At 46.3% G+C, this 532068-nt stretch overlaps 5 protein-coding genes across 9 annotated transcripts; 2 read left to right on the plus strand and 3 right to left on the minus strand.

The window, feature by feature from the left end:
* Positions 1-45232: 45232 nt before the first annotated feature.
* LOC149339397 (BOS complex subunit TMEM147) lies at positions 45233-55724 on the minus strand. 2 transcript variants are annotated; one of them, XM_089548175.1, is made up of 6 exons: positions 55417-55724; positions 54865-55003; positions 52432-52452; positions 50220-50441; positions 48430-48551; positions 45233-45458 (listed from the first exon to the last, which is right to left on the minus strand). In XM_089548175.1, exons 1-6 carry the CDS (start codon positions 55491-55493, stop codon positions 45329-45331), a joined length of 711 nt encoding a protein of 236 aa, XP_089404301.1. In that variant the 5' UTR covers positions 55494-55724; the 3' UTR covers positions 45233-45328. The 2 variants fall into 2 exon arrangements, with proteins under 2 accessions (XP_089404301.1, XP_089404302.1); XM_089548176.1 differs by lacking the exon at positions 52432-52452 and having other exon boundaries at positions 55417-55714.
* A 1561-nt stretch (positions 55725-57285) lies between these two features.
* Positions 57286-101263, minus strand: LOC149339398 (DDB1- and CUL4-associated factor 8). Of its 4 annotated transcripts, none has more exons than XM_089548172.1 (14): positions 101127-101263; positions 99535-99900; positions 94749-94972; positions 90554-90904; positions 80062-80202; positions 75508-75602; positions 73228-73335; positions 73019-73085; positions 71354-71411; positions 69459-69566; positions 65325-65455; positions 63780-63899; positions 60193-60312; positions 57286-58016 (listed from the first exon to the last, which is right to left on the minus strand). In XM_089548172.1, the coding sequence occupies exons 2-14, from the start codon at positions 99851-99853 to the stop codon at positions 57909-57911; spliced, it is 1950 nt and encodes a 649-aa protein (XP_089404298.1). In that variant the 5' UTR covers positions 99854-99900; positions 101127-101263; the 3' UTR covers positions 57286-57908. The 4 variants fall into 4 exon arrangements, with proteins under 4 accessions (XP_089404298.1, XP_089404297.1, XP_089404299.1 ...); XM_089548171.1 differs by having other exon boundaries at positions 101017-101257; XM_089548173.1 differs by lacking the exon at positions 101127-101263 and adding an exon at positions 100688-100866.
* Positions 101264-101338: 75 nt separating this feature from the next.
* Positions 101339-118470, plus strand: Hsl (hormone-sensitive lipase). Its single transcript, XM_089548179.1, has 8 exons — positions 101339-102348; positions 102799-103035; positions 107891-108073; positions 109129-109239; positions 110957-111101; positions 111906-112124; positions 112635-113305; positions 117673-118470. The coding sequence occupies exons 1-8, from the start codon at positions 101842-101844 to the stop codon at positions 117874-117876; spliced, it is 2277 nt and encodes a 758-aa protein (XP_089404305.1). The 5' UTR covers positions 101339-101841; the 3' UTR covers positions 117877-118470.
* Positions 118471-118607: 137 nt separating this feature from the next.
* Positions 118608-140210, plus strand: LOC149339400 (hormone-sensitive lipase-like). The gene is made up of 8 exons (XM_089548177.1): positions 118608-122622; positions 124036-124272; positions 124787-124972; positions 125456-125572; positions 126822-126966; positions 132870-133088; positions 135539-136113; positions 137440-140210. Exons 1-8 carry the CDS (start codon positions 122017-122019, stop codon positions 137650-137652), a joined length of 2298 nt encoding a protein of 765 aa, XP_089404303.1. The 5' UTR covers positions 118608-122016; the 3' UTR covers positions 137653-140210.
* LOC149339401 (cell adhesion molecule Dscam1-like) lies at positions 139425-412225 on the minus strand. Its single transcript, XM_089548180.1, has 37 exons — positions 411690-412225; positions 267934-268257; positions 262344-262502; positions 254384-254530; positions 253517-253634; positions 249771-249961; positions 242809-243084; positions 240026-240192; positions 237669-237918; positions 230647-230805; positions 219123-219407; positions 209603-209722; positions 191252-191425; positions 190002-190143; positions 187318-187472; positions 185788-185919; positions 183593-183775; positions 182913-182983; positions 181885-182137; positions 180445-180594; positions 178784-178972; positions 176995-177137; positions 170244-170412; positions 168823-168937; positions 160089-160243; positions 159276-159293; positions 157908-158018; positions 151681-151956; positions 150646-150957; positions 149808-149972; positions 148197-148382; positions 147501-147589; positions 147334-147400; positions 145552-145707; positions 144656-144755; positions 143057-143109; positions 139425-140340 (listed from the first exon to the last, which is right to left on the minus strand). The coding sequence occupies exons 1-37, from the start codon at positions 411820-411822 to the stop codon at positions 140273-140275; spliced, it is 5961 nt and encodes a 1986-aa protein (XP_089404306.1). The 5' UTR covers positions 411823-412225; the 3' UTR covers positions 139425-140272.
* Between the last annotated feature and the right edge of the window lie 119843 nt (positions 412226-532068).

A 532068-nucleotide genomic window follows, 5' to 3' on the forward strand; every position in this document is an offset into this window, starting at 1 on the left:
GGCTGGTGTGGCCCTTCCCCCGTCGATGATATGCCGATGGGGCTCTCAAAAAGATGCAGAGCTCAGTACAGGACCAAAGTGTTTCACGCCGGCCGCTGAGGTGGATCTTCGTCACCTTTTGTGGACTTGCACAGGAATGCAGGACTCAAGAAGAAGACGATTACTGGAAGTTGGACTTAAGTTACGGCTGCACCTTGCCTCCCAATTCTTGGCCGATCCCGCAATGTGGGTATGTGCCATCTTTTGATAGGCTAACAACAACAAGGGGGGAACGCCTGTCACTGTGGTTAACGCATCGCTAAGTGCCAGCGCCTGCCAAGGTTTCTTGAAGAGAACAGGCTCCACAATCTAGATTAGCTTATTGTCGGCCTGTTTTTATGCCGCATGGAAAGTCTTCGAATAAAAAGAAAGAAAAAACGTCAGACCAATTGCTGGGTGACCACCGAGACATTGTTTCGAACATCACCAGCGGGCCTTTTCTCATTAGTCTTAAGAAGAAAAAAACCTACCTATGCTAATCTTCAATCAAGCGCGCCTTTGTGAGAAGACAAGGAGCACCTCTATAACCAGCGATACGTTGCGATGAGTTCAGACATCAGCCAGAAAGAGCACCGGAAATAAAGCGACTTTGCCAGACGACGACGCCGAAGAACAACATGTCAAGGGTAGAACCTTTCTGTGCACCCCTGTGTTGCTTGCTCGCAGTCCTGCTGCTGTGTCCTTCGCTGTGCTCTGGCGGCGGTGATCGCGAGACCGGTCCTGCAAGCTGCGACCCGCGTCGCTGCGAGAAGGGGTGTGTCCGGGATGGTGCTGACGATGGGGAGTGCTACGACACAGCCTGCGTTTGCGTCCTCGACAGATCCCCCGAGGACACACTCTTCCCCTACAAGGACTTCATGCCCACCGACCACGAGCTGGGTGGCGACCGCTGGTAGCGGCTGTACGGCAACAATGCATGCACCTTCTATATGCACACGCAACCAACCGCATGGGAGCTTGGCGTATGCTGCGACCGCCTACCACCGACGACAGTGTTCTGATATGTGAAGTCAGCTGAACTCACAAGTCTGTCGCTCTGTGGTACCTGCGTTGCCAGAACGCTTACTTCGGGCCTTCTCGCAGAGACATCTGCAGCTAGACGTAGTACCGAAACATTCGTGCAATTCCTCGCTATTCACAAGTTAGTTTCTCGTCTATGCACTGGCCTAACAGCATTTTGAAGGCCAAATGACGACCATCGCCCCGGAGAGTTCGTACAGCTAACGTAAACTATCGCTTTAATGTGCTTGTTGAGAGCGTTCGGCTAGCTTTCGCTATCAGAGGTGCCACATCAAAAACTTTGCTCTTAATTTTGTTTTTTGTTACTACTGGCGTCTTTTAGAGAAGATGGTCGCCGATAAGAGTCGGTATCGACGAATCTCTTGGAAACTCGGCAAAGTTTGACCATTACGCGCTGCGACGGATGACGCAAGAAGGCAGCCAGCAGCGCACCGCGAGGCGCGAAGAGAGCCAGGAAAACAAAAGCGAGCCGGCGCACTCCCGCCCCTCCACGACAGCGGAGAGCGAAGCGATCTATCACGTCAGTCCCATCTCCACGAGGGAGAGAACCACGCGCCCCGTAATAGGCGTGCCTGTCTTTCTCGTACCTGCGAGCTCATTGTCTCAGAGCTTCCCTTGTACATCTTTTTCTTTACATCTCTTCGGCTGTTCGCTTATCGTACCAGAAACTTCGTTTGTGAGATGATCTTCCGAGGAAATTCTCTCTGTCCATTTTTTTTTCTTTTGCCGAGTGATCTCGTTCTGCTACAGCGGGTGAGCGTATGGAGCCTCTCTGGGTGCGACCAGGTGTGAGTGGCTGCAAAAAAGACAGAGCGCGTTTGCTCCGTGGAACAAAAGACGTTGCCCGCCGCCAGTCGTATAGGCGTCGCTGCCTCTGCTCGCTTGTCTATCTGTGTTCGCTTGATTAATCTTCTCCCCCTCTCGCCGACCGTGGGGCCCCCTTTGTTTCGGCGCACGATTCGCCATGGTTCCTCGCAGGATCGTCGCGTCGGGCGAGGCCGACCGGCTTGCCAACGCTGGCGGCTCGTTTGATTGGAGATGAATGGGGAAGAGCACACCCCTTTCGCCAGAACTTTGCGGCAAACTTTCGCCGAACGACTCATGCGTACACCATTTTCTGCGAAGAGCATCGCGGCTCGCGTGCGCGGTTGGACATCCACTTGTTTGCCGTCGCCGTGCGGACGCTACCGCCCCCACTCGGGAAAAGGAATTGTGCGACGCAGTTCGCACGCCTGTGCGTGCAGCGCCACCGAGGTCTCGTGAGACATGTCCTAGAGGTGCAAATTGGTCCCGCTCTTGTACAAGGAGCGGGATACTTGTCAATGCCACCTTTGGTCTACAGGACAGAAGTCCTCGGTAGAATAAAAACGAAAAAGCATGGGAGAGACGAAGTTTGCCAGCGGCCGATAATAAATCTCGTCGGCAGTTCCTCTTGGAGGCCGTCCTGCAAGCTGATTGTACTGGCACTAGCGCACTTTGTCCGGGAAATTGGCAACGCATTTCTCCGCGCGACATGCGGACTCATGACAGCAGCGCGCAATATTGGTTATTTTCTCGACCATAAGGGGGCGCCTCAATTTATACAAAATGGCGGCGCTACGGAGGCCTGGGTCAGCCTATGTGGAATCGCGCTTGTTTTAAAACTTCACGACAAAATCGCGCTTGTTTACCGACAGAAGCAACCTCATGTGAGTCAGAGAGTGTCTGTTCTCAATGGCGTAAAGGAACAAACGAGAAACAACGAAGAAATGTATGTCTGACGTTTGAAGGCGGCAACGCGAAGGTGGAGCGGTGGACCGCCGAGCTGCGCTTTAAAGGGAATTTAAAATCCTTGACGTCGACGATGAAGACTTGTTGCACAGTGAGTGAATGACGAAGCCAGGAGATCAGGTAAGCAAGGCCCAGCGACTGTCAATTTGCCATATTGCTTCACGAAAAACGAGCAAGAAAAGTTTTGTCAGTCATTTTAGCTTGTGTGTGAACTGATAAAGCTGCGGACTTTCGCGTTCTTTCATGCCCATGAATTTGATTTACCATGTACTACATTACCTTGGTATCGGTTTTTAATCCTAGGTATACAAGTGGAAAGCGAGACCAATGAGATTACCTGTTTCAGCGCACTGTCGTCTCGAAGATATTAACCGTGCCTAGTGCCCTCAGTTTGTTTGTATGCAGTGGATGGAAGGCATGAAATCAATGTAGGGCTGGTATGACACAACTAATTTCCACTTCTATTCGATACTTGTCATACGTCCGTCTGTCTCACTGATTCCTGCGAACGCAAGTGCATGTGCAATTGAAGTGTGAAAATAATCAGAATAATATATTAAATCACCCCCCTCGGTGGATAAGAAAGCCCCATGTCACCATGTACGCATGCCGCAATAAGGCCTTTAGTTAAAGAATCACGTGCAAAACTATTCGCGCTTGAAATTTTCCCGTTAATCTTGCGTGTTCAGCGCTTTTTTTTTTACGTACAGGTTCTCGAATCTGCGTAGGCCCTTTTAGTCCATATAAATTTTCATTGCCTGGAGGCCTGAACTGTGCTGCCATGATCGTGCGAGAATTTCACTGAAGCGTGGAAACCTGTTCGCGTGCTTTCTCTGCATTGCTGGCACCAGAAAAATCGCGCAGTGACACTTAGCAGACATGCATGTAACAGCGCTCTCTAGAAATATTTTTACAGCAACATACTGACAACTTCTGAATGCGCTGGCAAACAATTCAGGCAACGCAGGAAACGATGCAGTTCGGCGCACCAGTTCTTTTCAGACTACGGGGAGTACTCTTTGGTGGTGGTGAAAAAAACTTTTAATGCTCAGAAAGAGAGTGTGGGCGTCAGAAGACACCGCTACATGGTCGGTATCCTTAGTCCGGGACACCGCACGATGAGGCCCCGTCTCGCGCCCTCCTTACCCCGGGACACTGGGGTAAGGCGGGGTAAGCCCTTTGGGGCTCCGCTACGGAGCACTTGAGGAGGGCGCAGTCTCCCATGCCTCCCGGTTAGGAGTAGGGGAAGGTGAAGATTCTGGGAACATGTCCACACCATGTGAAATATATCGCAGATCTCTCCACAGTGCGCGCAACGCTCATCTATGTTGGGGTCAAGTGTTTGTGCAACCTGACTCACGGGAGGTTTCGTCCCGGGCGCGCAATGGCGGAGACAGGCCTGGAACCCATTCTGGGACAAGCTCCTGTCAGGGGTATTTGCACCGTCTCATACTCCTGGGAACTTACTATTTGGAAGTCCAGTTGGTTCATGATCAAAGTTATGGCGACGCGATAAGACACGGACGTAAGGAAATAACGAACAGGACGAGATGGCGCTCGTCTTGTTCCGTTTGCTCCTCCCTTAGTCTCGTCTTCGTTGAAGCCAAAGACACCCAAAAGCATGGCCTAGCTCTGAAAAAGCTGTCTGTACCAAAGAGTGTATTTTCTCAGGCATTTTTTTCGCTGTCATGTACACTGTACAGTGCATGTTTTGCCTATGGCGCCTCAATACAGCTTTCCTTTGATAGGGTGGCGACACCTATCGTCCGATCGGGAGACGACTCATTTTGAATCACATGCATCGCACGGAACGGTTCTAAAAATGAACTTTAATTAAGACTTCGTCGTCTGGAAGCAGTATTGGACGCTATAATGTGAGGAGGATGCGAAAATACTGATTTATGCTAGAATACTTTATGCAGCTTAATGAGCCTGTGCTTCAAAATGGCGGCGATGTCACCTGCCTGCCAAAGTAAGCTGGATCTAGGTACACTAGTTTTACCAGGCATTCCCTAATTCCTGTTTCTGAGGCGTTAGTTAGTGACTATATGAGAGAGTGTCGCAAAATGCAACAAAGGGCAAAATGCGACATTTTTGTTACTTAGCGCCTTCTAACATTTAAATAAGGAAACATATTAATGATATTTAGATTATATGACCAACCACATGTTCACTACAACTGACTTTAAGATTGAAGAGATTATATTTTTTAAAGCAGAGGAAAAAATTACGAAGTTCCTATCTTTTAAAGAAGAGGAAAAAATGTGAATTGAGCCTTAGGGAATGAGACAGCACTCGAAAAGGCGCAAAATTCTGCACGCCACATTTTTCAAAAACTGTGCAGCTCAATTAACCTGGCGTCCTAGATTAACTCAAGTCTTTGGTCCTAGATTAACGCAAGTCTTTGATTATTACAACTGCGGCTCAAATGAGACTGCACTTCATATTCTCTTCGAATGTCCAGCGCACGCCAACGAACATACGCACTATGAACATTGCATGCAGTCCGTCACCCAAGTGCCACTCACAGTGGACTGACTCTATATTAGGTCCTTTAGGCTACTCCAGACAGCAGCGACGTGCAATATTATTCTTATTTGCCTAATTAGAGGCTTCGGGTGTTTTAAACAAACTCTATATTGCCGAACACTTGATCACCCCGCTGTCCATGCACAGAGCTTGACTTAGGGCTCATCTATGGAGGCGATCATGCAGAGAGCTATTGGATTGCAACCCTCTTCATGACCGCACTCTTCTCTACCACCCTTCTTCCATCTTTACTCCCCTATTCCCTCCCCTACGCAGAGTAGCATGTCAGGGAATATTCACGCCGGCTAAAATCTCTGGTGTCTATTAAAGAGCTCTCTCTTTCTTTTTTGGTTATTATAACCCGTTATTGGTCTTATCTTTCGCAAAGTTTAAGAATTTTTTCAGCTCGGTTAATTAAGAGAGAATCATTTCAGCAGCAGGCTACATGTGAGGCAATACGCGATGTTGAGATGTTCCGGAGGGCCTAAAGAAAAAAATATAATGGGTTTATTGCTTGCTCTAAAGCTCTACACGTTTTCCCACTCTTTAGGATGGTCTGTACGTACAAAAGGAAAATAGTGAATGCCCACTCGCGCAGAAGACATGAAGCAAGCTTTGTAGAGACGCAAGCAATGGCGGTGCCATCAAGCGTTTTGGTGTTCCCAAATGCGTCCGTAGATCATTGAAGAATATGAGAGAATCTGAAAGGCCGAAACTGTGTAAAAAATTAGCAGATGGTTCAGCATGGCTAAGAGCGGAGTATCGTGCAGTAACACTAGTTACGTTGGGCGCTTAAGGTCCTTACGTGCTAAAGGCATTCGACCTAAAGGCCTTTACTCTGAAGGTTTTCACCCTGAAGCCCTTCGCCCAGGTGTACCCTACATCCAGGCCTGGACGCAGGTGAAGGTCTGGCTGGCGCACACATCCAGGTTGCCCGCAACTCGGTGGCCAGGTGGGCCACCTGCCACAAACCAGGGATTCAGGGATGTGCGTACATATTTTCCGGCGTTATTTCGCATCAAAGGACAAGAGACGATGAACAAGAATTAATTAAAGTACCGCCTCTTGTCCTCTGACACGTTATAAGTCGGAAATGCATGAGCCAACAAGCCCAAGCCTCTTCGTTACTGACGTACAGTCGGCCGCAAAAGTTTGCGGCATCTGCTGACGCGTGCCAGAGCAAAGCAAAACTAAAGTAAAACTGCGCTGCTGCGCCATCTACCGTCACGGAGCGTGGTGTCGAGGCTAACTCACGGTACTGCCGCACCAGGCGTGCCGTGAGCCTCAGCACAATGCTCCGTGACGGCAGACGGCGCAGCAGCGCAGTTTTGCTTCGCTACGGCACGCTTTTGCGGCCGGCAGATGCTCGATATCGGAAAATGCGCCTAGTGGTGCTACCGCCCTAAGAATGCGAACCTCAGCGTCGTACTCTGTCCGGTGGGCATGAACCGCAATATCACAACACACTTTGTGAATGGAGCGTGCTCTTTTCGGTCTGGCCTACAATCACATACAAAACCTGATGTTCACAAGATACGAATCTAGCCAAATCACACATTCATTCAATACTGCTTAGGGAAAGAGCAACAGCTGTGACACTAAAACTGAAAATGGTTGCGACGAAGAAAGGAAATTTAGAAAGTGGTAGGGCTTCGATTTATTGTTAAACAAGGGTGACATGCGAAAGTGTGTTTAGCCTGGTTGGACCATGATTTTGCTTTGCTGGGTCGTCGGCACGCGCCTGGCGACGATATTCGTTAGATAGTAGTACGGAAGACGACGATGCGCAATGCAAAACGTGAGGGTGTGTTCCAGTTTAACACGAGGCGTGATCGGGTGCTGCGGCGATAGAGATGCTCTCGTGCAGTGGCCAGCGAAGCCGATCTGTTCGCACCGGGGCTTCGGGTCGCAGTCGCGGGAATACTTTTTATTTATTTATTTATGGACTGGTAAAGGTCACCCTCCAGGTAAAGCTTCACACAAACTTGGCGAGCCGGTTAGACCTCATGAAGTACTGCTTTCGTACTGAAAACATCGCGTAGCCAGGCTACATGCAGATCCCCTCGGTAGAACTATGGGCCATGAAACAAAACATTGCTGAGTTCGGTCCGTGCATAGTGTCCGTCATTCGAAGAGGCTCTCAAAGATTTTCTAGATGTGCACGGAGCCAACTGAATATTCATTAATAGCAAGCATGAGCACTATGTTATTTTGGAAGGCCGTCTCATTTTGTCTCATGCATTGCCTCGTTTTGTCCCACGGGGTGAAGCAAAATGTGACATTTTCAGGTTTTATATTTTACTCTATTCTTATACAGCTGTCCTTTTCATTTTTAGTGAACGTGACGCCAAGGCGATAGGGAATGATGAAGCAGTCTTTATTTATTTTTTATATATCTGTGAATAAAAATTAATGGTGACAATTTGCAAATTTGCGCCACGTTTTGTCTCATTCTCTCCTAATACTACTACGGGAGTTGGGGAAGTTTTATTTATTTATTTGATTATATTTATTTATTTTCAATACCTAAAACGCCCCTCTGAAAGGGTTTTACATGAGGGTCGAGCATTCACAATCGCAGATGATTTATTCAGCGAAACGCTTGCAGTGGCCGTGACCGTGGATGACAGCGGCCGCAGAGAGGTCATCCCTGTCCTTGGGCGTTCGCACGAAAAATGAGTAATGTTGAGCTGTCGAACGGGTTGAAGGTGAGTACACAGTATTGTCATGGCCAGGGGGGCAGGAGTGGATGGGTTTTGGGAAAGAAGCAGGGTTACGCGACTATTCATGATGGAATTTATGGCAGAGGGAGAGGAGCGAATTTGCGGCGTTATAGAAGGTTGGGGAGAGGTTACTGCTGAGTTTAGTGGCACTACACGTATATAAGTAATCATAAAAGATCAAACGCGCATCATGGTACTAGATGGATTCTAGTGAACTGATGTGGTGCATATGTATTCGAATTTAGGTCGAATGACCTAACGAGTACGTTAGTAATTTTGCGGAAGAAGAGACTAATCGAAAATTGCGGCTTAAATAGCCGAGGACGCGGTTAGCATCATTAGTCAGTATCGTTTGAAAGGTAGGGAAAATTCTTAAGCATCTGTAAGTAGTTACGCAGCTGAGGTCAGAGCCAGAAAGAGTGCATTTCTGGATCGGATGGGAATGTCTGCGATGGAAGGTAAGAAGGGAAGCCTATTACATTAGAAAAAAAAGGACATAACTGCATCAGTGATTCATCTGTGATACTTCGCCGAACTGAAATGGTTTTCTTAGATAGATTTCTGTAATCGCCTGCCTTTGGATTTCATTTGGTGTTCTCTGGTACCCACGTGCTTGTAATTCGCACAGTGGCGCTTGGGTAAAGCGAAGGTATATTAACAGTCTACGGCGAATAAAGCCTGTTGATAGTAAACGCTCGTCCCTGTCTACTTCCATGTCCGTGTCTTTTATTGCGCCCCTGTGTTCTCCTGAAAAGCTTTTTTTTTTTGTTTTCAAAACCATTGGTTCTGTATAGGCTGCATACAAAATCAACTCTTCCTTGCAAACCAAAGTTCTTGCAAACAAACAGATCATTGTAACAGCTAAATCCACTGTTCGCACCTTTATGGTCCGACTCGAGCCAACGCCATGAAAAATGCTTGTCTTGCAGATCTTCATTTACTCATACCTTGCGTCATCCATGGCCGCTCTATCGCCTAGATTTTTGTGACCTCATAGCCCAACCCAAGCAAAAAAAACACGAACGCTTGGGCGAATTGGTCTCGGACGATGGCAAAACAGCGCAACACCACACGTACAAAAAGCGAACAGCTCTGTGTTGCGTCATTTCTTCGTTCTTCGCCCCTGCGCCTTCGCGCTGTTTTATCACCATCCCTGCGACCGCACTACATTTTCCTTAACTCGTCTTGTTCGTCTAACAAACTACTGCCATGAGCATTACATTGTATCGCCATGCCGTGCTAACAACCAGGACGTAAAAGTCTGGGGTTTTTCAGAAAGCCCAGAAAAGTCCCACAGCATAGCGCTGCTGACAGTAATCACTTTTTCCTTAAGCTTCATTGAGCGTTTTTTTTTTCAGCTAGCCTTTTTTGTAGGTGCAGCTAAAAAAAAGAGGGGGGGGGGGGGGGGGGAGTAACATGGCGATCTCATCAAAAGGTCAAGGTGTGCTCATTTGTAAAAAAAAAAAGACATGAAAGGTACCCCGCGTTCGCGTATGGTTGGATGGAAGCGAGCTGCTCCTTAAAGTTTAACGAACTTTACGAAACGGGCTGAATAGCAGAGAAGCTATCAAGAACGACAATAATGAGAAGCCGCGGGATTAACTTATTCCGACGAGGCGCTCGCGCCGAAAAAATGACTTTAAATAAAAAACTAACCCCATCGCACGAGGTTCCGACGAAGACTATGCGGTGGACATCGCTTCTGTTTCATCAGCAGCGGATCGATTGATTAATCACGCCGAGAAAGCAGCTTCTTTTTTTTCTTTGGCCAGTTACGCAATCCCGCCCGCCATCTTGTCGAGAAGATTAAACCGCCTAAAACGGAGCAAACATTCAGAGCAAAGTCAACAAAGCTTTCGGCAGCTTCAAAGCGAGGACACGTGCGGCTTTCATAGCACCACAGCCATGACACGGTGAAATAACGAAAAGTGGGCGGTAGCTAGCACAGCCCGAAATACGAGCTTGCGGTGATGCACGTAGGAACAGAAGTAAAAAAAGAAAAAAAGAAAAAAGCAAGCGAGCAGCAATAACGCAAACGCGGTGTACCGAGGAAGGGAGCGCGTACGTATAAGGAAATGTAGAAGTACTGAAAAAGAAAAGAAAAGTAAGGGTAACAGAAAGTCAGAAAGATATCCAAGACATGGTCGCAACCTGGCTCGGCATCAGGACTGAAACACCTTCGCTGTGGCAAGGAGATGGGAGACACCGCGCGATACCGGAGACGGAGGAGGGGCGGGAGGGGGAAGGGGGGGCTGAGACTCGGCGTGCGCGGCGAAGCGCGCCTAGTTACGGACGAACGCTTCGCTCTTCGATTGAACACATCGGTTACCTGCGACTGACACACGCCATCCTTCTTGAGACCCGACCGACATAGCCAAAGGCTGCTGCAAGGTGGGGCAGGAGGAAGGGGGGAGAGGGGGTGGAAAGGCGCGCGTACCTATATTATAGGTTCTAAGCCTCGTGATGCGTTCTTCCCTTCCTCTCGCCCACCTTTCTTGCCAACCCTCCCTCGCAGAGTTTGGGTCCCTCTCCCTTTCCTCCTTCGGTGTTCGCGCGCTCTTTTGTGATTGCCGTCTTCATTGTAGCTCCAGACGCGAGCCCTGCAGCGACGTTACCGCGACTCCCGAGACGGAAAGCTATGTCCTTCCACGGCAGCGCGGTGCTGCGGCAACCGGCGCGCCTTTATATACGCCGCTCCGTCGCCTCTGTAGGTCGTTTCGGCGAAGTCGTGCCGCGTAGCCTCCGTGTTCGAGACCGCGTTCGAGATATGTCACTCGATTTTCCCGACGCGGAAAAGAAAATTCCCACTTCCCATTACTTCGCCGGTCTCCTCTTCTTCCTGCTTTGATTTTATTTTCTGCGGTCTCTCGAACGGGGCGCAGTAATTCTCTCTCCGCGCCGCAGCAACGGTACTTTCTCGAGACTCTCGGATTTCCGTTTTCTGTTACCTGGGGTTGAAGTACGGGCGCTTTTCGCATTATATCACGTCGCATTTCTTGCTTAAGTCCGCTGCTTGCAGAAGCCGCGCTTCCTAACTTAGCGCGGCGGTGTCGAAAATAAAGACAAATCCTGCGACGTTTAATAGCTTCGATTTCAAGTTCTTTCTCGCACTCTCTCTTTTTATACGCTTGTGTACTGCATTTTCCCGCTTCTGCATCATTACGAGGCCTCACTCCTCAAATTGAGCCCATTTGTCAAATCGCTCTTCAGTAATAACGTGTCTAAGAGTTTGGAGCGTGAGCGCCAACGTTATCGTTCCTGAACGCAAGTGATATAACTTTCTATTCGGCCTTGAAACCATCACCGCCCTGCAAAATAGCATACCAGATGCCACTTTAGAGCTCACGTCCTTCGTACGTCTTTTGTGTTCTTGTACAATCACTTATTATCACTTTATTCTCTGAAACGTACAACCGCCCCTGCGATCCGCAAGAAACTGTTCCAGTTAATTAAACCTCTAGCGAACTTGGACGAGCCAGACTCGTCATAAACCAACCGTCATTTCTGTCTCATGATGAGTCCAGCTTGATGTATGTTTTCTAGATTTCTGCGTCCGGTTTAATGCGAGTAGGGGTCGTCCAAAGCGCTTCTTTGGCTTTCCGACAGATGGCAGCCCGGATACTAAATGACCATTTTGGTACCATGTTAGAAGAAAAAAATGCCCACTAGTGAGTTAGCCGGCATCTATAAGCAGCACGACTTTGCCTGCTGGCTCTGGCATTCCGCCTTTCACTCGTGAACAGACCGAAATGCACTAAGTTTCCCCGTGGATTAAAAAGATTATGAAAGTGTGGGACCGAGGTGGACGAAAGCGGAAAAGGCAGTTTTAGTTGAGCTCGACAGCTTCCCGTCAAAACAAGCGAGACTATGTAATCGCAGCTGCCTTCCGAAAGTAGTTTGCATAATATATAGGCCGTGCACGAGCCTGTTCGTATTTAGCAACCCATGAGCTAACTGGCTCATTGCACGCTTTTGTAATCACAATGGCCACAGCAACAGGACCTCGAGGACGGGTGCAAGTTTGAAGCGAACAAAAAGGACGGCACCGGGCGCTATCTAACCATAAGAAAAAATTTCTTCGTTCTCATTTCTATTTTTTTTCTTATTCGTAAGCCGATTAATGTTGCGCGTTCCTCTTCCCTCCGGATTAGTACTTATCGATTACGACACATACTTTCTGGATATGTGAACAGAGGAGGTTGCATCTCTATAGTTCGTTCCGAAAATAAACTTTTTTTGTTGCTGATGTGCGCCGTTACTAATACGCGAAAAGCACGAGGAATAATTAAGAAAACATGAACCACTGCGCTTCTGCGTGTGGTGCATGTCTCTTATACCATGCATGCCCTTCCTGTTTTGTCAGTGGAAACAAAAAAAAAGAGTTTAAGCGACTTTTTTGTCTTGTTCGGAGTGTGCCGTCACAAGCAGAAAGCACTGCCATTCTGCAGTGTCTACTAGGACAGCAACATAACAGTAAAGTAGAAGACACTACTAACCATGTTTTTAATACCTGTTTCGTGCTTCCATAATTGCAGCGGGAGTGGTTCTCAAGACATCGTTGATTTCAACAGTCGTTTTATTTTCTTTTTTTTTTTTTTGCGCCCGCCGCTGTGAGCCATACCTCAAACCTTTCAGCATCTGGAAACTTGCAGTACCTCGCTGTCTCAAAGCGTATCCGTGTGTCCTAGTCTTAAAGAGTTTCGGGCAGATTGAAATAAATAATTGATCAATCAATTAATTAATGAATTGCATATATTCAATGGCAATGACTGACAAAAAAGTGCCCCCTTTATGCAGCAAGTGGAACATAGCAACTCATTTGAACTAAAGCTTCAAAACTCGAGCTACGAAAGGGACCTCCTTTCAATCTTAGCAGCTGCTGTGTGACAAACTTGTGCGGACTCGCACAAGATCTTACGTTTGAGAGGCAGTAAAGTTAGCCGTAGCAAATTAACCGGCTGTTGATCTCACAAACTTGGGGTCTTCTTAACGACATTCTTAAAGAAAATTCGACAGCATTTGGAAGTCGGCCTACCTCCGAACATTCCAAAGGACCTCCAAATTTCTAAAGTAGGCCCACCTCAGAAAATGGATTAAGGTGGATTAGTGGAAGGTGGCTTAGTGGGGATTTGTTGGTGATTAAGTTGGATTAGTGGAGGTTAGTGGGTAGATTAAGGGGTGTGGTTAGTATAAGCTCATATAATAATCCAACAGAAAGTAGTCGAACATGCTAGTCCTCGGATTTACAAATTTGGCGGTACTGATCACGTCACGACCCTCTCGACCAATCACGTAATTTTGTTACGGAGAATCCGGGCGGTTTTTACAAGACTACAACCTAAATGTTTTCACATTAAAAGAATACACAGACTTTACACAAGCTGTCATTTCTTTTCAAATACGATCCTTTCTGGGAAGAATAAATGGGAATCGGAAAAAACATATTTATGCTGCACGAAATTTTCTGTTCACCGGTTGCTGGAGCTTGTCCCTCTGGCTCACGTGACCTCGTTTTCAACAGCTCACTTAACTGCGGCTGTTGTGGTATTTTGGGCTTCTCAGGTACTGCATGCTCATTGGCGAGCATTGTTCACGTCCTGAAAACACGAATACCGAGATGACCGAATAAAGAAAAACAACTGAAAACGAATTTGTAAGAACGTTCCAATGAAAAGTGATGCGCTCTATACAGCGAAAATAAATTTGCTGGCGATCAGTTCAAGCTTAACCTGCCTTGATTAAAGTGTCTTTCGCAGCTCATTTGCAGCTATAAGGGAGGCAGTGTATCAGCATATATTGCCCTTCGATTCTTTCATCCTCTCCGTTTACGAGAAAAAACTAAACAAAAAAACGTCGCAATCGCGTCAGGAAATGCTTACTGGTATTAATCTCGTTAGGCCAGTGGGAAACTCCGACCACCTTCGCATCGCTTCATACCGCACACATCACTTTGTTCAGCGCAAGCAAGAGTATGGACGCGGGCATGCGTGTCCTAAGTCGCCCGTTCCTTTGAAGACTGCCGTACCTAGGTATACGCAGCTGCGTGTGAATGCCACTTATAAGAACGACTGACCCGGTCGAGTGTGGCTGTCTTACCCCTTGCGATTTTAAGGTGAACACTTTGGGGTTAACCTACTGGGATTAAACTGCTCTAACATTGCCTTACTTTCGCAAGAAGGCTGCTATAGGAATACATGATCCTAGGAATGCAGGATTCCTCTTTTCTTTCCCGCCATGTTTGTTACGGGCTAAGTGACTGTGACGCGAGGAATAATTTGTTTGTCCGTTTTAGCCGGAACGAACGTGATGACCTTCAAATCGCGCTTGACTGTACGTTCAATATGCTTCGCAAACGTAAGTCTCGAGACAGTCCACAGCACACAGGCTCTCACTACTCTGTCCGGAGCAAGGAACAAGGCAGATATAGTGAAAAGGAAAAACGCTAAAAACAAAAGTCTACAGCCAGGTCGTATAAGCCCTTAGCGTGCAAGGACAATAGGTCCCTCTGTATCGTCAGGTAGGCCGTTTAAGCGGCAGGGACGTCGTGGACGTCGACTCCGCGGCGTAGTCCGGTACGGGCTGTCGCGACGCGGCTGAGGCGCACTGCTCTCGCGATACGTATTGCACGGCGTCGTTCTCAGTGGACAGCGGATGAGGGCGCGCCTTTTACGACCTCCAGCAGAGCACGGCGCGCCACCCACACCGGAGGTAAGGGAGGACAGGTATATATATATACGCGAGCGGTAAATTTCGCACCGCGCTTCGCGCATTGTAAGCGCCGCGGGGTCCCGAGTTAATACCGGCGATTTATGACATTGGCCCGGGCCCACACGGCCGCGCCATTAATCTCGGCCGCATTAGCCTCGTTGGCAGTTTTGCGGCGTTAATTTTTAACGAGCCAACTTCGGTGCTTGCGCGCAGCTATTGCGGCCGTCCCTTCTACACTGGCCGCTCCATCTCTCTCCTCCTCTTCCTCCACATCCTCCTCCTCCTCTAGCTTACTCGGCACCTCCACCAGCGCAGGTGACAGAGTGTACAGGACGCGCGCTGATTAGAGACAACATTGCGTCACTGCAGCCTTCACGCCAGTGGCCCGCCAGGGTATGTCTGGGGTTGCGGGATCAGGACAACCTGTCCACGGTAAGAGCGCCTGTCTCAAAAACACTCGTAACAGATGTCGAAGTCAAGGGGATTGCGCAGTTTGAGCTACCCGAACAGAACTTTGGTTTGAGAAAGGGAATGGTTAGTGGGAGACCTCCAGGAAAAAAAAAAAAAAAAAAGGTGTGATGTTTCACGTATTACACTCTAACATAATCTCACGTATTGAAGCGGTGGCCTAGTAATTTGAGCATCAGCATCTTGTGCGGGAGGTTCGAGATCCGATCCCCTGTGCCGTCAGGAATCCACCGGTTTCCAACGGATACGGGCTTTCCCATGGACTGGGGCTCGGCTTATCTGGGGTGAAGTGCTTGGGAAACGGGAATTTGACGCCATTTTGTGCAGACCAAAGTACCTTCTGCCATGGCCCTCTAAGGCCAAGCCGCCCTAGCGTCATTAAAATCCATCATCCATTTATAGCCACCAGTCAGTAGATGCAAAGTTGAGCTATACGAACAGAAGCTCTTCGTGAACATGTTCTTCTTTAACGATTTTCTACTTCCTGGGCGCCGGCGAATAGCTGGCAGATATGGGCCTCCTGGGTCCCTGAGGGAAATGTGGTCACAGAGTTTCCTTATTGAACGACCACTTTTTAACACGTGCTACAAGCAACGCTGAAAGAAAATGACCTTAACGGTAAAATTTACCTAGCACACATGTAGAATTAAAAACGAAACTATGCTAACTAAATAAGAACTGGCATTTTATGTATGTGGTAGCAGGACGAAAACAACATATAGATTTTGATTAACGTTCCCAGGGAGACTTCGCCATGAGAGCGAAAAACAAACTGCCCATCAGTGCCCTGCAACAAATTCACATGCAACGGAAGACTTTGTCGTCGTTTCAAGGTCATACAAGACGCAGTTATGATTTCGAAAGCAATAAAAAAAAAGGATAAAGACAGCCACGCTTGCAAGACAAGTAATTAGCACTAATTCAAGTTTCCCAACGCACCTGGCGATCGTAGCTGCCCCGTCTAATGTTGCGCACGCAAGAATATCGACCTTCGCTCGGCTCAGCAATCCAGGCGCAGGCACGTTTGATAACTGCCTCGCTCGAGTTCTGGGGTTACAAGTGCATTGGCCGTTATAAAGATATCCTCGGCGCGGCCAAGCAAGCGAGGCTCCTTTAAAAGAGACGCCTTGCCCCTTTCCCGCTCCCGTTCTCCCCTCCACGTCAAACTTACATCGTTAGGCGCCCACAGGGAGCCGGGTTACAGCGCGCATGAATGTCGTAATGAACGTTTTATGAGTTCGAACCGCCGATGGTTATGGCGTCGTTTCCCATCGGAAACGCGCCCATGCGAGTCGGTTTGAGGGCGCCCGCGAGGGGGCGCAAGAGTAATTTGCCTCACATCGCTGGCGGTAGATGAACGTAAACACGGCCAGGCAGACCCGAGCTGACCGATGTCGATTGCGCCCAGAAACCCCGGAGCCGAGTGCGCTTTCTTAGAAACCCGTGATTCATGCGAGTGTGGTAAAGAAAACTATATAGCTCGCGTTCGCTTGCAAGCGGTTGAAACTGAACGCTGACTGCGAAAAAAAAAAAAAACGAAAGAAAAAGCCACGCCTAAGTGCACCACCGCCATTTATAAAGACATTAAAAGTTTTCAGCTCCATATTCCCCACTAAGAACTGGATTAATGCGTAGTCCGTCCTCGCTTACCGTTTTAAAATAGGCTGAAACGTGTTGCCCAAAAACAAGATTATGGTGCAAGCTGCGGGTAAGTTTGGCCGCGTGACACTTCTAATGCAAGTCATCGTCCAGCGTGTACGAAGGTTCAAAGTATTTAAAAAATAATAGTAAAGAAGGCATTGATGTGAGAAAGATTACGGCGACCGACCGACCAACCAAGGGCCGCCGCGGTGGCTCAGCGGTTATGGTGCTCGGCTGCTGACCCAAAAGACGCGGGTTCGATCCCGGCTGCGGCGGCTGGAATTTCTTTGGAGGAGAAATTCTAGAGGCCCGTGTGCTGTGCGATGTCAGTGCACGTTAAAGAACCCCAGGTGGTCGAAATTTCCGGAGCCCTCCACTATACGGCGTCTCTCATAGCCTTAGTCGCTTTGGGACGTTAAACCCCATAAACCAAACCAAACCAAACCGACCAACCAAGAAACTAGACGGTCCCTTTAGTAATTCCTTTACGTAAACACAAGGATCGCATCATATTCTCTTCGTAAGTGCCCCTTGGAGTGCTTAAACGGAATACTAAGCGGAAAGAAATGCTAAGCATATCTGATTAAGAGATTAGTGGGCACTGAATGCAGCGGAACACAAAGGGCGACGTACGTACAACGGAGAAGCTCTCTCATACAGCTGTGAAAAAAATAAAAACGAGATTTCATTCGTCTTTTCAGTATTCCTTTAGACTCAGTCTCCTGAATGAAATCTCGAACCAACGTGCCCAAACGTCCCCATCACAAACGCGACATTTCTGCCGCGAAAAGCTCTTGGATAAGCCAGAAAACTTTCTTAGACTGGAATACACATGCAACGTCCCTCGCGGAATCCAGTACCTATAATACAGCCGATCAAGGAAACTCTTCACTGACCATGATTGCTTCACCGCTTTCGCACGCAACACTACTTCGAGGAGGAGAAAGCAGTGCTGCTGAGCTAGAAAAATTCGTTGGAGGCACTTACATATCTCTGAAGTGCGGGAAGGCGAGAGCCGTTTGCGACGCATTGTATAGATTTGAATTTGTCGCGCTTGAGTTCATTTCACGACAGAGAAGAGCGTTGCGAGAGGAAGCGGTGACGTCACGCTGCGCATGCGCAACGCGTCGGAAGTCGTTGCTTGGTGGCGGATCACTGCTTCGACGTCTCCTTTCGTCTGATGTGACGTCATCATCCAGTTTTCCTCGTTTTTGAGCAATTTTTACCGAAATTATAGAACTTTCGGTGTTAAGTACTAATTAAGCTTAATTACACATTTTCAATCTAATTTGGCACAAATCCGGCGTTTTCCCGCCCCTTCTGTGATAATTTTCACTATGCTGTGACGACTTCCGGTGGGTGTGACGTCGCACCGTTTTTGTGGCTATATCGACGTTCGCGTTATACCGACGCATTTCGTTTTCGTCTTTGTTTTCTATAATTAGCTATATTTAATTAAGTATTCTCTGTAAAGTCATCAAACTTGGCGTCGGGGTTACATTTTGTCGCCACTATCTGATGCTACCATTCGTTTTCTCCTATCAGCTGCGTTCGCCGATGAGTCCACCCAGGCGTTGGTTGTAACGCCGGACGGACGGACGGGAGAATGAGCCACTAAAGACTTTCGCCTTAATAATGAGAAGCATCCCTCGTTTTGTGTGCCACAGAGTCGGCCTGCGTGAATCTGTGCAGGCCTGTGAAGCTCTCGTGCGCAGCTAGATCAGAAACGCAAGCCCAGCGTTAATTCATCAGCGCCCTTTCAGAACAGCTTCGTGAGCACCATGGTCTCGACAGAATGCAAGCGAACGGGTGGTTGACAGTATGGCGGCGCCATCTGTGGTCATGTACGCGCTATAACAAAAGGCCCGTCAGTTTGGTGGGACAAGTAACCTTGTTTTCTCGCAATTTCCCTTATTCGCCGAGATCTGACGAGGATACAAGTCATAAAACGGACGTAACACCACCGATGTTGCATGCTGTTGTGAATGGGGGAGGAAATCGAGGACTTGTGGTCTTCTCAGCAACGAAGCCACCTTTTCGCGCCAACAAGCGCTGTTTAGTGCTCAAGAAGGCTAATCTCTATCAGGGCGTAGCTTCTTTTCCCCCTTGATATTTCTCATTATTGTCCTTTAAAGGAGTTGAAATGCATGCTGCTAAAGGGGACGGATGTATCCTGATTGAAAGTGTGGCCTTTAGCTTCATATTAAAAAATTAACAGGGACACTTAATTACACTATATGTTGGCAATTCGACAGTATTAGACGCGGTTGACGCCTTTACCGGAAGTCACGTCACTTCCCTCCAGCTGATGGGCGAATATTGTGACAGACGACACATTTTTTGTTTTTTGTTGTTGTTTTTTTCCCGATAAGGCTTTTGATGTTCTCGCATTAGAAGTCCACTAAGTGGTGACAACGACACGTGTGCTCCCATCTCCCTGCTGCTTCATCAAAGCGTTCGCTCCTCTTCACACATGAAGCAAGCCCATCTGATTCACTTGATCATAGAGGGCGCAATCTGGCGAGCGTACGCTTCGCGGCCAAATAGATAACAATGCCTTTACTCCATAGGAAGTCTCTAATAAAAGTTTAGCGATAAAACAAAAATAATAACAGATTTACTTGCATGTGCGCACTGCAAGGAGTTTGCAAATGGCACAGGAAACATATGTTCTGTACACAAGAAAACAGGTAACGACATGCGTTCGCTGATGAACACGCCATTAAATGGGTGAATGCATAAGCACAAAGCAGCGCGCGGAAGTCAGTTATAAAAATGAGGGTTTATCAAATATTACCTTAATGCCACTTTCACACGCACGTACATTCGACATCAAAAGTATGCATGCAATTAATGACACAGCAAAAGCCGCAGGCACTGTGTTCCTGCCACGACAGTCATTTGCATGCCAACACACCAGCGCCCTACATACCATTGCAGTCCTGTTGTATAAGCTCGTTCATTTTGGCTTTAAGATGGAACATATGCCGCCAAGTTACTCTTTGCTATGGCCCAGCTCTAAATAAAGAAGTGGTTCACTCATATGTTTCATATGCACGAACACGGTTAGGTAGCACAGCCGAAGGGTAGCAATGCAAAAATTTTCGATTTATGATCAAAGTGTTTCTAAGAGAACTCCATCCACTCCAATCTAAAGTCAACTAACAAGCCTTTCTTTTTTTTTTTTACGTGAGTTCAATGGAAGAAGAAGCAAAATTTGCGCAGTGTTTCGAAAGTCGCTGGCGCAATTATTCAGCACACTTCGCCATTCTGCCATCCATGCCCCGAAACACTGTCTGCCCTCTCTGCTATGTCCAGACTGTCTACGTCCGCATAATAAAGTAGCCGACGTATATTTTGCAGATGTCCTACCCTTCTCTTCTGCATTTGCCGAAATTAAATTTGGGATAAATCGCTCTCCTGTATCTCACCACTCTTTCTCTCTCTCTCTCAATTTAACAAGCTGGACACAAAGATCCAGCGAGACGTGTCAACAAAGTAATGGAATTACGTCGGCTCTCGAACGGTCAGGTCAACTTGCACGCCGTGTCGACACGCGGCGCGTCTAACGACTACGCCGAGTCGCCGACTGATTAGCTAACACACTCATTTAACTGCGCTAACAGAGGCAAAGCGTAGAAGCTGACGTTCGTCGTGCTTCGCAACACTACCAAGAGTTGGTAGGACTGACAAACGACGCACTAGCTGCAGGAACGAACGCTATGACAGCAATATAAGCCCCTCAACGCTTCGAATTAGGAGTGGCACCGGCTTTAATAGAATATATTTCGGCGCGCGGTCTTATAACTGGGCTGCTTTGACATATTTGACAGTTTTGACACCTTTAGAGTTTCCATTTTCTTGTGAACGCATATGTATAATATTACAACCCTGAATAACGGTTCCCACGGCAGGCGAAGTGGGGACTTCTTCTCGAAGGCAAAGGAAAGAAGGGATAAAAAAATAAGCAAAAGAAACAAATCGGCATCAGGAAACATATTAGGGCCCCCATTAACATGCACACTTCCGGCACTTTCACAGCGCCGCGGCAGAGACTAGGTCTGCTTCATTTGTATAATTTTTTTCCCTGCCAAAACAAAGGCTTTCTTGGGCCTTAAATAAAAAAAGCGAATACAAAGGCTCGCTTTACAACTTATCAAAAGTGCGCTGTGGAAACAATAACCGCGAGAGCTCATATAAATTATTTTCTCGCTTCCCCCCCCCCCCCCAAAAAAAAAAAAAAAGTAATAAGGAACGCGGACATGCTCCCCCCCCCCCCCCAAAAAAAAAAAAAGTAATAAGGAGCGCGCGGACATGCTCCCACATTAGTTTCTGCATCCTATTTTCACGCGCACAAGGGAGTTCTTTGGAGATTTTAGTTGTTATTGTCGATCTGTGTGGCGGCGCTAAAAGATAATCAGGAGCGCGCTGCTCCTTTTAATGTTTACAAATGAGTGTCAGTGAAGGCCTTCCACATCACTTTTGATAGCAATCCATCCTGGCAGCTTGCTGACCAGTTGTGATTTATTTTAATTTTGCTCATAATGCATTACACACTGACCGGGTATCACGAAATCTCTTCCAGTGATGAAATAATAATAAAAAAAACTTTATAAATATATTTAAAAGTTGCGCAGGGTATAATATGTTTCTTAAGAAGGATTCAGTATAGAAAAACGGAATAACCAGGTCAACCTGAATAGTATATCAATACATGGGTTGGAGGGTTCTGACACGAAAGCTTACGAAGCCACTGCTTTTTACTGCTTTTTACAAAAAACATAATGAGGCTGCTACAAATGACAGCTTTCCTCTCTTCAGACGCATATACTATACGAAAAAAGTGGCTTCTTGTCAGCCATGTTTTCTGATAACTCCCAGAAATAGGTGGCCAAGGAAATTATGAACAGTTGTTATCTTGTCTCATTTAGCATTGAACGATTTTTATTGCAGTATTTTTCTGGTGAAATATCTGTACAAGCATGCAAATACTGGTCAAATGTTTTAGGGGAATCGCCCAAGGTGGAGTAGATTTGTAATAAGAGAGTAATTACTCATTGACATCCACCCAAACGCAGCCATACGGCTACAAATGAAAGCTTTTGACCAACACTGTTCCCACTTCGAGTTATTGATCAATTCGTTCTCGCCCTACCATAAGCTTACCGTCCCGGTTAGCTCAGTTGGTAGAGCGACTAGCTCTGGTGAAGCGGTGGTCCCGGTTTCGAACCCCGGACCAGGACGAATTTTTCTTTAACTATGAAGTTTCTGAGAAAACTGTATAGCTTTCCTTTGCAGCCGTATGGCTGCGTTTGGGTCGATGTGAATGAGTAATCACTCCCTTATCACGTAAATACTGAAATGTGGAGAAAATATGCCCTTCATCGCCCTATAGTTTGTAAACTCACAGTCTGCCAGCCAGCAGCTCTCATTAAAGAAGGATCGACAACTGACGAGTGTTTCGCAAACTGCAGAGCGCTGACAATTGCGGTGAACGTATTTTCAGTTCGTTTTACCTCTTTTCGTCCACCTAATTCATCACTCCCTATTAAAAAAAAACATAAAGCGTGAGAAGACCCGCCTTTCTTCTCGTTCCTTACAGCTTCTGAAACTACAGAATCAGCAAGCGTTAAAACATGATTCACGAGATAATGTCGAAAAGAGTTTCAGGAACCTCCCTTGTGCAGAGGCTATGCAAGGCATCTTAGGCACCGGCTTTCTTAACGAGAGTGCTGTGTGTAATTAATTTAAAACACGCAATGGCGACTTGGTTTCGCGACATGTACACTGGGTCCAAAAAGTGAAATTTCAATGGCTAGCTTTATTGAAGCATTTGGTTAATGGGGTTTAACGTCCCAAAGCGACTCAGGCTACGAGGGACGTCGTAGTGGAGGGCTTCGGAAACTTCGACCACCTGGGGTTTTTTAACGAGCGCTGACATCGCACAGTACACGGGCCTCTACCATTTCGCCTCCACTGAAATGCGCCCGCCGCGGTCGGGATCGAACCCACGTCTTTCAAAAGTCTAGCATCATAACCACTGCGCCACCATGGCGGCTTCTTTATTGAAAGGAGAAAATACAGTCTAAGTGATAGCAGCTGGCCTATATGAAAACGGTCTCTGTTTTTCGCAGCTATAGCCTTGCACTTCCCACTTTAGCCTATTGAGGCGAAATCCTGACGCTTCGTGAAGTCGTGAACTACCAATTTTGCTATTCAGAAAGCTCTGCTGTTTGCACACTCTCTCTTAGCTAGGAGAGAAAGTTGTTGAACGCGCAAAATGGGCAAAAACTAGTCCGCCGTTATAAGCCGCACTTGGAATCGTTCTTGAGCGTTTTATCTTTTTTTCATTCTTTCCTGTCTAATGCACTTACACAATATGACCAATACCGCATCCACTGAACGCGCCCGCAGGATTCTATCAGCATTGGCCGTGCAGGAATTCAATATGGCACGACGCGAAGCGCAAAACTCTGCAGCCGAGACAACACCTGACCAGGCATTTTCCTTGTTCGCCCGCTTGGTGCTCAAACCACCTCCGCTTCTTTAAATCCCGAGCTCATAACACGAATCACTCTAGTCAGTTGTCACAACAGCTCACGCATCCCCAAAAGCCACCCGGCAAAATCGCGAAAGAAAGTGGGCGCTCAAACTCTCTCTGACATGCGGGCGTATAAACAGAGTGACGTCTTTGAAAAGCAAACGAGCTTTCGCTGCCGCGTCCACACGAGGCTTTGGCGATGTTGCACCTTTTGCCGCCGCGTGGCGCTGCCGTTCAATCTTTCCTCCCCTCGGTGCGAGCGACGGCGGGCAGGCAGCTGTCAGTCCCGCGCCGAGCTCTTGCTGACGCCAGAAGACGCCGCCGAGGTCATATCCGCGCGGAGTGTCGCTTTCCTTACGGCCGGCGCGGTGACAGTCGTAATCCAATTTGCTTAGCCTTTTCCTTGATCTGACGGCGGACGTACGCTGTCAAAAGACGTGGTCCGCGGTGGCCGCGGTGATGCCCGTCCGGTCGCCGCAAAAGAAAGGGATTGCTCTCGCCGCCGATGTGGAAATGCACGCGTGTTCTCGCGCAATCACTTAGTGTCAACCTGCGTACTATCACTCATTGTTAGCGAATGAAAGGGGAGCCCGTAGACGCTGGCAATGGCGCGTCTTTCCTCCTCACCCCCCTTCTCTATATACGAGCTAATTAAGGACCCACGGTGGGCAATACATGGCAGGAAAAATAATCACGTGCACAGTTTGTCCACCAGAGTGGACAGTGCGAAAACTGAATGAACAGGTAGAAAATAATTATTTTTGATGTCCAAGGTGAACTGATGTCCAAGGTGATGTCCAAGGTGAATCGGCCTACTGTGCCGATTCTGCAGTGCACTGGTCCCGAATAATTAGGGATTCTCGAAATCTTTACTTCGTATACTATAGAAAACCTTGAAGTCCTCGGAGTTGTAAACAATGATTAGTAAGCAGTACCTTTAAAAAACGTTAAGGCTCCTAAGAGCATTGGTAGTTATTCCTCGGCACACCCCTCCCTCTCTTACATAGCCAGCCGCAAAATCACGGAAGGCTTATTATATATGCCTATATAAAGTGCATACAATGAATATCAAATTCAGGCAATAGCGAAAAATTGGGCTTGCAGCAGTAAATTTTGAAAATGCAGTTCTGCTGCAGGCGCGGACTGCTTGGCTGCCTTCAGCAAACCTCATCCTATAGATTTAAGGCATAATTTAGCTAGTTTAACTTCCCACCCGCTCGCGACATTGGCCGGTATTACGTTGCGTACGTTAAAGGTACTCACCAGTTCCAGAGAATTTCTCGTGACTGGACAAAGGTTGTGAATGCCTTATCTGAAAGTAAAAACAATTTAGTGGTTTAACGTACGTAAATCGAGTAGACGTTCGAAAGCAGGTGTTCATTCTTCATATTGAGGGGACACCTAAGCTCCGGTATGACGCAATATCTTTAGTGGGTCAGTGCCCATAAATGCAGCATTTTTCATTCTCTATTTAACATTCATAGATGGCGTTGAGTCCTCATACCCCTACCAGCGCAGTGGCGCAGCGGTTAAGAGATGTTCCACTGCACTGGCAGGTGGCTGTTTCTATCCCTTACACCGGTAGGGATTGTGCGACCCACGTTGCTCTTCCCCGAGCAACCTCTCGTGCAGTTGGCGCAACGCTCCTCCGAACTTACCCGAGCTTACCCGAGTTACTCCGGTAAGCTCGACTAGTAACTCGGGTTGCTAAGCAACGGCGCAAGATCGAACGAAAGTATGTACAGTCTTTGTCAAAAGTAACCGGGCTGCACGGTTTTCTTCTCAGTCGTATATTAAAGCTATTACGCCAGCCCTCAAGCTCTAAATCTCTGTACGGTAAGGAGAACTCCTGTCCTCACTTTCAAAGAACTTTCTGACCTTTAGGGAAGCCGTAAAAGCTCTACTATACGAATGAGAAGCAAACCATGCAGCCTGGTTACTCTTGGCAGAGTCTGTACGTAGTCTTTGCCAAAAGTAACCGTGCAACCGTGTTTTGTTTCTTAGCCGCGTAGTGAAGCACTTATGGTTAAGCTCTGAATCTGTGTAAAGTATAAGGTGAACCTTTGACCTCACGTTTTGACACCTTTCGGCCTGTAGGTATGTCGTAAAGGCTCCGTTATGTGGTCGAGAATAAAAACCTGTTGCTCGGTTACTTTTGGCAAAGGGAGGTACAGTCTTTGTCAAAAGTAACCAGGCTGCATGGTTTGCTTCTAGCTCGTACAGTGGGGCCCTCACAGCTTCCCTAAAGCAGAAATGGTCGTTAAAGGTAAGGACTGGGGGTCTTCTTAGCTTCCAACAACTTTTGACCTTTAGGAAAGTCACAAGAGCTCCACTATACACGCTAGAAGCAAACTATGCAGCCTGGTTACTTTTGACAAAGACGGTACGTACGGTGACAAGATTCTAGGTCGGTGTTGGCGAGAGTATGAATGCTTTCGCACTTAAATAGCTGCCCGTCAGAAATGCCATGCCACGACAAGCCTGCTTACTCTAACCTTAACCCGGCTAAGCTCGGACAAAAAGAGGACACGGCTTTCGTCACTAATCAAATTTAAACAGAACTGTAAACTACACGTGCTCGTCTGGAATTTCGTAACATTGCTTCGACCCGTAACTGTCGTCAGAAAGGTTCAAGCTCGACTTAACACGGTGCACCGGCATGTGACGAAATCGCAAGACAGAGCGAAGCGCGAGGAAGAAAACGGGGTCGAGGCTTCGTATAACTCGCGATATGAACGCGTCTCCCAGGGCAGCGAGCTCGCATTAATCTTATCTTCGCGCGGTTCTCAACGCAGCGCGCATGCTAATGCTATTTCGGCAACAGCGTAGCAGCGGCTCAAAACAGCGCAAACAAAACCGGCCCCCCTCGCATTCGGAGCAAAAAGGAACTGCAAATTGCTTACCTGCCATCCGAGCGCACTAGCTGCGCCCACGAAAGCCAAGATAGGAAACACAGGGCCCGCCGGGAGTTAATTAAGCGTGCGAAGGGTAACAAGCCGCAAAAAAAGGAATCAAGCGAAAGAGGCAGGCTTGCCCGGCTTGAAGACAGAATTGGGGCTAAAGGAACGATGAAAAGAAAACAATAACGAAGTGATTCGAGGACATAAAAAAAATGACTTCTTCACAGGGCTAAACAGTGTGCTTTCAGGCGTCCGCCAAGAACACATGGCGCATGAAACGTGCCTGCAAACATCGCCGAACCGACGGGCCGCGCTGTTGCCGTCGCCACCGAACGCGAAAGGATGCCAGCGAGCGTTCACAAGTAATCTCACTAACCTCACGCTCTCCTGTCTCTCTCCCGGCACCTGGAGACGCTAAACGAATTAAGACTGCCGCCGCTGCTTCTGGCGCTCCCGGAGCGCGCTCTGGTTTCTGCGCGCGCCCGGCTTTAGCGACAGTCAGCGCGATAAGAAACGCCTGCTCACTACGGCGAGCTTCGCTCGCGATGGAAACAGGCTTGTGCTTCTTCGCTGCAGCGTCCGACGGCAATCCAACGGCGCGCGGGACAGCTGCTGAGCCGGTTATCGTTCTCGTGAATGCAGAACTGGGTACGGTGTCGCTATCCTGTCACCGTCAAATTAGCTCCGCCACTCGATGCTTCCCCCGTACGTGCAACTCGCTTGATGCTCTCTTTTTTGCTCATGTCACTGATATCTGGGCACTTAGCTTCGTCAGTGTCGCTGTCACACGAGCAGTGACCATTACTGCTGTTGCATGGCTTTGACATAGAGAAGAAAACGCTCAAAGGCAAACGCGGCGATCTCAGATCTCAGACGGGAAGTACGCTCGCCGTTCCGGGCTTGAAGGTTTCTTGCTGAAGCATGCCACACTGCATGCGCGATGTAAAAAAGAAAAAGAAAAGCTAGCAGTAACTGAGAAAAGCTGGCAGTAACTAAGAAAAGCTAGCAGTAACTTAGTAACTAACTTAGTAACTTAGCAACTTTTTGTTTTTGCTAGTAACGTTGCGAGTACTTGCAACTAATGCATTTAGTTTGATGTGAATGTTTGTCTCCTGAAAGGAATGTATAAAATTGTTGGGCGAGCTCTAAACAGTCAGAAACTCGGCGGAGTAAGACGATAGGGAGCAGGAGCAGGAGTTCGCATTTAGGGCCTTTAATCAAAATTCCAAACAGGAAGGGCGTCAGCCAGGGAAACACTATCTCTCCACTACCATCCATCGCGTAATTATAGGCGATATACTGAAAGAATTGAATTAGGAAGAGCTTAGGATAAAAATTAATGGCGAACACATTAGTAATCTGGCTCATCTTCAATTTGCTGATGTAAGTGCTATGCTAAGAAACGCAGAGGACGAACTGCAGTACGAAGAAAACTAAAGGAATGTTTAGTAATCTCAAGAGGGCGCAATAGTTTACGATATCGAAACATTGGTGGTGGTAATGGGATATATCTACCGAAGGTAGGTGTAGTGACCGCCGATCCGAACTACGAGAGTGAGACAGCTACGAAAAAAGAATAGGATGGAACGCATTTGGCAGGCGCCCTCTTGTGATGAACAGCAGCTTACCAGTATCCCCCCAGAAGAAAGTATGCAATAGTTGCATCTTCCCAGTAATCAACTATGGGGCGGAAACTTAAAGGATAACGGAAAGGGTTCAACTTAAATCGAGAACAACGCAGCGAGTTATGGAAAGGAAAATAACACGTGCAACTGCGAAGAGACAGCGAGAGACCAGAGTCGGTTAGGGAACAAGTGCAAGTCAAGTGATATGCTGGCTGGAATCTAAAAAAATGGACTTGGGCAGGCCACGTAACATGGCGAACAGATAAACTGAACGTACTTATGGTAACGGAGTAGACAGCAAGAGAAGCCAAGCGTGGCAGGGGACGACAGAGTCAGGCGGACGGATGAGATTAAGAAGCCTGCGGGGATCAGGTGGGATCAGGTGGCCTGCACAAAACAAGGTTAATTAGCGAGATATAGGAGATTCCTTTGCTCGGCTGTTGACGTATGTTGATAAAAGCAATTTTGCCTCTGGACTCTGACCTTGTTGAGGAAGCTACATTTCAAAAGATTTAGAGTTTGCTTCCAGTAGCTACCAATTCATGTTGGAGTCGCTAGTAACACGGCGGCAGACCTTCTTGTCCAAGAAGCCCGTCTTATCCATGTGTCCCAAAGGACAATACTTTTGCAAGGCAGCTAGTGGTGAAACACTTTCCAGCGCTTTGGCTGCCACTGAACCTCCTTTGTATTACACGAGGCTTGTCGCGCGACAGAGATACTCTCTTTTATCGCCTGCGCACGAACTCTGCCTATACGCCGGTACGGATGCACAAGATTCACAGCGACACCTCACCTATGTGCGGTGTCACTATGTACATCACTATGGACATAGTGATGTTGTGAGTGATGTCGCTTCGATGTTGATTTGCCGCTTCGTTCTTGAGTGGTATCCGGCTATAGCATCGACCTTTCAGCTTGCCTGGTTTTCTTCAGTTTTCGGGATTTCAGGTAATCAGAAGGTTACCTCTAGGTCCGTTACCACAGCCGCCAGCAGTCCTTCATTTAGATGCAGTCAGTGTGAGGCATCCACATGACATTTCACTGCATCGCTGGTCTTATTGCCTCAAAGGCTTCGCTGTACACTGTCTCCTTTCGCCACCTCTCGACAGCGTTGTACAGCGGAAACTGCTTCAGCTACTCAAGTCAGCGCCTCTGGCATTCCGCTGCCGTTATGGCTAAGTCTAGTGAATTTATCAGCTATGTTTTTTTGCGACTACAGAAAACTTCTTATCGAAATGAAAGTATATATGCTCAGCTGCGGCGCCAAGAAACACCGCAAAATATTTCCAGAAAGGATTACAAAGCTTCGAAGTTGATAATAGTTCAATTAGGATATCGAGAGAAGACAGACGATATTAGTTCAATTAGTGGCCCTGACGGCCAGCAGCCCTGCTTCCTGCAAGAGAAACCGATTGCAACACTGTTGTTAGCTGAGTGACATGATTTTTTGAAATAATTTTAAGAGATGTATAAAACAGCTTTAAATGGTGCGTCAAAACCAACTGCAATAGCAAAAGATAAGTTTGCTAAAGTTTATTTCAGCGAAAATTGCCTCTCTGCATGGCGCTTGGTCAAATTCATGATATGTCCAGATCTTGTCAAAATTTTAGAGATCAAGGGTTTACCGCGACAAGGATTGAACACAGTGCGTCGCCAACACCTGTGCTGGTCTCCCTTTCTCTCTTTTTTTTTAAAGAACGAAAGTGTATTTATTTAGCATAAAACATGAAATACAAACATTTAAAGTTTAAAGTGTATATCTGTGTGAAAACTGCCAGTTATGAGCTCGTTCCTACCACTATAGTGCAAGTTTTTACACGGCATACAACACATTCTGTATTAAAGTTTGGAGAGGACTGATCTTTTCAAGAATTTCGCTGAGACAGGGTGGCCGCAGCAAGCACATGACTGCTAATTGGAGGGATATGGAAGAGGTATTTGTGCTGCAGTGGGCGTAGTCAGGCTGATGGTGGTGGTGGTGGTGATGGTGATGATGATGATGAATATATAGGCCCACTACTGCAGTCCATGGATTATTGGCCTTACACTTTTAGCAGGCCTTCATCGGCAGAATATGTGTCAGTAACGTGGGTAGACATTTATGGATTGCCATGGTCTTACGGCATTACACTTTTAGCAAGTACGTCCTGCGTTATATAGGTATGGTTGACTATATACAAAAACGCGGGTTAATGACATCCTAGACGAAACCAAGAGGAAGAAATGGGCTTGGGAAGGGCATGTAATGCGAAGGCAAGATAACCGCTGGTCCACAACGGTAACGGAGTGGATTCCAAGAGAAGGCAAGCGTAGCACAGGGCGGCAGAAAGTTAGGTGGGCGGATGAGATTAAGAAATTTGCGGGTATACGGTGGCCGCAGCTTGCAAAGGACAGGGTTAATTGGAGAGACATGGGAGAGGCCTTTGCCCTGCAATGGGCGCAGTCAGGCTTATGATGATGATGAAGATGATGATAGGCAGTCCTCAAAGTGCATCGCACATTCTTTTGGCGACTGTGTTCGACACAGCCTGCCTAGATCTGAATGAGTACAGAGCGCGCTGTATGGCTCAACGTTTCGCGCTGCACTCGTCTCCATTTGATGAAGGTTCCTCCCTTTGCGGAGGCACCTTTCTTCATTAAAAAAAAAAAATCCGTTACAGAGCCCAAAAGAGCACTGAGTAAAGGGAACAGAAAGAGTGTAACAGAAAGAAATGTACAAGTGTAACAGAAAGAAATTGTAAAATACAACGCGAAATAAAAGGCGAAAAGGAAAGTGAAAAGTGTTGTACACGGCGAAACTCAAAGGCAAAAACAATATAGAGGCAAGATACATAATGTCATAACACAGGAAATAGCATGAGTTAAAAAATGGGAAATACAAAACTAAAAAAAAAAGCAGTTTTCGTAATAGAAATGTGAATCCTTGTAAAACGCAAAAAAAAAAACTTACCATAAGCCACAGCGACGAAAAAAAAACGGAATATTACGAAAGAGAAGAACCAATATTTAAAAAGTCATGATGTAATTTGAAATAATATAGGCGCAGCTGACCTTGGAATGGCTGATAGTTGTAGATGTATGCAATGATATCGGGAAGATTATTCCGAAGAACGATGGCGCGTGGAAGCGCGGCGTGAATTGAAAGGTTGGGTTCTTCCCTGTATGCTTTTAATGCTACACTGACTATGCAAGTGGCGCGAAATGCATGAATCCGCTTCGAGAGATAAAAAAATGGTCTTGTGATGCAAAGATATTTATGAAATAAGCATAAAAGAGCAATGGGACGACGAATATCTAATGACTCGAGAGGGATACTTGCTGAAATAAAAGGAAAAGGCTCTCTCTCTTTTTTTAATGAAATTTCAGGCGTTGCACATCCCTCCAGAACAGCACAGCTGCTGAGCATATATGTCATATATGTCCACTGCAGCTTGAGAATGTTGCAGCCGTATGTTTGACCAGCCGCCATATTTGATCTGTGGAGAGCGCCTCTAGCTCTCTCGTGCTAAGCCGAACTTGATAGATATATATTACACACAATGTCTTTGTTCCGCAACCACCTACGTGATCTAGCAGAAAACGGCAGCATCACGAAGCTGGGAGGTTGTGCGTGCTATCGCACAGCCGAGAGGATATGTGGCCCAGGGTGGCTTCTCGCCATCTAAGGGTGGCGGGCCCGTGACTGCCGGTGATTCAAGCCAGGGCAGGAACCCAGCACAGTCGGTTGTGAAATCCGTAGTGGATGCGGCTGCGGGGGTGGATCTGACCCGTCGCGCCTGACAGGGTGAGGCTTTAGTGGAGGGCAGAGACAGCAATATCCCAGACGTCAGGTCGGGTTCCACACTGTCCTTGCCGTCTCAACATACGAGACAATAACTCTATTTTTTTTAATGGCAAACAGTGGTAATTTGCATGCTTTATCAATTCTTAAGCTCGAACAATCGTCAGTCAAACTATTTTTTTTCACATTCTTCAGAATTTGAAGAAGGCTATAAATGCTTCGGAGTGAAAGAAACGTAGGTCACATCAGAAGAAAATTCTAAACTCGGAAATAATTGCTCTTTGCAGCATAATCGGTTCTCAGTTTCTGTCTAAGGTATTCCTAATAAAATAGGGAAGATGATGCGTTGCGCACTACCTTCAAAAATTAATTATCTACGAAGATTAGTAGGAACACTTTTTATATGCATCGAGAAAATATTTCTTGAGGTCGAGCTGCAGAGCACTGTTTTGACGGTACTCCGTTATTGCTCTGTCTGAGGTAAGGGGACACTGGGGAGGGGAATTGATGTACAGCCTTTGTCAAAAGTTAGGAGCCCAGGGGGTTTGCTTCTGAAGCACACTGTCTGGTTCGTAATGCATCTCCAGCGCTCTAAATTTGCTGAAGGTAAGAAGATTTCCGGTCCTGCCTCCTCCAGTGGGTAGGGCTACCATGAATGTTACAGGAGTCCCACTGTGAGGCTTAGAAGCAAACCCCCTGGGCTCTAAACTTTTGACAAAGACTGTACGTCTGTATCAAGAGATCACGGAACCTTAACGACATAGAGGCTAGAGACACATAGAGACGAATAAAAGGCTAAAAAGAGCGAAAATAAAATTCGAGATCACTGGGGTAACCCGCATTGGAGTAATGCGAAAGCAATGACGCCTCCTCATTTCAAGTTGTTTTGTTTTGAATTGGTTCCTTAATTACACGTTTCATTCACAATTAATTCATTTTAATTCACCTTAGCTTACAATAAATTCGCAATTAATCCACAGTTATTTCACTTTAATTCAACATTAATGTACAGTCTTTGTCAAAAGTAACCAGGCTGCATAGTTTACTTCTAGCTCGTGCAGTGGAGCCCTTACAGCATCCCTGAAGCTGAAATGGTCGTTAAAGGGAAGTACTGGGGGCCTTCTTACCTTCCAGCACCTTTTTATCTTTAGGAAAGCCACAAGGGCTCCATTATACAAGCTAGAAGCAAACCATGCAGCCTGGTTACTTTTGACAATGACGGTACCACTAATTCACATTTAAGTCGCATTAATTTGCCTCAATCCATAATTAAATCACCTTTATTCCCAATTAATGCACCTTAATTAACCTTAATTCACTCTTGACACTTTTTATAATAATTAATTATTGATTAAATTTCGATCAAATGCACATTTCCCCTCGTTTCATTGATTGATTGTAAAACATTCTCGGTATTCATTCCGGACTTTCAAATTTGGCACCACGCGTTGGCTTCGCCCACACTTTCGGTCACGTGATCCCACACTTCCGGCATTTTTAAATTTGGCGTCACTCTTTCCCTAGCTCCACCCACTTTTTGAACATTTTTGGCTCTAATTAGGTAACTATTTATCCGATTTTGATTCTTTTTTTGGCGCAACATCCTCGCACCATCCTCTTTCGATGACAACCATTCGTTTGACGCTATCTCTTTTGAGTTGCCCACAACTGCTGCCGACACATTTTGCGGACACGACCCCGCCGACATAGCCTAGTAATGCTTTCGCATTAAAAAAATGAAACGCGGGCGTCACCTGTATTGGCGCCCAACGCTCAGAGCGGCAGGAAACTTTTAAAACTCAATACTCTCAGGGATAAATTGGTTTTCCTTGGGACTACAATATAACACACCCTCAGAGATTCATAGAATCAATTTTTATCAAAAATACGATTGTGTGGACGCTCCGAGATTGAACCAAGCGGCGGGAAACTTTTCAAATTCAGTATTCCCAATGTTGAATTGGCTTTTCTCTGGAACATAACACGCCCAAAGAGATACCGGGAATCACTTTTTATCAAGAATATTATCGGAATGCAGATCGCGTCGGTGTTCCTTGCATAACATGTAGGACGATATCCACGGTCTTCCAGTTGGATGGCTTCGCTGCATGCATACTCCCTTCAACTGGATGCACCTAATAGTTCGGTAATGAAAGATAAGTTTGGGCACTCACCCATATTTCAATACTTAAAATTCATTTGACGAGCAAAGTGCAGCAAACACATTTTACAATGACGAAAGCTGATGGCGGCACTGGTGTGCTCTTTTCCCTGAGCCACCGCTGCCGTTGCCCGTTGCCCTTCGGCGATAACCCGGCGTTGGGGGCTTTCGGTTCCTCATTCTTGCTGCAGACGGTTACGGGTTTGCATCGTGCGCGGCTGAACCAGGGAAGTACCGTTGTCAGGCTTACTACGAGACAAAAGTTACCGCAATACCCAAGCCCTATGCGAAGTTTCACCGCGAACGATGGTAGAGGCGGTAAAATATTCAAAATTCTTCACGATAAAGATGCACAATACTGTATTCACAGTATTGTACATACAGTACTGCGCATACAATGCATACGCGCATTCAATAAATGCAGTCCATATGTGGATATGTACTGTATTCAGAGTTGTGCTTCGTTAAAGCGACCTCCGTTAATATGGACGACTCGAATTATGGATAGTTTTTCTAGGGACCAAACTTTTTTGATGAATGTGCGCCTCGTTAATGTGAAAACTTTCTGTCCAGGTAATGGACAGGGGCAAAATGCACACGGCCAATTTTTGTTGCGTTATACGGAGGCGATGAAAACAGTATCTCCACTGCCCCAACGAGATTTTTCATTTTCTGCATTTTGAGTGGACACCCGATGAATGCAGCGGAAAAGTGAAAATGACTGACTCATTGCACTTTTTTCTGTATAAAGCAAAATTGTTGACACCGGAATTGGGCTGTAGTTGTTCAGATCGTTTACATGGCCCCCCTTATGCATAACAATTAAGCAAACAAGGGAAGGGGAATGAGGGGCTCGTTATAAATATGAGAGAAGCCAACAGCCACAGAAACCAAGGAGCACAGGAGATTTTTTAATTAATTTATTTTTTGTGGTGTTGATCAAGTAAGAATAATACTGAAGTGATTTTTCGCACTTGCGCAATGTTCTAGGACATCTTTCGCAACTGCGCATACTGTTACGTTGACGATGATGATAATGAATATTAATGGCGTTAGGATAGCCTGGCTAAAGAGCGCCACGGCACAAGGTGTTTGTCTACCGAAACAGGGGTAATTTTAGCCTCGAAAAGTCGAGCGCTAAGCTCATCGATAACCGATGGGTACCCGACGGCACTGAGGATTGAACTCCGCACTTCTCGCATACGCGTATTATGACCTAAAAACTACAATCTACCGGCCAGTTCAATATAGTGCAGGGCATTCGAATGTAATTGCAGAGGACCGTGGTAAATCAACACTCGCAGAGAGGTACAAGAGATCGTACGGCCCGATAGAAAGCGCTTATATTAGTGCTGAAAGCACTCGTCACGTACAAATTAAGACTGTGAACAGCGCTGAGCCCTCATAAGAGAGAAATCGAAGCACCATCGCCTTCTAATGAAAAGTTCTGGCGGTAAACGTCACATGACGCGGCCCGCTGCCTATGTCACAGAGCGGATGGCGGCAGATGGCGCTGGGGTTTGCCCTGAAATAGGGTTCAGGGAGCGAGCGCATTGAATCCTGAAACTAATATGAGCAGGAAGCGGATAGATTCTGGGTTGTTTATTCGCTACTTAAAGAGACTATTTTTTTTTATTCGAGCTGTTTGCCATCAGGCATAATGAAAAAGGAAACAGACTAGTGAACACACAACTTCGTCGACTCCAGATTGTTTTACCCTCGCACGCAGGCTGCGGGCGCGCTCCTACTCTCGACACCAGTCGCCATCTGTCGGCGCGCGCGGCCCGAGGGACTGCGGGTCGCGCCGGCGCCGCGCGTAGAACGCATGTTTACGTGTTCGCTTCGGTCGTTGTTGTGCTCCATCAGCTAACGTATGAGGGTGTGTGCTGTGCGTCACTACTCACATTTTCCCTCTTCCAGACAGTACTGCCGTTATCTTGTGCGCAGTTACTCGTTAACGTGACATTCGAGGGTAGTCGACCAGGTAGTGTACGGACTGGAAACCGGCACTTCTAAGCAGATTTCTGCGCTGTCATGTCGTTTGTTGTCGCCTTTTATGTGCGATATCTTCTATGATACTTTTATGCATCAGATTGTAGATCTATTGATTTGATTCAGTGGAGTAGTAACTGGATAGGCAAGCTGCAGACTGAAGGTTGTCCCGACGGAGCGCGTGTTTTCGATCACCGGTACGTGCTCGGCATCCTTGCGCTGAGCTTGCTCTTGTTCCCATTAAACACATTTCATGCACAGGATTGTAAGCACGACCGCTACCGATTTCAGCTGCTTTTTCCGCACGCATGTCAGAGGGATCTGGGGGGTAAAGGTTTATCTATAGTATCTTTCTGCTGTTGGTATACCTACACTAGTTTGGTTTGGTTTATTAATGTTTTACGTCCCAAAGCGACTCAGGCTATGAGGGACGCCGTAGTGAAGGGCTCCGGAAATTTCGACCACCTGGGGTTCTTTAACGTGCACTGACATCGCACAGTACACGGGCCTCTAGAATTTCGCCTCCATCGAAATTCGGCCGCCGCGGCCGGGATCGACCCCGCGTCTTTTGGGCCAGAGCCGAGAGCCGTAACCACTGAGCCACCGCAGCGGTGCGGTATCTACCTTATTCACAGGAAAATACTATGCGCGATTTCATTACATTTTCCACACTTAGCCAAACGACTACGCAACGCTCTCACAAGCGGCGAGAGCTCCTGAATAAAATAACGCGACTTCGGACGTCAGAATTAGTGAAAGCTGGATTAGCTGCTCATATCTATTCAAGCTTTGATAAATTAAGCGAAAGTACGTTTTTATGCACCAGGTTGCATAAACCATGACAAAATTTGTTTTCTGTTGGCGCTGCGACTCAGCTGAGCTCACAGCGGTAATTTGTTGATAAACTGGCGCGGCGACAAGAAAGCCCTGTTTGTGGAGGGGGGGCTTTATGGCCGGCCGGCAGGAAGGAATAAGAGTGCATGGGAATTGGAACTGCATGCTAGCCGCACACCTAATGCTTGATATTGAACAAAAAGTTTCTTTGCGGTGGAGCACTATGACGGAATTCGATATAAGCACGAGCGCGTTCTAAGCGCCGGCACAATTAACTTGAATGTCTAACTAAATGTCATTAAAACGCGTCAATGTTATCGCTTTGATAACGTAAATACTTCGTGCAACACAGCCACGCAGCGGAAGTATGCAGGCGCGGCCGCGGAACTGCCGCAGCCCCGCAGTCCCCAAAGAAACGCCCGCACCGCGGCGCGCCAGTCGGTGCAAAATGGCCGCGCCCAGGAGAGGCTCAAAATACCATAAATGGCATCACAGCAAAAGAAACTATTGTTTACATGGGGCGCCATTTTTTTTTTCTTAGGCATGTGTACGCTTGTACACGGTAATGGATGGCGCTCATTTTCATCAGCGCTGCCTCACGAATTACTTTACAGAGGCCTAAACGGCATACTGAAGAGCATGGTCGTTTGTCTCTAACGAATAATTGGCACTTCAGTAGTGGAAATTACTCGGTGCGCTTGAAATTGCACCTTGCAAGTGCTTCCGACAACACGCCACCCACTCCATCTCTACGCCTCACAGCCTCGCTCTCCAGCGAACTCAAGCGATATTGCCGGCAGTGTGCTGCTCAGATAATGCAGGCTCTTGAGGCTATCGAATGATCCGTATGGTATGCAAGTGAATAAAACAGGAAATTTGCTAGCCCCGCAGTTAGCAATTTACGGGAGCAATTAAGTGATTCTTCTTTCAGAAACGGTGCGAATGACCGTGTCAGAACCGGCCAGAAGCAGCTTATTTATGCAACCGATGCAGGCAGCAGCGTAATCAGAATTTTGACCGTTCATTAATCACGCGCGTTCCGCCTGTTGGGAAAGACTGCCTTACTCATAATAGAAACAAGTCGGCTTGAAAGCACACCGCAGCGGTGGCTTAGCGGTTTGAGCATCGGCCTAGCAAGCGGGAGGTGCAGGGTTCGATCTCCAGTGACGCCGGGTACCCACCGCTGATCGCAAAGCTCAAATTTGAATGCGTCAGCACGCCCTCTGTTTCTCTCTCGGACAGAGAGATTGCATTCAGCCCCAGTTTTATCTAGTCTTAACCTTGCTTTTATTGGCATGTTTTACATGCCCCTATTCTCCTTTCGTGTTTAGCCTTTTTAGATACCCCATCCCTTACCATCTGTTTTTCATCATTATGTTTTAGTCATGTTGCCGAGTTATTGTTGACTGTTACTTCTGTATGTTTAGTTGGTTTATTGGTTTATTGGAGTTTAATGTCCCAAAGCGACTGAGGCTATGAGAGACGCCGTAGTGAAGGGCTCCGGAAATTTCGACCACCTGGGGTTCTTTAACGTGCACTGACATCGCACAACATACGGGACTCTAGAATTTCGCCTTCAAGAAATTCAGCCGCCGCGGCCGGGATCGAACCCGCGTCTTTCGGGTCAGCAGCCGAGCGCCGTAGCCACTGAGCCACCGCGGCGGGGTTTCTGTATGTTCAGGGAATGCTCACAAGCATCGGTTTTCGAGTTCAATCACTCACGACACTTCTTCATGCCTTCATGTCACACTCAGTTTTTCATTAAAGATTTCACTGCGCCTTTGAATTTTGTTCTTCCACTTGTTGCTCCTATCATTCTCGTAAAAAAAAGAGAGAGAGGAGGTGAAAAAAAATTGTTAAAATATTCTTGCTGTGTTAGCTACTGTCCTATTATACTTTTTGATTGATTGATTGATTGATTGATTGATTGATTGATTGATTGAACAACTTTTTATTTCCATCATGAAATATGTTTATCCCTGCCCACGGCACGCAGGCCTGGGAGGCGGGGAGTTGCGCGTCCACGGTTTGAGGCGGTCTAGCAGCCCTTGACTGGTAGCGGCCTCTTCCGCCAGATGAATGGTGGTGCGCTGGATCGCAGGGTCCGGGCTTCTTAGCAGGATCTCCCAGGCTTCTCTACTGTCGATATTTTTGCCTGTCCCGGAAGAATTTGGGCACTCCCAAATGATGTGGCCGAGGGTCCCTCTCGCCCCACAGTGTGTGCATCTATCATGCGACCTCGGTCTGTGTACATGTAGTACGCCCATACCGGGTTCATAAATGTATTAGTTTGTAGCCGCCTCCACGCGATAGCTTCTTTATTATTTAATTTTGGGTCTGGTAATTTTCCACATTTTTGTTGCCTTTTCCGTAAAAGAACGTGGTTTGGCTGCTCATCATATCGGTAGATTGTTCTACTCCTCGATGTTTCGCTTTTGCCTGTGACACCTCTCTTTCGCCACGAGTTCATATTTTTTGTGACCCTGGAGGGCGTTTTGTTTGGCAATTCTCTGAATTAAAGTTGTAGTTCAGCACTTGTTTCCGTGTCTTTTTGTGCTCTGTATTTGTGCCGCTACGCGCTGCTGAAAAGATAAGCCCCTTTAATCCATCAACGAATCAACCTTCATTTTTTAGGGTGGGCCTACTTTCAAAGTTTCGGGGTCCTTTGGAATATCTGGGGGTGGGCCAACTTCGAAATGCTATCACATTTTCCTCTTTAATAATGTGGTTAAGAGGGCCCAAGGTGTTTGTAGCTGGCCGTTAGTAATAGCCATATAAGTTTTTAGAACTTTGGAAACTCGACTCTATTCGTTTCCGCGACACAGCAAATTGTGCCCCCACTGGCGCGTCAACCCGAAATCGTGTGCATGGGGAAAGCACGAGTAAAAGTGGATTCAGATGGACCACAAGCCAGTTTTCAGCCGCGGATTACGCATCACGTGACGTCCCACTTCCGGTCCACGACGTGGCCTGCCTGGTCATAATGACGAACAACATTGTTAATGAATTGTAATGAACGCATGGAGGTATTTAAACGTAGGATAGCGAAAAGCTGCGCGCGTGCCTAATCCATTTATCGCCTTTGGCAAATAAGAAAGTCGGAGCAGGTGGTGGTAAGCGGATTAAATGCGTACGGCCTTTTGCTGTGCTACCATAGGACTACATTCATGACCGCGGTCTAGACAGGGACCTCACGGACCGCGAGTGGGACGTCACGTGACATTTAATCCGCGGACGACATCCAGCAGGCTTTTTCTGAGACACACATACTCAATGAAACTTTTAAAGGGTTTTCCTTCCCGTCCTGAACATTTCCACCAAGTTTGGCAGCCATGCAGCAATTCATATCCTCGCAAATCGATTTAAAGTTCGCGGTTTCCCTGGCCTCATGATTTCTGGGCAACACTGCTTTTGCGACGCCACAAACATTGATCGCACGTTATTGCTCTCTCCCGATGTGAATAAGAAGTGTTGAGGCTTGTGCTCGGTCGTCAGGCGCTTTGAGAATGCAGTCATCATTACCAGTAGCTATTTCGGCCATTCAACTCGCGTAAGTTTTTTTTCGATAATAGGCGCCTTTAGCATACCGTGTTACCGGTACCGGAAGCTCACGCGCAGCCAATGCGCATGCGCAAATCGCCTTGACGGCGCCAGGTATCCGGTAGCTGCGAGCGCGCCTCCAGCATCGGGACCAATCAGCGCGGGCTCATCGGCGGTGGGCGGGCTTCCGGTACTTCGGTAACGGTAACACGGTATGCTAAAGGCGTAAATGTATGTGACGTCATCGCAGCGTTAACCGGAGAATCGTTCCTGACCACGAACTGAGCTTTGGATTGCTATTTTGAAATAGTTCATGTTAGTATTCTGAAGAACGGTTTTTTGTGCCGGAGACAGGATCAGCCAAGGTATGTGACACGAGCACTAAAAATGTTTGAAAAAAAAAAAATGGCAGAGGCTCAGCTTGGCTAAGCCCGGAAATTGCGAAAGTAACTTCACCCGTTTCTTCAGCCCGCCGTCGTTTCCTAGCTTGAGCGAATCGTTGCAGCCTTGCCTTGTGCATGTCGGACGACATGGCCTGGCTGAAACGCACAGCGCGGTTACGCCGGGACGACTGCGAAGAGCCGGGTCGGAGCCCGATATATCTACGTCTGGCGTGACGTCATCATAGCGAGCGCCTCCTCGCGGCAGCGCCGCGCAGCTGCTGCTCGGCGCACCGTGGTTACGCTGGGACGACCGCGACGAGACGAGTTGGGGCTCTGTCTCTCTGCGTCTGGCATGACGTCGCAGCGGAGGTCATGCTAAAGGTCAAACGTGGTTACACCGCCGGGACGACACTGAAGGGCTCAAACTGCGAGCAGTATTGCTTTCGCAATAAAACCCCCAGATTTTCCCTTTCCTGAAAATATGGTCTGGAGTTTCTCGTCCGTCCACGTCTCCGCAGACCCGGCACGGACCTCACAGACCAGAAGTGGAACGTCACGTGACACCTGGTCCGTGGGCCGAAACAGGTCCGTTGTCTGTCTGGATACAGCTTTAACCAGATGTCCGTAAGGAAACACCTCTTGGTGGGGCATGTGTCACGTGCCCCTTTCTGTCTTGTCGGGACAGATGTTCGCGGCTCCAGCCCAGGAGAACCAGCGGAGAACGCAGGGCGGCCCGCGCCAAAGCCCTGCACAAGCTGTACGGCGACAGTTCCGCAGTAGCCTAAGTGGACATGGCAGAGTACTCGTCGGGCTCCCGCATGGTACTCGCCGTCGCTAACAATCAGGCCCGATTACCGGCATCAGGCTCCATCACCACAGACTAATCAGAAATTGCAGAGGAAGCAGCCATTGCGCTCGCTCTCATCTCCACCTCTGCCACTAAAATTATCTTCGACTCAAAATCTGCCCAATCCAAATTCGACAAAGGCCTGATATCCAGCACCGCGGTACGGCTTCTAGCTTCTGGCACCCCACCCGCTCCGTAACCCATATCTGGACCCCCGCACACGCAACCTCCCGGGTAACGAGGAGGTCCACTCCCTCGCCCGATTTCTCACTTTCCGGGCTGGAGTTAGACCCCCTCCGCCACCCAGGAGCGTCTGCTTACCTTCAGAGATATCCTTACCCACTACCGAGATATCCGGCGCGTTTACGCACCACCGGCTCCCTCCCTAAACATAACCCTGGCCTCCCACTGGCGCCGACTCCAGACCCGTACTGCTCTCTACCCTATTCTTCATGCCCGCTACCTCGATCAGTTCATCTCTCCCTGTAAGCTGTGCGCGAAACCGGGAGACTTTATCCATATTCTTCTCACATGCCCTACTTTCCCACACCCTCCATCCCGAACCATGGCGGAATCATACTGGGATACTCTCATGGCCAGCTCCGGTGCTGCTGACCAGCGCCGGATAACTATCGACACCTTGAAGTGGACAGCCCTCCAAGGGCTGTCCTTTGCCCTTTAAGAGCAGCCCCCTAAGGAGTGCCTCATGTCACGTAAGGGGGGGCAGGGTTTGCACCCTCTGCATTGCTTAGCAATAAATGGTTTGATTGGTTTATTGGGTTTAACGTCCCAAAGCAACTTTGGGACGTTATGAGGCTGAGGGACGCCGTAGTGAAGGGCTCCGGAAATTTCGACCACCTGGGGTTCTTTAACGTGCACTGACATCGCACAGCACACGAGCCTCTAGAATTTCGCCTTCATCGAAATTCAGCCGCCGCGGCCGGGATCGAACCCACGTCTTTCGGGTCAGCAGCCGAGCGCCGTAACCACTGAGCCACCGCGGCGGGGCGCTTAGCAATAAATGTTTCCACCACCACCACCAGCGGGTGAACCAAGATTAGGGGACACATACGCCACCCAGTAACGTGTGCTTTCTACGTGCTTGTTTCAGCCACGTGATTTCGGTTTGATGCGCCGGGAGGGCCAGAACTAGCTGTTACGCACTGCCGAGTATGATTGCGTTTTCGACATTATAAAAGCTGATATGGATATTATTAACGGCCAGTTATAAATATTGTAAGGGAAGACTTCACGAAAGACGTTTATTCTAACCCTCTGCCAGAGACGTGTTCCAGGCAAACAGCCCCAAGCGATGACAATGATGGGAATTCACAGGCGAAAGAGAATGAAGTCGCAGCCAGAGAGGTGATGACGACAAAGGTGAATAAAGTGCTCACAATATCTAATTACAAGCGGCTAACTCGAATAGTTCAAAAGCATAGAATTCAGTTCAGCAGCTTATCGCTGACGGTAAGGCTTATCAGCATGATAACAGCTGTGGGGACTTGCTTCGTTTAGTCCCCTTTAGGGTGAGTCTCCCCGCGGTGCCCTTTATATTACCTAAACTAACAAGGGAATGCGCCGGCCTCATGGTAGAGCACCTGCCTCAGCTTCGGGAGGTGGTGGGTTTGACTCCCACCGCCACCTGGTACCCACCAGTCATCCTGAAATGGGTACAAGCCCTTCCCGACCTGGTGCTTGGCTTCTCAGGGTGCACGGTTTACATTTGTGTTTTCATGGAGCCCCAACTCCAGTATGTGTTAATGACATGTGTCGGTGTGTGTTCAAGACATGAACTTCACGTGCCTCTACTCACTGTGATGCGAGTGCCAGCCAGCCAGCGTGTGTGTGTGTGTGTGTGTGTGTGGACATCACCTATGAGACTCATTGTATTATGCCATCATCAACCTTCATACACACTTTCCCTTTCCTCCCCTTCCCTTTCCCCAGGGTGCAGTAGCAGGCCAGGGCCATGTTACCACTGGCCGAACTCTCCTCCTTTTCCTCAGATTGAAATTCCTTTCTCTCTTTCTCTAATGCTTGGGAAAGGAGCCCGCGCTTTCAAATCCAATCACTGTATGAGCGTGGAACAGGCACTTCTGCGGAGAACTTCGTCGTCAGTTGCGAGTAGTCAAAACGGGTCACAAGTGGGCTTTTGCTGCATGAGGCGGATTTAGGGTTGCTTGACGGCCGAATGAATCACTGGTCCGTCAACGCAACGGTTTTGTCCAAGACCCTTTTTTCCCAAGCAGTTCACTCCAAAAAAGCTGAGCACCAGGCCGGGGGAAATCTTGTATGTATCAAATAACTGGTGGGCACCCAGCGGCACTGTTACATAGAACCATAGGTATCGAGGTCATAGGGCACTGGGTATACAGGGTGGCTAGTTTTTCTAGGACAATCTCGCCTCCATCCTTCAACAGCTCTGCTGTTACCTGATCTTCACCAGCTGCTTTCCCCCTTTTCATTGCTCCTAAAGCTTTCTTTACTTCCTCCATCGTTACTGACGGGATGTCCCAGTGCTGTGCGCTGCTACCTCTCTCATTAATGTGCCCAAATTACATTAGTTATAGTACAGATTTGTGTAGAACTCTTTGGCTACTTTAACTATCTTAGCCACATTGCTAATGACAGTGCCCTTTTTTTCGCTGACATTGACATTTTTGTCTCTAAATGAATACATCTAGTTTTCTAGTTTTTGCCTATGACTAGCTTCATATTCACCGCTTTTAAGCTACCTCCGTTCTTTAAGAGCATGCTCAATGCTCTCCATACTAAACTTCTGTATGTCGGTGCTACCTTGCACTTACTAACTTTGACAGCTCTGCCAGCTCTATTCTGTCTGTGAGATTAGACGCCTTATTGTTTTGGAGTTTTTTTAATGAGATCTTTTGTCTCCCGAGATTACTTGCCAGTATTCTGTTGCACCAACCAACTGCCTATTTCTACTGCGCATTACGTAATGACAGCCGTGAGATTATCATTCATTGCTTGAACATTACGGTCGTTGTCCTCAGTTAAAGTCGAATATTTGTTCTAAAACAGTATCCTGAATTCCTGTACTTTCTCTCTAACTGCTAATTTGTTAATTGGCTTCCGCTTCACTAGTTTCTTCTGTTTCCTCTTCAAGTCAAGGCTAATACGACCTTACCATCCTGTGGTCGCTACAATGCACCTTTCCGAGGACCTCCATATCCTGCACGATGCCAGGGTAAGCGCATGGTATGAAGTCTATTTCATTTTTAGACTCACCATTGGGGCTTTTCCATGTCCATTTCCTGTTGTCTCGTTTGCAGAAGAAGGTAGCGCATTACAAATAACTTTTTTCAAACATACAACCAGTTGGAGACTGCCAACTGAATGAACAAATCAATGTCTTTCCCCTGCATTTTATATTGCGCAAAGGTTTGAACTATGTTTACATAGAGAAAACATTTCAATATACAATTTCTATGCACAGATGTCCCCGATGAAAATTAAAGTTAATCTGGGATCTTATTAAGGCGAACTTCTGATAACTGAAACACAAATCTCTAGCCCCTTAAGGTTTCAGTTAAGAGAGTACTGTACATCTTATCTTGACAGGAATGGAGCATCTGTTCAGTTAAGACAGAAGTTCGAACTAAGCTAACTTTAATTACCGATATTACATCATTTGTCCCAGGCTAAGTCCAGACCTATGCCCGGATATACAGTGGACCAACACAGTACAATGACAAGAGCACACCCATAAATGTAAAAATAACTTTATAAACATAAACTTTGCCTAGTCCAAAGGGTGACTATGATAATGTGGTTGTGGTCACACAGAAGAGAGGAAAGCATCTCAATATGAGTTCATGCTTTGTGTAAGGCTTAGATAGATATGCAAGGCAGACAGACCGACACTGATGGCTGCCATCAGTTTTACGGCCAACACAAGCCAGGGACCAAACGCCAAGGTCTGGACCATCAACCTGAAAAGCACAAAAAAAGAAAGTCAATTCCCATTACATATCATGTTTGCTTCCAGTGCTCACAGGAAGAGGAAAAATGGGTCAAGCTTCATGAAATCAGCGTAAAACACTTACGATGATGTGTAATTTCAGATTAGTCATGCATATCCAGTCCCTCTGACCTTATCTCACATGCAAGCATGAATCCAGCCCTACACTGAGAAAAAACTGAAGTTGGCCTCCGTTGACAGATTACTGCATTTTAATGACAAAAACATAACTTTTAAAGCTACAAAAACCTAAAAATGATGAAGAACCAGTGCCGCCACCACGGACAGATTTTGCTGGCAAACTGTGATGCGTTGACACATTTCCCATGCATCTCAGAGACAAAGCCACGCCGCAATTCACTTCAGAACGGTGATTATAAAGTCCATTTTTGGTGTAGATGTCACAAGCTTGAATTTGGTGGCGGGAAAATTTTTAAGTGGCATTTCCTCAGCAACCAATGCATTTCCTGCTGCCGATTCAACATACCCAGAAAGAGCATTGATTTTTACTAAAAAAAAAAAATGAATGGAGCCGTCCTCAGTGTCCCTTTATATCATGTACTATGCACAAACAGCACAAGTTATTGAGCATATCAAGGCAAAGTCTACTGCTATAGAAAACAAAATACACAACGTTTGTGGGGTGATGCCTGGCAATCAAACTAGCAGTCACCGCTTCGCGAAATTCTCGAAAGCAGTGTGCACGAGGAGCAAAATCAACTACCTCAGCTTACAGGGAGAAGGGACCCTACAATCTTTGGCTGAAATGAAGCCTACTATGGTCACGACCAGCGTACCTAACAACCTACCCCTGCCTTTCCAAAACGCACATGAAATGACGCTGAACTTACTATTCTCTATAAAAAGGCTTCCCTCTATCTATCAGTTTCCCTCTATTTACTGACGTTCATGTTTAAAACTCAACATCCGTTCAGAGTGCATTGGATAGCACCTGTGCACACTTTATGTGGTATCTTCCCCCTTACGTAGTACCCTCGAAAGAGGGCCTCTTTAAGGGCATTTCTGAGCAAATAAATAAATCTGTGCTAGCATCAGCGGTTTCCGACGTCGCTGAGCCATCACTAGATACATGTGCCAATTTACCAGATTGCAAAGCACACTTCTTACCCCATTTCAGCCTCCTAGCGACGTGTCCTTTACAGTCGGATACAAAACCAAAGGACCACTAGAAACAGTCCCATTTGAAACTTCAAGATGTAATTTCGACCAGCACCGATACGTGACAGCATGCATATAGGCTAAAGCTATGGAAGTCCACCTGAACAAGCCAGCAAAACATCACGTAGGAGCACGCACTCCACAGTGAGTGGCTTGCACACACTCAGCTCAGCAAGAGGCTCAAGTACCTGTACACGGATTATGTGACTGTATTGCTGGTCGTGGCATGACACTGTCCCAATTGCAATGCTCAAAAGAACTTTTAAGAAGCGTTGCAGGTTAGAGGCAACGGAGGGCATGGAGGAAGATGCTGCTGGGCATCGACGGCTGAAAAGAAGTGTCTGAGAACAATGGCCACTAAGTGTGAGTGTCACTTAGACTTTAGCACAACTTGCTGTTGTTTTAGCAAACATCCAAATCATTTGAGTATTAGAATTGCGGGTGCATTATGTTTGGGTCACGACGATGTGTTTCCCCTATGCAACATGTATCTTTGTTGAACCGTGCATCCCAGACATTTAACTTGAGTCAGTTTCGTACTTCTGTTGAGAGTGTAGCAAGTTCAGTGCTATAACTTTTGTAACTTGTTTACTTTATCTGCTCTTAATGACCATTTTACCACCAATCAGCCTTGAACTTAAAAAACAAGCAATGACTGCTGCAATTACGAGCCTCATAGACTATTTCTGTCCACGACAACTTGTTTTCACAGTCTAAAGGTACATCTAGTGTGAAGCCTGTGTAGAGTGCGCAAGCAAAGCAATGCCTAACAAAAGAAAAAAAAAAGAGGAATCCGCCTCTGCTGATAAGATCTAGAAGCAGCGCTTGTGAAAAAGTGGAGCTATGTAAGCCTACTGACAGCACTGCACAAGCATGTTATCTGAAAATAACCTTTTATTACCTAATTTTACATTCATTTTTTTGCTACACATTGCTCAAGCAGCCTACACAAGCCTGATGACAGTTGCACATGGTGACTATGATGAGGAACAAAGTCTACAGAGATACTGCTGTCACATGGGTACTTCCCGTCCTGATCGAGTCTGACTAATCGAAGCTCAGAGTGTGTTTGCAGTGTAATGTTGCTACACATTCCCACTCGATCCCAATTGACGAGTTGGCCTGCTACATACAAGAGTGTGCTGAATGCACACAAATTGCACAAACGGTAGTAATGGGTTCTAATCAAGTAAAAGTAAACAAACACTTCTGATCAAAAAACCCACTGACCTGATGCAGCTACCGCATGTTCCTTCACAGATGCACACAAAACAACATGCTACCCCCCTGTGCATACGGGTGCTGCATTTGTTGACTGCTGCCAAGGTAAGCTTTGTGGTTTTGGCAGTGTTGCAAAACTTTTGGAAATAAGGTTGCACTGAGTAAATCTAAAATGTTATTTCAAAATTTTGAAGCTTTTAAAGAAAAATAATTATGTGAACTCCATTTTTTTTTAGTTTGCTTTCGATTGTTTCCTGATCGCAAGGTAGATGCCCTCAACCGGAATCCAAAGTGCTGGTCGCATTTCACGAACCGGCTTGACGTAGAGCAGGACCAGACTCAACAGCGACTGAATTGGCTGTGTAGCAATGCTAGATCTGCACCAAGTTTGATCTCAATTGAGTCAACCATAATTGAAAGCGTGCATGTGACAGCTGTGTCAGAAGAGCGATGAAGCTTTAGCAACCACTCCTCTGCGTCTAGTCACTGCGAGGTTAGACCAGACTTTCTGATGTGCAAAAAACAAAGGACTTTGCACGTACTCTATAAGCAGTGACCGGTAGCAGGTGATGGCAAGCAGCACTGTGACCACGGGGAGGTGCACTTTCCTCAAGTCATGGCGGTTCCACAGCCAAACCAGCGTGGCCGTGCTGATGTGGTTCACCTGCGAAAAAAACCACCACAGAATACACTGTTGTTTGCATCCTGTTAGAACTTATTTCCTGAAGAACTTGTTGCTGCAGTGCTCAAAGGCACTAAAAGCAAAGTGTTTGGACAAGCTTTGCTGAGACAGCAATTTGTACAACAATTTTTCATGTTGCAAAAAAAAAAAGAGAAAAAATCTCACGGAGAAAGAAGGGTGTAAAGGAGGTACTCAAAAACAAAATTTTAACTACAATAAAAGCCTTGCTGTCATCAAAACATGCTTCACACAAGTCACTGTGCTCATTTAATGCTTTATGACAATAAGGCAGTAATCTACTGTAACTCCATTAAAAACAAAAAATAAAAAGAAAGACAGAGAAAAAGTGAGAAACAATTTCAAGCCTCCTCAAAAAATCTCTAAAACCTGCAGTTCATGTTTTTGACTGGGCGCCTTCTGAATTCAGCAGAAATGAACAGGCTATTAGGTTACACAACTTTGCCTGAAACGCAGTTATTTTTCAACTTCATAGGAGAGCACAATGAAGGAGATCACCAAAAGGCTTGCTTAATGCACATGCAAGAGGGGGACATCAAGCCAACATAGGATTTCAAAGCTTTCTGCTGGTGCTCAGCATCACATCTGACTTTATAAAACTTTCTCCATGGCCTACTCAGCCTACTGAAAGCCACGAAGGCAACGTCAATTTCCATTGTTTACTACCTCATCTTGTGAATAACGGCCCAAACATGTGGTATGGTAAGAGTTGCATCACAACTTTTCCGGGACTCTTGTTTTCACTTGTTAGCCTTGTTAGCATGTTGCAACAGGCTTGAAAACTGAAACAAGGCTCCTAGAGGCCTTAGCTGTTAGCATTGCAAATGTATTTATGGACTAAATCAGCAACTAGCACATGCATAGTGTTTTTCAACCAGACCAAGGAGTGCTCTTTTCTTGCTCAATGTAAAAACAAAGCTCCATTTCCTCAGTGAATATATACCTGCAATGTTCGATAAAGCATTATACGAAGAACAGAGCCTAGTAAATGCACAAGGATGTAGATAAAATACATTGTGAAAGACTCTTCACATTTACAGTGCTTAAAGTGTGTCCAGGCGGAACTAATAACATGCAAGGTTGCAAAATTATATGTATACCGCAATGGGGTGACTGTTACTTACGTGCAACACAACCTCTTAAAGCTCCCTCTTACGCTCTGGCATTGCCAAAGATTTGCAAAATCCAAACGTTTTTCTTTACGGACCCGCACAGATGACACGCAATCTAAACGTGTAAAAATGGGGTCTAGCAAGCGAAGAGCCACGAAACAAAGGAACGCCAAAGAGGCAACAATTGTGAAAGAGTTTTACCCCAACTGCACACAGCTCGAGTTCGCAGCAGGTGCTAACCAAAAAGAGGTGTGCGGTGTATGGGGTTTAACGTCCCAAAGCGACTCAGGCTATGAGAGACGCTGTAGTGAAGGACTCCGGAAATTTCAACCACTTGGGGTTCTTTAACGTGCACTGACATCGCGCAGTACACGGGCCTCTAGAATTTCGCCACCATCGAAATCCGACCGCCGCGGCCGGGATCGAACCCGCGTCTTTCGGGTCAGCAGCCGAGCACCATAACCATTGAGCCACCGCAGCGGCCTTACCAAAAAAGAGAATGTACCTTGCACAAACTCACCAATGAAATGTTGGAGTCAAAACTCAGCTGTACATAGCGCCAGTCAAACTCCATGCCCCGAGCGCCAACCCAGAGGGGAACAAAGCGTGTCATGAGCAGCTCTGCACTGGCCCACCCCAGACCAGCAACGAGGAATTTCGTTTCACCCTTGCCAGCCACCTTGGTCATCACCAGGTGCAGCCCAACAAGGTCGGCCAGGTCAACAGTGGCTTTGAGAAACTCCTATAGTGCAGCAGCAGAAGAAAGCACACAGCTGCACTGGTCAGTCAGTCCTCAGAGGGTCAATGAAAAAGTACAATTACACATGCCTGATACTACCAAATACACAAACAAGAACACACACACGTGCACATACCGGGTGTTTCAGCGAACACTTTCAAAAATTCTCATAAGTAGAATTTTCTTGATAAAGATATGGCTTTTGCAGCATAGTATTACCAACGTTGGCGGACACCAGAAAACCGGTAAATCATATTAGGTAGTAAACTGGTTCACTAATTTTTAATAATTAACTTTTTAACTATTGCAGTTAGGTGCCTAGTTGCAATTAGATATTTGTAGCCGGTCGTTAGTAATAGCCATATCAGTTTTTAGAATTTCGAAAATGCAATTATCCTCGGCGCTGTGGCTCGACAAAATTTGGCTTTTTCGACTAGTTACGTGCACTAGAGGGGATGCTTTGCCTGCATGCTTTCGAGAGAGCATGTATTTTTCGCACGAAACAGCCAGACTTTGTCGAGCCACAGCGGTGAGGGTAATTGCGTTTTCGAAATTCTAAAAACTGATATGGCTATTACTAAGGACCGGCTACAAATATCTAATTGTAACTAGGCGTCTAACTGTAAAAGTTAAAAAGTTAATTATTAAAAATTAGTGAACCAGTGTACTACCTAATATGATTTACCGGTTTCCTGGTGTCCGCCAACATTGATAATACTATGCTGCAAAAGCCATATCTTTACCAAGAAAATTCTACTTATGAGAATTTTTGAAAGTGTTCGCTGAAACACTCGGTATATAGATGCAAGTTCATCAAGCAAGCAAGGTTACCGTAAGAATAACGGGTCCACAAAATGACAAACACCAATATCCAGATGCACATGCCACACCACTCTCACACAAGCAATTTTCAGTATGCAACATAAGCTCAGCAGCTCTCTATCAGAACGACTGCTCACGTGTACTTCATTTAATATGCCAGGGCCTACCGTTGAGATTTGGAATCTGTAGGGTGACAAACTGCTTTTAAAGCAATCTTCCATTACTGGCGCATATACAACATAAAACACCAACTTAGTGAGTACAAAAGAGTGTGGGCGGAAGGCAGTAAAATGCCACTGCCTACAACTTCCTTCTCTGCTACACTCTATCTTTAAAGGCATAAGACATCAAACCTTAACACATGCATCAAATACCAGGTCAGTGCTGCTAGAAAGTAACAGGCTTCTCAGGAACAGCTCTTGCAACCCATTTCACTAGGAAATGCCATAGTCAAATTCTAAAAACAGCGCGGCTGAGAGCTCACTGCTTGACTGTGCACACTCAACGTGTGTGAAAGTTACACATCCATTTTTGCACAACCTTTATCGGAAACCTATTTTAGCACCCTGTGGAAAGCTGGAGAGGTTCACTGCTACCAAGCTACCACCTTCTACATATGACTGCACTCTCCTCCTGCAGTTCTTTGAGGTCATCTCCAAGAAGTTTCGCTCCAAGATTTCCCGTGCGTAAGCACTAAATTGTTGGCAACTAGTTACTGCTAGCATCATGCTAGCCTATTTGTAAGCAACCTAGCACTTATGCTTTGCATGGAATCCTCCCTCTCTGCAAAAACATTTAGAACAAGAACTTGCAATTGCAATTACAATGGCTAATTAACAGGGATCTGCGTTCATGCATCCGAAATGTGTAGCTCTGTGAACTCAACGTTTCTTATCTGCTTTGGAAACGGAGGCTGACAAACTGAATTTCCTCTGCATTTTATTTCTATCCACTCATGAAAATAAAATAATTAAAATGCACTGTGATCAACATGCATCACATGAACATCACTTGGAAACAGAAAGGGATGCACGCAGGTCATCTCTCCAACAGCAACAACAAAAACCAAATGCAGAGGGGTGTGCAAAGCTATGCTAATTCTACTGCACATTCTGCTTGCTCCTTGCAGTAGTCATGCATAATGTATACACCATTCTGATGAAGGGCTCACCACATCCATTCGAAAAGGTACCTGGTAAAAAAGAATTCAGTGCAATGGTTTCAAAAAATGCGGCCAGAAGAATTATCTGCCTGCACGTATCACATGGTCTCATAATTCAATGGTGTGAACGGATAAAAGTGACAGCATTGTGCAGCTTAATCTGCCTTTTTCATAACGTATGGCGCCCCTTGAAAGTGCGCAGGTGCCGCTGGCAAGATCTGCTTCTGGTGGTGCCAACTACACATGCGAAGTGGCAGGTATGCACTTGTGCCTGCCGGCAACACTACCTGTGCATGCGTAGTACAAGCTGGCAACCTGTACTGCAAAAATGAGAGCTCCAGTACTATCAGGCCTTGAGAATAGCCTTATATATGGCCAAATCAGGAGTGGTGGAACAGCACAGATAAACAAAACAAAGCACTGTTCGTAACTGTTGGCAATCAAGTTTTCCTGCCCCATTTCCCAAGCAAAGCACTGTTACAATAATTTTTGTGGAAATTACAACTGTGGACTACAAAATGTTCTCTATTATGTATTATGCTATCTAATGTACGTTTAGCGTTGATACAATGTTATGCACATTTGTTACTATTATTTTGCTGTAACAATGCTGTTTTCTGGGTCAGTAACTGCTGCTGTGTCAATGTTGCTGCACCCTTCGAGGAAAGAAACCAGTGAGGAAGGCATTTCCCTCCTTTTGTCCTCCTTCCACCGCACCACTCTGGGTTACACCTGTCAACCCTGCTATGATTTCATTTTTCCTGCTGTTTTTTGATACACCTATATCAATTTAATAGCATTAGAGCAGTCGTCATACCAAAACCCCTTCGCCGGATGTTCTGTAATGGGACCTGATATTCCGAAATGGGCCCAAGTTGGCCCTCCCCCAAAATTTAGGACACCAAAATTTAAGCAGGCAGGAAAGTCTGGACTATACTGGATTTTGGCAGGAAAAGTTTTGTATAACAGCAGTGTGGTGGCACAAGCGGCAGTTGCAAGCTGCTCCGTCACACCAAAGCCCCTCCATCGGATGCTGGGAAATTTCCTTCTGAAATGGAACCCAAGTTTGTCCACCCCTTAAAATTTAAGATGGTGGAAAAATCCGTACTAGACTGGATTTTGCTGGGAAAAGTTGTAAAGAACGGCAGTGCTGTGGCGTAAGTGGTAGTCGCAAGTTGCTCTTGGTCGAAAGAGGATGTGTCATAGTGTGCGCAAATCAAAGACAAGGCTCTAATGCTATGCTGTCACATTTCCTATTAAGGATTGCTTAAGTGGCCCCATAGCTTTTTATACAATTCTGAGACATTTATATCAATATTTCATTTCATCTAACTCCCTTTTCTCCTTCATCTTTACATCCCAACATCTTCCCCCAGTGGAGGGTTGCAAACCAGTTTGTGCTCCAATTTTACCTCTCTGCCCTTCCTTCTGATGAATTTTCACGCGCCAAAGAATCTGTGGCCGAAGAGTGCCAAGGCACAAGGTTTTTTCGTCTGCTCAAGGTGGTTTGGTTTGCAGGGTTTAACGTCCCAAAGCGACTCAGGCTATGAGGGACGCCGTTGTGGAGGGCTCCGGAAATTTCGACCACCTGGGGTTCTTTAACGTGCACTGACATCGCACAATACATGGGCCTCTAGCATTTCACCTCCGTCAAAATGTGACCGCTGTGGCTGGGATCAAACCTGCGTCTTTCGGGTCAGCAGCCCAGCACCATAACCACTGAGCCACTGCAGCGGCTCCCACTCAAGGTGGGGTCAAAGACCCATTTCCTAAGCATTTCTGCCCAAAGAAGCTGGGCATCAGGCCAGGAGAAACCTTGTATCTATTATATCACTGGTGGAACCTTTCCTTATTCTCCTCCTTATATTTAAAAATAAAATGGTGTAAAATGTGACGCCTCTTTTTACTTAGACAAGCAGGGAACAAGGATGTGGTAGATAACTGCCGCCTGAAAAATGCTGTTATGAAGAACAACTTTAAAACATTGCTTTTAGGCAGCAAATTCTAAGCCATTCTCATGTTCACTGATTAACTCAATGAATAAAGCAACGACACAGTTACATTAAATGAGCTCTCTGGATTACCTCATCTGGACTCCTGTGAAAACTATTATGCACAGTGTATTTTTCAAAACGTGAATCAATAGCCCACACACTGTTTCACCAAACTGCTACGCTACTCTTAAACCTTATTATGCATTGCAGCTGAGAATGTGCAGGTGCACATCCCACCAAGATTCACAACATGAGAACAACACAGGACGAACACTGTAATAGAACGCATATCACATCATAAGATAAAAGTTGTAACCATATTAAACATACACAAAAAATAGGCTCAGCGCTGCAACTCTGTCTTGAAATTTTTAGCAAACACTTGATTTTCACTGACCGACCAGGAAGGCTGGCAAATGACAACTACGGATTTCAGTCAATTACTTACTCCGAGCACATCAAAACCTCCAACTGAAGAGACGTCGCCAGGCGGAAAAAACGTCGCCAAGATCAACATTTTGCAAAGCTGCATGACAATATACATAGCTGCAGCCTGAACACATTTCCAGAATGCTCCGTACTCAGATCTATAAGAAAAAAAAAAGGGCGCAAAATAAATTTTCACAACTTCACGCGAAAAGGTGCAGCCAACAGTTCACAAGGGCGCAACGCTAGGGCAGTGTACGGCCGCTGACCCGCCACACCTATAACACAGCTATTCACATTCACGTCGCGAACTGAGCAAGCAGACCTTGCAGGCAGGCATATTTAGCGCAATGAGGAGTAAAACAACTTCGATTTTCACTTTCCGATCACTGCGGTGAGCATTTCCTAGCCTACAATTAACCAAGTCGTTCCGATATTCCACTGCTGCGAAAGAAACAAGGGGCGGCACAAGTCTGAGGACCAATGCCTTTCCTGTCACTGCCTGTATGATACGATTAAGAGCTCAGCGAATATTTTATCTAAAAAATTCGTAATAGTAGCATGCATTACTTACAATCCCGAGTACTTGTAGGTGAGGAGGTATGGCACGTATGCCAGGGCGACGCAGTTCCCGAAGTGAAACAACGTCATACTGCTGAAAGACGCTGTTAGGTGTTGTCAATAAAACGTTCCAGATGACCAAAGACCCAGGCTTGCGAGTATCTCGGCGCTGTCGAGCCGAACGCTAAATTACAGTTCTACCGAAATAATGCACTTCCTCGAGCAACTTCGGCGAGTTCAGCGACGGACAGCGCCATGTTGCAATACCGCAGTGAAGTAGAATTCCCGCAGCAGAATATTTAGAAAAAAAAAAAAAATAGGGGTTGCTGTCATAAAAGAAAACTATGGTTGTTATGGAACAAACTCGATAGCAATTTTCTTTCGTCCGCCAGCCTATTTTAGTTCTTCTTCTTCTTTTATTCGATCTCTATTCGCAATCGCTTTTTTTTTTTTTATCCTGTTCGAATTTGGTTCTATTCAATGTGGTTACTTTCACTATTCTCACTCTACTTCCATTCCGTTCATATCCTCGCCTGCATTTATTACTAAACAACTACTCGATATATACACATTACATCCACTCCTACATACATTATTACCAATCTACTGATGCACTTTGCCAACCCATTTCCTACACCTCAGTCAATCTTTCTACCCTCGAATCCCATCCTCATACAGAGTTGCAAGGCAGCGGATTTAAACGCCGGCTTTGCATTTCAATAGCTTCTCTCTCTCACCGCCGAGTGTATGTGCTTGGGTGTGCTAATTACTAAACTTAATTACTAAGCACAAACTAACTAAAACTAGACAACATTACACTTGCTTACTTCAACACCTTTCTGACCAAGGTTTCACACAGACAACACCGCATGGTTTTCTCCTTCATGGCAAAAAATGCTTCTGCACTATGGACATTTCAGAAATGAAAATTGGTTTTGAAAAAAGGAAAGATGCATTAACTGTCTCGCTTTTCGCTGGATACCTCAATGGAAAGGACGGAGGAGGTAGTGAAAAGCTTATGGTTTACAGGGGTTTAATGTCCCAAAGCGACTCTGGCTATGAGGGGCGGCTTAGTGAAGGGCTCCAGAAATTTAGACCATCTGGGGTTCTTTAACATGCACTGACATCGCACAGTACTACACGGGCCTCCAGCAGGGAGAGAGAGAAAAAGGCACCAGTTTGGAGGGCTATGAAATAATTCTCACCACCTGTGATTCTGGGGTTCTCCATCAGATGTTCCGCACATTGGACATTCTTAAGATGTATTCCAATTAGTCATCCAAAGCAAGTTTTCATGCTCGATGGAACTGAAGGGAGCGTAATGGCAGATTTGGATATGGACTCGGAGAGCCGCAATGCATCACAGTTTGGAATGTGCCATTCTTATATATCACTGTCAATCCCATAATCGCATCATGTGGGTACGTGTAGCTGCGCAGAGAAAATGTGTTGGAGGGTGTGAGAAAGGAAGAAAAAAAAAAGCACGACGAAACACAAAAACAAGCAAAAAGGTAAACAAATGCTTGAATTACCATGGATTCTTTCTGTCCTTTTTGCAAACGCCCATCAAGCAGACTCCACTGTCGGTGCTCTGTTTTCGAAAGTGGAAGCTGGTAGCAGTGTGAAAAAGCGGATGAGATAGCTGCTCATTGTTTTTTCAAAACTTATGTGGTAAAAATACTGTTCAAAACAATGAAACTTTATTGGGATGTGAACAACAGCGCTAACAGCTTAAGAGCGTGCTGAGGAGGAAACTGGTCAGCCAAGCACAAATCTACCAGTTACTAATGTTTACTTAATCCATCAATATGACAGGTGTGAACGGCAGAAATGGAAAGTAAAAGAAAACAATGCAGTGAAAACGAAAACAAACAGCCATAACTGAATCTGCAACAACCTCAAGAATCACTTTATTCAACTAACACTCCTTTACAGCAAAATACTGCACTTAATGTACTCTGCAAGATTGATAACATCGCTTTTGGTGGTTACCATGTTTCTAGAAGCCAGTTCTATGTATGCCCAGCATATTAATGTGGCAACTTTATTACATATCTGCCTTCTGTATTTTTTCTGTACCTCCTGTAATAAAATTTACGCCTCCTTCGCAAATCTAATCAAAAAGAAACACCACACGCACATTCATAAACTGTAAATGAGGCGGAGAAAGGACGCATACATAATTCGAATCTGAGCCGTTACATTTGTACAGAGACAATATATAAGTATTCACATTTTGTGCAGTGTTTCTACACTAGTACAAAAAAAAAAGAAAAAGGACAGCTGTGCAATCCTTTGATGCAAGGATCATTCCGTCTATGCACAGAGGATCACACAGCGTTCTGTGTGTTTTAATGGGTGACAAAGCAGCCGATGCTCCTCGGGAAGTGTCCATTGCACACAGTCTTTTTCCTTTTCATCACATGAAAACAATCTTCATCTGTGGTGGCTTGGGACAATGAGTCCCCCCTGCCCGCCCCCCCCTCCCCTCGCTGCTCACACACATCACGACTGCACGCACTGCACAGAGTGCTGAGTGTCCATGTCATCGTCATCGTCACTGTTGTCACTGTCGGTACTGCTGTCGGCGCCGCCACCTCTGTCGCCACGCGCCTTAAAGGTTCAAAAAGAGAATATTATGTTGCTGAAAGAGAGATGGCAAGTACAAGCGTGTAACTGCCTAGGCATGAGAACATTCCTTCCAAAACAATCTCAATGCCACACAAACAACCACTCTGCAAGAACATGGCATATACAGTATTGTGCATCTTTATCGTGAAGACTCTTTATCGTGAAGACTCCACCTCTGTACACGAGGTGGAATCTTGCCACTGGGTTACATGTTAAAGACAACCCGAACTGTCATTTTCAGAGAAGTTACCAGATACACCCAACTTTCTACTCAAAATGAAATGCATTGGAAATATCTGCACACAAAGGCACTTCCACTTTTGAGACGAAAACATTTAAAGCTGAATTAGGTAGCAGTCACTGATCCTTTCATTCTAGCCCAATTTTTCCTGTAACTGCAATCTGACAGAAAAGCTCAAAAGTACTCTGCCTGTCTAGTGATACACCTAAATCTCAGCTGACAGCACTGACACAAATAAGCTTCCCAAAGAAAAGTGCCCCTCCAATTTATGCCAAGACTGTAAGAATGCTTACCAATATGAGCAGATTGCTATACAGTTGACGACCGAAAATTCGGACATGCTTGATTATTCGGACTTTTTAGCGGCACCGCGACATGGTCCATAGAGCCAATGTATAAGAGCGCTTGAAATTTCGGACGCACCGAAACTGACCACCTGATTTTTCGGACCTCGTTCGCCCTCGCCGCCAGTACCCAAGCCGCCATATAATGAGTACAGTGGAACCTCATTAGTTCAAACTGCAGTTGAGATCGAAAACTTGATCAAACAAAACGAAATTCAAGCTTAAAAGGAGCCTCTTGCGATGCTGAAATTCTGCGCGAGTCGGCACATTGCGCTCGGGTGGTTTCGAATTCGTACTGTTCTTGAATGTCTTCCGCCGCACGAATTTGAACTGTAGTCTCAGTTCACGGAACTCATCTGTGCCGACTCTTTCGTCCTGATTACGGAATGCGAATACGATCATGGAGGCTACGCGCGTGCCATGACCTCCGCGATCGAAGCGCGCTTTTGCCGCCGGAGCAGATCGCGGCGGCCACGGCGCGCGCACAGGAGCTTCCAAGTGCCGTCCATGGATGATGCCCGAGGCCGTGATCATCATGATCAACTTTTTTCTCCGCCGCGATTTTCCGCTATCCACATCGGCATCAGTATCGCCAGCTGCAGCCTTTTGTGGCTTGTTAGCGCATCTGCCGTAATAGTTGTGGTTGTGGCTTTCGCGTGCTGCCGCTGAAAGTTGCAGTTTTAGCCCGATGGGCAAGCACCTTAATAGCTAAACGGCTGGGAGTTAGCTCTCGAACACGGCAAGTGTGCGGCGGGCGGGAAATTTGATGTGGCCGAGAAGTGCGTCCGATGATGGTGCAACCAAAAGAGAAAGCACTTTCCGAGGCAAGCCGTGCGAGTTTCCCGAACTGGAAGAGCTGCTATGTGATGGAAGTGCGGAACAATGGCTACGTGTTGACAGCGGACACGCTGCGCGGCTTCTTTTGGGATGAGCGTGCGCGAGTGACGATTTAACGTAGAATAAATGTCGCTCATTCCCTAAAAAAAAATTTTTTCCGCACATCGCGTGTATGGGCCGCACTCTGAAAATTTGCCCTCGAATCTGGAAAAAAAAAAAAAATTTCGGCCCTTATACGCGTTCGTACGGTATGTCGCGTGGCGAAGTATAGTCATGAGAAGCTTTAGAATGTGTGCAATACAACTGGCCGCTTCCTCCGGCATATTGGTAATAAGTTCATGATTTTTTCGATGAAATTTGATTTTCCGGACTGCCCGATTTTTCGGTCGTTTTCCCAGTCCCTAGAGAGTCTGAAAAATCGATCGTTGACTGTATTAAAATTTCGTGCAGTGAAACCTACATCCAACATTCTGCAACAGTGCTACAGTGCATTGACAAAAAGACTGTACAGCTAAACCTATGTATAAGGGGCTGCAACAGAGCTACTGTGTAATGACAAAAGACTGGTCTACAGTTTAATATTGAGTGCTAAAACTGATTTGCAGAATTATATGACACCAAGTCAGCAGGTGGCCAGGCAGCAAGCCTGAGGTGCTCACCTCAAATGAATCAGAAAGAAAAAAACATAAAAGGCAAAAGTGCACACACAAAATTCGGCTGGTTAAGAAAGGCTTACTCGACTCTGGGCTGATCGATGTAGCTGCTGCATGAGGTACCACAACATTTGGCTATCAATGGCTTCGTGACCCTCACGTTTCCGTTCTTCCTCCCGCTCTTTCATGTTTTTGCAAACCCTCTGCAAATGAAGAAAAGAGGGACACATGACTACATCCCTATTCCAGTAGCCTTGTTTTCATAAATAAATGCAACAGAAACCAACCAACAAAGCGGTCACGGGCTTCAATCACCACAGCAAAACTATGAAGAATACACAAAAGCAGAGTGTTAAATTTTAACACTCTTAGGAGTCGTGAAGGTTGGCTACTTTGTGGCCATGGTAACAATTTGTGAATTCCAGACATCACAAAGGAACACCACTGCTTTTTACAAGTATACCAGCAAAAGTATTCAGGAGAAATATGTGTGAAATATCTGAATTTGATCACTGCCTAGACACACAGCCTGACATTAAGGGGTGCGATATGCAAGTTACATAGAGAAGTGCCCTTTAGTGATGGAAACATTGTCCCACTGGCAGAAGATTAGCCTTTGTTGTGGCTTCAGTGCTCTGAAAACTTCTGCAAGCACCTATGCAAACAGCCTGTAAACATCAGTGTCGTGAAACTGCATGCTCAAGCCTTTCAATGGGAATCCGATCCTGTATGCAAGTTTTCAATGCATCCGCCTGAACAGAAGCTTGCTGTCTTGCACTATAACACTGCCTCCTATCTGCTACCTTCAGCTTCACTAGAGTCATTACATGAGCTTCCTGTGCTGCCTGACGGAGAAACATAATTGTCCTTTCCCCCTTCATTATCAGTGAGCTTGTGCAAGTCCCTTTCATACATGTATGCACCGAAAACGTCGTTACTATTGGCCATGGGGATTAAAAGCATAGAGAGAGAGTTGTATGCGTAACCAACTGACTGTGTTTCCCTCTTGGCCACTAAAAAGATGCTATACACTGCATGAGCCACAAGAAAGGCTGCCATATATGCAACAAAAATTACAAGAGCCTTGATGAGAGGAACCACCATTCTCTAGTGTTGAGTGGAGCCCAACTTATGACTGCAAGGGGTTAATTTAACTTTCAAAATGGAGACTCCAAACCCCAGCAGTGCTCTCTTATGGCCTTGCATATAAAAATCTAAGAGTGAAAGAAGAAATGCATCAAAAAGGAAAATTGCATTAGCAGCTGGTTCACAGAGACACTCAAAATATGTAGCTGCTTTCAAACCTGCATATGAATGAGCACAATTCAAGTTCCTAATCAGTTATGAAATCCTTCCTCGCATTTCTAGCCTGCTGCTATCATAAATGTTTTTGGCCTGAACTAAACAAATTACCTTCGTGCCAGACTTACGATTACATAAAGCATTTAACAAAAAACCCAACAGTAATCTCCCCAAGACGGTAGGAAAATGGAGGATGAAAAAAAAAAAAAAAGACCTGCGAGATTACTCAAACTAGGTGATATTTTTTTACCGCTTACCTACATATGCTCAAATGCAGAACTTTTCGGATACAGAAAACGGAAAATGTCATGAATCATTGTGCAACTTCTCAGCCTAGCACCAAGCGCACAAATTTTGATGACATGGCTACTTTAGCCATGACAGGGCTCCTGTGGCAGTCTTGATTTGCATGGCTGATTTACTGTATTTACCAAAATAACAAATACACCTGGATAATAAGCGCACCCCTACATTTTATTTTAATTTTATTTTATTTCAAAATACCCCTAAAGGCCCTTGTCAAAAGGGTATTACATAGCGGTGGTAAAAATTCTAACATTAATATACAAGAAGGAACATCTAACATGAGTAACAGAGCAAAAAAAAAAAAAAACGAGTGCAATAACTGATGGTCAGCAAGTAACAAAATGTGACAGAACAAAACGCAAAATGAACATAATTAAAAAAAAACAACAACACAACATAATAAACAAAACGAAAAACTAAACTTAAACACATTACGGTGAGCAGAACAGAACTAGAAGAAAAATTAGACATTAGAAATTAGACATTAAATTTTGGGAGACCACACTGATCTTTTTTTTTTTCTGGTTTAAATTGAAAATTCCCACTACTAGGCATGATCAAACCTTGCACACCTTAGCTTTGTCAGCATGCAGCTATAGCAGCTACCGTATTTACTCGCATAATGATCGCACTCGCGTAATGATCGCACCCCCGAATTTGGTTGGCAAAATTCAGTTTTTTTTATTCCCCGCGTAATGATCGCACCCCGAACTTGCCGCGGCAATTTGTCGACGATGTCGAGTCTAGCCGATGATGATCGTACTTGCTTATCTGTCTGACAGCTGACAGATGGCACGTGCAGATTACCATCTTGCTCTGTCAGCATTGCAGCGGCAGCCGCCTGTTGGTTGACCTGCGGTCACACGAGCTGTCTAAATGCGGTTATGCTTAACCGCAGATACCAAACTTAACTGCGGTTATCTCGAATCACGGTTCGCCATTGTCGCAAGTCTCGCCACCGTTCTGGGTTGCGGTGCAACGAACGAAGTGACGTGGTGATCCGGCTAAACTTTATTGTTCTTGTAAATAATAAGCCCTGGAATACGAGAACGTCAAAAATGAATCCTCCTTCAGGATTGCGGGCCTGTACCGAGTTGCTGGTAGGAGTAATAACTGCGATACAAGCTAGTTTTATGTTCGCAGCCGCGCAGCTGCAGCCGCCGTTGCAGCGCGAGTGACCCGATCTGCTTGGCCAGTTCCGCGGCGAAGGCATCGCTGAAATTGATCGTATATATTTCTTTTAATATGAAACAATGAGGTTGTGAGTGAGGCAGCGCCATAAGTAGAACATTCATTATAGCGTTGGTCAATTCAAAAGCGCCATCCACTGTGGCTTCGATACGAAACTAGTTAGGCCTAGCGACGACTAGGGAGTACAGAACGCCGTCGTCCGCCGCGCTCGCGGGCGGCACCATTGCGGTAAGTGCGCGGAATCCAGTGCTCCAAGCGTTGCGAATGTGTCACCTAAGTACATCAACGATGCGGCAGGGACCGGACATTTTTCGGCGTAACGGTGGTAAAATGCATAGCTTGAGCGCCGCGGGACGTTGCTGTTGTACGCTGTTGCCGCGCTATCGGACGAGATCGAAGGCCGCATAAAAGCGCTGTCACGCAGCACTATAAACACTGCCTATTTTGATGCGTTGCTCTTGGAACGTGATTTAGTGTGAAGAAAGTATGTTCTTGAAGTGGGCCAGCTCTTGCGCCTTTCGCACTCTACCTTCTCGGTTAACGACGCAAGCCGAGATCGGTTCGCGATAACCGCGAGTAGCGCGCCCATGTGATAAGGGTTGTCTGCCTGCGACTTGTTTGCAATTTAGGTGCTCAAACATTTTTTTTTTTTTAATTTACCCCGCGTAATGATCGCGCCCCTAAATTTGCGTCAATCTTTTGAAAAAAAAAAAGTACGATCATTATGCGAGTAAATACGGTATATAACAAAGCCTTCAGTCCTGCAGCTCGAAAGAGCCATGACGAAGATTTGGCTCCACCATACTGGTTCCCGAGCAGTGGCGCGTTTACGTGACCTCGCAGATTGACACGACGACATGAGTTCCCTCACCGTCTTCAGGTCAGACATGTCGGGAGGGGTCTCGCAAGAAGGCACCCATATTTTGACATCTTCATCCAGGCCGCTTGTGGCAAGAATAGGGCAGCTAGGATGAGGCTCCAAGCAGTTCACCTGGAAAAAAGTAGATAACAAGGTGTCTCCTGCTTTGTCCTAGCTCATCTATGCTCCTTTGCCTCCTGTTTTAGCCATGCTGAAAACTGCAGACAAGCCGCTCATGAACTAGTATGTACGATTTGCCAACAAGAAATTTAAAAGAAAATAAAAAATAAAATTGGTCGCTGTTAGGTATCCAACTCATTACAGATAAACTTGCAACTTCAACCATCCTTGTGCTTTAACCGGCAGCTCCGCAACATGTATCCAACACTCGCGATATTTCTTTCACCACTACCCAATCGGAAGTTGGTGCATCTGTACTGCATTCCACACAGACACTCCAAACCAAAATCAGTAGTACTGGAGCTTAACGAGTATTGTTTACAACGGCAATGTTATGCTCTGAAACATTTTAAGAGGACACTGGGATAAACCGTCAGGGGGTCCTATATGGATTTATTACTGCACTCTGATGCCGGGGTGGAACTGGGAGCAAGTTGGAAGCGCATACAACATTGCTTTTTATACCTTTAAAGCAGCTCGAGCAGAGTTTTGGAGCAGTACAGATTAGCTATGTTCACAGCATGCACAATCTCTGAAGTATGGCGATAACATGGGAGAGACCGCGACTCACCAAAGGCTCACGATGGGCACAGCACGCATTGCTACTATATTCTGCAGTGCTAGCAAACCCTATAAAGGCTGTATTACAAAGCAAAAAACACTTTCGGTCAGCACTTTTTTAACATCGCTGACAGTTCACAGCGACTGCAGGTAGTGTTTTTTACGCAAGTCACATGACCGCAAGGATTTTCTTTATTTTTTTTCGACTGCCATGCCTCCATATTTTTCTTTTTCAGTCAGTAGTTATGTCCACATGTTAACAGAAGAGAGCATATTTGACCGTGCCCTATGTCTTTACTTTATTTAAGCTGTCCCAAGGAAAAAGCCCGCTTAAATTAATTTTAAAAAGTTGCTAAGGTTTAGCTTTGGTTAAACCTGGTAGGTTGCGTAAGCATCCATAGCGTTCCATTCGGGATCATCACCGGTTGTAGACGATTCGGTTTCGATAGAGGCGCGGTGCGCCCGTCTAGCAGCGTCTTGAGCGCGCCGCTTAGCAAGGCGCTGTTCACGTTCTTCATCTGTCTCCGAAGCCCGTTGTCATTTCGTTGTCGTTTCCTGGCTTCGGCAAGCCGACGTAGCCTCCCTTTCTGTTTTTCAGGCGGCATAACGATGGAGCCGGCAAGCGAGCGAACGCATCTATACACCCCCCCCTTCGTTCTCCAGCCTCCTCTCCACATTCCGCAGCTGGCAAGAGCGCAGCGAGGGCAGCGCCTCGCGCCGCCCTTCCAAGGCCAAACGTGCCTCGCGGCCGCCCCGACGCGAAGGGCTGAAACCGGTCGTAATATTGCTTTCGCAATAAAAAAAAAAAAAGCTCACCACGCCCTCTTCGTCTCCGTGCATGGAGTGGATGATGTGCTCACTCTCCTTGTCCCACAGGTAGATGTAACCACAGTCACTGCCACTGACGACGTACTCACTACGGAGACCCATGTAGTTGACGCCCTTCACTGCAGGTAAGGAAAGCGGAGAAGACCATATATACTTCCTCGCAGCACTACACGCACAGTGGATGAGAAGAGTATGTACAAGGCTATGTGGTCCAAACAATGGCTGCATACATCATCGCACCGCGTAGGCAGCCTGGAATTTTTTTTTTAGACATCGCAGGCAGTGTTGCAACAGATGCACTTCGCTCAGTTGCGTGCAAGCAAGTGCATACGAAAAACTAAACACAATGCCTAACTTGTGTGACAACTTCAGAGCTTGGCAATGTGACAGATGAAAAATCTGGCTGCTTAACCTTTACGGAACTTAGGAGTGTAAGGAGACAGCCAGGACAACAGAAAAATAACCTTGCGGTTCACACAGGAAAACAAGCAGTGTTACTAGCAGTGCATCATGCAAGTAGCAGATCTTAGCTCTCTATTTCAGTAATAAGCAAAGATCCATTACAGTCGCCGACCAATTTTTTGGACTCAGCGGGACCCGAAAAATGGTCCAAATAATCGAACAGTCCGTGAACTTAAAAAAATGAACTTTTATGCGAAAAACCGGCTTTCAAAATCTCGAAAATCGCCGCTCTGCATGGTCCACCTGAAAGCGATAATATTAGACTTTATCTGAGTCATAGCCGTGCTTTCCTCATGCCCGTGCCCTATCACGTCATGATACCAGATACTAGTGCGATGCGGCTGCCACGAATGAATGCACTCGCTGCGCGAAGCAAGAACAGTCAGTTTGCATGGGGCAATGACGTTCACGAAGACCGAGAGGTAACCCACGGGAAGACAGGAGCGGAAGCGAGCACCTCCGAATGCAGTCCCCCCCCCACTCCCCCCGTCTACCGCGTTTGCTGCCCCGCACTGCGGGCTGTGTCGTCCAAGCCGCGACAGCCCCTGCACCTGTCCCGCTGTACCGTTTTCAATGCGATCGCGCGCCCTTTGTAGGCCATCTCGATGGCAATGAAAAGCATCTCATTATCTCGAATGGCAACGATGGAGAACAAATAGCCAAGCCTATCCAAGCCAATCCGATTGCGCCTGCCGAGCCGATACCGTTTAAATCCAAGATGGCGCCTTTCACGGTAGCGGCAAACGGATTGGTAGTGACAGCGATGCTCGCTCGTGTCTATATTAGGTCGAAATAAGAAACTTTCGGTTGAAAAACGATGCCACAATATTGTTGGTGTCTATTTTAGTCCGAAAATTAGAACTTTAGACTCCGCGAAGTCCGAAATATCGGTCGTGAATATGTACACACTCCTATTAGGTGCGTGAAGGTTCCTCAGCGAAGTCTGAAATATCGCGCTAGTCCGAATTATTGGAGTACGAAATATCGGTCGGCTACTGTATATCTTTTATAACTGAAGTGCTGTGCAAATTTCCCCTTGAATTGAAATGGCACTGAAATTGTTTTTAAATACTTGTTTGAATACAATGCCTGTTCACTAAATTATGGAGCACAACCCAGCAGGAACTCAGGCACCATGGTGGCAAAAAACAGGCGCAAGGCGCAGTGCCTAGACTGAACTTCAGCTGTCAAACACCAGGTATTTCGAAGTACTGGAACCACACAGGCAGGCAATGCGTGCTACTGGATGTGCTAACCATGTAAAGAAAGAAAAAAAAATCTCAATGTTTTGGACCTGCACTGACAAACACAACCCATTAGAACTCAGTACTGTCCAATCACATCCTGCTACAACCATGGACAAGCACGAAAGAGAATAGCAGCAACGGCATATGAACAGACTATGAAAGCCTGCAGGCATACACTGTCAAAAAGTTAAAAGCCTTGCTAAAACTGTGCAGCATTCTGGGAACTATGCATAACAGTGGCATATCGAAGGCCTAACTGAAAGAGCTGCATGCAATGTCTGGGACAGCTTGTGACTGGACAGTACACTACTTGCCATAAAGCTGGTCAGTGTATGGGCTATGGCTATCAGAGCATCTACGTTATGTGTAAGCCACTTAGTAAAAAAAAAGTCCCTGAGCACAATAAAGCTGTGACACAGAAAGAACCAAGCTAACAATATGGACATAATATGCAGGCCCTCAAGAAGAGCAAACAAAATAGAGAGTGAGAGACGTGAGGCTGATGAGCTTGGTTCTTCATGGTGGGAAATGAGCTGTGTTGTGAAAAGAATAAGCATAGGAAACAGCAGGTATGTCAATCACCAACCAGGATGATTAACTAATGAAATGCTCAGGTGCCTCCAATGTAGAGGGTACGCTACATTGGATACATTGAACAGAAGTGCAAGCAAGCTTCGGTTTCGATCTGTACCATATTTAGCCATGCACATGGCTCTAATGCGGTAGCTGACTGATTTTATAGACTGTGATAACTATAAGCGTGCAATTTCTTTGAGCTCTTGTAAGGGTACTGCGAAGCACCTTGTAGGAATGTACTAATGTGCTCAATATGACTAGCAATGTGTGAAGAGTGAGCCAACTTAGGTTAAGTTTCAGCACTTCTACAAACATACAAAACAGTTTTCTCTTCGCACTGATGGCTATATGCACACATTTTGGTAGCTGCCACCGGGACTCAGTGCTTATGGTGCTTGGCTGCTGACCCGAATTACACGAGTTTGATTCCGGCTGCAGTGGTCCTATTCTGATGAAGGCAAAATGCTACAGACCCATGTATTGTGTGGCGTCAACACATGTTAAAGGACCTCAGGTGGTCGAGATTATCCACAGCCCTCTACTACAATGTCCCTCATAGCTTGAGGTACTTTGGGATGTTAAACCCGCCAAACCAAACCAAACCAAACCAAACCCCCACTTGCACTGCTTGAAGACCTAAACTCGTTCCTCATCTCGTGTATTGCAGCTCATACTGAGCGCGACAGTACATACATATTCACAACCGATTTGTCGGACTCTAAACCTGAAAGTTAAATTTTTCAGACTAAATAAGCAGCGAGCGGGCATCTGATGCACTCTAATGCGTTTTGCCACCAAGGAATGCATCATTCTGGATTTAATGACCAGACAGACTTTAGACTGGCTTGGATACACAGTGATTTCTGTGCCTCACGGTGCCATTCGAAGCAAAGAAACACTATACTCTTCTCTTTGAGGTCCATGCACCGTGGCATCGTGCAGTGATGGCAGCGCAAGAAACAGCCTATGAAGGTAAGTGTGCGATTGCACTGGTAACACAACAGTGGGAGCACCCACCATAGACACTGCCCCCACTAGTGTAACGAGGAGCAAAGAAATGGGGAGAGTAAGAGAGACTCTCATTTACCACATGTTCCCTTTCCCAGTCTACCCAGCCACTGTTGCCCTGGGAACAGACTTTTTCCTTGCCTCACACAGTGCACGTCCGCCAAAACTACTCAGGGTATGTGCAGAGCAGTGGCAAGGGGCATACATTGCGACGCAACAGCATAGAATTGCTCGTCCATCCATGGCATGGTTCACGGCATAACCTGTAGGCCGCACAAACGTTATCAGTAATGTGCAGTGTGCCCAGCACATGTGGGGTCCGGACATCATGGAAGCGTGACTTTGGCACAAATATAAGCTAACATTATCGCATGTAGGCTGAAAGTGACAAAAGGTAAACCTTGCCATTTTCTGACAGCAGATTTTATCTCAGGCAACTTTTTGGACTGTATGATTACTTCCAACCATTTTTCAGGTTCCGGCCCGAAAATCCACCCAGTACACACAGTACGAAATTCGGTCAGCTACTGTGTTTTGCTAATGAGCCTAACTGATCAATCTATGCTCTGCACTTGTTCATATAAAATGTAAAAATCCGGTCAGGGGCCTTATAACATTCCTCATAGCACAAGACAATTACGAGAAAAACTAGCTTCTACCACTTTGTGGAATGCATCAGTTCATGAAAACTGGCCTTTCTTACGTGAGGTGGCCAGGTAGTCATTACAAAACATTTGTTCATTGTATTCAGAAACTTCTCTTGCACTGTGGGATGATGAGTCAACAAAAAGGAGAACCGACAGATAGGAAAAAGAGACAAACTGCTCACCTGTCTGACTGTTTCTGTGGCCTTTATATCTATGGACGAATTCCGCACCATCAGAATGGTTAGAGTTGAAGATGTAGATGTCTTCATCATTGTAGGAGGCCAGAATCTCTGTCATAAAAAAAAGCGAAAAAGTACACACACATCACAAACTGAAAAATGCACCTTGAAGTACGGAAAAAGCATGTGTCGGCAGTGCAATAAGCGAAGTTACAGGCAAACTTATAATTAACAAGGCTGTGTTCAGCGCAATTAGTACCATCTTTAGGCGCACACAAGTGTAGGGACAAACACATGCTGCACCCAGAGTCATACAATATTTTTCATATCTTACAGGATAACCGAACATTGTCTTATGGCATCTCCTGGTGTCTAATGCTTATGTTACCACCCTCCTGACTAGAAGGTGCTAGCAGGCAACCTTCAACTGAGCAATCTGCACGCAGGAGTGCAAGGAACTCAAATTGGCTGGCTTTCTATCACGCAAAATAAATGCAGCTGTTCAGAAAAAAAAAACAAGAAAAAACACCATATGTATTTACTCACGTAATTTTTGCACTTTTATTCTTTAAATTAAGGCTTCAAAAAAGGTTGGTTGCTTGGTTTATTGGGGATGTGCAAATTATGTGGAGATTTTGCTAACATGCTCTAAAGAACAAACTATGCAAACGTCGTAGCGCGCAATACATGCAGTGTGTTTCTGCCCGTAGGTCAACCCCTTCAACTCGCACTCTTCACTAGCAAGAAAAAAAGTTGATTTGAAATCTAGAATGCATACCCCTCCCACCCTGCCCCATGGAATGTAGTTCCCTGCGGGATGGCATGACAGAATGTGCACAGTACGAAGCAATAAACGTGCAGTGATACAATCGCAAAGCCGGCAGTCACAGGCAAATGAAAATAAAAGGCAATAAAACAGCGCCCTTGTGTGTGGTCCGGCTGACTAGTGGCAAACCAAGCAGTAAATGGTTCAGTAGTAATGGTTCAGTAAGATTCCAATGCATGCCGAAGGTTACTGGAAGCTTTCTCTCTTAAAGGTGCACTGAAGAGGAATCTGAACTCATAGCTTTACCCTTGGAACTCGATCTACACGTTCCGAGTGTTCTTAGAAACCTCGACTTATTGCCCTGTGCGGCAGATTTCCCTGATTTAAATCCGATTAAATTTCCCGGCTCTTGCCTTTTTTTTTTTTTCTGAATTCCCCGCAGATGGTGGGAGGAGTCGCCAACCTTTCAACCAGCTTTGTGTCGGCTTGCGGCTCTGCCATCGGCGGAGTAATACGTAGTGATCAATGAAAGCAAAGAGTCCATGCGCAATTTTATTTCCGTGGGCCCAATTTGCAGCTATGCACTCTTCGACTAGATCTATTTTTTCACGGAAACCTAAAAAACAAAATCAAAGCGAAAGCAAAGCCGCCAAGCGACTGCCTGAAAGGCACTTCACGAGTTGGTCGACTCCTCCCACCGTCTGCGGGGAATTAAAAAAAAAAAAGGCGGGAGCCGGAATTTAATCCGATTTAGATTAGGGAAATCGGCCGCACAGGGCAATAATTCGAAGTTTCTAAGAATGCTCGGAATATGTAGGCCGCGTTTCCACGGCAAGAAGACGAGTTTAGATTCTTCTTCAGTGCACCTTTAACTGCCCGTCCGGGAAAGTGATCGCCAGTGCGAGCGATCAGGGTAAATGGCGTGCACCTTTCACAGCTGCACACGGCGATACAACCGCACCGATCTTCTCAAGCCTGCCTTGAGTGCACTCGTGTGCACACTTGTGGTCTGGCAAAGCAGGGAGCGCAAAATGTGCGAGTAAAATTTTTTTTTCTTCAAAAACCAGGTTAATAAATTAGGGTTGTGCAAATTACGGGAGTAAACACGGCAAGTATCAAAGAGCAGGCATACCAGACCCATCGTAATTGTACACCAAGCAGGAAACGCTAGCCCGCACCTCGCAGTTCATCTGCAAAACAAAGCCAATTGAACAAATAAGCATTAACCTAACCAAAACACTGCTCATATGTTGCTTGAAAGAAGACCAAAAAGTATTAGACACATGCGATTTGCCTGAAAGATGAAATGTAGCCTCAAAGAAGCATAACAAGTACTAGTCGCAAGCGGTTCCAGGTGACAGAACCATCTCCATGTGCTAATTTCTGCATGTTAAACAGCAATGCATACACAATAAAAGCTTGTTAATTTGACCCCCGTTAATATAGAAATATGGATAATTCGAACTGCAAGCTTGGTCTCGGTCAACCCTCATGTAAATCTATGGCCTCGGATGCTCGCTAATTCAGACGCTGCGGGTCTCGCACAAAGTACCGTAAAAACCAGCGTATAATACGAGGTTTTTTCCCCATAATTAGCGTCCTAAATTTCCGCCTCGTACTATTTGCGGATCCGAACAAAAATTTTCGAAGTTGCTCGAAGTTTTGGTTTCATTTTTGCGGCGTGGCTATGGCTTGGCTTTGCTATTGGCGCATGGCTACGGCTTGGCTTCGTTACTCTCAACAAACGACGTCACGACGTCTTTCTTTGTTGATCCGTTGGGTGCGCCGGGGGGTCGCGGTGTGCCGTGCGCCTGTTGACAACGCACGTGCTCGCATGTAAGGCAAGCTTCGTGAAGTGGATATTGTTTTGGGGAGCACGATGTCAGGGTCTCGAAAACAGTACTCGGCTACTTTCAAGTGATTTTAGCTGCGGAGAACATCGGCAACGGTGCGGCCGGGAGGCAGTTTGGTGTCGTCGAAGGAAGCATTCGTGGATGGCCACAACAGAAAGAAGCCCTTTTCGCGTGCAGCAGAACGCGACGAAGCTTTCACGGCCGCTAGATGGTTGTGTAAACAAACCGTTCAAGGACGCAGTCAAGCGGTGCTATGCAGAGTGGATGCGCTCAGGTGAGCCTGCAGTGACGCCAACCGGGCGGCTGAAGCGGGCTTAAGAAGTGCGGCATCTCGAACGCCCTCGATGGCACGGAAGATGAGTACATTTGGGATGATTTGTCGGACAAAGAAATGTTCGAAGAAAGCGCTACTGAAGAAGAAAGTAATTGAAGTGAAGTGCGGGATGCGATTTGAATGAATGTCTTCTATGAGCTTGTGTTACTCGTATTATACGCGGGTGAAACTTTTTTTTCCCATTTCGCGTCTCTAAAACTTAGCCTCGTATTATATTCGGGTTCGTATTATACGCGGGTTTTTACGGTATTTCGAATGGGTGCCCCAGAGAGACCACAAATGTATAGGTATGACCAGCGCGGCAAGAAATCGTCGAAATAGCTCTACTCAAAACCTAAGCTTTAGAGTTGGCCGTGTTCCTTTGATGAGCACACGACGGCAGGCGTGACGACGAGCAAATGGCCCTGTCTCTGAGAACAGTCCGACTGTGCTTATACTTTCACTCATTGCCGCACTGTTCTCGCCTAGAAATTGGGCAACCAATGCCCAGTATTTCATCATTAAATTTACTGTGATGCAAGCAGCTCCTGAAAGTTTTTTTTGGTCCCTTGAAGTTAGAATTATAATCAGCTTTTACTAATGATTACAGAAGGCTTTGAAAACCACTGACCAAATGGTGCGGACAAAATTTCTTCACCGGGTTAGAATCTTCCCTTGTGAATCGCCGATCATAAACTCTGAAAAAAAGATTGGTTCTTCAGCAAAACGGCAACCTTTCAAAGCATATTTTGACAAAAAGTGCTGAAAGGCCAGCAAAAATATGCACTCTGGCCATGGCTATGGAGTGGCTTAGTGCCTTGTCACGAAAACCTCCCTTACCTGACATAGTGATCTCTACCTCCAACGGCAAACTCATTTGAGTTGGTAGGGTTAATAAATATTGTGTAAAGGGGAACTTTCTTTTCGTTCTCCTTCACCAAGACTAGTCTGAAAAAGAAAAGAAAGTGTGAAGGAATAAGTCAGTTCATGGGTTCAGGCGACAAAAAATTAAGTGGTGTTACTAGCACCATGAAAGAAGATCAAGCTTCCATGTAGGCTAGTTGGTTCATGACTGATAATAAAATGCTGCACGAAGGAACAAAATGCACGAAAGAACCTAGTGCCATATCCTCCGTTAGAGTGTTTACCGTATTTATTCGAATCTAGGCCGATAGTTTTTTCAAAAAAACGAGATGTAGAACTCTTATGTCGGCTTAGATTCGAGGATTTCGTTTCGAGGTTTCGTATTCGTAAAATATGAATAAATGTAGCACACAGGTGGCGCCCCCACAAAACGCCAACGAAAGACAGCACTGTAGCCGTTGCTATCCGTAGCCGTTGCTATCCGTAGCCGTTGCTATCCGTAGCCGTTGCTATCCGTAGCCGATACTGATCAAAGCACACATGAGCACTGGCTGCCATTTTGGCCTTGTTCTGTTCTCGTGCGGTGGCGTGAGCACATTCGCAGCAGTGAAGTTTTCGTGCGAGGTTTTTATCACCAACACCATGGCACCAAACAGGCGGTGCCATTATAGTGCCGCCTTCAAGCGGAAAGTTATACTCGCTGCAGAGCAGTCGTCAAATCTTCAAGCCGGGCGGGACTTCGGCGGCTGATCCCGGGCTGGCGTTGCATATGTCTCCTCGCCCAAACGCCAGCCCGGGATCAGCCTGAGCGGGTTCCTGGCAATAAATGTCGTTTGCGTGCTGTACCTCTTGTTCGCAGTTGTTTTTTCGGCCGGCCTACAATCGAGGTAAGTTTTTTTTTTTTCTGTGGCCTTCAACTTTCGGGTCTCGGCTTAGAATCGTGGCCGGCCTAGATTCGAGTAAATACGGTATTTTGTCCTGTCCTTATGCACAGCAGTTGCTTAAACCTTTTAAGGACAGCAGGAGATATGCGGCCCCACTTACTTCAAGCGCTGACAAATGGACAACGGTGCACCTATGTCCCGTATTTTTGCATGCTGAATACTGCTGAACTATTAAAGAAACCACTTGGCATGTATTAACCTTTCGACAATAGGCCTAAGGAGGCGTTCTGTGTTTCTAGAAGTGGGGGTGTACAGCTCAACACAACCCAGTTTGGTGAGGAAAATAAATTTTGAAAAACTGTTGAGCTTTTAAGCCTTCTCTTGTCAACGCCTCATAATACTTACTGACGCAATTTCAATAAGTCGAAAAGTTTGTGACATGGATATATACCACATCTGAGGCACTTTTATGAAGTCAATGGTATAAATGCCCCCTTTTTTCTATACAACTAGTGGTCAAAACAGCTTGAAAGTGATGTCATTCAATTTCCAAAGCTATTCTGAGCACAGCTTTACTATTCATATGCACGTAAGACTTGCGTACAGCTTGTGCCTTAAAAAGGGTTAACAGCAGCGACAAAAAAAATCTTACAGGTCACTCTTTTCTTCAGATGTATAATGTGCAGACCACTGAAAGCAGCATGCTTTAAAATTTCCCAAATTAGCCAAAGCATCATTTCTGTTCTGGTCTTGTTTCTATTCCCAGGAGCCAGCTGTTTGTGACATTACTCAGAGGCTATACGGCTCAGCTGATCTTAGCTAACGAAAAGATAATGACAAAAGGTATTGAACTGAACACTGAACTAAGCGTGTTATCACACAAGCAAGCTACATCGCACCACACTGCACCTAAAAGAAAGTCATTATAAAGATAATGACAAAAGGTATTGAACTGACCACTGAACTCAGCGTGTTATCACACAAGCAAGCTACATCGCACCACACTGCACCCCTAAAAGAAAGTCATTATAAAGATAATGACAAAAGGTATTGAACTGACCACTGAACTTGGCCTGTTATCACACAAGCAAGCTACATCGCACCACACTGCGCCTAAAAGAAAGTCATTATGGATGTGTTCATTTTGACGACTCCGAATGTCAGGACTGGCCCAGTTTTGCACAGCCCACACATAAAATACCTTTAAGTTACACTCTGAGCACCAAGTCCTCGCAAGCACAAGGAATAGATGCACCCACTCCAGCAAATTTTCACACACCACCTTCTCTTATAGAGAGATGTAGCATGCATTCTTCAAGGCGCACAACTAGAAGGCAAACACCGAGAAGGCACACCGAACCAAGCTCCTTACTTGTCAGGGCTGCTCTTTCGCAGATCAATGCCAAAAACGTAAGCATCCTCGCCACAGCTGAGCACTGTGTGCGGCGAGTCATTTTCAATGGCAAGCTGCAACACAAGAGAGAGAAAAAAAAGACAGTGAACTTCTATGACATTTTACAAGGACAGAAAAAGACAATGCATTGGACAGCATTGCTGCCAGTTCTCCGCACCTTAGCTACAACAAGAACTCCACCAGTGGGCGTTTCAAAAACAAAAATTCCACTAAATGACCAGGAGATGCACACATTCACCTGAAATACTGTAGTCTGGAGCTTCGTACAAAAGTCTCTGGTAGTTTACATTGTTCCTCAGCAGGGAGAGAAGGTCGACTTAAGCTGATAATTACTGCTCCAGTTGGCTTAAGTGTTTGTTTAATGTGTTGATGTTTCCACCACATAATTTTGATCCACTCCACTACATTAGCAAAACTCAAACAATGCCTCTAAGCTTTTCATGCTTAACAGTACAGTCAAACCCACTTATAACAATACCGGTTATAACAATATATCGGATATAACAATGGTCAGTTGCGGCACCGTCAGCTTTTGCATGTGTTCTATGGTATTTTCAGCACAACCCTGTTATAACAATTATTGGTTATAACAATGGTATTTCCATGGCACTTCAGTATTGTTATAAGTGGATTTGACTGCAATAGTATATTTGCAACTTAATGGCGTACTGGCAACTAAGGCCATAATGCAGCAATTCATGCCGCACTAAGCCCATGGCAAAATGGAGTGCTCTTAAGCAGTGCAACTTGACAATATACCGCAGTCAATGGGCCCTAAATCTCGCTTAACTACTTTTCTGCATGTGCACTGAAATCTCGGGCCATATTCTGTTTTGAATTTTGCCCCATTAACATGCAGCTACTTCAGCCAGGAATAAAACCTGCTGCCTGGTTCTGCACTAGAACACCTAACTGCTGATTCAACAAACATGACTAAAGCTCTGAATTTTCTGCGTTGGAAAATTTTAAATTGTGTGAAGTGAGAACAAAGAATTCGCAATATATTCCACAGGAGGCCTCCGCATGTTAATGTATTCAGCCTTTGGTGCAGAAGCGCTGCACGCTATGTGAGTGAGCTTGCTGTGGATGCTGCAGACAATGTAATTTTCGCATTTTTCGCGAATCACATAGACCTCGCGAAAAAATTTGGGCAAAGGGAGCGCTAAACAGCCTATCACCTTTGTTTCAACAAGTTTGGTACTTGTGAAATATTGTGAAATAATGACTTTACCTTCATCTGAATTTGTGAAATCTGAGCTTGTGAAAAATAAGTTGTTTACAGTTTATAGAGTTTTTGTGGGTGTCTCCAACATGAACAGCCTCGAATTCACTAAGATTTCTATTCTGTTGTTCACAGTCTCTCAAAGAACAGAGAAAAAAAAAAAGCGCTATATTCATAGTTTAGTTCCAAATACAGTAGTAATGAGAGGCATTTCCTTAGTAGATGATTCAAGGAAACAAAAACTCGCATTAATATTAGTGCAAAAAAATTATATTGGGTGCTTAATTAGGCATGTTTGCCTCTTTAGGCACTGCAAGCTTTTTCTGTGAACAATATTTAGAACATCGCATGAATATTGATCCATGTGACAGAAGAGGAGATATCACACAATGATCACAGAATGAGCTAAAACTTGTGACAACTGAATGTTTTACTCCACAGCAAGTGCAACGCGATATTCCCGATGGTATTTCTTTCTCAATGCATCTGATAAAAACCTCATAATAAACTCCTCATACGCCTCGTTTATCTCATTTCTGGTTTTCTAACAGTGCCCACAAGAACCGACACAACCATATTTTTTGAGACACTTTCATTAGGGAAATTTGTCAGACATCAACCGTGCATGTGCAAATATCAAAATTTAGGTTGCAAATTGAATTCAGGCTGATGTGCACATCCCACACAGAGAAATAAACTAGAGTTTTAGAAAGGAAAAGACACGTTGCTCTGCACTTGTCTTCACCTGTGTGCGCACTATACATACCACACACCACAGCAATTATTCCCCCAAAAAATGTATCAGGAGCCTTGAAATAAAAATACTGTAGCATTTTTATTATGCAGCAAACACTTCATGTAAATTAAGGCTGTGAATCTGGTAGATGAGCGACAGGACATGCTCTTTAGAGGCATGCCCTGTTTGGTGAACAAAACATCTTTTGATGCCTCCCAGAAATCATGCTAACTCTTTCCTTACCACGGGAAAACGACCATTTTTTCATATGTCTCAGACAAAATTTTTTTTTAGAAAAAGTGTGATAGATAAAATTATATAAAATGCATAACAATAATTGAGATAGAATGCGCTTTATAATGAAATTTATTTGAACACATATTCTGCTTGAAATGCTGTGAAAAAAAATCAGTAAACACAACAAAAAATAAAAAAGAACAAAAGTTTTGTGTTTATATGACAATAACTTTCCAAACACTTGTACTAATAAAATTCTAGAAATTACAAAACAATTCAAATTCTTTCTAAAACATGGCATTAAAGTTTGAAAATTATAACTTGAATAGTTGTCGAGCTAGAATTTTTTTTCTTTATGCCTCTTGAAAAGGCTTGTTTGAGAGTGCCCTTTATATGATTTTTACAGTCCAACAAAAAAAATATTGGAAGTGTAATGTTATGCGCCAAACGAAAGCTTGGTAAGCGTGGTTTAAAAAAATACAAATCAAAACTTATTTAACTTACATCAAAAATTGAAAAAAAAATATAAAACACAACAAAGTATAGGTGCGATATTGCGATATATAGCATGCAATAAGTATAGCTGCGATGTGGCTGCAGAATCGAAATCCGACGTTACAACATCTTAGTCCGAGTCACTGCTGCTCGGAGGATCTTGAAAATCAGCTGCAGAGGCTGAAGAATCACGTGCAGCGGGACTCTTCCGAGCGCGCGAAGCGCCCGACCTCGACGCGACGCCATCCTCACCGCGTATTATGTCGCAATAATCCTATGCTCCTAGGGCACTTCAAAAATGCCCGACCGGCGGGGAAATTACGAACTAGGCCGAAAATGGAACTAACCATCTGAACAACAAACCAGATGCGCCCGCACAAGCGGACAGGAAAAAGAAAGCGAAACTATCAGGCCAACGTTCCGGGATCAGTTTGCGCAGTTACGGCGTCTGAACCAAAATCCGACAATGCAACATCGTCACCAGAGACTCTGCTACTCGTAGTATAGATAATAATTGCAGTCAACGCAGTAGAATTGCGCGCAGCAAGGTTTATCCGAGCGCGCGCGGTCCGCGCGCCCGACACCATGCTCGGAGAGTCCGCGCCGTACCCTCCGCTTCAAGGGCGTTTCAAAAATTCGCGCGTCGTGGGAAAATTGCACTCTACGCAGAAACCGAAACTGTAGTCTCTGAAGAACAACTTAGATGGCGCCACATCACCGTAACGGCTATAATGAGGAGCTTCGGTTTGCACAAACAGACCGGAACGACGAATCTGAACGCACAGGCGAGCGTTCTGGGCTCTCGTTGCCCAGTTTGAGCTTCGAAAGAATACTTGACGATACAGCATCGTCGTCAGGGTCCGTGCTAATCGATACATCAAAAATAAGTGGTGCAAACGCAGCGGAATTGAGTGGAACGGGGTTTTTTCGAGCAAGCGCCATTTCCGATGATGACGGCGCCCGACGCCGCACACCCAACTTCAAGCGCGTCTCAAAAATTGCCGCTTTTTGGCAAAAATATAAACTAAACAGGAAGTTGAAGTTCAATGTGTGAACAACAAACCGAATGACTCAGCAAGTCCGTAGCGGCCGCGGTCGCGCTGCCGCAGCGCTTCGAGTTTTTCGATCACCGGTGATCGAAGCACAGTGGCGTGGTAACGAAAGAGCTAAGCTACCCACAGCAAGGTGTTTGATGCTTACATCTACTCTCAATAATGAAACAGGCCAGCATTTGGCAATGGCCTCAACAACCATGGCCGCTACCTATGCAAGTTGAATAGCACACCACAAGGAAAGCAACAGTAATAGAAGAGTGCATATCTCTTTCGCTGAACGTCATCTATGTCTTTTCTGACACTTCAGCATGAATCTACCAAATGCTCCAATTCTCGACTTGGGTGAAGCAAGACATTTAAGAAAAGATGCAGAGCCACACAGGATCCTGAAACAAGCGAGGCAAAAATTGCGAGGACAGTTTGGCAACTAAAGTGTTGAGAGGCGAAAGCTGAGGACATTATGCCGTGATGACTTCCGGTGGATGTGACGTCACATCGTTCCCGTGGCTATGTCGACGTCCATGTTATTTTGACGCACTTTCAACATCTTTGCCTATAATTAATTAACTAATCAATCTACAGTCATCAAAGGTGGCTTCTGGGTTCATTTTTTCCTCCTCTATCTGAAGCAACCATTGGTTTTCTTCTATCTTTTTTTAGTTCCCGAGTTAAACGCATGTGACACGCTTTCTCAACGGACAACAGCATGAGCCATTAATGGCTTTCGCCTTAATATTCCTGACACGTTCCTGGCAGCATGTTCTCACCTTGTGAGCAGTGGCACGGTGCTGAGCCAGCCTCCTGGTTGTCTTGCAGACCCCCGTGGAGGAGAGCTCCGCCAGCCGAACCAGGCCATCACGAGCACAGCTCACAATATAGCAGTCACCGGTCATGGGCACAAACTTGGCCTGGTGGGGGGCAGAACACACACAACTGAGACACCGAACACCACGGCAATCTGCAGCCGTCCTTCAGTGCTTTGAAAGCAAACGTCTGGCTTCTTGGTACATTCGCTAAGCGAACCATTGTTTGCCACTATAATCCTTTCTTATCTTCTCTTTTCTTGCAAATTGTAAACCAAACTTGTTCCCTTTTAGCTCATTCTCCTAGTCATTAAAATTTTTAAACTGCGGCCTAGCAAATAGCCCCTCTCTTTAAGCATTGGTTTTGGGCACAGCACAGCATGGCTAGGTATAATGTGGTAAGTGGTATGTCGTAATGCGGTGTTTTATGCTTAAAGCAATTAATCTTTTCCTGAATTTTTATACTGAATAGATGCTGGATTTAAAATTGAAAGGCATTTTTTCTCCATATTAATATCCAGTTCATATTTGAAAATTTCAATATTCGCACACCTTTAACCAAAAGCCAACGCGAAGACATGCTGACGCTTAAAGCTAAGAGGCCAGTGCATTGGAAAGCACAGAAACCTGGGCAGTACTTTCTTCACTCGACACTCCATGCGGTGTCACACGAATGACGGCGAGCCTTAGGGCTTGCTGCGTTGGTCAGTAGCAATGAAGTCTGCCAATCACGAGTTACCTACATCGAGGAAGATGCACGAATGTGCTGTGCGGATGCTAAAATTGCCCTAATCTGGTGACCAGAGGTAGCTCTGACCACGGCAAGTGCGCTGTAAAGTGCCAGTAATGGCTGCATATCATTTCCCTCTGTCTTTTCCAGTTTTACTTCATTTTCACACAATCCAGAGGCTAGCTTAATCTGAATATTTCTAGAAGTCCAACAGACAGCTATTCCATTTTTTGAGGACGTTTTCGCAATAATGGCCGCACGTGAGGTAGCATTCAGCTCTGAGAAGCCTCTCTGGCCTATCTGAAAGGCATGCCATTATCACTGCTCATTACCTTCATTTTGGTGTACTCTGGCATAATAATGGTAATTTTTATCACGATGGTACATGCAACCTCGTCTGGCCCAGAACAGTGCACGAGTGCAAGCAAAGCCCTTTTGTGCTCCCGTCGAAGACCCAGTCACTATTTTTGTGAATCAACCAATCAATTAATAAATGGGGTTCCCAATCCATTGCTTAAGGGGGGACATGGGTCTTGGAGCATTTTTTTATTTACAGAACAAATGCCATGAAACTCCACAGACTTATTCAGTTTTTTCTGCTGATTTCAAATATGCAGTTTGTTTATTTCTAGGCCAATTAGTTCTTGAGATATTAATATATATCATGCCATTGTCTGCTCAAAAAATAGAAAAAAAATGGGCCACCAGAAATTTAATTTTAATATGTGGGTAGATACTACAATGCGCAAGGAATGCAACGCTGGAAGCAGTTTTCAGTTTTTTGTCCGTGTGGACAAATGGGCGTAATAGTTAGTTTTCAAGTGAGTTAACCAGACATACAGTGTCAGAAAACACATGACACACATGAAACTAACTATTTAGCCCATTTGTACACACGGACAAAAAACTGAAAACTGCTTCCAGCGTTGCATTCCTCACACATTGTAGTATCTACCCACATATTGAAATTAAATTTCTGGTGGCCCATTTTTTTTCTATTGTTCGAGCAGACAATGGCATGATATACCGTATTTACCCAATTCCAACGCGCCCCCGATTCCAACGCGCACCCAATTTACGGCACCAAAAAAAAAAAAAAAATTCAAGCCCCGATTCTAACGCGCGCCCGATATTGGTAATGAAAAAAAAAAAAAAAACTACAAGCCCCGCTTCTAACGTGCATATGACTTCCACGAATGAAAATAATTTGCAACCGTTTTTATATTTTAAGGGGAGATGCGGGTGAAAAAACCGCGATTTTTTTCGATAAAGTCGATTTTGTATTTTCTTGCGTTTTGTATTCCCCCAAGCCTCTTCTTTTATGTGTAAAAAAATCAAAGCCGATAATCAATGGGAAGTTAGTAAGAAATACTATTAAAGCACTCGCGGTGGCTCGCGAAAGTGCGAATTTGACCGAATTTCGGGAACGCGGCATTTCGCTCCACGGCGTCGCCCGCTCTTGAATATTCGCGGGGAAGTAGGCCTACCCATCGTCTACGATAGGGTGTCTAGAAGGGGAGGTGTGAAAACCGGTCGGGAAAAGCTGGCCCCTTCCGCGTGACTGCCGCGCGGCGGCGCTGTTGTCAGCGGCGCCGTCAGCGCGCGCAGCGCGTCTGCTTGCGCGAGCATTGAGAAGGCTGTAGCGGAAACGCGCTTTATTGAATTTTCGATGTTTTGGCAAGCGCCAGAGTTCTTCAGACATTATAAAACTGAAGCTACGCTGCTGTTGACATAAAAACGCGGAGAAACACAGCAGTATCTTTGGGCATCTGTGCGAACTTTGCGCGAGTTTTCTGCGGGCCGAAGGCATGTATTTTATGAATCTCTGCTAAAGTCAGTGAATTTTTGTGGTGCGTATCTAGGGCGGAATGTGTTCTGCACAACTCTAAAAGCAATTTTTTTTTGCTCCTGAATGAACGCTGTAGTTTGTAGGGTCTGCTCGCGGGCAAGTCAAATCCCGCGCCGCTCGCCGCGGGTAGTCTGGAACCCTTCTTCCCGAGTGGTGGGGCGGGGGGAGAGAGGCGAGGAGAAAGCCTTTATAAGGCGAGACCGGAGAGGCTCGCGGCCTCTTGCTCTTGGACCAGCCCTGCCGAAAGGACCACCTGACCCAGCTGCCACGACGACGACCGGCCCCCCTGATGTGAGAATAAACCCTTTGTACAAAGTCCTGCCTCGAGTGACTGCCTGTGCGCCCCCGCGCAGAGGAATAGCCCACAAGTTAACGCCAGGATTACCGGATTTTTTCGGACGTTACCTTTCGCGACGGTGTTATCATGTTCGAAAACGGTTGATTCCGTTTCTAGTATCCAAAGCAGCACTAACCCATCACAAACACGGTGTTGAGAGGTTTCAGAGCCATTTCAACTACTTTTTGCTCGAAAATTCGCTGCCTGTGTTCTGGGGGGGGTCATGCAGCCTATGCAAACGAAATTAAGCGCATTACCCGTACAGCTACAATATCGGGTGTTGCAACCACGATTCGTGCATTTTGAATATGATACAATAACACAGTAAACACATCCAGTATGTTCTTGGACAAGCAAGCTTTATTGGCAGCCAGCAGATCAGTTTTGCTGCTTGGCTCACATCAGACAAGGCTTTGTTCTTTTCCTTTTTTTCATTAATTTCTTGGTCGAGGTCCTTCAAAAGAAAGTAAATCTGGCGAGGTAGAAAAACCTGACTACGTGTTTTGTGAGCTCGGAACAGTACTCCACACAATCAATTTGTGGCACGTTTGTGCTCACCTTGTAAAATATGCTGAACGCAAAAATTAGAATGCAGATGGGTTCTGAAGAATTGGTGGGTTAGCCTGCTTTCAAGAGTATGAATCAAATCGCATAGTGAGGTCGATGGGTACAGAAGCCCACCCAACTCCCACTCCTTACAGACATCAGCTCAATTCTCTTGCAGCGACTTGTCTGCTCTTGGCATGGCGCGCACCCACTTCGAGAACTTATCCGGGCAAGACGGCGTACAGAAAAGAGAGACTTTTTCCGGACATGATCGCGCCCAGGAACAAAACACCACCTCTGACTTTTTTTCTTTGACATCGGAGGCATTTCTGCCAGCACGCAGCAAGGGTATTCATCAAACAGCACACGCAGGAGTTCGCACCGAAACACACTATGACGACGGGTCAAACCACGCGCTGACAACCTTCACCCTGCCGCCTCCTCCGGAATGCTCACGGCGCCCCCGACCGCAGCGCTCGGTGTGGCCCTGGCGGCAGTAACGCGCAGGGAACCACCCCCTCTCTGGGCAGCGCGCTGCGTTCTTCACACCTCCCCTTCTAGACACCCTATCTACGAGAAGCCACTTCGGCAGCGGCGCATTCTTGATAAAAATACGAAAAAAAAAAGATCGTTTCCCGCCCGAGTCGAGCGTCGCGACTGGCCCTTCAAATCACGTGGTACGATCGGAGCCGTTCCATTGGCTACGAGCATTCCACCGCACGGTCGGGCGCAGACGCTCTTTCTTCGTTCTGCCGCCACCGAGACGTGAACCAACGCTTCTGCCCGGGTTTTTCTCCTATCTCCGCTATGGATGTGACTGAGAAACGAGATTTTCGCTCCCGCAATTTCCTGACAAAGCATCAGTATAAAGGAAGACGCCCCAAGCGCAAGCGGAGAGCTCCGGTTACGGGAGGTTCGTCTGCTGCTGGGCGTAACTGCGGCAACGGCGATGCTTCTTGCGGAGCATCCATGACTTCGTCAGTGCGTCTGAGCGAAAGATAAAGATCTTCGACTGTAAAAACGGGCGCGGGAGCGCTGTTATCTGTGAGATCGGCATGATGCACGACCTCGTCAGCGGCGCGGCGTGCCCCGCCTGCGGACGATGTAATCTCTGTCAGAGAGTCGGCCGCAAAACAGAAAGGAGTCTCATCGTTTTTGGAACTTTACCGCCGAAATGACGCGTTTCCGACAACCGTTGTTTCATCAACATATTCTTCGATCCGCGTATCTTGATCGTGCAACGGCAGTGATGAGGCGTCCGCCCGCGGCAGTGCACGGGATACCGTCGTCGTGAACGCGGTCCGTGGTCGCTGAGCACGCGACCAATGACAAGCGCCACACCGGTTGAAAACGGCTCCTGCGACGCAGAAAACGACGAGCAAACGTGCTCCCATGTTTCCAGCAGTTAGTGAGCTCCCACATCGTATAATGGCGATGACGATGGGCAGCTATGGGGCAGTTTCGGTTTGCACTCGAATCTAACGCGCATGCGATTTTGAGACGTATTTTCCCTGAAAAAAGGTGCGCGTTGGAATTGGGTAAATACGGTATATTCATATCTCAGGAACTAATTGGCCTAGAAATAAACAAATTCGATATTTCAAATCAGCAGAAAAAAACTGAATAAGTCTGTGCAGTTTCATTGCATTTGGTCGGTAAATAAAGAAAAATGCTCTAAGACCCATGTCCCCCCTTAACTGCATTTTCTGATAGAGAAGTTTGCCTCCCGTTCGCTTCAATTTAGTTACATCTGTTTCCCGAGACCTGTTGAATGCAGCTATCAAGCATGCAAAGAAACAGTCAGTTACTGTCCAGAAAAGCCACTCGTTGAAAATGGTTTGGTTTGGTTATTGGGGTTTAACGTCCCAATGCAACCCAGGCTACGACGGATGCCATAGTGAAGGGCTCCGGAAATTTCGACCACCCGGGGTTCCTTAATGTGCACTGACATCGCGCAGTACACGGGCCTCTAGGATTTCGCCTCCGTCGAAATTTGGCCGCCGCAGCCGGGATCGAACCCGCATCTTTCGGGTCAGCAGCCGAGCGCCAAAACCACTGAGCCACCGCGGCGGGGCTCACTCGTTGAAAATGAGCTGGGGTCAATATCCAAGACATAGGAAAATTCCTTCCGGTATCTGCCTTGGAAAGAAGTGCTCCCAACCAGGAATGAATGAAAAGATAAAGAGGAAGATAAGACAGCTGCCTGGACACACAACAACAGCTAATCAGTTTGAGAGCAGCAAACAGCTTTTAGCACGAGTTGCTTAGAACGAAAAACACATTAAGTATGAGCGAAAATAAAAGCTTCATAGGTTTTTTGTTCATGAAGCAAATTTTTTCGTAGCACTGACCATTGAAGTTTCCTTCACTAACTTTAGTCATACAATTTTCGTTTGCTCTTTTTGTTCCGTAAAAGTAAGAAAACTGTTGGGATGCTCTCGTCACGGGCATGCATGCACCTTTCAACAAAGAGTTGTAATAGAGTTACTCTGCTACTGCCGCAGCAAGTTGCAGCTTTCAGCAAAACTGCAGTAGCTCTACTTTATTACAACTCCTCTTTTTTCAACCCTGAGAGACAAATGACGGGTGCTGGTCATGCCGGAGAATAGCAAGGTATTATTGTAAGACAGACTGGAACAACGTAGACAGTGGCACAGGATGAAATACTAGTTCTAGGCCCACCGACAACTAAAATCATCATCTTTCCCACTGTGATCTTCAGCGGCTTGCCCCAAGTGCAACAATATAATTAAGAACAACAACCCAACTAATACAAGCTGCATAACTGCAAAAGGTATAACTGCTCAGTACTACCCCAACTATATTGGCATTTATGAAATGCCAGCTAAATAAGGCCTGCATGTAACAAACGTCTTAGAAAATTATAATTTTGTCACCATGAATATCTTGAACATACCATTATTTTTTTCCCCTTGAATAGCGTGAATAATTGTCTTGACAAAAGTATGTACAATTATGTCTATGGGCACAAAATTTAAGGATCCAGGATATAGTTTGGAAGACTTGTCATCCCTTGACGGGCACTTGAATGGTGCATTACATAGATTTAAAGGAACTATGAAACGGTTTATCAAAATTGCCAGTAAATGAGTTTAATGTACAGAACGATAGCTTTTGAGCATTTTGAATAAGTATAAGTCCCCGGAAATGGAGTCAGCGAATTGTTATTTTTAAAAAAATCCAATTAAAAAAATTTGTGCGCCTATTGATTCCTGCGTAGTGATGGTTTTTGGAACTATTTTCTACAGTGTGCCCACTATGAGTACTGGTGAAGGCATGGTGAGAGAAAGGCCACTAGGCACTGTCATTCACTGCAGCCACAACAGCCATGACATCATGGGAGCACTCCTGCTAACCGTGAAAGCCTGCTCGTGTCGCTGCATGAACCCCTCAGATGTGCACAAGGCTGGTGCATTCATGCACACGGTTCCAATTCACTGCTGCTGCGACTTTCTGTCAGTAGTCCCAGAGTCATTTGCTGAATCTTTTGCATTGGCCCGAAATGAATATGCCTTAATGTGTCGTCAGCTGCAAAGCCAGTGACTGGCGAGGCGTCAAACTCAAGCATGAGCGAGCAGGCATGAGCGAGCGAGCATTGGACTGCTGGCATTGGACACCAGGTAGAAAAAGGCAGATTGGGCGTCAACGTGTGACACATTCATAGATTGGGCGCAGTCCCAATCTGCTTTTTTTTTTCATGTCACATTGGATTGTATGAACTGATGGAGCATCATTATTTTTAATTGCCAGAATCTTCGACATATATGAAGCTAGCTCAAAAATTCTTGCAGTGGGGTGACGAGTGATGGAATATCTGCTGCTAGTCGGCTTTTCTTAACCTCAATAAATATCGTTTCACTAGTATACAGTCAAGCCCACTTATAACAATACTGGTTATAACAATATATCGGATATAACAATGGTCAGTCATGGCACCATCAGCTTTGCCATGTGTTCCATGGTAAAATAAACTGCTTATAGCAATGCTGTCAAGGCACATTATTGGTTATAACAATTAAATCTGGTAATTGAGTGTCAACCATATTAGAAAAAAAGAAGGAAATGCTACAACCACACCAGCAAAACCATGCTTACAACACAAAAGCGCGCACGTGTGGGGCCGACCAATGGACTAAGCTGGCGCAGCAACGCCACGAAAGCAAAAGAGGCAGGCGTCATTGCGTCAGGAGAGCTGCTGCATTGGCTACGCACGCCATGCGTACCCCCAATCAGTCGTTGCAGTGCACGTGCATGCAGCCAGCGCGGTTTTTCTCTCGTCACCTGTCACCGCACCCTTAGTTCTGCATGCTTCTTGAATTTCCCATAAGAATAGCTTCCAAAAAGCCGGCTTGATTCCTGTGACGTGGAGGTGCGCAAAGCTCCCGCTGGTGCAGTGATGGCGGTGCTTTGGACATCCGCACCCTTAGTTCTGCATGCTTCTTGAATTTCCCATAAGAATAGCTTCCAAAAAGCCGGCTTGATTCCTGTGACGTGGAGGTGCGCAAAGCTCCCGCTGGTGCAGTGATGGCGGTGCTTTGGACATCGGTGAACGGTGAACATTGTTCCGGTTCCCTGAAGTTCGAATTAACGAGCTTTTACAGGCATTAGAAAAATCAAACCCCTCCGGGTATTTACTGTCAATAAATGCTCTGAAGTTTGTCATCTTTTCTTTTTTTTGGCACAACCCTGTTATAACAATTATTGGTTATAACAATGGTATTTCTACGGCACTTGAATATTGTTATAAGTGGGCTTGACTGTATTCAAAATTCTCACACTTCAGACACAAACTGGCAAATGCCTGAACTTCTACTAGAAGCACACAGTGCAAACCTGCAATGAAATCTCTAAGCACACTAGGTTTGTACAAGCTGGAGTATGCCCAGCCTATAAGTCCTATTGCTACTATGAAGAAAGAAACCTAGCCAATAAGAAACTAAGTGTACTATCACATTGCAACGCACAAATACTAGTTAGGCTCTTAGCCTTATACTGTTCAAAGACATTCATAATGATACAAGCACAATATAATTCTTGCTCAGAGAAAATAAGTTTTGCGGCTGGCGACAGCACCACAAATTTTTTAAAAAATTTGCAGTTTATCAGGCCCACAAACCTGGCAAGCATTAGTTTAAATTTATTAGAAATGAGCCGATTGCAGTTACTCCCATACAAAAATGAGAGGTTAACAAATTTGTGTATAGACACACAATTATGGGAGGCCATCATTTCAATACCTATAACCTGCAGCTGTGCAGGTGTTCTTTCCGTTAAAGTGGCACACTGGAAATAAACATGCTTTTCTAGACACATCACAACTAAGAATGGGCATCAAAAGGATTAATTATCATCATAGAGTTACTGAGCCATCCAGATAAAATTCTATCAGCACAGCCATTGCTCCTTCCGTGTACACTATGAAACTTACTGTCCGATGAATGGTTACTATCAACTATCATTTTTTATGCGAAGCATATTGCTAGAGCTACCACTCACGCCGTCGCCGTGGGACCCCCACGTGACACCGTGACGTCACACCACGTGACATCGGATGAGAGAGCCGGCCTCCACCTCGCGCCATCGAACTGTGTTTCAACCAGTGCGGACAGTGGTGTATCGACTCTGGTGCAAGAGTTAAACTGTGCTTCAATCAGTGTGGACGGTAGTGAGTGTAGTAGTATGTCGACTCGTTTGGAGCGTCGGAATGCCTATAGACGACAAAGGTGCGCCATGGAATCCTCCGAAGAACGAGAGCACCGGCTGGAAGAGCGTTGTTTCTAATACAACCACTTGAATGTCCTTGTGTCTCATACTATAAAGAGAAGTTTATTGACTTCCAAACGATCAGGACAAAAATCTCTGCCTCTCCCGTAACCAAGAGTACAGTAAGCATAAAATGTTTACGGGCCTAATGTCATCTCGGTGGACACCCGAACCGCACCGTACAGGAAGGGAGGAACGCCACCACTCGTTCAGCGCGATGCCTTGCCCTTTGAACGCAGCGCTTCTGCCCCGGGCCCCTGTGCGCCTGCGCGGCTTTGCTTCGATGCGCGAAGCCCCTAAGAGATCAAGTATGACAACGAAGTGTATCGTGGCATTTATCTTTACAGATCACAAGAGTGTATCCATTGGTTTGCAAAAAATAAACGATGATGAATGACATTCTGGTGTTGTCGTGGATTAATCTAGCTACAACATAACCAAGGTAAACCAAGCTAAGCCCTAATATGCTTCGCATTCCCCAGGCTTAGCCAAGCTGAGCCTCAGCAATTTTTTTTTCAAGAGCATAATATCTTACAAATTCGGGCAAAGTAACTAAATGAGAATATTTTGCGGGCACTAAATTTTACAAAGCAGAGGTGATAGGTCCCACAGAGCTCCATTTGATCAAATTATTAGCAAGACCAATTTTCCGCAAGGCCTACGCGATTCGCGAAACAAAAATTAGGTCTGTGCAAAAATTAAATCGTTTACAGTGGTTGTTTCAGACATCAATAGTGTACACAATGGGCAGCAGTGAAACCCGAAACGTATTCAAAATTCCTTCATTTGAAGAGAAACAATGGCCAACCACATGCGCAATGAAATGAAGGCTGTTTACAGTGATGGCAGTATGAGGCGGAAAAAGGACTTTCGTACTGGACACTATGTCCTCCATTGACGGGACCTAATCTGGGAGAAGCTCATTCATAGATGACCTTAACAGCTACGGCTATGGACAATACACGCACTCACATGCTTGAATGATTTATCATAGCAAGATCTGTACTCTGGACTACATTTTAAACACTAAGAGCAAGAGGCTACATGATATATTCATATTTGTGCCACACGACACACCTGTGTGGTTCAACTGAACTTTGAAAACAGCTTGTACTTTTGTTGTCAGTTGAACCTCATACACTCCACAAACAAGCTGTAAAACGAAATCCCGTTTCCTTTGAGTTTACCATGACCGAGCTCGTCTACCCACCTGAAACACGTTGCTGCGGTGCCCACTGTCGTACTTGAGCACAGGCTCACCCGTCGCCCAGTCCCAGATGACGACGCTGAGGTCGTCTGAGCCGCTGGCCAGCCGGGTTCCCGTTGAGTTGAAGTGCAGCGCATTGACGCAGCCGTCGTGCGCGTGCATCTTGTACATGAGCTCCAGCCGCTCCAGCATGCGTCGGCTGCCATAGCAGTCCAAGCGAAACTTATCCACATGGGACACCGGCGTCTGCTGGCCGTATTCACGCTGTGTGAGCGCCCGCCAGACCAGCCACTTGTACGAGGGTGCAGGAGTGTTGGGCGTCGGGTCATAGTTGCTCTCCAGGCTCTCTGTGTCCTGCATTGAGTATGCCACAGTCACACAAGCACTTTCCATTGTGATAAAATTCATGGTCAATTGGGTAGTGATCGAGCCTAATCCTGCATGACCTCAAGCTCGCCCCTGAAGGAGCAAGACAAAGCTTTTCGGTCCTAGTCAAGGGCTGCTACCTTTGTGCTCATGAAAATATAAAAAAGAAAACTAAAAATAAAACATACAGAAAGACATCCTGCAAAAATTATAAAATTCTAAAACAGCCTTTTACTTCTTCGACGCAGCTTGATTTCCAAAACCGTGTCAACACTCTCCACATCAAGCGCCCGTTTCGACAGCAGAGAACAAATGTAGCACCCACGTGCATGTGATGATAGAACCTACTGCAGTTATGCTGAATTTGTGGTAGTTTTTGATCACAAGTGCTCCCGTTTGGTTCTACTTGACTGCAAGCTCACTTGTCTACCACCATTTGCATGAGTACACATGCATGCAGCACCAACTCATACTTAGCAGGCCAAATCGACTGGAAGTTTAACTTTGATCGGAATTGGACAAAATCAGGATTCGAAATGCCTGTATGACTCCAGTATAACATAACAGCATAACATAACATAACAGGACCACAGTAGCCTTACACAGCTAGCGCTTTGCAGTTTCAGTGTAGCTGGACGCCACAATAACGAAGGCCATGCAGCACCAACCTAGTGATGCAATACTAATTAATACACTCAAGAGTTACCAGAAGGCCGTGACACCACTGATGCATTTACACACCCTTGGCACTGAAAAGATGATGCCACAATCTCAGGTTAACAATGGGCTACATATGCAGTGGTTCATAAGCCTTGCTTACATGTGAAAAGTTTTAACACCAATGGAGTGCATCAAGCACACCTTCTAGGCACTTTGGTGCTCCTGAGATCATATCTTTGCACTGTGGCTACCACTGCTTAAAAAGTACAGAGGAGGCCAATAATACGTAATGACTTGCCAGTGCTCACTATGTGTCATATATGTAAAAAATAATTATTTTTAATTTAAAAGAAAACAAAAAAAAAACAAAGGAAAGGACACATCCAATCACAAGTGTTAAAGGAGTTTTGTTAAGTGCAAGTCTCAGGCCATGCAGAGCCACATTTTCAAACTCAAAAGTTGTGTCCCTGCCCACATTTCTTGTAATTTTGCTTCTCAATTCCACGGATGCCGGAAGTTTGTATGACAGCATGCTCCACGTTGAAATGTGGTATGCAACAGGGAAATGGAAGAAAATGCCAAGCGAAATAATAAACAAGAAGGAAAAAATTCAGAGGGCACTCAAGACTGCTTACGTGCTCTGAAGGCGAAAGCATTAGTGTGTCATGTGAGCGTTCAACCTTGACACAGGTTGCACACTGAGAAATGAAACGAAGACACTTAATTCCGGAGGCTAATTCAGCAAATGCTAAATTCCCAAAGGTACGAGTGAAACATTTGGACAATCATTTCTAACACCTGTCTCGAGCTAGCCTCCAACCTGACCAAGAGACGTACGCTATTGCAATGAGAAATCTTAATGGTGTACAACGAACTGAACCGCTCTGAGTACAACAAACAGCTGCCTCATAATTTTTAATACCAAAACTGGTTTTTGAGGAAAGGAAATGGTATAGTAACTGCCTCAAATCTCAGTGGACACCTTAAAGGGACTATGCAATAAATTAATTGAGATTACGTAAAGATAGGCAATCCATCACTTGTCACTCCAGCGCAAGAATTTTTGATCTAGCATGAATAACAACGAAGTTATAGACGATTAAAAATCACGCTCCTCCTCTCCCTCAACTCGTACGCACAGGGCAACATAAAAAAAATAAAGAAAACAGTTCCGGGACTGGGCTCCGCCCATGAATACGTCATTCGCTGACGTTCGGTTTACGACTTCCGGTTGTCGCACTCACGAGGAGCAGCGTGCGTCGGCGTCTCTCCGGTCTCTGCGCTTTCTTGGCTCCCGAACTCGCGACAGAAAGAGGCGGCAGAGGTAAATTGAAAACATATGCGTGAAGGCAATGCCCTGGCTCGCGCCTGCCCGAGGGGGTTGCGCGGCGGTTCGAGCAGACAATTTTCACCGCTACCAGAAGTGTGCCCGTGACGTCGTAGCTGCCGCGGCTCGAGCGAATGACAGCGTGTGGTGGCCTGCCGACATCATGGGACTAGTGACGTCTGTTTTCCCGATTTTGGTTCCAAAATGGCTCCCTACGAAGACACCAAACGGCCCGCGAATTTTAAAAAACACGATTTTCAAAAACTCATAATAAATTGCCGGCTCAGTTCCGAAGACTCATACTTGGTGTCAATGCTTCTGAGCATCACTTCTAACATTTACAAGCGGCTTTTAATTCTTTGCATGGTCCCTTTAACCACACCTTAAGAGAAGAGATAAAGAGTACACATAGACTAACGGACTAACACATGCCACTGGCTTTTCTCATAATGGGGCTAGTAAGGCTTTCTTGTCTTTGAAATTTTGTAGCCGTAGCGAACTCGACTGTGCAGGGCATTTAATACCAAATGCTGAACTAAACCCATAATTATTCAGACTTGTTTCTGTTGCCTGTGCTACATGCAGCAATGGCTGGGTGATACATGAACTGGTAAAAAAATTCTCAAGTGGTAGACTACAAGCAGAGTTATTTCTGAACAAGTGGAATGAGAACAAAGCCCAGATCTTTCAACAGAAGCCGAGAAATGAAAGCAGTAAGTAAAAAAGTATAATAAAAAGAGCAAGAAAGAATAATAGGCAAACGATGGTAATGGAAACGGTAGAGAGATACAGGGGAAAAAATGCTTCTAAACAAAACGATCCAATTTTTACATTTGGTTTTATAGAGTTTAACGTCCCAAAGCAACTCTGGCTACGGGGTACGCCATAGTGGAGAGGAGGGCTCTGGATAATTTCGACCACCTGGGGTTCTTTAAAGGTGCACTGAAGAGGAATCTGAACTCGTCTTTTTGCCGCGGGATCTACACGTTCTGAGCATTCTTAGAAACTTCGATTTATTGCCCTGTGTGGCTGATTTTCCTAATTAAATCGAATTAACGTCCGGCTCCCGCCTTTTTTTTTAATTTTCCCTCGCACGATGGGCGGAGTCGACCAACGCGTGGAGTGCCTTGCAGCCAGCTCCGTGGAGGCTTTGCTTTTGCTTTATTTTGTTTTTTAGGTTTCCGTGAATAAATAGTTTCATTCACAGATAATATAGCCGCAAAATAAGCCCGCAGAAATAAAAATACGCGCGGACTATTCGCTTCTACGGACTACTACGTATTACTCCGCCGATGGCAGAGCGGCAAGCCGCCACGGGACTGGCTGAAAGGCGCTCCACGCGTTGGTCGACTCCACCCACCGTACGAGGGAGAATTCAAAATAAAAGGCGGGAGCCGGACGTTAATTCGATTTAATTGGGGAAATCGGCCACACAGGGCAGTAAATCGCAGTTTCTAAGAATGCTCGGAACGTGCAGATCGAGTTCCCGTGGCAAAAAGACGAGTTCAGGTTCCTCTTCAGTGCACCTTTATGGTCCACTGACATCGCACAGTACATGGGCCACTAGCATTTCTCCTCCCCTGAAACTCAACCGCTGTGGTAGGGATCGAACCCACGTATTTCGGGTCAGCAGCCGAGCACCATAACCCCTTTGTCACCGCGGCAGCTTATGTTTTATGCCTTGAAGTTTGAAAACTAAATCACATCATTGTCCTTTGCTCTGCGCTAACTTTGGCTCACTGGAAATGTCACACTGGAATTCTACGAAACAAACTGTCAAACACAACACACTGGACTGACTTCAAATGCAAGAGGTCTAAGCAATTCAGTCACAAGAGACATCACCTCTTCTCGGTCATCTTGGCTCATGTGGAAGGTGTCGTCACTATTTAGGGAGATGTTGTCATCGGAGTCCTCAGTGAAAATGCTGCTGCTGCCACCACCCCTGGTTGTGTCACCACCACTGGTGTCCTCGGATGCTGAACCCGACCTTCGAGTCCGACCCAACAGGTTCAGCAGCCGGCGCTTTTTCTTCTCCTCCGTTTTCTGCTTTTTCTCCTCCGGAAAGCCTGAGGTGAAAAATGCAAAGAAAGCTCTATTCCCCTCCCAAACAAACCCCCAAAACAGCATCCAGAAACTATTCTTTCATACCTCTGGGACAGGTGATACATAAAGAACTAGAATAAAAGATAATTCTCAAACGTCACCTCCTACTCTGCTACCAGGGCACATGAGACTGAAAAATGGCCCACTTGATTTGTTTTCACTTTGTGAACCAATTAAAAAGATGCCATATTTAAACATTCTCATTATTAGTGTAGCACACTGTGTATATACAGGGTGTCCCAGCTAAATGTAACCAAGTTTTTAAAAAAGACGAAGTGCCCTAGCCCAGTGAGACCAACTGAGGGTTGTTGCCAGCCGCGTGTCCTAGTCTGCAGTATTTTTTTATTATGCAAACATAATTAATTAGCACAGACTAATTAGCTAACTTTTTAATTATTGCCTTCAGGAAGAAAGTGCCAATGCAGGAGTTGTAGATTCCATAGAAAAATAACCGGCTGCTGTGTTTGCAACCAAGTACCACTGATACAGCTTCTTTTATTTGCCTTAAAAGAAACGTGCGAAATACAAAAAGAACCACGTGATAGGGAAACAATTTCAGCGCTCCCAAACGACCGGTCAAGCAACGACATTCGTTTATCTTTGCAACGCTGTCCCGAACGGGGTTCGGCATTTTGCGATGACTGCGAGATATACGCCAGCACCTCTCGCATGGGCGCTAGGGCGACAGCTTCTTCAGCACGTGACGGTGCAAGTTTGGTGGCGCGGCCACATGCCTATCACTCGAGGCGAGGTTTCGCGTGAAAAAGCGCTCCATGTGAGCCGCGCTTTACCTCCTTAAAAAGCAGGGTCCGCTTACTTTCCATGACGCATAAACAGTTCCTGGCGCATATCTCGCCACCACCTCAAAACGCTGAACCCTGTTCGGGACAGCGTTGCAAACATAAGCGGATGTCGTTGCTTGGCCAGTCGTTTGAAAGCACTGAAATTGTTTCCCTATCACGTGGTTCTTTTTGTATTTCACAGGCTTTCTTTTAAGGCAAATAAAAAAGCTGTATCAGTGGTATCTGGTTGCAAACACGGCAACAGGTTATTTTTTCTAAGGGATCTACAATTCCTGCATTGAGACTTTCTTCCTGAAGGCAATAATTAAAAAGTTAGCTAATTATTCTCAACTAATTAATTACATTCGCATAATAAAAAAATACTGCAGACTAGGACACACAACTGGCAACAACCCTAAGTTGGTCTCACTGGGCTAAGGCCCTTCGTCTTTTTGAAAAGCTTGGTTACATTTAGCTGGGACACCCTGCATATGTCCAACACCTGCCCCTCAATGGTGCTTCATGGGGTGCAGCTGGTGACCCACCATGGACTTAGGGCAAAAGGTCATGTCCAGTTGCCCACAGGGGCCCTGTGAACACAGAAAGCATGAAAAGGCGGAATTTTCTCACTACCTGGAAGCGTGGAGTGACACTGAAGGTCGCACTGTGCAAGTCGCACACGTAAGTACAAAGCATACCATCCGGTTAATTGTTGCAAGTTTTGACTGCCAAGAAATTAGACTTTTTTAATCTTTCTCATGTTCTGAAAACTTCCGTGGGCACTTGTACACTGAGTAGCAGGCGACAGAGCAGCTCTGATCACAGAAAGCAGTGACAGCAACCCACAATGACTGAGTTCAGCTGCTGCAGAGCGCTCATAAACAGAGATAAAGTAGCACGCTAACAACTTAAACATCCAAAGAAGACCCCGGTCAAATGAATACATGCGTTGCATGTGATGCCACAGGTGCCATGATTGAGCATGGAGAATAGTTTCCACGGTGCAGGTCAAAGATGGTGGCGATAAGTGGATTAGAAAAATGCAAGTTTTCGCTGGGATTCTGGTCTCAAATAAGACATCCACTACGACACTGGTGCAACCTATGTATAGTAAGGTAATGGAAGCTACAGAAGTGCACTATAGGAGAGGCTATGCATGGTTCATCATCACTGCATCACTGATATCGCATGAGGGCAACCTATGCCTTAGTTTCGATAAGCGGGTGCAGCCATGTTCGTTATACCCAAGCGTCGCCTGCACCCGATGACATCTTGGGCTGGTAATCTACAGCTCTTCGGCTGCTGATGGAGCAGTGCGTGATCGTTGATAGTGTAGTCTGCCTGCTGTATTCGTGACAAACCTAGAATTTTTGCATGGGGGCTCAGTGGTTAAGGTGCTCGGCTGCTGACCCGAAAGACGCGGGTTCAATCCCCGCTATGGTGGCTGACTTTCGATGGAGGCGAAATTCTAGAGGTCTGTGCAATGTGTGATGTCAGTGCATGTTGAAGAACACCATGTGGTCGAAATTTCCGGAGCCCTTCACTATGGCCTCCCTCATAGCCTCATTCACTTCGGGATGTTAAACCCCCATGAACCATAAATCATGTCTATAGTGTAAATGTGACACAGTATTACATGGATTGAAAAGAAAAATCTGTTGAAAGTCAAAATCTGTGAGCGCAATCAAACAGCTGAGATTTAGAGGAGCATGGTTTTTCATGAATGCTCTCGCTGCTTGCTTGGCCATGGCAGGTGTGGTAATTTAGACTGCAGAGCTTATACAGAGTCACGTCGTTCACAAATTCAATATTGGAGACAACAGTGAGCTATGTGACCGAAACAAATCCACACCTGATATTTGGAATGTCTGCTTGCGGTGGCACGTGCGATGAAATTGAAATTTTGTCCCTACTGCCACTCACGCAGGGCTGTACAATGCATACAGCCCTGGCATACAGCCCAGAATGAGCGATCCAAGTCAATTCACTGAAAGCAATAGTCATTCGCGCACCTACTGTGCTTCCGCCAGCGCTCACTAGTTCACAAATACTCGTAGGTTGCCTGGGTTACAGTAGGTTAAAAAGTGATAGGCTAGTATGTTAAAGTAACGCTGTTACTGCTTACGGGGAGGCTGAATTGCCGTGCCCATGTTCAGAGTTCCAATCTCGGTTGGGGAGGGGCACAGCTCAAGGTGCCACGTTTGTTGTATGTTTGGCAAGGTTATGTATTGTCTACCTCAGGGGACCTATTTACAGCGCATTCGATGTGCTTTCACACAATGCATGCCACAGAGTTCATTGTCTAGTGCACGCCGTGCGTCATAACTTCTTTAGTTGCCGCTGGTTTATTGGTGTGCGCTTTGCAGCTGGGTAAAAAGATAGCGCCACTGCTGTCATTCATGCCATGCTATGCACATTCAATTATTTTCATACTACTGGTATGCTTTTTTTTTTCCAGGTGGCATCCGATGTTTGTGAACAAGCAGGGTGATGATACAGAGTGTGGCCAAATTTGTAAAGTCCCTGCATCGTGTAACGTTCAATTAAGACAGCTTTGCCTGAAATATCCAAATGTCCAGTCTCCTAAAATTGTGTACAGAGTAGTTGATAGGCTAAGCATTGTGCTTCGTTTGCGCCCAAAGTTAGGCATTTCTGTTTGTCCGCATTTAATTCACAAAGTGCTCTGTACATATGCCCAAGCAAGTTGTTGACTTAAGTTTTTCCTGTTCACCATCGACATCCACTGCCAATGTAACTCAGAGTTGGCGGGAAAGTGGTAAAACAAGAACACATCACAGCTGCATTCCAATCTAGGTTCTCAGGATAACAGCTACACGTACACACTGGCAGCACTTTTTTTTCTTTGACTTCACATCAGCCCGCAATAAAAAATTAAATGTCCAGAGGACACTGGAGTTGCGTACAACATTGCAGCTTTTGTTGTACCGACGCAAGCACACACTTGACTGGCAGCCACGCGGCTCGATATTGCTCCGTGTACTGGGTTAACAGCCCAGTGGAGGGTGGCAACAGTGGGGTGCTGCATTTAGCGCAGGTGCACGAAAGTATTTCGCTCTCTCCCAACTACCCCTCGTAAAATTGTGTCTATCAAGTCTCTTCGATTTGGCTGCATTCGCTGCACTAGTTCTGCGAAGTTCCGTGGCGGTGATGCCAGCATGCAGCATAATTCAGACAGTTACAAGAGCAGCTTGGCACTGGCTGCTTCCAAAATGAATGGTTGAGTGCAGACCTGGTATTACAAGCAACAGCGTGCCGCTGACATCAACAGCAGCCAAAATCCCAAACCGCATGAAGAATATTCATGCAGCAAATTGCAATGAAGTACTGCCTTGAACCAGCCCCACGAAATTGCTTCAATGAAGAAAAAAGGCTGTTGCATGTAAACGCACAGGCAATTTACGAATATGTGCTGAAATGTTCCCCATGGGGCTCGAACTGACCACTTAATTATGACACCACGAACAGTTACTCACTTCCTCCTTTCAAAAAAAATGATCATTTCATTAGGAGGCTCCTATAATATCTTTTCCGCTTCTCCAACCTACACATGGGCACCGCCACATTGCTGCCCTACAGCTGCATTTCCACTCTGGAGGGTGCAAGCCAGCTAAGAACACGTGCTGCACTGGCAAAACGAAGTGCTGCGATCCCTGAACTGGTGCAGAAAGTGCAGCCAAATCAAAGAAACCTCCGATCTCATTGATCTTTGTAAGTTTACTTACCATCACTGTCGTCCTCCGTTTCTGTTGTTGGCCTTTTCTCAGCTGTGCCAGGTGTCTCTTGACGTTCTGGCGCCCCGGCCTCAGCGCAGTCTTGGTTACCAGAGTCAGGGCTCTCCTGGCCACCGTTAGCCGGCTGGGCAGACGATGCTTCGGGCCGATCATCGGCTGGTTCAATACCAATGCCACTGTCATCCTTCCTCAGGGGCTTTCCATCCAAATCACCCTGGCTCCTGCAGTCGTTGGCTTGTTCATCTGTGCTAGCCTCCGCATTGGCAGTTGGCTCATCACAGTGACCGCTTGCTCCACTGTTGGCACTCATCTTCAAAGCTTAAAGAAGATTTTTTTCACAGCTGCGATAAGTTTCATCTGCAACAAAAGTAAGCAAAGATAACTCTGCTGCATAAAAAAAAATAGGAAAGGTATGACAGGCATAAAAACAATGGCATACTATCAAAAATGGAGTACATTTTAATATGCACTTTCTCACTGATACCTGAATTACGAGCATGATATTGCGAAAGAAGCATTGTAAAATAAAACTGCACTGGTGTGTTTGTATGTTTACAACAACAGTATTCACATTATAATAATGCAGGAGTATTAACATGAACCGTTCCAGAAGTCACACGACCTCACTGCAATCTGGCCAGGTACCACCAGAGCAGAGCTATGCACTGTCTAAGCCAATGCGCAAGGAACTGCCTAGTTACTGCATATGCTGTAATCGGTGGTACATGATGCAGGGTTTCTCATAAGCAATATGACGTACTAGTGTGATCCTTGATGCCGATTGCCGCCACACAGCCAGCGTAACAACTTATCCTATCGACTACCACCGCCTGCTTCGTCAACCTGGTTTTATACCAAATAATTAAACAGCTACAGAGGAGGAAGATGCATATTACAGCAAAAATGCATACCGCGTCCACAAAAATTAACATTCGAAAGCACGATACGCTGGCTTAAATGAACGACAGACAGATGCAACGATGCTACTCAGAACAATTTACCAGTTTCATTACTATCCTTTTTATATGTCCCGATTAAAACGATTTCTCTCACGTTTTCTGACGAACCGAGGTTAACATACTGTCGCGATGTTTTCGGAGTGCTCCATCGTACGTGAACAAAATTACGTAACTAATTCTCGCACCTTCGTCCAACACCACGTTTGCAGCACCACTGTAACAACTCCGAGATCACCGCAAGCCTTTTGTGCGAAAACGAGCTACGCTGTTCAGCCAGGAACTTGGCATGCGCATCTTTCATCCGTTCAAAACAAACGGAGGAACACGCACGACGACTGCCATTTTTTGCAAGGTTAAGCCTAGAGATGCGCAGAGCCAGACGCTATTTTGGCACCTATCCACCATGTTTATGAGTACCGCTGAAAATGATTACGCTGTTAATTGTCACTAACACACGACTCCACCAGCGCATCAACGCCAATTTTATGCGAGATGGAAAGCACGCACTACCAACCTTTCCGATATCTTTCCAGCTCGCATTGCGCTTCGCGCAGTGTTTAGAACCTACACAGCTGATGCTTGTTGTTCTGACGCGAGTGTTGTACGAGCGCCTCCTTTACATACCACTCCACATTCGCTGACACAGACCAGCTTCCTGACGAAAAGAATTTTGCAAACAATAAATCGAATACGTGTTACATCCTGAACATCAGTAAAGCCCTGCCAAAGGCAGGAGCAGCCAAATACGCCTTTAATTTCCGACACCAGAGGGCATGCACTGTTTCCGCTTTTTTTGTTACTTTTTATTGGTTTTGTTGCTTTCGTTTGCGCTTTGTTTCGAGACTTTTTTGTTTTGCTTTGCTGATGCGCTATCCGCATGCATTTGCTCTTGCGTTACCGGTGGCGGGGGCAGCCGGATCACAGAGGCCGTACGGCCAGTTCGTGTTTCGCCAGTTCGCTTTGTTTTCTATCCGGTGCGTCGGAGGTTCCGTGATGCCGTGGCCAAATCTATTTGGGTCTTGGAACGCTTGAAGACCTCGACGGTTTCCCTTCGAGATCGCATAATGTAATTCATTCGGATGTCAACATTTCTCTCCAGATTCAAGGTTCAGTCTTCGATTCTTTTTTCTCCCTCGCATGGAAGCAGGCTGTCAGTCAGTGACGGCTGGAAAGTTTGTAAAGTGCCACTGCTGAAGGGTGACTTTCGTGCTTGCAACAAGGAACATATCTCGGTTAGTTGCCTGTCGTCGAGCGCGATAAGACGTCAGTGGAGTTCCCGTGTTTCGCAATATGACGTGCGCATGATCAGCAGATCAGAAACCCATTTGCATCGACCACAATGGACGAAGAGAAGTGCGTAGAGCTTCTGTCGCTCATCGAAGACAATGTGGACTACTTTGAAACTGCACAGTCCGACATCGGACAGCGCTTCTCCAATCAATTCAGCGATCTGCACGACGCGGTCATGCAACTGCGTGAAGACTGCGCGTTGATCGCTGCCAAGGCTCACCTGTACGACTTCGATCCCGGAACACCTGGGAATGGGTACAGGACGTCGCTGATCATTGTGAACAGGTTCCTTCCCATCTGCATTAAACTCTGCCGGCACGTTATCGCCAGCAGAGACTCGATGTTCTTCAGGGCAGACTTTTACCAGAAGGAACTCGAGGCACATTTGAGCGTGGTTGCTGGAATGCAAGTGAGCGCCCAGTTTTTGCGACGAATGCTTGACGTCGGAACAGTGGGCGATTTGTTCGTCGGCGAGAAGCTGAGCATAAGAGAACTCCTGGAAGAGTATGGGTCCCTTCCACAAGTCGGCTTCTATGGGAGACTGGCTGGCTTTTATGTGAGTCAACCTTGCCCTTCTAATAATTTCTTCATTTTGAGTAGTGCTGCCTACGTGTTTTCTACCTGGTAGTTTTTATTGCACGAAAATGACGTAACTTCTTCGTATAACGTGAATTACTATAAATTAAACTGTTTGCAGCCAGCCTTTAAAACCATAGCAGGTGTGTCCGTACATATTGCTGTCGGTGGACATTATTTGCTAACTTTTGCAAATTTCATGTTGAGTGGCTTCTTTGCCATGGGTGCTTAACAGCTAGGGAGCAGGATGGTCACGTCAAATGCACAGAAGGCGTAATCTATATAATGTTGGTGCTGTTGTTACCATACTTGATTGACGTACATTCTTATATTGAAGTAAAGATGGTGTGGATATTGAAGAAAGTAAGGAATCTCTGAGGAGTACAAGCCTTGATGTATGGCATAAACAATTACTGCTGTTTCCTTTCAGTTTTGCGAGTCGATGCGGCGCATCATCACCGGACTCAACATCGTCATGGCCTCATTCAGTGACCAGTACCGCCAGTCTGGAGGAGCGCTGGCCCATGCCGCAGCCTCACTTATTAACTGTGGCAAATACACACTCAACCCGGAAGCCAGAGCCAACCACATTGTTGACGTTACTCAGAATGCATCTTTGGAGTTTCTCAAGTCTTTCTGGAGTCTCAATGAAGGAAATCTTCTCAAGGCATGTCATAGTCTTTCTTGTGCAGAACACTTACTATGCTCTGCTTGCTGACATTGTCCTTTCAACATGTGCTCAGTGGCAATGCACTCCTTTCGGGCAGTTTGGTACTTGAGGTAAAAAAAATGTCTGGTGAATTCGAGCACGCTTCCTAAAGCGGGTAAGGTGAGCAACAGTTGATGGCCACTACGGTTGCTATTTGACCTTGGATATTAATTAATCACATATATAACAGTCATGTGATATTAGCACACCTTTATTCCCTGAAACAGTGTCACTTAATTGGAGGGGGAGGATAATTAGCGCTTATGTTAGCTTAATATTGCATCCGTAAAAAGGTGCTTGTATTGGAGAGGTGTATTTTCAGATTTTTCTGGGAGTTTTCTGGCCATTTATTTGCCATCGGGATCGCTTAGAAGTCATTTGGTGCGAAGCACTTCTAACGTCAAAGAAACAAGAAGCTTCTGTCGTTTTCTTCTAGTGTAGGGAAAGCCATTCATATCACCCTGTGCTTTACGTTTCTGTCAGCCGATATGAGATATGCCTTTCACACTTTCGTTTTCTATGCAAGAGATGACTCAGGTTGTCGAGGGCAACAGTCTGATAGGGCAACAATCTGATAGTTGTAAAAGAATAAAAAATATATCAGTAAGTGCGTTGCCTAGCACAAAGATTGGGAGCACATGTTTATTTTTTGTACCTTCTAGTCATTTACGTTACGTCCTTTCTATGTTGTTTGGCTTACTGCATGAATTACATTCATCAACACTTATTTCTAAGCTCCGAGTTTTCCACTTATTCAGGCAGTTAAGGAAGCGGACGTTCTAACATCCGGTGAAGTGAATCATCATGTCCAATATGGAAGGCTTTTTCTGCATTTTTTCTCTGACTTTGGCATGTTCTCTGTACGGCAGCTAACTCCTCTAATCACAGTTTGTGTTTTCGCATGATGCTATCTCATGCTGATTGCAAACTTGGCTTCTCTGCATGTCAATATCTCACCAGCAGCAGTTTTTCTTATCACCAGAACAAACTAACCTGTGTCGCGTGCCACCTTCACCACACAAGATACATACTGCATTATCACCAGCCTTGTTCCACCCGTACATCATGTCTATTGCGTCGCATCTTGCCTCTCGTTTGAAAATAAGGGCCCCCTTGCATATATGGTGCTGTTGCCTAATGAATAACTTGCTTTATTTTTGCATTGTGATGTGCACCAAACTACAGGGAGGATTTTCCAAAAAGTTTCATTTAGAGGACTCAAATGTTGCTCATCAGCTTTTATGCACAGCTTCACTGGCTTCAGAACTAAATTTCAGGGGTTTGAGTATGCTGTCTAATATATTAGTCTCTACTTTTTTAACCATTGATGGTCGCTCGTCAGCTTTCTTGTCTTTGCATCAAAGTTGTGTGTTTATAGTCAGCCCGGTAGACACTTTATTGCTTCTGCATTCATTCACATCCATTCCAACTTTCTTTGCTCTCTCAGGCTGCTAAGTTTGGCACATTGCGCTCTGTAAGGTGCCATATATATTTTTTTTTTCATGAGTGCGATGTGCATGGACTGAAGTGCCGTTTCTTTGAGCATGGAATTTATATGCACTGGCTTTTTTGCTGTTCACAGCGATGGAAATGAGTTGCACTAATTCATTGCAGTCAAAGAATAATTCAATGATGGAGGCAGTTGCTGATTATCTTCCTCCATACGAACAAGGAAACTTTGCTTGCTTTCAGTGTCTAAGACTTTGAGGAAAAGGTTGCAGTTACGGTGACTGGCCATGAGGAAAGAAAGAGCATTGCTTGGGTCAGTGGCTGTAGAGGCAAGCACAAAGCTCATACATTTGGACATGGTTGGATAAGGGTTATGACCACGGACTCTGGAACTTTTTTTTTTAGTGGGGAGGGGTGGCAGGACTTGGAGTTTGTTTTGTAATTTGTTTATTTATTTCATGTTTTATTCACAGAATAAATTTTGTATTTTTGTTTATATTTTTCTTGTTTTGCACTGTTCAAAGGTGTATTTGTTAATGCATATAAAACTTGAATCGAAGTAGGCAGCTTGATAAGATGTGAACGCAAGGAGTGATCAACTGCACTAAAAAAGTTTGTGCCTCCTCTGTTTCAGTTCTCCTAATCGTGCTCATGAAAAGGGGTCTGCCGATCAGCGGTTTCTGTTGGGACATAACTGGTTTTTTAACGGTTTGAAAGGCTTTATGACTGGCTACCAAGCCAGTTACATACCTTGGCCCCACTGTGCTTTGCGTTAATAATGTCCTAGAACTGAAGCATTTGTCAGAAATCTGATTTGAGTGCAAAGCAGTTAGACACTGGTGGGGGGGCACTGCCGTCCCTAGAGAAATGTTGTTGGGTCCCTGGTTATGACGCTACATTTCTTTTAATAGGTTGTCGGTCTCTGCATCATTTGCTCTAAAGAGAATCACAGAGTGGCAATTTGTACCTCCGGACAAGATCTGCTACTCGGGTTGCATGCCAGTTTTAGTTTGTTTAGTTAACAGGACCATTGGCATCAAAAGTTTTGTGGTATGTCTGACCTATGGAAGGTGCAAATTCTTGTACATCCTGTAATTGATGGGTGTACTACTTGTGATGCACACTGAAGAGCTGGATGGACTTCTTATTTCCAGGGTGCTTGCTTGGGGGTGTGCGACAGTCCAGATTTTTCATTAATATTTGGCAAGTTTGAAGTTTGAAGTGCCACAACCTTAATTAATATTGATTGCCCATAGTACATTGTTGGCAAGTGAGAAATTAATGAAAGTTCATTATTTGCTTGTACTCTTAATAGGAACTAGCAAGCGGTAAAAATTCCGCTTGTAAAAAAAATTAAAGTGCAAAAATGAAAACGCTTTGCAACTCTTTGCCTAACATAATAAAATAACTGAAGTACAGGAATAAATGTTTCATGGGACATTTGTTGTTAAGAGTAGCTGTTTTTCTCACTGATTCTAATGCAAAAAATACTGCCCAGCTGTAACGACTGTGTAGTAGTATAAGTATCAGGCTGTAGACAGTAAAGAGATGAGCGTGACAGTTGTCAAATTTCTTTTCATGCACATGATCGAAATTCTCAGGATTAAAATAATAGAAGTGACAAAGCAAGTAAATGAAGATATTATTATTTATTGCAATATTTTTTTAGCCTTGAGAGGAAAAAAACAGTGTGATGTTGCCGTAAAATTCTCGAATCATTGCTGTTACTCTCACTAGATCCTTACTAAAGTGAACTTTAATTGGGATAACGATATGTTTCACTTTTTTAAATGTGCAGTTGTACTTGCAAGGGTTATCCATTCTCCTTGGCACACTGTGTAAAAGTCTTAAAATGATAACAGTTCTGTTTCTTTAAAGCATTTACTGTGAGATATATGTTAGATTATCTTACACCACTTGTCTTGAAAACATATGATAGTACCATATGATATCACTAAGTTATTGAACCCTGTGGCCATGCTGATAAAACTGCACACATCTGGAGTTGGGTGAACTCATCAAAAACACGCTTGTGCGTTTGGTTTTGTGCATTTGGGTTTATGCATATCTGGTATACATAAACGTCAACTCTTCATCCTCGTGATTCTGCAGCCCACTCAAAAAAGTGCTGCTAAAGGACGTCTATGGAAATTGTGACGCATGTTTGTTGTTTGATGCAGTCCAGGTCTATTCATAGGGCATTCATTCCACTGAGTGTGCAGTTTTGGTTGCCTCTTTGAAGTTATTGACCCTACACATGGATCTTTTATATGCCTGCCATGCAAAAAGAAAATTTTGGCTTTATGAACCGGAGAGAAAAGAGCAGACCTTAGAGGTATTATGGCAAATGCCATATGCCTCTGTTCTGTTGGATAAATTTTCCCCTAAAGATTTGCTTATCGTTTTCTAGTAAATCTAATCGAAATAAAAATTTTCAGTGGCACAAAGCTGTGAATAGAGCTATACCCACCATGCCAAAGTAAACGGCTATGAAACATTTGTCTGTGTACATAAATGCTTGCTTGAAGCCTGAGTCTAAGCAGTGCCACACTGAAAATAATTTAATATGCGTGAATTCATTGGGTTTTATCATTGCTAATGAAACCAAGTAACCTCTTCGAACATCCTGTGGGCATCTAAAACATTTATACATTAATATTTCTGTTGATTGCTCTCAACATACAGAGACCTACGATATACAGAAAGGGTATTGATCAGACATTTTTTGGCAAGAGAGAAGACCTAATGCACAGTGAAATTGGTCAGAATAATGTGCTTGATGGTTGTATTTGGTTATGTGATGTGGTTTGTGCACCTTTTAAGTTCAGATAAACCCCCTGAGAGAGCCTGACAATTTCTATATTAAATGTTTACTGTTATAAAAATATAACAGCTGTTTGATAACATGTCACTCATAGATGCGTTGCATGTGTATGTGCTCTTGCATGTGAGAGAGTTGCTTTGGCTGTTCGGTTATTTAAAGTTTACTGCTGAGAGGATACTTGATTTATGCTGTTATACTTAAAGGTACTCTTCTTTTCTGAAGAATGCAGTCTGGTTTCTGCCAAGTAACTTTGTTTTACTTTTCTTGTTCTTTACATGTTACAAAGGCAAGACAGCTATATCAGGCTCCATGTTGCTGTTTCTCTTTTTTTTTTCCTCCTTCCCCCACTGCGTTATTTCGAGATAAAAGCAGTGAAGGTCCGGCAACATTGTTGAGGTGGCAGAAAAAGTAGTTCGGGCTGTTTAAACACAGTCCGGATTGCACTTGTGCACGTGTTTTATCTCTGCTGAGCATCTGTTTTGAGGGGAGCTCTGGAGTCATGTTGTGCACATTGCAACTTGCATCTTTGTCTCCCTGCAGCGTGTACCTCAGTGGATCTGCCCTTCACTGGAGGTTTGTGAAGTGGTCAGTGTGCCAGCAAAAGTGCAGCGATTACCAAGTGAAAATGGGATGGCTTGGGTAGACATTCCTGTGCCCTCCTCACATCTGCCAAAGGCTGCAGTTCGGTGCCGTTTGCTCTCATACCGGTGGAGAAAAGGACAGGTGAGTTTAGCTCAGCATCTGACTGAATAAAGACAGTGCTGTTTTCTCAGTGGGGATGCGTATAGGTGCTTCTCTGTTTTATTAAAGATTTAATTACACACCGTGTAATGTAATTACGAAGTTTTGTGTATGCAGTAGTTGGTTATGTTGTGTGTTAGTTTTGTGCTTCTTTTCACTTGTGTGATTTTGGTGCTGAATTGGAGAGCAAAATGTGTTTTCGGGTCCTTGAAAGTTTAATCACCTTTTGAACTGTGCAAGTCTTCCAGTGGGTAGGTAGGCTGTGACATTTGTCAGCAGAGAGCTGCTTACAGACGTGCAATTCAAGAACAAATGGAGTGGAGTTTTTGAGTTTATTGAAATGGCAAAGGCAAAATTTTGTTCATTACATTTGTTTGCTCCTGTTATCTGTGTCAAAGAAATTTTGGTGGGGACGCATTGCTCCAAAAATGCCCTGCAATGTCTCATGTAGTGTCTCATGTTTTACTAAGGAGATGTCTGCCTGGCCATCTTTAAATTATCTCTGAAATGTACCCAAAAATCATAAAGCTAATCGCTTTAGAGTAGTGGTATTGGGCGTGTTGAAGGAAACTTGTGGGCACTTCGTATTTTCCACAATGTCACTGAGTCTATTTAGAAAAGTAGAAAACAATCTTCCCATACGCTTTTTTTACTAAACAGCTGTCAAAAGCATTGTTTTTGTGGTGGCTTTATTGGAAGCAACTTTCTCATTGCTATTGTTGACTGTTTCTTGGGATGCCAACAGATGTGTTCTAACGCCAGTTTAGAGGTTGAAACAAAGATGATGCATCCAGTGAATGTTGTACGTTTTTAGCAACGAGATAGCCCTGAGTAGCTGTCTCAGCTGCATGAAGCACTGCAGTAGGTGTTGAATTACTGAAAAGCTGTTGTGGTACCAAAACTGAGAAACAGTGATGTGTTTCGTAAACTCTATTTGTATTACTAAGTGGGCCTGTGCAAGCCTTAAAAAATGGTTTAAAGGCAGCGTACCATTGTTGCTTTGTTTTCACACGACCGATTGACACTCCTGTTTTTAGGAAGCTGTAACAGGAAGCCGATGGTTTTCTAGTCCAAATCCGGCATCTAAGGGTCTCCTGCTTCACTGCCATGGCGGTGGGTTTGTGTCCCAAACACCAGATTCCCATGAGGTAGGCATTTCTTGTGTTGTGAGCCTTTGCCTTGATCTTTTACATACTCTACACTCTATTTAATTAAGTGCTTTTTTTTACTTTTATTTAATTTCCTCTTTGCTTATTTTTTGTTACCATTCTGTATGGTTAAGTTGTTTGTTCTCTGTCTGTAACACAACTGTGCTCTTTTTTTGATACACTGGTATAGCATAATGCATTCAAGTCCAGTTTGTTTTTGCCTAGAATTAACCTGGTGAAAGGGAAGGATGCATGCTTTGAACATAGCCATATGGCTGATGTTAATGTGGATTAAGGTTAAAGAGAAATTCGTTCCACTCTCAGATGGTAACAAAAGGTCACTTCCGGTCAGTGAGGCAACCACATGAGTGACAAGTTAACCAAAACTAAAGCAATCCTAGGCTACCTAAGGGTAGTTGCAATTGCAGGTTTGAGTTGTGCATAAAAAGGAATCTTTTAAAAGAAGTTCTGGGTTGCCCGAGGTTAGCTCTTTTACAGAAATTATTTTTCCCCCTTAGAATGGATAGGTTAGCACAGCTTCTTGATGGAGTCTAGTTCTAACAAGTAGATTCATATTGAGTGTTGGTGAGCATAACTACAGCCGAATTGTGCAGCCAGTCTATGAATGTTAGCCTTTGTTGGGCATGAAATCTTGTAGCTCCAGCTTTTGTATTTGTATTGAGTATTGAAATGTATAGCTAAGGTAACTCGTCAGGCAACTACAAGTCATTGTACGGATATTGACTAACTAGGGGAGTCTTTATCAGAAAACATCAGCACAAGCCAGTATTAGCCCATATATGCCTTGGATCCTGCACGTGGAACACCGCTATTTTGTGCAGTAGCTGTAAAAGTTTATTGCGTAAAAGCTTGCTCCCGCCAGCGTGGGTTCAAGAGGGTCTAAACTATTGCTGTGCAAGGGTTATGTTATGTGAAAGATCCTTTGAAATTCGACCCCATCGGCTACATTGTAATTCTGCAAGAATAACAAATAATTTTTGTGCATTGTTGTAAGGAAACCACCGCAAATGATGGGAAATGTGATTTTAAAGTCGTCGACGTGAAATGTTTGAAGCTTTACCGCACGTAGCAGGTAGCAAATTGGCCTAGTATCCTACATTGCAGGATGGCTCTAAAGTCTGTGTTCAGAAAAATATTTCCACCAGTATAACAATTGAATTGTGAAGTGAAATAAGCATTTTATAATGAAAATATTTAAATTTTTTCAAGTTTCTGAAGTTTCGGCGTGTATGGGTTAAATTCACTTCGATATCAGTCCTTTTTGCTGGGGCCCAATGTGTCTTGAAGCTGCATTTTATGTTAACTTTCATGTTTTCTTGGTGGCAAATGCTTTTCATTGTTTTTAGCTAAAATGAGAAAGTTGAAAATGTGTTTTATGTAGTTTCTTCTGCCTGGTTATTCGTCTTTCAATCAGACGTAATGTTCATACTGACAAACATGTACTAAACCACTCATATGCTGTCAAGAATTAGCTAAGTTGTTTTGCAACATATTTGATTAGCAGTGTGGAGATCACTCCTAATTGTTAGTTTGTGAAACGTCAGCCTTCCCGGTACCTTTTGCTACCTTCCACTTCAGGCTTTTCTTTTTATTCTTGTGCCTGAATATTTTCCACATTTATCACTTTTCAAACATGACCATTTATTTTTTTAAATTAAGCTCTGTTTTGGTTTCTCCTTGTTGTTTGATGCTCCAGATCTACTTGAGGGACTGGGCCAAGGACCTTGACGTTCCCATCCTGACAGTGGACTACTCCCTGTCTCCAGAGGCTCCATTTCCCCGGGCCCTTGAGGAAGTGTTGCATGTTTACGCATGGGCGCTTATCAACCATGAGAAGCTTGGTAAGCTGCCAACGTTGTCAACACTTGTCAAGGGAACAATTGGGCAGACAGCTGTGATGGTGGTCATGACTGAGATGACTGCTACATAGCTAATGTCTTAGATGAGTTTTCATGCTCCTGCTTAAGTTGTGTGCAGCTCCTGAAACTTGACATGGGTTCTTGTGCTCATCCCAAATGATGAGCACTTGTCATGTGGAGATGTAAATGTGCTCGTAACTCTTTTATGACTGAGAAATGTCATAGCAAGGTCATAGCATTGGCTCACAGAGTGCATGGAAGCTGTAAGGTCGGGATGTCAGTGGGGATGGGTTTTACTCATACAAACAGTACACTGCTTCCAGAAAAAGCAAACTTGCACTGTAATAATTGCTGAAAAACTTGACACTGGGTGCAAATGCCAGGCTGCTCAGGTCAGCACAGAGCTGAGCAAGAGGGAGACATTACAGTATTTAATATTATTATGTCTAACATGTAATGGGACCGTCGAAGGGAGCAAGCAGGATGGGCTCCCTACATGGGCTGCTCGACTAGGCACCCCAGAAGGGGGATGAGGTTACATGACCACCCCCACGAACATAGCCTGTGCCCTGCATCTCATGCTTACTTTCCTAAAAAAAATGGAGCTAAGGTTACTAGAAAAGGCATGTTTGTATTAGTAGGCATTTCGCAGTTGAGCATGGCCACATGGGCCATCATGCACATCTTTTTTGTGCATGATCAATTTCGCATGCCAGCTAGCGTTGATTTTTGCATTACCAGTTATGTGATTGCAATTAATTTTTTTTTCCTTCCTTTTTTTTGCAGGCTGGACTGGTGAAAACATCTGTGTGGCTGGTGATAGTGCAGGAGGAAATCTGATGCTTGCACTTTGCTTGAAGACCATTGAACTGAACATTCGGCGCCCCAGTGGGGCGTTTGCTGCGTACACACCCGTCATGCTCAGTATGGCGCCATCACCCTCAAGGATTCTGTGTGCTGTGGACCCCTTGCTCCCTCTTGGCTTCATGCTGACCTGCCTTCATGGTAAGCCACAGCCATGATGGGGTACCGTCTTCATTTGTTTTCTTTCCAAGGCAGTCGTTCTTGTTGACTATAAGTCTACAGCTTGTCTTGATAATGATAATATGGCATGCATGTTTCTCATGTAGTAAAAAAACGTGAATGCTTTCCTCATTCTCAGTGCATGTAGGTAAGTGTAGTAAGTGTGTTTCACGTGAAATCATTGAACATATGCAAAATTTTAGACATCAGGTATGTAATATAAAGAGCTTGTAGTAGTTTGCCATTTATCATGCTGGAATTTATACAAAGTCCAGTTACAGTTTACTGTAAGTTTTCAAATCTAGCTGTAAGAGTAGAATTAAATTTATTTATACCTTTGCATTGGGTGTCATATAACTTACTGTCTTTAGCTTTTGCTTGGAGCTGGAATATATTATCACACTACGTAGCTAGCTTGTGCAGATTTACAGGGGGCTTGCCTAGTTTGAGTGCTTGCTGCATTTCTTTATGAAGCCTCTCATCTTATTGCAGCGTACATTGGCTGTGTTCCGGAGCCGGACATGAAGCCATGTCCCAAAGCACCGCCTGCGAAGTCAGTGTGTCTACAAAATGGGGTAGACAGCACATCAGAGTCTGACCACACTCCTAGAGAAACTGCTCATGTCTCAAGTGCAGAACCTACAGTAGACGATGCCACTGAGACAGACAACTCTACGGGCAACATCTCACCAACAATGAAGGCCAAGATGCCTTTGACACGGACAAAGAATGTCGTGCAGCTTGAAGTCGCGGGCGAGCTGCCAAGTCAGTATCTCTGCCGCTTTGCATCCCAGTGCGACGATACTAATGTCCTGTTCGCGGCCGAGCAGCCAGAGGATGACCACGTGGTGCTGGAGATGCCGGTGGACCTGACGTTTCCCGTACGCAACCGGTGCTGCCGGGCTGCCACCTACTGGGTGCGGGCACTGGCCACTGTGCTCAGTGCCAGCCACGTGTACCAGAGGCATGTGCTGGCCAGCTGGGAGCTGTTGTGCGGCCAGAACGGCAAGAAGAGGAAAGGCCTGGCTGTTCCGTGGTTCCGCAGGGCCTCTCGCTTTGACCGCAAGTTCCAGACCATGAAGATCCTGGCCAGCAACCCGTTCATCTCGCCATACCTTGCTCCGGGCTGGATGCTCGAGCGGATGCCGCCTTGCTACTTTGTGGTGAGAACTTGTAGCTGAGTACTTGTGGCGTGTCCTGTCAGGAACAAATGTCTCCGGGACATTCGATTATTCTTGTAATAATGCTCAAATGGCTAGACGCAGTAGTACAGTGAAAGCTCTTTAATTCGACCCCCGTTAATTCGAAAAATCGGATAATTCGACGCGCACGCGCGGTCCCTACAATTATACATAGGAGTCTATGGGGTGAAACTCTCGTTAATTCGAACAAATTTTGCCGCGCGTCGGTTAATTCGACTCCACTCCGCAGCCCGCCAAGCCGGTGCGCCGAGAGCATAAAGAAAAAAACACTGCCACGAGTGGCGCTACTACTATACGGCTGATAGGCCATCCTTATGGTCATCGTCATCAGCAGCGTGAGAGAGGGAAGTGAGGTTAGCGGCGGCCGAAGTGGCTGGCGTCTTTTTTTTGTGCTTTGTTGTGTCGCAGCAGTCGCTATGATCGCGGTTATTTACGGTACCTTTATTGGTGATTGCGCGCTTTGTCAGTGTGTTTACTGCGCTGCTTGTTGTTGCTGTTTTGATGCGACTGAGAGAAGGGTGAAAGGAAATTGCACGGGCCTGCCTACTGGCTCGAGCTGAGCCACCACCGCTGCCACGTGCAGATAGAGGAGAGTTAAAAGATCAGAGGAAAGATAAAGAGAAAAGATAAGACGGGCATCTCAGCAACAACCATGTCCTGCGCGGACGCTGGCTGAAGAAACAGATAAGCGGCCAGAGCCGCGCTCACCTCACCTCCTCCCCGCGCTGCTTTCGAGTGGGTAGCACGCAGTGCCTGCGCGCCTCGCCTTTGTGTCCTGTCAGCTGACCGAGGATGAAATAATTAAAGTGACAGGCGCTGACCATTCGTCGGAAGGTGACGATTGTGAGCAGTTGTCCCAAATGCCGAAGTGCACGGTGAAAGAAGCCGCAGAAGCCTTGTCTGTGTGGGAGGACTTCTGTGAACAAATCCCTGACGGCGCGTGTGCCGCGGAGCACCTGGCTGCTGTTAGAGCTATCGTAGTCGCTCAAATTCGCTCGAAAAAGCAGACGACGATAACAGATTTCTTTGCCAAATAAAGGTACGTCCTGTTGCGGCAAACATTGTTTTTTGTTGTTCATTCGATAATTCGACATTCGGGTAATTCGACAATTTTTCACGGTCCCGTCAGTGTCGAATTAACGAGCTTTTACTGTAGTCGCCTTCTAGCACCTGCGTCAGAGCTGTGATCCCGAACTTGTGGTTCACTGAGCTGCCACCATGGCGGGTATGGGCCAGAGGGGGCAAACATGAGTCTTCTACTCGAAGGAGTGTTTACTGCTCTTGAGCAAGTACACAAGGCAACACAACAACAACCACTGCAGTGAGGGAGCGTTCTGCATGCGTACGGAGTTGAAAAAAGAACATAAGAAGGGGAGCGCATGGGAAAGAGAAACCTTCAGCCTACCCTGTGTGACTGTATGCTTACAGCCTGAGGCAGTCAGTTGCTTACGATGGTCAGGTGATTTGGTGACGGTGGCGGTCCCTGTGGAAGATGTTTGATTCATGCGTGTGCATGGCTTCGTGTCAAGAGACAAGAACACCTCGGAAGAAGTAGGCTCATCTTAAGCAGTGGAGAGGGTGTCTTTCCAGCTTTGGGAAGGGAAAGAGAGAAGGTTGTTGCAGTGGCATCACTGCAGGGGAACCAAAGGCAGCAGAGGGTGGTTTATGCCCTCCCCACGCAAGTGTTCTGAATGGCATGCATATAACATTGCATGATAATTGTGTGTGGTTGTTGCTATGGGACAGGGAATACATGTCTGCGCCCACTACCAAACCAGTGGCTACCAAACCACCTGCTCAGTTTTGTTATTGCCCAGTAGCTTAAGACCACACTAGTGGAGGTGTAAGTCACTCATGTGCTGTCATGTATGATAGTGAAATGAGACAATCATTTGCAGGCATGGCAGCTATGCACCCGAATCACCATTCACTCGTCCCGGAGCCCGTTTTCTTACACAGTGTTCCAGGCTTGTTCTGAACACATGATTGTGTGCAATAGATAGGGGTTGGATTTCTTGGTCTAAATAAATGAAAACCGAAAAAGCATGCACCGAATTCACTTTTCGAAATTCGGGTTTTGCTGAAAAAGGTCAGTATCCTTGAGACATACGCCACATCTTGCTGGCTTTTGAGTTACAGTTGTTTACAAGGAAAATTAGAGTGAGAAAATCGGGAGAGTGGTGAGACAATTGTTGGGCTAAGTTGTACACTTTTACATTTTGAGGCGGTGCTCGGCTACTTTGGACAAGCACCAAATGCAGACTGAGTGGCTCCATCAATTCTTCGGCAAATTTCATGTACTAGAATAGCAACTTTTGCTCAGTGACTGTCATCACCCTATTAGAGGCATTGCTGGGTTAAGGGGATTTTTTCACAGCTTGTAAGGATGATAACAACATTTCTAACCATAGAAGTCACCGTCAGTGCATAACATTTACAGGTTTTTCCTAAAAGTGTCGTGTTCTGGCTTGCACAACAGTTCAGCGGCATTTTCGTCGCTGTCTTCTTCATACAGACTGCATGATTCGAGGCCGTCTGGCTTCTTTTTTGCTGCAGTCACTTCTTCTTTCTAATCTAATTTGATGCTGTGTTATGAAGAATTTGTTGCTTTCCAAGTTCTTTCCGTGAGTGAAGGAATGAGCAGTGCGCGGAATCCAGACATCCGTTTATCACAACCAGACAAAGTTATTCCAACTTGAAGGCAACTAAACAGAAAGGCCTGTTTCCACTTGCGTAAACATGGCAAGTCTATGTGTGGGTTGCTTGCCTGTTCTTGTGTATTTTGTTTTTAAGCTACATAGTTTTTAGAAATAAACTTCAATTTGCAGTTCTGGCTTGTGGCCCGATCACTTAACTTCTACACTGTTACTTTTTCTTTGGCCAGCACATTCCACGTGGCAAATCTTTTCTTATTGATTAAGCAAGGATAACCTACACTTCACTTTAACCCTACAGAGATGTTACATATACCACCAAAAAAAACACTCGTGGTTATTCCATAGGAATTAATATTCTCTGGAAAAAAAAAGGAAAATTGTGTTTTGAAATGAACAGAAAAATGTCTGCACATTTTCAAAAATAAAAACTGAAAAGTCCAACCCCTAGCTATAGAGCAAGCTAAGTAAAACTTGGTTGCAACTTGTGGGTTAAAAGTGCAGTGCTCATGGCTTGTTTTAGATTGAAGGTGTTCTATGCTAGAAAGAAAGTGCATGGAATACAGACTGTCTGTGGTTGGAATGTGTACACCTGGTGGCGGAGCTCCCATATTTGCTGTTGGTGTGGTTTCTCAGGTTAATGTAGGTGCAGTTGCTATCAGTGGTGATAAATGGTAATAGTCTTGTGCTCATTGATGGCTTTGTGCTTTTTTTGCTTTTCAACTTTCTAATTTAAACTTTTTGGCTTTCTTCATTGGCTTAAAATTTGAGTGAATAATTTCTACTAAACTGTTGGTTAGTACGCTGTAAAGCATACTTCAGCTTGCTGACTGAAGCAATCAGCATTACTGCATCAGTTTTATTCTGATGTAATGTGCCATTTTTTTAAACCTTTCGCTCGTGTTAAGTGCGACACCTGCTATACACCCCCTGTCAGTTAATTCTCAACTCAACAGCATTGACATGCAGTCAAAGTGCACAGTCATGTCTCTACCTCAGTGCTTTCCTGCAGAACACAAAGATGTGTACTCGCTCCACAGATAGGTACCTTCTTTTAAATGTTAATGCAGTGTCACTGTGCATTAGGGTACAGGAGTAAGTGACGTCATGTCCGTGATGTCATGTCATGGAGTAAGTGACGTCATGACGTCATGTTTACTTTTCATAATAAAACAGATACAAGGCAGAGGAAGATCGATTTCGGTGTTCAATATTATAGGATGTTTCATTTGAGATGCTACTTGCCATGTGCATGTGAAGTAAGAAAAACTGTTGTTGGTTGGTTAGTTTGGTTTATGGGGTTTAACGTCCCAAAGCGACTAAGGCTATGAGAGACGCCGTAGTGGAGGGCTCCGGAAATTTCGATCACCTGGGGTTCTTTAACGTGCACTGACATCGCACAGTACACGGGCCTCTAGAATTTCTCCTCCAAAGAAATTCCAGCCGCCGCGGCCGGGATCGAACCCGCGTCTTTTGGGTCAGCAGCCGAGTACCATAGCCACTGAGCCACCGCGGCGGCAAAAACTGTTGTGCAGTTGGGAAAAAGTGGGGAATTTCAGGGTACCCTGGCGTAAGAAGTGCTGTTTAGTATTGAGTATGATGGGCACGTGGCTTTCAACAGCTATAGGCAAGCATTGTTATGTCACTTATTTGCACCGATGGCTTTTCCTCCAGGGCCTTCACCTGGACCCAACTTTGGATGACCTTGTTATGCTGTCCAAGAGGCTGAGGAATGCAAACAACAGTGTGCAGCTGGAGATATTGGATAACCTTCCACATGCATTCCTTAATTTCCTGCCTTTTAGCAAAGAAGCCCACGAAGGTTCCAAGAGGTGCGTCCAGATGATCAAGCAGGCACTCAATATCCCAGTGTTATAATGTTCCCGGTGTAACTACACGCTGTCTCAGTGCCTTACAAGCTTTTTATTTTGACATTTTCTGTGAGCAGGGATATATTTACAACATTCTTTTGTGTGGCCTTACTTAAATATTACATGGCACACAAATAGGTAATTATTTTTGTAGTTTAATGTGCTGTGGTGACTTGTGTAATTTATCTTAAAACCTACCAGTGAGAACATTTGTAGATGTATCGAGCTGGCTCTTGGTACAGTTTTATTTTTATATAGCGCAGTTTAAATGGAGGTAACTAAAGCTAATGCTTTGTTTTGCTTCCTCGAACAAAATGCGAACTAAAGGGCTTTCGTGTTGCAAAATAAGAAGGCATTGTAGCTGCTGTTTAGTGGCATGTTTAAATTAAGGTGTGGTTTGTGTACTTTTTTAAAATTCACATGGCTTTTCCATTGAGGAAAATGTAGAATGTTCCTACATATTTTTTAGCATGCTGTAGTCATTTTTGATGTTGAACGGTGAATGCAGCTTGGGCATTGCTGCTTTCTTTCTACCTCATGAGCTGAACTGGCATGACTACTTTTTATTAATGACACAAGAATAAAATCATGGAACCATCAATGGTTGTTACTGTGTTTTCTTCTGGCTCCATAGTGCCTCATGATTTCAGCACTGAGCTTGGAACAGATCTTGGAGCAGCTGTACCACGTTGATACAACAAGGTGATGTTTTGTTCAACTCTCTTAACAGGTTTTGAAATGTAATGAACCAATGCTACTGTGGTGGATATTTGTTCTAAAATTTGCGTTAAAAAGATTAATGCGGGGCTGTGCTGGTCGCATTGATCTTATCGTTGTATTGTTTTTCTCTGGTTTAGTGTGTTCGCAAAAGGCTTCTTGATTTGGCTGAGGGTTTGAGATGGGCCTTTTTTTTTCTTGTATCTCCCTGATTGCATACATGGCTGTTCCATGTATGTCACTCTGTGAAAGGTTTTTAAACAGTCGCTCTGCAGTTTAATTAACCTGTAGTATGCATAGTGTTCAGCTAAAGCTAAATGAGATAGGCTATCCGACTAGTGGACAATGTGACATACTGTGGCAGGACATTGGACTGTTGTCGCATAGCATCATTTTGTGTTTTCATCTTTTGCCATTGTTATCTATGTCGGTGGCATTTTGCTAATAAGTGTGAGGAGGGTGGGGCAAGTCAATTATCGAATAGGTGTGGTGCCTCTGATTGTGCTCCTCATAAAGGAAATAATGTAATGCAAATAAAATGAACAAATCGTGGTGGCGATAGTTTCACTTACTTGCTCACCAGTGAAGAGGCCTTCCACAGGCTGCATTCTTCGGAAAAGCTGTCCTACTTTTGGGCGGGGGGTGTTGAAGAAAGTTCCCAGCAAATTTTTGGTGTCGCTCGATTGAATATTAGAGTAGTGAGCACCACCCCTTGCCTCCCCTTGGTGTTGTAACTGGAAGTAGGACATCACTCATTTGATGTTACTAATTCTGGCTGCACTGGAATCCCATTACTTCAATATTCTGCAATGGATATTGCAGAGTACTATACACAATCCTTACACATGTAAAGAGTTCATGCTTGAGAATTTACGCAAGCATTGAGGTCCACAGGCTTAAAAAAGTTGTGCAGTGCAGTAAGTGGCATTTTTTGTGCTGTTGTGCACTTTGCAAGTTCTTAATGAAGTGCTATTTCTCGTATACCAAGTGCAGCTATGTCATGGTAGGATGCAGTTGTTGAACATTCATGTAAATGTGCAGTCTTTATAAAGTGTACAGGCCACCTTGCTTAGATTGCAGTATGCCTTCTTCAGTATCGCCAGTACTTCAAATTTGTCAGGAGTGATGGGAACTACCATCCTCCTCATTCTAAAGCTTAGTGCTCCAGGAGTCTTACTATGCAAGATCTAACGCATACCTGATGGCCGAAATTTTTGTCAAGGGATATGCACTTTTAGGTTGCTGTTGTCGCCAATAGTAGTAGTGCTGACAACAAAGTAGCTAGCTCATGGATTTGTGCTGGTACCAAAAGCATTGTAACTTAATGTCACTATAACTTTGCTCCTGCAGAGCTCCGAGCAAATATTGGTATGCGTCTCTAGCACACTTGTAAAAAATAGCAGACAGCTTAGCATTGCTAAGCACGAAATATCGTGCAATAGCACTACACTTCTGGTCCTTGCGTGCTAAAGGCCTTTACCTGGAAAGCATTTGCCATAAAGGCATAAAGTTATGGAAGTTTCTGCAGGTCTTACCATTTCTGTAGCTGCAAACGCCATGGAAAAGGCGAGATGGCGTAGTGATAAATAAATTAGTTGTGATGAAGGGAAAAAGTGCCGAAACTGTCTCACTCTTGGTTTAACCACACCGTGAGGGCAGGAATATGACGGAGGAGGAGAGAAAGAGATGCCGTAGAGAGGGGCTTCTTTTGCATTTCCTACGGCTGTATCGAAACGCAAAGTATGGCCGTATGTTGTGCACATTAAACCCCAGGAGAAAGAATGGCAATGGCAGTGAGAAAAGGGGGGAATGCAAATTTTTTACCATATATTCTTTTCTGCTTCCTAGAATTGCATGATTTGTCAATACTAAAACAGAATGCGGCTGTCCACACTTTCAGCTACCCGCTGCGGGTGCTCAATCCCAGACAACACCAAATGTCCTGAGGACGTCCTCAAATGGTCAAAACGTCCTCATCCCGAACAGGACATTCTGAGTACTTTTTGAGTACATCATGGCCAAATGTCCTCATGAGGATGTCCTCAGTTCGTACTTTGCGGGACTCGAGGACGAAAATTTTTCAAATGTTCTAGAAACGTCTTATCACGGGACAATGTTGTGGCGTTGAACCGAGATAAAACCAGCTTTATCTCTCGCACTCGGCTTTCATTCCGTAAAAACTTCAGGTTTATTAAAAGATACTTGTGTACAATAGAGATGTAATGTAGGAAACCATTGTGGCTGAAAATATTATGTGCCTTCAGGAGATATCTTAAAATATTTTGGTTTTCAAACCTACTGCATGCTTCTGATGGGGTTGGAAAGTTCAGATTTTTGGAGATTTGTCGGATTGGCTTTTCCACTGAAGTGGCAGAATTCAGCTCCCGAGAGAGTTATGTAGTGATCGCTGTAGGAAAATATTGCACGCAGAATAATGCCTGTAACTGCCAACAAATATGGGGAACGAACCAGTCACTTGTCGAGCATGCGAAACATTTGCAAAATTTGCTTGCTAGAATCGAAGACAAAAGAAGCACACAGCTGTTTCACAACCCCTGTGCACACTGCCTACAATAAATAAGCAAACAGTGATCCACATCCCTTGGGATACATCGTCATCTGATGTCCTGAAAACAGACTGAGAAGGTCCACCAGAGGAAATTTCAGGATGTCCTGAGCACGTACTGAGGCCGGACAACAGGAATAAATGAGGACCTTTTGAGGATTAGAAGCAGGCGTCCTCAGGACAACACAATGTCCTCAAAAATTAATCCTCAGGACGTCCTGAGGATGTAGTTGTGTTGTCTGGGATTAACGGTCAGGGAGTTCGGCTGCCAAGTACGAGGTAGCGGGATCGAATCCCGAACGCGGTGAGCTACGTGCTGTGCGTTGTCGGCGCACCTGCGAGAACCCAAGGCGGTAGAAATTAGTATTAAGTTAGTCTGAACACCTTCACTGCGTAGGGCTCTAGAGCTACTGCGCCTGTTTTCTGTGCCTCCTTTGTTTCTTTCATTCTTCCTCTCATGGCACGATTCGCTAACGTTTTGATAACTTTGGCTCCCGGGAAAGATGCAACTCCTACTCCAATGCCTCCTGAGCACTGGGGCATCGAATCAATCAACGCGGAGAAGCAATTCCCGTTTATTTTCTCTTCATTACGCGAAACGTGCGGTGAAGCTATTTCGGTGCGAGATCGATGCGTTGACACAGCCGCCACGGCCGCGTCGGAGGCCGCGTTGAGAAGTTAGTTTCGGAAACTGCCGCAAGGTGAAGTTCGCCGCTCGCCCTTGCCCATTTTGTGTGTCTCTCTCTCTCTCGCCCTCTGCTCATCGCACGTTTTCTTTCCGTACGTTTCATTTCCCTCTGCTTTCGGTCTCCGGTTGGAGAAAACAGGATTTGGAGGTTCGTGTTGCTCGGTCATGTCAAGCAAATGTTGTGCTGCAGCAGTGATTCCGAAACCCTCGAGGACTGCAGGGAAGATCCGGAGCCAGGAAACTGCAGTCTGGTCAACATGTCACGCGTCGGGAGGCCAGGCAACGGCCTCTACGAGATGCTTAATGGAATGATCCGCGCGAACATTGAGTACTTTAGAGACGTGGAGTCCGAGACTGGAAGTAAGATTCTTGCGCACCTAAACTCGATGCAGGAACTGCTTCATTTTATCGAAGGCTCTGCCCACAGAATCCGGTGTTCTGCGCATCTGTTTGACTTTGATTCTGAGACGCCTGCTAATGGCTTTCGAAGCATCGTTACAGTCGCGGACAGGTTCATTCTGCTCACCACCAAGCTGTGTAGAGCGTTGCACATTAAACGTAGTTCACCGTTTTTCCGAGGAGAGAGCTTCGTCAAGGACTTGGGTGACCACGTCGGCGTCTTGCGCGGCATCAAGGCTGGAACGTCCATTTTGGAGCATATGATGGAGCACACGGAGAAAGGGAGTCTGTTTGTAGATGAGAGCATGAAGTTTAATGACTTGTTCAAGGAGTTTGACAGCTTCGACCCCACGAGCTTCTACGGCCGCTGCATGGGATTCTACGTAAGTAGTATATGCATGCATGTAGTGAAACCAGCGGCACCTGGCCAATGTAAACAGTTGCTTGCAAAAACATGTGCATGCTCCCGTTTTAATCTTCTAGTCCTTGGCTCGTGCTCTAAGTTCTTGTACCGTACCCTAGGGAGAAAAATGCTCGGCTGTAACTTTGTCACGTACTGAAACGTGTACGGGTGTTGCTAGGATGGTTTAATTAGCTGCTTCACAAGATCGAGTAAAGCGTCCAGTAGTTCTAAACAGGTGCGCTTTCAGTTAAAATCAATGAATCGCCGTATCTTGAAAGGCGCTGAGCGCAATTGGATTTAGCCTGAACTATTGCTATAGCATTGGTTTCATAAGTTTGATTCATGTATGTCTTTTTTTAATTTTCGGCAAGAATGAAGCCGTTGAGTGATTAACCAGAGATCACGAAGATAATTTTATTGTCATTATCTGTATTTTATGTTCAGAAACTGTCTATAGCTACTTGTGTGGTATTGCAAGAGGCTTATGCACTTGCAAAGCTCTCAACATTTGGGTTTAAAAAGAGATGGGTAGGTTTTCAGATTGTCTGCCATAGTGCGCTGTCTTAATTGTTTAAAGTTGTGATATTCTGTACTTTCTGCAGTGATTCCCATGCTCATGTTTGTGTTCCCACCCATTCCCTAGAGAAACGCTGCTATATTTCTTATCCTTTCTTGCTATCGTAGGCAGTAGCCTTTATCTCTTGTTTGCTTGCGTTGGCAAAGCAGTAACTGCTACGCTGCGACATCTGATCTGAAGTGCTAGAGCGAGCTTCATTGACGAAGTTATATTCTTGGAACACGATTTTGATAACCTCACCAAATGATTGCGCACTTCAGAGGCCTTGCACTCGATCCTGTGAACACATTGAAATTCTGTTACATTATGACTTCATAAACTCGGACTGTGTCCATAGCAGTAGTAGGGCTTGGCGCAACATGCAAGTTACATGTTGATCCAGGAATTTTTGTATTAAACTGCAGAAAGCTAAAATGAATGTAGAGTGTGGTATAATTATATCTCACTGCTTGGCTGCTCGTGTATATTTAGCATTTAGCACCTTTAGAAGTACTGTTTGTTGAACTGCCATGATGGATCAGTGGCTGTCACTTTCATCTGTTGGGCACGTGGCCGTCTTTTGATGGAGACGAAATGTAAAGATACCTTTGTACTGAGATTCTGGTGCATGCTGAAGAAAACCAGCTGGTCGAGATGAATCTGGAGTCATCCACCACTATGTGCGTTTGTGTATGTTGAATCAGCAAATCCTTCAAATCTTTTATGCCGTCAAGAATCACGTGACAAATTTTGCTTTGCGATTTTGCATTGGTGTAACTTGTATATAGACCTGTCACATGCTACACAGTGCAAACAGCCTTTTAACTTTCCTTCCAGTTTTGCGATGCCATCAGGAAAACGCTTCGCAAGGGCCATGCTGTTTTGTCAGCATACAGGGACCACTATTACCAGTCCGGCAGCACTTTTGGAAGCACCACGGCACTGATCTGGCGGTTTGGGAAGTACAGCATGGATGCCGATCTGAGAGCCAAGCAGATGCTGGAAATGCGCAAAAATGTCCACACGGATTTTCTCAAAGCCATGTGGTCACTCAACGAGCAGGTCCTTCTCAAGGTGCGTGTTTTTAGCAGCAGCAGCGATTGATTTTGACTTGTAGCACTTGCAGTTATTGATGATTTATTTTCTGGCTGCAGTGATGTCGAGGTGGAAAGAGACTCTAGTTTTGTTGCAAGCTTCCAGCAAATAATAAACAAGGTGTTGATGCAGCCTGCTCTGTTAACTCTAATTTGTACTGCAAAGCAAATGATATTGGGTATGACTGCATTATCAGTGAGGTCTTGCACTTAGAATTCTGTTTGAGCTCTTGTTTTAATCAGGATTGGCCATTGTCTATAAATGTCTCAAGTACAAGTTCATTTGTGGAAGGCACAGCAGGGTAATTCATCAGTTGAAATTGTCTCCTGCGGAAAGCAAGTACTAGAAGCACAATGTCTTTGTAATGCTGGCTCAGGTGGAATCGCTTGACGTTAGTTTGAGGAATTGTTTGTTATCCACTTGCATGAGTTTTTTTGCTCACAAAAAGGAAGTTGTCGAGCTTAACACCTTGTCTTTCATTGCTGGCTTATAGAAAGTGAACAAGCTTATCTCTGCATCGTTGCAAGTTTGCTGCGATGTGGTGGTTCCTCTGGAGCGTCTGAGCCTGCCCAAAATCGACGAGCCGTCCACTGTTGTAGAAATCCCAATTCCTTCTGCTCACGGCCCTCCCGCTCCTATACGATGCCGACTCCTATCATCTGCGGTTAGAGATGGAATGGTAAGTGGTCACTGCCTAATTATTTGCGGTGAGATGTTACCCTGTAAGCGAAATTTGTGCTACATAAGTTATGGCAGCCAGCCTATGTGGCCATTACCATTGTGTGTATGTTCTGAGTTTCTACTTGGCACTATGCTTTTGTTTATACACATGTCCAGGACCCGTGACGTCAATTCTGGATGTCAAAACCATGTTGTCAGTCAACATGCATGTTCTCTGAATGCTGTTGTGTCATTTTTTTCGGCATACACTTGGCTTATGCCACAGGCTGAATAACATTAACACCAGTAGTGTCATCAAAACATGTTGGCTTTGCTGCGGGGACATGTTTGTTTTGCAAAGAAGGTTCCGGTTCGACCAGATGTGGTGCAAGCACGAGCGCCTGTTATCCATGGCGACTTTCACCTTTAGATAGTGAACAGCGCACACTTGGCGTGAGCTGAAGGTCCGAGCTCATTTACTTCTTCCTTTGTTTGTCTTCAGCAATCACTGTTGCCGAGCAACCTTGTCAACTCCAGTGATGTCCTGCCCCCGTCTCATGGCCTCATATTGCATTTTCATGGAGGTGGCTTCATTGCACAGTCTGCCGAGTCCCACGAGGTGTGTACACAAAGTAAACCTTTCTCTACACTTTTGAATATTTCATGATCACATGTGTATTCAGATATATCAGATATTATCTCTTCAACATAAAAATGGGAAATATAAAGCTGTCAGAGGGTTTGCTGCAATATAAACTGCTGCAATATAAACGAGGTAAATGCGTAAATGCATTTGGCTCCATACCAGTAGTATTTTCTGTCTATGACAGGATTGTTAGACGTGAGCTTACTGCACCTGCACTTTTGTTTTTTTTAATGAGAGTACTATTATGTTGGGCAGTTAAGGAAAAAAAATAAAAGTTTTTTCTGGTGACCACGTCTTTCACTTGCCATCGATTTTTTGTGAGCAGGCTTTGGTTTACAGTAAAATCACGGTGCATATAAAGAAATTACAAATGACACATACATGTGTAAAGCTACATGCCAGTGTTGTATACCGGTGCCAAAAAAGGTAAAAAGAAACCTCAGCAGAGCCTTGAGTTGTAACTCAATGCAGTGGTAAGAATCTTTCATGTTTTATGAATGCTTTTTACTTGAGAAAATGTGGCGTCATAAAACCCTGACTGGTGACATTCAGCCTTGCGAGTCTTGTAATTTGTGTCCAGTTGCACAGTGAGCATGCTATAGGCATTCATGATGCCTTTGGTGTAAAGAATTTCTATTGAGAAAAGCCTGGCACTGGATTGCTTATGTTTGCTCTTCGGTTTGAGAAAATGAAAGTTCACTTTGACTTACTGAATTCGTTCTGTGCTTCCATCTTAAGTTCTGGAAAATGTGTATATTGTTTAGACTGTGGTGGTGTAGGTGAGTGAATACTACTAGAATCACTGCAGTTTTGGACACATTCACTTATTTAATTCACTTATTTAACAGGAGCTCTTTTGAGCTGTACACATTCAGTTAAGCATTTAACTGATTGTATATAACAAATTCTTGCTGGATTTTTTTTTTTGCCATAGCATTACTTCTGCAAGCCTTAGAAGTGGGAGCTGGTCATTATTAGGTGCTGCCTCATTATTTGTTGTTGACAGGATTATTATTTTATGAGAAAGAATGGAGAGGAGGCAGAGAGCAGCTTTTTTTTTTGCTCATTGAATGCAATTTGTTTGGCTCAATTATAAACTTGGTGCATGATGAAGTGCTTCTAGAAATTCAGCACCGATTACCTTGGTGAAGTGGTAACTCCATCAGTGATCAGTAGTGTTCGTTGCAGCACTCTTAGTCAGCGGTATTTTTTTCCCATTCAGATCTACCTGAAAGACTGGGCCCGACTGGTGAATGTGCCAATTCTCTCAGTTGACTACTCCCTGGCCCCCGAAAGCCCATACCCTAGAGCCTTGGAAGAAGTGGCCTTTGTGTATGGCTGGGCTCTCAACAACTGCCACAAGTTGGGTGCGGGCCTCTTGCTTATTTTTCTCCCACATGTACAGCTACCTTCATTGTTGACTGCCTGCTTTATTCAAGTTTCATAAACAAAGGAATGCTTTTTCAGTGTCAAATTACGTTTTCTCAGCCGGGGCAAAATGGGTTCTAATGAAGCATTAAAAACATTATAGCATAAGTTGAATTTTGCGTAATTTAAAGGACAAAAATTAACGAAATTGCAGTGGGCTTTGCAGGGCAGCAGGTTTGAAAACCTAAGAGAACCCCCCTCACCCAGCCACCCTTGTCTTTTTTTTTTTTGCAAAAAGAATTACCTTGGTCCCTGCCTCACCCTCACCTGAAAAAAAAAAAAAGATTGTGGATTTGTACGGGGCAGCTATGATGTAATCTAGATGAGAGATATTTTGCATCATTCCTGACGATCATTCAAAGCCATGCATCAGTCACAGCAAGCGCAATTGAATTCTGTTGTGCAGCTAATCAGTAGTGCTCAATGGCCGCCTCCCTGATTTGTTATCTTCCACGAAACATGTTTCGTGCACATGAGTGTTATCTGTGGGCAGTATATTGAGTGAATGGGGGTCACGCTGCTCTAACGAGATATCTGATGCCTTTTGTCTCATGCTGGTGTAATGTGACAGTCTATTCTCTTTTAACTGGTATATGCTTCGCCAGCTGTTTGATACCTGCAGTAGTGCTGTCACGCTCAGTACTTTGTCTTACTTACAATGTACATTCTTATGAGAGCATTTAACTGTTAAGATACACTAAAGACTTTCTGAGCAGTGACTGAGCGGAATTTATTCCCTATTCTGCCATCCTTTGCCTTCTAATTCATTATATATTACATATTGTGAAGGAGATTAAGCAGAAAACACTGCTGTTGCCTTGCTTTAATCACTTCTTTCTTGTCGTCTTTGATCCTTTGTTTTTTTTGTTTGTTTTTTCATTGTAATTGCTTCACATGGCACACTCCATTACTTTATATATTTTTACCTACTCTGTGTGGTGCTGAAAGTGAAATTTGAACGCTGGTCTCTTGGGACAAGTTCGAATTAGTGAAAATTTCTGGCTCACATATATGCTGTGTTGGGAGTCCTCAAAGCCTCATTTCTTCATGCATTTGCCAGGTTAGTATCTTAGTACTGATTATATTGTAGAGCGTGTGGTACACCTGACTTCTATGATCCTGCTTATATTGTCACATCCAGCTTTTTGCATAAATATAGCCAAAGTGTCGGAATTTATCATTTGCATTTCAAGAATGGTGGAAAAAGTTAGCTGAAATCTGCAAAAACAGATAGTAATGGTTCGTGGTAATCTGAAATGCTGTTCATAAACCTGTCTTCTTTCTTTCTTATCTCATCTGGGATAGCAAATGCAAGTAAGGAAAAAGATAGAATGCGTTTTGCTTTTTGTTCTCTCTCTTGTGCTTGCCACTTATTCTTTCCATTGTTCTGTCTCCTGAGGGATTGCTTCGTGATACCTATGGGGGGTAGGGCTTGGAGGCGTAATGAGATTTAAAGGTCTTGGTTATGAGCCTTTAGCAGAGTAATTTAGCAGACAAGGAAAGGGGAATGAGGGGCTCGTTATAAATATGAGAGAAGCCAACAGCCACAGAAACCAAGGGGCACAGGGGATTTTTAATTTATTTATTTATTTTGTGGTGTTGATAAATTTATAATATTGCTGAATATGTTATCGCTTAAAGCTAATTGATTAGAAAAGCAGAAGAAAAAACAACCACATGCCGCCGGTGGGAAGCATAAGAGGGTTCTCACACAGCTTCCACCCTTGCCGTTCGATGACGTTCTACGTCACATTAGCGGTAACTCAGGACGTGCTACGTCCGCCGCTTAAGAACGTAGGTGGCGCTGGTGAACACTCCCAAGCAAACATAAGCATAAACATAAATACCCCGGAAAGCAGAAGGTTTGACAGCCGTTGCCGTAGCTCAGTGGTAGAGCACCGGACGCGTAATTCGGAAGTCGTGGGTTCGTATCCCACCGGCGGCATGTGGTTGTTTTTTCTTCTGCTTTTCTAATCAATTAGCTTTAAGCGATAACATATTCAGTAATATTATAAATTTATCAACACCACAAAATAAATAAATAAATTAAAAATCCCCTGTGCCCCTTGGTTTCTGTGGCTGTTGGCTTCTTTAGCAGAGTAAGTTCATTAAATCTGAATCAGCATTTGCATTCAGGCACAGAAGTAAAAAATCAGGTGTGTTTGGATTGAGATTCATATTCCCAGAACAAGAAAAGCAGCAGAGGGCAGTGTCCCTTACACGCAATATATTTTGTGATAAAAACCATAGAATCAATGCCATACTGGAAGGTGCTGAAGGAGAAGCTTCAGTGTCTTTTTCTGCGCTTTGCCTTTTTACTTGAGCGCACCTGGATTTTTTTTTCTTGTTAGTTTGTTTGAGGTGTACTTTCATGGTGTTATTTATTTACTGAGCACCATTGTCCCATTTGAGTTAGTGACCTAGAAAGCTGATGAAGCTGTATGGTGCTGCATGGATAATATATTTGATAACATATATCTAGAATGTGAACATTTGTGGCCACACTGCTGCCTGCGCTTTACCTTGCTTCTTCTTGGTACTTTATCTGAGGGGTAAAGTATAGCTTTATTTTTTACTGTCATATCCTGTCTCCTTGGTATTGTGATAAGTGAACTCTGAAGTACCAGGTTTGCGTTATCAGCAGACATATTGGATGTCAGCTGCAAGCGGATGCACTTCAGTGAGGTTGTCATACAAAGGCAGAAAACTGATAAAGACGTGACAAGTCTACTAAGGAGTGGATGTGCATTGTCTGGCTGGCGCAAAATGTGGCTGGGCACATTTTTTTCCTCTCTTTGTCCGATTGGCTGATAAGCGTGATAAAAGATACGCTTAGTAAGAACCTGGAATGTGGCGTGAGTTGATTCAGTGGCGCTGTGGGTCAAAGAACTGCGAGACATGCTCACATCTCATGAATTTCTTACTCCATATCAGTGGCATGTTTTTCTGTAAAACGGGAGAATAAGGAAGACACTGCATGGAGCTGAATTTTAATGCAATGTTTATTTGCAGCTGCATTTATCTGTTTAATAGTATTTCTTTCCTTTTAAGGCAATATATTCAATTCATTGCATCCAATAGAACTTGCAGTTTTTTTTATGATTAATTTTTGTTACCTTTTCTTGCCTTGCAGGATATGAGAAATGGACTTCTTCAATTCTGTTATTTAGTTGTCTAGGGCAAATCAGTGTTGATTTCGCTCCTGTGTTGGAGATTAAATTTTACTGTAGGTGTATCGACTCTGCAGTGAAAGCTTTTGTACACTTTATGATCATTCCAATTTCAACCTTTTTGATACATATGAATTGAAGAAACAACGGAAGAAACTAGTGAAGCGGAAGCGCATTAACAAGTTAGCGGTAAGAGGGAAAGTACAGGAATTCAGGATTTCTCTACAGAACAGATATTCAGCTTTAAGTGAGGCAGAATGTGAACAAAAATCTCATGGCTGTCATTACGGAGTGTGCCGTAGAAGTAGGCAGTATAGGATGGTTCGACAGGGTACCAGCAAGCTATCTCAGGAGACGAAAGATCTGATTAAGAAATGCCAAAACATGAGGGCGTCTAACGTTACAGACAGAGTAGAATTAGCAGAGCTATCGAAGTTAATAAATAAGTGCAAGGTGGCTGATATAAGGAAGTTTAATGTGGAGAGAATTGAGCATGCTCTAAAGAACGGAGGGAGCCTAAAAGCGGTGAAGAGGAAACTAGGCATATGTAAAAACCAGATGTATGCATTAAGAGACAAGGAGGGCAATGTTTTTAGCAATATGGATAAAATAATTAAAGTAGCCGAAGAGTTTTACACAAATCTATACAGTAGCGATTACAATCAGAATGTTACTGAGAGGGAAAGTGTAACACAGCAATGGGGCATCCCGCCAGTAACGAAGGAGGATGTAAAGAAAGCCTTAGGAGCAATGCAAAAGGTGAAAGCAGCTGGTGAGAATCAGATAACAGCAGATTTTTTGAAGGACGGAGGAGAGATTGTGCTAGAAAAAAATTGGCTGAAGGCTTAGCTTGGTTAAGCCTGCCTGTATGCGAAAGCAATAACACCTGGCTGCGCTTGGTTCTGCTGGTAGTTTCGTTTCTCGAATTCACGCGTAGCTGACTCGAACTCGCCAACTCTTATCTCTTATTCGTCACGTCGCTGAGCCACGATGTCACCGTCTCGAATCACCACAATGCTCTGCTCTTTCTTCTTGGCTGTATACTGCAATGTTCTTTTAGCAGGCCGCTCTTCTTTCTGTTTCAGCGTTTTCTTCTCTTGTGATTATATAGTTCCGCACTACTCATAGATTCTTCTTCGGCATTAAGTAAAATTAATTGATTTTATTAATTAAATTATTTATTTAATTGAATTAATTGATCCCTGGCCCGCCTCACGCGGCGGCCCGAGGAGGCCGTCACGTGGTAGCCGCCGCGCCGAGCAAAGGAACGACTACGGCTGAAGAGACGAGTTGGGACCCCTGCTCTTCTCTGGTCGTGACGTCACGCTGTCACGTGGTCGTGCACCGGAGCGAAGGAACGACCTCCATCGACGGCAGAAAAGTGCTAGCAGTATTGCTTTCGCAATAAAACTAGCCACTTTGTATGTGCAATGCCTTATGACCTCGAACATACCAGAAGCTTGGAAGAATGCTAACGTTATTTTGATTCATAAGAAAGGAGACCCCAAGAACTTTAAAAATTACAGACCGATCAGCTTACTGTCTGTGCCTACAAGGTGTTTACTAAGGTAGTCGCAAATAGAACGAGGACAACCTTAATACTTCAATCAGCCAAATGATCAGGCAGGTTTTCATAAAGGATACTCGACAATCGACCATATTCACACTATCAATCAGGTGATAGAGAAATACGCAGAATATAACCAGCCCCTATATATAGCGTTCATTTATTATGAAAAAGCATTTGACTCGGTGGAAACCTCAGCAGTCATGCAGGCAATGCGGAATCAGGGTGTAGAAGAGCCTTATGTGAAGATACTGGAAGATATCTATAGCATCTGCTAGCATCTGCACAGCTACCATAGTTCTCCATGAAGTCAGCAACAAAGTTTATGGGGTCACTCGCGTGCAGCCGGCCGGGAAGGCGCGCTTTCGTGCCAGCTATGCGCGGGCGTTCTCGTGTCCCCAACCCGTGGCGCAAAGTCACAGCCACGGCGGGTTCGGACGAAGTAGGCAACGAACAGAGTACGCTAGGAAACCGTTTGTTTACCTAGCGCAAGGCAAAGCACACTGCGGAAGAATGTTCTATCCGATAATAGATGGTTCAGCAGCTTACCAGGTCGTCGTCGACCGGCGATGGATAGTCCGGAGAGGCGCGGGCAGGAATCGGGGTCGGCGGGGCAGAGCGGCCATAGCACCGCGGCGAGAGGCGAGACTCGAGAGCCTTTGTTCCCGCGTGAGCTCTCCTTAAACCCCTACGACATTGCCTCCCCCTTGAGCAACCGGTTGCAATCAAGAGGGGTCGTTCACCCCGTTCCTAAGACGCCAGAGCGTAGGCGTGACGTCACGTCCGAGCTGAGAGTGAGGAGAGTTGCCGGGTGCCCTCCTCTCCCCATTCCCTGCGGCGTGCGCTCTCGTCTCGTGACTCGGCGCGGGGCGGCGAGGGATATCTGTATATCCCACAAGTTCCAATAAGGAAGGGTGTCAGGCAGAGAGACACGATCTCGCCATTGCTATTCACCGCCTGTTTACGGGAGCTGTTCCGAGGCTTGCATTGGGAACGGTTGGGGATTACAGTTAATGGAGAATACCTAAATAATCTGCGATTCGCTGATGACATCGCCTTGTTGAGTCACTGGAGGACCATTCATTCACCTTGATATGTCTTGCAGGTTGGACCGGTGAGCGCATCTGTCTAGCGGGAGACAGTGCAGGTGGAAATCTATGCCTTGTGCTGTGCCTGAAGATGCTGCAGATGGAGTTGCGCTGCCCTGATGCGATGTTTTGCGCATACACGCCAGTCATGCTGAACGCCCATCCATCTCCGTCCAAAGTCCTCACGTGCATGGACCCGCTCATACCACTGGAGTTCCTTCTGACTTGCGTCCATGGTGAGCATGACCAGGCATACCGGAAAGTGTCAGAATCAGAGTTGTTCTCACGATCTGTGCTATATAGGTTTCAAGCAGAAAATATTGTGAGTCAATAACTGAAGCTAGCCAAGTGGTGGCAAAAATGCGTCAAATGTTGACACCTCACTAAAAGGTCGAAGAAGTGGTTGGTGCTTGTCGCATTCTCGCCGTGATTGTTCTCAAGTAGCCGAGTTTGCGTCATTCCTGATTTCCCTGGCTGAGTGGGGATGCTCAAACACTGGCTGTTCCTGCGGCAGTCATAGTCGCATTAGAGAGAGCTATGTGATGTGTCATAAAATGTCAAAATGTGTTTAATGTGCCATGTTAAATGTTTCAGTGGGTTAAGTGGGTCGGTGTATCTGTGTTTTCGTGTTGCTGCAGTCCGCAAGATTGCAGCTACAGGAGCTCTAATGCAGGTGATTCAATGCTCTTGCATATAATGTGGATGAGTTTCTTTGTGCAGTGATAGACAGTGCCAAACTACCAATTGCACACCATTTCATGGTTGCGCCTGCCATCAAGGATGAGACATACTAACATTTTATTTTGCACGTTTACAAAAATTGTAGCAAAAATAATCCATAGGTGTAAAATATGCATGTATCAGCTGCTTTTCTAGGCATCTGTGTGGCAGCGTCATCTTTTCGTGCTTTACAGTGGAGGAACTGAGGGATTGCACCTGAGGAGTAGAATTTGACTGAATTGCAGCATAGCACAGCAAAGTGCAAATTATGCCTACAGTGTTTTGTATTCTCAGTAGTACAACACTGGAAGTGCACAGGCCTTTGTTTAGCCTTGTCATTTGTAACTATGCCAGTAAAATGGGGATTAAATGATAATAGCCCCTCCTGCTAGGGCCAAAGCATTGGCCTGCAGTATGGTTAAATAAATAAATAAATCAATCAATCAATCATTGCACTTTAGAGGAATTTTGCAGTGCACTTGAGGGGCAAAGTTGAGGAAGAGGAGGAATGTGTGGTTGAAATTGTTCGGACATTGTAGTCAGTAGGCGTTGACATATGCTTGGGAGATATAGGTATTGCATGTCAGTTGTTACAGGGAAGTTGTCTACTGATCATGCATCCTGCACAATACCTTTGCAATTGCTAAAGCAGCAGAATGCATGGCCAAGTCTATTTCATAAACCCCTTGTGCAGTAGCTATCCAAAAAGGTTTCCTTGTGTTTGTAACAAAAATATAAGCACTGATAGCTTAAAGGGGCCCTGAAATGATTTTGATGGGCATCTCCTAGTGCAACAGATCTGTAGAGGTGGTCCTTGTGGGTATTTGAGCCAAATTTAAAAGCTCCGCGCGGACGCTATAACTTAAAAATAATTTTAAAAAATCGCTACTCTCGGTAGCTCGCAACTGATTAGGCCACCACACCTCATCGCATGTCCCCTACCCCGGTGACATCAGTGGGCAGACGGGGCGAACTTGAAGGCTGGCTCTTCTACCCACTGACGTCATCGGGGCTGGGGACATGCGATGAGGTGTGGTGGCCTAATCAGTTGCGAGCTACCGAGAGTAGCGATTTTTTTTAAAATTATTTCTAAATTAAATGTCCACGCGGAGCTTTCAAATTTGACTCAAATACCCACAAAGACCACCTCTACAGATCTGTTGCACTAGGAGATGCCCATCGAAATCATTTCATGGTCCCTTTAAGATACTTTTTCTGTCATGCTGCTTGTTTATAGATTTGATGTAAATTTCTTTATTTTAAATTTGCACTGCAAGCAGGTTTGTTAAGGGGACCTGTAAACAAGTTGTGCTTGTAAGACGTGAACATGTGTGAACCTGTCAAGCTTTTTTAATATGATGGCATCACAATTGATAATGAAAATCCTTCATGCTGGTATCATTCTGTGGTTTGTCATCATATGGTACCTGATGATGTGCTTATGTCTGAATCCCAAGTAAGAAAATAACAAGTCGCATGAAACTGAGTTTTAGTAGTGTCACATGCATAACTATCCACGTTATCTTATGCAGTATTATCAGCTGGTGGTGACACTTGTATCATTTTTAGTGACTGATGTAGAGATTTTTGCAAGCACCTTTGCTCTGTAACTTCATAGTTTTCCGGATACCGCATTGATTGAATAGTAAAGTATTGGTGGCTCCGTGGCAGTTCAGATTGAACACCTGTGGGCCAAGTGTAGTGGCTACTGCTCAGCTGCTGTTTGGCTCAGAGCAGAAAGGTCATTGCACACATTCTTCGTGTCCTCTCTGGGCAACCATTTTTCCCCATTCCACCATTGTGTAGCCTGTAGCGAGGAATTTGTAGTCTGAATTTTGCGTTTAAGTTTGGGCTTTATGATCTGTTAAAGCTTTCATATTGTGATGGCTTTTCAATGTCTGTATGTTCTGATAGTTGATGAGAACAAAACAAGCATGTGACCCCTTGCTCATCTCATATGTTGCAGCATATGTCGGCACGGAGTCACCTGACAAAAAGTCGGATACCAGTGACACACATGGTGCTCTCAGAGAAGCAGAAACGGCGGCATCGCATGCGCATGATCCAGAGTCTAGTAAGGATGCAAACGAAAGGCCACAGACAGAGAACAGCGTACCACTAGATCAGCCGCCCTCGGAAGCGCCTAGAAAAGAAGCACCATTGTCTCAAGATGACGTCGAGTCTAAAAGGCCAGATGATTCACTCAAGAACTGCATAGGGGACACCTCGTCGGAAGCTGCGAACAGCCTGGAACTCAATGCTGAGGAGGAACATGTTATATTTGAGATTCCTTCTGACCTCTCGGCGTCTCTGCGACGAAAGGCAGCAGAAATGAGCAAGCAGAGCCTGGAAAAGGTCTCGGGCCCGTCCAGGAGACGACTGCCCAAGACTCGTCGTGAGGAACTGCCTTGGTTTCACCCTGAGAACCCGGCTCGCCTGCGGACACTGGAAGCACTGGTAGCACGAGCCGAGGATCCACTGATGACACCATACTTGGCTTCAGATGACTTGTTGAGCAAGATGCCGCCAGCCTATTTTTTGGTGAGCACTTCAGAGAGTGACTTGTCCTCTCATGATTGGCTCCAGTTTCTAGCTTAGGAAATGTGAACATTTTCCTAAGGTTTGCCCAAATGTTATTGTCATAGATTTATTTCTTGTGTGGAGACATAGTCGCTTAAAGCCACACTGGTTAAGCAGTGCTGAAAGGTTTTTCGAATAGATGGAAACGACCAATTTATGTGCGTGCATTGTAGTTTTTGTACGAACACACATGTACGATGAGAGAGTTAAACATGACTAGAAAGACGATAAGATATCTTATCAGGCAGACTAAACACTTGTATTATTAATTATCACTCTGAAAGTGCAATGACTGCTCCTTGCAAGTGATGACAAACCCATTTTTTACTTCATCTCCTTCAGGTCACCTATAATTTTTATGTGTCACTTCTCTCGTTCACACTTCGTTTGCCCTCAGTAATACATGTGCACATACAAATATGCACACTTGTGCTTTGTTTGTACTTGTTCATGCGACTGAAAAGACTTCTGTGGCAGCTATGCACCATTTTGTTAGTAACAAATTATAGTCAGGTTTTAATTTGTTTCTGCATTGATTGTCAAAGACAGCTCTATCTGGACAATGATTTGCAATGATTTCTCAGTAGTATGTCAGTAAATTTCACAGGTTCTTTATCTTCCTCGCACCAGAGGTGCCCCGCCAGAGACGGGTGGTTTAACTCGCAAGACTGAAGCTCTTCACACCAGGGGTGCCCCGTCAGAGATGGTCTCTCGATGAGTAGAGATGCAGGGATAAAGGGAATACTTATGTACAATTTATGTACAGCAATTTACATTGCATATACAAGTTTAGGCACTAGAGACATTAAAGAGCAAAAAGATGCAAAACAACAAAAAGGGTGGATCTGGCTAACACTAGGGGAGGCCCCTACTCGGCGTAGCCGAAGATGCATAGCATCTGACCTTAGCGCAGAACCCCGCTTCCGGCTCCGGGGCCCGGTTTTAAAGCCCTAAAGGCCCGGCCCACATTTGGTAGCTTCCAATCATGTTGCCCTCTTAACATGATTGGCTCTTCAAGAGCATGGCCAGCCCTCCGGCTTCTACAAGGTAAACCACCCTCTCTACCATAAAATAAGAATAAAACAAACACAAATACACATTTGTGCCAGCACGTGCGTGAATCCGTAACGCGGGGCGGGGGGACACCCGTACTTCCCGGTGCGTTCGCGAGCGGCTGCGTTCCAAGAAAGGAGACGCTTCGCTTTGAGCGCCCCCAGTCGCGTTCCGATGACCCCGCGTACACTAACGATCCTTTACAATGTCTTTCTTGTCCCGCTTTGCTTCCAGTGCCTTCACCTTGATCCGACCCTAGACGACATGGTCATGTTTGCGAAGAAGCTGCGTGCCCTGGGCTGCCAGATAAGTGTCAAGGTGCTGGATTACCTGCCACACGGTTTTCTCAATCTGTTCCCCCGTGGGAACGAAGCCCAAGAGGGAATCCAGTGCTGTGTCAACATGCTGAGGTCTGCCCTCCAGATGGAGCCACTGGGTGGCAAATGAGTATTTTTGATATGCTCACTATTACTATACAGCTTGGCAGCGACATTGTGCAGTAGTTAAATGTTGGCACTTGCTTTCCTCAAAGCATCCATTTACAGTGGAGGGTGAACATTCTAGAACAGTGGATCACGTATACATACATGGTTTTATAATTTACCAGCATACGATGCCTTTAATGAACTATGGTATTTACAGCCGTCATATCATTGTTGACAATTTACAAACGGAACTATGCATTTTCTTTGAAATGCCAAAGCGAATGTTATTATGGCCATTGTACTGAGTAGGTTTGTTTTTAACCTGGAAGGAAAGCGCACATATCGCTGCTGGAGATTATTATGACTAACAGGGTGTCATATAATAATGCCTTACCACTTGATAATGCCCGAGAGCTTTTGCTGATAGCTGTTGCTTGGGACGTGTTACCCTCCTCGCTGGATTTTCGAGTTATGATTGGGTGAACGTCTCTTGATTGATGTTGATTTTACTGAGAGGCATGCCTCGCTGATAGCAGTTACGCTGTGTGGTTGTCTAGTAGCGTTTTGTGCCAAGGAGGACGCACACTAGTGATCTGTTTTTATTTTATTAGCAAAATAATTTTATTCTTTGAACAGTCGGTATACAACTCATGTACATACATAACATATATGTGACACTCGTTGCACGCCTGGCAAATTTCTTAACTGGCACTTTCGTTTTGAGAAGTGTTGTCTACGTGTTAACGTAAAGCCTTTGTCGTTCTGTGTTACCTGTCGGAGATATGTGTTATGATGAGCGAGTTGAAAAGGTCAACATCCCACCGCAGTACTTTTTTCTTTCTTATGGTATTGATGTAGTCAAGCATGTTTGATTCTTTTCCGTGTATTTATTCATCCCTTTTCTTGCGTGTCATGTTCTGTTTCTGACAACTTTGCATGTCATTTGGTGTTGGTGGTAGTTCACTTAGGTCACACACTCACTCATGCTTTGCGTGTTTGACAGCACAGAATAAATGCATAGTGTTTAGATATTGATAGCTTTTTGCCAGTGAATTGCAATGCGGGAAAGGGATGTCGTATGAAAAACTTGAAAAGAAAGTTCATTTGTGGGAGCATTGCCAAGTACTGCGCAATAAAATTAGCACTCATGATGGGGAGAATGTTCCTGTCAACAGCATTAACTCACTGCCAAATTGCTACTAGTAGTGCGTGCAGTCTGAAACTTGACACTGCTGTCTATCTGCAGGTTGTGTATAAATACACTAAGAAAGAATCATTTTGTAACTCAGTTGGGTTTACATCACCTGTGTTAGCGCCTTAAGGGGGGACACTGGTCTTGAAAAAAAAAATTTTATTAATGAAGTCACAGGTACGAAATCTTCAGGGAATATGTATTTTTGTGTGCTGATTCTAAATATGTCATTTAATTTCATGTAAAACAATTCCTTGAGCACTTATGCACTTTTTATGCTAGTATTTTGCGAAGAGTTTTGAAGAAAATTTGCTGTGGGAAACTCGCTGAAATGTATGCCATTGGGTTTTCTTTACACCAATTAATACAATAAGGGTAAAATTGTCTTCCTGCCTATCATAGAACTTAAGTTACAGGGTTTTGAAGTTGTCGCTTTAGAAATGAGAAGGAAAGTGTGTACGTATTCCTGTTTCTGAAGTGGCAGCTTCAGTACCCTATTACTCAAGTTCTATGAGAGCCAGGATGATAATTTTACCCTTATTGTATTCCTTGGTGTCAAGAGAACCCAATGGCATACATTTCAGCGAGTTTCCTGCAGCAAATTTTCTTCAAAACTTTCCACAAGATACTTGCATAAATACGAGGCCGACGACGACGCGAAACCCAGGAACGGACGCCAAAGAGCTGCGCTCTAAAAGAGCATAAGTGCTCAAGGAATTGCTTTACATGAAATTAAATGACATATCTAGAATCAGCGCACAAAAATACATAAGCCCTGAAAATTTCATAACTATGACTAAATTAATAAAATTTTCTTTTCAAGACCAGTGTCCCCCCTTAACAGCAGTGTCATGCTATTTGAACTTTTGGAAAGCAGTGCTCAGTACACAACAGACCAGAGGTTGTGGTCAGCGTTTGTGACAACTCAGAATTATGTTTTCTTTTTTTAACCACTTACGTCAGATATTGCAGTGCTTGTGGTGACCTCTGCACATTTCAGAGTGTGTAGCCTCTAACCTGTTTTCGCTGTTTTCCCCCTCTCCCTCTCCCCCAGTCTTTGTGTTGCAACCGTGCTGATGTATCACTACTCAACGTGGCTGGTCACATTTTTGTATTTTCTTACTATTACGTGAAATGAGCAACAAACAGTCAGTATTACATTTTGCTCAAAGTTGTGCTCAGAGAGCACAGTAAACTTTCAGCATGGCAGGTTACTTTCTGTATGTACACTAGTTCTACTTAGCTAACATTAGTTTGTTGTTTCGCGAAGCTCAAACGATATCTTCTGGTTCCTTGTGGAGTGTACTGCGCAGAGTACTATTTGCTGTATCCAAAGACATGTTTTTTTGTACTTTGAAAGGTGTATAAAGTGTCCAAACACTCCCTTACCCAGGTGTTCATTGTTATTCTGCGTGATGTGTTTCACTGCTTATATAAGACACCCGCACTTCTAAGAGAACTTGATTTCTTCTGATGCATACTCCATTTCCATCCTTGGGGAGAGGGCCACGCAGAAGGCTGCAAAAACCACGTCAGTTTCATCATGCAATGCATAACAGGCTGCATGTTACAGTAACTCAGTGCACTGAAAAAATTCACTAAACAATTAAAAAATAAGGCCTCAGTTGCATATTAAAAATTATCTGTTCCTTCAAAAAAGGCCTTGGAAGGCGTACTTAAACCAGGTGTGATCTTGAGAATGATCCCATGTGCATGCACCTGTCCTCAAAATATGTGGCTGTACTGACACTTTGTAAACATAAGAAAAACTTGAGAGAAGGATGTCAGGTGTTTTTATTGATAGTTTTATGATAAGGTCAGATGGACTAACTCCTATCTTTGGTACACAAAATGTTTCAAAAAGTGTTAAAGAGATTGCTTGTCTTCTGAAAGTGCGATGACCACAGAGCAAAAAGTACGTTCAAATTAATTTGAAAATAACTGTTGGCAGTTTTATGCAACCAATTGGTTTGCTGCTGTGAGCAATTTTTATATGTGAAGCAGTTGTTGAGCCATTCCATATTACAGGCACTAAGCCACTGTTGCAGGTGTCATAAATCCGCAGCTGAATTCACGTGTTTGTGTGCAACAAACTATTTTTGTGAATTTAAATAAAAGAGGCTGAACATTTCACTCAAGCATTGGGATGGGCTGCTGCATTGTACTAACTAGAAGGCATATTCCCTTCAAGCAGATGACAAGGGGGGGGGGGGGGGGGGGGGTGGTACGCGTGCTGATCCACGTGGACCGAGAAGATATGCTGTTGCATTGTGCCTGATACATCGCACAATTTATCACGTTGTTTTAGAAAATGCTAGTCATGGATGAACAGGTACAGCGACTTCATGCAAAAAATTTTTTACGATGAAGCTAAACGCATGGACAGTACGTCACTGTAAATGGTCCATCCTGCTTGATTTTATGCTCCCTTTGTCAGCGTAGTGCACACGGCATGCTTTCAAAGACTGTTGTGGTGCTACTGCAGGCCGTATTGTGGGCAGCTTCGACAGCTCTGCACTCGCTTCCCACTTGTTGCTGCCAGAATCACTGTTTTCGAGAGTTTCTGCTCGTAAAAGCCATAGGGGGATGTCTCCTTTGGTGCGAGCTCCAACGTGTCACTGATGTTGGAACTCACAGAAATTGTGTGGAAACTATGCATTTTCTGCAGAAGAGTCCGTGCAGCTGTACATTCCAGCAAATTTATAATGATATATTTGTGTTCTATTGTGTGATCTTTACTGTGCACCACCTCTAGGGCACCGTGAATACAGAAAATCTAAACGGCCAATTTGTGCTGGAATCTCGCTTGCCTGCAGGCCTGCTTCCTTATACGAACAGCTGTTAATGGCACGTTTTGCTGGCTTCGCAACGTTGTTTGCGTAGCGATGCCCACATGGAGGAGTGCAAAGAGAATCTAGATAGGTGCACTGTAGGTAGAGGAAGAAACTGGGGAATGCTGATATGAGCCTTATCACGGATGGACTGGAAGAAGGCACGGGCGTGATGTGGGGCGGGAGATTCTCCAATCTTTTTCGGTCATTGAAATGCATGTTACAGAGTGGTAGCCGTCCTCTGAAGATGTGCTATTTTCTAGCATATCACGTTTGGTGCCCGAATGTGTGAGTGCTAGAGCTGGGTGTAAGTCAACAGCATGTGGTGCCTAGTTTTTTTCGAATTTTGAATTATGTTTAAATGAAAGGCACCCTGCATGGATGTGTGATAATCAATCAACACTCTAACATGCGTAGTTTCTATGTGTGCTGAGGCACAAATTTGTCTGATTATTCTGGTTTTCTCAGCAGTCCGGTACAGCAGCACTGTCATTAGTAATGGTACGCAAAGTAGACTGTAGTTCTGTGTCAGGTGTAATCACTGTTGTACTGCAACCTGTGCCCATTATTTCGAGAGAACTGAAAGTGCTTCATATCAGAGTAAATGCAGCACTATTCGCTTAACTCGTATATTACGCCCCGCATTTTGAATCTCACTTTACGGTAAAAAAAAAAAATAGGAAGTAATTTTTATGTGACGTTGATAAAAGAAAGTTCTGGCTTCAAAAGTATTTCCCTTTCTGATGGCGCACAGGGGATATCTGGGGCATAATCATACCATATGAACTGGACAGAAGCCAAGAAAGCGCGGAGGAAAGGGGAACGTGCTTGCTGGAAACACAACTGAAACTTAAAAAACACACTGTGATGCAGACAGCTGCAGTCGACTCAGGTCTACAGTAATTTGGAACAGCACGTTCGGATGGTGCAACCAATTCGGTGTATGAATGAACTAATTAAGTTTGTTTGCTCTTGAGTTTTCTATCACATTGGCATTTGCTGATGAGATGTGAGCGTTTTGTTCCAGTCTCTAGCTTTCTTTGGCAAAAGTGGCACTTTGTGGACACATTATTACTGGTTAGCGTCTGCCGTGTTTGTCAACAGCTTCAAGATGTTAAACTATCACATTAAATACAAATAATACAGATTTGCGTTCCGGAAGAATGGGATTCTGCTCCCTTCATTTTGATTGCTTAATAGTGTAGGGACCGTAGAATGCTTCTGCAAGCCCATATTTTTCGCCTGGGCGCAAATTGCTCTTTCCTTTGCACATAAGCTGCACTGCTGGCACCATTTTTACAATAAAATATTTAGTAGAAACAAAAATACCAATTTAGTACTTCTAATAAAGTACTAAAGTACTCATAGTATTGCAGAACCAAAGTGTTAAAATATTTCATTACCTTCTACTTCATCACTGCGCAGTTCTTCTCCATTGAAAAAGTATGTCTTCTCTCTGAAATTGAAAGTGCACCCCTTTGTGAGAAAAACTGGCTCATATCAAGAAGGCTACACAGGACACAGGCACATTGCTAACCAGGATGTGTTGAAGAGACGTGAAAAAATTTAATTTTCTGTCTTTCTTATGCAGTGCTCGAGCGTTGCACTTAACATGTACACAGTGATTTCAACCTCGCGAAGTGACGGTAGCTATGACAGCACTGGTAAGAACATTGCTATAGTCTTGCCCAACACCTCAATTTCTAGTGCAATTGTTACTATTGTTATCAGCCGAGGGCTTTCCTTTTAAATGCTTTGTGATGCAGCGATAGCCCGAGTGTACACAGAAAAGCAATAGCATATGTAATCAACATATGTTACTTCAGCTTCCACTGGCTAAGTTGCCCAAGAGCGAAATCACGGCGACTATGTGCCATTGATTCGATTTGATTTATTGGGGTTTAACGTCGCAAAGCGACTCAGGCTATGAGGGACGCCATAGTGAAGGGCTCCGAAAATTTCGACCACCTGGGGTTCTTTAATGTGCACTGACATCACACAGTACACGGGCCTCTAGAATTTCGCCTCTATCGAAATTCAGCCGCCGCGGCCGGGATTGAACCTGCGTTTTTCGGGCCAGCAGGTGAGCGCCGTAACCACTGAGCCACCGCGGCGGGTCTGTGTGACATTGGAGAAATGACCAAAATTAATTGGACAGTTGTCATACTTGTCAACCATAGCTGTGATAGTGAGCGCAACTATTTACGCGTCTCAGCTGCACATACGTGAGCACACTCCTGCTATTTTTCGTACACATAACCTCAACTGCATTAGGCGTAATCAACGGACTGTATGTGGTTCTATGCCATGGAGAGCGTCGACTCTGGTGTGCCACATTGCAATTGGCAGTCATCACTTTGCTATACGACTGCCCAGCGTGCGTCAGGCACTCCACTGCCTTTCGCTTGCTGACGTGGCTTTGTGCATGCTTTCCCCCTTTCACTATTCTCCTTGCAGAAAGAAATAGCTAAGGCGAAATAGCCACATCGATGCGTCCAAAAAGGTTCTGCAGCGACCATTTGCTATCAGTGGCTTGATAAAAACGAAAGAATAAAGTGAACTAAGTAGTGAAGTGCTTTTGTGCATATTATAAATTCTAGGTCAGTGATGCTAAAACTTGACAAATAGCTGTGCTTACTGTTGATATGGTTATCAGAGAACCCCATTCCTTGATTGGATAAGCATGGAGTAAAGTTGGGTAAAGTTTGGATCACGGAGTAAGATGGCAAAGAGCACCGACTCTGCAGAGCCTTTTTGTTCGGCCGATTATTGCTGAGTAAGTTATCGACTGCGCTTAACCTCAGTGTTTGTCCAGTTTCTTTGTCCGTGTACAACTAAGCAGCGCAGCATTTATGAGAAGTTATCGACAGTGCCTCGTAATGACTTCAGTACAGCGTGCTTCGAATACTTGAATTGCACCTTAGTGGTAGAGAGGAAAAGAAGGAAAGGGCCGTAGGCATGGCACATGCGACGGATTGTTTCAGCGGGAAGTTTGCACTCACATCATGGTGGACCCTGAGTTAATGAAGTTGCTGTTGCTTCTTCGCGACCGCGACCACCGTGGCGACTCATCCCCTTCAGTCTCCATTTCCAGCGTGGACTCTGCATGTGTCGAAGGGACAGATAAAATCCTCGATTATGCCACGGCGCATCCACTGTATACTCGGAACAGTGAGCACGCACTCTCGCACACCCTTGATTACCTTCTGTATTAATATTTTTTTTTCAGATGAAAGTTGCTACCGTCGCCACCACCTTCTCTCGCAGTATTAATTTATCATTGTGTGGCATCTCCTTTACTTATGTATGTGTACTTTTCTGGCCGTGAAAAAAAATGTTAGTTTGTCTCCTTTTCGTTGTGCAAGGGCACGTACAACGTACGTACACATGCCGGATTTACATCATTTTATGTCTAAAATTTAAGAAACAATATATTTTCTAGTCAGTATGAGGCAATGGACTTCCCCATTTGTTTTATGTATTTATTCGTTGAGTGCGTCATTGGCATCAGTATGGTGGACGTCATGATGACAGTTCAACGTGAACACATGCCTTTTATATCAGCACTGAGAACTTCTGGCTGCATTTAATATGTGAGGTCTTGCTTGCACAATACAGAACTACCAAAGTCCTGCTGGCTGGATAACATTGGATTCTTCGGCTTCTTGATGCCATCTTCCCATCGCTAACTCGTGGCTGCCGGGTTGGCTTCCACACATGACCACGTATGAAAAGCTCTCTCGAAGCTTACAAAGCTCAAAGGCCTTTGATTTACTTCCTAACCTACAGTTTCAGTTAACCGGGAGCTGTTCGATTTCCCCGACCTAATGTGTTTGTTGCTATTTAGGTTAGCATCATGAAAACAACAAAGGAAATGACAAATTCACGTTGTGCTCACTGTTTTCTTGAGGTATCACGTAAGGTCGACTGCCTTTTTCGCCCGTGTGCTGCCAATTCTTGGGACAGCCCGCTTTTGCCGCCTTCGGGTTGTCGTAGTGGTTGAACTGTGCTGTTGGGGTGTGAGCTTCAGCGCCCTTGTCTCTCCTTTGTGCATCTGTAGAGCCCAAAAAGAGAGTGAACTTTGGATACTGTGCAGGTATTCTTACTTGCTGGGGGACGTAGCAGCGGATATACGAATATAATTGCTTTTGAAATGTATTGCATACATATACTACAGAATGCATTTAAGTGCCGAATCATGGTTCTACATCGCTGTTTACTGATGGCTAGATTTCGCCTAGTTACTGTTATTTCATAGTGTTTTTGACACAGGCATTGATTAAACTGGCTAGCGACAGGCTTAGATACAGTACTATATCAGTAAAGCTATACGTTGCCCAGACTGACTTATTTATGAAGTTCAATTTTTTTCCATGTGCATGCTTACGATGGATGAAAATGATGAGGCCGTGGGCTGCATCGTGAATAACGCATTCAGTGAGGTTCGTAGATATATACAGCAGAGCTCTCAAATAGAAATATTTGCCACTGTCGACGGCCTTCGCCTAGCAAAACAAGCACAAACTGTCAGTTTTATGTGGATAAAATTTTATTTCAAAACCTTGTATTGTTTGATGCAATGATGTTTTATTTAAATGAAATACACCAGAAAACTATCTTTATATTACTTCCCCCCCCCCCCCCCCCCTCCACGCATACCTTTTTTTTCTCCCTTTGGCTAGTACCTCGCTCCCAACCACCGTTAGAGAAGAGATGGGTGCGCGTCTTTTTTCTCGACCTTTATTCGTGTTGTTAGGCTACTGCGCATACTTAAAATATATATTTTTTTAGAAATGCACTTCACTTGTTGTTTACCTTCCTCTCGACAGCCTACAACTTGTAACTGAGAATGAATTTACAGTGCAACCTACAGTATCCACTTCGGCTGCAACTAAACACACATGTCAGTGCGCCTTTGTTCTTTTTTTTTTGCCTGGTATATTGAAACATAGTCACACAGTGGGGCTGAACGAGATGACAAGAATTATATCCAAGTCAAAGCCCTTATTTCAAGTCTTCGCAAAGCTCATATTTAATGTACGCATAAACGAACACCGTGCTTTTTTTTCTTACGAAATATGCTACTAGCATCATCTTAAAAATGGCAAAATTGCCTGACAAACAAAATGTAGAAATAACAGAGTTTATTTCATGTTCGTTTTTTACACCGTTGTCCACTGACGCAATTTATGGCTCTTTTCATTAGCTGTATTCAATAACTTTTTGGACCTAATAGTGTCAGTGTCACTTCAAAGTCTCGCCTCAAGTTAATAATGAGCACAGGTCTGTATTCGCCGACTGAAAAGTTTGAGTCACTAGTTTTTCAAAACGTAGTTGCGGCGGCCACTTATTTTGCTGAAGTGTAATGCACTGTCATCATTTAAACTGCCCCCGATTAAAGATTTTTTGAAACACAGTACTAGTGTTATGTTGCAGTTGTAGGACCGTCCAGCGTAAACGCCTTATTTTAGCCTTTTCACTATACAATCTTAGAAACTTAAGATTTCGCGATTTGTATGGTTTCTTTCTGTTTTTGACAGCTCATCGGGCTGCCTTCTGTCTTTAGATATTTCGTCAGGACGAGAAGTTTCGAAATTCAGGTAGTATTTTCTTCAGTGTTACGCACAATTCATGCCTCTTGGCTCGAAGGCCACTGATTTGCTTAGAATTTTTCACTCACCATCATTACTGGCTAGCTTTTGTATTGAGAAGGGCCTTTTTATCCTAGTGTTTGCAACAGGTTGCTCCTGCAAAAAAAAAAAAAAAGGAACAAACATGAATGATTTTGCTGCGACATAACCCAATATACTTAATGAAAACGTTTCTTCTCAGTACTGAATGGCTTACCTGCGTCTTTTTGAGTACTACTCTGCTATTGCTGGACTTCACTTGAGTTTCGGGAAATTGTGCATAACCTGATATGTCGTCAATGGAACCTGTAAACAAAAAGAATGCGTGGTATAGCGTAACGAAGACAGTAGGCAGTTAAGTGCTGGTAGGTAATACAGGCGATAGGTAACCTCTGTGAAAGTTTTGAAGAACCCAGTGACAGCCGTATGCTAGCTGCTAGTTATCGTGCATCCGCGCACGCGTTCATTATCTCAGTCGCTTAATATTCGCAATATGTTTTGTGTAAAATAATTTAGTAAGCTTCTCACTCTGGGGATCGATCGATCAATCAATCAATCAATCGATCGATCAATCAATTCTATTAACGTGCGAAAACAGAACTGCACGAACGACACCGAAGACATAATTCTCTGTGTCTTCGCGCCGCAGATGGAAGTTGATGAAGCCAACGATGTGCAGCGATAGCCTAGTGCTCTCGCGCAGCATCCTGCGAAGCTGACGTGCTCGCGACGTCGTGGGTTCGAATGCCAGGTGCGTATATTTATTTCGTTTATTTTTGTTTGTTTGTTTCACTTGGCACAAACCCACAAACATCGCAATATCTTATTCGAGATTTACTCATCGGAATAGTGGTCTCGCACTAATAATAACGGGTACCGAAGAGCTATCCGGTCGCGGCTGCTGCCTGCCTACCTTGCGTGGGTGTGGCGGCGGGCGCCACCACAGAGTGGCGCGCAGGCGAAGCCAGGTAGGACGAGCCCTGGCGGCCGGACGCCGACGTGAGCGTCGAGAGGACATTGTCAAGGCTGGAGCGCTTCACCAGCGCCGACTCGGCCAGGGCGTCGCTGCTGGCGCAACGGCCGCCCACCGTGTGATTCTCTGCCGGGCGGGGGGGGGGGGGGGGGGGAGAAAATTAGTGGCAAGAATTTTTCAGTTGATATCTACAAGGTCGTGACGTAAGTTTATCGTCGTCCACGAAGAGCCAGTGGAGTTTGAATACCGTCACTGGATGTGTCCTGTAAAGCGTGCTTCACACCATAAAGAGTTGTGTGAAGGAAAAGCACTCGCTGCGCTCAGGAAAAGGGTGGTTAGGTTGCATCAAAGCTAGGGGAATATGAGAAAACGAGAACCTTGCTGCGGATTGCTTTGTTTTCACGGCAGTAGCTGCACAAGGCACTTCCTTTAGGGTTAGCAATGTAGGCGTAGTAGGTCGTAACAGTAAAGTGCTGTGCTCTCATTCTTGCCAACGAGAGTTGAGCAGACAAGGGTAATGACGCGAGGGGCTTGTTATAAGTTATAACATACAACTGAAGGAAGCCAACAGTAGCGGAAACCAAGTAAAGCGTAGGAGGATGTGTGCTTTTTATTTGTGGTGTTGATGAATGATAATCAGTAATGTTATAATTTTCACACGATAATGAACTTGAAAGCAGAAGAAAAAACATGGCGCCAATGCGATCCAGGTGTACCTCCGCCGCTTTGATAAAAACTCTCAAGGCTGGGTTACACGAATACAGTGAAAGTATAAGGATGGGCAGCTGCCGCCTTAGCACAGTTGATAGGGCACCGTGCGCTACACACGGAGGTCATGGGTTCTGATCCCACTGGCGGCATGTGTTTTTCTTCTACTTTATAATCGCCGTCACACACAAACCCGTTTGTTTTCCTTAGTTTCGGTGACTTTTGCATTCTTCAAATGTTTGCCAATGAGAGGGTTACCCAGACGAGTCGATGAGTTGGCTTTGCCGAGAATATGCCGTCCGTGCTCGCGTAATCCAGATGAGCTTGACCGATTCCTAAGAGTGGATGCTTCTATGAGAGTGAAGGGAGTGGGGGACTTAATTTTTTTACACCGGCGGTGACAAACGAAGCTTTCGGCAGCACTTCTACTACCTATGTCACGCCTATGGTAGCTCTATGCCAGCTACGACTCATGTCGAAGTTCGGTAACAGTACGTCCTAACGTTAAGAGGAAAGGCGTCGATCAATTAGGTGCGTGACATTGACATAAGTAGCGTGAACGTGGCAATTTTATACTGGCTGATAACCGAATCATTACTAACGATAGTGCGTTTATGCCCAGCTCACTAGAATGCTGGCCTGCTTGTAGCGAAGGTTGTGCGTTTTCGAAGAGAAAGCCCGTTGGTAAAAGCTCACGTTTCTGTTTTGGTGTCGCAGTCATGACACATTCACTATGAGAAGCTGAAAAAGAAATTCCTCAAAGGACAACAGTCTGAGTCTTTGCACCTTTCGATGTGTGCTGGGGGGGAGAGGTGCAAGGGGTGTATAGCTACTAGGGCTCACCGTTCTCCTTGGGGAAAGCGGGCTCCGCGCGCCTTCGGCAGCACACGTAGCCCAGCACCAGCGCGGCTGCGGCCAGGGCCAGGCTGAGCGAGGTGGCGATGGGCACCAGCAGCGGCAGGTCGCCGTCCGCACCGTTCACCGCCATCAGCTCGGGAAGGACGGTGCCTGCGCCAAGCGTCATATATGAGATCAAGAATGGCTGGGCGGGGAAGGGGTGAAGAAACATCTTCAAATTCGAAGAAAGAGAGTGTGTGCGCGCGCGCGCGCGCGCGTGTGCGTGTGCGCGCGTGTGTGTGTGTGTGTGTGTGTGTGTGCGTGCGTGCGTGCGTGCGTGCGCGTCTGCGTGCGTGACAGAAAGAGAGAAAGAGCGGTGCGCACGGTCTTAGGAACAATAAACATAGCACGTCAAACTCATTTGCTCACGCGCGTTTAATTTCAGTACTGCTATGCTCATTGATTGGACGCAATGCTGTCACAAATCACAACAGCAGGAATACATGTGTGGTTGCATTGGTGTCAGTTGCACCGATAGAAGTTGGACCGGTATGTGTTATATGTAGTACGCTGCGCTTTATAGGAGTTACAAGTTAATTCATCTGTGATATATAGCACCACAGCGGGGACGAGTCACGTGACTGACCTTACGTTCCTATAGCTTTGTGAAGCGACGAGGCAGTATTTCTCACTGCTTAAACCCAGTAGAGCAGCTGGAACACGAACTTCCCCGCGAAGGCATGGCTCGGGTACTGTTCCATGCAAGTTATCACTTTGAAATCCAGTGCACTTCCGTATAGCGACATTAACACCTCGCCCGCAGCGGTGTTCCACTGAAGCTCACCTGCGAGCGTAGCGGATGCCGGCAGTGTGCGGATGGTGTACTCGGCCACGGCTGGACCGGCCTCGGTGTGGGCCGTGACGCGCAGGCTGTACCAGGTGTCCGGGCGCAGGTGGTGCAGCGTCATGGGCCCCTCGCGGGGCTGCAGGGCCCGCGAGGCCACCAGCCAGGGCCCCGTGGCGTCGCGGGCCCGGTACTCGACGGCCAGATGCGAGACCGGGCACGCTGCCGCACCGGGTGCCCAAGCGCCCGGCCGCAGGGTCAGCGAACTGGCGTTGGGCGACACGAACGCCTCCTGCTTGGGCGACGCCGGCACTGCGTGTTCCCACCCGTCCCAGGGTACGCGGTCATAAGGGGACCTGCCGTGCATCGTGCGTACACTAGGCCGGAGCTGCGGCAGAGCTTTAGCGATGTTGTCGAGCTCACTCTGTGCACTTTGTATTTGTTAAGAAGTGCAAGGGTGAATCCTGATAGATTTTTACCTTCCAAATGATCCGAAGAAGCCACGTCGTAATGGAGGGCTCAGGACCAACTTCGATGAACAGGGGCCGTGTAGCGTATACCCATATATCAGGGAATGAAGGCTTTCGCATTTTGCCTCCAACGAAATTCAGCCGCTGTGGCCGGGAATCGAACCTGTGACATCGTGCTTAGTAGCGATCGTCAAAGACAACTGAGCTACCGCGGTGGATCATCATGCACTTCTCTTGCTAATGCAATGGAAGGAAGGGGGGAGTCGACGGGAACCTTTGTACAAGGCGCCAGCAAAAGCTTGACTGTGAAGTATTCGCGTCCTAAATCATGCCCCAGTCATGTCATAACCCGACCACAAGCAGAGGGCGGGGAGCTCAACAAGCCAACAAATTCAGTGTATGTGTCTGGACTTGTGTGAATGAACGAGAAATTGTAATGAACCACTGACTCGTGCATATTCGTGTTAGGACTGATTTCCTAGCAGGAGGCATTGAGCTGGGGGTCCTAGAGGCAACTCTCTTCCTCCGCGCTGGATGTGGCCTCGAGGGCTCTGTGTGCGCATACCTCCTCCCTGTGTCCTGGCGAACACGGTGTCGCTCGGCTCGCTGCGTCCCCTGTCGGCCACAGCCACGATGTAGATGTGGTACTGCGTTCCGCAGAACAGGCCGGTGAGCTCGTGGCTCAGCCAGGTGCCGTTGACCCAGGCTGCTGTGGCCGGTCCGGGAGAGGGCGCGGGGGCGCCTCTGGGAGCAGCACCGTCTGACCTCGGCGCCGAGGGTGGAGGAGACACGCGCACCAGGTCCCACGAGCCCTGCTGTCTCTTGTAGTGCACCTCGTACTCTGGATGGAACACACGCGCATATCCAGTATACAGTGTTTGCACCGTGACCTGGCGAGACTACTTAAGTGCGCTGAGCATAACTAGCCTGACCAACGCATTCGCAGTGCTGCTCAACTTCTTAAATCACTCAAAATCTCGAATAACATGTGATCTCCCAAAGAGTCGCCGAGGTTTCTATCTGTATCATCGGCGAGCATTGCAGGTATGGCTGCTTGAAGCTAGTGCTGATAGATGTTAATAGACGGGACTGTGAACGTGAGTGGAGAGTGGAGTTCTAAAGAAAGTGCGGGAGAACATCACTGGAATTGAGGATAAGCCTGAGTAACCGTGACTGCAGAACAATACGAGTTGGAGCTAGTGTTAAGATAAAAAGAAAATTGGCTACCGACTATACGAACTTATACGGGCCAAGCTGCGACAGCAGGGGGCTTTTGTCTTTCGCATTACATTGGCCGCCTTCTTATTGTGTCTTTGAATTTGATTTCGTCGTCACTGTATCATTCCGATGCTGCGAGTTTCTAGTGGATGTAGACTGGAGTTGGGTGGGTAATGGCTTCACTCCTTCGCGTAACACGCCCACTCTGGAATGTCCGTGATGTTGCTGTCGCAGCAAAAAAAAAAAAAAAGTATTGGTCACTAGCGAGCACCTCTTAGTTTAATGGAGGTATATGCTACACAGCAGCAACTAGCGCAGGCAACACAGCTGTAGCTTTTGAGTTCCATCCCATAGTGCCGCGGCTTGGCTGCGCATATTATGACATGAACTTTACAGGCAGGCCAGAAAGCGACTGCGATACTGTGCTAAATGTTTGCAGTACAGAGTGCGCCGGGGCACGAAGTATGCTCTACCTTAGGAAGCCGCAATGCAATTCAAAATGTTCCTTTTCATACATGCCATAGCCTAGTGCTTATTGGGGGACAAAAGCGTTTTCAGTGCATTGCTAAGTAACGTCTCTTTTGTCTTCCTTTCAAAAAAAGCTGCAAAGACCGCAACAACTTTACGAAAATCAGACAGCACTGCGTAGCAAACACACAGCTATGCCAAGATTCCACAGCGAGCTGTTAACTTACATGAAATTAGTTTATTTTTGTCGCGGATTTCGCACTCATCGAACGAATTGCGCGTTGTTTCCCTCTCGTGACGCTATGCCCGCAGGAAATCATCAACGCGGGGTTGCTTTCTGTCGAAAAACACTGACAGTAGTAACACTAAATGCCAATCATGAAAGCAACGGCGAGTCGATTCATGACAAAGTGCGTCAGTGACATCAGTTGCTATCTAGGCATTAAATAAACTATTTACCAACAAAAATTCACTCGCACATTTCATTGTTAACTATTTCATCATTTTCTCACACTTAGCGTAAAAGAGAGAGGCATAGGAAAGCTGAAGGTTTGACGTGTCTGGGAATAAACTGACAGCCGAAATGATTCCTTTCAGTTGGAAGCACCACGCGCAAATAAAATGCGAAGATTCGAAGCGCCTATTGGGCAGCAGCTGTCAGTGTCAATTGCCTTCCCTTTGAAAAGCTGAAGAAAGTACAATGACATTCCCTTGGAGGCGATGAAATTTAGACACATTTGTTTTATTGCCGGACTCCGATCACAGGGCTGTTAGTCTATATTAAACTAGGCGTGACAAACTGCGAGAATTTTGTCGCCAGGACAATACCTGGTGCACATTTGTATCTATATATTTTGAATCTTGTGGCACCACTGAGATATCGAAACAGCGTCCAATGCGCGTTTTCTTTGACTTAAAAAAAATTTACCCCCCCCCCCCCCTTTCCTTTCTGCTGGCATATTCTGAGCGGAGTTATTTTTTTACCGTTCGTTTCACATTTCTATTTTGAGAAGTAACAATATATACGCCACTCTCTTGACAAGTAATAATTTGGCGTCCATTCAGAGGCGAAGTTGTGTTGGCGTCAGGTGTTGACTCGACAGCGAAAATAGACGCTGGGAGTAACGCCAGCGATAAGCAAAAATGCGGCTTTCACACCGGGCGCGTATGATTATGTCGAAACGTGGCGATTCGGTGCAGCGAAGGCTGCGAACGTTGGGGAACTGGATTTCCTGGCGCAAAAGTTTTGCTCAGGTTTCGCTTTTGTTTCTGAAAGCATTGAGGGAAAGCCTTTTCTCTTTCGTTTTCTCTCACGCGCTGCAAATCGGTTTTCGCCGTTTGTTTACAAACCCCGATGTGACTCCGTAATGGCCGGACCTGTTATCCCGTTTCGAAGTGCGCGAACAGCAGGAAAGACGCAGGGCGCGCACGGCCGAAAGACTAGTTTGTGCGTGCGCGTTCTTTCGCAGGCTCAGGCTGGCCCGAGCACAAGCAAGAAGTGAGCGGCGTGCCGCGATTTGCAAAGAGAGCAGCAGGGCGTGGCGTGTATGTAGCAAGGCGAGAGAAGCTTCTGCCGGAAAACAAAAACAGTGTTGAGTCTCACTCGCGAGAGAGAAAGAAAGAGAGACAAAGTTGAAAAAGTTTTTCGCTGGCTTTCTTGGAAAGTCTGCTTAGGCACCTTACCCGAGCCCCCGCCACCCCTCCACACGCACACACACCCCACACACCTCCCTCCCCTTCGTTTCCACATCTCGGCCGTTCCCCGCGCACCGAGAAATCAAAATCGTATTTTATGCCATTTTCTGTCAAACTCGCGTTATTTTCGGCGCCCCGGAACGTATTGCGCTTGCCACTCTCCCTTCTGTCTTTTTGGATTTCTGTTTACACGAAGCAATTTTTCTTCAGCCCCTTTTTTCAGCTGTTCCGTCTCTCCCCGCATTTCAGACCGCCACCCCGCGCGCCGGCTGGAATCGATGAACCCATATTTATTTGGCGGCTGGACATTCGTTCTTTCCTTTTCTTCCCATCCTCCCCACCGTCTTGCTTCTGTTTATGCGCGTTCTTGTTTCTTTCTTTTCGGAAGTTTTCTTCGTTGTCGTTCATTCGCACCGCTGTCTCCGTTGCTTGCCGGCGCCCGTCGATCTCCGCCCGCAGGTTTCCACTCAGACGTTCGCTGGCTTTCCCTTCTTCCCTAGGCCTCGAATCGAGGCGCCCTTCTTTCATCTCTTCTCGCCGTCTTCTTTTCGTTTTCTCTGCACTTGTCGTTTCATTATTTCCTTTCTTTCTCCTCCTCGCTTCGCCTCCGCTGCTTGGATCCCTTCGCGAAGCCTTTATCCTCCTTCTCCTTTTTCTGTTCTCTCTCTTTCCTTCTACCGCCGGGAAATCGTCGCACCACGTGCGTCGCGGCCGCATCTTGGCGTAACGTTCTGGTCGCGCACGCAGCTGCCACTGTTCCATCTTTCCCTGCCTTCCCTATTCGCCTCCCCGTTCTCCCCCGTTCTCCCCCTTTATCCCGTCCCTTCCCCCTGTCCTCGCCTCGCGCACGCCCCTTACTTTTCAATCTTGAGTGCTGCTTGCAAGCTTCCGTCCTTCTTCCTTCTTTGTCTCCTCTTTTCGCGGCGCGCAGCGTTCGACGCTCGCAGGAGGGCCCCTCAGCGCGCCTCTTGGTGTTCCCGATGCGGGTACGCCTTCGCTCGTCTCGGAGAAGGCGACGCATGCACCGAATGCCTTTTCCGGATCTCTTGCTTTTCACTTGTTTTCGCTGTGCGACGCGGGAATGCCTCGCCGTCGCTTGTCTACTTTCGAGCGCCGCCGCGGTAACTCAGGTGTGCGGGGGCGCCTGTGTGGCCGGCCCTAACAGCGTGACACACTTTACAGCATGCGTGCTCGCATCACCCTTTATATTCCTTTTTCCATCCCTCTTTTTTTCGCTGCTTGCCAACAGACTTTTATTCTGATTAATCCGGCCTTCTAGGCTTTTTTATTTACATATATATGTAGATATAAGCAGGTGGGTCGTCGAAGACCGTACCTTGTTCGAAACGTTGGTATTAAAGTTGTTCGTTCTTTCAGCGTGCTTCAATCCACCTGCTTTCTTGTTTATGTATATATGTATGCTTTATGTATGCATAAAACATACGTATATATGCTCTATGCATCTATACATATATAGGCTTTATGCATATACATTTTTATTTATGTATGCTTTTATGTTGTATATAAGGGTGTAGGACGCTTAACGTCCCAAAACGACTCAGGCTATGGGGACGTCGCAGGGGAGGGCCCCGGAAATGTCGACCACCTGGAAGATAAAGAGAAGATATAAACTATTCCAGAATTAAAACTCGCATATGCGATTTCGTCCTGAATTAATCGCAGTGTTTCTATAGTCAACAAGCGTCTGTTGCACGCACACACACACACACACACACACACACACACACACACACACACACACACACACACACACACACACACACACACACACACACACACACACACACACACACACACACACACACACACACACACACACACACACACACACACACACACACACACACACACACACACACACACACACACACACACACACACACACACACACACACACACACACACACACACACACACACACACACACACACTCACGCGCACACGCGCACACACACGCACACGCACACGCACGCACGCTTGCTGACTATAGACACGCTGCGATTAATTCAAGACGAAATCACATATGCGAATTTTAATTCTGGAATAGTTTTTATCTTCTTCAGCGTTGCAGCAAAGAGGCTCGAAAAGATGCCAAACAAACCGTCACGACTGTATGCTTTCTATGACCGCGACCGGCAAACATATCTTTCGCTGACGTCCTTTAAAATGCTGGCTAACTAAAAGTGCTCTCGAACGACCAAACGACGAAAGCCTTCGGAATTCTATATAGAATTGTTAAACTATTTTTTTGGCGTCTAGCTAATCCTGCTTGGATGCCCTAACCGGATGTTTAACCTTCTTATGCATGCATTTCTGAGAAGCTGGAAATCTCGTCTTTATATTAGTAGATACATTTCTCTCCTCTTTTTGACACTTGACATTTCTCCCGACGAGAGCTAAAAATAGCGCTGCTTCTGTAATTTTTTTTTTTAGATGCTTCGACTTGGCACCAAGGTGCCACAGAAATTCGACTTTTCATCTTTTCTCACTTTCATACGCTCTTCTCTGATCATCCCAATCGAAGTTGCATTATATGTCCCCTCGACAACCGATATATGTTGCCTGCTGCTCCCGGATATTTACATATTCTCTCCTTTCAGTTTTTGATTTCGCGGGTGGGTTGGTTCTTACCCGGCGAATTGTGCACCACTGCTCCCGCACGCGCCTTCACGTGGGGAATATGCAGGCGCACTGGAGCGTTGAAATCTGAAATGAACGACGAGTGCCCGGCCTCCCCAGATTCAATTACCTCTTCTCTTCTTCACTGAGGCGTCCCGGGCTGATCTGTAGACGACATCAAAGGTTTCCAACGAAAGCGAGATGTTACAGGCACGGGAATCTTTCGGCTCAGACCCACCTTTGTGCGCGTGATGTTCGGATCACGTTCTGTCTTTTTTTTTGTGTGTGAGTCTCTTATCCTTCACCGCATATGTCTTGCATAGTCTTCGTCTGACAAACACATCGCGTGCAGGGAATAACAATGAAAGTGAATTCAGACTGAAAGAGAGCGTGCTATATTTGTTGCTGTTGTTTTGTTGCCCCCCCCCCCCCCCCTCCCCACCCTCTTCCCCCAAACAATTCACTTTGCAACGCGTGAGTAAAATGCAGAAGCTCTTTGTGGACGCTTCGGGCCCACATCCGGTCGAATCGAAAGCACGGCGATTTGTTTTCGATTCTTTCGTCCGCCTCGCTGAGTCGCCCTTCTTGACTGAACTTGAATTAAGTACTTCGAATGTTTTGAGTTATTTTCTGAAACGGACACTCGCAAAAGTAGAAAGCGTGGCCGTCAAAAAAAAAAAAAAAAAAACGACGAATGTGTGGCCGTCGAAAAAAAAAAAAAAAGCGGCGATGTCGGCGCTGTGATTCAAGCGATCGAAGGAGGAAGCATACCTTTGACTTTGGGCGCGTTCACTCCGTTGGCGGTGTTCCTCTTCAGCCAGCCCAGGGTGATGCTGTTCGACGTTGTAGACAACACGCTCACAGAAGCAGGCCTCTGGGGAGCTGGGCGGGATATTGGAACGCGGCGTTATTTATTTGTCCAGGCGCGGTTCAGGGGGTACCTCGACGCGTAATTTCCCATGTGAGGTGATGTCTGGAGATTTCGTGGTATTAGTGCAATGCTGGGAGTTTTGTTATTGGGTACAGACCGTACTAAGAAGGCCTCAAGCAGGCTCAAGCTGCACTGTCAAGGCGCGCTTCTGAATGCTGCGTAAAAAAATACAAATTGTATTTAGTCATGATAACTGAAATTAAAGCTGAAATAATGTGCGCACTTAAAGCAAAATTTTTACTAATTCAGAAAAAGAAAAAATATGTGTGAAACGAAGAAAATAAATTTTAATTGCGAAGCATGCGCATTTCTCTAGTGAACAGTTTCTAAAATTTTGTTTTTGCTTGTTTTCGCAACAGTAAAATGATGATCATTGCTACTTGTACGAAGGCAACTAAGAGCTTTCTTTGTGTTTTTGCCATTAAATTTATTTTCGCCCGCAAAATATTACTTTTTTGCCAGTTGATGTTGCTCTGAAATTTTCTGTGGTCATGTGTTCTCCAACTGATGCCCTTTGAGTTGAGGCTCAGTTAGGACAACCATAAGCTAATCAATATAGCACGCTGAATGATCTATCGGGTCTCCAAGCGAGCAAGTAGACGAAGCGAGCGACTGGAGGCTAATCCAATATAGTTTTGAGTTTTCTCGTGTTGAACTGATGACGTGCAATATATTTGCCCAAACCACTATAATAACGCACGCTATAGGTGGCGTACAGTGGTGAGCAGCCTTGTCTAGAGCGCTCGGGCGGTGCACTTCCTTGCAAACAAATCCAGATTTTGTGGCAGCCTCTAGGGTCCAGCTGCAACGCTTGCACGGAATTAGCGCCAGATAGCCTCGTAAACAAAGCAGGCACGAAAACCTTGCCCTGTAATGAGGGGCTGCTCTCTAATTTCGGTTTTTGTTACCAAGTGCGCACTGCTCAAGCGCTCTAGTCAAGGCTGCTCACCACTGTACGTGTGTCTTGGCCTTATCTTTCACGTTTTGTTAGTCTTTAAGGCCTTTAAGCAATCTGCAGAAAAAAAAAAACGTTACGAGTTATGCATGTTATGCAAATAAGTTACTGTAATGCTTAGTCAGCATTATAGGTTTAGAATTTTTCAATTTTTTTTTCATGCCATTTAAAAGGAAATTCTTATTTTTCTGTCTAGCACTGGACCGTTATCGTTACACCCGCACGTTGACTAGGATTTTTGTAGGTTACTTACATTTTTGAGATATGTTCACTGCGAGAGAAAGGAAACCAAAAAGAGAGATTAGAGACACGACAATCGCTTTGAGATTTTTGACAAAACGAATGTAATACGCGCGTAGAGAAAAAAAAAATCAAAACACATGTGGCTATAATTTTTTTTTTGCAATTTGTAGATAAAAAGAAAGCAACTATAATTCACAAAAAGCAGCCTCCGATTGTCTTATACCGTCGCAGGGCAATCTAAAGAGCTAGATGAGTAACATTCTTCTTTTTGTTTCATCAGTACCGGAACGCAGTATTTACTATCGAAGATTCAACAAATAGAAAAAAAAAACGTGACGATCCGTAATATGATGTATAGAACAAGTATCGTTAGGTTGCGCACATGCGATAAATTATAATTCAGAAGGAATGCTGTTGATAAAGTGTGGTATACTTATCATTTTACCATTACAGAGCGAATTTTGTAGCGAATCGTCGCGACAGAGAGAGCTCAACACGCTCAGTGGTTTAAGATCACAAGATATGGTTCTAGGCGTGAATATGTAGCTGCCTTTCCATGTGGTGTTTCCTAATGATACCATTCTATCGCGCGAATGGAAGAAGAGGACCATGTTGTCAGTTCACGAAATGCCATTAGGTGTAGGGGGCGCCTCTTAGCTTTAGGGCGCGGCAAGGATGCCAGCCACATAAGACTTACGCGATAATTCTTCTTCTATGCACGTTCACAAAACCAACGACACAAAACTATGAATGCTGTGTAAGCGTCTGTGCGAATATGAAGTTATAAAAGGGAGAGAAAGGAAGAGGGAGGAGGGATACTCACGGTGTACTTGGACGGCGTAGTGGACGGCATCCCTGCCGTACAGGTTGTGCGCGTGGCAGCTGTAGTTTGTGGCGTCACCCGGCTCGGCGGCCTCGATGTGCAGCGTGCCCGAGGGGAGCACTCGAACCCGCTCGCTCTCCCGCAGTGGACCGGAGCTGCAAAGTGCCACATCAGTCACGCAATGACAGACTCAGTAAAGTGCGGGTCCCTCCTTTGCACCCAGTGCTGGCCTCTGCGCACTCCTCCGTAGGCCGCTCAAAACACGTCAGGTCACCGCGCAGGACACCTCTGTGAGCGGCAGACGCAAAAGCCGTATTACTTAGGGCGGAACCATTAAAATCGGTATGGGCCTTTCCGGTTATGGAGGGAAGCCAGTCTTTCGAGATGACGTAACCTTTTTTTGCACTGAGTGCGGCCAGCGCTCAATCCATCGATCGATCGATCGATCGATCGATCGATCGATCAATCAATCGATCGATCAATCAATCGATCAATCAATCAATCAATCAATCAATCAATCAATCAATCAATCGGATCGATCGATCAATCAATCAATCGAACAATCGGTCAATCAATAAATCAATCGAACAAGCCCAAATAAAGGCAATGAATCAATCAGTCAGTCAATGAATGAATCAATTAATGGATCAATCATTTAACCATTTAGCCCTATGCGTGAATATGACAGGCTATTCTGGATGCCGCTTCGCCAAACACTTACGTTTTCGGGCGTAAAAATCAGCTGCTGAGTCTAATGTCGAGGGTTAGTGGATACAATTTTGGGAACGAAATTTCCCGCTGAAGGGTGACTGTAAGGTTAGTTTTTTTTTTTCACATATCGACTTACTCAGCACAGAAAAAGTATGTCCTTTATTCATCGGCTATACTGAACTCAGGTGAAAAAAAAATACAAAAAAGGAGGAAAGATACGCGCATGTGTAGGTGTGGAGTGGGCATGCTGGGACGAATTCTGGCTTAAAATAAAAAGTTCTTGCTTAGATAGTCCGCACCAGTGGTTCGTCTGCAGGGACGAACTTCGGCTCAAAATAGGTTTTTGAGATTGTCGACAAGCAGCCTACAATGCTACACAAAAAGTTTACCGTCGAGAAACTCCGGACCTTTCATTGACCGCACAGAAGTCAGTTCTAAAACCCGTCAAAATCACTTTTCCTTGGCCTTTCGGAATAAAGAAACTCAAGCATGTCAGATTATACGAACGGTTCGTCACTGTCTTCATCGACTTAAGAATCCTACGCATCGGTTCCAGCTGTTCCTAGTCCGGCTTTCGTTAATCCGTTGACGACAACTTCCCCATGGCATTATTCATCGATGTTTTTCGCGTGTGCTGACAAATCCGCGCACAGAAAAGACGCCATCAGGAGCAGCATTCGCTTGCATGTCGAAGTTGATTGCATATGGGAACTGATTTCGCAATCTGATTTAGCACAGTAATATTTCGCAGGCGCATTCGGGCTACGCTTTTTGTTTACTTTGACAACCACGCTACATCTTCAGCTCTGACGAAAGTTCTTAAAAAAATTAAGCCATGTGTAGTCCGCACCCATAGATAATCCGCACCATGCAAAATTTCAGCTTTTAGACACGTATATTCCGCGAACTATAGTCCGGAAAATGCGGTAGTTAGTTTTTTCACCGTCGTATTAGTGCACGCTGTTGTTTTCGGACGATGTGTTTGCATATATTTGCTCCTCTCTTCTGTCATCGTCACCTACCCTAACCCTCTTTCTCCTCTCCCCCAGTCCATAGCAGCAGGCCAGAGAATTATAGCTTGGGCCGACCTTTGTGTATTTCTTCGCAGATTAGCACCGCCTCTCCCCCCTTAAACCAGGAGCTGAAAGCGGAATAACTGTGAAGCCCAAGCGCGGCACAATAAGTGCAGCTGTGTAGATTTCCGCTCGATTGAAGAGGTGGTTCTTGTCGGCTGTATATCTTTGTGCCAAGACTCCAACGTCCTGTTCTGGCACACATATGGAGCCGATGACATATCGTTCGAAGCCTACAAAATGAGTGAGCCGGGAAACTTTCGCGCGCTTCACTTCACGACGCAATCTAATTATAATCCGTCACTCCGGCTCTGTTTAGGCGCATCATCCCGGACTCTTTCGGCCGCTTTTGAATAGTCGCTCTCGCATCGCGCCATTCCCAGCGACAAACAGAGGGCGCAGACGGGGAAAAGTACAAACGCACTCAAAACTTTCCGTAGTAAGCAGTACGCAGCGGTAGTAAGCGTCAGATCAAAGGAACTAATTAATGACCCCCCCCACTCTCGAAACAGCCCGATTAATTTGGCACAATCCTTCCGCGATCCCTCGGAGGTTGCCCCGGATGGCAGCCAGTGATATACATTTCTCGTTTTCGGCGGCGGCACTCCCTCGCAAGCGGGAGCCGGCTGCCGCACTCTCGAAAAGCCCTTCAGTCCTTCCCAAAAAAGGAGCGAGCGAGGAAAAAAAACGGGAGAGCGTATAGGGAGCCCAGAGGCTCAGCAGGATGCTGCAAAATAACCGCGATTCTTCTTCCTTCCCTGACCCTTCCGCAGATACTGCACAGTATCTGGGTAGGAGAGGGAAAGTACGAGCAAGAGGGGAGGGGGAGAGATGTTTCAGCCAGAGGGCATCTGTGGCATTCATTGGTGGAGACGCGCGCCGGGGCCTCGTTTTTTACGCTCTCACCTTTGAGGGAGAGAGGCTTCGGGGCGCCCATTTGGAGAGAAATAAACGGCGCCGACTGCGCTCGATTTCGGCTCCAGCCCTAGGCCTGGCGCACACAGGGGGAATCCGTAGCGTCGGCAGTGGCAGAGGCAACGCTTCAAGGTGCTTCCTTCCATCGTGGCAAAGCCGCTCGCTTGACCAGTGCTTGAGCCGCGCTCCTCGGGCTCGGTGCCTCGTGGGCCCGCTCTTTTGTTCGCTGCTCGCCGTTGCCGGACAATGCGGGAGGGAGGGTGAAAGGGAAGGTGCTGCCCTCTCCTCCTCACCCTCTGCGTCCCGTCAACTCTAGGCTTCACTGTTTGCGCCTGCGGCCGGTCGCAATGGCCGAACTCATCGTTGGCGAAGACAGCGGCCGTCTCTCACGCCGGACGGAACCTCAGAAATGGAATGGAACGGGTTTGAGGGGGAGGAGGGGCGTCTCCTTTCTTCGCCGGACAATCCGAAGGCACGACGAGATGACCGGAGAGGAAAGAGGAGAGAGGGATGGGACCGGGAGGAGAGGGAATCGCTGAGGATTCGGATGGAACCGCGCTGTGTGCGTGTGTGTGATTACGGGAGGTTTCCCGGTAACGACCGGCTCTCGGCATCATTTAGAGGGGGCTCGGATGTGGGGCTCTGAGCGAGGTGAGGATACGAAGAGGGCGCGGGATAGGTGATGCGCCCCTGCGCGACGCTGAGAGGAAGGTAATGAAGACTGGGGAGGGTGATGGCACGCAGAAACAACGCTCGCAGGCTGCCGTAACTACCGCTGACGGGAACAAAGCGGACAGTCGCGCAGAATGGGACGATGAAAAGGGCGGTGTACGTTACTCGAGAAGTGGAAGTGGAAACAAGAGAGGCGTGTCTGACGGCCGCGCCATTCGTGGTGCCTGCCGGACAGCAGTTGGCTGCAGTGACGTTGCAAGCGCGTATGAAGGCTTACGCTTAAACGCGAAATAGCGTTAGCATTAGGTAATAGAACATCCACCTATACGGAGTGTTTCTTCTGACCGAAGATTTAACGAAATACTGAGAAGCGCACTGTTCGCTGAAAGTAGTAGCGACTGCGGCGGCTCCTACTCTGGTGCATCATTACAGCGACCAGCAAAAGTGCGCCACTAGGAATGAGTTTTAAAGCTCACTTATGCCGAAAACGTTTCGGTTCTCACACGTATGGCTTGAGCGCTTTGTACATTTTCTTAACGCTCTTAATAAAGCTGGTTAGTCACACCAAAAATGACGTCATTGAGGTTTTTTGCGGTGTTCTACAACTTTGCGCTTAAACAAAATGCTTACCTGCATAACATACTTTATTTAATCAGAAGTCTTAACCTTAATCATGGGTATCTAATTAAGCAATAAAAAGAGCTCCTAAGACCATTGAGAGTCCGCCTATGATACTGATTTCAGTTTTATGCTCGCTGTAGACCCCATTTTTCATTACAAAACTTTGGTCCAATTTTGTCCAAGGGCGAAAGAATGTGTATTCTTTCGACACTGAAACACAAAATACAGAGGTTGGAGGTAATTTGGTAGAGAAGGCTAAAAAGCATGTTTGATCTAGTAGCGCCAGTTAACAGTCTTGTGACTCCTATGCGGCCAACACGTACTCGTGAAAATAATCCTAAATACATGTAAAACAAGAGCGTCAAGAATATGGGCTCTATGTTATAAATCTTGCCCGCCACGAACGCAGGCGAAAAAAAGGCCCCAGAGAAAGTTCTTAACAGCGCAAGATGCATAAAGTTCTTCGAGGTAATGGGCTTTTAATGAAGCCTGGCTAGGAAACAGCAGGTCTTAATGCCCAGGATCTGGCCGCCGTGCCTCGTGTTTTCCATCATGTGTTACTGAAATGAGGCAGATAAAATGAGCGCTTATGCTTAACGGGGCTTCAAACTGGCGGCTTAAAAAAAAAGAATAAACAGATTTCGCCGTCGCATTTTTCTGTCATTAAACGGACCTCCCGTTTCACTATGCGCGGTTTAAAACCTGGACGATTTTAGAGAATCTTTAACAATGTCAGGCTGGACTGCTCACACAGTAAATCTGAGAGCACTGGAGTAATTTCCTCCTACAGGATAATGTATACCGGTCCGGTGACAGCTTACTCGCCTGTTTCCTCAGAAAAATGATCTATGAACAGCCTATAGACTTCTTATAGACTCTATTGCCTTCCTATAGATATTTATTTTTGTCTATTCCTAGTCTATAAACTCTGTATAGACAAAAGTCTACTAAAAGTGTATGGCCATAAATATAGATTGACTGTAGACTGTCTACAGCATTTGTATTGCCTATAGACAGTTCTCTAGGATTTTTTATAGAGAGTCTATAGACTTTATAGACAGAAGTCTACAGACAGTTTATAGACTGTGTAAAAAAATTTTATAAGGGTTGTTCACACAGCTAGCTGTAGTTCTATTTGCGGCGCAGCTTAATCAGGAGGGTTAAAAAAAAAGGTGCTTGAAATGGCATGAATTATTTTATTGCCTGCCAGTGAACAGTAAAACTTTGAGTCCTCGCCAACAGAAAGAGGCCTGGTCGTAGAAACTGAGCTGGACCGAAACCTCAATTCGATGGCAGAATATGTGCGCGCATATTTGTGTTTCCCAAGCGGTACAGATGCCAGGTGTTTCAGAGAAGACGTTCAAAAATTTTCAAAAATAGGCTTTTTGGGGTAAGAATATGGTTTTTGCGGCACAGTATTACTAGTGCTGGCGGACAGCGGAAAACCAGTGAATCGTCTTAAGTAGTAAGCTGGCAAACTAATTGTTAATAATTAACTCTTTAACTAGGAGGGTTAGGCGCCTGTTTGCAATTAGAGATTTGTAGCCAGTCTTTAGTAATAGCCATATCAGTTTTCAGAATATCGAAAACGCGATTACCCTTGGGGCTGTGACTCGACAAAATTTGGCTTTTTTGGACTAGTTACGTGCACTGGAGGGTCTGCTTTGCCTGCATGCTTTTTGACAACGCATGTATTTTGGAACGGTTTGGTTTGGTTTGGTTTATGTGGGTTTAACTTCCCAAAGTGACTCAGGCTACGAGGGACGCCGTAGTGAAGAGCTCCGGAAATTTCGACCACCTGGGGTTCTTTAACGTGCACTGACACCGCTCAGTACACGGGCCTATAGAATTTCACCTTAGTCGAAATTCGACCATTGCGGTCGGGATCGAACCCGCGTCTTTCGGGTCAGCAGCCGAGCGCAATAACCACTGAGCTACCGCGGCGGATATTTTTTTTTTTTTTTTGAACGATTTAGCCAAATTTTGTGCACGAAGATGGTGCCTTACGCGGGCATATGACGCCGCGAAAGCCACAGGCGGTAACATCTGCCCTTTTGCGTGGCGCAGCTTGACGGCATAATGCAGTTCGACCGAAGCCGACCGGAACCATTTCGGATTCAAATTTAATACCTACGAAAACTGCCGCGTCCACCTTGTAGCAAAATTGTACTTAACCAAATGGTTCTCCTTCGGAGCTTCGATGTCGGCGTATGATAAAGGTTTTGAGATTACTTATAACCCTAATAACAGTTTTGTGCTGACCGCGAGACCCGCGTGTTGTGTTCTAATCTTTCGGCTGTGTTGACCTCAAATGCATCTTAAAGCGCTCATGGTAACATGCGTCCCACGAGCAGTACATAAAACCGAGTGCAATTTAAAAGGATGAAGAGAAGACACGACTTCTGAGGCAAAGATAAACCATTCAGCCGAAGAATCCGCTCTTCTAAATCCTCTTTTATGAGCGTTCGTTGACTATACAGCTGTCCGAGAAACTGCGATCATTGCTACAGTGTACCGTAGTCGTCAATTACGCGTCACGCGCCTGCCAGAGAACCCTGCAGAGATACCGGGAACTGTACAGCGCTTCGTATCGACCTACATGGCAGCGTACGGCGACTTCCTCGTTGCTTTCAATGGCGAACTGTTCACCGAGCCAGGATTACGCGTAGTCAAGGTATGACAACATCTGCATGGTCTACATTGTATCCTGTGGCGGAAGTTTAAGGCCGTGCGCTTGAATAACCGAGGAATTCTTCGACGGCCAGCTTGTGTTCTTCCCTATAAAGATCTGGCAGTACTAGCGCTCGTAAGCTTTGTGATCGCCTGGAGAGCGAAAGAAGTGTTATTGGCAAGGTGTTATTTTTGCCGCGAATCACTGACGCTCCAGGGACTGCGACAGTTTTCTGTAGCCCCGAATGGACAGTGGTGCAACCTCGAGCGACTTCCGTGTAACAGCGATCAGACTCTTGCATTTCTTTCTTTTTGTGTTCAACTTCTACATTCAGAACATTCAGCAACCCTTTCGATTATCACTCAGAAGATGGCTCAATGCAGATGCGCTGGGACAAAAGACTCGTGTTCGACGGTGCCTTCCTGCTACTATGTCTCCAGCCTGTAGCAGCTTTCCGACAGCGGCAGCCCTCGAGTAATGACAGCGCCCACCACGCCGCTTCCTGCTCGGGATTCCAAAGTACGACCAAAGCGGGAGTACAAAGCAATTCCAAAATCACACCGTCAGCTGCTAGTGGACAATGCACCGTCAACGGTGCCAGTGAAACCTTGAGCATATCACTACTGCGCTCTAGAAAAATGAATCAGTTTATTAGTTTATTGGGGTTTAACGTCCCAAAGTCACTCAGGCTATGAGGGACGCCGTAGTAAAGGGCTCCGGAAATTTCGACCACCTGGGGTTCTTTAGCATGCACTGACATCGCACAGTACATGGGCCTCTAGAATTTCGCCTCCATCGAAGTTCGACTGCCGCGGCCGGGATCCAACCCGCGTCTTTCGGGTCAGCAGCTGGGTACCTTAACCACTGAGCCATCGCGGCGCCGGAAAATTGAATCATGTACTTAGCAGCATTGTTGTTGTTCCGACTTCTGGTCAGTTTATCTACGCTAATCAGTGGGAAAGGTTTCCGGCTATGACGTTAAAAAGCATCTTGAGGAGCACTACCACATATTGAAAGGCATTAACCCCTGAAACGGTATTGCCGCTGCAACTGGCTCTAATTTCTTCGCAAAAAAAAAAAAAAAAGAGCCGAGTTACAAATCAAGAGTTTCGAGCAAGCAACGACTTTGCGTCATGCGCAACAAAGCGGCAGCAAAGTCGTAGCCTATACCTCGAAGACACGACGACCTCCAGATCGAGAACCATGGACAGTGCCTGGCAGGCCTTCAGAGCCGTAGATCGCGACGGCTACCGCCAGACAATCTTCATCTCTGTCAGCGGCCGAAGGTCAAGACAGCGTAGGACGCAGCTTAGCTGTTGTCCCTCTATTCCTTTCCCCCAGTGCAGGGCAGCAAACTGGTTTGGCCCTATCCGAGATGTTTCTTCTCCGCAAGTCCGCGTATATGACCTGCTTAGCTAGTCGTCACTCTTCGAAGCCCAAGGGTGTGACTCCTCTTAATAACATGCATCTAGGCCGAAGCACGAACATGTGTACCTTCTAGCGCTGCTCATCTGCGCACACTAAGTACGGTGAATTGGGCAGATTCAGTGAAAGCGGTTAACCGCTAAGAAGGCTTAGAGAAGTGTGTACGTACAAAGGGGACAACACTTAACGGGAACAGTTGAGCGTGTGGTTCTGCGGTTTGTTCAGCGCTGCGGGCGGATCGCGCAGCTGGAGCATTGTAAACGTGCCTGGTTGTACTTTATATTCACGCGGTCCTTGTGAGGCGCCTGCAGCTTACGCTGCGCGAGACGCAAAACATCCCGCCCAAGTGTTTGCGTTATATGTTATTCACCAGGACAGCGATTGCAGCGCATAGAAGGACGACACACGTAGTGCAAAGAACGCAGGAGAAATTCTTGTGTGTGTATGCATTATTTGCGCGATAGTCAGTTTTTAGTTTTCTAACCATGCACCAACTAGCCCAACAGCAAGTCCTCCTACACTCTAAACCGAGAGGAGTAAAAAGGGAGTAAACTGTCCTCTAGCGCACACCCTTTTATGAAAGGGAGTGCTCTAGAGGCCAGTTAACTCCCATATAGGTGTGCTGGTGCTTAGAGTGTACACGTACCTTGTCCGCCACTCCCTCACCGGCATCGGCTGGCCCGCAGTCCTGCAGGGAAGCTCCAGGTCCTGCTTTAGGGCCACGCTCACCTCCCGGCTGAACGACGCTATGCGCGCTGGAGCTGCGAATAATGATAATGACTGAGAACCTCGCATTCGCCAAAGAGGTTTCTTTATTGTCATGTAAGTTAAAATAAGGAAAGAAACGTAGCCACGTACGGCTGACTATCATGGAGAGTATAGGTGATGTTTGGACAATAACGTTGAAACTTGGCTGATGCATACTTTGCGAAGGTTGCAGCGAGGCCGAAAATAAGGGGTTGTTTGCAACGACTTGTTGGAAGTTAGCGTGGTGCATGAACACTTCTTTCCCCGTCTCTTGTTTTCTGGTCCTTACAACCTTTGCAAAGGGTTAAGATATTCGCATATATACACAGGTCGGGAGTATGATTGGGGCAAGACAGAGGCGTTCGGAGAGCATTTGGAGAGGGCTTTGTATTGAACTTGATTGTTCATACTGGTGAGTAGCATGATAACTGAGCGGCATTGTTACTACCCTCACCAGTTGGTCGCTAAAAGACGGCCTTTATATGGAAGGCACGAAGGCCTGTGGAGAAGTCGAGTTGGCTGCTTGAAAGGCGAGTCAATATGCTCAGTGTGCGCCTGTATTCCGTATATAGGTTTACTTCAGTGAACAATGACGAACACAGCTGAAACCCTCCCAGCCGTATGCTGATCATTGTGCGCGAGATACACATAAAATATTGCCTTTTCTTAATAAACACGAAACCGGCTCTCTGTAGAATAAATGATCACATTCATAGTCATCCCATAATAGCTGTTCAGGACTTATAAGTCGCGGCGGGATAGGTATAGGCAACTTAAACCTTGTCTCACTGTTGTCGGTCACAATCAAATGTAATTCGCAGACGACACAAAGACATGAAGTAGGCAGGACACGCGCCCTATCATGTCTACTTCTTGCATTTTCGACGAGTTTGCGTTTTACCTTTAGTCACGGACGAGCTCCGATTCTCTCAGTTTTCTGGTTTGCTTCTCTCTTCTTGGTTGGCGTTTTGGAGTGGTGGTTTTAAATCGAGCTTTGAACGAAGCACTCTGGATAATAAAGAGCATCGCTGGGAATACTGTCCTGCCGGGACGCCGGATAAGCCCTCGAAACCAACATGTACAAGCAAAAACCTCGTGAAGGTAGCCCTACGCACGCTCGATGAAATCGAGTCTAAAGCCGGCACTACACAAACACTGCATTCCCCATCCCCTCCAACTTCCTACTGCCCTTTGTGTACACGTCTTCTTTCAGCCCCACAGTGACTTTCCGCCGTCCGGATGTACCAGACGCCATGAAAGCGTCAAGAAGGTAGGACTCCAGGGCGGTGATAAACGGGAAAGCGCTCGAGGCGCGCTCACCTCGTATTTCGGGGCTCTGGGTGACGATGCGCGTGGCTGGACCTTCGCCGGCCCCCGTCGATGCGGTCACCCAGAACTCGTAGCGCTGTCCCGTCCGCAGGCCGCGGGTCTCGTGCCAGAACTGGGACGAAGGCACGGCCACCGGTCGCGCAGGCACGCTACCCGACGGCTGCACGCGCAAGCATGACCGGGTCAGTCTCGTGAAGCACAGGGCTTTTAGCTACATCCATGCCCACAGAGGAATGACTCTGCAGGAGGGAAAAGACACTGGTACATAAAAAAAAAAGCATGGAGGCCATAGAGCACATGGTTGCATTATGACTATGTCCTTTCGTACAGCGCTCCGGCGATTGGATTCTCGTCTTATAAAGGAAGCCAAAATCATGGGCCCCAACCTTTTTCTGAGAAGAAAACCATTAATAACTTTCTCCTCTTCCTTCATACCCCTCCCGAAAGTCTAGGGTAGCTAGCCGAGCACTCCCTAGGTAACCTCCCTGCCTTTCCATTATTCTCTCTCTCTCCCTCCTTTCGTGCGGTGTGAGTTATTAGAGGTTTCTATTAGCAGTGACGTCAAGAGTGAATATACAAGTCAGCCTCCCTGTCAAAAGAGTCAAAGGGTCAAGAGCCTCGCGGCGGCCTTTTCACGCTTCGCAAAGCGACGACTCCAGCAACACGTTTCTCGATAGCCGATCTTTCTCCCTCCATCGGTGCATGCAGCAGCTTGCGGACCTTTGGTGAAAACTGCACACCCGTTGCCAGAGCCTCACCATTCAAGCCTCTCGTAGCCCAAACCGACAGAATCAAAGGCTACTGCACCAGCTGTTACCGACATTTGCCAGAGGCTTTAAGAACAGAGGCTGCTAGCGACATTCGCAAAGGACTGCGAAGTGCTGCTGCGCTGTAGTCCAAAGTATACACACCCAACTATCCAGCCATTACATATTAAACTGCGAAGTACTCACTGCCACAGATGATGTCGTCTGCAGCGCCTTTCACTGAACGTGTGCTCATAGCTGGTGCTTTGTAACATTATACCGCTGGTACTGCATTGTAGTGCTCATTCAAGATTCCGTAGGCTGAATAGCGAAAAGGCCGCAGTGGGCAATACAGCAATTTCTGTGTTGACTTCTCGGCTTCCTAGGGGAAGGATTACAAACTGCTTTGAATGAAATTAATGCAGGAAGGAACCAAAGCACGCACAAGGAGAGACAGGAACACAGGTCTTCTCCTTCATTAATGAAAAGAAATACACACAATACAACACCAGAAGGCTGCAGGTCGCAGTGCTTCTAACAAAAAAAAAAAAAAAAATAGCCTCTCTGGAGAGAGGGGTGTAGGAAGGCTCCCTTGTACTTCTATAAACACGCTTATCAATAAAAGAACACCGGGTTAATCTGTGAGTTGCTCTTCTTAAGTTATCAGAGCTTAGAGAGAAAATAAAGAGAGAAAACAATTTGCTGCGGATGGATTGATTAGCGTTATTTCTTCTCTGTTCCGTGCCTGGTTCCCTGAAAACACAGATAGTACTCAGAACTTAAGTATACGCGGAATAAAACGCAGTAATTCTTTACTGCAGCTTAATGTGCATGCGCATATCGCTTGTGACTTCACATCGGCATAGCAAGACAGGTACCAGTCGTCCGTCTTCTTAAAGTGCACCAACCAAGCCTGGGTACGCAAATTGGAGTGTCCGAAATGTGCATCGAGCACTAAGTACCGTGTCAATACTTTTTGACCCTCCCGCCTCTCTCCTCTCCCCACTTGCACCCATGTTTTTTTGTTTGTTTTTTCTGGAACAAGCCAAGCCAGAAAGGGGATGAAGATATAATAATTTACAGCAAAGAAACTGCGTAGTGGCAACACTCGCTCCTTGACGTGCACGATTACCACATTGAAACGGGGGTGCGCAACTCCAGCGAGATCGCGTCAGAGAACAAATAAGAAAACACCTAGTGCCCCCCTCCGCCCATTGGCAGTGGTGTCAGTGGTAGGTTGTAAGATTTACGGGAGCACATTCGGTCTCCCATAGCTCATCGGAGAAAGGGGCTGCGAGAAAGAACGTGTCGGCCCGATCCACTTTTCAAGTTCGCCAGCCGTCGTCCAGTCCGGAACTATAGCTCCGCCAGTGGCAGATGCGCCAACAGCAACAGCAGCGCCGCACCGAGCGGGCCGTCGTCGAAGGCGATGTCTGTTCACTATCAATCGCGACGCACTCATCCTATCGGCGCCACACAATCCCATAGAGGCTAAATTTCGAACAACACGGCTCGCGTCTCCATCCTCGCTTTGCAACCCCCATCGATGTCTGTTCTCTATCAATCGCGACGCACTCATCCTATCGGCGCCACACAATCCCATAGAGGCTAAATTTCGAACAACACGGCTCGCGTCTCCATCCTCGCTTTGCAACCCCCCTCCCCCCTCTCGCTCCTCTGCTTCCCGAGCTAGATACGCGGCTGCTTTGCAGCTTGTTGTGCTGCCACCGTGCACGGAGCACAAAGGCCGAGCTAAGAAATTTTTGCGGGGGGGGGGGGGGGGGGGGGACTGGGAGGATTGGGAGACGGGGACAGTTCCTTTCGACTTCACACTCGTCTTGTCGCCTCTTTCGCCCGTGTCTGGTACACAACGCGCTCTCTTCTCGCATCTGAAGCTAGCTTGCTTTTCAGAGAAACCCTCTCTGCCGGGGACTTTCGGAAGTTCTGTTTCTTTGCTTGCTTTTAGCTTCCCGCTCTTGCGTTTCCGCTCTGAGCGAAATCCGGTGAAAAGCTGTATCGATTCGCGTGCCGTCCTCGCCACTGCCACTCCGTGGAACCGTGGACTTGAGCTCGGGAGGAAACCAAGAGTGTGCCAGAGGAGCGGCGAAGGGGAGGAATGGAGGAGTGGTAGGGCAGAAAGAAGGGTTACAACATCCAGCAAAGAGCGCTTTTCGGGGAAAAAAAAGAAAAAATTTGAGACTTTGGCACCGGCCTTTGTCGCTACTCCTTTCTTCATTTTACTTCATAAGACAGAACGGGTTCGGAAGGGCGTCCAGGACTATTTTGAACCAAAAAATAAAGCGAGGAAATGGTGGGCTGCCAGCGCGTTCAAAGTCTTCCACTTGAGCCCATGAGTAAAACGGTCTTAGCTCATGCCTGTGCCTCCGCTATAAGCTCGCACCACCCTCCCTCGCTCCCTCTCTCTGCCATGCACTGCTGCAAAGTTTTGATTTTGAGCTTTAAGCTTTCGTTTCGTCTGTCAAAGGAGAAAGAAAAAAAAAACGGTGAGGGGGTGGGGGATTGGAGTGGCAAACCCCTTCGTGCGGTAACAAATTGACTCTCAAAAAACATTGCTACAGGGGCAGCTTGGCTCGTTCGCCTTCCCCCCGGCCCTCCTTTTCCTGAAGCTCAAAACGCAATGCCATATGTCATTCACCGAAACTCAGCCGAATGGCCCTGATGAAACGGTGGACGCTCGCAAAGGGCCGCTACACACTTTTTCTCTTTTATATCCCTCGCTTTATTCGCGCCTCGTACAGCGCTTTCCCAATTCCAAGGATCGAATGAGAGCGATACTTCTTGTGCCCAGAAGAAATGGCCGCGCTGTTATCGCCGGCGACGCACCACCGCCTGGCTGTGCGCAGTTGTCGACCGGCCGGTGGGCCAAGAGCGAATCCGCGCTGATTATTTTTATCGGAGGCCCGGGCGAGAAACGTACGTGGTAGAAGGAGTGAGATGATGGAGAACGGAGGCAGGCTGTGTGAGGCACGGAGGCGTCGGTGGGGAGCTGATCCTGAGCGAAAATGCCTGCCGTTAAAAGGGAACCCCGTAACGCACTTTGTCGGCTGGTGTTGTATCTTTCCTTTTTGATACTTTTATACCTCCACTCCTCACGGCAATAACGTGCCGGAAGCTGGAAGGAGAGGCATAGCGCGCAGCACTGGAAAAGCACGTGATCATCGACCAATCATGCGTCAATATCCTGCGCCTTTGAAACTCCCCTTCCTGCCCCCGTTTTATTCTTATTTATTTTAAAGATACGGTCGTGTAGAAGTTCTACTTTTCACCCGCACATAGCAACCTGGCCAATGGTGACGCCTTATTTTCTGTGACACAACTTCAGCTATCGTGACGCAATAGTGAAGAGTGGCGAGCAATTTAACACAGAAAGAGAGGAGAGCCTTACTGGTCCCTCGGAACATATTACTGCAGCGAGATAGCTACATTGGACGGTGCGGGCTTAGCGTGGCGGACAGTGTACTGCGTAGCGAACAAAAATATCTTCCTATAGGCTTGCAAAGCATTATGAGAACGCCTATTCTTCACCGGATGATCGACAGTATTTCACGAACCTTGAGTCAACTAAATCTTCAAGCTATTGAGAAGGACTCTAACTTAAGTACAGAACTCCGTCTCTACGCTCTTAGCATCATTCGATGATCGCTGTTGTTGCAAATATATCAGCGGTATTGTAGAGAGAAAAGTAAGGGGAGAAGTTCTTACAAGATTCGGCAACAAAAAGCCACTGCCTTTATCATGCAGGTATCGGGGTTACAGGGTGCTTCGGGAAGAACCTCGCAACACTTTTCTATCACCAAAAGGGCTCAGATGGACGAGATTGAACACGAGATTTAGGGTGACGGGTAAGGTAAAACAACTCAGTACAAGTTTAATCAAAAGCTTTTCTGAAAAAGCACGGTTATCCGTGATGCCATGATGCAACAGCTGCGGAGTAAACCACCTTACGCCATCTTGTGAGTTCCCTTGCTAAAGCACGCAAGGAAAAAAAAAAAGGCGTTTGAAACTGATATGCTAACAATTCAGTAAAATTTTGTCACATAACAAGATTGAAGCTAAGAGCGAGTCTTTCTGGTCTCTGCCTGCCCGGCTGTTTTGTGACCATTTTCACTTAGTAAAATTTAGTTGTGCTTCCAGCGTCGTCCTGTCTTTCTTCCCGTGAACGCTGGTACAGCTGTTTTTTTCCGTAAGCATGCACCAACTAGTCCAACAAGCTACGCTTCTTGAATACTTTCCATTTTCTTACTGTTGCGCATGTTTGTGGCAAGCATAACGCGCTTGTTAAGAGGCAGTGTAACGTCTTTATCGTGAGATGTGCTGTAGTTTGAGCCACGGAAAGATTTCTCTTGTTTGTATCGAAGATGCTTTTAAATTCTGAAATAACACGCAAATACTGTTGGTTGTAGCTGTAGGATCGTTTACCTTGTTGATTTGATTGTGCTAGCATGCTAGTGTTGACAACAACCAACTTCGGAAGTTGTTCAGCAATAATACTTGAGGCTTCAAAGACGATCGGAACAATACAAGCCAGACGCACGTATTCAATTGCCAATACAGCGAAGCGACGACGACGGCACTGGCCCTCTCCGGCGTCATGTTTGGATCTTCGGCAATAGCTTCTTCTGGCTCCGTTTGTCCTACACTAAGTGTTTGTAAGTCGTTTTTTGGCGCAGGCATTCCTCTGGCAGCTCCTTTATCCACAAAGGTAAACAACTTGGATCTATAGGGGTCACCCGTAGACTTAGAAGTCCTAGTGTGTGCTACGAGGTGTCAGTGCTCTTGGCAAATGCGAAATTAGGCGCTAATGCTTCACAGTATAGACAAGAGACTGACGGAGAACCATCCTCAAGTGCTGCTATAGAGATGCTGTTTTGTTCAAGACCTAAGAATTGTTGGAGAACGTTGAACTTAATGCTTCAGTTCCTGGCATCTATTCGTAAGATCTGAGATCCAAACTTTCCATCGAGACGGCTAATCCTTTCTTCACCGTAGATTTAAAAAAAAGATTTCATGCATCAACCAGGAAAACGCGCTTCTAATGACAAAAAAACTATTTTAGAATCGAATCGGCTACCTCCGCTTAGGTGCTCATCCACGCCTACTGCGCTTTTTGAAGAAAACTAAGCCTTGCGCAGATATTTTCATCAACTTAGGTTGAAAACATCGATGGCACTCTTATGAGTACATGCTTGGCTTTTCATGTGCTTTGGAAAGGAAAGGAGTAAGAAGATTTCTAGCTGAAAATGGCTGACGGCTAGCTTATAAACATGCGCAGAAACCGGAGAATTTCGGTTTTAACCGATTCCGTATTTTGCTTTTTACCGGCGCATGTTTATCGGTGTTTTTCGGTTGAAACCGAAACTACATGGCCGACTTATAATAAAAACATTGAGCAGTGTCCTTCAAGAAACATTGTTTATTAGAAGAGATCTTTCTTTCAAACTAAAACCTGAATATGCGCACAGTGTCTTTTTCCGCGATATATTAAGCCCGCACACTGGAATGTTCCGCTTAGAAGGCTTAAAAATTTTCATCGCGCTATAGCTTAAACAGTTTAGCGCTCGAAATGCGCCTGTATGAGGTCGGGTTTCGTTATCAGAACACATCGTTGATAGCAAAAGACGACCTTCAGCCTGTCTGTGGTATATTACGCATGGGTAGGACTTAAAGAGCATGTTTTTCTGCAGGTCATACACCTGATTTGTCACTTAAGTGCGAAATTTGTTCACTGCTCTTACTTCGACGGCAAAAAAAACAAAACAAAAAAAACAATACACGGCTCCTTGGCACCATTTCTACGTCGTGAGTAAAACAAATGTCGCTAAGGTCTCATCCACTCAAAATGTGGTTTTCTGGAAGAAGCTGTACTTCTCTTAAGCAAGGTATACCCAAATTACGTGGTATGCTCCAGTTACCTTGCTAAGAAGGATACATGCCAATGTACACTTTCCTTAACAAAGTACGCCGCACATGCTGACCTGGTGTTCCGTATAAGCGTGCACGCGGCTGTAGACAGTGTAGCGTTGCAGAACCCCTCTGGTCTTGGCCGGTGGGAGCCAGCTCACCAGGATGGCGTCCGGCGCCAGCACCAACGCCTTGATGTCCGCGGGGGCCTCGGGCACTGCGCAGCAAGACGCCCTCTCTCGCTCAAGGCTTCTTCTCATTGCCGGAATTCGCAAGCGGAACTCACGCGCTGCAAGCACTCACCTCCATCATTGCTTCGCGCCGTCCAGTGTGAGACGTGTACGGCTATAAAGTTCAGCCAAATCCATGATGCTCTTCTCATGTTATCGCATCTAAGATCATTTAGTGAACGGCTGGCTACTTAACTCTCCCAATTCGCCAGAGCACATGCTATTCATGATTTTGTCTTTAGCTATGCACTGTTTAGTAAGGATGCACTGTTTAGGATGCACTGTTTAGTAAGGATGCACTGTAGTAAGTATGCACTGTTTAGTAAGGACGACCAACAGCCAGTCATCACAATTAAAAGATCCTGTCTTCAAACACGAACGAACAAGTTTGCGAATCTCGGCTCTGAACATCGACAATATGCAATTTATTTTCTGTTCGGCGTGCTTCATGAGTTTGAAAGAACGCTGCAGCCAAACTGAGGTTTACCTATATCTGTAAATTACCGCATTAGAACGAAAAAGACGTTACTCTAATCGAGAACGGATCCTTTGTAAGCCAGAAAATGCCAAAACGTGAAATACAGCTTTCGTTGTCACCCACCGACTTCTCAACTAAATTTGGGCGCGTCGGCACAGTTTTTTTTTTGTCGCGAACCCCAGAGGCAATTTAGCATCACCATTCAGTTAAAAACAGTGATCATGGAGTCCTCTTCGTCGTAGACATCAAGAGTTTGAATCGAGTGGCGGGATAACTTTTAAGTGCCATTTTCTCAGCTATAAGTGCGGCTTATGGTGCCAGACAAACTGCCAACATTCCGAGAAAGAGCCGCAAAATTTATTTTCGTCAAGACCCGAAATTGCCCCTAAAACATGTTGCACCAGCTCTGAAGTAAAAGTCTAAAGTCTGCAGTAAGTTGTTTCATTCCTTTCGTAAATGTTCATGCGTGCGTCTTGCGTCTTTCAAGTTGTAAGTGCCGGGGTGCATCGCTTTTCCTGCTTGAAGTCAGGTTTGCAATGCCGCACGAGCTCTGCTATCTGACTCCTCGCTGGTAGGCTTCGTGCGCAGGCTACGGCGTAAGAAGCAGTGGTAGTTTGAAGCAATATCTTATCAAAAATAATTTCGGCCATAATAAAAAAAAAAATTCAGGGGGCACTTTGGCTCTCTAAAGTGTTGCAAGGCGAAAGCGTTTCCTGGCCACTGTTTGTTTTTATTTACTTTTTATTTTTATGTTTTTTTTATTTTTTTGCTCCTTTTCTTAATTTTATTGCTTCTTATTTTTATTTCGACATCTTGTTTTATTTTGTTTTTATTTTATTTATTTTCTTATTTTTATTTTCCTTTTCTTGACTTTACTCCTTTTACTTTATTTATGAAGCCCATGCATTCACTAGATGCGCCTTTATTCATGCTGGAACCTTGAGCCTTATAAGCAGTGACACCGAAGGGCGGACGAATCTGCCGACGCGTCTGTCGACACGGCTGCCGACGCGTCTGCTAACGACAGTATGAGGCATAAAAGGCTTCCGCCTTAAAAGGACAAACCTCCCTCATCCACGCATTCAGCCACTCACACACTCGCGCGCATTGTCTCTGAACACGCATTCGCCTGGTATAGAGTTCGATACCACCTACCGGCCTCGGGAGTGCTGCAGTGGACAGGCTCGCTGAACGCCCCGGCCCCAGCCCCAGTGCGGGCGGCGACACGCACGCTGTAGTTGCGGAAGGGCTCCAGTGCGCCCACCACGGTGGCCGTCGATTCGGGACCCACGTCGCGCTCGGACCACGCGGGGCCGCGGGACGCCTCCGCCTCCTCTTCCGAGCCTGTCGCAGTGCGGAGCGGGCAGAGAAACAAAGTGTCAGCTACGACTTTGCACCGACCACGCGCCTCCATATACGAACCGGTGCAGGCCACTGAAACGGCGAGTAGCTACCATGTCCGGATATTATGAGAAAGACGACAAGACTTGCTATGCACCTGCTTGTTTGGCAAACATAATAATTGCGTATTCCTGCACCGATTCGGAGGTGATTTTATCGCGCTTTGCTGAGACGTACGAGAGCGGGTTCGTTGCTAAGAGTCGATCCCTACTACGAAAATAACAGCGGTATAGAATATCACCACGTCGACGCCTCCTTTGATAAGCGATGTGACGTATCAGTCAGGAAATGTTGGTGGCCATATATCATTATAGTGTCCGTTCGCGCTCAAGGCTGCAGGAAAGGGCTGTTATCATTTTTGTTCGTGACGCGAGAAGCGACCGTACTAATCTCGATTGGTCGAAGAACTGCATCTACGTTTTTCCAGATTACTGTAGATGATCTTGACCTGTTATCTCGAAGTTTCCTTGCCGGCTTTAAACTGAGCGATGCAGCGAGCGGCGGGCATTCGTAGTTCGACGACTGACGAGCACGTTTGTTGCTTGCGCCTCTGCCGTGCTGTTTAGTTCTTTTGCGGGCGCAAGTCAGCCCAGATAAAAAGCTTCGTTTGCAAGTCTTGTTGCTCTCTTCCTGACCGCTGGACTGCCGTCACTACAACGTGACAATATATAAAATTCTTGCTTGAGCACTTCGAAACTTTTGCGATGCATGTTACAAAGAAGGAATAGTTTACGTTTAGTAACAAGCAAGAAACTATTAGTCAACAAGAAGCCACACTGCAGGCAAACAAGACGCCAGCAATGTGAAGTGCCCACAAACAACCACTGCCTGTTGGGAATTTCCAGTGAGTTAAAGGGCAACTGCACCACTTTTTCGAGAATTTCGGGATATTCAAGGATTCAAATCTATGTAGGCTGTAGGTAAAGCTTGTCAAGTGTTTTTGCACTAGTATTTGAAATAGTGACGTAATAGACGATTGAATTATGCACTTCTTCTCAATGTACCGGAGGAGTGCAGGGAAACAGCGTGACGTCATGGAAGGTATGATCTCAAATTACCGCTGTCGTCAACCACACCATGCCCTGACGCGTTAGACGCTGCCAAACAACTCTCGGCAGGGTTCGCTTTCGGTGGCATTGTTTTTTCCTTCAAAGCAGGCGTTTGTGCGTTGGAAATGTACCGATACCTTCGATGACGTCATCGTGCGCCCCCACTTGGCGTTGTGCGCTGCGGAGAAGCTTGAAGGGTGTCCGGATTTTTATCGGTGATTACTTCACTATTTCAAGTCCTAGCCCAAAAAGACTTCGCATGCTTTACCTGCAAGTTTCACGCATTCGACCCTCTTAAGCTCGTTGATTTAATCCACCCGACCTGCACCTCTAGCGCTACTATGCCAAGAAGGTGGCAGTACGCACCGTGAAGTGCATGGTCGGCCAGCTTGTAAATGAGGCGGTATCCCTTGTGGACACCATCCAGACTCTTCTCGTGAAGGGCGGCCCACGAGACGCGCAGGCTGGTCGCCGAACTGGCAGAGCAGTGTACACCCGACGGAGCTACCTGCGGCACTGCGGAAGACAACAGGACACCGCAAGATCGTGAAGCTCATCGACACTGGCGGGAACGGATGCCGGCATGCAGCGTCCGGGAGCCTCCACTCAGTAAGCATTCACATGTCTATGGAAATTATGAACCTCGCTCAGAAGCGAAAAAATTCAGGGGGGCACTATGTTCACCTCAAGTGCGGTGAGGCGAAAGCCTTTAGCGCGGTGTTGCTGCTTGTGTCACTGATGTGTGGTTAAGATGTTAATTAAGTACGCAATTGTTTGTGAATCTTAAGTGCTGGAGACACTGGAGGGCGTTTGGCAGGCATCCGTCTGATTCGACGCCTTTCTGCAAGCACTCTTCAGCGTCCTAGACAAAGAGAACTACATATGCGTTGGCAGGAAGTAGCGTAGCCATTAGAACGTTCGGTTGCGAAACTGGTGGTTCAAATCCCATCGTGCACCAAGTTTTTTTTTTTCTGGTCTTACTAGAAAAGCGTGACACCTCTGCTGTCAAACTTCTGCTGACAAGCTTCTGTCGACAACGATGAGGCATTAAAGGCTTTCGCCTTAAAATGAAAGGTGTGAATGAAAGAGCGTGCACGTGAATTTCTTTCATAAGCGCTTTATAAGGTTATAAATAAGGATATAAGAAAGCTCTTCTTTCGTTAGCTTGGGCGAGTTCTTGTCGTGTAAAGCATAAAAAACAAGAATTAACCAAAGGGTATAAGCTGGGGTCAGTATTTTCATCTACCGAGTTGCTCTAATTTTTTTCTTCAATACTGTTGCGCAGTGCACGAATTTTGGCACTTTTGGAGCGAATGAAACAGAGACACTTTCTAACACTTGCGACTACCACGAGACAAATATCATCAGGTTTGGCCACTGATGATGCTTTGTGACCACACACGATCTATTTAGGCCGGCTACGTCAATAGCACTGTAAATTACAGTTTAAAAGCTCCTTTCGCTTCGAATTTCCCGGCGTTTTACTGACGGTCCCAGCGACGGTAAACGGTCTTTAAGCCTAGTAAGTGTTCCTTCTTTTTCTTTTCTTTCACGCTGTTGTGAAATGTTTACAGGAACCCCAGTGGCACAGACACTCAGCAGCACAGCTTCCTCGAGCGGTTGCGGTCACGAGCGCCCACCTCTGCAAGCTATGGAGCGCTGACCCAAAAGAGCCCCGAATGGAATGCAACGCGCTGCTAAGTCGTACCAACGCGCAGAAATATCCGCGGTATGTAGACGTCAGCAGCGCCCTCGCCGTTCTTCTCCGCGCTCGTTCCTCGTTAGACCGCTCTCTGGGGCACTCACCGTCCTCCGCGGTGTAGACGACGGCCTCGTCGGAGCGCGGTCCGGCACCGATGGCGTTGTAGGCCTGCACCAGGACGCTGTACTTGGTGAATTTGCGGAGGTTGCTGAGCACGCATTCTCCGGCCGCCTCGGGATCGTCGCCTTCCCCTTTGCTTTCCACCGTCTTGTACAGGTGCAGGTCGCTCGAGTTGTACAGCTTGTAGCCCACGTAGTAGCCCTTGATGCGGCCGTGACGAAGCTCGGGTACAGGCGGCTGCGGTTTTTTTTTTATTTTTGTTTTGCCTGCTTCAAACTCAACCACTATTCTGCCCATTTAGAGCACGTAGTTCTGAATACTGATGTGTAGAATTCTCAGCTGCAAATAGCCTTGAATGGAATTACTGTCTAGGTTCTTTACGGTCATTTACGATCAGTGCACCCCAACTCTGAACCGTTGCTAGTTCATACAGACAAAATTACAACAGCACGCGAACGTAATAACATCCCGATTGGGTGATGCAGTGGACAAGCTTTTCATCGTTGGGGGTACATTCGTGCCACGGAGATCAGAGCGTCCAGAAAAACGCCTAGACACGTTGTGGCAATGGCATCCAGTGCTGGTGTCATTGGCGTTGTGACTGTAGCCATTGAGTTCAAGAAAATCTGTTCATATGGATATGACGTCAGTTTAAAAGAAAATGTGTGGACTCCTAAGTAAGTGGGAAGGGTCGGGTTGCACGTACAGGTAAACGCAACTGTTTGTTTGCTCACAATAAGGAATTCAGTTTTTACTTCCTCACTGAGGTTGAAAATACCTCAAGAGCGTAATTCATTTAGAAGACTACTATTTAGAACAGAAGAATAAGAATATTTATTACTGATACTTATGCAACAATTGTTAGCCAAATAGTGTGTTTTCCTTCATGTTGAAATGCTATATAAAGCACGCTATTGCACGCTTAGGCGCTATAGAAAGCACGATCCTGGGGAGGCAATGAATAAACGCAAACCGGCGTTTATAGCAGTAGCATCAACGCCGTGGCTCATACCTTCCAGGTCACTTTTAGGGACTGGGGCCCTAGCGTCTGCACGGAGACGTGTGTAGGTGGGCTTCCGGGCACTGCAAAGCAAAAATAAATAATAAGAACAGTATTTTGTAATGATTATGTCTTCAGTCTTTAATTTACTTATTTCCTGTTGTCGCACTGTCGCTTAGCTATCTGCCCCGGCTCCTAAGGCAGCAGTTGCCAATGAGCACGAGGCAAAAAAAAAAAAAAGTGAATAAGAATACTGCTACGACACCTTAACATATGTACCCAGCTCAACATAGTTTCTTTTCTCGTTAAGAAAAAAACTTTGGAATTCCAAAGTTCTCCCACCGTAACTAAGCCGAAGAAGTTGGCGTAAATATGAGTTTTTCGAGCTCGAAGCATAACTAAATGACTACGGCATTCGCTTCTTACGTTCTTCGCTGAGCGCCAGTCTGTGAAACTAGCGAAGATTGTCCGGTCAATGCATTGCTTCGTCTTGGTTTTCCTCGTAGTGACTTTTCATTCTTTTCTCATTTCTGGCCCTACTGTATACGGTTAGGAAAGGTTCTGCAGGCGGGAATTGAGAACTGAAACTTTGTTTCAACCGATATAAACGCTCGTAATCTTGCATCACTGATAAGATAATGATGTCACTCGGAGAAAGTGACTGCGTGTGACCAGAGTCTGCGACAGCGTACCTTCCTCGTCGGTGGTGACCGTGAGGGACGGCTGCGTGAAGGGTCCCAGGCCCAGCGCGTTGACCGCGGCCGCCCTGATGTGGTAGGATGTGGCAGGGTGCAGACCGCGTACCGTCCACGAGCTCTGGTCGCGGCTAGCGGTCACATTGCGTACCCACGAGTCCGGCTCCGCCGACCAGCTCGCTGCACACGCGACAGTGTCGTTCTCCTTCCTTACAGAGCCTCAACCTCACACCACATATGCCCACCAGCCAAGAGCTCCTAGTCATTGAGCGCCGTTCAGAGTGTACGCTTGAAGAGAGTGAGGAAAACGGGGCGACTTAAATCCATAGTGACCGCAGGTCCAGTTCTGGTTCATGAAGGAAGTATACAAATGTGTCACACAACGACGGACAACTGACGCACCGAACTGAAACTCCGCTACCGTTTTTTTTTTCTCTTGGTGGTTGAAAATGATCGTGATAATAACGAACGAGTGTCTCTATCGATATCCGTCGCCCTTTGTGTCGTGCATTCGCCTGTGATTTGGACCAATTGCAGCTCGTCCTCTTGTCGACGCTGCTGTCTTTGCACGGTCTAGCTATCACTGAACAGGCGCAAACTGCACCTGCGCTGCTGTAGGCGGTGCGCAGTCTACAGGCGCGCTTGGTTCAGCCGAAAGCGTTGTTGTCGTTCCCGCACTTGCGCGGGATTTTAGAAGTGGCCCGCAGCACTATGCTGGGAAGTTAGCAGCGCTTGCCATAGAATATAAGCCAGGTGAACAAGGACACGGCGGAAGCTCGGTAGTATTCGCTCTCACTTTGCGCCATGCACCTGATGTAATACCCCGAGGGGAGCAGTTGAGAAATAAATAAAGTTCAGTAAAGCAGAAAGTTGGGCTAGTTGGTATCGATCCATCTAAAAACGGCGCACAGAAAAAACACGCAGAACACAGGGAGAACGGACAGGACAAGAGCGACAGGACAGGACAAAATAAATAAATAAATAAATAAATAAATAAATAAATAAATAAATAAATAAATAAATAAATGTGAAATCCTGCAACCGCATACGCGAAGAAACAATGCGCACAAATCCTTTCCAGGGATGCAATTTCCTTTGAGTGCTTATTGTATAGGGCATCTCTATCGAAGCTGCACTTCAGGGACGACATTCATTACGAAACAATGATTTCCGCTTCAGTTTATTTGCATTTGTTTGCACATACCCTAAGTAAATGTTGTATTGATAAATCTCAATAATGTTATGCATTTGGCAAGTTTTGAAAGCGTGATGTTAGAACTGAGCTGGCTTATCGAAACAGGGCTACGCGGAGGAACGACCACACGCACACACAGACGCACGCACACACACGCACGCACGCACGCACGCACGCACGCACGCACGCACGCACGCACGCACACAGTTTCTTTGAGCCAGTGCGGTTCTCACATCACGCAAGCTTATCAACTGCTTATCGGTTGATAAGCAGTTGATAAGTTGATAGCTTATCGGTTGTAGTGACCGAGCGCGGAGAGCAGCGGAGGATGAAATACGGCGACAGCAAAGAGAGTGCAAGGAGGAAAGCGGAGGAGGAGGAGGGTACGGAATTAGCACGAAGGCGGTTGCGCGGTGGCCACCCCGGCACCAAAGTAGCCAGCGCCATCGTCTGCACGCCGATGACGTCATCGGTAAGGTAAGCGTCAATCGCCAGAGATGGCGCCAGAGTTGCGCACACTAAACGCGCTGGCCGTTCGCTCGAGGCGAGGTTCATCGACGGCAAAACGTTGTGCACGCTGCCCCAGTCTAAACACGGACCCGCCTCCGTTGCGTGTTCCGTATTCGGTCGCCTATGGCTCGAGAACACACCGCAGCGGTCGTGCTCAAAAATCTCATTACCGAGAAGTGTAATTATCGGCTAACTTTATTTCACTGAAAACGCATTGTCGACAAGACCCACACTTGCCTCATTCATTGCTTTCAACCAATGATTTGGTTTTGGACAGTGTGTATGAGCTGCGGAACAGTCCGCTCATTCGCTTCTGTTGTCGACACTTTAGTTGGTATGATTTTACCAAGAAGGTACTGGGAAATAATCAGTGCAAAAACCGCTCAACATAGAAGACACGTAGCATGAGTACTCATATTTAGGCGTAGTAGCGTTACTTCACAATGAGCATGCGGCTGGCGTAACAAAGACTCAAAGTGTAACAAACCCGAGGCGTTTTTGTACTGGATGAGGTAGGAGAGTATAGGGCTGTTTCCGCTGTAAGGCTCGCTCCACATCAGGCTCACGGACCGGCTGTTTACGTTGGTCACGTTGAAGCCCGGAGGCGGTTCCGGAGGTTCTGCGAAGATGTCATCGAATAAATGGGTTGCAATAAGCACTTGATGCGCGCGACTCTTTCTGTGGCGTGCAAGCTTGGAGGGACGTATGATAACTATTTGCTTCATAGAAATCCAAATTTCGTTGACCAAGAATCCGTTGCGGCCATGACACAGAAGTGTGACATTGTTTCCGGGTCTTTATAGGCAGCCTAAAATGCATAAAAACAAGCAGGCGTCGTTAGCGGTGTTTATGAGGCGTCAAGGCGAGCGCAATGACGCTGCAAGCGTCTCGTTTTATGGCGCCCCCCCCCCCCTCCCTTTCCTCCCCCTTCTTTTCTTTCTTTCAGTGGCGCATTATTTTCTACGAATGAACTTGTCCCCAGCTTGATGCGGCCGCTGGCATTTTACGACGCCGCATTTATTGCAGCTAAAGACGTAGACACCCAACTTTAGGTCGATTTAGATATCCCTTCGCTTTACAGGGTCGAGCTTTTCTGCTGTCGCTACTCAGCAAGCACAAGGCGTGTCATAAAAGTCTCCACATTTTCTATTGTATCTGCTCCTGTGAGCTAACAGACACGCAATGAAAGTAGTCCGTTGTGAACTTACAATGCGCTCATGCGCAATATAACAAAGGTATACGTCCTCTGGATGTATACATTGTACACATGTAAAAGTACATTGGATACATACACCCATTCAGAGTACTTAGAAGAATCCCCCCCCCCCCCCCCCCACCGGTTAAATGGATTTCTTTAAATGAAACAAGCATGTAACAACATTCTACGTGCAAATTTGCAAGCTCTTTGAATTTTATAAACCAAATGGTTGATCGTTCGAACGCAAATTGTTTAGGGGATGGTTACAGAAAGCACGAATTTTGCTTAGGAGCGGACAAAAAAATCTATGCTAAAGGTATAAACTACAGGAAAGAATATAAATGATTATAGCTACCTAAAGACGCACACACAAGCTGGAAAAATTTATATTGGACTTCTGAAATGTTACAAAACTGAAACTTAATCAATATTACGAAGAAAGAAGATTGGAAAGAAGCTATGAAATACAAATCGCGAAATCAGGCGATTTTTTCGTCAGCGATCAAAGTTTGAGAAAGCTGCAGAAATTCCATTCGTAGCTATATGGCGGAGCTTAAAGGGCCGATAAGCATTATTCTAATACTTGCCGCAGGTGTAGCTAATTCATCGAAGCCCCAGGCGTACCAAATATTCAAGCGCTCATGCATCACGATAAATCTGGAATGAGCTCGGGGTGAAATAAATATGCTTTTTCTATTCCTCCTAAAAGTGGTAATATCAAAGGACACCATTTATTACAAATTCCACCCCAACACCTAGCTACAAAAGGCTGAAAGGGATTGAGGTGATATGGCGAGATAGGAATGAACAATTTCGTACCTTGCACAATGAGCCTGATCTGGGTTTCATCCTGACCGTAGTCGTTGGACACCTCGCAGACGTATATTCCAGAGTGGTCCCGCTGAGCGTCGGGCACCGACAACGTGGAGAGATGTCCGTCCGGCAGCGATTTGTTCTTCACCCGTGAGCCCCGCCTGCCGACAATACACGTAGCGGTAAGAAAAAAAAAAGGCTGCGGACATGGTGCTCTATAGTATATTCTAAAGCGCTATAGTACGGGGTGTGGAGACCCACTATTGGCGCACGCCATCTGTGGCGCTCGTCTTGAGTAGGATGCCTCGATCAAGTTACTTTGGCACGCTGAATCGAGGCACGTTAAAAAATTCAGGGGGGCACTTTGTTGACCTAAAGTGCGGTGAGGCGAAAGCCTTAAGCGTGGTGTTGCTGCTTCTGTCGCTGATAAATGGTTAAGATTTTGAGCTTCGCCTCTAAGAGTGGAACGCGACAGCGTCTTGCAACGCTGCCAGGGAGTCCACAGGACACCATCGCCCGTTCGGCTCTACGCCTTGCTCGTCGGTAATTTGGTTTTTGAGGAAAGGAAATGCATTTGTCTAGCATATGTCGGTGGACACCTGAACCTCGCCGTAAGGGAAGGAAGGAAGATGGGAGTGAACGAAGACACCATATTCACTAGACGCGCCTTTGTTCATTCCAAACCATTGAGCTGGCATGGCGGAGGGGTTAGCGTGCTCGTCTCGCACTCCGGATACCCTGGTTCGATTCCCACACTCGACCAATTTCCTACTCGGTTTTATTTATTTATCTGTTCTGACTAGGAAATTAGGTTAATTAACTGAGTAACTGAACTCAGTCCCACTTACTTGGAGCATCACTATATCCCCCTTTAATTGGTTGCATGGTAACTAACCAAAAGTACAATTGGCCCCGTTTGAAATTCCCGCACTTTGACATCGTGACCATTTCAACCAATTGAAAAGCGTGACATTTCTGTCGACAACTCCTGCTTACAACAATGAGGCATTAAAGGCTTCCGCCTTAAAAAAAATCACTGCCCCAATAAATACAACAATTAAAGTTAGTACGACAGAAAATCAATGTACTAGTTAAATTTCTATCAACGTATAACTAGAATTGGATTACTACAGTTTACGCTGACTCGGATACACAGGGGAAAACAACCACTTCCTGAAATGACAAGAAGGGTGCCCACCCAACTGCAGACTGCGATGTGTCCAGACACATAGAGTTGTAATAGATGTCGTAGAGACGCAGCTGTTGCTAAATCCTTATCTGGCTGTCAATTAAACGTCCATGCACGTTTCACAAAGTTACAAATCTACTTTTTTTAAGTGGCAGACATCTCTCATCGTAATGCTTCCTTCTTGTCAAGTTCGGCCGCGAGCTCTCTCCCTTGCCCCCTGCCTCCGGCCCCGCAATCTTCACGAACGATCGGAGCCACTGATTTGTACCACAGCTGTCGCCAGAGCAGTGTCCGGGTGCGCAAAAAGCCGCCGAGCGTTACCCGTCGATACGGTTCATTTGTTCCCTGGGAGAAACTCCCCGTCTCCCAATGGGCGTGTTTGCCGGCAACGGCGCTCACTAGCGGAACGACGGCTGTGAGAAGAAAACAGGAAGAGAAAACAAACGACCGGGATAAAAAGATCTCCGAACGGGGCGAACGAAGCCTTTGAAAAGCCGGCTGGGACGAATTCATTTGGCTTCCGGAGAGGGAAAGAAGAAATATCGCCGGCTCGTTAGAGCTTGTTCATCTCTAATGGACCTTTGCTTCGCAGGGCAATTCGAGACCAAAACACTTCCACGCGCGCACACGTTTACCAGGCGATCGTTTGTTTCTACCACTGCATCAGCCATGAGAGGGGCCTCCCCCCTTGCATAGCGCGCCTTATGTACCGGGTCCGTGTTCCCAGCGCAAAACAAGCTCCATCGCGGCTACTTTATCATACGACTGCCGTCAACGCCAGAGACAACAACACGAAGGGTCTGCTGGAAACGGTCAGGCCGACGACGAGACACGAGTTCTTCACCCCCCCTCACCCTCTTCAGCCAGCCACTCCTGTCCTCGCGTGCCAAGTTGCAGCACGTCTTTGCTGTTCTTTCTTCCCCATCTCTCGAGCTTCCTTTTTTTTTCTCCCTTTTTGGGGACGTCCCTTCAGAAGTTTCCCTTTTCGCGCGCCTCCTTTCTCTTCCCAGGCCAGGGGGCGCGCTTCGCTTGCCGCCGCGTTGCCTTTCGTTTCCCTTTAATGATCGCGCGGTGGAGACGCTGCCGCGGGCGCGCAGTTGGGAGCGACACCGACACGGGAAAAAATGGCGCGGAAGTTGGCAGCAGATGGGCATTTCTCGTGCCTCCCTCTTCTCCTGCTCCTTCCCACCCGCTCATCCACCCTAGCGACCCTTTCTCCCTTCTTTCCGCGCTCTTTACCGCGACGGGTTCGCTTCCCCCCCCACTCCCTAGCTGGCTCTCTCGGCGTGGGTGCGAGATTGGCTCCTCGCGGCTGCGACGAAACGCCGACCAGAATGTCGAGAAGGGTCGCGTCAGAAAACGATGAAAACACTGTTGCAGAAGGACGGGAACGGAAGAGGAGCGAGGGAGTGCAAGAAGCTGGGGCAGCGGAGAGGGAAGCTCGACAGGGAACAAGGGAGAAAGGAGGGAAGTGAAAGAGAGAGAGAAAGAAGGAACGCACAATTTGTGAGTGTCCAGTCGGCGTCCATTGCGGCTCCAGCTGATGCTGATGGGCGCATCGCCGAAGGCTCTGCACTCGAGCCCGACGCTGTGACCTCGCTGCACGGTCTGGTTTCGGTACGACTCGCCAAACCGCGCTGGCACTGCGAGGAGGTAGGAGACGTGTCGATGTGGCGCGGCTTCCTTCAGTCGCTGAGCGAAAACCAAACACCTTCGTGAACGTAGTTTTTGCCCCTCGCGCGCACCGACAAGTAAGTGAAAAGTGTCGACGCAGGAAGAAGTCTGCGCGCAGTGCGTGCGATAAGTAAGAGCGCTGCTTAGAGACCTGAACGCTGCATCGTGCATACCACTCGTTTCGCAAGCAATATGTCGTTTACCACTGTTCCCCCTCGGTCCTGATACCTCCTACTCCCCCCCCCCCCCCCAACCCCCTCGGATTCTCTTGTGCATGGTAGTGGGTGAGCGAGAGGATGACAAAGCACGCGCTGTGGAGACACTGAGAAGCAGAGCGGTTGCCTCCAGTTGTTTCATTTCAGCTCTTGCTGGTACTATAGTCAGATACAAATGAAGAACAAAGCGGCAAATGTCCTAAAAGGCAGCCCTCCAGCCAATACCACCGACTGATTCTCATGACGTCGTGTTTAATCCCCTTTGACCTGCTAGCCGGAAATCGCAGGCGGCGGCAGATGAAAGGGGATTAACCATGGCTTATTAGGATTAACCGCGGAGTCAAGAAAATTGGCCGACGGCATTGTCGGGAGGGTGTCCTTTGAGGGGTATCTCCCGCTTTGTTCTTTAGAGCTATCCCAGCTGTATTTATTTCTTCTTTACTTCGTTAAGATGTCCTGTTTTGAGGTAATATTGATCAATAAGCTCACAAAACATTAACTTCCCCACATGCACACACAGGTCCGTCTTATAAAATGAATCCGCGGTTTCCAGGTTGTAGCCTTGTATTTTAGAAACCGCGAAGGAAAACATGGACATATTCCGACATGGGCAAGGCAAGCGGAACTTCACTGTAGTCCACGTCTTCGTTCATGCCTTTTTGAAGAACTATTAAAATGAAATGCGCATCGAGCCACCAGGAAGCTTGTCTAGATTAGCTTTCTGGTCTTGCAAGAAGAATGCACGAGGACTCAAGAGCGCATTGAGCGTCGCCTCCAGTGGCCAAGCTTGGGCGAACACGTGGCGGTCAGTTCAGCCTAAGTTGTGTAATGTTGCAAGGTCACGTTTTTCAAGGAGGCTTACCGTGAACCTTGAGCGTGATGACCGTACTGAGTCCCGTGCCGACGCCGTTGCTGGCTTGGCACAGGTAGGAACCGCGGTCCGACACCTGAACCTGGGCCACGCGCAGCGTTCCGTTTTCGAAGACCTGGTAGTCTGGACCGCTGAGGATCTGCCGATATTCCGTGGCAGCAGGATCTGTGCAAAGAGGAAACAGTGTCGCAGTCTTTCACTTCTAAAACATTGCTGGTGTCAGCAATGCAACGCTTCAGTCATTCTTTCGCAAATGTTAAGAGAAAAAAAGAAGAATGCTTAAGAAATTCAGGGGGGCCAATTAGCGATAATAGGAGAATTTTGGTGAGAAATGATGAAACCATGATTAAAATGCCCATTCTCGTCCGCTCTGTGGCGCAATGAGTTAAAGCCGTGTTCCAGAACGTTTAAGACGACTAGGCGATCGGACTGTCCGCCTTGTACATTCCTCACCAGATGTGTATTGGAAGCGGATGAAGCTACATGGGCTAGGCACGCAGACAGGGGCGGATTTAGGAGGAAGGATGAGGCGGCCAACTCGTAAGGGAGTAACTTTATTTCGGAACATCACAAAAACGCAATTTTTTTGGGACGAAGAAAGTTTAAAAAAAAAATAAATGCATAGATAGGATCGCCCCGACAACCGCCTCATACAAGAACGACGCAGAAATCCGCCCTTGCACGCGGACTGCACAAAAGGTGCGCCTCTTAAAAGTCGCATCACTGTCATCACCAGCACCATAATTACGGTCAAGCAGCCGCTGTAGCTCAGTGGTTATGGCGCTCCGCTGCTGACCCGAGGGACGCGGGTTCGATCCCGGCCGCGGCGACCGAATTTTCATGGAGGTGAAATTCTAGAGGCCCGTGTACTGTGCGATGTCAGTGCATGTTAGAGAACACCAAATGGACGAAATTTCCGAGCCCGTCACTACGGCGTACCTCTTAGCCTGAGTCGCTTTGGGACGTCAAACCCCAATAAACCAAACCAAACCATTATTACGGTCATTATCATTCGTATTAGGTCCCCTGCAGGAAGAAAGCCACTCCTAATGCTGTCGAACTGCCTCAGTCCTGCGTCGTCAGCTTTCGAGCTCATGGATTCGGAGGATCCATTCAGCGTCTGTGAAGTCTGTTAAGAGGAAGCTCCTACTGGGGTGACGTGCTCAACAAAAGGCTCTTCGCGTATCTGATCGTACAGTACGGGAGAGGGGATGTCGGAAAGTCTTGCGACACCTGCCAGAAGAGTGGAGGTGCTTGCGACACTGAGGGGCGCCTCGACATGTTGATGAACTCCTTGAATTACTGCTGCTTTCAACCGTAATCGACAAAGATATTCGAACCTTTCGTGCTTACGCGTGTGGGGTCCTTTACAGAAGCGGCTGTTGGAGCTACCTGAAGCATTGCTCGGTGACTGACAGGTTCAAACGTCTTGCTCGTCTTCAAAACTATATTTTAAATGCAACGGGTAAACCAAGCGCCGTTCAATGTCAATTCAAGAAGCGCGGTCACCAACGCCTCCTTGCACGATTGTTCCGTTGGCTTGCTTCGCCACTGCCATTCGGGCAGCGCCACGCACCGCGATATGAAGATATGGCTGGCTGCGCATTGCATTTCAATGTTGCCGCCAATATGATCGCGTAATGTTTTAAGGCGACGGAGTTAAAGCTCCCATTCTAAAGAAAATACGGCGTCATCTACACCGTCGGCTTTGTAAGTGAAAAATTCCCGGAGAAGCAACTTAAGTTGGCCACCTAGGCCACGTGACCTTGCGGCGTCATCACAACCTGCCCACCGGATAGTTAGAAAACTTCCCACAGTGGCAAGTGCCAGTTTAATTAGTGATTGGTCGAGAGAGTTGCTCGGGAAGAGCAACGTGCGTCGCGCAAGCCCAACCGGTGGTAGCACCTGCCATCACAGGGCAGTGGCACATCGTTTGACAGCTGCTCCATTGCGCCATGAGTGGTGAAAGGAACCCCAGGGACATATTGCTGTAAAGTTGAGAACGACCAATTTGGCATGATCTATGGGCTAACTCAGTAACGCTATCGGGACAAACCCTTGGAGCGGTGCTTAGTGCCACCTCCATTTTTCTTTCATATTCGCGGGCTGCGAGTTCCACAGCACACCGCAGCGGTGGCCTAGTGGCTTGACCACTCGCCCCGCATGCTGGAGGGACAGGGTTCGAGACCGGGTGCCGCACGGTACCCACCGGCGATACAATGGGTACAAACCTTCGCCTGGCCTGGCGCTCGGCTTATTTAGGGTGAAATGCTTGGAAATTTAGTATTTTGACCCCACCTTGTGTAACAAAAATACATTGCGTTATGGCGCTCTTTGGCCAAAGCTGCCATTGTTATATTAAAGCGCATCGTCAGAACCAGCTACACAGCATGATTCTCGCAGAGGTAGTCGTGGCGCGAGCCTACGCGGAGCGGTGATAGGAAACCTCGATGTTAATACTTGCTTTTGGGGTGGTGACAACGGTGCCATTTCGTTTAGCAGACTCAGTTTTGTGACGCCGCAGTATTATCCCGAAAGTCATTATTTCCGGTTGTTTGTGCCACAACATAGTCCAAAACTGCTGTCGGACACAGAAGCATTATATCGGGCAGACAATAAGGAGCCTCACGTCCAAACTGAATGCTTACTCAGGCTACTTGGAAACGAAATGGCGCCTCCCAACCGAACAACATCTGTCACAGCCCTAGAGGAGGCGCTTGAATGAAGCCATTGTGGTGCCACTTTCAAATGGGTCTACAACACATGTGATGCTGTGATGCTCGTGTCATGATCATTTATATGATACTCGCACGCTGACAAGCAGGACACTATTGCGCGAGAAAAACATCATTGTCGCCATCGTGTGCATCTTTTGTGATCTTTTGACTCCAGTGTTTTTAATTTTTGTTTTAAAGTGATGTGCTGCTGGACGAATGTATTGGTCGCGTGAAACGCTTGGTATATTGACAGAGATGTTGGGTCTTGACATCGACCACACTGCAAATGAAAATAGGTCGAAATAGTGAAGGCACTCATGTGATCGCGTAAGATGTATGACAGCGACAGTGATGGGTTTGCCTCGCAATGACTGCAAAAACGTAAACTAAATGTCACTGAGGATGCTGTTGATGTTATGTTGGCGACGATGACGTTGCTTGGGGCTCATCGCGTAATGAGCGTTAGAACTGTGCGGGCTTGAGTACTCTGCTCGCGAGTACTGCACGCTAATCGCCCTCTTCATGGGAGGCCGCTCTGCGAGTTTCTCAATAAGCTGGCCAAACATGAGTAGTGGGCAAGACTAGCAGGAAGCCACGCTTGAGGGCCCTTTGTTCTTCTGTTAAATAAAGTTGTAACAACCACATCCTCGACTTCTCTGTTAACAATCCAGGCGCCTGGAAGTGGCGCCTGAACTGAGTTGACAGGCACGCATTGGAATAGGCTTCTAAACCGGTGCTCGACCGCCGAAAACTTCTTTTACAGACGCACACAGTATCTTGAATTAACTACCGAAGGCTCTCTGTCATTTTCTATCAATGAAAACAACAGGTAATTGCTTCATCTTCAATAAATCTGACGCGAAGAACTGTAGCTCCCATCTTCACTTTTCTCTTAGAGGATTAATCTTCCGCTTTTATTAGACGGCGCGTAATGATAAGCCGCGTAATTGATTACACTTTATAACCAAGATTATGCTCCGTAGCTTCTCTCTTAAGATGTGCAAACGATTCGAGCACAGCGACGGGGCCTTCGAAGCAGCTCATTGGCCAGGTATGCGCTTCTGCCGATGTGCGGCTGCTCACAGAAGAGCGCTGTTGAGACGAGTCGATAGCCTTAATTTCACAGCGTCGAGATAGAGAGGGTGGATAGGGGGTGGGGACCAATAATTGACCATTGATCCGGCCTCATAGTTTTCCCGCTTATTACACAGGCTTTACCGTTCATACCTTTCGAGGAGGGAAAAAAAGGGAGGGGGAGGGGGGCCGCAGGAAAGTGTCAAACCTCAGCGATAAGAAAAAGATTACGAGATAAAAGTGGCCGCTGCGGCGCTCTTTAACTCGATTTATATCTAGTCAATAACGAATTTTGTGCACGCAAGAAAGAAGGTGGTAGCGAGAAAACGGTAAGTGGACGCAACAGAGAAGCCAGAAAATGAGGAAACGTGGCATGGGGGGTCGGGGAGGGGGGGGGGCGTCAGAGGTGGCGGAGGGTGAGGGAAGTTATCGGCGCGTGAGCCGACTGGAAACCTTAAAGGCGAATCGATAACCCCGCGCGCTCCACTTTGGAGCGAGAACTAATTACGCGGAACGCGGCCTCCCTTCCAATCAGCGATCGAGGCAAAAGTAAAGGAAATGCGAGAGAAAAAAAGTTAATGGATGAAGCCGATAAACAGAATACCCCCTCCGCAAGCAATGCCCGTGTGCGCGTTCATTACCTTCCTTATTACTTTTTTTTCCTCCGTCACATCTCGTTGCCTCCTCGCGCGCGACCTGGATGATGCCAGTACGCGCGCCTCCTAAGCTGCAAGTATTTGAGGTTGCACTTCCTTTTGCCATCTTTGGCTACATCTAAGACGCTGCTTTCTTTTTCCCTTATTTTTTTTTCTTTTTACGCTTGAGGGCGGGGAGCGTGGATGGATCACCGTTCTTGCTCCTGGTCAGCTGGTGTTCACCCATCGCTGCTGCTGTGTATGCTGCACTTTTGCTGCCACCGTGGCGCTGCGCGCGCTTTCCACTGAGTTTCCACACCGCGAATGAGTTTATAAGCGCCCACGTTGATAAGATGCAGCGATCGGGTGAGGAATGGAAGCGCTGAAGGCAACTCCAAGAAGAGCGACGCCGAAGTTGCACTGTTTTTAGAGAGAGAGAGAGAGAGAGATGAGAGAGAACACAAGGACAAGAGAGTTGAAGCGAGCCGATGTCGACGCGTTTGCAGCAGAAGTGTGACGTGAGGAAGGAAGGGAAAGGGTCGGAGTCGCCGGCGACGCTACGCAAGCTGAGCGAGCGGACGCGAAAGAAGGGCGACAGGTGTCATCCATCTTCATTTGGCGGCAGCCCTCATTGTCCGCGCGTCGGTTATCTTTTGCCGGCTGCCCCAGCGGCGGCGGCGTTGGTGGCACGTGGGAGAAAGTAGAGAGCGCGTCCGTATATAGTGCACACGGCCGGCTCCCCCACCCCTCATTCTCTTCTCTCGATCGTTAATTGCCGATTACCGCCCGTTAATCTTTCTCCCGCTATTCACTATTTGACCGTGTGCCGGGGTTCCTTCTCTTTCGTACCCCGCTCCTTCCCGCACTCCATTCGAGATTGAACGATCGTGCGATATCACGCAATGTGTAATGGGTGCCGACAATGTACACGTACAAAGCGCCGCTGCGATTAAACGCGGGCTCTGAGTTATATTGCAGTTATATGTTTGCTGGAGCATTTTTTGCCTCTACATCGGGCCCACGTCGACGTTCTGAAGCAAATGAGAAAAAGGGAATAGGTAGAATGGGTGCGTCAAGTTTCGCGCCAACCAAGTGCGTCTTTGGGAACAGATCACTCGTATTAGGACACTTTCCTGAAGGTTATTTTAAGACACCTGACCCATATTTCTTTAACTAGTGTTAGTGGTAGCTCTTGAACGTTTTACGAACTTTGTATCAACAGTCGAAAGAGTGTGAGTTCATTGTAAAAGGAGTGTGAGTTTATTGAGGAAACGCGTTGCGTATAAGTATAATGACTATGATTAAACGCTGGCGCATCGGGCAACATTACTGCGTCAAATCTCTTTACTGCGAAATAAAATGGTCTTCAAAAGTGACCTTCTGAATACGCGTAAAAGAGACTGTAGTACCTGTTGTCAAAGGAGAACAAAATGTACGGGATGTTCAAATGTGAACCTTGTACTACAGGATTATGGTCAAGTATACTGAAAATATAAAGCTGAAGAGCAACATGAAGTGAAAACTTTTACAGGTACCGTAACATGCCATTTGTCAAGGCTGGAGTATTTTGACAAGTGTTAGACAATCGATACAAAACGTAAGATATAGCTAACGTGATAACATCGCGAAGTCGATATACTATTAGCAAAATAACATCGAACAGTAGCACGAAAAAGAAGAGAAGAAAGGGAAGCGGAAAATAATGATCACCAAGAGAAGTCTACGAAACAGACGACCTCCCATTCTCACACTGCACTCAACATCGTTTAAACCGACTGACAGCGCAAGAAGCATCAAATGAACTGAGCACCCAGCCTACGTTTGTTTATTTTTATTTTCCTCGTGTTTCAGTCCTTCCCATCTATCCTTCCGTTATCGCCCGGTGTCCAGCAATTTGAGCTTATTTATGTTTAACTCGGTTACCTCCCCTTTATCCCACTCCCGTCGCTCTTTCACGCCGGCTTCTCTCGAAATAAAACCTGGCACCATCACTCTCGCAAGAGACGGGAGCCTCCCCAGAAGGAAATTACTACTCGATTTTGATAGAGCCTAACCGGGCATTGATGGAGGCGCGTGTTTCACCGCGACCAGCGCGACTCTCTCCCCAGAACCCTCCTCCCTCTTCCACCTACAACCCTTTCCCCGGATCTCGCACTGAACGGGGCCGCGGATAATGGCGTTACCACGATAAGAACCGAATGATTTATCTACGGCTCGGAGAGGCGAGACGACGACGCTGACGACGACGATGCCGGGGTGCGAAACACACACGCACGCACGTCGAAGAAGAAGCGAAACACTCCCGCCGCTCTCATTTCGTCCCGCAGCAGAGAAGGATTTCGGCGAGGAAAGAAAAAAAAACGATCCTGGCTTCACCACCGCGTGAGAGGATAGTGATGCGGAGGAAGGAGTTGGAGTGGAGGAGAGCAGAGGCATTGCGCCTCTTTGCTGCGTTTCGCTGAGGCTTCAAGCTCCCGGGGAAAGCGCATGAAAACCAGAGCACGGCTGCTGCTGCTGCTCGGAGCCTATCGCTAGTGTGGGCTCCGAGAGCCGTGGCCCGCTGGCGCGTGTATCTCCCGTGGCCGCGGGATTAGAAGCCCGGGATCTAATCGCCGCTTGGTCATCTGTCAGGGGCGCGGCGGCGGTGGCGGCCGCTTAAGGCTCCGCCGCGGGATTCACAGGCGCGCTCCGGCAGTTGGCCAAGGTTTAAAGTATCGTCAAGGGACGGCGGCACACGGCTCGGCATGTTCCCGAATACCCCCCACCCCCCCTCCCCTCACCCCCGCCTCTCATTCTCTTTCGTCCTGGTTCTTGACGCGGCTTTCGTTATCTTTTGCTTCCCCTCTTATTATCTCTTTTGTGCCGCATTTACTTCTTCCCCTGGTGCGCTCGGTTGCGTACTGTCGTTGTCATCGTCTTTTTCCCGGATGGCGTGTTCGCGGAGACAATTGCGGGGCCTCTCATTTAGTTCTTTCCTGGCTTTACGGTCGAGAAGCAAGCGGTGTTTCGGTTTCGACACGATATATAACCCGGCGCGTCAACTGCGAAAGCAGATTTTTTTTCTGCTCCGTTTTGAAAAGGGCTCGAGAAGTAAAGTGCGCTTACTCATACTGAGTCTTCAGCCTCCCCCCCGTCCTCCGTTTTTTTTTTTTGTTGTATGGAAAACTGCGCGGAGGGGTTGAAACTATGCTGAGGCATGGTTCTTGCACGAACGTTAAATCGGGATAAAAACTTACCTTCCGAGTCAAGCTTATTTGGGGGTTAAGAAAGTGGTTGACGCAGGGATTTGACCGTCACAATTCGCGTATCCTCGGCCAGCAAAAGACGGAATAAGCATAAAAAAAGGAATTAAGAATTAGGAGGAAATGAAGGAAACAAGCAAGAGCTGCGCAGGATGCAAGAGTAAGCAGTAAAATAAAATAAATAAGTTATAACGGACTGAACAGTTTCAGATTGTATGATCGCTGAACTTGCCCTCATAGTTTTCTGACACATATGCACGTACATAAACAAGAGATATATAAGATATATATATATCTATACTCATACTTATATATATCTCTTATATATATAAGAGATATATATAAGATATAAGTATGTTTTTTCTTGTTACTTACTATGAAAATACGTATTGTTGGTACGTTTGAAATCGATGTACGAGTATGTATTATCTGCATCATAGCAAATATGCATATGTGCGTTACTACCTACCACTGTTTGTAATTGCTTGTAAACCACCATCCCCCATCCACACGCGACAATATTGCTCATGACAGCTACAGTTAATGAAGAAACGAACGAACAAAACAACTAATAAATCAAGCTGGCATTCGCAGAACGAGCTTTGAAAGTATGACCCACGCGCAGAGTCCAAATGCAATCTTCACCTAGGGATGCATTAGGAACTGCACCACCCATAACCGAACTTTCGCACACGCAAAAAGAAATTAGTTTCAAGCACAGCAAGCAAAGGGAACAGATCGGTGAGGGAAGAAACACGAACGACGATTGCGTCGCCACCGCCCAGTGGTTCTTTACTGGTCGCAGCGCACGAACCAGACTCCAATCTCAGCAAAGCAACGCGAGAGACCAATGCGACCACGCAGCGCCTTGCACTGCGCGTGTCGTCGTCTCGCGCGTGAAGCCGTCGCGAGCGAGAACGAAAGATTAGTCGCCCGCCGCTTCTCCACACACCGCACAAGGGGGTTCCCGCTCGGTAGGGGGCGCGCGCGTCTTGCATACGGGACGAGCCGCCTATTCCCTGGCCGTGAGTAGCACATAATGCATTTTTAACGGGAAAGCCCTACGCGCGCGCACGCCCTCGTGAAGGGAGGAGAAGCAATGCACTTGTGTTGTCGTCGATAAGCGAACGTTATACCGAGCGAGTGAGATTTTCTTTCTCTTCGCACCCTTGTTTCTCGTGCTAGACTCGCGAAGCTGCTGCTGTTGCACCTCCCGCTGGTTCAATTTGTGAAAAACACCTCGAGACAGGAAGAGAAGGGAAGCCGTACGGCTGCACACACGCAGGATCTGGCGCTACCTCGCACCACTCCACTTTGCGTTGCCTTCAATATTCAAGAAGCGTTGCGCGCGGGCAACAATTTGCAGAAGCCGTGCATGTATGCGCGATGGAGTTCTCTTCATGGTGGCCCAGTTTTATTTTCTATACGTATAGCGGCTGTCGAGGCTTGAAGCCAAACTTTATTTTCTCTGCGTTCGTTCCCACAACGAAACAAGAAATGCATGTTGCATTTCTCTATTTGGGCTCTGTCTACGAGCGTGTTTTCCTTTGAGTTAGAGCGTGTACACGCGAACACTTTTAACGACACCGGAACTTTATTGCGCACTTTTCCGGGTGTTTTTCGTTTCCTAAGAGTGCTCTTTTTTCGAAGTAAAGATCAGTTCCGACTACTAATGTCTCCCGTACGCTTCTGCCCCGCTACCTGCCCGTTTTTTTTTCTCATTATGCACTAAAACAAATAAATGCGAAAAATTTAAGAAACAGATTAAAGCTCAATTTAAAAGTTCGTTGTTTATCAAGGTAGTTTGATCTGCATGTTGTCGATTCGTGGCTTCACACCCAGTAGGTTCGAGAGAGGAGAATGGGCAGAGCAGTTTCTTTTTTTTTTTTGTTCGTGTTCAATCAGAATATATGTGTGTTCAGTACAAGAAACTGAAAACAAATCTTTTCAGTCGTTACTGTGCAATTTCGGAAAAAAGAACAGCAAGCTTCATTTGGAGAGATAACGAATACGCTACAGTGAGTAAAACTATACCGGATGACCGCGAATGGACTCTATTTAAGGTGATGTTTCTGCCTGTAAGGAGGTGTTCTGAGGTGCGTAATATAGTTAGCTTTAGTATGTGAGGTAAAAAAATGCTGCCTGATTGGCTAAAGTGTGTACCATTATTACCTAAGGTTCGTTAAACGTGGTAATTAGCAAGCGATTGTTTTCTTAAAGTTACTCTACCCAAATGCTGTGGCGGTCTTGAAGCGTCGCGAATAGAAGCAGCGCACGTGGAAGGATACACTCTTAACACGGAAGGGATAAAAAGTTAGTAAGCTGGCCTAGCCCACTCTTTTAAGGGGCAGGGTGCCCTACCCAAGCTCCGGGATCTCTAAAGGTACGGAATACTTACGGTTGGCAACAGAAAGAAATTCCGTCTTCAAAATACGCGAAGTTTTACTGTTCTCGCTGGTTGGTAGCTCCGTGGTTGGTCCTCAAAAAAACAAAAAAAAAAAAACTTATCTCGCCGCAAGATAGCTTTACCTTTAGGGCATCCCCTCTCATCGCCAAAATAATCCGTCTTTCAAAATACCCAGGCCTTTCGTAACTTGAGAAGTTTCATCAGGTAGAGAATAATATTAATACAGTAGTGAATTGTTACGTGCAAAAGCAACAGTGTCGGCTACAAGGCATTCCGTTTTGGAGGGCTCTAGACTAATTCAGGGCACCGGCAGTTCGTTAACCAGGGCCTAAATCTCTGTTCACGTGAACATTTGCATTTAACCTGTGCTGTAACGAGGTTGGCGAGGCTGGAGTCAAAACCCCGACCTTGGTCGAATGCGTGTTGCTAACACCGAGAAAGTTTAATTGCTCTGTCTTCTAACAAAACAAGAAAACGATAAGTAGACAAGCAGCTATCCTTTCGTTCGATTTAAATACGTCTACAGCTGGAACAGCCCTGGGATACGTATATCGTAATGCTGACTATTGCAAAGCTCCGTATCCGTGGCTTCGCGTGCAGGAAGTCGCAGAGAGCGTCTCCTTCGTTCAGAACTGCTGGGTTACTGCACGGAGAAATTCGGGTAACGATGATCAGATGTTAGCGGTATGTCGCCTAGGTATGTGTAACGACGAGCACATCTTACGCAGGGTAATAAATAAGCATGCGATTCATTTTTGACGCAAAAAATTACATTTAATACTACTGCTTGTACCAATACTGCCACTAAAATAACAATATTCAAAAGGAGTATTAGATGGTGCCTTGCGTCACACTCTTCTCATTATCGCCGCCGTGGTCCCAGGCTTAAAGAAAGTGAGATACTCATCAACCGTCTTTCTTCACAGCGCATTAGGTGTGCATGGCGTGAAATGAACCGCCCGAGCGGCCGTATTGATTTTATGCCTCAGCGCCAGCGCAGCTCCAAAATAAGAAAGAAAAAAACGCCTCGCTTGCGGGGGGTGAGGTGCTCTGGTTTTGACACACGGGCTACCGGTTCAATTTCAAGCCGAATGCGGAATGTAAAACAAGGGGATACACTGTATCGCGACAAAATGAAGGTACGAGACCGGCTAGATGTTGTTACATAGTTGTAAGGTGTGTGCTGTCTCTGTCGCTAGGATAGTATATATAAAGAGCGGCCTGTATGCAGTAACGGAGAAGCCTACTAGTTTGTTTTAGCTGCGAGATCTGTGGTGTGACAACTTTCGGAGACGAAGTTCGTTTTAGCTGCGAGATCTGTGGTGTGACAGCTTTCGGAGATGAAATCGTCGGCGTTGATTGCCAGAGCACAGCAGGAACCCGTTTAGCAGCGAGGAGATGCGTAAGGACCCGGTTAGGTTTTTCAGTCAATATTCAGCTTGATGTCTGAATTGCATACTAACAGAGCAGAGGTTCTGTACCCTCTAAATTATGGGAACACCTCATTGGGTGAGTGTGATCGGTTGCAACAAGCCACTGGCACTGCGGCCGTTCGTCGTGAGCTCTGAATGGCATGCAAGCGACAAGGAAGTATTATTAATGCGAAAGCATTACTATGCTGTCGTCGTCTTTCTGTCATCAAAATTGTGTCCGCAGCAATTGTGGGAAACTATAAATAGATATTGTCTGATATGTGGTTATAATCGAAGGAGGATGATGTGAGGATGCGGCGCAAAAGTTTTGGTGCCGATCGGATCATTAGCTAATTAATTATAGCCAAAAAAGTGACCAAAAGTGGGCGTGGTTGGGCCGAGAGTGCGCGAAATTTGAATCGCCAGAAGTGCGGTGCCACGTGACACATCATTTGAGGTACCACGTGATTGGCCCACGTGACCGGAAAAGTAGGATAAGCCAACGCGCTGCGCGAAGTTTGAATGCCTGAAATGAATATCGAGGTGAAACGATGGGGGTTTTGTATTTAATCTAAACCTAATCAATAATAACAAATTATAGAAACGGCACTAGCAAAGGACGATGAATTAAGGTGCATTGGACTGAATAAAGTTGAATTAATTACAAATCAAGGTAGATTAATGTGGGTATACTGTGACTTAATGATACATTGGAAGGAATTAAAGGTGAGTTAGAGTAAATCAATTGTGAATTAATTGGGAATTAAATATATTATTGTAGATTAGTTGTGTCCAAATTGTGATTTAAGTGAATTAAGTGCGCATGAAATCAATTAATTGTGAATTAAACGTGGATAAATTATGGAGTGAGGTGCACTAACTGTAGGCTTTGGTGAATTATGTGGTTCGATTGTCAGATATGACGTCACAATCGACATAGAGGCGAAAAGGAGCAACTAGAGGCAAAGAGGACTAATTAGAGGCGGCGAGGAGGCATCAATGCTTTCGCATTACTACAATGCGGTTTCCGCAGTGCCGTCTAACGTTTTTCACAAGTTGCTTCGCGCCAAAGTTCTGAAAAGTCTGGCATTTTATAATAATCACATCCGAGCAATATTCTCAGTTCTGTCTTTGCGCACCTATAGACTTTATATAGTGTATGCAGATTAGCTGGACAGATTATTGCGGTGACTTACATTATTGGCATCAGGCAGTTGTTGATCTCAACATTAATACACCTAGGAGTGAAAGCACTGCTCTTTGACCACCTCCGAGAACCGCGGCGCAGAAGTCTTGCGCTAAAACTTGTAGGGCTCCACGGCCCCTTTTTAGCCATTTAAACGGCGCGCGATGTCTTCCAGTCATCTAGGCTCGCGCAGGCTGCGGAACTGCGCATGACCGAACTGCTGCTCGCCAGATGCGGCGATCGCTGCGGTGAAGGCTTGATAACGGCAGCGGAGCGGCGTGCTGGGGGATTCCTGCGGGAGCGTTGCTAGAGCGTGGTCACGGACTGGCGGCCAGCGCGAGCCAGCAGGATGTATGTACTGTACTACACGGTCGGCGGGCCGGCACCGTACCCGGATGAAGAGCGAAGATGGAAGTGGCAACTGCAAGGATGGAATATCTGTTTGACGTGAGTGGCTGCTACGCGAGCAGACAGGTTTCATGTAGAGTTTCAAGCCCTTATCGCTGCCGCTTGGTCTCATCCGCGTCTCACTGGTCTTTGTTTAGATCCTTTTAACTGCCTTTTCGAGCCTGTATTTTTGCTCCGCCGCGCTCAAGTGTAGCGCCTGTTTTCTTGCAGCCTTAGCCTTGCGCTGTCCCGAGAGGCAGCGCACGCTTGGCTCCGTTGTTTTATGAGGTGCCCGTTTCGAAGCCACAAGGGCTCAGTTGTTATGACACTCGGCTGCTGACCCGATAGACGCGGGTTCGATACCGGCCGCGGCAGCCGAATTTCGATTGAGGCGAAATTCTAGAGGCCCATGTACTGTGCGGTGTCTGTGCACGTTGTCGTGACCGTACTTCTAGCCACGTGGGCCCGACCAGCAACAACCGTGAACAATCGACGAGGCCGACAACCTCGCGACGGCGGTGGTGAAGTGGGGTGCTTGGAATGCCGCCCTCCGAGCCTAAGTGGATTAGTGCAGCGGAGTGCAGGTGACCGCGGCAGCAGCGGCGAGGGCAGGGGCCATTGTCAGAGCAACCACAGCGGAAGCAGAGGCGACGTGGCGGCGCCAGTCACGCTGGCTGTTAATTGAAGACTGCTAGCTCCAGTCCACTACGGTTGACGAAGACGTGCCCTTCCACTGAGAGCCATTTTCAGTCCCGCTCTATGTAAATAATGTAAATAAGTGTATAAAGTTTTTCGTTACCTTCTTCCGAACCCAGTCTCCCATCCTCCTCGTCCCATCACCGGTCCCCGGCCATACTACCCGGGTCGCAACAACGTTAAAGAACCCCAGGTGGTCGAAATTTCCGGAGCCCTTCACTACGGCGTCCCTCATGGCCTGAGTTGCTTCGGGACTTGAACCCCCATAAACCATAAACCTTTTGAAGCGTTGTTTTGGTGCGGATAAGCCGGTCTTTTTGTGTTGATCGTGGATGTGTCACTCGTCGGGCGAGACCACGGCTCGTGAAACCCGTTCCCTGGAAGGCGAGGGTTTCATTAGGCGCTCGACGTGAATTTTTACTCGACCATTGGTTCGCCCCGCGAGTGTCGCTAATTGCTATTAACCTTCCAGGTCCTTTTTTCTTTCGTGTTTTACCATGCCAGGAACTTCAAGGTATAACCTTGCGGTACCTCTCAGTCTGCAGTGAAAGAGCCGTCCCTGAATGCAGAATGTGTGGAGGTGCATTTGCAGGACTCATGGCCCCAAGAACCCCGAAAACGCATGGTGAGCGCAGTGCCTACAACTTCTTGCCTTAATGAGAAACGCCCGAACAACGCGTCACTAGTCCCGGTCAGATTGGCTGGAATAGAAATTCCCGCCCCTCTAGGCACAGGATCGTCCGGACGGCCGCAAGTGGCTCCTCGTGATTCCCCGACACCTTCGGTCTGAGATCTGTGCGCACTACCATGCAGACCCTCAGAGCGCTCACGCTGGATCGCTAAAAACCTACGAGCGACTACGTCAGAGTTACTACTGGCGAGGCATGTACAACTTCGTTCGTCGCTACGTTCGCTCCTGCACAGCCTGTCAGCAGCGGAAGTCGCCACCTCGACCCTCGACTGCCCCGTTACAGCCATTACCGTGCCCGGCTCGCCCTTTCGATCGTGTGGGCATCGACCTATATGGTAAAAGCATTTGTTGGGCGAGTTGGTGTTTTACCTATATGGGTCGCTTCCCTTCACGACCGCCGGGAATCGATGGATTATAGTTGCCGTGGACCACCTCACTCGGTATGCTGAAACCGCTGCCCTACCTGCGGCTACTGCTCGTGACGTCGCCTTCTTCCTTCTTCATCACTTCGTCCTGCGTCACGGCGCTCCGCGAGAACTTCTCAGTGACCGCGGCCGTGTTTTCTTGTCTCAAGTTGTTCACGAGCTTCTCGATGCGTGCCACTCAGTCCACCATACGACTACTGCTTACCACCCTCAAACTAACGGCCTCACCGAACGATTCAACCAGACTCTTGGGGACATGATCGCCATGTACATTAGCTCCGACCGCTCTAATTGGGATCAAGTCCTTTCGTTCGTGACCTATCCATATAACACCGCATCTCAGGCAACCACCGGCTTTTCCCCTTTCTTTCTTTTATTCGGGCGCGAGCCTTCCTGTCTCCTGGACACCATCCTTCCCTACAACCCCGACAGCTCAGAATACACTTCCCTTTCTGGCATTACCCGCCATGCTGAGCAGTGCCGCCAGTTGGCTCGCTCCTTCACCGCCGAACGTCAAGGACTCCGCAAACATGAGTCCGATCAAGACACGCCCGCTACACACTTCTCCACTGGATCATTGGTCTGGCTCTCTGTTCCGGCTGCGTCCAAATTTTCGGCCAAGCACATTGGTCCCTACCGATCGCGATCCCAATATTTGGCGATCGCGTGAGAAACGCCTGCGAGACAAATCGTGCTCAGTTGCGAGTGTAAACACTAACCTCCGCATGACATCGGCTCATGCAGCGCCCGAAACCTCAGCGGCCCGTTTAACGGTTACTATCAATGGTCGAAAGAATAGACGGCGCTTCCCACATCTTCCCGGTCTGTCTAGTCATACTGGACGGTAATTTCATAGCAAAGGCAGGAATCGTGATTGATCTCCATAAAGGCAACTACTAGTACGGCACCGGTACACAAGCATTTACGTTCACGACCACGTCCCCTGAGAAGCAGTCAGAGTTGCCTGCCACAAACAGCCCTTCGGTCAATGCCACAGCAAGTGTTATTCTCAATGTTTTGAAGCCCTTCAGGGGTCTCCAGCGGAAAGGCGCTAAGTCGGGGCAGCATTCAGACCCTTTGCCACAATATTCCCACAGGCTCCTGAAAAAGCCAACGTGCGAACTCACAGGATCGACACTGTCTGTGCCCGCCCGATCAGATTCAACCCGAGTCCCCTGAACGTGCACAAGCAAACTCTTCTGGATGGTGCTCTCGACGAAATGGTAACCACCGGTGCGGTAAGACGTTGAGAAAGCCCCTGGCGTTTCTGGTTGTTTTTTCGCCGAAAAAAGACTGTGTAGAACAATTGTGTGTCGATTATCGACGGCTCAACGCTGTGACAGTGCGAGACTCGTACCCCTTTTCGTCAGTCGACTCTATCATGCATTCACTCAGGTAAGCAAAGTTTTTCACTACTCTTGACTGTAGCAGAAGTTTTCTACAAATCTCGATTGACCGCTGTGACATCGAAAAAACTGCATTCACTTGCCATCGGGGATTGTTCGAATCTGTACTATTGCCCTTCGGTTTGTGTAATTCACCTGCAACCTTTTAGCGAGTAATGGATATTGTGCTCGGAGACGCTAAATTTAACTACGCCATGGCCTACATGGATGACGTAGTAGTGTTCTTGGAAAGCCTCGGGAAGGCAGTTATTGACCTCAACTTTAACATGCAGGAGTGAAAGCACTGCTTTTTGAGCACCTCCGAGCAATGCGCAGAACTCCTGCGCTAAAATTTCTCCCACGCTTTCCGACAGCTCAATGGGCAATATGATGGCGCCCAAAGACGCCTTCTTGCGAGGCTCTCTAGGGACGGCTTACGGTGACGGTGCAAGAAAAGTAAAATAAATCACCTAACGCGTCGCACCACTCCTTCTCGCGATAGAGTAAAGCGGAGGTATTTAAGGAAGTCAGTTCAAATATTCTACCGGCGAAACATGTGCGTACGTCTGCAAGTTAACTCTTGTACCAGCCTAAAGGTGCCGAGGCCGAGCGGATGCGCAGTGCGAGCCAAACGGATGAGCAGCAAGCTTGAAGACGAGCTGCGTAACGTGCCGTCAGGCGTTGTGTGCTGGCAGATCGCGAGTATCGAGGGAGAAAAGCCTCGGCGAAACGACGTGCCAACTTTGATTTCAACTACGCAACAATCACCACACTTCCCCTTCTCATTTCTTTACTTTCTCCCACATGCTACTTTTGCACGACAAGAGCTGGCAATCATGGACCACCGTTATCCAGCCACGCCCGTAGCACGTCACATCATACAGTTTCTGGATCCTAAAGCTGCTTCTGCGCCCTATACAGCGCTCGCTCGCTCGCTCGCTGAACTTGAATTTTTCGTACTTGAATGCCACGAGGGATGACCATAGCTGGCAAGTAAATTCAAATAAGTTTCACAGTAGTCCTGCAAAACGCATTCTCTCTCAGTGTTTCATATACGCATGATAAACAGGCAATTGTGTCCAAGAGAGAACCCGAAGCCCCCCACCCCTCCCCGGAAATCGCGCTCACTCTTCATCGCCTCCCTTGCATCATCCCCACCCCCTCCTTCCCTACCACCCTTAAATACAAACAATTATATGATAAGTCGAACCAACGGCGGTCGCCAGTACATTGATTCGCAGCTTAGTAAAATTTGCTAGAGGTGCTAGATGGTGCATACAGATGGTGCGTCTCCCTTACTGTGTGCTGTCTGTTTTGGCGCTAAGTCTTTTCACGAAAAGTCATTTGCCAGTACAGCGAAGAATCCTGGAATGTTTCGTTTTTCTTTTTCTTTTTTTTTTTCTGAGGAAACAATTCTGTAACTACAAAAGATATCACTCGTGGGCTCCATACCCGATGGAAGTGCGTGGATTTGTGACTTCTTCCTACCTTTATTCGGTTTCTGAGCCGAATAAAGGTTGGAAGAAGTCACAATCGACTCAGAAGCCGAAATTTCCATCTTTTTCTTTCTGTGTATATCCAGCTTCGGTTATTGCACCCGATTTCAACTGCTGTATACGCCAGAAGCACAACACTTTCACCTTGTCGTCATATCCATCCTCCCATTTCACGCTTCGTCGTTGCCGCTTTGTTCAAGCATGTGGTAAGCGGCCGCAGAGCACAGTCATTGCCTGAACAAGCACCTTAGTGCACCACATGATATGCATTAGGCCTACTTTCTCGCAGAAAAAAAGCCCATTTTCGGCCTGAATCCTTGCAGCGACCACCTAAATTTGATTATGACGTTACGGTGGTCCCAAAGAGGCCTCAACACATGATATACGTTCCCGTAATAAGGTCTATACCTTACGAGTCTGTGCCGGACATCTGGTGATAAGGATGGACACGCCTCTAGCGACGTGACCCGGCAAAATATGGAGGCTACGGGAAAATGTGTTTTCTTCATTCGGCGTGCCATGCGCACGCACACACACACACACACACGCGACGGGCGCAAAAGAGAATAGGTCTCAGGGGCTCACTCACCGACTCCTCTCTGCCAGGTGACTCTGGGTGTCGGATGCCCGTCTGCAACGCAGTCCATGCTGACGCTGTGGCCCTCCACAGCTGACGTGTCCGTCGGCTCTTTAATCCAGTGCGGGGGAACTGCGTATGCCAAAGAATGCCATCCCTACCTTATTAAAGGGAAACTGCAGCACTTTTTTGAGAATTACACGATATTCAAATTATTAAAAAAAAAATCAAATTACGCAAAGCGCCTTTTTCCTATCCCGTGCTTCGTGGCGTAATCTTTGGCGAATTTGCTCCATCGCGCAGTACCAATTTATCGATGCGAACACGTCGTAACGATGACTGGGAACGCATGTAACTGCTTCAAAGCAGTTAAAAAACTTAAAAATTTAAACACGTAAAGAAAAGTCGTAATTCTAATGTTTATATTACCTTGGCATAGAAGACACCAACTACCTGATGTTTTTACATGAGAACAAAGTAGTTCTGCACTTCGTGCTTTTATTTGAAGCACCTATTTTAATTTTTGCCGAACTTCACTGTTATGCGGAGCTTTACTGCAGCTCTCCGTAGTATACAGTCGTTTTGCAATTTCGTTACGCACAGTCAAAAGCAAGCACATGCCTCACAGGATTGTGGTCATCGTAATGGGTGTTACGGGAAAAAGTTACTGCCGTGATCGGGAAACATCACGATAAATCTTGCTTTTTCTTGCCTTGGCTGCTCAAAAATTGTATTCGGTAAGTTCGCAGTCGCACAGACTACACGGGTGCAGAAGTGCCACGCGTGGCTTTCAGAGAGAGAAAAAAAATAGCGAAGTAAGGGTGAAGGAGTGGGGAGAAGGGAGGGGAGCAGGTAGTGGAGATGGTATTCTACCACTCAGCCTACCCCACATTCTGTGAAATATTAGATTAGATGTTGCCCAACCAAACCCATTGCGACACGAGAAGTAAGAACGAAAATTATATTTTGCTCTGATGGGAAGGCCTCCACTGATTTTCTGAACCTCGTAATCCGGAACATTATGCGTCTGATCAGAGCAAAAATTCGACCAGTCTTATCGCCAGGCGTTCCTCTAACAAACAAAAGCCCCTGCTTTGGAGCTATAACGCATCATACACAAAGACTCGGGTGCAACTAAAGAAGTACAAAAGTCGATAAAAATAAAGTGTCCTACCGATTCCGTGCCCACTACTCAGCAGCGGCACGTGCTTAAAAAAGAAAACAGTTGAAAATAGACTAAATAATGTGCGCGCTTACAACGAAAAGATATAAACAGCTCTCTTTCCCGCGCTTATCTCCATTCGTTCGAAGCAGATTGCGAATCCTGGCTGCACAGAGAGAAACGGTTTCCACAGAAACGAGCGAATTCAGTTTGTCTTAAAATTACGAGCTTTATTGGCTCGGGGCTATGTGTCTTTCAGAAGCTGCTATCTGCAAAAGGAGAAGTATGTCAGAAAAAAAAAAGAAAGACGGAGATGGGGGAGGGGGGGGGGGGCAGTGAAGAAACAGTTGAAAATGCCTTGGGCAAGCCGAGTACACACACAAAAAAAATTGTTGACAGAGGGAAATATAAGGCACGCCGAGACAAGCGTAGCAAATACAGATGGCCACACTTCTTTCTGACATTTTTCGTTCTATTTTCCAGCTGGTATAAACGCGCAATCTCGGCGTGCACAGACACACTCATGAAAGCGCTCGGCGTCCGAAGCGAAAGAAGACCTCAGAGAGGAGACGAAAATGACTTTTTTTTCTTTTTTTCCTTTTTCCACCGAAAGCGCGGAGCCTCGAGATGAAGCTGTTTCTAATAAAGAGAACTAAATGTTGACCAGCGTTCACAAATCAAATGAAAGCGGTGTAAGTACGCCCTGTCCACAATAGACAGGAACCCGACGAACTCGCTGCGAAGCCAACGAGACAAACGCAATCGGGGGATAATAAAAAGCAAGGAGCGGTCGCCGGGGCCATGTTTTTCTTTCCGTGGGCGCACACACACATACACACACAAGGGCCTTATTTCCTGGTCTCCGCCAACCTTGCGCAAAAGTCTGACAACTCAGCGCTTGCACTTTTTGTCACCAAGTTAACTCCCAAGTTTCCCAACGCTCGCAAGTCTTTCTCGCGTGTGCTTGCTTTCAAGTTCGCACTCCCGGACGAGAAAGAAATGTCTTCTTTCCAAATGGAGCTTGAAGAACAGAACGACAAGGGAAAGAAAAAAAGCGCTCAGTGGGCACAAATGGCACTGCAAAGCAGTGTGTTATAATGATAAGAATCTCGCCTCGAGAGCAGACGAAGCTAGGGCTAGAGTTCGCCTGCAACGCTTCGTATACTTTTTGTTTGGAAAGAAAAGACGACAGGCTAGCAGATATTTTATTAACTCGTCGTGACTGTAATGCTACTTGAGAACCTTTACATATACTTCATTGTCTGCAATCGCATTGTTCGGGCGTTTTTTTTTTCTACGGTTTTGCCGACGTGTTCCGGTCACAAAAATGTGTTTGGGCTCTGTTATTTCAGCGATATATGTGGCAAGTAAAATGCACCATCATTTCCAAGAATAAACGTTTCTTCTAATAACTATTTCAGTACAAAATTTAAAGAAAGGTTGGCCTAATATATAATGCTTGCTAAAAACGCTTCTTTACCCCACAAAATAAGCAAACCTCACATATTTTGCGTGCCGGAGGTAGCTCTGGATAAGAACCTTACGGCAGCCATTAGGAACGGCGACCGCACAAACTAACAAGAATAAAAGAGTTCTAATATCACGCGGAAAACCGGCGGTCAAGATGCGTATTATTCACCTTTAGTAAGGGTCTCGGATGAACGTATCTGACCTGTCGCCGCATTATAACGTCATTTTTTTTTCTTTCTACGGGGACTTGTTCTGTACGGTGCACCTTTTTGATGAATGCAACGATAATGTCCTTAATGCAGCCTTTAACAACTGTTCATCAGCCACCTCGCCGATCATTAACGAACACCGTAACTCTTGCGACAAGCGCCAGCCTCTCAAAAGCGATGCGTCAGCATAAAGCTCCGCGCACAACACCAAAAATTCCGGTCCTGCAGTCAAGAGCCTCGTCCATACGCTCCCCAGGAGCAAGACGGGAGCCTCGATGAACCCTCGTCGACTCCCGACACAGCAAGAAGGGGGAGGGGGGGGGGGGGGGGTCGGAAGAGCCACGATTTCGGAAAACCCATCCGAGCGTGGCGCGAGTATGAAGGACACGACGCCTCTGGTCGTTATGTCGCGTCAACCACCCTTCCTATGAAAAAGCGAGGAAGGAGGGAAAAAATATCAAGGGTAAAGAACGAAGCAATCCCTACAGCGTCCAAGCGGCTCCCTTCCTCCCCGTCTTTCCCATCGTTGTTTCGGGCGTCCACCTGCTCCCTAGTCAGGCTCGTTAAGCAGAATGTCAACTAATGGACCGACGCCAATGTCTCCCTAATTGACTGGCGCTCTGCCGGATGCAATGGCGACGCGACGGCGATTATGTTTTAATGAAGCCTTCGGCGCGACCGGGCGTGGCGCGCCGCCGCCTCCGTCAGCTTCATCGAGCACGACTTCGACACCGCCGTTGGACGGTGGCTGTTTTTGGGTTAATCTATTCGCAATTAACGCCCTTCGCGCAGCACCGGCCCGGGGCTGCGCGGCCACCGCCCCTTTCCTCCGACCGACGAGTCGGCGGCATACGCCCCTTCCGAGCAGTTGTGGAATCCCGGGTACCAGCGCGTATAGGCTTCGGGCGGCGGCAACGGCGCTCCTAATACGGCCACTCGATGGCTCCGCGACCAGCTAGGCGGCAGTCCTGATTGTAATTGCCTCTTCCCTGCCGGATCTTTGAGGAAGAGCGTCGGCTCCTTTGCCTCCCGTGCAGTCGTCGTTCGTCGCAAGGCAAAGACGAGCGGCGCGAGTGTCGCAAGCAGGCAATTATGGAGCTCGCTTCCGGTCGGCGGTGTTGGCGGGGTCTGAGCATCGCGAGACCCGGTTTTTGAGGCGGGAAGCGAGGCGGAGGGGGCGGCTGATGAAATGGAACGCGCGTGGCACTTGATAGAGCTGCGCTGTTCGCCCGAGAGCGCCTCGTCGCGTTCTCTGCGTTCCGAATTGAGTGCTCGTTTGAGAGATGCGATAAGAACGCGCATGCTCTTGAGGCAGGGAGAGAGAGATGGAAAGAGAGAAAGAGGAGGAAGGATTACGCGTTTCTTGCGGCGTGCGACGAGTTTTCTCCGGAAAGTGTGCGTCTATATTGAATAGAATAGGGTCTCGCAGCTTTTATGAAACTTCCGCGGAGAGGCGTTGTCTTGCGCCGTTACTCTACCGCTGGCGTGACGCCAGTGGCTGAGCTCCATGGAGGTAAAAAAAACTAGGAGAGAGTGCGCTCAGCCTCTGCAAGCCACCCTCCTCTGACGCCGCTGCCGAGGGCCCTTTTGCGCACTGACTCTTGGGAAATAGGCCCTCCACACAGTTACCAGACTGCCAACCAGCGGTGCTTTTTAGTGAACACCCGTGCTCCGATGTAGCGCAAAAGCGCAGCGCCTGTGTTTCAGCTTTGGCGGAATGCGTACCGAGCTCGAGGTTGTCTGAAGGCTCCGCGTCTGAGCACTTCTGTTGATTACACTCTTGAGTTTTTGGGTGCACTGTAGAAAACGGCAGGTAAACTTTTCATCAAAGGGTGCGGCCGCGACCTTGTCACTGTTCAACTGTGGTTCATAAAGAGAACGGAGAGGAATTCCTTTCGTCGTTATACACACACACGGAGCGCTTATTTCAGCGCATGCTATAAGCGGAGAACTCGAGAGTAGGCGAAGAAACGAGCCTCTAAAAAAGGGCGCAGCGCCTTCCAGAGCGCTCACGGCGGACGGACGTGTTTAACGAGCGCTCCGGCGCGCTGCGCAAGATTCTATTTCTCAGGCGGACTTCAGCCCGCCCATGGGCCCGGCACAAGTCGTGCCGAATACGCTCGCACACATACGCGGTTCCGACGTGAAATGCAGCAGTGAAGTATTTCTCTCTCTCTCGCTGTCGAGAGAGAGTGCCGGCGGCTTTACGTCTGCCCCTGCGCGGGGTCTCCCGGCCACAGCGCACAATCACTTACAAAAAGAAGTAAACTGTATGTATACATAGCGGCGCGCTCGTAGCGTCCTGTCTCGGACTAATCGCGCGAGCGGCACCGTCCGAGGTAGCACCCACGGAGCGTTCGTGTCACGCGTGCACTACATGGCGAAGAGCGAGCGGGAAGTCAAGCCCGCCTGCTCGATGAACGCACAGAGGATCACCATTGTTCTGTCACGGGTGTGCGCACTGCCGCGCGGCCACAGGAGCGCTTGGAGACTGTCCGGGATGATTCCCAGCGCCCTGCAGGCCGCGAGAATCTCGCGACGCGGCACTGCAGAAGCGGCACAGCGAAGGAGCATGTGCTCCAATATCTCCACTGCGCCGCAGTCAGCGCAGCGTCGCTCGGGGACGGTGACCGCTGCGGCGAGCGAGCAGTTGGCGCTCACCACGGAGCCGTCAGTGAACACAAGCAGATGGTCGCGCAGTTGATCGTACAGCGAGAGAGCGAAACTGAAACCGAAATCCGGCTAAGAGCTACCGCTGCCTTGTCACGTGAGGGCCTATTTCCCATGATTCTTTCCATTATATTTTTTATGACTAGGCTTCAAGATTGTGACGTCATGCTCCCTCCTAGTTTTTCTTCCTCCATGCTGAGCTCCTATGCTGCGCAAACGTCGCGTGACGCATGCGAATAAGTTAGAAAGCTGTTCTAATCTCCTCATAGATATATATAGCTAGCTACATGCGTTTGGTGTCTGTCCGTGTAGTTAGCGCCTGCCCATGTAGTTAGCACCTGTACATGCAGTTAGCCACACATTTAGCGACAGTTTCGGTCCGTATTCATCGTTCATGTGCCTGGGATCGTTATTAGCTGTAACGTATCTTGTAGCAGTCATTACCAACTAGTCAAGCATCGGGGTTTGATTAACGTTGCAACGTTACGTTTCGCTCACTAAGGATGAAGATCTCAACCAGAGGCAGAGTTTAGAATAACTTCCGTTCTCTATGCTACAATATAACTCCGTAGGAGGGAAGTTAAAGTTGCACGAAAAATGAATGTAAATAAGCTTGTAGCAACTAGCAGAACAATGGAGTCACTAAGGCGTGTACAGAATTAGGCTCGAAAAATCTCAACAGCTTGCTGTAGGAACACGCTGGTTTCATTCCAATTATGTAGGAGTAGAAATCTCACATAAATATTTTTTTTTCTTTTTTATTCGAGCTGTTTGCCATCAGGCATAATGAAAAAGGAAAGAAAGTTATAAAAAGGAGTGCAAACAAGCCTCGCTTAAAAAGCGGCAAAAGTTCGTGATATAGCGATTATCTAGAGTCCACTTGGTATAGTCGTCTGCAACGTCCCATCGCAGGCCAACCTTTCTTAGTAAACGTCGTCTCACGGAAGCTGTAGCCGGGCAAGTCCACAGCAAGTGTTTTTCATCACACTGGTCGGGCGCAGCACCACAATGGGGACACTTGTCTGTCACTTCGAAACGTTTGTCACGCCACCGATGACGCACAGAAGGAGTCAGAGCCGCTCCTGCCCGAATCCGGCGCACAGATACCTCCTCCTCCCGAGTGAGACTCCGGGGGAGAGGGTACGAACACGGAGGAATTAGAGCGCGTGTTCGCTGACGCACAGACTGTTTCTCGGAAACATGGGACAGGAACGGATCTGAGGGAAGAGGGGAAGGTGGCGGGATATCGGATGTGTCAAGGTGTGTCATTGCATCCACATGGATATTATGCGGAACCTGGGCATGCCCGCGAATCCAGTATATACGCACAGGACAGGGGTATTTTGTGCAAAGTTGGTGAATGAATTGTGTAACTTGGAATGTGCGCCGGACAGCCTTAAGCTGCTTAAGGGCGGCAAGGGAGTCGGTGTAAATGTGTACAATATCGAAAGTAGGTACGAGTGGAAGGGAGGCAATGGCATTGTGTATCGCCTGAAGCTCCAAGGCCAGGGGGGAGCAAGTATCCGTGCTATATGTAGCGCGGGAGTTGAGATGAGGATGTGAGGGACTGTAAACTGCAGTAACTCCCTGCACTGCTGTGTATGATGCATCGGTGTATATTATGCACCCTGAAGGAAGATGGGCGGCTGATATCGGCGTCGAAGCAGAGGGGCGATTGTCTGTGAGCTGACAGTATGACCATGGAGGAAGAGTCTGTAAACGATGAAGCTGAAGCGACATCTTGCGTGCTCTGTTTGCCTCACGCTGGTCGATAAGTTCACTCAATGTATTAAGTTGAGCGTACTCTTGCAGAATGGGTATGGGTGTGATACGCGGAAGATAAGTTATGGCGCGCATAGCCTCCCGATTGATTGATTCAAGGGAGTCCCACTGTCGGCGGGTGAGGCGATGAAATTGCGCTTGGTACACTATCCGCGGCTGAAGGATGGAGTGCACGAGCTGGTGGGCAGTATCAAAACGCGCTCCGCCCGAGAGCAAATTCTCCTTCAGCTCTCGCTTTTTAGCTGCTTGCGGTCGCACGCACGCGCTTTAACTCAGCAGCATTAAAGGACCTGTTTACAGAAAATCCAGTATCGGCGTTGTCAGCGTCGGCGTTGTGAGCGAAAAATCACGGGCATGCCTCTGGCAGGGGGTCCCCAGAGGGCAACTTAGGAGGTAGGTGATCAGGTCACGTGGCCTTGCGGCATAATCACAACCTGGCCACTGGATAGCGAGCAAACTGCCCACCGTGGCATGTGGCAGCTAACTTAATGATTGGTTACTCGGAAAGAGCAACCTGGGTCGCATAAGGCCCGCCACTGGGAGAACCTGCCATCTCAGGGCAGTGACGCAACGCTTAACCGCTGCATCACTGCTCCAGGAGGGGTATATGAGGACTCCCAGGTATCTATGAATGTAGAGAATAACCTTCTGCAAATATAGGAATTAACCCAGTGCGCTATCGTGTCATACGCTTATGGAGGAGCTTAGGTGTACCTTGGCAGCGCCCTCAGCGATGGTCTATTTTCACCGATTCGAAAGCTGCCCTCCAAGGCTTACAAGCTGCTCTTCGCCGTGGAGCCCATGAACAACTGGTCGCAGAAATTCGACAGCTACATCACTCTGCCATCAACAAAGGACATGACATTATCTACCAATGGCTACCGGGGCACAGCGGCATAGCAGGTAATCACCACGCGGATGAGGTCGCGCGAACTGCGCACGACGACGGCGATTTTGTATCGATCCCCATTTCGAGATCGGATGCAGCGAGCAGGCTTCGCGCACTTGCGCGGGACATCACGCTTGCCGCGTGGAATTCCGGCCAATTTTGCAATTCCCGTTTACAATCCTTGGACCCAGACCTGAAGCTCCGGCTACCATCAGGCCTACCACGACGAGAAGAAACTTTGCTGTGTCGCCTCTGGCTTCGTGTAGCGTTCACCAATCACTACTCATTCTTAATCGGTATGGCTGATAGTCCTGCATGTTCCATCTGCGGGCAAGACGAGACCATAACCCACATTCTTTGTGACTGCCCTGCCTACACCACCGAAAGGCAGTCTCTCAGCCGTGCGCTGGAGCGCCTAGATACACGCCCTTTCACGGAAATGAAGATTCTCGGCCCCTGGCCGCGGCGGTCGTCGGCGGAGAAGGCCTACAAGGCACTGCTCCGCTTCTTGAGAACTTCTGGCCTGCACGATAGGCTGTGACTTTAACGAACAGTGACGTTTTATAGTGACTTCAATTTTCTGTTACTCTCCTTTCTCTTTCTTTTTTTATCCCCTCACCCCCTTCCCCCCGTGTAGGGTAGCAAACCGATTATTATTTCGGTTAACCTCCCTGCCTTTCCTCTTCTATATCCTCCTCCTAGGTGTACCTTGAAATTTTTACCGCATCGAAGCCAGTTGGTCATGGTTCATCACATCACAGGCAACTCATGTCGGAACAGCAAGCGAAGCAAATGACTCGCACAATATGTAAGTGCCTACATATGCAAGCTTTCTCTCGTCAAGCACGTCGTCAGTGAACTCAGAGTCTTCCAGGACTGTTCCTCTACTGGCGCCGCCTCAAAGGCCTTTCCATCGTGCACATCACGGAGTCAAAACGCCTGCTCTTATAACTGTGGCGAAAATGGTGGCTCGCAGGGAGTGTGAGCGCTTCTTGGAACAGCTTTTAGCAGAAGGCATTCTTCTGTTCGTTTTTTCCAACACGATTCGTGATGCTCAATCCCCCTTTTTTTTTGTCCCGATTTGAAGCCAAGGAGCACTGACGGCCATCATAAGTCAAATTTATTTATTTTTGCTGATTTAAACTCTAAATATAAGCAAGTGAACTGGGAACTTACAAATTTGATATAACCGATACATGGATAAGAAGAAGAGAGTTGCAGTTAAACCGGCAAGTTGACAGCTTTTGGTATATATCACACACAATAAACTTTTTAATCAGTGTCTAAACAGGCCGGTTTCGCTATAGCGAGTATTTCGCTGAAACGAAGCTCATGCCAGCGGGAGCTCACCGTGCACCCTGAGCGGAGCCGTGTAGTTGACCGTGGCGGCGGCATTGGAGGCGAGACAGGTATACCTGCCGTCGTGCCTCGGGCTGAGGCTCTCGATGGCGAGGGCCACCGAGAAGGCGTCCAGCACGCGCACCTCGATGTCCGGGCCGGACTTGAGGGGCCGCCCGTCTCGCAGCCACGTGATGCTCACGGGCGGGTCGCCCCTGGCGATGTTGCAGTACACGCGCGTCCGCATGCCCTCGTGAAGGTTCTCGTCGAAGGCGAAGCGCTCGATCAGCGGGGGCACTGCACAACAAGATAACACACGTAATAGTAATAATTGGTTATATGAGGTTAAGAATGGCGCTAAGGTTAAGAATGAGGTTAAGAATGGCACCCGAACCGCACCGCAAAAGGAGAGCTTGAAAGGAGGCAGAGCGAAAGTGTCTCCGTAGTGGAGAGCTCTGGACGCTAATTTCGACCACCTGGTGTTCATTAACATGCACTGACATCGCACAGAACATGAAGTACTCAAAACCTGAAGACCTAGTGGTTGGGCCACTAGGCTGCTGAGCCGGAGGACGCGGGTTCGATCCAATCTTCGGCGGTTGCGCTCCGGTGGAAACTGAACACATAAGACGCTCGTAGGCTCTGTGATGTCAAAACACATTAGAGGTCCTCAGGTAGTCGAAATTATTCTAAAGCCCCCACTACTGCGCCTTTTTTTTCCCTATCTTCTCCTCCTTCTCCATTGCCTTCGTTCACAGCGCTGCTCGGATGTCCATCCACGAGTGAGACAGTTACTGCGCCGTTTCATTCCTTCAGAAGCAATTTTCAAGTAATGCGAAATGCAAATGGAAATTTTTCGTTTGGAAAGGAAAACCGCAGAAATTGCAGACTCAAGGTTGACATCAGATCTACGCCACGAGAGAAGGAATGAATGAGGCAAAGAGAGAATGCAGAGAGAAATAGGCGCCGTAGTAGAGAGCTTCGGATTACTTTCGGTCGCCTGGGGTTTTTCAACGCGCATTGACATCGCGCAGCACACGCGCGTTTTGTATGTTGCCTCCATCAAAATGAGCCCGCTGCTGGCGAGATTTAATTCAGAGATGATGGGTTCACCAACAGCACGCCGTAGCCATGGGTCCGGAGCCACTGTGTTCAGCGAGAAAATAATACGAGGAGAAAGTCGCAGCTCGAGGGCCGAGTGAAACGGACACCAGGGGCCTCTGTACTGCTCGCAGTCAAACGTGGCAATATGCAGAGGTGCTAAAAAAAAAAAAGAAAAGCAATGCTCGCACAATTCGCATCCTGCGAGATGAGAGTGACCAGAACACGTCCCCGCGGCACTGGGTCGGCTGTAGCGCTCCGCGGTCTAAATATACACCCCACAGGAAAACTATTCGCATTAAATTTGTGAGAAACTCGCTTGTTTTGTCGCGGAGAATTTTTTTTTGCACAGAATTCGCCTGGTTAGATTGCCACCAACCAAGTAAAGTTCTAATATTGTTTAGTTTTAGAGCACGCAGCAATCAGACTCGAGTTTTCAAAACTGACAAAGAGCACTTCTTCAAAGCTATGCATACGAATTAAAGGGACACTCAAGAGAAAAAGAAGTTTGGTCTAGTTGGATTAGTTGGAAGTTGGCCTGTATCGATAGGAAACCAAGTTCTAATCCCAGAGATACCTCACTCGCCGTAAACGGAGCTTTTATTAACCAGAAAAGACAAAGGCGGTAAACACAGGCGCAACGACACTAACCGACGCCATAAAATGGCTATGAGACCCAAATTATTCTCGTTGCGATGGCCCCGGGACCGTCAGTCTTGAGCATCGATTTGTACTACCTTTTTATCCTTCTCACGAAAAACAAAACAAAGTCTTCATCATTTTCATACATCGCCTTCGAATAAAACCATCTCGTCAATACCATATGGCGAATAGATTTTCTGATAACAACGCAGCATTTCAACGTAATATACACGACAGCAGCGAGAGCTTTGACACCCATCTAATGCTAGGAAGGTAGCACTTACTCCAAACGTGAACTCTGCTGCACAGTAAGTAGCTGTAGAAACGCTTTCTGATTCATCTACGCGGCATCTACGACACTTTATCCACTCGACACCCACTTATGAAGTGCGTAAGCTGCTGTCACGCGCCATCATTTCACTGAGAGGGAGTGGCAACGGGGAACGAGCACAGCGGAGGGACGCTCCGCCGGAGACGCATTTCTTCATCTCGTGGTTTTGCTTGATGCGTTGTGCAAACACTTTGCTGACGGCTTCCAACTTTAGGCCGTCGACCTTCATGTCGCCAGCCTCCTCGACGTACGGACCTGACACTTGTTTATGCTGAGCCGTTGCTTCCGTGATGACAGCCCACAAAAGCGCACACATCAAGCATACAGGGGTACGCCGCTGATCCAGCGACAACCCTGCAATACGACTCGCGCGGCTAAGTTACAGAAGTGACATTGCAAAGAAACAGCGTCAGCGCAGTAATGTCGACCACTGACGTAAAGTCTGCCGTACGGTTTCTCGGCGTTTGTAAACAAAAGCTGCGCAGTTAATTTCGCACTTCGAGTTCGCGACCTTTAATTCCCAAGTAAGGCTTTTTGACGGGCTAGTTGGTACATATTCATATTTGAAAGGCTGTGCGTCGTCATTAAAGTTGAAAGTTGCGATTCTTTCCTGTCGTCTCTATCCTTTTTCCTGTGAACGTCTTTTTAGCGCACAGCCTTTCAAATATTAATTCCCAAGGCACCACCATTTTATCCCCGAAGAAAGATGGCATAGATCACCATCTTGAGAGTAAACTTCTGAGCTGAACTGTTTTTTATTCTCTCATTCCATCCTATTTTTACCTTCCTCTTAAGCGCTGACTCACCGGCAAAGATGGAGCAGCCTTTTCAGAGTCACGGAGAAGGTAGAGAAGTAGTGTCGGGGTCACACGTCACAGCGTGACGCCATTTCACGCGCAGCGAGCTTCTTGTTTCGCGAGGTGTGTGTCGCGACGCAGACAAGCGTGTCGCTTACGGCGCTCTCTTTCGGCCAGCGGGCACCCAGGGCAAAGGGCGCCCATCGATTACTCTCTCAGCTCCGAGGAAGCGCTGTGATGCACCCCCCCCCCCCCCCCCCCCCCGGCTTCCATCCAAAAAAGTAAACAAATGAAAGTAAAGCAGCAATAGCCAGCGTAAACAGAGATCCCCGCTCGCGCTTCGCGCGGGTGGGCTCAGTGAAGGAACTCATTTCACGCGGGCTGTTTGCACAGCGGTGGAGAATTAGGAGTGAGCCCCGTTTCCGCGGCGTTTTCAGAATCATTGTGTGATCTTTTGAATCTAATTCTAAACCCCCGGGCGTGATATTAGGCCGTCGCCAGAAAAGCGGGGTCCTCGCCAACAATTGGAGGAAGCGCGAGCTACTAAATGCGACACCATTGTGTGTGTTTCTAGCCGAGGAGCTGAACAATGGCGACGACGACGGCGAAGGGCGACCCGCTGTGCTCTGCTTTTGGCCCCCACCGGTCGTGTGTCAAAAGAGCGCGCCGGGAGTCCGCGCGCCATTGTAACAAGTGTCGGCGTATTGACAGCTGTTGTTTGTCTGTCGTGAGGAGCAAGCTCTCCACTGCGCTTGATGCGTGTGCGGTCTGTTTGGTTTCTGCCTGTTGGCGAGGAACAATGAGGCGAGCCAGCCTATTGAAGAGACGCCGCGCACTCTCGGAATGCGAACAAAGTGGTTAGACTGACTCAGATGACGATTACGAGCGGTGTTGATAGGAAGTCGCTACAGAGAGCTAAGTAATGAAGAAGGTTTTCTGCCGACCGACGTTGAACTCGTGTGAAGCGGTGTATGTTATTTATACTTAGAGTGAGATTTGGGGTTTTGCACAGTGCACTGGGGAACAGCTTAAGTTGTCAGAGCGAGCTGTAATGCGTAGTTAAGAGGCACTTGGAGCGGAAAAAAAAATGATGTGGCTTTGAGAAAAGCAACGATGTCCGGGACTCCAGCGATATCTCTAGAAACGTGATTCCAAGTGGCAGAAGTTAACTACAACTTTTTGACAGTCATCAATTCATGATGAAATTTAAGATGGCCTTGTTAGTATCCTTCCGTTAAGGTAATGCTTTTTACATTAAATCTTGCGAAATAGATCCGACCAAAATATTGACCTACGTTGCGAAAGAAGTGGTATAGATAAACTAGTTTTCACGGAAGTCATGTTAGTAGCACGATGATGTGGTAACTATAAAATGACATGCACGACATTGGGCAGGTTCCTGGTCAGTGATGGGAGATCTGGCATCGCGGTTTGAGACAGACACATTATATTCTCATTTTAAGTGGAACTGCTTTTATACAGCACTGGTTTTGATGAGCTTGAAGAAGAACCAAACTCCCTCTCAGATAACTGACTATGCATTGGGTTAGGTATATTCGCTACAGTGACAACTTTCCAAGACAAGTCATTTAGACAAACACCCTCGTACTTGTGTGATGTTACAGTTTCCCAGAAAAAAATTACCAAAGTTATAAATAGGAGCATGCGGTACGCCTGCGAGAAACGCTCGTGTGCTTCCGCTCATAAGTGTTTCATTCAATGTTCCACACAGTGACTGTTCCAAAACGCAGTTAGTAGCAGGCTGGAGGATAGAAACACCATATTAAGGCGGACGCCTTTAATGCCTCATCGTTGTAAGCAGGAGCTGTCGACAGAAATGTCACGCTTTTCAATTGGTCGAAACGATCGTGACGTCACAGTGCGCGAATTTCAAACGGGCCCAATTGTACTTCGGCTACTAGCCATGCAACCAATTAAAGGATCGTATAGTGATGCTCCAAGTAAGTTTGACTGAGTTAAGTTAATTGCTTACTTAACCAATTAGTCTAATTAACCTTTCTGGTCAGACCAGATAAATAAATAAAACCGAGTAAGAAATTGGCCGAGCTTGGGAATCGAACCCCGGTCTCCGGAGTGCGAGTCGAGCACGCTACCACTCCGCCATGCCAGCGTGATGGTTTGTAATGAACAAAGGTGCGTCTAGTGAATACGGTGTCTTCGTTCACTCCCATCTTTCTCTTTTCCCGTTACGGCGAGGTTTAGGTGTCCACCGAGATATGATAGACAGATACATTTCCTTTCCTCAAAAACCAATTTACCGACGAGCAAGGCGTATTTGTCCGCGTTTCATATTGGTCCAAATTGTCGTGACGTCACCGCGCGCGAATTTTGACGGGTGTCCACCGAAATATGTGAGACAGTTACTGCGCGACTTCCTTTCCTCAAATACAATTTTCGACTAGCGTCTACTGAGATATGTGAGACAGTTAATGCGCAATTTCCTTTCCTCAAATACAATTTTCATTTTCTTCATTACGGCCCCTCTTTCTTCTTTCACTCACACTTCCTCCCTCCCTGTACGGTGCGGCTCAGTTGTCCACCGAGATGACAGAATTACAGCCCCATTTCCTTTCCTCAAAAAGCGTTGCGCTCAAAGGGCAACGCATAGCGCCGAACGTGTGGTGGCGTTCCTTGGACTCAGTGGCAGCGCTACAACACGCTTTCGCGTTCCACTCCTAAAAGCGAAGCTTAAGCGTCATTGTCACAAAATTCGGCGCAATTTTAGAAACAAACAAAGAAAAACCGCCGCGCGCACGACGTCTCGCCGGCGCGAGCCCAACGGGAGAGAGGGAAAGCCCCCGCCGAGCGCGTGCCTCTCTTTCCACCGCCACGGCGTGCGCCGAAGGAATGAGTCATCCACGCCGAATTCTCTGGAACAGACGAGTTGCTTCTGCAGCTGACGGGGGGAAAGGGCGTACGTAGCATTGCGTGCACTAAGACACGTCCCCCTCGCCCGTCGGCGACGGCGCCACTCAAGAACACGCTCGAAACTTCGAGATGCGACCCCCGACCTCTGACCAATGGGGACGCGCGGCCAGTGAGAAGAGGGAAGGGAGACAGCACTGCAAATGCTGCGTGTATGTGCGCGCCTACTCTGGCGCGTAGAACAAACAGTCGTGGAAGCGAGCCTATAAAAGAAGGCGTTGACCGCTAACAGTCAGTCCGGACCGCCGTTTAAGCTTCGGAGAAGCGCGCCCGTTCGACTCCCGGGGAAAACACCACTCGGCCAGCCACGGACCAACGAGGCAACGTTCGCCAGTCTGCGGGACGGCATCGTCGTGGGACTCTGGTCGTCGGACTGCCGCAGTGCCCGGTGAACAAATTGTGTTTTTTTTTTTGTTTACCTCTCTCTCTTGTGTTAGTGCACTTTAGGTGCAATATTGCCTCTGTATTGTATTCTCTCTCGAGTTTAACATTGCACGAGTTGCATTGTTCTGTTAATCACTTTGTATGTGTCTGTACTAGTGATTGTGAAACCCTCTGTATCGTCTCTTTGCTGTATAAACTTTGTTTTGTTTTGTAAACCTCTGGCTCCGACCCATTCTCTGGCTTGCGACCAGCGAAAGCTGGGCACCGAACGCCCAAAAACCTCTTGTCACTTGGTGGCTGGTATCCGCTGAGTTTGCCACGCTGAGTCGAGGGCATCTCCTTCGAGTCCGAGACCGCTACCCCCACACGCTCTAAGGGTGTCTGGGAGCTTCCCACGTAAAAGTGCGCGAAGTCTGGGTGACAGTCATTAATTGGCAGTTAGTTAATGCACCAACAAAATGTGCAGTGAACAATCGCGTAGCAGAATGCAGCACTCAGGCTTTCGCCTTTCACCACTTTAGCCGCTAAAGTTCCTCGTAATTTTTTCATCATGAATTTCGCGGTAATCTACTTAGTCGTTTGCGAAAAGACTAACAGAAGAAGATACGTTAATGGATAAGTTATTTACGTACATAGTAAAGAGCAAGCTGAAGCCTGACATACTCCAGAAGCAACGGGTGGCTGTGATTGGTTGCTACAAACTGTGACTGGTTGAATCGGGAAGCGTGCAACCATGGAGATAGGTAACCAGCATTGAGAGCGAAGACTAAAATACCTGCTTTAGATATAAATCGATGGCACTGACCTACGCCTTTTTTTATTTTATGTCCCTAACAGATCTTTCAAGTGTCAGGCATTAAAAAAAAAAAATTACCGACGATTACGTTACTCCCTAATGCGAAATTTGAGCGCAGCAAATAAGCTGTTTCACCTTTTCGATAGATTGAGGCAAAGAAATCGAGCAACACATGTATGCGCTATCACAGAATTTTTTTTTTATTTTTCACACGTATTCCTTTAAAAAGACTCCACTAACAGTTCTTGACAGTCATGAAGGAAGCTTTGTGGTCGGAGAAATAGACTGATATTTTCGACTTGGTACACCAATGCTTGATTCTCAAAGACGAGATGTATACAAGTGTCTCGCGAGGTTGTCACAGCCGTGGGACGCGTTACGAGCGAGAGGAACGGGATGTTCTCCCGCATAAGTGTTAGGAAATTGCTGTTTGTCTTTATGTCAACATTAAAGTCCCCCACTACTAACATCGGTGTGGATCGATGGACGGTTAATGCGAGTTGCAGGAAGTGCACGACATCTTTCGTGAGTGCGGTAGAGGCGAAGTAGGCAGCTACTACCAGCAAGCCGTTGGGCAACTTTACGGCGCACAGTTCGCCAACTTCATGTGACGTGCCAAACATTTCGACTGGTATTGCAGAGAGACCTGTGCGCAAGTAGATAGCGACTCCCACCGCTCTGTTGTGGTCTCTGCGAGCACCACAGCAGTATAGGAAATCTATGATTTCGAGAGGCTCTTCGGGATCCACCCAGGTTTCAGCAAAGCAAAGTGCAGAGGAATGGCTCAGAATGTGATCGTGGTGTACGTCCTTGGCATGTGCGGCAAGGGAGCGTACGTTAAGAATGTGGTTGTTAATGATGAATCAAGTGCTGCCAGCGAATGACGCGTCCATTGGCTGTCTGCGTGTGTTACTGATGTGTGGTTAACATGTTAAGCTTCGCCTGTAAGAGTGGAACGCGACAGCGTCTTGCAACGCTGCCAGGGAGTCCACAGAACGCCATCGCCAATTCGGCTGTACGCCTTGCTGGACGGTAAATTTATTTTTTGAGGAAAGGAAATGTATCTCTCGCATATCTGGGTGGACACCTGCACCTCGCCGTAAGGGAAAGGGGGAAGATGGGAGTGAACGAAGACGCCGTATTAGCTAGACGCGCCTTTGTTCATTCTAAACCATTCAGCTGGCATTACGGAGTGGCTAGCGTGCTCGTATCGCACTCCGGAGACCCTGGTTCGATTCCCCAACTCGACCAATTTCGTTCTCGGTTTTATTGATTTATGCGGTCTAACTAGAAAGGCTAATTAGGCTATTTCATATTTATATTCTTGTATTTCTATCCATCGTGTTCTGTCATTAACCTGTCAATTGTTGGAACTGTCTAGGATGTTCGACACAACGTATATGAAACGAGCAACGTCTTACTGAGTGGGGAAGTGCGTGGTGGTGGAGGGAACGCGGCTTTGTACTTATCTGTTTATTTTCAGCAGCGTCTCTTTCCGCGGACGCTGTTGTCGCTGCGGCGCGCGTCTTTCTTTTCTTTTCTTCTGACCTCTTCATTCTCCTTATATTAATTAGGCTAATTGATTAATTAAGCAATTAACTAAATTCAGTCCAACTTAGTTGCAGCATCACTATACGATCCCTTTGATTGGTTGCATGGTTACTAGCCAAAGTACAATTGGCCCCATTTGAAATTCGCGCACTGTGACGTCACGAGCATTTCGACCAATTGAAAAGCGTAACATTGGGGGCGGAGCTGGTTACGAGGCCGACGCCGACGCCGACGACGACGCGAAACCCAGGAACGGACGCCAAAGAGCTGCGCTCTAAAAAATGGCTGAGGCTTAGCTTAGGTTAAGCCTAGTCAGATGCGAAGCATATTGTCGCCGAGTTGCATATCGAGCACGCCGCTTGGCTAGACGTTCTTCACGCTCTTCATCAGTCTCTGTAGCACGCCGCAACTTTTGCTTCTCATTCCAACGAGCAGCCCTGTTTCCAGGAGGCATCTCTATCCCGTGTACGCCTAGCAGAGACAGGCGCACCCCCTTGTATACCGCCGCTCCAGCATCACGTGTTCACTACAGCGCACCTAGCGGCAGAAGCAGGAAACACATTGGTCGCGACGCCTCGCGCGACGGCGCGAGCTGGGGCCCCGTTTCTCCTATGTCGTTACGTCACGCATCACGTGGTCCTCCTTGGTCGCGACGCCTCGCGCGACGGCGCGAGCTGGGCCCCCGTTTCTCATCTGCTGTGACGTCACGCACCACGTGGTCATCCTTGGTCACGACGCCTCGCGCGACGGCGCGAGTTGGGCCCTCGTTTTCATCTGCTGTGACGTCACGCATCACGTGGTATGACATGGAGGTCAAGAAAGGTCAATGGTAACGACACCGCCGCGCTCGAGGAGCTGGGTTGGGCTATTTTAGTATGCTTCGCATAAAAAATGAAGAAGACAAGCCGCTAGACAGTGTGCTCTGTCTACAAGTGTGGCGGCGCAAGTACTGAACGTATCCATTAACTCAAAGGCGTGCGTCCACATATGTTCAATTTGTGGTGCAGTGCCAAAGGGCTAAGTGTTCGAATTTTCAGACGCTGGAATGGGTTGTTTTTGGCGGAATAATGTGCTCGCTGCATTCTTTTCTTTTAGCGGTGACGTCGTCTGTCAAAACACAGAAATGGCGCAGGCGTCCCTTATGCGTGCTGCCTCACGTAAAGGGGATGAAAGGATTTACATAAGCGGAAGCTCTACATCCGACACCTCTTCCGATTGCCTGCATCTGCGGATGCATGCCAGCGCGTGCGCGTGCGTAAAAACTGAAGATCAGGAATATAGGAGACCGGTGGTTCCATTTTAATCTCAGATATGCTTAAGAGTTTCTATAAAAAAAAAAATAAACGAGGGATCTTAAGAAGAGCTCGAGCACCTCTTTGGGTATACCTGAAAAAGGGAGAGCGAGAGAGACGAAACTTTAAAAGCTTTTAAATGTTGGACGAGTTCTGGTAAAACCTTCGTTCGGGAAGCTTGTTCTGTCGGCAATCAGAAGTGGGGTTTAGGGGCTGTTGAAAATCGTGCAGCTATTTTTGTGCACTACAATGACAGTGTATTCGTCATTGCTGCGAATTGAGAAAACTTCACTATCAACGCATTATAGTAGTGTACACACGTGATTGCACAAGAAGCAAAGAACCGGTACTTTGGGCCATGGCATATCGATCATATTCGTAAGAAACGGATTCGATATGCGCGTATTGCTACTCTTTTGTTTGATGCCGTTAAGATGCTTCGCAATGTAGGAAGACCAAGCGAACGTATTATGTCCTCTTGTGTGCATGCAACCACATTAATCGAATCAGTCCTTGATTCACAGAAGGAGCATCCACGTTGCGGAATGCACACTTGCTGTTTGTTTACTGTCAATACAAGAAAGATTGCACAATTTTTAAGAATATTATTCTTAAACTATTCTTAATTATTGAGAGGCATGTAACCCACCGTAAGTAATATCCATATTAGTTTTTAGAATTTCGAAAACGCGGTTACCCTCGGCGCTGTGGCCCAACATATTTTGCCTACATCACGCCAAAATACATGCGGGTTGCTTGCAGGCAAAGCAATCTCTGCAGTGGACCTTGCTCGTCGAGGCAGCCAAAATTTGTTGGGCCACAGCGCCGAGGGTAATCGCGTTTTCAAAACTCTAAAAACTGATATAGACATTACTTACGGTGAGCTGTACGCCTCTCAATAATCAAGGAGACCAGCGGTAATAGTAAAAAAGTTAACTATACAATATGAGTTAACCAGCCTGCTAGTTAGTACGCCTTAGCTGTATTGAGATGCAGTTCACCGCTGACAATGCTATGCCGGAAAAATCGCTCCTCAAACTCAAAAGGCCTATTTTTAAAGATTGTGTAAAGTCTTAAATGAAGCACCCTGTATACTGTTAAAACTCGAATAAAATCCCGTGCGTTACGCCGCCTGCACTGATTTTAACAGTCGCTCTGTGTACTCTCAAGGCACACACACTCCCGTCACTTTTCCCACGCAACCACAGCGAACAAAATCGTGCACCAAACAGAGCTTACACGAAGCACAATCTTCTATGTGTACCCAGCGCTGTCGCTCATGTGTTTTCAGGGGATGGCGGGCACCACTATCGGTCTGACGTGTTCTGAGGACTAGGAACGTTAAATGGGGAGTGCACTCACAAGGAAGCATTCTCAGCTGCATTCACGGTGTCAATCACTACACTTCGCTCTATATACTGCATCTTTTTATTTTTCTAGCCATCCTATTTTATAGATGGGGAGATTCCTGCGTGTTTGACGGCACCGTTATAAGCCCTCCAAAGCTATACCGAGAGAATGAGTCTGTCTTCTTTACGTTCTAGACCGAACCATCAAAGTACTCAGAGTGCAACGAGGGTTGCTGAGCGGACATCGATCACCGCTTTTGTCAAGTGCGCAGTCAGCGGCCGACTGACGAAGTGGCCGACAAAGACCGCGCGTATGCTTTTGAGGACACCGTTCGGTTCTTTCGTACCTTTGACGGCGACGTGTAGGCTGGCGCTTGCTTTCTGGCCCTCCTCGTTGGATGCCACGCAGGTGTACTGGCCGGCGTCCTGGACGGTGGTGGCCAGGACCAGGAGGGTGCCGTTGGCGAACACCTTTTGCCGGTGGTGGAAGGGAAGCTTGCGCCCATCTGCACGCAATATAGCGTCCCTCTTAGGCACGGAGGCACGCAAAAACGCGGACGAACATTGTTTTGGCTTCTGCTAAGAAATGTAGCATGAGAAAAAAAGCTTTCTACTTCACGCTTCTATCGCGCGTACGTGCGTTTGTGCGTGCGTGCGTGTGTGTGTGCGCGCGCGCGCGTGTGTGCGTGCATGTGTGTGCGTGCGTGCGTGTGTGTGCGTGCGTGTGCGTGCGTGCGCGCGTTTGTGCATGCGTGCGTGTGTGTGTGTGAGTGTGAGTGTGAGTGCGAGTGTGTGTGTGTGTGTGTGTGTGTGTGTGTGTGTGTGTGTGTGTCTGTCTGTGTGTGTGTGTGTGTGTGCGAGAGAGAAAGAGAGACAGATTCGATGTGAAATTCGAGCCGCTTTTCTTGTGAGTGTGGACATGAGCGCTGATTGCGCATTGTGAATTAGCGTCTCATTTATCCACGTGCGAAGAAGTTAGTTACTAAGCTCTCATGTGTGCGGCCTTTAAAGCGCAATAGTAAATATTGCGGTCCGTTTCCTCGGTGGAGGGGTGGGATCCAGCGGCCACTGCCAGAACTTTTAAATGCGCAGCAAGCTTAGTCTCAGCGAGTGGCGCCATTACTATGACTTGAGAGGCCGTTAGGTAGATGAAGTTATTGCACGAGAAATAAGTCTTTTGGTAATACTAGAGTCACAAACGATGTGCATTTAGGCCTGTATAATTTGCTACGGCAGCACCTGAGGACATCTAGAATGCTAGTCTATGTTTCACTGAAGCAGCCGCACTAAATAATTGAAGATTAGCCATGCGTGAGACAAGTGAACACAGTAGGGGCTAAGAGCGGTCCACTTCCATGAGCATCCCCGTGCACTTTATCCCATAAGGAACTAGAGAACACAAATTTAGGAACACTCGAAAGATCCGTTATGCGAGTTTTACATGGTTATAAACATCACCAGTTTGTCAGAAGGAAAATGTTCAAAATATATGAATCTGCGCAAGATTTATGGGGTACCGTTGGTTCAGTCAAATGAGGCAGACAAACTGGCGAACACAGTGCTCAGAAAAACTCTCCTGAAAAATTAAAATTTCGATCCTCAGGAACTTTGATTATTAACTAACCATTACAATTTTTATTTTTGCATTGTACGCTTAACACCATTTGTTTCCTTCTCCCGTTTGTCGTCACATTTCTTTGTGAAAGGAAATTGTGGATGCGAACCGGTATTATAATAAGAAAATGTAGTGCAGGATTTGATGGAATGCCGTATACTAGCATAGTAGAAGGAACCTTCGGTCGCTGACCAGGTCGAAAAACGGCAACAGACGTTTTATGAAATTTTCAGTGACCGAAGATTTGTTCCACAATAAAGGAAAATTTTCGAGAAGTATCTTAGTCGCAAATTTTGCCATTATAGCTTCTGTGCGACTATGTCTGCGGTTCATCAGTGGATGAAGTTTTTGGTTCTCTGTGTTGCCGACTCGGCGTTTCTTTCTTTAGAAGGGTTGTTTTGTAGGCCAGTTGGTGATCCACACTTCAAGAAATGCTTCGGCGCGGCAGACAAGGACAAGACCTAGAAAACACACCACACGGCGCTCTGTGGTGCGTTTTCTACGTCTTGTCTTTGTCTGCCGCGCCGAAACAATTCTTGAAGTTTCTTTCTCTACTTTTAAACACAGACGATGGCAGTTTCTCGAAGCTGACCACAAACGATAAAAACCACGTTTTTATTACCTGCTTTCCTTAATGGCACAAATATGATCCCGTAGTAATATAGACAGAATGAATAGTTTTGTCGGCATTTCAAAACTTGATCGCTTAATAATACATACCGACCGGGTATTTCCTCAGAATTACTCAGGGCGCTAAACTGTTTTACTTACTGTTTTACTTAAACTGTTTTACTGTGTTTACTTAGGTTGGGATAAAGTTAAACCATTTAGACAGACAAAACAGAATGGTATTTTCAAATACTACACTTTGGAAAGCTGATTGAAAAGGACAGAACCATCATCAGCGAACGAAACATATTTTTCTCTTCGTTCTACTGCTTCCTTTTCATTTTTTTTCTTTGTGGAACTACGCGTAGTATCGAATCGATAAACTAAGTGAACGACAGCACAATCTATTCCTGACGCTCGTACAACTTGGTCGATATATCTGGCAAACGCGTGCAGCGTTGTTAGAGCCTACAACACGAAAACGCACCTTCGGCTCAGAAACTAGCGGCATGGAGAGGTGAGCGGAAATAGGGAAGGGCCTCTACACCCAACGTTCGATGTCGGGGCAAATATACGATCCTCGAAGCCATCTGCACGCGCGCGCCCCTGCACGGCGCGCTTTAACTAAGACGGCACTATAGGAGGCGCCTTCCCTGATACCGCTTCTCTTCTCCTCGCCTGATCAGCCACTTCTCTCGGGCACCCAATCCTCCTCTCCCTCCTCTTCCCCAACTTCTCGAAGCGAAAGCGAAGCTCTTGTGTGTTCCGTTTTGCCTCGCACTTCCCCCCTGATCGGATGCGGGTCACGTATAGGTGCTTCTGAAACGAGACGGTGGCGTGCCCCGCGCGCCAGGTTTATTTCCATCTCTCGGTTTATCTTTCTTCCTTTATTTTAGTTTTTATCTCTATCCCTGCGCCAGTGCTTTTCCTCTTTTCCTTGTTTTTTTTTTTTTTCGAGAGGTGCCTTTGCCTTAGCTAGCGCCAGCTCGCGCCTCTTCCGGTCGTATTGATTTCCAAAGGGAGCCTCCAATTAAGGAAGGGGGCGAATTCGCAGTTTATATAGGGAGGCTTAATCTCGGAGACCCCAGGGGTTCGTGCTGCCCACGGAAGTAACAAGAGAAACTTCCGACTGGCTTCGCACTCTCGCACCGACCACACTCCAGGGCGCGCTCGTAACGCGCGAAGGCGGAGTCGGCGACGACGAAGTCCTGTTCAGGCCCCTCTAACGCTTCGCCTCTTTACGCCAAACAAAGAAAAAAGAAAACTAATAAACGGCCGAATGCAAACGAGGGTAAACGGAGAAGCGGAAACGCGGCTCCGGCGCCTCTTCATTTGGCGACAGTGTTACTTCATTTTGCCGCGCAGGCCTGCGCACGCCGTTATATAAACTGCTGCGCGGGTCGAAGTAAATGTAAACGCAGTAATGTGTCTCCACGCCCCGACGTCTTCTTCTAGTCTCCGTGCTTCTGCCTCCTCGGCTCTTCTTGTTAGCCTCTGGTTATTTCATTCGTTTATTTTTCTTCCTTTCTTTCTTTCTTTCAATAGAACGAGCGCGGCAAATCAAGTTTATTAGCGTGGCCGAGCGCTGCTAGTATTGAGACACCCTCCCCCGCCCTTAGCTAGCTTCTGGGTTTCTCGTAATCTGGAAGCACGCACGAACCCTGTTCAAAGCAGGAAAGCTACCCTCCTATACGAACTGCTTCTTCTTTTTTTTTGAAGTGCGCAGTTTCCGAGAGTGGTTTAACTTTCAAGCAGTCGCCGGCTTTAAGTAAGTTGCGCGCCCACGCCTCGTTACGCCCTGTTGGTGCCATATGGCCGCCGTAAATTTAATTAGTCCCCGAGTAATAGGACTTTGATACCCGCCGTGTGCGTAAACGGAAAAAGAACTCCTTTGAAAGCTAGGCTTCTGTGTCTCTTTTTTTGTTATTGTTTGTTTTAAAAGGTGCGAAACGAAAAAAAAAAAAAAGGCGGATTTTACAAGCCGCATAGAATAACTGGCAAAACATGAAAGTTCCCGGGTACAATTGAATGTACGCTTACTTTTGATGCGTGCAAGTTGAGTTCAGTAATGCGACCAGGCTTTGAAATGTCTTCTTTTTGTGGTTGCTGTTTCTGGCGTGGTAAAATGTTGCTGTGGACAGCAGGAACTACTCAGCATTGATCGTCAGCTTCTAGCAGAGTATGCTTATATTATGAATGTAGCTTTAAAAGCAAGGACAGTTTTCTCAATAGTGATTTCTTTACTTCCTTAATTGCTTTTGTTTCCCCCCTTTAACCGATATATATATAGTAGCAGTGGTAACATCCCTGTTTCTTTAACAAATACACAGGTCACGAACAGAGGTGCCTAGCAATGGAATGCTTTCGCTATAGTCAGTAAAGAACAAAAGTAATCCCTGAGTAGTAGCTGGATTCAGTTCAAACCCTTTATTCTAAGTCGTTGCGATATAAAGAACAGGACATATAAATTAAATCAAGGTAAGAAAGGTTCATTTACTAAGTTGCATGAATGACAGATGAGTTGGAAACGTAAAATAAACCAGGACGTTAGGTAAACTAGTGTCACGGGGCGTGCGGGTATTCGAAGCATGTACTGAATCATAATGAGACGTTCTGCGCACTCTCTTCGCCTTACGGTCTTCGTCTATTTTCTGATTCCTCTCTGTTGTTGAGACATCTGCTGATGACAATGCATTACTAAGTAACTCACGGGAGATGGAACGTACTACTGCGGCTCCTACCACTCAAAGCAGAAGGTTGGGATCAAAATAACGAGATGTTTGCCTATATGAACCTGAGCAGCAAAACCTTGGGGCCATAGAAAAGTTCTGAAAATAAATTGAGGGTAACGCGGCGATCTGTACAAAGAAAAATGTTAGGGGTTAATTTAAGGGACCGGAAAGAGAGTAGAGTGCCCCAGGAAGCAAAGGCGAGTTAAAGATATCCTATCTGAAATCACGAAGGAATGGACATGGGAGTGGGACTGATCGTTTCCTGAAGATAACGAAGTGGATTCCAAGGTAACGTAAAAGTAGCAGGGGGCGGCAGAGTCAGGTGGGTAGGTTTGGTTGGAAAATGGATAGGGTCAATTGCAGTTGTGCATACTTCTTGTCCGTCGTACGCCAGCGCTGCCTTTTTAAGAATGATAACTGCCATCTAACTCGCCCAACAACATACCTTGTATGGGGTGGCCGTAACTGGTACAGGACGGAACTAATTGGAAGACAACGCGACAGTACTGACTTTCACTCTCTTTGTGTCCAGTCATTTCATCTCTTTATTCCCGTTCCACCACAGTCATGTGCCCTCTATCTGCCCCTCATTATGCTTATTCTACTACCTTTCCCGGTTCGCTACACCGACACGATTTTAATAAAGACCATGATGACAAGGACTTGTATATCACCCACAGGGGGCATGCGAGAGTCCAGGGCTATGTGGATTTTCTGGATGTTAACACTAAATGCGTTAAAATCTTAATCTAATGTTTGAATGCTGCACGAAAATTTCAATTTTTTATTTATTGCCAAAGAAGCGTTATCTGCCCATCAAGTCGGTATGCCCTGCTTCTAGAGAAAAATAAAGCTGATAAAATCGAGTTAAGAACAGTGTGATCTCAAGCAATTCTGGGATCTGTATGCATACGTTTTGTGTTCTTGATTTGCTACAATCCGCTTAACATGGTTTGCAAGTGATGATATTAGTACATTGTTCGGTGGGAGATGCGATGAGAAAAATGAATAGCGGGGATGCAAAGAGTCGATACGTGGCCTTTCAGTAATACAGGCCAGACTGGCTTAAAACGTTCAGGCACTAAAACGCTTATTGTGACTCTACTTAAGATCGACACATATCTGTTGGAGGCATTTAAAGCGCTCTGCTAGGTCAATCAATTGAACCAAATGATGCCAACACAGATGCTTCAGGTTGTCGATGTTCTGGAAGAACAACCCGTTTGTTAAACCTTTCCAACTCCTACAGAACACTGACGAGCTTCTGCGTTGTAAAGCGCTACAGAAAACAAAAAAGTGCATGTTTCCACTCCTTTTCTTTATTCTCAGAAGCCGTTGAAAACCTCTTATTTGTGTCAGAAATGTGTGCCGTAAAATGAGAAGAAATATTTGCGAGGTCTGAAGAGAGTGAAGTCTGAGCCTTTCACTCCACCGAGTCCACTTGCCGAATTTTCACACGCTCTCACCGCTCACTGAAACCATATTATGCCCGTATATTTATTCATTTGCGCTTACTTCTGTCGCACCATTATAAACAATAAATGAAGCTCAAGTATAGCGCTTGTTTTTGGCTTTTAGACAGGAGCCGCGGCTCTTTGACCGCTGTGACTTGCAATAAAAATCGTGCACAAAAATTGCGCCGTTCGTTAAACAGCTTAGCGACAATGGAAATCAGCAATGAAAACGACTGTACCTCAGCGTTCTCTGCGCTTTGCATTGCGACGCGAAACACAGTCAACATTACGTGAACTTCACAAAAGGGTTGGTTGGTTTATGGGGTTTAACCTCCCAAAGCGACTAAGGCTATGAGAGACGTCGTATTGGAGGGCTCCGGAAATTTCGACCACCTGGGGTTCTTTAACGTGTATGATACATCATACATGGAGTTCTAGAAAAGTATTTCAGTAGCTCTTCCAAGTAAGGAACTTCGCAGACCAGTGTCCTACAAAGCTCTCACTGCTACCTCTTTCAGAGTTCTTATCAGGATTGTCCCACCGTTCCCAAGAAAACGTTTCTGCCCATTCATCATGGCCACATTTCACATTGAACTGCCAGATAAATTCCGCACCCTCTGACTATATCGGGGCATTAGTACGATCCTCCGCTGGCTTTTCTAGAGTCCAGACAAGCTCCCGACACTTAACAAGTGTCCTATGCGCATATATTCTAGCCTGTTTGCTGCACTGAAAATGGAACATTGTAGGCAGGCTGTAGTTCATGCATGCTCGACCAGTAGTAACAGCGCAACTAGACACAGTCAAAATAGAACAGAAGGGGACGGGACACAGAAGTGACGGTGTTAATCAGCCCTTGATCCCGCATTCTTCCCTCTTTTATCCACAAGTGCCTACTTGCGCTGTAACTTCCCCCTAGATCCATGCACATGGGGGCGCTCTACTACGCCCTGACTCGCCTTTCTCCCAGTGGACCGAGTGGAGCGGGTAGCTGAGCAGGCCGCAGTGCAGCTCCAGCGTCTCGGTGGCCACCGCGGTGCGGTTGCTGGAGAAAGGTCGCACCGCGGGCGGACCGCGCACGGCCACGCGTGCGCTGGCTTCGACCTCGCCCGCAGTGTTCACCGCCACGCACTGCCACAGGCCGGCCTCATCGCTACGGACGCGAGAGATGTTCACGTAGCTCACCAGGTGGTTCTCGCCGCGGGAGGCCTGCGTCGATTCGAAACAAGGAGTCGAATCACCACACGTTATTCAAAACGTATTGATTTCGGTCTCACGCAACTTGAACACTTTTAATGTGCCACTGTGTTGATAGTTAACACTTTACTACTAGTGGCATTCGAACAGATCAGAGAACCAACAGGGCATTTTTGTTGGTTGCCAACAGACCCTAGCGCCGTGCATTGGGAGACATGGCGACCGCGATTTTACCAAGAGGCCAGTGATCAGTACACGTGTCGAATGAAAGAGAGAAACTGAAATTGTTGAAAGATAGTTGGGCGATGCATTCTACGCGCAGACGATTATTAAGTGTGCTGTCTAACTTCACTTCTGACGGCCACTGCCGCCGAACAAAACAGCCTCGGAATGCTTTCTATACTTGCGTAAACGCTAGAGCGTAGCCTTAAGAGGTCGAGAACATGTTTTTTTAAATTAATAAATAAGCGTAAATAAAGAATGGACTCGTCGAGCTGAAATAAAACGGCTCATTTAGCGCAGAAGGTGTACGTGCTCACTGCAGCCACATCTACAAACTTGCTTCTGTCGAGAGCTGCTCATGGAAACGAAGGTTTAATACACGTTTGCTTTTAAGGCTGTGATTTATTACCAGTATGGTTCTCAGGAATGCAAATAATGGCGCTGTTACACTCATCGCTAGTCAGGTCCGTTCATTGCAGGGCAGAGTTCTCTTATTGCCCTCTCCTGCGGTAATGTCAGTACCAAACGTAGAAACGTATTGCTTTGGAAAGCTTCACGAGAAAACTGAATTTGTCCGGCCCTTTCCTACGCTCATTGGACTCATATTTTCTACGGTGCCTAACGGAATGTTTTTATTGTAAAAACATATATGCGAACAGTTTACGCGTCGGGACAGACACGAGAAAATGAACACGAAGTATTTTATAGAACAGCACAAAGCTAAGATAAGATGAGCCTAATGAGCTTATATATATTTTGTCGCTGTTGGAAAAAAAGGAAAGAAGATTCCTCTTGACAACTGTGGACAGAGTTCCACTCAACACGAACTTTTGTGCCAGCTGGTCTAACAAGGTGGTAAAGCAATGCAACGGTGCATGGACAAAGAGCGAAGGGAGATGAATGATTATGGGGCTGTCCTTACTCCTGCCTCCTGCGTGTGCACTTGTGCTGCTTCGCCACCATGCACATCGCTCTCCAGTTGCTTTAACAGACAACGATGGGGTGTCCCACAAACTTCCGTCTAGAAGTGATACTCTTTGCTCGTGTGCAGAAGAATTTATTGCAATAAAATGTTTACACATTTCAACCTTGTCAGGATGTACAGTAATTTTCTTACCAGCTTTTAATTTCTTTGACTTCCAGATAAAATTGCGTCGCTTATTAAATAGGCGTGCTTTATTAGGAGAAATAGATGCGGTAATACTGTGTGCTTTCAAATGTACCGTAACAACGTGCACAGTTTGGCCAGTTGATACAAGGTCATTTCAGAAGCTAAATTACAGCTACTCAGAAAGAGAGAAGTGGAAGGCATTACTCCACGAATAAAATAATTAAATTTTTTAAATAGGGTCTATTTTAGATACTGGCTTTTATCACCAACAAACACTGGGAGCAAATAGTACTGCAGTTCGAATTACCTGCTGAATTGATTTTAAGGTGACTTCGAGAGTTTAATAATGACAGCGTCTCCTTTTGATGCTTCGTTATTTTGTAAAAACATAAAGTGAAAAAGCACAACCAGAAAAAAAAAATTGTAGCAAGTCGAAGCATCCGGTTATCATCTAATGCAGGTACGGAATTCAAAGCGCGGACCTGACGTAGCTTTTGAGAGGACAAGATTGCCGTCGTTACGAGCGGAAAGAAATCTAGTCCATTTAAGGTTTAATATTGATATAGGATAGACAGAAATAAAGTAGGTGAGTGTCACTTTCGTTGCTTGACGTCGCAAATATTTGACCCGTCGCATTTTTTCTTTTTTTTTTTTTGCCAGCAACAACGCGACTACAAACAGACAAAAGAGGGGTATCCTCGAGAGGGATAGTTCTGAGTCAGGATCCAGGACAGTCAATATCCACTGGATGTACAGGCGCTGTAGTACAGAGCAACAAGTTAATACCTCACTGATGTCGACTCTGCTGGATTTCATGCGGCGAGCAGGGATTCCATCGACGCTCCACGTGATCTTGGGAGCAGGGGAGCCCGTAGCTTCGCATTTAAGGTGCAGAGATTCACCAGGCTTCACCTTAGAGTCTCTGGGTGACTCTAGCAGCACGGGAGCGGTGTCTGCGAAAAAAAATAGATACAAGGCAGGCATTAGATTACCTGACCACAATGTATACCAGAAATTGTGATCATATCTTACGAATAAGTGCCTGACGTGAGCGCATCTGCGCATTGTGACGCAGGCTTATCGCATCAGATGCAATAAAAATGCGTCGATGCCATAGACTCTTAAATACATTGCGTCAGCGTACTTAATGCGTACTTAGATAAAGAGCTGCGTTGTACATTAAGAAGTTACGTCGTCGATGCCGGTACACGATGTCTCTAACCGCACGCGATCCAGCGAACCCTTGACCTTGTCAACTGCCTGTTCCGCGCAACTTTCGGCAGCTTACTGCTTCGACGCCCTTGGCCCCATGGCTGCTCAAAAATACGCACATCTTTGCAGAAATAGGAGTAGCTCATTGACATCTTGCCCCATGTCTGTTTCTGAGCTGCTTGGCCGGCCGTGTCGAAGGTGTTCACCAAGACAATTGGCGCCACGGAAAAGCGCCGTGCGCCGCTGTTCCCTGCGCAGCAGCTGACCGGAGTCATTCGAAGTGGCTTCAGGGCCACTTCGTTTACAGGTTGGGCTCCGGGCCAGACAAGATCGCTTCGCTTTTCAGTAGTCGGTGGAGCTTCTGGGCAAACAGCTCGTTCTCGCCTTACTACTCGCAACTACGCCGCCCGCGTGTACCATATGACGTGATGCGCCCATGCTGCATAGAGGCACGTGCACACCGGCACCCGGGCTTCCCGCCCTTATATGTATGATGAGTGAGCGGCTGGAGCTGCTTGCCTAGTGTGGCTTCATTTAACTCGCACGACGAGTTCCAGGTGGCTGCGGAGTCCAGGTTAATGAGTGCGCGCACATGAACTAGCCGTCGCCTCCTGGCAGCAACCAAACAGCGTATTTCCACTCACTCTAAAGGCGTGCGTGCGGTGATCGAAGATTACCTCCTGCAGCCGCACCCGACCCCAGGCATCTTGCGCGGCGAGCCACGCAATCAGTGCGTGCTCGCTCTCTCGCCCTCAACGTGAGCTCTGCCTGCTGGTCGGCTGCGTGCGGACAGCGGACCAGAGGATGCACCATGGCATAGAGACGCGAGCCGCGAAGACGACGCGGAAAAAACCGTGGTCCATCTGCTACACCGATTTCTCCCTGCCACGAGATGATTGCGGCTGTCCCCGTTCTGGGTAGCTCGGTTACAATTCCGTGGCGTTCCTGTAGCCTCGAGTCAGTGCACGAATCCGCATCATTGCTCTGACGACCTCGCGTGCCTTTATCAAGCGGCGAGCGCAATGACCCGAGTTCCGACTGCTGCTCAGTAGTGAAGTGTAGGGCGGTGATTGCACAATGACTGACGGCACTTGCACGGGTTTACTTCTTTTGCGCAGCGTCAACCATTTTTAGGGTGACCCCACCATTTATTGGATACTTGTGAACTAACGAGTTGGAGCGAGCAGCACCAGAAGCTGCCGCGGTTCCCGCACTTTTTGCTCATGCGCAAAAACATGGACAGAATTCTGTTGCGGCGCTCTGGTTAACTTGATCGCGCACCACCTCGAGCTCTTCGGCTTTGTCACCTGTGGGTGGGAGTGGTTTTCAGAATCTTCTGTTCCAACCTAATCGCAATGGCAGACACTGCAGCGTGTGAGATATGCGGGTGCGATGAGGCGATCGGGCGCCTGCTTTCTGACTGGCCTTGGTTTGAAAGTGAGCTCGTGCTCCTAGCTGAAATGCTTCACCACTTGGACCCTCGTTCTCTTACAGAAGTAAAGAGTTTAGGGCCTTGGACTAAACCTTCGCCACAGAGGAAATACAAAAAAGGTGTCGCTGAAATTCATAAAGAACTCAGGGTGGAATTCAAAGCTATAAACTTTCAGTTTATGCTCTAGGTACCGTCATAGCAATGGCCTACCGACACGTACAGAACTGATCTCCCATTCCTCTCTTCATCTTTATTTATCTCCCTTCGTTCCCCTTGCCACGTGTAGGGTATCATACTGGGCGTCGCCTCTTCCTTTCCGTTCTTCTTTTCCCTGCCTGTATTGTTTGCCCGTGAGTAAGTGCACTGACATCCCTTACAAGCATGCACACACCATAGCTGTCAAATCAGATTAGACAGCGCGTAAAAATATTTGAAGGCAATAGCGGGCACCGTTCATTTTTGTATGCACCTGTACGCGCGAGAAGATTTTGAACTGTAATGTAATGTCTCAACATGAGACTCTTGAGGAATAAAATAAACAAAAAATGTTATTTTGCTTTTATAATACTTCAGGTATAGGCGATATTTTTTCTGACCCGAGGCAACGTGAGAATAAGTGGCGGATAAACGATCCTCATCTAACGCAGCGTAGCATTCGCGATCGCTTCCACCCCAACATGATGAATTTGCGTGCATGATGTGGCAGGATAGAAATTAGGGTGAATATAGGGCACAAGCACTTGCGCTGTACTTCTACAAAATGCTTTGAAATGCGCTGAAGGCACTTTTCGTGTGCAATGAGCTGTAAATCATAATGAGTAATTAGTTAATAAATAGTAACATTTTTATTGATTGATTGATTGATTGATTGATTGATTGATTGATTGATTGATTGATTGATTGATTGATTGATTGATTGGCCCACCTCCGAGGATGAGTTGCGCCGAGGCTTGCGCCTGCGCCAGTGAGTTGGACGCCAGGCACTGGTACATGCCGCCGTCCTGGGCCCCCACGCTGGCCAGCTGCAGCAGCCGCCGGTCTTCGAGTAGGCGCACGCTCACCCCGTCGGCCTGCATCTCCTGGCCGTCCTTGTACCAGCGCACGTGCGGCGCAGGACGGCCCGTCGCCACGCACTGCAGCGACGCCGGCTGGCCCACGTGCGCCGTCAGCACCTCGGGCGCCAGGCGAGCTTCGACGGGGGCTTGATTCGGATCCGAGCAGTCGAGAAAGAAGAGGCACATGAAAATTTTTTTTGAAGGACCCTTAAACCAAGCTTGCCAGAATGTTTTTGAAGTCACTACACCAGCCCTGGCTCTCCTTTGTCGTATTACAGATGTCTGAAAAAAGGACCACTTTCGCGAAGCCATAGCACCCGCTGGATTCAAGAATGTAGAGCCTTTGTCAAAAGTAAGGAACCCAAGGTGGGCACTTCTAAGCCACGTAGTGGGGATTTTTTACCATCGGGAAAGGTTATAAGTTTCGGAACGTTGAGGACGAGGGCTCCTCTCACCTTCAAGGTGAATTCAATGCGTAACGAGCCACACAGTGCGGCCCACAGGACGACCCCTTGACTCTATACTTGTCGCAAAGGTCGTACGCGGCGCCATCGCAGGGCAAATGGTAGCGTGAGCGAGCGAGCTGCACTTGTTCGGAATGAAGAAAGGAAGAGAGAAAGAGTGAAAGAAACAAGGAGGGAGTAGAGAGAGAGAGAGAGAAATGAAGAAAGAAAGAAGAAAAGAAGAAAGAAGAAGAAGAGAGTAAGAAGATAAAAAGAAAGAAGGAATAATGAAAGAAAGAAAGAAAAAAGGAAGGAAGGAAAGAAGGAAGGAAGGAAGAAAGAAATAAAGAAAGAAAGGAAGAGAGAAAGAAATAAATAAATAAAGAAAGAAAGAAAGAAATAAAGAAAGAAAGGAAGAAAGAAAGGAAGAAAGAAAGGAAGAAATAAAGGAAGAAAGAAAGAAAGAAAGAAAGGAAAGAAGGAAAGAAGGAAAGGAAGAAAAAAGAAAGAAAGAAGGGAAAGAAGAAAGAAACTAACAAACAAAGACACTACTGTGTTACAACAAGCGTATCATGGTAGTCGTCTAGCGGCCTTGCTCTGGGCTAGGAAAGGAAAACCATCACAGCCGCAGAAACAAAACGTTTGATGAGGTGTGGTTCAAAAGACTATGAAAAGCTGTAGTGGCTTCCTTCGTTCTGACAAAGATTGGTTGCCGTGTCCAGTGACTGCGCTCAGCAATGGGTCATGAATCATCGTTATGTTCTCCCCAGCTTACATTCTTTGCTTTGTTGTTGGCAAAATCAACGTTGACAGCGTGTTCGAAAACCTCTGTTGAAATCTGTGAGCGCGTAATGTGACGTCGGCGCACCATTGCAGGGTTGCGTTGTGGAATACTGTAAATGTGCTGTGCTTGCCGGGGAGGGGAAGGGCAACGAAAACAATGCAGCCAGCAAGACAAAGTGTTTTAGTATTTCAGGTTTATTTTTTCATTGTTCTTTCTTTACTCGCTTATCGCATTTTCGAAGCGCGAAATGATTGATGGAGAAAAAAGTGCGCAATGGCTAACCTGTTTAGGTTGAGTAAGTAAGTTTCATGAGATGCAAAAACCAGAACAGCATGTTTGTATCTTCGCTTCAAGATGGGTGTTAAAACACTAGGACTCAGTACTAAAGAGCAGTGGTATGGTTAATAGAACTGGCGGAAACAGAAAAAGAATGTGCGCTGCCTCAGTATTACAACGCACTCCTGTACATTAAACGACCAAGTTTCGCTCTTGCGCGCAGTGTCTCGAAGGGCTGTATGAGTGCATAATGTGCCGGCTTCACTATAATACTGCAGTTTATTTTGCAAGAAAAAAGAAGAAAGTGAAGCGTCCCGAACTATTTTTTTCTCAAATTCAATGTTGGGGTGTCCTACAGTGGAGCCTGATGTGCCATGCGGACTTTCACTTTGCGCGATGCTGATCGAGAGAAAACCCTGCGGCAGTGCCACGCGGGAAGAGAGAACACGGGAATGTGTGCTGTCGCAGCACGCGCCAGTTGAGTTTAATAAAAGATACGAGCAACGCTCGCTTTCGAAACACAGAATCGGCCACAATCTACATATATATTGAATTTAGAAGCGAGGAGGCCTATTTCGTTGCTTCGGTTGCTGCGTAGATATTTAGTGTCGGTTTCCCGCAGAGTAATTCTCACAAACGTTATATCTCTTTTTTTTTCATTTTTCTGTTTCTGGTAACTAAAAAGCTGTTTCGCTCCGAGTTCCAGGCCAAAATTGATATAAACAAAAGGGATGCACAGGGACTTTTCTTTGCTTGTATGCTTTACTGTTCTTCTTACAGTTTTAAAGTCTTATATTTTGCGAGAATTAAAATTAAAGCTCCCTGATATCACATTGGCCTCACGCACACTTAGCGGTAGTGAAAGAATAAGAATTTTCGTGAATTTGAAGAGTTCGTTTAAAACGCTGATTACCTCTGTCGCCTGTAGAGCGTGTTTTGTCTGCATTACAGAAGTGTAATGCAGCAAAACAATACCTAAAAAAAGGCGCCATTTGCGCATTGCGGTGAAACATTCTGTTTGCAGTTTGCCGGTACCGGCATTTTGGCTCAGTGGTAATAACCTCATGAACCTGTAACTCCTCCTGGTAACGTTTTCGATATTCCTTAATTCTTTTGCCGTGCCGAGGAAATAAAACTCACCAGTTTTCAGTTATATTCTAATCATCGTTGTTACGTGTGTTTCCGTCAGCATTGTTCTCAATTTTCTTTTACAAGGACAGCTCTAAGCGGTGATTTATCTCTTTGTTTTTGATGACCGCGGAGTAACAAAGACAACCACATAACGTAATCTCCAGCCAATGACCAGATATTTAATCCTACCGTTCAGGGAACTGTCAATCGAAACACAGACACGTTATGCCGTCAACTGCTGGGGCACAGTAGGCGCTGGAGCCTCCAATTAGCTGCGCAGTTCGCTTTCTATATGGCCCTATGACTGAATTCACAGTTGATCAGTGTGCCATGGCGGCCGTCAAGCCAGCGTCAGAAATTGCTACACGAACCTTATGGGGAGTTTCACAAGGGGTAGAATCAAAGTCTTGTTGCCAATGTATGTGATTTGTGAAGGCGATTGATTGGCCAGAGAGAATGCGTGCCTTTTAAGAATGTGTCATCGATGGTAGTGCAATCCAGTTGGGTAGTACTACATTTATAAGGATTGAGTTCTCTACAGACTTCCCGATGGCGACAACATTGTCGATGAAGCAATGAACTGCAGGCGACAGTGCTAGCACAGACATCCGCGTTCGGTTGTGCGACAACTAATAAGGTTGTAGCAAGAACCCCTCTTTGGTGGACAGGATGTAACGACGCTTAAGGCGGGACACGAGACACTCGCTTGCACTGACTAGCAACCAAATGATTTCAGAGCGAAAGCTCTATTACTCCATGTCTCCCAAATGCCAATATTGATGCGCGTTTAACCTTGAGGCCCCGGAGCGCAGGCAGACCACGTGACTCGCCAAGCAGAGGCGCGCCTCCGCGAGCTAGCCGGTTCCGCCGCTTTGGTACCACATGATTAGGAGAGGGCAGGCTGGGAGAGGCGCAGATGCGCCCGCTAGCAGGCTTTGCCGTTGTGATACCCAGCGACTAGCAGAGGATGTAACAGTTGCTACGTCGACGGTTTCTCCTTCAGTTTCGCCATGAATGAGGCGCACGCCGGACCGAGTTCGTCAACTCTTCTGCGTCGCCCTTAAGCCGCGTCCGATCATCCAGTCGATATAGCTCGCCGGGAAAGTGTACTGCAGAGCACGCGAGCTAAGCGAGCCTCTGAAACCGAGAAGCAACGAGAAGCTAGACTTACGAAGCAGCCAAACATAGCTCTCGGTCTGCATAACTAGGTTCAGAAGAGTTAAACTTCCCGAAATTTTATTCCAGCATGCGAGGCAGCTATGAAAGAAACATGACGAGCAAAAAAAAAAAAACAAGAAAAACGCGCAAGCGGGAGGAATTATTCAGCGTCCGTGGTTAAGAAGTGCACACTCTTGTGTGAAAAGAGCTATCGATGGGCTGCTGATACAGGCGTCATTACTTTTATGCATATTGCAGGCCTCGGAATCGAGCCTCGAGGTATCGTCTGCTCCATGATTTTCGCTTTTAGCACTCTGTATGGGTAGATGGTTTCTACGTGACTTGTTCTCTATATCTTCGGCGTGCTTACGTAGTCGATCTTAATCAGTGACGATTCATCACGGACGCTTAATCCGTCTTAATCAATGGCGCTGAATTATTCCTCCCGGTTGTGCCGTTGTGAAGCTTTCCTGTCATTTTTACTCGCCTTGTTTCCTTCGTATGCTGCCTCACAGCTTGCAATAAATCATTCGGTTGCAAGTCAGCAACCGAATCAGCAGTGTGTGTATTGTTTCATTTGGCACGTCTTAAGCGCTGTTACATCCTGTCCGTAAACATGTACTAACAAGCCAACCCGCATCGGCTCTCTTTAGGAATTCATTCTTTCTTTGGCCTTTGCTTGTAGAAAAAAACATGGTGCTCATACTTCGCTGAAATGTTCAGTTTACACACTTCGCTTCGCGCTTTGCACTAACTTTGCGCCGAAATGTTTCATTGAAGTATTCTGTCTCAAGATTCGCTTCCACAGTTTGCAGCTACAGTGTGCAGCATTGCGCGAACATATTATGCAGCTATGCCCCTTTTGAGTAAATTGGAGAAGAAAAGGCTGCACGTTATTTATTTATTTTTGACCCACCACGTTCTTATTAAACGTGGTTTGAAGAGCATTCATTTGGCGGCGAACCTGCGTCAACTTCTGATGACCATACATTTTAGGCTCTAAACACCGCTCTGATTCCTCAAGAATACGGGTACTAGCTCGTTTGCGGGTATTCGGTACTGACGGCATTCGTTAACTTTACCTGACTGTCGGCACCAAGTCAAAGTTAATCAGAAGCAGTGCTAACGAAGTTGCGTCTGAAGACATGCCTGGGCTTATGATGATGGTATTGGTACCATTGCCGTACTGATAGCTCATCCAAGTGCGAGGGCAGTAAAGGTGAGTACTTCTCTCCCTCCTTGCTGCAGCGGTACATTGTTTTTCTTTTTTTATACTATTTTATAAAAAAAATATTAGACATACACAAGAAAGTAAAAGAAAATTCAGTATTCCGAACTACAATCTGCGCATGCTTTCGACGTTGACAGCTTTCAATTTCGCAGCGTAATCTCGTGTTCTAAAACCAATACGTTAAAAGCGTATTCATTTTTTTGTTAGTCAGTTGTATTTTATTTGCATTTTAATATGATTTCCGCTCAGTCCACCTGCATAGACTTCACAGAAGTATCAGTCACAGCTTTTAAAAGAAAAATTTGTATCGAATAATTTGCAACACCTTATATAGGCCACGCGCATATACAGGTTGTTTTACCTAATGCTTTCTATATTTTTACAAATAGGCTGTTTGAGTTGAAGAACAATTTTTTGAAATCGCACTGTAGGTAATGTATTACATCAGAATACAGATAAGACGTGATAGATAGCAGGATGGTTACTAACATTGAAAAGGTAACTTTTTAACTACTACTGTTGGGCTCCTTAAGTATTGATAGGCGTGTAGCCCACCAGAAGTAATATCCATATCAGTTTTTAGAATTTCGAAAGCGCGGTTGCCCTTGGCGCTGTGGCACAACAAATTTTGGCTATTTCGGCGTGTTATGTGCACTGGAGAGGCAAGTACTCTGCTGCGATGCCGGCTAATTTCTCTTAATGAATTGCTTCTATATTTTGAAATACCGCAGTAGAGGAACCTCCTCGCTAATTTTGCCTTCATTTGGATCCTTTCCCAAATTGTTGGCGTTAATTGAAACTTCTGCGATTTTTACCGACTGACGCAGGACAACGAACGCCGTTGGGTTTTCAGCAGAACAAGACCTTTACGATATCGTGTAAAATACTCAATAACTAATGCTGTTTACAAGCTACGCCACTTGTATTATGAGGTATGCTGCATACAACCAAATATCACAAACATAAAATATTTATCCGGGCATAGTACACTAATACAGACGATACAGTAAGAAATAATTTATGAACATGGCTCATGATTTTCTCGTCGAATAGTTCCCTACTGTTCGTGGTCGTTAATGCATTATTTCATCCTGTAATTTTTCTGTAATTGCATGTCTGTTTCTCTGACCTTCGATAACTTTGTTCTGTTTCCCCCAAACCACGGGCAACCACTTTTCATTCTCTTGTTAGTTCATTCGTTGCACAATATGTGAGTCAACTTTATTTTTTTTAACGCATTTTGTCATTTTATTTGTTAATTTTTGTGCACAATGTTCGCATAAATGTATTCCTTCTGGTTTCCATGCTGTACAAGACAATATTTGTCAATAACGGTGTCCTGTTGTTATTGTTCTGTGAGAGAGAGAGAAAGGAATTTTAATGAGGGAAAGGTGGAGAGGTCGGCCGGTGGTAACATGGCCCTGGCCTGCTACTCCACACAGGGGAAAGGGAAGAGGAGGAAAAGGAAAGTGCGAATGAAGGCTGATGATGGCATAATACAATGAGTTTCTCGGAGAGGCTTTTGTCAGGTGTGGGTAACAGCTTTGGTTTGTCATACCGATATTTGTTCAGTTTGCTACAAACGGAACCGAAATCAAGTCAACTTCGTATGCTAGTTGCAGCATTGTTATTCGCTGGTTCTATATGCAAGCTCTTTTTTTTTTTTACAAAAATGCACTTTGCGACCTTTCTTCAAGGTTTAAAGACCTGTTCTGATCCACGGTCTGATCCAAAAAAAAAATGAAAACGAAAAATATCCTGCGCATTAACCAGTACGTTAGAATTTTGAGGAGTGCAGAGTCCGCTCACATCGCACGTCGAGCGTGATGGTGGCACGCTCCTCGCCGACTGCGTTGCTGACGAGGCACAGGTATTTGCCTGCGTCCTGAGCCTCCACCTTGCGTATCAGCAGCGAGCCCTCCGACGGCTCGTGTCTCGAGCTCCCCACGAGGACAGGGTGATGCGGGCTGGCGTTGTCGGCTGACGTCAGTCTTTCCCACCTGAAGTCAGGAAGCGAAGAAAGCGAAAGCAAATAATGACTCAACACGTTACAGGAAGTACTGCTTCATCGCCATCACGCGAGGTAAATAGCTAAAACGTAAACAGGCTTAATAAACTGAACACGACACGTTAAAACACGAAGAAATAAAAGAAAAAAAATGAAAAAACTCAGCTCGCGTTACACAAATCTTCCAAGGGCTGTACCGATACCGCGTTAACCTTTCGCGCTTTTCTCCTCTGCAGCCGCATTCAAATATGTAATAAAAACCACTCCATGCTTTCGCTCATGTCGCTGCTCTTAGTCGGCCATGAACAGGACACGGTCAGCGAGAAATTAAAGGTAATAACAAGGAACGCTTAGCTTGGTCGAAGTAAATCATGTTCATTGAAACAACAAAACGGCGAAAAAGGCGACTGCAGATGAAGGAAACACATAAGACAAATCAGTGTTGTGTGATCTTAATTACCAACTAACTAAAATCGAACTTAGCGTGGGAAGCACGTCTGTCCGCGTTCGATCCTGCTTCCTTTTCTAGGTCTGTTTAGGCGAGAAAAGAACCTCAAAAATTCTGAGGCGACCGGTTCACGGCTTGTTGCTTTCCAACGTATTGTCGTCAAAAAAAAAAAAGAGAGAGAGAGAGAGAGAACTTATGACTGTTCGGATTTGAACAAATATATATTAACAACGCGCTAATTGAAACAACGTCTTATGATTTCAGAGCCACAGTCGCTTTGCACTTGCATTCTACTCAAGTTTCGGGACCATTTTTTAGTGCCTAAAACCGAGAGAGAATATGGTCATCGCTTGATTTATTCTCCAAGTAGACTGGTTCTTCACACCAAGCTTACGGCGCATGCACTGAGCTGGTTCACTTCGTGGCGTCAAGACTCACAGTGGGAAATTCGGGTCGTGTTTCTTTGCTGATGACATTTTCTTTTTTTTTACTCTTCTTTATGTTTTGTTTACGCTACTCCTGATCTCGGAGGGCCAGGATAATCTATCCCGCGGTGGGCTGTCACTCCTCTGGGCAATTCACATTGCAAATTCGATAGTGTGTGTCGATATATGCGCGCGCTGTATTTTTTCCTTTTTCTGTGGGTCTAACCACCACCACCTCGCTTGTATATTTCATTTTTGTTTCTTTCTTCAACCCCCGGCGGGGGGATTGCGAGCGCGATCTCCAAGCCTATTTCAAATTCAATCGATCCCAACCGCAGGCAAGGCCCAGACGACAACGGCAGCTCCTCGGCCGACGCGCCGGGGCTATTTTGTTCGCGGCGTGAAAGTCGAGACCCCTTCCCGCGAAGATAGGGACGCGTCGGGGCGTCCAACACACGTATTGTGGGTCCGCGCCGGAGCGTGTGCGGTGGACCAGCCGGGCAGGAAGGCAGCGAGACGAAGAGAAAAGAAAGAGAGCGGCGCGTAAGGAAGAAGAATGAGGACGAAGAGAATGAAAGATAGAAAGAGAAGGACGAGGGAGGAGGAACAGGACGAAGAGGTGAAGAGTTGCGCGAACGAGGGCAGAAGGAGGACGGACGATAAGAAGCGAGTGCTTCGTCGCTCGTCTCGGGCGCTTCGGAGAGAAACGTGAGAGCGCTGAAGGGTATGGATATTGACAGCAGCGCGACATGTTATGCACGTGGCCCCCGAAAGGGCAGCGCGAGGTCCCGCGCACGGAGAAGAAGACGCCAGCGCTCGCTTCTCGGACGACGGCGGTGGCAGCGGGGGAGCGCACGCGAGGAAGTGAAGAGGCTCTCTGTCTCCATCCATCAAGAGACTGCGGCGTCGGACGGCGCGGGAGACTGGGAAAATACGCGGGACGCCATCGGGTTCCCTTTTTCACCCACTTCTCTCCTTCTCTCTCTCTCCCACTCCTTACTTCTCGGCCCAATTCGCCTTTCTTCTTTCTTTCTGCAACACCGCCGCCAGAGCGTTGGCGGAGGTCCCCTACGTGGCCTTCTTCTGACCGACGGTCTTTCTCTTCACGAGTCCAGCCGCACCTCGCGGGAGACCGGCGATCTCTTTCTTTTTTTTTTCTTGTTTCCATCCTTCCCCGGCATTGCGTAGCCGTCTCAGTTTTCCGCAGCGTTCCCGCATTTCCCGCCTTTTATTTTTTGCCTCCTCCGGGTATCCTTCTTCTGGCAATTGACAGCGCTTCCTTTCGTGACTTCTTTGAAACTTTCTCCAGAAGGGGTGAGGATTTTGCACCGCTATTACTTATTTATTTTTTACAGCTTTCTCTTTCGTGCAAGAAGTATCGGAACCCGCTCTCCCCGTTTTCTCCTGCATCCCGTCGGAACTGTGCTTGATAACGCTGTACGCAAGACGCGGATCGTGGGGGTCTGGCTTTTCGCGTGATGCATTCTGTGCTGGTTAAATTGCAAGAGTAAATACATATACATATATATGTATAAGGATATATATATCCTTATACCTATATCTTATAGAGCAACGATACCCTGACAGCTGCGGCGAAGATATAAATATTAGAAGAACGACCAAATTAAGAAGAATGAGCAAAACGTAAATGTTGTTGTAGGTGTACAGATTTACTGCTGCCAAAACGTTACGAGGTGTACCTGATTTGCAGCGTAGCTGAAGTATATACGGATGAAAGACTATATTTACATGCCAGGATGTTTAATAAATTTTTCTTAATCCTACAAATGAGCAAGACGTAAATGATGTAGGTGTACAGATTTACTTCTGCCATAACATTACGAGGTGTATCTCATTTCCAGTGTAGCTGAAGTATATACGGATGAAAGAATATATTTACATGCCAGGATGTTTCATAAATTTTTCTTAATCCTACAAACGAGCAAGTCGTAAATGATGTTGTAGGTGTACAGATTTATTTCTGCCAAAACATTACGAGGTGTACCTCATTTCCAGTGTAGCTGAAGTATATACGGATGAAAGACTATATTTACATGCCAGGATGTTTCATAAATTTTTCTTAATCCTGTACATGAACTTTGACTTCTTTTTTTTCTCTCACCAAATGCGATTTCTTTTGAAAGTATGATAAATCAGAGAAACGAAGATATATATATCTTGTAAAAGATCGGTCTTGCGATCCAAACGTGGAGTAAAATAAAATTGTTTCCTTTAACGAAGCGTATACTTGGCTATATACTGGTTTTAAGCAGTCAAGCATTTCATGCTCTCGCAAGACCCGCGGGCGCAGACGCACGCACGCACGCACGCACGCACGCACGCACGCACGCACGCACGCGCACGCGCACGCACACGCACACGCACACGCACCCACACGCATGCACACGCACGCGCGCACGCACACGAACGCGCACACGCGCGCGCGCGCGCGCACACACACACACACACACACACACACACACACACACACACACACACACGCACACACACACACACACACGCACGCACACACGAACGCACGCACGCACACACACACGAACGCACGCACACGCGCACGCACACGCGCACGCACACGCACGCACGCACACGCACGCACGCACGCACACGCACGCACACGCGCACACGCAAAGAGAGATTAAGCAAAACAACTCACAAGTACTTGGGAGGAGGGTAGCCTTGGGCGGCACAAGGTAGTTCCACGGAGTCGCCTTCATTTGCCACCACGGACGACCGCACGTTGGTGATTCGCGGCGGCACATTCACCTTTAGATCTGCGAATATTGTTGAGGAAAATACCAAGAAAAAATAGTCTTGTCGCCTTGTATTACGAACAGCAGGAGCAATGCCACACGCATTATTCACGAGCAGTGCTGCGCCTCATTTGATGACCGTCAGAATATCCCATCTGCTCACTCCTATTAGCTAGCTGTAAAATGCTGTCACAAAAAATCATGCCTCGCGTGCTAATCTTGACATCCGGACGCTGGTCCTTGAAAGCGTTTCCGAAAGGAGCTCAGCAGAAATTGGTAGCTCTTTATACTCTAAAGTTTGCCAGTCGAAGCCATTTACAAGTACGGCGAAGTAAATGTGTTCGGGGAAAAAAGGGGGCAAGTCCATTAATAACTTTTCTAACAATGCATTGCTTTGCTGCACTTACTAGCTGTGTTTTCTTTTTTTTAGGGGGTTGGGGGGGGGGGGGGGGAGAGTATGGAAATCGGCGACAACCACTTTCACGCTACTGCTAATATTCTGCAAACATTAAAACATTAGTGAAAAGTTGCATAATGCAATAAACCCACTCAGGTTTGTCATAGAGTGCTATACATTCATTATACAAGTGTCATAGCAATTTGATACATTTTTACCCGAACGTGAATTTGTAATACAAAATGTCTATAATATTATGCAAATTGTATGACATTTGTATGACAAAGCCTGAATGAGGTTATTATATCATGCAGCATTTTTTCTCTCGGGCGGGATGAAAGAGAAGAATTGAATCAGGGGCAGCAATTTTCACCTGTCACGACGAGTCTGCCGTAAGAGCTGAGTTTTGTTTCCCCGGTCAGCCGGTGCCATGTGCGACAGCGAAAGTCTGCGGCCGCGTCCGACTGCTGAACACGCCGCACTTGCAGTTCGCCGCTGGGGAACACACTCATGCGGCCGCCTGCAAAGAGAGAGAACTTTCATTCACCTTTCACAGCCGTCGCAGGTCCATCACCCTCGTTCTTACCATCACTTCAAGGAAGTTTTTTGAAACCCTAGCGTTAATATTTCTAGTGCGACCCGTCGGCAGCGTTCCCGCTCCAGCCAATGTTGCAGTGGGCTAGAAACCTTTGACGGAGACTTTGGCGCTTTCACGCGTTCATTGAGCCGGCCGTATGACGTTCACTTGCCATGCGCGTACTTAGATCAGGACTTTGGCATTGGTGAGGTGCGACTTGTCTGTTCTTGTTTCTTTCCTTTTTTTTTCATTTAATGATGGGTTTATCTCCGAATTTTCCTCACTTACGAAAAGCTGAACGGAGCTCCAAGTGAACAAGAACAACAACAACAACAACAACAACAACAAAAGACTCCAGTGGGTGCAAAAAGGTTGCTTCTTAGGCTAGTTGGTTGCTCATAATCGTGGTCGGCTCTGCGTCGGACACATCCAGATGCCTAAATGAAAGTAGCTGAACAGAAGGGCAGTGTGGCGCAACCAAGAACCGGTCACCTGTCGGAGCACTGCCATGATTACCCCAGCAAAACTTGCAAGCCTTTGTTCAGTGAGTGCACGGTTGAAGCTAGAGCAAGGACCGACACATGCGGGGAAGCAAGAATGATTCAAAAAAGGCAGCCGAGTGCGTCGGTGCACCGATTATTAATCTCTCGGATGAAAAAATGGCGTTCGTGGATGGAACTGGCTCGCGCATGCGTGTTTTACTTTGTTTTGTTGTACTTGCTTCAGTATGTATACATCTCTATGTAGTCACTAAAATTTATTTGCAAGTTAGCGCTTTGTCTCGTGTCTCTCGCGTGTCCCTGTCTTTTTGTGCGCTTACGTTTTCATCAAAATACTGTGGGTAGTTCTGTTATATACCTAGAAATTGTGTCGTCCATTGAGCAGCTTTGCCCGGCCATAATATTTTGCTTTGCGTTCCTGTTTAAATGGTTGACTAAAAACTACTCATAAAAGCGATGGAAACAGACACACTTCTTGACCCTACGTCGGACAGATGAGCACGGCTTCATTAATGACAAGGCCGATTCCCTCTCCTTTATCTCGCCCCTGTGGTTGATACTTTTCAAACTTACGACATAGGCGCAAAAAAAAAAAAATAGCCAAGAATCGCACTTTTTAAAATTTTGTTTAAAGGAGAGACAATAAGTAGAAGAGAGACCTCCGAATAATCAGGACCTGTTCAAAACAAAACGTAAAGGTCTAAGACTGTCGTGATATTCACGACTGGTAGAGAAGAAACTCTTTTTCTCTGAACTGTGCACTATTCACATTCCCTACGTGTCTCTAGCTGGTATACGGGCCGCTAACATGGGTGTGGCGGCTCTTTATCCGATGACGAAAAGCGATAATCAATATGATTGGAATTATTCTTTACAGCTGATCAAGATTTTATTTTAACTTGTCTTCGTTTTTCACATTTCCTAATCACCACCGGCGTGGAGTGTCGTCAGTGACTATTTTACCATGAAGGTCGAGTTATTTAGTGCATATTAGCGAAGGATCACGATGATGTATTCGAGTTGCCTGCTAAGTTCTGTGTCGTCCTAAAGCGGAATGCGACTGAGAGTTCCGGCGTTCTGAATCGACAACAGCCGCCTCTGCGTACGGCTGTAGCAAATACTTAGATTTTTTTTTCTTTCTTTTACTTAAGGCTCGCCTAATGCACAGCTCACTTTTGAAGTAAATATGCGTGCCTGTCTTCACTGCCATGCCACCTTATTTGCCTTCTCTTGAAATAGTAGTTCAGCCATGAGAGAATGCCTTTCCCTAAAGGGATGGTCCATGTCTTATTAATTTCATTGAGAGGACGGGTGGGGGAGGGGGGGGGGGGGCGTTCTGCACAAGTGGCCGTAACATTGTGCAACCAACCCTCTTGCCCAAGCGACGAGATGAGAAGCTGAGCGCAGTCACAGCGTTTAAGCCTTTTTCTCTAGTGCCGATTCCGCTTTGCCGCTTATTTAAATAGATAAAAAATAATAAAAGACGAAATTAGAATAAAAAACCATTTATTCTTTTGCGGAATACCGTCGACGCGCCAGAGAGGAAATTTTTTATTGTGCTCGGTAAATAGGCCGTGATTTAAACGACCACAGAACTTTTCTTTGTATTTTTTCAAAAGGCGAAGAGCGTAGTAGCTGGCAGTCAAGCGAGCACTCGTTGTGGAAAGGTACTTCCCTTCGCTACTGATTTAATTTCTCTGGGCCCCACAAAAGCGCCGCTATCGGTGTCGGTTTCGCAGGTGTCACACACTGAGCGCGTTTCCCCCCTTTTAATGAAGCCTTTTGATCCTCTCAAAATAAATGCTTGTTTTTATTTTTCTTTGTCTTTCCCGTGGCTTCCAGTTGCTTTGAAATCAAGGTTAACTAGGAAAATTTGTGGATCCACCTTAATTGTTTTAGTGTTTTGCCATTCATGGTAGATTTGAAAGCACGAAGGTATCACAACGCCAATCGCGTGTTCTGCTTATCTTTCGAAAAATGCACATTTAAGAAGCTTTTTTTCCTTGATACCAAGCTTTCTTCGGCGTAATTTTGTAGTTGATTTGTGCACATTTCCTCACAGAAGAAGTGTTTTTTTTTTTTCCCTGAAAGATCATGACCTTGCGGCCGCTAGAAAAAATACTGCTACATTTCAGTTTCAAGGAAAATATAGAAGGGTAGTGAATTGGGCCAATTGGTAATAAGTCACACTGCAAGACGCTGTGATACTGAAGACAGGAAGAAAGCTTGCCTAGCCTTCTAACTCCCTCATGGTACATCGCCTAGGTTCAGAGATAGCAGAAATTTGATTGTATCTATAACTTCCTGGCTATAACTTCCTGGGTGGGACATTACAGGTAGGATGTGTATATCAACGGGAACACATTATGCATTGTTTACAATGGTAGAAAGTGGTTTACTATAACAGACCAGCTTCTTCAGTGGAGCATTTCAAGAAAAGAAGGTTGATAATTGTCGCCACATCGGTCGGACATTCACTACAGTAGCAGGTAGTCTTGAAGAAGAACGATTTCCGCACAATTATGGCGTGTGCTTAGTCTGGGTAAACAGCGATGGTATGTTTTGGCGGAAAATACCACGAACGAGCGTGTAATCTTTTGATTAACTGCAGGATAAGTGTGAAAAATACTTGAAAGAAACGAAGACGAGCTACTTTACAGAGGGATACGGGTTTGGGTAACTGCAACAGACATTTTGCGCCGAGAGACTGAAAGGAGAAAATGACAAGAGCAGTGCGTTGTGAAGAACCTGGAAGTACGATTCTGGACTGACACTATGGTAATAATCAGGTTAGCCTGGCGCGGACCCCAAAAGAGTTAGATAATTTGAGCTTTGGTCGGAAGAACGTTATATAGGTCAAACGCAACAGAACTGGGTCTAAAGCGAGTTTGCGTGGCAGGCTAAGGATTATAGGAATGGCCGTACATGACTGGCCCGAATTATGGTAGCGTCTAGTGCGCGATCAGATTCAGCACAGGAGGAATACTACGCTTACTCCCAAATTAATATGGACCCTAGTGCTCTTTACTAAAACTTTTTGGTACAGAAAATGCCTCTTCTGAAATCACTGTACTTAAAAAAGGAAAGAAAAATGTTACTGACCGAGGCAGAGCAGAAGTTGAGTTTCCTCGGTAACTCAGTACCCAGTCTTCTCGCTTTAAGGCAACCAACCTCCCTCCGCCATTTTTCTGACGGAATAAAATATTTCAGCCTCGTTTTTAAACCATGGAAAAAAGAGAAATGACGTCCCACGCCACTGGGGTCATGATTGCTCAATATACGGCCCTGTAAAGAACGAATAATGTAAAGCTCTTCGGATCCGAACACTTGATATATTCTACGCAAATGTTTGCCCTTTTACTGAACTGCAAACAATTTTTTTCTTCGCTTAGCTCGATTTGGAGTTTATTCAAACTATATCTGTGTTTTGTTTACTTTCGCATACACGGAATCGCATTGCACAACGACAGAGCGAGCAGTGCCGAGACAAATGTAAATGCACGTCCGCTGGGCGCCAAGCATTTCGTCATTTTTTAAAAGAGGAATCAGTGGCGCGCCAGCACTGGGTGCTTTGTATACACTTCGAGGATCTCGTGCATATGAATTGCCTGCTCACAGACGGGGCAGAGCTGGAATCTGCTATTGCGTGGACTTATCGCTGTATGCCTGGGCGCGACCTTTTCCATTTCGTTTTTGAACAGCCTTCAAGCGCCTAAAAGGCTACCAATCACTTTTTATCGTATTTTCTGTAGTTGACTTCCAGAGCATGCCGCGATATGTGACGCAAAGCGCAATATATATCTATTTGCAGGATGAATTTTATTTGCATTCATTAGACTGTGAAAGCAATGATGGAGTTAAAATTTTCAGTGTCATTTTTAAGATAATCTATTCGGCAAATGTGATCTCTGACTAGGCACTTTCTTAAAGCTTCACGCGCATGAGCCCTAACATCTAATACTTTAATGATGTCTGGTTTGGTTTGGTATATGGGATTCAACGTCCCAAAGCGACTCAGGCTATGAAAGATGCCGTAGTGAAGGGCTCCGGAAAATTTCGACCACATGAAGTTCTTTAACTTGCACTGAGGTCAGGATTGAACCCCCGTCTTTCGGGCCAGCAGCAGAGTCCCATAATCACTGAGCCACCATGGCGTTTTTTTAATTATATTTAGCACGAAGCTTCTCAAAGCATGATCGTTTATTTCCTAGCTGATATACTGAGTGATGTTTTTACGTTTACCTTATGAATAATAAAACTCTCTCTACATCAGTCATGCATATGCCATTATCAGCTACGCACGTTACTAGCTTAAGGATAACAGGTTTCATAACTACAGCGTCGCATCTTAGTTGAGATGCAAAATTTCCGGAATTTTTCAATGTCAGAAAGAAATGAGGAAAGGAGCAAGTTTTTTTTTTTTTTCAGAAATAATCCAAACTCTTGAAATATAGTCAAAACAAGTATATGCACGTTGTTGATGAACAGGGGCGCCGAGAGGTTAACAACGAAGTGCTATTTTTAAGAATTCTTCCAAGAATGCATTCAATATTTCCTCGTGCTTTGGTTTCCCAAAGACTGCCGCTTGCTTTGTTTGTGGCATCTGTGGGGGATACGTTTGTGTGCACCCGCAGCCATGGTGAAGCAAGGTGCGTGTGTGGAGCTACATTACAAGGTGCAAGAAGTGCCGGTCGGACACCTGGCTATCTTCTCAGCGAGTGCAACACGGTGCTTCAGGGATTTCGTCTGGTTGCAGTCGTTCCGGGAGCCAATCTAATAAAGTTGTGAGATCCGGTAGCATGCTGTCGATGAGCATGAGCCACTGCCACAAACGATATGCACTAATGGGGCAGATTTGACGTCTAGAGAACGGTGCCATCTGGAAGCCTTTAAATTTCTAAGGCTAGCATTTGAGCCGCCGCCAAGGCACTCGCTGGGTGAGCGACTTTTAGAGATCGAATATGAAGGGGTGAAGAGGCAAGAAGGAAAAAGCTCTGTGCCGTAAGCATCTTCGCTTACTGTCCACCTTCTACTCTACCAACGTACACTGGGAGGGCGTGTTAAACTTTCTTGTGGCTACGTCGAAGCTAATCCTCTGCACTACCCTGAAAACCGGTCACAGGCAAGCAGGATGGTCATAACCATCATCAGCCTGGCTGCGCTCGCCACAGGAATAAGTCCTCTCCCATATCTGTAGAATTAATCCCTGTCCTATGCCAGCTGAGACCACCCAATCCCCGCTAACTTCTTAATCTCATCCGCCCTCCTAGGTTTCTTCCGCACCCTGCTACTCTTGCATTCTCTTGAAATTCAGTCCGTTATTCTTAAACAACATCCAGTATCTTGCCTTCGGAATACGTGCCTTGCCCAAGCCTCTTTCATCTTCTTAGGGTGTCATTGCTTTCCTGTGTTGTGGCCGCTCCCCCGTAGTGGGTAAGTGCCATTTTTATTGGAGACCAAGTGATCACCCCGCGTTTGTTCCCTGGCCAACTCTGCTCTATTCCGGTCCCTTAACGTTAAAGGCCGCCAGTGGAAAAGGATAGTATATATCTGTAAATATTTCAAAAGTTATTGAAGAGCTTGGAAGTGGCAAAGAGTTTGTCATCTATTTAAAGACAATGAGAGCCACTTAAAGCTGTAGATGAGTGATCATAAGCCAGCATTACCCGATGTCGAAACGCTGGATAGCTGCACTAATGCATCTAACTTGCTTTTGTCTGAAGTAATCTAGGTAATGATGGTGAAAGCAGAAGGGGGGCGGTGTAGTGGGGTAGGTGGAGTGTAGAAATATAGAAATATGCGATCAGTAACACCTAGGACTCTCCCCTAACGTACGTTTTGTTTTCAGTGCAGGAAACTTCTCTGAGGGGATCACTCTGTTCTTTTTCTTTATCATGCCCACCTTTGGAGTTAGCAGCTCAAAATTTTCCAGAAATTAAGAACAGGATTTTTGTATTGTTTCCAGCCCCAGAAAGCTGGATAGCTGCACTAATGCATCTAACTTGCTTTTGTCTGAAGTAATCTAGGTAATGATGGTGAAAGCAGAAGGGGGGCGGTGTAGTGGGGTAGGTGGAGTGTAGAAATATAGAAATATGCGATCAGTAACACCTAGGACTCTCCCCTAACGTACGTTTTGTTTTCAGTGCAGGAAACTTCTCTGAGGGGATCACTCTGTTCTTTTTCTTTATCATGCCCACCTTTGGAGTTAGCAGCTCAAAATTTTCCAGAAATTAAGAACAGGATTTTTGTATTGTTTCCAGCCCCAGAAAGGACTACAAGTTTTCCTCTATATTTAAGCAGTAAATTTTTTGTGCATAGACAAGCGCTAACGAAGAAATAGCGGCCTATTTAAAAATCCACTTTTTCAAATTTTGGTCATGTGTAGCCGCGTTCTCACGCTGCACCAAACTGCGAAACGTTTCTGACATCGTCTTGGCTCCAGTTCAGTTATAACGGGAAGCATAAGGCACTGTACGTGAATATAGTAGGCCAGTATTCTTTCTTGCCGCATTCATTTAGTCCTCGAATTACTTTGCAGCTGAATCTTATTACTGAAATAGTCCGCACTTTTCGCTCTTTTTTAAGCAGCTGTCTGCCCGTAGCACTTTAACTGTTGACCGGAATATTTCCTCATTACATTCGTTAACTGCTACTACACAGGCCAGCCTTTTTTCCAGTTTTTCATACCTCGAAAAAAAAAGAAAGAAAATAGAGTTTTTTTCATTCTTCTCAGTTTATTCTACCCCCCCCCCCCCCCCTTTTTTTTCTTTCCATCAATACCTCTGACACACTACGATCTGTAGCACCGCTAAACCCAATGGAGCAGCTGCATCCAAGCGACCAAGTGAGCGGCGCAACCCAAAAGAACGACTTTTTCCGGTTCACCTGATGCTGCCGACGTCAGCACGCTTGCACTCCTAACCTTTTTTTTTTTTTTTTGCCGCTAAGCTCGGACCCTGGTTTCTCGCAGTGTTTAATGCGTCCGGTCTCCACCGATCCTCTTGCTACTTCGTTACGACCAAGAGGTGCGGACGAGCCTGTGTCCGCGCCGCGAATCATTGTTTATTAAGCTCTTCAGCGAAACGACTCAATCAGGCGGGCCCTGGAGGAGACGAGAGAAAACCGGAAGCATTTTCCTCGCTCAGTGGAGAGGCCGCGCGACAGAATACACAGTAACAGCCAAGGCGGTAAGCGAAAGTGAGGGGGTGAAAACAAACCACCACCACCAGCAGCAGCAACAAAAAGAGCAGCCTGACCGTTTGCGACGACGCTCGTCTTGTCGGCCAGCTTCTGCTCCCAGGAGACTACGACGACGTCGTCTCGGACGAAGGACGGTACGTGACAGCGGAGAACGGCCGTGTTCCCGGCAATGGTGAACTCGTCGTAGACTTGCACTTCGTAGTATTGCTCCACCACTGCGCGGGAGAGACACAGGAAGCGAGGCGCAATGAGGGGGACATACTTTAGGCGTACGCGCTCATTCTCTGTACAATACAAACAGAGAGGAGTAAAGAGAGAGTAGTAGTAGTAGTAAACGACTTTTAATCGACCATAATTTACAGGCCGAGCATTTCGACCACCTGGGCGACCAGAAGCCGCTGTTCTTCTTCCCCTTCAGCGCCAAGCCAAGAGAGAGTAATCTGTCCTATAGCGTGCAACCTTTTATAAAAGGGAGTGCGCTGGGCTAGGTTAATCACTTTTTACTCCCGTACAGGAGTATTCGTGTTAAGAATGTAGCCACACACTGGGAGCGTACTCCCGGCGTTAGTTTTGGTTTGGTTTGGTTTGTGGGGTTTAACGTCCCAAAGCGACTCAGGCTATGAGGGACGCCGTAGTGAATGGCTACGAAAATTTCGATCACCTGGGGTTCTTTAACGTGCACTGACATGGCACAGTACACGCGCCTCTAGAATTTCTCCTCCGTAGAAATTCAACCGCCGCGGTCAGGATCGAACCCGCGTCTTTCGGGCCAGCAGCCGAGCACCATAACCACTGAGACACCGCGGTGGCCCGCGTTAGCTTTGGTTATGTGACGTTATGCAATCAATAAAGCCTCATGTGTGCTGAAACAGAGGATGCTGTGAGGTGGGTTGATTTCTATGCACCACCTTTTTCTTTCTTTTTACAACAATTCCGCATTACCGGCAGCATTATAAGATGTTAATAGTATTGAATCGGTGTATTCCGCTGTTTCTTTGGTCGTAAGAAGGTTCTGTTCACTGAGCGAAGATGAAAAAGATTTCCTCCTCTGCGTCCTTTCCCTTGACGTCGCCCGCCGTGTTCTGTGTCACAACTGCATACTTATGTCCTGCGTTGCAGTTTCTCTCTGCAAAGCCCATCGCATTGGCTTTCTTGAAGCCATGCACTGCACTCAGTGAAATTGCGTTGCTACCAGCGTTTCTTTGTTTAACTCAGGCCATATTTCAAATCATTTTACGGAGAGTGCTTTTTTTTAATATTCAAAGTGGAAAACATGCCGAGCTAACCTCTACACATAAATATAGTGCAGTCCCTTCGTAGTTACGTATTACAACAACAGTGTAACCCCGCACTGTGGACCTGCGGTTGTTATGATTTTGTTAAAGTTCTCCTTCCCTCGCGCTTGTCTGTGAGGCAGTAAAACATGTCTATCTTTTAACACATCTCATTTTATTACCTTAATAACAGCAGTCATTCCGCCAAGGTTTGAATAATGGTTTTGAACCTATTAATATCCCATGAAATGGAGATAAAGGATGCATCTGCAGTCAGAGTTTTGCCTGAGCACTTTTGGGAACGCAGCAAGAAAAGATAGTCAGAAAGTATTAATTTTCGATAGTTGTTTTCTGATTAGTTTGGGCAGAGAAAAAACGATAAACGGACGTATGCCAAACCGGTTATAGTTGGGCGTATTGGCTCATGGCATGGCCAAAAGAACGAAAGAGCCGAATGAGTAGCAGCGGAGCAAAATACGTGATCACGCTCCAGGTGCCGCTGACTTTACCAAACGACAAGCATGCTAGTTAACCCAGCCAGACCTTCGTTAATAGCTGCACAGCTCTCGCGCAGGCCTCGATCGGGTGCGTTTCTCTGGGTAGTACATGAGAGAACAGCGTTCGGCCATGCCGCGATAAAGTACAGTTCTATCCAAAGAACGCCACCTTGCCGACGAATGCACGAACAAAATGCTCAGAAGCATACACAAAAGAAGCCCAGCGAAGAGAGCCCGTCGGTCTCGTGGTCATCGCTAACCAGGCCCAGACAAGAGGGCCGATCGCTACACGATTCGGTGGCTGGCTTCCGGCGGCAGGGGTCCTCGCTCCGGTTTCCGTTCCCGGCCATTTCCTCGGGCGGAGCGCAGACCCTCCTCTTTCCCTTTCCCTCGGAGACATCAGGAGTAAGAGAGGGTAGGGAAGTCCGGCAGCAAGCGGCCCGAGCCTCAGAGACAGGCCGGACCCGGGCCTTATTTGTCACGCGTGGTCCTCATGCTCGGAGAACTCGTGTCGCGAGATCGCCGTGCCTCCTCCGCGGCTGCTGGAGCTGCTGCTTCTCTCACAGGCTCCGTATCCCCCCCGTCTCCATCCTTCGAGCGCCGCGCGATGCTCTTGTGGCGGCTACGTCATTTTTCACGGCTGCGCGCGCCCGAGTATTTGCGTTGTGGACGACTCGCCCTCGGCCACTCATTAAAGGAGATGGTGTGGCCGTTGCCTCCTGACAAGCGCTGCGCTTTTTTTTTACCCTCCCTCCTTTTTTTTCCCATCTTTATTTTTACCGGCTTGATTGCTTGCTCGCCCGTGTTTAAAGCAGTGCTGCCGCTCATCTACGCGGTCGAGCGCGCCCGCGTGTTCTATCTTTATTTCAAGAGGCTGCAAAGAGTGCGGTCATTAGTTTCGCTGCGCTGTGACGGGTCTAGTTTTCTCAGGGAAGTTGGAAGAGAGGGGACACTTAGTTTTACCTTCTCTGTTTCTATTTTTGGTTTTTGCTTTGTTTTGGTCAGTGCACAAGACAGAGCTTGTTTAAGCAGGAACGTATATTAAATGTACTGCATACTCCCTTAGAGCGAATATTGTGTTTACGTACCAGACCTGTGTTGGACTTAACAGATCAAAGCACTTCTCAAGCGCTTAAGCTGTGGAGAACGTATCCAAACAAATCGGTGAAAATGCTTGTTGGCCTGCCTTGTACAGTTTAGCTGATGTATGCCTCAGCTAGAGATATTAGACTGGCCTCGGTGATGGCTCGCCCTTGCTTGTAGCACAGACACCGCGCTAATTGAAAGAGTGTGGCGTGACTGCGGGAGGTAGAAAGAAATGACTGGATGGCTAAAAGTCAGATAGTCGAGCAGGTTATCATGGCAAGATGACGATGGCAAGACAGTTATAAGGAGATGGCGGGATATATTTGCAAAGTACGAATAACGGTTCCTATGAAGTCTCAGGGTGAAATGCATGTATATAATCGTAGTGGTGGCCGGCATTTATGTTATGTAACAAGCTTACACATACGTGCAAAGAGCTCACTGCTGTAACGATATGAGCGGATTTTCATAGGTATTTGTCGAGCAGTCTAAGCAAAACTTAGTCCGTCAAGTACCGGCTTAGGTCGGTTCGCGCATTGCTTTGCAGTGAAAGGCCTACAGACGCGACCTTTTCTTGTAGGGTTCCTCAAATTCAGCTCATGGGTCGGCGATATTCAGCCAATTCAAATCTGTTTATAAGGACAGGAGAATTTCAGGGCAAGTTGGAACCAGGAACGTTGTTATCATGAGTGCTCTACATAGAGAGATATGTGATGCAGTCGGGAGACTTCAGGCATCGTGAAATAACTAAAACGTGGGACACCGGACCAGCTCTTGTGAACGTCCTGCCCACCGCAGCTGATTAGGCTTTACGCAACCAAAACGGGTGCACTATGCTGCGCAGTATTGTCACAAATGATAAGCTGTCTGTGAAATATCCCGTTGTTTAATGAATTCGTTAAAGGAATCTGTACCCGAAACCTTAAAAACTGATATATAAAGTTATTCGCTCCTCACAGAGATATTTGAGATGAATATATAGAATTATAACTGTTGCGAAATGAAAACATGATAGGAATAGTATTAAGATTATCAGAGTTCACACAATGGCAGTGTAAACGGAGGTACTGCGTGATCTAGTAAGCTTGAGTATTATAAAACACCCTACCGCTGCCTTAGGATGTACTGCGGAGGTACTGCGTAACGGAGGTACTGGTAAACGGAGGTACTGCGTGATCTAGTAAGCTTGACTATTATAAAACACTCCACCGCTGCCATTCGCTTTGTCTTTTTTATGAGTTAGACTTCTGGTTCAACATTATGCCTCCAAGAACACAGGAGCACTCAAAATATTATTGTGAAATACCCTTTTGTACTGGGGCATAGTGGTGTTCTGGGCCAGTTGCTAAAGCCTGTTTAAGGGAGGCATCGCGCGAAAAAAAAAAACAGACAGGGACGAGAGAGACACAAGACACAAGACCAGCCTAACTTACAACTGAAAAATATGAAGCGAATTTCCGAGCTCGAGGAACCAAACGCGCATGCCCAGCAACAACTGATTAGATGAAGCGGAAAGATAAACCTGACCCAGCACGACTCGAACACGACCTAATCACCATGACGAGAGCTGGACAGCCCCGTGCCAAACCTACGAGCGGTAACGCGAAAGCGACTACTTAAAATTTAGAAAGATGGATTCCTTTAGAAGCAGAACTACCGACGTTTCACTGATGCACTTATCTCTTCCCAGCTTATGAATGAATGAAGCCTCAAGAACCTGCCTTGCTAGCTGTTCTTTAGAGCGAACAAGAACTTTAGTTTTCCCGAAAAGCGGATGACAACCGCAACTTAAGCAATGCTTTGGCAGATTCTTACTTTTGTCTGATCTGATGGACCTATCATGTTCTCTTAGGCGATCATTGAGGCAACGACCGCTTTGCCCTATATAAACACGGCCACAGCTTAAAGGGATCTCGTACACAACACCTACTTTGCACTCAACAAACTTAGTTACATGATTAACACTGCAAGCCGGTTTCTTCTGGCTTCGACTTGAAAGTGCACAAAGGCTCGACAGTTTGCGAGGAGCCGTGAAGACGACGTCCACACCAAACTTTCCCGCCATCCTTTTCAAGTTATGAGATACGCGGTGAATGTAGGGTACCGCCTCGTATCTCTTTTCCTTTTTGTCATGTTCTATTCCATTGCTGGAATCAGGTTTCTTTTTTTGGTTTCGCAACTTCTTAAAATAAAAGCAAACCCTCAACAACAGCAGTGAGCAACGACTCAGGGTAGCCTGCATTCCGGAGGCGTGTAGCCTGCAGATCAGAACTCAACTCCACTTTGTGAGGACAGGACTTGGAAAGCGCGTATCTAAAAGACAGAGAAGCAATGCCACGTTTTACAAGTTTTGAATGTGAGGAATGAAAAGGTAACGGTGCTTTTTTCGAGCGTGGCATATAGGCCCAACAAATGTGGCTTGTCATGTTAAAATGCAACCTTAGATCTAAAAACTGTAAGGAGTCATTATGTGGTAATTCAAAAGTAAAATTCATGGTCTTGGATACGGCACGAAACCGCTCCAGGACCGAGTCAACAATAAGCGCAAGGGACTCCTTGTACTTGGTGCAAGCTGTTCAAGGACAAGGAGTCAGCAGCGACTGCAGAACGATGCGGCTTTAGCGCTTTATTCACGGCGTATCTATGAGAACACCGACGCCGTGGTAATGGCAGCGTAACGCGAAATTCATTGACGGTTAGTAGACAGCTTGAGCATAGCGATATTGGACTGTGGGAAGCGTCTCTTGCAGCGTAATGGGGGACCCGCTGGATCAGCCCCGTTTGCGTACCTGCTCGCACTCTGACTTCGGTGCTGAGGACGGCGCCGAACAGGTTGGTCGCCCGACACCTGTACGTGGCCCCGTGCACGTCCTGGCGGAACTGCGACGCTGCGAAGGGCGGGAACCGCAGCGTGCCGTTGGGCAGCACGAGCAGCGCTCCCTCGAGGGTCGTTAGCTCGACGTCCTCACGCAGCCACGCCACGCGGGGCACGGGCTGGCCCAGGGCGGAGCACTGCAGGGACGCACCCGTCGAGTTGGAGAAGCGGAGCTCGGCGGGCAGCGGGTCCAGCAGCCGAGGGCCCAGGCCCTGGGGGCTGCCTCGAGAGGGACGTGCTGCGAGAAGAAGACAGAGAACGACGAGGTGGTCACTGCAACGTCACTGAAACCTAATCGACGTTTACCGGGGCTACTTGGTAATAAATACGACCGTGAAAGAAACAGCGCATAAGAAAATGCGATCTGTGAGAGGAGATGAAAGCGCTTTATTGTTATTATGTGCCACGTGGTAAAGCTTGAGTTCGAAGCGTTTTTTTTTTTTTTCTGTTTGTACATACGAACCGGAGGTGCGCGAAAAGAAGCAGTGAATTATACAGTGCTCGACTCGCTCGACTGGTCTTACCACCCCTATAAGTCAGAAGCAGGGACATGGCACAAATTTAGAAGACAAAGGAGTACAAATTATGTGCACTTACAAAGATGAAAATTGACGTAGAAAGAAGTATTTCACGCAATCAGCAGCACTAATCACTGAAAAAAAAAAAAAAAAAACTGTTTGCAGCAAGAACTGAAGCATATCTCACCAACTCACCCAAACATTTCTGCTTCTACGCTCTCGTCTAACTAATATACATCTTTAGCATATCGAAGATGTATTAGTGAAGACGTATAGTTTACCGGACGCCTTCTGCACACGCACAGTGATGTGAGTGGGGACAGGCGGGGCCAATGCGTGTGCGCCTGCTTATCTTCCTTTCCTTAGTACTGAGTAGCCAACGGGGTATGTTCCGGGTTCACTCCCCCCTTTCCGTGATCTTATCTTTCGTTTCTATCTACACTCACTCCTTCCCTTTCCATGTTCTTTCTTTATATAAATATATTCGACGCCGTGATGAATCGATCCTGCCTAGTGCTTCATAGCTGAACGTAGCGGCCACTTTTCGCGGTGAATCCAAAGTGCACTGCGTTCTATGCACGAAGAGGTCGGTAGTCAGTGCACAAGCAGGATAAGTATGAAGCCCACGTGTCACCGAGAACGCGCTAGTAAAAGACGCTGCGCTCAACCTATGGATCCAAGTATCAGACTTTCGCTGGGGCAACTTTTACAGAAAACTTGCTCCAAAAAGAAAAGAGACGCTTAAAAACAGGAACGTGGAACTTGAGAGCACTGAAAGCACGTCATTCGGGGTAGAGGTAAAAAGGTAGAGAAAAATCTAAATAGTGCGCTTAAAAATGAAAGAATAAAGGAAAGCAACGAAAAAAAATTCCCGAGCTTTATAAGGTCAGCGGCGACCGCAATGCCTGTCTGCCTTCCCTCCCTTTTTCCCAATAGGAAGTTCTAATCTTTTTTTCTTTTTTTTTTGCTTTCAGCTCTTGAGCTCTTGAAGACAGGCACGTGAAACGGCGACCACGCTCCGAGAAGAAAGGCTTACGTAGCGACCCGTGCGATCCATCCATCATTCTGGCTACCCTTTCTTGAAATATAGCCTTTGCTAGCCGTCCATGGAAGCGAAGCAAACTTAAATAATAATAATAAAAAATGACGCCGCCTCTCAGGACTGGAAAGTATTGAAACGTTAACGACAAGGTCGGTTTAAGAGGCGGCGCTGGGTCGGGTCAAGCGGACACAAGAGCTGCCAAGGGATAATAGAAACTTAGAGGAGCAACCCGATGGTTTCTGATGCACTGGGGCTGTTGCCAATGGGGCTCCTTTAAAATACGACGTGGTGATGGGGACAGAAACGACTGGGTTGCGAACAATACTGTGGTTTGAATAAAAAAATGATTTAATTCGTTTGGCAGGTGCTGCTTTTGCGGATAAACCGGGCTCAACAACTTCTTTCAGAGCCTCTGACGGTGTACCTTATAACTACTGCCCAGTCGCCGGCAATCAGCGTTTAATTAGAGCGAGATTTGACGTGATATTCCTTCACAACCACTTTGATACGGTGACAAGAACTTCACTTTGAGAACTAATAGTCGTGAGGCCAGGTTCGAACCCCAACAAATGGTACTCGGCTCTACCGGTTGTTCTACGTTGCGCAAAACAAGGTTTAAAAATACACTGGGTCATTCTGTTGAAGTAAAACAGTGTTAGGAGCATTGGCTTAGTGATTTAGATTTTCTTTTTTTGTGTTAGGCGCATTATGTTTTTCATTTTTCTCTGTGAATTACAGTGCCTTTGATAGAGCGACGCGTCTGAGAAGTTTCTTGTGACTGTGTAGGATTTTGTTGCACATCTTGACTATCTCCACTCGTTGAAAATATATAATAAATGATCTCTTGTAGGCGACCATTTAATAAGGCCAGGCTTGATCCAGTTTTATTTTTGCGAAACATTCCGCAGCTTATTAGTGGCGCAGCCAGAAACGTTCCTTTATTTTTTTTTATTTGGGGGTTAGATATGCTGGGTTTTGAAAGAAAGATAAGCAAGAAGTAGCTGGTCTGCTTCTATATCAGGCCCGCCCGGCCGACAACGCGGCAAGGGCATGCATGGCGGAGTTACTTTTATGTCAGTAAATTACTGTCTCACGAATCCGCCAAGCATATCTGAAGCCGACTACATATAATTGAAATGTGGCAGGTAGCTGCACTGCCACCTGCTTCCCCCCCCCCCCCCCCTCCCCCTGTGCCCTGAATGCGCTGCTGTCTCTTTTTAATGTCATCGCTCAAATTATGCGAAATAGGCTTTGTCATGGTGCGTCATTCCTTAACTAAATTGTAGAAGGCATGGAAGCAATCGATGTCTATTCCCGAGAGGATTCCTAATAAATAGTAGATGCTGTGTATTCGCTTTACGACCTATATTGTGTAACCAGGCTCAGATCAAGAATCCTGTTCACTGATGCCTGCTTAGATCGCGTTTAATTAGCTGGCTGCATACTCCAGTCGGGTCCCGTGATGGGAGAGACTCAGATCAAGAATCCTATTTCTTGATGTCATCTTAGATCGCGTTTAGTTGGCTGGCTGTATACTCTAGTAGGGTCACGTGATGGGATAGGCGTACGCAGTACAATCCCAGTATTACGTAAAGACCAACACGCCATCGCCTATTTGACTTGACAGACTTCTCCAGAATTATCAGCAGCACATTACACATGTTCATTCTTGATATCTCAGTCTTAGATCTGACCCCCTATGTTGGCACCGAGAATTAGCTCGCCGCTTTAGTAATGAAAATAAGATTGTCGGTATGAATATATTCCAATGAATAATAACTGCAAAGAGAAAACAGAAATCTTTAGCAACGTTCCCAGACTTGCTTTCTTCAATGTCGCTAAAGAAGCGGGTCATTCAGATAAAGCTGCGTCAGCTAAAGGCACGCCGCTATTCCGACTGCGCGTTGCTCGAGCCCGCCCAGGAGCCGCCGTTCGTTTGAATGAGGAGGGTGGAGACGGAGGCCCGGCTTTGCGTGGAAGCAGCTAGAATATGCTGACACCAGAACTGCTGCTTCGTTATGCAAGGTATGCTGTCTCCGCCCCAGCAAGTTCGCTCATCTTTTACGATGAACAGAGTTGAAAGCTCCTCACTTTAACAACGTATTATGAGCAGGCACTTCCTGCAATTTCATATCTAACCAGGGTGTCGAACCGGCATTTTTTCGGGTTCGGTTCGGGTTCGGGTTCACGCCTTTCGGGTCCAGTTCCGGGTTCGGCTCCAGAGGGTCATTCCGTTCCGGTTCGAACCGGTTCGGACCGTCTCGAACCGGTTCAAACGGGTTCAGGACAAAACAAATTAGAACGCAGATAGGTTTCAGTCAATCTTGATATGCGTTTTACTATTTCTTGCACATCGCTATACAAAATAAAAAATGCAAAATTTGTTAACGAGAACAGAAAACTGGGCTAGTTGGTAAGGGTTCATGCTTAAGTAGCGCAGTAAACAGGACAAAAGGAAGTCTGGAGACGACACAGACGCTGACTACATTCTACATTCTACATTCTCGGAAACGTATATGAAGGCGCAGAACACAGTGAGCAATGAGCAAAAATTAAAACTAATAAACAATACTGCGCATGCACATCATAGTCGAGTCATGACATTTTTTTCAACGAAATTCGAAGTCTATATTCCATAGTAGACGGCACTCCCCTATCTCCTGGACCTCACACAGTTGCCAAGAAAGCCTGGCTTCTCATCTACGAAATTGATGTATGGTGAAGCAACACGCTGATCTGCTTCCTTCTTGATCATAAAGGCCTCGACCATCTCCCTACAAATTCGATCAGGGTGATTAAACAGGAGACTTTTCTTTCTAATTGGGGAAGCGATGAGGAATTGTTCGAACATCACTGTTGGTGAAAAAAGTTGCAGTGTCGTACAACTTGGCTTTGCATTACAGCGAGTGCAACAATTGCTTCCCCCAGTAGATAAGACAAGTGTCCTGTTTAATAACCCTGTTTGCATTTGTAGGGAGTTGGTCGAGGCCAACGGGATCAGGAAGGAAGCAGATGAGTGTGTTGCCTCACCATCTATCAATTTGGTAGATAAGGAGTCAGGCTTTCTTGGCGTTGTGTGAGGTCCAGGAGATAGGGGAGTGCCGTCTACTATAAAAGATACTCTTCGAATTTCGTTGAAAAAGACGTCACGACTCGACTGTGATGTGCATGCGCACTATGGTTTTTAGGTTTTAACCTTTGTTCTGCTTTTTTGGGGTTGTTTCCTGTGTCCTGCGCCTTTATATACTTTTTTCCAGAATAAAATAACCAGCTGTTAGTCAGCGCTCGTGTCGTCTCCCGTCTTACTTCTGTCGTATTTACTGCGTTACTTGAGCATGAAAAAGTTGTTTAATGCGAGATGTTCTCACTTTACCTATTTTATTTATTGTCCGCAGCAAAAAGACGAATGTACGGCAAGAGCCGCAAAATGAAATAAACTCGAAATTAACGAAAATCGGCCATGTATATACGCTATAATCCACCTTATGAGGTGTAGGACGAAAAGCTGATGGATTTTGCATCTTCAAGACCCTCCTGCTTGAGCAGTTTGGGAGACCCCGTAGCGCAAGTAATAGGTCTCCCTTGAAGCTTTAGTCAGTTGGGACTTTCTCGTACTCAGTGTACTTACGGTGCCGCAAATTTGCCTCCGCACGAGCCCTCTACGTTCCCGTGCACTACTGAGAAACGAAACTGTCATGTATCGGCACGTATACATACAGACAGATACCTTTCCGTCACCCCGAAAACGACTTGCCAGTGCCCCCTCCTTTACTAAATGGTAAGAAAATGGGCAGGAATCCCTCCACCGCCCATCCCCCACCCAACGAGAGCCTAGTGGGAGCACTGGCTCTCCCTAACATCCAGAACTTACCAAACATATTTTATTTAAATCACCTATTCGACATCGCCTTTGTGACTCACGTTATATATCCCGAGCCCCTACAGCTCAGTAGCTTCAAAAACTCAGCTAATTGTGGCTTCTCACTATAGTAAAGTAAGAAATTTGTTTGTGATAGAATGTTTCGGACTTTTCCAGGGGCGCTTTTTGCGCCCTTGATAGAGTGATAAAGAGTGGTTAATCTGGCGTATACCATTTGTCCACCAACTTGCTTCAGGCATTTAATTTCAAAACTACAAACAACCCCTTTCTGGCAGCTGTGCTTAATAGGTGACTAAGTGTTCGCCTGTCTTTTCTGGACATGCTCGCGAGTGCTGATTGATTCGGTGTTCTCACTCTTCGCTTTTACTCACCTGTACGGCCTCTCCCCAAGGCAGATGACAAATGTTGCGATCGGTCATTACTTCCTCTACCCGTACATCTATAGCCTTACCTAGACTTTTTTGATACTAGTGTATTAAGGCGAAGTCAGCGGATGTACAGTGGAGCCCACTGTAATGGCCACAGATATAACGAACGCTCGCTTATTACGAGCGGGTGTGGTGCTACCGTGAAAATATGCATAAGGGCAACGGAAATTCGTCGCAGATACATCGAACAACTCTGGCCACACCACTCGGTTATAGCGAACGAGGTGGCGTGGTGAACTACCCCGAGGTTGTAGAGGTCGTCCTTCCGCTCAGCACGCAGATGAAATAGCGCCTCTCAACCTTGACTACACCGCCCCGGAAAGAACATGTCAACTCAGAAATGGAATTCAAAGGCGGCACTGCTGTGGGCAGCGCTAACTGGAAAGTTCGGCGTCCGGTAACACTGTAAAGGCTAAAGTAAACACGGTAACGATATGCTATAATTTTCCATAGAAATAGTGAGTAACCGCTGGCCAAACCCGCGTCAATGGCCAACGAGGGCAATCATTGCCAAGGCGTTCGCCGGCTCGGCAATGCATCCCGAGTAGAAGAAGCGCGCTGCGCGTGAGAAAGGGGCCCCGTCAAAAGCTAAGCTACTGACCATGGCCGCGGATGAACAAACAACAGCGATTAGATAATTCTGAAATCCTTGCTGGCCATGCTAGTCACGTGGTGTGCATATGCACAGCATGTGCGGGCGGAGGCAGGGAGTTATGGTGGCATGAGGCCTTATGCCGAGATCGCTGAATTCGACGCGGTCAAGTAAGGCATGAGGAGGGTCAGAGAGGTTCCAAATATTCCATGCAACAACCATAAAAAGAAGCCTACAAGATAGCCGAATAGCCTAAAGCATCTGTAAACAGAGTTTTCTGTTGCGCTGCCATTAGTACGATTCCCGCTCGGAGTCAGAGGTTAGACTATGCATACTCTTTTAGTTCTTTTTACTGCGTTAGCAGTATATAAGCCTGCTTTCCCAAAAATAACCGCGCTGCGTGCGTGCAGCCTACATATTTGATGCACACTTCGGTGGGCGTACATCAAGGCATTCACTGGTAAAAATGCACCTTCAAAAACTTTCACCCATCTCCCCACCCCCATCACCCACCTGTACCCGATACAGCCGAGGCAGATTGTTGTGAAGGCTCAACGTATTCATTCACCCAAGCGTTCTACGAAAAAAACGCCAACAATCATAAGCCTGTCATGTCAGACTCCAAAAACGGGAAATATGACTGCGAGAAGTAGATATAAGTCGCCAGACAGAGAATTCAAGATCGAGCAGTGCGAGAACAGCGGATGGAGCCGCGCGCTGGCGACTGGCAGCAATTCTTTCTTAGAAGCAGAACGATTTCAGCGAATCGGCATAACGAAATCACTTCATCGTAGTTGCATTTCATCGCAGTAGCATCTTTCTGGGCGTAATCACTATCGCATGCCAGCGAGCGCATGTATTTCCGTATTGCCCTTTTGTGTAATCGGTATCTAATTTTTTTCTTATTAGTACATTCCACCGTTGCCAAGAACACGCCTTTCGTTGCTTATTTCCGTCACGCGCAAAAAAGAATATGCGGAATCTTAAAAATAAAAAGCTGCACCAATTTATACATCCTTCTTTTGGCAATAGTAATATCTCGGGTTTAACGTGTCGAGTAGACATTCGGGCTATATGACAGACGGTGTAGTGGAGGGCTCCAGAATAACGGAGACCAGCTGGGGATTTTCGACGTCACGATGGTTTTTGTATTTTTGGAATCAGCAGCCGAGCTCCACAGCCATTGAGCCATTTTTTTTCTTTATTGTCCTACTGATCCATCGTGAGGGGTTTTATTTAGAACTTGCTGTCTCAGACAATGAGCGCCTACAAAAGTAAATGTTGCACTACCCACTGCGGTTGCTCAGTGGTTAGAGCACTCGGTTACTTATTCGGTTACCCGTGTTCGAACTCGGCCCCAGCGGCCACGTTTTGATGGAGGCGAAACGCAAAAGGCACCGTGTGCTGCGCGATGTCAGTGCACGTTAAAGGGCAACTGCGCCACTTTTTGAGAATTTCGCGATACTCAAGGATTCAAATCTATATAGGCTGTAGGTAAAGCATGCTAAGTTTTTTGCAGTACCATTTAAAATAGTGACGTAATCGACGATTAAATCTTTCACTTCTTCTCAAAGCAACAAAGAAGTTCGGCCAAGTTCAGTGTGATGTCACGGAAGGTATTATTTCAAATTACTGCTGCCGTCAGCCACGCCCTGCCGTGCCTCATTGGACGCTTCCGAACAACGTTCGGCGGGCTTTGACTTCGGTGGCGTTGGTTTTTTCCTTCAATGGCGTTTATGCGTTGGAAATGTACGGATACTTTCGATGACGTCATCATGCGTCCCCCACTTAGCGTTGTGCGCTGCGGAGACGCTTGAAGGCCGTCGCAATTTTAACTGGTGATTACGTCACCATTTCAAATGCTAGGCCAAAAAGACTTCCTATACTTTACCTGGAAGTTTCACACATTCGACCCTTTTAAGCTCGTCGATTTCTAAAACCTATGCAGTTGCCCTTTAAGGATCCCCAGCTGGTAGAAATTATTCCGGAGCCCACCCCTACTGCGCCTGTTTCTATTTTTTCTTTTATTCCCACCTTCCTCCCTTTATTACGGCGCGGCTCAGGTGTCCATCAAGAAGTGACAGACTGCGCCATTTCCTTTTATCAAAAACCACCATCACAACTTTGTTGGGTCGTCGCGCTAATATTTCGTCTATTTGTGGGAAATGACGCAAAGAAAAGGAAGGCATTCTCAATCGGTACTAAAATGACTATAGACACCCAGTTTTATTTCATGTTTTCTCCTTTAAAATGACGCCATAGATATTAGAATACATGGATCACCGTGTGGTATTCGCCTACTGCCGCTAAATAATTTAGAAAAGAATTTTCTCCCAAGCTGTTTCGGTTTCATCAACCGAATGATGGCTGTTACGTGAGTTCAACGTGAGGCGCGGTCACGTGAGGCGCGGGAAAACTAATAAAAACGCTGATACGTTGTTTTTACTCACTGTAGCATTTAAATCAGCCGGCTTCAAGACCTATAATTACAACGAACGACGTAACAGCAGTTATATTGCCGTTTTATAGCACCTCACACGACCTAATTTCCACTACACGTCACAGCCATCGTTATGTTGGCGAAACCGAAACAGGGTCAAGAAGAAATTCACATATAAATTATTTATTATGTTGGTGAATACCACGCTGTGCTCCATGCACACCAACGTCTAGCGCATTGTTTGAAAGAAGAAAGCACGCAAGCGAGATACGCAATATGTAAAAGGGGAGGAGTAATAACTGGTGATTTCACATAAACCTGACGTACAAGTGTTTAGAATTGGCGATAGTGCATTACAGAAGGGTCAATTAGGCTTCTTCCCAGGCACCACACCTCCTGTAATTTTGCTGTCGCATATTCTGGGTACCATTTTCGCACTTCCCAGCGCAGACAGCTACGGGTAGGTAAATCCATGCGATAGATCATCTCATTTTGCCGGAAAACGACGTATGCCGGAATGCAAAAAGCTGGGGCTGAACCGGGTCCCGAAACGGTTCGGAACGGTTCCTTTGAATCGTTCCGGTTCGGGTTCAGTTCCAAGATGGCGAAAAAAATATGGGTTCGGTTCGGTTCCGGTTCCGGGCGAAAATTCGGGTTCGGTTCCGGTTTCGGGTTCGGGTTCAGTTCCGGTTCGACACCCTGTATCTAACACATACAGGAACCATTAGAAACACTGATCTGTGCTGCCTGGTTTAGACTTTGAAAGCAAACCTTCGCGCTTGCTCAAAAAATGGGAAAGGTCTCTGGAAGTGTTTAGTTATCGAAAACGCACCCAACTTATTTTTTATAGCAGTCTCAACAGCAGTCAGATGCTATACGGATAAGTTTTCGCATTATTTGAAGAAAAATTCGCGAGAACTGGTGATGTTGAGAACGGCATCCAAGAGAGCAACGTTAGGCTGATAAGCTGGACTATATCTATCAACAAGAGCATGAAAATCAAAACGGTTGATATTAAAACATTGTTCGTATTAGAAAGCGACGTTTATTAGACTTCGGAACCGGTCAATTTGTTATGAGTCATTCTACACGCGTGTACTCTACCATGTAACTGTGAGGACGGTACAGCTGAACGCGACCGGGTGCTAAATGATCTGAAAACATTTCAGTGGCACCAGCACGACGCGTCCGAGAGTCGTGAACTGGGCAGCTGCAGTTTTCAGGAGCGCTTTCGTTACGTCGTTCTCTTGGTTTGCTTATTCCGTTGAGTAAGCGCTAAATCCCAGCCCCACTGAATACGGTGAGTTGCTCCTCTCTCAAGAATTATGCATTACTCGTACACGGTTTCGTGACTAATTCTTAAAAGCGGGGAGCTTTTACTTGAAAGCCGTATCAATAATGCTTTTTCCACACGAAGTTCTGTGCCTACGTTCCCGGTTGCCAGAAACTGCAGCACAGCGCTTTATATTTCTATGCGCCGTATAGAAATATTGGTAGTCTTCTTTTTTCCCCTTGCAGTATGCGATCTCAGTAGTAACTTCAGGGGGCCATGCATTTGAAAAGTTAAAGCTATTTCATTCTTGAAATGACCTGAAAAAATAGCCTGACATAGCTGAAAACCAGTAACGCATCACTGGGCAAAAGAATTTCGAAGTAAAATGGCATTAAAGAAGTTCGGTGCTTTGTTAGGGCTTCAAGCATGTTGAACACCGGAAGAAAATGTCGAAGAACCCGGGTTTCTTTAAGTGGGCGACTAACTAGTCAAGTGTACTCCACACGTTGTACGGATAAGCGAAAAATGTGAAAGCGAAACCGTTAGATGAAAAGAAGGTATAAAAAGACGTTAGGTCTTGCACTGATTTCTTTGTCATGCGTGAGAAATAAAGAAATATATTGCGCTGACCGGTGAGGGTGTCTTTGCGTTTTTTCTTTTCTCTTTCATGAGTGCCGTGTCGAACATAAGCGAGTTCCTTTGTTCGCGAGAAAACTACAGGAGTACCCGACAAGACCCAATTAGTCTTCTTGCTCCGAGAGACGCTTGAAACTTACGTGGGAGGAATGAACGAAACAAATATATAACTATAATAAGGGAGTAATTACTCATTGACATCCACCGAAGCGCAGCCATACGGCTACAAAGGAAAGCTATACAGCTTTCATAGAAACTTCGCAGTTAAAGAAAAATTCGTGCTGGTCCGGGGTTCGAACCCGGGAGCACCGCTACACTTGAGCAGTCGCTCTACCAACTGAGCTAACCGGTAAGGCAAGCTTATGGTAGGGCGAGAGCGAGAAAGCTGTATAGCTTTCCTCTGTAGCCGTATGGCTGCGCTTGGGTGGATGTCAATGAGTAATTACTCCCTTATTACAAATCTACTCCACCTTGGGGGATTCCCCTAAATATTCGACCAAATATATAACTATGCTTTTGTTCAAGAAAAGTATCGCTAAGTTTAAAGGCACCCCAAATTCGTGAACGCAGGCTAGCTGCACACGTAAGGGCTCCCTCAGAGACTCGAAACACTACGAGCTTATTGCGAGTCGTTACTGCTTCGCTCCAACACTCTGGCGCACCCGCGTGCCTTATCCCCTCAAACGCCATACTGCCGCGCCATTACGAAGCGTCAACAAACATCGCTGTACTTACAAGCTTCTCCATAAAGACAAGAAATGACGTACTACCGCGGCGCCTTACGGGCGTTATGAATCGCAGATGAAACACCGCGCGGAAAACTTTGCCGATGGCGAAATCACCCGCGCAGGCGCGTATATATTCCTGCATCTCAGAAAGAATAATATTGAGAGAAATAAGGAGTACGTGTTCGTGTCGCTACGCCTCGAGCAGCAGCAGCAGCAGCGGCTTCGGCTTGGCCCGTAAATACGAGCGAAGCCAGTGCGGCTGCGACGCCAAGAGCGCAGAAAGAACGGGGAAGGGGGGGGGGGGGGGGGTTGGACCCCGACGACGGCAATATCGGGGATAATTTAGAAACGTCCCCCATGTTTGGAGAGCCCTGGCAACTGGCTTGTTTCGATGCTGGGACACGCGCCCTTCCCAGTACTGCTGTGTACGCCACTCTCTTCCCCTTCCCCGTCTTCGCTCCCCCCCCCCTCTCTCCCTTCATTGGCTGTTCCGACGGCCCGCCATAAAGAAAACAGGGCACTATCGAGTTGTTCCATGTCCGATGCAGGTGCGCGCACATAAGTTGGACGCCGCCGTTGGGTCCCCGAGCGGAGCTGCTTATCCCAATGAAATTAATGGTCCTCCTCCGGCGCCTTCCCCTGGAAGCACCGCGCTTCTTCTTGTTCCTATTCTTTTTATAGCAGCCTGACTTCGAACAGGAATCACAGCTGCGGTGCGCGACAAAGAAAGAACATCCGATGAAACGAAGAGAGATGAAGGTGGAGGAAGAACAGCACAAGCAGCAAGATGTCTGTATAAAGAGGCAAACAGACGGAGCATCTATTTGAGCCCATTCATAGCGTAGTATATATGTAGTTCTTTGCAACGCATTATACTAAGAGAAGCGGGCGAATCAAAGCGATCTTCCTATAATTAAAGAGAAACTCCGATATCTGGCCGTCCGAAGGGTATGGGGAAGGAGCAGTGTGATTGTGAATAAGACGCGCTTGGGAGTGCGTCCGTTTGCGTTAGCGTGCGTGTTAGCGTTCGCGAGTGCGTGCGTGCACGTGTGCGAATGTGTGTGTTCCCGCTCCCGCGTATTTTCGTGTGCAGCAGTAAAAAAAAACTGAAATAAAAGCAGACCGCTGCGGTTCAAAGGCCTGCAAGATGCAGTGCATGAAGCAGCAGCAGTAGGAACAGCTTGTGGACTCAAGTTAAAATTGAAAAAAAAAAAGAAAAGCAGAGGAACCAAGCTTTCAGTGACCTAGCTGTATAGCTCGTTGTGCTACTGCGGCGGAAATTAGGGGAATGTGGCCGTCGCAGTTTATCGGCCGACGCTATCTCATTTTGTGAGTTCTTACATCCCTGCTCGGGGCGTTCTAGCTTTTCCCAATTCCAAGAGCGGGGCCTCGCAGGCTGCCTGCCCATTTCCCTCGGCAGGCCTGGCTGAAATCGAGATGGTCTCTTTAATGAATTCCGTGCGCTCGGAACGGAGATAAGCGGGAATTAGATAGATCTCATTGTATTTGCTGGGCGCCTAATGATATTTTTGTTTTTGGTGTGCTCGCTGGCATCGTTATTGCCAAGGGATGGTTCGCTGTGCCCACGGCGTCTCTTTTTTCTGGGACATTAACGCTCAGAGAAAGAAATTTGACGGTTGCTCTGAGCTTCTTTGTTTCTGTATACGGTTGAATTTGTTGTACTTGAAAGTGGAATTTCCGTGAATATACATACTCTGTTCTGAAGCTTGTGTCGACTAATAAAAGTTGATTCCATTTTCACAAGTCCAACTCTAACCAAGTTAGAAAGCAAGAACTTCCAAGTAATAAAGAGTGCATTATTTGTTTTTATAGTTAGAATGGAAGGTGTTGCATGCATAAAGGGTGTCGGCCAGAATTCAAGGGTTCTAGGCTAATTTGTTATACCACGTTCGTAAATAGCTGCAGCTTCACTAACTTCGAATTTTTAATTACATTTGCAAGCAGGGGAGCAAACAGCCGCTATTGCGGGCGATAACATTACACTTTATGACGTCGCATTTACGGGTAAGTAAGCCGATTTTTTTGTGTTCGTTGGTTTACTTTGTTCGGCTGCGTTGCCCCTGTTGTAAGGTTAGGTTAGGTTAGGTTAGGTTAGGTTAGGTTAGGTTAGGTTAGGTTAGGTTAGGTTAGGTTAGGTTAGCCAAGTCCTTTATCGCTTGATCTGTACACACGCAGTAGACAAAAAAGACGTGCAAGCCATGGAAATTTTGCCAATATTAAACAGTAAAACATTTCAACTGATCAAAGACCTCTCGAAAAATGGAAAAGGACTGAACTATTTGTTTGAACGAAACCAAAAGGTTGTTGAAGGTGTCCATTAATAACAAAGACTAAATATGAAAGCCAGTGTAAAATAAGTGGCACAAGCCTTGACAAATCCAATCTCTGATTTGAAAACTGAAGACAGGCGGCTGTTCCGCCGTAGATTCACATTCACTTATTTGGAGTGATCGAAACGGTTCCTGAGGAGGCATGTTTATGTTAATTACTTGCACAGATTGGAACATCTCTAACATTTGCACCACTCTCTACAAAATCTGCTGACTGAATTTATGATTCTTTTTTTTTTTAATTTTTCATCCCTGAAACGTTGACTGCCGTAGCTAACATCCTATACAGAAAACTACAAAATGAAAACTTGCAATTAATACTTGAACTACGCAGAAGACTCAATCTTGGTTGAGGTGAATTCTGAGCGCGAGGTGTTAAAAGAAGTGTTCGTTTCTGCTAAGTGGCCAAAGCTGCAGTCACGCATTTTTGATCGCATGCTCAGAAGCCATCTTCGACAGCTATTTATTGACCTCTAACACATCGAAAACATCACCGTCATTATCAGCCTGACTACGTCCACCGAAGGACAAAGGCCTCTCCCGTATCTCTCCAATTAACCCTGTCCTGTGCCAGCTGCGGCCACTCTATCCCCTCAAACGTCTTAATCTCATCCGCCCACCTAAATTTCTGCCGCCCACTGCTACGCTTGCCTTCTCTTGGTATGCAGTCCGTTATTCTTAGCGACCATCGGTTATCTGGGCTTGTCATTACATGACCTGTCCAAGCTTATTTTTTCTTATTAATTTCGACCAGGGTGTCATTAAACCGCCTTTGTTCCCTGACCCACTCTGCCCTCATCCAGTCCAACGTTACACCTATGATTTTCCTTTCCATAAGTTGCAGCAAAAAGTTCACGTTGGTGTCTCGCCAGCTAACTCAGTATTGCTTGCTAGCAATTATAAAGAGCCTCTCTTAATAGAGCATGCACTAAAGATGGAAATGCTCCGAACACACAACCGCAGGAACACTCCTAACGCTGCGCTGAATTAAGTCCCGCACCATTCACGTCGAAGTGATCAACTTTTAATGCCTCTAACGCCGACTCACAGAAACTGAGGTCGAAAGGGAACCCGAATTCAAATAAAGACCAAAACAATGCCCTTTTGCTGCAAATGAATTGCTGCGGGGCAGCAACGCGAGGAGTGACGTCATCGCACTCGCGAGGTTCGTGCTACGCGTGAATTCCGCGCGAACATCGGCTGTACGCTAAGGGGGCTGAACGCCGTTCGCATTGTTCCAAACTGGCGCAGCCCGGAAGAGCTGTAAGAAGAAGAACGGCGCTGATTTTAGCCGCGTGCACGGGCGAGCGCGCCCTCCCTTAACACGACGTACTCGCCGCCGTTGCATTTAATTACGTGGCCGGCGAAGATTTCTAAATATATTACCGAGTGACACGCACGCACGCCTGGGGCTCGGCGAGGCCGCGGACGCGAGGCTCGGGCCGGGACCCCGTTATGGCCGAGTTGGCGGTCGACTCTGGCGGCGATGGCGTGACTCTTTCCCCTCGCGTGCGCTGAACATAACGTCGAACGCGCGAGGAGTCATAAGCGCGCTTTGATGTTGGGAACGGAGGTCCCGTTGTTTGCACAAATGCGTGGATTACGGCGGACCAACGCCCCGTTTCAATAGAAATCAGTGCTGTCCGGAAAGGGGCTTGCATAAAGGTACGATGAGTCGAGCTCTTTTTTTGAACGGCCAAACAAACTGAAGACTTAAAGGGCGGACAATAAGGAATAAGCACGCATGGTTATGGGGTTTGGGGGGAGGGGGGGGGGAGGGAAGATAAACAAAGAAAAGGTGAAGGAGAAAGAAAAGGAACGATCTAGGCAAGTGGCGTGACAACCGGACCGCGCAGGACACGCTGTTCAGCCACTCCCTCAATTGCATTCTTTCTGTAATCACCTCAAGCTCTGCTTTGTCTCACATAATAAAATTAACATGTTAAAAAAGGTAAATGAAACTGCAGGAGCCTCTTTCACGTATTGCCTTCTAATATGTCTTTCTTTGTTGATATAGTATGAAAAAAAAAAAGATCATTACAATCACTGGAATATATATCTCTACTCTCTCTGAAGACTGGCAAAGAGAAAAAGTTTAATGGACTTCTCAGTTATGCCTAAAGGAAAGTCACCGCTTTGCAAATAGTTTGTACAAAGCTATTTTGCTAAAATAAAGGCCATGCTTGCGCGGCAATACTGGCTGTTATACGCAACTTCTAGGTTTATAACAAAAATGATTCGAGGTCATTGGGAGGGGCCTCGCGCTCGCTGTAGAATAAGCATTCCGTCACTCATGGTTGCGGTCACGATAATGAATAATAGCGATGACAATCACGTGGAACTGAAGGCGTCTTCTGCTTACTTTATGGACCTTCACGACTTATACGCGTACTTAACTCCGGTGTATTTTGTAAGGAAAGTACGGGGCAGTGGCACTCAGGTGCACCGAGCCAGTAAGTGTACTTGTTTTGGAAGTAATTTGTGTTTTTATTTTTTCACTATTTGATAACGTTGCTCTGCTCCCTATTTAGCCTCCGAAGTTTGCACTGACTATGCTACCTGGTGACAGCAGAGGGCGTTCGTGCCCCCATCCTTTGTAGTGTGCCAAGGTACGATAGTACCTTGAAATAGTAAAGTAAATTAGAGTTAATTGTAAGGTAATGAGCTCTCCTTCAAGTCCATCTATTTCAACAATAACTCCGACTTGCTGCTAATTTTCGGTAGTGAAAAGTTCTGTCCCACAATGTTTGATTCGCATTCACCGCTTTAAACCGGGTTACTTTTATCTAACTTCTCAATTATGCTAGACACAGGCATGCTAGTAATTATACGAAGCGGCGCACACTAGCCCCAATAAATCAACTCGCTGCGCTGACGCTGCAACTCGTTTTCAAGCACTCTTCGTAACAAACACACACCTGCTCCAACCGGAAGATACATCCGCCTTATTTCCAGCTCCGTCGTATTTGTATAGCGAGAGCCTCCTCTTCTTCCCTCTATTTGCGGCCCGGGCGATTTTATTCATGTCAAGACCAGGCTAGTGGCTCAGCGCGGAACGGTCGCCCGCCTGAATGGCGAGCAGCAACTGCACCGCGGTGAGCGGGCCCGGAGTCGTGCCCGAGAGGGCGCGCGCGCGCCAAGTATCCACAATCGTTAGCGAGAAGTGGGCGATTAGCGACGGTCGCGGCGGCGGTGGCCCTCTTCCGTGGTGCACGTTATGGCTTCAGCCCCTTGGTCCTCGCTCCATATGCATGCAGCCGGCCGTAGTTTGTTGGAAGGGCCGTTGACGCCTGTGCGAGCGGGCGAGAGAGACATTGCTGCCGCCCTGAGCGCCTCTGGTGGAGAACCCTTCGTTCCATGCAGGAACGGGTGTAGTGGCGAGGAGGACTCGTCAGATACGTGCCATTACAGAGAAGAGCGTGCAGGGAACAGCCACTCCGGTAGACACTGGAGCCTGCAAGACTGGCTTCTTGCAATGGAAGAAGAGAGGGAACACGATGACGCGAGAACAACAAGAGAAAGGCGGGAACGGGCGGTCGTTACATTATGGCCAGGCATGTTTGGACCAATTAATAATGGTAATGGTATAACGGATCTTTACGTGCCAAAGCAGTAATTTAAAGAGCACCTGGTTGGTCAAGGCGAGGCTTACTACTACTGAGTGAAGTTCGTGCTTGTTTCACAACACAGGTCAAGGACAGAGCGCTATTTTTGTGCTGTGCTTGTGTCTTTACTCCCCCCATGTGCTGCCTTGACACAGCATAGCGATCGATTATCTCGGTACTCCACACTGAGGTACATGAGGCATGCCCTTGAGGTGGACCAACTGAAGGTCTTTAATGTGCACCATAATCTCAGTGCTAGGAGCGCTTTGCTTCTTGACTCCATCGAAGTGCAGCGACGCGACCGCGATCGATTTCTGGAATTCGAACACCGAAACTTATTTAGCGACTGTGTCGGATTTAGGACTGACTAATGTTAACAGTTGTGTTCGCGTGTTTCTCGTAATCTTTTGTGATTTCATTTCCTTCCGGCCAAAAATTCACTGTTTATGGTTTTAGGCTCAAGGCGCAGTTAATGGCGTATGATGTCTTTGAAAATAATAATACTAAAAAAAACTACCGTTAGGAACGGATACGATATTGACGTCCAACATAAGGTACGTCACTAGCTTTGCGGTCACTGCAGAAGAGACAGATTAAGCAACACTAATTTCCGATTCCTTCATCTAGCGTACACGATACCACAGTGCTATATCCTAGAAGATGCGGAGGAGCTGTATACTTCAGCGCTCAATATCACTTCAAGAGCGTGTGGAGTGAACCAGCTCAAGATTTTTTTTATAGTAAAGCAATGCGCGAGCATACAGAACACCCAAACTGCAATTGTAGCTAGCGTGGACACGTGCTTAACGAAAAACGATTAGAGAAGCGAGTCAGTTTCAAAAATGAAAGAAGAAAGCGTTATTTCGTTCCAGCTACCTATTCCAGTATGTCGACTAGAGGATTTTCCTGTTAAAAATTGTCCACTCGGAAGGCTGGCTTATTCCTTCTGAAGCAAGGCTTATGCAAGGCTGAAAATAAAAACACTGACTTAGAAAAATTTTTTCAGTAGAAAATCGGCTATCTGCTCAGCAATGCTCACAAACTTTTTTTAAAACCTGGCGATGACTGAGCTCTGCTGCGGCCCTCGAATTTCGATGGAGGCGAAATGCTAGGGGCCCGTGTATACCGTGCAATGTCAGTCACTTTAAAGAACCCCAGGTGGCCGAAATTTCCGGAGCCCTTCACTACGGCGTCCTTCATAACCTGGGACGCTAAACCCCCATAAACATTCAACCTTTACTCAGTATATTACAACCAGGAGATTGCGTTTTGTAATAATCGAAGCCGCTACTTCGAATATATTGCTTTGCTTTTTGCATCGTGACCTATTTGAGTGCGGATGATGATAAACATAGAAGGGGTGCATATCGAAGCAACGCCACTATACTTAAGTACCTCATTCTCGACAGCTGTCTATGTTGAAACACGTACAAAAGGTAGCGCAAGAATGCGATTCGTCCTGTCAGCTTGACGGACAGGCACTTAGATGAATTAACTGCCGCATCAGAGCCGCGAAGTGTTCTGACAGCGAGCTTGTCTTGCTTTCGCGAAACACATTACGGTGATTCGTTTGTGTCGCCTGTCACGGAGATGGCGTGTTTTTTGTATGCATGCATGCATGTATTCAAGACGCTTGGCCGATATTTGAAAGAATCAATTTAACAACGTAGCTCGAATATCGTATAGGCCTACCAATATCGAATAGAGTGATGCTGTATGCGCCACAAAAAGGAGTACTTAGAGTATTGAAAACTTTTCCCCGTTCATGAGGGAAGCGAGCAAAAGCGTGTCTGGGAAGTTACAGGCATGAAAATAAAAAGTAAAGAGTATAGAGAAACATCTCTTCAGCGTATGCTAAAAGTGCCCTAATCTGTGCACTTTCCTCCTTCTGCTACTTCTAAGAGAATATTAATGTGCTGTATTTTATTACCTTTATTTATTTATTTTATTTATAAATACTGCTGTCTCTGAGGAGAGACATAGCAGGAGTGGGTGAATACATGAGTAAAAACAAATAACATGGGTAGCATAGAAATAGATAAAACAGAAATATTAAAAACAGATCAACGGGTCAAATTGTTAGGCAACTGAACAACAAACTCTTCAATTGGCAATGAACGAAGTGAGCCGTCCAATCCATTCCAAATTTCAACGGTTAGAGGGAAAAAAGAAAATTTAAAACAATCTATATGTGGTTTGAAGGGAACAATGTTTAATGGGTGGTTCCGTCGGGTTGCACGTGCGCTTGATGACACAAATGTGAAGGGTGCCTGAATACCAGATGATGTGTGAACGATCTTGTGCAGCATAATGATGCGTTCACGTGTGCGCCTATGTTCTAATGTTTGTAAAGATAAACTGTGCATATGGGAAGAAGGTGAAAACTTGCGATCATACCGGCTGAAGATGAATCTTATTGCTTTTTTTTGAACTGATTCTAAACGGTCAATGTCGCGCGCGTAATGAGAAACCACAGAAACCACAGAAACCTTGTTGCTTGAATGCTGGTGAATTCATTACAAATAAATATATATTTGCCGATGTGCACCCACTTCTCGCTATCTGTGGAGAGAGGGGAAGCATTTACGGGATTTAGATTTCACATTACATCCGAACACGAGCTAAAAATTACACCGATTGCACTAACGCGGTGCTCCGAAGCACCAATAAACTTTAATGCAAACAGTGCTCAAAGCTCATTGTCCTCTATATCTTGTGAGTGCCATTTTCAAAGCGTCACAATATTGAATAATATAGCCGAAGATCCCAAATTAAGCCTGTTTTCTAGGAAACTTGATGCGTTTTGAAAAGAAGGGACATTGTGCAGCTGCCAAATCCCGTTATTTTTTTAACGTCTTCAGCCATGTTTCTGTACATGTCTGACACTCATAAGAGGCTTGGAGACTCAAAGCTTGAGGAATTACAAAGGTTTATTTTGTTTTTTAAAAGGGGGCGGAAACACCGTCAAGTAGCTAAAACTAAACTTTTTTCGAGCCCCTCCCGGCTCACGGAAATAAATTATATTCTATTATATTCCAGGGGCAGTCGGAAGTATCTCTCTTTTCGCTTCGGCACAAAACGTATTCTCTTCACTGCGATAACAAGAAAAAAAAGTGCATCTGTACGTTTCTTGTAGCTTCGATAAGACCGCACCGGCCTTAGGGGTTCCTTGCAAGGCTGTCACGGGCTCGCAGGTTCAGACAGCGTGATCGAGAAATATCTTATTCATGGGGATTATTCCCAAGCCGCGGTCTTAGCGCGGGTCGGTGGATCTTCAGGCTGGATGTATCGCTTGCAATGTGTCTGACTGTTTGTGTTATTCGGCGCAAGAAACTTGTCATGGTAGCCTTTGTAGCTACTTGGGGCGGGCAGTTCAGCTTTCCAAGGAATGAGGGATGTTGAGCGAAGATCAGCATGAGTTGAATCGAGCAAAGGAAGTGGAATGCCATAACAGCCCTCGGGGTGATCTAGTATGACTGTTTGGTGCTGTGGTATTCCCCAAATACTTGTCCAAGGCGTTGCTGGATGTCGTGAAGCAGAGGGAAATTCGGAAGGGAGTGTGGCTTCAAGAATGTCTGAAACTTTTCGCCCTTTAAGCGAGGGAATGGTCCTATGGAGCGTGTCGCAATTGTCCGTTTATTCCAGTTGCCTATGATCTAGCTCCTCTCTGTTTTGATATGGATGGCACTTTCTGCCTGTGGAGTGCAAATCATTGGCCGCGCTCTGCATTGCTAGTGAGTCGCTTTGTCGAAAGCGAGAGTTTACACTTCCACATATACCTGTATATTTCTTCCTTTTCAAATAATCCCTTCTAAGAGAACGTGGGAAAGTTACGCACATAGGTCGCAGGTTAGGCGTATAGCGAGAACGGGTATTTACTCAAGCCTAACGATGGGTAATGCACACATAAGTTCCAATATAGCCTACAGCCATTAAGGCTCACTGTTTGTTCATGAGGTAAAAGTTTGTGGAGTTTCTGTCGATGTGGCCGGTGTGAAGCAGAACTTGATCCTCTGATATGATGCTAAGCGGCATCCGGAAGTCTCGATTTGCCCTCATGTCTTTAAAAATCGCATGACACTAATCTTAGCACAAATGGGAATGCACGATAGCGATGCCCAATAGTGGCAAGAAGCGTTTTGTGTCTTCATGAGGTGGGGACAGCATCTCAGATCATCAGGGGACAGATCATCTGCAGCAAATTTGGTTGGGCTTGGCTTGTTTTGTCTTGTCTTGGCTATAGGTTTGGCTTGGCAAGAAAGACAACGCTGCGTTGTTCTCCTGCACGGCTGTGTCTGTGTGCAGGCAGCCCGCCTTACAAAATACCCTTTTCTCTGAACTGCTTCTTTTCATAGAAAAGTCGCAGCAGGAAGCAGAGGTGATGACAGTGTCTTCTAAGAAGAATGAAGTGGGCCCCTATATATTATGACAGGTGACATGAAGACTTCCCCAGAAGAATTCATGACGTAAATAAAGAACAGCGACGCAGATAAGAAAGAGGGGAACATCGCACTGACAAGCTCTACCATCGCGCCACCAAGTGAACCAAAGAGAGCGTGAATATCTGACATAAAGCGAGGGCATTTACGGCGGGAATAAAATAAGAAGCTATCAACAACTGCTATATTAACTGCGGCTTGCGCGTTGACACTTCGTTATTTTGCATTTGCTTTGTCAGTCAACAGTTGTAAGGTTCACGCATGATATCAAAAAAGTGGCCACGAGTACGCTATCTGCTTCGTTATTTTCTATACCTCACCAGTTCACACCATCGACACGCACAATTTTAAAGATAATTATGCCTCCTCGCTGACATAACTACAAACGCTATCGCTGAAATAGCATTGAAGCGAAATTAACAGTGATATCCTTACGACAACTCCAAAAACTGAGGCCGAATGAAGGGGCCGAACTCATGCCGGCGTTTTTACGACGGCAGTGTCGTAACAAAGCGGAGTGTCTGAAAAAGAAAAGAATGAACAAAAAGAAAGGAGAGGATTATGCGGGCTACTTACTCCTTTTAAAGGCGTAGCGGGCGATTTTATAAGCATTCCGCTCCGGTGGTTTGCACATCGTTTGCCAACACGTCGGAGGCGAAATTTATTTCATGCGCCAGTCTATAGCCCTCCTCCCTCCGCCAGTGGAAGGGCCGCAAAACTTTCCTTCCTTCTCATCGACCTCCTTCCTTCTCTTTCAACTCAACTGCTGAGAGAGAGTGGCGCCCGAATGTGTTTTCCCTTTCTTTTGCGTATAAATGGAGCGAACTTAAAACAATCTTTCAGAGCGGCCCAGTTCATTTATCACCAGCTCCGGCGCTCCGCGAGCCCTGGGTACGAGAGCGGCGTGAGCGTCAAAGGTGCCGAGCAGGGGCGTATAGTTCGGGCCGCCGGCTCCCCGAGACGTGAGGCATTCATGAATCAAAGGAAGAAATGGTGCGTTGCCCCGTTTTAGCGCTCGGTGACTCGGCCCTGGCGAGGGGAAATGCCGGGAGGAGCCAACAATTTACATTCATTAGCAATGCTAATTAAGCCACGTCAGGCAGATTCCTGGTCTGCCCTCTCTTCCGCCTCGTGTTTTATTTCCCCATTCGTTCGAACTTGTTTCTGAAGGAGGGGGCTTCTTTTTTTTTTTTTCTTGGTTCGGTTGTTATCTTTCGAAATGTGGAAGCGAAGACGAAAGCGATAGAGTGGTATGGAGAAGCGCTCCCCGACAATGTCAGCGTTTCGATAACAAGTGCGTATTTGCGGTATGTCTTCGCTCGAGCAAAAAAAGAACCTACTTCCTTCAGGTATTTTTATTTTTATGACCTGAAAAGAAGGCATCTAGCTTTTTAGTTTCGGTTACTCCGCTGTTTTCTTTTTATTTCTTTTGAGTCAAGTGGAGGAAGCCTTCTTAAAGGTATCGTTTTGTATCGTTTTTAGTGGATTGTTTGGCGACAGTACTGTTTCCAATCAGTTTGTCTTAATTTTACGACTTCCACGCCGGAATACGATTAGGGAGAAAAGAAACCCCTTGAACAAATTTCGCTGTGCCCGCTCGTTTGCATGTCATTCAGGTTTTAAATTAAAACAGCCAAGATAGCGACAATGGCTGGCAGCCTGATTTGTGGTGAAAATATTAGAGCTGACCGCAGGCGATTTCTTGTTCACGTGTACTATGGTAAGAACTGCCGGCTAGAAAAATCCGACTGCGGAATAAATTTCTAAACTATATTTTATGGTGTCACACAATGCAGCACTATTTTCTGCCTTCTATAATTTATTTCTAATATGTCGGTGGGCAAAAATTAGCCTCAGGGGCAACGGCGACATTTTCGACTCACTCTTGCTAAGAAAAGTGTTAAGCTATCCTTCTAACACGCTTTTCATTTTGATGAGTCTTAACACTTTTCTTAGCAAGAGTGAGTCGAAAATGTCGCCGTTGCCCCTGAGGCTAATTTTTGCCCACCGACATATTAGAAATAAATTATAGAAGGCAGAAAAGAGTGCTGCATTGTGTGACACCATAAAATACAGTTTAGAAATTTATTCCGATATATATATATATATATATATATATATATATACACAACCCACAATAACAATAATAACAGCAAAAATATACTGGCATTTTGAACTGCTCCGCCGAAGACAATTTAAAACTACGTTCTCCGCTTTGTGTATCAAGACCGAAATAATGCATTTCAGGAGATGTGCATGTTGCCTAAAACCTTCGAAATAAAGTCTTTGTAGACAACAAGAACTAGAGAGAAAAAGGAACAAAATATCAGATTCAGAGCCCAGCATGATGTATTAGCGAACCAGGCCAAATATTTATCGCATTCCACTTCTGTACAACAATAATAACAGCAAAAATATACTGGCATTTTGAACTGCTCCGCCGAAGACAATTTAAAACTACGTTCTCCGCTTTGTGTATCAAGACCGAAATAATGCCTTTCAGGAGATGTGCATGTTGCCTAAAACCTTCGAAATAAAGTCTTTGTAGACAACAAGAACTAGAGAGAAAAAGGAACAAAATATCAGATTCAGAGCCCAGCATGATGTATTAGCGAACCAGGCCAAATATTTATCGCATTCCACTTCTGTACAAATACACTCGCTTTCTCGTCGAAACTGCACACGGCACAAGGGCAGAGCCTCTCACAACGGTGTAAGTCATCATGGAGCGAAGCGGACACACAGACAGTGGTGGGAAGATAGAAAGAAAGGGCGCAAGGAAAAGGCGCTTACATTGATGTAATGGGCCGAGCGAATCGCGCATGACGGCGTCGCATGCATATTTTGCTCGTGAGCTTTGCCGTGAGGTTCCGTTCATAGACATTAAAGTGTCCTGCCTTTCCTTTTAACCATCATGGCAGCGAAGCCCTCGCGAAGACGAACAAATGGGCTCGATGATCCGTAGAAAATGAGCTGGAACTTTACAGCGCCGAGACCCGAACGACTCGAGAGCTAGTTGGATCTTAAAGAAGAAGAAGAGGATGCGTTGTCGCATTCAGGAGGAGAAAGATGGAGAAAACGAATTGAAGCGGTCCACTGAAGGAGACACGAGAGCGAACGAAGCGCGCGTTCCGCCACGGACACACATTGTCCGCCGCGCGGCAATCTCAACCAATGGCCGCGCTTCCGTAAGCGGAGCAGCTCCGGCGGAAAATTGCGACTGAGCGATGGCGGCCGGGAGCATCCCTCGACCCATAACAAAGTCTCCCGCGGGAGGCCTGGACTGTCAAGCGCACCGCCATTGTGAGCCGCCGCCGAGGCACAATGGGCACCGCTGTGCCCCGCGCACGCCCCCGTTCTTTCCCCCTCACCCCTTTTTCCCCAAGAAAGGAGGCCCAGACAGTGGGACAGGCGGAGAAGGCTGAACCCGAGGATGTTCAGGGGGGGAAATGAGGAAGAGCGGCCAGCGAGGAAGGCCGATACACTTAATCGAACTCATCTGCCAAGACCAATAGCGTCTCTCTTGCTTCGCTCGTTTACTCACTTCCTTTTTCTTTCTTTCTTCGTGTGTCCGGGAAAGAGAAGAAAGGGAAAAAAGGAGGGGAAGGGGAAACGAGGCCGAATTCTTGACACAATAGCAAATCTAATTAACCGTAGCTCGCGTTCTGCGCTTGGCGGAGACCGGGCCCTGTGCAGTAGTTAGGCCACCCGGCTGTGCCGGGAAAGAGTTGTGTCCGAAGTTGCGAGGCTGACTTGCTTAGCGGACGACATTAGCGATGGACGCGGTGGCTAGAGCCACTGCGTGGAGAGGACTCCTGTCTGGTCGTCCGCGTCACTGCTTCGTTGCATTATCTTTTGCTGATTTTTTTTTCATTCATTTCTTCGTTTGAACAGCCGACGTGCGCCTGGTGGCCGCAAATGTCGCATCTCATTCACAGCGGGGAACGGCAAATTTTCTTTTCATCGCGAGAAGTTTATAAACCAAAACGAAACAATGCGCGCTACTGAGACATCCTGCAGGCGTGGAGAGAAAGATGGGAAGGAGGCAAGGTATGCTGTTTTCATCAATTCAAGCCTGTTTTAGTAGAAATTATACGTCATTGTGTGTGTCATATCAGTTTCTGCTGGATATTTGAACGTAATTCCGAACCTCAACTAGGTAAAACGCAAGAGTAATTAGAACGCAGAAGGACGCGCCGGTAACATGCATGTATGTTCGCACTTGTGTAATGTAGCTTTGCGGAAACAGAAGTGAGCTGAGATCAAAGTCTGTACTTCAAGCGACCTTGCGAAGATTCTAGTGGTTATCCATGATTACTGACTCGCTCCGTATCAACAACCATCCAGCGGCTTTTCTTTAAGCAAAGTGACTGTTTTATGTTGCCAATGAAGAATGTGTGATGTGAAAGATGTTGTTGTGTGCCATCTTGTCGTTATGTATGTGCTCAGGATAAAATGAAGATGTTTCAGGGAGTTTCAGTTCTTTTTTAAGCTTAGGCGTCCTGAAAACTTGAGGTGGCCTGTAAAGGTCACTGACCTTGACACCTGAAGAACTGCAGCATGACTCGGTAAGATGTAGACGTTTCGTTATCTGGAGAGTTCAAACGCCTTGGATCTTATAAGGGTTCACCAGGGGCGCAAGAACTCTTGGTTCTCTTTCTTGAGGGATATCTTTATTTAGTCTAAACAAACAGCTGCAGTCCTATTTCATTATTTCATTTCTTCAGCCTTGCAACTAACCGGGTGAGAGCTAAGCGTTGTGTTTTTCAAATAAAAGTAATTTCTCTGTCATTTCCACTCTCTCTCTGTCTTGCAACACTAAAATTCGTCAGCTTGAATACTAAATACCGAGTATTTACTTCAACTTGTCCCGAACTGTGCCATGCGATGCTAAAACAACCCCAAGTTACCGAAATTAATCCCGAGATCTCCACTACGGCACATCTTGAAGCCCGTTTGTAACTTTGAGACGTTAACACCATACCATACCATACCATACCATACCATACCATACCATACCATACCATACCATACCATACCATACCATACCATACCATACCATACCATACCATACCATACCATACCATACCATACCATACCATACCATTCTGTTTCGATCTAAAGTTCCACAACCCGAGCCCTGGGCCGTTTGAAGCTTGAAATGCGTAGTAATGCATGGCTAACAACGAATGTTTTTAATATTAATTCGCGCAGCGATGAATGCTCTTGCCATTGTGGATATGGAAGAAACATGCAGGAATAACATCAGTTCTTGGCTTTTACAAGCTTTATCGCCCATCGCCCAACCTTTCTTTATTCTTACTTTTGTGGCATTCCGCATTACAATCGGACGTGATACGCGCAGGCGTGCCGTTCTCATATGAAGGCTCTGACCACCATGGCTGGCACATTAATGAAAGAAATGCAGATTAATGCAAAGCATCGGCCGGTTCCCCTCTGAGCGCGGTTCCTTTCGCGGGCGCTCAGTCGTTTTATTTTTATCGAACGTCTTCGCTGGCATTCGTCCATTCTTTTCAAGCTTTCGCGGAAGCCTCACCGCTCTCTTTTAATTATCGCTGTCCAGGGGCCATTTCGTTAATAAAAAAGGATGGGCCAAAATATCTCCTCGCTTTCCATGTCGAGCTGTGGGAACGAACGACAGTGCTTTGGCCGGGAGACATCGCTATATATTTGGAAGGCCCAAAAAGAAAATTACTTTATTACACTACCGCTCAAGGACTATGCTGCGGGCTAATTAAAAACGATCGCGCCAAAAAAGAAAAAAGCTCGGGGTTCAATTTTAGTTTAGGATAATGGAATGGGGAACAAGGAGCGATGGTAACGAAGCGATCATGTCGTCAATAAAGGCATGAATACTTGACCGCAGGGAAAAGAATGAAAAAAGAAATAAATAAGAGGGAAAAAATTCGCGACACAGGAGAAAAAAAAAGGCTCTGCCTAACCCCGCCAGTAGCGATTTAAAATATTTTCGTTTTTAACTTTACTCTGTATAGCTTGCTTTCTGTCCATGCTTGAAGAATTTATCGAACGTTTGAAACGGGTGGTAAATGCGACGAGTTTGACACCGCCAGCACTGGACTACAAAATACATTCGTTCGTTTCTTGAAATTTCACGAAAATTATTCAGTGAAGTGTCCGTCCTTGTATATAAGCGTCTCGATAATTTGTCGCTCCCGCGTTTGGTTCGATTATTGTCATCTGTTCTATGTTACCACCTTATCAAATGTGAACATCTCTCTTCCATTCTTTAGCGTGTAAGCAGACTGTCAGACTCCTACTGTAGGCTTGCCGCAGTTGTTCTGTGGCTTTAGCGTCCATCAGCCGAGCCCAAGGTAGAGCGTTCGTATCCCCGCGGCTGGGGCCACATTTTGATGGGGGTGAATTGCAAAAGCTCTCGTGTTCTGTGTTACGTCGGAGCCCATTAAAGGCCCTCAGGAGGTCGAAGGTAATCCGGAGACCTTCACTTCAGCGTCCCACACGGCCTACATGTACAGCCTTTGTTAAGAGTTTGGAGCCCAGGGGGTTTTCTTTTGAGCCGCACTGTGTCGTTCTTAATGAATCTCTAGCGCTCCAAATTTCCTCAACGTGAGAAGATTTCTGGTACTGCCTCCTGCAATAGGTAGGACTTCCACGAATGCTCCTGGAGTCCCAATATAAATTGTGAACCCCCTGGGCTTTAAACTTTTGACAAAGACTGTATGTGCAGCCTCGCGGGTGTGAAACGCCACATACACCATACTATGCCGAATTCCCTACTATGACTCAGCTTCGACATTCTGCATATCTAAGTGCCTGTGAACTGTTAAAATTTCACATTATGTTTAAGTATTTTGCTATTCAACAATGAACTAGTTCGGCAGGAACTGCTAGAAGCAACTCACTACTTCAGACTGTTTTACGAGTCTATTATCGCTCCTCTAGCATAATTCGACAAAAACTGAGTGTACGTAATCACTGAGCATTCCTGGAGACGGCAGCACGCATGACAGCGACAGCTGTGAGTACCATCGCGATACTGATGCGACATGCTTTATTTTGAAAGTTTAGGCAGCGCGTAAAAAACGAGGGTCACAAAAAGGGTAGAGACGCGGATGAATCGGGGACGAAATTCTTTGTCGGTGCGCCCTGGGCTTCTTAGCAGCCCGAGGTCTTCCTAACCGGGCCCCGACAGAAGATACGGGAATCTACTCCTAACGACACAAGAAGCTGAAGTGGGAGGCAGCCGTACCTTGCAGGCAGCTACAGACTAACACATAGCCACACATAAGCCTTTTACACCACATACACCCCACATTATACCGTAACACATTACCCGCTATGCGGGGCACACCCTACATTGTATCACACTATACGTGGACTTCCCAAAGCATAGAGACCACCTCGAAAATCCTAAACCTACAACTTTGTCAGTGGGAGGCCGTGCTGTCCAACTCAAGTCTAGAGGGCCAAAGACATCTGATTCATCGAACGCAGCAAACAGCTAAGACCATAGGAGCCCTGGGCTGAGGGCCCAGGGCTCCCAGTTCGAATGGCGCAAAACTTTTTTTTTTTTTTGCTGCATAAAAATCACAACACCTTTACCTTGCAAGTCTGTTAATCTGGCCTGTGAGGGTGTTTATCACATGGTTTTCTGTGACCGTACGAGTTTTCTTGCTGTTGCCGGATCCACTTTCAGGTTGTGGGTTTCCCGGATTTTGTCATGTGATGCTCCTGCCCCGTATAAATTGTGGCCCGCTTGCTCCAATAAAACAGTCGGTAGTCAGCGCTTCTCTTGCCACCTCTCTTTCTTAGTCGTCCTCGTTTTCTTTCGAGCTGCTTAATGTTTCAAGATGAGTGAACGACTAGCCCACACCTAGACATTAGTCAAGTGTTTTATTCACATGAGTATGTTACCCTCTCTTTATCAGGCACTGTTCATAAGAGCCCCACATATTTTACTTTCCTTTTTTTTCGGTATGAAGGGCATGGAACGAATGCCGTGAGCATCTGTTACACCCGTCCCCACCGACGGCGATACCTTAGATATTATTTACAGCTGCGCGTGTGAGAGGAACGGCACGGTGATTCCGCTTCGCTGTATGTCTTCTACTGGTCTCTTTCTTAGTGACGGGATATCATCAATCCACGCAGGTTGCCGACTTCACTAAAAAGCCTGTTGATGCTTCCGTTTGCCTTCAGCAGACGCCCAACGAACTTTAAAACTACCTAAAGACTGTAGACAAGGATCTAACCTGTCAAGAGCGATTACGAGTGTATGATGATATGACTGGCAATGGTATCTGCAACCACGTGACTGTAGAGGCTCTCTGTGTAACCGATGCGGGTCCCATTTAAAATGTCACCAGCAAATGCCGCATTCCAGAGCGTTATTTACAGCTGATCTTCTTGCTGGTTTTCCTTTTCACCTTAGGTATTAGGACACCATTGTCAAGCGCTACGGGCAGCCAACCTCTGTTAAGTGCAATATTAGCGCATTACGCATTATTTCTGTGAACAAGCATTCGCTCCGTGGCCAGTGAGCACATGGTTTCTGGAGCGCACACTTTGATTCATCCCCTAAGATACATTCGGAGAGATCCCAACGTTGGTGTTGCTCATAGAGTTTCTTCGGGACCTCGAGCTTTGTGGATGTTTGTTTAAGTTTTTTTATGCGTAAATGTCAACCGCGAGCTGGAAGTGGTAAGGTCATTACACCATCTGCTTAGGGCAGGTATTGACCGCAGATCCGGGTCACGAGAGGGAAATGGTTTAGGGGGCTTAACGTCCCGAAGCGGCTCAGGCTATGAGAGACGCCGTAGTGAAGGGCCCCGGAAATTTCGACCACCTGGGGTTCTTTAACGGGCACTGACATCGCACAGTGCACGGGCCTCTTGAATTTCGCCTGCATCGAAACTCGACCGCCGGTCAGCAGCGGAGCACCATAACCACTGAGCCACCGCGGCGGCTTACGAGAGTGAAATAAGAGTGAGGTAGAGCGCTTTTGGGAGGTTATGTGAGATCATGAATAGTAGTTTCCCAATACCCTAAAAGAGAAATAGGTTTGGGCAGGGCATGTAGTGCGAAGACAAGATAACCGATGAATAGTAGTTTCCCAGTACCCTTCAAGAGAAATGGGTTTGAGCAGGGCATGTAGTGCGAAGACAAGATAACCGATTTTTGTGTTTCTGTGGATGGTAACGGAGTGGATTCTAAGAAAAGGCAAGCGTAGCAGGGGGCAGCAGAATGTTAGGGCGGGAGGGGGGGGGGGGGGGCGGGTAAGATCAGAAAGTTTGCGGGGATATGGTGGTCGCAGCTCGCACAGGACGGGGTTAATTTGAGAGACATTGGAGATGCCTCTTTCCTGCAGAGGGCGTAGACAGGCTGATGATGATGATGGTAGTGATCGTCGGGAAGTCGCTAGCTTCGTTGTATACGGATGCTATAACTTTAAAAGATAACATTGAAATATCTCTATTACTTGCTAATTTACCACTTAAATCTGACCAGAGCACGCAGTTACGTGGCAGTTTTGAGTTGTTTATGGTTTTTGACGCGAGGGGTATGCGGGCGGAAGTCCATGCGTGTTCGGCTCTAGCAACGCTGTGCGAATCATCCATAATGCGTAATTAGGTTGCGCTAAACTTCTATACTTAATAACTTGTTCATTGTCAGGGTACAATTGTTGTGCTTTCCAGCGCCATCATAAGTATAGGACAGTAAAGTCTTCAGGAAAGCCATAAGATGTGTCACTCGTACCGACATCTTATTTATTTTGTTGATTCAAAGGAAAGATGGTTATGATTTTTTTTATTTCAAAGACAGAACTCTGCACAAACTCATGAACAAATGCTGGAGGCTTACGCTGCGGAAAAACAATCCCCAATAAAAGTGTAATCTGCGTGAACTTTTTCCGACGGCGCCATCAGTGGTACTGTTGTTCCACTGTGCGTGCCTAACGTAGAAGATATTTATTAATTTTTTATCCCCTCGTTATTTCATTACTAAGGGGTGCATCTTAACTTCGACACCACATTTACTTTTTCAATGAGCGCAGTCTGGGCGGAACAGCTCGAACAAGTTAAGCGATGGATCAGCAAAGGTCTCAAGCGCAAGATTAAACGCCCTAAATTGTTTCGGCGCTGAGCTGCACCTGCACTATTATGACTACACCGGCGCCTGTAAGTCCAATCAATCAATCAATCAATCAATCAATCAATCAATCAATCAATCAATCAATCAATCAATCAATCAATCAATCAATCAATCAATCAATCAATCATTCAATCATTCAATCAATCAATCAATCAATCAATCAATCAATCAATCAATCAATCAATCAATCAATCAATCAATCAATCAATCAATCAATCAATCAATCAATCAATCAATCAATTTTTATTGACAGAAGATAGATACATGCGTGTTTTATGCAGATGGTACGCCAGAACTCGCCAGTCCTGTGGGTGTAAAGAATCAACATAAACCGCGTTGCTCTGTACCTAGTTTTGAACACGTGCCTCAAAGAACGAATTCACGAAAATGAGACGACAAAGGCATACTCAGTCATCACAATGCATAGGCCACAGCACATCAGGCTATGGTGGCGGCTCCTACTAGAGTGCCAATCACGCACACTTCTCGCCCAAACAATCTGGTAAGACGACGACCAAGATGTGGCGCTCTGATTTCTCTCGCTCGTCCTGCTTTTGGAAATTTATATTCACTGATGTGAGTATGAAAGGAAACGGGGCTGCCCGATTGCGGCGCCCTCCAGTTGTCATCGCCTAAGTGGTCAAAGTCTCACGTCAAGGGCGTATACAGCCTTGGAGACGCCGCAGAAGAGCAGCACATCAACTCAGTCAACGCATAATGTGGCAGTAAAAATAACATGTTATTGAACAGTACCCGCCGAAACTGCTCACATAATGCAAGCAAGGAACAAAAGAAAAAATAAACAAGGTAAACTAAAAAAAAAATTAGGATGTATATTTAGTACGAAAAATGAGTTGAGAAACAGGCTGTAACAGTGAAGGGCTTGGTAAGTATTGTACGTTGGCATGTGGGGAACATTCAGCGTGCAAAACTTATTGCTCAGGCAGTCAAGAAATAGTCTCACTAGTCGTGGCCTACTGTGATCTTGTCGGCTGCAGACAGCATTTTAAAATAAGGAGCCGCTGGCTTATGAAGAATCCTACGAAGGTTGGGGATGTCTCTGTGTTGTAGTTACCTCGTGTGCGTTTTTGGGAGCAATCAATTGGATGACAGGATTGAACAGCGCACACAGGGCGAGGACACAGAAAAGAAGCTACAAGACTCGCTTCTTCCTGTCATGCACCAACTAGCTCAACTCTCCGTACTTTTACAATATGACATTTCTCTTGGATTCAGAGTATAGGATGTCGGAACTACGGGATGCTCTCACTATGATGTGTTCCATGTATGTTTATTAGAGCAACTGACTTGAATTTACATTTGAAGTCCTCATAATGGAATGGTCTAGCCAAAAAGACAGTTACGATCAGCCCTCCAAAATTACAAACTCGAATATAATAATGTTCTGCTTGCAACATGTGGACGCATAAATTTGCCGAGACAACAATGTACTCGCAAAGTAAAACGCCAAGTCATATCGAAAAACGCACTCACAGGCTTAAAACGATTGAGATCGCATCTCTTTTAGGCAGCAGAAACGACAGTACGCCCTGTATACTGACCGGGAAGAGGCACTTTCGATTTCACTTACTCCTTCCGCTGCTGCTCGCACTATATAAATGCGAGACGTGTCTCGCTTCTTGGCCGCGGGATATGTACAGGCTGCGGACTCGGCCGAACCGCGTGTCGTCGTGCCGCCTCGTGAAAGAAAAAAAATAAATGCGATCGAGAGGCTGCGCCCGCGAGGTGGGAAACGGGATTCACCGAGGAGGAGGAGTATTAAGTGCTCCCGGCGAAGAATCAGACAAACAGAGTGACCTCTCGAAACAAATCGCATCTAGTTTCCTGCTGCCCCGAGCATTACTTCTGTCCGCTCGGTGCGCTCGACGCTGAAGTCGCGAGCCGCCACTCCTGCGCTTCGAAGACGAAGAGGACCTGCGGGGGAAACGCATTTTGATGCAAAAAGGTTTCCAAGCCGCGGGCCATTCCCCTCCCTCCCCCTCTACCTTCTTTAACTCAGATGCGGAAGCGGCAAAGCCCTTCCGTATATATCCGTGCTAGGCGCAGTGCTTCTTTTTTTTTTTTTTCTTGCTAGCGTTTTCGCAGTTTTCTATACACATATATCCTGTCTTCGCGTGTCTTCAGGCCCCCCTTAAGCATCGCCCCAGAGGCTATCCGAGAGAGTCTCGTGGGTGATTCTGCTGAACGCCGCGAGGGATCTCGGGAGCGATTCGACTCGAAGGAGTCGATATATATGCGCATCGGTCTATGTGCCTCCCTCTCCCTTCCTCCACCTTTTTCTTTCCCCTCCTCCTCGCGCGCGTATAAAGTAAGATGCCATCCGGATGAGGTAAAAGCGGAGGCGACGGCAGGGAATATGGGGAGATGTTAAAAAGAAATGTATCCACATGCACGACTGACCTCGCCGTATACGGGAGGAAGGCATTCGCGGCCTTCGGGATATGTCTTCCCCATTTTTATTACTCATTTTTGCATGCGAGGATCAGAATCTTTGTTTAACTTCCGAAAATTTTTATTTCCTTACTTCGCGGGAAGAAAAACGAACGAAATAAGATGTGTACATCCTGACAATTTCGTACTTTACTTGGCGAGTATGAAAAATGGCGCTTGATGGCAGAGGTCTCTCGAGAAACAGGGAGCGCTGGGGATAAAGATGGGAGATGAAGGAGCGAGGAAAAAAAAACGGAGACTGCGCGAGTGGAACGCGAAAAATTGGTTCACAAAAAAGATCTTTTTTTCTTGCCGTCTCGTGGAAAGAGCGAGGGGGATCGGACGTAGGCGAAGCAGCGTGGAGCTCCTAAGATGTTCGAAATAAATGAGGGTGAAAAGGGGACCCCTTGGTCGAGTAGAAAAGGCGAAAGGAAATTCCGCGGGTTTTTAATTTCTTTCTTTTTTTTTCAGCGGGAAACGGGAACAAAAGACTTGCACGAAAGAGGAGTGCTATATACGACCTCTGCAGACGGCCGCGAGAGAAGCGAATGGGAGGAAAAGGACAGGAAACGAGTCCTAGGAACGTTCGTAATGAAACCATACGTCAAATTCGACGCTTCCTAGCAGACAGAAACGAAAGGAGGCGGGCGTTCCCGGAAAAAGGGGAGAAAAGGGGGATGACGAGTATGGTTGGACCGGTGGCGAAAGAAAGGGAAGAACAAAGGAAGAGATGTTCCGACGCGCACTCTCTTGTCAGCCGGCCGAGAAACCGCAGAAGACCGGCGGTGGTGGCGAAACCCATGCCAAGTAGCTGTCATACTTGATCGAAGCTCTTTCCTCTCCGACTCAGCCTGCTGCGAGATATTTGCAATCAGAAGGTCTGTTTGCATTGTTGGGACTGAGTTCTCGGCTAAGCCGGTTCTTTCTTTTGAAAACAGTGACCTCGCTTAGAATCTTGGCTGTCTCTGAGCTGCGTCTGTCGTCGAACATTAAAGCGAAAGAAGTTAAGAAAAAGAGACCTCTCTTCAAACACTTGCTGCCTCAGGAGGAAACATTAGAGGGTTGGACACTGTTTTCATTTTTTATAAGATGAAATGGAAACACAAACAAAAGAAAAGAAAGTGTTTTTCATTTTGTATAGCCTACAATGTTTGCACACTCGCACGGCAGTTTCGCTGCAAAGGAACGAGGGTGTATTCGTCTTTATCAGATTACGGGTTTTGTTTGCCATCACCTTCGCGTGTTCTTCGACCATCTTTCGATATAGCGTGCTCGTCACGATGTTTCCAGTCGTAGGAAGGCTTACACCGGGATTCCAGAGCTCGCCAGCGTGGGTCCCAGCGCGGCAAGGTTCCGATTGGTTGGCGTGATGCTGCGAAGAAGATCGACGCCTCTCAGAGTGCCGCGCCTGCTGTCTGTGTGGCGAGGAGCCCAGCCCTGTGTGAAGCAGGGAAGGAAGGGACGGCGGGGCCAAAACCGAGTCGCCCATCAAGGCCTTCTCTTCTCGGGCAGCGCGAGCCCCCGCCAAACATCGGCGCATCGATCTCCTGGGAGAGCTCTGCTTCTCCGATTACAAGTCACTGCTCCTCGACCACACGGCTGCCGGCCCAGATATCGATAAGCTGGCGCGAGTCCGTCCCTTTCTTTTCTCCGTCTTGCTTCCCGTTTTCTCCCTTTCTCGACCGAGCGTTCGCCGCGTGTGTTTATTCGCGGTACGCAACATCATCTCGCACCGCCGTTGGGGCTCTCTCTTGTCGCTCTTCCTGGCCGCGTCCGTGCTTCGCGCCCCCCCCCCCCCCCCCCTTTTTTTTTTCCGGCGCCTCTTTTCGCGAGGACCAAATCCACCTCTTGTTTCTCTTCTTCCTCTTCCTGTGTGTGCTCTGATCCTTCCAGCTCCGCATCCTCCTTCCATCTCTGCACAGCCTCCGGCGTGGCAGCTGTCACAGGGCCAACAGTCCCGTCTTCCAGCGCACTCGTGCAGTGGTTTGTTATCATTTTTTTTCCTTTATCGAGAAGCTTCCCAAACAGTTGTGATACACTGCAAGGAAACACTGACCAGCTTCACTGTTCTTCTGTTCAGGTCAGTAACGCGAACAATTTCTCCGCCTGCCAATTCACTTTCGTTGTCCAAGCCATCTTGGACGACCTTTTCTCCCCGTTAGGCATTTTAGAGAATTTGCGCAAATTTGAAAATAACTCAAGAGCATTCGTTGCTGATCAGCTTTTCTCTCAGCTCTTTCATTTGTCTTAACTAATGACTTGACTTTTATCATGATTTCAATGCTATGCGGACCAGATATTGAAAACACAACACGGGTGTCACAGACCTGAAAAAAGGCTCGACTTTGTCGTGCTTGCATGTTCTAAGGTACGTAATCGTGCTTTATTGTTATGGCACGAAGAATCGTACAGTGAACACCAAACTGTTGCTACAATTCTAGAGGCCCGTGTACTGTGCGATGTCAGTGCACGTTAAAGAACCCCAGGTGGTCGAAATTTCCGAAGCCCTCCACTACGGCGTCTCTCATAGCCTGAGTCGCTTTGGGACGTTAAACCCCATGAACCAACCAACCACGTGTATACCTTGCTGATATAAAAGTCGCTCTTTTTTTTCTATGCTTTTATGCTTTACGTCCCTGGTATATAATGTGGGAAGTGCTTCTTATGCCGCGATGGATTGTCGCATCTGTCGGATTTATGAGACCTAAGCGAGGAAAGTCCTACAGGCCAGGAGCGCAGATCTCCCACTGATCGCCTTCTAGTAGACGCCTGCTCTTGTCGCGTGGCTTTCACTACATAGTTCGCCCGTAGCGACAGATAATCACAACGGAGGAAAGGATAGCTCTGTAAAACGAGCCTATAAGCTCAATGTCAAGGACGCGGAATTTCTGTCTATTTGCTGAAAGTATGCGAAAATTTACGCCGAAGTGAAGAACCATCTCAGCGAAAAGACTTATGTGGCTCTCCATGATATTGTGTAAAGCTTCAGATTATAAACCATCAATCAGTAAAATATCCGTCACTAAGAACTGGATCAGTCTGCTGGTCCCGACTCATTGCATTTAAAGCGGTTCAATCTGGAGGGGAATTTTTGAAAACATAACGATGGTTCGAAGAATGCATTTCAATTTGTCGAACATTTTTAGAAGCATCAAATGCTTCAGCTATGGGCAAGAAAAGACTGATTCTGAGGTTTTAGCATTTGTTTTTTCTATGTTTCTCTTTTCTGTTTTCTTGAGATTCATTATTTGGAAGGCTCTGCTTAGGGTTTGGGAATCAAGCAAACGTTGCTGAGCGTGAATTTTCACTTGATATCGGGTTTATGCTATAGGAGTTAAGCAAACTGAAGACTGACGTGCTATAAGAATCACTTATCAAGTGCAACAAAGCGTGCGCAGAAAATAAAAAAATTAACCACTCTTCACTGTTGTTCAGCGATATGTGTGAGCTGACTTGATGCTCTACCAAAGAAAATTTGCGTTCATTTATTTCCGCAAGTTGGCATCTCCATGGGATAAATCAGCATAACTTGACATCGCTAGCATCAAGGTAGCAACAAATATAAAAGCATGGACAATTACCTGGTTGGCGGAAGATACTTGGCACAAAACGCACAGCCGCGTTCAGAATGACCGGCGAGCAGCGGCGTCTATACTTACTCTGGTTTGAGCAATGTAGCGATGCAATGAAGAACTGAGACACACTGTAGAAAGCAGTGAACTTCTGATTTGAACCTAGAGGCGTATCTATTTACTACCATCGGGTTTCCTCTGCTCTGTTGAAGAAGCTCGCTTAACACTTTGTGTGCTGCAAGTAATATTGAGCACTACTGTACATATCTCGACCCTTCCGGAACTTTTCGGGCGCTCGATACCCTCGAAGGCCGCTGTGGAAATACAACAAGTTTGTGTTGAACTCACCGCAACAAGATGCCTTGACAAGAAATACTGCTGTCATCAGACGGTCGTTCTCTTGGGAATCAATATTACGGGCGCGAAGCTGCCGTAGCGGTTTTCACGTCACGCTTTGGGAACTTAGAACTAGTCTTCGAAGAAGATCGGCCTAATGCGACCTTGTGGTCCTCGCCTCTCACCCAAGGTGGGGGCTTGATTTCGCGATACTGTGAACAAATAAAAGTCAGCTGTACAGCTGTTTCTCATGAAATTATGCATGTGTCCAGAGTAATTAATAAACAAAAGAACTTACATGCAAAAACTCTCCGGTCGCTGTTTTCAATTTTTAGTTTAGGTGTCTGGCGACAACGCCGTTATTGGCCTCAATTTAATCGCTTGCCCAGAAGTTGCAGCGCAGCGTGAAGAGTAGTTATATTTTGACTGGAGGAGACTTGCCCCCTGCGGCCCACCGACATCAGCGATAAATAATATTGATCCGGAGCAGAACAATGTGCTCTTTCGGCGAGCAACTGAAGAAAAACCTTCCATACTTGCTTGCCTGCAGTTCCTCGCAAATAAGCTTGGAATTCTGACGAGTACTCATTAAACTGCGAAGAAAGCGCAATAAACACCTTGCGTGTACAAGATAAGCAGTCACTGCAATAACTGTCTTTCTGCAGAGAATGACCACTACTAGTGTCAGCGAGCCTTTAAATCATCATTTATCACGGCAGAGGACGCGGGCATATTCTCATCAACAAAATGGCATACTGGGGTTATGAATTGGTTAGGGAAAACATGCCTACTTATTGTTACTCTGTTGCGTTTTCAATGTCACGGTCGATGGGAAACGAAGGTGGTTCAGAAGAGAAGAGCTGGAGGAGATAGTGTAGAGCTGCACCTATTTCGAGCCCTCTGTGCAGGTCTCGAAGGACAAGACGCGTAACCACAAATACGCACCAATGACCTCAAAAAGGATTACGTTGCTCCTGAAGATTTTTACTCTGGGCATGCTATCTTTTGGGAAGTGGTTAAAGATGTATAATTATTCAAGGAGCCTACACTAGCTGGTCGTAATGGCTACTGCTCAAGATGTTCAGCAGCGCATCAGGAAAACGTTGCAGCTTATGGAAGGAACCAAAAATTGCATATCGGTTTATTCAAAGCGCCAAGCAAATTCACGGAATTGTTTTCTCTGACACTGGTCTGTCGTATTCGCCAGAGAAAATTTAAAATTTACAACCTTCCGGTATGCTATACCCTAGGCGCTGCCCGATTGCAGAGGGCAGGGTCATGTCACTAAATAATCTTTTTCGTAGACAATGCGCCCCGGCTCCATAGTGCTCTTTCGGACTACAATGGTGCACTGGTACCAAAACTCGCCAGAATTAAGTGTTGTTACTCACGTGCAGTTTATTGCGTTGGTACAATTTAAACAGCCTCAAAACCACTCCTATGCGATGTCATGTTGCGCGACGTCAGTGCATGTTAAGGCTCCCCGGTGAGCGCAACAAATCAGAAGGCCTCCACTACGGCGTCCGTCATTGCCAACGTTAATTGCTAAATTAAACTCCACATACCGTGCACATGCGACTACAATACCTAACATGCAAGAAGCCCGGATAGGAAAACGGAAGCGCGATACTTGCAATAAACCTTACGCCGTCTCGATGGCGTTCGATGTCTCGAAAGGAAGGTACGTGAAATAAGAGTTCTCAGATAAAGGAGGCCCTACTTTAGGCGTGGATGAAACGACTCATAGCACACGCTGAGAAAAGCTCTAATGGCCATCGGCTTTGTACCTGGCAAACACACAGTGTGAGCTACGACGCACTCCACAGTGAAGGGTAATTTTTCACTCCTGCTAATTTTGTCCACGTGGCGATATTTAACGTTCCCTCTCTCACAGCGCGCAGGTATTTTTGAATTTCGTCCGCATTTAAATCTGCTGGTCGTGGTGGGATCGAATCTACGAACTCACGTTCAGCGAGGACGTGGCATAGCCAGAGTCCAAGGCGTAATGTGCGTTACCCCGTTATGATGTACGGAGGGCAAAACACATGCCTAGAACAACCAAACTGTGCGTTCCGGAGCTCTCAAAGCCGCTGCAACCAAGAAGGCAAAAAATGACGATAAAATTCTATGAGTTTAACAGCCCATGTTTACATACAAACCATTTTTAACCAAATCTAATCGCTAGTTATCGCGTGTTACGCCCGAAACACGCTCAGAGCGTGTTCTAGACATGCGTTTTGCCCTCTGTACTTTTTTCTAGCGTCTTCCGACCGCGAGAGGACGTCATTCAGCGGTTAAAAAAAAGCAACAAAAATAACGCACGCAACTAAGCGTAATGATGTGAAAACTCTTGGAACGGCCGTCGTCGAAGTGGCCGCCGTGTTAAAACCCTCAAGAACCAGACTGGTCATGTCACAAACGAAACAGCGTATTTTTTATGCTCTTTGCTTTTTTTAGTTACCCCTGCGTAAAAACCCGCTTGAACGCTTGGGTTGCAATAGGGTACCGGAAGAAACATCTGGCGCTGAAACGGACCCACTTGTAACACGGCTCTCACCGAGTGTCTCTTTTCGCCTGTTGACAACCCTCATAACCCGTCGGCCGTTGAAGTAAGAACGCGCTAAATGGACGATGTGAACGCCTCCTAGCAGCCACGTTTGTGCAGCTTCCAGACCCGTTTACCCGGAACATCCGCGGCTAAGCTCCGCTGAGAATGCTACGATGCTTCTCCCTCATTCTCCCTGCGCGCTCCTCGCTATTTCGAGCTCTGTCAACAGAACGACTAGGCTCCGCTTTATGCTTCGACAGTGCACTTCTGGGCTGAACCATCACTGAACTCAGCGCCGCTCTCGAGTTGCCATCTTCAGTGTACGCCTAAGCTCCGGACTTGAGGTCTCTTGTCCCCGTATGTATATCTTTTTTTCTTCTGAGAGCAAAGTGAGGGTTTGCTCGGATAGACGATGGCCCAGTATCTTTCGCTCTTGCTCACTAGGCCATGATTTGAGAACACAATTGGCCGCGCTTGTTTATGAAAATATGTGCGTTCTTTCTACCCTGAGTTATTAGCAATGTTGTCGAAATGAAATGAGTTAGTTGGTTAAAAAAAGGGGGACGAGGGGTTAACCTTGGCGAATCGAAATGAAGCTACATTGTTTGACCCGATGGCATAATGTCAGCGTAAGGACGGAAATGATAGTTTAGTGACTGGAAGAGCCAGACAGAACGTAGAGAAAGAAATTCGAGGGAATTAGCGTGATGGAAATGTTCGAAGACCAAGTAGAAATGCAGGTCCCGAATGGTAATCACGTTTGAGAAATATATTCAAGGTTATTGGCTAATTGGGGCCGCTAGTCTTGGCGAAAAGCAGGGCAACTTTAGCTCACCTCTGAGATGGACGTAAATCTGGCACTAGGGGAATATCGTCTGAATAGCATTCCATGAATAGCATTCCAATCGCATCTGTCGTCTAAAATTCTTTTTTCAGTTAATCAAAGGCCAGTACAATATTGACACATCCTATATTATATCGTTCTCCTCAGGGTACAACACAAGACAACGCCATGATTTTACAGTAACACCATTAAACGCATGAATTAACGCCTTTAAGTACTCCTTTTTCCCCAGAACGATTACAGAGTGGAATAATCTAGCTAATGATGCAGTAACCCAAACTTCACTAAAAAGGTTTGAAAGCCACCTTTAACTTTTTTATATTGTCGTACCGCTACATTTCTGTGTTTCGTTTGTCCTTTTTGGAATTGTGTTCTTGATCTTAAATTGTTGATCAATTGTTCTTGAATTGTTTGCTTTTTCCTGAGATCGTTTTGTTGTTTCCAACATTTATGTATTTCTATATTGTGTGCCCACCCTGCGAAGGTCTTGCGAAAGATCGCAGTATCAATAAATAAAAAAAATAAAAAAATTGCTTATCGCCATTCCCGCTTGTTACAGTTGTTTAACTGTTCATAAAATATTGCTTGAGGAAGGGGAGGAAAACGCTTTTAATGACCGTCTTAATCTAGACGCTTAGACTATCGATGGCGAGCCATTAGGTGCTTATTGGGGTCCGCCAACCAGGTGGCCCCGGTAGAGGGAAGGGTACGGGGAACGGGGAACGAGGGAGGGGGGGCAGGGTGAGAGCGACGGGGCAAAAGAACAGATAGTGCTTGAGGCTATCATTTCTATAGTCAAAGTTTTTTGCGCAAATTTTGGTTGAGCCCCAGCTGATACCAAAGACATAGAGATAAAAGCTTTTGTGAAGCTTCTCTGAGTTCCACAGAAAGAAGTTTTCTTTTTCATTGTCGGTCAATCGATTTGCCGTCAAGCGCGACTGGGCAAATTGAAGGTGTAGTTCCTTGAGCACATTTAAAAAAGAGGGTGTTTTGTTATTTGCATAGATTCGCTGAAAGAAAACTGTGTATCGGCCTAGGCTTCCTTTTTTTTTTTTTGTCACTCCTTCCTTCAGGCAGCTCTTTGTCGGCCGTTTTTCAAGCACCAAATAAAAACCTGTCTCCTTTGAGTTCACGCGCGCTCTCCGCGATCGAGATTCGCAGAGAGCGCCACCGAGCGCAGCGCAGCTGCCAGAAGGGCAGAGTTGGGATGAAGTGGGCGGCCGAGTGCAGGGCACGGAAGCCGAGTAGCTGATCCCGTTTGCAAAGCACATAATCTCCGGGGAGCAGGGGAGGTGCAGGGCAGCACATTGTGGCGAGGTACCCTTCCTTCCCCGCAGTTCGCCTTTCCTCGGGCTTGTCCGAGTTTGAGGACCCGGCGCCCCGCGCACGTGTCCAGGTTCCGGAATAAGGATCTTGACCTCGCGTTCAAGTGGAAACGAACCAACGCAAGGAGTATAGTGGCCGTCACTTCCTTTGCCAGCCGGAATAGTGAGGACGAAAAAGAACGCCGGGAGGCTGGTGATGCCCCGAGCAAACAGAACGAAATAACTAGATCAAATGAACGAGAGAGGGAGAAGTGTAGGTTGTTCTCTTTAGGTTCTTTAAGTGTAGGTTGTTCTTTTGGTCGCAGGTGTTACTCCACCTTTTGTGAAACCAGGCCATCTTCTGACTCGCAAGGTTTGGAGAGGAATAGCAAAGTTATCGGCTATCAGCAAATGCAGCTAATGCACAGTTTTTGTTTTCGAATTCCAGCTGCACGTAGGAGTGGAGAGCCGGAATTGATTCACAGCTCAGGAAAGTAGCCACAGCGAGAGAAACAAAAACGTTTGGCGTTGTGCTTCACAGCGCATAGCCTGCCAGTCGTTCTTAAAACGAAAGCTTTAAGGCTGTGAGCTGGCGTTTTGGTCTGTCTGAAAAGAAACAGATATTGCTGCGGTCCATTCAAACACACTCCAGCGTAACGGGAATTTATCACGCGTATTCTGACTTATGAGTTCTTGTAGTCCTCTTGCTTGCGCTCTCACTGAAAGCGTCGTGGTAGGTGCCCAACAAAAGGAGGACAAAGCAGAGGAAGCGTTGGCCTGTTATGGTATGGTAAGTTATAGTAAGCTAAGGTGAGGTTTCGTTTATGAAGGTTTAACGTGCCAAAGCGACTCAGACTATGAGGGACGCCGTAGTGAAGGACTCCGAAAAGTTGGACCACCTGGGGTTCTTTAACGTGCATTGCCATCGTACAGTACACGGGCGTCAAGCTATTGTCCTCCATTGAAATGCCACCGCCGCGGCCGGGATTGATCTCGCGTCTTTCGGGTCAGCCGCCTAGTACCATACCAACTGAGCCACCGCAGCGGCTTAAGGTAAGGTACGGTACGGTACGGTATGGTATGGTATGGTATGGTATGGTATGTTATGTTATGTTATGTTATGTTATGTTATGTTATGTTATGTTATGTTATGGTATGGTATGGTATGGTATGGTATGGTATGGTATGGTATGGTATGGTATGGTATGGTATGGTATGGTACGATACGATACGATAGGGTACGGTAGGGTACGGTAGGGTACGGTAGGGTACGGTAGGGTACGGTAGTGTAGGGTAGGATGGGATATGGTATGGTATTGTATGGGTGGTACGGTAGGGTATGGTGGAATATGGTATGGTATTTTAGGTTTAACATCACTAATCTGCGAATTAACTATGAGAGAAAGCGTAAAGGAGGGCTCGTGGTTAATTTCTACCACGTCGAGTCCCTTAACGTGCACCCAAATCGCATAGCACACAGCCGATTTTGTATTTTGCCTCCATCTAAATGCGGCTGCACTACCGGGATGCGAACGCGGCCCATTGGACTCAGCAGCAACGCTGTGACGTAGGCCGGTTGGTTCATGCTACAAATCAACAACAAAAAACGCAAGAACAACACACCGCTTTTGCGTTCTTATCATTTCATGGGCTGGGCGGCTGAATGCATTAACTTCTCTACAGCAGCGAAACCCCTAATGGAGTTCACACTACAAATCTTAAACATAGGTCATGAAAGAGCGTATTGCATCTCAGGCATAAAATGAAATATAGTGATAAGTCTTGAGATCCAGCTTCAGTGCCAGAGAACAGGTAGATACTCTTACATTCCCTTTTGTTCTTAAACGGCGGCTCAGTTATTTGCTTTGTGACCTGTCCGTCTCGTGGGTACGCCTATGATTATCACGGCTTGTTACAGTAACGAGGAATAGACAGTACGAGGTAGTAACAGACTAGACAAGTCCGCCAATAGCAAAGTCGTCGTCGGCGCGAGACAGTCATGCTTCGTTCTCATCTCCTTCAACGGCTTCAATATGTTCGAGGCAGCGCCAACAACACCACCAGCTGTTCTCGTTGACATCTTTTAATATAGGACACCAGTGTTAAACAGTACTCTTCCTTGTCTGTTAGCACACATCGTGGTGCCTGAACATTTATAACAGGAACGGGGGACATACTGGGCAGCCTCACGTTCACATCACCTGCAAGCTCGCCAATATACTTGTATGCTTTAAACAAAACGAGAGATGGCCCAACGTCGAAGCCTATCATCGAATCATGCTCTCGTCTCTGCACCATTTACTAAGCACGTCTGTGTCCCTCACCGACGCTTGTACTTAGGGAATTCAGCTGAGTACCTATTATTTATTATTTTATGGTCTGACCTGTGACTCTGTTTCATTTCCTTGTTAAGATCAGCATTTATTTCCTTGCAGTTTCTTACAGAGTCCGCAAGCGTGCTTAGTAGTCTATAAAGAAATTAGCGCGAAAAACAAAGACAAAAAGCAACGGAGGAGCCTTCGCCTTTTTTTTTTTTCGAGCTGATTTCTTTACATAATGTATCACCAACTAGCCCGACAGCACGGCCTTCTGAGCGCTCAGTATTCCAGTTTCTCGGATTGCGGTAAGAACAAATACAGCAAGCGAAACTGCGAACAAAACAAAGCAAGACGCCCAGAAATACAAATCGCTGCTTTTTTGTTTCGCAGTTAGTCTCTCGAAGCCGGTCTCGAAGCACCTCGTCGTCTTCCTCGTCATCTGTATCCGTGAACGTGCAATCTCCGCACTAGCATAGCAAGCACGTATCCCTCGGTCCGCCGTCCCCCTCCTTGGGCGGAAGAATTGTTCTTTTCTTCCTCCCCCGCGACTTCCTCTTCCGGTCCGGCGGACTCACCAGCGCACGCGAATGCGGGACAGTGAGTGTAGTGAGTGGAGCGCTGCGGGGTGGTAGAGGATGAGGAGGACGAACGGAGGGGACAAGGCGGACACGACGACAGCGCAGCGTGCGAGGCAATCAGAGGGACGCGCTGGGGCTCTAATTGCGACATTGCTCGGGACGCTGCCTTTTCTCTCTCCTGCTCGCTACGCGGCGGCAGAAGGAAGAAGGGAGAGGGTGGAGAAGGGGGGAGGGGAAAGTAAGTGCGCTGCCACCCGACGACGAGCCTAGTGGGACGTGCGCGCCGGGCGAGCCTCGCGCTCCCCCGCCGCGAGGCCTAATCCGGCTCAGACCAGACTCCTTCATCACTCGGATTCAGCTGGCGTGGACAGTGTTAGCGCCGACTTAGCGGCGCAGAGCCCGCAGCGTCTGCGCTGTACTTTCGCCCGCGTGTTCGGCTGTCTTGGTCCCGTCGCTATAGGGGCTAATCTCTGTCGAGCGCTGGGCCCGCTTTTCGCTCGTTATCCAGGTTTTGTAGGCCGATGAGCAGCCGGTACACAGTCAGCAGCCCGGGCGCACTGTTCATGTTCGGCGTCTAACGAGCACATGTGGGAGCCCAAGATGGCCACGAAGGAAAGAAAGATGCCACGATGTGCGAAATCGGTGTAATGCGCGTCACACCACCTGAAGAGACTTTCTTAACCGCGAGCGGCGTTGTTCTTTTGTGGCAGACGTAAGCTTCTGCTATTGGCGCTTTTCTTACTATTGCTTTCTATTGGTGATTTGCAGGAACTGTAGGCGTCGCTGCAGTGGAGCCAAGATGGCAACATAAAGAGTACTCTGTGTTCAGCCTTAAACTTTAAACTTCCAGCTGCTAGTCAGCGCTTGTGATGTCTCCTTTCTCTTGTGTGTCCCGTCTAATTAACGCTGTTTTTCATCATGGACTCATAAACAAGTTTCCTTGATTGCACGACTGAGTCGCGTTTTTTTTACTTAAGGTGAGCGCTTATTTTTGTTAACACTTTCTATTAGTCGGGGTAAAACAAAAAACAAATGACAAGCTGTAGATCGCAGCCCAGAGTCTGCAAACGTCCGCCGTGCAAGCGGAACCGCACACGGTCGTCGTCCCCTTCCAGGATGTTTTTAATGACGTCTAGATCGCCAGCCCTGGGTTTACCTACACTGTGGAAGAGTCAGAAAAATACAAGCACGTCCCGGGCTTACCGTTGCAGTGTAGAGGTCAGCAGGATTTTGCGAAACCATTGCATAACGATGAAATCTATAATGGTTCGCGATAGTTTCGCTTTCGACAGTTGTCTGCTTGGATTCCATTTCAGCATGGTAAACTCCAGTACCATCCACATCCCGATGGGCAGTGAACCTCTCCTGGACGTCCTGCAGACATCCTGAACATTCGCAAAACGCCCAAGGAAGTTTTAATGCCTATTGGGATGTGGCCATCACTTCAGTCGAGCACGAAACGTCCTTGTATGTACACTCCTGAGCAGGCTTGTTTAGAGCGCTGTAGCGTTACGCCGCGGAACAAATCCGAGCGTTGAAGTGCTGCTTTTATTTCTACGCAGCTTCGCTTCAGCGTGGGCATTGGCCGTGAAACGCAGCACCTGCTGTAAAATTTCGCTGCGTTTGCTCTGCAGAGAACCGCTCGAGCGCCCCGATGCAAGTCTGCTCACGTCTTTACATTGCAGCGTGAACTCAATACCACCGAGTCAGGCGCGCCCTCGGAGGCGTGACGACACGGGTCGCTTCGATTCGAGGTTTCACTTTACGGACAGTGAAACACAAGTGTTTAGAAGGAATAAACACTAACACGAAAATATAAAACTTGGAGAGGAATAAATCGCAGGCGTCTTAATTACAGCTCGGATCACGACGAGGTACAATACTGCCATCAGTACGGTTGCATCGCTGCAGCAGTTGCAACGACCAGCCACGATTATCACCTTAGTCGTTCAGTTAAAGCTGAAACTATAATGGCACCGAGTCCTTACATGTAACACACGATCATCGACGCTGTAACTGGCTTGCCAATCCGCAGTTTCTGCACCCAAAGCTGCCCACTCTTTGGGCTGCTGGCATTGATTAGGCAATGGAATGAAACCTCCTGGCTTTTCCATCTCGTTGACGTTTAAAAAAAAAAATTGGCAGTGGTTTAGCTCAGCTAGGCCTGGATATACGTAGCGAAAGCAGTTTCGTCAACTGACATTTCGGTAGCGCCGCCGTCGTTGTCGTCCAGCAGCTTGGCGGCGTCTCTTCGCTAGACGTCCCTCCCGTTCTTCGGGCGTCTAGGCCGCCCGCTTAGCCTTTCTCGCCTCGTTTTCACGCTGTCGGCCGGCCTTGTACCATCCGACGACTTCTGGATCGGAAGACTCAATTTCACACAGCCTGTACTGTGGCCGTGACGAGCACGGCCGTTCTCCTACTCTCCTCTAGATTACTTCGAGGCGGTGCCGCAGCGTGTCGTCTTTTTTTGCGAAAATCGCCAGTAAACAAGCTGGCGCCTTTGGTGAAGAGTCGCAGGCTTTGCGCATTTAGAAGGGCGATTGCTTGTTTGTTTATATTATGTTATTTATGTAGTATGGCTCATTTGGAATGCGCCAGCATACTCGTCGTCACCAATACACTGTGTTACAGCCCTATACAGTCTAATTGAAAGAACCGCGGCCATCAACAAGGTTGCTCGGGTGGTCTGGAAAACTAATAGTGCTCTGAATAGTGCTACCGCTAAGTTGAATTTAGTCCTTCTCGGCGTACCACAGAAAAAAGAGCGCTGTGAAGACATTCTGGGATAATCGCCGAAGGAACATTTCTGACTGTGATATACAATTTTACAAAAGGCCGGTTAGTCGGATTAGCTCGTCTGAGCTCCACTCTTGCGTGATGGACTCTTTTTTTTTTTTTAGATTTCCTTGTAAAGCCCCGTTAAAATAAGAAGCTTTAGAGGGACAGTCTACTCACATTTACTGAGAATATATATTTTTTTGCGTCAATTGAAAGCTCCTTGCTGAAATAAACAAATACCCGGGTGTGGGTCAGAGAATCACAGCTGACCAATTTAAAACGCTATCTTTCTATATGTCAGTCTCATTTTCTTAATGGTAGATGGAATCTGGAAACAGTGACGTCTGCAATACGATATTAAGTGCGGTCAATAACTCTATGCAAAGCTATGAACATGACAGCTACAGCGCCGGCTAGGTGACGTGGAGTTGCAATAATGAGGGTTACAACAACCGAAAATGGTAAATTTCTTGAAAACGACATTTAAGACGCCTAATGTGGTTTTAAAAATACTACCTGTGAAATAAAACGGGTTGTTATTATCACAGCTGCTAGTAACTGCTTTCGTTACCAGCAACACTGCGAATGGAAGCGCCACTGGTAGCTTAGTGGCTGCCTGCCTTTCTGAAAACATTAAAAGGAATTATGAGAAAATGTAGTTAAACCACGCTAGAATCTGTGTCAAGTAGCAAGAGAGTAAATAAAGCCTTTGGAGTTTCTTCCTGCAAAAACAACAAAAATAACGCTATCTATTGCTCTCAGTACTTCTGACAAAGTCGAGTATGTACACTCCAGGCGATGTAGCCGGATTACTTGGAGAGCCGCGAAGTTTTAACACAGCACGGTGTAACCGCGCGCTCTGGTTGTAACCGCGCGCGCTTTCTTTTCCAGTTTAAGATATAAATTCTGTCCAAAACCTCGAGTTCTGCCTGCGATATTGTAATCATAATAATATTTTTATTCTCGTCCTGGGCAGTACACGACCCCCTTAACTGTTCTGGCGAACAGTGGTCTCCACCCCCACTCCTCCCTCTGTCCCCCTATTTATTCCTAAAACCGGTCATCGCTTGCGTTGCAGATGCGCTGCTGACTAGCCTCCGTGCAATGTGAGAACGGCAAAGCGTCAACACAGTTCAGCCTCTCAAAGGCACGGGACCATTCCCGAGCTTTTCACGCGACATCAACCACCACCTCTGCCCTCAGAGCTGGCAAAGTAGCTCACTGCGGAACTTGCCATGAATGACTTCAACGTTCTATTTGATAACTGCGTATGACGCTCGCGGTCATCTCAAAGACGTCTGACGAATGACCACCCAATATCGAATGTGGCACGCAGTGCCACCAAGAGCACTTGCGCAAAACGTTCAGACAGAACTGATCATGCATGCACGCGTAACGGTACAGCGGCGGGTACCAACGATGTCAAAGCGAGTAGTCTCCTCACTCCTTCACCTTTAATTGTCCACGAACGTCGCCGTGAACATCAAGTCTGTCGGCGGCGTTACTTGGCCGAGTCAGCCTTTTGAACCCTATACGAAGACAGCCCTATACACTGTGCACGATGTTACAGATTTTAGAACCCGGAGGTGTTTATTCGAGATCGTCTAAACTTGTTTCAATGGCGAGAAACGCACCGCGCAGATGCCGAAAACCGACCGCTCTCCCGGCTCTTCCAGCTCACCTCGAGACGCTTCTTTTTACTTTGGACCGCGTAAAGTACGAGCCACTCAATAACGTCTTCGACACTTTTTCGTTCCGGCGCCCAGTGCTGGGCTATCCATCATGCTGAAATATACCCCTCCCTTTTTTTGAGCCGACTCCAAGAGCGAGACGTTATATGTTCTTTTACCTTGCTGCCCTGGGCTCCTCTCAGTCAGATCATTTTCTTTTCTTTTTTTGTTTTGAAGAAAGAACTTGGCCACTTTTGTGCATTTTTTAATAACAGAGAAAGTTTCGGTCAGCAAAAATTCGCTCTCTGGTTTTTATCGTTCGTGGAGAGCCAGACGCTCCATTTTATCCTAGTCTGCTGGCGTCAGCTTTGACTTTTTGTTTTCTTTCTAAGCAAGCGTGCAAATTTTCTTGAAGTATATGATAATCGTGGATGATAAAGCAAAAGCTTTAATATTTCAGGCATGAAGGCGTTGACTGCGGACCGCAAAGACGCCGAGACTTCATTCTTCTATTCATGTTTTCTCAAGTTTCTCTTATTTAGTGTTGGTGTTGCACTTATTACAGATAAAGGGGAAAAAAATGTTCTTTCATGTTTTCTTCACGGTACATCCTGATAAACAATTTTCGCCGTGAAGGCTTCCTTTAGCAATGTAATTTAGAATTGGGGTTCTGTAGAGGACTCGAGGAAGTACGGTTCTCCATGAAAGCATCATGCATCGCAGTCAGGAGAATTTCTTAATTTTAAATCTTCTAAAATGAGCTACTAAAATGAGCTTTTAGAAATCTCCGCCCTCCCTTCCTTCCTGTTCTCTATCTCACTCACTCACTCACTCACTCACTCACTCACTCACTCACTCACTCACTCACTCACTCACTCACTCACTCACTCACTCACTCACTCACTCACTCACTCACTCACTCACTCACTCACTCACTCACTCACTCACTCACTCACTCACTCACTCAATCGCTCGCTCGCTCGCTCGCTCACTCACTCACTCACTCACTCACTCACTCACTCACTCACTCACTCACTCACTCACTCACTCAGTCACTACATCGCTCACTCTCTCACTCACTCACTACATCGCTCACTCACTTATTCATTCGCTCGCTCACTCATTCACTCACAGGCTCTGCCTTCCCTCAACGGCTTTCTTGCTAACTGCCAGAACAGGAAAGTGTCTGGCACCGGCTCAGCGGGGATTTGTCCTTTAATGCACTGGCTCCTCGGAAGAGAGATCTCTTTAATTGTGCTCGTTGCCATTCCAACAACGGCTCTAGCCACAGCTAAAACGACCGAATAAAAAAGAACGGGAGGCGACCGAGACGCCTTTTCAAAGGCGAGGCGGGAGCAGCGGCAAATCGTTTTCAAGTCTAGCCGCATCGTGTCTAGCGCTCGGCAAGAAAGCGGGTAATTATCCGGCGTCTCGCGGCGGCCGGGCTGGCGACGGCTTAAAACAACACCGGGGCCCTTAATGGCGACGCGTGTGCTCATTTAAAGCTCGATTACTCCTCTCCGGCTAATTACATGGAATTCAGCCAGCTCCCTATTGACCTGCGCGCGGGCTGCGAACTCCAGCGACGCGGGAGCAAACAAAAGCCGCTCTTTTCTGGGACGCGCCTCGGTCGCAGAAGAGGCGCTGGAAGCCGTTTCAAGCCGTCGCGCATGTAGGCTTCACCGCATTCACGCGGTTCCGCGCTCGCGAGCATCACGCGTCTTCAGCTGCTTCCGTCGGCCTCCCTTCTAACGGAGGAAGCTTTTGTATGACAGATTCCCAACGAGTGAATGGCGTGCAGCTGGGCATGTCTGAAAGCATGAAGGAAGTTAACAGAACAAACTGGTTAGCGCTTAAAACGAGTAAGTCTACAGGTTTGCAGAGGAACATCTCAGCACAGCGGTACAGGATGCTATATGACAAAAGAGGAGAGGCCCTTGTGTTTGCCTAAAGGCCAGATTTGATTTTGAGTAAAGGGCAGGTACTTTCTCGTCTTGTGAAATTAGACAACAACGCGCTCCTGAAATATCAGAGAAGGTGGATTAGTTAATTCCCGGGGGGTCACCAGGCCGCTGCAGTGAATTAGCTATATTGCGATCAAGCGTATAGGGCTCTTCTTCAAACAGCAAGAAAACTCCTCTGAATAGAATCGTATATACTAGGAGCTGTACTGGCTTTGCCAGTGACGCGGTACAGTGACGCATATAGTTTCCCTGCACCGCTTCTCATAGGTCAGTATTGTAGGTGATTACACAAGTATTGTGCATGCTTGACCTAGAGAAACCTCATCATCTACCCGTATCTGCATGAATTAGAAAACATATTCCTGTTAAAAAAATTAAAAATTTTAACCATATACTTCTCAATGCGTAGGTAAGGTTAGCTTCCGCCGATGTTTACCTAGCATGAAGGAAAAGGGCTGCGGATTTTAAACGCATTGATATCACTTGTCGCAAATTCGCAATAATTTCAAAGAATGTGTCCATCATGTGAGGAGAATAAGTTAAATAAGATTCATTGTTTCTGCCAAGAGCAGGCTAATGGCTCCGTAACGAGGTATATACCTTAACGAGGTATACTGTATACCTTATAAGATGCAGTCAAGAGCTCCATCTGTTTTAGCCTAAAAAAAGAACTAATAAATGCACTTATAAATATACAATAAGCTAAACAAACTATTGGCTTCGGATAAGGAGCGTAGCGCCCTTTTTACGAGGCGTAGAACATCACCTTTTTATTTGGGTTGACCCAAACAGCAAAATAAAGGAACTTTCTTCGTTAAAGCTGCCGTGCGAATACGATTCCGTATTTTAACCGCACTTTCGCGATTCTGTTTTCAGAGAGCTCATTCGTGTCTGTACAGAAAATCCATTACACTTCGCCAGACTACGCAGGGGCCAAGAATAGGAACAATGTGTCAGGGAAGAAAGCGTCTTTTCGCAGAGATGAAAAATGAATGCCCGACGGGTTCAGCGGAAGGTTTCTTAATGGTGCGGGGCACTACAACACAAATGCCTACGGCGTTGTTGCAGTCAATAAAACCGTATTCAGTGGTCTCTGTCTTCTAACAAAACAAGCAGTGAATGCGTATGGCCGTAAATACTGTTTTCACGCACCCATGCAATCACTTTTGCTGTTCCACTGAACAATGGTCGAAGAAAGGTCTTAATTCTTCTCGGTACGACAGTTCTTTTCACTCGTCCGCTCCTCGATGCATCAGCAATGAAAAGCGTAAGGAAAGAGAGAGACGTTCCACTACAGTTCCGCCTTGGCGCGATTGTCGGCTGCACTACTCATAAGCTCGTTGTCAGAAAGCGATAAATTGACACATCAGTGCATACATATAACCGGACGCGATGCGCAGCATTTTCACTTTGCTAAAAACAAGAAAGTACGGATCTTTATTACACAGACCTGACACGCGTAACGCTCCGCAAAAAAAAAAAACGTTCAAGTGCCCCCCCCCCCCCCAAAAAAAAAAAAAAAAAAGTTAAAACAACTGGTTTGGCGAACCGCTTTAGGAGCAAAGTTTTTCTACTACAACCTTTATGATGATAGGCATATCAACATGTTTTTTTAATCACTCAACATAATTTTCACAAAAACCAGCAAACAACGTCTGAAACTTATGTGCGCTGACGCATGCGTAGAATGGCGTACTTCCAAAAGGCGCCAAAACTTAGCCGAAAAAAAATATACTTGAGCACTCCTTACTTATTTTTCGCATTTCTTCAACCTTCTGAGAGCAGAACGGTGAGTTCTTATCCTTACAGTGAACCTCCAGCGGTGTGCCAAGGGAAGTATTCGGCTTTGAAGAAAACATCTCTTTTTGCTTTTTTTTAAATAAAGTTAGCTTTATGCTATAGTTCGGTAAAATTCTTCGAGTTTACACCCCTACCTGTTTAATCGCAGAACCATCGTACTATCCACGAGTTGCTGCCCACATTTTGGAATGGTTTCAGGCACAGAATGCGCAACAAACCAACGTTACTAGGTTACCTAGTAACGTTGCAACAAACAACAAGGGGCACGCCTACCTGAGAAGCGATTGCACCGGGATTAGTATCGCACATTATCCGCTAGCAATGCAACTAGCAGAACAATCCTCATGAGCCAATACTGCCCTTTCACAATAAATTTGTTAACTTTGTCGTGAGCCGACTAATCGCCACGCTGAACGACCGTACATTTCGAAGTTAAAGGAATCCGGAGCAATGCCAATGAACGGCGGAGCGCAGAGTGTGACATACACTGTCAAAATGAACTGCACAAAGCAAATGAAACATCGAGAGAAAATTCGAACGCAGGCAAGAGAAGCTGCCTGCATTGAGTAAGCGAAGCACGCGTTCTACCTACTAAGTGTGCTCAAGCGTTCAAGAGAACCTTTCGCAGCCACCTGTCGGTTCACAGGCGTTAATCGGTGGCTCAGAGCAGTGCCGACAAAGATTGTTGAGCACACTGCGTGGCGACGCAGCCTATGGGGTGCCTCGTTGCTCGGGCGTTGAAACAGAGGCACTCTGGGGTTGCGTAATCACCACAGGACACGAGGCAAAGCCGTTCGCGGTGGTGCGGCACAAGACAACGTGCTGCTGAACACACGACGGGCGGCTTACAACTAGAAGCACTCGTGGCAGTATTCGATGTAGAACACCTATGTACATAGGCTGGCGATAGATAAAACAGTCGATGTAGAGCAGTCGATGAAGGTAGGGTGATTTGGACGCAGTGCCTAGGTCTTGGAACGTGACACGGTGGCTGTGAGTAAGCTGCGAGTCTGCGTCCCACTGGAGCCTTCGCTGGAAATGTCCGTTGCATAAACTTGCTGTCTTCCTTCCGCCTCGCTCCAAGCTGCTCACGCTTGGCCTACGTAATCTGGCCACGCTTACCACGTGCGTCTGCATCATTAATAATAATAATAATAATAATAATAATAATAATAATAATAATAATAATAAACTTTATTCATGCAATAATTACAATCTCGTACAGGCACACCAAAGCCACAAGAGGGATGGTGTCGCCCGGCAGCAGCGACAATCCAAGTACACAATTTATACAACAGCGAACGAAGTGGGTGCGTATACATCAACTTCCGCTAGGTCCTATAATTGTTTCTGTGGTTGCACCTATTAAAGGTTCGGCATTGGTTATTCATTACTTGGCTTCCTTTTCGATAGTGATCGCAAGGTCCTCGGGACAACAGTACTGTGGCTGCAGCATTGGCCCGTATGTGCTGTAGTGCACTTGAAGGGCAGCAACAAGCCAGAACAAGCACACAAGGTGAGGTGGCTACTCAGCGCAGCATGCTCCAAGTTAGATTGCTTTGTGAAGTCAGAAGCGAAAACGCAGAGTCCGGAACACCGTCTCAGCCGTCATTACTGTAGGCCTCTTCGATATGGCTGCACTCTATGTACTAGATGCGTGAAGTTCTGCGGCGGAGTAGCCAGCGTGCTGCGTCAGTTCAGGCAGTTCAAGTGCAGCTTGATACTGACTGCTTCACTAGCGTCAGTGAGATTTATCTCACGCGTGTTTTGCTGTCGATAGAGAGCAGCGACTAATGAATCCTTTGCATTATAAACTTGACGGGCGGAGGGAAAACGTCAGTTCCCTGACCATCGTTTTGAACAAGAGAACCTGACATTTATGTCGTCTTATCGAAGCGTTCATCGCCTTTTCTGGGGTGACAATGTTCTCGCCTGCTAGTGTCGATACCTTCCAAATAGGGACAAAGCATAGTCTCTAGAGCAAAGCAGACTTAATACTATAGTCGACCGTAGTAGTCAGTGGCAATGCTGGGCTTAGTGTGTTAATATTTTACTCGCTCGTTTCTGACGTGTTTAGGCAATAAAAGCGGAGACCTTGTCAGGATTCCGAAGTGTTTGGTCGAAGGCGTCATATTTAAGTTCCGGACCGCATTAGGGATTGGGCTCGAACGCTATTCCTAACAGCTCTTTTTTTCTTTTTGCTTAAAGCAGTCTGCTGTCCAATCAGGTTGAGGGCTTTCAAGAACCTAGGCAGACAATTGCTCGGGGATCTGCTGCAGATCTAATCCTTCTCACGTTAATCCAGGGGGAGCAGCCAGTTAAAACTCGAGTACAGTAGTTATTGACTGTTGAACCACTTGATGTATTGCGACATAGTTGTTAGGTCCAAAACTTGTTGTTAAATTAAAAAAAAAAGCTTAAGGAGTTTATCAGACACGAACTTCAGTATCAGCATTCATTTGGCCATGTCGTGAGATCCAGTGTCTTACTATCGAAAGAATTTTTGTTCATTGCCATGATTATACGTTTGTTAGCAATCTTTGTGGTTCTCTCTACGACATAAGATATGAAGTAGTTCTTAAATTTGCTTGAATAATCGAAACCTAAATTCTTCCTGATCATATAATGTCAGACATTACATAGCTACCTGAGTTCTTCGGACTATGGCTAACCCTTCAATTCATTAGCAGGAGATGATAATGCGTAAGATAATGTATGCGTTTTCTGACACTTCTTTATGAAGAGTTTATCCTCGTATTTTTTTAGCAAAATAGTAAATAAATTAGTCGTCAGAGCTTAAAAATTATACCGCATTCTCTCTTCCAAGACGAATTCGCAGCATTCAGGCTTAATTTAATAGGTATAGTACAACTTAGGAATGCATGTATCTCGTAGAAAGTGACCACAGAAATATTAGCACGGACAACGTATCTTTTAAAAAGAACTGTTTTTTCTGCCTCAAATGCAGTATGTTTTAACAACATCGATATGGCGCACTACCTACAACATAATTCGATGGTACTTGTTGTAAGCGACATTCTGCATAAAGGAGCAGGTTAGTTGATTTAAGAGCTCTTTGATAATGCATGAACACCTTGGTCCTCCTCTCAATTACATGAGTCTTGTGTTGGATTACTCATCTCGACAATAAATTTTGTGGTCTGCACAATTTTATTACGCATTAATGCGCAGAAGCCACAAATGTTTACCTTTGCCAGCACGCTGCGGTGACACAAACTGAAATTTTACATCTTGTCACTTATCTCACAAGGTCAGCAATAATTTATTTTAAATTTAGATGTAAAAGTAGTTATCAATAATATCATCTTTTGTACACAAGGTTCTCCGCAAAGTTCCTTCATTCTGCTGTTGCCTCTCTGATCTAAAGCAGGCCAAAATGATGCGTGTAAGGCAGTTTCCGCCCATTTAAATATTTTGGATTCCATCAAGCCGAATAGCGTTTCAGCTGAGCGATTTTGAGCGCTGCTTCTTCGGAAAATATTTGAACGGTTGCCATGGTGCACATTCATATCTTTGGTTTTGTTACTGCACACAAAAATATTAAATTCCTTAATAAATACGACGTGAATCAGTGATGACGTGATTATGCCTATCATGGCATAGCCGTTTGGAAGTGTAAAGATGAGCCACCTGATCGGTGCACCATAACGTTCTTCGATAGGTGTGCTCGTCAGGATGGCCGAGAGGTCAAAGGCGCCAGATATAAGCTTTGGTCCTCGTGAAAGGGCGTGAGTTCGAACCCCACTCCGGACACGGAACTGTTAATGAGCAGTTTTCTTTTTAAAACTTTGCGAGGTGTTCTGCACCGCGGTCGTTCAAAACCAGGAATCACTGAGCCGAGTAACGCAGCAGTATAGTGCATACAGTGAAGCGACTTGGGAATATTAACTTACGGATGACCAGTAGGCAGCGTCTATCCTCTTTTAACAATGAAAAAGTGTAGGCGTGGCAAAGCGCTGCATTGTTCTTCATAACAAAAGAACCTTGGTTCAAACTGCGGTCCTGTATGTGGAGACTAAGCCAGAAATTGGTTTAAGAGAGTTCCTAAACTACGTCTTTAAATTTTTAGCGTACAGGATGGTTTTCAGCGGTTAGTCTTTGTAAAAAGATTATAGGCCTACACGAAACATGCAAAAAATAAGAGATTATGCTTAAATTTAAAGGAAGTTTGTGAGTATACAATGAAATCGAAAGAAACCAATTATGAGTAGCTCTCCTTTTTTTGTTTGTTTGTTTGTTTCAGTAGGTTTTTTTCTTCATGCATTCTACCGGATCTGCCTGGCATTCGTTGGATTGCACTGATTTTATCCGAGAGTTTTTTGCTTTCTATTTCATCAGCATCCTGTGGGTATCACTGGCATTCTTCAGGATGCAACGATGTATTCTAGGGGTCTCTTCGTTTGTCATTAATTATGTCGAATCCTGCCAGCTTTCCCCAGTTTCAGTACAACCATTACTCGCTACCAAACTATCTCAGAAGAAGCACTGACTGTGTAAGTGCTCTCATGAAGTCGACCAAACTTTTACGGAGCATCTGCTCTTGAAAACTAAATGATCACAGCTGTTGTCTACATACTTCTGCAATTAACTTTTTTACGGCTTAAAAGTGCACGTCGAGAGTAAAATATGGATGATAATCGGCATTGCCAAGGACTGAGACACACAGTGTTCAAGGATCTGCTTCCCAGCTTCCGTTTCACGGTGCCACCAACGTTGCCAAATGTGTAAATCTTATTATTCGCGCCCCCAGTGCTTGCAGGGCAAAGTGACAAAGTGGAAAAATCATGTAGCTTCTTAAGGGACCTGGTCGGCCGAATGTCTGACCTGCGCTACAGATTGTAGCTCGGGACGGACGCCAGAAATGTTCGATGACAGTGGCTCTCATCGACCATCTGACAACTGCCTGTCTCTTATGAAGGAAACGTTTTCTTTAATAGGTCTGTTGGTGGTGAAAAAAAAGGACCAAAATTATAACATTATTCCTTAAAACAGCGCAAAAGACAACGACACAGAAAAAAAAAGACGCACACAGCGCTGACTTACAACTCGGTAAGAGTTGTAAGTCAGCGCTGTGTGTGTTTTTTCTTTCTATGTCCTTGTCTTTTGCGCTGTCTTAAGGAATCATGGCTCACCAAATAGCCAGCACGTCTACCCCATTATAACATTAGTCTTCAAGATCAGTCTGTAATTGTCTATCAATCGGAGCTAGAGAAGTCACATCCCTCTATCACGTTTAATCATCACGTATAAACTTTCATTGTGCGCCATGTGTGCCCTTGTGTGCGCTCTTTGTACCGTGTGCAACTGATCTCCTATTCCTCTCTTCCCTTTATTTATATCCCTTTGTTCCGCGTCGCCTAGTGAACCTGCCTTCTTTTCCGTTATTCTGTTTCTCACTCTCTCTCTCTCTCAATCCACAAGTTTCGGCCCACGTATCGTCGAAAAACCGTGCAGTACAGAATCATGATTTCCTAGAGACACTCAACAAGCAAGAGGCCCATTTCACTAACGAAAGTAGAAATGCTTTACTGGAGCCATATTCGCTGTCGGCGCGAAATTTCCACAAGACGAAATTATCGAAAGAGCGCAGGGCCACGTAGAACAAAGAAGCATACAGTCAGGACGCTTATTAACACCCCTTAGTGTGCTGCTGCGTTGTTGGTCCGTGTATCCGCGCTGCTTCAGAAATGTCACACTAACTTGTCCTAGTGTCCACTCTGACAAAAGGAAGGGCTTTGGTGAACTGTGCTTGCGTGCAAACAGTTTCGCGCTTAGGCGTCAGGGACCTTTGGAGCAATGGGTCGAAAATAACGTTCAGCCGAGTTTCCCCCATGCATTTGCCGCTGCTTCAACGAAATTGTCACTTGACAAAAAATTGTCATTTCGGTTTCTTTTCCAGAAAGTACCTCTACAACACGGAATAATTCCTGCATAGAAAAGTGGCAGAGAAATAAACTGCACTCCACTTGCTGCAGATTTTTTACTCAGTAGACAACTTACCTAGAATATCCATCTCGATTGTTCTTTACGCAGGAAGATCAAAATATTACCTTTTGATAGCATACACTCCTCCATAAAGTTTCCTATCGCTTACTTGTACCTCCTTGAATAAAGGTAACATAAATAGCAACCACAAGGACGAACTGTTTGATTGCTTTGCGAGATATTCCAATAGGCTTTAGAGCAGTGCACTTTACGCATAATCCTGGCATAAATCATATCGCACCAGCTGTCGGGATGGCTTAATGGCGGAAATCTACTGAGCATATTATCATCATCATCATTTATTAACCCTTAAAGGTCCCGTTCGGGACATTACATAAGGGGGGGGGGGGGGGGGGGGGTACAGGGGTACCACCTACATCTCGCGATTACGTTATCCTTATTTCGTGCTTTTTAGATATTTTTAATCAAGGGCACTTAAACCGAGCGAAAGTTTATTATTCTGGAAAAGAAAAAAGTGGCAAGAAGCCCAGGCTTCAGTTTTCAGAAATTAAAGAAGGAGGAACATCAGCGTGGATAATAAGAGGACATCATCCACTAGTGAGCTCTGCCACGACCAGTGCATGCAGTTCCGGTGCAGTGCCAAGGACCGAGCGAAGGGCCACTTCCTGGTGAAATGCGCTCGGGACGCTGGACACCTGCCGGCGTAAAGCTATTGGCACAAGCAGTCCCCCTTTCTTCTTTCTCCGTTCTTCGACAGCCTCCTTTCACGTAGTGCAGGACTCGCCATCGGCACCGATGCCTTTCACGCCCGCTTTCTCCACTGCCGCGAACACCGGGCCGGGGGGTAAAGTGAACCGGAATGCTCGGCCCAGTGCCGACATTGACGCTTCTCTTCCTTCTCCTCACCCTTCTCTCAGTCGGCCTCCGCCTACCGGCACTTCCAGCGGGAAAGGCTGTACGTCGCGCTCGTAAGGAGAGGCGCCTCCAGGAGGCTCATAAAGCACGGTCGTAAATGTGTCGCGGCTCTCTCCCCCGTGTTTTATAAGGACCCCTGGACAGGGGCACTGCTGCGGTGTCGGCCGGAGACGGAACAACAGAAGGAGATAGAAAACAGAAGAAGAAAAGAAAGAGCCCCTGGTCTTCGAACTAACACCACCGCCGCAGTCAACGGCGGCGCCATAGAGAGGAACCGGGCTTCAATTAATCCAAAAGCGCCGACGTGGCCCCAGCTATATGGAGAGGAGCGGGGAAGTAAAGAGGAAGGCTCAGGAGAGTCCTCGGCTAAAGAGAAGGCGTCCCGCGCCGCACGGACGATACCTGAAAAGGGCGGAGCCCTGGCTGGCTCGCTGGCCGACAGGCCGTTCTCGCCGCCGGTGCCCACAAAATTCTCGCGGCTCACTTTTACGCGGGGACGGGCCGCGGCCGCTTTCATTTACGGCTCCGCGCGGAGCCTTCAGTGCTGGACACGAGTGTGCGTTTCCCGCTCTCATCCACGCTTCCCCAACCGCCTTTTCCTCTCTCCCGCTCTCTTTCTACCTCCCTCGCCGAGTTAACGTTCGCGCACTTTTTATACTTCTTCCCCTGGGAGTCGGCGAGTTAGCGCTGATAATGTAAACGCGTCGGACGTGGACGACCCGCACCACGGCGGCTCTCGTGGAAGAAGAGCGACGCGGCGCGAAAGAGGGAGTCGCTGTGGAGGGGTTTGCAACTTCTCACTTTCGCTGCTGCTCCTCTTTTCCTTATTTTTTGCTGCTCGTCCGTTGTCTCTCGCCTTCCCTAAAGGTCGCAGCTTTCGCCGGCCCGCAATAGCCAGGAAAGAGCGGGCTTCCTTCGGAAGCTGGGTGTCGCTCAGCGAGGGGCGCAAAAGCCGCTTTAGGGGAAGTATAGTTGGGTAGTTGGATCCGCTTCCAACGAGGCCTGCGGGCGAAGCGAGGAGTGTGTGGGCGAGTCAGTTGAGAGGGCCGCTGTCCGTCCGTCCGCCTCGCTTTGCGAAGCTCTGGCTAGCGTAGCCCCAAGGTGTCTCGACCGGGGCACCCGGATCGAAAGCAGGAGCGGCGGCAAGCATGGGGACAAGGGGAACGCAGGGAAGCACCGGCGTCAGCCGTCGGTGCCATCTTCTCAGGCGCGATACGCGGTGTCGTTTAGAGGTGCTTGCTGCATCGCCACCTCTATGCGGGAAGGGTGCTCAAGCATGTGTCTCGAGGAAAGGCACACTACCGTGCCGCTTGATTTTTTCGTTTTTTTTTTTGTTTTTTACCACTGGATCCAACTGGGCACGCTAACGATGTCCCCCGAGATAGGAAGGTGAGATAAAGGTGCCTGCCACGCAAGACACAATGCTCGGAGAAAACGACGACAAAAGATGGGCTACGTACGGCGTGATTTGCTTCTTTCTTGCCGGCCCCCATAGCTGAAGGTCTTTATATCTTTTTTGTGCGTCCTACATGTTTTTTTTTACTTATCTGGCAACCTGTGTGAGTGTACAGGCAAGACTCGAGGCTAGGTTCACTGTCATTCACTATTTTGTCGGTGCGTTAACGGAAATAGCTTTTGCTGTCCTCTCTTTTTTTTTTTTTTGGGGGGGGGGGGGGGGGCTTGCTCTTTTTATGTAGAACTACCCTAGTAAAGTTCCACAGGTTCTCTTTCGTCTTCCTTATTGCACCAGCGGTGCCCCGCCAGAGACGGTTTGTTCCAACTTGAAGACTTGAAGACACAGGGATAAAAAAGGCAATAACTGAAGATTTATATACAGCTATTTACATTGCATATACAAGTTTAGGTACTCGAGACATTAAGCAGCAAAAAGGACAAACCAAACAACAAAAAGGGTGGAACTGGCTAATACTAGGGGAGGCCCCTACTCGGCGTAGCCGACGATGCAGAGCATCCAACCTTAGCGCAGAACCCCGCTTACGGCTCCGGGGCCCAGTTTTAAAGCCCTAAAGGCCCGGCCCACATTCCGTAGCTTCCAATCATGTTGCGCTCTTAACATGATTGGTCCATCCAGGGCATGGGCAGCCCTCCAGCTTCCGTAAGGTAGAGCACTCTCTCCACCACAAAATAAAAACAAACACAAATAGACATTCGTGCCAGCACGTGCGCGAATCGGTACCGCGGGGCGGGGTGGACACCCGTACTTCTTGGCGCGTTCGCGAGCGGCCGCGTTCCGATGACCCCCGCGAACGCTACCGATACCTTACAACCCTTTTTAATGCCGGCGTTCGCTGTCGAAAATCTAGCGACAGTGAATTAGAGTGATGGGCGATTCTGAGCTGGAAGACAGTGAAAGAAGTACACTTGAGAAGACAGTACGACATCATACTGAAGACTGGAGACGACGCGTGATGGCGTTTCGATGCCTAGCTTTGGATAACACAACACAGGTTTTCCCTTGAAACAGCAACTGACGCATCTCGGTAAACAGCATGTATTCGACCTGTTGCGACATCACTACGGAACGCCCAACACTCCCAAGCTTTTCTTGTTATTTGCGGCAGGCACTTGCTGCAAGAAAACAGATTTCATAACAACGACGAGAAAAAAAAAAGAAATCTGTTAGAAGCTTGTCTGATTTATTGGAGAACGAGTTAAAACACCACAAAAATTTTCAAATCGTTGCCATCTTTTTTTTTTTTTTTAGAGATATGAAAAACAAATATCCCGAATCGTTCACTGGCGTCCTGGCAACATGCTCACCAAATACGAAAAGTCCACCCGAATCGGAACACAATAAAAGCATATGAAAGTTAAAACTTCGAAATATCGCATTTTGCCTCACTCCGTGAGACAATTTCCTTGCAAAGAGTGCTCTCATCCTTGCAATGAATGCACACGAAGCTGACTCTATAGACGTCTAGAGTATTTTTGCGAGCTTCGTGTTAAACATTCTTGGACAAAAATTTTAAATATTGAAGAACTGTAAGGTATTGGCATAGAAATATTGAAGGTAGTGGTACATTCTTCCAATATACAGCAAAACGTTTCTTTAACAGTGTTTCCATCGCTGGCATCGAGCAGCTAAGACTGCTACAGAAAACTAATCGCTTCTGACGATAGCAAAACGTTAATAGCAAAAAAATCCAAGGCTGCCGACGGGAGATCTGAGGATATATTAATTGTTGTGGTGAAATCTTACAATGTATGAAAAAATAGCGCCCATAAACTTTTTGCCGTTAAAAACTTCTTTGTAGAGAATTGTTCGGTATGCTAATGATAGACGCTGCTTTGATACGGAACCCGCCATTGTTTTTTCTCCACTACCCACTACAGTCCATGCCCTTCCACAGCCGGACTAAGAGTGTAGCCTGCATATGCGATGTTTTTTTAACTGAATGCCTTCACCGCAACTTTTTTAATGCGATACTATTAGGAGGGCCATGTAGGCGAAAAGAGTCCGGCGGCGTCGGCACGCATGGCATAGCCGCAGGTGACGCATTCAGATAGCGTTGAAAATGATCTTTCTCCTGCGGTGGACAAAAGATTAGTGATGATACTGACGACCCTGGTTACGACGATAACGACAATTTTCCCCTACATGCATCCACTTTTCTTTTTACTCCGCTGATATATATATATATATATATATATATATATATATATATATATATATATATATATATATATATATATATATATATATATATATATATATATATATATATATATATTTTTTTTTCATTTTATGCCGCAGTGATTCTTTCACTTCCTTAAAGCTGCAACATTATTTCTCTTTTGCTCTGCTAATGTAAATGGCAACCCAGAAGTCACAGAATATGTAAAAATTAATTAATTCAAAAGGTGTAGATAGCCGCATGACGTGGTTTTCAATTTCGAAAACTTTTATAGGCACTTATCATCGAAAGGTGGCGCTGTAGGACCGTAAACGAGTATGGGTAGTGAAACAATATGTTTATTAAAAACAGTCTAGAAGGACAGGTTGAGAGATGTGGTAGAGGCCTTTGTCCTGCAGTGGGCGTAGTCAGGCTGGTGATGATGATGATGGCGAAGGGGAACAACGAAGCGATGATTTGGCAAAAAATGGACGGTGCAGCAAGTGTAGTGGCTAAAAGGAGACTTAGGTAGACATGTCCTTTATCACCACTTCTGCCGCCGCAGTGGCTCAGTGGTTATGGTGCTCGGCTGCTGACCCGAAAGACGCGGGTTCGATCCCGGCCACGGCGGTTGAATTTCTTTGGAGGAGAAATTCTAGAGGCCCGTGTACTGTGCGATGTCAGTGCACGTTAAAGAACCCCACGTGGTCGAAATTTCCGGAGCCCTTCACTACGGCGTCTCTCATAGCCTTAGTCGCTTTGGGACGTTAAACCCCATAAACCAACCAACCTTATCGCCACTTCTATTTAAGTTCTTTTTAAGGTCTACATTAGGGAGATTGAAGATTGAAATTTCCGGAGCCCTTCACTACGGCGTCTCTCATAGCCTTAGTCGCTTTGGGACGTTAAACCCCATAAACCAACCAACCTTATCGCCACTTCTATTTAAGTTCTTTTTAAGGTCTACATTAGGGAGATTGAAGGGGACTTAGAAATGAGCGGATTAAGGTTTACTGTGTCGAGGCGGCGAAAGGGCGGACTGGAGACAAATCGCATACCGGGATTGATATATGCCGAATATCGTCCTTCTAGCAGACAGCCCCCTGAGGTCTTCAAGACCTGGCAGACATTTGCGGAAAAAGTGTTGGTTCTAGGACTGAAATTTAGCGCAGCAAAAATCGTGAGGCATTATTTATAATGTTGAGCCCCGCACGATCAAGCTAGAAAACTTGTTGAGTTGCCATTGGTTAAGGCGAAAAAATATCTTGGTAACTAGATAAATGATGACAGAAACTACATAAACGAAACCATAAAGAAGAAAAATATAAAGAAAGCAAGAAGAAACGCGGCTGTCATGAAGAATCGTGCACTGTGGGTTTATAACTAATATGAAGTTATTCGGGAATTCTGGATTGACGCATTGGTACCGGGCTCGACGTTTGCAAACGCTGCGGCGTGTTTCGGGTCTGCCACAACATCTGCGCTGGCAAAAAAGCTGAGGACAGTCGGTAGGCTTGCCTCGGGCGCACATAGAAACACTACTAATGAAGCAGTTCATGGTGATATGGGGTGGTGAGCGTTCGAAGCACGTGAGCCAAAAAATAATGTACAGTACGAAGAACTCTTGAGGCAAACGCGTGAAAACCGTTGGATGGCAAAAATTTTCAAGTGCTTATAGCGATTCAGTATCGATACTACATGAAGGAGAATTAGATACCTTGCAAGTAAATACAAATATCGAAGGGAAGAAAACGATGATAAGACAACCATGAAACAGAAAGTACGCTCCTTAGAAAATATTACTTGTAAAAACAAATGGCGGGCAAGCACGTTGGAGCTTAATAGGACGGCTAAAACTGAATTCCTTCATATTCATATTAAGATTTATATTAAAAGAGAAAACTTTTTTGACAATTCAAAAGGCAGTGGTTTACTTTCCGAAGCTACGACTGGGTTCTTGAGGAGGAAGTGTTACAGGCAAAAATTTTACCCACGCATGAGATTTGATGTTGCTGCATGAAAGACAGAGAAACGATATAACACATTGTTATCCAATGTAAGCCCGTTCAAGCCACAGCGCACGATGCCGCCGCAGAATTTCGAGAGGCAGTGGGGTTTCAGAGCAGCCAAGGCATGCTCAATTTTTAAAAAAGTAGAAGCAACTAGGATACAACTGCAGGACTGGTGTAGAAGGTCGAAAGAGTAGTTAAGAAATGGGAAGAGAAAAATGGCAGTTAAGCCGAAGATATTGAGCATATATTTAGAAGATATCGGGCAGGTGGCACGTTTCACTGCTCCAATACAAAGGGGATGTTGATAATTATCTATCTACATCCTACTAAGACGATTGAATATCTACCTGTTAACGGCAAATGTAACAGTTCTGCAGATAAAATATTGCGTTACTGTAATAATTTCCATGTTTTCCTGGGAATTCCTGTGAAGACCTCTTCGTCATACTCTCTATATACACGTTTCGAATTTTTGAATTGTTACTTCTTCTTCTACATTTATATCACCATGCACTTGAATGTATGTAGCCTCGCCATATGCGATGTCTTCGGTCCTTTAAGGCGGCAGTAAATGGACATAAATGATGACATAGACCGTTGTGCGAACACAATCAAAAATTTTCCGCTCATCTCGACGGTAACTGCACGCTAACGAAACTTGTGCACGGTACGATGTCAATGACCGCAACTTTTAGGGCTGCTTAGTTACGATATTAAGCTAGTTTAATATAAACCTAAGAGCAGCCACCCAGATAATTGCATTTGGATGCTAAAAATTGCGTTTCATTTCTTTCTTGTGCTGCAATAACCCTCTCCAGAAACGGCGCTTTGGTGCTTAAAATGACCTGTTTCATTTTATGTGATTTATGTCAGACAGTTTATTCGTTTAACAGGCGCCTGCCGAAGCTGCTCCAAAGAGCAAGCTCATTCAAATAGCGCGACTTCAGCCTCCGCTTCATCGCATTGGGCTTGACAAGCAGCAGCGCCGAAATAAGGACACGAAGAATGCATTCCTTGTGCGTACCAAACAAGGACTTTGTTTCTGGGGAGGGAGCGGGCCACAACACACTTCACCTTCAAAGAAAGGGACGCGTTATTTACCGCTACGCGAAGCATATTGAACTTTCTTGACACATTGTCGATAGCGGCGAGGGCACCGAGCGTCGACAGAGTAAGCAGCGCCTGAATTTATTGTTTTTCCCCTGCTGTCAGCAAGGCACAAGAAAGGCCTGACTGGCGGCGTTCGTTTTCTTTCTTGTTAAGTGCAGTGTACTGTGTCCATGCCCAAGCTAGACAGCCTTGTTCACCACAAACTGCATCCGCGCTCGTTTAGCTGCTCGGCTGAGTCCTTTCCTTTCTCTGTTCATTCTAGCATTAGCGTTAACTCGAAGCTCGCAGTTTGTATAGTATTGTGCCCTATCATCGTTCTGTGGGAACAGAGCGAAACAGACAGTAAGGCAGCTTTGTTTGAGATCGAGTTCTTTTCACCTTTAACTCATACGACTATCACAAAACGGAAGTCCGTCTGCACATTTTTTCACGCCAAATATTCTTTCTCATTTAAGAGAGAACAGTCCGAGAAGGGACCCAACACGCGCCCGGAATAAAGGTTAAAAGAGGAAAAGCGGAAATGGTAACTCATTTTGCCCTAACCAGACCAGCGTTGAGACATAATAAAGCGACTTTTCTTCGCGTTCTGAATAGTGATGTCTTCGAACTTGGAGTCGCCTTTGATGGGCATGTTATCCTAGGTGATAAGTCTTCAATTTATATATCTCTTATGACGAAGGCCAAATTATATTAAATTATCTCAACCGCCGTTGTATTTTCCCACACTACGGGGTTCGTACATTACTGAAGCTATACTTTCTTCTACCGACGTTGAGTGCTTTTCGTTGGCGCTGCTTATCGCAAAGCCCCGACTCTTTCTTTTCAAACGCGCGCGAACCCCGCGTTTTCATCGGCACCGCACTGTTTGCTCGGAGGAGCCACCCCGGCGTTGACGTCAGTGTCGGGCCATAAGCAGCCGCTCTTTGTGTCAGGCGGCAGCTACAAAGGAAAGGATACTTCGCGAAAAAGCATCTCCCCGCTCCCGCGGGCAGCAACGGATAGAAACGCAAAAGTAACGCCTGGCAGGGTTCGGGGCGCAGGAAATAAAAAAAATAGTGGAGGCAAAGGGGATGAGGAAGGCTCTCTTGCTTGAATTCCGGCTCCAGTGGCGCGTGCCTAGGGGCTGCAAGTCTAACACGATTAGTCAATATCACGCGAAGCCGGGCCTTCGGCGCTCATCGGCTATTCAAAACAGGCGGCACTTCTAATCTAATTCCGGCAGCTACACCGTCACCAGGTGCCTCACGCTGACACGAGAGGAGGAGGGAGAGGAGAATGCCGAGAAAGAAAAAGAAAGGAGAGAGTGAACGGGAGAGGGAACAGACGCCGCGTACGCCTGCGTTGGGGCTGGCAGTGCGGAGAGCCATTGTGTCGAGGCAACAAAGGAATTAGCTCAAAATATTGTCCGTATTCTTCTTCTGTTCTAGGACTTCTTGTTTCTTTTCTTGCGATGATCCCCAAAACCACGGTAACAGAATGCAGCATAGTTTTCTTCGCCTCTTTCTCCCTCCCTCCCTCCCTCCCTTCCTTTCTTTCTTTCTTTCCCTCACACCTCTCTCTGTTCTCAAGCACGAATTGTTGTTCTCAGCTTGTTTCCGGGCCCAACAATGCGCTCGCCCACTTGTTGGACTGAAGCGCTCGCTCCACGGGCGACGTCTAGCGGCGAAAGTTTTCCCCTCGAGTTCGAAACGTGTTCCACTCACGTAATTCGATTCGGCAGACGCCGCACCTCTGAGGTTGCGACGCCTTCGCGCTCTTAATCAGCGGTGGCAAGAGAGAGAAGATTGTGATGGACGGGTGTGTATTGTGCGGAATCCTCGCACGGCACAGTGATTAGTTTATGCGAACCAGCTGCGCTGTTTATTGTTTGCTTGCCCGAAATGAGGTTAGAATAAGCGGGAGATGCGGACAAGCTTTGCGATGACTTCTCAGCGTTGTGTTTGTACTAACTAAACGCGTAAACAAACCTCGCATTCATAGTGATTACCTAGTCTGCGCTAGTATGTGGTTTGTACTTTGTGTCTTTTCAACGTGAGCCCTGAAAGTTCTCACTCTTGCTGTTCTCTTTTGTGCGGGGGTGAAGCTATACCAGGCTAGCAAAATTATGTTTCCTAACTTACGACTAATGTGTAAAAAGGCGCTTGTATATTTTATGCCAACCACATCTTAAAACGTGTGGATGATCTTTTCTGGAATAAAAGAAATAAACAAAAAATGTTCCGTGTTATAAGAAAAGAACTGTAGCGCAACCAAGACGTACACAAGAGAGGACCACAGAGGACTAGCGCTAAACTTCATCTAACTTAATTCACTAACAGCGCAGCATTTACAGTGTTGCGATGTTAGTGAATAAAGTTAGCTGAAGTTTGTGCTGCGCTGTTGTGCTGCGCAGCACTTACAGTGCTGCGATGTTAGTGAATAAAGTTAGCTGAAGTTTGTGCTGCGCTGTTAGTGAACAAAGTTAGATGAAGTATAGCGCTATTCCTGTGTGGTTCTCTCTTGTGTGCGTCTTGGTTGCGATACAGTTCTTTTCTTACAATATGCACCATCTAGCCCAACAAAAAGTTCTTCTAAACCATGCTCAGTGTTAGCTGCTACGAGAAACCTCTCACTGCATGGTTCGTACTGCACATTTCCCGCATATCTATACCCATCGGTGGCTGCACTCCTGTAACTGCCATTATAGTAGTCGTACTATTCTCCTCTGACACCTAATGTGTTGAGCTTACCGTCTTTCGGTAGTGGGTCGTCGTGTTTTTGGGGGGGAACACATATTACTTCTGTGGTCTCGCGACTAGCATAGGCACTGCTTAAACAAACCTTGCGCCTGAAACACAACGTCGCGGACGGCATGCCGACGGGTGATAAAGCACCGCACATGTGGACTTCACCCCCATATTCCCGCACGGAATCACGTTTGTTACTTGACTGAACAAGAAACACCATGCATTTGAATGCGATCATGCGTCTGTGGAGCTTAGCTTAGTCCTTAGGTTATATAAAGTGTAAGTAGTGTAAATAAAAGAGAAAACTGAGACTTCGGGTACGGCTAAATGCTCTTTAGCTACCTACGCTACCTATGCAAAGCTACCTCTGCTTTGGAATGTTTTATATTTGCTTAAGTGTGTACTACATGAAACTGTGCTCTTCTTAAAGCACTACTGCATGCGACTACACGCGGGGACTCTACAAACCACATCGGAACCGCAACATCTGACCCATTTAAATTTAATTGGAAGGTATTTTATTTAGACGTCTTTGATTTTGAGTGTCCGAGCAAAAAGCCCTGGAAGGCTTGACAGGAACCAAGGCCTTTCCGAAAAGGCACTGGAAGACGGAATAGGAAAATGATAAAATTAAACTTTAGCGCCGACGCGAGTAAGGCGTTCCAATAAATCGATCTATTATACTCCAGTATGAAATGCATCCCTCCGATTTCAACTTGGCTTTGCGAGTGCTGCCGTCAGTATTAAATTAATGATGACGAACGACACGCGTTTTTCTATTTTTTTCTCCCGTTTCGCCTTTCAGCGTTCTACACTCCTCCCTTGTTCCCAATGGCTCGTTTATGCGTGGTAAACGAGCACATACACGGTCTGCCTCGTATACACTCTCCTTTCCCACCGCTGCGCGCCAACCAATCCCGGTGGTGCGTTCTCGACTCCGAGCGTGGCGTGGAGCTCCATCCTGGCTCCGGATCGCGCTCCCTTCAAAAGACCATCTCCTGTCATCCTTGGCCAGCGCGGACAATTTATAAAGCGCGCCGGGCGTCTTCCCGCTCTCGGGCCGGGCTCGGCAAACAGCGATCATTGCTCACAACTGCTGCTGCCGGCATCGGCCACCGCTGGGGGGCGCTGTACCCGCGCTGCCTGTCTGCCTTGCTCGCGTTCTGTTCCCGTCAGGCAGAGAACAATGCCGGCAGCGTTGTATTTCTTGTTCCGAATACGGAGGAAAACAATGAGTGTTCGAGGCCCGTTTGTCATTTATTTCCGCTCCGCGCGAACAACATCTACTACTGCTCGTATAGCAGCGGAGCTGTATCCCAGAGAGAACTCGGGGAAGGGAAGAAAGGAAAAGGAAGAGTGGAGAGGGGAGTAACATGCAACCGAAGGCCTGGTTTCCGGATGCATGGCACCGCTAAAACAAGCCCCAGTGAAAAATGCGGTCTACACACATTCTGCACGCTATGCATGCACAGCAGCGATAGAAGTCCTGTTTTACATGCATAATTCTGAAGTGTCTATTCTTCTTTCATTTCTCTCTCTCTCTCATTCTCTTACTGGCTCCTTCTCTTTCAAGGACATGAATTATTCAGCCCCTGGAACAAGCGAAGCGTGGAGCATTTTGGGAATTTCTACTTCACGTAGTCTGTTGGTTTCTGTTTTCAATAATGCTCAGAGTGATAGAAACAAGAGAAAATAATTCAATACGAGGGCCACTATAGCTGGTGAATAAATAGACACCACTTGGCGTGTACGAGTGGGCGCGTGGTGAAAGGGAAGCGAGAACCCGTCATCTTGCGCCTAGCCGCTAGGCCGGCAGAGTCCCTGTCTATTTATCATGGTACGGCACTCTGTATCGCCATGATTGCGTTCACGGTCTTGTTCTTATACGTGCATAAAAATGCTGAAGACTTTGGGACGGCAACCTTTCGCCTCCTTCTTCTGACTTGGGCTAAGGCTTCAACGACTTCAAATTGTCTGTTCCCGTAGGCGTGCACTCTTATTTCGTGTACTATCAAAGGTAGAAAGCAGATTTATGAACCGCCAGACCTGGCTTTTTTGTTATATAAATCAATGAATTGTAAGGCAGATTATTCCGCCTTTTCTTATTCCCGTTCGATTACTGTGTCACGGGCAGCTCTAGCACGTGAGACTGCAACGTGCCGATATGTAAATTGACCGTTTCCATTTGAACATTGCGTCCAGAGAAGACTTACATACTACACAAAAAAGCCTGACTCTTTCTATTTTCTGATTGAAGAATGAAAAAAATGCAGAATTTTTTGCTAAATTTTAATTTTATCTCAGCACGCGAAAGGTGGGCTGCGAGGTTAGAGGTTATCGAGGTTGAAGTTAGATTCAATCGAGTTAAGCAAGGTAAGTTTGCATTAATCAGAACAGCGGACCCTGTGAGTGAAATCTATCCTTACGAAGTTAGTCGAACTCATCTGTCACACTCGCGCAGGAGCCGGAACGAAGGGTTCAAGGTATTAGCGCTGGTGTATATATAAATGATGGTGAGCAGAAAGAAAGGAGCTACGACTCACCGATGAAAGCGTTGGTTAAAGCCTGTAATCTTAACACACCCTATCGACTTCTTTGTCACTCCGCTGAAACATGACGTCTCATGCCGACCTCAGCTGAAAATGGTTTTTAGCCTTCGCTCTGCTGAGTCGCGATTACTCCTGTGCGGAGGGAACGGAACTGGCACCTTCAATTGCCATTTAATTCAACTCGTGCTGTATTAGATCCTTGATCTTCGGTACTTAGGACACTTATTTTAACATTGTCAAATTTTTTTACGGTTACTTGCGAAAATAAACGCCAGGGCCATTTGCCCACACCTTGGTTTCTTGGTCTGCTTACCGCAAATCACAACCGTGTGTCACTATCTATATGGGAATTCGGCAAAAAGGAAAGTCGAGGCATAGTCCGACACAACCTACGTCTGCAGTGAAGCTCCGCCCTTATTGAGGGCCACCGCACAGGATTCCTCCACGACAGAAAAGTAGTTCGTTGGGAAAGCTTTTCTTATTATCGAAATAAGAAGCTAACCAAGACGAAATTACAAGTATAGGCTCAGAAATTTTGATGCCTCTAGCTTGTTCGATATAGTGAAACGTTTGAAAGCTTATTTTGTTTACTGTCGGGATAGGTCAGCGGAGCAATATAGGATGCCGCGCCCATTGCTAGCAACTGATTCTTTTTTTATTATTTAAGCCGGATACTACTACAGTTGGTACTGATTCGGCATGTTTCGACCTCAATACGAAGAGCCAGGACGATGGACGATACACATTCTACTGTTTAGGCAGGGCTCTAATAGGAGGAGGTGATAAGGTCTTACATATATCGTTAAATATATGGCCTTTAACCATTTATTAGTGCGCAGAAAGTATACTCGCTCAGGTTCATGATTAGCACCCACGCGACCGAGGCACCCTGGTCACAGTTCAACGATTACGCCAGCAGTGCATTTACCCACAGCCGCCCCCCCCCTTCCCCCCCCTCCCCTCCCCCCGTCCTTTTAAAATTTTGAAAACACAATTATCAGCGACGCCACCATCTATCTTTGGCGCTCCTTCTGCCAGAATGCCCGGAGAAAACGGCAAGGAGCGAAATGGCCGTGAAAAGCAAGCAGTCTAGGACATCAAAAATAAAAAGAAAATCTAAGTCTGTCAGCCTTCTTCCGTTTCTCCGAAACAATGAATCTCCGGTCACGGCGCAAGGAATTCATTATCGGAAATCGACGCGTCGCGCAGCGGCGAAGCCGGGTGCGCGCATCTCCGCCGTGGCCGCCGCGGACCGCACTGCACGCACAGACAAACCAGGCGAAGCCGAGCCGGGCCAAGCCAAGCCACGGCAATCCGCGCCAGGCCAGCACAACGCACGCGAACGAGCGCGCGACAGACCGGACGCGAATCACGCCGAGTCATCAGGAGGACGGTTCTCTCCCGACCTTAATGAGCCCCGCGCTTTCCCCCCCTTTGCGCCCTTCATCGGCGCTTGCCTAATTTCGACCGCAATTAGTCAAGTTTGACATTTGGCACGCCGACGCTTCCCTTCTCTTCCCTCTATTCATCGCCAAAACGCGCGCGGCAACACACTCTCTCTCTCTAGGTTGCCTCCGCCCACCGTGCGTTGTAGCGTCGCGGTTCCGGCGGCTAACAAAGTTTTCCAGCTCGCGGCGCGGTCTTCCAAGTCCGGGCTTTCAAACCGGGTTATCGGCAGGTGGGCTGAAACCGCTCTCTCGAGGGAGCGACCGGCGCAGCCCTGTATAAACTGCGCGCCTGTGCTACGCTTGGAAGAACAGAGGGCGACGCTGCAGGTCTCGCGTTGCCTCTGCGCTTTGGTGGCGGAACGCGAACAAAAGGGACGGCATGTCGTGCTAGGTGAAAGCGACGATTTCGGAAACAAGGGAGTGATAAACTCGACAGACGCTCGGGAGAGCTGTGCTATGCTTTGACAGCCTTGCTATTCCCGTTTAATCTCTTATGTAACGAGGGCGGATGTGTTAGCTGGTTGAAAACTATTCTCTCGGTGAGCGTAATAAGTGTGAAATAGATAACTATCGAGGATAAAAGAGAGTTCAGTGCTTGCGATGGTTAAGAGACGTACTTAATTACTTCCAATTTAGTAAGAAAAGATATCACAAATAGTGAAGCAAAACGAGTCCTGAAATGCGAGACTGCAATGGAACTTCACCTCTACTGGATGTGTTTTCATTTTATGCAAAAATACGTGGACGACCTGTAGCTTAGACAAAAATATTACCTTTTGATTTACCTTTTGAATCACGAAGCTGCGTTTCGTCTGCAAAAATGGGAAAAACATCGCAATGGACCAGGACGAAGGAGCGGACAACACGAGCGCTGACTCATCTTCTGTTGCGCTTTTTTTTCATTACTGCAAATGAACCAACCAGAAAATATTACCACTCTCATCTATGTTTCCTCTCTGAGGTACGCTATAGAGAGGGGGCCTGGGCTAATTCCAGCCATCGCCTACTCTTTGAATGTGCTCTCTCTCTCTCTCTCTCTCTCTCTCTCTCTCTCTCTCTCTCTCTCTCTCTCTCAGTCACTCACTCACTCACTCACTCACTCACTCACTCACTCACTCACTCACTCACTCACTCACTCACTCACTCACTCACTCACTCACTCACTCACTCACTCACTCACTCACTCACTCACTCACTCACTCACTCACTCATTCACTCTTACTAGTCAGTGGCTTTGCAGCGTTGCAGTGCTCATTAAAAGAATCTGCGAGGGGGAAAAATACAGCTGCAGCAAAGTTTTCCAGAAGCTCACCGCTCCCGGCTAGGTTAGTCATTTGACTAAGCCAGCGAAAAGGAGGCAGCCTTGCGTTGACTGCCTCCGATGAGCACAGGTGGCCACAGGGCACACGCCATTTTAGAGCAGCGGAAAAGAAGCGAAACAGAATCTCATTTTCAGCTCAGCTTCGCAGCCACTGATGCGTGAACTCCGGCTCTCCCGTGGCTCCCCACTCTCCCCCCCCCCCCCCCCCCCTGAAGAGGCTGCGAAACCCTTTCCCTCTCCACCTTCGCCTTCATTGTCCTCCCTGGTAGACTTCGTTGTCCCCCCCCCCCCCCCCCCCCCCCCCCCCTGGCGCTTCCCGTCCTTGCACCTTTTTCGGCTTTCCTACTGGACCGAATCCATGGTGGTGACAGCTAGGTGGGAGCTAGCGTGCCGCTTTTCATCCGAGCTTGAGAGTTTGCGGCTTCAGGAAGAAGACCGGCGAAGTGTCTATGTCGTTGCTGACACTCGCAGACCATCCTCACTTTATCGCCATCTCGCTGCATGGCACCTCTCTACTCTTTCGTCAGGGTCAAAGTTTCACTTATTTTACGGACGGATAGCCGATCTCTCAATTTAAGACATCAGCAACCGGTCGGATGCACACATGCAACTTCTGCCGAAACGTTCACGTTCCAACTATTTTAATTTCGTACCACATAAAAGAAATGCTAGCCCTCGAGCAATAAAAATTAATAAAACAACGTTTCAATCTTAGCAGTAAACCTTAACGCAGTTATGAATTGCGGTATAGCTGCGCTAGACGAGTTAGTATTGAGTTGGCCTTCTTACTGTGCACTCTTTTCTCGGAACCAATAAGAAACCTGCTATATTACGAGGGATGCAGAAAGCCTGGATTTATAGGACGCGACACTAATATCTATAGTTTTTGGGTCAGGTGATATTATATTTCATCTCAGAGCAGGTTTATTCTCCTCCAAGGCCCAAACTTTTTGTGCCTCCTATATTTCTTTGCCTAATTAGCCCTCAAAAATTGTTTCGAGCCTCTTTCTTTGAACCTGCGGTTATAGCAACCGGTAAGGTCCTTCAGTAAAGTCTCGCGAGTTTTTTTTTCCTTTCTTTTAAGCGCTAATGTTGCGCTCTTTCGTAAAAGTTATTTCTTGCGAGCAGCCACGCCAAAGCCACAGGCATCTCCGACATTCGAGGCACCTTCGTACTAAAGAGACGAACTCTGCTCGCGACTGAGACTGAACTCCCGCCAAGTGCGTCGCGCGCAGCTTCATATTTCTGCACGCTTCAAAGCCCCGCGGGAAGACGTCTACAGCAGGTCCTCCTACTTAAATACAAACGGAGAAGGTGCCTTTCGGCAAACTCGTTGAGCCCGTCGCGGACACGCGGCGATCCGGTGCTGGCATCTCCACATGCCTTTCGACTCGGGTTGGAGCACACGCCCAAGAAAGGGCTTATAGTTTAGGCAATTACAGCCGCCTCGCATCGGCCTTTCCTCGTCTCCTCGGGCCACTGCATAAAAGACCGGGAGCAGCGCGTGTCTCCTTCCTCTCTCTCTCTCTCTATCTCTTTCCCCCCGTCTCTCTCTCTCTCTCTCTCTCTCTATGCTCATCGCAGCATTTTGAGCCCGTCGCTCGGCTCCCGACACCGCGGATAAGGGGCCGAGGAATTTTAAGCATCGCGGAATCAGGGTCGCCTTTCTTTCCACCCGTATTCGTTCCATCGACGAGTATAGGTCGGCTGCCTAGCGACCTCGTCGTGAAAGGACGCCGTCGCTGCTGCTGCGCCCTTCCCTTCCAGCCAACGCAACCTATCCTTTGAAACACGCACGCTCTACACGCTCGTATCATGCGTTTTCTTTCTGCACACGTTGCTGAGGTTACAGGCTTCCTTCGTTCTATCGTTCATTTTTTTCTTTCCACTCTTCTTCGTTTCTAACGACGCTCAGAACGAGAGAATTTCTTCATCGTGACTACATTTCGTGTTGAACTCTACGCCAGCGAAGGTGAAAAAACAAAAAAGATGAAGATGCACCGAGCGTGGTTTTTAACGACCGCGGCGCGGGAGTTCTGCGTTTAGGCCGGAAAAGCTCGGGATCAAAAAGGGCCTCTCCGGGACTTTTAAAGGCTTTTCATGTGCTTGCGTGTGACTCCTTTTCATTCGGTGCCGGTATTCGATTTGATAACGAGGAAGACAACGTGGCTTTACAAATTCTGTTTGCACTTGTACGACAAAAATTTCGTGCGTGCAGGGCATACAGAGCTCTACTCATCAGCAAAAGAACAATTTCTTCACCCATGTTACTGGGGTTTCAGGGCTTGATCATATTACGCAAGCTTGAACGAACTCTAAAGGTTGTGTCTTTTCCAGTACGGCAGCGGGCTTCGCGAAACGTTTGTTTTCTTGAGCTTACAACGCCTGAACACATGTCTGTGCCATGAAGTTAGGAGAGGCCAAAAGTGCCGGTTGTTTTAAAGTGGTTTTTTGATTATTTTTTTTTTAGGAGAGGTAACAGCGTAGTATCTGTCTCACATGTCGGTGGACACCTGAACCGCGCCGCAAGGGAAGGGATGAAGGCGGGAGTGAAAGAACAAAAGATGAAAGAGGTTCCGTAGTGGAGGGCTCCGGGATAATTCCAATCACCTGGGGATCTTTAACGTTCACTGAGATCGCACAGCACACGGGTGCCTTTTCCGTTTCGCCTCCCTCGAAACGCGGCCGCCGCGGCCTGGTTTATTTGACCACTTCGCAATTATGTCTGTCGACTCATTTTTCTGCAAACATAGGTTCTATTCCTTCCTCACTTTTGACCACTGAAAAAATATAAATATATTAAATTGTTCGTGTAAGCAAGACCCTTATCTGCTATACATACCGGAATAGTACGCGGCTTGGCTCCGTGGTACGGCCCTGCAATTTCTTTGTAATATCACGGTTACGTCAACCAGGCGGTCGTCCAGCGTCGCTTGCAGGACAGCAGTATCAAAGCGGGCGAGAGTACGCAAGCAACGGGTGTTGTTTCGGGTTGTGTGACAAGTGTCACGGGAGTAGAACAGCCGAGCAGACAACGCTCCAAACTTGCGAGCATTCTGTGCGCACGCGCGTACTGTAGTCTGTTTTGCCGCTGCGAGATCCACTGCGGCTCGCGGTCACATTGTGTTAAAGACGACAGCGAACACCGGCAACAATCAACACCATAGAAAATCCTGAAAGTCATCAGGACGGGAATTAAGCGATGAACATAAAAAAAAAAACAAAGTTGCGCGGGAATATGAAGACTTCCTCAGGTTTGCCTCTTCGTGTGTTCCCCCTTAAAGAGCTTCAATACCCACAGTGTTCTACACCAGACTGGCGTGCCATACCACGCTTCCCTCGTTTCTTCTTCCTATCCCTTTCCCCCGGCGACCGTCATCCTTTAGATGCGGTCCCTTAATCATGAACGGGTCAAAACTGCTGCACCCGCTATTCAGCGGCGAGATCAATGCCGACCGACTGGCTTCGCATCCCTGGCCACCCGACTCGCCATTCACGAATTTCCTGCGACGAAGCGCGGCCGGCGCTGACGTGCTCCCAGAAGCTCTCGCAACCGTGTCGGCAAGTATAAGGAGGACCATAGTTGGTCGCTGAGCAGAGCGCGGGAAGGGAAGACGTTGTTATCGGGTGTCCCTGCGTTCCTAATTCCGTAATCGGGCTTAATTAGCCGGCGCCGGAACAGCCGGAGGCCGGCCTTTTAATCTGACTGATTAGCGCCAGCGTCGCCGACGTCGTCGTTGGTGCTGTCGCCTTCGCACGAGCCCCTCTCTTTCTCCGCGGCGTCTCTCCTGGGCCCTCCTTGCCTTGCCTGCCTCCTGCGCCATCTTCTTCCCCCGCGTGCACGCAGCAAAAGAAGCGTAGGACAACAGTGAAAGCATGGAAGAAGCGATGCGGCCTGAGGCAAGTGTGAGCGTTACTTGTGGCGCTCAATGCGACTCCCCTTCCCTCTTTCTTCCTCTTTAGCCCCTTAAGCTTCTGGTCCTACTTCCTTTGCTTTGATTCGCCGCTGCTTCTCCTGACTAGAGTCCAGACTCGTATGCTTCCCACCAGCTTCTTTGTTTTCTTTTTATTATCTGCGATCTTAATGCCAACCCGAAGGAGTTCGACGTGGCGCTGAATGCTTCTGCTTTCTTTTTTTGTCATATTTGTTTTTTCAATTTTTTTGTTCTCGTAAAGCGCGAGAAGAAAGTCGCGTTCTCCTAATTAGCGAACGCTGGAGCTCGAGCATTAGGAACGGTGTTGCGACAATGCTCGAATCGATTCGAGTGCAAGAAGGGCGTGTTGCCGGGGGGCATGAACTGGAGTCAACCCGCTGATATTTTTGCTTTATGGGGAAGTTCACCCCGGTATTCGAGGAAAGGATGTGTGCTATGTTGGCGCCTTTTCGCGGTGCAGTTGGTCGATCAAGAAATTAGAAAACTCCCCGAGAAAAGGTAGTCAGTCTGAAATCTTTTGTGAACAAAGTTGACATGTGTTACAAAAGTTCGTAGCTTGCTGCAAAGCGACACAAAAATGCGAAGCGCAGTGAAGCGTCAAATAAACTCTAAATGGTAAAAGATGTTCACCAGAAGTCAGTTGAGGCTGCCTTAGAAAAGAAACTGTGTTGCGTGCTCTCGAGGCATCAAGAGAGTCGGCAACTGTCACTAACTTAGCAGTGACAAAATAAGAAGGTCGCTAGTGGGAAGCGGAAGTTTGGAATTAAATAAATACAGGACTACCCTGATCCCTTCGGAGATGATAAAAAAGAAGCACTTTAATGGGGCCAGTGGGTAACACTTCTTTCGGCAACAATGCGCTAGTACTAATACTAGTAATTTCAAGTGATTTTGGGCAAATGTACGTGCTCTAATGACTTCTTATTACCAAATTTTCTTTACGCTCTTTACATGTGTTGCGAACGCACTCCGAAATAATTGTTTTGAAGCACTAGATCTCGTTATATCACGCAGCTATTGAACAAGACCATGCAGCAGTGTACATTAGAACACCTTGATTCCATTATGCCGAAACTTTGTTTGAACATGGTTTTCGAGTAGGTGAGAGTGACTAAATTACAAAGACAGGACTCCAGGAAGTAGTTTGATTTAGTTAAACTTTCACTTGCTCAGTTTGCAAGTGAGAGTTCATAATAGCTATCGCAAAAAAGCATATTAATGACTTCTTTTAACCTACCGTTACTGTCAACTAGTATTGAGAACTTGACATGTTATTTTTAACCTCGTTTGGGCTCCAGTTTGAAGCATTTTTTCTGCATCGTCATTTTGCCTCCTAGGATCGATAACTACCGCTTATAGCACTAGGTAGGAAGCTATTTACCAACGCCATTTTCCAGCTCGGGCATCAAACGCGGATTTAACAAGTGGGAAAAGCACCAAGTATCAAATTGTTAAAGTAACCGTTATGAAACAAAGTCGTCAGTTCGCATTTCAGGTGATGTCCAATAGTCTTTCCACTCGTGATTGGTTATCTACCGAAGTACTAAACAAACAGATCTGTTGGGTGTTGCTCCACACTTTTTTCTCATCGGAGCTTTTTAACTCTGTATTATATTGCTTTCTTTTGTGCGGCGAATAGTTAACGAGCTTGTGTACTGTTATGGGCCAGGGTGAGTAACAATTGATATCCATATCTGTTATATTTATATTTTTATTTCTTTACACAAGGTGAGATCAATGGCCATTTCCAAGCATTTAACCTGTCAGAAGCCGAAGACCAGGCCCGGGAAAATGCTTATACAGCACTGGTGAACAAACACCACACATCCCGCATGCGAAGCGGATCCTCTTTTTCAGGGCTGGTGGCTAGCAAGCAATGTAGGTTGCAAGCTCAGCAATATCAAAGGGGAAAAACACGAAAAGGTTTGTAACAAAATGAGGCTTCCGGGTCCTTCTTTTGTAAGATTTTTTTCTTCGATTTAGTACTTTCCTCTTCTCCTGCGTTAGTAGCTTCCGCCTATGAAGTTACAGCTCATAGTTAACGAGCATGCTTCTCACCAGCTCACGCATCTGAAACGGATGGGAATGTAAAAATGCAGTTAGAGGAAAAAGCCACTGCAATTTACGTTTTCTGCTCTCCTTGAGGCGTGCATTATGTCGTGCAGCACTTCAGCAATTTTTTTTAATAATTTTTTTCGTATTAATTTATTTGGGCATTATTTGCGACCTCATTCGCCCCATTGTTACAGCCTGTAGCAAAATAATGCTGCCACTGGTTAAAAGCAGAAACAAATGTTCAGAAAGCGGAAATTAATTAAAGCAAAGGTCGCAAAGAGCAAGACAGGTAATAAGTTTTACTCCAGAACATAATTATCTGTGCTGATCAGTAAACATGAATAACAGCAAGCCGAAGTTCTGATGAGTTAAAAATGAAGCGTAGGCAATGAAATTAAACCGCCGCATAGACAAGCGAAGTGGAAAGCAAAGAGTTTGTCCTGTGTGATGCCAACGTCACGTGTCAGAAAGTGTCAGAAATATTTCTCTTGCGGATGTTTTACAACATTAACCCTTCTCGCTCGTTGCTCAAAAATATGTCATCCGTTGCATGCACATCACGCAGGGGTGGCTGCTATTGCAGCAAGCTGCACAATACGTTGATTATCTCCATGGAATGACATCAACCGCGACATCATTTCATGCAGACCAAACAGCGTGTGAGCGTCTGTGGCGTGTCAACGAGCCCAAAACAAGAAGACAACGTAAAGGCTCAGAAGAGGAACAGCGTTCAACTCGTCCTACAATTCACCTTACCGGGGCGCCTGTGATGACTGTTGCTGAAATTTTATGGAGGAAGCAGGACCCTCTGACTGCAAAGCAATTCGGCAAGCCTGGGATCAGGAGCGAAGACGTCTAGCCCGCTTAAACAATCGTGCCTTACGTGCCGCGGAAGCAGCAACAATGTGACGTAAACGAGAAGGCTCATTGGTTTGGTCTGGAGAAGCGGATGAAAAGCGGCTTAATCGTGAAGACCTTGTTATATGAGCCGCAGCAATGCAGGTAAATTGCCTTAGACATCAGGATCCTGGAGCTTGAGCCGCCGAAGCAGGAGTGAGGCTATGGAATCGACAAGCCAGCCCAGTTATCAAGACACAGGCTGCAACCAAGGCGTTCACCAAACCGCTTGTGTACAGCCCGTTCGGCTGCATGGGCTCGGTATGCGATCTCGTGTGGTTCAAGCACAATTACACGGCCGTGACTCGTCCCCGGCCGCTGATACTCTCGGCGGAGTTCCCCAACAACGAACTCTAGATGTTCTACCCCTTCTTACGCTGGACCATTCGCGTTACAACAGTCGTAACCCTCCTGAGATTTTGCTTACTTTACACAAACGAGGAAATACATTAACGAGAAGGCATGAAAACATGCTTCCTTATTGAATACCAAACCTAACTAACCTTTAATGAGCAGCTTTCGCGAGTACTGCTTTTCCAGTGCACGCCTCCACGAACGCCCGTACGCGGAAAAAAGCGAAAGCAGAAACACAAACATTTGGAGCCTCCGAACGTCGGCAACGAAACGCAGCTCTTGTGGCAGTTCTGCTTCTCCTGCACTGAAAATGACAACAGTAGAAAAATTTTACGTTTAAAGGGGCCCTGTGTGAATTAAATCCACCCAGGACTCTCTAGTACGGCATGCCTCTTAACTCGCTTTGTAGCGTTCAACGGGAAATCTCAACCGCAATTTTTTAAACTCTTCTATTGTGTGAGAGTCTTTGTGGCATATCCTTAACTGTGGGTGTCATACCTGATATAACTGAAGCCTGTAATCTAACAGGTACTGTGTAATATATTAAACATTTTTAAATTATAGTAAAATATTGTATAGAATAGTACATATTTTCTCTTATATTATGCATGTTTACAAGAAATCTAATTGCCAGCCAGCCTCACGCCTTCCAGTCTTTTTTGCCCGGTATCTGTTGATTTGTTTACTTTCTTTTCAATGCGGACCAACTTAGTGAGAACTAGTAGGTGTAAGTGCAGAATGCGCTGCCCGTCTAGCTACTAGCAGCTTGGCCCGTCCCCGTGGACACGCGCCTTAGAGTGCGTTCCTCTTTGCTTCGAGCCATGATTTCCGGGTCAGCTTTCCAGCCATGCACGCCGGTTTTCGCTAAGCCTAACTGCTACTACTAACCGACGAGCGCAGCTGCATTCCGGCGCTGCGAATACCTTAATGCTGGAGCGCTTTCGACTCGAAGCCGGTTAGGTTAGGCAGTTGAGCCTACTGGTTTCACTCGGCGGCAACTAAAGGAGGCCGTCTACGAATCTCGCTGTCGGGCTCTTTGTGCCTTAAAGATTCACGGGAGTGTCCTAAGCGGGATTGTGTCCCCAAACATGCAGGGGCTCGGTCTTTTACTAACTGATGCTGTATCAACAGAGCCCCTCCTCTCTAGCCGTAGAGAAAAAGAATGAAAATTGATCTACTTCTTGCGGATTTATTTTTGGAACAGCCAGAGCGAGACAGGATAAGGACGAGGAAAACAAACAGCGGACTCGCAACAATGAAGTTATTTGTAAGAGATCACCACAAAGAAATCGCAGTACACCTTGCCAGTTTATATATTCGATAAGATGAGAAAAAGAACCAAGAAAAAAACTTTAGCGAACGCGTTGTGAAGGACGCCTTCACCGCTTTCTTACTTTATTGCCATTGTCCAAAATTGTGTTTAGTTGTTGGCTCTATGGTCAATATATGAACAAGGCAAAATTTGTTCCAATAAAATGCTCCTGGTTGTGTATCAATTCCAATTTTTTCAAAACTATGCCACGCCCACTGAATACCCGAGAAGAGAGGCAGGTGTTGAGGCACGACGAGCAGGTTCAGTCTTTTAGTTGACTACCATTTGTCGACTGCGAGAGGGTTGTCGCAATGATAGATGCATTGCGAATCACTGCTATGTTATATTTGTTCGTGAAAGAAGGGAGAAATACGGCGCCTTTTCCCGTCCTTTATTTATGTGTGCTTACGATTTCCTGCACCTTACTGACGTCTTGCAGCTAATTGGCGCGAAGAAGCTCATTCAGTTTCGTGACAGTGCACAACAAAACTACAGTGTGCCCGCCATGTGTAGAGAGCAACGAATAAAAGATAAGAGGGCTTAAAAACTCATGATGAACTCTCGAATTAACTTGCACTGCGTTATGAAAGATTATGGAGATTTATTGTTAAGTGGCGTTGAGTTTAAAAAAAACAGACTAAAATAATGCCTGCCAAGGATGGATAGCTATTCATAAAATTTTTATTTAATCTAGCTCGCTGACCTGCTCTTTTATTTTCCGTGAAGATCTTCTAATCTTGGCTTACATTTTTCTACTTCCTAAGAAGCAGCAACGCTTAGTAAGATTTTAGCCACCACCTCAAACTTCTGTTTTTGGCGCACGTTTCTAGGAATCATTTAGATATGCTCCTTCTTTTTTTCAGTCTTGCATTCAGCAACAGTAAATGTCGTCAGCATCGTTGAACTACCTGCAGCATTTCGTCTTCAAGAGCTCATGCCGAGTTAAAAGAAAAGTTGAAAGCTTCCCTTGAAGCTGTCAAAAAGAGATTTTTATTTATTCAGCCATAATTTATACTTTTAATAAAAAGATTTAAAGTAGTCCCATGTTCAATCCCGGACTGTGGGAGGCTCATAGAACTGGAGACAGGATGTACGAATCTGGCACGTTCTCACGCTTCAAATATTACTTGCCTCGAAAAGTCGCCAGACATTCTTTAGAGCTTTATATCAGTTCAGCGAGCAATTCACTTTTTCAGCAAACCTTTGTTCGATTTTTTTTTTTACTTTCTGCTTCAAGGTTATCTTGCAATGCATGCTTTTACTCAGTATCAACATTAGTGCGGTGTAAACAGAGAAGTGTCGCCATCCGTGCGCTCTCCATCAAATTGCTTCAACCACTTTCCATAACAAATCTCGCTGTTAGCTTCCCGTGCTTCAAACATTGACCGTCTTAGACTTCATTAGCCTCGCCAACATGTGCGCTTAATGCTAGCTTATATTATAACTAATTTCAACCATATAACTGGTGCGTCCTTTGCAGGACACAACAACGTTTACAAATGGAGGGCTGGCATCATTTTGCTTTTCCAGAGAGAGAGAGAGAAAGATGAACGGAAAGGCCGGGAGGTTAACTATACGGCGCCCAGTGTGCTACCCTACTTGTTGGAAGGGGAACGGAGAGAGATAGAAAAGGGGAAAGAGGAAAGGGAGATCACTTTTACACGAGTTCATAGGCCATTACTAACAGGGTACACAGGGCACTCACTCAAAGCTCATAACATTGAACTCAGTCCTGAGCCCTTCAGGAACGTGAGAAGCGCATTTATAGTTGTCCTCTACGCTGAGGGTATAATACAAGGACACAAAATCTTAGCTTCTGAAAGCGGACGGGGATCTAAGGGGTGGAGAATTGCAGCCAGGAGGACACGCCTACGCTCAAACCGAAGGCAGTCACAAAGTAGGTGCTCTATTGTTTCGTCGCGCGCGCAGTTCTCACACGCAGGAGAGTCTGCCATTAAGAGTAAGTGGGAGTAAGCATTTGTAAACGCCGCTCTTAGCCACAGGCGACACAACAGCGTAGCATCGCAGTTGGAGAGGTCGAACGGAAGATTGAGTTGAAAGGGTCGAGTCGGTGCAGACGGCATGTCGAGTTTCCAGAGAAAGATTATGACGATAAGATATCATTTCGGCCAAGAACTCGTAGATGTCTTGCTGCATCGGCTTTTGTCAGTGACTGCCGTGGGCCGATCGAGCTCCAGCGTCAGCTGCGTCGTTTCCGACAATGCCACAGTGCCCTGGTAGCCACTGGAAGACGCTGTCACGACGCTCTTCCTGTGACTGGTGTTGGAGATGTCCTATCTCGGCTCCGATTTGCTCGTTATCGCCATGGCGTAAAGTAGAATTAAAACAGTGCAAGGCAGCTTTTGAGTGACTTACACATCGCCTTATAATTTTGTTTGTCACGCGGGACAGGACCTTATCAGTCTGGAAACACCATGGCCACACGTACCAGCTTGAACATCGTTCGAAATTGTTGTCAGTGTTGTAGGAGCCTTTATCTCTAAAGTTCGATGTCATCAGTAAAGTTCAGCCGAGACGGACACGGATTCATCCGGATTTACGAGGACTTCCAAGCGCAAATGCTTTTATCACCGCCGTGGAAGTGCCTTCTTGCGGCGTATTCCAGTCGGTGATCCGTAGCAGCTCTCTGAATCCTCGAAGGAGCAATATGTCTATTGGGAGTCTAGGGACCGTACAGTCGCTGCCCAGTCAGAGCTCGGGAACGGAATCCGATCGCCCATTGAAACACGCTCTTCGATTTTGCGAAGCAAGAAAACTTACTCGGATCACAGATTGGAATAAGCTATTGACATGCGCGTTCGCCCAAATAAATAACTTTGGTGTTCGGCGCGAGTTGCCTTGCCTCCTTCTCGGCTGCCTGCTGTTACCACTACGTTATAATAGTTCATTGTCCCGAAAACTGTAATACTGCATAATCCGGGGTAAACTTGTATACGTCAGCATCCCCACTCAGCTTAACCGTGTTTTGTGAAGGTTTCCCGTGCCTAATGTCGTGTCCGCGTGTGTGCGTTGCGTGTGAGAACCGCACTCTCCCCGCAGGCGTCCTGTCTGCCGGACGACCCTTATCCCGAGGTTCATCCTAGAGTGAATCTGCCTGATCCACTTTCCTTGCCCAAATTTGTTCCTTCTTTCGCTGCTTAAAAAAAAAAAGTGAACTTTTCTCTGGCGCTGCATCTGTATGAAAAGCCAGTGTTCCCAGAGTTTCCAGCCCCACCAGTATCCGCCTCGGGTGTCGGCACCGCCCGCTCGTTTCTCTTGCTGGCTCCTCGGGCGGCCGGTTTCGAATGGCTCACCGCCGCACTGAGCCGCCGCTCAAAGAGAGGCCCGGGCGCGAATAGGCCGTCAAGCCAATTAAATCGCCACGGAGAGAGGCGAGGAAAAAAGCCGGGGCGGCAGCGAGGGATGGGGAAGACGACGACCGCCGAGCGTGAACGGCGCACCAGCGAGCCGGGGGGCGCCGATCCCTCCAACGAGGTTATCATTAATGGGACTCTTTTCGGGTTTGGGAATGGCTCCCGCGAATGGGGCCCTGCACTGCCTTGGTCCCATCTGCCGGGTGGCTGGTGGCCCCGTTTTTCCAACAATGGCGTCGTCCTCCGCAGCGCTGGTGGGGGAGAGAAAGGAGATGTTGGGAAAGAGGAGGAGGAGGAGGAAAAGGGAGAGGATGGGGTGACTATACCGGGTAGACCGCGCGGAGAGTGCGGGGATACAGGCGCGCGCGCCTGGGAGCGACATTGGCGACGCCCGGAATACACGAGTACCTTTTCAGGCGGCTCCCGTTCCCTTTTGGAGCGCCGTGATCCGCCTAATGGGATTCAACGACGGGCTCGACCGGCACGATCCACGCACGCTGCGCATGCCGATCTCGTGCGGCCGCAGCCTCCATCCCAGCTTTCCTCGCATCTCTTTCCTCCTCGCCCTCTTCCGACCACGTAAATGCGAGCAGCCAGTGTGGATTCAACAACCCCAAGGGTGGCCTCCTGTTGGGGGAAGTCCCGTCAGCTCGACACAAGAGAAAGGAACAAATAAAAATAATGGAAAATATTGCGGTCCCTTTAAGCCCATTGAGAGCGCACGGTGCTCGGAGTTGAATAAATGATTTCTTCAATCATTTGGCGGCGGGATTCGGCTCTTTGCAAGAAAAACGAGGAGCGAACCGTTTAGACTGAGCCACTGCGTATTGTTTGTTATTGTTGAGCAAAATGGATGATTTGTAAGTGTGCGCACGTGTGGAATTGCGTTTCAGACTCCTTACCTCTGCGTTTTTTATTTTTTTATTTTATTTAGCTATTATTTTCGTGTCCCTTATCCTGGTCTTCTAAGAGCAGCTCGCTCAGACGACCAGATTGTTCTGACGATCCATACTTCCAAACATGTAGATATTAGGACGTCTTCATCTTCCTTGCATTGACTTCAAGCGTTTAGTCTCCTTCACACCATAAGAAAAAGCAAAGCAAGGCAATGCTACACCTTCTGTAGCGATCTATCTAAAATAAACATCCGGCGCCGCTTTGTAGAAATCCGCACTGTGATGGCAGATTCTCAATTCTCGTTTGTTTGTTGTTAATTTATTTAGACTGACGTGCAAGATGCGACTGTGGCAGCGTTTTCTTGTTCTTTGGCAATGCATGCGCCTGAGCGGGCCCAATCCCGACGCCCTCAACTCATGCCCGTCGGTGCCGACATCACGTTTGTCGCGAGTGCACGAAACTGTGTCAGGTTTTCCCACACTCTCGTTGGAATGATGGTCGAAGAATCTGAAGACGGAACATATAAAGGTAAATCAGTTAACCTTACAAAGATTCGTTCATGGTATATGGGAGTTTCACGTCCCAAAGTGACTCAGGCTATGAGGGACGCCGTAGTGGAGGGCTCCGGATATTTTCTACCACCTGGGGTTCTTTACCTCACACTGATATCGCACAGTACACGGGCCTCTAGCATTTCGCCTCCATCGAAATTCGACCGCCGCGGCCGGGATCGAACCCACGTCTTTCGGGTCAGCAGCCGAGCACCGTGACGACTGAGCCACCGTGCAAGCCCTTACAAAGAAGCGTATTAGGCGCGAAAGAAGGACAAGCAAGATAGCATTTTTTTTTTCCAAGCGAGCAATCGGTAAGGGGCAGTGATCGCCTACATTTCTTTGGAGGAGAAATTCCAGAGGCCCGTGTACTGTGCGATGTCAGTGCACGTTAAAGAACCCCAGGTGGTCGAAATTTCCGGAGCCCTTCACTACGGCGTCTCTTAGCCGCTTTGGGACGTTAAACCCCATAACCCAACCCAACCCTTTTCCACTGTCAAAGCAAACTGTTATCGGCGTCACAAACTATATGCGACAAACTGTGCGCTCCGGATTGAAAGGTATGTTAGGCATTTTAACATGAATATCATCGAGCACTTTGCAGAGTGATATTTCGTGAAGCTCTGTTATACTAAAAGCATAGAACAAATTTTTTATCAGCCCGAATTATAGAAAACAACTCGGCATTCGCACGGATTTCAAGGTGCGGTCCTTGTACTGACGTTTTGTTAACTTTCCAAAAACATCAGTGGCCCGTAATAATAATATTGCGCAGTGTGAGATTGTAATAATGGGTCTCTTGTTTGCAGTTTTGTGTGGTTTGTTTAAGGAACCCGCGCAGGAAGTTGTGAAATTTGTTTTATTCTAGATTTTTCCACAGAAAATTTTGGTGACCTCGAAAGAGTGGCTCTGTTAGGACCTTTATTCCGTCTCGTGGAGCTGGAAACGCTACGTACGCAACACCGAGATTTAGGCGGTGCCTTCTTTACGATCAGGACGACGACGAGGAGGCGATCTCTTCCTCTAATGAATTAAAAGCCCTGAGATACACTCGCTTTTGTGCTGTTCAACCTGCTACTTCTGATGAACGGTCTATATACTTCAGCACGGCGCCTAGACCTGCGTTAATACCGATAGAAGGACTGCGTTTACTTCGCAGATGTTAACTTCAAATTTTCTACTCAGTGTTAAGACACATCGCAAAACTACTGCTTATCACTCTCAGACAAATGGGCTGAAGCAGCCGATTAATGAGACCATGGCGGACATGCCGGCGATGTATGTCGATGTGCAGTGCAAGACTCGGGGCATGATCATTCGCCTACAATACGGAAGTCCAAGAGATAAGTTTCTCACCTTTTCGCCTCCTCTACGACTGGTAAGTTCAGACGATGCTTCACGGAAAGGTCCGTTTCGCAACCGATGACCAACTTTTTTCCGACTCTGACCGGCTTGCCCAAGATGCCGAGCAGCCGCGTCAGCTCGCACTCCTCAACATCACGCACCAAAGAGATAAAGATTGGTGGCGGTGCAACCTTCGCCAATGGCAAGCCCTTTACAATTCCGGCGATCAGGTGTGGGTGCGGACCTTTGGTCGACGGAGTGGCCTCTCCGAAAAGCTCATTTCTCTTCATTTCGGTCCTTATAAAATCTTGCGGAGCGTCAGCGACGTGAACTGCGAGGTGCTCCCGTACTGCCCAGAGCAGAAACGGCGTCGACTACCCCATGCAGAGATAACCCACGTTTTGTGCATAAAACCGTATTTTGCGCGGTAACCAGCAACGGATTCTTCGAATAATTTTTGTGTGCGTTCGTGCACATATGTGTTTTTGCGCACGCGCATTTTAAGAATCGAGAAATGCCAGACAGCGCTCGGACTGTAAGACGATGAAGCCCGTCGGCTCCACTTGTGAAGGACGTTCAGTGACTCACGTTGTTCTTTCAGAGAGCTGTCTGTTTCTTGTCACCAACGCCGTGACAATATGCGTATGCGGTTCCTGACTTCAAAGCAATGTTTTTATTGTTACCAACCAGTCAAGCGCACTATTTTGCACGTTGTTATTATGTGTTTATTAATATTGAATTTTTTGCTAGCTTTTGTTCAACACATACGGATTCAATGTTGCACTCGACATCACGTTCGCAATTTTCGAATTGTGGGACCTCTCCTGCTTTATTGTACCCATAAACACGAGCTAAATTACATACAGGAATAATAACAGAGCTTGATACTAGCAGTCTTTGAATCTACAGCATTGCAAACGCATTATTGCAAAAATTATACTGGTACAACATTAATGAGAACGTTATTAGGTGGATAAAGGAATATTTGGGCTTTAGGCGTCAATGTGTTGTTGTCAACGGGAAACAGTCGTATGAGGTGGCTGTAACATCATGAATGACTTCTTTTCAGGTATTTCTTCATACATGCGTCTTTTTGCGGACGATTGTGTATTGTATAGAATTATTAACGATCAAAGTGACTGTGATGCATTACAACAGGATTTGTGTAAATTGGCCCAGTGGTGTGAGAACTGGGGAATGCATATTAACTTACAAAAATCTGTACATATGTGTTTCACTAAAAATAAGGTTGCCCATATTTTCACTTACAACATAAATAATAGCAGACTGCTTTCAGTGTTGGAATTTAAATATCTTGGTGTATATTTAACAAGTTCAATGTCTTGGCATCGTCACGTGGATTTCGTTACTGCCAAAGCCTGTCGTGTGTTAGGCTTCCTGCGACGTAACGCTAAACCTTTCCCCTTAAAGACTAAAGAACTGCTGTATAATACAAACGTTAGAAGCATACTTGAGTATGCTTGCACAGTCTGGGATTCGAAATCCTTTCTTGACGTTCAAAAGCTAGAAAGAGTTCAGAATTTTGCCGTTCGTTTTGTTTTCAATAACTATGAGCGATATTTTAGTGTAACGAGCGCAAAAAAATCTTTGGGTTGGGACTCCCTTCAAAAACGTAGGAAAGTTCTGCGTTTGAAATTATTTCATAACATATTTCATTTTAGAACTGGAATAGACAAAACCAAATATATAGCCAACCCTGATTACGTGTCTTTACGAAGAGATCGTCCACTTAAAGTCAAAGAATACAGATGCCGGACTGACCTTTTTAAAATGTCTTTTTTCCCTAAAACGGTTTCGGAATGGAACAAGCTGCCTGAGGAAGTAGTGTCTATATTATCAAATGATTCATTTTCTGCCATGGTGTGACATTTTTTATGTATAATAATTCCGTGTTCTTTCTATCTCATTGTTATCTTTTTTTTTTGTAACCACCTGCATGAGGTAGCATTTGTGTACTTTTTGTTCAACCCCCCCCCCCCCCCCCCCCACTGTAATGCAAGACAATGGCGCTGTGGGTATGATGATAAATAAATAAATAAAAATAAAGTATGTAAAAATAAATAAAATATGCCGGTTTTGCTGCGGTACCCGATGCAGCTATGGAACCCGTTGAGCACTACATCTCTGAAAGTTACTATGGCACCTATGAGGCCTTAATTATCGACTGTTTGATGATTCTTCCACTGTAGAATGCTGATTACTACTGGTTTGTTCGACTTTAAAATACCACATGTTCGAAAAAAAAATGAATGCACTTACATCTTTTGCAACTGCATGAGGTAATGAGAACGGTGGCAATTCTCAGAAATATTGATGCATTCTAAGAGGATTCTGGTGTGGGCTAGTTGGTTCATTCTTAATAAACAGATTCACAACAGCGCTACGGAACGAGGACAGAAGGAACACGAAAAACACAGGACGGGCGCTGGTCCTTTGATGCACCCGCGCCACGCACCAAGGTTCTAAAAATATATTATAGCCCTGTGATACCTATTGTAAAACGGCCCGAATCAAGTGAAGTGAGGACAGTGGACTCTACTTAGTATAACTGTCCTGTGCTAGCTGCCTATATACTCTCGAATCTCGCTTATTACGCCGCATAGCATCCACCATCATCATGATCCGTCTCGCTTACGCTCGCTATATTTGTTCAAATCTTTCACAACGAATGTCTTATAACTTTGAGTTTTGTACGTCTTTGTCTCACTGTGGAGTTCTTTTCTTTGTTTATTTCCTTAAGTTCGTCGAGCTGTTCTTTTCTGATCTCCCCATAAGTGAAATGGTTCGCGTAGCACTCACGACAATAAAACGGCGAAGACGCTTAAACAGCGGCAAGAAAGCGCCATAAACTTCTGAAGCGAGCAATTACAGTAAACTTTTTATCGTGTACTTAGTTCAGTTTTCTTCGTGCACCGTTTGAGACCATTTTTCGCCGAAGAACTCAACGCACGAAGCCGTAAACGAGGACAAAGCTCGAGGAATGTCATGAGAGTAATGACGCGAACTCAAACACTCTTGTCCTTCCGTTTTTCAGTTCGCCACATTTACTGCTTTCAGCTAGAAGAGTCGTCCTAAAGTAGCGGTCTTTAACTTTGTTGGTTTCTTATTTGACAAGTGAAAGGAAATGAAGGGCTTGCATTAGTAGGAAAACAGTATTTTATTTTTATTATTATTATTTTCTTTAACCACGTTTACGCGCAAGCCAAAATTTCAAATGAGAAAGATAGCCATTTCCTTCTGGACCTCCCAGCACAGTGACCTCTGTTTTCGTTAGTTAAAACTAAGCTGACACTGAGGTACCTTTATTTAATCTCTTTAGTGTAACGTCCTATTCGTATATGGGTCATATACCTTTATGCGTAAGTCATAACAGCTGCAGTCTTCCTTCATTACATATAAAGCAGAAATCTCACCATCGAGCGCTCCCTAACAGACTTTTAACGACTTCTCGTTTTGTTTTCTTTCACCGAGTAGTAACCGTTTAACGGTAACCATAGCCGCGCGAAATATAACAGACGTTATATAACAGCGGTTATATCCGCAGTGCCTTTTATACCTTTGTCGTTAATTTGATCTCGCTACGACCTGCTGTTGTGATCTTTCTCGTAAGCGTCGTTCAACGCAAAGCCAAACAGACCTCGAATTGCCAAAGCTATTCAGACATTAGAACGGTGCGCGATTGAATCGCTACAGTGCGCTTACCAATTGCATTGACCGAAGTTGCGACCGAAAAGACCCCGCTCGGCCTTTGGAGGACCCATTTCTAAAATAGCTGGCGCTCGCTTCAGCTTCCACAGCACTGCACGCTATTAATGAGACGGTCACGTAGCTAGCTACGGAAAGATGAAAGAAGTAAAAGACAGTCCTGTGCTACGCGAAGCCATAAAAAAAGTCCCGCGTAATTAGCTGCGCAGAATCGACCGGGGGACCCTAACAAGCGTCCTTGACTCAGCACCTTCTTGCGAGCAGAGCATGGCAGACGCGTGTATGGCGCGGCCGCCGCCGTCTCTCTGTCGAAAAAAAAAATAACAGAAAGCAGCGACGTCGTCGTTCAAAACGCGAAGTGCTTGCGACACTTGTCCGACGTCAGCACCTTCGAGCCTCCGAACAATAGTTAAGGAGGGCACCAGCCAGCGCGCCAGCACAATAGTTGGAAGAAGGGGAGGAGAAGGAAGTGAGGGAGGCAGCCGACCTTGCTAATTCTGTCCACCCAGCTAGAAATTGAAAACGAGCGCGCGGGAGCTGAAAAGAGCTCTTCATACTGGATCCGCCGCTGCCCAGCGGGTCTTTCTGAATCCAAAACGCAGTGAATGGAAAGTATATCGTCGCCATTGACGCCTTTATCTTTTCTCTTGTTTTTCTTGCGGATGATGCCTGCTGCGCGGCTGTCTATAGCAGAGCGCCGTGTTCGGCATCTTTCGTTAAGATGCGCACAGCGCGGTAAGCATGCTATAAAGGAGTATAGACACATAACTTTTGGGTGCGTGTTTTGTTGCTTGTAATGGTGCGTTAGGAATTATTATGCATGGATTACCACGCGATATTATCCTACGACCACTAAATAATATCTAATCACATTTCTTGTGCTGTTTCGGTTTCCGCAGCTTACCGACGACTGTGACGTCAAAGTGTGGTTATAGGTCACGTGGGGCACTAAAAAAGTGCACTATAATCTCTGCTTCTGCATTCATTGTAAGTCCGGCTTTTGAGGAAGTCTGGCTTCAGCGCTGTAGTGAATTAAAACGATGAAGCAGCGACTATATAGACGTTTTTCTATGCCTCGAGTGATGTAAAACCACTCTTTGACGTCACAGCCATCGTTCGACTGTTGAAACCAAAACTGAAACAGCATAGCAGAAAAACCATATTGTTACGTAGCCGTTGGGGCTCGTAACCGAAAGGCTTTAATGGTTGACGTGGACGGCACCGGAGAACAAGCCAAGAGCACCCAGAGGAAGCCGGAACCGATCTTCTTCTTCTTTCACTCGGCGGTGCACGCGACTTGCGAAGAGCAGCCGCCTAGTGGAAACGTGGCATTACCCCCCTCCCTAAAAAAAAACATCGACCCGATGCATGCGCAAGAAAAGAAGGTAAGAAAAGCAGTTCACAAGAACATGGCAGAAAATAAGCAGTTCGTAAGCAAGGATGGTGAGAAAATGAACGGTCACAAGAAGCATGTGGTTATGGCGCGGCGGTAGGCTGCTAGCGGTGCTCGCGCGAAAAGTACGGCTTCATTCGCACGACGTGGACGACTTCAGGCTTCTGCTGGCGGCGATGAGAAGTAGAAGAGCCGTCTGGAAGAAGTTCGTATGTGACGTCACTGAGCTGACGGACCACTCTGTACGGACCGAAGTACTGCTTTAGCAGTTTCTCGGAAAGCCCTCGGCGTCGAATCGGAGTCCACACCCACACCATGTCGTCCGGTTCGAAGGTCACTACTCGGTGGCGGTGATTGTAACGCCGAGCGTCTCGGCCTTGCGGACTTGCGAAGAGCAGCCGCCTAGTGGCTGCTTGTGGAAACGTGGCAATATCATACATATTTAGCGGTCGCAGGTGAATACGACATGGTGATTCATGCATAGTGGTGCCTTCCGCATCATTGCAGAGAAGAAAACATCCCACCAAAATTAGGTGTCTATGCTCTTTTAAATACGAGAACGTACTAAAGAAAACAAGAGGCAACGACGCTGCCCACATATGTTACATTACAAACTGACTAAAAGCATCTCCCATGTAGAGCTAGTTAAGACAAAAACGGCAAGAAATATAAAGCACCATGTTATGTAGAAACACGAGTACGATGCGGTGAATTCGCGGAAAAATTCAAGCAGAAGACACTGAAGAGGCTGTCCGCTCTTGTTATCTATGTCGCACTGACACGTGCGGTCACTAGAGTCAGTTCTATTTACAGCAAACACTGCTCTTAAAAGATTTTTTAGGCTTATCATGTCACCATCACTAAAGCGAATATAGTCACGAGACAACCATCTGGCAAATAGACAATAGGCCTTCTCCAGCCAGTCGGAGTTTCCGGCGTTACGTCATAACATCACGGCAGTCTGGAGGTCATCAGAGCTGCACCTTTCTGAAAGTGGAAAAGCTATAGCATGTCACGTTTTTCATAGCGATAGGAAATTGCGAATTTAATTCTTTTTGACGCCATCTTCATTATCATCACTTATTATGTGCGCCTCCACTGTATCTGCATCGTTTCCGCTAGTTTTATTCCTCCATTATCATCACTGTGTATTCGGTTATCGTCTTTAGCCAAATAAAAAAGAAACAGGCCTCTCCAATTATTCAACTACCTTTGTCCTGCCTCAGCTACGCTCACCCTGTCTCCGAGCCTTTCTCCCTGTCTGACTCTGTGCAGTCCTTTTTTACGCGATTTTATTTTGCAGTTGATATCTCAAGCATCTTTGGTTTATATCACATATGTACCCCTTAGAATCATTAGTGTTAGCATGGTTTAATAACGGATTATCCGGACTTGTACCGCACAGTGGTAATTCGCTCTCTTTTTTTTTTTGTGCTTGCTCTTTTCTTTGTCAGAGGGGTAAGCATGAACGGCCAACGTGTCGGTCATACAGGCATTAAGAAAGCGCCTTCATCGCAGGGAGCGCAGTATGCGCGCTCAGTAACACAACCCCTGGAGGTCTTGAACGTAACGCCGCCGAGTAGTTGGGAGAGTAACATGAAGGATCGTTTCGCTGACGTGAGCAACAAGCAAGGGAAGACGAGCGACCGCTTTGTCTCGCTCAGGACAAGGGTCTTGTGCTCTCTTACAAGGTGTCCCCTTTCCTCGGCTTTCAATAAATACTGTCAGCATGAACGAGCCCACTATAAATAGCTCCGCAATATAAGAAGCGCTACCAGAAGCGAACGAAGAAGGGAGTAAAGCGAAAGAGGGGAGGTGAAAGTCAGAAGCCTCCGCGTGCGCGTGTCTGTAGAGCGCGCCGCGCAGGCCGGGCCAAGAAAAATATATTGTCTCGCCATTCCACGCTCTTCTTTCTCTTATTCTCCCCAGCCGGTCCCCGAGCGCACCGCGTTCTGCTGGGCGTTTTGGCCTCGTCCCCGTATCTTGTTCCCTTTTCCCTACGTCGTCCCCTGGCCATCTATTTCGTCGCGCGTGCTCGAAGCGGGAGGGACGTTTGTCTACGCCTCGCGAACCTGGAGAGACGTTGGAATTCAGGGAACGAGAGAAAAAGACAAAAAGAAGAGGGTGTACGGGAGATGAGAGAACGAAGAGGGGCAGGAAAGAGCTCCCTTCGTCCACCACCGCGGCGGTGGCGGTCATAGGAATTCCCATATGCGTTTGTAGTCGTGCGCGGTGGCGGACGTCTGTACGTCCGGATAAAAGAGTGGGAATGCGGGATGGTAAATACGGCTTTGGAGCCCGCAGGATATGAGGGGCCACCGCCGAACGTCCGTCTCCAACTTTCGCGCACTCGTGTGGGCCACCGGAGCTAAAAGAGCAAAACAAAAAAATGAATAAAATGAATACGCCCACGTCACGTCGGGTCGCATTCGAGGTATGGAAAGATAAAGGCTGAAGGGGCAGCAGAGCTTGAAAAGAAGGGGTGCGAGCCCTTTCACTTACCCTTTCTTTCTCTCTACATATTGCAGCCTTCCTCTCAAGCCCTCCCTATTCGGTGCTTTCGAAAGAAGGAATGAAGAAAAAAGAACGAAAGAGAAGGCCGGCCCCAGGAAATTCCACCTTCGGAGGACTCGCGCAATCGCTCCGCAGCGGGCGGTGAGAGCTAGATGACAGCGGGCAGGTTATAAGAAACGGTCAGTCATCTGTCTGCGAGCCATTATATTAAAAGTGGCTCCGACTACTCGGGGCCGGATTCCGTTGTTTTCGAAAGACTGCGGCATTCATCTTTCTCCTGTTCTCCTCGACTCGTGCGTCCTATTGCGTCCTATTTTTTTTTTCTCTTGTTTGCTATCCGTCGCTTCTGTCATCTTTGCGTCGCCGTTGTGCTGAAGTCCCCAGCCGAGCTGAGTTTCTCTTTACCTCGTCATCAGCTTTGTCGCTTTCCCTCTGGCCCCGTGAGCAAAGGGAGATTCTTTCTCGAGGAATAATTTGACAAAATGATGTGCCCCCCCCCCCCCCCCTTTTTTTTGTTCGCATTGCAGCACATTACATCCCTGACAACTGAGACACGGGTATTATGTGGAAGATCGGAACGCATTATTTATGGCGTAACAAATGACTTGGTCTCTGACTATAGCTCGTTCTTTTTCTGGTTCTTTTATTTTCCTTGTAGTTTTAAGTGATGTTTCGAATGAGACTCTCACCACAGCCTCTACTTGCTCTGCAAACCGTTGAAGAAGCTCAGGAGGTTTAAATTACGCCAAATATTTAATAGTGTGTGCTGATTGGCCATATCTCGTCTTTGGCACATAATGCTTCCTTAATTTTACAGTAAAGAAAGTAGGGTTACGGATTCTTGTTATTCGCTAGTAGACTTTGATAGAGTGCATTGTGACCTTACCAACAGCTGAAGTTACAACTGCGCAAATCACAGTCATCCTGCCAAGTCACTCGATATCAAAAACAAACAAACAGCCTTGAGCCTCCCTTTCTAAATAAACAGCTCATTCATTCATTTATGTGAAAGTACTGCGAAGACGGCAAAGGAGATTAAAGCAAAGGTCATCAGCCGTGTACCGTCCTAAGTATCGCGCTAACAACTCTAAGGGGCTAAAGTCCAGGCATGTTTCGCTTATAAGAGCGTCCCGCGTTCCCCGGAGTTACTAGTTAGGCAACCATGCAACAAGAAAGAGCTAATCTAACTCTCCCCATTCACTTCAAATCAATACATCAAAATCATTCGCGCCAGACGAAAGAGAGTCTGCACGCGTTTGGCGCCTTGGTCACGCTATCCAAACCGCACCGCTAAGCAGCGAGGCATCCTTCGATTCACACTAGTCGTACCGGCTCCCAAGGGCCAGTCTGGGAAAAGCTTTCCTGGCGTTCCCAAAAAAGCCGTCCCCTATTCTCACTTTCACGCTACTGTTCCGCCCTCAACCCTCTTCCACACACTATTCGCGGCGCATCCGTTACGCGGCACCTGTTCTCGTCTTCACAAAGCTCCGCATCCCTCTTCCCTCGCTCCTAACCCCCCCTCCCCCCGTCAGCTATCGGAAAACTTCCTAAGCTGCCCGTCGCTAGCGAGCACGTGACTTCTACCGCGCACGTGACAGAGGCACTTCGTGGGACGCCGCCAAGTCCCCGCGCGTGCGGCGTAAGCGCACGCACAGCGAGAGGCTCCCGACTCTCCCCATCCTCTCCCTAGACTTTCCCTAGCTCCCCTTCCCACCTCAGCCATCCCCACTACAGCGGGGCACGCAATCGGCGCGTTTAAGCCGCGACGGCGGCGGCGTTAATTTTAAAAGCGCGTGCCTGGGCACGTGCTTGGGACTCCACGCTCCGTGGCGGGGTGGGGAGACGTGCGCCCGAGAGATAACGTGCTCTGGAGAGAGAGCGGCTTCTCCCCGTCGCCGCTGGTTGGCCTGGCAGGCAGGAAAGAAGCTCGGGATGAGAAGATACGGCCCCCGCGACGGGCCAGATGTGCGCCAGAGGAGCGGTGCGCGCGCGCTCGCGTGAAGCCGAGCGATGGCTTTGCCCGATACAGGCTGCGCACACGAACGCACGCAACCAGCGCTGGCTTCTTGTTTCTTCCCTGTGAGGCTGGTTCGCGAGAAGCGCTTCTATAATAGGGTTTAAACTCTCGGAGGGAAAAGAACCATCCATCCATTAGGCACTGATGCTGAGGAAGTTAAAAGCAGCGGCTGGCAAAGAGTAATTTTTCTTCTTTTCTGGTATCGACGAGAAAAAAAAATATAGCGTGGTTCTTTGAACAGAATGCAAGAGGAGAGATGAATTTAATCCATATATTTTTTTAACATTACCTTTCTCAGCTGAGCTATAACAGCCGTTTCTCAGCATTAGCAGTTCTTGCTCACTCTCTTCCATTCGGACTTCGCGCCGCTGTATCGACCCGAAGAATCTCACGCTGCTTTGTAAAGCTTTCTTCACTGCAAGTAGAGTTTATAAAAGGTGGAGCCCTGTTTCAAAAAAACCGAAATCACACCGCGTTTTTTTTTTTTTTTTTTCGGAAAACGTCCGCCTATGTTTCCAGAGTTGGCTGTTTCGCAAGCACCAGTCGTGACGAGTTCCGCCAGCGTTATTAATAGTGTTTCTTTGACATAATTTTGTTAAGACTCTAAAATATTTATAAGCAAGCACAGTTAAACGAAAGTTTCACGCAAAATTCTATTCCTTTCCAGAATAATTTACAGCAGGAGGACTTAAATTATGAATGATAATACTGCTCTTCTGCATTATCTACTGCGGGAAAAAATGATGTAGTATGTTTACTCAGTGTTGTACAATGTCTCACGCTTCTACTCGGGGAGGGGGTGGGGAGCAGTGAAAACTTGCGGAGGGACCATCTGTGTTGTGACGCACACGCAAGGAAAGAAAAAAATTCATGATTTTGTGCTGCCCTCAGACGGGACGAAGCACCAACAATAACTGAACCATACCTTCCACTGCCCCTCCCTCCATCTCCGCTATTACCCAAAAACTTCCTATATCAGCTGCACAAATTACCAATGGCTCAGGGCCATCTAGGCACATGCTTTTCGATCAGCTGTTGAATGCGTCAGTTTTCTGTGGTGACATGCTTCTACAACAAAGCGCGCCAGAAACAGTTCAAATGATTCTTCAGTACAGTCAAAGCTATAAATAAATAAAAAATGACGGAACAAGAAAAAGTGTCGGTCTAATACAGCATGACATTAACAATGCGGTGCAGAACACTGTCGTTCACGAAAACGTACTGCGTTGAACATGAATTCTTCGATTGACAACGTACCCGAAACCTAGAGGCAGCACTAAAGCTTTCATAGAAAGTGCAAATAGAGGCCGCAGGGCTTATTATCAGCGTCGCTATCATTGCGCGAGGGCCGTAATAGAACCCTATTATATGCGTGCGCCGAAGCGCTCGAAGGAGAGCATTCTGGAGACGGGCGCAGATGCGACGCCGTCCCTCCGAGTCATATTTCTTAATACTGGCAGCAAACGCAAGGCAATATATAAAAAAAAACAATGTTGCACTTTTCGAGGCCCGTAGGTTTGGGCTATTGTTAGAACAGGTCTGCGACGATGCAGCAATACCGCGCTACGAGTGCGTTTCTTTTATTATGTCTTGCTCGATCATATTCTTTTTTTTTCTTTCTAAGGCACCGGGCTCGCTTGCGCAAATTCTATTGTTTCGCAACAATTTTTGGTTATAAATTCTCCTATTCTGTGAAGAGTGCCGCCTATTTAGCGACAGATAACTATGCAAGTACCTAATCTATTTCTTTCGGTTCTAACAACGGGAAATTTTCAGAGCTTTGGGCGTAGAAAGCTTAACAGTACATGGCTAGAATGATGAGTTTATTTGCGCCAGTGAGAAAAGCTTTGGCATTCTTGATGGTTTAGGATAGATCTCTACTGCGAAGTTTAGAAAGTTAGCCTTAAAGCGCATTTCGAAAGTTTCTTGCACCTGTGTTTTCTTACTGAGATAGCTTCAATACAATAAATTTTTATTTATTGCGTTCTCCTGCTCTGCTCAATTTCGTTCGGCCACTAAAATTTAGTCTTCTTGTATTTGAACAGTTGCGCGGGTGACAGTCAAGCCTATATTGATCCCATAATGCATACAAAAATACGATACAAAATAATTTCAAATGAATATCTTTTTTTTTTGCCAAACACACCGCGAGCTTACGAGTGAACTTTACTACAGCTCTCAAAACCTTTTGGACAAAGGCTCGCACAGACCCCAGCGCGCGTTAGAGCAATTTCCTTGAAGCCTTCGCTTTTCTATAGGGCCGAAGATGCAGCATTCTAAGGCGCGTCTATTCCACTCGTACTGAGACAAAAAAGATATAAAAGAAGTGACAAAAGGAGAATGTACGCGTCAGGAACGAACTGAGCAAAATAAAAAAGGGGCCCAGTAAGAGAATGGCTCTGAATAGATGGGCGAGTTCATAGTACTCGACGCAAAACAGAGCCAGTACTGAGGCATAAAAAGAAAGAGAAGTAAAAAGCCTCACGTTTCTCCCTCGGCAGGAAAAATAAAAAAAGAGGGAAGAGTTGACGGAGCGAGAAAGCTTCCTTGGGTTTACTTCTCTTCGGGGCCCGGCTCCGTCGTGCAATCTGCGTTCTGCGATGCCGCGCGCGCTCGCTTGCGCGCGCGAGTCGCATCTGGAAACGCATTCGTCTTCCCCAGTAAATGCCACCGTTGTTTTCCCCTGGAATCCTATCATAAAGACGTCGTTCAAAATGCAAAGCAACGACTGCAACGAATGCACTAGTCATACTCCAGCCGGCCGACTGGTTGCCGTAAGCTTATGCGTTTTATTTAGTTACTTTTTTTTCGTTCCGGTCGTAGATTTATTTTTTCCACCAGCTCGTCCCCTATCTTTCCGTTCCTTGCGTGTTCCGCGCGAGCTTACACGCACGCGCCGTGTTTTGGGAGCGTGTACTGAGAGCGTGAGAACACATCTGTCTCGATTCATCCTTTATCCTCGCCGTGCGCGTACGTCGTCTTCGTTCTAGGGGGGCCTTTTCTTCTTTGTTATTGCCCCCCCCCCCCCCCCCCGCCCCCCGTGGAGTTTCCTCATTGCAGAGTGCGCTTGCTGGCTCGTTGGCGTCTCTATGCTCTCACGAAACCTAAGCGTCTCTCTGGCGTTGGCTTTTGCTCTATTTCGAGCGAGGGCCATCAGAAGGAACGCTTAGCTTCTCGCTGTCTATATAGCATCGCTTCCGGCATCAGCGCTGTTATTTCGATCTCACCGTGCACCGTTATCGAGGGCTCAGCTTTTACTATTCCACTTGTGTAGGCAGCAGCGTTAGAGACGAAACTGCTTCATGGACAACGAAGAGAACGCTTTAAAAATTTTACTTTTGGTACCTGGGTTCTTCGCGTGACTTGCCGTAAATAACAAACCTGCGCTGCTCTTGGCAAAAAAAAAAAAGAAAAATTGGTTCACCGGTGTTCTCAGCGGAGGTCGCTCTCAGTTCGCTATGTATTATTTCCTGCAAAAGTCACAAGCAAAGGTTTTCGTCAAGTTCAGAAACGAGCTGTCCTCAGAGCACTAGCTAACCATTAATCAATTGTTTTTGGCTCAAAAAGGCTAGGTAATATAATCACCGAAAAGGAGAATTCAAAAAAGAAACTCTCGCTCAGTCGAAAACTCAGTTGAACTTAAGAGCGAGACTGGAGGAAATCAAAACGAAATCAAAACGATATGTAAGTACTGGAAAAGTCGAATAGTCGACCTCGACCCCCGAAAGAGAAGGACGGGAGACTAGGAAGAACAAAACCGCAGGGAGCAGGGCCGGCCGTATCCTGAGACCGGTCACAGTACCCCGTCCATATACCGTTGCACTCCACAGCCTCGCAGGGGCGCCTTCTTTTCACGGTCGGCCCACCCATTCTTTTCTCTCTCTCTCTCTCTCCCTCTCTCTCTCTCTCTCTCTCTCTGCCAGCTCCGATCGGGGCTCCCTTCCGGAACAGCCACGCGAACAGATTAGCGAGCTGGAACAACAAATGACGGACCTCCGCCGGGGTCGCGTCTACAGCTGCCAGATAACGGAAAGCGCCGTGCCCGGGAGTCTTCCCTTTCACCTCCCCCACTCCTCCCGCATTGCCTCCGCATCCCTGCCTCGAATCTGTCCCACTCTCTCCCCATCTCCCTCACCCGCTCAAACCTCGGACACTAAGGCTGAGCGGCGCGTCGTATTGTCTGGCACAAAACCCCTCGCCACTGCCACCGCCGCCGTGCGAGCTGCTAAGGAAATGATTTATGTGGGCCAACGCCGGTATCCCAACGCTGCCTCTTGGGATCGTTCTTTCTTTTTTCTTCTTTACTTTTTTTTCTGTGGCTGCTGCGTGCACTTCTTTCTATCCCCGGCTGTCGTGTGCGTGCGTTTGTGGGCCCGCTGCTCCCGTGTCATGCGTAGCGCTGCCTTCACGGCGGCTCATATAACAAGCGTGAGCGTTGGCGTTCTCTCCCCAGCGTCGCTACTCCCCACGCTTTGGTTGGGACGCTACGGGAAGGCGGTCAGTTCTGATTCAGTGCTATAAGTGGGCCTGATGCTACCCTGTAATCAGGTTCCTTTTGCTGGTGGGTTTAAATCTGCTAAATCAGCAGTGGTTAATCATTGCAAACGAAAAACAAACGGCATCTCGCGCCAAACTTTGTCGTGTATTGATTGCAGCTTTTTTGAACTAGAAACAAAACGTATTGTTTTGAAATCCTGCAGTATAGTAACTATGCTGTAAAAACGAAACAAAACAAAAACAATGCTGAAACTTGAAGGAAGGAATGTTTGTGTGTTATTAGCTTCAGCTTATAATCTCCACAACCTTGGTTGAAGAGGGGCGTAAAGACTGTGACGTGATACGGAGTTGACACTTCCGAGAGCGCAGCTATTCCCAAGTTAGAGACGTCGTTCAACAAGCACAAAACACGAGCAACAAGCATCCAGTCTTTCAAGAGTCTAAAAAAAAATGCGTGTTTCTTATCGCCTTGCCTAGGGTCGAGGAAAAAGGGAAAAGAGAACGATGCGTTTCTTGTCTTTCGCCTCAAGGCAGACCATCACGGTGGAGACGAAACTGGAAACCTCCCGAAGCGAAACCGAACCTCGGTTCTGCGTCCATCAATAAGGTGGAACATCACCTCTTAATCTCGAATTTCCAGCGCCCGCAAAAGCGTCGCAGAAAGTCGAGACAAAGGCGTCTGAGGAGGATAACAAGAGAAGCATTTGTGCTTTCTGCTCGTCGTTACTTTGCCACACTTTTGGCGGTAAGGACCAAATTTACCGAAAGCGACGAGTCTGCGTTCCGGATAGAGCGAAGAAGAGAAAGCAGAGAGGTGAAGAAAAAAGAAAAAAAAGGAGCGCCACGCAGCTCGTTGGCGACCTCGCGTAACCGAGTGCCGGCAGAGTCCAGAAAGAAGAGGCAATGCGAAGCTAGGCCTGAAAGAAAAAGAAAGACTGAGGTGGACGTCCTAAAACGAATTACTCTGTCTTCGTCACGCAGACAAATACGCCTCAGTTGCTTGGCAAACACGTCGCACAGAGAGCTCGACCTCTTCTTCGTCCTGCGATTTGTGTGGGTGTTGTTTCTTTTGAGAACTTCCCTCCATGATGACGGCTACTGTAGCGGTGATGGGGGAAACGGGGGATGTCGCCCCCCCCCCCCCCCCCCCCTCCCTTTCTCCTCGTATAGGAACACCTCCGTTCGCGGGTGTCAGCGCGAATGTGTCTCCCGCGTGTGTATGACTACTTTCCTCATTGTGTGCGCTAGAAACAAAAGGAAGGCTATTTTTTGCGCCATTCCTGTCTGGACGAATGTTTGCCCTCGCCGTTTCGTCTGTCTCTCTCTATATATACGTTCAACCATCGCGTGTACCGCCGTGAGCGAGCTCCCTTTCCCAGGCAGAGGAGAAGACTGATATTCGTTCTCGCTTCGCCCCATCTGGACCGCTTTCAATTCTTGCGGCCTCACTTGTATGTGTTCTGTTCTTTTCTTTTAATTCTGGCTTATTTCGTGCTTTCAAGTCCTTTGGCCGCGCTCCTAATCTTAGAGAATAAATGTTCGCTAATAAGCGTGCCCGGGTTTTCTCATTCCTTTTCCTGCGCCTTTCCAGGCTGATTTGAACATTGTGAAGGCCAGAGATTTAGGCTGAGAGAAAGAAGCTCTAATGGGCCATCTTTCTAGATAACTCGCCCCGCGGCGCTGACACTCATATCAGTCAGCTTTTCAGCTCGGACTGAAGCGAGACGTTTTCTCCTTCTCTCTTGCCCTTCCTTCTCCCCACTCTGATCTAAGATCACTCAATGCGAACTGCTGATTCACCCATTAGTGCGAAGCTACTAATAAGACAACGCAATGAGTGCGAAGCTAGTTTGAAGCAAACCGAATTCAGACGGACAAAATGTAAAAAAAAAGAAAAAGAATTTCAGTTGCAGGAGGTGCGATAATATTCAAGGCACCCGGTTCTAAACACTGGCTAGAGTTACTACCCAGGATATGAGGCAAGTAAACGAAAATCGCATAGGGCGTGTTTTAATAGTTTTCCCAGTTGATTTTGTTCCGTCACGAGCTTCATTTCAACAAAGTATGGGTCTGAAAACGCTCCCACTGATTGAGCCTGGAATGCATGATTTCACTTTGTGATTTCCGGCCAGCTGAGTTGAAGCCTTTGTAATTATTACTTTCTTATATAAGGAGTTGATGCCTGCGTGCATTCTATTACACTGTCCGCTCCAGACAACGTTTTTGCTGTGCTTTGGAAAATGATGATGACGCTGATGTATTTTTGTGACGAGAGAGCATCTGTGGGCAAGTAGCGCCTTGACACACGGTGTTTTCGTCTACTGAAGGTTTGGTCAAACGCCCATTTCCCAAGCGTTTCACCCCAAAGTATCCGCCCATCAGGCCAGGTGAGACATTGAACCCGTTGTATCACTGGTGGGTACCCGGCGGCACTAGAGATCTTACCCTGCATCTCCCGCATGCGAGGCGGATGCCCAAATCACTATAGACCACCGCTGTGGTGCCTGCTGTGGTGAATGAACACAGCATGAGGAACCAATAATGAGGTCGGAACCAACCGGTCTGACCTCAGCGACGGTCAACGCATATTGATCCTGATGTTTATAACGGACTAAAAAGGGAATAGGATTGGCCCCCCTGCGCAAACGCGAATGCTCATTTGCATATCTTCAGCTCTGTCGTGCAGCTCCGTGTTCCATCCACGTCTGGGTTATACATAGATAGATAGATAGATAGATAGAACTTTTATTCACGTCAATTGCCAGACAACATAAATCAGGCCTACCAAAGCCTCAAAGGGCTTGAGTGGCAGCGCCTGGCAGACAGCTAACATTGGCAAAACAAAGGAAAATAGAGACGTTGCAATGAACTTTGCAAAAAAAGAAAATGGTCACCAAACAGAATGAAACAAATATATAACTATTACAACATCAAGAAAGATTACAGTGATTTGAAATTAATACAGTAAATAGCTGAAATAACTACGGGGCAGGAAGCAACACGGAGACATACCGCAAAGTTTTTTTCAGGGTGTATTTAGTTTTCATGCGGAGTACAGTAGGAGGCAAGCTATTGAAACAGGCAGGTACATAGTAATGACGTGTGCGCTTACCGTACCGGGTTGAGGAGCGAGGAATGCAGTAGCGGTATTTTGGTCTTAAATCCCGAGCAGGGACATATGGAACGGTGAACTGACTGTACCAGAAGTGTTTTAGCACAATAGTTTCTGTTAATAAAGAGTTAAAACTTGGAAGCTTTAGTCTTCTAAAAATATCAATGTCATTACCAATGGACAGGTCGTAAGCAATATTCTGTAGAAGCAAACGCAAAAGCGAATTCACCCTATGTTGCCAGCGAACCGTGCAGTGACCATAAACAGTAATTCCGTACCTAAGTACACTATAGGCTAGAGCATGTACAACACATTTACGGACAGAAAAAGGCATAAAATATCTAATGTTATACAGGACACACGATACAGCACGAAGCCTTTGGCAAACAAAAGAAAGGTGCGATTTCCAAGAGAGATCACTGTCGAAGGTCAGGCCAAGATATTTGACCGAATGCGCATATTCAACTGGTACACAGTTGCAATTAAGACAAGAGGAAGTATGCAAATAAACAAGGTCAGTTAATTCAACTTGTTTTAATGGGTTATGAAAACAGATCAGTTTTGTTTTAGAAGTATTAACATTAATAAGATTAAACTTAAACCAGTCCATGGCTTTAATAGCAGCTATCTGTAATGCTGTAACAGCATCAGTGTATTTCTTTGCACATGCAACAATAACAGTGTCATCAGCATACTGAAACAGCAAAGATGGCACACTGTTAGCAAGGTCGTTAACGTATAGATTGAATAATAAAGGACTTAATATAGAACCTTGCGGGACTCCAGAGGCAATTGCCGTGAAATCGCTATGGAATCTTGAAATCGACACATATTGGCGCCTATCTTGTAAAAAGTTAGTAAGCAGTTCCAAAAACGAACCTCGAAATCCCAGCGCAGAAAGTTTATCAAGCAAAAGAACGTGGCAGATGCTATCAAAAGCCTTGCTAACGTCCAGAAAAAGAGAACATGCGACTTGATTCTTATCAAAAGCTGAATTTAGCACGTCAGAGAATTCTTCAAGAAGAACCGTTGTTCCTTTTCCTGCTATAAAGCCGTACTGACAAGGTGATAGAACACTGTGCGTATTCAAAAAATTCGTCATGGTGAGTAATAGATGCTTCTCAAAAATTTGGCCAATGCATGGTAGAATAGAGATAGGTCGGTAATTACTCATAATGTTTCTGGAGCCACCCTTGTACAAAGGTATAACTTTAGCAGTTTTCATTGAAGCAGGTATTATACCAGTAGAAATGATAGTGTTAAGGATAACTAGTAGAACACCTTTAATTACTTCAAAATTTCTGCACAATTCAGAAATCGTGAGGCCGTCATGACCAGGAGATTTGCTACGTTTAAGACTGAAAAGTATACACCTTAAATCACTTTCAGTAATATCAGGAAGGAAAGCAGATTCCATCACACTGAGAGGCATAGGACAGTCGGTAGGAGGGGTTCGAGATGCACCAGAGACCAGAGAAAAAAAATTGTTGAAGTCATTCGCAATGCTCTGTCCATCTTTATGAAAATGCGAGATGAAATATGTATCATTGTAGATAGCAGCGCTCCCTCCTTTCAGACTATTCACCAATGACCATGTTTTCTTGCTGTTAAAACGTGCGTCATTAAACTGAGACCTAAAGTGGTTGCGGTTGGCCAGACGGATCATGGCGTTGACACGGTTTCGTTCATGTTTAAACTGCAGTCGTAGCTGAGAACAGTTTGGGGCACGTCTTGATCGAGCCCAGAGCAGATCCTTCTCTTTAATGGCTGCCAATATTGCGGGAGACATCCACTTATTGTCTAAATTTCGTTGTTTAACATTCACCATGCGGGAAGATTCTGCTTTGTGTGAACGAAAAACATCGACGAACCGATCATATAGGTCCGCAGGGGACACACTGTGTATAAAAGAATCCCAATCATGCTTTGCTATTCTTTCGTCAAGACGCTTATAATCAAGTACTGAGACCTTTTGCTGGCTGTGCATAGATGCAGGATGGCTGGAACTATCTGTTAACGAGCAACAAATGAAATAGTGGTCTGCAAGCTTGACCTCAACCACAGCAGACCGCACCGACAGGTTTTGAGAACGCACGTTGATGTGGTCGATGCAAGACGCGACCAGCTGCCCAGCTAAGTATTCCTCACGTGTAGGGCTGTGGATTGTAGTCGCTAGCCCCCACTTTGATAAAGTGTCCAGATAATCTGCGACCGTTGACACAGTGGGGCGTAAAATATCGATATTCATATCACCGATAATGCACACGTGTTCTTCGCGGGAGAACGATGATAATGCAAAATCTAGCTCAGCTAAAAAGATTCGACCGTTACAACACGGAGGGCGGTAAATTGTGAGAGGAACCAGCGACAACCAAGGTGTACTTAGGCGGAGCGCAACTACTTCTGCTTGAGTGAAAGGAACACTAATTTCAGAAACGGACCAAGAATCCTTAACAAAAACTGCGATTCCTCCTCCCATTCTTTGTAAACGAGTGTAAGAATATAACTGGTAGCCTGGCAGCGAGAACTGTAGTAACACGTCTGACGAAGCGTTCACTTCCGTGAGAGCAATGACGTCAAAACTTAAGTGAAAAGGGTGAATTAACGCACAAAAATGGTCCCAGTGTTTCCGTATACTGCGAATATTAACATGAGTAAACTGAAATGAATTGCCTGTTTGATACTGAAAGAACTTCCGGACTTCAGAAAAATCGGAACACTTCACGAAACCTGTATCAGACATGGTTATGTTAGTTTCTCAAGATCCGAAAACTTGTTGATGCGAATGAGAGGTGCGCCTTCGGACCGCTTTGCAAGGACCTTCCCATTTTTGGTCCAGACGAACTCAAAACCCTTTTGTTTGCCCCGAGACCTTGCTAGTCGGAACAGCTCGCGATTAACCCGAGACAGGTTATCGTTAAAAAACAGCCGAGGAGACTGGTCGTCTTGCACCAAATCAGGAAGGCCCTTCCGAGCTCCGAGCCATTTCTGCTTAACAGAAACCGACTGAGTCTGTACTAGGATCGGTGGGATATAGTCGCCTCTGGACGGTAGCCGATGGACTGCTGAGATATCTGCTGGTTGAAAATCGGTAATGTTTAGTTTGCCTGCTAAGGTACTTAAGAAAGTGTGCAAGTTTTCATCAGATTTGACCGGAAGGCCGTGAATCTCGAAGTTACATCGTCTGCTGTATTGTTCGAGATCATTTATCTCTCCACTCATCCTGTCAATCACTTCTTTCTGGGAAACTACTGTTGAAGACAGTGATTGAACTTGTGACCGAAGATCTGCAAGCTCAGCCTGATTAGTGGTCACTCCAGCAAGCACAGAGTCATACCGTGACGAAAGGAAGTCAATAGCTGACTGTATGTCCTCGACTGCTGAAGCAACCTTTTCACTAGCTTCCTTGACCAACAACAGTTCTTCCATTTTCCCCATCAGTGCTGATACAATGGTAGTCAAAGTATCCAGCTTCACATTCAGAGCAGACAGTTGCTGCGAGAACGAACCACCATCGGGGTTGGATGCTACGTCAGGTTGCGCCACCGAATCATCCTTGCATGAAGGACACTTCCATGTTTCACGTGTTACCGTACTCATCTTCTTGTAGGCGTTATCAGTAACTGACGAGCAGTTTTTCCCCAAGTGAAATTCGCCCTCACAGGCACAGCAAGTCATAAATTTCCCATCTTTCGGTATGGCTTTTGAGCAAGAAGTACACAAAGAAGACATGGTGCAGTCAGCGGCAAAACACGAAAAGTGATGAATTACAACAGGTGTAACCAACACTCACCTGCCAAAAGCGAAGCAAACGTTTAGACCGGGACAAAGGTTTGCCGCTGACTGCAACGGTCCACGAAGTTGACGGTCTTTAAATAGTCGGTGATCGGCGCCAGGGGGACATCTTTGGCAGGTCCAGAGCGAATGAAGGCAAGGATGGCTTGCGATGTCGAAACAACAGCTTTCTTGAGCCGCATGCGCAGATCAGTCACCCGAAGCAGTTGCGAAGGTGATAGCCGTTGAAGATACGAGCCGCTTTCCGGCTGATACTGTCCCCTGGCTTGCAGAGCTCACCTGCCAAAAGCGAAGCAAACGTTTAGACCGGGACAAAGGTTTGCCGCTGACTGCAACGGTCCACGAAGTTGACGGTCTTTAAATAGTCGGTGATCGGCGCCAGGGGGACATCTTTGGCAGGTCCAGAGCGAATGAAGGCAAGGATGGCTTGCGATGTCGAAACAACAGCTTTCTTGAGCCGCATGCGCAGATCAGTCACCCGAAGCAGTTGCGAAGGTGATAGCCGTTGAAGATACGAGCCGCTTTCCGGCTGATACTGTCCCCTGGCTTGCAGAGCTCACCTGCCAAAAGCGAAGCAAACGTTTAGACCGGGACAAAGGTTTGCCGCTGACTGCCAAGCCTTGCAGCAGCCTTGCAGCAGCCTTGCAGCAGTAAAACGAGCTTTTGGGCATGTTGGTCACGTTATTAAGACATAATTGCTGCCTTTCTGCGGAGTTTGTATCTCGGTGTCGTGTTTATTAAGAAGTGTTTATCCGTCATCAAGATGGCTCACAACACTCCCTATGAAGTGAGTGGATGTGAGGGAACACACCAGCATATACTTTGTGTGCACTCGCAGTTTATTGTTCAGCTGCAACAGCTGCGTCTGATCTACACTGATTCGACAACCTCTCTCAATCTGCCGGAGCACAGGACACTTGTTCGTTTGGTTCAGCGCTAGTCATCCCTCAAGAACCTCCCCCGAAGGGATATTATACCTTGGACAATCTTGTTCCATTGACTTTGAGAGCTCAGTGCGCTTTCGAAACTAACTGCTAATAATAGAATAAATATATGATACGATAGCATTTATAAGCTCCTAATAACGGAAAGGTTGATTGCTATTTCCTGAAAAGAAAGTCAATATTCATTTTCTTCTGCCTCTTTCTGGTTTTATCCCATTTCTTTTTGATTCTGCTCCAAGGTAGCCAGCCCAAATCGCTTGTGATTTCGTTAATTGTGCCTTACCTTTCCCTCTATATCTTCTTTCTTTCTCTCTTTCTGTATTTTTTTCATGCTGAAATCTCCTGGTTGTAGAATTGAAGGCTAGCTCCGACATATTGACTGCAAAAATCACATAAATATATGAGAGACATTTAATGTCTGTGTGTTCAAGGTAAGAATGAGCTCCAGTACAGATTAAGAAATGAATATTCTAAATCTAGCAATAGCTTTTGCTACACAATATTGACGTTAATAACGGCAATAAAGCATGGGCATGCATTGCCCTCATGACACCGTAGAATCCCTTGCTCGATGCGCTGAAGTCAATATCTGTGAGTATAAATTTAGGAGATACTTTCAAATATGCACTGCTATTTCACTAACAGTTTAATTACCTATGTTAATTTCAGCATTCTTTTTGTTGTATAATAGTTCAGCAAACTGGCTTTCTTAAATTTCCTGCGGTTAGTTCTTCATCGCTGTTCTTTATTTAATTATTTTGTTTCAATTAGTGTATAATTCATTTCGAAGCTTTGTTTTAGCTTTTGGTATGTGCTTTGTTATTCATCAGTAAGCCTATATTTTAAATTCTTATGGTTTTGTACACATTTCACTGCTGACTTAGAGTAGCAATTCTTTCGGTAAGCATCGCGAGTCCCATCGTGAGTGTTTGTATTCCAGGCCCTTGCCTTCACCTTAAATTTTCAGTATTAATTTCGCAATAAAATCTTCCTTCTTTTTTTTTTTTTGAAACAGGCGAGTGTAATGTGACTATTTAAAAAAAAATATATTAAAGCTCTGGAATTGTGTTTGGTGGATGTTTTCTGTCAGATATTTTTTGACGCCGCATGTGGTGTCTTACGCGATAGATTAGCGGGTATTCCTCACTGGGCAGTGCTCTTGCAGTCTATAACCCCGCACTATATTCGTAGAGCTTCCCGAATAAAGTTTGCTGTGGAAGCGGCGCCTGGCAAGCACCTTGTCACAATGTTTGCTGTATAGTGAAATCAAATTAAATGAATTGCCTCCTGTAAACGAGAGTGCAAACAAAGCCTTGAAGACGAATTATCACTCGGAGGAAAATTAAAAAATAAAAAATACAGCTCTGCTCTTGATACTGAACTGTAATAAAACCTGGAGGTACGTGAATCAGTTTGAATGCTGGAGGTACGTGAATCAGTTTGAATGAACGTGAATAAGTGGCACGTTAATCAGTTCCGGCTCTAAGTTGTTTATATGCTGTTGCAATGCCTCAACACGTATGTTCTTCCTTTTCTATCTTTTTTCTCTCATGCACCGTTGTGTAAAAAACGTTTTCGTAGCAGGTCGTCGAGCTGGCGACCTCCTTTTGGCAGAAAGATGTCTCAACTCCGGTTCCTTGACGTCACGAAGATTGGTTTATTGGTTTATTGCAGTTTAACGACCCGAAGCAACTCAGGCTATGAGAGACGCCGTAGTGAAATTTCGACCACCTAGGGTTCTTTAACGTGCACTGACATCGCACAGCACACGGGCCTCTAGAATTTCGCCTTCATCGAAATTCGACCGCCGCGGCTGGGATCGAACCAGCGTCGTTCGCGTCAGCAGCCGAGCGCCGTAACCACTGAGCCAACGTGGCGGGTGACGTCACGAACACTGCGCCACACTTCTCACGACCGGTACGGATGCAAAGGGAATCGAACAGAAATATCTATCAAAAGAAACACCAGTAGCAATGGCAGCTAAAAAATTTTACCGGCTCACTCATCTTTCGTATAAGATGATAACCTAGAGGTTAATTTTCAATGCTTCTTAAACAGGCACAATCACAGGTGGAGAGCTACCATGGCTGTTCACACTGGTTAATAGCTCCAAAAAGTGTATTTTGCTTACACGTTGTTGCAGTCTGAAAGAATATGGCGTGCAGGAAGTCAAGTCGGAGCAAGGACACAGCAAAAAAGCTAGACGAATGGGCTTGATTCAACGGCAAAAAGCAAATAAAACAAGTAAAACAAACTGGTGTTTCTTGCGTTTTTAATACAGGTTCTACACATCCCAGCCTTTCAGGTCTGCATTAAAAAAGAAATCCCATCATGTTAACGTTAGAATCAACTTCTTATCCTTAGCTTTTGCGTTGGTGGAAGGTTGAATAACGGTCATTATCCGATTTTCGAACACCGAGCACAGAACATAAATAATAAGAGGCAATAAAGAACGGGTGGTTTACTATCGCATTCAAGAGAAAGGGCCCAACACCTTTCTGCTTCATAGAAGAGAAGAAAAAGTTTATTACAATGAATCCACTGACAACTAAAGTCACGCTTATCATAATTATCTTTCTCTTGACACAGCACTGCATAATGAGCCCGCAAACGCTTCTCTGGCAACACTTCAAAGAAAAAGATTGATTCAAAAGACTAGCGCATTAGACTGGAGCAGAAGAATAGAAACAGACATGACGCTCTTAGTGTCTGTTTCTATTCGTTTGTCCCAGTCTAATGCGCGAGTCTCTTAAATCAGTCATGAACCAACAACTAGCCTAGCTTCCTACCTTGACAGCAAAGCAAGATAAATTATATTATAAGCGTCATTACATGCAGGTCCACGTCGACGCGGCTTTCATGGGTTGCCATTTCACTGTATTCATCAAAATATCTCTCACCTTGTAGTGTATTAGCTGCTTGGGTAGGTTGGGTGAGGACTATAGAGTACTACAGTTCTCAACGTGTCCCTGGCTGTCCGCAGCGGCCCTTTTCCCTCTCACGATATCTCGTTACGATGCGTCGGAGACGTCTCTTGTCTCTGGCGAGGGGCGACAAACATTTTCGGTCTTCTTAGTCCCCGGTGACTGTTATATAAGCAAGACCTCTCCTTCGTCGCTTTAATGTGTCGACGCCGAGAAGAGAAAAGCCAATTACACATGAAGCTTTTCCCTCGAGAGACATTTCCATCAGTTTGGGGCGCTCATCCACTAAGTCGACTCTTTCTTTTTTTCCTCCCTTTGCAGTTTCCTACGAGCGTTCCCTCATGCATGATGAGAGAGAGGGTGCAATGATGGTATGAGGAGGAGAAGAGGCGCACATTTCGCGTTGATCGATACGTGGAGCGATTTCGCGACGCGCCAACTCACCAGGCGGTGAAAGTTCGGAGGAGATGGACGCTCCCTGCAAACCTAAGATGCTCACCCAGGAAAAAAAAATACGAAACAGATAATAAAACAACGAAAAGAAGTAGAGGCGGAAGGAAGAAAGGAGATGCACGCGCACACAGAGTGCGGCGGAGCGTCGATTTTATCAGCTACGCGCCGTATTGACTTCTCTTTGATGCCCACTCACTCGGAGGGATTTTTTTTTTCACCCCTGGTCCGGCGCCAGAAGCCTAAAGGGATTTCCGATTTACTTCTGGTGTTCAGTCGGCTTTGCTCCCGCGCGCGCGCTACGATATCCTAGCTGCGTCGTCTTCGATGCGAGCGGAGTGTGGGTACCCCACGGAGACGCGCCTCTCGTTGAGCGAACGTCAAGGCTTAGCTCAGAGACATTTCTTTAGGCTTACGCATTGCGTACTGCCTCACTTCCGGAATTTCGAACGCACTGGAGTGTGGAAGGTTCACGTGCTCACCAAAAACTTTTTCTTTGAATTGTGATATCCGACTGGAAGCCAGTAGGGAGATATTCGTTCCATAAGATTTGCTCTCTTAAGATAATGGGCGCGTAACTGGCGTGTTTCCAGATGCAGATCACGCAACGCGGTGTACCGGACGTCAAAATCGTACATGTAGTTCACATGGTGTATGGAAGAGTGCGTTTAGATACTAAACTTTCTTAAACCTTCAAAGACAGGCGCGGGGGCTTCGCACTGGGCAAGTCATAGAGCGCCAAGCAGGCGCCGTGGAGCGCCTAGGCGAGATGTATCGGTTTGATAATGGCCAAATAAATGCGCTAAGTACCACTGTGGTTGTTAGACAACTAGAAAAAATATGAAGAGTGATAAAAGGACCTATCAAGCAATACTTTTTCTTAGTTAGCAATGCGCATTCGCCTCATTTTTATATTATTCGATTTCCTCAAGTGTGATCCTATTTGTTTCGGCATACTGAGCAACAATTTTTTTTTTTTTTAGGGTGAAGCACTGTCAAAAAGATGTTCAAAGCTGGCAGCCAAAAGTAATAAGGGAAAATTTCTTTACCTGACCAATACGTTTTAATGAAACCTTCCCAGGTTAGAATGCACACGCCCACTAGTAGGCGTAGTTTTCGTCTGTGCGCAAAATAGATGAGCTGAATTTTAATATCAGTAAGAAGTCTATGCTTTATCCAAGGCGTACCTTTACTGTGCCCTAAACTGCTGCTTGAGGATAACTGAAACTGAAGCACCTACTATATTCTTTACCATGTATACATGAAGCTTGTCAACCTGACATGTTTAGAAATGAAGGGAGGTGCAAGGGATGCAGACGGCGGCTTTGCAAAGCCGAAACACATGGCTTAGCTAAAGTCTTTGTACGCGGCAGCTGAAAAGCTTGGAAATATTTTAACGCGAACGAAGAACGCTGTTTTCCGTACACACGGAACTTTTGAGAGCCTTTCATCCGCTCCGTAGAAGCACTCACCGTTCGGACCACTTTTTGAGCGGCGAACGGCACAGAGTGCAGCGCGAATCGGGAGCGCGAGGGTTTCAGGGTTTCGTCAAACTGTTCCGCCCGGGTAGCCCGCCGGCTTTCAGCGCCTCTTTCCGGTGTTAATGCAGCGTGCCATTCCCACAGCGCCCCGGACCGGAAGATGAATTAACGGGAGAGGGAGAGAGAGAAAAGAAAGAATGGGAGAAGGCAGATGCACTCGCCACTCCGCAAATGGGAGCCACCAAGCTTTGAAGCTGCTGGAGAGGAGCAGCGCGGAAGAGGCACTCGCAACCCGTGGCTGTTTTCGGCCCCTGGTTCGAGCTTCTATTATGGCAGCACCATTCTGAGAAGAATTTTCATGCTCAGAGGTACTATCTAGTTTTGAGGAATAATAACTACAAAACTCAGGCGGATACCACGGGATTTGCCGGCTAGTCGATAAGAGAGATCATGGCTTCATGCTATTTTCATAGTTTCAAAAACTAGAACTGAAAACACAGCTCTTTGCTTTCGACAATAGTAGTTTTTGTTTGACGTAGGCTCGCTTGCGAAGCCTAGTAAAAATGATGAAGGAAGATACTGTCTACTTCTCGTTATCAAGTGTGCAGAATTTCTTAAAGGAAGTGAAATGCAAACACTGAATCAATATGCCCAAATCAGGAACGTAAGAAAGCGACGGTGGATATAGAGTTCGAGAATGTTCCCTTGAAACGTGTTGATACCATTCCGTGTACCTCAGTAGAGCGATTAGGAAGCATAGTGCAGGAAGCTCCAGCTAAAACCGGGTGACACGCCCTCTGCAAATTCATAATCGGTTGATCAGTCTGCTTGATTAATGAAGGGTAGGATTAAATGATGCATAAGTAATCACTGCGCCCTGAGGGAGAAATTTTATGCGAAAATACCATACTATAGCCCGATACCGCCCAATAATGAAGCGTCAGATGCCCTTCTGAGAAGGTCCTCCAGCCAATCTTGTCTACCTGCTGTCGTGCGTAGGACGTTGCATTATGTTTTTTTTTTTTTCGTTAATCATGCAGCAGAGGGCCCCTGCCCTGTCTGGAGGTGCGACACCCTTAGCGTCGGCCCCCTCTTAGGTGAATGTGTAATGAACAAAACAAAGATTCTCGTTGCGTCTTCTAGCCACATGCAAGGCCAAGCTTACTGGGGCTTGGCAATATACCGGGACATACTGAAAGTAGGTCGACGCCAATGGTTGGAGGACCCCCTTTGAGAGGCATTTATCGATTCATCCTTGAGTTGTATATGACTGTAGCCCTTAATTTTTTTTGATTGATTTATTTATTTATTTATTTATTTATTTATTTATTTATTTATTTATTTATTTATTTTAATTGCGCAAATATGCCCTGCAGCATAAGAGTGTTATACATACATGTGCAGACCGGTGGCGGTTACAAATGCTAGCAAGGCCCGGTATTGGGGCCCATGGGCCCAAATCTGAACTGATCTTGTAACACGCACCATGCAAGGACACCGGGATGCTGAAGCCAGAACTCTGCGTACTTGCTGAGGAATAATCAGGTGGAAAATGTGATTTGTATCATCCCCTACGACCATGAATTTTTTTTTACAAGTCCATTAACCCACTGGCATACTCTGCAATATGAAAGTCATTCATCTCAATTCGTAGTGTCAAATGATGTTCAGAATTGTTCATAAAACATCTCACAGTAAAACTAAAAAGAAAAATGCCCAGTTCCCGAGCTGACCTGTCAGTCCTGTGGCGTGACTCAGCAGTGCACCCTATTTTTATCCTCCCCTAAATGTCGACAGGCCCCAGCCACTTGGCACTAGGATGACTTTTCGGGGGGCTGGCTATGCGCTTGCGTTTTATTAAATTCTACACGAACGATACACTTTATTACGAGCTATAAAGCGTGGACCGCTTCTACGAGATAGTTCAGGATGACTGAACCAGAAATTAATCGCCGGTTTAGACGGAGCAGCGCATTTCTGACTTTTTCGGCAAATATAATGGCTTTCTTTCCGCCCCATTAGCAGGGGGAAAACGCCGAGCGCATTAAAACCGCCGCCGAGTTTGTCTCGAAGCAAGTCGGCTCGCGCCCTGACCCTTCCGGATCCGGAAACGTGTTTGTACGGATTCTTGTGATGCCTTACTTCGCAAAGAAAACGTTCTCTATTTCAAGCGCAGGCCTTTATCCAAGTTGCACCCTCCCCACACGCCCGTAGCGGCAGCTGCGTTCTTGAAGGTCTTTCCGGTTTCGCACTGGCTTGCTTTTGGAACTTGTTTCCCGCGAAATGTTTGCTCCAGCTTATTTGCTGCACAAACACAAGCATGTCCTATGGCAACGGTTATCTTCGTAGCTCTTGCCATGCGAATAGTTTGGCATGGCATACACTGTAGTTACTGCCCCCCAATTCGCTTAATGCGACCCCGCTTTGCGACACTTTGCTTTTTGACTACAGTCGCCCCTTTTTACAGCGATAGCTGTTAATGGCCAGCTCCCTGGATTTGATGTCGTAACCGGAGGGTGCGTAACCGGAGATTGGTTGCCAAGGGAATAGCTTTGTACATAATGAACTATATATTAATGCATGCTCATTTTGCGGCGCCACCTCTAGATTTCTTCATGCACTTGCAACCATGAACCACACCACCTGAAACTGCCCATTGCGGCCTTCGAGCAATGGAAGGAGCGCCTAACCACCACCACTCCGGAAGCCCAGGAGGCGCTCATCACCATCTCGACGGCGTCGGCCAGGACCACTGGAGTCTTGGACTCGAGATTACACTTGCTTTGCTCCAACCACCTTCTTTTCCCCTCTCAATAAATGTTTATGCACTCCTTCCTTGAACGTAACGAGTTGCGGGTAACTGGCTGTTTCTTCGAATTCTGTAGTGCACTGAGTACTTATTACAAGGTATAACGTTCTCACTAATCCTGTTACTCTTTTTCATTAATCGATTGCCAGTAGCCTGTTGCAATTTTTTCCCAATACACGTTGTAATCAGTGGTATAACTTCGAGAACTTGGAGTGAGGACGAAATTCCTTCGCGTTAAAGTGACAATTAATGGTCGAACTGCGGAGAGGCTGCACGCGCGAGAGGATGTCATAACACGCAAACTCAAGCGGCCTGCCTCCGTGTTCCGCGATCTCATTTCTCCTTTCATTACGGCAGCAGAAAGAATCATGCTTTGTAAACTCTGGGCTTTGTCTCCTCAGAATGCGAACAAATAGCGGAACGCGACAAAATTCGTGACTCTGATTTGATTTATTTGGTTTGGTTTATTATGGCTTAACGTCCCGAAGCACCTCGGCCTATGAGGGGTGCCGTAGTGGAGGGCTCCGGAAATTTCATCCACCTGGGGTTCTTTAACGTGCACTGACATCGCACAGCACACGGGCCTCTAGAATTTCGCCTTCATCAAAATTCGGGGGTGTACCCAACTTCTTCGTATGTTAAAGCAACTCACTTCCATTGGCGCGTACATCGATTTCACTCTACGTAATCGCTCATTTACTTTTTATAGGATGTAACTGACTGACCTCTGAAATAAGTTATATTTCAGAAGTAGTTGTAATTACAATAGATTGCTTGTATGGCTTGATTGTATGGAGTGAGCGGACGAATGGGCAACCGGAAGGTCGTCAGCACAGCAACCATCCGGAGGGTGATTACCGTAGAAGGAGGGGGTTATGGAGTATGGCAAGAGTGGAGGAAGGCTCGACCGGAGGGCGTCTGCAGTGGGAGCCACTCAAACGGTGGTTACAGTCGCCTGCAATTACAGCCTCCAAAATGCCCAAAATGACCACGCTTTGCGACACTTTGGTTTTATATTGCCGCACGCCTTTTAATGTGTACGCATTAGACTGGCCATGACGGCGAAAACTGTCCAACGTCGGTGTCGACGATGACGTCAGCGTCTGTGTGAAGCCTCCATCTGCCCTCTGCCAATCATTCTCCTCTCCCCTTCTCTCGCTCCATTTGAAGTAGAGGGGAGGAATATGACGGACTAAGATTGGCTCACCAAATATGGCAATGACTAAGCAGCAGGCTTACGTGGTTACCGTGGTTACCGTGGTAACCGTCATGTGACCCTTGTAATAGTGACAACCATCCTGCGAGAAGAAGACGCTATGTCGAGAGCGTAGGAATGAGTGGTCGGAGGGTGACTGCCACGGGAAAAACTGGCAGAGTGGTAACTATGGAAGTAGAAGGGAGAGTAATGCCTCAAGAGCTGTCGCTTAATCTCGTGTTACGCAGTGATTATCGTCCTGTAAGTTTTTTTTCTTTTGTTTCAGAACCTTGGACGAGCATTGGACCTACTCCGAAACCCTGGCAAAGCTACTTTTGATTGTTGATAATATGTTATAGAAGCGTAACATGCGTGTTTAGGTTAAGTTGCTGGGCCACAGCGTAGTCGTTTGAAAAGAAAATTAACATGATTGTGTATTAACGTTTAGCTGCCATTTAACGTAGATGAGGCTCAAAGTTGTGTGGTAGAACAACAGCGGACAAGTCAATGGTACACGCACGTTGATTTGTTAAAAGTGTCGTTCTGTGTAGTTTGTATATTCCAAACATGTAGACAGGATCAAAAACTTTATGAAGATCAGAAACTAGCAGCTTTGTGAGTCCAGATTACTATGACTATTGTAGCGATATTCTCCAACAGCTGTGATTTGAGAAAAGCTGATATGTCAGAATATTGAGGTGGAGCGGAAAATTCCTCCTCTATTTGGTAACATCGCCGGCCTTCAATTTGATAAAAAAATAAAAAATATGATTGATTTGTCCACGCTGGACAGAGCATTGTAGAGGCATAAAAAAAAAAGATATATAAGGAGCCTCGAAGCAAGCTTTGAAAATGAAGCCAATAATTCACTTCACAGAAATCAAACTGTTCGCTTTCATTTACGATAATCAATATATTTTGTCCCCATTCTGACAAACAAACAATTACGAAACGACAACAAATAAAGTGAGGCCAGTACATTCAACTCCAGATTTGCCACGACAAGGCTCCATAAAAATTGAGTGTCTGGATGATCGCCATGAAATGGCGTCCTTTCATTCACCATCTTCTAGACTAGCACCTGCCTCTTCTGCGATAACGTTGACCTGTCTGTTTGTGTGAAGGGAGAGTCTGGAGAGAAGAGGTGTGGCGGACGGTGTTCAAGAAGTTCTGTCCGCGTTTTCTCGTGGACCGTCAGGTGCGCCTCCAACGCCGCGCGTTCGTCTCGGCGGCATTCTCCGAGCATCCTAACTGCCGTCTAACGCAGGGGACAGCCGCCCGTTCCTCTTGCTCTGCCCGGACCGCTGTAAAAACAATCGCCCTTCCCAAGAGAAGAGGAGTACACAAACTGCTCTTCTTTTCCTTTCGTTCTTTTCCCTCATCTTCATTCCTGTTTTCCTCTCGTTCCGCCAACGGTATCGGCTTCCCTAAGACTCCTCCTCCCTCCAGCTCCCCATCCTCTTTTTCCTCCCTCCCCCACCATCCCCATCTGCCCAGCGCTTTTGCGAGCAGCGTTCCTCTCTCTTGTGTGTTTAGCCCTGTGTCCGGCCTTTTGTTCCGGGAGCTTCCTCCAGTCTCTGCCGTTGCCGCGGCTGCTGTTACATTCGGGCCGGAGCTCCCTCGCTCGCCAACCCCTTTTCGGGACGCAATTTATTTGTCTCGAGGCGAAAGCTTCATTTATTTGGCTCTGTCCGCGAAGACGACAATTTTTCACGATCTCGGAACATGGGACACCTCGCACAGACAGGCGGAGGAGCGGCGCAAAGCGCGCTTCGCAGCCGGTTCCGGATTGCGTCCGCCACATCGCTTTGTGTGCCGCCATTCGTTTTTCCTAGATTTGCCTCCACCTTTGCTATTTCTCTTTGTGTGTCCTTAGTGTGATTATAACTGGACAAGTGGCGGCCTAACTCCTTTTAACGCACGAACGACGATGGTCGGATCGCAGGTTGCTTCTTCTTTCTTCCATTACTTTTTATTTTTATTTTTACGGAACAAGAGCGTCGTTATCGAGGAGTAAAAATTAAACGTTAAACTTTTCGCATGCGGAGTAAGGTATCTGTGTCATTAGGCTCCTCCTTAAAGGTGAGGAATGATGGGGAATTAGCTTCCTCTTCACGCATCGACGCCGGTCACATTATTTAATCAAGCACAGGAGTTGAGCCGCTTACGCCGGGTTTTAGAGGGATATTGATTGAGATCAGTCATTAAAGGTCAGCTGTGAATAAAAACAATAAATAAAAATCGTCCTACGACTGTATAAAATGGTCAATTAAATCTAAAGCCGCTTAAATTATAAACAAGCGGAAGTATATAGTCACTCATATGAAATGCAAAGCTTGATATAAGAGCAAGAGAGCTGAAACATAAGTTCCGCAACTATCAATACTGCTTTGGAACTGGATTGGAATAAAATATAAACGTATAAAGAGGAAAGAGGTTTTTCTCATCAGTCGCATAAAGGGGCCATTTTTAGCCTCCATTTTTATCTGATTCACATTTGGCGTTATCTAATGTGCCTCTCTTCATTTCAGTTGCTCCTCAGTGTCCGTGAAGTACCTGGCTTGTTGCTGCACAAGTTGTAGTGTAGTAATCAAACTGCACCCATAATTAAGTTAAAATTAAGGATTTCACCTACTGCTTTCAGTGTATACTGATAGAAGAAAAACATGTGGTGAAGTCCGCATGCACGCATGCGTTCGTGTGCCCTACAATATCAAGTTACCAAACCTTTAAACCATATAAGTTGCTCGGGCTCTGGCCTGAAAGTTCTGAGCCCATTTGACTGCACTATATGCCGAGCGGCACTTCACAGTTTGACAAAATTTTGATGTTTTTATTTGGGTTTAATGCAGAGTTTTGTCTGTTTCCCTTCGCCGCTGGTATACACTAAAATAACCACAGCTTTTTCTATGTTTACCTGAAAGTGCGTGTTATTTTTGTTTTAGATTCTAGTATATTCTTCGATGTTGTTATGTGCGTCTTTCGGTGCGCGACATGACTCAATTTTTCGCAGGAAAAATAAAGCAGCGTCCAGATAAGCAAAGCCACAAGCCAGCACGCTAACCAGTCAGCTACGGCTTAAATGCATGCAGCCAGCTTTGCAAACTCGGTTCCTGAGTGGCCAAAGAAAGCTTTGTACGGTCCGTTCTCCACCATCGCGCACGCATTCGTTGAGAGAGGGTATAAAAACACAGCAGCAAAGCGGAGCAGCTGACCAAGGCAAGAAAGACACTTCCAAAACTAGTCATGCATGCGAACCACGAGCGCCACTGAGCTGATCCAACAAAAGCGCAAGTAAACAAAAATTATGTCCCAACCTTAAATCGCGAGTATAGTTTCGGTATGAATAAAGTTCTCGTATTCGGTATTTCACATTAAAGCAGAGTGCCTTTAACCGACGCCAGCTGTGCTGGTGGCGGCTTGAATTATGCCTGCCTCTCCCAGCGTTCCTACCGCAGCTGCGTGCTTTGCAACTCTCCAAACTCGCCCGCTAGGCCTTACTCCCCTTTCTACCCATCATCCTCCTCTCAAAGCAGTTTTCTCTTTTCCTTACGAGTTCCCCGACATGTTTCCCTACCCTCCTCACGGTTCTCACTCCCAGCCTCGCTACCAGCACGTCAGAGCGATCGCGCTCCGCCTGAACGCCGGCACGGTTCCTGCTTATGCCATCGCTTGGCGTGTTTTGGTTGTACACGTGCAAGCACCGTCGTCAGTGTGTTTACGAAAACATGTGCGCTCCCGGCCAGGGATCGCCCTCGGCTTCTTGGAAAGCGGACGTCAAGTTTAAACGCGGACAGAAAAGAAATGTACAAAGGTACGAGTACGATGGAAAGTTTTTCTTTTCGGGTTTTGAATCCACGTGCACGGCATTATTCGTACGGTGAATGAACGATTTGTTTTTACTAGTCGGTACGAAGCGCTTATTACTTCGCAATTCTGCGCTTAATTGTTGTTCTCGGCACGTGCTTCGAAGCGGTCGACCTCTTTCTCGGCTGCTCCAAGAGCTTCAAGTCTATATGACCCTTATAATGGTGCCCATAATAGCCCATAAAGGCGATTAATCTTTTCACTGGATGTTATCGCTGACCGTTACCAGCCCTTAATTTATCCAAAATTGTTTTTTTTTAAATCGCTATAGAATTTAAGCAGTGCACTATAAACTCCTTAAAGAAAACGAGTTGCCTTTCATCACTTTCGAATTACCGCTCAAGTACTCTAAATATAGCCTGATGAAATGAGATTTGATGACACGAGTTGGAATGGTATAGGGTAAGATGAGGAGACATGACGCTAAGTTACTGAACAAGGGACACGTACGTAATATCTCCGCGTCTGTTTAATTCGCCTGGAGTCGCCAGTACGGTTGCTTAAAGCTATACGAGATTCACCTTGTCCTAACGTCACGTGCAAGCAATCCATTAGAACACATCCATTTTAACATATATGTATAAGAAAGTACTCATTCTGGATAGAACGTCAGTGTCCTGGGCGGCACCCATTGCCCATTCGTTATCGGGTGAACTAGGTCTGCGGATTTTCATGCCACAGCGCTAAGTTATAACACCGAGAATCTAGCGCGTCTTCACGAACATTTAATTGCAAGGACATTCCCGCGAACTTTGACTCTCGCGTCCTTGATATTAGCGGGCACTAGTGCCTCGATCTTCGGCTGAATGTCTTGTCCGTCGAGTCGCGTCGCATTGTCGTCGGAGAGCACAGGAGATTGCGGAGACTTTGCCATAGTAACCCGTATTCTCTCACACACACACACAAAGAAATCTCTAAGGTCTGAAGAGCATTTCGCACAGTTCTACAAAAAGGTCTACCATTCCACCCCTCCTTATTGCTCAGATAAAGGTGCCCTTGTCAAGATTTGGGCACGTCGATCTTGCAAACTGTACCCTCATTGAATATATCCGACACGTAAACGCAAAGAAAACGCATTTTACTAAACACGATGCACTGCCGCCTCTGCATTCATTCACAAGTTGGAAAAGAACTTTCTGATCTTTTTTTTCTGACTGTTACCGCCACTCGCTAGAAACTAGATGCGCGCGCTGATATAAATTGTCGCCACGCCAGTAATGGCTGTTTGACGCCGGAGATGAGAACCGTTATGCTGTTCTCTAACGGCTGCTCTATACGGCCACATAAGGCGACCAAGGTGGCCGAACGCGTCACTAGAGGCACAGAAGTAAAGTCAGTGAACGCTGCTTTAAACACGAACTTATGACATAGCCGAGATCTATTCAAAGAATGCAACTGCCAGCATGTATGAGTCGTTTTAATCCTTTCAGCCACGACGTGCAGAAACGTGCACTCAACTTATTTTCTTTCGGCATCGGCTACTTCCGGAATATAATGTGCCGTGAATGGTTTGATCTTATATTTTGAACACTTTGCGATAAACCATGTACAAATATTTTAAGCTAGGCGTGCGAAACGAACGCTGAAAACAGTTTTTGAGAAGGATGCCTCCGCTATGCCCCGATGTTGCTTGGGGGTGCATTTGTATATCTATGTTCTTCTTTTGCACGAATCAATGTTTTCTAAAGCCCAAAAATTAGTCGAATCATTTACAAAATGACTTAATCTCACAGAAACGAGTCAGAAGAAGTACAATTGACATCCTGAAAAGAATGCGGAGCCATGACCAGGAGATATCAGGACCTGACATAAATCGCTTAACTGATCATCAGGGAATGTTCAATCTTTGCATGCAGTGAGGACATCTTTCTCACAAAAATCTGAAATTTTGAAACTTTTCCACCGGCACTATACTTCATACACTCTAACAGAAAAAAGTAGAAAGGAGTAAGCTATCCTCTAGCACACACCCTTTTATAAAACGGTGTTCCAGCTTATTCTCTTTTTACTCTCGCATACTCGTATTCCTGTTTCGAGTGTACGGTAGTGTAGAAAAGCATTTCTAGCTGAAACTTATCACAGGCGTTGAGATGGATCTTTTTCTCATACTTTTTCTCCCCTTTCCTCAAGCCGTGGTTGAACAGCATACACTCAGAGTGGGATCCGTCCGTGTGTTTCCTCTCTTCATAACCTCCTCCTCCTCTTCCTGCACGAACCAACCATCACTGCCTGCTTGGTGCGGTATCTACCGAGAAATGAAACACTGGCTACGCCATTTACACTCCTCAAAATCCACCAACTTACTTTTAACGCTGTAAATTGGCAGGCAGCGAGCGAGTGTTTGCACAGGATGGAACCTCCAGTATTTTTCTTTTCTTCTAATTCTATAGATAGATATTACTGTCCCTTGCGTGCGCGGGACACCCACGCGATGCAAACGTGGTGTAGAAATGCCTCCACACGAGGCCATTAGCGTATAGAGCCTTGCAACACCTCCATTACCCTTACCCTGCCCCTTGGACAGCCTGGATCATGGACCGAATAACATTTAACACTTACGACTGCCACTCCAATTCGAGCGCGTCCATGATGATGCATTGGGAGAGTAATGGTAGGTGAACTTTTTTGCCAACGGAGAGGACGTATTCAGTATTGTTGTTGTATACGCGTTTACTGGCCAAGAAATAGAAAAAGAAAAAGGGGGGAGGGGTGGGGGAGGCAGCTTTGACCCGCTGCATCAGTCGGGCATTAAATGGAGGAAACAGAGTTCGAGTGCGCTGTGGTTGGCCCGGGTCGAGGACGCTGCCCTGGAAAGACAACCTTTCCTAGGCTGTCATCCGCTCAGAAGAATCGAAGTAGGCACTCTGTATACAGTGCAGGCCACATTTCATTTTAGCGTGATAGTGTTAAGAGCTCCGTGTCGCAGAAAAGCCGGCGTCATCGTCGTTGGCGTCTTTGGCTGTGAGCGAAAAACTCTCGAGAAATCCCTAGAGGGGCACCCTAGGGGCCAGGTGGGCCAACTAGGGCACGTGACTATGTGATTTCATTACAACCTATTGCGCGCAAACTGCCTACCGGGGCAGGTGGCAGTTTAATTAATGATTGGTCGTGAGGGGTTGCTCGGAGAGAGCAACCTGGGTCTCATAAGCCCCCGTTGGCAGCACCTGTCATCGCATAACAGTAGCGCTTCGCTTAACCGTTGCACCGCTGCGCCAGGAGATGTATGGTTTATAGTTTATGGCGGGTTTAACGTCCCAAAGCGACTCAGGCTATGTGGGACGCCGTAGTGAATGGCTCCGGAAATTTCGACCATCCGGGGTTCTTTAACGTGCACTGACATCGCACAGTGCATGGGCCTCTTGAATTTCGCCTGATTCAAAATTCGACCGCCGTGGCTGGGATCGAACCCGCATCTTTCGGGTCAGCAGCCGAGCTCCATAACCACTGAGCCACCGCGGCAGCAGAGAAGACGTATGGAGACCCCCAAGGATCTATGAATGCAAAGTTGAGAAAGACCCATTCCGCGTATATGAGCATTAACCTATTAACGCTATCGCATCCTAAACTTAATGCGGAGCTTGACTGTCTTCTCCGGTTTTATTCTGGGGAAAGAGCCACGTTGCGTATCAGCGGCGTCCAGTGGTCAATCCTATTTTTTTTTTCTCTATCTCCTTCTCTTCAGCAATGTTCACCGTGCGTTTGCGTAAATGAGGTTCCTATGTATGTAGCTTGTGATTAGTAAAGTTCTACCTTATAGAGACCCTACTTACGTTCATTCAAGGGAGTCAGAAGAGTTAGCATTTCCATCCTTCTATGTTTCACTTTCTTGTATTTCTTTTTATCTGTTAGGCGTTCCTTTCTCTCACCGCTCGTTTCCAACATACGCTTAGCAGCGGGCGCCTGTTCCTTAGAAACACCAACCAGCACATTTCCTCTTCTTTCCCGGTCTTCCAATAGCTTCCCACCCTGATGAACAAATAATAGTGCCACTTTCGGTGTATCTTGAAGCAAGTAAGTGCCATGCATAATTTTACCGGGTTCTCGTCCCGCTTTTGCTATCTTCGTTCTAGAACTGATTTTATTCAGTTTTTTGCTACTCCCACACCTGCTTTCACGCTGCAGCTTCACATTCCTGTAGCTTTTTTCTTTAACCGCTTCTTCCTAGGCAATGCAGCTTGTTCGGAAAATTACACTGGTTATCCTGTACGGGCTTTTGTAACGTTTAAAATACAGACAGTATTCAAAGCAACGAAGAAGAAGAAATCTTAAGGACTAGTAGGATTACTTAATCCAGTGCAATTTTTTATATATGCATTTTTCGTTCCAAAGCAAGAGAGCGGCTAAGGACTGCCATATTGGAAGTGTCAGGAATAGTTTCCACCAACATGGGATTTTATGAAAAGAAACTGAGGACGACGCCACTCAATTATTATTCTTAGAAAATTGGACTGACTGGCTTGCTGTGGGTGCTTTAACAGTTGTGCGGAAGCAAAAGACGGATGTATTAGGTTTGAGTTTAAAATTTTCTCCCAACTCGATGAAAAATCGTGACATCCACACCGAAAATGACTGGTTTCCGCCATTTTGAAGCGATTTGCGGCGAAGCGTATCCTCCGAGATCCGCACAAAAATTCGGTCAGTTTAGCTGTGAAATCGGCTAGTAATGGCGACATCTCTATTCCGTTTTTTTTTTTTTACTCTTTTCTAGCTTATAATAAAAGCGCCGTTTCCTGTTAGAGTGCCCTTTTTGTCGTTAGAATGCCGCAGTCTATCAATACAAGCCAACTTCAATTCGTCCTCAACGTACCTTTAACATGGCCAGCAATCTCAAGTCGCAGCAGTGAGATCGCAAATTTAACACAGTCTGCTGACCGTAAACTGTGCCCGTTAGGGACCTGGCTTTAACGTGTCCAGCGTGTATTCCAAGGGTCGTCGTATTTTTCTGTCTGAAACGCATGATAAACGCGCACTATACTTGTAACACTTGCAGTTTTTTGCGAAATAGGAGAACCACTTTCACACGAAAGCCTGCAGTCGTTTTTTCCTCCCCCCCTCCTTCCTCCTACTCTCTCCCTCTCTTTGATTCAGCGTTACCAAACGAGGCCAGAGATAAAAAGTCGCCAACTCGACAGTTTGCCCCGAAACGCCTAGCTCGCATTTGCGACCACGAAAGCCTCATTTTCTAAATCCCCCGTTACATCCCTGTTCAAGCGACGCAACAAACACTATCAAACTATATAGTGTTTGCCAGACTGAACATGCTGTAATAAATGCCGCGTATTAGCGTGCACACACACGAAGTCAGCACCTTGTTATTACCATAAGCCTTCGCGGCAGACAGCCTTAGTTCAGTGCCCTTCTGTGACCGCGTCTTGGCTTTTGGGAACCGCTTCTCAGGCCCGTCTGGCCATCTCGCTTACCTCAGCGTTTCGTAATAACGCTGCTTCTTCTTCTCATTCCACCGCCGCTCACTCTCTCTCTCTCTCTCGCAGGCAACGCGGTAAAGGCACGGCTATACACGGAGTGGGCCCGGCTGCCACAACGGGGAAAACAAGGCAGTCCGGGAACACGTTGAAGAAGAAGAGGAACGCTGAGAGAGCCAGGGAAGGAAACAAGTCGGGCTCGTAGAAAATGGTCCATCTGGCGAAATCAATACGGCTAGGGCCTCTTAGAAAACCGCCAGCTTATTACTGCCCCGTTCTCATTCTCTCGGCGGTACACTCTGCCTCGCTTTGACAATGACGCCAACGCGCGCTCGCACACACACGAACAGACGCGAGCGCAGCAGTTTCTTTTTTCACACATTTTTGTTTGAACTGATCTAAAACCCATAGCCCGTCTCCCATCCCCCCCCCCCCCTTTTTTTTTCTTCTACCATGCGGCAAGAGGTAAAAGCAAAGTACATGAAGAAGCCGAAGGAATAAGCTACCGGATAGCCTGCTTTCGTGGCTTCTTTTTGTTTAGCTCCTGTCTCGACGATGTGTATTATTTTGTATACGCCTTAACGGAGAGTGCAAGGCGCTCGCACAGGAGCTGGGAGAAAAAGAAAAAAAGAAGCTTTTATACATTTTTCTCAACTCGTGATGTTATTTTACTATATTTCCTTCTTTCAAGAACCTTTTTCGGGGGAATGGGCAGATATTCTTTCTTTTTTCCCCATTCGAACCAACGAAAAAGGAAGGAAAGAAGTGGGACCTCTGTACGAGGGAGGCATCGAGAAAAAGGCTTGACTTGAAGGAGCCTGGAAGGGAAGTAGTCAAGGAGGGCGGCTCAGAGGCGGAGGAGGACGTTATAAATAGTCTCGTGCATTCGAAGAGTTTCCGCAAAGGGCTTTATAAAGATGGAACGCAGTCATGGTAAAGCCCCCTGCCCTCTTCCCTCCTGCTACATCTCCCCCGCACCATCCCAATTCCCTCTTTCATTCTTGTACTTCCTTCGCTTCTTATTCTCCTTCATTTTTGCCTGATCTTTTCAGCCATTACGACCCGATCGCAGTTTATGGCTCTCAAGGCACAAAAACATGATGCGCTCTTCTTCCTTTTCTGTTCTTTCCTTTTTATTTTTCTTTGCTTCTTAGGCACCTTCGTAGGTTTGGCGTCGTTGTTTCCATCCGTCGCTTTTGTGCCTCCCGGTGTACGTGTGTTCCTGTTGTTCGCTTCCGGATGTTGTCTCACTCACGGAGAGCGCGGTCGTGCTTTATACGAGCCTCGCACGGGGGGACACCGGCGGTCGACGGCGACGAAGACACACGTCGCCTCTGAAGCGGCTACGTGCTCTGAGCGTCGATTGTGCGCGGACGCCTCTGGCTTCGCACAAAGCCCGCTTCCACCGACAAACGCGCAAAGTGAGTTTATATACAAATCGTGCACAAAGTTTCTTTTCCAGGTGCATGTAGGAGGTGGGGCAGTCTTGACGGTCCCAGTTTCTTCAACTCGGAGGAGCGAGAGTACATCCGGGGCAGTAAAGCGGAGAGTATAGGTGCGCATGCGAAAGTAGTCTTGCTTGCCGTGAAGACTGCTCTCGAGGGAACTGTAAACCAATGCGTAGCTCAGCTTCCTCGACGCGTCACGCGTGCAAATGCGATCTCGGTGTTTTCCCGTCACGGCTAGCCCAAACTGTACGCGTTTCTCAAATGAGACCCTGAAGGGGAGCGAAGAGTCGCCAAGTCAAAGCTACGCGGCCACTGAGAAACCGTTCTTGTAGTACTTGTGAGAAATGTTCCGTTGTGCTCCAGCGTCACCTGAAAGTGCGAACTGCTGCTATAAGATTTCAAGCGAGGTATTGAGCATTTATGTAAATTCTTGGGCTTTACCGCACGGCGCATAATTTAAATTGTTTAGCGCCGGCATGAATTACTGACCCTACACCGCAATGGTTTGGCTTAAGATTCTTTTTCCCAAGCATTTCTCCCCAGAAAAGCCGTGCACCAGGCTGGGGGAAATATTGTACCCATTAGGAAAACCTGTAAGTACCCGGCAACACTGGGGATTGAACCAAGAGCCCATATTTTTTTTTTTTTGAATATAGAAAAACCAGGCCCAAATATATCTGCCATTGAAATATAGGGAGGGGACTTGTGAGACGCGATTCCAGGCCATTACAAGGAGTGCTGAGTGGCTTTCAGATAGCCCCGATGTCTTTAGTAGTTATTCCGTGACCGACCTTGTGCAAACCTCCTCAGCACAGATGTACGTACGTGCACGTATGTTATTTTCATGACATATCCCCTCATCCCTCTTTCCCAGTGCAGGGTAGCCAACTAGAACACCCTTCTGGTTAACATCCCTGCCTTACCTCTTCCTCTTTATCTCTCTCTCTCTATGTCAGGAACGGAAGAAACAAGAAGGGAGAAAACGCACATAGCTTCGCACAGTCGCTGACACAAGGACCTCAACAAAGAAGCCAAGTAAAAATGCTTCATGCCTGGAAATGGCTTGAAGTGGATCCATTCGCAACCTGCGCCTTCATCTTAATTTGTTATGTATTAGGTACGCGGCTAACGCCCATGTTTTCATCGAATTTGCTAGAATAATATTAGCCACTCCTTATGATGCCTAAACAACATTACAGGATGCGAATGTTCACGAACACCATCACACTAGAACAAAACCAGTCGATTTGAATGCTGAGTTCGTTATTTTCTACAACATGCGCACCTGTATATGGAAATATTCGCGGCCTTTAATAATCTTTGTTCATCACGAATCGATTAAGTGTTTTTAAAGAAAACAAAATTCGCGAAAAAAAGTTCAACTACGTAAGTCAAGAGTGCGCTTGCTGTTTGCGGAAATTGCGTGCAAGAGAAGGCGGAATCGAAAAGGAGGAAGGAGAAGCAGAAGGAAGCACGAAATGAAGGACGCAATTTCTTAATCAATGGCCAGTGATTGATGGTACTAAGATATATGCTAACGAAGTTATAAGAAAAGCTAGCGAATTCCAAAAGCACAAAGGCTTGCGAGCATTTTAATAAAGAACAAGGAACATTGCTTCGTGATGTTTAAAAGTCAGGCGCTTGCTATTACAGCGCGCCATTTGATAACAAAAGTACGCCTCCGCCGAGCACAGGAGGCGTGGGACGGGTTCCTTATGCGGAAAAATTGAATTACCCGCTCTAATTGATGGCTTCCCTTTTTGGCCGGGAACAAAAATGGAACGCGATGAGATTAGAAGCTAAGCGTCGGGCCTCCGCTACGGTGTCGTTGTGCTTTTTATTGTTTGCAATTAACTGTCTGCAAATCATTAAATTATACCCTGCTCGTGCGTTTCACAGTCGGAGCGTTCGAGCACTGTTAAAGCTGCCGAGAAATCGGTGCTCTCTCAATAGTGAGTGTCAAGCGCGCTGTCGTTGATCTGAATAGTGACCGCCTGTAATGGGTGGACATGCACTGGGTCAACGAGGTGGCCAGTTGGGTGTCATCTGAGCTCCACCTTCAACCTCTACTGCACTGATTTACTGTCTGTTCCTTTACTATACTGCACCAAGGCTCTAGATGGCTAACACCCTCTATTTGTAAATACCGATGCCGTTAACCCTGAGCCTGAAAAATGGCACCGCTAAAGCTCGCTCAAGCTTCTAGACGTCACGCCGACCTATTTATTTCACATAACCGTATCGCATGCACCCAGAAGAGAAGTTCGTTGCGAATTGTGCTGGTTGCGCTGTGAACTGTCAGCGCGACATTTGTTCACTATCACGTATGCGAGTAAATTGGTATTGGTTGAGATTTTTGAAGAACACTGTTTGGAATTATTATTTTTGTTTACAACATTGTTATCATTTCGCTGTTTTTTTTTATAGAGTCAGAGGTAATATCTTGGGCATCAGTGATGAAAGGGCAATGTCAGTTAACAGCAAGACCGATGGAAAGCCCGTTTCGCTCTCAACTGCGTTCCCGGTCTGCAGACTGCGACTGCATAGTTTCTAGGGAAGATATAAGAGAAAAATAGGTTGGAAATAAACGAGCGAAAGATAAGTAAACAACAGTTTATTTTGCCAAAAAATTGTGAAATAGAGACAATTGTATACCAAGTAATACATGTTCAAGAACTAGGACACAGACATATGCTTAGGCTAACATTACTGCAGAGCCTATGTCAACAATAACGGTTGATTCCTAGAGAACGGAATGCATACTCGTTCAAAGAATATTGTAATACCCAGGTGGTTCTCCTAGCGGCTGCATCTGCAACGTTTCGGTTAAATAATTTGTGGGGTATCTATTAGACAGCCCAGAACAAAAGAGAAGAAGGTAATTACTAAAAATTACGAAAACAGCCTCTCGTTGCCTTTCAAACGGGTGCTACTTCCAAGGGCTGGGCATTCCTTTTCAAACCATTTGTGCCTTTGACAAGCCCACATTTGTAATTTGATGCGAACAAAAAAAACATCAAGATAAACAATACTGAGGTTTATTTTTAGGGAGCAAATCAAATACTAATTATTAGCTCAGAAGCTGAATAATCGGAGTGTCTGAGAGACTCCAGCCAATGTAATGACCAAAACTACTCAACACGTCGACGACAAGACAAACTGTTTCTACTGAGCCCTGCTTTCGCTGTACTCTTGAACATGACTTCCCTTCTCCGACTAGCCCTAACGCCAGCGTCTTCAGTCGGTCTGCACGTCCATATCCAGATGAACTGTTCTATGGTCTTCAACAACAGCCCTTGCTTTCAAAAATCAGATGCTCTCTTACTAAGCCACCCGCTTTTCCACAATTTCTTGGCACATGGTTTAGTTGCCACACCCGTACTGCATAATAGATTGAGGTGTACCCTTGGGGACTGGCTCCACTAATGATGCCCGCAAGCAGGCGCAGCACGCCGAGAAATCATTGCATTTCAGCGCGCAGATAAAGTACGTAAACATATAGTGCATCCAGCTGCAGCCTATAGCTCGATATGTTATAACATAAAGGCGTTCGTACGCGCCCAATCCAATAAATCGCACATTTTAGTACAAAACAGGCTTCATTCACAGCGTCAATTGGTCAATACAATTAAGTGAATGCACTCGATGTATTCATGAATACTCCCATTTTTGTTCGTGAACACTGTTCGTGAAGTTCTGTTTTATATATTAAGCTTGCTTTTCAATGTATTTGATCCTTCATTACTGTTTTACACATTGCTTGTTTCGCCTTCCAAAAGTGAAGGTTATTTCCATGTCCGCTGGGCTACCGCACAACGCCCGCAGGAGGGTTCACCAGGCTAAAATCTGTTTTCGTACCTTGATTGAGTAGGCTTGGTTGGTTTGTTTAATCGGTTTAACGTCCCGAAGCAACTCAGGCTATGAGGGGCGCCGTAGTGGAGGGCTCCGGAAATTTTGACCAGCTGGGGTTCTTTAACGTGCACTGACATCGCACAGCACACGGGCCTCTAGCATTTCGCCTCCATCGAAATTCAGCCGCCGTGGCCGGGATCGAACCCGCGTCTTTCGGGTCAGCAGCCGAGCGCCGTAACCACTGAGCCACCGCGGCGGGGCTGATTAAGTAGGGTACACTTTTTAAATGTATAGTACTGGTATAGTACTGTGGTAGTACTGGTAGTAAAAACTTCACTCGACCTTGTCAATGTGCGTACACAACATTTAACCCAGCCGACCCTCCGGTACACTCAGCGGTAAATAAATTCAATCTCACTGGCCCGAATATTCGATGCTGCGTAGCATTAGAAACGTCATGAAGGCAAAAAGTCTGGTAGCGGTTTGGTTTGGTTTATGAGGTTTAACATCCCAAAGCGACTAAGGCTATGAGAGACGCCGTAGTAAAAAGTCTGGTAGCGTCGGCGTCTATGTCCACCTGCCAATCGTGTCCACCTGCGTCTGTGTCCACCTGCCACGATTGGCCGGTGGAGGCAGGAGGTGTTTAAGAAAATTTTCTTCCGTCAACGTGCCTACGTCATTCCCCTCTCCACTTATAAAGGAAAGAAGGCAGAGGTCGGACGAAGAATGAGTCAGCAAAAATGAAAGTGACTAAGAAAATGACTCAGACAACAGCGGGCCTATGTGCAGAATATAGAGCCTCATGAAGAACTGTCTACGCAGATATGAAGCTTGTGAGAGCTATTCTTTCTCGCGTTGCTCAGGAAGAGCAACCTGGGTATCACAAGCCCCTCCAGTGGCTGTGATAGAAACAGCCACCTGCCAATGCAGTGACGCATTTTGCGTAGTCCGAATCGGAACAGAATCAGAATTGCAATACATTGCGGAGAGAAAGGCAGTGAAATTGGAATAGAATCAGAATTGAAATAGAGTTTAAGCTGTAATAGATTGGCGAATGGACTAAGAATGCTATCAGATTTCCTGCATGTGAATACAATTGATTCCTTCTAATATTTTTGAAGCAATACTCGTTTTAATGCAGTTCCTTCTTGGCACTTCCTTAATATTGTAACAGACCGTCAGAAAAACTGTCGCACAGCCGTCATTCAGTTCGACAAGACCGCGCGCGATAGCCACACCCTTCTCGAGCAACAGCGAAGGGTGACTGTCCGCAATACCTTCGTAGTCGTGAAACGAGTTGTTCCTCACTAACACCAGTACACTGGACCGTGGTGGCAGCATTACGTCGTCTTCGACTATCCGCAGAGCGTTGCCTCCTGGGCCTTCTGTGTCACTCTGCGCCACGGCTTGCTTCGTCGAAAATCTGACTCGCGCCTCGTGTAGATCGATCACAGCACCGTTTGCCTGTAGAAAGTCGAGGCCCAGAATCAAATCTCTCGAACACTCGCTCAAGACGACTAATTCACCCACGTAGACGAAACCGCGGATGCAGACTCGGGCTGTGCACCTTCCGGCCGGGCTAATGAGGTGACCTCCAGCTGTGCGAATGCTAGGGCCCAACCATGGTGTCAAAACTTTGCTCAATTCCTGGGCGAGGGTGTGGCTCATCACTGAATAGTCAGCACCAGTATCAAGTAAAGCGATGGTGTCAGTTCCGTCAATCGTCACACACAAATCAGAAGTAGCGCGTCGGATACTGTCGCTACCCTGCCCCGGTGAGGAATCAGCGTATCGGTATATCGGCGGCGGAGGATCTTCAGTTTTCCCGACAGCAGCGGCCTTGCCTCCGGAGACCGCTGGAATTAGTTTTCCCGATGTGGACTGGGAGAACACCGCTCAGGGTAGCCGGCGTCTCGGCGAGGGCTTGGGGAACGGTAACGCAGCGGAGATGACGACCTAGGATCGTAGCGACCGTATGTCCCAGGCCTCTGACGGGCCGACAGATGAGCTTCAATTTGGAATGGTCGTTCGCCATTCCGGGGGCAAGGGTCGTCGGGCGCAAAACCACGCAGACCCACTCGGCGGTACGGGCAGGCCCTGTAAAGATGTCCCGCCTCACCACAGTGGTAGCAAAGGGGCCGCCGGTCCGGTGCACGCCACACATCACACTTCCGTGGCCGCTGGTAAGCTGGTCGATCAGGCACACAGGAAAGCCCAGACGGCTGCGCTGCGTGAGTCGCGGTATTCACGTCGTAGCCTGACGTTGGGGCCCGGCAGAGGACAGACGCATAGGTAGGTCTGACCTCAGTCTGTCTTGGGATCTCAGGCAGTTGTTGCTGCTGTGCTGCTAGGCGCACCTCGTCCCGGACGACTTCAGACAGCGATGTAACAGACGGCGCGCTGGGAGGCAGCTGGAGGGCTTGTAATTCCTCCCTGACGATCGACCTGATTAGGTCCCGTAAAACGGCCGCATCACTCCCTAGCGGCATCGAAGAAACAGCGGGCCCAAGCGTGCTTACATCCCGATTGTACTGCCGGGCTCGTTGCAGGAGCGTCGTCTCCATGGTAGTCGCTTCCGTGAGGAATTCGGCAACAGTACGCGGTGGACTGCGCACAAGACCGGCGAAAAGCTCCTGCTTGACCCCGCGCATGAGGTGGCGAAGCTTCGTCTCCTCCGCCATGGATGGGTCAGCACGCTTGAAGAGGCGTGTCATGTCCTCCACATACATGCGGACGCTTTCGTTAGTCCGCTGGTTACGGGAGCGAAGCGCAGCTTCAGCTTTCTCCCGGCGGTCTGCGTTGGGGAATGTAGCTAGGAGATTTTGGCGAAATGCCTCCCAGGTGGACAGGTTGCTCTCGTGGTTCTCGTACCATGTCCTAGCGGAGCCCTCGAGCGCAAAATACACGTTATGCAGCTTACGGTCGTCGCTCCAGCCGTTGTAGCGGGCGACCCGCTCGAAGGTGTCTAGCCAGTCTTCCGCATCTTCGTACACGTCACCGTGAAAAGATGGCGGTGTTCGCGGCGTGTGGTAGAGGATGGGCGCCGGGGACCTACTGTCTGTGGCCATTTCCGGTGGGACCGCCGGTCGAGGCTGCGTCATCCTCGTCGGGTTGGCAAGAGGCCCGAACTCAGGCGACTCACCGCGGAGGCGGCGGCTTGGGCGCTGATGGACCGGTGTGAGTTCCGTCTTTATCTCGTAGGCGTACGCAGGTCGGGAAGCGTACCCAGCACTGCTCCACCAGATGTGTAACAGTTGCTACACAGAAAAGTAACTGCAGCGGCTGAACGAGGGCACCAGAGAAAACGGACCTCCACTTCAGCGTCGTCTACTTCTTGCGGCTGCGATCTTTTTCCTCTTCTACGTCCAATCCTCGTGTCAATATATGCATCTTTTAAATTTTACGCCTTCCATTATACTTCAGAACTCCACATCTTTCTCTATATGCCCTGCGTGCGTTTGTCTCTTTCTTCATTAAAATACATTGACAAAGTGGCTTTTAACTTTTACCATGAACTGTCCAAGTAAGGTAATTCATCTCGCTATTCAATCCGAAACCCTACACTTAGACTACCAGCTATAAGAACAAACTATGGACGACAAACAATAAACTTTCAAACAATTAAGATGTTGAACAGAACCGATTTCAATGTAGATTTCTACAAAAGATTTCCTGTATTCAAAAAAGAGTGTAAAAATGTTTTGGTTTCAAGCGGTTTTTCCTTTGCTTTGTAAATACATTGTGTGTTTTTGCATGCGTATTATCCACTAGAAAGAAGGAAGTCAGATAGAAAAAAAATATTTTGTGCTTTCTCTGTCCCAAAGTTCATTATTTTAGCCTTGCTACTACCGTGTTTTTATGCATTTATTTACATTTCATTATCAGATGTGCAAATGTTTTGTTTGACTCACAAGTGCAGTGCCGCTTGCCGAAATGTATTAATTAATATTTTTTTTTGTGCTGAATTTGTATTGGGGGGCCGAGGCCCCGTCAGGCGTTGTTACGCCTTTAGCTTCGGCCTCCCCTTAGACACGTTCTAAGAAACAAATAAAGGGGGGAAAAAAAGTCAACGTACGAACTATGTGTATACCATTACAAAGTATCAGGTTGGCTGCAGTGGCAAAGGCTCGAATCCGGGGGCCGCCGAAAGTGCGTTATTTTTGTATGCGTGGATTGCATTATACGGTTACAGTCTGGGTTTCCAGTGTGTGCTAATTCTTGTCAAACCACACCGCCCGCAAAGACGGAAATGAGTACCTGTGCAGAAGTCAACCAACACCTGCTCTCCGAACGCCACGAAACTGGCCAACGCCCCTCACATAATGAGCGCCGTAATACAGTGCCTTCAGTTGGAGAACACCTCATCAATACAGATCTGAGAACACCTTTACAAGAGAGCAGTAACCATGTATTTACGAGCGTAGATGGCAGCCTCGAAGGATACCTGCGTCATTATAGGGAGCTATGGGAAGAGAAGCGCAAGGAGCTGGCACATACTGCATAAAGATATACCCTACTGTATTTCCTGGATTAGGGTAATCCAGGTGCATCACGGATTATCCTCTAAGCTTTTCAAGTCAGTATAAGCGCGTCTCTCAACGGGGCGCTCGGTTTTCACCAAACGGAAACGCCCAGTAAAGGCGGGTGTTTCATCACAGACTATTTCTGCTGGGACCTGCAATGCTGCTGAGCAGAATTTTATTGTCGTGCAGCGACGCCGGCTTTCATTCGAGCCATTGGTCGCATTCGTTTAATCTAGCCTTTCACGATCTTCAGCGATTGGCATTCTTCTTTCATTGTTTACTAAACATATAACGATACAGTAGAAGGACGTCACGCTTCAGGTGGCTTGGCGGTTATGGTGCTCGGCTGCTGACGCGGGTTCGATCCCGGCCGCGGCGGTCGCGTTTCAAAGGAGGCAAAATGATGGAGAACTGAGTACTGTGCGATGTCACTGCACCTTAAAAGAGATCCGGGGATCCTAAGTCACTTTGGGCCTTTAAACCTCGTAAACCAAACCAAACTTCACGCTTCATACGTCCCGAACTCTGGGATATCGTTCGCACTATCTATCTTCTCTTAGCCACGACTTTACGTATTTCGGCAGATATGAAGAACAGTGTGAATTAGACTAGACGACCTAAATGTTTCTGAGGAGCAGAGATTCAGGAAGAAATTTATAAGTATTCGAAAAACGGGGGACGCTAAATTCTAAATTCACAAAAGACACCTGCTTTTCCTTTCTTGCTCAAATAGCGCGCAAATTTCTGCAAAAGTAGCTGCCACGACAAAAAAGTACGCGGCGGTCGTATCAATAAGTAAAAATGTCGAATACTGTAGAGTTCTCGCGCAGGCTGAAAGGGAGGGCAAAAGCGGTGATCTCGTAGACTCTCGGTCTTTATTCGCTTGGATTACCCTCGCAACCAATCAGGTGCGGTCATGCAGAAGCAATCCAAGTCGAGATTTGAGCACTTATCAGGGCCGGGCAGCTATTCGTATTCGCCTGGTTCCCTCTTCTACCTCCGCGCTCCCGAAGGCTCCTCGGCCGGCTTTCTGACATTGCCGGGAACTCAGTCACCATGAATGTTGCCAGTCGAGCAGCTCCTGGAAGTCGCTGAATTATCTGAATGGGAACGCTCTAGTTTTTTTATTTTCTTTTTTTCTGATTTACAGCCCCCGGTCTCTTCTTACGCAGTACACAAGAAAAACAGTCGCGAGCGCATATATCTGCTGTGCAAGAAAAAGCGCTTGTCAGTGAGCGTGTGAAAGAAGTTCGCGTGCGTGTTCGAGCATGTGCTTCCTACTTAGCTTACCAACTCATTGAGAGACTTTTGCGCGAAGCTTGTAAGGAGAGCTATAGGAAAGCTTTTCACAAGAACAGACCTCAAGGACGTATTTGCCATCACTGTCCTACAAACGCAACGACGTAAGAAAAAGGTTTATGCGGAGAAATAAAGACGGCGGACTGAAATGCGTGTAACAAGAAAAGCTGTCGTACTCCGAATTATTTACTGAGGTTTTAAATATGGTATTATGTTACACGTAATCAGGATTTTCTGACGACCCTTCGGTAAACTGATGAAGGGGGGAGGAGGAGGAGGTAGAAGAGGAAAGGCAGGGAAGAATAATCGGTTTGCTACTCTACACGGGGGGAAAGGGATGAGGGAATAAAAAAAAAGAAAGAGAAAGGAGAGCAGCAGAAAATTGAGATCACTCTAAAAAGTCAGTGTTCGTGGAAGTCACAGCCTATCGTGCAGGCCAGAAGTTCTCAAGAAGCGGATCAGTGCCTTGGAGGCCTTCACCGCCGACGATCGCCGCGGCCAGTGGCCGAGAACCTTCACTTCCGTCAGTGGGCGTGGATCTAGGCGCTCCAGCACACGGCTGAGAGACTGAATTTGGCGCTGAAGGTATCCAAGGTAAGTATAGTCATCAAAAGACTAGTGTTGTAGCGTCAAAACGGCGGCTCATGCCACGTGAAGAGGGCGGAGTCTATTTATACGACGGCAGTGGTTTACTATACATGTGTTGTGAATTTGTAGCAGAAAGATCGTATGCATTAGCCGCAGCATTCTGAGGGATCAGAGACCGGGGCTGTCGAGCTGTGTCTGATATCAATAAGACGACTCTTCGACGGCACACTGCTACCGCAGTGTCCCCATCCTTGCAAGCGATTGCCGTCTTCGAGCGAGAGGTAGCTGCAGCGATCGTCAGGATGCACAATTCACATGACGCGTGCAATTAAACGCTGGCCGAGGTTATATTCACTCACTCCTGAAGCAGCGTACAAGACGCGAGGATCACAACCGTGCACAGCGTCTGCATTTGGTTTCACGTTGTGTAAGAAGAAGCACGCGTATATCGTCCCCGTGTTAGGAAAGCTTAATATATTTGTTTAACGTCTAGAGTTAAGCCATAAGTCCAACTTCGCGCAATGATGCCAACGTGCACCCACGTCTTTAGGCATGCGTACGGATATTTTTTAAAAATAGAATTGTAGTTGTGAGCAGCGACGAGGGGGAAACCGTCTGACTTCCTCCACGGCTGTGCTTCGCTGTTGTTGCGCACGCATTCCGTGCACACTCACCCTCTTATATTCAGGGATTCACTGCAGTTAATTGAGCGTGCGACGCGTGCCATTCCCAATATTTGTTTCGCGCCAGTAGCGTGTATATAAGCTGCAGTAGCAAGTTTGCTCTACAACTCTTCCTGCACCGTGTACGTCAACTATTTCAAAAGTGACTTATCGCTGTTTCGTATATCAGCTATACCTGAACTTGTTCAGCTGCACATATTCTTATGTTTTAATGATACTTCGCAGTTGTTCATTCCCTGCGAATCTCACTAAACAACGCTTAGTAATTATTTTTGACCCATTTTTTCCGCGACGCTCGACATTGCGCACCTGTTCATTGTAACTGAAGCAGAGAGTGGAAAACTTTATTGCTCTCGCCTAGTACCACTCTACTCCGCTGTGGAGGTTTAAAACAGCTAGAAGAACGAAAAAAAGACTTCCGGTGAAACCAAGCGCCTCATGCAAAGTGAAACCTTCAGAGAGTGCTGCGGACCGGACTTACCGGCAAGTGACAGCCAGAGGAGAAGCCAGCTGACGAGGACGGAGATGCAATCCTTGCGGACGCCGGTGCATAGCCACGACGATGACGACCAGAGAAACGTCGCCGCGCCAAACACGTGCGAAGAGGAAGCCATGCGGTGTGTCTCTGCTTCAAGCCGGCGCGCGAGGCGCGCCGAACCGGACGGGCGACGACACACGTGAGAAAAACTAACCACAGAGGAAGTGACGGAGCGGAACAATCTTCCCGCTTAGAAATGACACAGCGTGGTGGTGACCGCAGCGCAGTTCTTCTTCGTGTCACTCTCAAGGGACACACCAGCGAGAACAGTAGCAGCAGCAGCAGAGACGACTCTGTGTGTTGGGGAATATAGCGCGCTGCCGCGAGAGGCTACGGGCGGCACGAGAGAGCCATGCGGTCCCGCGCGGCCAACTAACGGGCCGTGCGCGCGCCAGTGACAGTCTTCTCAACTACCGGGCTCGCCAAGGGGGGCCACAGTGCCGCAGCCACCGCCGCCTGCCGTCGCCGCTGCCGCTTTCGGGACCGGCCTCTCCGCTACTGAAGCCCGAGCGCGATTGATTCGGGAACCGGGGCTGAACGGGACGCCGAGGGGAAGCAAAAAAGGGGGCGGTGGCTGTCAAGAAAGAGCGAACCCTCCCTCCCTCTCTCTTCCTCCCCTTTCTCCCTTCCTTTCCCGCACAGTGAACAGCCTTCGCTCTCTCCCCATCTCCTTCCGAGTTGAGCCCTCCGGCTCCCAACTTCCCCTCCTACCTTCTCCTTAGGCACCCTGCTCCTTGGCATTTTCTGTTTCTCTCTGCATTCTGTACGTTCCCCTTGCATCGGTATCATTGTCCGCTTCATTTTTTTTTTGTGCGTGTGCTACAGCCGTGACTATGTGGGCCATTCGGTTTCTCGCCTTTTTCTTGGCTCGTCGACGCGCACCCCACTTGTCAGTTTCTTTTTTGATTTTCGAAAAGCCGAAAACGACTTTTCCTTTCCTTTCGCTTTTATTTCGGCATCTTGAGGTTTCGTTTTATTCGTCTTCCCTCCTTTATTTCTCGTGTTTCTTTCGCACGTGGAATTCCCTTTATTCTTAATTCCTTCATTGCCTTTTTTATACTATTTCGATTTCAAAGTCATCCTCTTCACTCCCAATGGCGCGGAAGACACCGCTGTCTTCCACCCCTCATTTCCCGTTGTTTTTGGCTTTCCTGTGCACTACTTGCCAATTTCGGCTGCTCTCTTTACGTTGTTTACCTGTTTCTTTCATTTCATTCTCGCCACTCACCTCCTAAACTTTTAAACTTATTATAGCGCATACCGGTTACCTAACTTCCGTAATTACGCAGTCCTCGATCCCTTTCTCTTTTTCTCTCCTCCTTTCCGGGACGCAGACAGACTCCCGGCCAGCACTTTTCCCTCTCAACTTCGTCCTCAACGCTGAACGCTGCTGTGAGAATAGGAGAATTCGGGAAAAAAGAGGAGGAGGAGGGGAGATGCCAGTCCTGTCTGCCGCGTCCTCGCACCGGCTGCATCGTCCCCGGCGCGCCAACCCTCCGCCGGGTGGCGATGCTTGACGGAGCGCGAAGTGCCGGCCCCGTGTATCGCGTCAGCGGACGCAGCACCGTTTGGAAGCGCGTCGCCGGACCGGCCTCGCTCGCTTCCCGCTCGGCTGGCTCGAGCGCCCAAGCGGTCGCCCCGATTGGCCGCAACAACGAACCGTCCCGACAAAACTGAGAGCAAGCACGCGTGCAGAAGCGGCGGCAAAAGGAGGAACACAAAATAAAAACGAAAGAAAATGAAGTGCTCGGGAAAGGAGCAAAGAAAATTGTGAATGCAACGCCGTCCGGAAAGGAACATTTTGAGGAGGAGACGTACCGTAGTCGGTGGTGGTTGTGCGCGCCACCTAGTGTGTATGTACGTGATGTCCCTGAAGGGACGCGATCATTTGGATGGCATGCCGTGGTCGATGTGATGCGCACTCGATGCAAAGCAACGACACACCAACAGGCGCACAGTTCGCGTAATAGTTAAATGCGTTTCTCGCGCGTTTGCCCCGTTAGCTGTAAACACGCGAACGGGAAAAGGAAAAATATATCCGCCGGTACTCCTAAATGTATTACCGCTTGGCCGAATGCGTTCACTTGCGTCCTTTCCGGTGTAACGTACAGGAACGAGCAGGACGGTGAACAAAAATAACTAAAAATGTCGAAGCTGAAAATAGTAGGACGAACTCGCCAAAAATATGCTTCGGTAAAACTGCTAAACCACTGTTACCAGTCGCAAAAGAGGGCAGCTACCCTCAGTTTTATGTACGGCTTTCCTTGATTCAGCAGCAGAAAGCGTCGACTATCTCGCGCAATCGCCAACATGCTACTTCTCTATTTCAAGAACTGTGTCACCTAGCGATGATATCACGCGGAAAGGTTTCTTTCTTTCTTTCTTTCTTTCTTTCTTTCTTTCTTTCTTTCTTTCTTTCTTTCTTTCTTTCTTTCTTTCTTTCTTTCTTTCTTTCTTTCTTTCTTTCCTTCTTTCCTTCTTTCCTTCTTTCTTTCTTTCTTTCTTTCTTTCTTTCTTTCTTTCTTTCTTTCTTACTTTCTTTCTTTCTTTCCTTCTTTCTTTCCTTCTTTCTTTCTTTTTTTCTTTCTTTCTCTCTTTCTGTCTCCCTTTCTTTCTTCCTTTCTTCCTTTCTTTCTTTCTTTCTTTCTTTCTTTCTTTCTTTCCTTCTTTCTTTCTTTCCTTCTTTCTTTCCTTCTTTCTTTCTTTTTTTCTTTCTTTCTCTCTTTCTGTCTCCCTTTCTTTCTTCCTTTCTTCCTTTCTTTCTTTCTTTCTTTCTTTCCTTCTTTCTTTCTACCTTTCTTCCTCTCTTTCTTTCTACCTTTCTTCCTCTCTTTCTTTCTTTCTTTCTTTTCATTTTTTCCTCTTCACCTTTGTTTCCTTCAATTTTATCTTGCTCCTTCTTTTTCTTTCTTTCGTTCAATCTTTCTTCTTTTCATTTCTTCCTTTCTTCTTCAGGCCAGAGTAGTCCCAGCAAAGAATAAGAATTGAATGCTACCAGAATCGTTTGCAATAAGGGAGTAAACCTCGGCTAATCCATTCACAACTTAAGAGCGCAAAGTCACATATTTAGGCTATCAAAACGTAAACCATAATTACTTCTCAGTGATGTTATTTCTGACTCTGGTGCATCGCAGCTACCGGGACTATTTGCCAGGATTGTAATATGAAAGAGGACAAAAAAATTGCAGCGGTTCAACTCTGCCGAACCGAGTTCCATGTAGCGAAAGCTACATGAGCATGATTAGACATGGTTTAACTTTGGTACATAGTTTATTGTTTCTTAATTCTCCCCCTACCCCCTTCACAAGCGCTTATTCGTCTTCATTGATTGGCTTGATGGAGACAGACTGATCGATGGTCAGGCCCATGCCAAAGACCAAGATCTTGACGCCATTACCCCAGCCTGACGAAGGGAACATGGTTGGTTGCATACGTAGAAAGATTCTTACGCGCGCTCTCCTTCCTCCATAGCGTCTAAGTCAAGCGCACAGCTCTGATTATATATACCCCGTACCTGACGTCACAACTGTTAATTGTATCACCTGACACAAAGTGATTACCACATGGCTTTCTTACTGCCTCTGCCGACAACTTACAAGGTCAAAAATCAACTTCAAAGTTCAAGATCAAATCTCAAGGTCAAGTTCAAAGGTGAAAGGTCAAGCTCGAAGGACAAGATCAAAGTTGAAGTACCAAGTTCAAGATCAAAGATGGTCCACACCACACGTGGTTAAGTATATGTGCATCGCAACACTAGCCATGGTTTATATCAAGGTCGTTTTAAAGTCATTCGGAGGCTCACGGCGAAATGCGTCCCAGCTACAGTAGTGTAGCTTTCGCTACAAAAATTGACGGACGAATACGATATAGCCGGTAATGCGAAATTTCAGCGCAGCTCTTCAGGGCTGGCAAATGTCGTGTTACGCTGCTACCCACCCTCCGGGATTTTCCTGTGGCAGCGACCTTCCAGGTGGCGTTTCGCTTTGATATTTGAACAACTGCTTACGTCGACTACGCCTACAACTACGCCGATGGCAACGCTGACGACTACGACGACTAGGATGCGCCCTTGTACAGGGCCTTGTACAGTGGAGGCCCAGGCAAAGATGTTTTAAAAAGAGTGAAAAAAATGCAGGTGCCGCCAGGAACAAAAACCTTTTTTAAGCTGCACACCGGTACCTTACCGGTTAAAAAATTTTTAGAGGGAAAGGAATTATCTTTACCTTGGGGATCTCACTGTTTGATTTGAAAGAAGCCGGAAACAATAGACTATGTTTTTTTACACTGTTGGGAAGGGGTTTATTTTTGGGATGTGTTGCAGCGAACCTTAAAGAAAGAATTTCCGCTAGACCCGTACGGCATTCGGTACTTGTCTGTTGAAAATGAGGATGGGGTGCCTTTCGACTTAATAACGCTGACAGGCCTCCACTGTATATGGCGCTCCAGAATGGCAGGCTACCATTGTGACCGAGACGCAAGACCTGCGTCTGCGAGGATTTACTTTCGCGAAAATATGGACATGTTTCTGGCCATTCAGAAGGCCGCTGCGGACCCTCCGGAGTGGCTTTCAAAACTAGAGCCGCTCTGTACATTGCCTGAATTTTAATTAGACGAAGCCAGATTCATGCTGGCTAACCACGAGTCGTATGTACATAGCGTTTATTGTGTTTTGTTGATTGTTTGTTTTGTCCAATTTTGTTTGCAAAAGCCAGGCAATAAAGAAAAAAAAGATGACTAGGATGCGCAAGCCAGGAATGGGCGCTTAAGCAAAGTGCAGCGAAAGTTTATACTGTCACGTTGTAGTGACGGCAATCCAGCAGTCAGGAAGACAGCAACGAAACTTGCAAATGAAGCTCTTTATTTAGGCTGACTTGCGCCCGCAAAATAACTGGATCACTCGGCGGCGGCGTAAGCAACAAACGTGCTCGTCAGTCGTCGAACTACGAATGCCCGCCGCTCGTGGCATCGATCAATTTAAAGCCGGCAAGGGAACTTCGCGATAACAGGTCGAGATCATCTAGAGTTATCTGGAAACACGTAGATGCAGCTCTTCATGGTTGTGATCAATCGAGATTAGTCCGGTCGCTTCTCGCGTCACGAACAAAAATGATAACACCCCTTTCCTGCGGCCTTGCGCGAACGAACGCACACTACAATGATACGTGGCAATGCGCTGGCGTCGCTAACTTCCCTTGCCCAAAAATTTTCACTAGAACAGGATAACTCAACGCGAAGGAAACGTGTTACAAAAATGAGACAGAACACGATAAACGAAACAAAATCTTCTGGCGCTTATTGCTGTTCTGTTGAAAGACTCGTCTACATCATTTCTTAAACAAGGTATATATTTGTTTTTCTTCGAGGCTTTCCCTGTCACCATTATTAGTTGCCTAGAAAATGCATACATACAGAGTAGTACGCATTCAACGTTAACCTGCCACGCACGCAGAGCTAAATATAAAATACCCCGCGATTCATTGTTCGTTTTGCGCGCGGCAGAGAGCCTCAGTTTCTGAGGAGTTCAGCTTCTGGTTTCGAGTTTGCGGATTCGATACCAGCTGCAGCAGCAATATTTCGGTGAAGACAAAATACAAAAGCTTCCGTGTAGAAAAAGTGTTGTGGTCGAAATGAGTCTCAAAGCTCTCCACAACGATATGTATTACGGGCCACGGCCTTTGTTTGCCTCGCGAATATTATTAACCCCCCTAATTTTGTGTTTCGACAATATGCGCGTGAAGACGCCCTTCTCTTCTCTCTCCTCTTCTTTCCCACTCTTCTCTCCTCCTCTCCGGTCAGCAAAAAAGGCGGACAGCGGCTTTTGTCATTTTAGTCACGGCACTGCGAACAAAAGGAGACTGTTCAGTTTTAGAGAGCTTTCTAGTTTTATCGATGAGATCGCTCACAAAACACTGGGTACTCCAGCACTGGGAGGAAGGGGGGGGGGGGGGGGTTGAGGGGGGGCTCATAAGTGAACGCTATTGGGTTATACCACGTCTTGGTTGCTTGAAAGTGAAGGCACATTCCAGAAATTGAATCGAATTTTTTATTGTGTATTAAATACATCATAAGCTGTGATAACTGTCAAAGTAGTGGCCGAAAGAAGCAGCCTATAACATTAAACTCGTTTATGTATGGCTGATTGCACAGGATGAATACTTACGTGAACATCGCACTATTTCAAAAGACGACGCCTGTTGCGGCGTCGTCATTAGAGTCCGTATCACTCGAAAATGAGATTCTGCCTTTAAATCGAAGCCTCATTTTTCCACGCAGACTTTGCGGCGCTCACGAAATGAGACAAAGCGAAAGTGTTAGGTGGAATTAGTTTGTTGTTGGCTCGACGTGTGACGAGCGAACAGCGGCATTCGCTTCGATGCGCGCTGCCGTGTGCCGCTGGCACTAAGCGGCTTTATGGCAGGCGCACTTTCCGAAAAAAAAGATTGAAGTAGCTCTGGTCAAAGTTGAATGGACGAGTTCAGGCACATAGCGAGGTTGAGGGCGTGCGCCTGCGCATTATTATGCCGCAGACTGTGTGGAGTATCCAGAAAAACACCCTTCCTTATCCTAACCTAAGCATTACTAGTTTCATAAGATGAGGCCGGCATGGGATCAAGCTAGTAAAAGAATAGTCAAGATATTTATTGAGGTCTGCAAATGGCGTGTGTTTAGCTGACTGCCTTATTGTGTATAGAGGACTCTGTACGGTTCAAGAGTTTTGACTATTGTTTGATCTTAGGTGTGCTAGCTAAAATGCTTTTGATTGATTCCTAAAATTATTGCTGAGTGTTACAAAGGCGCATTTATTAATTTGCAGCTTTTACAACAGATTCCTTCCACGGGCAAAAAGCCACCTGCTGCAGTTGACGTGTGTATAGGTGTAGACTCAATCAACAGGCTGATGCAAGCTTACACGGCTGTCTTGTAAGCAGACCTTGGTTACTGGCGCCTAATTTACAGCAAACAGACAGGAAAACAGACATTGCAATTGACATAAGTTTCGTATAATTTCTAAACAGGAGAGATACGTCTGCCTTTAGATTTGTCTCGCTATTTTTTTTTCCAGTACAACCAGCTTACGAAGTTTTTACTTCAAAAATAGAGGAGACATATATTATATATTTTTATTAATTTTACTGACAAACATATCGCGTAGTTTTCCTCGGATTCATGGCGCATTATGTTCGTTGTCATAGTAGTGCCAGAAGTATGTTTGTCGTGACCAATAACTCAATGACGTCACACCTGAAGCGTGAATGCCAGCGAACATTTAAATCTGGTGAAGTATTTTTAACGTTTTTGTTTTCCTTTCTTCTATTTCTCTGTCATTGCTCCCGGCTTCCCGGTGACGTAGGCCATGCAGACGACATTACTGACAGGAGAGCAAAAGAAAAGAAAAGGGAACGGAAAAGAGAGCCATACATGGCCAATATTGTGTAAGGATGTTAATAGCTTATCAAATTGGACTAGTTGGACATTTTCACGCTCTTTTATTTTTGCTCTATTCAAAAAATGCCAACAAGACTAACGACAAATAAATAGATTACACTGCTGCGCGTCAATGTCCTTGTGTTGTTTTACCCTCACTCCTGTCGACGTTTCTTGCGCAGAGCAGAGATCCAAAAAATGTGCCCCCTCTGCTCACATCATGCAGCTGATCTGGGCTGCCCTGCGGGCTTTGTGGCTTGGAGAGGGAGCTCTGTCTGAAAGGAACGTCTGGGGGATGATACAATTGACGAGAAAAATTGACAGACAGTGACGATAGCGAAATGTGAGCGCAACTCTTCACGGCTGGTAGGTAGCGTGATACGCTACCCGGGATCTTCCCGTGGCAGCCATCTACCGATTCCTCCGCTCTTTCCGTGGCAGGTGTCGTTCTCTACTACTACCCGCCACCTGTGACCTGTCAGGAGATACTTCAAGGTGACTGTCACCTTCCAAGTGGTGTTTCGTTTGGACAACCGGTTACGCCGTCAGGGACTACGCCGACGTCAGCTGCGACGCGGAACGTATGAATGGGCGCCTAAGAGCCGCGCTCTAAGAAGCTTGGCAGTTTTTCGCTTAATTACTTATCTGAAATTTTTAGGTGTAAAAGAACTTTTTTTTTTTTAAAGACGTGCCATCTTGGAAGCCACAACGTTATTACCAAAATAGTACAGGCATGGAAAAGGCATTCGAAACATCTGCTATCACTCCACGGTGAAGTCTTTCTGTGCGCAGTGGGTGGAGACAGTCATAGTGAATCCGAAACCAAATTCCGTTCTGCGTTCGCACCCTTGTTACATGAACGCATAAATTCGCTCGTTCGGCATTGACCGGAAGCTCCAGCTGTCAGGGCATGCATACCAAAAGAACTGAAGACCCGTCAGGAGAGCTGTTCAAACAGAAGTCGCGTCTGTATAACCCAATCCCCACTGGTCTATATTTACGCGCGCGAATTTTCGCTCTGCGAGCTACGTACGCGGGAGCTCATTCGTTTAAGTGTTCCGCCTCTCTGCAGCCTGACAGCAGCGCGCCATCTCTTAAGTAACGAACAGGCGCTATTTTCATTCCAAGTTTTCCTTTGCGGCCAGCTTGAAATAACTTTTATTTTTATCTTCTCCGGAATTTTTATACGCTTGGCTTCCCGCATCCCTCGGGCTGCCACCGCTAGAGCGGCTGCCAATAGGCCCCTCGGTGACAGACACCTTCAAAGCTAGGCCGCCTATAAATAATAAATGAGAGCTCTCTTTTGATGGCTATACCGTTTCGTCAGCTTTATATTCGTCATACACTCCGTGTCGTTGTAGAGAGGCGATGCCCCGAGGCGGCTGTTTCGTTCTCGCTATACGTCTGGCACATTTTGTTCTTAGCGCGAGAGACAATTCGTATTAGCGATCCTCGCCCGCGATGCGCGGCGTTCATATTTTGTTCGCGGCCGCTCTTCGCACGCATTAGCATGAAAATGGAAGGAAGGCTCATGTTATTCCGCATATTGCTTCCCCTATTTCCGTTCCCTCATGAAAGCAAGCTCATACCACTCGAAACCTTTTTTCTCGGCACTATGTTTGCTGGAGAATTCTGGACAGGTACATGAAAGGCCTGTCACCGCAATTCCACGTCTTTCTTATGTACAGAGTGTTTCATTTAAGACTTTACACAATTTTTAAAATAGGTTTTTGAAGTTAGAATGGCGATTTTTTCCGGCATAAAGCATTGTCAGCGGTGTACTGCATCAGAATACAGCTAAGATGTGCTAACTAGCAAGCTGGTTAACTTATATTGAATATTTAACTTTTTAACTATTACCGTTAGGCCAGTTAATTATTGAGAGGCTGTAGCCCTCGGTAAGTAATATGCATATCACTTTTTTGAATTTCGAAAATGCGCTTACTCTCGGCACTGTGGCTCAAGAAATTTGGCTACATTGCGCCAAAATACACGCGCTTTTGAGAAGCTTGCGGGCAAAGCAACCTCTCCAGTGCAAACAACTCGTCGAAATAACCAAAATTTGTTAGACGACAGCGCCGAGGGTAAGCGCGTTTTCACAATTAAAAAAACTGATATGGATATTACTTACAGTGGGCTACAGACTTTCAATAGTTGAGGAGCCTAACAGTAATACTTAAAAAGTTAACTATTCAATTTTAGTTAACTAGCCTGGTAGTTAGCACGTCTCGGCTGTACTCTGATGTACTACACCGCTGACAATGCTATGCCGAAAAAAGCGCTATTCTAACTCAAAAAGCCTATTATCAAAAATTGTGTAAAGACTTAGGTAAAACACCTTGTATACTCACTTCTCACACGCTTTTACTCTAGATGATTGAGCGATGGCGTTTATGGCTTGCAAGTTTGCAGCAAAAACCCTGTCAGAGTGTTTGTTCCTGTTTTCCAGTTGTGTTTAGTTATTCAGTGGGTATATTGCCCATCTTTCAAAGTTATGGAGGTAAGTAGCTTTCAGCTAACCCGAACGAAGTGGTTCACAAAAAAATTCAAACTTTCAACTCAGTGAGCCGCGCGTAAAAGCTCCTTTTGTAAAGCATTTGATTTACCCGATATGTTTAACATGAGCACTCAAACGCGCGCGTGCGCACGCACGCACACGCACACACACACGCGCACGCGCGCGCACACACACGCACGCACACACGCACACACACACACACACACACACACACACACACACACACACACACACACACACACACACACACACACACACACACACACACACACACACAAAGAAACGCTAGCCGAATTTTGTATAAAAGTAGGGATGGGTTTTCGCATTCATGTTTCTCTCTTTTAGAAAACTGGCTGTTATTCTAAGAATCCAATACATTATACTTGCGCTTACTGCCTAACTCGCCTGGAGGTCTAGTGATTTATTGCAGTACAAGTAGAGTAGTTTTTCGAGAAATTGAGCAAGTCAGAACATTCGCTGAAAGACAGTTCCCGAATTCCTTGATAGCATCTGCCGCACAACCGTCCTTGAAGAGACCGTAAAGACAGAGCTATTTGTTGAAACGAAAAATAAATTAGCCCTCCATCGCTCCTCTGCTTCGCCACAATAAAAAGCGACGCCGCAAAAAAGCAGTACGCCACCGCACTGAAAAAAAAAGGGGGGGGGGGGGGGGGGGGGGGGGGGACAGTCACAGAGACATGAAAGAAACAAGAGGCAAGCCGAGCTTTATTTTTACAGCGGCCGAACTGAAAGAGATGCGCACAGCGGTTAACCGGAGATGTTGATTCTTATATATAATTCAATCCCTGAGCGAAGCTAATTAGAGTTAGAAATTGCCGAAGGATGCCGCAAGACGAGTTCCCCGTCTCTTCTTCCTTTGCTGCTTACTTTTTTATATCCATCGTTCGTACCAGAGCCGCGCCCCGTTCAGCCCCCCCCCACCCCCCCCCCCCCCCCCCCCCCCCCCCCCCTTGTTTTTCTTTCTCGAGACGGGGACACGAAACAAAGAAGCTACAGAAAATATATGGCGAAATAAAGAGTCCGGAGTTCCCGTTCACTCTGCAGGCGCTGGGGACTGCTTAAGGCGGACAAGACGCGAGAGAGAAAGAGAGAAGGAAAAGGGGGTACAAGGGGGAGGGGGAGGGGGGGGAACACTCGCTACGCGATACGAATGAAACGCGTCGGACTTCACTCGCATGCAAGTTTGATCCGTCTTATTACAAATCGCTAAAGAATTCATGCTCGCCAGCAGGTTTCTCACGAGTACGCCCGTAACGAACGGGGTATACGACGGTATCCGCTCGGCGCGAGCCTGTTCCTGTATTCCCAGCCGACGTTCGAAAGCACCGTTTCCAAGGTGCGTATGCGCTGTTACGACTTTCGCGCAGCTTCGCTCAACAGCGAAGCCGCACTTCACTTGAACCGGCGCGAATTCTGCAGGGAGAGCTGGAGCTCGGTGAGGAGAAGAAAAAAAAAAGAAACAAAAGCGAGCGCGAGAGCTTAAAGATGAACGACTTTGTTGAAAAATGGAAGGCTAACACGAGCGGAGAGTTGTGTGCGTGCCTGTGTCGGAAGCGCTGGGTGGGGCGCGCTGTGCGGATTGTCCCGCGAGAAATCAGCCTTTCCCTTCGGTCGAACGATGAATACATAATTCAGGCCGCCCCTGTCTCGCCTCCTGCCTTGCTTCGCTGTCGGGACTTTGTGTGAAGCCCCCCCCCCCCCCCCTCCCCCCCTTTTCTCCTTCTTTTCCAAAGGCGAGAAAAGCCGAGGGCGTGGAATCAAACGCCCCGCGGAGCGCAGTCGCCGCGCGGAACTTCAGCGAAAGAAGGAGGGACCCAAAAATAAATGATGAGGTATCGCATTTTCTTTCCGAAAACAGGAACAAAGGAAATATATGCGGGATCTTCTGTTTCCGAGTATAGAGTGCGTATGATGCCGGGCATTGTTGGCTCTCGGCGCGGGTTTGACTAGTTAAGATGTGGTTAAGTTTTGAGCAGAATATTTTCTTGTGTCCTTTGTTTCATCTCGGAAATGAAACAACGCTTAAATGCAACCGTTAAAGTCCGGTTAGGCCCGCCTGTTGGTTGTAAATTAAGAAATGTTTCAAGCATGCATGTAGGGTGGATAAGGAAATGTAATTTGATCTATATTACTCTGTCCAAGTCAAACTGTTGCAAGGAATAAAATTAAAAAAAAAAAAACACTCGAGAAGCCTACTAACGGCATCGCTCCAGATCTTTTTATATGCATTACTGGCGACGCCTGGCGCGATGAATAAACCGATAGACATAATAAAATGATATTTCAGTCCCCTGGAAACAGCTGGAAAGATTACATATCGAGGTATTGTCCACAGCCCCTTCGGTAAAGAAGCACTTGTACCTGAGAGATACAGTAAGGCACACGTATTTTAGTTTAGAGCAGGTGCGTCAGAGTAGCGTTGACGGATGCCTATGCAAATCCTTGGAATCCACTACGTTACCCTTAAGGACCCTCGGTTATCTTGCCTTCGCATTACACGCCCTGCCTATTTATTCTTGATTTTGACTAAGATATCCCTAACTCACGTTTGTTCCCTGTCCCGCTCTGCTCTCTTCCAGTCTCTTACGTTACTCCTATCATTTTCCTTTCCATAATTCACTGCGCTCCACTCAATTTCATTTCAAACTTTTTCGTTTGCACCCAAGTTTCCACTCCAGGGAAAGTAATGATAAATTCGCCTATAATCCTTTGGGAAGACCGCGGTAATTGACAAGGATTCATGAAGATGACGAGGAGTAGGAATATTACCGACTTGCCGAACTATTTACTTCAGTGCGACTATTACACGCTTTCCTCCGTTGGGATAACGGTAAGCTGCAATTCATGGCATGAGAGAACCTACCGAATACACTGCAGCCCATTCCTGTTCTCTTAGCTATTTCCCTCTACCGCTCCAGATTGTAGTTCACTACTTGCCTTAGAGAGTCGTGTTCCTTCACCATTTTCAGTGCCTGTCTGCCTATTAGAAACTCTTGTTCACTTCCCAAGCTGTTAAACGTTACTTTAGTTCTCTTCACCATGCCAATATAAACAGGGGGCTACAAAAAATCGATATACCAGTATAATCTCTATGCGCCGTATGTTCTTCCTTAACTATCATCGAAACGTTGTTCGTAACCTGCCTGTGAGGCAAATCTGGATGCGTACTCCCAAATGTGTTCGCATAGGTAAGTTCGGTTTGTGAATACTTGGCGACCGGCCACTCAGAAACCGATCGTACAATCAGCGCCATTGTATTAAGGAACACATTACTATTACACATTCAACGATTTTCACCTGTGTACACGTGCAACCACCCCACCACCACCTTTTCCCCAGGATTTTTGTTTCATAAGCGTTTTTGCTCACAAACAAAGGAGACTTGTGTTACTTGTCCAAGATCTACAATGAAACAAAGTTTAGGCCCCCAGGTACCAGCAAACTGAGCAGAGTACCCGCCTCGGTTGCTCAGTAACTACGGCGTTCAGTTAGCAGCGCGAGGTTCGATCGCGCTGCGGATCAATGGAGGCGGTATGCAAAAACTTTCATATAATACTGAGATGCCGGTGCACGTTAAAGAACCTCAAGTGGTCGAAACTGATTCAAAAGGGGCACCTATGCCCTTTCCTCGGCTTTGATGCTTAAAAGTATCATTTCGAGAACCAGCAAGGTTATGACGACTGCCAACACAGCAAACTGGTTCTTACGACTAAATACGATGAAGCACTACCTTAGGTGGCCCCACGTGTGCAGATCCTATCGCGACGCCTTCAGTTTCTGTCTAAAATTGGAATTTTGTCGGGTTTAATTTTTGTGAACATAGCTCACCGTATGTAATATCCGCGTCGTAATGAGACACGTCGTCCACACGGTTAAAAAATGGGCTTCTTTACGCGCCCCGAAGCGCCGCTGCCTTCCGTCTCTACGCGCGTTACGACCGGTGCCCGGAGGCTAATAAAGACTACCGACGTCTTATTAGGAAGCAGGCAATAATAACGCGTGCCACTCCGAGGAAAATAGTATTCTGAATATTTCGCCGAACGACTCGAGGAGTTCCACTGTTATACAAAGCCGCCATTATGATTTGTTCGACTTTGCCTAGAACGTACCGTATTCTCATTTCGCGGGCTACACGGGTAATGACTCGGGTGGTACGGCGGAAAGACCTTGCTAGAAAACAGCAATTTTCGCCACTGCGCTCAAGGAGAAGGCACAATCTAAGGAGACCAGCAAAGACAGAAATAGAAATACTTTTTTTTTCTTTGCCTTGGACGGCTCCCGCGGGAGGCAAGGAGCACGGAGCTTCCCCAAGTCGTGCGTGCTCAAGAAGGCATGCTCTGCGGGGAAAGTCTGAAGAGAGCTGGGGAAAGTGGATGGGAGGGACAGGAGGGAACTAGAGGGAACTGGGGAACTCGAGTGAGGGAAGAAAGAGAAAGGGACAAGGGAGAGTTCCGGCCAGGACGCTGATAGCGCTCGTTAAAAATTATGCGGGCATGACAAGAGCAGAATGGCGGAAACAAGAGGGGACAAAGTAGAGGCATAGAAAATGGGGATAAAAGGAAGTGCTGCCACTGGCGGATTCCTGGTTTGTAATTAAAGACGTGGGGAAGAGGAGGTGCCCCTTGGAAGCAGCATATCGGAGAATTCCAGTATTCCGGGACAAAAACAAAAAAATGACAAGAGAAGAACCATCCTTGCGGCAGCTCCGAACTGCCTCGGGACCGAAGAGGCGAACGCTGCTCCAGCAGAGTGAAAAATAGGGAAGAGCACGGGAAAACGAAGCTGAACCCCCCAAGAGGGTAAGTAAAGGTATAAAGGAAGAAACAAGAGAAGTCAGTAGGCAGGCCGTGCCGACGAAACCGGATAGAACGAAAAAGCGAGTCGGAGAAAATGAAGGAAGGCTGCGCGCGGCGTAACGCTCAAGCGACTCGGAAATAAATGTGCCCCGTGGGAGCAATGCTTCGTTCCTTGTCGTATATTTTATAGGCCGCGCGCCTTCATCCGCCGCAAGAGTGCCTAACGTTTCCAATTAAAGACTTCCTGCGCCCCCAAGTCTTCCAGCCGCTTCTCCCCCCCTCTTTCTCGGCCGATATGAACGGCCTGCGGAGTGTGTTGCAAGCAGTGTGTCAAGATAATCGGCGTCGGCCATGCAGACCGCGAGTACGTACTGGCCTGCTACGCCACGATGATAACCCGTGTCTTGCCTGGTTCTGTGCAGCTTGTAATCACCGCCTTTGCCTTCTTGGGGTCCTGTAAACGAGAAAACGTAGCCTGTAACGGCCGCGTCTGGCTGACATGAATGAGAAGAAAAATGCCTTTGGCATTGGCGGTGCGCGGAAGAAATAGGCCGAAACGGTTGCATTGCAGCCACTTAGTTCCCGCAGCTGAACGTACAATGTAGTAGTCATTCTGCAAACAGCCTTTGCATTCAATTCTACATTCAGTGAAGAAAAAGCCAGGAGCCCTTTGGAGCATATGGTACAAGTGACGCTTTCGTAATTCCCATCAGTTTGTACAATAATCTGCTCAACATATGCTTCTTGATGTAATGCACGCCTAGAGTAGTCGTGTAGCATTTATTTCATCGAAATCTTCTCTGTAAGGGAAATGCTCATTAGCAACCAGCTTGGACTGTAACTCGATTTTTTTTGTGAAATCCTGTCAACTCGCAGCTAAGTCATGGCCCTAATATCTCTTTGTTTTACTTACATCTGCAGTCTCAAGCACACCCGGCTAAGAGCTCTGTGCTGGAGCTGTTCCTACGACATTGAAGGACACGTTTTATGAAAGAGGAACTTCTAATGTGTACTGTGTTTAAGTGAACTTCAGGGGAAATGCGCTGAACGCCACCTTCGCCACCTTTGAGCAGCATCGACGAGGGCTCCCAGCGCAGATCGACGTAATCGAAGTATGTTTCTTACTAGTGATCAAATTGTGCACAGCATGACTTTGACAGCCGCACACCAGACGTAGGACGGCTGCTCGGTAGCAGAACTTCTTTAGTTCGTTTGCTTACGTCTTCTTTATTTGACACTAAATTGAAAACAGGGTTAAATGAACTCACTTCCACAAGGGGTAGAGGAATACGACTTTTTTTGATGGCTTAGAATTAAAATGAAGAACGTCACAATGGGTGGAATCCTTCGTCAAAGGATCCTACTGGGTGCTGCGGCTGTCTTGGTCCTTGCAATCAGGTTCCGTTGATCATCAAAGCAAGAGCTGGCCAGCTCCATCTCCCATTTCTCCTTAGTGGGTTGGAACTTAACTAAAAAACAAAACACCTAACTTACCATGAAGCAACCGTAATCTAATTATCATGCACAAGGTTAAACGAGGGAAAAATTGCGAGGACACTTTGGCAACTAAAGTGTTGAGAGGCGAAAGCCGAGGACACTATGCCTCGACGACTTCCGGTGGATGTGACGTCACACCATTCCCGTTGCTATATCGACGTCCGCGCTATTTTGACTCAATTTCGACATTTTTTCCTATAATAATTAACTAATCAATCTACAGTCGTCATACTTGGCTTCTAGGTTTATTTTTTCCTCATCTATCTGAAGCAAGTACAGTCTAGCCCGTTTATAACGAAGCCACTTATAGCGAAATAGCGGTTATAACGAAGGGATTTCAATTTCCCATTCCCATTTTTGCATTTTCAATACATTTTGGGTCCGGCTTTAACGAAGTCAATAAGAGCGCGTCAGCGGATATAACGAAGAGATTTAATACCAACCGAAAAACAATTGCCAATCAACACATTTTTGCGTCCTTGAGGCGATTTTTTCCGCGAAAATAAGAGCAAAATTCAGCTGACGGCGTCCTTTCGTGGCGTCGTCTGCTCTACTTCGGAGCGAAAGGTTGCTTCACTGCATCGCATGGCACGCCGGTCTCGTGTTGCGCCGTCCTTGAACGGCGTCACGGCGTAGAGCGGTAGAGCACGCCGCGCAGGGGAAAAATCTAAAAAAGAACAGAGACGATTTTTTGTTTTTTCGATGACGTCGCAGAGAGCGGCCGTCTTGGCCAATCGCGGTTCTCTATTTCTCCTTGTGCCTGCGGGTCTAAGCCACATGGACTTCGTTTTCGCCGACGAAGACCTTGTTGCCACCGGGGACTTGACGACTGAAGAAGTTGCCGGGAGTGTCATGGAAGAGACCTTGGCGGAGAGCGCCTCCGACAGCGAATGCGACGATGCTAGTTGTGCCCCTAAGTCGGTCACCTCCGCAGCGGCCATCGCAGCTGTTGACACGCTACGGATGTACCTCGGGAGTCCGGAGTTCGACCAGATCTTTGGTTCGCAGTTGGATGGTATGGAAGCCGCAATCCTGAAGTCCGCACTCGCGAAACGTGTTCAGGGGACGCTGGACGACTTCTTTCAGCGGCAATAAATCGGTATGCCGATGTTTGCATTTTTTTTCGTAGTCCGCATATTACGAAATAGCGGATATAGCGAAGTGATTTCCGATTCCCACCGACTTCGTTATAACCGGGCTAGACTGTATTGGTCTTCATCTATGTTTTTTAGCTCCCGAGTTAAACGCGTATGACACGCTTTGTTAACGGACGACAGTATGAGCCATTAAAGGCTTTCCCCTTAAACTTAACTTGAGCTACGCGCTGAAAAGCGTCATTTCATAAATATTTCATGTTCTTCACTGAAATTGTCAGGGCTGATCGTTTCGTCGTAAACATCGCACTAGAAACCGTTCTTCATTTGTGTTTATGCCCTCGCGGCTCTTTTTTAGGCCTACATTTTTTTTTTCGGAAAACAGCAGAGAAAAAAGTTGCGCCACGTTGTTTATTTATTTATTTAGGTGCCTCACAGGCTCCAATTGGAGTATTATATGAGGGGGTTACGTCAGAAACTGGGCTGAGAACAGAAGCAAATGGAACATCGTTATTTAAAAATCGTTATACAATAGTAAACAAACCACTAGACAATAGAACAAAATTGGAAAACACTTCAGAACAAAATGCTGCTTATTTTTTCGTGTAATTTAACATGATCTGTGATGTGAACAATGTTGTCAGGAACACTATTCCAATAAATGGCTGCACGGGGCAGGGCTGATGAGTTGAAAGCGGTATTCTGCACGAAAGGCGTTTGAAACTGAGGTGATTATGCAAACGGTGAGATGTTCGGCTCGGTGGCTCGGTTGTGTAAGAGATAGGTTGAAAGAATGATGGCTGTAAACAACTTTATGGAATAGGCAAATAAGTGCTATTGTTCTGGGCGATTCCAAGAACGGGGAGACAGCGATGCCGCAGCGTGAGTTATGCTGGAATTTCGGGTGTAGTTTCGAGCAATAAAGCAAGCTGCACAATTTTTTTACGCACTCTAGGGGATGAATTTAGTAGTCTTGATCAAGTGATCGAATGGAAGATGCGTATTCAAGTTGAGGGTGAACAAATGCGAGCTGCCACGTGGAAGAAGGCGCACCTCTGAGGTTACGTTTTAAATAGCCTAATGAACGGTTAGCTTTGGAAGTGACTTTTTCTATGTGGGTTTATTATGAGACATTAGACAAAAAATGGACGCCAAGGTACTTGTATGATGACGCAAGATGACTGGTCGGAGGTTAAGCGAATAAGTTAAAATATGATTGTATCGTTTATGCTTATATGTCATTATTTGGCATTCGTCAGTGTTCAGGGACATTTGTCATGATGAGCACCAATTACGAATGTGGCGTGGATCTTCCTGAAGAGCGATGTGGTGACATGAAGCAGTTAATCTTAAATTATTAATCAACGATTCAAAGTTATCCACCGTTATATCTATGGGGCTCATGTGGTCATAGTCATAATCCGGTGCCAACGAAATATTGGAATAGTCTTCCTTCGTGAAATTATCGGTAAAAAAAGTTACTAAAAGTCTGAGGGAGTTCGTCTTGAGCGATGGGATCGCAGGCCTCACCAGTCACCGTAAAATCTGCAGAAGTTTCGGAAGGTGAAATTGTTTTCAAATTTGTTTTTTTTTTTTATTGTGCTTAAAGGGGGAATGCAGGTCATGAGACATGAACTTATTCCTTGTTTTATCTATGGCCGAGTAGTATTCTTTATTACTATTTTTTTTTTGCCTAAGATTCTGGTGTTTCGCTATTTTAAAAAGTCGCTTTTTTTGTTCATCATCGTGCAAAGGTTTCTGTGGTACACCGGCTTAGATGAGTTAGCCTGGAAAGATATGCGGGCTGTATACACCTTTGCAATAAGGGCTCCCTGGGCGCTGCCATATTGTTCACTGGACTGTCGTGAGGCCCTCGCGCTAGCACGGTGGAAGCGGTGGCCGAACCGGTTTTCGACAGTCCAGAGAGGAGGCGTTTCGACAACTCCCTCGCCCGATGCAAAGATCTATAGGTGTTCATTAATTGCGTCAGTTTTTCTTTTGATTGACGCCAGTTTTCGGTAAGAGTTTGGTTAGGAAATTATCACAGAAAGGAATCGCAGAAGTTTTGCAAGCCAAGGTAAGTGACATCGTAATTTGCCGTCTTACAGTCGAAGATGTATCTGTGGGATAGGTTGCGTTGGCGCGGCGGCATTTTTTGAGATAAATGGAGAAGCTTGTGATCACTGAAACCGTTCGTGAGCGAGATCGGGCTTACATTGCCCGGAGCCGATGTGAAAACAAGGTCTAAAATGTTAAGGCCACGTGTAGGTTGATAAACTAGTTGAGTTAAAGAAAAGTCTAGAGCTAGTTCAACAAAATTAACCGAGTCCTGTGCCGAGGCAGTTAAGGTACTCCAGTTGATATTCCGGTAATTAAAGTCACCTAATAAATACATGTCGGCTTTTGGGAAGTTCTGAGTTCTGAGAGGTTAGCACGGAGGCTCGTTACGAAAGGTTATAAACTATCGGATGGTATACTAACATATCATTAGAAGGTTTTTAGAAGATGAAGACGTGATGCCAACCCATAAGGTTTCTAGAGGCGATGCAAAGTTGACGCGAAAGAAAGAAATGTATTTTTTTCGGGCGGTCATTATGCCACCACCCCGTTTTTTAAACAACAAAATAGCAAGAATCAGGTAAGGTTTCGTCGTCTGTTATATCTGTATGCAGCCACGTTTCTGTTAAAGTTATGATGTAGTAGTTACTATCTTGTAGGTATGAGTGGAGTTCGGTGCGCTTTGAAAGGATGCTGTATGTGTTACTGAAAGATATGGATAGCAAAGGATGGTTTGGTTTATGGGAGTTTAACGTCCCAATACAGCTAAGAAGAGCTAACTAGTACGCTGCGTAATCAATAATGAATTGTAAACTTTTTAACTATTACTGTTAGGCTGCGTAGACTGTAGTGGTACATGGAACAGAACAATGGCGGGTTACGTCTTATTACAATGTGTGTCTTTCGAATAAGCTCGCAAAGATTGTCTAGATGTTCATGAAGCCAACTTCGTGTGCAGTCATTGCAAGGGCGAGTAATATGGTGATCATGGAAGGGCGTCTCGTCTTAACCCGTGCACTCTCTTATTTTGCCTCATGGGGTGAAGAAAAATGTAAAATTTTGAAGTTTTACATTTCTTTAAATTTTAATGCGTTCAGCTGGGGATGTTCATATTCAGCTGTACAGGAGGCAGGACCTCTGTCAAGCTTCCGAGCTTTTAGTCCTGTCTCCTTCTCTAATATAGAGAAATAAAAGGCTGATTGATTGATTGATATTTGTGAGTGCAATGCCACAAAAGTAGGGAATCATTCAGCAGTGTTCGTTATTTTATATCTGCAAGAAAAACATAATTGCGAAGGTTTTCACATGTTTGTCGCATTTTGCCCCCTTCCCCCTAAGTATTTAAAGTTAGACGCTTCCTCCCCGACACCTAAGTATCAAGAGATTGACATTTTTCAATAATGCTAAGAGTTCTGACATGTGCACTAGGTTCTATATGTTGCGTAGTGTGTTGTAGTCATGTTGTGTTTTGTTGAGCATTGTGTCGTCAGTGCTAATGAATTCTTCCACTATGCGAAAAGAAGTAGCCAGCACTGATATCAGCCACCAAACTCTCTTTTCATGTTTATAATCATTAAAAACAGTAACAAGTGTAATTTATATATATATTACTACGCGGCATATTTCTTTCGGGTTGCCAGACGATAATCACTTTTGTTAGCATTGAGCACCGTACCTTATTGGTCGCAGTGATCGAGTCATTTTGATCATCCTTGATTTAAACTTCTCCCAACGAAACATTTGTCGGCTAACCACCCGATGTGCACTGATGGGCTAACCACTTGAGTGGTATCATTAGTATACCGAAGAAAACCAGAGGACGAGTATACTTCCCTGCAGAACACCGGATGTAATTGGAATAGAGCCCACCGTTTGGAAGTTAATGTTATTGTAACATACCTTGGGGGTCGGCATTAAAAAAAAAAAACTCCTTTTACTTTGCCACAATTTGCATATCAAAGCGGCCAGCGGTGGAGGTACCTGTATATCTGCTTCCGGCCTAATCTCGCTTATGAAAGTTCCTTTTTAATGAAACAGCCTTTTTTTTACTATTAGGCTGTAATCTATAGGTGCAGGCCAATCACAATTTGTCCTTTTTGTTCCTTTCTCTTATTTTCTGTTGTTTCTTTCTTCATCCCCTAGCATCACAGTTTTGTAGTGTGTGGTAGTGGCACTAATACATTATTTTCTTTAGAGTGAGAGGGTGGGGAGGCTGGTATTTTAGCGTATGAGAGAAGGGACGTTAAATCGATAACTATTACTATGTACTGCGTACCATGTCCTCGACGTTGCATGACAGAGCAGCGGCTACACGTTTCGCAGCACTGGGCATCCAAGGATCAGGATATCTAACATAATGTGCTAGCAGAATGAGGCTCGGAACGCAAGGATTACGTACTGGTGTTCTGATATTCTCTATATTTGATTTTGCAGTTTTTTATATGTTTCATCATTCACCTTCCTGTCAGGTACACCCTCCGAGCTGTCGACAACTGAAGCAAGCTTATTCACTCCAGGTGAGCGCTTCTGGTCGGATCCCAACGACGAAGACAGTCGCTCACTTTATGACCGCTGCTCGGCGGTAGCGCATGTAAATTGATAATGACCTGTGGGCTGAATGCAAGCCCTTCCCCTAAGAAAACAGCCTCACAGTCGAATTTCATGCGGTATAAATGAGCACTCACTACTTCATGGGTCGTTTCAGGCAGCTTCTTCGCGCTGTCATCGCCGCGCTAATGTTTAACAAGGACACGCGCAGCCGCGAAACTCTCGAGCATGTCAAATTTGCTAGGAATGGTTTACATGCAATTACATGAAGAGTGCTGTACGCTCATATATTATTTCGTGCACACTTTTGGGAATACGAAACTTGCTACATCTGACAAACCAGCGCTTTCCACCATGACCTGCGGTTAACGCATCTTTACCTCTAGGTAAAAGCAATGGGAAAAGAATGGGATCAACAAGGACAGTTGCGCGGAATAACTAGAGTTCTCCGTGTCAACGACTTTCCACCGCTGCGCTCGCTAACACTTTCGTTGTAATGCGCGCGCGCACTTTCTTCCATCTGGAATTTCGATACTTAATAACATACAGGCCTCCAAGACGCAGACTGCAACACCGAATTGTGTCGCCGTCGATCCATGCAGCACTGTTTAGTGTCATCCACTTTCGTTGCTGCAGGGCAAGGCATGGCTGCGGCAGAATACCTGGACTCCATCTATTTTTCCAGAAATTAGGAGAACAAATGAGCAACCTACGCTGGAGCTTTCAAATCTCATCTAAGCGCCGCAACGCGGTGCCTAGTGAGGGATGGACGAAACTTTCTTCAAAACGCCCAAAACTTTCATCACGGCTCCTGCCCGAACAGATATATGGAAACACGGTGTGCGCGTTCTGTGAACATCGCGCCTGTCGAAACGTGCGTTTGTATGACTGGGCCATGTCGGGCTCACCAATAGAGATTTTGAACATTGCGCTGCCGTGTAGGTAGCCTGCGTTGAAGTTTGAAGCGATTGCAGCGCCGTAACAACCTAGCGAGACAAGTGAGCATTTTTTAGGCGCACTCGTAGTGCCTTTTCACAACAACTGCCTGCTTCCACGCCGTGTCGAAGAGACACGGGTAACTGGACTACGTCCTTAGTGCGTAGGTAAGGAATGCTAGCAGCTAAACGCGTGTGTTAACTGCTTCATATAGTCTCGCATTTGTCGCGGGTCAGTCGGCTAACAGCAGCAGTTTTTAGGCGCATAGTGGAACCACGGCCGCTAGATACAAAGCGCAAAGCGCAAATCTTTGCGCTTTGCATCAAGCGGCCGTGGTGGAACAATGCAGCGCCGCATCTTCACTGGAGATCGGCTGTACCGCTGCCTTATGTCGCCACAACTCATCCGCTAATGGGCATGCGTATATTGCGTCCGACGAACAAGATGGTGGCCGCCTGTGGGCACACGTGACCCATCAGGCTATCTGCGCATGCGCTTTCGCGGCTGACGGTGGCGGTGTACGGCAGCGGTACACCACAGCGCCATGCTAAGGTGTTCTATTGTGAGGAGCGTCAACAGTCATGCGCGCGCACCTGTCACAGTTCAGGGCGTAGTCTCTCTTCTGTAGCGATCCATGGGGCTATCTGTATATTGGCAGGTGTTGATGGTGCAAGGAAACTATTGCAATACCCTATAATCCGGACAGCGCAGGTTCTCTAGCGGTAATAGTCGGTCTGTTCGCTGTATGGATGAGGATATTTAGGAAGACAGCGTCGTCGCTGATCATCGGGCGTCCCTCATAGCCTGAGTTGATTTGGGACGCTAAACCCAATGAAACCAAATTGATAGTCGGAGATGAAACTGCCCTGGCCATGTTCACACCTTGGATTCTCAGATACGCGAGCGCTCTAGTTTTAGCATAGCGGATACTTATTAATGTAAACGTATGCCGGATTAACGCACGCCTGCTGCGCACACTATGTGTAGCAAAGTATGGCGCGCACCTGCCACTGCACGTGAGGATCAGGCATCCGGTAAACCGGTACACGTGCACGCTAATACGTTTCGGATATGCAAAAGCTGTCTACTGCCTCTGTGTTCTTCTTTGGTATTGCATTACCGCTCGCCCAAAAATGGCGCCAAAAGGGCATTTTTTAAATCATTTTTCAAGCATTTTTTCTACTACCGACCCATCACAGCTGCCCCACTCATGCATAACTGCCATGAGAAGGCGGTTCAGGTATCGCTTGTCTAAGCTCGCCCATAGACCTTTTCACAGTTTACAGACTGACTGAGCGCGCGTGCATGTTCGATTGTGCTGCTCATGTGCAGTAGATGCCTGTACAAAATCCGCCAATCAGAAAGCTGCTGGCACAGCCGAGAAGAAATATGGCTGCGCTCAAAAAGGCAAATGTAAAAAAGTCTATACTGTGAAGACCGCGCGATTCCTTAACGTTGCCGCCTTCATCCTCGCTTTTAAACTTTTTTCTCTATTTCTCCTCTTCCGCAGCTGCGATTTGCCTTGTGCGCAGCGTGTGGCGCCGCACCATTTGCGGTTGTTGATATTTTGGTTTAAAAATGGTCAAAGCTTCAGCGCGTGCAGAAGACACGCATCATTGCCATTTGCGCGAGCGATGGTTACGCACTAAGCGGAATAAAATTTTTATCAAGAACAGGGGCCGTATTTTACAACGAACCATTTCGTTTTAGTTTAATTTCGTTAAAGGAAGTAAAATAAAGTCGCACTGCTCACACGGAACATGAGAGTACAGAGCAGCCATGCGTTAGCCACGCGTTCCTTTCCTGTCAACGTCCTGGAAGTCTGTAAATGACGGTTGTGCTAAAAATTAGCGAAGTGGTCAAGACTGCTTTTCCCGCTTCAACGTGTTTCATGTGGTTCGCCGTGAAGGAAACTACGACAAAAAAAAGCTCCGGTTTTCGCATCATGTGCTTACATTAGTTACGCGGGCTTTTTTGTCGGCAAGCCAGTGTACTACAGGGTAGGAATTAAATTCGAAGACATTACATGGACATGTACACACACGCTGCTTCCCGTTTCCACGTTTACCAATATGAGCCGTTGGCGCGATCCTTGAGCAGGTTTCAAACACTTTAAGGTGAACTTTTGTTAGGTTGTGTTATGTTACGTTATGGTACGCTATGTTACATTATGTCACGTTATGTTACGTTATGCTATGTTGGGCTAGGTTATGATAGGTTATATTAGGTTCCTAGGTTGTGATGTGGTGTGGTGTGGTGTGGTGTGGTGTGGCGTGGCGTGGTGTGGTGTGGTGTGGTGTGGTGTGGTGTGGTGTGGTGTGGTGTGGTGTGGTGTGGTGTGGTGTGGTGTGGTGTGGTGTGGTGTGGTGTGGTGTGGTGTGGTGTGGTGTGTTGGGCTGTGTCGTGTTGTGATGTGGTGTGGTGTGGTGGCGTATGGTGTGGTGTGGTGGCGTGTGGTGTGGTGTGGTGTGGTGTGTCGTGTTGTGTTTAGCCCCAGAAGCTACACGTGAGCAATGAGAGACGCAGTAGTGCGGTACTCCTGAATAATTTGGACCACCTGGGGCTCTTTAGCGTGCCCTGTTATTCAGCACCACGGTGTTTTTGGGTTTTGCCTCCATAGAAATGAAGCGGCCCAGCTGGGATTCGATCCCACGTCCTTGGGCCTCAGCAGCCGAAAGCTATAACCAGGAGCCATCGCGATGTGTTCAGTGTGAAGGGTAATGCCAACTTCATATTGGGCAGATAGTTGTGCATCCGTGAGCTCTGCTCGTTGCGTTATATAAAGTGCTGTCGTGTTTTATGGCGGACTTTCAGTACACACGCGTGCCTAGTAGCGCTAGAAGCCGAAGAAGCAGTTTTTGCTTCTGCTACTTAGACATGTTTCACGCAAACACAAAGACCGAAATCTCCAAGCATCAGATAATCTATAAATCAGATACTGAGCCCAGTGCTCGAGCAAAAAAAAAGGTTCAATAATACTCTGAATGCATTATATAGACGCCCACTGTCCCTGGCAAAAACCATGGCTCCTTGTTGAACAAAAACATGAAAATAACGCATAAATATAGATTTTAATAGACTTGCCAGAGGCGTAACATGTCTTGGGAGAATATCAAGCTTCTAGTTGGCGGATTATGCCACCTGATTCATGTGTGGGCTGAAATGCACCAAGTGGCTCTGCATGCGGTTATGTTAACTCCCTGAGCAGGAACTGGTTTTGGCTGTGTATTTTGGTGTATGACTGGTATTGGTACTCATCGTTCTGTGAATTCAATACAATCTGCACAATTGTGTGTCATGATTACGCGCGTCTTGTGTGTGATATGTGTGATATGTCATCCGGGATAAAGGTCTCCAAGACGTGTGAACAGAGATCTGGACGCATATCAGCGACGCTTACTAAAAATCACCAAATTTCATTAAGAATGCCGAGTTCAACCTTAACAATAAGTGTTCTTTCCAATCATTAGTTGATAACAAAGCTAAGCGCTTTTGTACTCGATAGCACATCGTGCCCAGAGACTTCGTTCGTCCGGAAGGACTGAACAGAGTCTGTTTATTCCTTTCCTAAGTTTGCGAACGTTCCTTGTGCATATATTTATTTTTCACTGCGCATTCATTCATATTACGAGAGAAGAATTGATTGGCTCTGACAACCGAGTCCAACATCTTACATCGCACCTAAATAAATCCCCTGAGCCGACTTCCATTGACCACGCGCATCGTGTGAGCGTACCAAACATTTCTGAACATCTTTTCGTCTACGCATTGGCTCCCGATTTACTAACGCAGGCAAAAACTGTAAACACATGACAAACATAGAAGCACTGCGGGCCAACAACTGGAGTCGGCCAGTCGTGCTGCACACTTTCTTACAACGTGTCTGTCTCTCTGTTCTGTTTTTTTTTTTTTTTTTTTTTTTGAAGCGGGTCGAGTCCACACGCCCTGGCATATAACGCATTCCACTCACGTCCACCAGTCGAGTGGGCTTCGATTTGACAAGCATCCAAGCTGCGATATTACAGCACCAAGCGTTTGAAAACTGTGCACGCGCTCTGGGTCTCGAAAGGCCGTATCAATTTAGTTTTACTTTGTCTCGGGAATGTTAAAAAAAAAGGGCAGAACGAACGACTACTTAAGACAAAGAAACGCACAACGAAATCTTTATTCTTGGTTCAGCGTAGCCCTGTTATCACTTTAAGACAGCGGCATGCAGCCGCCGATAGATTTTACAAAATGAAAGCAAACAAATGACAGCACCGCCCCTCAAATACAAAGCGCGGACGGCTTTCTTGCACCAGAATGGTTAGGGTTCAAAAAACAAGATAAAAAAAGGTGCCCATGCGCAGCTGGGCACGCTGTAATGTAATCGTTTTTAATAAGAAGGGGAGAAACTAATTTCCTGACTCGTCATCATATTAATGTTTGCAGAGCCGCTCGTCGTCTTAACCTCTAAGAGTGTAGCGTTTCGCACGAGGGGAATAAAATAAAAAAAATCAGCTCTGAGTGAACGTTTTTTTCTTTTACCTGTCTTCATGTACGCGAGCCTAAGCCAGCTTATAGACTTGCTTTGCAAGCACCTTCCGTTCATCTTCACGTTTAGCCCTTAATACTGCTCGTACGTTTCCACAGTGCCGTTTTTCGCCGCAAATCTCTCGCTAATCTCCATCTTGAAAGTGAAGGTTGCAGTCGAATGAAGGAAGTACAGCGAAGACGGCGAAAAGTAGCACGCATTAAACACGGTAATTAATCGAAGTGCCCATTCGTTACTCGTTTATTAGACACACTTCTGAACTCGCAAAATAAAATCATGTAATATTTTTGGCTACTTGGTATCATGAAGATGCTTCGCATGTAAGAGCATTTCAAAACAAATTGGAGCCCTTTCTACCTCTAGCTCTTGTGGTTGATGGCGAGCCGTTCCTACATCGGAGTACTTTGTGAATCCAGCTTCTCGCCTCTAATAGAAAAAAATAATCTGCTCACGAGATAACGAATAAGCAGAATTTCTAAATTTTAAGCGATTTTTGAATCAAGTGGCCGCTTCCTTGTTACCTGAGATCGAGTTCTATGCTGCATTTTACGAATGCAAACTTGAACCCGTATATGTAATCACAGTTAGTAGCTTCCACTCTCGTAAAACCACCAAAGCAAATTAGTTTAAGAACGTTCACCACATGTTGCACGAGTTTCAACACGAGCTACTAATGAGGCTATGCCGTGTAAAGGGGTCATGCGTGTGCGAGACGGTCATAGTCAAGCGTAAGAAGTTTAATGTGCCATAGGAGGCACTAAACAATTTACACGTTATGCTTACGTGGATAGAGGTCAGGTTGCGTTGAATGGATCGTGCGACCGAGGTGTGTAGTCATCTGAGCCGTCGATTATCTGGCCTATTACGATTGGCTATCTGGTCTTGCGATATGATCACATCATTTGATGCGTGAGATGAACACGAGGTAATAAAAAATTCGTTTATCTCTTCGTCGAGCATGAAACGCATTTCAAGAAAAGAGAAGGGCATTCTAGAGCAGCTCATAGAGGGCCGTAGCTGCATTCTAGTTGAGCCCATGGCCTTTGGATGCTAAACGTGTTCCCGTCTTCGGACGTTCTGGTCTTCGAATTCGGAAGATCGGATGGTCTCCGGAATTTCTTTCGCGGCTTGAGGAGCCCCTGCGATTAACCACTTTTCTTAACTGCACAGCACGCTTAGTAGTGCTCCTTTTCCACTCCCCATCCCAACATCCTTCCAACTTGACATCCTCCTCCCGCTCAACTGGCTTTCCTTCTTGGAGTGAAGACCCTATTTAAACTCCGCCAATGATGAACGCTTTGTCTATACGAAGGCAAGTCCTCTTGTCGAAACATTCACGAGCTCGTAGGGTTTCCTCCTCCCTTGTTCACTTTGTGTTCGCTGCTTTCAGTGCTTTACGTGCTGTGGCACGTAATGCATCTGCTTTTCGACAGCATGCTCAGCGTCGCTCACTGCCTTCTGTGATTAACGAGCCGTATAGTCGTCCGCTCTTCGTCGGCCTTATAGTGACGCGTCTCGCTGCCTTTGCCGCCCTTTGGCCTTCGTGTGCAGCTATATAAAGCTGCCATTGGCGGCGGAGTCAAGCCTTTCTGTATCTTGATTCAACCAGCTCAACTGCACAACCCCGGCGGTAACACTACTGATTCGACGTATTTGAAGACGAAGCAGGAACGTATGAAAGTTGAAAAATGCGATGATTTAAAGCGCGGAGCGCGAAAGGCTACCAGTTAGAAGACACCGCGCTAGAGGCTGCGTCAATGGCTGGCGCTGGTTAGAATCCTATTCGAGGCTGAAATTTTTTTCTGCTACTACTATTCTGGCCGAAAAGTACTGAAGTTTTCGGTCAAGTTAGGCTTCGCGTTTGGGTTCAGGTCGGAAACTCCGCCGTTTCCGGATTGTGTTCGCTTGTGTTTGTCGAGAATGGGAGCTAAAAGCATTTCGCGCTTTAAAATTTCGCGCGTCGTAGCTACACTGCAGTCACGCGAGTTGCTCAGTTGAGAGCTTGGTCGGACATCAGTCCTCGAGTTCTTTCTTTTTGCAGCGTAGAATCGACGAGTGGGGCTGATTCATATTTTTTTCTTTTTTCCCGACGAGTCCGTCTCAGCCGTACCGAGGAAATTATCCGAGAGGGGGCAGTCGCACGCATCAGCGCACTACTCGAACTCGGGCCAGACACGCGAACGCCCAGCCGCAGCCCGTAGCGTGCCGCCTATCAGCGGGTCGCCTGTTTTTTCCCATCGGCGCGGCGTCAACGCCGCCGCCGTAGCCAAGCCAGCTGGGGGTGAGGTGCGTTCACCACCAAGCGGGACGCCGACGAGGACACGAAGTTCGGAAATTGAAGGCTCGTCGCCTAATTTCCACTTGTGCTCTTTGCATATATCGACCGCTGCAGTGGAGAGGAGTAGTCTGAAGAAAGGGGAGAGGCCGCGGCATTCTGAACCGGGCACCAACATTCTGAACCCGCGCCTCCACCTCCCGGCCTTCTCTTACCAGCGTGCGTTCAACGCTCCCCTTCCATCAGCTTATTTCCAAGCAACGGAGCACACGCTTTCTGATTTTCTTCCTCTTAACACCCACTCGTCTGGGCTAGGGTATAAAAGAAAGAGAATAAGGCCCAGAGGGCGTCAAAAATTGCGTCACTCTTGCCATATCTGCGTTTTTTTTTTCCTTTCCCGGTGTTCGTTCAGAGTTGTTTAGGGATACGAGCTTATCTCTAGCTTTCGTTTGCTGTTCGCTGAAGCAAGAAAGAATAACAGAAGAGAAAACCAATGCACCGCACGAGTTCGCTGACTCTTGTACGTACGTGACTAGGAACTGCGGCTGGAGTGTGGGTTAGCGAAAAGCTGTGGTACAGGCACTGTAAAACCTGAATCCCAGTCGCATGGCGCTGTGGTATGCGAATTTGCAGTTTAAAAAAAAAAAAAAAGCTGCGTTAAGCAGCCTCTACGTGTTTCACGGCTACCCATCTTGGAATTTGACATCGGCACTGCTCCTGTACTCTTTTCAGAAAAAAAAAAACTAATAGCAAAATACGTATTTGTTTGTTTCCAGTAAGCTAAAGCTCTCATAGGTGGACAGCTTGCCCTTGACGATCCGGGTTATACGGGCTGATTTTTATTTAAGCGTCAATTTTTGCAAAACTGTTGTGAGCTGTTTCGAAACACATATTTTTACCAGTACATATTTTTACGGCGTAATTTTGGAGCGACGCGTGCATTAAAATGTAACTGATTGGATAATCGTTGTAAAGGCAGAATTATTTACTTGAAATACTTTAAACACTTTCAACTACAGAAGTCAAAGCTTATGCTCGTATTACGACAATCGAGGTAAACATCCCTAGGGTCCATTCTATTTCACAATATTTTTTAAACAAGCACGCATTTTGAACAGTTTGTTGTCAAAGCATGCCCTGTGCCGCGTATTAAAACCACGGCCAGGTTTTTGAATTTGATCAATATTCAGACCTCGAGGTAGTATTGATGCTTCGCAGTAAATGATATGAATTGGCAAGCGTCATAAAATTGCTAATAAATTAAACACCTTCGGCAAGCTCTTTAACCATCTTCGAGCTGAGCTCAACAACCGCACGCTTTAACCAAATAACACTTCCCTCAACGAGTACTAATCAGTTTGGAGCGGCGCCAGGGGATGTTCCCGTCTCGCGGTAACTTATGGTTCCCCCGTCGATGTCGCCAATGTCGTGTACAGCAAGGGAAGAACTAATGACGCAATCGGTCCGGCGTTGGACGACCAGAAAGCGACAGGACAGTCGATGGCACAATGGGTTCATATCGCGCTATGGGTTGCGGCGCGCTAATTACTGCGGAGGAAACCTGGGGTCATTAGCCCGTCCCCCTCTCGGCCCCTACACATCCTCCTCTCTCCCTCTTCCTCCCTTTTATTGGCCTTTTTGTCTCTCCCTCTGTTGACTTTTTGTTTCGCGTATCAGTCCTCCCTAACGTTAGTGGGAAGCCTCTGCAGAGGCGTGTTGATTCTTGCAGGGACTACATAACTATTTCTTGCTCATGGTCAGGCCTGTTGCTGACTTGCTTGCGTATGCAGGTGATGTGCAGCATGTACAGGCGACAGCCTGTGCGAGCACAGGCGATAGCCTGTACCCTCTTTGGCAGTGTCCGGAAGGGATGCGTAATAGCGGATTGGCGGGAAGGACATGCAGCCATCTCCAGTGCAAGGCATTCACTTGTACTTGTTAATGCGGCACTGACCATGGAGCCTTCCTTATCGTCTAACGCGTTCTTTAACACGTTTCGGGAGCTGAGGCGAAAGCAATTTAAAAAAAGGTTCGTGAAGGTATCTGCTGTCTCGTGACTTACAAGTGGTCCTTGTGGTGGCAGGTGATAAGATAGAGACGACAGTGATCCTCACTTTCACTGAATCAGAGGCCTTGTCGAGATACAGATCTCCTTCGAAGATAGACCTGATCGCAGACCTAACCGAAAGAGGCGAAAGCTGTCGAGGGGGTAAAGGCGGATTCAGGTATTTTTAAAGATTTCCGGAACTTCCTGTTGGCGGTACGATGATAGTCAAGTAAATTCTGTAAGTTCACACCATAACGATAAGTAATATCATCACGATAATGCAGTAATTCACAAAGTAGCGTATTATTGCCACGATGTTACTGTACACTAAACATAAGGTGCTTACAATTGAGGAGGTTTCTCAGAATGACCCAAATCTACCTTAACAGAAACCTAAAAAAACACCGAAGTCTTTTATCCGCAGCAATGCATTGCAAGCAGTTACGTGATATGCTTTGAAATGCTAGTTATAAGGCCCGTTTAATTTTGATAGTTTTTTTAAGGAAAGATATATGAACGAACTTACAATTACAGCTGAACTTCACTTGCACTCGGTGTCTATCTGGCTCATATCGAAAAAATATTTGTTCAGTTTCCCCGTCCTTTAGATGCTTATGCTGACCGCTTCTTCGCAAAACATAAAACCTGCACAAACATGCCTCCGACAGGAGCATATTTCGCTAACGACAACATGGCATGCAACTGATACTGGGTCTTCCGAATGGGGTCTTAATTAACGTACTCGAACGTAAGCAAACCTGCCGTAACCAAAACAAGCATTAGCCAGATTTTTTTTTTTCTCTTCAAGTCTCTAGGGTCAGTGAGAACTCGCATCAAGCACATCCAGCTAGACGCAAGAAAAAAGTTCGCGCTAAAGCCACAAGGCGCGAGAAGATGAAGCCCTACCGGAAGGCGAAGCTTCTCTCCCGTCGCGACATTCTGGGAGCCGTTAACCGCTGCTTTTGAGACCACCGCTTTCAACCGATCGGACCGGAAATGACACGGGTCCTCTTTCTGGTGCGCACTTCCGTTGCAACGCTTCGTTTGCTCGTGTTCTTGGCCGTTTCATGGTTTCCAACCGTTAATCAGCAACTCGCGCCCGGCGGGCTTTCGCTGAACTCTGCTGTTTCTCAAGACTACCGCGACTACGATGCTTGACTCGGGCCCGGATCAATGAAAGCCTCAGTATCAACGTGTATTTTTTTTTCTCGTGTACATGTGTTTGTGTGCGTCGATGAGTGTACGCACCTAACGTCCCCATAACGTAGTTTATTCAAAAGACGCACGCACAGCACAGACTAGGAGGATGAATGTTGCTATAACACAAAACCATGTCACAAGATAAAGTATGACACGATATGGTCGACACTGTGGATTTTGGTTCAAGGTTAAAGATTTATTGAGAAAATTGCTTGAAAAATTCTTCTTCGAAACATACTGATATGCGTAATTGCTGCTGCAGGGGACATCAGGTTTCTTTCTTTCCTTATTTCTTCCTTTCGTCCTCTCTTTCCTCTATTTTTCTTTCCTTCTTTTTTCCATCTTCTTACCTTCTTTTCCTTTCTTCCTTTCTGTATTCTTCCTTCCTTCCTTCTTTCTTTCCTCCTTTCCTTTTGTCTGGATTTCTTTATTTCATATTATCCTTCCTTTTATCTTTCTGTTGTTCTTTCCTTTCTTCTTTCTTGCTTTCTGTCTGCGCTTCGTTTTTTTTTCTTTTTGAGTTTCTTTGCTTCTTTATTTTTTAGTTCCTTTCTACATTCTTTCTTTCTTCCTTCCTTCCAACCTTCCTTTTTCTTTCCTTCTTTCTACTTTCGTTCCTTTTTCCTTGTTTCTTTTTTATTTTTGTCTTTCCTTTCTTCCTTTCTTCTTGTCTGTCTTTCTCTCTTGCTATTTATCTTTATGTCTTTCTTTCCTTCCTTTTTTCTTTGTTCTTTTCTCTTTGCCTGCCCTTATTTATTTTATCTTTCTTTCTTTCCTCATTTCTTCCTTTCTTTCTCTCTTTCTTTCTACTTTCTTCCTTTCTTTTTGCCTCCTTTTTTCTTTATCTCTGCCTTTTTTCCTTCCTTCCTTCCTTCCTTCCTTCCTTCCTTCCTTCCTTCCTTCCTTCCTTCATTTTCTTTTTATCAACAAATTCTCTCTAATCTTTCAACTGCCACTTTTTATAATGTACCGGGAGGCCGTTTGGTTGCCGTCTCGTTATAATTAATAATAATAATAATAATAATAATCTCTTTATTTGTGTCGTAGGGTACACGGTCGACACTGGAGGCCGGCAGTAAAAGCTGTCACAAACGACAGCTTGACAGAGCCGCAGGCCCCCATGCACTTGGCAGCAGTACAGTGTCAATGCTTATATGCCAAAAAAAAAATATGCTATACACAGTACAGCTCACAGTACACCCTGATAAATAAATTCCATTTTCTATACAGAACACAACAGAAAATTTGTGATATACTGCATAAATTAATAGAAAGAACATAGAATAGAGCATACAACATGATGGATAGAACATAAAATTACCGTGGCTTAAGGCATGAAACAATGAGAGATCGATTCTATGAACTCATAAGAACAAAATACACAGGCGGTTGTAGTCTAGTAAGGCAAGAAAAGATAATTAAGATTACAGTTCACTCTACAGGAGGAAATAGCATGGATACAATACAAAAAATAAAAATCCGGTAGGTAAACATGGTCACTTAGTGTAAGGAGAAATTATTCAGTTGAAAAGGATATGGGTGTAGAAACAAACTCAAGTATTAAGAAACAGAAAAAGAAGTGTAATTGCGGTTTGTCAGGGACAATCAGGCATGATCATTTGGACATGTAGTATTTTCTGATTTCTTTAAATGAATATATTTGTAATTGTACATTTCCTTTATTCAATTTATTCTATAACCTCGGCAACTGATTTTGCAATGTTTGATGACCATATGTTGTACGGTATGTTTTTACCATCCAGTATTCGCTGTAACGGGTGGCATGACTCGGGGTGTGGTTTTGTAGATTTGCTAACTGTTTTAAGAATGTACCACCATTCTTTACTTCCTGTTTATAAAGCTTACTCAGTCGGTAGTCATACATTGTCATAATAGGCATCACATTGTATTTTAAAAATATTTCATGAGTGTGAAAGCGACTATGTACATTTTCTACTGTACGAAGAAACCTTTTCTGCAGTATATGAAGCTTTTGTACATTTTCCTTTGTTGTAGATGCCCAGACTAACTGACAGTAGTTTAACCTTGAGGAGAACAGGGTGTTATAAATGGCCAGCATAACCTTTCGGGGTAGAACATTTCGATTGCGATATATGAGACCTATAACTTGAGAGAGTTTTGCTGCTAGATGGTTGATGTGATAATCCCAGGATAAAGTTTCATGAAAAATAACTCCTAAGGTTTTAAAAGTAGGAACAATTTCAATCGGAATAGAGTTTAAGGCTATATTTCTGTTTACTGTTATATTTCTCCCCTTAGACCTGAACAAAATGCATTTAGTTTTGGACACATTGATCGTCAGGCAGTTTTTCTGAGTCCATTCCCCTAAAGCATGTAGTGTAGATTGTGCGGAGTCACATAATTCTTCAACATCTTTTCCTGCAAAAAAAATTGCTCGTGTCGTCGGCATATATAATAAATTTTGCAGTGGGGGAAATATTAGTAATATCATTTATGTACATGTTGAACAGGAATGGACCCAAAATACTGCCCTGCGGTACACCACTACGCACCTCTAGTTGTTCAGAGACCGAGTCAGCTATTTTAACTATTTGTTTTTGATGTTCCAAGTATGATCGTATTAAACGTATGGCTTGGCCACGAAAACCATACCGCTGACATTTCAGGATTAATATTTCATGATTTATGAGGTCGAACGCTTTGGAAAAGTCTAAAAATATTCCAAGTATAAAATTACCTTGCTCGAAATGTGTTAAAATATGTTCCTTTAGTGTCAGAAGAGCAAATTCTGTACTTAGACCTCGCCGAAAGCCATACTGAGAGTTAGTTATTATCTTATGTTTTTCTTCAAATTTGCTAAAGCGGCACAATATCACTTTCTCGAAAGCTTTAGATAAAATAGGTAAGATGGAGATAGGCCGATAGTTGTTCATGTCATTCTTGTTGCCCTTTTTATGAACAACAGTTACTCGTGCAAGCTGCATTTTGTGGGGAAAGACACCTTGGCTAAGACCAAGGTTGAAGATATGTGTTATAACTGAGGCAAGGAGATCAGCAACATATTTAAGAGGTTTTGTTTTAAAACCATCGACATCTCTGGCATTACTGTTGTTAAGGCTCGTTATAACTGTGACCACTTCAGCCTCGTCGGAAGTACTGACTAGACTCGCACAACTTGAAGGGCAGCTCGCGCAATACCTGTGCAAGTTAAAGACGTATCAAGAGCCGCTTCAGAAATGAAACGAGCACAGGACAGACGTACCTTCACCCAACTGTCTCTTGAATAGCGAACGCGAAAATAGAACTGAGAAATCACTTAGGGCAAAAAGTAGGGCTAGGTTATCGCTAGAGCTCACTACCATGTTGCTCACTACCATGTTGCCAGTGCATTAACTACACTCAAGCACTCATCCTACGTTTGAAAGCACGAGCTGATGGGCGAGTTGGTTGTACATGATATGATTGAAACAGCGCAAGGCCGAAGGCCAAAAAAAGAGAGCAGAGGAAAGGAGGAAAAGGACAACACAGCGCTGAACTAGCAACTGACATTTATTTGGCACGCTGCGCGTATAAATACATTCAGGCACCAAAATAGAAAACAACGCATAGAGCAATTCATGCACCAGGATCCCTGCAAGCAAACACAAACTAAGAAGTGCGATTCAGGAAGCGAAGTTCTTTTTGTGATAAAGACACTGATGCAGCACTTACACATGTATCACCATACTTCTTGATATTCGAAGCCTCGATAATTTCCCGGCAAAGCTGGTCTTTGTTCCTAGCAACGACTCGGCAAAAATTAAACTGTGGGGTGCAATCACATTCACGGCAATGCATGCTAAGGTTACGAGACTCTTTGTTATCTACATTGTTGCGGTGCTGCCTGAGCCTATCATTTAAGCACTGTCCAGTCTGGCCAATATAAAACCTATTACAAGTGAGAGGAATGGAATACACGACATTTTTTTGACACTTCACAAATTTGCATTCATGGTTTTTGGGGCAATCGGGGGAAGTTTTCCCTGGGTTGTTGACACGCGTACACAAGCTAGATAACTTAACGGGGGCCGAAAAAACAACATCCACTCCGACTCTTTTACCAACACTTTTCAAATTATGTGATATCTTGTGGATATAGGGAATGGCTGCTACTCGCTTACTTGTTTGACGTTCATAACTGGCGGAGCATTTCAGTTTCTCCAACAAAACTTCGGCCACAGAAGAAAGCACGTGAAGCGGATAGCCACTAGCAGTAAGCCTCTCTACCTGGTTACTAAAGCTGCGTTCGGTTAGATGTAGACAGGATTTTGTAAGTGCACTCCTGAAGCTTGACATGACAATTCCTCTTTTAACAAGCTTCGAGTGCGCGGAACTGTAAGGTAGCAACGGTTTATTGGCCCTAGGCTCGAAGGACCAGCACACACTGCAAGGTGAAAACTTCAGGCTCAAGTCTAGAAATCTAATTGTGTCCTCTACAGGAACTTCATGAGTTACGTCCAAAGGGGCAAGAACAGCGGAAAATACACCACAAACTTTGGACACTTCCCTACTAAAAGCTTCGCGGTCACAAGTCAGTAAAACAAGATAGTCATCCACAAAGCGACGAACTGCCGCAACAGCTGTGCCATTTAAGCGGTTACTTAGTTCTCTGTCATGCATTGCTAAAAAGAAATCACTCAAAATTGGAGCAATGCAGGAACCTATGCAAATGCCCTTCTTCTGGATAAAAATTCGACCTTCCCACTCTGTATACGTGGATTCAAGGTAGGCTAATAACATTTCTAAAAAGCTCTCGACCGACATGCCGGCTGCGTTTTGAAAGCGAATGGCACCATAATTTTCAATTACGTCCCTAATGCACAGAAGGAGACTGTCATGCGGAATGGAGTAGTACAAGTCCTTTACGTCAATAGAAAAAGCACACAGTTGCTTGTCATGGTAGTAGTCTAGAGTGCTAATCACGTCAAGGGAATTCTTAACCTGGAAGGGATCGTCAACTGGTAGTTGTGTTAGTTTTTCTTTCAGAAACTGTCCTAAACATTTTTGCCAAGAGCCTTTCTCGGAAACAATGACACGGAACGGCACGTCAGTTTTATGTGTCTTAACAGTAAAAAACATACTCAAGCTGGCTATTTTACAGGTATTTATCGAGGTAAACAGCTTGTCTAAGTTATTCTGTTTACACAACTTCTTGACCTTGCATTTAGACTTCGAAAGACTTGTTTTTCTCCCCTCCCTACACACCGACAGGACGGCATCCATTGCTTTTTTGTTGAAACTATCCTTAGAGAGAACGACAAAACCCCCTTCCTTATCTGCAGTCAACAGGACCAAAGAATTGTCACGTAGGTAGTCCACGTAGGTAGTGTATTTATACGCGCAGCGTGCCAAATAAATGTCAGTTGCTAGTTCAGCGCTGTGTTGTCCTTTTCCTCCTTTCCTCTGCTCTCTTTTTTTGGCCTTCGGCCTTGCGCTGTTTCAATCATATCATCCTACGTGTGTTGCTCACTTTGTACTTGGGTAATTTTTTGGTGCTCTGACATGTTCGGAAGACAGAACAGCACACATTGAAGTTTTGTACCCTGATGCTAAATTTGAAATTTGTCTCACGCCTCCGAAAGCAGTTAGCTGCCCAGTTTTTCAGAACGTCAGCCTATCTTCGTTCTGTCATGTGTACGACGTCACATTCCCTCCTGTTTACGCTGACGTTACTAAATAATGAAAAGTAAGGGAGGTTTTCAGAGCTCAGGTAAACAAAAAATCCTGGAAATCAAACTATTCTTTTGGTTCTGAAAGTCTTGCGCGCTGTCGCACTCAGAATAAAATGAACAAATGAATAAAATGAAACTCTTTCCAAGGAGTCGTTTTGTTATGTAGATGGGGCCAGTGATTAGGAAGCAACAGTTTGAAAAATAGCAGTCTAAATCGTGTTGTGGTGTATTTTTGTTACTGTTCAGTTCCTTTTGTGTTTTTCTTTAGCTTAGAGCCTAATCCACACCCCAACAGACATATCTTCTAAAGATTAAAGAATCTCTAAAAGACCGAAACGTACTCGCTTCGTATAGGTTGCCAGTGCAGTATCCCTCTGGTTTCACCAATACATAACCTCATTCTTCGCCGATGACTTGAAGGGAGACCCGACAGCGACAGTGAACTGCCATGGCATGATGAGGACTATACTAAAAAATCATGGGCTGCTAGTAAGCCGTGCATTCTAATATTTCATTTGAATGTGAAATCGCTCAGTTAGATCAGTTACCAAAAGAGTGATATACCCCTGGAGGCAAAACTTTCTGAACACCTCTCGGATTCCCTGTGACAAAAATAAGATCCACAGAAAACTTTAAAGCACTATTTACCAACCAGGCAGCTGTATCGATCTCGCTTATGAAATTACACAGCGAAATAATGCCAGGAATGGCGCCTTACGCCACTGTGCTGACCGCGGACGTAAATTAACTCTATCGTCACTGTAAAGCAAGTTTATAGTTTCTGTCTCCCATCCAGGCAAGACTGAATAACTAATGCCGATTGTTTTGTCTCGTTTCTTCCTGTCTATATTCTCTAGCTGCGACAGCGGTGTTATAAACGGTTTTAAAGTACACTTTTCTCAAAATTAAGCTGTTTTCGCTGTCCCTGCTCCCAGCAAAGTGTCTCGTTGTAAATCGTACTATAAAGCCCCCTTTCCTTGTCCAAAGACCGCGTTTTAGAACACACCACGGTTCTTCAAGCCAGGGCCAAACATTGTGAAGCGACTGGGCTCAATGTTACCAGCAAACCATACATTGTTCCTTTTTCTTGTCGGCCTTAAATGAGGCTAAAGTCATGTAAGTCTCTGAAAGCACTGTCTCCTGCAACCCATCTTTACAACTGACCTTTTTATTTTTCCTTGAGAGCTGTTTTTATGCACAATCACCGGCATGTCATCGGAGGTTCATAGATGACCGAAAAACGCTTCCGCTCACTCTCATTCGTTTACGCTGAAAAGGAAAACAACGACCCCGCACCCCCATTTCCGTTACTCTTGGGTGGTTTAAGCAAACCAAGCTTTTCTGCCCTCCTGAGTCTGCACTCTGCGCAAATGCAAAACATGGTTGAGAAGGCCCGATGCGCGAACGCATTCAAAACAAAGCGGGCGGCAGCCAGCAGAGGTGACGTCAGCTATGGCGTCACGCTCCGGCGAGTCCTCCGTGTGCGACGGAGCGGACAGAGAGGAGGGGGAGAGTGGCGTTTCCCTCCAGAATCGCTTTAAAAATCTGCCGACTCCAGCGCCACGCCGGATTTAAACCACATGCCCCAGAGCCTTCGGCAAACTCACGCTCGAGCAGCCCACCAGTCTGGCACAGCTCACAAATCACGAACGTTCTTGTTCTTCCTTCTTTGTTGCAACGCGGTCTCTGTTCGTCGTTTGTTTGTTTTTTGTTCGCCGGAATGCCGGACGAGTCGACTCTGAGCGGGGACTTCTTTAATAGACGCCGCCTAGAACTTGCTCAAGTCAGTATAGAAGCGCATGCCCTTGTCGACCGACTGACTGCGTGAACTCTTGAGACATTAAAAAATCACAGGATTGCACTCGTCTGCTCAGGAGCGGAAATGCGAAAGCCTTTCCCTCTCCTCTCTCGAAATTGCCGGAGCCCTTCACTACGGCACCTCTCATAACCTGAGTCGCTTTGGGACCTTAAATCCCATAAACCAACCTCTCCTCTCTTCCTCTCTCTCCATTCTTTCTTTTCCTTGGGGGAGGGGGGGGGGGGGGTCGTTGCTGTTTCTTATTTTACATTTTATATTTTATGTTTGTGTTTATTATTATTTGTTTTTGTTATGTTTGTTGTGTTTTGAATTGTTATGTGGCTAATGTTGGATTGGCTATGAATCTGTCCTGTCGGACGAACGCCACTGATAAGCCAAGAAGTGTTCTCGCATTAAAACGATGCCGCCGAAGCGCTGCGTTCACTGTCACTTCAGAGAGGAAGCATGATAATTGCATACAAACAAAAGTTAATCAGATCCCCTAACGCTCTATTTACTCGGCACCGGAGCGTTCATTGTCTAATCCGCGTCAGTGATTGTGCATGAATAACTTCTCTTCGCTATCATTATGTGAGTTCGGTCTCGCGGCAAGGGAAAGCATTCTCCAGATGGCATACGATCGTTTTATTTTGCTCGAGCTGTCGCAACATTATTCCAGCAAAGTTACAAAGGAATGTCACCTTATCTGAGTCTCAGACGCTATCAGTAACATTTCCCTAATCGTGGTATCCACACTGATACTCCAAGATTCCACTGCAGTTATCATCTCTGATCATTATATGTCCTACCCATGTCTGCTGTGATGGCAGTGACGGTGAATAAGACATGAGCAACTTACTGTAAGCAATTCGTGCGGCTCCATGATGTCATTTGCAGTCATTTATCCTACATACTACACAGTAGCTTATCCTCAAACTCCAAATCACCTTTGCGGCAGGAAACATTTGTAATAATTGTATTTCATTAATTATATATCATTAACTGTAAATCAATAATTGCAAATCATTCATCGAAATCGTTGGTTGAACGATGAACGCGCTGTACACTTTGGCAATTCAACAAACAAAAGATATTGGGCTCTTTGTCTGTCCACGCTTCCCGTTGCCTCTTTGGACGTAAAAACAAACCAGGCAACCTTGTTGCATGTAAATTAGTGAACTTCTCTTTTCATAGCTACCTTGACATGAGGAGTAAAATAATAAACCATTACTTGCCCGTCCAGGTAAGAGTTTTTTTTTGTGTGTGGTGATAGTAATGCGTATTCCGCAAAGTCTGTTACCAAGTCGATTCGTCACACTATCTAAAGGTGCGCAAGAACACGCTTCGTCGCATCTGAATTTGTCCTAGCGCTCCAGCGCGCGCTACTGTCGCGTGAAATTCGCGTCCCGTCACCTTATTGTGCACTCGGAGTTTAAAAAGAAACGCTCCCTTACGGTTTGCCCAAGAAAACTCTCCGAGCGATTGACGGGCTCATGTTTTATTCCGTTGAAGTTGCGCGAAAGCTCGCTTTATACTGGGTTACTCTTTGTTACTTTCTTCGTACCCTGTGCGCTCAGCAGCGCCACTGATCCTCCTATCGGAAGCGCCCCCTGCGTATTCCTTTATTTGGACTGTGGACCGGAAAAGTGTTTACTTTTCCGCACCACAGCACCCGAGGAAAGCCGGAGAAGCGTGAAGCTGGAAAATACCAAAGGAAACAGTGCAGATGAGAAAGTGTGCGCCAACAAACCGACGACAAAGAAAGAAGTCCGAATTAAGAACACCCGAGTAAAAGCAGTGTAAACTCTGAGAATCAGTTTTCTCTTGAACACACACGCGCGCAAACGCGCGCAAGGAAACGCTAAGCTCAAGAAGTCGATTCGATACCTTAGGCGGTCAGATGCTCTCGAAACGCTACGCGTGCGGTCCTAAACAGTTTACACGAAAGTACTCTCTCTCTCTCTCTCTCTCTCTCTCTCTCTCTTTCTTTGTCTCTCTCTGAATCTTTTCGTTTACTCTTCGAACTTTTGTAACTTTCGCTTGCGTTGAAGACACAGAGTAGAGGATGATCCCATCGCAATGCAAAGACTCGCGAAGGTCGGGGCGTGTCTTGAAAACGAACGGGAACTGCTAGTAGAACCAATAGCGGGTGTGGTATTGGTTTCGGAGGTAGACAAACTGGCTGGAACCGGTAGCTACCAAACTTGGGTTGTAAGAACCCTTTCATATGCTAGAGACAGCACTGTTTATTGGTATTCAGAACACAAGCCTAAGACGCAGATGTGCCGCAGAAATAAACAAAACGCTTCGACCCATGCGCAAACAATAAAAAATAGAGAGGAGACGTTTCTGTAAAGCCAAAGTATTGACCTGTTTTATCGCTCTTACTGTGGGGGCAAAACAGGAGAAAGAGGCTCTTCACGGAGATACTGCATTTAATCAGGTTGTCTTTCTTTTTTCAAGTTGTGAAGCCGATTAGGTAACCCAGCATCCAATTAATAACGCCTTAGTTAGTGAACCTATACATAATATTTAGGGGCTACATGCCTGTGTAAAATGCGACAGGCATGTGTACCATGTGATGCCACTGCACGTTAAAGAACTCCAGGCGGCCGAAATTTTCCGAAGCCCTCCACTACAGCGTCCCTCATAGCCTGAGTTGCTTTTGAACGTAAAACTCCATAAAACCAAAACAAAACACTTATGGTTCTCACAGCCCTTCAGAAGCCATCAGGTACTCTTAGCATAATCGATGTTTCTTCAAGAAATAATTTTCACACAAATCGCAGTTGCTGAAGTTTACTGATGACTCATTCCTTAACTTGAAAGCGAATCTAAGCTTCTAATGCATATTCATCGACTCTTAAGAAGCCTTTGATCGAGTCGCGTTCCATTTTGTCGGTTAAGTGCTTTACTTTCATCGCTACACATAAGCAAATTAACATTATCTTTAGGAAGATACTTCCTTTTATTCTGCTTGCAGTTCACTGTCGTAGATTACTTATTTTGATCATCTAAAAACGAATTAATACTCGATGTTCTACAAGTCAATGTTTAAATCTTTTATTATATCTAATTTACATTAATGACCTGCAATTTCATATTGCCAGTGTTCGACTCTTCGTAGATGGTACATTTTTATCTTTATTGTATTTTTCTGGAAAGATAGGAAAACCCTTAAAAATCACAATGCATCTGAAAAGTTTTCCTGTGTAAGAAAAACGGATTGACGCAGAACATTACCTTGGCGCACAAAGGGAGTCGATGGAGGCGACACATAAGGAAAAATTCATTAATGACATAACAAGATCGGGAGCCGCAGCACTTTGCTTTGCGATAAAAATGACACCTGAAACAAGAAGTTCTCTCCAACCATAGCATTACGCCAATTTTGCAAATGAGTCTAGTGATTTTAACTCCTACCTGTCCCCTACTGTTTGTGTGGGGTCAGTTGCCATGGTATAATAAGTGTGGATGTAAACCATGTTTGTATTATGTAGGTTCCCAGCTGTGTTATATGGTTATGGACACAGAATCAGGGAGGGTACTGTACGATGTAAATGCACGTTAAAGAATCTCAGGTGGTCTAAATTTCCGGAAGCCTTCACTACGGCGTCCCTCATAGCCTGAGTCGCTAAAGGACGTTATGTCCTCTAAGTCAAACCAAACCAAACAGAATCTGGGAGGATTTAAACAAAGATTGAAAAAAATTACGTGGAAGATTTTCCGTTCTGGTTGTCTAGAACGCAGTATAATGTCTTTCTTGTGCAGCCATGCTCGTTGAAGTATTTTTTTTCTAGTGGGAACACTCCATAAGTCTCTCCTTACTTACATGCTCTCTCATTTTACAGCACATTAGTAACCATTTTCGTTGCCGTTTCTTTCTTTTTCATAGTTTGCTCTGCTTGTGCCGCTTATGTGTTTACTTATCACACGTTTCTTTAGAGGAGTGCAAGAAAAGAATTTTGTTTGTACAAGAACTGAGGGAGAAATATCACCCCGAGGTTGCTCTGTTAAGTGACGCTGTGTGAACCGCAGAAACTGCACGACGCTCGTGAAGGAGATAAGTAATGTACTGTCATAGTCCAGAGGGTTAATCAAAAGGGCCTCTTGGATACTAGGTGTTACTTTTCAAGTAAAAGTTAATCAGCTTGAAAAACATGTCAGTGTTATCATATTTACTGCGCCATTTAGTGCAGTTTAGCTCATTATTATAACAGCTGAATTTTTTTTTGTGTTTACAAATTTTTGTTCTAAGCACCGTGAGACATACGTCTATGTTGTCTGTGCAGATGGATTATTCAGCAAGGCAGACAGTACGTACACCCTTTGTCAGAAGTTTAGAGCCCAGGGGGTTTGCTTCTGGGCCGCACTGATTTGCTCGTAATGCGCGCTCAGCGTCCCAAATCTCCGGAAGGTAAGAAGATTTTTCGTCCTGCTCCCTCCGATGCGTAGGACTTCCGTGAGTGCTACAGGAGCGCCACAATAGTGCTTTGAAGCAAACCCCCTGGGCTCTAAACTTTTGACAAAGGTGCCTTTACGTGATATAGCTCAATAATTAGAAGATGAATTGGCTAAAATTAACTAATCAACTTTTTCCTATGTTTGGGGGCAAGCTTATACAGCGTAATTCCCTTCAACATCTATGGCAAGGTCAGTTTTTAAGTTTTCTTAATCGACAATGTTGTTCGAGACATCCAGTGTAAAAAATACGAATTAACTCGTTCAGTTGGCATTTCCGCGTTGCACATTTATAAAATTGTGTTACATACCATGTTGCAACAATTTTTTGAATGAGAAAAGAGTGCGCGAAATGGGGCAGTATTTTCATCTAAATATTTTTGTCACAATCTTCAAATTATTCCCAGAGATGCTTCATGACTTTTTTGCTTATTTGGGGGAAATACTGATGCCTTCTTGTGAGTGAATGAAGCCAGTCGGTCCAGGAAATTCACCTGATAAATCAACGGTGAAGTGTGCGCACTTCGCACAGTTAAATTTACAGAAGCTGCATAAGGTCGAGTTCTCCAAGCGCACTGAAGAGATTTGCGAAAAATGTATTCAGGTCCCAAAATTCAATAACCTTAACATGAATTCTCAGGCGACCATACTATACGATGCAACAAATCTGCCTCCCCCTTCGCATTGCGTGTTTGATTTCTCCGTTGCTTTTCTGTTCCGGTGCTGCGTGAGGTTCTGGCGAGTGGGATATGGGTGTGCGAATATTCGAAATTTTCTAATAGCAAACCGTATATTTTAGTATTTGATTCTGTAAACTAGTCAAATAGTGCATGTTCAGAATTATTCAGAGCGAATAACATTCGGTACTCAGGTTTACTAATAGTTTTCGAATAACTAGCACGGAATTCGAATGGGCACGCCCATTGGCACATTTATGGGGAGGGCGATGAAGGCGGTCGTTACGCTCCTCCCTTCTAAGCGAGAAATGTTACATCTTACAACCATGCAGAACCCCGTTTTATCGAAGAAAATAGTCAGCGAAATGCATTGTTCAAATAGGACCATCCCTTCCAAGAAATTCATAAATCCGCCTTTGGGCACACTGTGTTGTTTTTTTTTTTTTACCGCAGCATTATAAACAGGGCGTACTGCGATGACGCACAACACGCTGCCGATAGAGGTCTCTGCGGAAAGGAAGCTTCAGCACCGCGAAGTGGTCCATTCCTGTGGTGGCGTTCATAATGCTCATGCATATGGCCGTCAGTGTTGGGTGATACGACAGATGTCAGGCGGGGTTCGCAAACCCTTCCGAAATGCTCCATCTCGGAGAACATGGCAATAACGCTCGGCGCTCTCATCAACTGAGATCTGTCGTTAGTTTGTAAGCTGTCGTAATCAGTAGCAATAAATAACTTTCCTATGACGTCATACATTTAATATACGTACTACATGTTGCGTGTACCCTAGTGAACATCAGTACTGCGTCTTTCCACAGCTACAGCTATAGTTCGCTAGCGCTTCACAGTCTGACATGAATATTCGTCTTGTACTAATAGTCAAAAAATAGCGAAATCCCACAAATATTTGATTCGTATTGGATTTCATTCTTTCGCTGAGCGATTCTTAGTCGACTCGGCTTTTTACACCACCATTTGCAATCGATTCGGTAGCAAACCTATCCTATCGTATTCAAAGCTATCCTATCAAAGCTAGCCCGTTCGTATTCAATTCGGTTTGGAAAGAATGCTATTCACACCCCTGTCGTGGAGGATTTTATGAAGATTGGAGGTGGGTCACTGGGTAGGTGGTGGTGGTGGTGGTGGAAAGGGGGGGGGGGGGGGTGCGGATGGATACAGCGTTAGGATTTGAAGCCACGACTTCCTTGAACTCGACAACAGAGCGCATTGGCTAAGGGCGTAATAATTAGTCACTCTTGGAAAGGACGGTCTCGTTTGAACTATGTACGTCTTAAGCTTTTCTCGTCGAGTTGAAAAAATTAGATTCAGCATAGTTTTCGTACGCAGAATTTCTGAGGAGTAAAACTGTCCCCCGTTTCGCCCTGGCATTACCTACCGAGCCACAGTGGTGAGTAGCGCGTGCCTTTCTTAATGCGTTAAAAAAATTCAAAGGATGAAACTACTCTTTTTGCTGCTTACGCAGTAGTTCAGTGTTTCTCTTGGTGCACTACAGTTTTCTGACGGAACCTGACCTAACATTCTGACCGAAAGTAATTCACAAGTTTACCATTTGTGAAAACTACGTGCCTTTTCATTTTAAAAAATGCCTATAGGAGCACTTGGCGAAAACCAAGCATGTTTTTGAGTTCTGCTTGTGCGGTAGACAGACATATTATTAAACATTGGTTCATGTTAGTCCAAACACCTATTTTGCGTGTACGTGGGTGTGCGTTTTTGTGTGTTAGGCATGGGTTCATTTTCTGGATTCACTAAACGAAAGAAAATCAACAAATGCTACAAAAATTGCAAAAAAAAACACAGCAAGCAAAAAACACACACTAGCGATAATGTGCCTCTGTTATGCCGAAGTAGTTTCGCGCTATTTTCGCCATAGGAAAAAATGATCTCTACTACTGAACAAGTTCGCAAACCAAGTTTCAATTCTCTATGAAAAAAAAAGCACACATGCATCTTAAAAGTTAAAAACTGCGTACATAACAAGTAAAAAAAACAAGGACAAGGCAGCAAAGACCAGAAAACCAGAATGAAGTACTGAGCACTTAAGGCAATGGGGCAATATATTGCTATTCTTCATTATCTTCATGCCATGTTAACAAAATCATAACCTGAATATCGTCACAATGAAGACGTACATGTGAGTAGGAGCCCTTTAGAATAACCTTAAGCGTACGAAATTTTATTATGCTCGCAGTAATAAGATTATATTTATATAGTCTGGTGCTTTCAACCATACTCTACCTATTCCCCGTTTCCTATATCTAGGCATTCATACCAGCCCCTGCTATTAAATATTATTCCTTCAATTATGATGTTTCCCTAAATTACACATTATTTTTGTAATAATAATTTATCTCTCATCATACAACTACCTTCGGTCACTGATGCCAACGAAGTGCCTCTTTCGTTTCTAATGGATCCTGCGATGACAGCTAAGGCGACTGTGACGAAGTTGAAGTGGATGCAAGCGGAAGTTTAAGAGAATCATGCGGTCGTCGTGGGGCTACAGTATAATAAAATTAGGCACATGTCAGTACTCTATCTCAAAAACCTTTATCCGCCTCAGAATTTCTGCAAAAAATTTTCTTGTAAAAACTGGTTCTGACTTCCGTACTTTCAATATTTGCAATAAGAATGCATTCTCATACAGCACAAAAAGCTCTTTAGCTGCAGCGGTCCATTAAATCAAGGTGACGATTTGCAGTGAAAACACGAAAGGGCTGCATAATATAGATAACCACTGCATCACACTAAAACACACACAAAAAAACCGGTGACGCGAGGCTGTCTTTTATCCTCGGAAGTGTAAAAAAGAATTTGAAGAGGAGCAATTATAAATTATAACAGAAACGAAGAAACTGCGAAACATGTAACCTTTATTAGACACATAAGCTCGTCACACGAGGTATCATCTGATAATGGTTATTCAGTGTTAAATGAGTTCGTTTGCAGGAACCTGTAAGACGCTCTCACTCCTCAGTAATAACGTTTGCTTCTGTTATTATTCCTACTTTGTCCATGGTTGCTGTTGTTTTTATACACGCAAGTTACTAGCTAGAGAAGCTGCCATTAGGTCAGTGATTCTAGTGCCGTTCTTCGTGCTTGTGCTAAAGGCTGCTCCGTCTATAACGCATGTATACAACCTGACTCAGAACCAGCCCCTGTGAACAAAAGGGCACAGACAAGGAAGAAAAAAGGAGGCTGACGGAGGCAGCAAAGCACAAAGACTTACTTTGCCCTCGATCTTGTTTCTTCCAACATAATTCTGCACTTCTTTGCACACACACTTCGTTATCACAGTGTGCGCTGAGATGTTCGAACACAAAGTTAATTGCTGCGGCTCTTCGCTACTGTTCATGCTTTCTCCTTTTTCATTCATCGTGCACTTACGCGCCTCACTTTCACTAAAAGCTACCCTTCACTTCATCAAATATCGCTGGTACACACGAACGGCGTGGTCACTTTTTTTTATCTTTTACTAGTTTATTTTTTTGGCCCGCCTATGAATGTAATTTTTGCCGACCTCGAGCACGCGGTCTTTGACAAGTAGAATAAAGCAAGAGGAATATATATCACTCAGCCAGTTACCTTGATTGCACATTTCCTTGAAATGGCCGCCGCGGTGGCTCAGTGGTTATGGCGCTCGGCTGCTGGCTCGAAACACGTGGTTTCGATCCCGGCCGCGGGGGTCGGATTTCGATGGAGGCGAAATTCTAGAGGCCGGTGTACTGTGCGATGTCAGTGCACGCTAAAGAACCCCAGGTGGTCGAAATTTCCGGAGCCCTTCACGACGGCGTCCCTCATAGCCTGAGTAACTTTGGGACGTTAAACCCCGATAAACAAACAAACAAACAAACATTTCCTCGCAAACGTCCTTGATTGACACTATAAGGACCACATTTTAGGCAGCATGCCTTCACATGGGCAAACAAAAAATAAAAATCAGAGATGTTGTGAACTCACTCTGCTACGTAGAACAGGACTGTGAGTGCCTTTGACAATTGGAACCTAATATAGCGCAGGGAAGCCTAGGCTATCATGACAAGTAGAAAAAAAATTGAAAGGGCGAGGTAAAAGCAGGGAGTGTGAACAAGCTTGACTACACACACAGCGCTGCGACAACGGACGAAGAAGTAAAGACAAGAGCTACTAAAAGCTAAAGGTTAATTGGAAAACAAGTGAATAATATTCCATGACTACAGCGCAACGAACGGGACAAGAAGAAGGACACAGGCAGAGACACAACACAGCGCTGACTTACAACTGAAATCTTTATTAGCTGCCAGCCGGAATAAGTACCTAGCAGGTGGTGAAAAATGATAAGTATATAGACACAAGTCATGCAGCGGAAAAAATTAAAAAAAAAATAAAGCACACACGTGTCAACATTCACATTCAAGGCAGCGTTTTTCTTTTCCTGACATCAGTACAGATGGTGCACTTATGCATTCTTCAGGGAGTCTTGCTATCATGTGTGCTTCTATGATTTCTCTTGTCAGCGAATCGCGGTTCCTACCTATCACAACGCACTCGTTGTACAATGGTACGCAGGCATCATTGTCATCTTAGTCATCAACATCATCACTTTTGCAGTTTCTGCAGTGTTTCGATACGTGGCCTACGATAGGCCCACGTGCGACATTATAATCATGCTCTTTCAATCTTTCGTTGATACATCGGCCGGTTTCGCCGATGTATTGCTTCCCACATGACAACAGCAACGAGTAGATGACTCCCTCCTGGCAGGGGACAAATTGTTTCGCCTGCCTTTTCAAGCAGCCGCGTGGTTCCCTGTTGACCGAATTTACTTTCTTGACCAGGCTAGACAATCGGATAGGTGCCGAAAACACGACGTCGACTCCCACATGCTTCCCAATTCTCTTCAGGTTATGCGAGACCTGATGCGGATATGGCACAACGGCGACGTTTTTCTTTTTCTCCTTTACATTTTTGCTTTTGGCATCACACCTCAACTTTTTCTGCAGTTTTTCTGCGACGGAGACCAAAACTTGTGAAGGGTAACCGGCCTGTGTCAAACGATCTACTTGGTTGTGGAAACTTTGCTCCAACCTGTGCTCGCATGTTTTCTTTACAACATTGTTAAAAACTGAATGGGCAATTGCTCTTTTCACGAGCTTCGAATGGGCTGATGAATATGGCAGGATGGGTTTCTGACCACGGGGCTCAAAAGCCCAACATAAATGGGATGAAGTGAACAGAAGTGAGAGATCTAAAAACCTGATGGAATCATTAAGTGGTACTTCGTGCGTTAAAATCATGGGTTTCAGGCACTCAGAGAACACTGAAGAAACATAAAGGAACTGCTGCTCGAATTCGACGTTGTCACACTCTAAAAACACGAAATAGTCATCTACAAATCTAAAAATGCCACAAACACTGGATCCTTTGAACCGCTCAGTCAATATTTGGTCGCGCAAAGCCAGGAACATGTCACTAAGAATGGGTGCAAGGCATGAACCAATACAGATTCCATCTTTTTGAATATATACATCACCATTCCACTCAGCAAAAGTAGACTCTAGATAACAAGATAACAATTCTAGAAAGCTGCCGGTGGAAATCCCGCACTCATTCTGGAATGCAATGGCTCCAAACTGGTTAATGAAGTGACTAACAGAAGACATAATTTCAGCCTGAGGAATACTGTAGTAAAGGTCTTTAAGATCAATTGAAAATCCCCGAAGCTTGTTATTGTAATTGCATTTTAGAAACGCTATTACTTCGTCTGAACTTTTCACTCTGAAAGGGTCGTAAAATGTTAAAATCTTCAGTTTTTCTTGCAAAAACTTTGCGACATGCCTCTGCCATGTTCCAGTTTCCGAAATAATCACACGAAACGGCCACTCCGGCTTGTGGGTTTTCACTGTGAAAAACATCTGCAGACAAATGTTGTGGCTACTGTTTAACGCGCTTGCTAGCTTGGTCAAATTTAGCCTATTCAGAAGTTTTTTCGCTTTAGTTTTCACCTTAGACATCAGAACATTGTTGCATTTGTCAAACACGGCATTAACAGCATCTGATGCTTTCGACACATACGCAATCTTGTCCAAGACAACAAAGCCACCATCTTTATCAGCAGGTAACAATGAATACGAGTTATCTTTAAGCCACCGAACGGTCTTCTGCAAAGGTAGCTTCTTCCCGGAACGCCTGTACCTAGTTAGAACGTCTACACCTTCTGATATGCAGCGTTCCACCTCAGTTTTGTCGGCCTGCCTAGAGACTTGCCTCACCATGGCCAGGAGCTCCAGTCTTGATTTCTTTGGCTCGACCGCAAACTTGGGTACCAGGCTCAGGACTTGTTTGACGTTCTCAGGGAAAGAAATGTTCTCCGCTGTGTGGATTTGCTGTCCGGTTGGTGGGCTCTTCTTCGGCAGAAGCGCACGAAGTCTGGGAAGAGTTTGCTGCGAAAGGAATTCTGTGGTGCGGTCTATGCACCGTGACACCTGATGCCATTGTTTCCATGGGTGGACCAGTCCCGAAGAGACTTGCACACGAAGCTTGATGTGCTCCCTATGCACACGCACCTGCCGCTGCCATTCCGCTCACAGTAACTTGCATATCCTTTTAGCATGTCCGCCCGAGGGCTGAACGCCACCCAGTAAGGTCAGGACTTCAGGCGGAAGGATCTTCTTGCGGACGCAAAAACCGAACGTTCTCGCTACGCACGACGCAGCGGCGACGACTGGCACATACTGAAGTAGATCAAAGTCACATGCAAAAGAGCCCCTTGTACAAGAAACGATATTTGCCAAGGTAAGTTGCTGGACGAGTAGGTTCCGATATTACCATGACTACAGCGCAACGAACGGGACAAGAAGAAGGACACAATAATATGCACTAAATTCTTCGATTTTCATTGCTTGCGGTCCTCTTTTTAATAAAATTAAAGTTCTGTATAGGCAGGAAGATCAGTTAGCAGGAGAAGTATATGTTAGGCATATCGTAGTCACAAGAACAGCAACTCGCGCGTGAGCACTCCTTCTGTTCTTATCCACAACTGTGAAATTATGTATCTAGATTCCTATCAGTAAAGCGTTCTGTATCTTGTTGGGGAAATTCATGCGCTCCTGGTGGTAGGCTGAATGTATATTATCCATGCCTCGAAAAATCTGCCCACCAGCTCAATTCTCCGTTTTTCTGGAGAGTGAATTTGCAAAGCCATTGTGAATCACATGTCTTCTAAGACACCGGTAGCGTACTCAAGGCTTTCCGATTTACCTTTGGAATGGGAAATTTAGTTTTCAGGAAAGGAAATGGCACAGTGACTGTCTATTACCCCCGTCAAGCAGGCAAGTTAAGGGCGCTTACGGATAGTGTCACTCGCTACGAGTGCACCTTGTCAAATTTAAACGTCGCAAGTGAAATGTCACTCACAAAAGAATGCACTCCGGTAGGAGTGCGTTCAAGGAATACACTTTGAGGGCCAGGTGAGTAACCTCGACAGCAGTGACTTTGAGGGCACATTATGTGTGGTGCATAAAAACTACTCACAATTTTATTTTACTTGCTACAACACTGTTTTAGAAAATATTTCTTCGTTATACCTTCAAGCTAAGCAACAAAACACAGGAACGTGATGAAATGCAACTCCATACAGCTACTCTGCACGCCGCCATCTTTTTTGTTGTCAAAATTCTGATCGTCTTGGCTAATCTTGGGTTTTCTTCGATTTCTTTTTCTTTTTCATTGTTAGAAATTGTTGAAGTTTGTTTTATTTGTGCTATCACGTCATACATTCAAGTTTTAAGTTTTTTTTTTCTCTTTTGTCTACCTCTTCAAAAATTTCGTTCATTTCGTGTCACCATTTTTTTTTACTACGAGTGCACTTTGCTTTCCCATTTAGCACCGTGTAGCTTAAAGTGTCACTCGGGATGCCCAAGCGTACTCTCCGCGAGTGCACTTAACTTCTGCGTTTGACAGTGGTATAACTTCTCGCTAGACACTTCAACCGCGCCGTGAAGGAAGGGACGAAAGCTGCAGTAAAATAAGAAATAGATGCCGTAGTGAAGGGCTCCGGCATTATCTCGGCCACCTGGGGATCTTTAACATGCACTGACATCGCAGAGAATACTGACGCCTTTTGTGTTTCGCCTCCATCGATGCGCGGCCGCCGCGGCTGGGATTCAGCACCGTTAAAAGCTTACCAAACTTTCACTCCAGAATGAGAGGAAACTTCTTCAAGCACTGGCGAGATCAATATTCCCTTCTCTGTCGAGTTATGTAGCCCTCGTGATGCGAGTCAACAACACTTGTCCAGGCGTCTCTGTAAGAGCGGCAGAAAAATAACCGGTAAAACAATAACACCACCATTGCATATTCAGAGGATGTCACTGAAACGTACTTTCTAATCCAGTGCGACTAATTACGCCTCATGCATATTTAATCACGCAATTAATAACTAACAGCCCGCCTGCGCATGAATAGTGCGTCGTCAGCGACGGTCGCGCACTCTTTAGTTTTGCGCGGATTACCATCCTGCTTCTCCTCTGTGTACGCTCGGCGTCGCGTACACAAAAAAAAAGAAAAAGAGAGAATGGCAGGAACACGAAAGCGCGCTTTTGTGTAATTAAGCTCATTTACATATTGACTGACGGCGTCCGACGTATAAATACACGCCATATCCGGCCATCTGAATTTGTAGCACGAGAGCAGAGTGCGAGAGGTCGTGGGAAAGGGGAATAGGGGAGGGGGAAGGGCAAGGATGAGAGCTGCGATGCCCCCGCGCTTTACTTTCTTCGTGAAGACTAGCGCATCCGCTACGGTTCCTGTGTTTACTGTTCCTCAATTACGCCTCGGGTTAGCAATCACGCTTGACGAGAATGATGGGCTTTTCTCATCTCCCTCTATTTTCCTCTCTCTCTCTCTCTCTCTGGACAACAGCAGCGACGACGCAGTTCAAAGCTCTTGCAAACAGTATAAAGCGGGTGCAATCGCCCGCAGCTTGTCACTTACTTCTTTTTTTCTGCGCATTTAACAAACAGCATTTCAATTTATTTCTCTCTCACACACACATGCTTAGAAAAAAATCATTGTTCATTTACAACCAAAACGTTGTTTATGGTCACGGGGCTGACATTTAAGTTCAGTTCACGTAGAAGAGAATACTCATATTGAGAAGCGCACAAGAGGCTCACTACTCATAAACACCACTAGAAAACACTGCAGTTCACTGTCGCACTAAATAAATGCAGAAAATGTGTTAGTTTGAATACATGTTTACATTTTACTGTTTATGAAGTCTTTGAATAGCACAGTTGTCGGTCCCCCAACTTTTGGGCGGTAAATGTACTATATAGGAACGGATTAATATTTTAATCATATGTCTCGGACTCTCTCGAAATACATACGACTTGTTCGGCGTTACTCCGGGCGCCTTTCTTTAAAAGCATTGTCGTTCCCCCTCGACACTTAAAGATATAAATATTCACAAGAAACGGTCTTTTTCACACAATCTTTTCTCTTTTATATATACGTGAGACGACAGCACAAATCTTCTCAGTGTAACCTAACAGTTCCTATAGAAGTCATGATATAGGGATACCAGCTGCCGTCGCCGCTGCGGCGTGCAGAGTGAGACGGTTCCAGTGGTTACAGCGCTCGGCTACTGAGCCGAGGCACCCAGGTTCAAACCCGGTCGCGGCGGCCGCGTTTCGATGGAGGCGAAAAGCAAAAGGCGCCGTCTGCTGTGCGGTTTCAGTGTGCGTTAAAGATCCCCAGGTAGTTGATATTATTCCAGGTCCCTCCATAATGGTACCTTTTTCTCTCTTCCTTTGTTCATAGTCTCCTCCATACCTTCCCTCACGGCATGCTTGAAGTGTCCACCGAGAAGAAAAAAAGTTGTTGCGTCTTTCCTTTCTTCAAAACCATTTCTTTTCTGCAACAATAGGCGCCCGTGTGCTATGCGGTGTAAGTTCACGGTAAAGGGCCCCAGGCGGTCGAAATTTTTCTAGAGTCCACCACTACTGTTAATCTTTCTTCTTTCACTAGAGCAGTGCACAGTGATCGGTGCCCAGTGATTGGCAGGGCAAGCGCGAGATCCATTCCAATATTCGCCACTCCTCCGTGTAACGTGCCTCATTGGACGCCATGAGACCGGCGGCGATAACAGACCTTGCTGCCGAACAAGCGTTATACGACGCGCTAGGCCGGGAAAGGAAGAGGCAAGCCCATTCTTATCCATGAGTTCATCAGCGACGTGTGAGTAATACCATCGCTTTGCCACTTTACACTGCATAAGTGCGTTTCTACCTGCCAATCTAGCTATAAATACCAAATGTGCACCAGTTGCCACTAAATTCACCCTTACGTTGCTTTAACTCTGGCTTGATTTTTATTTCAATTTCATTTCTCTAGGAGACGGTTCTTCATTATTTTGTTTCGACTAGGAAAGACCCGCGTCGAAGTTCTTTCTCGTGCAAAAAAAAAAGAGGCGAGCAAATCGACGCTTACAGTTTATGAACATCCTAAACGCCATATGCCTTGTTTACCTAAATGCCGTGATGAGCCTTCGAGCACGCTTATTAACGACGCCACCAGAGTGCAGGCGAACTTCCCTCCGTGCCGTTCGTTTTCCCTCCGTGCGCCCGGGGCCCATATCCCGTGCCGAGGCTGCTCGCGTTTTATCGGCGCTGCTCCCATTTGGCGCCGAGCACTCACGCCATGTCCCGGACCTGTCTTCGGGCTCTGGACATGTCACCTCCGGAGACGAGGAGGAACAGCGCCGCGACGTGTCTCGGAAACACAACCGGCTGTGAAAGGCAACCGCGGCGCGGATAAGGGGGCCCGAAGGAAAGCGACGCACAGCTAAGGAAGATCAACGGCTCGGCGCCGTAGAAAACGAAGAACAGACCCAAAGAATGCCGACACAAGCAACGACACAAGCAGCAGCAGCAGACGGAAGGCGGCAAAGAGGGACGAGGCGACAAAGAGAGGCAGGGCCGTGGCAGCCGCCGAAGGAGTTGGGATGAGCCCGCAGAGAAAAAGAAAGGGCAGGGCTGCTACTGCTGCTTTTCTGCTGCGAAGAAGGAGAAGAAGGTCGGCACATAGCGGCGACCGTGTGCGGGAGCGGCAGTGGTCGAGGGTGGTGGCGCGCTTTGGATTCTCGCTTAATTTTGCTCGCTACCCCCTCCGCTACCCCGCTTTCGTGATTTTTTTTTTTTTCTGGCCCGCCCAGATCGATGGTTGAGCGAATCGATCGCTATTAGCACTCGCTTTGCCGCCGCGTAATCTGGAGCGAAGCAGCGGCGGCCCGCGTCTCCGTTCGGGACCATTGCGTGTGGGCCCCGATAGCGCCTCACCCATCTCCAGCACACGCGCGCACACCCTTCTTCTTCTTCTTCTTCCCTTGCACGTCCCTGTCTTTGTGCTCTGCTTTGCCCTCTCTTTCGGCCTCACGTATCCCCTCCTCCCCTCCCTCCCTCACGCATCGTCGTCGTCGTCATTCGCTTCTTTCCTCATCTTTTGTTTATCGGCTCCAGCTGTGACTAACACGAGCTCGGGTTGCGCTACCCAGCACCCAGGATCATTCCCTCCTCCGCTTTCCCTTCTTCCCCTCGGCGTGGCCGCTGCGGGATTTCTTCTCCCTTCCCTCTCCTCGAGGCCTCCTCTCGGACTAATGGTGGTGACGTCCCGCCGTCTCTGCCGAGCGGTGGCGCGAGAGGGGCTTAGCGGGACGATAGAACGATACCCGTATACGCGACGCCCGGCGCTAGTAGGCCGACAGGGTGAGAAATGGTTGTCCTTGTACCGCCGCGCTCTCGTTTCTTCTCGAGCGCGAAGAATGCGGCGGCGGAGGGAATCGTATCTCAATAGAACAATGTAAGCATTGTTGCCGGCATCATGCTCTACCGACGGTGTGGTGAATGGCGGCGGCTTCCGTTTCTCCTCTTTTAGGTAGTACGTGCGGGGGCCAAAGCGTGGTCATTAGATATACGTGTGTGCAGTAAACGTTTACTGCGTTACATGTAGCTCATATGTCATCGCAAAATGTCAGTGTAGTTCTTGTGCGCGCAACGCACTAAAACGGAAGCGGAACTGCCCCATTCGCTCTATGGCAGTGTTGCTTTAAATTTGTTTTAGGACTGATAAAAAAGGGTTACTCTCGCTCTGCACGCCCGCTATTACTAGCACATGAATGGCACAGAACGAAGACAAGAAGCGTGAAGAACTCGTAGAGAAATGTATGTTCCAGAGAAATATATAAAACTGATTCAGGATATCTATCAGCAAGCAAGGAAGATAATTCGCAGCTGCCTCAGCGAAACTGGAAGCTTAGATAAGCAGGTTAGATAAGAAGTGCCCTGGAGTGTACTGTACGCTGGTTATATTGCACTATGTTGGAAGGTAAAAGAGAGTGCTGAAACAAATCTGCAAACTTGCAGGAGAACACTGCAAGAGCTAGGTCTCAGAATTAGACGAAGCAAGACAGAGGAACTGGCTCCTAATTTAAGAGACCTTACGTGCGGTGAACTTAAGATACAGGACACCATGCCCTGAGGCCATAACGCATTTCGTTAGACAGACGGACGGACGGACGGACGGACGGACGGATTTATTCGAAATCATGAGTACGCAATGTCAGGAACATGAACAAAAAGTCGAAGAAACGGCGCTTGACGAGGCCTATGTTCCCTCTAAGTGCAGGCTATTGAATTTACACACGTGTATGAAAAAAGCGGCTTGGCATTGCGCCGATTGACACACATTACAATGAAAACATTTACTGTTATACGTCACGATTCATATTAACAAATATAACATAGCAATTCGAAACAAAGAGAACAACTCGCCAAAAATTATTAAAAGAATTACCAGAGTACAGATCAAACAGCATAGAAGTTTTTCCGCATATGGATATAAATGCTGAGAACTAAAAATAATCAGATTAACATAGTAAAGAGAGTTGAGTAATTATGGTAATCTGTAGCTTCATGAATGGGTCCCGTGTTAGTTCATGTTTCCATGTTTCATTAAGCCTTTTGTGGTAAACGTTAACATATCTTGTGAGGTTAGATATGTCTTAAATCAAATTGCTGCTCTGTTTTTTGCTTCCTAGATATCGCTTAAATAGTACATTATTGCTAATGAAGTTCATGGTGGTTATTCGAAGGCTGCTAAAAGGTGATTCTGTGTGGGCTAAGAGCGGTGCGTTAGCAATTGCACGAAGATTTTTTTTTTTTTTGCAATATCAACAGCTTAGCGATGTTAGTTGTGGTGGTATTGCCCCAAACCAGGTGGCGATAGTTAATATGCGATAAAAATAGTAAATTATATATTAGCACCTTAATGGGTAGTGGTAAGAAGAAACGGAATCTTGTTAGTATACCAACATCTCTCGCAACTTTTTTCTAAATGAATTGGACGTCATTATTCCATGTTAGGATGCATCAAGGATAACTCTCAAGCTCTTTGTGCAGGGAACAAATTCAGTTCTTGAAGTACCAATGACGAGGTCACCATTAATTTTAGCGTTCTTGTTTTTTGTTTGAAATAAGACAACCTTAGTTTCAGTACTATTAATGTTAGGTGCGTCGAATTTGCTTCATGTATATAATTTACTTTTGACATGATTGCAGCGTGGTACCAACTCATTACTATTAGAAGATGAGAAAAAAAAACAGGCTAGCATCGTCAGCACAAATAATGAACTTAACATATCGTCAATGCTGGTGATGTCATTAATATAAAGATTAAACAGTAATGGCCGAAGTATACTTCCTTGTGGAATCCGATAATTAATTTCCACGACCCTAGAGGCATGAGGGTGGATGATAACCCTCTAGCGGCGATATTGTAGATACGTGGTCAGTAAATCTAAAAATTTAAGTTGCGAAGAAGGTGAAGAAGTTCAAGGAGGAATGGGTTATTGATTTTGTTAGATAGAAAAGGCTAATCAAAAACCCTAAAAAAAACGGGGACCAAATGGGAAAGGTAAAGATGATTTGTAGTTTTGTGATCATTTTTCTCCCCGAACCGCATTTTTTTTTTTCATAGAATAAAACACTTCTAGAATAAAATGTACGTGATAAATGCGTACAATTCTAATTCAATGGCTTTGCATCTCAGTGTAGATAAATTCGGGTGAACATAAGCCTTCTATCCTTTATTTCTTTATTATGGTCGGTATAATGTATAAAATCGACGTATTGAGATATTCTAAGTGCAAAACAAAACAGTTATATACCTCATTATTTTCGTTTATTGGGAGGAGTGGGTGACGGTTGGGGTAGGGAGGGGTAGGGACGGGGAAGAAATCACATGGACTGAAACATCAGTTCAGTAGCCACTGGCCATGTAATCAATATCAGCGTATATTTAATAATCACTTGCCTGTAAGATTGCTTCTGTGGCCCCCCTTGGGCCCTGTTCTGCATCTCTCTAAGTAAAGCACTTTCGACGACGGCGCACTTCACGCTACAATATCGCGATGTAGCTCCCAGATGATGTCCCGAGCGTTTCGCAATATCGCCGGGAATATCACATGGCATTAAGGCGGGTCACTCGACCATAACGGAATGTGAGCACTGCTCTAAAATGGTAATTGGGTATGTGCAGTCCGACGGTCCGAAGAAGGCATTATGTGGTATAAGCTCCAAGAAGACGACTTTAAACGACTCATTGACATTTTAGATTGAACCACGGAGACAATTATTCAGAAGCTGTGGCTGAGTTAGTTGCTTGAAAACAGGCTTTATACCGTGAAGAACTCACTGGGATATATTTGAGCCCAAGGCTTGTTCCTCACCTGCCTCTTGTATGCGCCCAAGTGTCGGGGTGTTTCGAACACAACCCGTTAATGGGTTGTTTTCTGCAGCCAGCACGCGACCATATGTTGCCCAAGAAGCCGTACACATGTTTTGCGTCTGAAACCAAAAGCGAAATAAACATTCCAAAACACCCACTCTGGAGTTAAGAAATAGCGTATCTCGCACAGGGTGAGGATAACACAGAGTGAAACATGCCAACGTTCAATGAAACATACCGTGTGCCTTTTTTCTTTGCCGTGCTGCTTTTGAAGGATCAGCTGAGCTTAGGATGATTGTCTGATATGCTTTCGATGTTATTTGCTGCAAAAAGATGAGCGAGGGCAAGCTTAAAAGAAATCGGATGTGCCTGCTCGCCACCTGCTTTTGCAAAGCGGACTGTCCTGGCAATACTAAAGGGCTGAAAAGCATGGGAGTAATAGAATAATGTTCAAGCAGGTTCTGCCTTTCAAGACTGATAGACAACCAAGTCTCTTGAAAAGTGTCGGTTCCTTAATTTCTTTTTTTTCTTTTGGGCCTGCGCATTAAGCGTGTTTTTTTTCGTACGCTTTCTTCCACAGACTTGCTTTTGTTTTAGTATTTTGTTACGTCTACTAACATTGCGAAACCCCAGGCAGTTGTTTCCGAGATCCGCGTTAGGCAGGCAGGCTAAACTCGAGAGGCACACTCTCCTCTTTGATTCCAACAGTGGTCGTGACCAGGTCGATTGAATACATTTTCTGCGCCCTGTGTAAGCAGCCCGCGATCAGAGCCGCCACAGAACCGTCTGCTCTCGGTGACACTGTTACGGAGCGTCAACACAAGGAAGGGTACGACCAAGAGAAAATCTTTGCGGCTGCGCCGGTGAGAGCGAAAATGTGTTCTCTCGTCTCTATTTGCGCTCCTATGGTTCTTTGGTAATGGATTACTGGACAGAAGATCCTCTCAGCCAGACCAACAGGAGAACAAAACAACCAGTTTAGTAATACGTGTCCTGTGCTCGGAAGGGCATCTGTTCTTCCTAGATAGCGTGAAAAAAAAAAAACAAGACAGTTAGATTGTGAGCTGGATTCTGCGTGGTAAGTCTGCATGTTCATGCTGTATTCCCCGGCTCAGTCTGCGCGAGCGAGAACAAGCTTGATAGGAGGAAGGGACATACGGCGGTGAGGCTTAACACTGTACTGACAGTTTTCCTGTCGGTTTCTCAACTCGATTCAAGTTTCTTTCCGTAACGTTTGCACGCAGCATGCTCCTTATATTCGTATATGCGAGAGCATAGAAAGAGTAGAGTTAATAACGTTGTTGTTACGAAGGCTGCAGACTTGCCTGAAGAGACCAAGTTGCGAAGCCCTCTGCTTAAAGGGCTGAAGAGGTTTTGGAATTGGATGAGCTCAAGGTTGCCGAATGCGCGAAGCATGCAGGTAAAGCCTGCTAAATCGTTTTGCGCTAGCGTTTGAAATGGTGGCGTAATCGCCGAATAAAACGGCTTTGGCGTTCAGGCTTCTCTGAAGTGCGCAGCTTTGGGCAGAGGCCCCGATAATGACGTCACGTATGACGGCACTACGTTTCCAGTGAAGAAACGGTTGTTCCATAGAAGAAAACCGACGCCATCGAAGGTGAAGCTCATGATGCGTTGTTTGGCGCCATTTGACGACGCACAGCAGCATGCAGGCGTAAGCAGCGGACATTGAAATTTCGACAACAACGACGTCACTACCGAGTTTTCTTGCACTTCTCCAACGCAGTGAGGAGAAGTCTAAACATCGTCGCAGTTTTTATCGACGATTATGTCGCCATTTTAAGTGATAGTGCAAAAATACTTTGCAGACTTTACCGAGAAGCTTGAGAGATTCGAATTCTTGAATAACCTTGAATTCTGAAAAAATTGTTTCATCTTCCCATTAAGCCTGCGTCGTTTAATCTACAGAAACATTCGTAGCAGCAGTGCCCGTGTTCAACTACCATTTTTTTTCATATCTGCCCGGCATTGGCTTGCCGCATTGATTCGTGTTTGACTAAATGTACGCCATGTCAAAATGTGTCTGAAAATTGAGTGACACTAGAAAGCTACCACCTCCGTCGATGTTAACGCTAAAGTAGTCTTCCCCATAAAGGAAAAAACTATAGAAATTCGTCAGTGCTTTTGGTACTCAGTTATCCGGACGTACGATCCTAAATCACCTATCGCAAATAGTATTTTCATTACTTTGCCCATAGTTACGGCCATTCTCAAATCGGCGTTTCTTTCGAGTCTCTCCATCCGACCCGCAGGAGAGGCAAAGGGGAGCCGCAAATGAGAGAGGAGAATGGAGGAGGAGGTTAAAGGAAGGAAAGGAGGAAGGAAAGGAGGAAGGAAAGGCGAGCGACATTAATCCTTGCCGCGGAAGGCTAATACCGGCTCGCGGTAAGATTTACAAAGTGCAGCGTGTCACGTCGTAGCCGGGAGTGTTAAACGAGCTTAAGCCGTACTCTGGCCTTAACCTCGCTTTCCTGTATATTGGCTTTAAAATTAATGTAGCAATTTCAGAGTAATGAAAGCAACCGCGAGACGCGGTCGAGCCTGAAGGACCTTGAAGGAGAGCACGTGGAGATGTAGATGGTGGTGGCATTCCGCTTTGCGAGCGATGTAATGAAGTAAGATATGTACAAAAAGCGGTGAAGGCAATTTAAAGCCTGAAGTACTTTTCCTTTCGCTTGCTTCCACACAGCTATGAGTGTATGTGCTGGTATCGGTTCCTGAGTAAAGATCGCCCACTCTGTGCCCTCTGTACTGCTAATGCAGTCATATCTAGCACTACAGCCTATAAAGTTTCGAAACCTTATTATTGTGCCTCCTTATCTAGCACTACAGTCTAGAAAATTTTGAAACCTTTTTATTGTGCCTCCCCATGTAAGTTTTTGCGTATTCGTTAAGGTTGAAATGCAAAAGAAAAGTAGGCAGAGCTGCCGAAATCTTTTTTCCTGAGTGCGCACAATGAACATATCGTTTGTTTGTGAGTGAAACTCGCGACGCCCGAACACAATAATGGTGACGCATAATAAGGAAGGACCTACACAACTTCGTTTGCACTTCATATAGAATCAGGTGTGCAATGTCACTTACAAGGGCTGTAAATATTAACGAAAAAATACTAGAAAACACAGTGTATGAACGAATAAGAAGAGCAAAGTACTGAGAAAATGATAGTGTACTGCGAATATGCCGGGTTATTATTATTATCTTTTTTTCATCGTTGGAGACTTTTATTTAAAAGGCCGCGATTGATATGCCGGTGCGGTCTGTTCGGGTGGACTGCATAGCAAACTGAGTTTTATGTACGTGATAAAGCTCAATTTCAAGACCATTTGCTAACTGAAATGCTGTAGAATGTCTAAACATTACTGCTAAGAGTGACCTATGCATCGAGCCTTGTTTATTTCGACAAGCTTTCGAAATTCCCATGATTGTACTTCAATAATAATATGCAAAAATACAATGCTGCGTTCATAAATATGGATGTCTTTAAGTACTACTCTATAACTGAGGTGGCAGGCGAGGCCGCATATGATCCTAGGGTTCCTTGTCTTCTTCAAAAGATTTTCTGTAAATCAGCCGTTTAATATATAGGGCCGCTTTTAGCTTCTGTAAAGCTAGCTTTGCCTGAAGCTTACTGCAACAAAGAGGAAGACAGCTTTTAAGGGTGACAACAGGCGCCAGTGTTTTTTTGTGTGTTTTTTTTTTCTTTTTCGCAAGTGGGCTTCGTGGCCAGCCAGCATCTCTCATTGGCGGTTGAGATTGATTTGTCACTTCGTAGTCAACTGTGGTTGCCTAGCGCTCTCACATCGACCAGTCACATAGCACTGTTATGTAAGTGAATCTTGCCGAGGAGGAACTGGCCAGACAAAGCGGTGTAGTATTTCCGGAGCTGAATCGTAGTATTCTCTCACAAATTTACAGATTCAACAGCCCTTTATAGTTTGTTGCTTTTTTTCTGTACCTGGTTTATTCTGTACCTGTTCAAGTGCCTGGTGTGTTTTGTGACATTCCACAAACTGTTTCGATGTCAGTGCGCCTGTAAATCAGAGGTGTATAGTATTCACCTTCTGTTGCTGTGTACGCGTAAACGTGCATAAAGGCCGAGGAATTCTCAAGGCGTAGTGGCACGGCTTTTTCCCCGCGGCCTCCTTTCACTCCTTCGAAGAAAATCAAGAGGGGGGGGGGGGGGATTTACTCTGTATAACTATAACTTGAATAGGATAAGAGAAGGGCACGTGTTGGGAATCCTTGGTGCAGTTTATATCGCAGTAGCTGGTTCGTACCCGACTAATTCTGGAATAATTTTTGAAATATATAAAGACATTGAGATCAACAGCGTTAAGAACCTAACTGTTTCGCGTTGCACGTCAACTCAAAGCAGCCCACCATCCCAAATTGCGATGTCACCCTGCAGCACTGACTCAAGCCTCCAGTGTGAAAGCTTGGTTGCGACACGTTTCTCTACCACTTCACGCGGGCGTATAAAGGCGTTTTGCAAGTTCACGCAAGTAATGTTCGTTTCCGGCGTCTTCTTGCGTGCGCTCTCCTACATTTCAGTCCTCCCCTTTTTCATTTCCTTTCCTTTCTCTTGTTTTCTTTTTTTCCCTTCTTGTTTTCCTCTCGTTTAACGGCGAACATCGATCTCCAGCTTTCTTCCTTTCCTTGTGCGTTCATCTCGAAAAATCTCAAGTCCCGAGACAAAAAAGAAGCGGCAAACACGCAGAACAGAAATGCTTCAGGGTGCAAGAAGGCGAGGGGAGGGTGAGGGGGGGGGGGGGGGGGTCGTCGAGGCTGGGGGCGAAGTGAAAAGCAGCATCGGCTGCACGCCCAAACTCAAGCAGCGCAGCAAGGCACTCTCTCAGGCCTCAGCCGCAGCGCGCTGCTCACTCCCTCCCTCTTTCTCGGCCGTTGCGTTCTGTGGCTCGCGCGCAGTCACTCCGCCAACGACGCACATCATTACCGTCATCTCTGGCGCATTTCCAACTCAATTGGAAGTCCCGCCACGGTGACCCGTCGACCGGCGCACGCGGGCGAGCGACTCCGGCCGGCCGCTGGCCGCCATAAATCACTCCGGGACCGCCGCGCGCCCCGCGTTCCTGCAGCAGCAGCCGCCACGCACGTCGAAGCCTGCGCTGCCGGCTCCGATTATACAACGCGGCAGCCGTCATTAGACGACGCCCGGCGAGCTGGCCACTGGCTGGCGGCATAGCCCTGCGGCGGCCTCGCTGCTTCTATCTGTGTTCGGGGAGCAGGCAGTTCAGGAGTGGTTGTCTATAAGGCGGTGGCAGCGCGACGACTCTCTTCGAATCCCCGGACTGGACGACCGACGCCCTCCTCCTCAGACTAGCCGGATTTACGGAACTCCTTCTCCAGAGACGCTGAGGATTGCTCGTGGTAGCTGTGTCGTATACGAGAGGACGGGGATTGCGGTGGCGACGGCATCACGGCATGACGCGCGGTTACGCGTGGGCGGCTCACAAATGGATCTCAGCTGAGGATGACTGCGACTATTTCAGCCAGTACGGAACGGGAAACTAAGGAAATGACCTCTTAGATGAAGTATGGTCCTCTCGGCAGTTACTATAAGCCGCGCCAATTATTCAGAAAGCTCGGTGCAAAAATGTAAAACCAAAGAAGGAAAAAAATGTATTACCGATAGTGAAATTAAGTACTTCGTGTTCTGCCATGCATATATTCATGGAGACAATGCTGTTGCTTTTTTTCTTTAATCCAACTTTTATTTGCGGTGTTATTCACTATAGTAGCTAGGCCACTTATACGTTTAACCGAGACACTGATGACGAGGATACGGTAGCGGGGGAATAGGATACTGTACCGTGTAGAATATGCTCTAGTGACTGGAACGTAATGATGGCTTTAATACGCTCGCAAACGGTATTCTGTCGCGATAAAATACAGGTCACTGCGGCAGTGCCGAAAAAATACTCGGCGCCTCACTCGAATCTCTCATCAACAAGGACTGCGGGAGGTGATTGTAGTGACTGAGTGGGAAGTCATATGTTCATTTCTTGAAAGCCCGAGAGCCGAGTCGTAGAAGGTAGTAACATGAAGTTGCGCTTTCGAGTACAGAGAAACGTGCTCATGTGTTATTTTATATGTCATTTGCGATGAAGACACTGTGAACCAGAACTTATATACTTGTAAGCTCACAGACGCTTAAAAACATATCAAGGGCTTGCTGACGTCTCGACGGGGGCCAGTCGTCTTCAGGGTACCTCTGAAGAACACACACACACACACACACACACACACACACACACACACACACACACACACACACACACACACACACACACACACACACACACACACACACACACACACACACACACACACACGCGCACGCACGCACGCACACGCACACACACACACACACACGAGCGCACACGAGCACACACGCACACACGCACACGCGCACATATTCACGAAGGTAGGTTGCGCTAGCTTCTGCAGAGGTAAGTTTGAAGAAGGCATTTCTTAGTGAGACATTTATTGGTCGGTGCTTCGGCCGGAGCTCTGCCGTTGGGATTTGAAGTTCATATGTAGGTACAGCCCCCGTCAAAAGCCCACAGCCCAAGGAGTTTCCTTGCGAGGCCTGCAGTGTGCCTGTTTATGCATCCTCAGCGACCGTAATCACTCGAAGATAAATGGCTTCGAGTCCCCAATCCACCCAAGCTTTGGACTGCTAGATGTGATAAGGAGCCGCACTAAAAAGTGTTGAAGCAAATCCCTTGGGCTGTATACTTTTGACGGGGGCTGTACGTATGCATGCATGCATGCATGTATGTATGTATGTATGTATGTATGTATGTATGTATGTATGTATGTATGTATGTATGTATGTATGTATGTATGTATGTATGTATGTATGTATGTATGTATGTATGTATGTATGTATGTATGTATGTATGTATGTATGTATGTATGTATGTATGTATGTATGTATGTATGTATGTATGTATGTATGCATGCATGCATGCATGCATGTATGCATGTATGTGTGTGTGTGTGCGCGTGTGTGCATGTGTGTGTGTGGCGCGTGCATGTGTGTGTGGGTGTCTGTGCGCATGTATGTATGTATGTATGTATGTATGTATGTATGTATGTATGTATGTATGTATGTATGTATGTATGTATGTATGTATGTATGTATGTATGTATGTATGTATGTATGTATGCATGCATGCATGCATGTATGTATGTATGTATGTATGTATGTATGTATGTATGTATGTATGTATGTATGTATGATTCGTTACTCTCTCTGATGTCAAGGCTTATAGGTAGTAAATAGTTTAGGTCGTTATTAAATCCTGCGCTGATATACGACAAGGACGCGAAAGAATGAACCAGTAGAAGGATGTTTACAATACTTGTGGCAAATTGTGTGTTGCACTTGTCGTTCGACGGAAAACGCCTATCGTAGTCAGCGGAAGCGCTTACATCAGTAGTCTCCCTATGCAGTTCTTGGCGAAGTTTGACACTGCTTAAGGCACCACGCGCCACTGGAAGCGCTTTAATAACGCATTTGTGAGGTGCATTTTCGCCTAGATTTCTTGCATTCAGTCGTGCCTCTTGAATGCCAGACATTAAGTGTCACACAAATGGCTGTTGACTCTGTGTTAAAATTCTTACGCCTAACTACCTTGCCGTTAGAAAAAAAAACAGAGTAGAAGTGGTGAGTATAAGTGAGGAGACTCTCCCTGCCCGTTAACGTGGCAACCATCCTCGCTTTTGTGCCGCCAAACTTTCTCAGGCCGCTCCTGTCGAACCAATTACTCTCTTAAGAGGAAAAGAGCCGGCACCTGCACCTCGTTAGGACCCATTCAAGCGTTCTCATTGAGCCACATTGCTCGCACAAATAAAACATAACTACCAAACTTTCCCTGATTAACTCCCTAAATTGCACTTCACTCTTTTCTTTTTTTTTATTGTGTGTCTGCGACAGCCACTTACGGTGTCGAAAACTACCAAGAGAACTTATTGTGTAGTGTAGGGCAAATAAAAAAGTCCTAAAGTAGAGTGTAAGATACCCGAAGTTGCCAAGTCAACTGCGTGAATTACGCAAAAAAAAAAAGGATGATGGAAGCAAAAACATCCTTTTACAGTATTGGTTGGTTTGGTTTATGGGGTTTAACGTCCCAAAGCGACTAAGGCTATGAGAGACGCCGTAGTGGAGGGCTCCGGAAATTTCGACCACCTGGGGTTCTTTAACGTGCACTGACATCGCACAGTACACGGGCCTCTAGAATTTCTCCTCCAAAGAAATTCAACCGCCGCGGTCGGGATCGAACCCGCGTCTTTCGGGTCAGCAGCCGAGCACCATAGCCACTGAGCCACCGCGGCGGCCCTTTTACAGTATTAGATGTAGCTGAAGAGCTGGCTTTAATTGTTTTTTGACCAGAACGATAGGTATTGAGTACGTGGAAACGTGCACCACGCGTTAATAAAATATAATCTTGAATGATTTCTATGTTTTTATTTTGACGCACCAGTCTTCGAAGTCTGAAGCCCTACTAGGGTAGACCGATAAAATCTTGTTTTTGAGTCAAGTCAGATTAAATCTCCTTTCCAAATAGAATCAAAAGTCGTGCAGCATATTGCTTTCTTCATGGCTAGGCAAAGATGTAGAGAATTCGCAGCCCCCTTTTCAAAAAACTATGGAATCGTTTAAGTCACCTTAAGACTAGAATCTGATAGCATTAGAACTCACATTTGTCGCAGTTTCTGCTGCCACTTCTGTGTGTGTTTGCGTCAGTTTCTTCCCAATTTTTTGCCCATCAAGTGCCATATTCGGAATGCTAGCTGCAGTAGAAGATATCGGCTATGTTGGGACGGTACCGACGTTTTCATAATACCATTTTTTCTTATTTTTTTATTTCAATTCTTTGTCTTGGTTGCTATGGAGAAACTAGATTAATGCTCACAGCCCGATGGGCAGGTGACTCCGGACATAGGCGGGTTTCAGTTGTAACAACTGATGCTATCAGGTTTTTTTTTAAAAAAAAAGCCTTATTTTGGATGGCTTGCGCAGTTCCGTACATATTAAGCGGTTGCTGCTGGGAAAGATTTTCATATTCATTGACAGATAACTAAAATACTTAAAGTAACTGTTTTAAACTTGTATTCTGATCCTTTCGGAAACCCCAGGGTCTTGTGAAGTATTTTTTATGCATCGTAAAATGGGTAGTGTTTGTGGGATGCTCACAAGGTAGTCAACTTAATTCCTGTTAATAATCTAAGGGCATACAAAAAAAAAACATTCTCGGTACTTATGTGCGCCACTCGAAATTTCGCTTTACGTTCATTCCATAGCCATAATTTTTGAAGTCATGATAATGATAATCATCACCACCCCCATTATTAGTTAGGAAAATTCTTCTGCATTACAATGGTATTTTCATATTTTCAAACTATATCTAATTACAACTGCTTTACGCGGGCCGTGTTTTTCATACCACAGTGCATTTCCTAACGTCATCACTTCATGTTTTCTTGGCCGTCGTCGGTTATGTTTTATATTCTAAAGCTCATGCCCATAAAGATATTTCCTCTGCGTTGGAATGAGTGAACTTAGAACAAACCATCCTCAGACGTAAAGTGCTGCACTTGAAGTTCTTCACTTACGCCGGCAATTGTTCGCTTAGTCACGTAGCCGTTAGATCAGCGCACTGTATTATGAAATGTTCAAAGATTAACGAAAATAAGTATCACTCCGTAAAACCTATTTCAGTGCTTTTCGAAAGTCCCCTGAAGACTCCAGAGAAGGACGTGGCATCCATGCAACTTTTGCCTTCAGCACAACTTAAGGAAGGAGAGTCTGAGAAAACGTAAGCTACAGGATCGGCGCGTGCTTCGGCGCAGTGCCATCACCAGGTGTGTCGGAAAAAAAAGTTAATACATTGTTAGACAAACACCTGATGCGTCAATTGGCTTTAAAAAGCCAGCTTGGTAGCGTCCAGGCTAGTTGAGACCAAACCCCTGTCGAATTCGCGTCCGTCGCCTTCTATGTTCTCCATATCTTCTGGTCGGACAACACTTACTATTGTGCTTTCCTTGACTAATCAGCCCCCTTAGACATTAAGATGAACTGAAGTGGATGCTTTCACCAGTTTCGACGTAATGCACACTAAAAAGCCCCAGTATTTATCGAGCCACACCAAGGGGTTTGCGCCCCGAATGACCTTTGACATCCGAGCAGTTGTATAGCTCACTAGCCTAATTCTATAAATATAGCTGATCTTGAATCCACGTTCAAAATTCTGCTTCTCGACCTTCTGGTCTCTAATTAGGACAACAGTCATGTTTGTATTTTGCTGGAAATGCTATTATTCCTTCAACTTTCAGTAGTGTAGAGTTCTACATAACAGCGTGTCGTCAGGAGAGAGCGGAGAGGCTCTTTAATGAAGAACTGAGATCTTAGCCTTCGTGTGAAAAGCGATGGCGTCCTACTGCATGGTAGGCAGAAGTTATGGGAGAAACATTGCAACAAATGGCAATAACGGAGAGTGACGGGAGTCAGAGAGAAACACTGCATTTCTATCCCCATTGCCTAACCCTTATTTGCAATAGAGCTTTCTGGATTGAAACCTCTCGCAGCTATTATAACTGCGCGTGAATCTAGGCGAGGTTGCCAGAGTGTGGTTCACGGTGTGGGACGTTGTCTGGATGTTTATGGACCCAGGGTTGAGGCATGCTTTCGTTCATGTTTCTTTCTTCTGCCATCGTCGCTGCTGTATGATGATGATGATCATGTCTGCTTCCTTAATTGTCTGACAAAACTTCTTTTTTTTTTTCCAGACGCAGATCGTCTCACGAGGTATTCGCAAAGATATCGGTAGCCTAAGACGGAACGTGCTGCTCCTCAACTCGCACGAAATAATTCTCCTAGTGTTTTCAGAAAAGGAAAAGAAACAAAACTAAAAAGAAGGAACGAGCAGAAGAAGGCACTTGCACGCGACACTGAGTAAAACTTCCAAGGAAATGCGTACAAACTTTGGTGAAGTCTTTCAACACACATACGTGCGTACACACTCTTCTCAAACACGACACGACACACGGACAATGCTATATTTAGTTCATAATACATGTCCCCGCTCGTATACAGTATCTCACAGATTCTTCAGTCCTTCTCCGAAGTACTTGGTACACTTGTAATATCTTTCGCTTCAGAGGGACTCAACTGGTTGAGCAAATCGCGTCAATCTCGGTAAATAATTTATAGTTAATATGTCCTTGACAAATTCCGTGAATCAGTAAAAGTACTTCTTTGTAATCATTCCAAACATCGATCATTGCAGTAAGGTGCTTTTAGCATGAATTTTCGGTAAGCTAGTGTATGTCACATGGAACTGCTCAAATCAATATCACCGCTGGCGAGACTTTATACGATTACTTGTAACTGGCAATAACGAAGCCAGACTCGCTGAATCAGAAACTTTACGAGATCATCCAACTGTATGTTCGCATCCATGCCTCATCGACTTTCATGCGCTCACAACAAGTTCAGAGAGTTCCCGCGCACTTCACGCTCGCTTATTTTTGTTTACTTTTTATTTCTAGCTTAATTGTCATTCGTACAGCTCTCCCCGTTACCTCACCAAGCAATTTCCTTCCTTCTTTTTTTTCGTCTGCTCCGAACTGAAAACAGCGTCCTCATTACTCCTCCATGATTGAATTACATCGACTTGTCGGAGTTCTAGCTATCTCATTTCCGGATAGCTTCTTTTATTTTTTTCCCCTCGTAGCGGCCCATTCGTTCACTTTTTGTTTATTCAGTTTTTTTCTCTCTCTCTTTCGCTAGATCTTCGGTAATCGCAATCGCTGTTTACCCGACCGCTCAGGCATGGCGCACGCGACCCTTCGATGACGAGGTTTCTGCCTTTCCCCTACATCCCCTCTGCTCGCTCAGCGGCTCAACAAACTCGATGGAGGCGCAGGAGAGAATGCATGCGCTAAGCTATGGGACGTGGCGTCAGATAGAATGCGGGCAGAAGGGAGTCGGAGGGGGAGGCACGTCAGTGCCGGGCACCGAGAGAGAGAGGGATCTCCAGAGCGGGATTCGACTGGAGAAAGGTCGAGAGAGAGAAAGTTGGCGAAGAGAGGCTGGAGGCTATATAGTGTGCGCGACGGGCGTTAATAATCGCGTTTATAACTCGTACCGCGGCCACCAGTTTGCAACGCCAATGTTCCTTCAACGGCGAGTTCTTTTCGCCCCGCGGGCAGCAAACGGTCGAGCGTGTCTATGTATGCGAGCACGTCCGCGCAATCTAGGGCAATAAAGAGGGAAGCAAACAGGGAATACAGGGCGGCGGCGAAAGTTTGCCTCCAAAGTAAGCGCCACGTCACGAGTGCGCGCGACGAGAAGGGTTAATTGGTCGAAGGCAGGGGAGGAGGGTGCCTGACGAACAACCCCGCAGATGGCACGTATCACGCGACGTGCCCGTTGGCAGAAGTTTGCTTTCATTTTCCCGCCCCGCCATACGCCAGAATATGTGGCGGCCGTGGTTTACACCGGTGCGGCGTCGCGGGTGAGGAATGCAATGCGTGCGAGACGTAGTTAAGCGTTGCGCGGCGGCTGGGCATTGCCTCGGTGTGCGCGCTTCCAGCGCTCCATGATTAATTTGCATAATTTACATATGCGCGCGCGAGAGGGAAAGAGGGAGGGAGGAAGGTGGGAGGAGGACGAGTTTGTGCACCGCTCCGACGTGATCTGGGTCGCCGACGACAGGTGCGTCGAGTGCGCAACGTTCGCGTGCCGCTATGATGCGAGAGCAGTCATAGAGGAGAGGTTAGACAACCGCTTAGCGGCGCCTAAGCGCGCTTAGCGCTGCGAGCGACGAAAGAGACTTGGCCTATAGTCGACGAGAAACACCAAAGCACCTACTATGCCCATGAACTCAGGAACTGGAGGGGCTGAGCCTCCGTTAGACACCGGCTCCCAGTGCATTGCCGTCGAGCTCACGACGTCGAAACAGAAGCTCTCAACCGACCCCTTTCAATGGCAATTAAGGCCAGAACGACCTATTTGTGTTAATGCGATATGCGCTAAAGGAACTGTACGCTACAGCTCATCACTAACGCTTTTTGCGACACCTCTTTAGCCGGTACATAAGCATGAGCCAATACAAAAAAGTTCGATTCAGGTGAATGTACAGCATGTGCCGTAAATTCCGTTATACAACCCACGAATTATGCTTGTTTAAGTACCCCGCCGCCCCGGAGGCTTAGTTGGTAGCGATGGCTTAGTGGTATTTGGATTAACTGACGTTAATTTGTCGTCAAATATGTTATTCTCGTTATTTTTGTTCTGTTTTTTTTTTCACGTTTTTGTATGTTCGCTTCACACCACTGTCCCCCCCCCCCCCTTCTGTTATGTAATGTCCCAGACGGGATCTTTAAGGGTACAATAAATGATGCTGATGATGATGATGAAGACACTCGGCTGCTGGCCCCAAAGACGTGGGTTCGATCCCGGCCGCGGCGGCTGAATTTCGATGGAGGCGAAATTCTAGAGGCCCGTGTACTGTGCGATGTCAGAGCACGTTAAAGAACCCCAGGTGGTCGAAATTTCCGGAGCCCTTCACTACGGCGTCCCTCATGGCCTGAGTCGCTTTGGGACGTTAAACTCTAATAAACCTAACCTTGTGTAAGTGTTAAAATTTTACGTTGTGGGGTAATTATATATCTGCGGACTATACAGCAGTTGTGTTTTCCAAATCCTCTGTAATATCGTGCCATACCCGACGCAATTATCTCTGTCAAGAGATGTTTAAGGTCAAGCTCACGCTGTGTTTACGCTTCTTGCCGTCGTGAAGCTTACTGGTTCGACGCGTGATTACTGGCAGTAGCAGCAATCTTCATTCTAATTATATCTCCTCCCTAGAACCCACATTGAAAATGAAGCATGCGGCTGATCACAAGCGCCTGGCCTCATAAAGCATACGTTTAGCCTGGCTTTTATCACGAGCGGCCAACGCAGTATGCTGCTGTGTATTTTGTCTCGCAGTTACAAAGGTTGTGAAGTGAAGGCTACGAACGTCGGCTATGAAAAAAAAATAAAGTGCGAAGAAAGCAGCAAAGACGAGGCTTTTGTTGGTATAGAAATTATAGCCATTGTTTGCTTTAACAGCCAGAATTGTGCAGACTACGGGGTTGTGAGATTGTATATTTTTTGTAGCGATTAAAAAAAGAAAGTATGTCCACAAAAAAAGTGCACAAAGATAAACACTGGCATTCCGGCGGCTATGGGAATCTGCAAAGTAGACACTCGTTTCCTGTGAACTACGTACCGGGCGCGGACAATCTAGTAAAAAAAAAATCATGTGTTTTGCAACGAAAGTTGAGAGCTGCGGGCTAAACATCTTGTGCGAACTGTATACCACGAACTTGTGTTCTGTTCTAACGTTCTGTTCACAGACCTCTTGCCATTTGCCCGTTTGAAAATACTGATAAGAGCTGTGTGATTTCACATTCGGTGGGTCTGGTCTTGGGATGTTACTTCAGCCTTTCAGCGGAAGTTCACAAACGTTGTTTTGTTTTGGGGTTGTTTAAAGTACGTTTAAGAATGGATTTACCTTGGCGATTATGTCTGATGTTTCAGTAATGTTACGACAAAAACGTCAGGCAGACAATGTATTACTTTTACCCACAATGAATAACGTTATTATAAAGTTTTGGTGCAACGTCGAAAGTAAGAAGTCCAGCGTGAAGTGCGGTATCTTGATCGGTTACATCGCAGAAGTTTATGATATATATGCGCTCTTGACCGAGCCTTCGAACTAAAATATTAGGTACGTTTATCGCATGATATACAGCATATAACGATGACCCTAAATTTCATTTCATTAAATACGTGATAAAGTCTCAGCAGGATGGATCGAGTTGTAACTCAGTACAAAGAGTCATCGAAGAATCAATTTCTTCTAAAAATGGTGTATTGTGCAAGAAGAACAGATTTTTAATATAATAGGTATATAAGTTGTTGTCGGGCTAAATTAACAGAACGGTGAAAAGCGCATTAAAACGTCACCGCTGCAGTAAAAAGCAAATTTTCAAATTGACCATACGCTCATGGATACGCAACGTGTGCGACAACAGCATCCCGCCAAACATCACGTGTAAACTATCAGGACAACCTATCAGGACACCAGAGCACCAAAAAAGTGTAAGCAGAAGCGATACCCACTACTAATCAGAATCGAGAGCCGCGAACTTAGAGAAATCAAAAGACCGTAATATAAAACTTCAGACTCGCCGCTTTCCAACCTCTTGAACTACGCACTCACACAAAAGCCGCAGAAATGACGACGTCGTCTTCTTTTCATCGCCCAGGCATGAACCCACTGCCTGCGAGAACAGAGCTATTCGGGGGACCTAATCTATAAAGTGAGGGCTCAGTCATTTACACTGTGCTGAAAGGCCTGCCAATGACCACACTTTGTGAAACTGCATTCTCGCCCTAATTCCTTTTTTAGGCATCAAGTCAACAATGTTTCCGCAACGGTCGAGCCACGGCGGAGAAATGGACTTGAAATCAATTTCTGCCCCTTAACATTCTTGAAAGCGCGCCAGAATCTAGTAACGGGAGTGTTTTCATTTCACCTTCATCACAGTGCGACCCTCCGAGGCCGGAATCATTACCGCAAACCCGAGCTTAACTGTCAGACACCACAGCCAACTCGCATAGACCCACTTTGCACCAGATCTCGGACCATATTCACCACTGAATCAGGCAGCAGTGGTTGTTTCTCTGAAAAACTTCATAAATTACGCTCTGGGCTGCCACAGTCCGGCGCGTCAAACAAGTCATGGACTTATGTGATTAACCACCAGCATCTCGAAGAGCTCAGTGCACACACTCTAAACACGAATACACCTATATGGGAGTCATAAGGGAGTAATCTGTCCTCTGCAGCACTCCCTTTAATAAAAAAAAAGGAGTGTGCTAAAAGACAGTTTGCTCCCTCTTTACGCCTTTTAGAGTGCAGGGTTCTCAATAAGTCATTTCTATGTCTTCTGCAACCTGCTGCGTGACAGCTATCACATTCTGGTCCTGTTTGCCGATAAATATACGGTTCGAGATATTAATTTTTTTTTCTTTTGCAAGCAAGGAAAATGTTGGGAATGAAGTAGTCCAGGTTATCAAGCGTAGCAATTCTAGTGGCTGGTACACGCTTTTTAGTCCACCAGTCACTTTGCAGAACAACGCTGAAAACTCTAAATGCGTCGCGTAACATGCAAAAATAAAAGCGGTGCAGATACTAGCCAACGTACGAAAGGAAAAGCAGCTCAAGTTCGGAGCATTAACTTCCAAAAGTCTAAAACCTTAAGCGAGCAAAACAAATAACAATTTAGAAGATTCGTCGGTGCCTAACAAACGGCTATACCGGTGGATTGCGAACGATCGCGCTCGTTTAGTTTTTTCTTTAATAAACGCCAACAGTACTACACGCATTTAAAACAAAAACAAAAAGTTCATTGCGATTTCAGGACCACAAAGTAATGAAGTAATGTGCCGCTCTTCGTAATCTGACTTCGTTACTTCGTTCCTTCGCGCGAAAACTTTGCCAGCTTGTTGCATTGCAGCGCCATCTTGGAGTGGAAGTGACAGTTACTGCAGCTCCTCCTCTTGCGTCAATTTTGAACCGCTTCCTTGAGCATGGCACTTCCACGCTCACCCTTACGCTAGAAATTATGGAAGTAAATATTTACGTATTTATTTATTTGCCCACGGGTTCAGTACCCAAGGCCCGTTAGTCAGTCACTCAGTCATGTTAACGACGGTACACTAACGCATAGTCGTAACAAGTTAAAATGAGACGCTATCCGCTTTCTGGCATATTGATATTCGTGCAACAACATGCGCAAAGGCGTGGAGTAAGAACAACAAACGCGCATTTTATTGAATAGGGACCAAAAAACTAGACAAACGGTTAATCAGCCTTGAAATCTTCCGTTCGTGTCCAGCTTCTAAATGCCTCAGGCGTTTTGTCCTAGCATTCTCTATGGCTCGTGCATATGTAAGGCTGTTGATTCCCCTTGTGTTTGCCACGCACAGCTTTCAAAAAGGGCGCTCTACAGAATCTGCTCTCCTCCCACAAAGAGAATTTATCTTGCAAAATTTTGAACGTAAATGTCTAACTCTCGGTATCTTTGTTGATTTCAGTAAGGCTTTTGACTTTCTTAACCACACTATTTTGCTTGCTAAACTAGAAATGTATGGTGTTCGAGGAATGTGTCTCCATCTTCTACGGTCATACCTCACTGATCGAAAACAGGCTGTTTTCTGTGATGGACATGGATCCACTCTTCAGGCTATAACCTGTGGCGTGCCTCAGGGCAGCCTTTTAGGTCCTTTTTTCTTTAACGTATACATAAATGACCTCGTAAACATTGACAGTGACGTTAAATTCATTCTGTACGCAGATGACACCAGTATTTTCTTAACGGGCTCCTGAACAGATCATTTATTAAATCGCGGTAATGCTGTTCTTAAAACTTTGCATGCTTGGTCCGTTCAAAATGGGTTGTCTATTAATACCAATAAATCTAAAGCTGTTTTCTTCAGACCTAAAAACGTCAAAATTAACATAAACGATGATCTTCAACTTGGGAACCATAAAATAGAAATAGTGGACACCTTCAGGTCACTCGGGGTAATTTTTGACGCGTGTATGAGCTGGACCGCACACGCAACACATCTTCGTAAGAAATTAGCTCCTTCCGTGGGTTTTCTTGCTCGGTAACGCACTGAATTTCCTCCCTGTATAAAACGAATGATTTATCATGCCCTATTCCAATCACACATTAACTATTGCCACATAGTTTGGGCAACCACATCCAAAACAAATCTACAGAAAATTCTAATTCTCCAAAAGAAAGCTATCAGGATTATCGCAGGTGCCAGTTTTACTGCCCATACGGCTGAATTGTTTATTAAGTATGAAGTAATTCGTGTAAATATTTTTCTTGAGTACCGCCTATTATACTATCTCAAATTTTCTTCACCATCAATATGCAATTTTTTGCTTAATATCGCAAGGTTAAAGCCCATAGAAAAGTATCTTCAAACTCGATCAACTGCAAAATGGACGCTTCCACGCGCTAGAAATAATTAGGGTAAACAAGCACTTAATTTTCTTATACCTAATGTTCTGAACAGCTACGAATCTAACCAGCCTAGCATGTATAACCTCTGACCACATGATTTAAAAGTGTACTTTGTAAATAATATTCCATAACTTCTTATCATATATTGTAGTTTGTGTATGTATCGGTGTCCTTTTCCCATTTGTCATCAACCCAGCAGTGTGTATAACTTTCAAATGCATTTGTTCAGTTTTAATTGTTTTTTCTAGTTTCGAACTACATCTCTGTGTAGCAATCCGTTCAATTGTAAATATTATAAATTCTTTCTATAGTGTGCTCGTATGCGACCTGCCACCGTTGTATGTATGTGTTTATCTTATTTATTATTTTGTAATGGCTCTAAGATGAGCCACAGGCATTTTCAAGCTATTTTCTTTAGCTTTTGGCCTGTGGCTCATTCAAAAGAATGTGCACCTTTGTGAAATAAAAGTTTGGAATTGAAAAAAAAAAAAAAGCTGTAGAACCCCTGGTCTGTCCCAAACAGCGCAAGATCTCAGAACGAAAAGAAAGCGACAAGTTCCACATCGTAATTATAGCGCGGGAAATAACACAGTTCGGAAATAACACGGGAAATAACACAGTTCAAATCCTAGAGAACTGACGAAGGCTTCAATGGTTTCAAGAACTCTAGAGACTTGCGTGGAACGATGAGCCTTGTGGAAGGCCCCTCATACATATGTCTACAACACCTGGGTAGGTTGTCCGGCGGATTGCGAGGGGGGTATGAGTCGGGATGGTCTTTGGAAGGCCTCGAAAAGGAAAAGGCCCAAGACCAAAACCCGGGAAACTGCTGTTGTTACTGGTCTCGGCGAGCTTAGAGCTTTTCCATCTCGTACGTTTATATGACGCCCCCATAAGAAAGATTCGACAAACTCTCTGAGGTTTCCCTCTGTGCCGAGGTAGTCGAGGATTGCTATGGTGGAGGGTTGAAGCAGGTTATAAACCGCTGATTTTATGTCTGGCAGCACGAGGAGGGCAACATCGCCATTTTCTTTGGTCTTCTCCAAGGAGGAGACATCAGCGATTAGTGCTGCAGTGACGGCGAAATCTAGTTTGTTGTGTTTGGAAGAATTCTCCTGCTCCTGATATATACAATTGAAACTCTCAATGACGATAACCACTAGGGTCTTACAAACTTCAGAGTAAGTGAAACTGGCTTCTAGGGAGAGATAAAGCGGGAGGTTTTGTGACAATGCTGACCTCAAATGTTCGGGAAAGTCTCCAGTGTTGTGTACTTCATTAATTTTTCCCAGGAGGGAATGTTTCCTTAATGGTCAGGGTTGCGAGCATTTGATGGATGATGCCATCTGCTCTTCGGGCACCTTTTCTTTTTCTGCGATTCAACCTATGAATAACAGGCGGTGTGGATTGTACGAGTGATTGAATAAGTTGGGTTTGAGGTCTGCTGAGGTTATGCGAAGATGCTGGAGGAATTTCTTTGTTGGGCTGGACGTGTAAGGGGTGGTGAGCTGGGTAGCTGATGCGGAGGAAAAGTGGTAAGCTAGACGTTCTGCGAGGTCCTGGGAGGTTATTTCTTTGGAGATGGGGGTTACAAGGAGAGTGTGGCGAGGAATGCTTGTTTGGGGTAGGGATTTCTGCCGCCTTCAAGCAGTTCCGGATTTTAGGGCGTTTTTGCGCTAAGCCTTCTCTTATTCGTTTCGCTCGTCGGCGACAGGCGGCATCAACTGCAGCCGTGCTCGGTTAATATGGACACATTGGTTCCCCAGCAAGCCTTTCAGTAAAGGGAGTCGTTCATAACAGCGAATATATAAACGAAGCAAAAATTATACAAATTAAAAAAAATTGTGATTGAATTCTCGTTCTGTGTATAGTGTTGGACAATGAAGACGAAATTAGACAATGTTGAGAGCTCCAAATGCATTACGCTGGCCGTCATTATCCTTGATGGCATCTGATGGGGGTGACGTATACCTTAATATGAATATTCACATAATGCGAACCAGTAGTACATATCTCTACTAGCTGCTGCTGCTGATTGCGTCTTTCAACGTCTCAGAGGTTGCTGCGAGAGTTTCTTTAGCACAGGCATTCATGAACTACGCACGTAATGTATGGATCCCCAAAACAAAAGAAAATGCAGTCACTAGGGAAACTGCACGTTTGCACTGCTTTCCGCTGGTGTTCTGCGCTCAAAATACAAGAAAGGAACCATCTGTTTGTGTAGTCGAGCTGTTCTGATTACTGTCCACATTAACGCATCAAGAATATATGGAACAGAATGAGTTCTATGCATTTTCACCCTGCCCCTTGTCTGGACAAGGCATTTCCATATTAATGTAGCGAAAATATATTGGAAAGTTTGGTCTTCAGAAAATTGTCCATAATTCGAGTCATCCATATTAACGGCGGTCATATTAACATGGCACTACCGTATTCTGTATTCTGTCCAGTCAGCTGGTAGCTCAGTTCTTATGGCTTTTAAGGCGGAAGCCTTTAATGTCTCATCGTTGTAAGCAGCAGTTGTCGACAGAAATGTCACGCTTTTCAGTTGGTCGAAACGGTCGTGACGTCACAGTGCGCGAATTTTAAACGGGGCTAATTGTACTTTGGCTAGTAACCATGCCAATTGAAGGGATCGTATAGTGATGCTCCAAGTAAGTGGGACTGAGCTTAGTTAATTGCTTAATTACCCAATTAGCCTAATTAACTTTTCTAGTCAGGCCATACAAATAAATAAAACCGAGGAGGAAATTGGTTGAGCTCGGGAATCGAACCCCGGTCTTCGGCGTGCGAGACGAGCATGCTATCCACTCCGCCATGACAGCTGGATGGCTTTGAACGAACAAAGGCGCGTCTAGTGAATACGGTGTCTTCGCTCACTCCCATCCTCCTCCCTTCCCTTCCGACGAGGTTTAGGTGTCCACCAAGATATGAGAGACAGATACATTTCCTTTCCTCAAAAACCAATTTACCGACGAGCGAGGCGTAGAAACGAATGGGCGATGGCGTTCTATGGACTCCCTGGCAGCGTTGCAAGACGCTGTCGCGTTCCACTCTTAGAAGCGAAGCTTAACATCTTAACCACACATCAGTGACCAGCTCAACGCACCAACCAATTAGTCCGCCTGAGTCGCACAGAAACAGGACAACGCCTACTGCGACAGCTACGTCTCAATCCACCCATTCCCACCCCAACAAGTCCTACACCTTACATGATCTCTCTGCGCACTCAGGATCACATATATCGGAAGCCCCTACCGCGCAATATGAGCGCGTCTCCATCAGGGTAGGCGGCAGGCACGAACGAGCTATTACACGAAAACATACAGCAACCGCTCCGATATCCTTTATGTCGACGCGGCAGAAAATTCGAAACCAGGATATTTCACGGCAGTCGCAGCCTATGAAGACGGCACAGTGGGGGCCGCCGCCACTATCCGGACTAATTCGCCTGCAGAAGCGGAAGGAGCCGCCATCGCACTTGCTCTGGCCCACTCCACCATTGACAAAAACGTAACCGAAATTTGCACAGATTCCCAGGCCGCGTACCGCCACTACCTAAAGGGCGTCGCCACATCGTATTCTTGCCATAGTCACCTCTCTCGACCGAACGGTTACTCTCTCGTGGGTCTCTGGGCATGCCTCGATCCCCGGTAATGAGCGCGTTCATGCGCTGGCCTGAGAACTCTCCTCCCGGACCCCGGATGATCAGGCACCCAACCCTGCAAAAGAGGCTACATCGGTCCTGTATACATATCATCAAATTACAACATTCTACAAACTCAGCCGCATGACACTGCCACCACCTCACAGTACCTTGTCGCCCTCATCCAGCGCCACATGGCGACAATTACAGACAGGCTGTTTTATTTCCCCCCACCGTCTCTCATGCTTTCACCCCAACTTTCCTCCTGATTGTACCACCTGTGGCGTGCCCAGATCTACACTTTTCCACTACCTTTGGGAATGTCCTTCCCAAAAGGCAGTACCCCCCATCCCCAATCCCACTCATTCTTCCTGGGAGGCTGCTTTACGGACCGCTCAGCCCGCCGGCCAGAAATGGCTGGTGGATCGGGCTTTACGTGAAGCGCAAGCCCGTGGACTCCTGGACCAGTAGGGGACCACCCTGGAAGATTTTTTTTTTTTTGTGTAATAAAGTTGTTTCCATCCATTCATTCAGTGACCACACTTTAGGTCAAAAGAATTCCCCCCTGAATTTTGACGGCTGTCCATCGAGATATGCGAGACAGTTACTGCGTAATTTCCTTTCCTCAAATACAATTTTCATTCACTTCATTACGGGCCAGCTTTGTCTTTCTTCTTTCCTCCCACTTCCTCCCTTCCTCTACGGTGCGGTTCAGGTGTCCGCCGAGATGGCAGAGAATTACTGCGCCATTTCCGTTCCTCAAAAAGCGTTGCGTTCAAAGGGCAAGGCAGCGCGCCGAACGGTGGCGTTTCGTGGCAGCGCTACAACACGCTGTCGGGTTCCACTCCTAAAGGCGAAGCTTAAGTGTCATTAATTAGCAGTTAATTATTATTCAGACATTAATCAGTAGTTAACTATTAATTAGTGATTTGTCATAACTTAGTAATTAGTACTCAATTATACATGACGCCACCAGTGCCACAGAGGCAGCCAAAGTGGTGCGGAAAACGCTTTCGCCTCTACGCACTTTAGACAGTCAAAGTGCCCCCTGAATTTTTTCGTTCTGTTCGGCTCCTTGCTGCTCGTTGGGAGAGGAGGCGAAGGTCGGGAACAGGGGCAGTTGTGTTGGTTTTGTTGAGTAGGCAGGGTGATCAGATCTTTGGGAGTCGTGGATTGAGTGGATTTGGCACACACACACAGGTTATGGGCCCAGGATGACGCATCGACCGCATTTTTGGAATAAATGAGACGGATTGCCTTGATTGAGTGATGAAAAGGTGCGATCACGTTGAAGAAGAGAACGTCAAGCTACACCACCTTCACTACGTCGTGCCGATGTCTTCGGAAGTTTTAGACAGGCGTGAGCGTCGCGAAACTGTCGGGAAGAAGTGACTGACAAGTGGTGTGTGCCCGTGAAGTGAGAAGTGCGTTTTTTTTTTTTTTTTGGAAGGAAGACTGACCGTCACGCGACACCGGCGTTGCTGCAGACTCCGTGTTGGATTTGTATGGAAGACGCTTCGACTCGTCCGGCGTGAGTACAGCAAAATTGTCAGGAAGAAGTGGCTGACAAAATCTTTTCAGTGGATGTTAGTGGCGAAATTTTTCGGAAATAAGTGACTGAAAAATTGTTTTCGCGTACGCTAACTGTGAAACAGCAAGGAAAAGGAGTGCGTTGTCCCTTTTGCGTTCAAGGATCAGCGAACATGGCATTAGACGAGTTTAAACTGCCGAAGTTGTCATCAGATAACTACCACACATGGTCGATAAGGGTAAGAGCTGCTCTCGTACAGAAGGGATGCTGGGAAGCGATCGACCCCGGATTCTCGAATAGAGAAATAAACGAGCGAAAAAAAATGGCAGCTTGACAGTGTGTGTCGTTCCGTTGGCTTCGTGCCATATCCACTCAATCCACGACTCCAAAAGATCTGGTCACCCTGCGTACTCAAGAGAGAGAGAGAAAACTTTATTTACAAAGGAATTCGGGGCACGCCCCAGGGTCCCCGCACGACCCCACTGCACTCAAGTGTTTATGTTCCTGAGGTCCATAACACTGGCAGCACGGCCGGTGGCGATGGTCTGCACGGCCGGGTCCTCCGAGTGCAGCAGGGTCTCCCAGTCCTCCCAGGTCTTGAGGTTCTCTAGGTCCCGCGGGGGAGGGTCCGCCGGGCAGAGGGAAAGGATGTGGAGGGAAGAAGCGAAGGGTTCTGGGCATAGGGCGCAAGCAGGAGTGGGGAAGGAGGGATGATAGTGGGTTAGGGTAAGGGGCGAGGGGAGAGTATGTGTTTGTAATCTGCGCCAGAGTGTTGCGTGTCTGTTATCTAGGGAGGGGTGGGGCGGGGGGTAGAGCTGGCGAGAGGCTCTGTATGCCTGGGTCAGCTCACTGAATGAGTGCATGCGATCCTTCGTGAATCCCCGATCCGAGGCCACCTGAGCCCGGTTTAAAGAACCTCGGGCTAAATGGTTGGCGGCCTCGTTTCCGGGATTCCCGGAGTGCGCAGGCACCCATATCAGCTCCACTTGGCGGGGCGGGGGTGCATCGGGCGAGTCCAGTATGCCAAAAGCAGGGACATGAACTCGGCCTCGAGCAAAATTTAGAATCGCAGTTTTAGAGTCAGTTAAAATATACCGGGCTTCCGTGCGGGTTATAGCAAGTGCAATGGCGGCTTCCTCTGCAGCCTCTGGGGACGTATCTGGAGGGAGAGGTAGTGTGAGGAGGGTGGATGAAGAGGAGTCCACCGCAGCTGCTGTCGCTTCATCACCCGTGCAGGCAGCGTCCACCCATACGGCGTCCGGCTGGGGGCCGTACGCTCGATGGAGTACCTTCGCACGGGCTCTGCGGCGCTGCTCATGGTGGGACGGGTGCATATTCCTCGGGAGCGGCCTGATGAGAAGCTCTCGGTGAAGGGATCGTGGGATGGCGAGAAGGGTTGGGTCTTTGGCCGGTATTTTGATTCCGAGGGAGTCCAGGATATACCGACCTGTGGAAGTTTTTGTGAGCCTGATGTATTGGGCCTGTCGGTGGGCCTCCACCAGTTCCCCGATCGTGTTGTGGAGGCCCAGGCCTAGTAATCTGTCTGTGGGTGTGTTGAGGGGAAGATGAAGTGCTACCTTGAATGCCTTGCGAATCAAAGCATCCAAAGCGTTTATGTCATGTTTGGATAGTTGTAAGTATGGGGTAGTGTACAGTACACGGCTGAGGACAAAGGCATGAATGAGGCGACATAGGTCGCGCTCCTTCATGCCTCTATGATGTCCCGAAACCCTGCGGATGAGGTGCGATATCGCGCCTGCAACCTGCTTGAGTTTCTTGAGGGTAGTGGTGTTTTTGCCATCGTTCTGGATGTGCAAGCCCAATACACGGAGGGTGCCAACCTCAGGTACCGGGTAACCATTCAATTCAATGGCAATGGGGGAGCGGGGACAGCGGTGGTTCTTAGGCCGGATGAGGAGCAGTTCGGACTTCTCTGGGGAGCAAGACAGTCCGATGGTCCGTGCGTAATTTTGGGTGAGGGTGGCTGCTTCCTGTAAGGTGTTCTCTATGTCGCCGTCACTGCCGTGGGTGGTCCACAGGGTGATATCGTCGGCATAAAGAGTGTGCTTGAGGTGGGGAATAGTTGCCAATTTCCGGGCGAGGGGTATGAGGGTTATGTTAAAGAGAAAGGGGGAAAGGACGGACCCTTGAGGGGTGCCGATACTCTGAAGTGTGTAGGAGGTGGAAGACAGAGGGCCGAAGTGTATCTCAGCCGTGCGGTCAGTCAGGAATGCCCGACCTTCGCCTCCTCTCCCAACGAGCAGCAAGGAGGCGAACAGAAAGAAAAGCCATAAGAACTAAGCTACCAGCTGACTGGACAGCATACAGAATACGGTAGTGCCATCTTAATATTACCGCCGTTAATATGGATGACTCGAATTATGAACATTTTTTCTGAAGACCGGACTTTCCAATATATTTTCACTGCGTTAATATGGAAATGCCTTGTCCAGACAAGGGGCAGGGTGAAAATGCACAGAACTCATTCTGTTCCATATATTCTTGCTGCGTTAATGTGGACAGTAATCAGAACAGCTCGACTACCCAAACAGATGGTTCTTTTCCTGTATTTTGAGCGCAGAACACCAGCGGAAAGCAGTGCAAACGTGCAGTTTCCCTAGTGACTGCATTTTCTTTTGTTTCGGGGATCCATGCATTACGTGCGTAATTAATGAATGCCTGTGCTAAAGAAACTCTAGCAGCAACCTCTGAGACGTTGAAAGACGCAATCAGCAGCAGCAGCTAGAGATATGTACTACTGGTTCGCATAATATGAATATTCATATTAAGGTATACGTCACCCCCATCAGATGCCATCAAGGATAATGACGGCCAGCGTAATGCATTTGGAGCTCTCAACATTTTCTAATTTCGTCTTCATTGTCCAACACTATACACAGAACGAGAATTCAATCACAAATTTTTTTAAATTTGTATAATTTTTGCTTCGTTTGTATTTAAATTCGCTGTTATGAACGACTCCCTTTACTGAAAGGTTTGCTCGGGAACCAATGTGTCCATATTAACCGAGCACGGCTGTAGTTGATGCCACCTGTCGCCGACGAGCGAAACGAATAAGAGAAGGCTTAGCGCAAAAACGCCCTAAAATCCGGAACTGCTTGAAGGCTGCAGAAATCCCTACCCCAAACAAGCATTCCTCGCCACACTCTCCTTGTAACCCCCATCTCCAAAGAAATAACCTCCCAGGACCTCGCAGAACGTCTAGCTTACCACTTTTCCTCCGCATCAGCTACCCAGCTCACCACCCCTAACACGTCCAGCCCAACAAAGAAATTCCTCCAGCATCTTCGCATAACCTCAGCAGACCTCAAACCCACCTTATTCAATCACTCGTACAATCCACACCGCCTGTTATTCATAGGTCGAATCGCTGAAAAAGAAAAGATGCCCGAAGAGCAGATGGCATCATGCATCAAATGCTCGCAACCCTGACCATTAAGGAAACATTCCCTCCTGGGAAAAATTAACTAAGTACACAACACTGGAGACTTTCCCGTACATTTGAGGTCAGCATTGTCACAAAACCTCCCACTTTATCTCTCCCTAGAAGCCAGTTTCACTTGCTCTGAAGTTTGTAAGACCCTAGTTGTTATCGTCATTGAGAGTTTCAATTGGATATCAAGGGCAGAACAATTCTTCCAAACACAACAAACTAGATTTCGCCGTCACTGCAGCACTAATCGCTGATGTCTCCTCCTTGGAGAAGGCCAAAGAAAATGGCGATGTTGCCCTCCTCGTGCTGCCAGACATAAAATCAGCGGTTTATAACCTCCCTCAATCCTCCACCATAGCAATCCTCGACTACCTCGGCACAGAAGGAAACCTCAGAGAGTTGGTCGAATCTTTCTTAGGGGGGCGTCATATGAACGTACGAGATGGAAAAGCTCTAAGCTCGCCGAGACCAGTAACAACAGCGGTTTCCCGGGTTTTGGTCTTGGGCCTTTTCCTTTTCGGGGCCTTAGCAGGACTTCCAAAAACCATCCCGACTCATACCCCTCTCGCAATCCGCCGCACAACCTACGCAGATGTTTTAGACATATGTATGCGGGGCCTTCCACAAGGCTCATCGTTGAACGCAAGTCTCTAGAGTTCATGAAACCATTGAAGCCTCCGTCAGTTCTCTAGGATTTGAACTGTCTCCTACAAAATCCGAAGTACTCCTAATACATTCAATGGGGTACCGGCTCCCCAGTAACTGCAATCAACCTCTCCGTAAGTTCCGTTTCATGGAAGAAAGAAGTTAAATACCTTGAACTCATTACAGACTACAAAGTTAATTGGATCCCTGAAGATAAGGCGCTCCTACATCGAGTAAACCGTGTGGGCAAAGCCGCCACCAAGCTACTGGCAAACGGTAATGGATGTGACCCCCACTTGGCCCTTAAACTCTTTGAGGCTGCTGTAACGTCTGTCCTTTTGTGTGCACTACCCCTTGTCTCCCTAGGACCATTTTGATTTCGATGGAAGGAGACGTTGAGAAGGACCTTCATCAGAAAGTACTGGCGTGTACCCAAGAGCTCCCAAACCCCATCAACACTCGCAGAAGCGGGAGCCAGACCTTCCCCTCGAACGTGGCATTCGTCGTACAATCTGTTTTCACCACGCAGCATATGCCGCAGCTCTTCTCTCCAGACTCACAAGGAATCATCTCCTCACTAGTTGGGAAATTGTGTATGGTGTACGAAGAGGACATAGGACTCCCTCCCTCTCTCCCTGAAATCCAACCGCTACCTCCAACACGGCATATCCTTGTTATCACCACTTATCTCTTTGGCATTACTAAACACCACTCCCCCACCGCACACATACCCCAAGTACCCCACTCCCTCATTAAATATGAACTCAAAGAGACAGTATATTTGTCTTCACTGACACTGTCCCACCAACAACAAGATAGGCTGCGGAAGCTTGCCTTGTCCTTGCACTTCTCTCAACTCCCGGATTTATTTTCTCAAATCCACTGCCGCCGAAATGGCCACCCTACATGTGGCAGCGGACATTCTCGAATCCCTTCCGCCAAAGCTACCTGTTGCCATCTTAACAGATTCTACACCTGCTTTCATAAGCTTGAATCCCTGGTCCTTGAACGCGCTGTATTCAAATTGTCATTACATTGGAGCCCCTCCCACACGGGCATACAAGGGAATAAGGATGTGGACTGTTTGGAAAAGGCCGCCCACAGTACAACCCCCCCCCCCCCCCCCCCTCCCTAGCAGTATCCTCTCACGATTACTCACGCACGTCTCCTCATCGAGCGATCAGTAAATCTCCTAACGCCTTGACAGAAGAATGGCTAGCAGGTGGTGTGTTCGGTTTTATGGCTCATAAGCAGCGGAGGCAATCATGCGCCAAATATCGATGTTTTGTGGGCAGGCTACTATAGTTTCAAGCAGTAGAACCCCCATGTCAGAAAAATAGTATCCATCGGCGGTGTTCTCTGAAGCCTCTGAGAACCACCTGCGAACCGTGGCGGGTGACAAAGTGGAGAGGGAAATCTTCTGTTTCCTCGTAGGGGAGAGGAGAAAGAGGCCGGAAGGTCGTTGGCACCGAAAGAACCCAAAGGGTGGCTACCGTGCAAGGCGGAGGATGCGACGAGGAAAGTGAGCTCAGAAGAGGAGCGTAGATATCAGAGCGGCGAGCGCGCGCGCCGGATGTCACTCTTCCGTTGAAGTGGCTGGGGGGTGGCTGTGAGTGGAAAAGCGGAACCCTCAACGAACGGCGTGACGTGTAATGTCATGCAAAGGAGAATGAAAGTCTAATGCTGCGCATATCCGTCGGGCCGGCGTATCGATCTCCTGTGAATCGTTTAAAGTGTTTGAGTTTGTTGATGACAGTTCCTTCTTTCAGAAATCCAACGACTCGTGATTGTTACAGAAGAATCTCTTCAGGCGTTTTCCTCAACACCCTCCCTTCCCCTGACCTTCGGATGGGATGATGCTGGACAGGCTGCAGAAAGTATTGACTCAGAAAAGCCCCCACTACTAATTGCTCAACTTAGAGCGACACTGAGGCTTTGGTCACCTACCTACCGCCGGTCCCTGCTAAAACAGCCAGAGGTATTTCTGTATTTCTGTATATTTCTGTATTACGAAATATTATAACTTGGGACTCCCTGTCGACACTAAGTCACTGCTCCTTCACCTTGTGAAATGTCAGCTTAAGGTCTTATATTGCCTTCTCGAGTATCTAGACAAAACAGGTTTGTCTTCTGTGCTCTGAAACTCTATAAGGCTCCCAGCCTTGTCTTAGGTGATCTTACCTGTAATCCCCGAACAACATATCCTCTCACCGTTGTCCCCTTCCCACTCTCCCCGGTCGCCAAACAGTGTTGAGGGCAGCAGAATCTGGCATCCGTCAACCACTCGCCACCAAAACCAAGGCACATAGCCTTACCTCCGTTATAAGACGGTTCGTACAGTCACGCTGGCACCTGGGAGACTCAACAGATGACGCGCGCTGGTCAGGGTGTTGCGCACGCGTACTTGAGTACTTGAACTCAGCTTCAACGTAATGCGCAAGCACGTCTCTTCGCCGGTTCTACGCCTTCGGGTTTTCTTGAGCCACTTATACTTGACAAAAGACGTACGCGTTGGACTAGTTGATACTAGGACGATCGATATGGTTTAAAAGGTAAGGGGTAACGACGCACATAATTACAGGCGCCCCCAGCAATCACGTGGGTATACGTTCTTTGTGGTCCTGGATGTCTGATTTGAGATTCTAGAATTACTTCTTGGTCAGTGCAATAGACACTGTACTCACGTATTCGTCCTCTTTCATTGTCATCATAAAGATGGCTGCGATTATATAGGTTTCCTATATTTAGTGCGAAAGCTCGACTTCATTAGCAATCCTGAAAAGGCCGATAGGTCTCTGAAGCTTCGACCTTTGACCCTTGACCTCTGACTTTGGCTCTTGACCCTTCACCTTTGAGATGAAATGCCTCGAATACGGTGTGGCTAAGGGAACGTTACGGGGTAGCAAAGTATAAAAGAAATTGTCTTGCAGGACAACGTAAGGCAATGTCTAGGCAAGAGTCAAGCAAATTCAAAGGACAAGTTAAGGCAATGTTTAGGCAGTAGTGAAGCTAATTCGAAACCAAGTGCTTTGGCTCGTCATACTCTGTTTAACGACGTTAAAACTCGGTAATTTTTTATCACGCTTGGTTTTCTGAACATCAGGGCGCAGAGTTTGTTTGTTTGTTTGTTTGTTTGTTTGTTTGTTTGTTTGTTTGTTTGTTTGTTTGTTTGTTTGTTTGTTTGTTTGTTTGTTTGTTTGTTTGTTTGTTTGTTTGTTTGTTTGTTTGTTTGTTTGTTTGTTTGTTTGTTTGTTTGTTTGTTTGTTTGTTTGTTTGTTTGTTTGTTTGTTTGTTTGTTTGTTTGTTTGTTTGTTTGTTTGTTTGTTTGTTTGTTTGTTTGTTTGTTTGTTTGTTACTTTTCAAGGGGCACTTTTCAGTATGCTTAGCCAGGTTGCTGGGGTGTGCTGTATCTTCGCACTTACACTGGTAGCCGCTCATTGAGGCATCTGCCGGTTTGTCCCTCGCATATGTCTTTTGGACGTCTGTGGTACCTTGCAATCGACACCTAAACCTGGTATCGGGTTCTCTTCGTTCCTGGCGAAGTCTTCTTATATCGTGACAAATTCGTGGTTAACAAATTTTAGAACTTTTGCAAGTTAAGTTTTGCAAGTTTTGCAAGTTTTGCAAGAACTTTTGCAAGTGTTGTGGCCTCATAAGGAGTCGGTAGAAAAATATTGCATCAGTGGTCATTACTCCCCGAAGGAATTTAAGGGAGGAGCCTAAATCACATCACAAACCACAGTACTCGTCGGGAATTGCATTTGCTTCATTTCGAAGACTGGCGGTTTATAGCGCATTGCATGCAGGAACGACTTCCACGTAATGAATTAATTCACGCAGATACTTGTATATTGCTCTTGTTAACATGAACGCGGCCGTTTCTTACGGGTTGAACGAGTTTCCGCTTCCTAATTCATGTTTTTTCTTCGCAAAATCTGTAAGCGGATGGGCAGCACTAGGACGTGGTGAGAGCCGGCACTTGGCACGTGCAAACCAGTTTCTCATAGAAAAGTACGGGTTCGGGCAAGTTTCTCGGGGCACGAACCATAGCTCGAACCATTTTCGCGGGCTTTTCTGAAAACGAAGACTGACCTTATGTAGTTGTTCGTTTCAATATTACTTTTAAAGTCGTCGCCAGAACTAGTCAACACACGACTTATGCTTTCTGCTTCAGAGCGGGCTCGTTTGGGTATGCATTTTTCATCTTTTGATGTGTCGGCATGAGCTAGTGAGAGCGGGCATTGGGCGACGTTGTAATCGCAGATTCCATTCTTAGACACAAATGTTAGCATTATGAGAAATTATTTTTTACAGTGAGATTACAACGATACTCAGCAAGAGTTCGTTCACAGTGTGAGTCAGACTAATGAGCCACCTGAACGAAATCATGGCGCCCACGCTGATTACTAAAGTTGCTGCTGTTTATGCTGTGGGCATTTCTATAGCAGGATGGATAAAATCACTGCTTAATATTAGAAGCCAACATGAATTTAGGTCATTGACAGTGGTCGTATATCAGAACGCTTGTTGGAAGGGCGCTGATGGGCACCTGTACTCAGCCAAGGCCACCTGTGTGAGGAGATAACTTCGAGAGGAGAATAAACAGCAGCAATGAAGTGCTGATAAGCGGCTTTTATAACGATCCTTATGTCACTGCCAAGGTAACCGACATTTTATTTTCGGAAAACAGCAAATATCGATGGAAGCTCAAGTTCATCGTTCGCGACTTCTTTACATAGCAATACTTCAGTACCTACGATGACGATGCATGAATATGACAAGTAACTGTTTTTATAAAGCATGAATTTTGGGAACCGAACTGCGCTTGTTAGCCAATGGCACGGAGCTTGAAAAATAATTGCTTGTAGTGACAGTCTTAGGGGTTTTGTTTTGCAGCCTCTCAATCTAAAAAAAATTCCTTTAACAAGGACAATCTTTGCAGTAGCCGGGTCATGACATAAATGTTCTTGACATAAACAGGGTGCATCACATAACTTGTGCCAGGGTCTCAAATAAAAAAATGGAGCAGTACGGCATAGCAGCATGAAACAAAAAACATGTTTGTAGGGGTGTACGAATATCCACCTAACCGATCATTCGAACGAATCAAATTGTGTACGTTCAAAATTATTCGAAACGAACCGAATACGTTATATTTTTCGCATAATTGCCGCGAAGTTAGAGTAAGGCCACCGTATTTTTCTTCGACGATTGTTCTAAAAACATGCCATAATACCATGAACATTGTCATTGTCATAATTGTTATTTCACTGTCATAATACCCGCTGTCTGTTATCTTTTCTAGCAAGCCAAAATGTAAACACCTTATATTATTCTCCACGCTGACTAATCCTCTTATCTGAGTTTTACAGGTCCACCCAGCGCCTCCCCCCCGTCGCAGCCCCTTCAAAGCCTTTGTTCATTACACACCCCCCGGATATAAGTTTTTCCACTATAGCAGCTTAACGAATCAAGATTCACCTCCCTCCCCTTCCTGACACGCATCCCCTCTCACACAACTTTCCTTCCCCACCCCCGGGGCCTTCCTCCTCGGAGCGAAGGCCCTATTTAATCCCTGCCAATGATGAACGCTTTGCCCAGACGAAGACAAGTCCTCTTGTCGAAACGTTGGCTCAAGCAACCTGAGGTTTTCCCCTCCCTTGTTCATTTTGTAATCTATATCCTGTATGTATGTTTGGCTATGTCTGTATTGTGTATGTAGATGCATAAAGTTCGTTGTAGATACTTAGTATTTTTGCATTTCTTATCTTAATTCGTAATATCATGCTGGTTCGACCACAAATATATGTCTGTGTATGTGAACATTGTAGTCATTATTTTTGTGACCAGTGTACACTGAATGCCGAATTTCGCTATCTGCGGCAGAAGCCCCTGTCAGGCCATGTGCCTTTAGCTCCTGCTCCATTTTCTCTGCAGAGAAAAAAAAAATGACATAAATTAAATTAAAACATGGCCCACACCAAGGCCGCGTAGCATCCTGCCGCAATCAGTAGGCGCAGAGTGAAGGCTCAGCGCCGCGATGCGATGCATTCATGTGATGGCGTTCACAACGCTCATACATTGCCTCCAAGTCTAGCGACATATCAAGGCTTAGGCAAGTTCAGCAAACCCAGCCTTCATGTCTCCTCTCGGAGGTCATGGCTCATTTTTAACTGTCACCTGTGTCATGTCGTGGGGTGTGACCCTAGTTTGTTATTTTTCGGCATTGATAGCAAAAGGTGTTTTCTGACGGGTGTAACTTGACGGTCATAGAGTTAATATACTGGCTTCATGTTGCGGCCTCTTAGTGGAGATTAGTGTTTTGACATTTAAAAGTCATAGCTTGACTCCTTAAGTTATAGAAAAGTACCACAGTGTCGCCGCTGTCGATTCGATGTTTCTGATGACTGCTCGTTATGCACGAATATTCCCGTAAGTTGCTGGTACTAGTACAAATAATCACTGTTCATCACTGTTCGATTCGTAGTCGCTTCACTATTTAGTTGCATGCGCTATTCGAGTTCGATTCGGTTTTGAAAAAGTGCTCTTGCACATCCCTACATTATATTTGCTGTCGTGCGGAGCAACTCAGGGTGTTCTTAATTCCGCCTAATTTTTCTTAATTTTCGACCTTCGTGTTTCGTTACGTTGCAGAGGCGACTCAGAAACAACCTATTCAGTTTTTCTGTAGCAACGCACCTCCTGCGAGGTCCTTTTTTTTTTCCGACGTCACTATGCTGTTGAGCTACCCTATTGTAGCGCTCTCAGTCTGGCTTTGAACAAAAGATTCGTTCGCGCTGAATGTGCCCAAGTGAGCAACCGCCGCTGGGTTCGACGCGCTACACGGCATTAAAAAATAAAAATGGCTGGGGCTTAACTTGGTTAAGCCTGGAGAATGCGAAGCATCATCGTGTCGCGTAATTTGGAGGCGCACAACCACAGCGACGGCGCGAGGTGGGCCCCCGTTTCTCCACTGTCGTGACGTCATCGTGTCACGTGGTGTGACGTCATGTATCACGTGATTTGGAGGCGCACAACCACAGCGACGGCGCGAGGTGGGCCCCCGTTTCTCCACTGCCGTGACGTCATCGTGTCACGTGGTGTGGCATCATCGTGTCACGTGATTTGGAGGCGCACAACCACAGCGACAGCGCGAGGTGGGCCCCCGTTTCTCCACTGCCGTGACGTCATCGTGTCACGTGGTGTGGCATCATCGTGTCACGTGATTTGGAGGAGCACAGCCACAGCGACAGCGCGAGGGGGGCCCCCGTTTCTCCACTGTCGTGACGTCATCGTGTCACGTGGTGTGACGTCATGTACCACGTGATTTGGAGGCGCACAACCACAGCGACGGCGCGAGGTGGGCCCCCGTTTTTCTACTGTCGTGACGTCATCGTGTCACGTGGTGTGACGTCATGTATCACGTGATTTGGAGGCGCATAACCACGGTGAAGGGCTGAAGTGGTAGCTAAAGTAGTATGCTTCGCATAAAAGAAAGCAATGATGCCATGAGCAACACGGCTTCATAGCATCCCTTACTTTTTTGTTTTTCCTTTGCGATGTCTGATTAAAATCTTCGTCTCAATTGGCTCCCGGTCGCCCACTTATCATTTATCGAAGACGGCTGCGTGCGTTTTCCATGTTCTGGACAAGGTGCGCACTTTCACGCCGATTGTGGCAGCGGCGTCGATCGCTCACTTCGACACGGTTAGCGCGCACGTTCGCTTCGTTCAAAATAGCGTTGAGATAGCTACAATACGAGAGCGCAAGAGCGCACGCATGTGTTTGTTTTTTCTTTGTTGCATTATATGTTTCGCGGGCTATCATTAATGGCCAGCCGGAAAAAAGGACCACGCAGAAGGTATTGAATCGGCTGTCTCTGAACCACTCTAAAATGATGTGAAACGCACTTAGACCTAAAATGAATATAGCAGATTTCGCATTATTTCCCTTGGCTAATTAACTAGTTTGTCGAAATTAAACAAATACTCTGAGTTGCGTCGCACGATGGCAAACAATATTTCGTCGGTTTTCCGCGACTCCTGTTTACTATGCTTACTATGTTTACTATGCTCAAGTTACGTCAAACACTCTGTGTAGTTTTTCCTTTTCTTTTTAGTACGAAGTGAAAATCTTTCATCTCAATATTTTGTTCCGGTCAGCCGTGCAAAATAAACCTTTTTTTTTTTTCATCCAGTTGTATTTTAGACGAAAAATATTGGTCCAGTCCTCACCTATAAAATGCCTTCGAGCCTGTAGACATCTCTCCTGGACTTAATATCAAGTAATTCTGCAATTACTGTTCATTGAAGGTCAGGATGAACACAGTGAGCACGGTCAATGTCATCGGCTTTGAAGTTAAGGCGAGTTGAGATCGACTTCCTTTACAGTGCTTTCGAATTCTATGCAGGCCTCACGTTGGCACTCAGGGCAGTCCTTCATTAAAAGATTATTCTATTTTTCTCCTCCTGTTCATAATGTCATCAGTGCTATCCATAAATAATTCTTGCGTTTTCATTATGGTCAGTTCCCTAACGGAACCATTGCTGGTGTCAGTGTTACCCTTGATCTTATATAATCTGCCCATATAGTTCTCGACTGTTTGACAACACACGCTAAGGTACTAAGTCGGGCTAGCTGCTTAAAGCTATCCGTGTAGTGAGCTCCGTAGGGAGGAAGCTCTGTCTACTAGCAATATTTGGCAAAGTGGTCGAGCAACTAACAGAGAGACCTCTCACGGGGACTTCATTCCATTTATTTCCATCATTAAAGATGGGGGAGGCGAGGCAAAAAGCTGCGATAGCAGCTTGACTAGTCCTCGTCCCCTACAAAGCAGCAGCAGTACACGCCGACAACCCGACACATCTTACATCGAAGAATCAAAACAGAAAAAAAAATAAAAAAATAAGAGAAACAAAAACAGATATATATGATAAAGTATAGAATGTACTGCTCGTACAATAAAAAAGAAAAAAAACGGTAAAAAAAATGTACGACTTGCACACACCAAAAGCATACACTTGTTAACAAATTGATAAGAAAGGTATGTACACTGCACGCAGTTCTTTTATGCGAGAAAAAAAAGTGAATACAAGTTTCTAAGTAGGATGAAGATTAGATACTAATATCAAACAAGGAAGCATTGAACACTGTAAGTACACTGTAAAGAAAAATGTAATGGTAAAAAGGAGCGGACAAATGTAATACAGCAACTTAAAGGCGACATTGGTTGATAGTTCATAATACAGAAAGCATTCACAAATGTATCCATTCATGACAACTGAATTAGGCAAAGCTTAAATATGAGTAAAAAATATTCAGAACACACAAAGGTAGCAAAAAAGAGTAAAAAATGGTGCATTACAAGAATACAGATTTCAGTTTATGTGGCTTAAGATCAAGAATATCAATGTTATTCTTTAGGTATGTGTTTAGTATATTAGGAATTCGATATTTTAGTGTCTGAAATCCATAATTAGTCCGGAAGGAATGCACTTTCCAAAACTCGAGATTGCGTGTGGGGTAGCGTGATGGACCTTTCATGGCTAATTCGGCCAACCTTATTAAACTATTGCATTTAGCTTTCTTTTTCCTGATAAGCCCAAGGCACAGGTGATAATTGTACATGTTTTCAAAACGTATTATGCCAAGGTTTTGCATTACAGAGTATATATCACAGTCGTATTTAGAGCGTGTAATAATTCTAATAACCCTTCGCTGTAATATACTCAACTTGTTTATGTTAGTTAGGGTAGTAGTACCCCAGACCAGACTACAATATTGCAAATGAGAGACAAACAAGGAATTATATAGGAGTAACAAAATATTTTTAGGGAGGAAATCTCTATGTCTGTACAAAATGTCGTTAATCGAGGCGAGCTTACTTGAGATGTAATCGATGTGTCTGTCCTAGGATATATGTTCCGTGAAGATCACTCCCAACGTTTTAAATTCACTCACTATTTCTATCTCCGTATTATTTAAACTAAGTGTTAAATTAGGTGGAATCTGTCGTGTCTTAGGACGGAAAACAATAGCTTTTGTTTTAGGAATGCTGATTACCAAGCCATTTTCCTGTGCCCAAGCAGCTACCTTAGCGAGTACAGAGTTGGCTATCATAAACAATTCAGTGCTGTCATCGGAAGAAAAGAATATGCTAGTATCATCGGCGTAAATTACGAACTTAGCTCGATCATCAAGACTGGCGATATCATTTAAGTATAGATTAAACAAAAGGGGGCCAAGAATACTCCCTTGAGGAACTCCAGTGTGCGTTTGTATTAATTGTGAAGGGTGACCATTGACCTCAACAAATTGATAACGATGAGAGAGGTATGACAATTAATTCCCATGCATTTCCGCGAATGCCATAAGATTCCAACTTTTCGAGGAGTAAGGTTCTGTTCAGGTAATCAAAAGCTTTGGTGAAATCAATGAACACATCCAACACAAGTTTTTTTGCTTCTATATTATGTAAAACATACTCCTTTTGATCAAGTAGAGCTATTTGGGTAGACCGATGTTTCCGAAACCCGTACTGTGCGCTCGACAATGCGTCTAATGTATCTAAAAAGGAAACAAGGCGAACCAGAAGAAGTTTTTCTAATCCTTTAGAGAACGCTAGCAGGATTGATATGGAACGGTAATTGCCGAGGTCATTGTGATCTCCTTTTTTATAAATTGGTTTCACTTTCGCTACTTGAAGCTGTTTCGGGAAGGTACCTGTGGTAAAACTCAGATTGAAAATGTGCGTTAGTACAGGTGCTATACAATCAATAACGTATTTTAATGGCTCGATTTGCATACCTTGAGTGTCACAGCTGCGTGAATTCTTGAGATTCAAGAATGTAGAAAAAATTTCTTCGTCTGAAGTAGGTGTAAGAAATAAGCTGTGTGGGCAAGGAGGGTTATTAGAAAGCTTTGTATGTCTAGATAGCTGAGGGGTAGGGAGGCTAGCAAAGTGATCATTAAATGCGTCGGCTAGGGAAGCCCCATTAACTATTTTTCCATTCATCAAAAGTTCTTCCACTGGGCTAGTTCTTTGTGAGCGGCACAGAACTTCATTTAGTTTCCTCCATGTTAATTTACTATTATTTTTAACTGCACTAAAAGACTTTTCTAGGTAGTGTGCTTTAGTTTTCTTAATATCTTTATTTAGCTTATTCCGATACTTCTTGAATTCTCTCAGGAGGATGGTATCTTTGGTCTGAATGAACCTGTGGAACATGTCGTTCTTTATTTTTATTCTTGCCATAAGATCGCCATTAATCCATGGCTTTCTTATTTTTCTGGATAAATTAATAGTAACAAAATTAAAACAAGATATATAAATGTCAGTGAACTTTTCAATGAAACAATCATAAGCAGAATTTGCATCCGAGCTGTTGAAAACATCTGACCAATCAACTCTCATGACATCCCTGCGAAATGCTTCCAGCTGGTTGGGCAAAATACGTTGGAACGTAACTTTACGCTGTGCTACATTTTTCTTTATTTGGAGGTTTGACACATAAAATAATCGGCAGGTGGTCGCTAATATCGTAAGCTAAGACACCAGAGGATGGGTTGGGTATTAAGGCGGAAGCCTTTAATGCATCATCGTTGTAAGCAGGAGTTGTCGACAGAAATGTCACGCTTTTCAATTGGTCGAAATGGTCTTAACGTCACAGTGCGCGAATTTCAAACGGGGCCAATTGTACTTTGGCTAGTAACCATGCAACCAATTAAAGGAATGGTATAATGATGCTCCAAATTAGCGGGACTGAATTTAGTCAATTAGTTAAATAACTAATTAGCCTAATTAACCTAATAATCTAGTCAGACCAGAATAATAAAAAACCCGAGTAGGAAATTGGTCGAGTTGGGGAATCGAACCAGGGACTCCGGAGTGCGAGACGAGCACGCTAACCACTCCACCATGCCAGCTTTTTTTTGTCTTAGTTGCCGGCTCGATGGTTTGGAATGAACAAAGGCGCGTCTAGTGAATACGGTGTCTTCGTTCACTCCCATCTTCGTCCTTTCCCGTTACGGAGCAGCTCAGGTGTCCACAGAGATATGCGAGACAGATACATTTCCTTCCCTCAAAAACCAATTTACCGACGAGCAAGGTGTACAGCCGAACGGGCGATGGCGTTCTGCGGACTCCCAGCAGCGTTGTAAGACGCTGTCGCGTTCCACCCTTAAGAGGCGAAGCTTAACCTCTTAACCACATATCAGTGACACAAGCAGCAACACCGCGCCAAAGAGGTGCTGCCCATGGACTAGAGGCATTCCCACAGGCAATGCATGAGGGTGACCTTAGCCATTCCACCCTTTGATGGACAATAGATGTCTGCTGCTTACTTTAAACGCGAGACCACGGTGAAAGAAAAGTGACAAATGCTATGCACCACAGAATTTCGTGGGAGTAATGGCGGTTAAAAACGCGCTGTCCCTCTCACAGTGCACGACCTCGACTGCACACCTTACAGGTGGGATTCACTAGTTTTTGCACCTGATAGCAGCAAATTTGCGGCGCCAGGTTGATGATGGCTCGCTCCGTAACACATGGCGACGTCCTTCAACAGTACCCCTTTTTTCGATATCTATATTTCCTTCTTAGTACTGCATAGTTCTTTTCGAGTTCAAACAACTCTCAATCTATTCATCTGAGTCACCTTGCTATGACGCGCAAAAATTTCTGGCCAACCAAAAGTGCCTTCCCGCTAATGTTATCTAAAGCGGTCCTATTGTTACCGCACTTCTGCAGCACTTAATTGTTTACTTATCTGGGCTTATCTAACGGCATTGTTTGATGAGTGGACTGCTGCATATCTGCCTCACGTAATCGCTCAGTGGTTATGGTGCTCGGCTGCTGACCGAAAAGACGCAGGTTCGATCCCGGCCGCGGCGGCTGGAATTTCTTTGGAGGAGAAATTCTAGAGGCCCGTGTATTGTGCGATGTCAGTGCACGTTAAAGAACTCCAGGTGGTCGAAATTTCCGGAGCCCTCCACTACGGCGTCTCTTATAGCCTTAGTCGCTTTCGGACGTTAAACCCCATAAGCCAACCAACCAACCAACCAACCAACCAACCAACCAACCAACCGTAATCGGATAAAGTCCCCTCAATGACGCAAAAAAAGAAACAATGCCAGAATATTGTACATATCAATCCTCAGGACGAGATACAAAGGAAAAAAACCACACTCTAGTTTTGTAGCTTTAGTCCATAAATCACTCCCTATACTACTCTACTCGCCCCCTTCCCTGTATTCTCACATCTCACCATGCACTCTCTCTCTCTATTTCTCCATTTTCTCCTTCTCTCTTCCTGGGTGTGGATTAGCAGGCTAGAGACGTGTTACTTCAGCCAGCCTCTTTCCCTTTCCTCACATTAGATATTACTCACTCGCCCATCCCGTACTTCCATGATGGGAAGACACCCAAGGCAGCTATCTGACATCGTACCCAGCAAAAAAAAAAAAAAGTTCTGCTCCCCTCACCTCCGCATTACTTTTTATCACGCGCATTGTCAAAAAAAAAAGTTGTCTAAATCAGCTAAACAGGCATAACGCCTTTAGTTCAGGAAAAAAAAAAGTTCACAAAAAGGCACCGACGACTTTTCTCCAGGAGAATACTCCTTTTGTTGCACGAGGCAGTCAGGGCCCGGGCAGAGAATTTGAGGCATCCCCCCACGAGAGCTACCCAGCGTCCATTAAAAAAGGAAATTGAAGGAATGAAGAGCCAAAGTAGGAGAGCGGGGAGCTCTGGCTGGAGAGTCCACTGCGGCAGTCAGTGCGCCTAAAAACCCTTCGGCTCGAAGCGGAATACGATTACGGGAAGAGGCTCGGGATCTCTATGATCATTACTATCGGGTGCGTTCGCCCTTGGCGGCAAGAAAATAGAATAATCCTTCGTCTCTCTCGCTAGTCTCGCGCTCTTTATTTTTCCGGGAAGGCTAAGGAAAAGTAAAAGCGCGACTAGAGCAAAAGGAAAGCAATACAGTCTCGGTAACTGCTTTATGTATATTGAGAGCTCACCCTTTGCCCGCCAGCTCGATGGCGGCTGGAAGGGGAGGGGCAGAGAAAGAAGAGGGGGGGGGGGGGGGGGGGGGGGCAAACGAGCGGGGCTAAAACGTGAGGAGACGGGGGAAATGTAAGACGGAGCGAGAGACGAAAGAAAGTGGGGAGAATGGGTCGGCGAGGAGGAGAAGGACGACGGACTAGGCGCCGTCTTTCATCTTGCTTACTTTGTGTACGCGTGCGTGTCCTCACTGCACACACCAGCGCTGCTCTGCACGAGCCTTCGACGTTTCTGTCTGAACGTGTGGAGCACAAACACATAGTCAACTTGACCTTTTCGTTCGTTATTTACTTGCATCGCCACACACACACACACACACACACACACACACACACACACACACACACACGCACACACACACACACACACACACACACACACACACACACACACACACACACACACACACACATACAGACCGAGCTTTGATAGCTTTTCTGCGACCGCTCCTGCTTTTTCCCTTCCCCGGGTTCCCGCACCGCAGCGCCATAGCGCGGTGAGGAACGACGTGCGTGTCATGTTCACTGACCGGAAATATATATGACTATCGGCCAGCGGCGGTGCTTCAGAGCAGCATACAGTTTCCATCCCCACAGTCGAGTCTCACTCTTCATTTTGAGCACTCCGTACAACACTCCCCATCTTCCCCAAGCCTCCTTTTTGTAGCCGTTTAGATGTTCTGCCTTTTCTCGGTATCTTGATTACCCTGTATACGTAGAGCATACGATTTTATTTTCTTTTGTGCCCACGCCTTGCCGCTCATTTCACGCCCCTTTTACTTCATTTTCTTCCCTACTTCTTGCTTCATTTCTAAACTTTGCACGCTGTAAGCCATAGGCTGGAAAGTGAAACTTCCGCGAGATTTACTAAAGGAAGAAAAGGCGATACAGCAGGAGAGGGTCAATAGTGGGGCGGACTTTCCCTCATTACGTCTCGGATGAATTGAAGTGCCCGTTGGTGCGTTCGTGCGAGGAATCGTACATAACTAATGCTCCCTCGAGCTACTTAAAAAGCCCCGAGCTCCGCTAGACGGTTGAAGCGTGCGGGACTCGCTGGGCGAGAATGGCTCGGACGTCGATGTCAGTCGTGCTCGGTGGACGTGAATAAAGAGTTTGTCCGGGGCCTTGATCGCGAAAGAACCTCTGTCTGTAGAAAAGGACGGCGATCTGCGTCCAGGCACTGAAATAACTTCGTCGCTGTAATCCATTTTTATTTATCACATTTATCAGAAAGAAAAATGTCTGGGCGCGTTAAGTTTTCGTTCTCAAATTAAATTTTATTCTCGAGAAATTTTTCGCCTCAGTAGAAAAGAGCTGTTACTAACTTTCCCTCCCCTAAGTTCTTGTTTCTTGGCCGTACTGGTAACACAAGCTTTATGAACACAGGGCAGGAATGCCTGCGCAAAGAATAAATTCTGAAGAGCGCATAGAAGAAGAAAGGGGCACAAAAACCTGAGAGTTAACGTGTTTAAATAGCAAACGATATAACTGTTACCACTTAACAAGTATTTCTAAAACTTCTGTAATTGATGCGCTACATTTAAAATGACCAGTAATTTCGCAAAGACTGGTCACTCTCCAGGCACACATCTAATTTCTTGGCCACTGTTGTGTCCCCTTATTGCTTTTGTGTGTGTGCGCCCCCTCCTAACGACCACTCGCATTCCCCTCCTAACGACAGTTCGCATCCTCCTCCTAACGACCACTCAATCCTCCTCCTAACGACCGCTTGCCCCTCGTCGCACGCTGTCGCCGGATGCCCCCCCACGGTGCGCCCCCGCACCCTCCTCCTGTTCTGGGAAGCCACTCCCTGCCGTGGACGCTTCTCCACTCCCTCCTTTCTTCGGGCGGCCAGTTCGGCTCCTGCCTCGGTCGACGCTGGTCGCACCCTCTTCAGCTTTAAATAAACGAAGTCTAAAAGTACCGTGTGCGTCTTTCGCTGCATTCAACACAGCGACCGGACACGACAGTGGCGACGAGAAAGTGGATTCGACCCGCGCTACGCAACGCTATTGACAAGCCATGGCTGCGCGAGGGTTTCCCAATCAGATACCAGAGTTCAACGGCTCATCGTGGTCATCGTGGGTTGGACGCCTTCAGTTCTACTTTGAAGCTAACAACATCACAGACCCAGCCTTGAAGAGGGCCAACCTGCTGACGCTGTGCGGGGAGCAGACCTACGATACTGTCTGCGCCCTTATTCAGCCAAGCACACCAGCGGCAGTGTCTTACGACGACATCGTAAAAGCGCTGCAAAAGCACTACGACCCAAGACCATCCGAGGTCTACAGCCGGGCTCGCTTCCAACGACGAGATCAACTGGGAGGAGAAACTGTGAGCGCCTACGTAGCCGCGCTCAAGAAGCTCGCTGCCGACTGCAATTTTAGAACGCTGTCGACAACAGCTACCGGGCAGGAGGGAGACGCAGCTTCTTCTGCTAACACCACCATGCTTCCCTTGGACGTGATGTTACGCGACAGATTTGTGTGCGGACTGAGTGACGAGTCACTGCAGCAGCGCCTGTTCGCTGAGAAGGACCTCACATTCAGCAAAGCTTACGACATCGCCGTTCGAGCGGAGAGCGCCGGTCACCAGCAGAGAGGGATTCGCCGGAACACCGAGCCGGTACACCAGACAAGCAACCAGGTGCGCAAGCCTTCTGTTGTTGTAAAATCGGTCAAAAAGGCACAACGCTGCTGGCGGTGTGACGACCAACACAACCCCCAGGGATGTCGATTCCAGTCAGCCACGTGTAATTTTTGCCACAAGCGAGGGCATATCGAAAGAGCATGCATTACGAAACGGAGACTTGCCAAGATAAAGTCACCTTCCCAGCCTAATCACAGCGTCAACGCCTCAGAGAATACGCCGCTATCTGATCTCCATGGAACAACATCAGCAACACCATCTGTGTTGTACGACCTGAACACCATGAATCTCGGCACGCGACCGAAGATTTTTACAGAAGTAAGCGTACATCACCAGCTGATTAAGTTCGAGGTGGACTCCGGCGCAGCCTGTACTCTGATCAGTGAGGACACGTTTCGAACTTCATGGCCATCTGACGCACCCGCCCTGCAACAAGACGACACGCACCTGCGAACGTGGTCAGGACAGAATCTGCCACTATTGGGCTCTGCCAACGTGCAGGTTAACTACAACGGCCAGACCCATACGCTACCTCTGCTTGTTGTGAAGGGCACAGGATCAAGCCTTCTAGGGAGAAACTGGTTTTCTCCACTAGGCGTGATGATATGCGGCATACACCAGACGCCGAGCCAGAACATGGTTGAGCAACTGCAAGAGAAATACGAAAGAGTATTCTCGGAAGAGATTCCAGGAAACGAAGGGCCCCCGGTCACACTGGAGTTGTTGGACAACGCGCAACCCAAATTTCTGAAGGCCAGGCCGGTGCCGTTTGCTCTCCGAGATTCAGTTGAAAAAGAGTTGGACAAACTGGAGCAGCAAGGTGTCATCGAGCCGACGCAGCATTCCATCAAACTCTCAGCGTACGACTACGCTCTGGTCTACCGCAATGGGAGTAAACATCAAAACGCCGATGCGCTAAGCCGTCTGCCACTAGACGCAACTGTTGACGAACCATTTCCACCAGGAGACGTTCTGATGTTCGAAGCACTGCCAGAACCTCCGCTTACAGCAGGCACAGTTGCAGCATCTACGCAGAAGTGCGCAGCTCTCCGGCTAGTTTACACAGCTGTTCAACAAGGCAACGTGCATAAACTCAAAGGGGACAACTTCGACGCTTACCGCAGGCGAGCTACAGAGTTGAGCACCCATCGCGGCTGCATCATATTTGGGTCCCGAGTTGTGATGCCGAGAGAACTACGCGCACAAGCTATGTCTCTCATCCACGCCGGACATCGGGGCATCGTTGCAATGAAAAAGTGTGCCAGAAGCTACATGTGGTGGCCTGGCATTGACAACGACATCGAAACAGTGGTGCGAGAATGCAAGCCTTGCCAGAGCAGCCGGAGCGCCCCGCCGAAAGCTCCTGTCCCAGAATGGGAAAAGCCAGACACACCATGGCACACACTGCACATTGATTTTGCAGGACCAATTGAGGGCTGCACTTTCCTTGTGGTCGTAGATGCCTACACAAAGTGGCTTGAGATAAGGCAAATGGGACAGACGACTTCGGCAGCAGTCATTGACAACCTCCGATCACTATTTGCAACGTTCGGCCTGCCGCGCAAGGTAGTGTCGGACAACGGAACACCGTTTGTGTCTGCGGAGATTCTCAAGTTTTATCGCGACAACGGGATCTCCTCAGTTACATCGGCTCCCTACCACCCAGCGACAAACGGACAAGCCGAGCGCTACGTAGCCGAGCTAAAACGCGCCCTTGAAAGAGATCAGACAGGCTCGCTGCAGCGCCGCCTTGCGCGCTTTCTCTTCAAGCAGCACACGACGGTTCAGAGCACAACGGGCGAGACCCCCTCGAAAATGATGTTCGAGCGTGAAATGCGAACCCAGCTCACAGCCATCCTCCCCGAGCCAAAGGCAGAGACGTTCCGGGAAGAAAAAGCAATTCCGCGCTGCGGCACGCTTAATGAGGGGCAGCGCGTCCTCGCCCGACAGTTTCTGAAAAAGCCACGCTGGGAGGAAGCTACAATTGTCAGACGCATAGGCCTGCGCTCTTGGCTCGTCAACATACATGGCACAGTAGCACGCCGACATCTCAACCAGCTGCGTAGATTTACGACGCCGTCTGAGAGCTGTCCGCCAGCGGAGAGAACACGTGCACCATTTTCCCACATAGCCTGGCACCTCTTCCCGGAAGAAGAGACTTCGCCCAGGACAGACCTAGAAGACACAGCGAACAACAGCCAGCCTACAAGTGTTTCTCCCCCGAGCGCACAAAGCCAGCGCGCCTCCACGCGTGAGCGCCGACCCCCTGCACGATACCAGGCAACTTTCTAAGGGGGAAGGAAGTGTTGTGTCCCCTTATTGCTTTTGTGTGTGTGCGCCCCCTCCTAACGACCACTCGCATTCCCCTCCTAACGACAGTTCGCATCCTCCTCCTAACGACCACTCAATCCTCCTCCTAACGACCGCTTGCCCCTCGTCGCACGCTGTCGCCGGATGCCCCCCCACGGTGCGCCCCCGCACCCTCCTCCTGTTCTGGGAAGCCACTCCCTGCCGTGGACGCTTCTCCACTCCCTCCTTTCTTCGGGCGGCCAGTTCGGCTCCTGCCTCGGTCGACGCTGGTCGCACCCTCTTCAGCTTTAAATAAACGAAGTCTAAAAGTACCGTGTGCGTCTTTCGCTGCATTCAACACAGCGACCGGACACGACAGCCACATATTCGTTCAGTTAGAGACTTATAGAATACAGATACCTCAGCCTTACAGTAACGAAGGATGTGCAGAGCCCTTCGTCTTCTGTTAAAACCCAATTTTACCTGATTCTTTCACACACAAGGGCAAGAAAATTGGGGGGGGGGGGGGGAGGACTCGTTAAAATATGTACAGTTATGGACAAAATTTTGCGGGATGAAGATTGCGAAAAAAAAATTATTTCTGCGTTGCCTGACTAGACAGGCTGATTGTATTTTTGCAGCAGATGGAGCACGCATGCCTCCTTACGTTTCCATGCATTTCAGTGATGTACTGTGCTTAACCTCGCAGCAACAATTAGCTCTGTGAGAATTACTGCTCGCATTGAATGATTAAAGTTCTTATACACGTTATTAACTCTGTTATTTCAGTGACTTGGCAACTATTTGAAATTTTCTTAAGGAGCTGTCACCAATTCAACATTTCACCTTCCAGCCCATCGTACTGACTCGTTTTTTTCTTTATCTGTACAGATTTTCTTTAAAACGCCAGAGATACAATGCGGTTTGTGCAGATGGATTCTACAGCATGACGGGCAGTAGGTGCCTGATGGAGCTCAATAATAAACGAATCAATAACGCTAACTAATCAACTTTTTTATTTTTTTATTTTAGGGGCAAGATTATATACAGCGAAATTGAAGTCTGTCAACATGAAAGGTGAGCGTAGTTTTTAAATTTCCCTAATGCGGAATGAGGTTCAAAATATCGAACGTCAAAAATACGCATTTGAAAGCTCGCTGAATTGGCTTGCCCGCTCGCTATCGCTCCCCTCTGTTTTTCTCCTTGTTATTCTCTCCCTTTATTTCCGCCGGCTTCAGCTCGAGTGCATAAGATATTGCATAGCAATTGTCACGGCTGGCAACATCTTTTCCTTCTTTTTTCAATAATTTTGCAGTAATAAACAGCTACTGACTTTCCCTAGAACAGTGCATGATTGGAATTCGTTACCGGCATCTGTTTTTTCCTCGCAAAATTTTTCTGATGCGTTAAACCGCCTACTTACCTGCTAATGTATGTTGTTTTGTATCTTTTGTGTCCGTGTGCTGCCAATATTGTATAAGTTTATTATTTTGGTTTTATTCTTTTGGTATCCATGTGCTGCTAATATTGTATAATTTTATTCTTTTGGTTAATTATGTAACAATGTAAATTGACTCCTGCTTGGGCCAAGCAGTGGCCTGCAGTATTCTGAAGTAAATAAATAAATAACAGATAAAGCTGAAGCGAAAGTCACTGCCAAGCTTTTCTAGCTTGTTCTCTGCGAAGCATCATGGCGAACTAACAACTTCACAAAACTCCTTCGGTTCCCCGGAAGGAAGGACGCGTACTTCCGTTTCACCAACTGACGATCTCAGCAGGTGTTCAACAACGACGCGTCACGGGGCCGGGCTAATCGGAGCGACTGCGGTTCCCTTTGGCGACATTCAAGGGTAGGGGACCCACATTACACATTCCTTCTGCCCCTTCACAAAGCAAAAGAACCTAATTGCTGCATTCCGCTACTCCGAGCCGAGATGACGAACAAAATAGGAGGCAATCGGCGCCCGGTGCGCGGTATGCGCAATACGGCACGCCCTCCCAACAGTGCTTCAGGTCGTCCTATCTTTCTCCTTCGGCCGACGTCGACAAGGGCAAGTGGAAGAAGTGAATATTTTTTCAACAGCGCTGTTCCGCGAAAACAGTGACTCCTACGGCAGTATCGGCGGGTTCTCCCTATCAACCCCTGCTAAAGAAAAGTCATCGAGCACGGCCATGGCACCCACGCGTCTACGTCTCCATCGCCGTCTGAAGAGCAGCAAGGGGCCGTTTACGCCTTTCACCTTAGACGGCTTCCTAAGAGGGCAGTGGTGAACGCCTGATCTGACCATATGCATAACGAAGTCTATTCCTCAATATATTCCCCAACTTCAGATTTTGTTATGGCGAGCTCGTTAAATAGACGACCTCCGTTGACGTGCTCTTATGTTCCTGCAATCTGCCGAATAAATTTCTGCGCACTCCTGCTGTTCTTAGTTTCACACCAGCTTTACGAGCCCGGACCTACAGACCCTGCAACCTGAGAGTAAAGATGAAATTAAGGAAAGTTCTTGCGCGTTCAGTGTGCGTGAACAGCCCACCATAGGCGGAGACGGAGCGGAGGCAGCGTTTGTCTGCGTCTCCGTCCCGTCCCGTGCTTGACGCAACGTTCACACACAGTGACCTCAACCGGGAGTCAGGCGACCCAAGAGCCTCGCTTCTAACAATACATTTGTGTCAGCACAAAAAAAAAACAATATAAAATTGGAGGCTTATCAAGGTTAAGCCTAGTGGATGCGAAGCATGTTAAGCAGCTGTCTCAGTGTGGATGGGGCTAAGTAACGGAGACGTGGTTTTAGGTTAATCGTCGTACTTTATTCTTTGCAGCCCGACAAACACACTCTTATGGTCCGTAAATGCATGAGTCTTGGTTTGGACGTCACTTATTCTGTATTGTCTTTGAGCATTTCTACACAACACCGAGTCTAAACTGTTTCCCCACTGATTCGTTTTGCATTCCTATTATTAACGTCCTTAGCGTTTGGAGGCATCTTGAACGCATACACGCCCGGCGCAAAGACGCTGGCGCGGTTGCGGGCACAGAGACTGACGCGACGGCGGGCGCACGCCGCTTCATCCCTGGCGTGACGTCACATATCACGTGATGCAGCGATGGTGGCGCCGCCGCCGCGTCGCGCGGTCAATGGTGGTCAATGGTGGCCACCGCCGGGCGTCGCGCGAAGGCCCGAAACCTACGTTAATATGCTTCGCATAAAATCGACTTATCGGAACCTGATAGCGACAAAGTGAAGAATCACCCAGCCGCGGTGGCTCAGTGGTTATGGCGCTCGGCTGCTGTCCCGAAAGACGCGGGTGCGATCCTGGCCGCGACGGCCGAATTTCGATGGAGGCGAAATTCTAGGAGGCCCGAGTACTGTGCGATGTCAGTGCACGCTAAAGAACCCCAGGTGGTCGAAATTTCCGGAGCCCTTCACTACGGCGTCCCTCATAGCCTCAGTTGCTTTGGACGTTAAACCCTAATAAAACAAACCAAACCAAAGTGATGAATCATCACGCAAGAAGATTATAGATGTGAACGAGTGCACATCTCACTTGCGCAACTATGTCGGAGCTAGGCGCAGAGAGACAGCACGAATCATCATGTAAATCCAATCTCAATGCCTGAATTTTTAGCTGGTCATGAACGCGCTTTTTTATTGAAAAGCACGGCGGCGCTTGAGTGCGCGCGTAAAAAAAAAAATGCTTTAAAGTTTGAGATGTCATTATACTCATGCACCGCCAAGAGAGCTAGTGACGTCGTGGCTCACTCTGATTCGCCGCTCTATTGACCACTTCACCCCCCCCCCCCCCCCCCCCACCCCCATTCCCTTCATTCCCGTCGTTTTTTGCTTTAAGTGTTTGATACCTGAATCTCCGCGCCCGCCTCTCATCGCAAATGACAGCGCCAATCTAGGGCGATGCGTGGAAGCTCGCTTTTTATGACGACCGTCAAGCGCCTTCGTTCGGGACGATTTCGCTCGTCGAGAGCCCGGCAGTGTAGTATATCCCACGCCAACCCGGCCTCGGCGTTCGCGTCTCATCAAGATTCTTTTACAGCAAGAGTATGATTTTTCGGGCTTCAAGGAGAGGAGCGTCAAGATTTCCGGGTCTGGAAAGGGAGAATAATATTCCCATCAGGATGACGAGGGGCTGCATCTCATGTATTCGTTTAGCCACATTACGACTGGGCGTAAAACTGACGTGGCAATTCAGAGAGAAAAAAATGAAGGCAAACGCAGGTCTCGTATATAGCTCAGTGCAAAATGAGATAACTGCTCTCAAAAACGCTTTTATTCATTTTTCGCAGTAGGCTTTCTCATTTTTTTTCCATACCATTGCAACTTTTTCTTCCCTTATAAGAACTGGCTTCGTTTGAATGCACTCTACCACTTCTGAAACAGCCTTCTAACTTTTTTTTTGGTCACTCGCGCGCCAGTTCCTCGAATCCGCAGGCACTAAATATGAGTAAAGGATGATCATTTGAATCACAGTTTTTTTTTGCGTGTGTGTATGGTATAGCTTATATGAATCAAGCGTTTATTTGCGCGAATAGCCGAACATGAGCTCTTCCTGCGTAAACTATGTATAGCAAGCGGAACCTTTGTGACAGTGGAGTGCGACCATAGTTTATATTTTCATCTCTTCTTTCTTCTAAGTGCCTTTAGTTCCATCTCTTTTTTGTTAGCTCTTACAGCTTTAGCCTTCTATTTCTAGCCCTACTTGACTGGCTGCTTTGTTTCGTGCAACTGCTACATTGTTCAGGGTTTTAGACTGCGTGTTATTTAAGCAAGCGGATAGAAAGCCCCTTTTTAGAGATTCATAAATGCGTAGCACAGAAGGTTATGATGCGACTCAGAGTTACTTTAAAGCCGGAGCTCAGTCTATAAAGCCCCCTGCGGCCTTTGCAAATAACATTACCCGACTGAATTCTAGAAAGTTTTAGATGTTTTCATAGCACGTAATCATTTTTTTTTTTTTCATCCCGTCGTCGTAGCCTCTTCTGACGCGTGCTCCACGCAGACTCGGTGCAGAAATAAGTAGCAAAAAGTTTAGGCACAGGAAATATTCGCAGTAGGCGAACTCTGGCTGCTCAGTGGATCTTTTGGTCTTCCTACCTACCTCTAAGGCGAACTCCCCTTCATGGTGGTGTGATAATACCGTGTCATTCGCACTCATCTCCACATCTTAAAGAAAAATTCATAAATTGTAACTTCAACCTGGTATCACTGTAACATCGCCCAGCAGTGATGTCATTGTTTCTCGCTCTCCCTCATGCACTTTACCACAGTGTTGCGTAATCCCGGGCATAGCGCGCGCCAGGCACGCACGGAAGCACGCTGCGCCGCCAGCGACCACCGTCGTGGTGTTTCCTCTTTTGACCGTCATGCGACGCCAGCGTCGGTTTTGTTTTTCGCATCCACGCTCACTTCGCTAGGGAGTCGTCTCATAATTCCCGCAACGGCCAGTACGCCAGCTCTCTCCGAAGCGCTTCTGTCACACTTACATGGATCTTTTGTCGCGCGCAATAGTATTGTGCGCAGGACAGCCGTGTTTCCGAGCGTTGCTCCCTAGCCTTCACTTCCCTTTCGTCAAGGACAATGACTCTCTCCGTTTTGCCCGTTCCCGACGACCTTTGTAGGTATGTTCCCAGCAAACACAAAACCTCCCCAAAATCCCCCAAAAATAACTCATCGGGACATTTGGAATCTCCCCAGGAGGTGCTCATTTTTCCCGAACACATGCAAAAAACGTCCCCACAACTAGCAGTGTCCAAAAAGTTGCGCGTCCCACGGAAAGCCTCAAAAGGTTAATGCTCGATTTCTGAGCTCTGGTACAATAAAATTATTCTTCCTTTTTCACGCAGCCTTCAGGCATCTAAGCGCACATATGTACCAAATTTCAGGCACATACTTACGTTACAGGTGGCGTAATACACCTGTCCACTCGTGTGAATGCGTGCTGGCTCGGCCGTCCTGCACTTACCATGTTTACATGAAATGTCCTGGCATTTTACACGATCCTGCCCGTATAAGAGCAAATAGCAGCGTCATACACAAGTCATTTCAGTTTACTGGCTGTGCTCCTTACATTTGAATGAATACAAACAGCAGACGCCTACGTATGCACCATTTAATACACAATGTACGTGGCACTACGGCACCATGCGTATAATGATAGCCACTTTTTTCTCTAGCTTTGAGCCACAAAACGAAGCAAGAAAAACAGAATACAGGCTGAGAATTCGTAGTCAAGGGACGAACAAGAAGGCGGAACGAGCGCTGACCTTGCTCGCCCCCTTGTCTTTCAGCGCTGTTTCCATGAATATGACCTACCAACTAGCTCAACTTTCCGTTTTACCTTTTTAGGTTGTTGCCGAAAGGCGCTGGCAGTGGTGGCGACCGAAGGAGCGCAAGGACGATGGTGAAAAAAGCAGCCGTCGACGAACTTTTCAACGAGGCAGACTTATCTTGTAAGCGCTCTTTAACCGCTTTAACACGCAGTATTTAATTTAGTTATTATTGCGAAAGCAATACTACTTGCACTTTGCAGGGTGGCCATGGGTGACCACCATTGACCTTCATTTGACCTTGATTGCATTAGTTGGATTAGATTGGATTAGACTGGATTACAGTACATTGGATTGGACTGGATTGGACTGTACTGGATTAGATTGGATTGGATCAGATTACATTAGATTAGAGTAGATTACGTTTGATTGCATTCGATTGGATTGGAATGGAATGAAATGGAATGAAATTGATTGGATTAGATTGGATTGGATTGGATTAGATCAGATTAGATTACATTAGATTAGAGTAGATTACGTTTCATTGCATTCGATTGGATTGGATGAGATTGGTTTGGTTTGGATTGTATAACCGATGCATCACCACAAGTCTAACCACAAGCACCACCACCAGCTACACTACCAGCTGTACCATGGCGTAGGTACGGATATTGCTTTCGCAATTACCGGGCTTAGCCAAGCTAAGCCAGCGAATTTTTCTTTATCGGTGGCTTAATCATATTCTACAATGTATTCACATCTTACCTGTGCCGCCACGGTGGCCCAATGGTTATAGTGCGCGGCTGCTGACCATAAAAATGCGGTTCGATCCCGCGGCCGCGGCGGTCGAATTCCGATGGAGATTAAATGCTAGAGGCCCGTGTACTGTGCGATGTGAGTGCACGTTAAAGAATCCCAGGTGGCCGAAATTATCCGAAGCCCTTCACTGCTAGGTCCCTTATAGACTGAGTCGCATTGAGGTGCTGAACCCCATAAACATTATTGGTAAATGGAAAATAAACAGTCAGCAATGAGCAAACAAAATCGCAGTATATGCTAAGCAATCAATAAACACAATAAATGAAAACACGCTACATATACAGGGCCACTTAGCAAACAATAAGCAAGGGCGCTTGAACCTAACAGGAGACATCATCATCACCATCAGCCTGACTACGCCCACTTCAGGGCAAATTCCTCTCCCATATCTCTCCAATTAACTCTGACCTATGCTAACTGGGCCAATCCCCACAAACTTCTTAACGACATCCGTCCAATTGACTTCCTGCCACCCCCTGCTCCGCATGCCTTTTCTTGGAATCTAGTCCGTTATCCCAAAGGACCATCGGTTATCTTGCTTTCGCATTACATGTCCTGCCCATATGGCTAAACTACCCACAAACCAACCATCTTTCCTGAGTTCAAGACCAAATATTTATTTATTTATTTATTTATTTATTTATTTATTTATTTATTTATTTGCACACTATCCATGACGGACTGCCCTGCATGTCTTGCGGACGCAGACGGCCAAAGCGCTGGCGCATGGCGAGAGTGCCGAGCGGAAGGCGCACGGCAGTCGTCTCGAATATCTTCAAGGACTTCCGCTGCAATGTCCGTTGGGTGTCAGATATCGCTGATTCCACCGAGCGGGCGCCGTTGCAGGCATTCCTATGCGTCCGTGCTCATATTGCTTGTTTTCTGCGTCTTCCTCTTCACTCTTTTCAGGCTATTTGAGCCTATTATTGCCTATTTGAGCAAGGCATGTTGCCCCGCTCATGCGCCCAGTCAAGGCTTAGAATAAGCTGAGTCGTTTTCCCATTTTGAGCGCCCTTGTTCGAGCCCCTGCCGCGTTCGGAAGCCTGATCGGTTCCTGGCAATCCTTGCAGTAAAGATTTTATAGATCTTCTTTTGTTCGTTTCTTCAAAGTAAGGTTCCCAAATCCTTCCTACAGTGAATTCGGCGTGGAGGAAGACCAGGAGGCATTCTTTCAGATGATGACAGATAGAAAAGCATATATTTACAACAAACATGTACAGAGATTAAAACTGGGAACAGCAGAAATGAATTTGCGCTACTTTACTCTTCGACATGCTAAGCATGGAGCCCCAGCTCAGGCTGATCTCCATCCGTTCACTTCGGTTTTTATAACCGTAACAAACAAAGAAATAGGGGCGGTCATTTTCAGTGGCCCGCCCCAAACATCAATTCCCCAATCAAACATGGCGTGGGTTGGGCACAGCCTCAAACCCAGGGTCTCGCTAAGAGCACAAACAAACAAACAAACAAACAAACCAATACTACAGCACTCTCTCGTCGGTAAGGGCATGCACATCCTCTCCCGTCGGGGCTCTCCATCCGACCTGTCCCAAGCCCCCAAGCACACCGTCGCCCCCCTCTCCACTCGCACTGCAAGTCAAGTTCTTGGCACAGATGCGTACCCCCTGTCCTCAGTGCGTGTCATATGCAAACAATAGATGAGAGATAAGCCGGCACGGCACAAACGGTGGGACGCTCGGACAAGAGTGATCGATGAGCAGGCGGATAAGAGTGAGGAACGCATGTGGTTCTACGCATCGCTTAAAAAACGCTCTAATCGTCTTTTCCTGGGAGCTCTTTGTCGGCTCGGCGAACCAGCTAAGGAAGGGTTCCTATTTTCCCCCTCCTAATCTCCGTCCTTCAAAGACGCCTCGGTTAGCCTACGGCGGGAGGGGGCCCCGTGAAGATAGCAGTGCGTCGAAAGACCAACTCCCTACTGCACTGTGCTTGGAGGGGCTTTCGTTCTTAATGGAAAGCTTCTGCAGGTGCAGAGGTCTTGCAAAGGATTGCAGCCGGAAACGAGCAGCGACCTTGCAAGGTCGCTGTGGGCCATCGGTCGCCTTTCCGACGTTAGCGTATGCGTAAAGGGGGGATGGGGGGCGGGGGGGGGGGGGGGGAAGGGGGGGGGGGGGGCTCCCTGAAGGTAGCGGCGGTGCGGTCGTTCATAATGGACAGCCCCTTCCGCGGGGGCAGCGCCCTGCACGGTGGTCGCTGCTGGAAATGAGCGGCGGCCTTACACTTGCCAAGCACAATAATAGGTGTGCTAATTACGTCTACTTGACATAATAATTGCCGCGTTTGTCCGAGCACCTTTTTCTACGAGAATTGAGTCTCAGACGACACGCGCCTCAATAGTCGGATACAAAGCCGATACCACGCTAGGAACAGCATAGGTAGCAGGTTTTTGAAGCGAAAGTTTCAGTACGGGACCTCGGGCTTCAGTCGCGGAGCGTACGGCGGCGGCGGCCCGCGCAGCGACGGCGGCGGCGCGCCAGCTGTGCACGTCACTGCTCCTCGCGCATGGGCAGTATGGCCTTTCGTAAGCGAAATGGCTCGACGACTCGCGTAGTGTTGCTTTCGCAACAAAACTGAGTAATGCATTGTTTCCAGCGCCCTACATGCGCGCAACGTGTCGATGACCGGCACAACCAGCCCCTGTCAACAGGACACGAGAGACCGGCCGCGTATAGTTTCATTTTCGGAGCTTCGCCGCCGCGGCGACGGTGGCTACCGGCCGTGCAATCAGCCAGCTTGATGAACGCCGTTTAGAACGATGATTGCACTCGTCGCTGATAATTTTTTTTTTTTGGCTCGAAGGCGTCTTTCAGCTCTGACGTCAATGCGCGCGCCTCTCGCTTCCATCCGCCTGGTATTTCCGTTCTTCCAGCTCGTCGAAGTTCCGCGCTCGCAACGTGCTTTTCGTTGTTCGTGCATTGAAACGATTCCACATGCGAAGAAGCTGCAGCGTTGCCGCGTCGCACACTGAATGTAGCCGCGTATGAGGCAGTTCTGCTTCCGACCCTCCCGATAGTTTGCACGAATTGAAGCATTTTACTGGTTTGGATTGGTTGGTTTGGTTTGTTGGGGTTTAACGTCCCAAAGCGACTGAGGCTATGAGGGACGCCGTAGTGAAGGGCTCCGAAAATTTCGACCACCTGGGGTTCTTTAACGTGCACTGACATCGCACAGTACACGGGCCTCTAGAATTTCTCCTCCAAAGAAATTCAACCGCCGCGGCCGGGATCGAACCCGCGTCTTTCGGGTCAGCAGCCGAGCACAGTAACCACTGAGCCACCGCGGCGGGGCTGCAGCATTTTACTGAACTGCGAAAAATTGCCGAAAATTGTCAATATCGCACAGTTTCCGTCTTAGAAGGAGATAACCATTTCCTAGGGTTTCGTCGAACAAATTACACTTTCACGAGAACAGTTTTTGGGAGCCAGTCAATAATGCAATATTCGGACTTTTTTTTTTTTTTTCACTCCGTGGACGTCTGAATTAACGAGGTTTTACTGCTCATCATATTTAGACGTCCAGGCCATAAAAATTTCGAAGAAATATAAATCATAATTAAAAAAATACGTCACGTTCAGTATTACTACTCCAAATATTACAAACACCTCCGAAGCAATTTTACGTCGGTTAAAAGGTCGCCATCGTAGCATTGAAGTGCATACAGGAAAAATGAAATAAAAAAAACTTTAAACTGGCCTAGACCCTAAAAAGTGACCAGCAAGCAGTTGCTGTTCATGCTATTTACTCAGTAAAGCAAGTTAATTAACAAAAGCTCTGAAACCATGTTAGCCAGTGGTTGTTTTTGCAATGGGCTAGCCCGTATGCATCGCAGAGTAACGTCACATTTTGGGCTGAGAACCAGGTGCGCTCCGAAATTCAGCTACACCACCAGGCATTACTTGTTCTCTCGGAAATCACATTAATCCTCTCCTCCAGGAGATACGATGCAGGCCTTTTGATGCCGAGGTAGAACTAAACAATGGTGTTTTAACGCTAGCTGGCGCCCATCCCGATTGTGCCGCCGAAACAATGGCGATCCACTGCTTTGCTCGCGAAAGATGAACGAAGCTGAGTGCTTGCAGTGCTTGTAGAACTAGATCAGAGATTTTCTCGTCGTTCTTTTTACGTCAGTCCAAATATGTGTTTTCCATTAGCCCGTTATACCTAAGGGTGCGGGCTGGGACATGTTTTTCTTGTTTATCTTTCTAGTCCCAACATAATCTACGTCCATTTCTCGCTTGGCTTGGACACATTTTTCTTGTTTCTTTTTTTTTAGTCCCAATATAGTCTATGTCCATTTCTTGCACCCGCGATACTTTAGTGGAGCGGGCGAGGCTTGTTTTTCTTATTCATTTTTAATGCCTCAATCTACCATATGTCCATCTCTAGTCCATTTGGTCCTCCGTCATTGATCACGTGATCAGGTATACCCGCGGCTTTCAAAGCGTCCGTGGTAAGCGACCCGGTCATTGGGTGGCTGCTGACCGGACTTATCCATTGGCTGCCAATGACAGCCAATGGTGAGGTGCATCGCAGCGCTCTGTCAGCAGCAGGCTACCAGACCTGACCACTAGCTGTCAATGGCTGCACCATTGCCCCAGCCACCTGCCACAGCCACTTGCCAGTGCTGTGGCGCATTACGTAACCGCTGCGCTACTGGGCTGATAGTGGTATGAGTATTCGCATCTCTGAATGCTAAGTAGAGAATGATCAATTCTGCGTCTACTCAATTCAACTGTGTTAAACCCCTATCACTGTTCTCGCCATCGCTGGGATTTTCTGCACCATCAGCGAATACACGCACACACGAACGCCGTCGCCTTTTCTCTCAACATGACCAGTAATGCTTTCGCATTAAAAGCCGGAATCCAAAACGCATAAGGCTTATATTTGTATAGCGAACCAGCAATTACATAAAATTTATATTGAAAGAACAGTAAATTAGCGCACATAACGATCATACATTAAAAAAAAATCAAATGAAGGATAATACAGAATTTTGAAGTTAGGAAGGCGGAAAATTTTTTTGCTGGCATCAGTTTGACTTGATATCATCATCATCATCATCATCAGCCTCACTACACCCACTGCAGGGCAAAGGCCTCTCCCATGTCTCTCTAATTAACCCTGTCCTTTGTCAGTTGCCGCCACTGTATCCCCGCAAACCATCCGCACACCTAACTTTCTGCCGTCCCCTGCTACGTTTGCTTTCTGTTGGAATCCACTCCGTCCAGACTTGATATATCATGTGAAATACGAATTAAACTTGTTAACGTTTCAATTTATTTTGTAAACGTAACTAGTAGACCAAAGCAAGCTTTACAGTATTCTCTGAAATTCTAACATCGTGCGTGGGCGTGCGATTAAGTTTTGACCATTTTTGTTTTCTTTGTCTCAGGCAATGTACTGAAAGCTTTCCAAGGGAAGAAAATGCAGGCTGCGGTAATTCTGCATTTCATTTCATGAATAGCTTAAAACAAAATAATCCAACACATTCGTCGCCTTACGGTTACTCCAGCTGTGGAGTGTCATTCACCCCTTGCAGGGCGCCCACCGCTTTTCCCTCCGACTACAATTTTAGCACCGTTCCTCCGATGCACGAAGACCCAACCCGCGTCCGGCGCCGAGACATCGGCTCTCGCACCGCGCGCAGCGTGTATCGTCTTACGAGGTCGGGGTCGTTGCCGAACAAGAGAGCGGGCGACAATGCTTCGGAGCTTTCTACCTTAGCTCTCACGGGACACCCTTTCACGCGGTAACTTCAAGCGTCTGCTTCTTAGGCAGCGCCCTGCCTCCGGCCTAGAAGAGAAGCCCACCGCGCGGGAGGGGAATATTACCCCAACCCGCGCCTCCCTGCCTCCGGAGGCCTGCCCCGTACCTCAAGGACCGTGGGCGGCCTCGCGTGGGCTCTTGCTAGCTCGCGTACAACTCCTCAAGATGATTTTGACTTTTTTTTTTGTTTTTACGAATGTCACACTGCCGTCGCCCTTTTCTTCGTGTGTTGTGGGAAAAAGTTCTGGCGCCAGCCTCGATCGACAATACTCGTTCTGGAATGCGCATGCCGCGCAGTGTTTCGCTCCGCACAGGCCACACTGGGGGCGCGTGTAGAACGAAGAGAAAGATTAGCCAATGAGGCCTCGCGCTGTTCTGTTCTGCCTGAGGACATCATCATCATCATCATTTCATTTCATTTCATTACCTTAAGGACCCACGAGGGGTATTACATAAGGGCGGGCACATATATTTTGGTGAGAAACCTGACTGGTAACCTTATTGGCAAAGTTGAATGAGCCCATGATGACTGCGATGTCGTTGGGTAGGTCGTTACAGTCTGCTGCAGTACGGGAAAAAAATGATGCGTCAGAGGTGGAGTACAGGCACGAGGTCGGGAAACTTGAAAACGATGACGAGTGCGATTAGAT

Source organism: Amblyomma mixtum, chromosome 6 (assembly GCF_055824585.1).
Source record: "Amblyomma mixtum isolate Tamu chromosome 6, ASM5582458v1, whole genome shotgun sequence".
NCBI lineage: Eukaryota > Metazoa > Arthropoda > Arachnida > Ixodida > Ixodidae > Amblyomma > Amblyomma mixtum.

Coding starts and splice junctions, on each gene's coding strand:
- LOC149339397 (XM_089548175.1), bottom strand. CDS start 55,493: ATGACGTTGTTTCACTTCGGGAACTGCGTCGCCCTGGCATACGTGCCA. Junction 52,453..54,864: donor GAGGTTTTGATGTGCTCGGA/GTAAGTAATTGA, acceptor CTTTTTTACCAG/GTACCTTTTCGAATGGATGT. Junction 50,442..52,431: donor TACCTTTTCGAATGGATGTG/GTGAGCCCTTCA, acceptor GCTGCACTATAG/GAGTTTCTCAAAGCCACTGT.
- LOC149339398 (XM_089548172.1), bottom strand. CDS start 99,853: ATGAGTGCCAACAGTGGAGCAAGCGGTCACTGTGATGAGCCAACTGCC. Junction 69,567..71,353: donor GTACAATTACGATGGGTCTG/GTATGCCTGCTC, acceptor TTTTTATGACAG/AGATTCTGGCCTCCTACAAT. Junction 65,456..69,458: donor CCACAGAAACAGTCAGACAG/GTGAGCAGTTTG, acceptor CCTTACCTGCAG/TGAAGGGCGTCAACTACATG.
- Hsl (XM_089548179.1), top strand. CDS start 101,842: ATGGACGAAGAGAAGTGCGTAGAGCTTCTGTCGCTCATCGAAGACAAT. Junction 102,349..102,798: donor GGAGACTGGCTGGCTTTTAT/GTGAGTCAACCT, acceptor GTTTCCTTTCAG/TTTTGCGAGTCGATGCGGCG. Junction 103,036..107,890: donor ATGAAGGAAATCTTCTCAAG/GCATGTCATAGT, acceptor GTCTCCCTGCAG/CGTGTACCTCAGTGGATCTG.
- LOC149339400 (XM_089548177.1), top strand. CDS start 122,017: ATGTTGTGCTGCAGCAGTGATTCCGAAACCCTCGAGGACTGCAGGGAA. Junction 133,089..135,538: donor CCTTCTGACTTGCGTCCATG/GTGAGCATGACC, acceptor CATATGTTGCAG/CATATGTCGGCACGGAGTCA. Junction 136,114..137,439: donor TGCCGCCAGCCTATTTTTTG/GTGAGCACTTCA, acceptor CTTTGCTTCCAG/TGCCTTCACCTTGATCCGAC.
- LOC149339401 (XM_089548180.1), bottom strand. CDS start 411,822: ATGGCTTCCTCTTCGCACGTGTTTGGCGCGGCGACGTTTCTCTGGTCG. Junction 180,595..181,884: donor CGTCTACACCGCGGAGGACG/GTGAGTGCCCCA, acceptor TGTCTTCCGCAG/TGCCGCAGGTAGCTCCGTCG. Junction 148,383..149,807: donor CGCTTTCCCCAAGGAGAACG/GTGAGCCCTAGT, acceptor CCCGCCCGGCAG/AGAATCACACGGTGGGCGGC.